Consider the following 576,716-nt stretch of genomic DNA (forward strand, 5'->3'; position numbering starts at 1 on the left):
CAATGTGATTTTTTTGGCACAAGCTCTTTGAGCACAATAATATGATTTTTCAACCTATTTCTAGGGCAATAAATAATATATTTTAAATGTTGGTATAATCTGCAGCACAAGAATATTATTATGGTGATGGATTTCTTTCTGGAAACATAGTTACATGTACTTTATTAAACAATGTAGCAAGGAGGGAAGTGATGGATTCCAACCACCTTCAAGTCCTGGCTACTCATAGCTCTTTAGCCCCCACCCCTCTTAGACACTGAGTTAATATTAAAATGACATGAGCATTTGACAGAAGGACCTTTGGTTCAAGACGTCTAGATTTGTGAAGTAGAGGTAGACTAGCTACCTCTTTGTTGTAGCTAGTCTCCAAAATGATCCCAATGGTCTTTGCCTTCTGGTATTCATGCCCTTGTATAGCATCTTTCCACAATGAATAGGGACAATGTGATTACCAAAGGATTTATAGATGTGACAGTGTATAACTTTTGAGATTGGGTCATAAAAGACATTGTGGCTTCTGCATTGCTCTCTCTTGGATCACATCCAGGGATCAGTCAGCTTCTCTGTTATGAGGACTCTCATAGAAGCATTATGGAAAGGTTCATGTGGCGAGGAATTGAGGCTTCTTGCCAACAGCCATCACCAATGTGCAAGCAATATTTGTGAGTCATTGTGAAAGTGGATTCTCCAGCCTCAGTCAGGCCTTCAGAGGACTGCAGGCTCAGCCAATATCTTCTCTACAACCTGTGAGAGACCCTGATCCAGGACCAAACAGTTAAGCTGCTCCTAAATTCCTGATCCACAGAAACTGTGTGATAATAAATGTTCATATTGTTTTAAGCCGCTAAGTTTTGGGTAATTTCTTACGCAGAATTAGAGGAAACTTGAACCTAAATTAGAACAAACTGATGGTCTAACACTGTAGTGGCTACTGTGATTCACTGCCTAAGTTTCTTCTTCAGGACTGGCATAACCATCTCCAAGCTACTGGAAATATTTTCTCTTGACCACACATAGTTATATCCCTTACTAAGAATCGTCCTCTGCTGAAGATATGTCTCATCTAAGATTATGACCTCCTCACTGGGGCACCCTGTGGCCAACGACTAACTGATGTGAGAATAAAAAAAGTCTGCACTCCTTGCTTCAATTTGCCCCTCTCCCCAATTCTGCTTGCTCAGTTTCTTAAAAATGTGTCTCCTGAGTGCACTCCAAAATAAACCTTCTGCACTCTATCGCAGAGTCTGGTTTCCAGGGCACCCCACCTAGAACAGTTGGTATCTGGAATGGTCCTTGGAAGCAGAGCATGTGGCAGATGGCCTGGCTAGTATGCCAGGGTTTTTAAGAGAACAATTGAAAGATGGGGGACAAAGATGTCTTGGAAGGAGGCACTTGGCTGGGACTGTGGTGGTGGCACTACCAGATAGCATACACTGCAGAAGAGGTACTAAATAACCAAGTGGCTCTGTTAGTAGATGTCATCCAGCCTCTGTTCTCTTCAGCCCAATGCTTGTACAATGGACTCATGAATAGAGCTGCCATGATGGCAGAGAGGAAGGCTTATGCATGGGCCCAACAGCATACTCACTTACAAGGGCTGGTTTAGCTAATGTTGCTGTTGAATGTCCATCTGACCTGCCTGTAACAAAGAGTAATGCTGGGTCTCCAATATGGCACTGAAGTAGACCAATCAGTAGTTTGGTATCAAATCAATTCTTTTGAATCTTTTCCACTCTAGGTTGAGGAGTAGTTTATCTTGACTAGGATTGACACACGTTCCAGGTATGGGTTTGCCTTTTTTGCTTGTAGGGCCTTGGATGGGCGTCTTTTGGTGCTCCCATGCCTGGATTTAGTGGTTTATGCACAGGCACCAGCCACAATCTGAGAAGGACTTGGTAACTCAGCAAAGAGGGTCTAAGACCCCCACTATGTGATCTACCTGGACAGGTAGATGTGTTGGCTGAATGTGAGAGAAACCTAGGGTGAGTGGTAGAGGATAAGGACCATGAGTATCAGTTATGAATGAAAGGTCAACTGCAGCTGTTGGGCTATTGTTCATCCCATTAGTGCTTCTAAATTTTAGCAAGAAACAAGACTAACCATAACCCTAGAGACACTGTTTCCAGATGGGGAAAAATTACTATGAGATGCAAGTGGATCTGAGTGGCCTAGAATGGATTCTGCAGGACTCTGCCAAGGTCCTCTCTTCAGGAACAGCATGCCCTGGGTGTTAGGACTATCAGCTGCTGACAGGTCATAGCTACCTGGCTCACTAAGAATTGTCCTTGGCTACAGAGAACCACTTCACCTAAGGTTATCCTCTCTCCCAGGGACAGCTAGTGGCCAATGACTGGCTGATGTGAAGCTGCAAATGTTGTTACATTTGCCTCAATTAGGACATCTCTGAAGGTCCATCCCAGCTCCAGAGCTTCCCTAGGAATCGCTGAGGCTTCTGTGGCTCAGCTTCTGCCTTCCCCAGTCCTACCTTCCCCAGGTTCTTATGGGTACATCCATCTCCCAAGACACTTCCCCAATAAATTTTCTGCCTGCAACTCTCTGCCTCAAAATCTGTTTCCATGGAACCCAACCTAAGGAAAACTTCCATATAAGGATTTTAATCTTCAGTCAACACAGTGAAAAAAGGAGGCCAGAGAGAAGTTCTGCTCTTCACTGTTAACCCCAGAGACAGGACAACTAAAAAGGACAAGCTCTGAGTGGAAAGATACGAAAGAAGTTTGAATAAAGAAGATACTACAGGGCTTCCCTGGTGGCGCAGTGGTTGAGAGTCCGCCTGCCGATGCAGGGGACATGGGTTCGTGCCCCGGTCTGGGAAGATCCCACATGCCGCGGAGCGGCTGGGCCCGTGAGCCATGGCCGCAGGGCCTGCGTATCCGGAGCCTGTGCTCCACAATGGGGGAGGCCACAACAGTGAAAGGCCCGCGTACTGCAAAAAAAAAAAAAAAAAAAAAAAAAAAGGAAGATACTACAGAAAGTACTATTGGACCTAAAATCTTGTTCACAAGTTATTTTAGTAGTTTTCTGGGAGAATATGTTCTCTAAGGCATGGGACACAGGGCAAATGTTTTGATGAAGGCAAGAAGGAGAAAAATGCTGGCATCAGTGAGTCTGATTGACTTGATGGTGGCCACCAAGAAAAAGTAACTGAGCATGTCCTGAAAGCACTAAGGGGCTGGAAGCATTGTGTCTCCTTCCTTCATGGATGGGCACTGAGAGGAGAAAGGTGGTGGGCGTAGGTGTACTTCACATGCCTCAGCTTTATGGAAAAATGGAATAATAATAACAATATGGAAAAACATTCTAGTAAGGCTCTTTCTTACTGCAAGTCTTACTGATATGATTACCATACAGAGTTTTGTTTTGTTGTGATTACTCTTGTTTAATTATTCATTATTTGTAAATGTCATAATATATTACTAAACAACTTGTAGCCTGTTTAAAAGAAGAAATAATTCCATGGAAATTGGATATTCTGCTAGAGAGAGAGAGAGGGAGAGAAATTAGTAGGAATCAGTAGGTTGTAGGTTGAGAGGGTGAGGGCTCACTGACAAGGGTATCCAGATTTTATACTTACTGAGATCAGTGCAGCTCTTCTGTGTATTACTGATTCCCACTCCCCGCACCCCTGCTCCAACACACAAGGCTTCTTGTCTTCTGTTTCCCTAATGTGCTCTTCTCTACCCTGCTCTCTGCCCACAGCAGGGAAGGCTGACCAGTAGGGATTCCCACATGGGTCTCATCCCTTCCAGCTCCTGAGCAGATTCAGCCAGAGGGGAGCTCTGCATGGGCAGGAGATACGGAGGAGGGAGGAGAGCAAGGCTGGGGTCACTATTCCCCCTGCTCCTATCTCGTGGGGCTGCCAAGCCTGGATCGCTCAGCTGAGGGTCACAGCTTCTGTCAAACAGCTCCTTCCTCACCGCTCTGTGAATCCACTTCTGGTAACAGCCCCCTCTCCCGGCTCCTTCTGGTTTAGAGGTGCTAACTATCCCCATTGTTACTTGCTCTGGGGTACTGCATTATCCCTTGTGGTTCCCCTACACCCTGCCCGCATCTTTGTCAATAGTCCTTGCATCAAGCCCTCATATTATCCAGTTTGAGCGGGCCACTGTTTACCGTCAGGTCCCTGATAGAATTATCTTCCCTTTATCTCTTTCATGCTTAGGAGACTAAATTCCAGACCTGGCTTTTACAGACAACCTAAGCATCCATGTGCAAATCGCCTCATTGATCTAGCCGAGGAAACCCCTAGGATCAAATGCAAAGGTTTAAAACCTAACTCTGAATCGAGTGAGGAAACTCTTCTGCCTCATTTCTGGGCTGTGGTACATGATGTTATCTTCTTGAGGAAAGTGACAAGGCAGGAGAAGAGAAGGATTAAAATACTAAGCTGCCCATGAAGACAGAGTGGTGAACTCTAAGATTTGGCATAAGAACGGCAGCAAGTAGTAGCAGTCCCAGGCTGATGGGAGACTGAAACCAGAGGCTTCAGCAGAGCTAAGGCAGGAAAGAGATGTCAAGTAAACTCAGGCTCCTGGGAAGCCATGGACAGACAGTGAAAGGCCATTCCTAACTCCCCATCACTCCTGTATCTGGTGCTCTGGTGATAGCCTTCACTGACTAAGCACGTCCCATGTCCCGGGCATGAGGTTTTGTGTTCCTTGGCTCATTTCAGCTTCACAGGGCAGAGAAAGCCAATGTGGGGAAAGAGGCCAAGTCACGTGTCCAAGAACCCAGGACTCGTAAATGACAAAGCCAGGATTCCAAGCCTGGGATTTAATCACCCATTCAATCACCCTCTTCTAGAACAGATTTAGCCTGGCCCTAAAGATGTACATCCACGCCAGTATGGACACTGGGAAAGTTCAGTGTCCTCCTCTTATCTCTCAGAGATCACTGAAGCCGACCCAAATCCATGGTTAGTCCAATACCAACCCTCTCTGTGTGAGCCAAACATTGTAGAGAACCTGATGAGGCCTCCAACAGACTGGCCAGTCCTGGATCAGGGAGTCCGCTTCCTTCCCTGCCTCCCTTCCACCTTGCCCCTCCTGCCCAGGGGTGGATCCTCACGTTGACATGGCCAGATCCACAATGGAGCAAGCTCTGGGAAGCAGAGAAATGGGATGTGAAAAGGTCTTTGTCTTCGTGGACTCTCCTCTGTGTGTGGGATTGCACTGGGAGAGAAGGGTGGAGGGAAGGCATTCCTCAGGCAGTAAACAACCCAGACCAATTTGCACCCTGGCCACGGAGCCGTAATCTTTTCATTATGCTTCGCATATTTATAACCAAGAGCTCTATTGCTCTGGTACAAACAAAACTGCAGTCGGCCCGCCAGAGGATTTTCTTTAAACATCAGTCTTTACGGAAGGAAAAAACGATCATCCACGTTGCAGGCCTGTGGATAAGTGAGCCCCCCTCCTGTTTTCTTTAGCTGGAGGACAGTGTGCAAAGCTCAGTTCTAAGGAGAGAGGACTTGCTTCCTCTCAACTGCCACCCCTACTCCCACCCCAAGGTGTTCCTCAGTTTGGCCAAGCAGCCTCAACTTCTTTGAAATGCTTTGCCTGGGGGGTGCCAGCCTGCTTGAGCTGCTCCCGAAGATGCCAATTTTAGCTGCCACATTAAATTTGTATGTCCTGAGGGCCTCCTGTGCTTTTTCTGATTCTCTTAACTGAATAAAAATAAAGAAGGAGCATGGAGCACATGACCCTGTCCCAGGGTGCAAGCTTCTGCTACAAATATGTTTGTCCACGTCCAGGCTCATTTGTTTTAAAGAACAAGATGAAACAGAAAGGGGGTGAAAGAGAAAGAGCAAACTTCCTGTTTCCCAGGTCTTTAGGGCCCACGTAAGGCGGTGAGTTAAAGACAGAAAAGTTTAGTTATGCAGAGGCCAGACACATGTACCATGAGAGAAACCTTCCCTACTGCTGTTCCACTGTGGAAAGGAGCAATTGAAAGAAAACATCCAACTAATATGGGTAGATTCCTTACTCAACTCGGTGACGCAGGTCCTAGGGTCTCCACAGCACAAGCTGATGTGACTAGAGCTCAGAAATAATGGGAGCAGTGCCTCCAGTGGAAGAGGCATCTGGGATTTTCTACTGGACTGGAAAATCCTGGGCTCCAGGGGGATCTTTCTTAGGGTCAAAGCATGCTACTCCCATGTCATGGAAAGGACCTTGAGAATCACTGGTACCCTCAACAAGACCCCAAAGGAGAGCCCTGCTGAGCCAGCACTGGCATTCACTGTGGAGTTGCTACTGCCCAGCCCCGCCATGAACATTGGGATCCTTTCTCTGGTTCTTGCAGAGCCTGTTTCGGGGAGAAGCAGAGTCAAAGAGTGCATTTCTGCTGCTATTCTCGCTCCTTTACCCAGCCAACCCTCAGTCGCCAGCATTTCTCAAACCATAGTTTAGCTGTGAATACCCGAGATTTTCTTCCTGAGCTGACCACAGTCACCCTGGTGGTCATGCCACTTTCTGGCATAGCCAGGCAGAGGGCCAGCTGTCTCAGAGCCTCTGAGAGGAGAGGAGAGGAAGGATTCCTTTCCCTTCTTGTCCCAAAGGGGCTGAGGGTCCCAACCACCTGGACACTCAGGGCAGCATCAAGCTGAACAAATTATAGGGAGTAATTTAGGGATGGAGTGAGGGGGGGAAGGGCATTGTGTCTGGATCCAGACCAATGTTTTCAAAGGCCTCTGTTTTGTGAAGGTGTTGTACCCAAAACTTGGCTTTCTCTTTGTGAATGAACCCACTTGTGGAAAATTCTGGAAAAAAAATTTTTTTAAATAAATAAAGAGAAGGCAGGAAAGAAAAAGAAACAGAGACAGACAAACTGAGTTCTTTCAATGCTAGCTATCAAATGACCCTACAATTTCAGAGCTTTTGTCTCCCCTAAGGATTCCTTTGCAGTTTTTAGCAAAATTTGGTCCCCCACATCTCTCCAGAATGCCAGGACAGCAGTCATGGAACTCTTTGGTCCTCTCAGGGGCTTGCTGTGGAGGGAAATAAATTCAATTTCAGCCCCTGGGTAGTATTCACTGAGCATGTGTTCTGCCTTGTGCTGGGAACTCACAAGGGTCTTTGCTTTTGTTTGGAAGCTAAGAATTCCATACACAAGACATTAGAAGTGATTTTAAGTCCATTTACGAGCAAGGGTGGTGGATACAGATATTGAAAGAGGGAATTTAAGGTTAACAAAAGAAAAGTGTGAGGTGAGGCTTGAGAGAGGAGGGAAACTGAGGAGAGGATTGAGTGAAATATAGTGTGAGGGTGAGGGTGTTGAGTGGGTAGCATGTACTTTACTTATCAGCACCTGCTTGCCTCTGAATCTCCCTCCCCAGTCCCACCCCAAACACATCAGAACTTTCCAACATCCTCCCTCCATTCCTTCTTTACTGAAATCTTACTCACCCTTCATAGCCTCGCTTAATCTCTATCCCCTTCATGTACACCTTTTCAGCATCAGCAGCCCGCATCGATTCTCCTTTCTGGAAACACTTCTTCCACTTATGAGTCAATATCACCCATTAAGTGCTTAGTTGACTTCTATTTCTTTCAAGTGTGTGTTTTGCTGATCTTGATAAATGATAAGGTTCTCGAGGACCAGGATCATATCTTCCAGTGGGATCAGACATAAGAGGATACAACAGAGCCACTTTTCAAATGCTGGTTTGATGGATGAAACGTTCAGGACCTTGTTTCTCTGGGAACATTATCATGCCAATGTCTGGACAAGCTTTCCATTTCTTGGCCAGTTCCTTGGCCATTTCATTGGCCATGCAGCCTGCCTCATACTTCTTAATGGCTCTTAGGTGTCCCCTTTCCAGCCCAGTGGGTGAGAGTGGGTTAGTTCCTTGCAAAATGTTTGGGAAGAAGAGTTGTATTGTTCTTAGATGACAGAGAGAGTGATTGGCCTGCTTTTTGTACTTTACGCCTAAATATTTGTTAAGCTGTGATAAAAAGCAAAACTTGGAGACGGCTGCCGCACACTCAGCATGGAAAGGAGGGCAGGTCACAGGCGGTGATCTTTTCAGTTAATACACAATAGCGTCAGCTGCCATTTCAGGAACAGCCAACTTTAGTTAATGAGTCTGTGGGTAATCCAACACCTTTGTTCTGGCTCAGATCCCTCATGTCCTCTTTTTAGCATTTTGAGTTTCTAAGATTTCTTCCCCAGGGGGCATGTAGGTTGGGGAGAGGACAAGGAAAAGAAGACAACTAACAAAAGCCATGGTAGTGATCCTACTGTGCTGCCTGGAGATGTGCTGGAGAGAAAGCTGAAGGTTGATGCTCACAAGAGTTTGGGGCTTAGGATCACCTTATGATTTAGGTGATATATGCCAGCCATGTCCACCTTGCCCTGGAAATCTGCAAAATGGTAGTCTGAATAGAAAGTGGGTCATGTGCAGCATTTGAGTTTTGCCTTCTATTTTAATTTTATTCCAAGATGTAATCAAAAATGATATCATTTAATGAGTTTTAAGCGTCAGACTCTATATACAGGCTGATCTCATGTGCAAAACAATTCTTCATAGTGAAAATCATTGCCTCGTTTATTCACATCAGGAAACTGAGGCTCAGAGGAGTTACATAAACTTCATCTGTTCAACAGATATTCACTGTGAGGCTTTCATGTGCCAGGAGTTAGAACCGGAAAGGAGAAAAACTAGGATCCAAGGGCAGATGTGTCTGGACTCCAAGCCTCTGTTGTTTCCATGGAACTGCATTGCTTCCCTTGGGGAGGAATGTCTCCCCCAAACCTTTTCTTTCATCCTCATTTTAAAAATATTCCCTTTGCATTCCAGAAGCTCTTTGAGTACAAAGTGAGGGCTGTTAACTATGTTCATCTAGTGATGAGATTGCAAGATATCTGGATTGTTTGTTGTTGTTTTTAAGGAGAGGTCGAGAGAGATAGTTTCAGGACTTAATTTTGTGCTTCTTAACTTAGGAGCATACTTGGGAGAGTATAGGAAAGCTAGTAGTTCCTAAAAGCAATATTTTGGCTGTGGGAGCCAGTGCCATTTGATTAAATGAGCTGAAGGAATCAGGGGTGGCACTTAGTCTGACACATAAATTAAGTTCCATTCCTCATCCTCTAGGCTCCATCCCAGAGGATCTATCCAGGTCCCCAGTGCTCATAGCCTAGAGTCAACCTGGACACTGCTCACTCAGTCTTACTGAGGAAATCTACCCCAGTATGCAATCTACAATATGCAATCTACAATATGCCTGCTTCCTCTATCCACACTGCCGTCCACTATTCACACCACGATTTTCTCTTGCCTACATTTCTTCAGCTGAATGACCTCCATAGCTCTGATCTTATTTCCTTCAAATCCATTTCCTTAAAATTGCTGCCAGGGTAAATTTTCTGATAGGTAAATATGAAATATGTAAATTCGATCCTGTTTCTTCCCATTGCTTTCAGGATAAACCCAAACATTTAAGCAGAGCAAATAAGCTCCTCATACTCTAGCCCTGCCCTGTTCAATATGATATGAGCCATGTATATAATTTTAAATGTTCTAGTAGCCATATTTATAAAGTAAAAACAGAAAGGGGAAAATAATTTTAATATATTTTATTTCACTCAATATCCCAAATATTATCATTTTAGCATGAAATCAGTATTTTTAAAATATCAATATTTTGCCATCTTTTTTTCTTATACTTTAGCTACAAAATCTGGGCACCAAATTTTTATCAGAAATACTTGATCCATATTTAGATTTAATAAAATTTATACTTTAAAGAATAAATTCACATATCCAAAGTGTTCCAAACATACTTAAAATTATTCCATAACTGAATCAAGTATTAGTTTAAAATCAATTAAAAATAGGGCTTCTGGGCTTCCCTGGTGGCGCAGTGGTTGAGAGTCCGCCTGCCGATGCAGGGGACACGGGTTCATGCCCCGGGCCGGGAAGATCCCACATGCCACGGAGTGTCTGGGCCCGTGAGCAATGGCCGCTGGGTCTGTGCGTCTGGAGCCTGTGCTCCGCAATGGGAGAGGCCACAACAGCAAGAGGCCCGCATACTGCAAAAACAAAACAAAACAAAACAAAACAAAAAACATTAAGAAAGGGTGTGCTTTTATGCAACTGCCATTCCCATTAGTCTGGCCCTGCTCCACTGCTTGAGTCCTCTTCTGACCTCTAGGGTCAAATACCCCCTGTTATCTGCCCCAAATGGTTCTTTTTACATGTACTCATGTGCGTGCAGGTGCGTGCACACACTCACACCCACGTCTCCCTTTCTCTCTGAAACTGGTGAGCAAGTTGAGAGTCCTGTTGTACTAGTATTCATGGTGGTCATGCAGGTCACCTTGGCAATGTGTACATTGCTTTTTTGGCTTTTATTGTACAGTCAGTACTATAAATTTTCTGCTTTGAGTTTTGTAACTTTGTAGCATTTTAGATAATGTCGTGTTTGTACTTTTTTGTGTAGACTAAAAGAATTGTGTTGAATAAACCTAGGATTCGAGTGCAAAAAACCAAATAAACAAAAAATAAACAAAGTTTCCCAAAATATACAAATAGCTCATACAGCTCAATATCAAAAAACAAACAACTCAATCAAAAAATGGGTATAAGACCTAAATAGACATTTCTCCAAAGAAGACATACAGATGGCCAACAGGCTCATGAAAAGATGCTCAACATCGCTAATTATTAGAGAAATGCAAATCAAAACTACAATGAGATATCACCTCACAACGGTCAGAATAGCCATCATCAAAAAGTCTACAAGTCATAAGTGCTGGCAAGGGTGTGGAGAAAACAGAACACTCCTACACTGTTGGTGGGAACGTAAATCGGTGCAGGCACTATGGAAAACAGTATGGAGGTTCCTTAAAAACTAAAAATAGAATTACCATGTGATCCAACGATCCCACTCCTGAGCATATGTCTGGAAAAGATGAAAACTCTAGTTCAAAAAGATACATGCACCCTAATGTTCACAGCAGCATTATTTACAATAACCTAGACATGGAAGAAACCTAAAAGCCCATCGATAGATGAATGGATAAAGAAGATGTGTGGTACATATATACCATGGAATACTGCTTAGCCATAAAAAAAGAATGCAATAATGCAACTTGCAGCAACATGGATGGACCTAGAGATTATCATACTTAGTGAATTTTCAGACAAAGACAATATCATATGATATCACTTACATGTGGAAAGTAAAAAAATGACATAAATAAACTTATTTACAAGACAGAAACAGACTCATAAACATAGAAAACAAATTTTTGGTTACTACAGAGGAAAGGTGGGGGAGGAATAAATTAGGAGCTTGGGATTAACAGTTACACACCACTATATATAAAATAGATAAACAACAAGGACCTACTGTATAGCACACAGAACTATACTAAATATCTTGTAGTAACCTATAATGGAAAACTTACATGTATGTATAACTGAATCACTTTGCTGTACAGCTTGAACTAATACAATATTGTAAATCAACCTTACTTCAATTAAAAAAAAACAAAATTTAAATTGAATTATTCTGTCACCTTAGACTCACTTGAATCACTTAATAGTTACATGTGCTTGGTGGATACCACATTGAACCACTCAGACCTAACCCCTGGTTAAATCTTTCAACAAGACTTTGAGAGGAGCTTCAAGATGGCAGAAGAGTAAGATGCAGAGATCATCTTGCTCTCCACAAAAACATCACAAATACATCTACATGTGGAACAACTCCTACAGAACACCCACTGAATGCTGGCAGAAGACCTCAGACCTCCCAAAAGGCAAGAAACTCCACACGTACCTGGGTAGGGCAAAAGAAAAAAGAAAAAACAGAGACAAAAGAATAGGGACAGGACCTGCACCAGTGGGAGGGAGCCATGAAGGCGGAAAGGTTTCCACACACTAGGAAGCCCCTTCGTGGGCGGAGACGGTGGGTGGGGGAGGGGGGAAGCTTCGGAGCCACGCAGGAGGGAGCAGCAACAGGGGTGCGGAGGGCAAAGTGGAGAGATTCCCGCACAGAGGATCGGTGCCGACCAGCACTCACCAGCCCGAGAGGCTTGTCTGCTCACCCGCCGGGGCAGGCGGGGCTGGGAGCTGAGGCTCGGGCTTCGGTCGGATCCCAGGGAGAGGACTGGGGTTGGCGGCGTGAACACAGCTTGCAGGGGGTTAGTGTGCCACGGCTAGCCGGGAGGGAGTCCGGGAAAAGGTCTGGAGCTGCCGAAGAAGCAAGAGACTTTTTCTTCCCTCTTTGTTTCCTGGTGTGTGAGGAGAGGGGATTAAGAGCGCTGCTTAAAGGAGCTCCAGAGACAGGCGCAAGCCGCGGTTAAAAGCGCGGACCCCAGAGACGGGCGTGGGACGCTGGGGCTGCTGCCGCCACCAGCAAGAGGCCTGTGTGCGAGCGCAGGTCACTGTCCATGCCCCCCTTCCGGGGAGCCTGTGCAGCCCGTCACTGCAAGGGTCCCGGGATCCAGGGACGGCTTCCCCGGGAGAACGCACGGTGCGACTCAGGCTGGTGCCACATCACACTGGCCTCTGCCGCCGAGGCTCGCCCCTCATTCCGCATTCCATACCCTCCTTCCCCACAGCCTGAGTGAGCCAGAGCCCCTGAATCAGCTGCTGCTTTAACCCCGTCCTGCCTGAGTGATGAACAGACGCCCTCAGGCGACCTACACGCAGAGGTGGGGCCAAATCCAAAGCTGAACCCCAGGAGCTGTGCGAACAAAGAAGACAAAGGGAAATCTCTCCCAGCAGCCTCAAGAGCAGCAGATTAAATCTCCACAATCAACTTGATGTACCCTGCATCTGCGGAATACCTGAATAGACAACGAATCATCCCCAACTGAGGAGGTGGACATTAAGAGCAACAATATATATATTTTTTTTTTCCCCATTTTCTCCTTTTCTGAGTGTGTGTATGCTTCTGTGTGTGATTTTGTCTGTATAGCTTTGCTTTTACCATTTGTTCTAGGGTTCTGCCTGTCCGGTTTTTTTGTTGTTGTTATTTTTGTTGTTTTATTATTTACAATTTTTTTTCTTAAAAATTATTTTTTATTTTAATTATTTTATTTTATTTTATTTTATCTTCTTTCTTTCTTTCTTTTCTTTCTCCCTTTTATTCTAAGCCATGTAGAGGATAGGCTCTTGGTGCGCCAGCCAGGTGTCAGGGCTGTGCCACTGAGGTGGGAGAGCCAAGTTCAGGACACTGGTCCACAAGAGACCTCCCAGCTCCACGTAATATCAAATGGTGAAAATCTCCCAGAGATCTCCATCTCAACGCCAAGACCCAGCTCCCCTCAACGACAAGAAAGCTACAGTGCTGGACACCCTATGCCAAACAACTAGCAAGACAGGAACACAACCCCATCCATTAGCAGAGAGGCTGCCTAAAATCATAATAAGGCCACAGATACCCCAACACACCACCAGATGTGGACCTACCTGCCCACCAGAAAGACAAGATCCAGCCTCATCCACCAGCACACAGGCACTAGTTCCCTCCACCAGGAAGCCTACACAACTCACTGAACCAACCTTAGCCACTGGGGACAGACACCAAAAACAATGGGAACTACGAACCTGCAGCCTGCCAAAAGGAGACCCCAAACACAGTAAGTTAAGCAAACTGAGAAGACAGAGAAACACACAGCAGATGATGGAGCAAGGTAAAAACTCACCAGACCTAACAAATGAAGAGGAAATAGGCAGTCTACCTGAAAAAGAATTCAGAATAATGATAGTAAAGATGATCCAAAACCTTGCAAATACAATGGAGAGAATACAATAAATGTTTAACAAGGATCTAGAAGAACTAAAGAGCAAAAGAACAGTGATGAACAACACAATAAATGAAAGTAAAAATTCTTTAGAAGGGATCAATAGTAGAATAACTGAGGCAGAAGAACGGATAAGTGACCTGGAAGATAAAATAGAGGAAATAACTACTGCAGAGCAGAAAAAGTAAAAAGAATTGAGGACAGTCTCAGAGACCTCTGGGACAACATTAAACTCACCAACATTCAAATTATAGGGGTCCCAGAAGAAGAAGAGAAAAAGAAAGGGACTGAGAAAATATTTGAAGAGATTATAGGTGAAAACTTGCCTAATATAGGAAAGGAAATAGTTAATCACATCCAGGAAGCACTGAGAGTCCCATACAGGATAAATCCAAGGAAAACCACACCAAGACACATTAATCAAACTATCAAAAATTAAATACAAAGAATAAATATTAAAGTAGCAAGGAAAAACAACAAATAACACATAAGGGAATCCCCATAAGGTTAACATCTGATCTTTCAGCAGAAACTCTGCAAGCCAGAAGGGAGTGGCAGGACATATTTAAAGTGATGAAGGAGAACAAGCTACAACCAAGATTACTCTACCCAGCAAGGATCTCATTCATATTTGGCAGAGAAATTAAAAACTTTACAGGCAAACAAAAGCTAAGAGAATTCAGCACCACCAAACCAGCTTTACAACAAATGCTAAAGGAACTTCTCTAGGCAGGAATCACAAGAGAAGGAAAAGACCTACAATAACAAACCCAAAACAATTAAGAAAATGGTAATAGGAATATACATATCAATAATTACCTTAAATGTAAATGGATTAAATGCTCCAACCAAAAGACATAGACTGGCTGAATGGATACAAAAACAAGACCCATATATATGCTGTCTACAAGAGACCCACTTCAGACCTAGGGACACATACAGTCTGACAGTGAGGTGATGGAAAAAGATATTCCATGCAAATGGAAATCAAAAGAAAGCTGGAGTAGCAATTCTCATGTCAGACAAAATAGACTTTAAAACAACGATTATTACAAGAGAAAAAGAAGGACACTACATAATGATCAAGGGATCAATCCAAGAGGAAGATATAACAATTGTAAATATTTATGTACCCAACATAGGAGCACCTCAATACATAAGGCAAATACTAACAACCATAAAAGAGGAAATCGACAGTAACACAATCACAGTAGGGGATTTTAACAGCCCACTTTCACCAATGGACAGATCATCCAAAATGAAAATAAATAAGGAAACACAAGCTTTAAATGATACATTAAACAAGACGGACTTAATTGATATTTATAGGACATTCTATCCAAAAACAACACAATACACATTCTTCTCAAGTGCTCTTGGAACATTCTCCAAGATAGGTCATATCTTGGGTCACAAATCAAGCGTTGGTAAATTTAAGAAAATTGAAATCATATCAAGATCTTTTCTGACCACAACACTATGAGATTAGAAATCAGTTACAGGGGAAAAAACATAAAAAACACAAACACATGGAGGCTAAACAATACGTTACTAAATAACCAAGAGATCACTGAGGAAATCAAAAAATACCTAGAGACAAATGACAATGACAACACAGCAATGCAAAACCTATGGGAATCAGCAAAAGCAGTTCTAACAGGGAAGTTTATAGCTATACAAGCCTACCTCAAGACACAAGAAAAATCTCAAATAAACAATCTAACCTTACACCTAAAGGAACTAGAGAAAGAAGAACAAACAAAACCCAAAGTTAGCAGAAGGAAAGAAATCATAAAGATCAGAAGTAAATGAAATAGAAACAAAGAAAACAGTAGCAAGGATCAATAAAACTAAAAGCTGGTTCTTTGAGAAGATAAACAAAATTGATAAACCACTAGCCAGTCTCATCAAGAAAAAGAGGGAGAAGACTCAAATCAATAAAATTAGAAATGAAAAAGGAGAAGTTACAATAGACACCACAGAAATATAAAGCATCCTAAGAGACTACTACAAGCAACTCTATGCCAATAAAATGGACAACCTGGAAGAAATGAACAAATTCGTAGAAAGGTATAACCTTCCAAGACTGAACCAGGAAGAAATAGGAACTATGAACAGACCAATCACAAGTAATGATATTGAAACTGTGATTTTAAATCTTCCAAAAAACAAAAGTCCAGGATGAGATGGCTTCACAGGTGAATTCTATCAAACATTTAGGGAAGAGCTAACACCCATCCTTCTCAAACTCTTCCAAAAAATTGCAGAGGAAGGAACACTCCCAAACTCACTCTATGAGGCCACCACAACCCTGATACCAAAACCAGACAAAGATACTATAAAAAAAGAAAATTACAGACCAATATCACTGATGAATATCGATGCAAAAATCCTCAACAAAATACTAGCAAACAGAATCCAACAACACATTAAAAGGATCATACACCATGGTCAAGTGGGATTTATCCCAGGGATGCAAGGATTCTTCAATATACACAATTCAATCAATGTGATACACCATATTAACAAATTGAAGAAGAACCATATGATCATCTCAGTAGATGCAGAAAAAGCTTTTAACAAAATTCAACACGCATTTATGATAATAACTCTCCAGAAAGTGGGCATAGAGGGAACCTACCTCAACATACTAAAGGCCATATACAACAAGCCCACAGCAAACATCATTCTCAATGGTGAAAAACTGAAAGCATTTCATCTAAGATCAGGAAGAAGACAAGGATGTCCACTCTCACCACTATTATTGAACATAGTTTTTGAAGTCCTAGCCACGGCAATCAGAGAAGAAAAAGAAATAAAAGGAATACAAATTGGAAAAGAAGAAGTAAAACTGTCACTGTTTGCAGCTGACATGATACTATATACAGAGAATCCAAAAGATGCCACCAGAAAACTACTAGAGCTAATCAATGAATTTGATAAAGTTGTAGGAAACAAAATTAATGCACAGAAATCTCTTGTATTCCTATATACTAATGATGAAAAATCTGAAAGAGAAATTAAGGAAACACTCCCATTTACCATTGCAACAAAAAGAATAAAATACCTAGGAAAAAACCTACCTAGGGAGACAAAAGACCTGTATGCAGAAAACTATAAGACACTGATGAAGGAAATTAAAGGTGATACCAACAGATGGAGACATATACCATTTTCTTACATTGGAAGAATCAACATTGTGAAAATGACTGTACTACCCAAAGCAATCTACAGATTCAATGCAATCCCTATCAAACTACCACTGGCATTTTTCACAGAACTAGAACAAAAATTTTCACAATTTGTATGAAGACACCAAAGACCTCAAATAGCCAAAGGAGTCTTGAGGGAAAAAAATGGAGCTAGAGGAATCGGACTCCCTGAGTTCAGACTATACTACAAAGCTATAGTAATCAAGACAATATGGTACTGGCACAAAAACAGAAATATAGATGAATGGAACAGGATAGAAAGCCCAGAGATAAACCCACATGCCTATGGTCAACTAATCTATGACAAAGGAGGCAAGGATATATAATGCAGAAAAGACAGTCTCTTCAATAAGTGGTGTGGGAAAACTGGACAGCTACATGTAAAGGAATGAAATTAGAACACTCCCCAACACCATAAACAAAGTCAAAATGGGTTAAAGACCTAAATGTAAGGCCAGACACTATAAAACTCTTAGAGAAAAACATAGAACATAAAGAACACTCTATGACATAAATCATAGCAAGATCCTTTTTGACCCACCTCCTAGAGAAATGGAAATAAAAACAAAAATAAACAAATGGGACCTAATGAAACTTCAAAGCTTTTGCACAGCAAAGGAAACCATAAAAAAGATGAAAAGACAACCCTTAGAATGGGAGAAAATATTTGCAAATGAAGCGACAGACAAAGGATTAATCTCCAAAATTTACAAGAAGCTCATGCAGTTCAATATCAAAAAAACAAGCAACCCAATCCAGAAATGGGCAGAAGACCTAAACAGACATTTCTGCAAAGAAGATATACAGATTGTCAAGAAACACATGAAAGGATGCTCAACATCACTAATCATTAGAGAAATGCAAATGAAAATTACAATGAGGTATCACCTCACACCAGTTAGAATGGGCATCATCAGAAAATCTACAAACAACTAATGCTGGAGAGGGTGTAGTGAAAAGGGAACCTTCTTGCAGTGTTGGTAGGAATGTAAATTGATACAGCCACTATGGAGAACAGTATGGAGGTTTCTTAAAAAACTAAAAATAGAATTACCATATGACCCAGCAATCCCACTACTGGGCATATACCCTGAGAAAACCATAATTCAAAAAGACACATGCACCCCAGTGTTCATTGCAGCACTGTTTACAATAGCCAGGTCATGGAAGCAACCTAAGTGTCCATTGACTGACAAATGGATAAAGAAGATGTGACACATATATACAATGGAATATTACTCAGCCATAAAAAAGGAACAAAATTGAGTCATTTGTAGAAACGTGGATGGATCTAGAGACTGTCATACAAAATGAAGTAAATCAGAAAGAGAAAAACAGATATCATATATTAACACATATATGTGGAACCTAGAAAAATGGTACAGATGAACTGGTTTGTAGGGCAGAAATTGAGACATAGATGTAGAGGACAAACGTATGGACACCAAGGGGGGAAAGCGGCAGGGGTTGGGGGTGGGGGTGTGATGATTTGGGAGATTGGGATTGACATGTATACACTGATGTGTATAAAATGATGACTAATAAGAACCTGCTGTATAAAAACATAAATGTAATAAAATTCAAAAATTCGAAAACAATATATTACTGCTCACTGACAATGCACCTGGACACCCAAGAGCTCTGATGAAGTTGTACAGTGAGATTAATATTGTTTCAACATCCATTCTGCAGTCCAAGGATCAAGGAATAATTTGACTTTCCACTTTATTACTTAAGAAATACAGTTTATAAATCTATAGCTGCCATAGATAGTGAATCCTTTGATGGATCTGGGCAAAGTAAGTTAAAAACCTTCTGGAAAGTTTTCACCATTCTAGATGCCATTAAGAACATTTATGATTCATGGGAAGAGGTCAAAATATCCACATTCACAGGAGTTTGCAAGAAGTTGATTCCAACCTTCATGCATGACTTTGAGGCATTCAATACTTCGGTGGAGGAAATAAGTACAGATGTGGTGGAAATAGCAAGAGAACTAGAATTAGAAGTGGAGCCTGAAGATGTGGCTGAATTGCTGCAATCTGATGATAAAACTTTGATGGGTGAGGAATTGTTTCTTATGTACAAACAAAGTGGGTTTTTGAGATGGAATCTACTCCTGCTGAAGATGCTGTGGAGGTTGTTGAAATGACAGCAAAGGATTTAGCATATCCAGCAGAAGCAGGGTTTGAAAGGATTGACTTCAATTTGGAAAGAAGTTCTACTGTGGGTAAAATGCTATCAGCAGCATTGCATGCCACAGGGAAATCGCTTGTGAAAGTAGGTGTCAATCAATGCTGCAAACTTCATTGTGTCTTATGTTAAGAAATTGTCACGGCCACCTCAGCCTTCAATCACCACCAGCCTGATCAGTCAGCACCCATCAACATGGAGGCAAGACCCTCCACCAGCAAAAAGGTTACAACTTTTGGAAGACTCAGATGATTGTTAGCATTTTTTAGCAACAAAGTATTTTTTTAATTAAGGTATGCTGTTGTATTTTTAGACATAATGCTATTGCACACTTAATAGACTATGGTATAGTGTAAAGATAACTTTTATATGCACTGAGAAACCACAAAATTCTTGTGACTCGCTTTATCGTGATACTGGCTTTATTGCTGTGGTCTGGAACTAAATCAGCAATATCTCAAGGTCTGACTGTACAATATATAAATGTATCAGGTCAACACATTGTACACTTTAAATTTACACAACGTTATATTCAAAAATATTTCAATTAATCAAAAAAGGAAAAATAGAAGCTAACACTGTTATATGTCAGGCACTGGTCTAAAAGTTTCCATTTATTAGCTTATTTTAATCCAGTTGTCACAGGACAACAATTCTATGAAGTAGATACTATTATGTTTCCGTCTTACAGAAGGCAAAATCGAGGCACAGAGATGTTGAGTAATTTTCCCAAGTTCACAGAGCTAGAAAGTAGTAGAACTGAGGTTTGAACCCAGAGAGTCATGCCCTAAAACTTGTGCTCTTACCCACAACAATCTTGATTGCCTCAAATTCTTAGAGCTCCAAGAAGCTTCCTCTCACCTCAAGCCTGTCACATCTGTTTCTCCTATGTGCTTTAGTGATTCTCCAGTAAGGGTTTAGGAATGCACATTGACTCCTTCAGATTGGGAGGGTGCCATTTCCCACACTGCAGCATTATTTTTCTGGTAATTATTTGGTACTTATCTATGTAGATTCTGGAAGTCAGTGTATTACTAAGAAAAATGTCAGGTTCATAACAAATTCCAGGGCAGAAAAAAATATTTAATCATATGTGCTTATCAAGGCTCTTTTCCCCCTTTCAGAAATGTCCAAGCTGCTTTTAAGCTGATACTGTCCCCCTCCCCTGACTAAAGCATTTGACAAACCCTCTGGGTTACATAACTTGGTGTGAACTCGCTTCCTCTGGTCGTAGGAGACTATGGTTCTCAGAGTGTTGACATGAACATTTCCTGTCCTTCCCAGCTAATGCAGAACAGCCTTTCCAGGAAACGTGCTTTGTGGAGTCTGCCATTAAGAGCGCACTAAGTCAGCCTGAGAATGGGGTGTAGTTAAGTATGATTAAAAGTAGAAGATTACAAATATTACAAAAATATTATAACAGGAAATGGAAAAGAACGAGAATTATGAGCAAGGCAGCTCTTGTTGGACTTTGACCTCAATAAGGACGTACCTAGTTACATGAGAAGCTAAAGGGATGCGGTGACCATAAATCACTATTAAAATTCACATTAACAAAATCACATTAAAAAAATTAGATGAGAAGAGGGAATGCTAATTGGATTCTGGTATAGTCAAACTAATTAGTATTCTTTTCACAGGCAGAGGATGGGATTTGTACAGAGATGCTGCTGACATATTAATGGCCATTGGTGAACAGCACCAAATGGTTTGGTGTAACTACTAGAGATGAATCAGCTTCTTAATTTTCCATGTAGACATGAACCAAGAAAGATTATCTTCTAAGACACTTGTAGCCAGAATCTGGCCTTAACTTAGTGCCAGGTTGTAAGAAAAAGATTTGAACATTTGTGAGCCTCAAAACCATGGGTGGATAGCCTATGACAAAAATCCAATGACAGGGGCTTCCCTGGTGGTGCAGTGGTTGAGAATCTGCCTGCTAATGCAAGGGACATGGGTTCGAGCCCTGGTCTGGGAGGATCCCATATACCGCAGAGCAACTAGGCCCGTGAGCCACAACTACTGAGCCGGCGCATCTGGAGCCTGTGCTCCGCAACAAGAGAGGCAGCGATAGTGAGAGGCCTGCGCACCGCGATGAAGAATGGCCCCCACTTGCCACAACTAGAGAAAGCCCTTGCACAGAAACAAAGACCCAACACAGCACAAATAAATAAATTAATTTTAAAAAATCCAATGGCAGCATGAGAGATGAGTTTTAGTGAAATAATATGTGGGTAGGGTTGTAAAAAGCAGCTTCTAAACGTGGAGAAAAAATTAACCCTTCCTTTCCTTCTCCCCTAACCTGTCTCCATACACACCAGGGTTTCTCATTTATCCCTATCCACTATAAAGAAAGGAAAGAATAAACATCAGCATGCTACTTCAGCAAGGTTGCTGATGTCCACTCAAAATGTTTTGCCTGGAGACCAGAATTCTGCTTCCAACCAAGATGGAGTAACAAGGACCAGAATGACTCTCTCTCTCTTGGGACAACCCAAACCTTTAAAAGTTTGTGAAACAATGGTGTTCAAGATACTGAATATGGCAACAAAGGATAGTGATCTATGTGAGGCAGGAATAAAACCAAGTGAGACCTGTCATTGTCCCAACTCACTGCTTTGAGATAATTTACAGGGCATAGTGCAGGGAAGGGAAACCCAGAGGACACCCTGGGTTGAGGAGATACATCTAAGATACGGAGGAGAGCAAAGCAGCTGGAGTTCTCAGGACAGAACACTAGAGAGGAGAGAGAAATCCACAGAGAGGAAACTCCAGAAAGATGCTCCTTTGAGTGTATTTGGCTGATAAGTTCAGGTATGGGATAAACTACTGGAAGCCAGAGGAAGAACCGTCCAAAAGGGCAAGAGGTGACAATGCTCAGCTCCCATATGAGGCCAGAAATAATACCTGTTCTTACATTATAGACTGAACACCATCCTGATTCATGCGGAATGGGGTGGGGCACACAGATGGGTCTTGACTCAGCAGTGGGGAGTAATTAGCTTTAATCATTGAACACTGAACACTGTTCCACTCCCACCTAACAAATCTTAAAAAGCATATCCACAAGGCTCAAACTCTTTCCAAGTAACTCTGTTGGAGTTTAACTCTGTCCCAAAACAAGCTAAAAATGTTTATTAGGAATACAAAAATATCCAATATCCAACAGGGTAAAATTCACAATGTGTAGCATCTAATAAAAAAGTACCAAGAAGCAGGAAACTATGAGGAGAAAAAGCAACCAGTTGGAACTGACCCAGAATTGACAATTACCATGACTCTATTTCATATGTTTGAAAAGTTAAGTAGAGATGTAGAAGATATAGTAAGGACCCAAATTGAACTTTTAAAGATGAAAAGTACAATGAATGAGATGAAAAATGCACTGGATTGGATTGATAGCTAACTGGACATTTCAGTGGAAAAAATTAACAAATGTGAAGACAGAGCAAGAGAAATGATCCAAAATGAAGTACAGAGAGAAAACTGAATTAAAAAACAAAGAAATAAAACAGAGCATCACTGAGCTGTGACAACTTCAATGGCCTAATAAATGTGTAACTGTAGTTCCCGAAGGAGAAGTGGGGGTAGTGGGCACCTTCTAGGATGGCTCCCCCAGTGATCCTTGCCACCTGGCATTCATGACCTTCTTTAATCCCCACCTATTGAGTGTGGGATTCACTTATTACCTCACTTCTAATAAAGGAAATATGGCAGAAGTGATGGGCTATAAATTCCAAAATTAGATTACAAAAAGATTCTGGATTCTATCTTGGGAGCTCTCTCTCTCTCTCTCTCTCTCACCCTCTGGGATGTCTTTTCTCTGGAGAAGCCAGATGCCACATCATGAGGCATTCTTGTAGAGAGGTCTACCTGGCAAGGAATGTAGACTGCCAGCAAGCATGTGAGTGAGCTTGGAATCAGGTCTTCTGACATCAGCCAGTAGCTCCTTGGTTGTAACTGCATGAGAGCTTCAGAGCTAGAGGCACCCAGCTAAGCTGTACCTAGATTCCTGACCCACAGGAAGTGTGAGATAATAAATGTGCATTGTTTTCAGCTGCTAAATTTTGGAGTTATTTGTCACACAGCATTTAATAACTCATATAGAAAAAAATATTGGTAGAAATGATGATCAAAAATTTCCAGATTTGGTGAAAACTAGAAACCCACAGATCCAAGAAACTCAATTAACTCCAAGCACAAAAACAATGAGGAAAATCACAGTAAGACACATCATAATCAAATTACTCTAAACCAGAGATCATGAGAACATCTTAAAAGCAGTCAGTAAAAAAGACACATTAACAAAGATAAGGATGACAGCAAATTTCTTGTTAGAAAAAATGTAAGCAAGATGTCAGTGGAGCAATACCTTAAAGTCCTGAAGCTGTCAATAGCAAAATTGTCTTTCTAAAACAAAGGTGCAATAAAGACTTTCAGACATAGAAAAATTGACAGAATACATCACCAGCAGACCAGAACTTCATCACAAGAAGTGTTAACAGAAGTCTTTCAGGCAGATGGAGAATGATAACAGATGGAAATACAAATTTATGCAAACAAACCAAGAAAACTGGGACTCTCATACACTGCTCCTAGGAATGCAAAACAGAACAACCACTTTGGAAAATAGTTTGGCAATTTCTTCTTCTTCTTCTGTTTTTTTTTTTCTTTTATGTGATTGTTTTTCACTTTATTGAGATATAATTGACATATAACATTGTGTAAGTTTAAGGTGTTGATTTGATACACTTAACAAGTTAATTTGAAACACCTGTATATTGCAAAATGATTACCACCATAGTGTTAGCTAATGCGTAATAGCTAATTCTTTTTTTGTGGTAAGAACGTTAAAGATCTACTCTTTTCACAACTTTTCGAGTATATAATAATTATTAACCAGAATCACTATGCTGTTCATTAGATTCCCAGAACTTATTCATCTTATAACTGAAAGTTTGTGCCTTTGACAAACAGCTCCCTTTGTAATGAACCAAACTAACATTACATCTGAATGGCAATACAAGCTTACTTCGAGTTGTAAATGCTTTTGTCATCTTGAAACTGTGATGAAACCAGGAAGGGCGAGGTCACCCCATGTTCATCACATATGTTACACGTGTGGGGTCTTTGAAGTCCTACCATCACAGTTTTTGTACTGCTAGTGTTAGAAGACTCTCTCCATTCCTGGGAAGACCGCCTTTCTTGACTCTTTGGGTGTGGAAGTTATTAGGGGAAACAGTCATTAAATTAGATTTTCAGACAAATTCCTGTGCCAGGTACCACATCTGGTTCTTTTAAGAGTTTAATTAGCATTCCCTATGAAGTGCAATTAAAAGAAGAATTTTAATGGGATTCAAAATCATACTGGGTCCACCAGTCTTGAAATGACATTGGACATGGTACCACTCCTAGAGGCAATTACGGGGCAAGAGAAATGACAGGGGCTGTGCAGCTGCCAGGGAAGCAGCACTCCACAGGCTTCCCCAATGCCATGGGAGGAACAATGAAGCCAGAAGGCAAGTCAACTCGTTCAGATGGAGGTAGGTACTTACCTTAGCAGGGAATTATTCCTCTATGGCTGGGGATGGCCCTCATGTTACTCTGCTAATAGTTTCTTCCTATAAGTAATTCAGTATACATCACTATTCCTAAAGTCTTTGTTCCAGGCTCTGTGCTAAGAATGTCACTCGTATAAATTCTTCACACCAACCTTGATAGGTAATATCATCCAGGGTTGCATTTGGCTGCATGTGGCTTGTCTTAACAGGCAGCAGCGTCCTCCTCTTCTCCTTCCTTCCCTTCCTCTCCTCTCTCACTTTTCCTTCTCCTCCCCCTCCTCCCACCCTGTTCCCCTCCCCCTCCTCCCACTCTATCCCCCTCCCCCTCCTCCCACTTTATCCCCCTCCCCCTCCTCCCACTCTTTCCCCCTCCCCCTCCTCCCACCCTTTCCCCTCCCCCTCCTCCCACCCTATCCCCCTGCCCCTCCTCCCACCCTATCCTCCTCCCCCTCCTCCCACCCTATCCCCCTCCCCCTCCTTCTCCTCCTCCTCCTTCTTCTCTCAATATAACAAGGAACTCAGGAATAGGCAATCCAGGATATGTGCAACTGCTCAAGGAGCAAGGCTTCTTAAGCCTCCTTGTTCCTTCGCTCTTAGGGTGGGACTTCATTTCTCAGTGGCTGCTCCATCTCTGAGTGCCATAGCACATTCCAGGCAGGAAGAGGGGGGATGTGAAGAGCAAAAGCATTTGCCAGTTGAATCTGTCTCCATCAGGAGAGCCCCACTCAATGACATCTGCGTGTATTCATTTACCAGAACTGAGTCACATGCCACCCTAACTTTATCAAAGTCTGGGAAACAAAGTTCTAACAAAATATCACAAAACTGAAGAAAATCATGCTTCTGAAAAGGAAGAAAGAGAGCATAGATTATAAGTAGGAAATAGCAGCACCTTCAGAGGATGATATTAATATCCCTGTTTTACAGATGATGAAACTGAGGCTGAGAGGTTAGCAAAGTCAGAAACTAGCGGAGATGCGATTTGAACCAGCTGCCTAACTCTGGCCTCTGTGCACTTTATCACTACAGCAGAAACCACCTGCTCCGAGCGCTGGGCCCCTGCACATCATTGGTAGTGACATTCCATAAAAACAGATACGAGGATATTCTGGCCTCCTTTTTTTGCAAGATCAATAAAGATTGTTCTTCCAGTGACTTCCTTCCTGTAGGTAAGTCAGCAAATTTTATACCACATATATGCTAATAAATTGATTCAAGCTTTACTGGAATAAGTATTGGGCTTTGTTTCATGTTGTGCTATTTGCTTAAGAAATGCAGGGTTTCCCCTACCTCTGGAATTAGGAACAAGATCTCAACTGTGTCTTACTCATGGAGTAGGCCAAAACGTATCTCAGTTAGTGACCAGGCTGTAAGAATAACCTAAATTCCTTGTTTAAGACCAGAGCTGTGAGTTCACCAAACATGTTATGCCTGCTGTATTCATACCAATGGGGAACTGTTTCCTCACAGGGAGAGATTGAATTTGTAGGCCTCCCTGTTACTTTTATATAAGGTGATGGGTGAAAGAAAAGATGCCAGTTTCCATTTCCTCCCTTCTCAGAAAAGGGACCAGACCCACGATCCCATAGACTCTCCTCTCAGTGGAATCCCTGAATTTCACGGGTATAGAACAAAGTAAGTGCCAAACCCGTTTCACCAGTTTCAAGGGCCACAGAATTGGCACAGGCAAATTCCAGGCTCAACTCCAGCTCTTTGTACCGATACCAGGTCGTGTCTCCTTGGTGATAATCATGTCGGATCCCCATGTACCTTACAAGTCACACATCTGTCATCTCTGGGATTCAGGAGTATGCAGGTCCTACTATTGCCCTCTTTGCTAAAGCGTCATAAAGGCTAAGAACACCTATGTTTGAAGTTCACATATAAGCATGTATGTATATGGTTATACTCAAGTAAACAATTTTCTTTGTATAAAAGGAATCTTAATGATGCTTTATAGGTGTGTGTAAATAGACAAGCATGAGTGACAATAGGAACGTGTTCAAGCCACTAAAGACTGTTGGCAAAATACTAAAAATTCCAATACCTTATTAGATTTTTTTTCCCTCAGTTTGTAATGTGGGTGTCCACAGTGCTCACATTAATTGGATAAGTAACAACTCCCCTTTAACTTGGTGTCCACTAAGGGACAACATTAAATTAGCATATGATCAAGTTTGGTCCTGAATTTCAGGATTTTCTTTCATCTGTTGAAGAGGCAGCGGAAGGACTGTACCGTTTGAGCTGAGGAGATATTTCTTGTCTCTGGTTTGGTTTGTTTGGATATTTTTGGCAGCGAACACTTGTGTTTGTTTGCATGTTTATAAAGTGGCCTTTATTTCACCCTGTGTGAACTTGACATTTCACTTTTAATATAAATAAATTGCAAATAAAGCAGTAGTCATTTAACCCTGTGCCAACCAGAGTAGCTAAATACAAAAGCCAAAAGCCTAGAAGCTTCCAAACACGTCTGCTTTTGTTGGAATGACAACCTCCCTGCAGTAGCACAAAGCTAAACGGTTCAAGGAAATGGTAAAGGACAACTGTGTTTTCAATTTCCCATTCACTGCATCAATTGTGGTTCGCAAGAATAGTAATCAAGCCGTTTTGACATCTTGGCTTTGTTAACTGAGCTTAATAATAGAGGCCCATATGTTCCTGGTTCTGAAGTCACTGGGCAATGACTTCTGGTCTCTTTTCTCCCTCCCCTTAAACTCACACAAACATACTACCTGTGTGTGTTTGTGCAAAAAAACTAACTTTTTGAGACTATTTCTCACCTGTGAAATGTTGGTAGTATTTCTCTTACAGCGTGGTTATGAAGATAAAATGAATTATGAATGTCTTGCCCTGTGTCTGCAGTATAGTACATTCCCAATAGATGTGATATCCCTAAGTTTTCTCCTGTCCCCAGGTCTGACTTCATGGGCATGTGACCTGTAGAGCCATATAGGGCCCCTGCTTAGAACCACCCCTGCACTTGGCTTTATGCTCTGCTGTCATTATCTTGAAATTCTTAATACTTTTTGAACAAGAAGCCCATCCACATTTCCATTTTGCACTGGGTCCTGCAAATTATGTAGCTAGTCTGCCTATCCATTTTTGTTCTTCCTCCTCTTTTTCAAACTTTTGGGGTTTGCATAAGTAGAAGTTCTCTCTGTTGGCGGGATGGGTACGTTCTGTCAGTTGCACGCAAGGTGTTCTGGTGGCCACCTTGCTGCCCAGGGCTGAACTCCGTTTTCCCAACCTTGACCTAGGCTTTTCCCTTCTTTTGCACAATGTGGTCACCACGCTTCTGGCTGAGGTGCATGTGAATAGGTCAGGAAGTAGCTTTCAACAATAAAGCTTTTCTTAAAGACTCTGCCACAACTTCTAGCTGACTCAGCACTCAGTCGCATCAAAAGGCCCCATCAGGAGTCAAATTGTCAGGTCACTGGGGGCTTTGATTTCATGCTCTGTTCCTTAATTTTCTCCATCAGAGGTAGGGCTAGATTCTGTGAGGCTTGAGCTTACGTAATTTGGGGGTCCTCCCCCAAAAAAGTACCAAATTTCCAAATACAAAATTATATCCAGGGCCTTGTAAGGGGTCCATTGGTACTAGCGCAGGAGCTGGAAGATGGGCTTCCTTAGCTTCCCAGGAGTCTGACCCACTTCCTCTCTTATGGATCAAGGAGCTTTCTGTTTTCTACTCCTTCTGCTTATGGAAACAGACAACAGTCAATGCTGTACCCTGATCAATCCATCCCCACCGCATTGCTTCCTATACGTGGTGATGTGAAACCATTCAGGGACCTTGCGCAGAGCACATGAATGTTGGGATCACTCGGGACAGGGCTCCCTCTCGATCCAGTTCTGTAACTGACTTTACCTCTTCCTATTCTTTGACACCAGGCCATTGCCAGAGGCTTGTTCATTTTTGTCCCCAGCTCTGAGCCCTTCCCCGAGCTTCAGGCATGTGTGTGCACTGACCTCCTTGACACCTTCACGGGGACCTTCTCTTTCCCTTGCTCTCTCTCCATCCATCACAGTCCTACTGCTTCTTTCTTCAAAATAAACCTCAACTCCAGAGTTTTTGTTTTTTTTCTTGGATTCCCACTGCCACCAGCCCAGTCCGGGTCACTCAACCTCCCCTATGGCCTTCCCAGAACCACAAATGTCCCACTTGAATACAGTCTCCATTTAGCACCCAGAGTTATTTGCTAAAACCTAAATGGATCCTCACCATCCCTGATTGAATAGCCTCTAACGGCTTTTCCTTGGGCTTTATATTACATTCTATTCCATGGTGCACAGAGCCCTGTGTGCTCTGCCTTCAACCTCATCTCCACCACCCTCCTCTCTAACCATGCACCTGATTGAGGCCCCCGACACACCACACTCCCTCCTGTCTCTGAGGCTTAGCCCGTGCTGTGTCCCCTGGGCTGGGGGCATCTCACCTCTGCTCTTGGCATGATGGACTCTTCTGTTTGTGGGGTCCCAGCTGAGATGTCTGAGAAAACTTTCTAGGTACCACTTCAGGAGTGTAGGTCCAGGGCTTCCCTGGTGGCACAGTGGTTAAGAATCTGCCTGCCAAGGCAGGGGACACGGGTTCGAGCCCTGCTCCGAGAAGATCCCACATGCCACGGAGCAGTGAAGCCCGTGAGCCACAACTACTGAGCCCGTGTGCCACAACTACTGAAGTCCATGTGCCTAGAGCCCATGCTCTGCAACAAGAAAAGCCACTGCAATGAGAAGCCCGTGCACCGCAATGAAGGGGAGCCCCCGCTCAATGCAACTAGAGGAAGCCCGTGCACAGCAACGAAAACCCAACACAGCCAAAAATAAATAAATAAATTTTTTTTTAAAAAGTGTAGTTCCACCTCTTCCATTATCACTGCAACCTGTTTGTTTCCTTTATAGAACTTACTATTATTAGAAATTACATACAGTTCTTATTTGTTCATTCACTTGTTTATTGTCTATTCTTCCATTAAGCTGCAAGCTCCTTAAGGCTATGGATCGTGTCTGTTTCTTTCCCCAGTGTATGCCACATGTCTGGGATACTGACCAGAGGAAATAGGCACTAAATGAATGAATGAATGAGCTACCTCTGAACACTGAACAGACCTTATTTATCACAGTGTACCACAATTTAATTATTTCCATGCATTTTTCCTTCCTTGACTATGAGCTACATAGGCCAGTTATAAATAATAGGTACTTTCTGTATTGCCAGCATTCAACACAATGCTTGGGATGCGCGTATCCTACTAAGTACACAAGTCATGCATATTTAATTAAATTAGCTGCCAAATTATTGATTATTATTCTCAACTTAGAAACATTCACTGGAACATTCACAGGAGAGGTGATCACCTCAGCTGGAGCAGATGACAGGGAGAGAATTTCTAGAATTACCCAGGAATAGGAGAAACAGATGTTATTTCCACAGCAGTAAGTTAGGTACTTGAAAGATACCTGAGACAGCAGATAACACCAGGCCACAAATTGCAGTGTTAATGGAGGATGTTACTGAAGTTTATGTAAAGGCAATGTTTCCACCGCTCCCTAAACCTATCAGCACTGTTACCTGTGATATTCATTAGGTTAGGATCTAATTCATGCAATAGGTTTCCAATAAATGTTCACTGATTTAATGAAATACCAATTGGCATTTCTAAATGTTTTTATCTGAAGTAACTGTATCTCTCCAACCAAGTTACAATCTTATTTATAGTAAAACCTTGGAGATATAATAGCTATTTCTTTGAATTCTCCATAGCAATGCCCCGTATTTTTCATAGCAAGAGGGCTCAGTAAATATTTGTTGATTGATATATACCACGTTTCCACACTATATGCCAAGGCAGAAAATCAGGCACCTCATTGTTATTTAAAGTTGCCTTCTTGCTAATTCCTTAACTTGAAAAGGATTTTACCTATCACCTGGTGGCACCATCACTATACTGACTCAGAAACAGTCTAGAGAAAGTGACTTGCTAAAGTGATACCATGGTGTGAACTAGGCTTCAGGCTTCTCAACTTGGGGTCCAATGTTTATTCTACTCTAGAATGCTGAGTGTGTGGCTGCAGAAGAATAAGGAAGAAACTGAAATTAGATATGATTTAATTAAGTTACAGATTATTTAATGAGATTTTTAAGCATTGAAAAGTATTTTTATTTTATCAATTTCATCAGTGAGAGCACAGTAATGATTCCAAAGTTAATGCTAGATGAGTTTGCCTTGTAAAGACTCCATTGTTTTGAAACAGGGAGGAAATGTACAGAATTAGACTGGCTATATTTCATAGAGACAATGTTTGTGACATGATACTATCCCATTATTTTTTGTAAGCCATAATTCATCTTAAACTTTAATTTAGGATTATTTTATCTTTCTGCAAGAGGAAAAAGGCATTTTTTCCCCAAGACAAATAAATAGCTAGCAGGAAGTGCTTAATTATGAAGATAGCTTTTAACCTTTGATTTACTGTCTTTTCCTGATTTTGATAAATATTAAAAATTAGAGTAAGCCCCAGTGTGAGATATAGAAGAACTTTGAGTAAAGACCCTCAGACAATCTACATTTGCCCAGATGACCAAGGCTGACCGCACTGTTGGAAGATTTCGCTCCTGCTGGAAGGCGGGATGCTCTATAATGCTAAAAGGCCCCAGAAGAATAATTTCCCACAGTTCTTTGGAGAGGTTTGCTCTCCCCACCATGATCAGGCTGCCAGCCCAGGGGTTTATTAACCCTGGCTGCACATTGGTATTATCTGGGGGTGTTTTAAAAAAATATCACCCAGACTCCATCCCTGACCAGTTCAGTTTGAGTTCTGAGTATCCGCATTTTAAATATTTAAAATATTTGAAATGACATGAATGTGTGATGTAGTCTGGTTTGAAAACCATTGGTCTGAATGGGTTCTTCTGCCCAGATGGAGCCCCTCTTTCCTAATTCCTGCCCAGGAGGGAGAAGAACCCACATGAGGAATGAAGAGGCTGGTTCTACAAGATCCTGCTTGTTTTCTCCAGTCCTGAGCTGAGGAGTGGGGGAAAGAACAGTGGGTTCCACTGTGTGTGCCAGGAGGATAGATTTTGTTTTGTCTTGTTTCGTTTTGTTTTGTTTTTCTGCCAAAGGTACCAAAAGAGAAGAGAGGCCTCCACTATTTCCCAGAGCAGGGTTTTTCAACCTTGGCACTGTTGATATTTGAGGCTGGATACTTCTTTGTTGCAAGGAACTGTCCTGTGCATTGTAAGGAAGTTTAGCAGCACCCCTTTACCCACTAAATGCCAATAGCACTCCCCTCTCCAAGTTGTGACAACCAAAAACTGTCTCCAGACGTTGTCAAATGACCCCCAGTGGGGTGGCGGGGAGGGCGTGCAGAATCACTCTTGGTTGACATATTTTAGAGATACAGCAGTGGAAGCTCTGATGGAGAATTTGGTGGTGACTGGGAGGGCATGGCTTTTGGAGGTATTGGCAAAGGAAGGCAAGTATGGCTGTGTCAATGAAGACATTGATGGAGATGGGGATTTTGGCCAAGGCAGCAAGAAGAACCCTGAAGGTGGTCATAGTGGTGTGACTGTGGGCTAGAGGATGGTGGGAGAGACCTCAGCTGGTTATACTAAGGATCTGGATTAAGGGAGCAATGCCACGCAGCCAGGAGGTGGTAGCAGTAACAGACTTCAGGAAGAGGGAAGATGTCAGTTCAACCTTGGGGCTAATGGACTGAAACATGGGAGGCTTGTAGAAGGGTTGGGAGGGGACTCGAATGCCACTTTTAAAGGACGAAACAGTTGTATTTGGGTTGGACTACTGAGGACAGCCAATGAGAAGGAGCGACCTTTGATAAGGTGGGGACCCCTGGATGGTAAGTTAATGGAATGAAGAGAAGAGCAACTTTGTTTTGAGATCCCCTGAAGATTTATTTAACACCATAATGAATGTTTCATTAGTCATAGGTATTAAAGAAGGACCTTAAAGTTACACTGCATTTCTTTCCACTCATAAATTTAGTCATATGTACCGACCTCACTCTCCTTAGATAAAAGAGGAGGAAGAGGTTAGAGAAGATGAGAGGGAGCAATTGCCAAAGCCTACGAGATTAGTCCTGCCTCCACAGTTTGAATCATAGAGTTCTACCATTTAGACTTGGGAGGGACCATCACGTTATCTGTGCTTCTCTATGCCATTCTCATACAGAAAGATCCCTCATTATGCTTATACTGACAAAGGGGATTATGGCTTTTGGCAAAACAATGGATAATACTATATATACACACATATATTTACATATGTACAGTAAATTCTTTGAAACAAACAAAAACAACTCAGTAACACTTTTCAGAGTTGGTTCACATATGCACCAGGTTTCCCAGGTTTAGGGAGCAAATGACTTTATTTTTATACAGAGTCATGCATTTTAAAGCAGAAAGTGATGTCCGAGTGTTAGAGGTTATCTGGTCCATCAAATATCAACCTTAATAAAAACTATGGACTATGAGAATGTTGCATTAACCGATTCTAACATTAACAATGCATTTGGCTAAATACAAGGACTGTTAAAGTGTGCCTATTCTTCAAAGTAAAAAAAAAATTTCCATGAGCTATTTTCCCTTCTGATATACGTACCTACCATTTTACCATTGCTCCTTCAGTGGAGTAGGAAATGTACTGTAAATTCATCATCTTCAAGTGTTTCGATGGAAATAAACCAATTGCCACTTGGAAAAATGGTTGAAATGTGTTTAGAGAACCCTACACCAGGGTTTAGCTGCTCACGGTCCAGGTCCCATATCATGTTGCAAACAGGCTGCTTTTAGACCAGTTCAGCTTGTGCTTCCTTTTTTTTTTTTTTTAAGGTCATGGAAGCTGAAGGTTGAAAAGGCAAACAGAAAAAAAAAAAAAAAAGAACACGCACTCATTTTCTTCAGCTTAGAGATAAGCAGGAAACCCAAAGAACATGTTCTTAACAATAAGACCTCAGTAATAATACTGAATAGAAATTCACCCAAGTGCATCTGACAGAAGCCCAGGCAGGCATCCAGGAGATTCTAGTGGTGAGCTGCTGAGTCACTCACTGTACATCTTTTTCCTCATCTGTGCATTGGGGATGAAGCCTGTATCACTATGAAACTATGATCTCATTTGTCTATTTAAAAAAATGTTTATAAATGCATAGATTATGTCTGATAGAAACATCCTTTCTAGAGACAGAGGTAGGGTTGATGCACAGTCCCATATTCTGATTGGCAAGTTGAAAGATAATGTTGTTATCATCATGATCACTTCTAAGTCAATTCCAAGTTTGTGACTCTTGTTACCTATACTACTGCATATAACCCCATGCACCTGACTTTACCAGTCTTCCAACAATCCTGGTTCTACCACTGGCTTGCTGTGAGATTTGGGGAAAGTTACTTACCCTCTCTGGGCACTGCTTTCCTTGTATGTCAAATGGAGAGGAGGAGATTTCGTCTTCATAAGAATCCTAGGAGGTAGCTACTAGGATTATCATCCCCATTTTACAGATGAGAAAACACACAGAGAGGTCAAGTAATTTCCCCAGAGTCACAGAGCAGCAAATGGTGAAGCCAGGATTGCAGTCCATGCACTGAGCACATCCCTTGCCCTAAACCCCTATGTGGCGCTGCCTCTGTGCAAAGCTGTAAATACAGCTCGATATCTTTAAAACGATTGGCCTTCTTTTGGGGGATGTGCTGGATATCCAGGTCACAGATGCTCCTCCGCCCCTTTCTCCCATCCATGGGTCTGGGAGTTAAAAAATTGGAACTAGTGAATTCACTTTCTTCTGGGTAGAAGCAATACAAAAAGTGTCTGTCCCATCCCCCAGGGCCCCAAGTATCCAAGCTCAGGGGCTGTGTTATCACATTTGCATTTTTGCTCCCTCAAATATTAAATTATGCTTGTGTTTACTACATTCAGTAAACATGCACTGAGTACCCACTATGTGCTTGGGACTTTCAGAGGCTGCAGGAGAACAGTGTAAATAACCAATGCCTGCCCTCAGGAAACCTAGAGTATTGAGATTAAAGACCACTAGGTCATACACAAGAAAATATAAACAATCATAGGGTAATAGCTGGAAGGTGTGAAGTGAGTTGAGTTTGGGGATGGGATTCAGCCTGGGGAAGGCCAGTTCCAAGTTGATTCTGACCACAGCATTGAAGAGAAAGGGGGCCATCCTGGAGGACTTGACTTGCTTTGCATAATGAAATGCTTCTGATATTCACATTCAATTCTGAAGGTCATTCTCTGGAAGTATTAGAATACCAGAGAGTTTCCCTCCTGGGGGTTAAATTGGTGACTATCTTGTTGTGAGAGATGGAGGTTGCTTCCTCCAGATGTGCTCCTGAGCCCCTTGAGCCTGGTTCAGCCCCTTCTCTGTTCTCCATGTCACCCAAGGCACATCTCCACATTTGTCCCTTGCACATATGTTATAAGGATCTGTTTAAAGGTCTCCTCTTGCCCTGGAATTTGAAGGGACTGAGTTAAACCAGATCAAACAGGTTTCTGCTGAAAGCCTTCCCTGAGCTCTTGTGTATTGTCAATATGCAGCTTTCCCCAAACATATTTGACCCTACATCCTCCTGTGAGTAACACCTTTCAATAACTCACGGGACTAGAATTCTGAAGAACACAGTTTTAGAAGCCCAGTGCTAGCTGCGGAGTAGAGAGAAATCGCAAGACAGGGTCCCGCCCTCCAGGAGCTCAGATTTTAGTGGGGAAGATAAAAGCCTCAAGGAGAAATTACAATTCAGTCCACTAAGTGCTAGACTCCAGGTATGTACAGGAATGTGGTGGTGGAAGGGTGTAGAGAAATAAGAAGACGTCAGAGAAGGCTTCAAAGAGAAGCTGATACAAGACCTGAGCATTCAAGGATGAGTTGGCATCCACCAGGATAAAGGAAAAGGGCATGCCGGCTAATGGCATGCACGCACAAAGATATGGAATTAGGAAAGAGAAAGGCTCCTGGGGAGATTGCCACTAGATGTAGATGAGGCCTGAAGTACTACTTGGAAAATGGCTGTAAATAAACCTAGAAGGAAGAAGGCAAATGAGGAAGGAGATTGTGGGCCAGGCATTGTGTTTACATTTTATCTGGCAGTGTGCAGTGAGAAGTTATTGAACCGTGGAGAAAGCTCATCAACTTCCCTCTTTGAAAAGGAAGTTACAGAGTGACCTGGAGGACAGATTGGGGGGTTGTAAAAAGACACAAGTGACTGGTTCGGAAACTGTTGGACTATCCAGGTGAGAGACGATGGGGGATAACCAAGACCTTGGCAGTGGAGAAGGAAAAGTGTGAAAAATGAACAAATGATTAAGAGGCAGAGTTGACTTAGGAATGGAAGAAGGTAGATGAGTCAAAGATGACTCTGCAGTTTCTGGTTTGAATAACCAGATGGCTGATTGTATCATTATCAGGAGAGAGAAGACCGGTAGAGGAACCAAGTCAGCTTGGAGGAGAAGACAACAGCTTCCAGCTGGGCATGTTGATGTTTTAGGTTTTTATGGAATCTATAGGTAGAATTAATGGTCTGGATTTTAGGCTGGAGATATATATTTGGGTGTTGTCAACCTAAAAATAATGTCTCAAGCCATGGGAGTGGGTGAGATCACCCAGCAAAGTGACATTGGAAATAAAAAGAGGAGAGCTAAGTGCAGAACTCTGGAGAATAGATGCCAAGTGAGCCTAAAGGAAGAAGGAGGTCCCAGTGCAGTGGTGTGGCAGAGCCTCATGGAAATATGATCTGGAAATCAGTACCTAAGTGTTGTTCCTGATCCTCTCAGGGGTGCACTAACCCATGGAAGAGCTGTGCCATGGTCAGAACTCCAGGTCCATGAGAGAAAACTTGAGGTGACACCAGATCTGCCTGTACCTTTCACCTCTTCCTCCTCCCATCTTTACTCCAGTCCTTCAAGTTTGTGTCCTAGTTGACTGGTCCCTCCCTCTAAGGTCAACCTTCCTGCTGCATCCCCCCCACTCTGCCTCTGTCCTTGTGTAGCTCACCAGACCAGTGCTGTGTTTCAGCATTAACCCAGGGCTGCTGGCCACTTTGTGAAAGGGAGCCTGCACTCTGCTTCTTCACTCAAGTCCAGAGGACTAGGTCCAAAATGATCAGGAAAGACATCAGAGTTTGAGTCTTGGATTCAGAAGACTTGGATTCAGGGCTTCCCTGGTGGCGCAGTGGTTGAGAATCTGCCTGCTAATGCCAGGGACATGGGTTCGAGCCCTGGTCTGGGAAGATCCCACATGCCGCGGAGCAACTAGGCCCGTGAGCCACAACTACTGAGCCTGCGTGTCTGGAGCCTGTGCTCCGCAACAAGAGAGGCCGCGACAGTGAGAGGCCTGCGCACTGTGATGAAGAGTGGCCCTCGCTTGCCACAACTAGAGAAAGCCCTCGCACAGAAATGAAGACCCAACACAGCCAAAAATAAATAAATAAACAAATGTGGGGTTAAAAAAAAAATAAAGAAGACTTGGATTCAGTCTTGGATTCTTCTTCATAGAAGCTGTCCCTAAGACCATGAATGCCATTGTCAAGGTAGAGTTTGGAAAAGGAGAGAGACAAAAAGAAATTTAAGTTAGCCTTTGCTTTCAGGGGACTAAGAGAGGGACAAGGCCAGCAAGGGAGGCTATACAGTAATATTCAAGAAGATTGAAAAAGAACCAAGAGAACGTGGTGATATGGAAACCATGGGAGGTGAGAGTAAATGAAGGAGGAGTGGTCTCAGTGCTGAATGCTGCAGAGTTTGCAGAAAATGGTGAAAGCGGCTCTTTTGCTCTTTTCTTGTTTGCCCATTTCTATTCTCCTCTAACCTGAAAAGAACCTATTATAGGAATGAGATCACTAGGCAATTTAACCTAACCCCTGACTTATGGGCTCCTGAAGGCACACCATGCCTTGCTTAACCTGTTGATTCTTCTCTTAGATAAAAAGAAGAATGAAGAACGAAGCAGTTAAAAAATGACTAGCTCCTTACACCCAACAGCCCCCTTAGCAATCCTGCAGGCAGATCACACAGGCAAGATAATATCTGAAGAAAGAGTCAGCCAGTCTTCATGCAATGGATAATGATACAGTATCCAACCTCCTGCCTCAGTGACTCACTGGGATTCTTTCCCTTTTTTTCCCTTTAAAAACTGTCATGGCTGAGCAGAATCTTCGGAATTGGTCCCGGGACACATGTCCACCTTCTCCCCAGATTGCTGGCTTTTCTGATTAAAGCACCTTTCCTTTCTATTGACATTTGCCTCTTGAAGTTTTGGCTTTTGAGTGGTGAGCAGCTGAACCTGAGCTTGGTAACTCTGACTCGAGAAGAGGTCAGTGGATTTGGCAACACAGAAGTCATAGGCAACTTGTTAAAGAGACATGTCAGTCACAAGACGGTGGAGAACCCAAATTGTTGAAAGTAAGGGAAGTGGAGGCAAAAAGAAAGTTCTTTCCAGAAGTTTAATGATGGAGGAAACAGTTTTAATTCATTCATTTATTTAATTCTTAAGCATCTACTTGGTCCAAGGCACTAAGATGACCAAAACAAAATTTTTTACGTGTCCAAAGCTCCCCACAACACCAAGGAGTCTGTGATCTAATTGAGACAATAAGCTGAACCTAAAAAATTAACTGAAAATACAAAACATTGAGTTTGCCATCTTCCACACTCAGCCCTGATGTCACTATAAACTTTCATCCCTCTGTGATTGCACCCACTCCCACAGTTTCAAGGACCACCTATGATGCAGTCCTCTCTCTACTAATGACAACACGGAGCTGCACCTTAGCTCGTGACCTGCCCTCCACTCTCCAGCTGGGCACTTCTGCCTGCCCACCGAGGCCTTCCATCTTCACTGTTACTACTCTGCCCTAAGGACTACATACTTGGGCTGGTGACCCTGTTAGTACTGGTGCCAGAACACTGGCAATCAAATTTGGGGGCACTTTACCAAAAATGCTTATCTTAGCTCTAGGACTTTAAGGCAATGATTTTCAAACTGTGTTAAGTGGAACCTCAGCATGTTCCCTGGTGTATCCTCTAGATATTATTGACTATTTCCTTTCTCATGTTAGGGAAGTTTTCAACTATAATCACTTCAAATATTTTCTCAGGCCCTTTCCCTTTCTCTTCTTCTTCTGGGACCCCTATAATTCAAATGTTTTCCCAGAGGTCTCTGAGACTATCCTCAATTCTTTTCATTCTTTTTTCTTTATTCTGCTCCTCGACAGTTATTTCCACCATTCTATCTTCCAGCTCACTTATTTGTTCTTCTGCCTCAGTTATTCTGCTGTTGATTCCTTCTGGTGTATTTTTCATTTCAGTTATTGTGTTGCTCATCACTGATTGTTTGTTCCTTAGTTCTTCTAGGTCCTTGTTAAACATTTCTTGGATCTTCTCGATCCATGCCTCCATTCTATATCTGAGATCTTGGATCACCTTTACTATCATTACTCTGAATTCTATTTCAGGTAGATTGCCTATTTCCTCTTCTTTTATTTATGTTTTCTTTGCTTTTTTGTTTGTTTGTTTGCTTTCTGTTTTTGTTTTATTTTTCATTCTTTGTTTTTTTAGTTTAGTCCTTATTGACTGTTCTCATATTAAAATTCTTTTGTTTGTTTGTATGTTCCCTTAGTTTTTTTTGTTTTTGTTTTTTTGTGGGTTTTTACCTTGCTCCTCATCTGCAACATATTTCTCTGTCATCTCATTTTGTCTAACCTACTGTGTTTATGGTCTTCTTTCCACAGGCTGCAGGGTCGTAGTTCCTCTTGCTTCTGTTGTCTGACCCCTGGTAAGTGAGGTTGGTTCAGGGGCTTGTGTAGGCTTCCTGGTGGGAGGGCCTGGTGCCTGTGCTCTGGGGGGTGGAGTTGAGTCCTTTCCCTCTGAAGGGCAGGGCTTTGTCAGGTGGTGTGTTTTGGGTGTGTCTGTGAGGTTAGTACTTTAGGCAGCCTGTCTACTGATGGGTGGGGTTGTGTTCCTGTCTTGCTTGTTGTTTGGCATGAGGTGTCCAGCACTGGAGCCTGCAGGCAGTTGCGTGGGGCTGGGTCTTGGTGTTGATATAGATACCACCTGGAGCATGCATGCTGATTAATACTCCCTGGGCCTGGGAATTCTCTGGCAGTCCAGCGTCCTGGACTCTATGTACCCACCTGGGAGACCCAGGCCCAACCCCTGGCTGGGTAACCAAGAGCCTGCAAGCCACACAGTGCAGCCCAAGAAAAAAGAAAGAAAAGAAAAGAAAAGAAAAAAAAAGGAAAAGAAAAAAGACAAACAAAACCCAAGACAAATAGCAAAAACAACAGCAAACAAACAGCAGCAACATCACAACACACACACTCACACACACAGAAGAAAGGGAAAAGAAACAGAGAAAAAACCAAAAACAAAAAAACACTAAGGGAACAGACAAACAAACAAAAGAATTTTAATATGAGAACAGTCAATAAGGACTAAACTAAAAAAACAAAGAATGAAAAATAAAACAAAAACAGAAAGCAAACAAACAAACAAAAAAGTGAAGAAAACATAAAATAGGCATATAAAAACAATGAATAAAAGAAAAAACAAGAAAAAAACCACAAAGCAACAAAAAAGTAAAATAAAAATAGAAAAAACTTTAAATTATATATATATTTTTAAATTTTTTAAATAATAAAAATTAAAAATAACAGATAAAAAATAATAAAAGCAACAACTGAGCAAAAAGAAGCAAATAAAGAAAGAATAATAGTAATAAGACTATTTTCCTGGGGCTTCCTCTGTCAGTGTCCTTGCTCCCACAGTGAGCCAGAGCCTATCCCTGCCTCCCCAGGAGGCCTTCCAACACCTCTAGGTAGGTCTCTGCACCTTCTGTGAGCACTGTAGGGGCAGCTCAGACTCTGACCTGGCCCGACTCCCATGTGTACTTGCCCCCAAAGTCCACTGCTGCAAAGGCTAGACTGGTCTCAGAGGTGGGAACACTTGTTGTCTATTCAGGTATGCCACAGAGGTGGGATTTACCCAGCCGATCTCGGGGATTTAATCCATAGCTTGTGCAGCTACATGGAAAGATTTTCGTTCCTCTTCCTTAGTCGCACCGCCCCTGGGACTCAGCTTTGGTTTTGACCCCACCTCTGCACGTGTGCCGCCCTCAGGTGTCTGTTCCCCGCCCAGGAGAGAGGGAGCAAAAGCAGAGGCTGCTTGGGGCACACTTACTCACGCAGGCCAGGGCAGGGGTACTGTGGCCACAGTTGGAGTGTCTGCAAGTTGCCTGTGACAGTGGAGACCGGCAGGCAGTTGGAACAGACTGTGGCATGGTCGCTCTGGTGGGAGTACCTCCCGGTGTCCACGGAGGCAGGAGCTGGTGTGTGGGAGCTGTGGTGGCCCCGCTCCCCAACCTCTCAACAATGGCGCCTCGCTTTTCAGGCAGACCATGCTTCATCTAGGGGCATTCCTGGCCGCAGAGCCCCTCACTCCCATCCCCTCTGTTGTATCCACGCAGCCAACGGTGTTCCTCTCCCCAGATCCGTTCTCCCAACCCTACGCTTTAGCACTCAGCATCAGTGGACTCTCGTCCCGGGCAGGGGCACCCAGGGCTGATCCCCAAGGAGGCTTTGGGATGGGCAGCGCTCAGGCCCCCGGAGCCCACGCAGGTGGAGAAGACCCCGGCCCGAGAGGGGAGCAGGCCTGCTCAGGTGGGAGCCCTCCCAGTGCCCACGGAGGCTGAAGAAGCCAGCAGTTGGGGAAAGGGCTCCACCCTTTGCGTACCACTCAACAGTGACACCTTGCTTTTATGGTATCTCAGGCTTTTCCCTCAGACTTTCCTGGTTGTGAAGCTCCTTACTCCTGTCCCTTCAGGCTGTCTTTTCACAGCCAACAGCTGTCCCCTCCCTGGGTTCACGCTCCAAACCCCACTTCCCAGCAACCAGCTCCCTTTCACAACAGACGACTCATGATTCAGCCTGGAATGCGCAGAGCTGCAGTGTAGACCATGCGTGCAGTTCTTACTTGGTCCTACCTTCTGTGGACTGTCAGCTGTGTTCTCCTTTGATCCCCTGAAGGTCCTTTTCTGTCCCAGCTGATTTCCCCACCGTGAGGGAGTTTTTCTGAGTGTGGAGACCTCACCTCACCTTCAGCTTCCTGCCAGGGTTGCTGGTCCTTTTTATGATTCCTCTTTCCTTTTTTCCTTCTTTCTTTCATTCTTTTAGGTGTTGAAAGTCTTCCGCTAATGTTCAGCAGGTGCTCTGTGGGAACTGTTCCATTTGTAGATGAATTCTTGATGTACTTGTGAGGAACAACAAATTCCGCATCCTCCTATTCCGCCATCTTGACTCGTCCCCTGGAGTCAAGAGAAAGGAAAAGCCTTGAATTTTAAACCTCATATCTCTGACTCACTTTCTGTCCTTGCTCTTTGTTTTATCTGTGACCCATTTCTAAGTGATGCTCTTTCGCTGGAAGCACAGCTCCTGGGAAGCCTGCTCTTCCTCTCTTTCTTGGCCAAGGTCTGGGTGAGGTTTAGGACCCAAAAAGGGGCATGGAAGGGCACACCCATTCCTCATCCAGGCATCGCTCTGTAGGATGGGGATGATCATTGCTATCTCAAAGAGGGTAGTGAGTGCAAATTCTCTCATATTTTAACAAATAAGTATTGAGGGTCTACTATGGGCCAGACATTGTGTTGGGTGCAGATGTCTGCCCTCGAGACAGTATTACAATAAAGTGGAAATGATGCTACAATAAAAATAAACTACCGTTCTCCTCTAGGGAAGCACAGGGAAGAGACAGGCAGCCAGGGGGTGAGGGAGTTAGAGCTGCTGTCAGTCCTTTGCCTTCGTGGAGGAGCTGCAGTTAGCCCCTGAAGGATGTTGGGGGAAGGAGAGGAAAGGGCCAGTGAGGTGGGAGTAGCACAGGAGTGATTCACTGTGGCTGAGAATAAGAGTGCTGACTTTCCCTGCGGTGGTGGCCACTGAGAAAGTGTGCCTTCAAACACAAGGCTATCTACATTTTATCCCTAAGGCAAAAAGGAACCAGTCTTAAGTCCCGGAGCCACGGCCACCCATTCATCTCTTAGAAGGCTCCCACCACGTGATTCCTGGATTCAGCTGCAGAATGCATGTCCATCCAGATTCTAATATAGACCAGTGTTTCTTGACCTTTCTTTCATTATCATCTCCCTAAGGAGGCTTTTGAGACATTTTTTTTCCCCTAATCACTTTGCTGCCTCCCATGAAATTTTAATATCACAAAAATGCGGCTCAAGTGTTCAGGTACTATAGACATACTGTGCTTTATACATAAATGATTATGTGTTTTCGTTCCCCAAGAATTAGTTTTCACCTCCTGGGGAACGATAACGTCTCTCAAGATTCAGGCTCCGTAAATGCTTGCCCGCTCTTCCCAACGCCCCTCCCTTCCCTCACCCACCCCCACCCCCGCCTCTTCCCCCTTCCCATGCTCAGGATCCAGCTTGTCATTTATCAAAATCCTATCTGGATTCCCTCTTAATCACTCCAGCACAGGTGTTCTCAAGCATATGGGGCTGGGTAATTCTTTGTTGGAAGGGGGAAGCTGTCCTGTGCCTTGTATGACTTTGAGCACCTTCCCTGGCCTCTGCCCTTAGATGCTAATAGCACCCCCCGACCAGTTGTGACAACCAAAAAATGTCTCCAGACTTTGCCTGTGTCCTCTGATTGAGAACCACTTCTTTGGTTTTTTTGTTTGTTTGTTTGTTTTGCTGTACGCCGGCCTCTCACTGTTGTGGCCTCTCCCACTGTGGAGCACAGGCTCCGGACACGCAGGCTCAGCGGCCATGGCTCACGGGCCCAGCCGCTCCATGGCACGTGGGATCTTCCCGGACTGGAGCATGAACCCGTGTCCCCTGATTCGGCAGGCGGACTCTCAACCACTGCGCCACCAGGGAAGCCCGAGAACCACGTCTTTAAGGCTTTAGCTGCTGGTTCTTCTGCTCCTGCAAAGCAATATTTGCAAGCACACTAATTTTTCAGTCCACAAGAGATGGCATCCTTGGTCCAGAGGGGTCCAGGAAGGGAAAGCCCCTGCCCCTTGCTTTGTAATCCTCTCACCCTACAAGCTACTTCTGTGTCTTTTCCTTAGGCAACACTGAACTCTCCAGCTCAGACCTCCAGGTCCTGAGTTGATAATCTCATTACAGCTAATCCTGTTTACGGCGTTCTCTTGGCAGAACAATCTTGTCAGGACCGAGGCTCTTTCCTTGCCATCCACTGTGCTTGCGCTGCTCCATTGTTCCTGGGCATGGTGGCCTGGCTGCGTATAAGCTTTCATTGATAGGGCCTATCCTGTTTACGAGGAGTCTGCAGAAGGGCCTCATCAAATACTTCCATCCCTTCCTTCAATAAATGCCTCTCTTTGATCTGTGCAAGGCAAAATAGTGTTTGTCAGCAGCTGGGCTTCCTCTAGCTGATGATGGGGACATCCTGTCCCAGAAGACTCCCCAAAATAACACTTTCTGAATTTCAGAATATTTTCAGGTTTCTCTTTTTTTGTAAGCATTTTTCTTTTTTTGCAGGGTATCTCTTTATGGCAAGTAAAGAAAGGGGTTGATCTTAGTTGTTGAAGGCCAGAGCAACACAAAGCTGAATGGTTTTCTGCAGGTCACCACCAAACAGGAGAAAAGGACAGGGCTGATAATAATATAAACATTTGCAAGCAGGACAAGAGACAAGATTAGGGCTGGCCAGGTGAGATCCCTTTTCATGTTGTCAATTTAAAGCTCCAAGTTATCTGACAAGGTGAGAAACAGGTCATGGGTATTAGTCACCTGAATAACAAGGTGGTAGGAATTAGTTCAATTATGCGGATGAATGATAAGTGGAATTTTCTACTTCCGTAGCTTTTAAGAAATTACCAGGGGAAGAGAGATTCTCTATGTGCTGCTGTGGTTCTCAAAGTGTAGGCCCTAAATCCAACAGCATCACCTGGGAACTTGTTAGAAATGTAGATTCTCTGGCTCCACCCCAGATACTGAATCGGCAGCTCTGGTAGTGTGGCCAGCATCTGTGCTAACAATCATCTCCAGGTGATTTTAATGCACGCTAGAGTTTGAGGAGAACCAGTCTCTATCCATAACCGTCAAACTTCCGAGTATCTAACAATCACTGAGGGAGCTGATGAAAATGCAGGTTCCCAGACTCCATACCTAAAGATACAGCTTCATTTGGTCCGGGTTGGGCCCTGGGAAGTCTGCCTTGATAATAAGTATCCCAGGGTGATTTGGATGCAGGATCCAAAGCCAGGCTTGAGGAAGATCTGACTTAGACACCCAGGGGCAGTACAAAATTTCCACAGCGCTCCACTCCTGTTCTGAAGAGACTCCTCTCGTGGCTGAGAATGAGCAGTGTCACAATTCAGCTTCCCTTCCCAGTCATCCCGTGAAGCTGGCTGCTAGGGTTACCTATTGCGACAGGTGGTTCTTTTCAGGATTACTCCAATACTACAAGGTCAGACTGGCCCCATCAGTTCCTTTCACGCTGACATCTGAAGCACGTTGCTAACTCCTAACCTGGGTTGGGCTCGCACAGATAGCTTAGAAGGAAAAGCTCTGTATCCCCTTACTACTTCCTTGAACCACAATCCAAGACACAGCTTGGTTTTCCCAGGAGTTTTGTTTTGCAGAGCTGATGCATTCCAGGCATTGCTGGCATGCGTTTTTCTTCTCCTCTTTCCCTCCAGCCCCCAGCCTATGCCATATGAGCATATACAGCCTGCTGGGTTGACCATCCTCAAATCCTAACCCTCTCTCCCAAAGCTGTCTCTCCCACCAGATACCCGGGCCTTCACCTTGCAGAACTGAGTTCGCCAAGACCACTATCAGCTCTGAATTCCAGCTCAGAGAGGGAAATGCTGCTGCTGCTGCATCTCAGATGTAGGCTTCGAGGTACAGTATTGGCTCCTGTCTTCCTGGCTTTGTTTTCTGTGTCCCTTTTGGCATCTTACCACTCAACTTTTCTGGTGCTTCTGAGTGTTGGGCTCTTTATTTCTTATATAGTTTACTGTGATCTATTCTCAACAGACTCTTCCTCCAGTGAGTCACTGGCACCCTAGAGAGAGGATCCTTCTTTGTCCCCAGTCACTGTTTGGAGCCCCAAAAGAGCAATGGATGGGGTCCACTAGAGCCACTGTGTACAGTTGTGCAGTTCGTGCACTGCACAAGGACACCTCAGGAAGGCGGCAAGTGTGGACGGAAATCCAGCTCGTGTTCTGCTCACCAAGATGAGTGCATAACATTGTACTGTGGACAACTGGAAGAAGGTACACAGTTTTGTTTTGTTTTCTTTTTACATGACAAGTCTATATCTATCTATGTATCTATCTCAACACAATCACATTAGCAGCTGACACTAGATTAATGTGTTTTATTGTCATCTCAGTGTTTATGTGAAAATGAAGACTTTCAGAGTGCTTGAAACTATTTTATGAGAAATAGTTAATTCATAGGTTTTATTTCTTAGAGCATTTTAGGTTTACAGAAAAACTGAACAGAAATTACAGTGTTCCCACATGCTCCCACGCACTCCCTCCCACCCCACCTCCCATTTCCTCTATTATCAACACCTTTCATTAGATGAGGTATATTTGTTACAATGGATGAACCAATATTAATCCATTATTATGAACTAAAGTCCAGAGTTTACATTAGAGTTCCCTCTTTGTGTTGTACATTCTACAGGTTTTGGCAAATATATGATGCCTTGTATTCACCATGTTTGTATCATACAGAAGAGTTTCACTGCTCTAAAAACTCCCTGCGTTTCACTTCCCCACGCTTGCTTCCCCTCCCCAGGCCCTGGAAACCACTGATCGTTTTACTGTTTTTATAGTTTGGTGGAAGGTATACTTTTCTTTGTACAAAGGAATATCTACCAGCTAAAACCACAGGGTTTTTTCTGCCCAGAGATGCACAATTTTTTTTTTTTTAATTTAGCCAATGACTTAAGTCTAAGAGTAAACCTAATTTAGGCTCCTGTTCTGGATGACTTCAGTGTATCCCATCTCCCTTGTTCCTCTTTAACTAGTACAACCTTAGTTTTTGGTAAACATTACTTTATGGTCCCCTTTCTCCATTCATCCATTCCTCCCCTACTATGATACATCTTTTATGTCAATGCTGTCCCAAAGAGCTTCCTGCAATGATGAAAATGTTCTATACCTGTGCCACCCAATATAGTAGCCACTAGTTTCATGTGGCTACTGAGCACTTGAAATGTGGCTAGTGCAATGGAGGAAATGAATTTTTAAATTCTATTTCATTTTAATAATTTCAACTTAGCCCCATGTGGCCAATAGCTACTATTTTGGACAGCACAGATTTAAGTTTTTGCCTATGCCAGATCACCCATCCTGATAGCATTCATAAACATTCCTCTGCCTTTATACTTGAAATCCTCCCTTTCCTCTTGAATCTTCTCTGACAAATTAGAAAAGCAACTAAATTCTGCCTGACTCTGTTCATTGCTGAAATACACAGCTCCCACATCTGTCATGTTTATCACCATCCAATATATTCTTTTCTTACACAGAACATTAAGGTGTCTTGTAAAATTTATTTATGAGGCTCTCCCATGTTCCTTGTCTATGCCTTTTTATGTCTCCATCTGTTAAGTGTTTTCTGTTTAAAACTCCATACCCCTGGAAAACAGAGTAGAATTACATAACTCATGCTTTAGTTAGCAGTTTCTACAAGCCATTGTAAGTGGGTTAATACATGCCATTTTAGATGATTGTGACACAACACTTAAGGGCTGAAAGAGTGGGAAGAGAAGAAACAATGACATCAAAGGAAATGAAGAGAATGAAGAGTTTCAGTCCAGCACTCAGCACAGCATGAGAAAGGAGATGTGGATGGTGGCTGTCGGGAGGCTGGCATTCTGAGCACATCTGTGCCACCAGCAGGCCCATGACATTGGTCATATCAGGGACTCAGCTTTCTCCTTCATGGAATGAAGGGTTTGGACCAGAGGCTCCAGTTCGAGGTGTCTCCCAGCTTAGAAGGCTCCTTGGGTCAAAAGTAGCCTGAGAATGACTGGGACATTGGAAACAGACTTGGTCACGTGGAATATTTCACACAATCTCACCCCTACCACTGCTTCCCCAGCTAGCAATGTTTGTGATGAACACATTAACTTTGCTAAGGACAAGACTGAAACAATATTTTAAGAACCAACAAAACCTAGTTTAGAGTGAGTCATTGGTCCTGACTATAGTGGCTCAACTGACCACAAAAGTTTGTGAATAATCTATATGGTGTCATTAAAACATCTGCACAAACCTTTTATTTCCAGTGCTTTGAACAGAAATAAACAGTCTTTAATCCAAAGTCTACATTCCACAAAACAGATGAAAATTTAAAGTATAAGCACAGACTCCCTGGCTGAGTGTCTCTTGCCTGTGTGCCCATGTGAGTGGTCAGTTAAATGCCTGGTCTCTGTTATATAAGTAGTAAGAAATCTTTGCATATAAAAATAGGGCAAGTTGTGCTAAAGTAAAATTCGTGTTCTGGAACTCTTAATGTGCACGTAACTGTAATTACCGCTTAGGCTTGCAAGCTAAATGATTTGCTAATGGCAACTAAAATGTGACATGCCCCCAGAAGAAGTAATTGATTCATAACTTGGGAGGGTCTGAGTCAATTGTCCTCAGCCAAACGCTTAAATATTTTCTCTTTCTCTCCCTAAACCTTGCTTCTGCAGTGAAGAATAGGAATAGTGTTGTTGTGATGACTAAAGGAAACTAGGGCATAGCACTGTAAACCCTTCAGAGTTCCCTGCACCGTTGCAATTACGCATTTGTTTATATCATCACTTGCCTGCTGTCAAGCCTGCTAGACTATAAGTTCCAAGAGGGCAGGGTTTTTGTCACCTTTCGCTCAGAAACTGGCATGTAGCAGGGAATCAACACAAATCTTTTGAAAAAAACATGTAAATCATTTCGAGTCACTGGAGTCAAATCCCCGGGCTTGGCTCCTGTGTTCTTGGACAAGTAGCTCTTCAGCCTGTGCCTTCGTTTCCTCTTCTATAAAGGAGGATAGTGATGGTATCTACTTGATTGAATAACTGTGAGAGTCGAGTGGGATAATATATGCAAAGATCTTAGAATAGTGTCTGGTACATAGAGAGAACTCATTAAATGTTAATGACTTTTAATCATTAAAAATCGATGATAGTTGATGTGTAGTAAGCACTTCATAAATGACAGTTCTTATTATTTACTATCATTTTTGAAAGAGTGTTTGCCCTTTGAAATAGCAGTTATATGGAGGTCCTCAGTTACGTATTCTACTATACTAGGAAGGCTGCTTTCCCTTTGTATGCTATGCCAGGCACAAGTGTGGACACAGCATGTCAAAGGAAACACCAAACTGATGTTCACAATGGTACATGGGTCTCTAGGGTCCAGGGAAAAGTGACAAAATGTTTTCCCACCTCCGTATGTTACAGGATCCCTCTCTCACCTCCTGGTACCCTCCCCTCATCTCTATTTGGCCAGTTGTCCCAGAAAGTCCCCAGCTTGCAAAGCAACCTCCCCTATAGGATCTGTCTCTACCCATCACCATTAAAGGATGCTTTTCAGCAATCTATTCTCTTGTGGAAATAATTTATTGCCAGAAAGTAAATGATAAAAACCTATATTTCTATATTCAGGACAGGAAGGGAAAATAAGAAAAAAGACTTGAGACTAATTCTAGATCTTGCCTTTACTAACTGAGCCACTTCTGGTAAGTTACTTGATTGATTGTGTCTCAGAATAATATCAGTTAGACGGGAATAATCAATATGTGATCTACCTCTGGGCTTATGAAAATTAAATGAGATAAGCGTGCAAAGGACCTAGTTCCAATTAAGAGAAGAGAGTTTCTAAATTGTGAAAAGGACAAATTTTGCCACCCTTCCAACTCCAGTCATTCTGAGTGTCCAAACTGATCTGGGAGATTTAGCGAGGGGGTTTTTTCCTTTCCCTAGGGACTCCATTTTTAAATGGTGGGGCTACTTCCTATCTGAGGACAAAGGAGAGGTGGAGAAGGACACATACACACACACACTTTCTTTTCTTTTTTGCTCTCTGACCTTTTCTCTAATTTGTAAGTAAAATTTGAATGATGCTATAATTCCATTCCAGTATTTTCTATATACTCTTCTTTAACTGAGTAAGGTAATCAACTCTTATCCTTACCCTCTCCCCTAATTTTCTGAATTTAATGACTCTAGATTTGAATTTTACAGCATTTCAGGGACAGGTTGTTTCCCATATAACTTGAGGTTCAATTTCATTTATTTGAGAATTGATTGTTGTTAAAAATCTAATTGTTTTTAATAAGTAAAATCACTTTGATCCATTTTATTCTTTTTTTTTTACAATTAAGGAGCATTCACTTTAATATTCATAGTTCTTTGAAGTATAACACTACGCGTTACTATTGTTTGTTTAAACATGGTCTAGCAAGATCAATAGCTACGAGTAAAAAAAAAAACGTGGGAGAGGGGTTAGCATGACATTTAAAGAAGGCAGTATTCCAAAGAGCATAATTGTAAAAAATGACAACAGTATCATAGATCTCCTCAATGTAAAAGCACAATTAATATTAAGAAATATATGCATATTCTGATCCATTTAATTCTGATAGGTAGAGTATATAAAAACATTGCTAACCTATAGTAAATGGTTGAGATAGATGATGGGGTAGATGATAAATAAAGTGAAAAGCTCAGAGCATTTTATAAAACTTGCCAAAGCAAACCTAGTTCTAAAGAAAAACATTCAGGCAAATTCCCAAGTTCAGGTCTTAATATACCTTTTATCCTATTAGAAGCCATTCCTTTCCTGAGCATTGAAAAGACAAGATCTGAGAGGTGCTTGATTAATCCACAGGGATCTAAGGCCTTTTTAAAAAGATACTCAAAGACCTAAGCAAATATTACCTCTGAATTTTGTAAATATTTTATTCCTTACTTATTTGTCTGAGCAAAATCATATGTCCTACTATCAACCCTAACTAGGTGCAACTTTTAACCTAAAGAAAAAATATTGGAAAGTAAAAATGTGCTTTGGGATTTAGTTAGAATTGAAAATCCATTTCCTTTCTATGTAGTAATGACTTTTATGGGGCTTTATAACAATAAGTTTGGTTAAAAATATTTAAAGCCATGGAGAATAATTGGACAGTCTCATACCACGCTTTATACAATATTCTTTGTGTTAAAATAATTTCCCTTAAGCCCCTTCCTCTTCCCATTGTCTCCCTACCTCCCTTATCAGGAGTGAACTAATCAGAGAGAAACTGCTTGACTGTGTAGCCCTGAGAGTTTGGTTCCAAGAGGACAGATGCTGGTCTCCCAGTTCTGGAACTTTCTACCTGTGTGACCTTGGGCTAGTGACTTAACCTTCTGAACCCCAGTCTACTCACCTGCAGCAGGGTACCCACTTCCCAAGGTTGTTGTCAGAATTAAATCGGATGGTGGGGATTTTGCTAGCAGGAGAATGGTTTCCTTCACTGCCCCCAGCTGCAGTTAACTTTCACTCTGACATAATGTTGCTATTGGTCAAAAATAAAATGGGCCTTGGTTGCAGCATGAGGACTTCTTAGTTGGGCATGCGAAGACAAGGCGCAGCCAAAATTAAAAAAAAAAAATTGGTGAATGTTAGTGTACATAAATTTTTTAAAAATAAAATGAGGGGCCTCCCTGGTGGCGCAGTGGTTAAGAATCCGCCTGCCAATGCAGGGAACACGGGTTCGAGCCCTGGTCTGGGAAGATCCCACATGTCACGGAGCAACTAAGCCTGTGCGCCACAACTACTGAGCCCACGTGCCACAACTACTGCAGCCCACGTGCCTAGAGCCCGTGCTCCATAACAAAAGCCACCACAGTGAGAACCCCGTGCACTGCAATGAAGAGTAGCCCCTGCTCACCGCAACTAGAGAAAGCCCATGCACAGCAATGAAGACCCAACACAGCCAAAAATTAAATTAATTAATTAAAAAAAAATTTAAAAATTAATTAATTAATTAAAAAAATAAAATTTTTTAAAATGAGCCTTGGGACATGGATAAATGGATGGGGTCAGACTACAGATTCCAAATTCCACTGTCACCATGGAGAAGGAACAGAAGGCAGGGCCTTTGAATCCCTACACCTTATATACATAGTAAGCACTAGATGCATGTGTTTTTGAACGGTCTTCGGGTGGATTCGATAGAAATAAGGTACCCTGACTAGCATGAAGCTGGTAAAGTTAAAAGATGGTAAAGAATGATGGGTTAAGAGCAAAGGATGGGAATCAAGCACGCTGGGATCAGATTCTAGCTTTGGAGTAACTTTGGACAAAGGTGCTAATTTCTCTGAATCTGCATTAAAATCTGATCATTCTTCTCCCTCTCCATCCCCCTCCCCCCCCCACTCACATTCCCAGTCACACAAAACAGTGACAGCTACCACTCTAGATAGCTTCACCTTGCCTTTAGGATAAAGTCCCAAGCACGGCGCACGAGATCTGGCCCCTCTCACCCTTCTATCCCTGCTTCTCTTAGCTCCATCAATAGTGCTCTTTTTCAGTCCCCTCAGAAGTGCTGTCTGGCCCTGTCTTGCCCCTGTGTGATCCAACAACATTTTGTCTCATCTGCCTGGAATGATTTCATCCCCAGCACCAGTACCTCCTCCCCCATTAAGTGAATAACCCTGAATGTCTAGGCTTAAGCATCATTTTCTGAGTGAGATTTTACTTCCCGCCCCACCCTAGGTTAGGGCTCCTCCTGTGCTCTTTGTTTCCCTCTTTCTTCAGTCTTGCTGCACTGTGATGTCTCTTCCCCCCGCATTAGACTCCATGAGATATCCGTGTACATGTAGAGGGTGAATCCAGCATAGAGCAGGGAGCATTGGGTTTACCTTGTTCTCTACTGCAGTCCCAGAGTCCAGCCCAGTGACTGCTCGTAACACACACTGACTGGATGCGTGAAGGACTGAGTATCAGGAGTCTGAGATCTCCTCCCAGACTTGTGAGGGCTAAAGGAGATGATGTCTGTATCAATTTCAGAACCACTCTTGGCACCTGGTAAATTTCTCAGCCATTGGTGGCTATTATCATTAATAGAAATGTTTAAGTGATGAATTTGTTTCATTTCTAAATTCTTTGGTGGGCACTTCTCCAAATGGGAGAGTTAAAGGAAGATAAGCAAGCTGCCCATTTGTACCCATTCTTCTAAATACAATTGGAGAGTTTTAGAGCAGAACAAGATGAAACAATGTGCCAAACCAAAATTGGAGCCAGGACAGAAAATGGCTTTGATGTGACGGATCGAGTGTAATTGTATGTTTGCATGCATCTCAGGTCTGGATATGCTCCAGGTGCAAACATTCATAACCAAGTCCATCAACCAGATGTTACCAGTTTGGAGAGTTTTTTATTTTTTAAACAGAAATATGATCTATGCCTATAGAAACCTACATGTTAGCACATGGAATATGACTGTAGTCAATATATAAAAATACAATTTGCAAAAGATAATTATGGAATCCACTTGAAAGTCTTATACCTGAGTCTTAAATTTGAGTAATAAAAGGTGAATACTGTACCTCCAGCTGGAATTTAAAGAGGATTTCCATAATGAAGACCAGATTATATAAAATTTGATGTAATAAAGTTGTATCTTCTTTTATTAAAAATTATAAATAAGTGTAAGACTTCTTTTATTTTCAACTGACCAGGCCTCTTAAGTTACACACTTTGCTGAAGTCTAACATGGGTAGGATAGATGCTGATGATTCTTAGTATTGGAAGAAACTTCATGATTCAAAAAATGAAGTCATAATGTTGGTATGTCATGTATCAGGACTGATGTTTTAAAATGGGAACTTTTAATTCCATCTTCTATGACTGGTCCAAAATTTCATGAGTATGTTGCAAGGGAAATGAAGGAACATTTGGAAAGGGGGAGAAAAATCTATCTGTTACCTCTTCTAAACTATTATCTCTCTACTACTAGTAGCTTGAGACTGGCTTTTCTCTGAGCATCCCTAATTGAGCTTCTGTTAATAGACTTGGTATATAAGTTAGGGATATGTTTGACTGCAAGTAATAGAAAACCCAAACAATAGTAACTTCAAGAAATAGGGGATTCTTTTTCACACATTACAAAAATCCAGAGTTAGGCGATTGCTGGCATTGTTTGCAGCTCACAATACCATGAGGGACCCAAGTCATTCTATCTTTCTGCTCTGCTATCCTTATAACCTCATGTTTCAAGATGTTCCAAGATGTTTGCCATAGTTCAGACATCACATGTGCTTTGAAAGCAGGAAGAGAGTGTTATCTCTGTCTTCTTTTAACAGGAAATCAGAGGTTTATCAGAACTCCCAGGCAAATATCTACTTGTGTTTTATGGGCTGGGAAAGAGAATATTTAGCTGGACAAGTGTTTAGTGAGGAAAAAGAGGGAAGTGGATATTGGATAAGAAACTGACAGTGATGCTACTCTTGGCTTGGTCTTCACACTATCCTGGTTGCCAGTGGGAGGTGGGGAAGGGCACCGACACTCCTATGTGATCTGTCATGCTCTCTTAGTAAGACTGGGTGAATAAGTGAAGATTTGACAGGCCATTTCAGGGAGCTTCCAAATCTGAGCTCAGCTAGCAAAGGAACTCACTAATAATATTTTGCTTGTCTAATATTTTAGACTTTCAAAATCATGATGTTGGGCTTCCCCGGTGGCACAGTCGTTAAGAATCCTGCCAAAGCAGGAGACATGGCCCTGATCTGGGAAGATCCCACATGCCACAGAGCAACTAAGCCCGTGTGCCACAACTACTGAGCCTTCACTCGAGAGCCCACGAGCCACAACTACTGAAGCCCCTGTGCCTAGAGCCCGTGCTCCGCAACAAAGAGGAGCCACCACAAGGAGAAGCCCGCGCACCGCAAGGAAGAGTAGCCCCTGCTCGCCGCAACTAGAGAAAACCCATGCCGGGCAACAAAGACCCAGCGCAGCCAAAAATAAATTTAAATAAAAATGATGATGTTATTTAGATTAAGGTAGATAGCCATTCTGAGCTAAGCTAGATGCTTTCCGACACAGAAGACGAGTGACTAAGTAACCATTCACGATGGTTCCTAGGTGACTCTGTGTGACTGTGTGTCCCTGTACTCTAGAAATAGCTGGATCTTCCTGATGTCCAGCGTGGCATCTCTTGCCAAGTCGGAAAGAGATCTGAAAATTCCCATTCCATTCCATTTGCAGAAGATACCACAGCATTTCTTCTTCCGACCCTAATGGGAAGCACATGGAGATCACTGAACATTGGGAGCTCTTCTTTGCTCAAATTATGTTTTTCAAGCAAGGGCTATGATAAAGTAACCTCTAAACATGACCCTGGCAAAAGTCAGTAGCCTTGCTTATTCTGGCCACGTTCCTGGTGCAATCCAGGGTTCTGGGAAGATTTACTTTAATTACAACCTCTTTTGCCCTTTTTCTCTCCCTCTTATACTCATGATCTCTTACATAACATGTGTTAGAGTTACCAAAACTGAAAATTTCATTCTTGAGCTAAATTAGGTAAATGTAATTGGCACTTGGCTTCCTTTCTCTCGGAAGACCTGGTCAAATTAGCATGTTGTACTGTTTTTCTAAGACACACATAGCTTAAATTCTCTTTCTGTAGTTTTTATGTCTCAGTAAAAGTTTCATTTTTGTTTTTGGTGGCAAGGATAATAAAGAGACATTGTATCTTCTAAATTTTCTTTAGCCATACAGTGTCCCACGAAGAATATTTTTAAAAGACTTTTTTCTTAGGATACTAATAAATTCTCATAAGAATTGGTTCATTTCCAAAAAGTTTTCCACAAAGCTTATATATAAAAGTTAAAATTCATATTAATTAAATCAAAACATAAGAAACACTACATTCTTCATGAATCATGAAAATATGATCACACATTAAAGCACCAGATCAAAAAAGTGTTTTCAATTGTACTGTATTACTTAGCACAAAATGTGTAAGCCGTAATTTTTGCCTTCAGTTCAACAGCAACTCAATGTAACAAACATTAATTGGGCACCTTATGTATGTGCAAAGGCACTCTGCTCTGATTAAGAACTGGACACCACAATACCTGCTGTCAAAAGACTCATTCCATAAAGAGGAAACATGCATAAACAAATAATTACAATGTGATGTGATAAAACACAATGATAAAAAGATATACAGGGACAGGATTTAACCCCGTTGGTGGATGCTAAAGAGAGGGCTTTGGGGAGAGTTCAGAAGGAAGGTGATGCCTGATGCAAAGGCATCTTTCATCAATCAAGGCATTCTTGATTGCAGGAGAGTATTCTGGGCAGAGGGAAACAAAGTAGGACCCTGTAGTAAAAGTGCAGGTAAGGAGAACCCAAACTAAGACAGTGCTGGAGGAGAGAGATGATGGGGGATGAGTTTGCAATACTTAGGAGGTAAAACTGAATATCTTAGCAATTTGATTTAGTATCTTCCCAGAAGGTTACCAAAGATGATACTTATTGATGCTTCATCAAGATGGTTTTTACTGGTATAGTCTTTTCAATAGATTACTGGATTTGAAACAAAGTTTTGACAAATACTATATGGACATAATCTGTTTTCATTTGAATATTACATGTATATAAATTTCTAAGACTATATGCAGAAATAGTATCTTTCCAAGGCATTTTTTTCTTGGTACACAGCAATGGACTAAGAGCAAAATAAGAAAATGACATAATATTTGGTGAGCATGGAGGAAAAAAAAACACACTGACTTATCACTGGTCAAGTCTTGTTTCTGCCTGCATGAAGGAGTTACTTAGTTACTTGGACATTTACCACTGCATATTAGCAGAAAATCTTAACCAACCTTGCCTATAAATGGCCAAGCAACAAACTGCCTCATTCATTCATTCTGTTGACATGTTCTGAGTCCTAGGAGGCTTAGTGCCATGGATAGAGAAATCAAGAAGTTGTAGCCTTTGCCCATAAGAGAAAGGGGGATGTAAACTGATACTTTTAGTATAGTCTGACAAGCACTTTATTAAAAGTGGGAGTGGAGTTCTGAGAGGATGCTGGGAAGTGAACTAACTGCCTGGTGCAGGGACATATGATGGCATTTCAAATATAGGGAACGACGGGAGACTATATTATTGTTTCTAATTATTTGTTTCATGTCCCTAGTATAGGGAAAGATATACAGGGACAGGAGAGGTTTATACTTCCCCACCCCAATTAAGGTCACACTTGGCCAGGTGACTTAACTTTGGCCAATAAAATTTGAGTAGAAGTATTTTGTGCCACTTCTGAGCAAACCTTTAAAATCCATCATGACGTTCCAAAGTCACTCTTTTCCCTTTGCCACATGATAAAACCATTTCCAGAAAGGGACTGCTCATTTAGTGTGGATCTCAGAGTAAAGAAGACTCCTGGAGTAGAGTTGAAGCTACCCTGCAGACAACATGTAATGTAAGTAAGAAATAAACCTGTGTGGTTGAAAACCTCTGAGACCTGGGGATGGTCGTTATAGCATCATAACTTAAGAAAGCTGACTAACACAGAAGTAGAACATACAAAGGTGCAGAATTATCCCTGGGTATGGAGTGTTTGAGGAATGGTGAGAAATTTAGTGTAGACTCAGTGTTTAAAGCCTGGGTGGCCAGAAATAAACCCAAAACGGTAGTTAGGAAGAGATTTTTGAAGGGTCTTACAGGTCCTGCTAAGAAAGTTGAATGTTATTCTTTAAATGGTGGAAAGCCAGTAGAAGTTAAGGAGTGACATGATAAGATTTGTTTCTTAGGAAGATGAGTCTAATGAGAGTGGAAAAATACTATTACCAGTGAAATTAGCTAAAAAGTTGTTATGATACTTGTAACTAACATTTATTGTGCATTTACAATGTGCCAGGCATTTTGTATATATTTACCAAAGCAATCTTCACAACAACCCCACTTGGTGGGTATTGCAATGATCCTTCCCTGTAGAAGAGGAAATTGAGGCATGGAGAGGTTAAATAACTTGGCTTCGTCAGTCTACAAGAAGCAGTTAGAGTCAGAGTTCCATCCCAAGCTGTCTGGGTGCCAGAATCCATACTCTTCACCGTGACACCACACACTCAGAATCCAGGCAGATGGGGGCCAGCATCTGAACCAAGGCAGTACATGGAGACAGAGCGGAAGTCTCAAGTCTCATACTTCTGAGATTGCACAGAATGTGGGTATGAGTTGGAGCTTTGGGTAGAAGAAATGGGGACGTCAGAGATAACGTCCCATTTTTTACTCGGGAGACTAAATAGGTAGTGAGGCAATGAATGGAAATGGAATATAAGAACAAGTTCAGGAGGAAAATGAAAAGTTTTGTTTGGGATACATTCATTGTGAGGCCGATGCGCAACAACAGGTGGAGATGATTTGTCAGCACTTAGGATATGGTACCAAAGCTGAGGAGCAAGGTGGAGGGAGACAGATCCAGGTGAGGCAGAAGGCCAAGAGAGTGGACTCATTCATCTTGGCAGGTGTAGAGCGAGTTGAGAGAAGACCAAGGGAAGAATCAGAAGAACCCAATAATTTAAGGAGTAGATCAGGAGGAAGAGCCAGGGGAAGACGGAGAGGCAGTGATACAGGAGAGAAAAACATCAGAGAACAGAGGATGGATTTTCATAAAGGTGTTCACCACCAGTGAACACCATAAAAGTGTCAACACTGGAAAAATTGGGAGATGACCACAACCACCTCTGCTTGTGGCATGCTCCAGCCACACAATGACTTTGAGAAACAAGAACCTCCACTTACACAGCAGCAAAAACCTTGTACATCACCAGCATCCCAGTGGAGGTGCAAGGATGCATTGGGTGGAGGTAGAGAAAAAGTAGGACATGATCTCCCCCATCATGACACTCATAGAATTGAGTACTTTTATGCTTATTAATAACTGCAGAACTGCTTATGATCTTGTAAAATGACAGGTTCCCGCAAATGGAAAAAAAAGTGCATTGCTTCAATTTACAGGAATTGCATAATTCCAAACATGGTAATGAGAAAGATTTAAAAGTAAAATCTTTTCTGGAACACTCTCATCATACCTGGAAGAACCGGCTTATTAGATTCACTCCTTAAGTGCTCTCCAGTAATGCTACTAAATTTCAACAGCCTGTAACTAGTTGGAATAACATGAAGGATATTTGCATAGACTTAGTAAAATACTAAGGTTTTTTGGTGACTTAGTAAAATACCGGAATTTTTTAAACGCATGAATAGCTTGAAGCTACACAGAAATTATTACACAATATTTGGCTAGGAACATCCCGCATGCATGCTTTGTAGTAGAGGACGAAGAAAATGTTATTTTGTCTACCACACAAATGACGTCTTCATCCAGTGAACTTCAGATTGTTGAGGTGTGTTGAGATGGTGTTCAAAAAGGCCTCCATGGAAACAAAGCTTGGAAACATGGGGTTAAATAATCTTAACATTTTTTCCATTGCAGGACTTCTGAGAGCCTTTAGTATGCTGCTTTACATTGTGCAGCTCCAGGGAGGGCTAGAGTAAGCAGCAGTCCCCAGACTTACCTAACCATAGATCCCCCCATTATTTTTTTCAAGAATACAAGAAATTCTTTATCAAATGTCCTATGCGGTAGATTATATTTCTGTTCAAAATGTTTGCTGTTCCTCCCTTTAGTATCCTCTTCTATAGGATGATCCTTCCCTACTCCACTGAACACAGGAATGGTGATGTGACCTGCTTTGGTCAATGGAATATGGCTGCAAGTAACGTGTGTCGCTTCCAAGCAGAGACTTTAAGAGCCAGCCTGCAGTCACCCTCTTCTCTTTACCCTCCATTACAAGACCAACTCAACTATGTCCTAGAGAAAGGTTGTTCCAATAGCCCTGAGTTCTGGAGTGTCCTGTGTTGGAAATGGAAATGCATAAGAAATAAATCCTTGAAGTTGTAAGCCATTAATATTTTAGGTTATTTGTTACCACAGTGAAGTTAGCCTGAGCTGACTACATCCAGCCTGTAAGCATTTATAAATTACCTAAACCTTACTGCTTTTTATAGGTGCGCCCATTCAGTTTCAGTCTTTTTTTTTTGCAGTACGCGGGGCTCTCACTGTTGTGGCCTCTCCCGTTGCAGAGTACAGGCTCTGGACTCGCAGGCTCAGCGGCCATGGCTCACGGGCCCAGCTGCTCCGCGGCACGTGGGATCCTCCCGGACCGGGGCACGAACCCACGTCCCCTGCATCAGCAGGCGGACTCCCAACCACTGCGCCACCAGGGAAGCCCCCAGTTTCAGTCTTATCAATGATGAGTTGTTCTTTGAATTATTCTTTAGGCTCAGACAGTAACACTTGAAGGTTTATTAAATATTATATATATATATATATATATATATATATATATATATATGCAATAAGACTTAAAGCAAATGGTGCTCAAACTCTTGTATGCCTAGAAAATTACCTGGAATTTCAACCAAAATGAACATTCTGAGACCTAATTCCCAGAGATTGTAATTCAATGGCCCTGGAATGTGTCCAGGGAATCTGAATTTTAAACCAGTCTCCCAAGATATTACCAGTGCAGGTCGTCTGTCAGCCACAATTGAGTGTGTTGCTCTAAAGCCACTCATTTAATTACCAGTTGTATGATAACATGTATTTAAAGAAATGCCATTTCAATTTAAAGAGGCACCATAGAGACTCCTCTTTTGAATTACTAGATGCATGTATAATTAGTTTCATCTCATTTTAGTTTATATGCATTATATTTCATTATATTTTACTGAAAAATATTTTGTGCACAAAATGCTACTCTGTGCTTGAATGCCTATAATATTCAAAAAGCCTGACTCTAGGTAACCCTTGATTCTTCCAAAGAAATCAATCTGCTTGAAAAAATTAAGTTCTGTTACCTATGAAGATCAAGGACTTTCATGTTACAAGTGACAGAAACCGAATTCAAACCACCTGAAGCGAACCAAATTTATTGGTTACAGAACTAAAATGTTCATCGTTTTGAGGGAATGAAGTTTAGTTGCTGGTTGAGCATGGTGGACATGTTGGAACTGGAGACCAGACCTGCCTTTGGGAAGGTGTTGGGAGTGGGAGATGTTGCAGGTAAGAGGGCAAAATGAGGGTAGTGTGTAGGTCCTCATGGGAGGAAGACCCACCAGGCAGGTCACTACCTGGAGGGTCTGGGGACGGGGGCAGTGGGGAGTCTAGGCAGGTGATTTGCACCAGAGAAGTTTGGCAGGATGTGATCAGGTAGAAGTCCTGGAAGTTGGACAGGGAATGACCAGCAGGTAAGGAATAAGGAGGTAGACAGAGTAAAGAATGTCAGTCAGCCAGAATCAGGGTTTCACTTATAGTTGGATCTAGGTGCTCAAAAGATAGTTTCAAGTACCTGGGGTTTTTTTTGTCTGTTTGTTTGTTTGTTTTGTTTTTTTTTTTTTTCCATCTCTCAGCTCTGCTTTCCTCTGTGTTAGCTTCACTCTCAGGCAGATTCTCCCATGAGGAGCAAGATGGTGGCCACCAATTTAGTAATCCCCAAACTGGGTCTCATTGGTCTGGCTTGGGTCAAGGCCAATCTTTGACCCAGTCATTGTGGCCAGAAATGCCCTATTGGGCCATGTGTTCATCTCTGGAGACAGGAATGGGTTACAGCTATTGAATCACAAATATTCCCCAAAAGAAAAAATTCCTGCTATTCCCAGCAGGAAGGGGATAATGAAAACCGGGCAGGGAAAATTCAATCTGTCTACCATAGACTTGATGATACTTCTCCTACTCTGCATCAGCAATCTGACAGGGAAGGGAACTCACACACTGGATTTTCCTTTCCCCCAAAGGGGATTTTTTTTTTTCTAAAATGAATAAAGCAAGCAATTTTATTCCAAAGTGTTTGAATTAAGCAAACTGTGCCTATTCCTTCTTGGGAAAATATCAGAAAGGAACCCAATGTTACAGACTGCAGTTAGGTCTAAGTGCAGTCATAGGAACTTGTGTTTTCTACTTCAAGGTTGCGTGTTAATGAATTTTTTCCACTAGGTATGTTGAGCCTACATACCTAATTAATTTGCTTGAAATTCACAATTATTTAGTTTGATGGAGGCCAGATTTTCTATAGATGCATAAAGTTTAAGGGGAAAAAATGCTGGCAACCTCTTGTCCCTTTAAGTCAATTACCAAAGGCTGAGATCAGAGCTGTTTGCTACAGAGTTCTCAAAATATCACGGAGAAAAGCAGTTCAGTCTTTATTATGACCTTTACTGACTCACTTATGAGTATTAACCAAGATGCTCTGCATCAAGTCTCTTGACAAAAACAGGTTTTGGATTTTGCTGTGTCTTTCTATTAATAGCTTGTATTTTCACTTATTCATTATCAGGGAACAACGTTAAGGTAAGGAAGTTTATAAGTAAAGTTGTTTCTCTGTTACCCTTCTCCTTTTACCTAAAGAAAGCTTCCTCTGCTTGTTCCCCTGGTGTAATTAGGCTCCCTTTCTCTTATTTTTGTTTGTATACTGTGTTAGTATAATGCCTTGTATACAACGAGTGTTCAATAAGTGTCACTAATTAATGACTCAACACAGGATCAACATGTTTTGCATTATGCCACCATTCACTGAAGCACTGTGGAGACATTTCTGAGGCAATTTGGAACTCTGCCAAGCTCTAGACATTTGGGCATTTTACCAGAGACTTGGGAAATTCCACATATGAGATTTTTTAAAAAATATCACTTCCTTTTTTTAAAAAATCAAAACATAACACTTTTTTTTTTTTTTTTTGGATAGGAGTTTATTTATTTATTTATTTATTTTTGCTGTGTTGGGTCTTCGTTTCTGTGTGAGGGCTTTCTCTAGTTGTGGCAAGCGGGGGCCATTCTTCATCGCGGTGCGCGGGCCTCTTACTATCGCGGCCTCTCTCGTTGCAGAGCACAGGCTCCAGAAGCGCAGGCTCAGTAGTTATGGCTCACAGACCCAGTCGCTCCACGGCATGTGGGATCGTCCCTGACCAGGGCTCAAACCCGTGTCCCCTGCATTAGCAGGCAGACTCTCAACCACTGCGCCACCAGGGAAGCCCAAAACATAACACTTTTATTTGTTAATGCTCAAAACATAAAGGGAGCACAATTAATAAAATGAGGTGTATTTAGAAGACCATTAAACTCTATCTAGATGTTGACAAACTTAGCACTCAAGATTTCAACATCTGACTGCAGAGAAGTAGCTCCAACGTGTATAATCCATACATAACTTGTGTGATCACAGAGATTGAGCCATTTCTGCCCTTTCTCACGTCACATTTCCTCCTCTGCAGGCCTGATACAGTAACAAGTGTATTTATCATTTTCAGATCAGTGTAGAAAACAGAGAACCAGCCAGGAAAGCAGACTCTTGTCCTGCCCCCGCAGCCTCCTGGCCATTGTGAGGGGGATAGATGGCTGTCCTCCCTCATAGCACTCAAGCACTGAAAAGTTCAAGGGCATGGAGGGCTTATGTTTGTCAGCTCCTTCCTTTGGTAGCTTGTAGGAAAAGTGTTAGAAGTCAGCATGGGAAGAGAGAGGAGGGAGGAGAGTGGGTTGGCTGGATCTCATGGCCAGATGTCCAGAAACCAAATCATAATCATCTTTTCAACTATTGTCCTTGAATTCCTTGAGCTATTCATGATTCTTATAACCTCGAATATCTGTTTATGTCATCAGTGTCAGTTCAAATCATGGATTCCATGGACAGTTTGATAAATGATCTTCAATTTTATCACAGGCAAACGCATTATGCTTCCATCAATGGTTTTGTTTGTGTGAGCACTTAGGGAAAGTGCCCACAGATCTATTTCTAGGTAAAAATTTAGTTTTAAGAGTATTGCTTTGCCAATTTTTACAGGTTTCTACTTTGGGTATATCTGGATTTTTGCCCCAAATGCCTCCCCACAACAGGCATGCAAGCGAACCTGAGGTAGAAATATTATGTGTCTTTTTACTTGATTCTTGCTTATCACAGGCAACTAACTGCTAACTACTAACACCAATACCTAACTAGCACCCAGATCAAGAAACAGAACGTCATCGGTGTCATGAAAACCATCACCCTTTCCTCCAATAGCCAATCATTACTCTTCCAAGAGTAGCCACTATCCTGACTTGTAATACTATAAATTAATTTGCCAGTGTTTGAACCTTTTATAAATAGAATCATATAATACGTACTTGACTTTTTTCCCTCAACATTATGTTTGTAAGATTCACCCATACTGTCACATAAAGTTGAAGTGCCTGCTAACATTATTGTGATGTCTGCCAAGGAAACTGTCTATTGTCACGTTAACGCAACAAAAATGATGACCAACCTTGACTCCAAGTTCTCCTTCACTTGAGGCATCTTGACTCTTGGCATTTACAGTTGTTTGCTTACTGAATGGTGTCAGGTTTCTACGGCTCTGAGTGCTGGCTCACATTACAGTTAAGTGGAAGCAAGAAAACTCAGGCAGCCTTTCATGGAAAGAAAGGCCTGCCACAATTTCAGGTTTTGTGGTAAACAAACAGAGAAATGAGAGACATCATCTCTTGAGTTTTCCAAGATTTTGACAGAAGGAAGTTGTGGAGTTGGGGACATCAGTAGATCATGTCAGAACTGGGAATCAGACCCATCTCTACCTCTGGGAAGGTGGTGGGTGAGGGTGTTGCTGGGAGAAGAGGAGGGACGAGGACAGTGTGAAGGTTCAGGGCAGGGAAGGAGAGGCAACAGAGGGTCCCAACACCTGGAGAATCTAGGGACAGGAAGGTGGTGATCCAGACAGGTAGCCTGCACTAGGAAGGTGGATGTGAGGGATGAGCAGGTGAATATCCTGGCAGGTGGGCTAAGCATGACCAGAGGTGGTGGGAAGGAAGGGAGTAGTCACAATCAAGAGTGCTAGTCAACCAAAGTCATGGTGCCATCTGGAGTTAAGGGGTAGACCCTAATCTTGGGGGATGGGGGTTACAAGAAGAACAGTAAGACAGAAGAAGCACAGTGATTAAATCCTAAAGCATTCTGGATGTCATTTGAATGTCAGTCACTGAACTGGGCTCTAGATTGTATTTATTTATTTATTTATTCATTCATTTATTCAACAAGTTTTAATTGAGTATCTACTATGTGTCAGACACTGTTTGAGGCATGGGATAGAGCAGGGAAGAAAACAAAATTCTTGCCCCTTTGGATCTTATATTTTCATAAGGGAGACAGACATCAAACAAAATAAGTAAACTTTTTGCCAGGTTATCAGGCAGTAAGTGCTCTGGAGAAAGATAAACCCAGGTGGAGAGACAGGGAGTCTTGAGGATTCAAATTTTAAATAAAGAGGCCAGGGAAAGCCTCACTGAGAAGGTGACCTTTGGGCGTATCCTTGAAGGAGGTGAGGGGGTAAGCCCACAGATACCTGGAGGGGACCATTATAGGCAGAGGAAACAGCTGGTGCAGAAGTGAGTGAGAGCGTGTCTGGTGTATTCAGAAGACAGCAAGGAGGACAGATGGCTGGATTTGTACAAGTGAGGGGCAGAAAGGAAGATGAGAGAGGAAGCCGGTGAGGGATGCAGGTGAGGAAATCATCTAAGCCATTTTAAGCCGGTCGTTCTCAACTGGGGTCAATTTGTTTCCCAGGGGACATTTGGGAATATCTGGAGACATTTTTGGTTGACACCACCGGGGTTTTTTTTTTTTTTTTTCCAAGTGAGACTTTAAACAATTCAAAGTGGGCTCTTTACATGCACAGGAAGCTCCCATCCGGGCAAATAGTGGCCAGCAGGTCGGACACTAGCATTAGATTTCAAAATAGTCTCTGTAAATTGAAGTAGTCAGAAACAAACAGATAAGAAGTCGTTTCATAAAACCTGTTACTGAAGTCTATTATACATAAAGAACAATGTACACATTATAAATGCACATATTGATGCATTTCCACAAGCAAAACACCAATACCTAACTAGCACCCAGATCAAGAAACAGAACGTCATCGGTGTCATGAAAACCTTCACCATTTCCTCCAATCTCCAATCATTACTCTTTCAAGAGTAGCCACCATCCTGACTTGTAATACTATAAATTAGTTTGCCAGTTTTTGAACGTTTTATAAATAGAATCATATAATACGTACTTGACTTTTTTCCCTCAATATTATGTTTGTAAGATTCACCCATACTGTCACGTAAAGTTGAAGATTGTTCATTCTCATTGTCATATAATATGACATTGTGTGAAGATAAAATAGTCTATTCTACTTGGATGGGCATTTGGATAGTTTCCAGTTTCAGGTTATTACGAGTAGTGCTCTATGAAAATTCCAGTACATGCCTTTTAGTGAACACATGTACACATTTCTGGTGGGTATACATCTAGGAGTGGAATTGCAGGGTTATAGGAGAGAAAAGATGTCTTAATAAGATGAAATGTATCATATTATAGCTATACCAGTAAACAAGTTGTATAAATATGATAGGGAAGGTTTGGATTAGTTCAAGAATGAAAGAAAAAGCCCAGAGCCCAGGATAGAAAACACTGCGACAGCAAGGATGCAAAGTAGAATGTAGTTGAAGCTACAGAGAACAATGTGTGTAGGTAGGCATGTAACTTGCAGAAATCAAGTGGCAGCTATGTGGGGTAGTAAGGGGCTTGGGTAGGAGTCAGAAAGACTTGAGTGTGAACCTTGCTCTACCAAATATGGCTGTGTGACTTGGGTGCATCACTTGACAGCTCGAAACTTTGACTTTTCCATTGCAGGAAATACAGGCTGTTGAGAAGATTAAACTCATTCATTCAACACCTATTGATTGAATACCTACCTATGTGCAGGGTACTGGGGGCTCAACGGTGAACAAAAAAGAAGGGTCCTTGTCCTCATTGATTTTACTGGGAATAATACACTGAATGATGATCAGTTAATTACAACTATGGTAAGTTCAATGAAGGGATCAAACCTAGTCTGGGGGTCAGGGAGGCTTCTCTGAGGCCAAGCAGACATGAGCCAGGACAAGGGTTGGGGTGAGAATTGCAGGCGGATGAAACAGCACAAGGGAAATCTAAGGAGGGAAGAAGCTTGGCAGGTGTGAGGAAAAGAGACAGTGAGTGTGCAGACAGAAGGCACATGGAGGGGCAGGCAGACTTTTTAAGCGATGAAATTTATAACAATTGATTTTTTTTTTTTTTTTTTTTTTTTTGCGGTATGCGGGCCTCTCACTGTTGTGGCCTCTCCCGTTGCGGAGCACAGGCTCCGGATGTGCAGGCTCAGCGGCCATGGCTCATGGGCCCAGCTGCTCCGCGGCATGTGGGATCTTCCCGGACCGGGGCACAAACCCGCGCCCCCTGACCCATCGGCAGGCGGACTCTCAACGGCTGCACCACCAGGGAAACCCAACAATTGATTTTTAAAGGTTTTAAACTGAAAGTAAGGAGAGAGCTGGGAAATGGACAAAATCGGATAAGTGCAAAGATACAGATTGATTTGTGCATTTCCATATTTATCCATGAATTCATTTACATTTATGGGATGTGGGATTACCAAGTGAATTTCATAGTGTATGAAATTATTTGAGTATCCATAACTATTAAATGGATGAATACATAAATAGTAATTTATGAAGTTAACACAACTTGAAAAAAATCTGTTTAATATTGTTTAATTTTCTTTGCTCTGATATTAACTTAGTTTGAGTAGATCTCCACTCTAGTAACAGTAGCTAATATTTATTGTGTTACTGTGTACCAACTTCCATTCTGAGCAGGACGTAACAAGTATATATTCTCATTTAATCCTCATCCCAACAATCCAGGGAGGTATGTTTTATTACTATCCCCGTTTTACTGATGGGGAAGTAGACACTGAAAGGAACACTGACCCACTTGCCTGAAATCACCCAGTTAGTAAGCACAGAGGCAGGATTCACACTCAGGCAGTCTGATTCCAGCCCACAAGCTCTCAATGACTACTCTTTATAGCTTCCAGAAAGAGGTCACAAACGTGCCAACACGAACATCTGGTTGGTTGGATTGCTCCACTTCTCATTGTAAATTAATAAATTAACATTGTGCAGTACACATTCATCTCTGGCGAGCTGATTAGCATGACTCGATTCCCTAGGGCTTCATCCCTTCATAGTGGACTAAGAAGGCTGAGCTTTCAGACTTGCCAATCCAGCTGTGGATCCATGACTGCACCTCAGGAGAGTGACAAGTGTAGAGATTGGGGAGGGTCCAAATCCTGCTGGCCTTGGAGACCATGGAAGTCCTTCACATTGTTCTCTTAGTGCAGAAGGAAGCAATATGATTGGTTAAGAGGTGACTGAAATAGTCTGGGTGAGAGATGCTGGCCAGTGTGATGGCAGTCAAAATGGAGATGAAGTGAGGGATTCTAAGTAAAAGGACTCGCAAAATGCTTGGCACATAGTAGGCACAGTGTAGGGGGTGGATATTGTTAACAATGAAGGCAAGATCATTTCAACCTAGCAGGCCAAATTTCACTGATTGGAAATTGTTGTCTAAAGCCTGGCATTGAGAAAGATTTCGTACCTCTTTCAGATCTGCATGGAAAGAGTTCTTTGATGGATTGGAGATGTCTGCCGTGAGAGCTGGATCAGCAGCTGGTAGCGCATATGCAGAGGAGTGCTTTAATAACGATCTTCAAGTACAGATAAGATTCTTACACTGATGATTTTGAGTCATTTTTCTCTATAAAAATAATATTAAAATACAACATGAAATATTATATGATATGAAAGATAGGCTTAAACTATAAAAGGATTTCTTTTTAATTAAAAAAAAGCAGTAACTAATGGATGGTGGATTATACAGGCTTACAGAATTGACTTTGGGTTCAGAAATATTCATGGACAATGCACTACAAACAGAGGGTTCCACAGGCAAATTAATTTGACTTAGGTCAAATACTTTGTCCCCTCATAGAGATCCATGATGCATATCAGCAAGTTAAAGGTGCAGGAAATGAAGCACACTGCACGAAACCTCTTTAATGCTCTTGCACCAGAATTTTCCAAATTGATGTGACCGTGGAAATTCTTTTTCATCTAACACTTATTAACATATCAGAGAAACATGATAACATCTGCACTGGTATTGTGTTATAATAACATGAGGCTGTGCTACAAAATTTGGAATACCATCTTTTTTGGTCCTGGATTTTGTGGAGCTCAATCAGTGGGAGAAAGAGAGAGGGAGGAAGAGACAAGTCTGCAGCATTTACTTGTTTTAAAGAACCATTCTCACTTAGTAAGAATTGGTTGTATATATGGTTGTATGTTGATTGTATATTGGTTGTATATGTATGACTTTGCTACTGACGATATTTAACCTTTGGCTGATAAAGGTCAATTCCTAGCCTGAACCCATGTTCTGAAGTCCCCTGAATCTGAATGACCCAGCAGACACACAGATTCCACAGATGTGGGTCAGTCTCAGAACACTAGGGCTGATTCATTTTAAAAGTTTCCAACTTTCAGTTCACTGCTTGGTACATAAAAGGCACTCCACAAATATCTTTTGAGTAAATGAACGAATACGTAACTGAATAATAATGGACACTATTTGTTCTCAGAAGAAAAGCTAAGTATGAAACTACTAGGTATTGTACCAAATCAAGGAGAAATTTTCAATTAAACAATAAGTCTGAGAAATAAACAACATTTCATTTTTTGTTCTATGGAGAATTAGCAAGTTACATCTACTCTTGTTTGAGTTATACATACTGAAGAAAGTAGTGTCTCTGGGCAAAAACTGGTTAGTGTTATTGAGTAATTTTGTCCTTTAATAACTTGGATAGGTTTGTATTATCAATTAGACAAATCACATAATCTCCTTGTTTTCTTGTCTCCTGGACTAGGTGACCTCTAAAGATCTTTTCAGTTCAAAAGTGTCTGTGAATCTGTTCACTTAAAAATGTTATGCTTTGTGCTTGCAACATTGGAAAAGTGCATAATATTCATTATAAAACCAGGTCTGAGTCCAGATTGAAAGAGCCCCAGGAAAGCAGAGAATTCCAGAACATTTTGCAAGAATATCCTCACTCATTAAAGGAATGTTCATAAGAGGAAAACAAGAGCTCTGTTAACAGATTGCCCTGCAGAAGAGCTGTGTGAAGGCCCTTTCACTAAATATATCATGCTTAGAGAGGGCAGCGGTCTCCTCTGTGGCTGTCTTGATGGGCACGGGTAAGCATGGGTCAACAAGGGCACTGGTGTGACACGGACCCTATTATGAGCCAACACTTATATGTGCTTATTAAGTAGCAGCCACTGTTCTAAATGCTCTAGTTATACTAATTCGTTTAATCCTGACAACAGCCCTGTGAAGTAGGTGTAATGATTATGAAAATGAGGATTTTACAGATGGGTAAACTGGGGCATAAAAGGTTACATTTGCCCAGGATTATGGACCTAGTAAGTGATGGAGCCAAATGTGAACCCAGGTAGTAGAGATCTAGAAGTCCTGCTTGACCACTCTGTTCTACTGCCATCTCAGGATATTGTCTAGCCTTTGATGAAAGCTGAAATAGTCCAAGTCACCCCACATTTATGGAGAGCCCACTCTGCTAAATGCTGCTGGGAACTGAGGGGGGTGAAATGATGAGGACTTCATTACTGTGTTTACCCAGCTAAGAAATAAGCAACTCCGTCCCGGCAGAATGGAATGAGTTACCAGAATAGAAATTCTGGGGAAAGAAGAAGGTAGAATTTGAGCGAGTCCTGAAGGATGGAATTTTGATAGATAAAGTGGGAGGAGAACATTTCAGGTTCAAGCAACAGCATGGATTATATGGTGTGCCAAATAGGCTTGTCTGCATAGATTGTGAGATGGGCAGTAAGGAGTTGATGGGTGGCTTTTAGAAGGTCCTGAACACTGTGCTAAGGAGACTAAATGTAATTCTATAGGCAACAAGGAGCAATTTGGCTTTTCCTTGGAGTATAATTCTGGAGATAGCACGGTGGGCTATAGCCTAAGCAGGAGGAATGAGAAATTAAATCAGGGCAGTTTCAGTAACAAATGTAGAAAGGGATGGTGTAGTGGATATTGTGATATAGTGCCCAGACCCCACTTCAGGAACAAAGGTCTTACTCTCCAAGTCACCGGGAATGCTGCCATCAGAGAGCCCTCAGCTGTCAAGCCCCTTTATCCAAGGTCATGCCCTCTTGCTGGATGACTGGCATCCAGTGACTGATTGCTGCAGGGGTATAAAGGCCCCTACCCCTCACTCCAGCTGGGGACAGCTCTGAAGGATCATCCCAGCTTCAGAACTCCTTGCACTGCAGTTGAACTTTTTTCTCTGCCCAATCCTGCCTCCTTCCTTTTCTTTTCGAAAGGCTGTTATCCCAAGAGCACTCCCTAATCAACCTCCTCCTTCCTGCCTTAAGTCTTCATCCTGGGAAACTCAACCTGCTTCCAATGGCTGCATGGTGCTTTGCAGGAACAAAACCCACAGTTGGGTATCTCTGTGGGTATGTAGCAAGTGAAAGAGAAGGCAAGTCAAAGATGCCCAACCAAGGTAGCTAGAAGAATCCCGGTCTAAGCTAGCATGGTGTCTCCACTGGACAACTGTAAAAGGCCCATTAATGACCTCCCTGTTTCTCTTCTTGACCATCACAGGGGTGATCCACTCTTCATACATATGCCAGAGGGATCACATAGAGAAGAAAATAAAAAGTCCCTATCCTCCCTACAATGCACCCCCTAACCTGGCCCCCTGATACCTCTCCAACCTCTCCATGCTTCCCATGTTACCCACGTTCCAGCCACCCTGACCTCTTTGCATTTCTGAAACATTCAGCCATGCATATATTGGTCCCCAGATATTCCCTAGGTTCCATCTCTCATTTAATTTATACCTCTTCATTCAAAAACTCCTTCTCTGGGAAGCCTCCCCAGTTACCCCATTTAGAATAGCAACCTCTGTCATTTTCTATCCCTCAAACCCACTTTATTTTTTTTCCAAAGTACTTATTTCAAGTTGACATTGACATAGTATTATTTACCTATTTGATGGTGTGTTTTTCCCTCTAGAATGAGAGCTCCATGAGGACAAGAACTGTGTCCTTCTCTGTTATATCTCTGGTCAGGAACATAATTTGTGTATAAGTTAATGAAAACCAGGGACATAGGAGGAGTGTACTTTCAGTAGAAAGAAAAATGAGTTTCATTTTGAATACGTTGAGTCTGAACAGTCTTTAGATTAGTCACATCAGAAGTTTAGAAGACAGTTACCAATTCAGGTTTCTAGGTAAAGACAGAGAAGTGGAAGTTCCTCTGAGTGTCCAGAACCCTGTAAAGTGAATGGGGGAGAATAAGCTAGAACAGCAGTTCCCAAGTTGCTCTGGGGAATATTAGTCTCATGAGAGGCTCTTTGAAAAAAAGAATAGCATGGCCATAGTCTTTCAATGGAACAGAACCCAATCCAAACAGATGTAATAAAAGAAAAGTAAATAAATAAGCAAAGAAAGAGACAGAGACAGAGAGACAGAGAGAGAGACAGAGAAAGGAAGGAAGGGGAAGGAAGGGGACTCACTGGCTCACATAACTGCAAAGTCCAGAGGCTCAGGCTGGTCCAGATCCAGGGACTCAAAGAGCGATACCAGAACTTGGTCTCTCTTCACCTCTCAGCTCTGTCCTTCTCTTCTCTGAGTTACTGCACTCTCAGCCAGCCTCCTTTGAAATGGACCAAATGGCAAGTAGATCACCAGAATTCGTTCCAATTCCTTCAATCAGCAAACCCAGCTAAACACACTGCCTCTTCCACAACAGTTTCCCCCCACCAAAAAAAAAAAAAAAAATTAAGGAATCAGGCCTAAGGAGCTGGTCTGGCTTGAGTCATGCACCCAGAGGGATGTGTTCTGATTCTGAGTCTGGGGTGTATCTGATATGGTGTGCTAGAGGCCCCTACAACTCAACTCTGCACATCTCTTCCCAACTCCACATTCAGTAATTTCACTTGGTAGCTTGAAACTGGCCACGGTGGGAGTATTTACATCATGGAAATTGGCAAATGCTATAAATCAAGGTTTTTTTCTGTGGAGAATTGGTTGTTAAATACTTACCAGTACATCACTCATCTTATGACCATTTCTAAAGCAAAGCAATGGGAAATGGACCTCCAGAACTGAAGGACTAAGAATGGGGTAGGGGGTGGCTCTCTAATGGGAAATCAGGATATTGTTACAGAAAGATGGGAGAATGAATGTTGGGCGGTGTCCTCTACACTGTATATTATGTTATATTGTATTATCACATTGCATCACATCACATTATATTATAATTGGAGATCTGTAATGAACTAATGGCTCTACAGGCCTATAATCTAAAAAGCTGTGTGACTTTATTTAACCCATTGTCACCCAAACATCTCTGATTAGGGATTCCCTTTTTTCATAAAACTCAGATTAACTTCTTAACATCTTTGGAAACTAGTGAGCCAGACTATAGAGACAGCAGATAAGGGAACTAAGAATAAAAATAATATTAATATGCAGATCTATTGCTGTGTTAGTGGCTGGGAAAAAAAAAACAATTCTTTTGTTTCCCTCTCCCTTGAATAGCAATTAGAAAATACCTAAAGTAAAGAAAGCATTGATTTTAAGCCAGCTAAGATGTATGCATATTTTATTTTTACTTTTAGCCAATAAAAAAGGTTTAAAATCAAAGGAACAACAAATTTCCTATATATTTTAGGCTGGATAGTACATGTTAATTTCTAATACTTTTGCAAGCTGTAATTAACCGTGTGTCTTTGAGAAATCAAATGTTAAGGTTTTAAGCATTTAAGTATGAAACTTAATCTAGTGATATGATAGGAACAAAAAATGAAAAACAGAGAGCAATAGAAAACTATTTATACTTAACTAATAGGAAATTGATTACACTCTGACTATGTTTTGAAAGGGTCTTACAATGCAAACGTCACGAGGATAAGGGCTCTGTTTGTTTTGTTCACTGTTGTATCCTTAGCACTTGTATGTAGTAAGCGCTCAATGAATATGTATTGAATATTGAATTTAAAAATCTAAAATTGATGACAGAGGAATGTTTTTATCCCATCTTATGTTTCCTCATAAACCTGCCCGTCACGCATCCCTTCATTTAGGATTGATCTTCCTTCCACAGACCTGATCACAAATCTCCACGGCCATCTAAAAGATTTTATGTTTTTTCATGCTCTCTCCCCAACCCCTTTTTTGCCCTGCGTTGCAAACTTAGTAAGGGTTGCATTTCTACCATTTGCAGGAAAGGAATCGTCATTGATCAGTCTTCACTGATGTTTATTATACTGAAAACTGTATTTGTGAATTATTGATATTCTTTATTCTTTAACTGAAATTTCTTATTGCCTAAAGATGGACAAATGTATTGAAAATCCAAGGCTCAATAAATATAATTCTTGTGTAATTCTAAGAAACTCCTAACAAAACTGCTGTGTGTAAAGATGTTGTCGTACAGCAGAAGCAAAACCTACACTCTCTTTAAATCCGTTGGAAGCATCTGGGGATGCTCCTGGCCATTGGGGTTTTGAATACAGAGACACTTACATTTGGAGGGAAGCAGTAACCCCACAGAGGTAAACGGTAGTGTGAAAATCTGATCGTGGGGTCTCAGTGCAGAGGGGAGAAGCTTGGGGACAGTGGGATGGGCCAGGCCCTGCAGACGCAGTCCTGTACGATGTGGCAGAATGCAAATAATACCCAGAAGAAATAGCACATCATCTATCTCACTGAGTAATAAAATCCGAAACAGGGATGTAATGAGAGAAAGAGTTAGATTCATGCCGACAGAGGCAAATGAGAGGAGCAAATTGCATTAAGGAGAGACTGGAGAACATTCAGACCAGGCCTTCAGATTGAGAAGGGCTCTGTGTAGCACTTGGTCAAAGCTCAACTTTGTCAGAACCTCACCTACAGCAGCAGCAAATTGTAGGTGAGATCCTAGTGAAGCTCCTGAAACTAGAAGCGGCAAAAGGGTTAGCAGTCAGACTGGCACTGATAGTGGAACACAGCATCCAGTAATTAGGAGTGTAGGTTTTGGAGGCAGACTGCTGGGGCTTGAATTACACGGTTGTCAATGTCCATGTGGCCTCCTTTGTAAATGGGGGTGACAACCCTCCCTGCAACTCACAGGGTTGCAGAGAGGATGGAGTGAGGTGGTACACAGTACCTGGCACTCTGTAAGTGCTCAATAAATGTTCATTGCTGGTATCTAGCAAGTAAGTGTTCTGAACCCTACTTTTAGCCAGTGTCTTCTAAATCACTATAATGACGTTCGAATTAGACTGGAATTCAGATCTTTGTTATTTTACTTCTTTGAGCTTCCGTCTCTTCACCTGTAAGTGGGACTAATACCTATAACACAAAGAAAGTGCCCAGAGATGAGACTACTCATGTTAATCACCAATCAATACTCATATCTCAACTTGAGGGTCACAGGTACACCTGTTTCTCTTTCCTAGAGTTAAGAGAAACATCTAGGGAGCTTAGATTAATTGATGTAGTCCAGGTTAGGCCTATCTAGGTGGGTAGAATAAGATTCTATGAGCACTCGAGTTTGAATTGGATGGTATCTTAATTTAGGTAGCGTTAAGGTTTCTGTCAGCTCTTTGAGTGTAAGAGTCTGTGATTAAACAGCCAGGAAACCCAGATTTCTTGGGCATGTCACAGAAAAGAATCTCAGAGCTGCAGACTTGTTTGAGAGTGGTGTCCTCAGTTACCTTAAGTTCCAGCAGGGAAATCATCAACAGCAATGTCGCTGTTGGCCGGAGCTGCCACAGTGATGGCCACTTCTGTTTTCCAATATGAGACCCAGGCGGTGTACCAGATTACGTGCACAAAGGAAACTCCAGGGACATTGCAGTTATTACAATTAATTATTTAACTGCCTTGTTATTTTTCAGCTACCCGATGTTAGAGACCTTCAGTTAATTCTGCTGGCAAATGTGTAACCATTGAAAATTCTCCACAGTCAGAAATTGGAAGCAACAACTCACTCTCTTTCGGTTTTAGATTTTTTGGTCTTGTACAGTACGTTGAAGGCTGTGGATTAAGTGCACTAGTTAGAATAATACATTCAAGGATTTAAGGAGTCTGGGTCTGATTTCGAACCACTCCACTACCTCTGGCTTGACCGCAGCTCAATTCCTTAATGTTTTGGCTTCTTTTTCCATCTGTGCAAGATGCCTCTGGCAACACACTGAGTGCAGTAGCTGTAGGAACAAATTAAATAATGGGCTTAATATCACCACCGAGATTGGAGTAAATAGCTCTTTTGTGGGATCCATTAGCTCAACTGAGAATATGAGCACAGGATTCTGGGTCTATGATGAACTATAAGGAATAATGTAGCATCAATTTGAATGTCTTGTGTTGCCCCTCAGTGACTCTAGACAACACATAAAGAATATAGGGAAAAAAAGAGAAAAGCAAGGACAGAGGAGAGAGCCTGGTAAGTCAAAAGGAAACGATAAAAGTTGAAGGGATGGAGGACCAAAAGATAAGACGTGTGATGTGAGTGGACACATATGCAGAAAAGAGAAGATGGGAGAGGCAGGAAGAGAAACAGGAAAGTGACTGAGTGAGAGGATGGCAAGGATTTGAAATGAAGTTTCAATCGGACAGCAGTTCATTGGGACCTAAAGGGAGGGATGGAGAAGGAGGCAGAGGGGACAGGCAGGGTTTATTCCAGAAAGAGAGGATTTGCTAGTGGTGTCCTCTCCTGCCTTCAGTGGCTCTCTCCACACTCCTGGTACTCCCTCCCCAACCCTAGGCTCTGGCTCTGGGAGTTAGCCTTAACAGCTTAACAGACTTTTAACCTCTCAGAAGTATAAGAATTTTAACAGGATTCTTCAGGTGACAGGTCTTAGGACCCAGGGAGTTAACTAAATGTTAGTCTCTCTGTGGAAAGGACACCCCTTACTCAGTGCTTCTCAAATCAAACAATTTCTAATTCCTAAGCTTTACCCATTGAGGATAACAGGATTTATAACCACCTCCCTACTACATGTAGCCCCAAACAGGCTCATCTACCTGCTTTGATAGATTTAGAAGTGGTAATAATGATACTATCTGTAGCTAATAGTTACTGCTTACTTGTTGTCAGGCACATACACCATGCATTCTTCCAAGAGGGATTTGAGGTGGTATACCATGAAAGACATTATAAGAGGGGAGGAAAAACTATTATGTACACCCCTTGCCTGAGGAAAACTATAGAATATTCAATGCAGCATGGTAAGAGGTTTTATAGAAATTAACTCATTTGTCCTCTCTGCCCCCCTCTGATAGGTACTTTCAATTAGTCCTTTTTATAAAGAAAGAAACTGGGAAAACCAAGATTTGATATTATGTCCTTGGCTTGCCTTCATAGGGCAGAATAAAAAAAATAATAACTCTATAGGAGTCTCACTACTTACTTTCAACAATAGCAATTTCAAAGTTATTCACCAGAAAAAATATATCAGCTCTGCCTGTCATCAAAAGATGGCCAAAACCAATGATGTGTTGTGCAGTGTCCCTGTTAACTTAGACGTTTGAATATCCGTCATATAAGGACCCTAATGACAAATTCCTCTCCAAGCTTGAGCTAGAACAGACTTTCTCCTAAATAAATTCTGCTTTGTGATTCCTTGCACTTGACAATGAGAGTTACAAAAACCTTCATTTCCCCTATTTCATTTGGCTATGGGGAAACCTGGAGCTAAGTTTTGTGCTCAAATGCTATTGTTTGTCTTAGCCAGAAGGTTTGTTTGTTTTTGTTTTTTTGTTTAATATTTGTCTTTCATTGTAAACCACCTTAAGTCTCTTTGAAAGAAGGCACAGTATAACTAAGCAAAAGACAAAATGCAATCCTGCTGTGGCCATGCTGGGGATATAATAATTTACCAAAATAGTTTACATAACACCCCTGAAATCTTTCTATTTGAAAGAGAATATTTTAAACAGAATCCGGGGAAGATAATATCTTTCATGGTGTTTATTGCATTTTTCATGCCCCTCAAATAACATTCCAAACCACTTTGGGTAAAGAACATAACATCTAGAGAAAATTAGCTGATTATTCTCATGTATCTTCTTGTCACATATCTAATTAAATTTTGTATCTTGTCCAAAACTTTGCTCTAAAATAAACCAATTTAAATCTACATTTATTAGTCAGGCTTAAAATGAAGAACAGCTTCACTCATTTCAACTATTCACTGGCTAATAACTATGCTTAATTTGTAGATTTTTATTTGTTTCCAAAATTTCTTCCAGGAACAAAGCCATATCTTGTCCCACTGATTGGTAAACAGTACTCATGTTAGATCACACATCCCAAGAAGCCTGCGTATGGGCCAAGATATGAGTAATTTAATAACAAAACCCCATCATCTCACATTTGCTGCTTTTGTGAGTGATTGATCCTTTCAAGAATAAAGCCTTTCATTTCCAAAATTTTCATTACAGGTGTGATTATGATTTTTCTTTCACTTAAAGATTTTTTTATATATTTAAGCATTTCAAATGAAATCTTATTTACAAAAAAAATTTTTTTAATGAATAAAACAGAAATGCAGGGAGAAAAGAAAAGTCAATAGCTAGAAAGAAGAGCACAAATCTTGGGCATAAAATTAATTAACAAAGAAATCAGCTCTGCTTATCCAGCAAGTAGTTTAAGTTCAACTTTTTTTGCTGCTTCATTCCCATTCAATTTTAGCTTATTATATAATCTACCTTCTTACTTCTAATTATGTAATCATTTCCATTTCATTCTTTATTTGTTCAACAAACATTGAATGAGAACTACTGTCAGACTCTTCATATTATACAACATAAACTTGAAACGAAACTTTATGTTCTGATACTTAGTTTGCAACATCTTAGGTTTTTTTGTAAAAAAAAAAGTAATTATTATATAAAATAGTATATACAACATAGACTGGTCTATGACAAGGGAAATAAAAATGGTGTCAATCCGTGGCACACGAAATTGAGTTGAAATTCCTTTAAGAATCCACAGTGATTAATTCACCTTTTAAACAATAGTTAAGGAAATTTTACTACTATCAACTCAGATAGCAGGACCATATCAAGTACTGCACACTGAGTTTCTGGTCATAATCAGAAAATTGCTAACATATTTTTAAAGCCCTGGTTTTGTTATGGAACTATAACATCCATTATTTCTCATGAAAAGTGTGTCTAACACCGCTTTTCAAACCAGACCTCAGACCTCAGCATGGTGCGGGCACCGAGGTGCTCCTTAGAAGCTGTGGCAAGTTCCTGAGTTTCCTGACCTATGAAATGAGGGTATACATCGGAGGCAATTAGCTAATCAAAGCATAAGCTTTAAGGCATCTTTCTAGCTCCACATCCAAGACCCTGGCAGGAGACCTAGCAATACATTCAGGTGGTCACGTTTTTGTACAGCTGGCAAAAGTAAGATATTTTAACCACCATCAGCTGAGATTGAGGTCTCTTTCTATTTGGATTTTCCCTTTGTCACTTTCCCTTGGTTTGGGTAGTGCTGGAGCAGCTTGGATGTGCCATATTGTTTTGTTTTTCTTTTTCCTTTGGGAGGACCACCCAAATTGCGTAAATTTCTCCTAAAACCTGCATCAACCCCTAGGTGTGATAACAGTACCTATTTTACAGGTGTGTTGTGAAGATCAAATGAGGTGATGGATGGTGCCAGACACAGTATGTATCCAATAGATGCTAGGCATTATTATTCCCCCAAATGTTTCTATGTCTCTCTTTTGTTTTCTTTGTATCTTTTTCTCTTTTTATATATATAAAACAAAGTCACAGAAGTTAACATTCTATGTAATATGCTTAAAATTAACTACAAATTTTTCCTACCAAAGGAATTTCTCAACTCCATGTAGGGGCTGCATCACGATTTTCTTAGACCCTAGGTCCTTGTGCCTTTGTTGAACCCCTTCGTCCATTAAAAAATTTAAAAATAAGATAAATTTCCCAAACCACCAAGGACTCAAGAACCAGGGTAACGGAAAAAGCAATGTTGTACATCTTAAACAGGGGTTCCAGTACACATAGTAGAAGACTGTTTTGCAAACTAGGTCTTAGGGATAATAGGAAGCATTTAGTTTTGGCGTTCAAAATATGCACACAGATGAAGCTGGCCCTTAGAAGTCTAATGGGGACCATGTCTTATTGTGAAACACATATTTTCATTTAGGGAGCCTACTTTTCAATCAATGTACTTGCTGGTGTTCTGCGCCCATTTGAGTTACATTATCAACAGGGAAATGTTATCTCAGAAAATAAGCTTCGCTTTGCTAATTTAGAAATTGCTCTGGAATTTCATCCAAAGGTCTCTAAAAAACACGTTGGCCTTGGTGCTGGTGCATCAAATAAATCACAAATGAAACAAACAAGCTGGCTTCCTATTGAAGGTGTGTCTGCAGTGCCCTGTGACTCTGCGTGCCAGGGGCTCCATCTGGCACATTTCTGAACGTTGCAAAATTAATTGTGTCGAAGAGAACATCATCAAACGCGTCCGGCATAGAGCGTAAACATCTTCAAACCACGATTCTGCGCCATCAAACGCTCTCCAGCTAATTACATTTGGTGCATTACTCTGGAAGAAAATCGAGGCCAAGTGAAACTGCGGAAATGGGAACAATGCAAGGAGGAAAAATCTCACCCCATTAAGGGATCCGTTTTTTCTCCGCACAAATAAGCCCACCACGCCTTGGAGGCAAGACTAGATGGCTCCAGGATACTCTCAGAATGCTCCCGCGGGCCCTCTCGGGCTGAGGGAGCCCTGCATCGGGGAGGAGGAAAGTGGGCTGAGTGGCAGCGCCCCAGCCATGGGGGCATTTTAGGTAACTCATAAAATCTAAGCAATCGCTCCCCCTACCCCCGCCCAGGCGTAGAGGCTGGTTTTCGTGTGTCCTTACAAAGGAAGCTAAAACACGGCCCCGCGTCGTCCTCTCCTCTATGCAATGTCTGCAAAGCGCACTGACAGCGTTTTGGGGGCCGCTCTCCACACAGGGCCGCCGCACGCTAGGCCGGCCTTCCCCGAGCATTTGCACCAGCTGGGCCGCTCCTCTCCCTGACTCTTTCATGACCTCCTGAGATTGGCCTCGCGACTGGACTCTCCGCGGAAGCACCTCCCTCGGTGCTCGGCCCCCGCACGCTGCCGCTCCCCTCCTGCTCCCAGGGGCGGCCCCGCGGCGAGCGCCGGACGCGCGCGGCCCCGCCGCGGGGGGCGGCGACGGGGGCGCGCGGGAGGCTTCCGGCGGGGGCGCGCGGGCGGCGGGGCGGGGCCGGAGCCGGGGGCGGGGCCGGGACAGCAGCGCCCCCCGCCGAGCGGCGTGCAGGCACCGCCCCCGCGCGCCGCAGTCCCCGCTGGAGCGTCTCGCCACTGGCCGTGGCCGTTACTGTTGCCTCCGCGCGGCTCTGGCGGCGGCGGCGGCTCCCGAGGCTCGCGGAGGGCAGCGGGCCGATCCTCGCCCGTGGCCGCCTGGAGCAGCCCAGCGCTGGGACCGGGGAGGCAAGACGGCGGCGGTGGAGGCGGCGGGTTGTGCCCGGCCCCCCTCCTCTACGCCTCCAGCCCCCGCGCTACTGCGGACTCCTGGCAGCCCCCGGGCGGCGGCCGAGGCGGCCAAGCTGACGGCCGGGGATGGCGAGATAGCGGCGCGGGAGCGGCTTGTGAGTACGGGGAGCGGGTGGGCGCGGCGCGAGGCGCGGGGAGTGGGAGCCGCAGAGCCTGGAGCCCAGTCCCGTGGGCGCGTCGCCGCGAGCGCCCGGCGGCCCGCGGGGGGCGGGGGGCAGCGCTCCGGCCGGCTTCGGCCCGGGTGTCGGGGAGCGTCCGAGAGGAGTGACCGGGAGCGGGGGGTGGGGCGCTCCAGGTCGCGCCGCTCTCCAAGCACCCTTGGGCCACCCTCGGCTCCCAGAGGACGCCGACTCCCCGGCTGCGAACTTCTGCCCACGTAGGGCAGCGAGTTCTGAGGCCACAGGCTACCTGGGGGATGGGAACGAGCTTGAATTTTTATTTTTGTTAAGGGATGTAATCAACCAAGTGATTTCGTGTCCCCGTGCCTCAACTTTTCATTAAACTAGTTCTCTGTCCCTTCCGTATTCATGGTGTATTTGATTCACCTGTATTTTATGTGCTTGTTTCCGAAGGCGCTATACTGATGAAAACCAGTTAAAGAGTTGGCGATCAAAGTTAGGCTTCGTAAAAGATGACACTTTTAATGCGTCATTTCAAAAGACAGAGCAGGAATCCTGAGTTGTGTCTGACAGAAAACTGTGCTTCAAATGCTGTGAATTTACGCCTTGAATAACATGATTCTGGCCTCCACCGTCCGCGTCCCCACCTTTGGCTACCAAAAATATGAGGTGTTTTATTTGCGGTTGGGTACCTGTGTGCTCCTTTTTGTATGGGTGTGTTACTGCAGTCAAATATTGATATAGCATATATACTGATACTGAATGGCGTTTGTATGGAAATGAATTTTTTGCATTTTTTAATGTGTTCTTTTAAGATACATTCTTCAACAGATAGGTTTCAGTTTAAAGTTTGCCTTCTGATTTGTTCGTTTTCACTTTCAGATTTGTCTTTAATTAAAAGAAATTTGCTTGGATTAAAATTAAGTGACTTAGTAGTATCATTTAGTCAGGGGTCCAAAAATGATTCTTAAATTAAATTTAAAGCAAATTCCCCTCCCCAGAAGAGAAAAATTAAAGCGTTCGTTTAGTGCAAATGATGCTTGCCCCTTCCCTTAAATGCTGATTTTGCCACAGATCTGAACTCACATTTCACTAGAATCGGAGGGTTCCTTGTCTAAGCCTGGCAGGGGAAAGGAAACCTAAGTATAGCGTGTGTGTTTTTAAAAACACTGTCCTCTTACTTGTTTCTTACGTTGACTTTCTGTTTTAGAGCCAAGGGGAAACTGTTGATTTGGAGGCTTCATTAGGTAGGTACAAGCTCGATTTAGATTTCCCTTCCAAGGGTTGAATTGAGGCTTATTTGCTTTGTAATAGGTGAGATCACAAGTGCTTCTCTCTAGTTAGTGGAGACTGGGATTCTTTTCTGGGAAATAAGGATCAGGAACTTCGCTGTTGAAGAGAACAAACTTTTGTGATTTTTGAAAGCTTTTGCTTATTGATGGTCCTCACTGAATAATATGTTGGCAATAGTATAACTTATTATAACATTAAGATTTATCATGTTAATTTGTGGGGCAGGCAACCTATGCACGCTGTAGAAGATTCAGTATGTATAAAAAGCTATAGAGTGGAAAGTATACCTCCCTCCCCCCGCCGCCAGACCTCACTGCACCCTGTTCTCCCCAGGACCCAGGGTTACTAACTCCTGTGTATATCTTTCCAGATAAAGCCTATGCTAGTGTAAACATTTTGTATGTGTTCTTTTTATTTGTGTTTCCACAAATGAGGACGCATTGTATACTCTGTACTGCACCAGCTCCCTGCCCTCCCCTCCCCGCGGAGTACTAAATCTTGGCAGTCTCTACATCAGTACCTAAGAGCTGTCTCATTCTCTAACAGCTGCTGAGTACCATTAAGGATGAACCGTAATTTATTTAACCTCTTCTTCATTGCGGTAGGTTCTTTCTACTATTTTGCTCTAGAATTATTGTAAAACATTAGTTTTTGAGGTTTGTAAGTGGATTTCAGTTATTCCCAAAGGGCCAAAGGCAGTAGTAACTTACTTCTTTGCATCATGTCCAGGAAATAAATGCCCCTTCTCTCCAATGTACACCCTTTCCTTTTATATAATTTCAAAGCAATCCATAAGGATCTTTGGTGTCTTTGTGGTGAAGCATGAGACATCAAGGCCAGTTACTAAGGTCATATTCCCTGATTAACACCTTAGCTCTTTGTTTCAACAAAAGAAATAAAAGAATAGATATAAATTGTTAAGAATAATCTGTAAGAGGGCTTCCCTGGTGACGCAGTGGTTGAGAGTCCGCCTGCCGATGCAGGGGACGCGGGTTCGTGCCCCGGTCCGGGAAGATCCCACGTGCTGCAGAGCGGCTGGGCCCGTGAGCCATGGCCGCTGGGCCTGCGCTCCGCAATGGGAGAGGCCACAACAGTTAGAGGCCCGTGTACCGCAAAAAAAAAAAAAAAAAAAGAATAATCTGTAAGAAAAATTCTTAAGAGTTTGAAAATTTTGAACATGGAAAAGAGGCTCGTACCTTTGATTAAGTTGAAGATAAAGGCAGTTTATCAGTTGTAAAACTTGTTTGCCATTAGACACTAACATCCCTGCCTTCTGTAGATTATCACCAGTATCTCATATTTTAATGTTGCTATAGTATGGTTATAAATTGTACACTTTGGGAGAAGGTTATTCATAACTTTTAAGAGGGAGTATGCTTTTAGAAAGTATTTGGCCCTTTTAAATTAAAATTTGAGGTCTCTTAGAGTGCTTTTAAAACAGTAAATTGTAAAAGTAAGACTAATGCTAGCTAGCACTTGAACCAAATACAGTATATAATTTGAGTATTAGCCAATGTTAAGCTTTATATTTCCATTATGCTTATTTCTGAGAATGATTTTAGGACTAATGTAAGAAACTGTACTGTAATAATCTTTTTTTTTTAACTGACCAAACAAATCTTTTCACATTTAAGGTGTTTTCTTTTTCCTTTGTTATTCAGTACCTGTCGTTGTGCTACAAAACTGCTAATATTGCATCTGTTATATCCCAGGCAACTTTTTAGCAACTAAGAATATAGCAGTGCACAGGACAGACAGATCCCCTTCTAATGAGTTCACATCTTAGTGAGGGAGGTGGATAAAAAGCAGAGAAGCAATAAAGGCAGTAATATCAGAGAGTGATAAGTGCTAGACAAGTGATAAAATAGGTTTGCTGTGGCAAACAGGGGCAGGGTAGGGGCTGCTGTTTTAGACTGAGTGGCCCTGGAAGCCTCTCTGAGGTGGAGAGATTTGAACTGAGCGTTGAGTGTGTTTTTGGAGAATGGTGACTCAGGCAGAGGGAACAGCACATGCAAAGGCCCTGCAGTGGGGCTGAGCCTTGCACGCCAGAGGAACAGAGGGCCGCCTGTGTGGCTGGTATTTATGATGAAAAAGTGGCTGGCAGGAGAGGGCAGGCACTGGGATTAGTGTCCTGTGTATTTGCATATGTCAAGGCACATTTATAGAAGTGGGAAGGAGACCTTGGGTGGTGGAGTTCCTCCACCTGCTGGAAGCTCCAGGAGGGCAGGCACGGATCTACTTGTTCCTCATTGCTTCCCCCGTGCCAGGAACAGCCTTGGTCAGAATGGGCTGTGAATATTTATAGAATTAATGAATAATTAGAGAGTTTAAGAAATAATCTTGCCTGGTTTGGGTCAAAATACCTAGATTTGGGAGTCTTTTAGTTGAGTTTTCCATCTTGGCTCTGGCCCTTGACATTACCAAATCTGGTCTACTGTTAGCACATCCTCTCAAATTGTTGCTTTAAGTCAGTTGCATTTGATTTCTATTCCCTGAAATTAGAGTATGAAGCCTTAAAAGCATGCCTAATTTTCCAGGACATTATAGTGATTTCTGAGTAATTTAGTTAGAAGTTCCATCTTTGATTTTCGTGGATTAGCCATTTGCCTAAGGGTAAAAATTTCAGAGATGCCTTTTTTGGTATAGTGAATGTTTGAACCCTTTTGGGCAGATGACCGACTAATGAGCACATAAAATGTATGTATTTTATGCAGGTACTTTTATTCTCACAGGAAGAATGTGTGTGTGTTCTATTTTAGGGAGTATCAGGAACTGTGGTATTTCCTCTTCCCAACTTCTAATCTGTTTGTCATTCTAAATATATGTTCCTTTATATTAACTGAAAGCTTGGGAAATGAGTTTTGTGCCAAGCAATTGTTGTAGATGCCTAATTAGAATCTGTTGTTTTTTTCTTAACTGTGACTTTTGAGGTCCTGTTCGACATCAGGAGTTGTGATCTTGCAGAATGAGGGGGGTTGATTTTTTATTTCCTATCCTAATTGGTTGATACCTGAACCCAATAAGTTGTTCCCATGGAAGATAATTTTATCTTCCAGCATCCTCTCTTAAGCTCTGTGCACATGCTATGTAAAGGATGGATTCTGTGACTCCAAAATCTTAAATCAAGTTACCTTTGATTTTCGTCACTCTCCTTGCAGTGAAAGGTCTTCAGGCAAATTGCGGAAGCCCATAAGCATCTGTTTTATAGGTCACCGGTACATTGAGGCTTAGATGCTTGAGTTAAAGTACTTTTACTACTACCTTTACCTTTCCTTTGTGAACTACAGAGATGCAGCAGTTCCAGATTTGTCTTACATTGCCTAAAATTTGCGACCCATGCATTCCTTACCAGTCCTTGCTGCTCCTGTTGCTCGTGTGAGCAAAGGTTGTGTTTATCAAATACTGTTTTAGGCTTTTATGTTGGAAGTTGAAGAAAACCTTCTGGTGGGTGAAGTTTTCATGTACTTTTGCAGAGAGGTGAGAAAATCTTGCCTCTTCCCATTCTTCTGGTTTGCAGGGCAGGTACAGAGGAAGACTTGGAATCAGTATGTGCCTGTAGCTGAGAATCTTTATCTGTATTATTAAGTGGCAGTATCCTGGAAGACCACAAGAAGGCGCTAACACTCCCATAAAGTGTGTGGCTCTTCCCTAAGGGTGACTTGGGATACTGAGGCCCCTTGCCTTCTTCTCACTGCTTGCAGGAGCAGGCTTCTCCAAGGAAACCCTGGATCGGAGGACAGTTGAAACAGTGGTGGTGGGAACATGTGGTGGAAAATAACAAGTGGTGGCAGAAGTAATGCTTCCCATTTCTCATATTGAAAATGCTGGTGGGGCAGTGAATTGTAGACATTCTGTAGACAGAATGTGCCTTTGAATTGGGGATGAGGGTAAGCTGGAGAGAGGTGAGACTCCACCATCACGACTGAGTGCTGCAGCCGCCAGCGTGCCACCTTAAAGCTGGGTGCCAGCCTTCCCAGTCCCAGGCTTGGAGACCTGCCGCCACACCAGTGGGTCCTGTTTCATGTTTCATGCTGTAGTATTTATAGTGCAGTTCAAAAGTGAAGGAGGCAAGAACATCTTAGGATCCCTTTCAAACACACAGTTAAAATTGGGAGCATAAGTCTTCATCTAACACGAACCTTATCCTGTATCATTCCTTGAAGTTACCTGGATCACCAAAGTTTTACTGTAGATGTAAAATTTGGGAGGAAGGGGCTGAGAGCTTCATTCTGATTTCTAAGGAAGGACTATATATAGTCCTGTATATAACTTAAAATGCAAAGCATTTACGAGTAATAGGAGCTTAAGCATTCAGACAAAACCAAAGAAAGTATAGAATTTAAGGGCCAGAAGGGGCCTCGGATCATCTGGTCAACTTTTTTAAGTTTACTGATAAACCAAGCCCCAGAGGTGTTCTAATTTGCCTAAGAATCCAGTAGTTCCAGACTGGTGTTTGTAACCACGATTTGCTGATTCCTAACTGCAGGGTTCTGAGCTCCCCTCTGGAACAGCAGGAAATTTGTGGGGTTCGTTGCTGTGTCTCCGTAGAACAGTGCCCAGCCCAGATATTTGTTGAATAAATGAATACGTAAGAGAATTTTGAGAACTTAAGATTGCACATTAGCTATAAGATAATACTTATAAAATTTGAAAGAATACATGATTTCATGAGTTTCTTTTCTTGTTAAACAATAGAGCATGTTGCTATTAAAGCCCAAACTATTAAGCTTAATATTAGCCAGATGGACAAATGAAGATGTGTTTTACTTACTAGCTTGGCAATTTTCAGAACCTGATGTCACTAGATCTTGTAATATTCATTCTGTTCAGTCTGCTGGGATCCGGTGTCATTTAAGTTTTATATTTTGTATTTGAAAACATACGTACTTTAAAATTTAGCATTTGTTGTCTGAATTGTTTGCTATTTTTCTAGATATGTTTTATCAATAGTTTCACTATTATTAAAACTTAGAGCCATATAGGGATTTGGTTGTTTACAAACAAATCTAGCTAACCATTAGGTTTTTGGGGATTGTCACTTTCAAATGCTGCTGGTGGGTGTTTCAATTGTTATAACTTTCCAGGAGGGCAATTTTGTTTATTACTCACCGAAAGCCTCAAAAATGTGCCATGTCCCTTAGTCAGGCATTTCCACCACTAGGAATTTAAACTAAGGAAAAAAAAATAAAGTGTGTGCACAGAGACCAGTCTATAGCAGTGGTCCTCGCCTACGCGGTGCCTGTGGGCACCGTATTCCTGTCAGTAGCTCTCTCCCTGCACAATGATTCTTCACTTGGCGGGAAGTCCACATAGTGGGGTGTCTCAAATTGCGAGGGGTGGGGTGCTCCCCCAAGCTTGGAAACTCATCTCCAGATTCTGGTGACCTCCACTAAAAGTACACCAAAAACCCAACCTTTAGTTTGCAAAAATGATTTTTGTAGCTTTGTTTATGATAGTTATAAGCTAGAAACAACTTAAATGCTCAATAATAGGGAGATGGATTACATAAATTGTGGTATTATATATCAATACTTGTAATGAAAAACCCTTTCTTCATTGACAGTGAGGTAAGAAGTATTTATTGATTTGGAAAGGTACTCAAAATTTGTAAACTGAAAAAGCAGATTGCAAGACAGCACGTGTAAGTGGATCTGAGGTTTTTTTGTTTGTTTTTGGAGAAAGGCAGAGCGAGCGAGCAGGAGTGTGCAGTTTTCTACCTGTTGTGTAGGAAAATGCCGGGAAGACTGTACACCAGGTGTTAGGTGAGAATATCTCCTTGTGCTGAAATTACAGGTGACCACTATTTTTATTTTCCTGAATTTCCAACATAAGGAGCATATTATGTAGTAAAGAGAATGAGAGCAGCTTCCTTTTTTCATTTACTGGTTAGGCAACCCACAGAACTTGGACAAGTTCTGTGTCTGATTTCTTACCTGTAAAAGGGAATAATAGTGTCCACCTCATCGTGCCTGTGAGTAGTATGTGTTAGATAAATGTAACCTTTCCCTCACTATTCTGTTATGATTAAGGCCAATATTCCTACTAATATAGGATTTCTAAGCAGAATAACATATAAACTGTTGTAAGAAGCACTTTATGACATTCTGACAAAATATTTCACTGCTTCTGGTCACTGAGAAATATTTTGTTGAGTTATTATTTACTTTAAAACTGAAATGCTTTCCAGTGCCAAGAAATTTTATTTTGAATCAAAAGCTTTTTTTTTTCCCTTTGTTTCCTTCTGTTATCGGTTTCCGTAGTTCTGTATGATACGTTCTCAAAAGTCAGGGTCCGATCTTTTTTCCTTTTATAGAGTTGTTAAAATGAAATGTGATTCATTCATTCAGCAACTATTAAGGGCCTTCCCCACCCCCCCCCACCCCCACCCCCCCCCCGGGCAGCAGGTAGGCATCAGATATGCAGCAGTGGGCAGGGCAGACACGCCCCCACTACTTGCATGACAAGGAAAGTGACCAGAGCACTTCAGGGCCAGGAGGCACACCCACTCAGTAAAAGGTGTGTTACAGCAGCTGACAATCAAGTGGGCCTCATTTCCTCTCCTGCGATTTTAAAAGAAAGTATGTTGTGATGTTACTTATCAATGAACACAAACATTGCCTCTTGCTTGTTCTACCAAGTACACGAGGAGCAGACTAGGTTATTTCACCTTGACATTTACTGATGATTTAGTGATGACTTGCATTATATATCTGTGAGAATATCCTGGGCTAATAGTATTAAAATTGCTACTGTGTATCCTCTGTGAAGGGTATGCCTTTTTGAGATTATCTAGTGTAAAATTACTGCTGTGGGTTCCTACTAATACACTTAGGGTGGATAGAATTTATCGGTACCCCATTTGAGATATTCCAGCACGTGGTCTCACTGAGGATGAGGGCAAAAAGCCTGCAGTTTACGGTTTCCATTTGACGGTATATAAGAATACATTAATTTTGTAATTTGTTCCTTGTGTAGGGACAGTTTTGGCAGCAGCTGTAAATGTTTTGATGTAAAGTACACCCTCAGTTTTCATGAGAAGTGTCTCGGGACCTTTATGACAAATACTGACCGTGTATTTTATTTCCCTGATACAGCCTAATAAAAGAAGACAGTGTCATAAATCATTTTTTCTTGTTCCTGTGTAGAAAGAATGTAGAAGTCATGTCACAGGTTGGAGCCACTAACAAAGCCAACATTTTATTCTTTCTTTATCTCACATTTTTTCCATCTACACCATTGCTTTCCATGGCCTATTCCACTCCACTGGCCTCCACTGGAACCAGCAATTAGCTTTCTTTTTTTTAGTGGTGGTGGGGGGATCTCTTTTCACAAAGAAATACCCTTTATCTCTCTTGAGATGTACTGAGTATGTAATAGTAAAGGGAGAGCAACCAAACTGTGTTGACCTGCAGACCTTAGGCTGTTGTCTAGACGTAGAGTTTAGCCAACTTACCCTTTCTCAAATGCAAGCTTCAATAAAAGTACAGGTGACTCTGTTTTGGAACTTTTCAGCTCACTTACGAATAGTCAAAGTTGTGATTGCTGTACTCACGCATTCCATGGGCTGTATTGCAGGGATCAAAAACTCAAATGCTTACAGGGACAGAAGAGGTCACAGACATTGCTGAGTGGGGTCTGATCTGCCTTTTGTCTTTATGCTTCTGATAAAAACATAAGGAATATTTTACTTCCTAATCCTACTACAAGATAGACAACACTGATAGTCTAGATGAATGGTAACTGAAATTTCTCTCAGTTTTGGGGACCAATAAGGAAAGACACAGAGGAAGGTTGGATCTGGAGCAACCTTGAGCTGATGTGAGCTGAGTTTTGAAGGGCGAGTTGGTGTTTGTTAAATGGACAGGGAGGAGTGGAGTGGGAAGGACATTCTGGGTAGAGGGTAAGGTGTCAGTGACACAGAGGACAGCAGAGCCTGCCGCGTTTGTTGGGACTCGAGCACAGAGCCAGTGTGGGGCCAAGGGCAAAGGTAGGTGGGACTGAAGTTAGGCAGCTTGGAACAGCAGAGAGCCTCATGCCATGCTGACAGCTGGCACCTTCTCCGTAGACCAGGGAGAGCCATGGAAAATTTCAGGCATGTGAGACCGACGATTCAGAAGGGGCCCTCCAACTTGTGTCATGGAGGCTTGGGAATCCAGAGACCAGGGAGCAACCTGGCAGGAGTGCAGACCGAGGGGAAGAAGCCCCAACAAGGCCCCAGCCAGGCCCGGCCCTGGAAGTTTGTCTTTACTTTCCTAATAATGTTGAGGCGTTATTTCCTAATAATGACACGTGCAGCAGTAATGACTCTGCTCTTCCTATGCTTAGTCCATCATGCCCTTTTCTTAAAGCTTTTGATTAAACTCAAATGGTGAGAAAGCATTCAATGTGTTTAAAGCTATCAAACACAGATCTACTGATGCCTTACCCTTACGTTGCTAAAAGTTTGAGAGATCCTAAGTGTGGATGGTTATAAAACAGGGAGTAGGTGAAGTGGGAGTAATGAAGTAGCCGCTTGAGCTAAAGATATTGGTCAGAGGACACAAACTTTCAGCTATAAGATGAATAAATTCTGGGGATCTATAGTTAATAATACGGTATTGTATACCTGAAATTTGTTATGAGAGTAAATCTTAAGCATTTTTACCACACATGGAAAAGAAAACTGTGAGGTGACAGATGTCTTATTAACTTGGTTGTGGTGATCATTTCACAGCGTACATATACACACGTCAAATCATCATGCTGTATACTTCAAGTCCAATCAATTTTATTTGTCAGTTGTACCTCAGTAAAGCTGGGGAAAAACAATAGGGAGCAGGTTGCACCTATGGAGAGAAGGGATAAGAATACTTTGAGTAAGGTTTATATTGAAGCAAGAATTTATAATAATTTGGACAGTAATAAAGACAACAATAATAGCTTATGTTTCATATTAATAATACTTTAATGTTAGATTACCTGTTTACTCATTTTTTAGACTAAAAATGAATCCCTCAATTTTAATACCACCAGAGGACCGGATTTTAGATATTATGATAAAATGAGGAGACAAGAGAGTTGTCCCTCTTCTTGTTATTTTGGCAGTTACATTACATTATTGGCCCATTTCACTAACCAGTCTTTTGTGTTTTTCCCACACGCTGCTGTTAAGTCATATCTCCTCCAAACTGTATTTGTTTATCTTCTGTGTGTTATTGTCATCATCATAACCATTTTATTTGGGACCCTGAAATTATCAATGCTAAATTTATCTTATTGGATTAGTTTGTTAGATTAATTTGTTAGCATCCTCATTATTATGTGCAATATATTTGCTACTTTGCCCATTTTTTGGTCCACAAATTTGAGAAATGTGATTCCTGTATCTTCCTCCATTTCATTAATGAAAATGTTAAGAAAAACAGAACTCTGTCACATCTGTCCATAATCTTCATCCAGGTTGGCATCATCAATTAATTAGCACCCTTTGAGTAGCATTGATCACGTGGTGAAAGAGCCCCCTTCATTCTTTTTTATGCAACCTTCATCTTGCTCATAAACATCTTTCAGACGTCAGGAAAGGTCTTCTTCAAAGCCAGACACTTCATGTCTGATTCTGATGCTGGCTTTCCCAGTTCATTGGCCTTGTCAATTTGGGGGTGAGGTGGGGCTGGGGTATGTTGGATTAGGGTTCCTTTCCTAATGCGTTCTGTAATCTTATCCAGGATCAGTGTCAGGCTCACATGTTTCTGGTCTGTAGAATCTGCTGTCTTGATAAGATGCCCATTTCCAAGATAGTTTTGACAAATGATAGTTATTTCAGGTTCTGTTGTATTTTTCATTCTCTGTTCCGTCTTATGTAGAAGACTCAAGTGAACGTTAGGTGAATGCTGTGCTTCCACATACTTAGAAGACCTTGTAACCCTGGTCAAATGCTAAAGATTTTATTTTAGTTTTTGGGTTTTTTTTAGAAGCATTTGTATTCTAAAATGATGCTTAGGATTTTTAGATCTGGGATTGAATAATATGACCAATCAAGAAAAGGCCATTCAGTGGGGCTTCCCTGGTGACGCAGTGGTTAAGAATCTGCCTGCCAATGCATGGGACATGGGTTCGAGCCCTCTTCCAGGAAGATCCCACATGCTGCAGAGCAGCTAAGCCCGTGTGCCACAACTACTGAGCCTGCTCTCTAGAGCCCACGAGCCACAACTATTGAGCCCGTGTGCCACAACTACTGAAGCCCTTTTACCTAGAGCCTGTGCTCCACAACAAGAAAAGCCACTGCAGTGAGAAGCCCACACACTGCAATGAAGAGTAGCTCCCCTTGCTGCAACTAGAGAAAGCCCACGCGCAGAAACAAAGACCCAGTGCGGCCAAAAATAAATAAATAAATAAATAAATTTATTTAAAAAAGAAAAAGAAAGAAAAAGCCATTCGAATTCTTTTGGAGAACAGAACTTTCAGATTCCAGCCCTAAAGAATGTTAAGAAAACATTCGGGTACAGTTTGGTCAATATCTGTGCCCTGAAATATATGTCTTCAAACAGTTTATATTTTGAGATTATTTCAACAGCAAGGCAAGAATTTTTTCATGCCCATACATTTTGAAACAGGTTGTTAACTGGCGCCCCAGGAATTCTATTGGGCCTGCAAATGTGTTTTGTTTGGCCCACATACTGTTTTTTTGAAAAATTGGAATTAGTTGCCAGCATTTAAAAATAAGGTGATTTCCAAAAATAAGCTCAAAATGGATTAAAGACCTAAATGTAAGGCCAGACACTATCAAACTCTTAGAGGAAAACATAGGCAGAACACTCTATGACATAAATCACAGCAAGATCCTTTTTGACCCACCTCCTAGAGAAATGGAAATAAAGACAAAAATAAACACATGGGACCTAATGAAACTTAAAAGCTTTTGCACAGCAAAGGAAACCATAAACAAGACCAAAAGACAACCCTCAGAATGGGAGAAAATATTTGCAAATGAAGCAACTGACAAAGGATTAATCTCCAAAATTTATAAGCAGCTCATGCAGCTCAATAACAAAAAAACAAACAACCCAATCCAAAAATGGGCAGAAGACCTAAATAGACACTTCTCCACAGAAGATATACAGACTGCCAACAAACACATGAAAGGATGCTCAACATCTTTACTCATTAGAGAAATGCAAATCAAAACTACAATGAGATATCATCTCACACCAGTCAGAATGGCCATCATCAAAAAATCTAGAAACAATAAATGCTGGAGAGGGTGTGGAAAAAAGGGAACACTCTTGCACTGCTGGTGGGAATGTGAATTGGTACAGCCACTATGGAGAACGGTATGGAGGTTCCTTAAAAAACTACAAATAGAACTACCATATGACCCAGCAATCCCACTACTGGGCATATACCCTGAGAAAACCATAATTCCAAAAGAGACGTACCAAAATGTTCATAGCAGCCCTATTTACAATAGCCCGGAGATGGAAACAACCTAAGTGTCCATCATCGGATGAATGGATAAAGAAGATGTGGCACATATATACAATGGAATATTACTCAGCCATAAAAAGAAATGAAATTGAGCTATTTGTAATGAGGTGGATAGACCTAGAGTCTGTCATACAGAGTGAAGTAAGTCAGAAAGAGAAAGACAAATACTGTATGCTAACACATATATATGGAATTTAAGAAAAAAAAAAATGTCATGAAGAACATAGGGGTAAGACAGGAATAAAGACACAGACCTACTAGAGAATGGACTTGAGGATATGGGGAGAGGGAAGGGTAAGCTGTGACAAAGTGAAAGAGCGGCATGGACATATATACACTACCAAACGTGAGGTAAATAGCTAGTGGGAAGCAGCCGCATAGCACAGGGAGATCAGCTTGGTACTTTGTGACCGCCTGGAGGGGTGGGATAGGGAGGGTGGGAGGGAGACGCAAAAGGGAGGGGATATGGAAACATATGTATATGTATAACTGATTAAATTTGTTATAAAGCAAAAAAATAAAATAAAATAAAATTAAAAAAAAAATAAATAAATAAAAATAAGGTGATTTCACATTAAAGAAAAAAAACCCTGCATTTCTGGCTGTTTTTGAAAACCTTGAAAGTCTGTGACTACACTGGGCACGTGTTCCTAACCGGTGGTAATACAAGAGTTAGGCGCTAGCTGGAGGCTGCCCACCACAGCCCTCCCGTCCTCCTCACTGTGTTTCCTGTAGCCAGCGTCACCCCTTTCATCGGCCTGGCCCTCAGGGGATGTCTGGGCTTACACCTGCTGAGTCAAGAGCTAACCAATCGGAAGTGTATGTTGAGTTTGGAGGAGAACAGTAAGATGGTAGCTGTTTGCTGTTTTGTTTCCTGACATCGACTGCCTGACCTTTGTCCTACTGTAATGGTTGGAAGGGCTTGGTAAAGCAAGTGGTATTTCTGTCAGGAATGGCACTCAGCTGGGCAGGGTTGGGGGAGCAGCATTCCTGCTCACATTCTAGATATCCGAGTTCATAGATGTGACAAGCAAGGTGTCCTGAGAAGAAAACAGCTATAAATTTCTTATGACATTTAAAGTGGAGCAAGTAGGCCCTGGGTCATACCTGTGTGGTTTTAGAGATGTGAGGGGATTTGCCTGAGGTCTCATGCCTGCCACCCAGTCAGTGGTGGAATGGAGACTGGAGCCCTGGATTCCTGACTCCACTTCAGTGAGTTTTCTGCTCCACGTTTTTCAGTTTAGTGTAATAGTCTAGAGATGAGATTTATAGCCAGATCTGGATTTAAATACAAGTTCGGCCCCTGTCTAGCTGCCGGACATCAAGCAAGCATCAAAAACCTCTCTGTGCCTCGTATTCTGTGTTATAAAAAGGGGGACAATAATGATATGGAACTCCATAGGGTCGTTATAGGGATTAAAATCCAATATTGCGTTTGAAGAACTTAAAGCAGTGCCTTGCCTGTAATAAACAATATGTAAACAGTGCATGGTATCTCAAAAGTAGTATTTATGAATTCTGTATTATGGTAAACTTAGCTAAAACCAGCATTTCAAAAACTCAAAACTATTACATAATTATCAATTTTTTTCCTCTTAGAGTTTAGAAAGGGCATTAAGGATAGTTTTACTTCATCTATTTTGTAAAAAGCCTCCAGCAATTTGATCCAATATTGGTTCTTTATTCATAAATTTATCTGTAGCAGACAGGTGCATTCAAAAGCATAGCATTCAACTTTCTCTTCAGAATGTAAAGAAATAACTGGGTGTTATGAAAATATTTTAAGTCCTTACCAGAGATGTCATTTGGATGGATTTGTTTAATTGACTAAATGAATCTGGAATATGTAGTGCATGTAAAGCCCTCTTAGATGCAGGAATGTTGGAAAGACAAATCTCTGCTGTTAGGGAACTTATAATTAATGGGATATGAGAGTGGGAGGGAGGGAAAGAATAATCTTTGTAATACTTGGTATGATATGGTAAATGACCAAAGTGGAGGTTCCCCACAGTGCAGCAGAAACATGCAGAGACCACCAGTATCTGGATGTGATGGTCTTTGAGAGAGCCAAGAGGCAGAGCTGCCCCAGGGACGGGAGTCGAGGGGCAGTGGGTGTGGCAGCCTCCAGACATTTGGCCTGGAGTTGGGATGAATAATGAGACTGAGATGGAGCTGCTGCTCAGAGCCAGGTGAGTCATTGTGGGAGACGGACTGTGGGGGGCCCCTGCCGGAGACCATGGGATGAATTAAGAACTGATGTGAATGACCTATGCCAGAGATGCTGATAGGGCCTGCCAGAGCAGTGGGAATAGAAGTAGGGGTAGTTTCTAGGGCAGAGAGTCAAGGTGTGTTTTGGAGGTAGAACTGGTGAGTAGGTGGGAGGGGTAAGAAGGAAGAGTAGTTGAGTGTGACCCAGGAGAGACTGGTGCCATGAATGGAGATGGCCTTGTCAAGGGGCAGGTTTGGAAGAGAAGGTGAGTTTATTTTGCACATGTGGAGTTTTTTGAGAAATCTGTGAAATATCTCAGTGGATATGTAGCATCAAAATATTTTGTCAAAGCAGAAGCAAGAAGAACTACAGTCCTGCAGCCCTGTGAAAATGAAACCACATTCACAGAAAGATAGACGAGATGAAAAGGCAGAGGGCTATGTACCAGATGAAGGAACAACATAAAACGCCAGAAAAACAACTAAATGAAGTGGAGATAGGCAACCTTCCAGAAAAAGAATTCAGAAGGACCTCGGAAAAGGAATGGAGGCAAAGATCGAGAAGATGCAAGAAATGTTTAACACAGACCTAGAAGAATTAAAGAACAAACAAACAGATGAACAATACAATAACTGAAATGAAAACTACACTAGAAGAAATCAATAGCAGAATAAATGAGGCAGAAGAATAGATAAGTGACCTGGAAGACAGAATGGTGGACTTCACTGCTGCAGAACAGAATAAAGAAACAAGAATGAAAAGAAATGAAGACAGCCTAAGAGACCTCTGGGAAAACGTTAAACACAACAACATTTGAATTATAGAGGTCCCAGAAGGAGAAGAGAGAGAGAAAAGACCGGAGAAAATATTTGAAGAGATGATAGGCGAAAACTTCCCTAACATAGGAAAGGAAACAGCCACCCAAGTCCAGGAAGGGCATAGAGTCCCATACAGGATAAACCCAAGGAGAAACACGCCAAGACACATAGTAATCAAATTGGCAAAAATTAAAGACAAAGAAAAATTGTTGAAAGCAGCAAGGGAAAAACAACAAATAACATACAAGGGAACTCCCATAAGGTTAACAGCTTATTTCTCAGCAGAAACTCTACAGGACAGAAGGAAGTGGCATGACATATTTAAAGTGATGAAAGGGAAGAACTTACAACCAAGGTTATTCTACCTGGCAAGTTTCTCATTCAGATTCGATGGAGAAATCAAAAGTTTTACAGACAAGCAAAAGCTAAGAGAATTCAGCACCACCAAACCAGCTCTACGGCAAATGCTAAAGGAACGTCTCTAAGTGGGAAACACAAGAGAAAAAAAGGACCTACAAAAAAACAAACCCAGGGCTTCCCTGGTGGCGCCGTGGTTGAGAGTCCACCTGCCGATGCAGGCGACATGGGTTTGTGCCCCGGTCCGGAGAGATCCCACATACCACGAAGTGGCTGGGCCTGTGAGCCATGGCCGCTGAGCCTGCGCGTCCAGAGCCTGTGCTCCGCAACGGGAGAGGCCACAACAGTGAGAGGCCCGTGAACCACAAAAAAAAAAAAAAAAAAAACCAGAACAATTAAGAAAATGGTCATAGGAACATACATATGGATAATTACCTTAAATGTGAATGGATTAAATGCTCCAACCAAAAGACATACGCTCACTGAATGGTTACAAAAAGAAGACCCATATATATGCTGTCTACAAGGCACCCACTTCAGACCTAGGGACACATACAGACTGAAAGTGAGGGGATGGAAAAAGGTATTCCATGCAAATGGAAATCAAAAGGAAGCTGGAGTAGCAATACTCATATCAGATAAAATAGACTTTAAAATAAAGAATGTTACAAGAGACAAGGAAGGACACTACATAATGATAAGGGGATCAACCCAAGAAAAAGATATAACAATTATATATGAACCCAACACACATGCACCTCAATAAATAAGGCAACTGCTAATAGCTATAAAAGAGGAAATCTACAAAAACGCAATAATAGTGGGGGACTTTAACACCTCACTAACACCAATGGACAGATCATCCAAACAGAAAATTAATATGGAAACACAAGCTTTAAATGACACAATAGACCAGATAGATTTAGTTGATACTTATAGAACGTTCCATCCAAAAACAGCATATTACACTTTCTTCTCAAGTGTGCATGGAACATTCACCAGGATAGATCACATCTTTGTTCACAAATCAAGCCTCAGTAAATTTAAGAAAAGTGAAATCATATCAAGCATCTTTTCTGACCACAACACTACGAGATTAGAAATCAATTACAGGGAAAATATGTAAAAAACAGAAACACATGGAGGCTAAACAATACATTACTAACTAACCAAGAGATCACTGAAGAAATCAAAGAGGACATCAAAAAATACCTAGAGACAAATGACAGTGAAAACACGATAATCCAAAACCTATGGCATGCAGCAAAAGCAGTTCTAAGAGGGAACTTTATAGCAATACAATCCCACCTTAAGAAACAACAAACATCTCAAATAAACAATCTAACCTTACGCCTAAAGGAACTACAGAAAGAAGAACAAACAAAACCCAAAGTTAGCAGAAGGAAAGAACTCATAAAGATCAGAGCAGAAATAAATGAAATAGAAACAAAGAAAACAGTAGCAAAGATCAATAAAACTAAAAGCTGGTTCTTTGAGAAGATAAACAAAATTGATAAACCATTAGCCAGACTCATCAGGAAAAAGAGGGAGAGGACTCAAATCAATAAAATTAGAAATGAAAAAGGAGAAGTTACAACAGACACCATAGAAATACAAAACATCCTAAGAGACTACTACAGGCAACTCTATGCCAATAAAATGGACAACCTGGAAGAAATGGACAAATTCTTAGAAAGGTATAACCTTAGAAAGGTATAACCTATATACAATGATGTGTATCAAATGGATAACTAATGAGAACCTGCTGTATTAAAAAAAAAACCAAAAAAACATTAATGAAACACTAAGGGCACTATGAACAAAGAAAGTTTAGGATTTAAATTAGAGGACAGATCAAGTGCTTAGGGATTCCAGTATCATATTTTAGTCTGCCTTGTGCATGCAGGAGAATAATACTGAAATTCAACCTTTGCTGTGTTATAAGAATCTAGCTTATGTTTTTCTGAATGTCCTAGGAATTTTTTGTACACTGTCATCCAGATTTTTTGTTTCTCGGGATCCTGACATTCCTCTCTGTCAGTTTTGGTCATCATTCCAGTGAGGATTTCCCTGTTCATTCAAGAGCCTGTTCCTTATCAACTTCAGCATGTCATAACAAATTGGAGCACATCACTCAGGTGCTTAAAACCCTTCGAAGGCCCCTGCTGCTCCAGCATCAAGTCCCTGCTCTGCCTGGTAGACCAGGCCCTTCCAGTGGCCACCAGCAGTCTGCCTCCATGCCCTCCACAGTACAGCTGAAGACCAGTGACTCCCCAAACCTCCTCACTCCCACAGGCCTTAGGCCTCTCCTCAAACCACAGCTCCAGGGAATGGCTCTTTCCACCCACCAACATTCTCCACTCACCAACGCTTCCCATCTTTCAGAGGCCCCTGGAAACCCCACCCCACCGAAGAGGGACATCCACTCATGTCTCACCTCAGCTCTGCTATAATAGGAGTGACTTCAACAGCCTTCAAGAAATGTCAACAAGCGTCTGTCAGACAAATGAACTTGTTTCTTCCTTCTATCACAAAGGTGAAACACTCTACTATCATAGTAAAGAAACGACCTGAAGAACATTCCTTCTTGTTCAAAAACATGTCAAGAGATTTTTAACATGAAAGAAAGCATGATAAAAGCTCACCTTCAAAAAGAACCAGGAACAGCTTCATTCCCCAGTCCACACTTCCCCATACTCTCTACTATCAAGGGTTATCTTTTTTTTTTTTTTAATTTTAATCTCTTCCAACTGCTAGCCATAAATCTCATTTCCTTATGTAATCAAAATACATTTTCATGTTTATTGGTGATTTACAATGCTTTATTTGTATACTGCTTATTCTATCTTTTGTCTACCTTTTTAATTAGGTATTAATCTGTTCCTTACTGCTCAATTAGAAAGAAATGTCACAATGTGCATATTAACCGTGTTATATACACTGCAAATATATTTCCCAGTTCTCTTACTTTCTAGCGAGGTTTTTGTTTGACTTTCATTAAGTCAGATTTCTCAATTTTGTCCTTTATGATTTCTGACCATAAACTTCTTTCTCATGTGAATATTTTATAAATTGTCACCTATATTGTCTTCAAGTACAATTAAGCCTTTTAACATTTTAAGGTTTAATCCATATAAAATTAATTATGGTGAACAATATGAGTCAGGGGCCCAGCTTTCCCCTCTCCCCACCAAATGCTACCACTTGTCCCAACACTTTTTCTTAAATAACACAGTCCTTCCTCCACTGACTTGAGATGCCATTAGGACCCATTCCTTCTCAACATCCTTGGTGGAACTCCTTTAACCACTGGTCCTTCACCCCACATTCCTTCACTGAACAGCATCCTCTACTCTTGTGGCTTTAACCATCATTTATAACTGATGACTTCTAAATACATATTTCCAGGTATCTTCCCAGTTACTGATTAACCATCGACTGGACAATTCCTTGCTTATATGCACAAATCCACTCAAATGAGGTCCTTCAGGAATGACAAAATATACATTTTTAAAATTTATTATTTATTTTTATCCAGCAGGTTCTCATTAGTTATCCATTTATATATATTCGTCCCCTGTATCGGCAGGTGGATTCTCAACCACTGCGCCACCAGGGAAGCCCAGTCATTAATTTTATACACATCAGTGTATACATGTCAATTCCAATCACCCAATTCATCACATCACCATCCCCACCCCCTTCCGTGGTTTTCCCCCCTTGTTATCCATACGTTTGTTCTCTACATCTGTGTCTCAAATCTTCCCTGCAAACTGGTTCATCTGTGCCATTTTTCTAGGTTCCACATATATGCGTTAATATACGGTACTTATTTTCCCCTTTCTGACTTACTTCACTCAGTATGAGAGTCTCTAGATCCATCCATGTCTCTGCAAATGACCCAATTTCATTCCTTTTTATGGCTGAGTAATATTCCATTGTATATATGTAGCACATCTTCTTTATCCATTCGTCCTTCGATGGGCATTTAGGTTGCTTCCATTTCCTGGCTATTATAAATAGTGCTGAAGTGAATATTGGGTGCATGTGTCTTTTTGAATTATGGTTTTCTCTGGGTATATGCCCAGGAGTGGGATTGCAGGATCATATGGTAATTCTATTTTTAGTTTTTTAAGGAACCTCCATACTGTTCTCCATAGTAGCTGTATCAATTTACATTCCCACCAAGTGCAAGAGGGTTCCCTCTTCCTCTTCTTCACACCCTCTCCAGCGTTTGTTGTTTGTAGATTTTCTGATGATGCCCATTCTAACTGGTATGAGGTGATATCTCATGGAGTTTTGATTTGCATTTCTCTAATAATTAGTGATGTTGAGCAGCTTTCCATGTGCTTCTTGGCCATCTGTATGTCTTCTTTGGAGAAATATCTATTTAGGTCTTCTGACCGTTTTTGGATTGGGTTATTTGTTTTTCTAGTATTGAGCTGCATGAGCTGTTTATATATTTTGGAGATTAATGCTTTGTCCATTGATTCATTTGTAAATGTTTTCTCCCATTCTGAGGGTTGTCTTTTGGTCTTGTTTATGCTTTCCTTTGCTGTGGAAAAGCTTTGAAGTGTCCTTAGGTCCCGTTTGTTTATTTTTGTTTTTATTTCCATTACTCTAGGAGGTAGATCAAAAAATATCTTGCTGTGATTTATATCAAAGAGTGTTCTTCCTATGTTTTCCTCGAAGAGTTTTATAGTGTCCGGTCTTACATTTAGGTCTGTAATCCATTCTGAGTTTATTTTTGTGTATGGTGTTAGTGAGAGTTCTAATTTCATCCTTTTACATGTAGCTCTCCAGTTTTCCCAGCACCACTTATTGAAGAGACTGTCTTTTCTCCATTGTATATCCTTGTCTCCTTTGTCATAGATTAGTTGACCATAGGTGCGTGGGTTTATCTCTGGGCTTTCTATCCTGTTCCATTGATCTATGTTTCTGTTTTTGTGCCGGTACCATATTGTCTTGACTACTGTAGCTTTGTGGTATAGTCTGAAACCATGGAGTATGATTACTCCAGCTCCGTTTTTTTCCCTCCAGACTGCTTTAGCTATTCGGTGTCTTTTGTGTCTCCATACAAATTTTAAGATTTTTTGTTCTAGTTCTGTAAAAAGTGTCATCGGTAATGTGATAGGGATTGCACTGAATCTGTAGATTGCTTTGGGTAATATAGTCATTTTCACAATATTGATTCTTCCAATCCAAAAACATGGTATATCTCTCCATATGTTGGTATCGTCTTTAATTTCTTTCATCAGTTTCTTATAGTTTTCTGCATACAGGTCTTTTGTCTCCCTAGGTAGGTTTTGTCTCTCCTAGGTATTTTATTCTTTTTTTTGCAGTGGTAAGTGGGAGTGTTTCCTTAATATCTCTTTCAGATTTTTCATCATTAGTGTATACAAATGCAAGAGATTTCTGAGCATTAATTTTGTATCCTGCAAGTTTACCAAATTCATTGATTAACCCTAGTAGTGTTCTGGTGGCATCTTTAGGATTTTCTATGTATAGTATCATGACATCTGCAAACAATGATAGTTTTACTTCTTCTTTTCCAATATGTATTCCTTTTATTTCTTTTTCTTCTCTGATTGCCATGGCTAGGACTTGCAAAACTATGTTGAAAAACAGTGGTGAGAGTGGACATCCTTGTCTTGTTCCTGATCGTAGAAGAAATGCATTTAGTTTTTCACCATTGAGAATGATGTCTGCTGTGGGTTCGTCGTATATGGCCTTCATTATGTTGAGGTAGGTTCCCTCTATGCCCACTTTCTGGAGAGTGTTTATCATAAATGGGTGTTGAATTTTGTTAAAAGCTTTTTCTGCATCTATTGAGATGATCATATGGTTTTTATTCTTCAGTTTGTTAATATGGTGTATCACATTGATTGATTTGCGTATATTGAAGAATCCTTGCATCCCTGGGATAAATCCCACTTGATCATGGTGTATGATCCTTTTAATGTGTAGTTGGATTCTGTTTGCTAGTATTTTATTGAGGATTGTTGCATCTATATTCATCAGCGATATTGGTCTGTAATTTTCTTTTTTTGTAGTATCTTTGCCTGGTTTTGGTATCAGGGTGATGGTGGCCTCATAGAATGAGTTTGGGAGTGTTCCTTCCTCTGCAATTTTTTGGAAGAGTTTGAGAAGGCTGGGTGTTAGCTCTTCTCTAAATGTTTGATAGAATTCACCTGTGAAGCCATCTGGTCCTGGACTTTTGTTTGTTGCAAGATTATTACTCACAGTTTCAATTTCATTACTTGTGATATGTCTGTTCATATTTTCTATTTCTTCCTGGTTCAGTCTTGGAAGGTTATACCTTTCTAAGAATTTGTCCATTTCTTCCAGGTTGTCCATTTTATTGGCATAGAGTTGCCTGTAGTAGTCTCTTAGGATGTTTTGTATTTCTATGGTGTCTGTTGTAACTTCTCCTTTTTCATTTCTAATTTTATTGATTTGAGTCCTCTCCCTCTTTTTCTTGATGAATCTGGCTAATGGTTTATCAATTTTGTTTATCTTCTCAAAGAACCAGCTTTTAGTTTTACTGATCTCTGCTATTGTTTTCTTTGTTTCTATTTCATTTATTTCTGCTCTGATCTTTATGAGTTCTTTCCTTCTGCTAACTTTGGGTTTTGTTTGTTCTTCTTTCTGTAGTTCCTTTAGGTGTAAGGTTAGATTGTTTATTTGAGATGTTTGTTTTGTCTTGAGGTAGGATTGTATTGCTATAAAGTTCCCTCTTAGAACTGCTTTTGCTGCATGCCATAGGTTTTGGATCATCGTGTTTTCATTGTCATTTGTCTCTAGGTATTTTTTGATTTCCTCTTTGATTTCTTCAGTGATCTCTTGGTTATTTAGTAATGTATTGTTTAGCCTCCATGTGTTTGTGTTTTTTATGTTTTTTTCCCTGTAATTGATTTCTAATCTCATAGCGTTGTGGTCAGAAAAGATGCTTGATATGATTTCACTTTTCTTAAATTTACTGAGGCTTGATTTGTGAACAAAGATGTGATCTGTCCTGGAGAATGTTCCGTGCGCACTTGAGAAGAAAGTGTAATCTGCTGTTTTTGGATGGAATGCCCTATACATAGCAATTAAATCTATCTGGTCTATTGTGTCATTTAAAGCTTGTGTTTCCATATTAATTTTCTGTTTGGATGATCTGTCCATTGGTGTAAGTGAGGTGTTAAAGTCCCCCACTATAATTGTGTTACTGTCGATTTCCTCTTGTATAGCTCTTAGCAGTTGCTTTATGTATTGAGGTGATCCTTTGTTGGGTGCATATATATTTATAATTGTTATATCTACTTCTTGGATTGATCCCTTGATCATTATGTAGTGTCCTTCCTTGTCTCTTTTAATATTTTTTATTTTAAAATCTCTTTTATCTGATATGAGTATTACTTCTCCAGCTTTCTTTTGATTTCCATTTGCATGGAATACCTTTTTCCACCCTCTCACTTTCATTCGTATGTTTCCCTAGGTCTGAAGTGGGTGCATTGTAGACAGCATGTATCTGGGTCTTGTTTTTGTATCCATTCAGCAAGCCTGTGTGTTTTCGTTGGAGCATTTAATCCATTCACGTTTAAGGTAATTATCGATACGTATGTTCCTATGACCATTTTCTTAATTGTTTTGGGTTTGTTTTTGTAGGTCCTTTTCTTCTCTTGTGTTTCCCACTTAGAGAAGTTCCTTTAGCATTTGTTGTAGAGCTGGTTTGGTGGTTCTGAATTCTCTTAGCTTTTTCTTGTCTGTAACACTTTTGATTTCTCCATCTGAATGATGGGTAGAGTATTCTTGGTTATAGGTTCTTCCCTTTTATCACTGTAAGTACATCATGCCACTCCCTTCTGGCTTGTAGAGTTTCTGCTGAGAAATCAGCTGTTAACCTTATGGGAGTTCCCTTGTATGTTATTCGTCATTTTTCCCTTGCTGCTTTCAATAATTTTTCTTTGTCTTTAATTTTTGCCAATTTGATTACTATGTGTCTCAGCGTGTTTCTCCTTGGGTTTATCCTGGACAGGACTCTCTGCCCTTCCTGCACCTGGGTGGCTGTTTCCTTTCCCATGTTAGGGAAATTTTCGACTATAATCTCTTCAAATATTTTCTCTGGTCCTTTCTCTCTCTCTTCTCCTTCTGGGACCCCTATAATGTGAATGTTGTTGCATTTAATGTTGTCCCAGAGGTCTCTTAGGCTGTCTTCATTTCTTTTCATTCTTTTTTCTTTATTCTGTTCTGCATCAGTGAATTCCACCACTCTGTCTTCCAGGTCACTTATCCATTCTTCTGCCTCAGTTATTCTACTATTGTTTCCTTCTAGTGTAGTTTTCATTTCAGTTATTGTATTGTTCATCTGTTTGTTTGTTCTTTAATTCTTCTAGGTCTGTGTTAAACATTTCTTGCATCTTCTCGATCTTTGCCTCCATTCCTTTTCCGAGGTCCTTCTGAATTCTTTTTCTGGAAGGTTGCCTATCTCCACTTCATTTAGTTGTTTTTCTGGCGTTTTATGTTGTTCCTTCATCTGGTACATAGCCCTCTGCCTTTTCATCTCGTCTATCTTTCTGTGAATGTGGTTTTAGTTCCACAGGCTGCAGGATTGTAGTTCTTGTTTCTGCTGTCTGCCCTCTCTCATTAATGTTCTTATAGTATCCCCAGGGCAAAAAAAGATAACCTAACAGTTCTTTTTATGAAGTTGTAGGTCCAATTATATTAATGAGTATTTATGACCTGACACTTTAGTAGCAGTGTGAGAAAATAATGCATATCAACATAAAGGAAATAATATCTTTATTTTATTCTTAAAAAGCCATGTATATGCACCTGCCTGGGTATTGCACAGCTTCTCAAACCTTGGAAACAGATTTGGCACTGCCACTCTTGTTTCCACCTTTACATTGATTTTTGGTTGGTAGTTGTGTTTTATCACAGCATCTGACAAGTCTTCCCTCCTCCTTCACAAAGATATGATGTCATTGAGAGGAATGTGGCATGACCTAGTGTTGAAACCAAACTCCCTTTAGCTAAAGGTTCTCATAGTGTTGGATAGATGTCACTGTTTCCTCTGAAATTTTAAAATATACTGTGGTACCCCAGTTCATTTGCTTCTGTGCCTTGGGGCACCTTAGTGCATGGTTTGGGAACTACACCTCGAACTTAGCTTCCCAGTGTTGGCAGTACTTGGGTTAGTGGTGAAGCCTGGTAATCAAAGCATAGTGTGCAGACATATACATATTCATTTACATCTTGGTGTTCACTCACCTATCAGCCAGCTTGAGCTTTGAGTGCTGAGTACCAGGAGCTGTGCTTGGACACTGATGGGGGGTGGGGGGGAAGGGGGAAGTGCCTTACAGTGAACAGAGAGACAGCATTTCCTCTCAAGGAGCTTATAGTCTGTTGGAGGATTACAGAGTTAGGAAGAGATCAGCAAACTTTCTAGTAGGGGCCAGGTCATCAATATTTTAGGTTTGCGGACCTTGCAGTCTCTGGGGAAGCTGTTGAGTCCCAACATGAGGATGTGAAAGCAGCCTTGGGCAGTATGTAAACAAATGGGTGTGGCTCTGTTCTAGTAAAACTTTATTTACAAAAGCAGAGGTGGGTCGAATCTGGCCCACAGGTCACAGTTTGTGCAACCCCTGTAATAGAGATGTAATTAGAGTGTCCTGGAAGCAGAAGAAGGAGCATCAGACCTTTGGGGAACGGGAAGGTATCACAAAGGTGGTAATGAGCTCTTCCTGACTCCCACCAGCAGTCTCCCATGTGAATTGAGGAGAGGGTGGCAGAAAGGAGTACAGAGGGAGCTCCGGGCAGAAGGGAAAACGTGTGCAAATGTAAAGAGTCATGAAGGGGTCCGGCAGCTTGGAGAATGGAATCAATTTCAGTGTAACCTGGAATGAGATTGGAGGGGAGGCACGGGGCTTCTTTCCTGGGTTAAAACAGTTTCATGGATCATTTTTCTCATTTTTGGTTTTCTGCCTCATTTTTTTGGTGAATCATGTCCTCTAGTAGTCTCCAGAGAATGGCTGCAAGGAAGAAATATCTTTTGAGATCTGGCATATCTTTATAAAATGTATTTTATTCTCTCACTTAATTAATAGTTTGAGTATAGAAGTCAAGCGTGAAAGTAATTTTCACTCGGCTTTTGGAAGACGTTCTCTTTAGCTTTCCGTGCTAAGAAGTCTGTGTTTTCCTCTCCTCCCCACCTCCCCCTCCTCCCCCAGAGTGTTTACTGACCACACACCCAGTGTCTCCTGTACACCCGTGGCCCGCTCTGGAGATAGCGCCGTCACCTTCCCCATGTGACAGTAGAGGGTTCGTGGGGCTCACAGGGCAGTCGCAGAGTCCTGGCTCAGGGAGCTGCTCCCATGTTACGCTCGTTCCTGGGCCCTGGGTGGGACCTCCCCCTCCCCCTCCCTGGAAGCTTTTCAGAGCTTCTTTTACGCAGTTATTATGGGTGCTATACTGTGGAAGGAGTCTTTTTAAATTCATTGTGCTGGGTACTTGGTGGCATCTTTGAGGACTAGATTTTTTCAGTTGAATATGGATTCTGTGTATGTTCTTATTATTGCAGTTGTCTCTTAATCAGTCTCCTTTAAACACCACTGCCTTCAAGCTTCCCCCTCCTTCAAACCTTTACGTCTCCCTACACAGTCTGGTCTCCGTCTGCCTTCCCAAACTGAGCTTTCCAGTCCGGCCAGGTTGGGGTTTTCCATAGGTACATCTCTTATTTTACTTAAATCCCCATGCTTCACTTTAATAATACAGTAGAGTCTACCTGCCTGCAAAGTTTCTGTTCCTGGAAGAGCATTCCTCAGAGGGCGGTGCTTGAGGAACTTAAGCTCCTGTGAGTAGGCGGGTAGGACTGGGGAGTGGAATTAGGAGAGTGGTTGCTGGTCAGAGTTTTTTAATGATTTTTATGTTCCCTAACAGGAAACAGTGAGGGGGGAAAAAAAAAAAAAGGGACACTAAGGAGGATGGGACTCAGCAGTAGGACTCTGTCTGCTTTCCCACCTGGTTGCTCAGGGTGACCGCCCAGGCACCTCCTCTCCTGTAGGCTCAGCGAACGACTTGCACATTTATTTTGCTGTGCTGTGATGAAGCAGCTTTTCTCCTTCCAGTGTTTCATTCCTTTGTGTGTTAATGACAAGGGAGTTCTCTCACTGTGGCGACAAGAATAGAGGGTCAGAGTAAAGACGCTTTGGGTCGTCTTTGCTCACCTCTCTGTGCCTGAGCAGGTGTTTCTCAAGCCCCCTTCCAGGACGCAGTAGAGTCTCACCAGCAGAACGCGCTCACTCACTCTCTGTCATGTTCCTGCTCCCTCTCTGCCCACCTGTCTCCCCTCCACCCCCCGAAAAGAAAACAAACGTAACAACTAAACAAAATACATCAGGACTGCAGCTTCTGGCACTCCTCTGCCTTTAGCTTTACTTTTCTCCACTCTTTTTTCTAACTACTGTATCCTCAGCAGAAAAGTCCAGAACCTCACATAGCCTAGAGGCAGAACTCTCAAAGCCGATGAGAAAGCAGACAGAGCACCTCTGTGCCCACTTTCAGGGGAGGGACCACGCCTATGAGGTTGGTGGCCGAGCCCCGGACGCTCAGACGCCTAAGACAGAGGGCAGGATACACGCAAAGACACAAGAACTAACAAGCAAAAGGCAGATTCTTTTCTTTGTGTTCAACAATTTTATACATTGATTCTGCATGATCAGTTTTCCTAAACTGAAGGATTTATTGACATTTTTGAATCCTTCAAAATAATTACATTGAGCAGGATATGAACCTGGTAGCCCTTGGGCAGGATGCAGTCTGAAGGCGTATTTTGTTTGGCTTTTACAATGTATAAAAAATATGAGTTAGTTGCTTATGTTTACAGATTTGAGTATTTCATGTAAAATCCCAGATTTCTACCTAGTCTTGAAAAGGGAACATCTGGCAAAACAAGGCCCATTGCTGCCACCTTTAGAGCAGGTGGCTGTCCCCACCAAGGACACAGGGCTCCGGTTGACACCTGCCTGAGTAGTTTCTTCCCTGTCTCACCCCTTTAGAAATTTACATTTGCATTCTTCTGGTGTCAAAAGACAGCTACTCTAATTTTTAAAATTAGCCCCTGAAATTTGATAAAAATGTGCTTTCCTCTAAAGAATAAGCCATTGGTGGGAAAAAAGTAAGTTCTGACAATGCATCTATCAGGAGGGAGCAGGGACAAGTTTCATGGGTCCCTGTTTTCCTGGAGGTGCACTGGAGGGCTCTGTTCATGTATTGTTCCGGCCTCACATAAGTCCATTTGATAGAGAAGTCAGATCTGTTACAAGCGTAATATAATATGGCCTGATGACTTGCTCAAAGTTTTCTGTGTAAATGTTATAACAAGAAAGTCCTCTTTATCATCCTGCCTGTTTTCAGTTAAGCTGGACTTGGCGACAGTGCCACTGATTCTTCTGTTCCCAAGCACCCCACCCTGACCCTCGCAGACCTGCTCAGTCATGTCCCTCATGGGTGGGGCTGGCACTGCTGACCTTGTGCTTGTGCCTGCCAACAGGAATAGAATATCCCAACTTAACTTGGGGAAGTCTCTCCTAGGTGCTCTGGGCAGAGCTTGCCTCCATGCCACCCTGGTTGAGGCTGAAGCCGGGGAGGTTGGGCGGGGGGGGGGGGGTTAAGTGATTTGCGCTCATTCACACCGCTGATTAGTAATGGAGCCAGGATGAAAGCCTTAGTCCACAGTACCCCGCCTGCCACTTCATGGGACACACTCTTTTCTAGACAGCTGTAAACTTGTAGTGAGGGATTGTCTCATTTCAAGATAATGTTTAGCCAGTCAGTGAATATGGTTTGTGATTATTTTAGTCATGGTTTGGTCTCCTTTATTAAGTTATTCCTGTACACGCCACGTAATTCTATAACTTCAGCAATTGGCATTTTAGACATTCCATGAATACATTTTCATTTTAATAAGTAAGCTCGGCGAAACTGTGATTGACTAGGAAGTTATTCATCCAGAAAATAATTGTGAACACTTTTGAAATGTATGCTTGTGCCTCGTGTATGTTTGCTTATGATCATTTGTGCTATTTGGGCTTCACTTCCCCGGTTTGTGACAGTGCTCAGCAGTAGCCAAGCAGCCATCTTGATGTTTGCTTTCACTGAGAAACATGTTTCTTGAATCCTCTTGTTAGGTTCCAGTTATTTAGATGTTCGATCACCTTTCCTTTTTCAAGTTCCTATTTCTCACATCTCTTCTCACATTTTCTATTTCTGTCTTTTGTGTATTCTGAAAGATTACTCAATGTTTTATCTGTCATTAGAAATCTTTTACTATCAGCCAATGTATGTAATGTGTAAGAGTTATTTTTATTTCTGATTATTCCTTTTTCATTGCATCCTCTTCTTGTTTTTATGACTGTGCCATGCCTGCTCAGAGAGTACTATCTAGAAGTGATTTTCTTTTTGTTTTTTTTTTGTTTTTTACTTTTCCTATTTCTCACATTATCCCTATTTCCTCTGGGAGTAATTTTTATTTTCCTTTTGGGGATCCTGTTTATCCTGAATTTCTCTTCAAAGATTTAGGCTTTCTTATATGTTTTATGATCCTTAGTCATCTATTCCAGTATAAAAATGAGGCAATATTAGGTCTGACAAGGAGTTTTCAGCACATTTGGAGGACTTGTTGTCTGGCAAGCTTCATTCAACAAGAGTGGATGCCAACATCATTACTCGGAGGAATCCCTCAGGGTCAGGTGTGGAAGGCTTTCCTCTGTGACACCCATGTCTTTGTTAGCTGCTCTGTGTCCTCAACAATTCTTTTATGTCCTGTAGGGAGAACACTGCTGTTGGGAGTGGGGTGTAGGAGCATGTCAGAGTTGACTTACAGAAACAGATCTTGGAATCCTCGAGCTTCAGCCCCATGAACCACTGCATCCTCCTTCACGCACGCGCAGAGGATTTAAGTGGCACCATATCCATCCAGTATTGTTTTTCCACCAAATCTAGTAGTCATATGTGCCTCCTCTCTTCTTCCTGTACCTCATATACTACACAAAGTACACTTAACAGCACGTATATGTTGTTGGCACTATTCCAAGTGCTTTGCATATATTTACTCATTTAATCTTCACAACAAACTTATGAGAAAAATACAGTTATCATCTCTACTTTACAGATGGGGAAACCAAGACACAGAGCGGTTGAGCTTACACAGTAGGTGCAAAAGCTGGGATTCAGAGCCTGTGTTTTTAACCACCACTCTGTCCTGCCTATAATGGATTGATAAGACCCTCCATCTCTTGTACAGATCCTGAATCTGACCACCTATCACCACCTCCGCTCTTGAAAACCTTAGCAGAGGGTCCTCACCACTGATTATTTCATTTGGACTCTGGTTCCCCTGCCTCTCTTCTCCCCTAGAGTCCGTTCTCCATGTAGCAGCTAGAGAAATCTTCCCAAAGTGCAGATCGGATCATGGGTCTCCCCGGATTAAGACACGCCAGTGGCTGCTGCTCATCTCGACCTGTTAAAGCCCTTATCCTTTTGATGACCAAAGGCCCTCTGTGGCCTGGCCAGCCCACCTCCTCTCAGCCCCTCCTCCTGACCTTTGAACCTGGTAAGCTGTCCTTGTCTTAGGGTCCTTGTATTTGCTCTTGCTACTCTTTCCCTGATCTTACCATGGCAGTCTTCTCATCAGTCAGATCCCAGCTCAGATGCTAGACCTTCACTCACACACTCTCACGCACATTGACTTACTCGAGTTTTTAAAGTTCGTATCAGGACCTTACTTGTTTATGTATGTGTCTCTAGAACTAGCGTCTAAGCTCCTTGAGGGGCGGGACTTCGTCTAGCTCGGTGTTGCACCTTTCGTGCCTGGAGGAGGGCCTGGCACTCGCTAGGCTGATGGGTATGTTGGGCTGAACAATGCCTCCCTCCGCTGCAGCCCCTCCCTACCACCCGCCGGATGCAGTCACCACTCGTCTGCGCGCTCTCAGTTTTCAACAGAAATGTGTTGAAATCTCTCGTCTACTGATAGTCCCTTCCCCGTTATAGTTGTTGAAGTGTTTGTTACACTTTAGTCATTTGTATGTCATTGTCAATATTTTTGTCACATCTGCAATCCCCCATATGTGATTAATGACCCTAATTTTTTCTTTAAACTAAATTTATGTAAAATAGAAACTTAATATCACAGTGTACATGGAAAAGAAAACCAACATTACTTGTCATAAATAAGTGACTATAAAAATTAATATATACTAATTAAAATTAAAAACGCCATTTCATATATCACTTAAAATTGTCAAAACCTCAGTTTTATGCACTGCTTTTCTATACTCTAGCAGTACTGGAGTGTTGATAAATATGTGCTCAGTTGTAATCTTGAATTTGAAGCCTATCCTGACCCTATAATGGATCCCGGAGCAACAGCTGTGTCCGATTGTCACATATCCTAAAGCCAGGGTAGCTGAGTCTGGTGTCTCCATGGCTTTAATGTGCAGCATGTTTTGGTATTTGTCAGTATCCATTTTCAGTGTTGATGTGCACAAGATAAGGAGTGTCCTTGGACCAGTTTGAACGCCATTTGAAATTCTTCTCCTCATGCAGAACTGACTACATTGCACAGATGATGGACATTTCCTTATGTTTGAAACGACCATCCCGGATGGGGGACAGTAAAAGAATGAGGATGACTTCAAATTTCCAGTGGCTCTTATTAACAGTTCTTCTTCTATGTTTAATGAATCAAGTAAACAGCCAGAAAAGAAGTAAGTGCGTCAGAGTCAGAGAAAATGAACTGATTGCAATGTCATTACTGTTTTGCTTAAGAAGCAATCTTGAGACTTTATTGAACCCTTCAGGTTGTGGTTAAAATCCATTTCTATGTCATTTTTTTTTAATGTACTTCTAGTTTCTTTAAAAAAGGCCCATAAAGATAGATCTAAGTATTCTTTCCCCATTAAAAAATTAAGGTATAAGTTATATACAGTAAAATTCACCCTTTTAGGATAAAGTTCTGTGAGTTTTGACAGGTGCATACAGACATGTATCCACCTGCACAATCAAGATACAGACCAGTCTGTCATTCCAGAAAATGCCCCTGCACCTCTGCCGTCAGCCCTCCATCCCCACCTCCAGCCAACACTCATCTATTTTCTGTCTGTAATTTTGCCTTTCAGAATGTCACATAAATTAAATCCAGATATCTGCTTTAAGAAATATATGACTTGTTTTCATTTTGTTTAAAAACGTTAAGAATGTTTGTAGGGGTTAATCTAGCTTACCCTATAAAGAGCATTTTCACCCTTCTGCCTCTGAGTTTAGTTTTTATATTATTTGCATAATTAAAGAGATCTTCTCTTTTCCCCCCAAATTACTACTAAATAACTTTATTATGATTACTGATGATTTCTAATGTGTTTCTAATGTTTTTGTTTTCTGTCTTACATAAATAGCTTTATAATTCACTGCTGTAGTGAATATCATACCAATCATATGTAAAAATTAAAGAAAAAACCTTTTTAATAGACATTTATATAGAGAATCTGAGATAGAATACCTTTTTCACACTCTAATTGCTTTTCGCCTCCCTCCCTCTTTTCCTTCCTTCCTTTTGTTCTCTTTCCCTCCCTCAAGTCCTCTCCTTTCTTTCTTTTCACTGTCTTTTTAGAATGACAAGTTTTTCATTGTATAGTGCTTATGTATTCCATGATCTAATGTTATTTTATAGATGTGAGTAAATACTATTAGGACTGTAATCTTCTGAATTATTTGTTACTTTTCAGTTGTTTAGGCCTACACAAAATATATATTTTTCAGAGACTCATGTGAGTTTATTACTGTTTATGTGATGTGCTTCATAAAGATCTAAAGATTGGCTATGGGATTTCTGTGTAGGTGGCAGTCTGGTAACAAGCTGTGAAGCACTAGTAGTTAGGAGTGCTTAGAAGCTGTGTTTGTGGCATAGGAGATACATAGTTTTTACTTAAAGTCTTAGAGTTTTTTTTTTTTTTTTTTATTTTACTTTTTTGCAAATGGGGTCACTGGAGGCTAAAATTCTCCCAGGCGCTCTCTTGGTCCCTTCATTGAGTCCATATAGCCACTCCCTCTATTTATCTTAGCTTTCTGGAAGTGGAATTTTTGAGAGAGGCCTAACCCCTGAGTGGTCTAGTGGTTGACCCACTTTCATCAGTTTACTCACTAGATTTTTTAAACCAAAGCTACAGAAAGAAATATAAAACCAGTCACCTCCTGTGACTGCAGGTTCATCTCTGCATAAAGAACATGGGCCTTCTGCAGACACAAACGATTGTACTTATGGCTGGGGACGGTTTCACTTGTTGACTTTTACAGTGCAGTTAAATTAATAAGCATTTTGTGTGCGTGTGTGTGCATGTGTGTGTGTTTTGTTTCTCCTTCTCCAGGGACTCCTCGTGATTTGAAGTGTGTAACTAACAATTTACAAGTGTGGGACTGTTCTTGGAGAGCCCCCTCTGGAGCCGGCCATGGTGCTGCTTACGAAGTTTGCTTTGAAAACGGGTAATGGACATACTTTGGTTAATTTATAGTTATAATCTAAAGGTTCTTTGTCTTTAATTTTAGAATATAAAGATTTTATTCTGGAAATTTTTTAAAGAAATTTTAAATCTTAGCTCTCTGTTTTCTAAAAATCTGAATCTTACTTCAGTCAGGATGGAAACAAACCCTTCTCCTGGCCACAACTTTGATTCTTTTATCGTGTGACTGTTGAGTATGGGAAACGCTTCTCATGGGATTCTGATCGTCTGTGGGGAAGTTTTACTGGTCTGTCCTAAACCAGTGCCTACCTGTATCAATGAAGTTCAAGTTTTGACTCTGCCTAACAGAAAACGTCAGTAATAGACAGGCATTTACTGTCATGTGAAAGGTCTGGAGTAGGCGGTTCAAGGCCAACGTGGGTGCACATGGCCATGAGAGGCCCAGGTTACTCTTTTTCATGCTACTCAGCCATCTTGAGGGTGTGATCTCATGGTTCAAGATGATGCTTCAGGAGTGGCTGTCATGTCTGCCTTCCAGAAAGCAGGAAGGAGGTGGTTTGCTTTAGGAAGACTTCTAAGAAGTCCCGTACAGCACCTCTGCTTTCATCTCATTGGCAGAACTTAGTGCACTGGCTAAACTTATTTGCATAAGAGGCTAGGTGATGTGTTCTCATAGCTGATGGCCATGTACTCGGATAAACCTGGGGGAGTGTTACTAAGGAAAGGGGGAAGTGGACATTAGGAGGCAAGTGGTAGGTTCCGTCACACTGCCTTACCCTCTCAGGTAATCCTGGAGTGGCTGCAAGTCCCGGAGCTTGGAGTGGAAGCCGTCGGGCCCTCTGCTAGCCAGAGCACTCTCCTTGCCCTTCCCTGATCCCAGCAGGGCTCTGAGTTGTTTAGCAACGCCAGAGAAGTTCAGTGCAGAGCTCCAAGCACCAGTGTGCTGATAAGTGGTCCTAATGTAAATTGACATAAATGTGGATTTAAATACACTCAGATTTTTTTCCCAGTCGGTGTACATTTGTTGAACATTAGTCTAAGTGTGATGGTAATTTATCAGCCAGGACGAGCTTGGTTTTATTGCAGAAACAACCCTCGAATCTTATGTCCTTATTTTCTGCAGTGAAAATAAAGGATTACTCCTGCTTGTGTTTTGTGTCTATCTTGAGGTCAGCTGGCATCTCTGCCCCTTTTCCCTCCCTCAGGGCCACAGGCCAGGGGGCCCTCATCTCCCAGTGCACCAGGACAGGAGGGTAGCAGAGCCTGCCTGGCTTTTAGAGCCTTCCTGGCTTTTAGAAACTGTGACTTTCACTCACTTTCTCTACACCTAATATCCCATGGCCATGCCTTGTTTCAGAGGAGCAGGGAAGTGCAATCCTCCTGTGAATCCAGAAGGGGAGAATCCGAAAAATCTGGTAAATAACACTACTGACTACTGCAGAACCCACAGAGAAGAAGTGATCCTGGCTCCAGGAGTTCACGAGAAGCAGACATAATGATGCTGTGGATTAAATGCTGATGCTGATTGTCTGTGATGGTCTGAGGGAGCGTTGACTAAGGAGTGTGAGGTCCAGAGAGGCTGTCAGAAGCCTGGTGGTGGAGTAGGAATACTCAGTTTTCTCAGCAGAAATAGGACAGAAAGCCATTCCAACCTGAGAGAATATTGGGTACAATGGTATCAATGTATGAAAAAGCATGATTTAGAGAATTCGGGTGGTTTTGTGTTGCTGGCACGCAAAGAAACCACACACGTGAGGTTAGCCGACCCTTTCAAGTCCTCAGTCCTAAATTCACTTAGGAATGTGAAGAGGCCTGTGCGGGGCAGGGCGGTGATGCAGGAGACACCCAAAGTCCTTTTGCTTGAATTAAAATTTTACGGGAAATTAGAAATGTATGTGAATAACAAAGCGTGTAAACATGCCCTATAAAGATACAGAGGGCCATGGAACCACAGAAGAAAAATTCACTTTTGTCTGAGAGGTAATGGGTGGGAACTAGAAGCACTTTGAAAGCGTAGCTGATGAGAACATGAGAACGTTTTGTACGAGTGAACCGTGAGGCAAGACAGAGGAGCAGACAAGCTGGTTGAAGTCTCAGTGATGGGGACCCTGTAGTGGTCGGTCCAGAAGGGGGGTGTGGGGGGCAGGGTGTGTGCAAAGGCAGGGTTGGGCGGGGTTTGAAGGCCATGCTAAAGCCCTAAGTTTCTTGATAGAATTGTCTCTGCTTACTCTCTTGACTTTCTGATACAGTCTTGGTTATTTTTCCCACCAACACATTAATGGACTTACCATTTACCTCGCTTTTTTGCAGTCTTAAAATGCGATATAACCTGTCATATTTTTGTATACAAAAGAACAAAGTATTTTCCACTGGATTTTGTGTTAATCAAGTTTTTATGAAAATTGCGCTCAATTTTATCTGCTAATTAAAATTTGATTTCTTATATTGCAGGTCCCATTCTTGTTATCGATTGGAGAAAAATATTAAAATCCCAGCTCTTTTACCTGGTGATCATGAAATAACAATAAACCCTTTACATGATTTTCGAAGTTTTATAAGTAAATTCACACTAAATGAAAAAAACGTTTGTAAGTATTTGAAAAGAAAATTGACTTGAAAATAACTCAGAATGGTGCCTTTGTTAGTATTGTGCTGCTTTATAATTGACAGGAATTTACCATTCTTTTATATATTTTGTTAAACTAATATTCTCATTTACCCGGCGACCATACTTCCAATTATGGAGCATAGCCAAGATCAAGATGGAAGCAAACTCTTCCTCTGGTCAGTCAAATAGACGTCACACAAGTTAAGGTCCTTCCCACGGTTGGATTCTCTTCTCCTACCCCTCTACTTTGTTGATTCCTGCATGCCTTTCAGAATTCCTCAGCCATCCTTAGGAAATAGTCTTTGACCATCCCCTCCCAGAGGAGACCCCATTCCTTTCTTAACATTCCTTTAGGCAGTCTGTATTTCTCTTTTGTGATATTTCTCACAATTGCATAAATAATTTATTATATAATTAGGTGCTTCCTGTGTGTTTCCTCTACAAGAAAATGGGTTCCCTGAGGGCATAGACTTTGTCTTCTACACCTAGTGTCTAGTGCAGTGCCTTGCACATAGCAGGCATCTTTTATAGATGTGTTGACCGAATGCCTAGGACGTATGCTACAAGCTGGGTGGAAGCATGAAATAAATCCAGGCTCTTGGAGATGGAAAATTTGCCATGCAATGAGACCTTAAAAACTCCAGTGGTCTTAACTCTCTTAATGGTGGGGTAGGCAGGTTTGTTGCCTTCTGACAACTATTATGGGATGGCATCATAATGATATTACAGTGAGTCTTATAAGGATGACTTATTTTGAAGCAAGGGAAAGAAAATATAAGCAACTTGGTGATCTCTCCAATTTTACAGGCAAGGTGCATGTTTGGAGTGGTCTGTGTCTGACATAGCACAGATTTTGAATAATAGCAAAGCATGCTGTCCAGGAACTTAGAACCGGTCTCATTTTCTGGCTGAAGTATTGTCTGGGTAAAGTGCTACTTAGGGCTGTTTTCAAGATAGAGAAGAGCCATGTTTGTTATTTTCTTTCTGTAGTTGCATGTGAGATACATGTGAGATTGTTTTGTGCAGATCAGCCATGATCCCAATACCCAGGAAGAAATATTGTTAATACTTACATGTGTTCTCTATGTATGTGTGTGTGTGTGTGTGTGTGTGTATATATATATATATATATATAAACAGTAAAGTTTATATTACTTTATGATAGGCTTATCAGAAGATATAGATGGATTTTCAAGTTATTATGTAAATAAATCTACATTATAGCTGCCTAGTATTCCGTTGAATGGAGGTACCATAATTACTTTGTCCTTGATTTTTTTTAGCAAATTGTATTTTATTTGATTTTATTTTTAGCAAATTAATATATATTTTTTAAAATTTTTTTACTTATACTATTTTATTATAATCAATTACCACATCATTTTAAATAGAGGCCTTATAAAATTGAACTAGATTGATGTCTTTTTTTTTCAGTTATACATGTACCTGTATCTATTCTTTTAAAAATTATTTTCCCATTTAGGTTGTTACATAATACTGAGCAGAGTTCCCTGTGCTATACAGTAGGCCATCCTACTGTTGGTTATCCATTTAAAATACAGCAGTGTGTACATGTCAATTTCAAACTGGGGCGGGGCGGGGGGCGGGAAGTGTGGGGGGGTGGGATAGCTAGGGAGTTCGGGATTGTCACTGACTATTAACATTGAGATTTTTATTTCTAGTCTTTCAGCATTATTACCAATGCCTTAATGAACATTTTTTGCACATATATGTTGCTGAATTTGTGTGATGATTTTCTTAGACTAAATTCCTAGAATTGGGAATGCTACATTAAAGACATCCGCTTTTTATGACTCGATGTCCGCTACCAGTTGTTCCCCCACATTTTGAATCTTTTTGCATTCCCACAGACATCATATTAGAGCATGCCTGCTTGTCTGCATCCTTGCCAGGACTGGGTATTGTCTATCTCTCTTAGTTTTGTGATTTCAATCTGCTGGCCCCCAAATTATAGCGTTGTTGTTTTATATTTCTGTGATTACTTGTTTAAATTATCATTTTTATTCTTTTCTGAACTATTTATGTACTTTGTAAATTTTCTCTCATGTTGAAATTCATCTTTTTCCTCATTAGTTCACTAGAGCTTTCTGTATAGTATGGTTATCACTTCTGTTTGCTACAAATACTTTTCCAAGTTTAAATTTAAACTTTGTGGTGTTTCTTTCATACCACCGATTTTCATTTTTATATAATAGAATCTCTTGATATTTTTCTTCATGAGTTTTTGGTTTTGTTATCATGCTTAAATCTTTCATCCATCTGGAATTATTTTGTACTAAGGTATGAGGGAATCTAACTTAATTTTATTCCAGATTTTTTAAAACTTCCCCAGGACTCTGTCAGAGAGCCAGTTTGTGCTGTCTGCTTTTTCAGTAGGGATTGAGAACGTTCTGTCTGGGAAGCTACTTGAAGATAACAGTGCTAGAATTAGAAAGGCAAATCAGGATAGACTCTAGGTGACTTACTTGATTAATAGTTCACTATTTTTGCATAGCATGTAATTTGTTGACAGCATTTTTAATAATAATGGGCCTCATTGTGATTTGAATATTAGATTAACAGTATCCCAACACTAAGATATTACTACTGCTACTCAAATAAGAAAAATACTGATAAGAAAATGAATAGCAAATTAAATGAATATAAGAGAGGGAGGTGGGTCCATCAGCAAACCTTTGAACACCTGTCATATGCAAGAGATGCTGTGAAATGATAGTGGAGCTGTGCATTAGAAGATTTGGGTTCTTTAGCAGTTTGCTACTAAATAAAAGTATGAGAAATTAAGTTTTCTCCAACTCTTAAGATGCTTTCAAAAGTATACATATAAAGCAAAGAAGATGTTTAACACATATATGTATATCTAATAATATCTAATATCTAATAAGCTGCTTTTTAAAATTTTATTTATTTTTGGCTGTGTTGGGTCTTTGTTGCTGCATGTGGGCTTTCTCTAGTTGTGGCAAGCGGGGGCTACTCTTTGTTCCGGTGCGCGGGCTTTTCTTGTTGTGGAGCACGGGCTCTAGGTGCGTGGGCTTCAGTAGTTGCAGCATGCAGGCTCAGTAGTTGTGGCGTGCAGGCTTCTAGGGCATGCGGACTTCAGTAATTGAGACGCACGGTCTCAGTAGTTGTGGCTCACGGGCTCTAGAGTGCAGGCTCAGTAGTTGTGGTACACGGGCTTAGTTGCTCCGCAGCATGTGGGACCTTCCCGGACCAGGGATCGAACCTATGTTCCCTGCATTGGCAGGCGGATTCTTAACCACTGCGGCACTGGGAAAGTCCCCTCTAATAAGCTTCTAATTGACAAGGGCAAGCACAAAAATAAGTCTTTGTAAGATTTTTAATCTCTAAGTTTCTTAAAATAACTTAAAAATTTGCATCTGTATGAGGCAGAATAAATAACATGGATCCTATAAAAGAGCTGGGAAAGCTCCCATCTTCTGATGTTCTAAGGCAGAAGGGGCATGGAGGTTATGGGTAAAGATAAACCAGCTTTATTTAAAAAAATAAACAAGACTGATGAAATTTTTTCTAGCTGAAAAGTTTCTAGTTTCTAGAAAGCAAGCTAACATTGTCCTCAAGTGTATTTTAGCTGGAGAAAAATGCAGAAGACAGTTTGTGGGAGCTTAGGGGAACTCCCCTGGCACACAATGAAGAAGTATACTATGAAGTCGTGAAAAAACTGTGTTTAATCTTTTCATTTGTAATTATGGCTGTTACTGTCTTTAGCTGGAAATATTAGATATGACTTGTGTTTTGAAGAATAGCCCACTGCTATTTAGATAAAATGTTAATTATGTGTACTTCTCAGGGAGGGAAGCATTTTAATAGATGAGTGTTGCCTTAATAAAGTACTCTCATGTTTAATAATTTTAAGTTACTGCGTTGTGACATCTTGGAACATTTGAAGGATCCGTGTTCTTGGCAGCCTCTGCTCTGTGTGGTTGCCCTGCCACCTTGAACTTGTCCCTCCTGGCACTGAATCAGCTTGTTACTCCTCATTTGCTCCTTCTTTTTTAAAAGCAGTTTCCCACTTAAACTTCTCGTGTAAAGCATCCTCCACTGTCCTTACGTATCTGTGTAACTGTTGACTGCTGCATATTTCAGGCTTTAATCCACATGTTCTATTTCCTGTGTGACCCTAAACATTGTACGTAAATCCAGTGTAGAGCGCTGTGATCAGCACATTTTCAGTAAGTTTAGTAAAAACTTATTTTTAAGTTCCAAGACTAATTTATGTTACGTATAATTTATATTAGTCTGCTTTGCCATTTTTGTTCTTCAGCACATTCAGCCAGCCTCCCTCTGTCAGCTCCCGCAGTTGTGCTGGACGTGACTTTACTTAATGGTCCTTGAACTTCCTGGGACAGCACTAGGATAGATATGGGGCCTGAGAGCCTGTGACTCTGGATTTCTTTTAACTTACCTTCACCTTACTGTCATTTGAGGAGAGCACAGGCAAGAAAGAGCCCTTCCTACCAGAAAGCCTGAATTTCATAGAACAGAACAGGCTCATACCTTGTGTGTTTTCCACTGATCCCCACATTTTTCATTAACATACTCATTCCTTCTAGGTAGGAAGACTTGAAGATTTTGAAGAATATCTTACTCTTGCGGCTACCTTTTTTTTTGTTTTTTTTTTAAGTTTACCAGTTTCTCCCTGTGAGAGGCTCTATCCTTGAGCATGGTTTTTCTCTTTACCTTTTGTACTACAGCTTCAGAGCCTGCTTCCCTGCCAGCCTTCTTTCTCAGGAATTGACGGTACCCTCACCAGCATCAAAAGACCACCAGTGGTCTTTTCTCAGCCTTCCTCTCTGAACTCTGTTTTCTTGGGCCTGGACGACAACCCATTTCTTTTGATCTCAGCGATCCCAGATTTTCTCTGGTTTCCTTCTGCTTCTACGTCATTCCCTCTCGGGATTCTTGGCTGGGGTCTCTGGCTCCTTGAAGGTGTGACTGTGTCACTAGCTCTCAAACAAGCTTCGGCTGTTTTGTGTTGGTGTGTTATGTTCATTTCTTGAGCTGCACTCAGCGAGTCCTCTTGAGACTGTGTGTATGCTCTGATTGGTCCCCATTCTCACTGTCTGCACCTCGCCTCTCCATTGATGGTCTTTTTTTCCCCAGTACTTAGTCATCCATGGCCATACTCCCACATCTCTTCACAATTGTCCCTGGTTCCTTTTGCCTTTTTTCCTGCTTTCTGAGCTAGTGACTTGAAGAAATCCTAGATGTTTTCATGTCTTGTTATTACTAATCCTTCATTTCTTTGATCCAGTCATTTCTTTGAAATGCCCATTAGATTTTGTCCTTTATTTTCCATATATGGCGTCCTGAGTCACATCCTTATTACTATAGCCAGGCTTTCTCCAGCTGTCTCCTGCTGGGTCACCTTCTCTCTTTCTCAATCACCTGCAGACCTGTTGCACACCACTGCAAACTAGCCTTTCTGAAGGACTTCCCAGATCCTGCCAAGTACTTCTTAGAACCTTGTTGGCTTCCTCAACTCAATGCTTTGCTCACTACCATGGTCTTGCTGCTGTTTACTGCTGCCTATGCCAGTAGTAGCTCATTGCATCCTCAAGTGGGTAACTTTCCCTAGCATGCAGGCTGTGACTGGAGATGAGTGGGGAAGGGTGCAGAGAAAACAGATGGAAAGGTTTACCAAGGCCAGCTGTCCATAATCTATACAAAGGGAGCTTTTTTACTTCTCTCCAATGTCATCTGCTTGGAGATTCAGACCCAATGACACTGGAGTGTTGTGGGAACTCAGTTACTGTTTGTATTAGAAGATGTATTATGGATTTGAAACAGCAGGCAGGTAAATAATTTTCTCAGATTTGGCTGATGAGCAACTGGGAGCTGCTTATACAAATAAATACATATATTTATTCTCTTTTTTCAGTAGGAGGTGCAAGAATTTACTTTAATCCTTAATTGTTTTTTGATCAAGAAGTAGAGTTTAAAATTAGTTGATTAATGGGATTATAATATGAAAAATAGTTACTCATTTGACTAAGTTTTATCTTTTGTTTCCTTTTTTTAAGCCTTAATTCCAGATGCTCCAGAGATCTTGGATTTGTCTGCTGATTTCTCAACTTCTACATTACACCTAAAGTGGAATGACAAGGGTTCTGTTTTTCCACATCACTCAGATGTCATCTGGGAAATCAAAGTTCTACGTAAAAAGAATATGGAAATCGTAAAATTAGTAAGTTTGAACAAAAATAGTTTTTTTCCTGTGCCATTAAAGAAACTGAATACTTTTTTTAAATTTTAAAGTGGCAACAGTGAACCTTTAGATTATTAAAGAAGTAAATCAGATATCCTTTGGGGGTTCATTAAAAACTGTATGCTATGCCAAAAAAAACCCACTAAATTAGTGAAATAATGTGTAACCATTATAGGAAGTTTAGGAAATTAAGGGCGGATTAATCCATGATTCTGCCACTTGAACATAGTAAACAATATCTTTGTGTATTCATGTCTAACCTTTTTTATATGCATGTTTTTACATAAATGAAATAAAAAATATACATATAGTTTAATTTACATATTACTATAAATTATCTAACATTATAGACATAAAAATAAATGTTTTGCAACACATTTAGCCATAGTAATTGTTGAGAATCTGTAAGTATAAATCTATAAGTTTGTATAAATCTATAAGTTTGAATAAATCTGTAAGTTTGAACTTATCTGAATCCAAAATAACATTCTTATATTTAATAGTACATGGTTTTTTTCTCTAATTTTTAAAATCTTGTTTATGAATAGTTTCCTAATGATCCATCTTTAGTTTGTTATTCATCTAAGGAATAGTGAGAAATAGCAGTGAAAAGTATTGACAGCTAGTACATGGGAATTCCCTCTTTCATCCTTTTACTCTTTTCCTCTTTAATGCACTTGAAATATGCCTAGTTATAGACTTAAGAATTAGAAGACAATGATTTTACAGTTTATTTGCCTAAGTACGTAGGTAAAATAGTAAAGATAATAAATAGGATTATCCTGTATTTCATAGTCACTGTATCAGTTTTCCTTTTTGACAGCCTATGTATTACATCCTGAAACAATAGCAGCCATAATTGTAGTTATCTTGTATCCAATGCTTCTGGCATTCCCCTTCCCGGCACTATTGTGAAAGCTCTCTATATGTTAATAGTTTGCATCTTCACAGCAGGCCCCTGGGGGAGGCTCTATTAGCATCACCCCCATTTTACAGATGAAGATAGAGAGTCACAGGAAGACATTAAGTGGAGGAGCCAGGAATCAAACCCAGACAGTTGATTCCAGAGTGTGTGCTCTTCCTTAACCAGTACGATCTGTATTGTATTACATAATCAGTATACTTATTCTCATCTAAGATGCCCTCCCTTTCCTTTTCACCTATGCAAATCGAATACACATTTCAAGACCCAGGTCAAATCCTATCCCTTATTTTAAAGCCCATTCTAATTACCTCAATGTAAAAATGCTCTCTCTTTTCTTGAGTTTTAATGGCAATTCTTGTGTGTCAGTCTGATTTGCAACTAACTTTGATATAGCTCTACCATTGTTGTCTTAAAACTATTACTTATTTAAAATTGTATTGTGTAGCTATTTTTATGGCCTAACATTTTATATTCTACGTTACTACTTACTGGCTTAGGACGACTTCTCAAAACCTCCTTTTTCTTATTTGTAAAATGGTGCTAATATTTGCTGTAGTAAATGATATGATATTTATAAAGCTACTAAACAGCTATTAGTTGTTATTACTTCCTTTGGGAGCTAGATGGTTTGTTTGTTTTTTTAACTGACTTAGGGATGCTAGAGTAAGAGGGATACTCTTTGACATGTAAGTGAAATCAAACATAAATGAATGGAAATATTATTCTAAGGTCATGTAACTCATTGCCACAAGATGTGTAACAAGACAGCAATGGCAAGATAGTAATTCCCTACTTTTTGGAATATGATCTTTGGGGAAAAATCTTTCTGTGGGGAAAAATAGCAAGAGGCAAGAAAAATAGAGCTAGAACAAATTAATTTTAAAAAGTTACTCCTGTCCATAGTAAAATATGACATTTTTATTTATAATTATATTATTAGTATTAGTATTTAAGGTAGATTTGCTTATAAGTTATAATGCTATTATTTTGTAATAGCTTAAAGGTCATTAAAGATCATGAAACACTATAAATGTGAGTTTCATTTATAAGTTTAATTTATAGTGTTTCATTTATAACTTGACATTTTCTGCCCGCAGCCTCACAAGCAGCTATGGAAGCTTTGCACTGCGCAAGCCAGGATGTGAATGATGCCTGGGAGTTATGCAGCCCTCTCTCCTCCTCTCATTTTTCTCTCTTGTAAACAATGAATTCTTTTAGCTGATTCTTTTATTATTTGTCTCCATGTTTCCAGATAACACACTTATGTTGCTATTTTTATTATTATTATTATTTTAGTTTTTTGAGCAATGTTTTATTAACTTCCCACAATGGAAAATGAGAATTTAGTCCTGCCTCACTTCCCAGCCAAGGGACACGCACTCGCGTGTACGTGCACTCACATGCATGTGCATGCACGTGCGCGCTCTCTCTCTCTCCACTTATTTTTTTCCAATATCATTATGTTATAATTTTTGGTAGACCAGTATTCATTATTTGGATTACAGTTATGTAAACACTATTTATAACTGAACCAAGTAGTGTTTACTATTCTTACTTTTCCTTTATTTTGTACATCTTCTTGTATTGTCTTGTACTTTTAGTTTTTATTTGTCTGCTTTATTAATTCAATCCTAAATTCTTTCTAGGTTATGTAAATCTGTCGAAATTTTCAAACAAACATCAGTTTTGTCTTTCTGAATACATCTCTCTGAGGGCCTTCTGACTTACTTCCTGACCCTTTTCATATAAGAGCTCATGTGGATGCTGCCAATATTTGTATAGCACAAAGTGTGGCAAATAGCTGAGTATTCTGAGGTTTCTCAGGAGCTCCAGCAGCCTCCACTCCCAGTAGCCAACCCTTGGTTTGAAGAGATTAATACCTGGGTATACCTGTAACTCATTCAAGACAAACCTCTATGTTTTTCAACACATTTGTTAGGAAGCTATGGTTCATCCTCCTCCAGAGGATTCCTTTTATAGTTGTCTTATGATGGATCTTCTTTTTCCTGAATTCCTTGTTTCCTCATTTTGGTGGAAGCATAAATTCTAGTAGTTATTTGCTATTTTTTGTAGATACTCTCTGCTAACTGCAGTGGTAGCTTACAGATACATTTTACTTAAAAAAAGTTAAATTAGTTGCCAGGAAAATTTAATAGACTGTCAATTCCAAATATTGAGAAGATGCAGAAGGATTGGAAGTTTCATACCCTTCTGGTGGGAATGTAAAATGCTACTTGATTAATACATTGAGATACTACATTTCCGAAGATGTCTGTTCTACATTCACTCGTGATTGCTAGTTTAGCTGGGTAAAAGATCCTAGGTTGGGAAATTTTCTCAAAATTTTGAAGGCATTGTTCCATTTGCTTCTCATTGTGGATCTATCTTCATCTGTTGTGCTGGACACTCATTAGGCCCCTTTCAGTCTGAAAACACATGCCTGTCAGCTTGGGAAATTTTCTTATTTTATGTCTTTGATTTCCTCATCTCTTTTTTCTCCTAACTTCTATTCTTTAGAAATTGTACCTTTCTGACCTTTCCTCTAATTATCTTATCATTCTTACATTCCGTCAGTATTTTGCTCTATTTTCTGAGCAATTTTTCCTGAACTTTATCTTGCACTTTTGAATTTCTATTAATATAATTTTTAATATACAAGAGATCCCTTGTCTTAGTCCTTTTTTTAAAAAAAATTTATCATGTTCTTATTTCATGGATGCATTATCTCTTATCTTTGAGGATATCAGTGATTTAAAATTTTTTTTCTTTCTGTGCATTCTGTTTTTTCACATTGCTTTTTTTTTATTATTATTTTGATCTTTGACTTTCACATTTGAACTTTTTCTCCACTTTCTGGTCATCCTGGTTGCTGCTCATATTTAAGTGAGTGGTTCTTGAAAAATAAAACAAGTCTAATTGGAACTTTTGTTTGCCTGGGTGGGACTTGTTGCCTGGGGCATCACTGTATGTAATAAGGATGGGCTGTCAAGCTGGAAAAATTTTAATATTATTTTAGGTTTTTACCTTGACCTGTTCATGTGCTCCTTAGAAAAGTTTGCTTAGACTCTTACCTGGTGAGTATGTACCTGGCCATCAGTATCCTGGGGGCTGAGTAGGGAAGAAGGCAGGAGTGCCCCAGCCTTTAGAATGCATAGTTAGTTACCATTGCCCATCTGCTTTCCAGTGTCCAGAATCTTACCGGTATTGTTTCTTCAATTTTTTGCCCTTGTGCATCTGTGCCTTTTTAAAAAAAAAAAAAATCTTGTACTTTTGTTCTAGAGGAATTTCATGAAGTAAAGAGAAGGAAGTACATTTATTTAATCTGTTGTCTTTAACCAGAAGTCCCAAGGTCTCTTTTAGTATATCCTCATATATTTGGTTGAAATCTTGCCCATTTTCCACAATTGAAATTAAGCTTTCTATATTATTATAGGTTGCATATTTAAAAATAAAATTTGAAATATATGACACTTATATAAAAAAAATCCAGTCTAAAATAATAGTTTATTTTGTTGAAATGCTCTCCTCTCTTTGACTTTAACGCTTGGAGATAAAAAAGCATTAACTGTTTTTTCTCCATGAAAAATGGGACCATTTTAGGCAATGATGTATTTTCTCATGAACTGTATTGAATGTTTTGGAATATTAACATCTCGTGTAATGATGAAGTAGGCCCTAAAGTTGAAGAAGTAGACATAAATGAATCATAATTATTGTAACTACAACTCTCCTTTTATGCCTTATAGAAAACAGATAGTTTTACAAAAGAACAAAGCTTTGATTTACTTAGCTGGTAATTGTATACAGTCTGTTGTGTTTTTTTAACCCTAAAGGAAAGCAGGACATAGTACTTGGAAATAGAATTTTGTGTTTGTGTTCATTTTGTAGGTGACCCACAACACAACTCTGAATGGCAGAGATACAATTCATCACTGGAGCTGGACTTCAGACATGCCCTTGGAGTGTGCCACTCACTATGTGGGAATTAGATGCTACATTGATGATCCTCAGTTCTCTGGTCGCAAAGAATGGAGCGACTGGAGCCCACTGAAGAACATCTCTTGTAAGTGCATATTTAAAGAATTTTCGTTTCAGATGAATTAGATTACTCTTGCTTAAGGGTAGGGTTTAGCTCACGGTTTTAGTTCTCTGAACCCCATTTGGATGCATGAGGGTCACCTGGGGATCTTCCAAGTCTTCCACCCCAGAACATTTTGATTCAAAAACTCTGAGATAGGCTTCAGGAATCTGTATTTTTAAAGAACATACTGAGTGATTAGATAAACATCCAGGTTTAAAAATCACTTCGAATAGACATTGGAAGAACATTTAAAAATTTTATGTAGACGGTAATGAGATCAAGTCCATGTTTTTAAAATATAGCTCCCAATTTCTTGCCCATAGAGCAGGCCACTGTGAGCTGCAGTTACTGCAGAGAACACGGGAATCCGCAAGTATAGGACTTACCTGGCAGTCTAGTGCTTAAGACTCCGAGCTTGCAATGAAGGGGGCACAAGTTCGACCCCTGGTTGGGGAGCTAAGATCCCACATGCCATGTGGTGTGGACAAAAAAATAAAATTAAATTAACAGTGTGACTCTGCAAGTATATCAAACATCATCTGTACATTGAATAAAACTCATGCAGGTATAATGTTTGCAGTGTGAGAGAGGGCCTAGAAAATTGTTGACAATAAAATAAAGTGCTTTAAAAGGCTGGTAATCATTGTAGATTATTCACTCTAGTGACAATGTGGAGAAATGGATCAGAGGGAGGAAGGACTGGAAGCAGGCAGATTAATACGGAGAATCTTGTAGTTCAGCAAAAGACAGTGAAGGTATAAAATAGGACACCTGGGTTTAAAAATGAAAAGAGGGAAGAAGTATGAAAACACTGAAGAGACCGAATTAGAATTAGTGACTATGCTTTTGGTAGGGGAGAAATACAGCCAAAGATGACTATTAGTTTGGGCAGCTGGGTAGCTGGTGATGCTGTCCAATGAGACAGAAACTATATGAACAAACTAGGTGGGAAAGATAAATTTCGATTTTAATGTGTTGAGCTTGAGGTAGCTGTGAAGTGCCTGGGAGCAATTTCTCATTGTCAGTTGGGAATACAAATTCGGCATCCAGGTGATTAGTTCGAACTGGAGATATACAGTTGACCCTTGAACAACTGGGGGTTAAGGGCTCCGAGCCTCCATGTAGTGGAAAATCCACACATAATTTATAGTTAGCCCTCCATACCCGTGGAACCTCTGTATCTGTGGTTCCATATCCAAGAATTCAACCGACGGCAAATCCTGTAGTACTGTAGTATTTACTATTGAAAAAACTCCACACATAAGTGAACCCATGCAGTTCAAACCCGTGTTGTTCAAGGGTCAACTGTGTATTTGAGAATCATTAACATACGTGATGTGAAAATTTTTAAATCTTGGAGGTTAACATAACTCAAGGAAAGGGGCATGAAGACCAAGGACACATCTCTTAGAAGCTTGTATGAGGAGGGGAGGATGGAAGAAAATGAGGCCAGCAAAGCAAACAGCAGCCGGAGGGTTAAGAGTAGCAAAAGTAAGTAGTCTACACCCCAAGAGAGAAGGGAGTTGGAGAAGGAAGACTTTAGGCAACATACCAGATGCTGTGGAAGTTGAAGGAAAGATTACTAAGACGTGGCCATTGGATTGAGCAGTTAGGCCATGGAGCCATTTTAGTAAAGTGGCCAGAGTAGAAGCCAGATTGCAGTAGATTAAAGAGTGAGTAGGTAGGAAGGAGACTAGAGATAATATTTTTAAATTGGCTATTTAGGAAAATAAAAACAAAGGGGTGGCTTTAACCTACAGAGTTGGGATTTTTTTAGAAAGCGCTTTTTAGGATGTGGAGTATTTAACCATGCATGTAAGCTGATGGAAAGTAGGATATCTGATCTAAATACATAGAATAATTTCAGAGGAATGGAATTATTTAATGTGTACCTTTTTCTTGGTGTGGATTTTTCACATGTGGATAAACCCACTTAATTTGAATGTTTAGATTTCTTAGATATTAATCTGTGATCTTACATGGTGACCTGCAGTCCCCTTTACTCCCCCACCATCACCCCGTCATAAGTAAATAAAACCACACACATTTTTATTTCTTGTGTATGTCTGGCTCCTTTGAAACCTGGGGGGCATACCTTATCTTTGGGCCACCATAATTACAAAGTACCTAACAGTGTGTTTTATGTACACTGGGCTAATCTATGTAAAAGACTTTTAAAGTATTTATAATTCCTTTTGCTCTTTCTAGGGTCTCCTGATTCTCAGACTAAGGTTTTTCCTCAAGACAGAGTGCTACTTGTAGGCTCAGATATAACAGTATGTTGTGTGACTCAAGAAAAAGTGTTATCAGCACAGATTGGCAGTACATATTGTCCCCTTATCCATCTTGATGGGAAAAATGTTGCAATCAAGATCCGTAATATTTCTGCTTCTGAAAGTAGTGGAACAAATGTGGTTTTCTCCGTAGAAGATAACATGTTTGGAACAGTTATTTTTGCAGGATGTAAGTATATAATTATTTTTTTTAAGAAAAGAGTTCCTATTGATATGTTTTGATCCTCTTTGAAAGCCTTAATGCTTTTTTGGGGGGATGATTTTATTTATTTCTTATTTTTTTATTCTTTGATACAAATGACATATGAGGGTACCAGCATATTTGCTTGTTTTAAGGTAAGTTCTAAGCTTGTTTTCTACATACCTGTGTATCTATATAATTTGTAGCTTTTGTAATAAGATTTGAAACATTCATCTGCTAATTTTTAGTTTAAATTCTTAGTTAACAGCTTTGTTGAGTCAAGGGCAGGTAGTATATAATATTTCTTATTCCTACCTCATTTAGGAATTTTTTCATATAAATTAATTTCCCACCTAATTAAAGCATACCTTTTTTTTAAGTACCTGAATTAAAGAAATTGTAATGATTTTACACAAAATCTTTCAAAAGCATAACCTACGCTTCTCTGATGAGAGGAGGGTGGCTGCAGGACATGGTGGGAGGAAGAGCCCCCCTCACTGTGTTCTGTGTCTGATGTACTCTCCGTAATGCAGGGGCATCTTTTAACATGGTCACTTCTACATTCCATAATGTTTCCAAAAGTTGTTGTGGGTGGACTGCCCTACCTATATGGCTTGTGTTGTGCATCCACAGAGACTTTTTTTTCTTTTCTTTTTTTTTTTTTTTTTGCGGTACGCGGGCCTCTCACTGTTGTGGCCTCTCCCATTGCGGAGCACAGGCTCCGGACGCGCAGGCTCAGCGGCCATGGCTCACAGGCCCAGCCGCTCCACGGCATGTGGGATCTTCCCGGACTGGGGCACGAACCCGTGTCCCCTGCATCGGCAGGTGGACTCTCAACCACTGCGCCACCAGGGAAGCCCCACAGATACTTTCGTATTTAGAGTTTTTCTGTCCCCTCCCCTGTGGTAACTGTAATGTTATAGTGCACTGATGGCTTTGCCTCCAGCAGTGCTTCCCTTCCTGCTCACATTCGGAACTTAACGTTTCTAGTGGTCCGAAGGTCTCATGAATAAAGTGTGTGAAATGTAGTGAATGGATTTTGTCATTTTCTTTTGCTCACTCCGTGATTTTTCTTATGATTGTCAGTTATGCTGTGGATCAGCCGCTTTCAGTCACTTTTTTACTTCCATAGGAATTTATGATAAATTACATTCAGTTGCTGATAGATTCCCAAAGGAAGGGGATTAGGTGCCCTTCTCAGCTTGATGGCTGTAACCTTACTCTCTTTTTGCCTTCCAGTAAGGCATTTTGGAATTCAAGTGAGAGTGAGGATATATTTGAATTTAAATTTTAGAAATTAAAAAATTTAAATTTTCTTTCCTAAATGGAATTTTAGGAAGTGATGTGCAACATTCCTCACAAATGATCATGGAGTCTAAGTAAAGAACCAGTGTAGTGAAACTCCTTGATAAGTGATATCAAAAAGTGAGATACTCACTTAAAAGAATGAAATAAAAAATTAAAACTTAAAAGATGAGATATTCACTGTTTTTATTGTTTCTAACAATGTTCTAATCTTTTGTCATAGTGCTAGAGCAAACCTATTTAGTTCATAATTTAGCTTTCATTTATAACATTTGGAGGTTGAAATATTGATCAATATTTGTCAATTCAGGAACAGCAGTAACATTTCACTTCAGAGGGAGCTCTTTAGAAACTTGCAGCAAGGGCAGACTGCGGTGTGAGTTAGGGATCAAGATATATATACTTTCCTTTCCCGTATGGGTAGCCTGTTATCCCATCATTTACTGAAAAGGCTGAAAATAATGTTAGAATCAGCTTGTCAGTTTTCCCCTACACACACACATACACATTCAAATGTGCCAGGATTGTGATTGATATTACATTAAATCTATCAATTTAGGAGGATTTTTATTCTTACAATATTGAGTCTTCCAAACCATGAACATGGTATAGCCTTCCATTTATTTAGATTTTCTTTGATTTATTTTAGTGATATGAGGTCTTTTATATCTTATGGTAAATTTATTCCTAGGTGTTTGATGTTTTCTGGTGCCATTAAAAATTGATGTTTTTAAATTGCGTTTCTATATACTGCTATATAGGAAGACAATTGATTTATACCGAGCTTTTACCTAGCTTCAGTTGATTCTTTTGTAAGTGAATTTCTTTGAAAAGAAAATCAGTATATTTCAAGTACTGCCCTCTGATATTTTTTTCTCCTTCAATTTTTCCTTCTACTTCTGTCTAGTTTGCTCCTGTTATTTGGATTTTAAGTATTTCAACTTAATATATCGGCCAGATCCTAAAATAATCAGCATTTTAAATATCCTCAAAATTTGGGGTATGTGAATTTAATAAAATGACCAAAAGTTTGTCCTTAAGTTTAAAACAGTTTTCACAATAAATATGTCAGTGTTAGTTTTATTATCCAGTTGGTAAACTTTCATATAAATACTCATTGCTGCTCTTAATGTTACCTAAGATATTTGAAGGATGTAATGCTAATCTCTGGGGAAAGTATGTGAAATTTTCTAAGTCTTTTTGATAAACTAAGGACTATTTTAAAAATTCAGGTTTTTAAAAATAAAGTGATCTTTTAGACTTTTTCAGTGAGTAGATAGTCATTTAACAAAACTTACTTCCATGGAAGATAGTTTGGATAAATATGACAGTAGGAAATATCAGTTTCTGTATATGCTTGGATAAGTAAGATTACAGAAATATCACTTTCTGTAATCAGTGTCAGACTGTAGAATTTTTATTTATCACTCTGTCTCACAAAACAAAAACAAAACAACTTTTTTTCTTTTTCTAGTCTTCCCCCTACAAAAGCAGAACAGTCTCATTAAAGAAGGAAAACAACAAAAGATCAGTAGTCACTTGGAATATAGGGATATGTAGAATCTTACCAAGAGTGACTTTGTAAATAATAGTCCTTATAACTTATTTAAGAACTCTGAAACTTGTACCATGGCTTATACTGACTTATGATTTGGTACTTCTTTTCAAATCACAGTATAAAAAGGATAGGTAATAATACTTTTAACCTGTAGATTTTTCTGATTTAACTAGTTGGACAAAGTTTCCTTTGAGAGATTTGATGGACTCTGAAATGGGATTTAAGGGAAAAACATGATAGTTGATCTCTTCAGGTTGCTATTGGGGAGTTTCCAAATGAGCTAATGGTCACTCTTAAGTCTATGTTAATCCATCACTCCTAATGTAATATGAACTCTGAAACAACATGCTATACAAAAAATGGTAATTCCTGCACCATTCGGAATGTAAGCAAATGATTTTTTAAGGAAATTGTCCAAAATGTAATTAACATTTATGAAACATAACGTTTTCAGAGAAAATGTACATAATCAAAGTAACTACCTTTCTTTCTTTTTTTTTATTAGATCCACCTGATATTCCTCAAAAACTGAACTGTGAGACATATGACTTAAAAGAGATTATATGCACTTGGAATCCAGGAAGACCGACGTTCTTGGTGGGCCCACGCAATACAAGTTACACTTTATTTGAAAGGTAAAGGTCTCTGGGAAAGGTTGTCAAACAGTGAGGAGTACCTTGGAAGGATATTAAATGACATAAGAAGATGCTCTGTTTCATTTATGAGAACAAATATAAAGCAAAATATGCTGTAGAAAATTGGGTATACTATAAATACTGCACTTTAAACACATGCAGACTCGATATCTTGTTGTCTTTTTTAAAAAGCCTCTAGAAGGAAGAACCCTCAAATATGAATAGAGACTGTCTCTGGGTAGTGGGCTTAATGGCTGATTTTTTTCTTCTGTTTTCTGCATTGTATATATTTTCTTCCCTGAATATGTAGTATATCTATAATTAGAAATACAAACTTTTTTAAAAAAACATTTATTAGAAATTTACCCGTTCATCTTTTCCTGCAATAAATCTCTTGCCATTTTGAAATTATTTTAATATTCCTTAATGTTCTCTTAATTCAGTTTTTCAGGAAAATATGTTAGATTTAAAAGAGTTGAGTTGTCCACAAATGAAAGCTATCAGTTGTTCTTTCAAATGCTTCCAAATCAAGAAATATACAATTTTACGTTGAATGCTCGAAATCCTCTGGGTCAATCAGAATCAACACTTTTAGTTAACATAACTGAAAAAGGTAAGCTGCTGCATAAACCAGTGTCTAATAACTTTAGAAGTGGTAAAATGTCTTGAGATTAATGATAAGTGCTTCTAGGGATTTCTTTTTACTGATTATTTCCTTTATAGTTACTTAATACTAATTTTGTAAATTTCATTTAAAAATCTTTATAATTTCAAGTTTCACTGTTTTATTAAATTCAAATAAAAATTTGAATTAATTGTTTCATAGAAATTGTAAGTGGCTTTATCTGATAGTTTTTGATTTCTGAAAATAGTTTTTTGCCCAATTTTTTTTTTTTTTTTTTTTTTTGTGGTACGCGGGCCTCTCCCTGTTGTGGCCTCTCCCGCGGTGGAGCACAGGCTCTGGATGCGCAGGCTCAGCGGCCATGGCTCATGGGCCTAGCCGCTCTGCAGCATGTGGGATCCTCCCAGACTGGGGCACGAACCCATGTCCCCTGCATCGGCGGGTGGACTCTCAACCACTACACCACCAGGGAAGCCCTGCCCAATTTTTAAAACCTTTTTATTTTGAAATAGTTGTAGACTCACAGGTGGTTGCAAAAATAATTACAGTCCTTCATCCGACTTTCTCAGTGGTAGCATGTTATGTAACTGTAGTACCATGTCCAAATTAGGCAGTTGACCCTGGTTCAACACTGAACCAGACTACTGACCTTGCTGTTTTCACCGTTTTTATATGCATTTAATTGTGTGTGTATGTGTGTGTGTGGTTCTGTGCAGTCAGATCCACGTACAGATTCACGCCACCCACCAATACAGTTCAGATACAGAGCTCTTCTGTCGCCCACAGGAACCGCCTCCCGCTGTCACTGTAGCAACACCACCCCCACCCCCATCAACACACATGGGCACGTGCTAGAATCTCTGTTCCTGGAAAACAGCTAGTCTGTTCCTCATCGCTATTGTTTTGTTATTTGGGGAATGGTGTGTAAATGGAGTTGTACACTATTTAACCTTTAGAGGTTGGCATTTTTTACTAAGGAAGATGTCCTTGAGATCCATCCAAGTATGTATCAGTAAATAGTTTGTTCCTTTTTACTGCTGATGATTTCTGAAATTTTACCAACCCTATTAATGTACAGCTCAAAATAGAAATAAAAGAGTCCTGTCTTTTTGGCACTCATTCCTGTGGTTATTCCATGTGTATCTACTGTGTGCCAGGCTCTGCAACACACAGAGCAGTGGCGTAGAGGCCTTCTCTTAGAGACAGTCAGGGGCGTAAGGGCTTAAACCAAATGCATTATAATACAGCCTGGCAAGTGATTAGTAGATGCTCCTGTTGCCTTACTTGTGAATATAAGTCACTTTTATCAATTATTCCTTCTCATCATCTTTGTTATGTCTTGATTTTTTTCCATAAGGTCATAAAAGCTACATCTTATACTTGCATGGCAGTTTTATATATGTTTTTCTGCCCTCTGCCATTTCAGCCATATCTTCCACGTGATTCTTTCCCATCACTCAATGTGGTATATGCACTATCACCAGTGTAATGTGCAGTTTGCTTCACTGTACCTTTGTTCTTGCCAAGACCCCAGCCTGAAATGATTTTCTGCAACTGTTTTGCCAGTTTCGTTCTGATTCATCCTTCAGAGCTCATCTTAAGTCCTATCTTCACTGTACATCTACACTTACATCTAAATTCCTGTAGCAGTGAATATCTGTACCATGCATTTAGGACTTAATGTATATACTCTTGTTGATTTTCCTTCTTTCTGTTTGTCAGTCCCCAAGTAAATGAGGGGCTCCTTAAAGGTAGAGACTGACTTACTACCTTTTAGTATTTCTGATGCCAACTGAGGAACCTTGAGTGTGAATGGTTCTTAAACAATGCTGGCCTGGTGTCAGGAGTAAAGGTGAGATTTGTATTCCACACAACAGTGGGTGGAACATTGTTGATCAGCACTGATGACATCTCTTCTTTTTTTTGTTTTCTTTGACTCTCATTTGTCATATTAGAAAAGAGCTTTTAAAGTAATCTTTGAAAATTGTATTTACAGTTCATCCCCATATTCCTACTTCAGTCAAAGTGAAGGATATCAGTTCAACAGCTGTTACACTTTCCTGGCATTTACCGGGCAGCTTTGCAAAGATTAAACTGTTATGTCAAATTGAAATTAATAAAACTAACTCAGTACATGAATTGGTGAGTAAGATTCTTCTATAAACTTCCTTTGAGGTTATTTTGGATAAAATACTTAGTTTTCAAAAAGAATTAAGTAAATTGGTATGCATAAGTGCTCAGATTACTTATTATAGAGATTTACTAAGAGTGAAGACATTATATATCAATATCATAACAGCATTATATTTAGCACTTAAAAACAATTATAATACCGGATATTATAGAACGTAAGTTTGACTTTTACTACTCAGAATATTTCCAGGTCTAGTATAGTACCTGGCAGGTAACTGGTGCTCAATAAATTTATGAATGAATTAGTAGTTTTTGCTGTAACCGTTGGTGTTAGTTAATGGACTAATTGGCACCAAAGAGAAGATGTGATTTTTAAAACTGCTAAGTGCAGCAATAGGAGCAAGTTATAATTGGGTGTTATAAGTCAAAACAGGGCTTTTTAGTACATTTTAAATACTTAGGTTGACTTTTATGCTGCACCATCTTGTAATTTGGAGTAGGTCCAAAATAAATGATGTACTTAAATAGTCACTTGGAAACTTACTGATAATTTCTAGAAAATCAGTCAACCTGCAAAACGTAACCCAGAAAGCTTCTTTGCAATAAGTAATTGGGAACTCAGAGACTTTCCTGAGGCATGCAAATTCTCAAATTTGTTTAGAATTGCTTCATCTTAATTTATTTAGTTTAAATATTGAATAGTCCACATGTTTAGCACCACACTAGAGGTTCTAAGTGCCATATAAAAAAAGATGCATAAGATGATGCCTGCCTCCACTCAGTTTCCAAATATCATCTGAATAATGTATTTAATCCTCAAGGTCATCTCAGATTACTAAGTTATATTAAGGTATATTGCATTACCATTAACCATTGACTGAATATCATCTTCTCTGTGTAATTAACTGACCATTATTACTTAGATCCAACATTTGGACTAAAAAGATACCTCAATTTTATTTATTGCTGTTGCAGAACAGAATTTCACTGATTTGGCATTTATATAAGAATTAAAATATAGTGGATGAACTGTCTTTGGTTTTATAGAGGTAAACTCTTACGACATTCAGTCAATTTATGTTACAAAATTGGGAGGCTTTCTTCTAAAAAAAGTACATGAGTGTATGTATGTATTCATATACCTGTGATATTATATATGTAATATATATGTTTGTTTCTAATAGCGGAATATCACAATGAGAGGAATAGAAAATTCAAGTTACCTTGCTGCTGTGGATAAGTTAAATCCATATACTATATATACTTTCCGGATTCGTTGTTGTACTGACCCCTTCTGGAAGTGGAGCAAGTGGAGCAATGGAAAACAGTATTTAACCACAGAAGCCAGTAAGTTAACTGAATGACTTACGGCTAATTGTTACTATGGATCCTGAAATTTTGTTTTTAAAAGAAAATGTCACCAAAGTGACTAAAAGCAGGAGAATGTTTAGATATATTGTGTAACTATTATAATATCTGCTAGTAAAATATCAGACAGACATTTTAAATGATGGTTTTTCAAGTTTTGTGATAATATGGAAAAATCCTTGGCATGTGTTATGTGAAAGGACTAGGCTACCCTATCCACAATATGATTGCAACTGTATCAAAATGATACATAGGAAACCAAACTTGAAACTGTAGTAAGATTATGGAGTGATTTTTCTCACACTCTTTCCTCCTATTCCTGGAGTTTTCATAACCTATTTAGAGTGTCTCTTTATTGAAAACAATTATTAATAAAGCTAATTTGGTGGAATTTTTATTTGTGACCTAGGCCTGAGAAATGGATGGGACTACAAGTTCTTGAACTTTAGTTTCTGTGGTACACCCAGGTCAATATATCTATAAAATCAGGTAACTGGTTTTCTAAGTATGATAATTTCTAAAGACAGAATGAGATACTATTCTTGATTAAGCAGGTGTCAGCTTTAAAACAAAGCAAAAAACTTAGAAATAGGTGTGATTTTCAGAAGTCATTCAACAAAAGATAGCAAAAGCTTTATTTGAACTATATAATACAGGGAATATAAAATTTCTTCCAAAAAATTTAACAAACAGTAAGATAAAAAATGACAGGTATTAACCCAGATTTTGTCTCTACATGAAGACTAGAAAGATGAGAGAGGATCCTTACAGTACATGTAAGAATTATTTGGATCATGCTTGAGTCCAGGGAGAGAGTGTATTAGTTATCTATTGCTATGACAAATTACCTCAGAACTCAGTGGCTTAAAACAGCAAACGTTTGTTATCTCACAGTGTCTGTGGATCAGAAATTCAGACAGCTTAGCTGAGGCTACAGTCAGGATGTGGGTAGGGGCTGCAGGCTTGATTGGGGCTAGAGGATTGGCTTTCAGGATGGTTCAGTCACATGCCTGTTGGCAGGAGGCCTCAGTTCCTCACCGTGCGGGCCTCTCCATAGGGCTACTGGAGTGTCCTCAACATGGCAACCAGCAACTCCCAGACTTAGTGATCAAAGAGAGAACAAGGCAGCCTCCACAATGTCTTTTATGTCCTAGCCTCAGAAGGGACATACATCACATCTGCCATACCCTACTTGTCACACAGGCCAACGCTGATACAGTGTGGGAGGGACCACACAAGGGCATGAATGTCAGGAAGCGAGACCAATATCCTTGGTCATTGTGGAGACTGGCTGCTTTTGCTTTCAGTTGATGAGCTGTTGGTGCCAAGAGGAAACATTTTATTTATGCCTCATTAAGATGAATTCATTTAACAAATACTTGTTGAGTATCCACCATGTGTCAGGAATTGTTCTAGTTACTAGGAATATAGCAGGGAATAAAACAGCAGTCTCTGCCCATGGAGTTTATAGGATAGTGGACTAGAAATGAGTTTTTAAAATATGTATATAATAGCGTATTGGATGGCAGTGAGTGCCACAGAAAAAAATAAAACCTAGAGAGAGGGCTAGGGAATGAAGGCCAGGCGGTTGAGGAGGGAGGTTGCAATTTTAAATAGAGTAGCTGGAAGAGACTTCACTAATAAGGTAACACTTGATCTGAGATATCAAGGAGGTGGTGAAGGAAGCTACGTAGTTAATTCAGAGGAGAAAAGTTCTAGGCAGAGGAAGAGAGGGCATAGGAAGTGCAGAAAGCCTGGGACAGGTGTCCTTGGCATGTCTGAGGAACAGCCAGGAAACCAGTGTGTAGCCAGAGCCAGCTTGAGTAAGGGGGAAGAGACGGATGTGAGATGGAGAGGCAGCCTTGGACCCATTTTTGAGGGACTTGAGGGTGATTTTAACCCATTGTAAGGGGCCTTGTGTTTTGTAGACATTTGGAGCTCAGCTTTTCCATTGCTCCATTTTCTAAGTGGAAGCCACTGACTTCTTCACATTTTTATTGAGAATTTCAAAAACCTAGACAAAAATTTCAAATACCACCATCCCACTTATTGATCTTATCAACTTCAAATACTAACTTTTAAATCTCTTTTATAGTTCCTTCAAAGGGACCAGATACTTGGAGAGAGTGGAGCTCTGACGGAAAAAATTTAATAATATATTGGAAGGTAAATATCTAATTCTTCCTTGAATATTTAAATAACTTTATTATGCTGAACTACTTAACTTACATATGGTACCTGGGTTATCAGGCAGCCAGGACTTCCCAGACTGGCTTAGCATATAGTATTGCTGAGAATGTAACCTGGCTTCTAAAAGCCCCAGATTCCACATCACTGCAGATGCACCACAGTCACTGTAGTGAGGATCTCTGTGTCAAGAGCTGAGCATTCTTTAGTTTGATTTTATGAGGCCTGTAAAGGACTAAGGATTTCATGAATTCCATCTCTCTCACTTTAGTCAGAAATGCAGCCAGAAACCACAAGTTAGAATCTCAAGTGTTTATGCTGCATTTTCAATTCAATGACTAGGAAACCAACTTTTTATATATATCATGTGTAATTTGTTGTCCCCTAAGTAAGTTGCATTATAATATGACAATTATAAAGTTTTACATAGTTTTCTAAAATTTTAGATAAAATATGAATTGCATTATGTTTACTAGCTTTTCCTTACCAGAGCAGATGTTTTTGTTGCTGTATTTTTTAATCTGATTTATGAACATGAAAACCATGAACAGTTGTCTTCTACACCAGATTCCATAGGAACAGTTAAAACCAGATTCTTTTAAACAGTGAATTTTGTTATTGAAATTTAAACTATTATTTTTATAAAAATTTGACATCTTTACAGCTTTAAGTAAAGTAAATCTTTGAAGTCTGTGAGCAAGTTGTATACACATTCCATTGCTTTGAGGTTGTCTGTATATGACTGTGCATCCCCTCTTACTCTTGATTAGCAAATCCCCTGGTTACTCTCAGTTGTCTGTCAGATTTCACAATAATATAGTAACAGTGATATAAATTACTTCAATGTGAGAAAGTTTAGAATATTGTTCAAACGAGATAAATGTTGAACCAAGGATTAAAAATATTGAAGCGATTTGGATTCTAACTTCAGTGACTAGTTGATGGTTCTGCCATATTTGGTTGGAAAATTAAGTTGTTTTGGACATGTTGAGTTTTTTAAACATGTGCCACAAGGATATCTGAGTATAGTTCAGTAGGAGGTGGTTTGATGTAAGGCTCTGGAGCTCGGGAGAGGTCTGAGCTAAAGACATAGCTGTGAGTAAGCATATAGATGGGATCACTCAGGGAGAGCACGCAGGGTAGAAAGAAGCCAAGAGTGGAACTGTAGGTGATGGCAGGATATAAAGGACCAGCAAAGGAGGAGGATCCAGCAGGGGAGATTGGGGAGGCCAGAGAGGCAGGAAGACCAGAAGAAAATAGCTTTTGTAGAAACCAGGGGAGGGGGATGTGTGAAGGAATGAATAGTATCAAATGAAACCCACAAGTCTTAGGATGGTAACATGTCCACTTTACCAGGCCATTGGAGAGCCATCAGGGACGTCTGTTGGAGCAGTGTCTGCAACAGAGTATTAATGTCAGTGTCAGTCTGAAGTAGAGGGTCCCATGCACTGCTATATAAATTGGAGCAATTATTTTAATAAGCAGTTTAGCTATATAAATAAAGAAGTTTGAATGTGAGGGATACCTTCAAGATGGCGGAGGAGTAAGATGTGGAGATCACCTTCCTCCCCACAAATACATCAGAAATACATCTACACATGGAACAACTCCTACAGAACACCTACTGAACACTGGCAGAAGACCTCAGACCTCCCAAAAGGCAAGAAACTCCCCACATACCTGGGTAGTGCAAAAGAAAAAGAAAAAACAGAGACAAAAGAATAGGGATGGGACCTGCACCTCTAGGAGGGAGCTGTGAAGGAGGAAAAGTTTCCACACGCTAGGAAGCCCCTTCACTGGCGGAGACGGTGGCGGGGGGGGAAGCTTCGGAGCCACAGAGGAGAGCGCAGCAACGGGTGCAGAGGACAAACCGGAGAGATTCCCACACAGAGGATCGGTGCCAAACAGCACTCACCAGCCTGCGAGGCTTGTCTGCTCCCCAGCCAGGGCAGGTGGGGGCTGGGAGCTGAGGCTTGGGCTTTGGAAGTCAGACCCCAGGGATAGGACTGGGGTTGGCTGCGTGAACACAGCCTGAAGGAGGCTAATACACCACAGCTAGCCAGGACGAAGTATGGGAAAAAGTCTGGAACCGCCTAACAGGCAAGAGACCATTGTTTCGGGGTCCATGAGGAGAGGGGATTCAGAGCACCGCCTAAACGAGCTCCAGAGACGGGCATGAGCCGCGGCTATCAGCGTGGACACCAGAGACGGGCATGAGACACTAAGGCTGCTGCTGCAGCCACCAGGAAGCCCGTGTGCAAGCACAGGTCACCATCCCCAGCTCCCCTCTCGGGAGCCTGTGCAGCCCGCCACTGCCAGGGTCCCGTGATCCAGGGACAACTTCCCCATGAGAACACACGGTGCACCTCAGGCTGGTGCAACGTCAGGCAGGCCTCTGCCACCACAGGCTTGCCCTGCATTCCGTACCCCTCCCTCCCCCCAGCCTGAGTGAGCCAGAGCCCCCTAATCAGCTGCTACTTTAACCTCGTCCTGTCTGAGCTAAGAACAGACGCCCTCAGGTGACCTACACGCAGAGGCGGGGCCAAATCCAAAGCTGAACCCCAGTAGCTGTGCGAAAAAGAAGACAAAGGGAAATCTTTCCCAGCAGCCTCAGGAGCAGCAAATTAAATCTCTACAGTCAACTTGATGTACCCTGCGTCTGTGGAATACCTGAATAGTCAACGAATCATTGCAAAGTTGAGGCAGTGGACTTCGGGAGGGAATGTAGACTTGGGCTTTGCTTTCTGCATCTAATTTGTTTCTGGTTTTATGTTTATTTTAGTTTAGTATTTAGAGTTTATTATCATTGGTAGATTTGTTATTGATTTGGTTGCTCTCTTCCTTTTTTTCTATATAGATATATTTTTTTTTCCTTTTTCTCTTTCTGTGAGTGTATGTGTATGCTTCTTTGTGTGAATTTGTCTGTATAGCTTTGCTTTTACCACTTCTCCTAGGGGTGTGTCTGTCCGTTTTTTTTTTGTTTTCTTTCTTTTTGTATAGTTTTTAGCACTTGTTATCATTGTTGGATTTTGTTTTTGGATTTGTTTGCTCCCTTCTTTCTTTCTTTATTTTTCCTTTATTATTTTTAGTTAATTATTTATTTTATTTATACATTTATTTATTTATTTTTGGCTGCATTGGGTCTTTCTTGCTGTGCGCGGGCTTTTCCCTAGTTGTGGCGAGCGGGGGCTACTCTTCGTTGCTGTGTGCAGGCTTCTCATTGCAGTGGCTTCTCTTTTTGCGGAGCACAGGCTCTAGGCATGCAGGCTTTGGTAGCTGTGGCTCGCAGGCTCTGGAGTGCAGGTTCAGAAGTTGTGGCACACGGGCTAAGTTGCTCCATGGCATGTGGGATCTTCCCAGACCAGGGCTCGAACCTGTGTCCCCTGCATTGGCACATGGATTATCAAGCACTGCACCACCAGGGAAGCCCAATTTTTGTTATTTTTAATAATTTTTTTATTTTGTATTTTAATAACTTTATTTGTTATATTTTTTTTTCCTTTTTTTTCTCCCTTTTCTTCTGAGCTATGTGGCTGACAGGGTCTTGGTGCTCAGGCCGGGTATCAGACCTGAGCCTCTGAGGTGGGAGAGCCGAGTTCAGGACATTGGTCCACCAAGACCTCCCAGCTCCACATAATACCAAACAGATAAAGCTCTCCCAGAGATCTCCATCTCAACACTAAGACCCAGCTCCACTCAACGACCAGCAAGCTACAGTGCTGGACACCCTATGCCAAACAACTAGCAAGACAGGAACACAGCCTAATCCATTAGCAGAGAGGCTGCCTAAAATCATAATAAGGTCACAGACACCCCAAAACACACCACTGGATGCGGTCCTGCACACCAGAAAGACAAGATCCAGCCTCATCCCCCAGAACACAGGCACCAGTCCCCTCTACCAGGAAGCCTACACAACCCACTGAACCAACCTTACCCACTAGGGGCAGACACCAAAAACAATGGGAACTACGAACCTGCAGCCTGCCAAAAGGAGACCCCAAACACAGTAAGTTAAGCAAAATGAGAAGACAGAGAAATACACAGCAGATGAAGGAGCAAGGTAAATACCCACCAGACCAAACAAACGAAGAGAAATAAGCAGTCTACGTGAAAAAGATTTCAGAGTAATGATAGTAAAGGTGATCCAAAATCGTGGAAATAGAATAGAGAAAATACAAGAAACGTTTCACAAGGACCTAGAAGAAGTAAAGAGCAAACAAACAATGATGAACAACACAATAAACGAAGTTAAAAATTCTCTAGAAGGAATGAATAGCAGAATAACTGAGGCAGAAGAACGGATAAGTGACCTGGAAGATAAAATAGTGGAAATAACTACCGCAGAGCATAATAAAGAAAAAAGAACGAAATGAATTGGGGACAATCTCTGAGACCTCTGGGACAACATTAAATGCACCAACATTCGAACTATAGGGGTCCCAGAAGAAGAAGAGAAAAAGAAAGGGACTGAGAAAATATTTGAAGAGATTATAGCTGAAAACTTCCCTAATATGGGAAGGGAAATAGTCATCAAGTCTAGGAAGCGCAGAGAGTCCCATACAGGATAAGTCCAAGGAGAAACATGCCAAGACACATATTAATCAAACTATCAAAAGTTAAATACAAAGAAGAAATATTAAAAGCATCAAGGGAATAGCAACAAATAACATACAATGGAATCCCCATAAGGTTAACAGCTGATCTTTCAGCAGAAACTCTCCAAACCAGGAGGGATTGGCAGGACATATTTAAAGTGATGAAAGGGAAAAACCTACAACAAAGACTACTCTACCCAGCAAGGATCTCATTCAGATTTGACAGAGAAATTAAAAGCTTTACAGACAAGCAAAAGCTAAGAGAATTCAGCACCACCAAACCAGCTTTACAACAAATGCTAAAAGAAGTTCTTGAGGCAGGAGACACAAGAGAAGGGAAAAACTTAAAATTACAAACCTAAAACAATTAACAAAATGGTAATAGGAACATACATATCGATAACTACCTTAAATGTAAGTGGATTAAATGCTCCAACCAAAAGACATAGCCTGGCTGAATGGATACAAAAACAAGACCCATATATGTGCTGTCTACAAGAGACCCACTTCAGACCTAGGGACACGTACAGACTGAAAGTGAGGGGATGGAAAAAGATACTCCATGCAAATGGAAATCAAAAGAAAGCTGGAGTAGCAATTCTCATATCAGACAAAATAGACTTTAAAATAAAGACTATTACAAGAAACAAAGAAGAACACTACGTAACGATCAACAGATCAATCCAAGAAGATATAACAATTGTAAATATTTATGCACCCAACCTAGGAGCACCTCAATACATAAGGCAAATCCTAACAGCCATAAAAGGGGAAATCGACAGTAACAAAATCATAGTAGGGGACTTTAACACCCCACTTTCACCAATGGACAGATCATACAAAATGAAAATAAATAAGGAAACACAAGCTTTAAATGATACATTAAAAAGATGGACTAAATAGATATTTATAGGACATTCCATCTAAAAACAACAGAATACACTTCTCAAGTGCTCATGGAACATTCTCCAGGATAGATCGAATCTTGGGTCACAAATCAAGCCTCGGTAAATTTAAGAAAATGGAAATCTTATCAAGTATCTTTTCCGACCACAATGCTCTAAGACTACATATCAATTACAGGAAAAAATCTGTAAAAAATATATGTTTAGCGCATAGAGGCTAAACAATACACTACTAAATAACCAAGGATCACTGAAAAAACCAAAGAGGAAATCAAAAAATACCTAGAAACAAATGACAATGAAAACACAACAACCGAAAACCTGTGGGATGCAGCAAAAGCAGTTCTGAGAGGGAAGTTTATAGCAATACAATCCTGCCTCAAAAAACAAGATACATCTCAAACAACCTAACCTTACACCTAAAGCAATTAGAAACAGAAGAGCAAAGAAACCCCAAAGTTAGCAGAGGGAAATAAATCATAAAGATCAGATCAGAAATGAATGAAAAAGAAATGAAGAAAACAGTAGCAAAGATCAATAAAACTAAAACCTGGTTCTTTGAGAAGATAAACAAAATTGATAAACCGTTAGACTCATCAAGAAAAAAAGGGAGAAGACTCAAATCAATAGAATTAGAAATGAAAAAGGAGAAGTAACAACTGACACTGCAGAAATACAAAGGATCATGAGAGATTACTACAAGCAACTGTATGCCAATAAAATGGACAACCTGGAAGAAATGGACAAATTCTTTAGAAAGCACAACCTTCTGAGACTAAACCAGGAAGAAATAGAAAATATGGGGGCTTCCCTGGTGGCACAGTGGTTGAGAATCTGCCTGCCAATGCAGGGGACACGGGTTCGAGCCCTGGTCTGAGAAGATCCCACATGCCGCGGAGCATCTAGGCCCGTGAGCCACAACTACTGAGCCTGTGCATCTGGAGCCTGTGCCCTGCAACAAGAGAGGCCACGACAGTGAAAGGCCTGTGCACTGTGATGAAGAGTGGCCGCCGCTTGCCACAACTAGAGAAAGCCCTTGCACGGAAACGAAGACCCAACACAGCCAAAATAAATGAATGAATGAATGAATGAATGAATGTTTCTTTAAATGTATATATATATATATATATATATATATATATATATATATATATATATATATATATATGAACAGGACAAACACAAGCACTGAAATTGAAAATGTGATTAAAAATCTTCCAGCAGACAAAAGCCCAGGACCAGATAGGTTCACAGTCGAATTCTATCAAACATTTAGAGAAGAGCTAACACCTGTCCGCAAACTCTTCCAAAATATTGCAGAGGGAGGAGCACTCCCAAACTCATTCTACGAGGCCACCATCACCTTGATACCAAAACCAGACAAAGATGTCACAAAGAAAACTACAGGCCAGTATCACTGATGAGCATCGATACAAAAATCCTCAACAAAATACTAGCAAACAGAATCCAACAGCACATTAAAAGGATCATACACTTTGATCAAGTGGGGTTCATTCCAGGAATGCAAGGATTCTTCAATATACGCAAATCAATCAATGTGATACACCATATAAACAAATTGAAGGAGAAAAACCATATGATCATCTCAATAGATGCAGAGAAAGCTTTTGACAAAATTCAACACCCATTTATGATAAAAAACCCTCCAGAAAGTCGGCATAGAGGGAACTTTCCTCAACATAATAAAGGTCATATATGACAAACCCACAGCCAACATCGTTCTCAATGGTGAAAAACTGAAACCGTTTCCTCTAAGATCAGGAACAAGACAAGGTTGTCCACTCTCACAACTATTATTCAACATAGTTTTGGAAGTTTTAGCCACAGCAGTCAAAGAAGAAAAAGAAATAAAAGGAATCCAAGTTGGAAAAGAAGAAGTAAAGCTGTCACTGTTTGCAGATGACATGTTACTATACATAGAGAATCCTAAAGATGCTACCAGCAAACTACTAGAGCTAATCAATGAATCTGGTAAAGTAGCAGGATACAAAATTAATGCATAGAAATCTCCTGTATTCCTATACACTAATGATGAAAAATCTGAAAGAGAAATTAAGGAAACACTCCCATTTACCACTGCAACAAAAAGAATAAAATACCTAGGAATAAACCTACCTAGGGAGACAGAAGACCTGTATGCAGAAAACTATAAGACACTGATGAAAGAAGTTAAACATGATACAAACAGATGGAGAGATATACAATGTTCTTGGATTGGAAGAATCAACATTGTGAAAATGACTCTACTACCCAAGGCAATCTACAGATTCATTGCAATCCCTATCAAACTACCAAGGGCATTTTTCACAGAACCAGAACAAAAAATTTCACAATTTGTGTAGAAACACAAAAGACCCCGAATATCCAAAGCAATCTTGAGAAAGAAAAACGGAGCTGGAGGAACCAGGCTCCCTGACTTCAGACTATACTACAAAGGTACAGTAATCAAGACAGTGTGGTACTGGCACAAAAACAGAAATATAGATCAATGGAACCGGATAGAAAGCCCAGAGATAAACCCATGCACATACGGTCACCTTATTTTTGATAAAGGAGGCAAGAACATACAATGGAGAAAAGACAGCCTCTTCAATAAGTGGTGCTGGGAAAACTTGACCAGCTACATGTAAAAGAATGAAATTAGAATGCTCCCTAACACCATATACAAAAATAAACTCAAAATGGATTAAAGACCTAAGTGTAAGTCCAGAGACTATAAAACTCTTAGAAGAAAACATAGGCAGAACACTCTATGACATAAATCACAGCAAGATCCTTTTTGACCCACCTCCTAGAGAAATGGAAATTAAAACAAAAATGAACAAATTGGACCTAATGAAACTTAAAAGCTTTTGCACAGCAAAGGAAACTATAAACAAGATGTAAAGACAACCCTCAGAATGGGAAAAAATATTTTCAAATGAAGCAACTGACAGAAGATTAATCTCCAGAATTTACAGGCAGCTCATGCAGCTCAATATCAAAAAAACAAACAACCCAATCCAAAAATGGGCAGAAGACCTGTTACAGACATTTCTCCAAAGAAGATACACCGATTGTCAACAAACACATGATAGGATGCTCAACATCACTAATCATTAGAGAAATGCAAATCAAAACTACAATGAGGTATCACCTCACACCAGTGAGGATGGCCATCATCAGAAAATCTACAAACAATAAATGCTGGAGAGTGTGTGGCGAAAAGGGAACCCTATTGCACTGTTGGTAGGAATGTAAATTGATACAGCCACTATGGAGAACAGTATGGAGGTTCCTTAGAAAACTAAAAATAGAACTACCATATTACCCAGCAATCCCATTGCTGGGCATATACCCTGAGAAAACCATAATTGAAAGAGTCATGTACCACAGTGTTCATTGCTGCTCTATTTACAATAACCAGGACATGGAAGCAACCTAAGTGTCCATTGACAGATGAATAGATAAAGAAGATGTGGCACATATATACAATGGAATATTACTAAGCCATAAAAAGAAATGAAATTGAGTTATTTGTAGTGAGGTGGATGGACCTAGAGTCTGTTATACAGAGTGAAGTAAGTCAGAAAGAGAAAAACAAATACCGTATGCGAACACATCTGTATGGAATCTTAAAAAAAAAAATGTTTTTGAAGAACCTAGGGGCTGGAGAGGAATAAAGACACAGAGGTTGAGAATGGACTTGAGGACATGGGGAAGGGGAAGGGGAAGCTGGGATGAAGTGAAAGAGTGGCATGGACATATACACACTACCAAATGTAAAATAGCTAGCTAGTGGGAAGCAGCCGCATAGCACAGGGAGATCAGCTCGGTGCTTTGTGACCACCTGGAGGGGTGGGATAGGGAGGTTGGGAGGGAGAAGCAAGAGAGAGGAGATGTGAGGATATATGTATATGTATAGGTGATTCATTTTGTTATAAAGCAGGAACTAACACCATTGTAAAGTAATTATACTCCAATAAAGATGTTAAACATTCAAACTGTTTTTTTTTCCTTTTATCCAGTAAGTCCAATTTTGGGAACTCACATTAAAGGATTAATCCTAGCTATGAAAAATAAATGTTGCACCAAAAGATTCATTTTAGTATTGCGAAAAATTGGGAACAACTTAAATTTCACTTATTTAAGGAATATTCAAGTAAAGTGATAAAAATGCTACATGAAATATAAAGCTATTAAAATGTATATAACTGTATTATGGACAGGTTTTTATTATAGAAGAGTGAAAAAATGTAAATTGTATAGTATGATTGAAACAATTTTAATAAAAATCTCCATCTAGGAAAACAACTTGAAGGAAATATCACAAGGTAAGAGTATTTAAGAGATGGGAAAATGGGAGATTTTTCTTGCTTCCAACTTTTTAGTATTTTCCACGTTTTCTATAATGAGCAAGTACTCCTTTAAAATGAGAAAGCAATAACTGTTTAAAAAAAATGATGCCATACTTTTTAATATTTTATTTTTTAAGTAGAAGAATGTTGCTCATCACTCCTTTTGGTTTACTTCTGAAAAATATGAGGCTAAATATTTTGTTACTTAATTTTTATATTTCTGTATGCTCTTGCTGCTTACAGCAGGTGTCGTGTTTCTTCAGAATCACTTTCCTGATTTGTCTCAGTGGATTTTAAATCTGTGGTGTGCACTGTTAACGACTTCATCTTTTCTAACATTACTTTGTTAGGATTAGCAGAGTGTCCAGTTTAGACTCGATGGCCTTGCCTTGTCACGTAATCACTCCTCGCACGTTTTTATAACAGAATTTATTTTTCTGTTTTTGTAGCCTTTACCCATTAATGAAGCTAATGGAAAAATACTTTCCTATAATGTATCATGTTCGTCAGACGAGGAAACACAGTCCCTTTCTGAAATTCCTGATCCTCAACATAAGGCAGAAATACAACTTGATAAAAGTGACTACATCATCAGTGTGGTGGCAAAAAATTCTGTGGGCTCGTCACCACCTTCTAAAATAGCTAGTATGGAAATTCCAAATGGTGAGTATTTGAGATAAAAGTAGTATATAAGAACAAGAAATGAAGGTGCAACATTTGGAAGGTGTTGCTTGCTCTCATGAATGTCAGCTTTCTTCTCATATACCCTGCTGCTGCTGCTATGTAAGGAGGAACAGGCAGATTAATGTCACGTATTGATGTGGAGAGGCAGCAGTCGTTAGTATGGACTTGAAGCATCTACATGGATAAAACATGACTAAACCCAGCGACTTGAACACGTAATGTTGTAGAGCTATGGTAGTGGATGTTACTCTTAGAAATGTCTTAACAGTTTAGTCAGATACCCTTTTCACATAGCTCCCCAAGACCATGACAGTTGATACTTACGTCAGCTGGGCTATTTTCAAACTGTCAGGCAGGAACAACTACTCACTTTAAATGGCAGCTCTGTTGATAAGGCATTCTTTATTAATAGGAATCCTTTATTGATCAGAAATTCTTCTTAAAGTCTAAATTAGATCTTCAGTGTAAGCTTTAAGAAAACAACTGCAGTGTAATTTTAAAATTCCTTAGTGCCCCCCCTGTAAATTTGATGGATTACCAGTGACTAGTCCATTCCTCCTTAGCTGCCTTGACAGCTTTTTGAGTCACAAGTTTTCAGTGGCCACTCCTGCCTCTTCTAGTTAACTCCTCTTCTGAGTCATTCCCTTGTCCCCCTTGCTATCCCACCCTAATATGGGAGCACCTTTCTATGACTACCCACTCGGAGAGTTTGGGTCCTAAGTATCTTCCCAGTTCTTGCTTGAGGTAGTGTCTTACTGCTTGTTATGTAACTGGTTCTTCATTTCAGTCAGTTGTGGGCACATCAGAAGGAAGGAATTGGGGACACACCGTACATTCTGAGACACACAGTATCGTCCAGAGCCCAGGTATCAGTGCATACCGGAGAAGAGAGGTCTGCAGGTAGTGGTATGGAGTCAAAAGAAAGAAAAGGGAGAGAGATGTGAACGCCCATAGCAAGATAACCTGCTGATTTAAATTAGGTATTTAATGGCTCTCGCTATGTTATCTTTTAATTCAAGAACTATGTTCCTACCTTTTCTGTGTCTCCGTCAGGACACAGTAATTTACAGAACTAGCAACGGTCTGGCTATCAGCTTTCAGACAGTTACTGCAGCTCAGAACAAATCATTTTTCCTTGAGGATTTCCCGAGTCAGAGGCCTTGCAGCCTCAGCGCAGGTTACCTTGTGGATTTTTAGTCACATTGAGTCAAGAAGCTGTCATATCCAAAGTCTTCTGTATTCCCAGCCAAGTTGTCTTGTGTCCAGTAGTAGTTGCTTATGAATGCAAATTTTGTTCAAAAAACCTTTCCATGGCTTTTTACTGAACGCTTAAATATACATCAGTTAGAGAAATTACTTCTTTCCCCTATTTCTTGGAAAATTTCCCTCTCCCTTTGGCCACGCTGCCCTAACCCATGCTAATTCCTCACCCCCAACCTTGGGCCTCCCTTATCGCCTAGGCTGAGATCTGGCAGGATGAGGAAGCCAAACCTCAGCACGGCCCCCTTCTGCCAGCCTCTGCACCTCACCCATCCGTGCTCGCGGATGCTTTCCCCTCTCTGCCCACACCGACCATCCCACCCCACCCCACCCCACAGCATTTCATCACTGTCCTGTCTCCACAATGCCTTCAGCCCACCCATGGGGGTAACAGTCTCCCTTGAAAGGAAGAGAGGGGCTGGCCCACCCACTCATTCACTGCATGTCATCGTGCTCCTGCTTTGCATGGCCTGTGCTCAGGGCTGGAGTTGCAGGCACAAGCCCCCGTCTGCCCTCGTGGAGCTCACACCCACAGTGGACGAGGAGACAGGGGATTCTGACACCCACGCATGTTCTTCACCAGCCTCCCGCCTGCCTCTCCCCCCGCCCCCGAGCTGCCATGCCACCCCCTAGTGCCTGTATTCCCCCTGCCCCATCCTTCATGGCTCTTGATCCTCGGGTCCCAGCTCAGTTATGTCACTGCCTGATCCTAGGTGCTTTTTCATTGTTTTTTTTTTTTCCAGCTGCTGAGTTAATATATATGCACAGGTAATTGCCATCGTTAAAACGAAAACAACAGAGCAGCACTTCTAACTTTGCTAAAGGTTTATCTAGTTTAGCACTATTTTGCAATGTCTGCACGGTGAAGTGATTTTTATAACTCTTGCCCATTTTCATGAGATTTACCTTAAAACATTATTTTTAACACTGGTAAAATATCCTTCTTTCTTGAAGATGATCTCAAAATAGAGCAGGCTGTTGGAATGGGAAATGGGATTCTGCTCACTTGGAATTATGACCCCAACGTGACTTGTGACTATGTAATTAAATGGTGTAACTCATCTCGGTCTGAACCCTGCCTCATGGACTGGAAAAAAGTTCCTTCAAACAGCACTGAAACTGTAATAGAATCTGGTGAGTGTCTCGCAATTAAAGTTCTTTAAAGATAATTTTTAAATTTACTTTTTATTGGGGTAATGTTGGTTTATAACATTATGTAAGTTTCATGTGTTCACCATGATGTTTCTACTTCTGTATACACTACAGCATGCTCCCCACCAAAAAAAATATTTTTAAAAAGAGCAACATACGGAGTGACTGGTTGCAATGCAGTGACTGTTCCCCTCACCACTGGGCTGGGTGTGGATTGGTTTAACTTTTCTGGAAGGCAGTTTGTGGCAGCATGTGTGTGAAACGACTCATAGGCTTTGATCTAGTCATTACTGGTCTAGGAGTTTATTCTAAGAAATAATCCGAGGGCAGCACAGATTTACAACTGAGTGTTCAACACAGCATTATTTATCATTGTAATGACGTCACTCACCATCCTTTTGCCCTTGTTTGCCCAGGGCCCAGGTTACTGAGCACAAAGGACTTGCAGCCGTTCCCATGTACCCTGATATAGGGCGTTGAGGGGGGGTGGGCACGGGCATGGCAGGGAGCGGGCAGCTCCCAGTGCCTGACTGCTCCGGAGCCACGAGCCCCGCACGGTGGGCTGCCCTTGAGATGATGCAACCAGCAGGGGTATGTGGTAACCTACAGGCTGAACCAGCCTTGACCTTTGGAATTCTGGCCCTCTCTCCACTATCACTGTTCCTTCTGAGTAACTGGTGAGAGTGGATTGTGCCTTTACCTGTGGGAATTCTGGAACCAGTTGGTAGTGAAGCTTCTTGTCATTCCCGCTCTCGGTTCTCCCTCGTGTTAGTGAAGTTCAGGCGAGCAAGCGGCTGCTGATCCCGTCCCTCCAGAGAACACGTTCCGCTAGTTTACTTTGCTCACTGTCAGATGGTGAGGATGAGTCCCAGTCATTGGATTCCTACATGTGGCTTCAGATTATTTTCCAGTTCTACTTGGAATACAGCCAAACTCCTTCACGTGAATAACTAGCCAATGACTTGATGGTCGCCTTTATCCTTTTTACAGCTGACGTCACTAACCAGCAACATGTGTAGCTGCCTGAGCCTTACACAGTTGTAGTGTACTCTGTATAAATTCTGAGCCCTCTTCCCTCCTTTCTCACCTGGGCTTTGAGAATAACGAGAATGGACTGGGGCAGGGTGGAGTGATGTGAAGAGGCGTCTCTTTAGATGGAATATCTGGGATGTGCGTTTAAGCTGAGACCTGTAGGATGAAAAGGAGCACTTTTGATGCTGAGGCAGGTGAACAAAGGCCCTGTAGTGGCTCAGAAGACAAAGGCTCCGAGAAGTTGGGTAACTTGCCCAAGGTCACGAAACTAGTATGTGATCACACCAGGATTTAACTTTAAAGCAATTCAGAGCTTTAAGTGGCTGGGGATTTTGTCTCTTATTTGTTGCTGCTATGCAGGGTGTGGCCAAACCCTGCACGTTTCCTGTTCCTTTCTTATTCAGTCACCCACTCTTTCAACTATCCTCTCTCTTTTATGATCTCAAAACACATTCCTGATGCTCTAACCCCTCAGGCTTTTTCTTTTTCAGGCGGAAGAACCTTATAGAATACTGGTATGCATAACCATAATATAAAGCTAGGTACAGATTTACTAACATACATGTGGTGTAAAATCAGAACCTCAAGTATACTTGTCCCCCCCAGAAAAAGTTGCAGAATGATTTTAGAGGTAACCATCTCACTTTTGAGCCTGAAGACCACTGGTGTTCTGATTCCGAGAGCAAGTGCTTTAACCACACTAGAATAATTGTATTCCACAAATTAAATGCAATCCCATAGGCTGCCATTTTTCCCCCAGGCAGTGTCTTTTTCCTTGATCACTGCAGGTGAGCTACTAAGTACCCTTCAAGGCTCACTTCCTGGTGGCTTTTTCTGATCTTCTTAGGCTCACTTGGTCCCTCACTGAAGGGGCCACAGGCTCTGTGATAGACCCCTCTAGTCTAACACAGGGTCTTATGCTTACCCCTCCTCATCTGTCCTGCCACCTCTCTGCCAACTGCTCCAGGCCAGGGGCCTTGTTATATATCCACCTCTGTGGTCCTAACACTTCACACGCTGCATTGTATCGAGGAGGCATTTAAAAGTGATTAACTTGGATCGAAGTTATGGTGCTTCTCTTGTATGTCTTGTGGAGTTAACTCAAGGGCACTAAATGCTGATGCTGTAAAGAGGAATAGACTCTATGGCCCATTTCCTTTAACACTGAAGTGTCCAAGTAGATTGGACATTTTAGTATCTGCTTCTTGGAACAAGGGAAGAGCAGTGGGTTCTTTCCAACCCACAAATAACACTAGTTAGTGAAGGGCTTTTTCAGAGGCATGACATGGGCCTGGGATTGGTTAGAAAACTGACCTTAGACCAAATCTGGGAAGAAGTTGTCATTGCTTAATTTGAAGGAACAAAATGAAAGCCTTGATTACCACTTTTTCCCTTCAAGGTAATGTCGTTATAATACTAAACTTTTCATTACAACAGAAGTGAGTTTAATTTTTGCTGAGTCAGTTTTCACTCTGAATATTTACCAATTTTGAAAATGTGGATTTTCTGTAACCTTTTTAAAATTAGTTTTAGAAATTTCAAAGTGAGTTATTATAAATTTTATATTTCTAAAATAGATATTTTTAGTAATATGTACTTAGGAACGTTTACTGGTTGTGTTCATCTTATAGATCAGTTTCGACCAGGTGTAAGATACAATTTTTTCGTGTATGGGTGCAGAAATCAAGGATATCAATTACTACGTTCTATAATTGGATATGTAGAAGAATTGGGTAAGTTAAATGGGTAAGTTTTCTTAGAGTTCAAGGTAATATGAGAAATTATAAAACAACATCAGTTTTAAGATTGAATTCTAAAAATAGATTGAATTGAGATGTTTATTAGTTCAAGGAAGAAAAATAATTTGTATGATACCTGTAAAATTATTTATAATTACTTTTCATTTGTTTAATGTTTATGTTTCATAATTTTACTGTTGTCATTAAGAAAATTAAATCTTAATTTGGATGTCCAAAATACTAATTTACACTTATACAAAGTTTTAAGACTATTAACTTATTCAAGACTATCAGTAAAGAGGGGAAATATTAGTAAAGCCTAGTCTAGTAGCCATTTAAAAATTTTGCATAGGTTACCTCCCTAGATATGTTTTATGTCTGAAAGTTGTAAGTTCTGCCTTTGTATCTTCACAGCAAAAGTGCTTGTGGTAATATCTGTGAAGGTTTATGATTAAATAAAGTTCTAATTACACGTTTAGCTATTTTTGAGGCTAGAAATCTCGTTAAACCTTAACGTCTTGCTCTGTATTAGTAAACCCTCCTTTAGCTATTGACTTTTTTCCTTCTACAGCTCCAACTGTTGCACCAGATTTTACTGTTGAGGACACGTCTGCAGATTCGATATTAGTGAAATGGGACGAAATTCCTGTGGAAGAGCTTAGAGGCTTTTTAAGAGGGTATTTATTTTACTTTGAAAAAGGAGAGAGAGACACGTCTAAGATGAGGGTTTTGGAATCGGGTAAGTAAATTACTAGAATAAGTATACTGTTTCTTAGAAGTTCTTTATTAACTACAAAAAAAAAAAGAGGAGGAAAGAAAAAAAAGAAGTAAAGGAGCTACTGAGTAGTTTATACAGATTTCCAGAACGCTCTGAAAAATAAGGAAGTGAAAATGCAGTCATTTGATGAATATGAGGTTTTTAAGATTTTATTATGTGATCAATGGCATGTAGTCTTTCAGAAATCATTTAAATCATTTATTCTGAGGCCTTTGATCATGAGCCCTACAGGACAGAGAGTATCTCTTTCTAATCTTGCATGATCCATAACATAGCATTTTATGAAGGTTATTTTAAAAAAAAAAAAAAAGGGTCTGGGCTTCCCTGGTGGCACAGTGGTTGAGAGTCCGCCTGCTGATGCAGGGGATACGGGTTCATGCCCTGGTCCGGGAAGATCCCACATGCCACGGACCGGCTGGGCCCGTGAGCCGTGACCACTGAGCCTGCGCATCCGGAGCCCGTGCTCCGCAACGGGAGAGGCCACGACAGTGAGAGGCCCGCGTACCGCAAAAAAAAAAAAAAAAAAAAAAAGGTCTTCCTGTACTTATACTAATGGAAGAGAAAACTCAGGAACCTAAAGAATGGCTTCAGAGTCTCCTTTTAGCTGACAAAGAGCCATCCACACAGTTAGCCACAACCTTAATGAGCTAGGAAACTTAATTGACTTAATTGGGGACGTGTGTATCTGTTAAATCTTAAAAAGTACAGTTAGTCCTTGACAAGTGGTAAGTGTATGTCCACAGACCTTTGAGAATCCTCAAATTTACAAATACAGAAATGTTTGTGCAGACTTTGGGCTTTAAACCCTAAATTACATTTCTGTTGGAAGCCAGATGCTTTTTATTCATGGCTGAACAACACAAACGTATCATCTCTTCAATTTGAGAGCTTTTATTTTCCTTAATGACCTTTCCTTGGAAAGAAACCATTTTAATTATAATATTTTATGCCTGAGAAGTAGAGAACAACAGCGCCATGGGAAGATGCTGACCAACTGGGCATTAGCTTAGTCACGTCCCGAGAGCAGCTGCATAAACATGAGCCTCCCACAGACCACAAAGTTCTGCATTTCCTGAACCTTCAAAGTTGAGGGAAACCCTAAATATCAGATTCTGCAAACATCCAGACTCTAGTGTAATTTCCCTCAGGTGCTCAGAAAGTTTACACTTGAACCAGTTAAAATTCTAACATGTAGACTTCTAGTTAGGGTGGATTGGTCACTAAAGTTAGAGCAAAGTAGAGAAAAAAACAACAACAATGCATAAAGCCACAAAGACACAGAGAACTGGAGAGGCACAAAAGAGGATTTGGAAACACTGGGTGTGGAAGTGGACCGAGTGACCTAGAGGAGTGGAGGGCGGGGCAGTCTAGGTGGACAGTTGGGCATCAGTGAGAAGTAACTTGGTTCATCCTGCAGCACCAGAAGTAGAGGCCAAGGGTTAGGATGAATCTGGGCTGGACAGCGGGAGTTGATTGTAAGTCTGTAAGGAGCAAGTAGAACCCCCAAGTCCTACACCAGCTTCATGTAGCTCACGTGAGTGCTATCTCCCCTGCATGAGAACAAGAGGTTTATCCTGGACCAGAGAGCTTCCAGACAAGGGACACTGTAGCAAACCGTGGGACTCTCCCTCTTCCTCCTTCCCACCTGCTTAATAGGACATCTTCAGCTAGGCCTGTTTTCTGGGCAGGACATGAGAGGATTAGAGTGAGTGGTTCCTGAGGAAAGACATAAAAGATGCTGATGTTTGGGAGATTATCCCAGTGAAAAGCCAGGAACCCACCTGGTCATTCCTCATCCATGATATAAGTGAAGCCCACCCCCCAGTAAACCCCACCTGTGTACACCAGGCTTCCAGTGAGCCTTTTAGTGGCTCACTCTCGAACATGACGAGCAGCCAGGGATAACCAGATGATTGAGAAAGCTTCTAACCTGAAAGACAGACACCAGGAGAAACCAGAGGAAATGGATGCAATGTGGGAAAACAGAAATTTAAAACAAAACTATGCTTGGATAGTTGACGTATACTGTATTTATTGAAAAGACATGATGTTATAAAAAGGAACAAACAGAAGACAGTTAAGAATTCCTCAGAATTAAAAATGTGATCAATGAAATTTTTAAGGAATTAAATACAAGTGGAGAAATTAAATGAAAAATGGGGAAATTCTTCTGAAAATGAGACAAAGGCAAAGGAGAAGACTTGGAGGTAAAAGATTAGAAAGTTGGAGTTTGAGTCAAAGACCTGCACTGTCCTCCTTTATAAGAGTTCTGTTAAGAGAGAAGAGTGGAATGGAGAGAAGGAAATTATCAAAGTAATAGCACAAGAAAAACATTTCCCAAAACTGGAAGACCTCAGTATATACAGTGAAAGGTGCCATTAAACACACAGTAAAATAAATAGAGAAAAAGATCTATGCTGAAGTATGTCACCCTGAATTTTCAGAGCACCTGATATATAAAGAAAAAATCCTAGAAACAGAAAAGCATCTCTTGTGCAAGGATCAAGAATAAGAATGGTAGCAGGCCTCTCAACAGTGTACCAGATACTAGAAGATATCACAGCTACATCTTCAAAATACTGAGTGAGAATTATTTTCAACCTAAAATTCTGTACTCAGCCAATCTATCTACAGATACAGTAGTATCTGTACTACTATCTATGAGTGTAGAATGAAGACATTTGTAGACATGGAAGGCTGCACATATTACTTCCCCCATGTATCCCTTCTCCAGAAGCTCCTAGAAGAGCGTGTGTCAATACGAGGAAATAGTGGGGCAGGGAGTTCTAGGATGAGAGCACCTAGAAGACTTGCAGTCCAGAGCAGACGCCCCAGGAAGCAGCCTGGGGGGAGTGGGCAGCAGCTGGGGGAAACAGCGGCCCTGGGATGATGTTGTTTTGGACCACATGGAAACTTGTATGGAATATTCATTGGAGGGTGTTGGACGAATCAGTAATTGGTACATTAAGCAAATAAGGAAGAAAAGCAGTTATAACAACAGAAAAATAAGAAAGGAAATATGATCATATCAAGCAGTTTGTCTTAGTAGTCATTTGTATTTATATGATCATTACAATGTGAACACTGAAGTTACCAAATTTTTTGATGTTTCTCTATGAATGATGTGGGCTCAAGGGGAGAAGGGGTAGTGGTTGTGTGTTAGAACTAATGTCTAATATTTAAAAATGAAGCACTGCCAACTTAAGTTTATTTCAAGATATGGAAGTCAGTACCCAAAGAGACCGGTAACTTGATTTTGAAGTGATTGTTCCTGGTGGGGAAAGATGCTGGCAGGGAACTGCTACTTTTTGTTTTTAGCCATATAATACGATTTAGTTTTAAGCTATTAAACTGCATTCTTTTGGTTAAAATTTAAAAAATAATTTAATAATGTAAACAATTCTCCACATTTCCTTTCAAAATGGTTCAAGGGCATCCTCTCTGATCTCTCATTTGAGAACTCAGATGCACTGCCTCGTTTCCTGCGTGGTTTGGAGCGATCTCTGTTGACTTATGATCTTGCTTCCTTGAGTTTCTCACTTGACTCACAGGCACAATCAGCCGGAGTGACAGTGTCGCTGCCCCCGTGGGTTTTGGTTGTGGTGGGTTTTCATGCTCTTAGTAAAAGAAAAAGAAGAGACTTTTATTGATTGCCTGCTATAGGCCAGGTATTATTCTAGAGAATGTGCACAAAAACTTCACAGAGCCCTGAGAGCTAAGTCATGATATTCTATTTCATAGTTAAAGAAACTCAGGTTCAGAGGCGTTTAAATAATAGGTACAGATAATATAGCTACTACCTGGCCGAGGTAGTACTTGAACATGGCTCTGGCTGGGCGACCAGCATTCAGACTCATTTAAAAAGGATGTGAATGTGACAGGTTTGAGTAACCATGTGATGAAAATGGTATAGAGATCAGTAATACTCTTCTTCACTTTAAAAATAGGTCGTTCTGACATAAAGGTTAAGAATATTACCGACATATCCCAGAAGACACTGAGAATTGCTGATCTTCAAGGTAAAACAAGTTACCATCTGGTCTTGCGAGCCTATACAGATGGAGGAATGGGGCCAGAGAAGAGCATGTTTGTGGTGACAAAGGAAAATTGTGAGTCAAATGTTGTCATCGAGTTGCTTTCCGAACTTAAGTGCATTGTGTTTCTAGTGATTTTTGTTTATATAGGAACGCCCCTTTTTAAAATTTCACATTTTGTTACACTTTTATAGTGGGTGGAGGGCAGTAATGAAAGGCCATGAGATGACTTCATATTTATTCTTACCAGTTATTGCCTAATGCGTACTTAAGAAATTAATGAATTAAGGGTACCTCTGAAGTCTAGAGTTCTAAATTCATTTTGAACTTATATAACGGTCAACTGGTTTAAAATTTTTTTACCCGAAATATTCTGTGATTTTTGACATATCCAGGGAAGAGTGTAAGAAATAGCCTTAAGAAAAAGCATAAAGCACAGCACTCATAAATTTGAGATGGAAAGTAGAGAAGAGTGATGGACTTGACTAGCTTGTCAACAGCAAACAACTTTCATTTGATCACGGGCTTATTCTCTAGCCCTGGGCTGGAGTTCATATATGCCGTTAAATAAAGGACCATGTGGAGATGGTTCTCAGCCGGGGGTGATTTTGCCTCCTAGGGGACAGTTGGCAATGTCTGGTGACATTTTTGGTTGGTGCTACTGGTATCTGGTCATTAGAAGCCCAAGGATGCTGTTAAACTTCCTACAATGCATGTGACAGCCTCCTCCCTGCAAAGCACACAAGAAAGAAGTATCTGCCCTAAAATGTCAGTAGTGCCAAGGTAGAGAAACACTGCTCTGAAGAATTTAAGTGTTAGTATAAAAATTATTACAATACTTTTTAAGGTTATATTTTAATAGTTTTTCAGTTTCCCTGGAGCAGTTTGGATTTTTTCTTCAAATAATCTACTGACTTAAATATCTTATAATGCAAATTTATTCTTTAGTTCATACTAAAAATGTTGATTTTATATCTGCAATATTCTCTTTTCAGCTGTGGCGTTGATTATTGCCATTCTCATCCCCGTGGCAGTGGCTGTCATTGTCGGGGTGGTAACGAGTATCCTTTGCTATCGGAAACGAGAATGGTAATGATTTACTCTTGCTGTTTTGTTCTTAAGGGCATGATTATTTACTTTATGTGTTAAAAAATAAGTACAACTTTTTGGTGGAAACAAGGTAGTAAAAAATATTTGTATTGGTCAGAATTAATATTGGAATTAATATTAGGCAAGAACATGGCACATTATTTAAAGGTTTTAAAATTAACAAAGTAAAAGTGTAAAATTTTCCCTACTATATTTACTAATTAAAGTAATAGCAGTTGGACTAAAAAAATATTTATAGGCATAAATAGGTGAATAGCTATATGCAAGATTACATGTAGTTTAATGATTGAGGTATCACTTGTCCTGGTGACCTATTTAGAAAATCTGGTCATTTATTCAACAAATAAGAATGACCCCTCCCATGTGAAGGGGGACATAGTGGCAAACTAAGTAGGAATGGCCATTAGAATTATAGGATAGTGGGGAGGATGGACGTGAAACCCGTAAGCATTTAATAAATATATGGGTACAGACTGTGAGCGGGTGCTAGGAAGGGCACGGGCGGCAAGAGGAGAATAGCGTGGAATCACGTCACAGGAGGTGGTCAGGCTTCCCTGTGGACGTTCCACTGCAGCAGGGTCCCAAAGGGGAAGGAGAGGGAGAGAATGCGCCAGGCAGAGAGAATGGATTCTGTGAGGGCCCAGAAACTGGAAAGAGCTTGATCTTCTGGAGGAAGTGAGAAGTGTGTGTCTGGGTGCAGCAGCCGAGGGAGTGGTGTGAGCTGAGTGAGGTGAGGTAGGGTAAGCGTGGGGCTCGGGAGAGAGCGCCTCGTGGCCAGCCGGCGGGAGCTGCCCTGGGCTGGGCTTGTGGCACCTGGCTATGTCCATGCATAGACTGTCCTCACTGGCCTTAAAAATGCCGTCATTCATGATAAAGAAGAGAATGTACTCTAGCAATCCTGGCTTATAAATCAAAATAGTAACAGTTTAGAACTGTAGAATACCCTGTTTGGTAACCATTTTCTCATTACCCAAAATCACATTTTAAAAATGATTTCAATACAAAAAAAAAAGATAAAGTTAGGAGATAGTTTAGAAGTTAGAGCATTTCGGACTTATATTAACAACATTTCTTTTTCCTGCAGGAATTTCAAATAATAAAGGTTTTTAACAGCTATAAATGTGATAGGGCACTAAGCAAATTTCGTTTTTGTTTGTGTTTAGTTTTTGCTCAAGATTAATAGCCTTCCTTTTTCTGATAATCCAGAGCCTGTTTTGAGCAGTAGAGAACTACATAATGCAAACATGTTCCCAAGTAGTTGACTGCGCTGAATCCAGTCTGCAGTATGAATATTTTGGTCATGAGTAATGCCTGTATTTGACTTTTGACTTGATAGCACAATCACCATTTTAATTCTTTGCTTTCCATTTCCATAAGATACATAAGATACTGTAGTTCTAGGAATAGAAGTACTGTTTCTGCTTTTCAGATAGGAACCTCTCAGTGCATTATATCGAAAGCTCTAGTGACTGATCACGCTGAAAATGATCTTCCATTTTTATCTCAGATATTCATTAGAGTATTCATATGAAACGTCAAAATAAGCCTGATAATTTATTAACTTATTTATTGTCTAATTGATAATCTTACCATTATTAAATGTACTTAATCATCTTTATTTAAAGGATTAAAGAAACCTTCTACCCTGATATTCCAAATCCAGAAAATTGTAAAGCTTTACAGTTTCAAAAGAGTGTCTGTGAGGTAATCCTTTATTTTCTTACGTTTACCTTTGAAGTACTGACTTCCTTTTTTTAGTTTTTTGTGAAAAGTTTTTAACATGTCAGTGTCATCCAGAGTAAAATGTATTGAGAAAATAGCGGTGCTTGAACATCTGCTGAACTTCTAAAATTATTAATTTTAACTTGTTTGTACATGGTCTTTTTTTCACTACTATTAAGACCAAGGAAAATACTGATATGTAGAAAAGAAAGTAGCTTTGCTCTAGTATGCACTACAGAATAGTAGAGACACATTTTTATAAGCAGCTGTGAAAAACAATATAAAACAATGCTTCTTTTTGTAGGAGAGGCATTGCAGCAGCTTTTCGTGGCATCCTAATCCCTGTTTTAAAACTTATTTCTAGGGAAACAACACTCTTAAAACATTGGAAATGAATCCTTGTACCCCAAATAATGTCGAGGTTCTGGAAACTCGATCAACAGTTCCTAAAATAGAAGATACAGAAATAATTTCTCCAGTAGCTGAGCGTCCAGAAGATAGCACTGATGTGCAACCGGAAAACCATGTGGTTGTATCCTATTGTCCACCGGTCATTGAAGAAGAGATAGTAAACCCAGGAGCGGATGAAGCTGGAGGGGCCTCACAAGTCATTTACATTGACATTCAGTCCATGTACCAGCCTCAGGCAAAACCAGAGGAAGAACCCGAAAATGACCCTGTAGGGGGGACGGGCTATAAGCCACAAATGCACCTCCTCGTTACTTCTACTGTAGAAGATCTGGCTGCAGATGATGATTTAGACAAAACTGCAGGATACAGACCTCAGGCAAATGTAAATACTTGGAACTTAGTATCTCCAGACTCACCTAGGTCCACAGACAGCAACAGTGAAATTGTCTCTTTTGGAAGTCCATGCTCCATTAACTCCCGACAATTTTTGATTCCTCCTAAAGATGAAGATTCTCCTAAATCTAATGGAGGAGGCTGGTCCTTCACAAACTTTTTTCAGAACAAACCAAACGATTAACAGTGTCTCCCTGTCACTTCAGTCTACCATCTCAATGAGCTCCTGTTGCCGGGTCAGCACTGGGCGCCTTGGAGGGATCCTGTGAAGTGTTGCTAAGCCAGGTGGACTTCACTCATGCAAGTTACACTGAAAGCGTTAATGTGCTTCTGATGTGGTCTCAAAGCCAAAACACAGTAGCTCCGAAATTCAGTCCACACAACTCACAGTTTGGAGCTACCTGTGATTCGAGCCAAAGAATTCTCACATTGCTTTACCTTTAGGAAGCATTTCAATAACGGATACTGCCTGGTCCATACGTGCAAAACAAATCCCACAGCAACTGTATTCTGTTCTGTTGTTCATCAGGTTTTCTCATGCATATACCTTATGGAATTGTAAGCAGATTTGCAGGCAAGGGAGAAAAATGTCAGAGTAGCAGATGATGTTTATTTGCCTGACATTTGCTCCATTCTAGATGAAAAACAAGCACAGATTTTAAAACTTTTAACATTATTCTCTATCCACAGCATTTAAGAAAACTAATATAATTTTTAATGTACCAACAGCAACAGCTATTTAGTGTTTTGTTTGATAAAGTATGTTGATTTCTGTGCCTACTGTATAATGGTTATCAAACAGTTTTCTCAGGGGTACAAACTTGGAAAACAAGCATGACACTGACCAGCTCAAATCAGAATCCTGTTTTCTTGCTTTGGAAAATTTTTCACACCGTTCCATTATTTTTTAGCTTTTATGCTAGCTTCCCTTATTAGGTTGCCCTAATATTTAAAACTAAATTTCTAGGACTATAGATCTTAAGTTTTAAAAAAAAAATTCATTGTTTTGTTTTTTGGTGACAGTGTCAGCTTTATAAATATATGAGCAAATTCAATATTCCTCATAAGCATGTAATTCCAGTGACTTACTATTTGAGACGACTACTAAGCAATATCTGGCGGCATTAGCCATCTGTATAGTTCGGATTGGTCTCAGTCCCTCCTGAGAAGACCACGCTTTGAGCCCTGGTTGCCCAGGCAGTGACGATCTCGGACACCTTCTAGCAGGTGTTCCTCCTCACTGTGCATCTTAGCAGTTCCTCCCTCTTAAAGGGTCATCAGTCCAGACTATCTGATTCAGTCCTCAGATTTTTACATGTAAAACTAAAAAGATAATGCTTCTTATAGGGACAGTTACTCAAGGGCTATTTTATGTGGAATATCATAAGATGGCTTTGAATCCGTGGGCATACCCATATTAAAGGTGCAGCAGTTGCTCTGGGAGTCGTCCAGAGTTGTGTCCTCACAGCATCCTCTGCCCACCGCTGGTTTTCATAAGTGATGTCTAGAATGAATGTGGTTCTTGGAAAAGCAAACTGAAAATCTAAAAAGTGTATATTTTCCCTGCTCTCAGGTTGTCTATGTATTTTGAGTTAAGGCCAAAGTACTTGAAAATTTGGAAGATCTAAAGAAGTCAAGATATGCCTTTTTTTTTTTATCATCTGAGGTTCTGTAATGTGTTTGCACATAATGGATCAGTTATTTTTTTTCTAGCCCATAATGATCGTTGTAAAAACCATGTTGTGGAAAAAAGCCACAATATGGGTGACAAGGGAGAAAGTCTGTTTAGGTACTCTGTTTATGAATCCTGATTTTAATTGCTAGGATTCAGTTAAATTCCTGAGCTTCTTGATTTATGAACATGTGGAGTGAAATACAATTAATTATGTATACAGATAGTGTAGTAAAATTACATAATAGCTCACAGAAATTTTCAACAATGAAAATTATATCAAACCAGAGCCACCTGTAAACACTTCACTCTGTCTTCTCATTTCTCCTGTTGGGCTCCTTCCCTTTGCTTTCACCCCAGACACTCAGACCTGGGCCTGCCTTCTCTCCCTGCTTAAGCTTGTTGTTACCACACCCCTCTTGCCCCCAACTCATGCCTTTTTCCCCATCAAAACTCACCAATCATGTACCTCCTCTCTTTAGGATAAGTGTTGGCCAAGGTAGAAGTTTACTGATCTAAACTCCAGTAACCTGAGGTAATGGGAAAAGGCCAGAAGAGATTGTTTGATCTCTGCCATTAATGCATATGCGTTTCAACGGTGACCATCTGTATCCAGAGCCCTATCTAACCTACATTATGACTCATTTGTTTGGCTAATGGTGAATATCACCGGGGCTCTTGAGTCCTGTCACTCCATCCAAGACTTCACAGCTTTTTCTGCATGAAAAAGATTCAGAGTGCAGCCCACCTCTCCCCTGCCTCTGGAGATCCATACGCCGGATCACTGGGTTAGTGAGAAGCAGGGTATCACTCTGTTAGTCTGGGCAGGCTCCTTAGAACCTGTGATATGCTTAGAAGAGTGTGGTTGAGGTCTGAGGTCAAAACAGTTTTCCTTATCTCTTCCCGGTGAATTGAGGATAGCCAGACCTGCTCTGCAGATGGGAAGGGATTACTTCCCAACCCCTGCCCCACCTGGGCACATGGGGACAGGGCGAGGGGAGGGAGCTGGGGAGAGAGAAAACACCCTCTGTCACATATCTCTGGCTGCTTGTGGCACTGGAGACCCTGGTAAACGTGCACTGCTTTTCGGTGCCAGGACCATGCACACGGGTGACAGGTGGTCTAATAGGGCCTTTCTCTGTCCAGTCACATTAGCGCCTCTTTCTGGGGCAGGGCTAACTAAAGGCTGCTTAGAAGGGGAGGCTAGATGTGTTCCCTCCAGCGCTTCCTGACTGGGAGAATAATTGGGAAACCCCTCTTTCCTGCTAAAGTTTCCAACTAGAGCCCAGTCATTGGTTAGAAAATTCTAAATGTCTGAAGCAGAAGTATATCCCATTATGTCTTGATTAGTGCTGTGTAAAGGATACATGTTCACATCTCCTACAAGCCAGTTAACTTATTAGCCAGTTTCAGATCAAGCTTCCCTTGTGAGGAATGGAGATTCTGGTGGTCATTTTGACTGCATTTCTCTTGTGAGTGTCCATCTTAAATAAACAATATTTAACATAAAAGTATTCTTGGAAGACTTAGCTAGGCTTTTGACATTAGACAGACCTTGTAAAGTATCTATTGCATGGATTAGCATCCGTATACGATTGAAGTCTTCAGTGTGCTGAACTTGTAGAAGCCTGGATTTGACATTATGGCCCGAGTATCTGGATAGTTGAATTGGGTGTTTATGTGCTTAGGTGATAGAGGTGCTTTGTTCCTGCAGCTTAGACACAGAGGCAGCCATTCACGGAAAAGTTTCAGCCTCATTTTCCATACCAGCATTGCTTTCATGGTTCATGGATCTGAAGGGTTGCACTTAGAACGTCTACTCCTCTTGCCCTCTCGGAAACTGTGGTAAAATTCACATTCTTAAACCTTCTTGCAACTTGTATTCTTGTTGGAAATTAGTCCTGTAATTTCTTAATTGTCTTCATACCGTCCATATTTAAAGAACATTACAGGCCTTTCTGTATTTGAATAATTAGATGTAGTTTAGTGAAGGAGACTAGGGAACACTTTCTTCCAAAAGGAATTTGGAATCAATTTTATGATAGCTTGCAATGAAAGTACTCCCTAACCTGTCAATATGCAGAAAATGTTATCTCAAAGTTTTCTACTGCTCAGGCACATAACCACATAAAACTTTTTTTTTCTATTTAATTTTTACTGTTTTCTGTTTTGAAACATGTTAAAATTTGTATATCTTTTCTAAAATGCCTTTTTATCCTTATTTTGAAAGTATAAAGTTGGGCATCTCAGAAGTCAAATTTAGGATTATTAGCTAATCAATGGAAGTTCAGTCCATTTTTTATTGACTGAGTTCCATCCCAGAATGTGCAGATTCAGCAGAGTTTTCCTGAAAGGTGGTGTGTGTCAAGATCTAGCTTGTGTGCATCTGAGACCATTGGCTTGAAGATTCAAATCTACTCTAGAAGTGACTCCACAGTTTGAGTGAAAACTTGAGAAAGACTCATGCAAAAGCATCACTAGATATCTTATTCCAACCTAATTTTAAGTGTTCACAGTATCTTTTTATTTGATGGGTACACAACGTGAGACATGTTTGTACCAACCAAGTGTTCCTAGTAAATCAACAACACATTGATGTGTGAGCTTAACTGACTAGGATAAGCACTCATTCTCCTGATAAACTCTTTCTTCAAAGCATTATTTTAAACTGGTATTTCCTGCTGAAACAATGTATCATGGTACCATGCCCATCTTTATTTTTTATATCCAGAAGAAGATCTTTCACAAAAGATAATAAGTTGTGACTAAACTTACTGGAAATGCAGCTTTTAGACATGACCTTAGAATATCATTGTTAATGGCTTGTTTTGAATTTGATCTATTTATACCTCCGTGGATTATGTACCAGGGCTATTAATATTTAAACCTCTTATTTCAATAGGGTGGTGAGACTTTTATTCCTTTTCAGTTAGTACTTTTGTCTTAACTATTACATGATCATATTCATGCTAATTATAATACAAAGGAACTATTTTTAATGCTGATAATGGATTAAAGAACAACATTCTGTTCACTGAAATGTCAGGCTTTACTGTATATGGTAAAATTTCAGGGGATGTGATTTGAATATATCCAAACCCTTATAATTATGATACTGAGTTATGACAGGATTCTATTAATTTTAACCATGGGTAACATTTGTTTCTTCCTCTATTAAGAATGTTAATATTTTGGATTATACATGTCCATGTTATCAAGAGAATTTACCTGTGCAAGACAAATTCTAACTGCAACATTTTTATGAAAATGAAAAGTGATGTTTTTAAGAGGGAAACCCTCTGAATTTTTTTTCCTATGTGCAAGTGCCTAGTTGAAGAAACGTAGAAACAATAAATTCAAAAGCTCTTAAATACTAACCAAATACAAAACAGTAATAGCATATTACTTTTTGGTTGCTATAACTGATACCCTAAAAACTGAGAGATGTGAATGGGGGAAAAAATGAATGTTTAATTTGATAAAGAATTGGTTTTTATTACATTTACATATATCTTCTAAGATTGCCTTTGCAGTAGCCAATCAGAACTTCAAAACAAAAAAACTAACAATATAGACCTTATGCTGCACTTAAGCCAAAAATACTTCGTATACCTGACTGAATGGCTCACTTAAATGTATTGAATTTCCTTATACATTTAAAAAGCACTTCCCTTAAGAATTACTCCATTTTAAATGGGTACCTTTCAATTTCTGAACTTACTATTTTTCCTCAGCATTCCGGTGGTATATTATAAAAGATCGGAAGATTTCTAGGTGGTAATGCAATTTTCATTAAAAAACATGGACAAGTTAACTGTTAGGTTTCACCTTAACATTAGTATGTTTGTAGTTGATCGTAGAAAACAGTACTGAATAATGATTTTCATAATTTTTTTTCAAATACTCTGTCCCCAATTTGATTTTCAATACTTTTTCCCATTATTTGTGATATATCCTTCAACTTAATTTTTTCCTTCCAACATAATGTTTCAGAAAAATGTGAATACGTTACGAATACAACACACAAAAAGAAACCCTATTCCATTCACTGTTGTGGAAGGGTAGGTATTACATGATACCCTGGGATTGGGATTTGTTTTATCCAATTATTTTCTCCAAAAGGAGTAAGGCATTTTCTTACATTTCAATTCAGAATTGCTTGAAAAAGTTTGGCCTGGATAGAGAGACATCCTAAATTTGAGATGGTGCCACCTTAAGGTATGTCCAAAGGTAAAGTCATTTTAGAACACTCAGTTTTCCTAGTAGGAGTGTGTTACCTTTCTTTCTCTTTCATTAGCTGGCCACAAGTCAGAGGTCCTTATAATGCTAGGAAGTTACCATTTTTTACTTTCAAAATTGCATTATAGTGAATTACTGTTTACAAAATACACATACTGTGAACAGATATAAGTTTTTGTCTTTTATAAGGTTGTTTGTAGAATGAGTGTTTTTTTTAAAGGGGATGTTATATGTTAAATATTTTCAGTTTTTTATAAATACTAGTAACTGTTTACTAATTTTTGTTTGGTCAGGTGTGTACAAATGTAGCTGAAAGATAGGGAGAAACTGCAAATCCAGAACTGTTTCATTTTTCATTTCTTGAAATGTTACCACTACAGACGTTTTTTTTTTTTTTAATCTGAATGATCAGTTGTGATGTTCTGTACCTAAAATCGTGCTTAATCATATCAGGAAACATTTAAATATACATATGCAGGAAGCAAACTATAGATTGCAGTATATTTGTGTGATATTCAGTCTGATTCACAAAAGTCTGAGTTTAATATGGAATAAAACAACTCTGCTTACAGAGACAACAACTGAAGTATTTTCTACCTTATGAAAATTTAGAGATTATGTTGCTGTTAGAAGGAAAAATTTGGACATTTTATATCATTTTAGAATTTCAGAATTTAGTTTCCATATCTTTTGGGAGACATGGTTAATAGCAAGAACATAGAATATAAGTAACCTATTACTAAGACACCTTAAATGTAAAACTAGTATGCTTGGCTGTTAACTCTAAAGATGTTACTTATGTTTGTTTTTAAAACATGCATGTATTTAACAATTTTATCATAGTATTGTCATGGAAAAATAAATATATTTTCTTACAACTTACACTGACAGATTTGGACATTATTTTGTTTTTTTTTTTTTCCTCCTGTTTTAGGCACTTAGGAGAAGTGGCTCCTGCTTTGTTGTTGTTAATACTTTTGGTTCTATCTCATAAGAATTATAGTGGTTATGAAGCAATCACATAGGGCTCTGACTAAATTTTTAATATTTTAATATATTGCTATGCCATTGATATAACCTTCCATAAGTTTTCTTAAACCTATATTCTATTTACCAGACAGGTTACCAGAAAATAATCAGATAGTGGGGAGCCAACATTATAAAACACATACTAAATAAATACTGGCCCTTAAAGTATGGTTTTTAATTGTTCTCCTCTGAGGATAACCTAAACATTTCTTAAAATTCTAGAAATATATCAAAATTTTATTATCAAGTTTTTGAATTTGGAAATATAGTCATTGATTCAGCAAAACCTCAGTAATTTTAAAGAATGAAGTGATCTTAAATAGAATTTCATAAGGAGAGAAATTAATTCTTCAGTCTTATGTAGCCTACTCTCACCCAAAGTAACAACTGATGTATTATGAAGAAACTGTAGACCAATTTTAAATTAACTGTGAAACACATGTTACTATTTAAGAGCTCATACCTGTGGTCTGTCCTTTACGGAGACCTCAGTGCATATCTAGTTTCCCAGATGGTGAGTTCTTGAGCCAAAATGTATAGCACCATCAACCCCAGGAAGTTTGAAAGGATCAAAAGGAGAGGAATGATGTAGTTATTAGGGGAAAGCAAAATAGAGGTGTATGAGTAATGTTTTTTCATGTATGGTATTCACCATCACACTAAAATGTTAGCGTACAAACAAGTTCATTACAAAAGGCCTGTGTAAGAACTGGTTTTCAATGGCCTATAAATTTAATCCATTACCCTTCCCCCAGAGTGGCTAATAGTAGAATTGAATTAAAAGTACTTAGTCTACAAGAACCAATGAAGTTGAAGTAACAAGAGAATGTCTTAAACTGATGTGGGATTAAACCTGAGATGATTTTTATCCCAGAGTAATTACTTTCAGATTAAAGAAACAAGAAAAGTTTTTAAGGATGATTTTGATAGAAACTGTTAAGTGGGAATCATGTTAAAACGAGTACAACTGCCGTGCATGGAGCTCGTAATTATCCATCCCTACACGTTTGCAAGATGTGAAAGAATTTCAAGTCTCAGCTGACATTGAAACCTTTTCCCCCTGCTGTCCCCAGCCAACTTGATCTCAGCCGCAGAGCTGGGTCTTCACTCTGGACTCAGCCTTCAGAAGCAGGGCGGGTCTGGTTCTCTTCCTGGCACTAGAGGCCTTGCACACACACCCTACCCACATTTTCCTCGAGTTGATGGAGAGGCGGGAAGCCTTGAGGAAGCAGAGCATTAACAACACGTGGCCCTTCCTGGTCCCAAATGGCCCAAAGACCAGTGCAGACGACGCACCCTCTTCAGAGATGTACCTGGAGTCTGACTTCCTCAATCACCTTTTGTGGCTCCTTTCCCTTTCTGTGGCTTCTGCAGGTGTCACGCCCCGGGCAGCGGCTGCCTCGTGTGAGCTGCGCAGCCCTGGCCCCCGGCTAGTTTCACCACCACTGACTGCCTGGGCGACCCCGGAGAAATTCCCCCACCTCTCACCTCATTGTCCTCAGCTCCGAGCTGTGGGTCTTGATCACCTAGCTTTGCGCAGTTGCGGGGATGCTGGGTAGTGGACACAACGCTCCCGACAGAACAGATGTCGGGTTGTTACACGCTCCTCTATCCCTTGAGAAACCTCAGGAGCACCTCGGACTTTCTGACCAGCACCTTAAAGATGTAAATGCCTTAAAACTGGCTTAGATGCACCTTAGGTTAGTGACATCTCTCAGGTACCCAAGAGGGGAGTTAGCCAGCAGGAGCCCTGCTAATTAAAGCACGGGATCTCTTCCCACGGGACCAATGCTGTAGCCTTCACCTTTCTTCACTTGGGTAACTTCCCCTCTCCGTCTAAGCGGCGCTGCTCAGAGTAAGTCTCTCCAGGCTCCTGGGAGCCCCGTCATCTGCCTTCCCAGCACACCCACCTCTCCGCGGTCCGAGCACAATCCTAAGGCTTCGTTTGATAGCAGGAGTCGAACGGCTGCATCCACAGAGCTTACTTAGCGTAGTGTCCGCCGCATCACAAGTGCTTGATGAATATTCTTTAAATAACTGCACCTTGAAAGAAAAAGCAGTTTACTATGTTTCCCTAGATATTAGAAATGTTATCTTACAGAGAGGTGACACGCCTGTGGAAGAGTCTTCAAGGATGGCAAGACAGGGCAGTCCTCGTGGAGCTGGCATGCCTCGGAAGAGGAAGGAGTCTTCCCAGGTCATCTGGGAGAAGATCCTGCTGTTCATGGCAGATGCTCCAGTATTTGTTGCACGCAGCTACCCTTTGTTCTCCTCAGAGGAGATTTGCCCTCATCCTGTTATCTCTTTGACAGGAGCAGAGAGGGGATAAATGGGCTTTATTGGAAGTGACCACAGGTTAGGGCCCTTCTCCCACCCACTGCCCATTCCCCACCTCCTCCCGCTTTAAAATGTATTTCACTCTCTCTGTCGGGTTCTCTCCATCCTTCCAAGTGACAATTTGCATCATCAAGCGATTCGTTCCTGCCCCCATCTCTCTCTCCCCAGTCGCATATCTGCTTCTCTAGGAGACAATCCTTGCCCCATCTCCCAGGCACTTACTTGATGGGCAGGTGCCCTGGTACTTGCTGCAGGCTGCACTGGGCTATACTCCACCCAGAACTGACACATCACTCTCCTCTACACCAAAACTCTCAGGTCAGACGTCTCCAAAGAGCTGGATCCGTGGTTCCAGGCTCCTCCAAGTCTACAGCCTTATGTTCAGGGAGAAGAGGGCGCCTTCCTCCCAGCTCCCAGGGAGGACTCTGCTTGGCCTGGCCTGTGTCACGTGTCCATCACTGGTCCCGTCGTGTGGCCCAACAGAAGTTCTATTCAAGGGCCACTTCCACAAGTACCACATCGTTAGAGTTGGAAGAGGACCAGTCCCCCAAAAGAAGGAAGGTGATATTCTGAGTGAACAGAACAATAAATCAGCACTACAGACTCCCTGAAGAAAAGCTCGAGAATAGATAAAAGGAAAAAGAATCCCTCAACCTTCTCATGCAGCATTAGCTATTTTTAACGTTTTACTTTTTGTCCTTTCAGACATTTTTCTATGTGAATGTGTATGTATATATATATTTACACATATTTTCATATGTTTGTACCTGTATGCATATATATAAAATTATATTGTATATTCTATTTTGGAACTTGATTCTTTTTTTTATTCTTTTTTTTTTTTTTTTTTTGTGGTACGTGGGCCTCTCATTGTTGTGGCCTCTCCCGTTGCGGAGCACAGGCTCCGGACACGGAGGCTCAGCGGCCATGGCTCACGGGCCTAGCCGCTCCGCGGCATGTGGGATCTTCCCGGACCGGGTCACGAACCTGTGTCCCCTGCATCAGCAGGCGGACTCTCAACCACTGCGCCACCAGGGAAGCCCGAACTTGATTCTTTTATATAACATTTTGAAAATCTTTGAATATCAATAGGATATTTTATGGCATTATTCTTTCATGGATATATAAGATTCCAAAGTATAGATGAATTCTTTAAATTCAGCATTCTGGACATTTGTACTGTTCACACTTTTCATTAAATAATGGATGACTTTAAAACTCAGATGAAGCTGTTTGGCACTGATTTTTTTCAGCATTAAGAAGCCACACTTGGGCCTCCCTGGTGGCGCAGTGGTTGAGAGTCCGCCTGCCGATGCAGGGGATACGGGTTCGTGCCCCGGTCTGGGAGGATCCCATATGCCGCGGAGCGGCTGGGCCCGTGAGCCATGGCCGCTGGGCCTGCGCATCCGGAGCCTGTGCTCCGCAACGGGAGAGGCCACAACAGTGAGAGGCCCGCATACCGCAAAAAAAAAAAAAAAAAGAAGCCACACTTGAATTCACACTAGGTGCCACTGGCCCGTGATGCTCAAGAACTCCCAAACCAGCTTTCCTATGCTGTCATATGTGGTTTTCACCACTGAGTGACTAGTGAAGATTTTGACCTAATGCAGAGTTCTACTGCTTATGTGCCGTTTCCTCTGAGATGATGGGGCGGCCAGCAGGAGCTTGGAACAGGGGCTGCTCAGGGCTCATCCACTGAATTCCAAGCTGGGCCCCTAGTTATTGGTGACGGTTCCAGGACCCAGGGGAAACAGGATATTGCAATATTTATTGATATAAGGAGAAATTTTAAAAGACTGCCATGCTTCTGGGAATAGAAGTTCTCTTATCCTGGGAGTCTTGGTTTGGCTCATGGTTTGGGGAAGTAGCAGACAGTGGCACATTCTTCGGATGGGACAGCACATGACGTAAAGTGCACTTGAAGGAAACAAAGCAGGTCTCTGGTGAAGTACGGTCTGGAGGTGGGAGAGACTGGGGTCAGAGGTGAAGAGGGTTGGCAGAGGCAGATTCTAAGATGGTCCCTGGGACTCCTGGGCCCGGCTCTACACACCTGCTACAATCCTACCCCCTGGAGTGTGGCCCGGCCTGTGCCTATGACAGGAAGGCACTCCCACAATCAGGTTACTCATCAGTGGACCCTGTGTTAATGAAAAGGGAGGCTGCACAGGGTGGGCCTAATCTAATCAGGAGAGCTCTTACAAGAGAGACCAGGCCTCTCAGAAAGACGGTCTCCTGCTGCCTTTGAAGAAGCAGGTGCCCAGTGGGCTTGGAAGAGGGCCCGAGTCTCCAAGGACCCCACAGGCCTGGCCGATGCTGGTTTGAGGGACAGAGACTTCACTGGCCTCTGCCCAGTGCCTCGTCCAGGTTGGTTTGCATACAGTGAGTATCCACGGAGGGGCCGCCCCAGCAGTGCTTGTGAGGATCCAGGAAATCATTTTGCGTCCCCACCCCATCCTATCAACCCCAAAGCCTCCAAACAAACTCTAAGGACCTCAGGCTTCCAGGCCAGAGGTAGTCATGTGACCACGAATCAGGCCCCAACCCTGGGCAAATCCTCTGAGGCGCTGGACCAGGAGATCACACAGCTTATTCTATTTCTGAGGCGAATATGTGGCCTGGACAACTAGTGGGCACATTTTCTACTCTACTGGACAGTGCCCCCCGTTTCATACCCACCCTGCCCACAGTTGCCCTGTGAACCCTAAGGCCTGTGAGAGCCAGGAATGCCTGCCGCCAGGGCTGGGAGTCACCATGCAGCAGGCCTTGTACCCTCACCCTCTCTCCCCCACAGTCCTCTCGTCTGAGAGTCCCTTTACTCTGCCTTCAGCCAATTTCCTAACAGGGCTTTCCATAGCTAATCCTCTGGCCTGGCGCCGGTGGGTTTTTTTTTTTCTAAATGAGCATAGAAGAGCAGATTCCTTGCGCTTCCCTGGCCTTCCTTCTCACAGATATTCCCATCCAAGTCCTCTTTTAGCCAAGTTGGAGGTGCAGCCCCTTAGCACCAGGCTGTTCGAGGCGGCCAGAGCCCCAGGCCGGGCCCTGGCTCGAAGGTGGGCAGCTGGGACATGGTGAGGGAGGCCCTACCACGTGGTCAAAGATCTCTGTGCCTTGGTAAACCTTTTGGATCTTGAGCAAGTCAGAGGGACAAAGAGGACAACGAGAAAGGCAGCAAACGCAGCCCAAGCGCTGAGACACATAGTTCCTCGCACGTCTTTCCAGGAAAAGGCGAGTGCTCCTGGGAGCCGTGCACTTTCTAGGATACAGATGTCTTAGCAGGGGCAGGAGGAGAGGCAGGGAGTTTGTTTCTGCTGCCTGCCCTGCTCTTGCTGCTCCCAGCTTGGCCAGGGCTGGGCAGGGGCCCAGGGGAGCACACCACTACTTGGAAATAGCTTGCAGGAACTCCCCTGAGGGCTGGAGGTTATTTGTGGAGGAGAAGCCAGAGGAGAGAAGGAAAAGACTTCAAGCCCAGACCTCACTGCCCGTCGGGGGCCCTGAATCCCTCTCCGATGGAGTGGCTCTGGTCTCTGCTTTCAGATTGGTTCAACCCAGAGTCCTTGCGATGGGAGAGCTTTGGAAGAAAGCAGACTTGGAGCTATGATGAGAGCCCAGCAGGCAGACACTAGGGGACTGGCCTCTGCCCAAATCCCCCTCACCCACAAGACTCTCTTGCCAGTGACAGCTAACCGGAGGGAGCCCCAGGAGCCCCTGAACAAGCCTGGGGTCCACGGGCCGCTGCATCTGACTGAAGGTTGGGTAAGGGGTAGAAAAGTTCCACAGTGAAGCACTATGGTTGTGTCCTGTGGTGGGACCAGGAGCAAGTCACTCGGTCTTTCTGGCCAGCTTTCGTCTTTGTGAGTCAAACTGGCCTTGCCCATGTGCTCTGGCTGTCATCAGAGGAGGGCTGGTGCCGAGATCAAATACGTGAACATTCTTTGAACATGAGGTTGAAGTGCAATTACTCACAGGGTCTGTCTCAGCAGCCAGACCATGCTGTAGAACTGGCTTAGTCATTTTGCTGCCTGAATATAGCCACCTGTAGACTGGAACTTCCTAATGACAGCCTGTCACTTCCACCAGGACGCACGAGCTTAAATGCCTTCAGACCTCCTACTCCACAGCCTCCCCGAGGCTGACGCAGGGCCACTGATATTTCCCTTGTTTGTTTCGTGCGAGCTGTAGAATACCCAGTGCCGAGGCACTTGAATGACCCCCCTTTTCCATCTTGGCAAGTAACTATGCAGACTGGGCTGAAAGCAGCACAAATCCCTTCCTTTGGATTCTGATCTTGGACTCCGTGCTGGCAGCCCGCGTCCCTCTGGACTCCTTCTGGATGGTAGTCCTAGAGCTCTTCGTTCCTGCCTTTGACAAGCTAAACACACACCCTTCTCAGCTAAGGGTCTGGCTGTCTCAGGGCACACACCTTACCCCCCCTCCACCTGCAAGGGCAGCGACTGGGTGTTCCTAGAAGAGACCAGGCAGGGACGGGGAAGCAAGCAGTAAATGCTCCGTCCAAGCCCCTCAAGGGTGAATCGTCTTTCCATGTGGAGCTGGAATTCTCTGCCTTTATTGTGCCCCTCAGCCAGGCCCCCCCACTCAGGCTGCCCCTTGGTGCTTCCCTCCCAGGGGGGGAGCAGCCTTGGCAGGGGGTTGGCTGTCAGAGCTCTGAGAGGGGCAGCGAGCCCCTCCCACCCGCTCTTCTCTTTCCTTTGGGAGCTCTCTGTGCTAAAAACAAGCTTGCTGAGAATCCTATTTTTCTGGGTGAAAGGTGAAAAATGCAGCACTTCCTCCAAGTGGAAAGCACTGGGCCCGCCAGCTCCGGGCACATTTCCGAGATCCCTCCGCCCACTCAGGGGAGGAGACGGCTCCTTGCAAGGGGGAGAGAAGAGGTGGGCGGTGGAGGGAGGGAGGGAGGCTAGGAGACCGGAAGGGAAGCGCCGGTTCCTCTGAAGCCCAGGCTGTGGGCATGTGGAAAGCGGAGGGCTTGTTTGTGTTGGAGGGGCTTGGGGGCTGGACAGGCCTGGGCCCAGAAATGGAAGGCAAAGAAGAGGGCGGGAGACCGGCAGCCGCTCAGAGGTGCCTGAGTCGCAGGGTCACCAAGCTGCCGCTCCTTGGGCCCTGGGGCAGCACGGGGACAAAGATGACCCCGCAGACCTTTCTGAGAAAGAGCCGCCAGGCGAGCTTAGAGGAAGCACATGCCGGTGTGCAAGTCAGTTTTTGTAGGAAAAGCAAGAACATTCCCCCTTTTTTTAAAAAAACATCTTTATTGGAGTATAATTGCTTTACAATGGTGTGTTAGTTTCTGCTTTATAACAAAGTGAATCAGTTATACATATACATATGTCCCCATATCCCCTCCCTCCTGCGTCTCCCTCCCCTATCCCACCCCTCTAGGTGGTCACAAAGCACCGAGCTGATCTCCCTGTGCTATGCGCCTGCGTCCCACTAGCTATCTATTTCACGTTTGGTAGTGTATATATGTCCATGCGACGCTCTCACTTTGTCCCAGCTTACCCTTCCCTTTCTTGACAACACCCCAGCCGTCCTTGCTTAGAACACATGGGAAGTTCTGGAGAATTTTCTCAGATGCTGATTGTGGGACAAAAGCTTTTCAGTAACCCAGGCTTCATAATATCCTTCGTGGGCGGGACAGGGATGGCGTTAATCTTCAGGCTCCCTGGCTCCTCCTCAAAGCTCTTCCTTCAGCCAAGCGCGCAGCCAGCCTTCCCCGACATGACCTGCACAGAGCCGCTGCCCAAAAGCCGTGGCACAGATCCCATCCCCTGCCAGGCCCTCCTCCTCAGGATGACAACACGGCTGCCAGGTATCAGGCAGCACGTGGACGAAGGGGGCACAGCAGGCGGGGCTGGAAGAGGCAGGCCCTTCTCTCCCTGCTGGGCCCGTGACCACCACCTCCCAGGCCTCTGCCCAGCCCCAGGGACCCCACGGATGAACTCCCGTCAGGGGTCACCTCATCCCTGTTGCACCATTTCCCCAACAGCACAGGACTTGCGGTGGGGGATTGGTTGCACTAATGGCCCTAATTTTCCACCCTCCCTGAATCCATGCCCTGTGCCGGGTGTCTTTGTAGTTGCTCTCACAATGGAGACAGAGTCTATTTCTTCATCTCTTGAACGTACGGACTTTGACTAGCACAACGTGGCAAAGGTGACACGAGGCAGTTCCAATCCCAGGCTGTAAAACGCCTTAGACCTCAGCTCCGGCGCTCTCACCCTCCTCCATCACCGTGTGAAGGGCATGTCAGCCTAGCTCACGGGTCCCAGCAGGAGGGTGGAGCAGACCCAAGTCACCTCCCCATCCCAGCCAAGGCGACGATAAGCGAGCCACCCTACACATGTGAACAAGCCCCACTGAGACCAGAAGAACCGCCTAGTCAAGCCCAGCCAGGATCAGCAGAAATGCCAAGCTGACCACTTGAGGCATGGAAGCAATCAGCACACCTTGCGGTATGCCACTGAGGTTCTGTGGTTGTTTGTCGTGCAGCATTATTGTGGCGGTAGATAGCAGATACACTTAGAGAGGAAACCGGGGGACCCACAAAACCAGGCTGAGTTCTCCTCGGCTGTCCTGCCCATCTGAACCCGGGTCTAGTGCCTCAGCTTCAGGACAAAGTTTATATTCCCCCAACCACCTCTGCTATAAACTCATCCCGTGTTTCCCGAATTTTGGCCACTGAGAGGGTGAAAGAGCTTGGGATGTACTGTCTCTTACCCTGTTCTCCCACACTGAGCCCTCCCATACGATCAGCTCCTCTTGGGTCCCCCTATTCTGCTGCCTTCTCACCCGCAGCCTCTCTATGGCTCTGACTTCATCACGTGTCACCCCTCTTTTTCTAGCCCACCTAGGGAAAGGCAATTCCTCCTCCTCATCACTCCCGGGCCCCCAGCCCCGGGTTACTGTGCTTCTTCTCAGGATGACACTTGCAGGGAACAACAGCCCATCCACAGCACAACTCTTCTGGCTTCAGCTCAACTGGACATTTTGCCAAAATCACAGCAACTTTTTTTTTTTGACTGGAGGCAATCGATTCAAAATGTGAATCAATTGGAGTTGTGAAAGCAACTCCGTTATATCTTGGGAAGCACTGACCCCGGATGTCTCCAAGGAAACGGTGTTGAGGTGAGGGTGACAGGGAGCTCACCTGTGGGTGACACCCACTCTCTACCACGTGGCTTTCTCCACTCCGCACTCACAGGTGACGTGCGCAGGAGAGGAGGAATTGCTGTCGTTGTGAGCATTATTGCTCTGAGAGGAAGGATCCTGGTCATCAAAGGTTCCCAAAGACAGGAGGCGGAAGGGTGATGCTTAAGGTGAACGTCTCTAGTTTATTTATTCATTTTTCTAGAACCCTTAATGTGCCTAAAACTGTGCTTGGCACAAAGCTCGAAGCCTTCGCTGACCGCCTGCTGCACAAACAAGAGCAGAGTCATGATGGGACTAATTACAGGCGCTTGTGTGAGGTGGATCACATTTCCCGCCTCTTTGGTGGTAGCATTCATCTCACCTGCCCTGAGCAAGTCCTGCCATGGGAATCTGCCAGTGAGCCAGCTGTCTCCAGGGTCACCGCGTGAGTAGCAAAGTGGCACTGTGATGGCTCAGAAGGAAGCAGCTCCACTTCTCTGGTTCTTGCCCAGATGCTCAGACCAGGCTGAGGGTGCCCCCAGCCCAGCCTGAGAAACACTGACTGTATTCGTGTCCATTTCTAGACACCGCCTCGGGGGAGATCAGTAACCCCTACACAGGTGAACGAACGACTAAATGAACGTGCTGTAGCCTTGTTCATCTTCTTTATTCAAGTTCACTACAGACACCCCCCCCCCACTTAAAATGAGAATGACAGTGACCCACCTCAGTAATACATGTGCCTTTCCATCTGCCTTATTCTGGAAGCTTCACAGTCACCTCCTTGAGTCACCATTTACCGAGAGAGAACAGTCAGCTCCCCGAAGTGCCCACCCCAAGTTACCTACCCCGCTCTGCTGATGCCACACAGGGCCCAGACAAGTCTCCTTTGGGAGAAAATTCTTAGGAAGTGTGCAAAGAATTCAGGGTTGTCCACCCAAACTTGCAAAAGTATACTGTGTGGACAATCTGTAGCTATAAAAATATACACATACAAAAGGACAGCTACAAAGTCATGGTGCCCATTTTCTTAGATTTGCATTATAAAAAGTAAGGATTTCTCATTAAAGGTAAACTTTCAGGGGGCAGCTTTATAATTATGATTCTATCTCTAGTCTCCCATAATCCTTGTTTTCATAGAGCACATTGAACCAGCCAGTGAGGAGGGGAAGGGGTTAATCCTAGTAATTCATGGGCCAAAGTGGAGAAGTTTGAGGTTGAAGGTCTTACAGTCATTCTGCTGTCAGTAAGAGTGTCAAGAGTCAGGGGAGGAGAGAAGTATTTTAATACTGCCCTTTGGGTCTCTCTCTCTTTGTTTTTTTTCCTTTCTTTCTTTTTTTTTTTTTTCTTACAAACTATGAATCACAACACAGTCATTGAGCTACAGCAGACAGGCTCGGAAATTCGCCGTGATGTGTGATCTCTGGTGGCCACTACACATTCAATGGACAAAGTCTGATGCTTCCTACACAGAGCATTCCGTTGGGTTTGGCCCAAGGAATGTCAGCAGGAAAGGCCACCCAGGGACTCTTGTCTCGGTCCTAGTTTCCCATCAGGGTGTACTTGCTCCTTGATGAAAGGAAACACACCTGGTCCCCGTGCCTCTGTGTGTGGTGTCAGGCAAGGTCTTGGGGCCCCCAGGATTCTCAGCATAGAAGGTTCTGTCCCTTGGGCAGAACCAACTGGTGTTACTGGGCTCCACAAGTGTTGATGTTTTTCCCATCCACGGCGTCTTCCACGAGGGAAATGTGGTAATCGGTGGACAGCGTGAAATGAGAAATGCAGCCCACGAGGCCTTGCATGTACTGTCTGTTAGTGTGCAGAGCAATTTCCTTCATTCCACCTGCCAGGAAGCCAAAGGAAGATGACGTGAGTCAAAGGGAAGGATGTCTCTTCAGTCTGCCTGAGTGTCTACTCACCAAGGCATCCCTCAGCTGACAGGATAGGTGAGGCTGTGGTACCTAGAACTCAGGACATTGCAGCTGTCTAATTTATAACTGTCCTTGAAGGAACAAGCTGACTTGGGTCAATATGATACACAATCAGAGTCTATAAGTATCCACCTCATAAGTGATTTCTGACCTAGTTGACCACTTAAAACCAAATAGTACCTGGTAAATTTTGAAATGTTGTATAATGTCAACAAAATGTAGTATGTGTGGTAAGGGTGATGTTATCTTTTTTTTTTTTTTCTTTTTGCGGTACGCTGGCCTCTCGCTGTTGTGGCCTCTCCCGTTGCGGAGCACAGGCTCCGGATGCGCAGGCTCAGCGGCCATGGCTCATGGGTCCAGCCGCTCCACGGCATGTGGGATCTTCCCGGACTGGGGCACGAACCCATGTCCCCTGCATCGGCAGGCGGACGCTCAACCACTGCGCCACCAGGGATGCCCGAAGTGATGTTATTTTAAACCACAAGAAATACACTGATGTTGAATGCTTTCGATTAAGTTCACTTTTAGGAAATATCCTACAGATAGAGGTATCTTTTCATGTTGATGTGTCAGTGTTAGTGGGTTCTAAGCTATTTACAAAAACACCACTCATTCTAACTCTGAGGGGGGCCGGAAAGACAGATCCTCCTTCCTCAGGGAGAATTCAAGGAGCTATATTTAGCAGGTTCCTGTTCTATAAACAAGAAAAGCAGGGTTTTCCTGGTGGATCGGTCCACAGCACAAAATCATCTAAGTGCTTCCTGACCCCTCGGCCATGAGTCAGAAGTTCAGAAAAAGGAAGAATGGAATATCTGGAGAGCTTCCTGATTTCCAAGTATTTGACTGATCTCATGAAGTACACAGCTTTGGGAAGCCCCAGCATGACACACGGAAGGCTAAGAAGAAAACGCACTGGTATAATTTAGGTTTCGTCAAAGGTCAAGGTCACTTACCCACATACAGAGCTCCATTGATGTTGAGCTGCCTCATCATGCCAGGTGACTTGCCTGTTCTGGCCCCATAGTCATCCACAGTTATCTTTCCTGATTGGCCATCCCTGTAAAAACCGCCACCATTTTTGGAGCTTCATTCAATAATTCAGTCATGCATTCATTTTAATACAAATGTATTATTGAAGTCCTTACTAAGCACCAGGCACTATACTAAATGATGGAGCTGCTAAAATGAAACAAACAAAAACAAACAAAAAACCACCGAAATTCCTAAGACAAACAAAAAATCAAATTGCCGGTGATCACACAGTGTCACCACTCTATGATAGAAGAATGGCCGGGAGCTGTGGAATTCTACGGGAAGAGAACAGAAGCCCAGGGAAAGCTTCTGAAAAAAGATTCTGAGGTGCGTTTTGAAGGCTGGGTGGGTCAGGAGAAGGCTAATGCAGACAGGAAGTGGCAATGGCAATGAGAGAAAAGACATGGGGGTTGATACAGACTGAGCATAGAGCATTCTAGAGGTGGGAGTAGAGTATAAAAGATGAAGCCAGAAGCAGATGGTGAAGGGCATAAGGAGCTTAGCTAGAATTTATCCTGAAGGTGAGAGGGAACCAGAAGAACTTTAACAGGAGGAGTGGTGGTGACGTGGTGACACATGGTGAGTGTGGATGTGATTCTAAGCACCATGGGAAGCCAGTGCAGTAGTCTTTGTTTGTAGAAGATTACTCTCAGGGAGGACGAAGAATGGCTTTGAGGTTTCTAAAGGACCCAGAGAGTCACCCAAAAGTGACTCTGAGGACAGTGGAATGGAGCTGTTCATCTGTGGCAAGGGCTTTGCAGTTTTTTAAGGTGGTTTCCAAAAACCAGCCACACTTCTTCTCCTTCTCCCTCTTTTCTTCCTCTTGTTTTAACGAGTTCTTTATTGGTCTTTTAATGTTCCTTTTTTATAGCAATCACTTCTTATTTCTTGGGTTCATAACCTCTCCTATCTCACTGATGATATTCATGTTTCCATCATTTTTTTCATTCATAGTCTCTGTTTCCTCCAAGTTGCTTTGTTATATCTATTTGTTCTGATATCCATCTTTCATACTGGAAACTTTATTCAAATGCCTAGTGATCCTCAACTGCCACACAGATAAGTGTTGAGCACCAAGAAGCAGACTGGAAGCCCTGTGTGCTGGATGGCTTTTATTGAAAGTGCTGTGATCTGGCTCAGTCATTTCCTTGGGGGAATACCTGGATTTCCTATTCTTCTTCCTGTGGGGTATAGACCTGGCTCCCAGCATTCTGGAATCTCCTCAAAGTCCACCTGCCCTGAAATCTTATCTCACTAGAGATATCTAGATCTCCCTGGAAGGTGAGGGCTTCTTCAAGTTTAGCCATCAAAGTTCTTTCTCTAGAAGATCTCTGCTGAGTGAAGATTTGGGAGTTCAGCCTCTGGTCTGCTAGTGTTAGTAAAGGGCACAGGTGGGACTTGGTACCGAGATGCCCTAATGACCCGGATCAAGGATACGTGGATGCCAGGCCAGGATGGGGAACAGGAAATGGGACTAAAGGGAATTGGAGAGTACATCCCGTCAGCTCTGACTCACACTGTGGCAGGTACTCACCGAACAGCCTTGACTCGGTGCCACCGACCGTCATTGAATGAACCGTTCACCATGATGGATGCTACACCACTGCCCAGGTTATAGCTAAAGGCGTCGGAGGAGAACAAGACAGAGAACAGAATAAAACACTGATGTAAGACTGAGGGTCGTTCACAAATGATTCTCACTGCGGAAGTTCTTTGGAGCTCAGGATGTAGTTTCTTTCACACAAAACAATGTTATAAAGACACTAGGTCCCCAGATTAGGCCATGAGTGACCAAAACTGGTTTTTTATTTTTAATTGTGGTGAAGTTTACAGTCTTAACCATTTTAAGTGTACAGTTCCGTAGTGTTAAGTATATTCACATTACTATGCAACCAATTCCAGAACTTTTTTATCTTGTAAAACTGAAACCCTCTACCCATTAAACAACTTCCCATTTCGCCCTCCCTCAGCCCTTGGCAACCACCATTCTACTTTCTGTTTCTATGAATTTGACTGCCCTAGGTACCTTGTATAAGTAGGGTCATACAGTGTTTGTCTCTTTGTAACTGGCTTTTTCCACTTAGCATAATGTCCTCAAGGTTGATTTATTTTAGGCTCTCTGTACAGTATTAGAGTATAAGGAACAAAAGGGCTTTATCGTTTGAAATGTGTTGTATCAATACTAGGTTGAATAGTATCCCCCCAAAATTAATGTCCACCCAGAATCTCAAAATGTGACCTTATTAGGAAACAAGGTCTTTGCATATGTAATTAGTTAAGAGGGGTTATACGGGGGTTATATGGGGTTAGGGAGGAAGTCATATGGGGTTAGGGAGGCCCTAAATCCAATATGACCAGTGTCCTTATAAAAAGGGGAAATTTTGACACAGAGACAAAGACATACAGAGAAGAACGCCACATGAAGATGGGACTGGAACGATGCATCTATAAGCCAAGGAACAGCAAGGATTGCCAGCAACCATCAGAAACCAGGGGAGAGTCATAGAACAGACTCCCTCAGAGCTCCCAGGAGGAAGACACCCTGCCAACAGTTCCAGGTTGAAATTCTAGCCTCCAGAACTGTGCGAGAATACATTTCTATTGCTTTAAATCACCCAATTTGTGGTAACTTATTATGGCAGTCCTCAGAAACTAATTCATGTGTTTTTACTTTTCAAAAGACAAAACATTGCAGAGCCAGCTGAGCCCCAAAGAATTTACGGGAAGTTGCCTAAAATCTCAAAGCTAACGTATAGGACTTGAACTTGGTGTCTTACCTGCCCCCCACCCTGCCACATTTTACTCGGTAGCTTATTCTATTTCCTATTTCAGTTGCCAGATACTGTGATACGCTAAGGGGATCAGAAGACATGCGTTTGTTGTTTACCAGAGAGAAATAACCCTCTTAGTCCAGTGTTCATTCATTTATTCTAATTTAATTCAATACAACAAATATTTGGTGAGTGACAATTCTAGGCTGGGCACTGGGCCAGCTGCCTAGACCTCCCCTTGATAAAATAATAAAGCCTATGTAATCATGCTTTTGAAGTAAAATGTATTCCACCTGGATAACCCTCTCCTCATCTTGTAAGAGGACATGTCTCTCCTTTAGCTCATTGGCCAAGAAATAGGAATATTGAGAGGAAACCCACATTAGTCACTGAGCTCTTGCATGCACTCAGTATAAGAAAGGAGCAAGAATAGAAAGCTTTGGCTTTCCCCAGGGAAAGCACTATGGGTCCTTTCTTTAATACTGGAGCCTCAAAGAAGTCACACAGCCCATCGACATTTAACCAGGAATAGAACTCGGGTGACTTGACAAACTCTGAGACAAAGCTGTTGCTCTGACCCAGAAAAATCCACTGTTTTCTAATGAATTTTCCCACATCAAGTGTCTCCTTGTGTGAAGCAGCCTGGAGGTGGAATTTTCAGATTTCATTATTTAGTGGCCAAATGCTTGTTGAAGAAATGAATGAGTATAAGGAAGGGCTGAGAGCTGGTTGGCAGAAACATAGCTGAATTACTATGTGGGCTTTTATGAGAGGCAGAACGGGGTGATAGAAGAGCCTAGACACTTGGATTAGATGAATCTGCCTCAATTCCCAGCCTCGCCAATTACTAGTTCTGTGATCTTGGGCAATTTGCTTCATTTCTCTGAGCCTAAATTTTCCAATCTGTGAAATGGGGTAATAATACCTTCCCTGAAGGATCTTAGGGAAGATTCAGTAAGATAACATATGTAAAGAGCGCAGCACATAGTAGGAGCCAAACAAATAATCCCACCGCCCCAAATATACACAGTATTTAATGCAGCTTGGATATAGCATCAAACAATACAACCTGGGGAAACTAGCAATAGGAGAAAGTTGCCACCAAGAGATAAACTTATCAAGCCTCTCCTGGAAGAGTAGTCATGTGTGAGAGTAAACCAACAGGCTGTAAATATGTAACCAGAACATCCAGAAACACCCAGGTCTCAGAATCAAGGTGACTTGGGTATAGCTGCAGTGGCACTAGACTGGAATGTGATTGTAATCAAGTGAATGGAAAGCTTTTCAGTTGTGTTTGGACAAAGGATGGGCCTTCTTCTTCTGTTCTCCAGCCTGATAACACACCTGTTCATGCAATGAGCCAGATTGTATTCAAGGGAGCAAACGCTGAACCCAGAAGACAGGAATCCAGCCATCACTGCAGGTGGTGGTGTGGCCCAGTTGGCACATCTCTGGTCTGACTCTCCAACCCCCCACCCCCGACTCTCTCTGATTTCAGACCCCCCGAATAACCTCCTGCTCCCCCAGACACCTGATACATCACCCTGGAACTTCTCTTTCTTTTAAACAATAAATGATCAAGAATAGTGGTTGCCTTCGTTGGGAGAGAGCATGAGGGAGCCTTCCTGGGTGTGGGTGGGGAAAATGTTCTATACCTTGTTCTGGGTGGTGGTTACACAGGTGTTTACATGTTTAAAAATGTATTGAGCTGTACACCTAGTATTTTGCACTTTATGTAAATTATACCTCAATTTTTAAAAATTGAAGTATAGTTGAATTACAGCGTTGTGTTAGTTTCTGGTGTGCAGTGAAGTGTACACCAGTCTATGTATATGCTTTTTCAGATTCTTTTCCATTATAGGTTATTACAGGATATTGAATAGAGTTCCCTGTGCTATACAGTAGGACCTTGTGGTTCATTTTATATATAGAACTGTGTATCTGTTAATCCCAGACTCCTAATTTATCCCTTCCAACCCCCTTCCCCTTCGGTAACCATAAATTTGTTTTCTATGTCTGTGAGTGTGCTTCTGTTTTGTAGGTAAGTTCATTTGCATCACATTTTTTTTTTTTAGATTTCACATATGAGTGATATCATATAATATTTGTCTTTCTCTGACTCACTTCACTTAGTTATACCTCCATTTTTTAAAAAAGGTAAAAACGTGAATGAACGAATAAATGAACAAATAAATGCACACCTGGTTTCTCTATCAATGTCCTGTGTATCCGGTTAGCGTGAATCAGTTATCCTGATCCAAGTGTACCTACTCAATTTGGTGCTCACAGAAGGCTAGGAGGCTGAGCACCAAAGTGGGCCACCAGGAAATGCCATCAGATGGGGTCCTTATGGTGGCACTTATACTTAGGCCTCCTTTAAAGTATAGCACAGGGTACTTTGCTAATGTCAGACTGCTTTCCTTTCTCTGCTGCATGAAAATGTTATCCAGGTCACATGGAAAATTAGTGGGAAAGATCCCCTATAAAGTGATATTCACACACCTGGTTTCATGCCCTAAACATAATCATAAAACAAAATGAAACGAAACAAACAGCAAAAACCACTCATCGCTGAGCACTTTGATTCCCTTTCTTTCACTTAACCTTGCACCAAAACCATACATAATTTTTTGTTTAGAATTCCACTGTTTTTCCTTATTATCTGGTTGAAGTGCTTTGAGCACTAACTTAGCAAAAGGACAAGCATTTAGGTGAAGAAAGCTGAGATTATACTGTATTATCTTAGGTTCCCTACTGTTTGCTTTGGACCTGGATCAAACACCAAAACCTCAAAAATGGTTCTCTACCCAATCAACCAGTTCACTCTCTAGGTTCCACTGATGTAAGCTGCTTGAGGGCAGGGCCTTATTCAGAAGAATAATAACCATAACAATAATAATAGTTAAATTTTATTTAGTAGATATATCGTGCCAACTCCCTGACATATGTTAGCGATCGGAGTTTTTAGAACATAGAAAACACCCGATCGAGGATAATCATCATCACTAATAACTAGATATGCCAGGCCCTGCACTAAGGCCTTTCTATGAATTAACTCATTCAGTCCTCATGACTAACCATTTCCTTTTACGGAGGTCGGGTAACTTGCAGGAGATCACGTGGCCGTGGGAAGCCGGCACGTCTGACTCTGAAGCCCATGCTTGTGACCACTTCAGACCCTGTTTCTCAGGGCGCGGTGGTTCCTGCTGGCTTCCAATGAGATTCCGGCGCTCAGCGGGACTTCCTCCACCAGCATCTCTTGGTGTGGGCCCAGGAATCCAGTAACCTCTAACACGAGCCCCACAGCTGACTCTCTGTATGCTGACAGTTTCAAATCAGTGGCCACACTCTGATTCCTCTCTGTGCCCAGCCTCCTGCTGGGCTTCCATACTTTTGTGTTGGGTGAGTAATGTTGGGGGGAGTGGCTGCCCAGAGGCAGGAAATGCAGCAAAGCAGCCGCGCCGGGCCTGGGGCCCAGGGAAGAGTTCAGATGTCTGCCTGCCTCCGGTGGGGACTGAGTGGTGTGCCCGTTACGCAGAGCACAGCCAGAACTCCAGGCTTAAGAGGAAAACACGGGGCCTATTTCCAGGAACCTGAGAAAGAGATGGTAAGAAAAGAAATGCATCGGGATGGCGTGGAGTTGTAAGAAGGGTGCCCTGGGGCCTGGGGGTCTGCCCAGGGCCCGGTGTGAGAGCCAGCGGGGGCTGTGAGGGGCCCCGAGCAGATCGAGCCTCCCTGTCCAGCTGGGTTTTCGCTGGCGGTTTAGGGGGAAGTTGGGCCTCCCACCCACGACTGAGCTACTGTTTCAGTTCCCTTTTCTGGGCACAATCAAGTACTTGAGGCCTTGGCGAGGTTAACCACAGGAAAACCACAAGAAAATGGCTTTGCGGCAGCCAGCCTGAAACTGGGGTGTGAAGAGCTCAGCATTTGACCTCGGGGCCCGGGGGAGGGGACGGAGGTGGTGAGAACGGCTCTCTCCGGCTTTCAGCCACACGCGGCACCCCAAAGTCCTCAACACCATAGGGTCGCATCGCTGAGCACGCTCTGCTGGGTAGGGGCAAGCGTGCTGTTGGACAAGTGACATGTCCTTTCAAAATGCCTTTTATTAGAATTGCAGAGACATAGCATTCTACCCTGGCTGTCAGCAATCCCAGAGCGTGACACACTGAAGCCCCACAATTAAGCCTTCATCTTCTCTGCAGTTCCACTCTCACTTTCTGTCTATTTCAATCCCAATTAATTCCATATCATTTAATGAGCACTTGTTCTAGTCACCAGAGGGGGGATTAAAGAAGGAAAAGCCAGAGAAATTCCTGTCCCCATGGAACAGATGGTGAGTACGGGTTTCAAACCTTAGCAGGCGTCAGAATCACATGGAGAAACAGTTAACAGATTGCTGGGTCCCATCTCTAGAATTTTTCTGGTTCAGTAGGTCAGGGGTGGAGCCTGCAAATTTGTATTTTTAATAAGTTCCCAGGAGATGCTGATGCTGTGGGTCCGGAGACCACAATTTGAGAATCACTGGTCTAAACAAGATATTTCTAACCTCAAGTGAGGCTGTGCTATCACAATCTGTAGAGAAGCTTTTTCATAGTACACAGCTGGTGTCTGCCCCCTGGGAATCCTGCTGGCACCCAGCTGCCACCCAGCTTCTGGTGGTGAGAAGTCATCCAGGTAATCCTTTAGCTACTTCACAGGTACCCATCTGACAAATTTGAGAGCAGTCTAAACTGACGTAAAAGATGTTAGAACTTCTGGAACTGGCTTATCCGTTATCACCCAAGAAGCACTTTTAAAAATCCAAATGTTGGGTTGCCCTATTGAGATATGAATCTGTGCTTTGTTCTTTGCAGTGGGAGATTGGACAAAGCAGGCATTCTCCTTCCCAAGGCCCCAGAGTGAATAGGGAGCAGAATCGGAATATAAAGAAAGGTCTCTAGACTAAATCTTCAGATCTTCCTGAGCTGGAGAGCACTGGGCCAAGTACCCGAGTCCATGCTTGGCAGGATCAAAGTCCTCTTTCGACTACTTCCTAATTTGTAAGTGGGGAGTATATGGCAGTAACCTACTAGAACAGGAGTCATAAAATTTTCCTCTAAAGGGCCAGATAATAAATATTTCAGGCTTTGCCATGCAGTCCCTATTGAAACTACTCAAGTATATCACTGTCTCATGAAAGCAGTCGTTGACGATACATAAGTGAATGAGGGTGGCAGTATTCCGATAAAACTTCATTTACACAAATGGGTGGTGTGCCAGATTTGGCCGTCAGGCTATAGCTGACCAACTGCTGCTCTAGGGATGGATATTGGAAAGAAAGACCAGGAGCCTCAAATTAACTCGGAGCTGCAGGCAGCTGTTAATTCTAGCAGACTGTGTTCTGGCTCCCTCTGCAACCCTCTGTTTGGCACGATCTGTATTGTCTGAGAAAAATCGCAAGGTGATGTAGAAAGCAGCTGGAGTCGGGGTTACCTGAACACCAGGGCTCCATCCCGAAGGCCCAAGGAAATGAAGTCACTGTTGGGTCTCATGGGGCTGTCTCCCCTCCACATCAACAGGCCATCTTTGGCAGTTGTCTTAAACCTCATGAATGCATTTGATCTGGATCCTGACACCCTGGAGGAAATACACAAATAATTACATCAAATCAACCAGTCTCCACCAACTTTCATTTCTGAGGAATCCCAGTCTTGTCTGCCAATTATGAGGATAATCTGACATTTCTGACTCTTACTACCAGGAGATTAGAAAAGGCATCACCACCACAGGTCATGCCATGGGTCTAAAGGTCTGACCTCCTCATTCTGCAGTTTGGAGTCTTTCTCTCTCCCCAGGTGTAGTCAAATGCCACAAGAGAGCATTTGATGAGTCACAGGCCAGCCAGACTGTGGCCAATGCCACGGTCCCAGCCTGCACCCCCAGTACACACCTCAGTCTTCCCTCTTTCCTGTCCTACCACTCACGGGTCCTTGGGAAAGTGTCCCCTATTCCTCAAAAGGAAGTGGTTTCCTTAATTACCAAGAGGTTCAAGTTGGCAGCTGCTCTGGGCTATGATCGTGGCTGTGGATGGTTATCTCTGGAGGTGACATCCTTGAGGGCAGAGGAGGAATGACTGGACAAGGGGCAGAGTGTCAGACAAGGAAGGTGCCTTGATGGGATAATGGTCTCGAGGGGTGTTGGGGCAAAAGCAGGGTGGAGAGGAACAGGAAGATGAGAGGAAGGAAGGGGTGGTCAGGAAGGTCAGGTCCCGGCCCTACTTTGGCTGGGAATAGGATCACGTGATTATGTGTCCCTATCAGTTCTGGGATGTTCTTAACAATTCTTGGGAATAGACTAGTTCACAGATCCAGTTTCCCTAGAAAGTGACCAGTGTTTCATCTGCAATAGGGAGAAAAGCAACCATGAGGTCCTTAAATAAAAGGTGAGATAAGAGTAAACATAATTTAATATTGCTCCTAAGATGGCACTATTGGAAAAAGCTCTTTGTCCATTTTCCTGTCATGTGTACCATCCCTCTGTCTCACGAACATGGCCTGGAGCTTCAGAGTGCATTCAGTAGTGAACAGTGGAGGGGACTTTTGTCTGAGGCTTCCCAGAGCCTGAGCTGGACAGGAGGAGATGAAGTTTGCCCTCCCCAGGCAGGGTCTCAGAGTGGTGAGCGAGAAGCAGGGTCCATGATACTGACTTCTTCACCAGGCCAGGTGCAGAGCGATCCAGTCCCAGGCTGTTCCCTAGAGAGCTGTTTTCCCAATCTTTTGTCCAAGTTTCCTTCTTTCCCTCACTTGCCTTGGATACATTGATTGGTACAAGCCAATCACGATGGTTCCATTTCTCTTACAGTGACTGGTTTAGGGGTGGCATGTGACCCACTGTTGTCCAATGAGACAGAGGAAATTTATCAGGAGGATTCTAGAAAAGACTCCTTTCCTTTTTAAAAGAGTCACATGAAAAAAAAGTTGTTTTTACTTGCATGGGATATTGCCATGATTTATAGCCATTTAATGAGCATTTATGAACAACTGTCTTATAACCAAAAAAGGTATAACCATTGGAAAATATGCTGAGGATAGCAAGGCAGGAAAATGGGTCTTTGAATAATACAGTTGATTATCTGAATTAATCAACTCAGGATCCAGTCTAAGTCTGGACAGCTTGTTATGTGAAATAATAAATACCCTCCATATTTAAGACATTTTGAGCTGAGTTTCCTGTTACTTGCAGCCAAAGGCATCTAACTGAAACAGACCCTGAACTTGACTTTTACCTGCAGCTTCACACACATGCACATGTACATGTACCTACATATATGCACACAGGTGCCGTCGGGCTTTCTGCTTTGGGGAACTGCACCTCCTACTTTCACCAAACCCCTCGGCTCCCAACCACCCAGTGCCTCTCACTAAGCACCAGGGGGCTAGAAACTTGGGCCCTGTTCACACCCTCCCAGTTTCTGGGGACTGAACACCCTTCCATCTCTGGGCAAAAAGGGCTTAAGAAAGAAGAGGGTTTCTTGGCTGGGAATCCATTTTGCCTAAGGCCCATGCAAGACAACCTTGATAAACACAACATGGGATTAGAGAAACAAAGCCCTGTCTGTCTGGTGTGTGTTCAGAGTCACGAGGGACATCCAGTGCCCTAGGAAAATGTCTCTCAACCTCTTTTGTTCCTTGAAAAGCCACCAAATTCCACCCTAAGAACTGGATGCCTTTGGCTTAAAGCATTGCCTTACTCTGTGAAGATGTGATCAACCTGAAGACGATGGAAAAATCCTAGAATGATTGTGCTGGCAGTAGGGTGAGGGATGGCACACTCTAAACTACAAAGAGCTAGGGGGGAAGGAAAAGAAAGAGAAAAGGGTAAACTGAAAGCGCCAAAGCCAAGCTTCACTAGATTGAAGACTTTGCCTAGAGCCAGTCTTTCCCATGTCATGCAAAATAGGCTATTCCAGACCAGGAGCTTGCAGCCCGGAGCAGGGCAGGAGCGTCTGCCACCAGCGATTAAAAGCCACAGCTGTGACTCAGGCATCTCCTTAGATCATGCTCTTGTATCCACGTGAAGAGAGCTGAGGAGCCCCCCACCGAACTGGAAAGAGCCTGAAGAGGACAGTGGACCTCGTCGATGGAGACGCAAAGTAGGACACGGACTTGGGGCTGTTGTCTGGTGGAAGGTGCCCCAGAACCCTTCCTCGGCTGGCTTCTTCAGACCATGGCCACAGAGCAGCATGACGCTGACTGCCCTGCTGGGGAATCGGACTCATATAACCCTAGCTTCGGGAGCATCTAGTTCTCACTACTTCTCAAAGCCTGAATATTAGAAATCCCGGGGCTGGGCACGTCCCTTTCTCTGGGAACGTCCCTTTCTCTGGGAACGTCCCTTGGACCAGAAAGGCTTTGGGTCGTTTGTCATGGGCTTGTTTCAAAGGTTGCATTTTTTAGTTTCTTTCTTGTGTTGTTTTTGTTCTAGTTTCTATGTTTATTTTGTATGTTTTCCCCCCCTGGGATTATGGCTAAATTCTCGTGCCTTTTTGGAGAACTATCTTCTGGCACGGAAGATAAGGAAACGCTCTGGGAAAGATATTGAGACGTTGACCTACCAGGAGATAAGGAAGGTGCCTGTGGAAGCTTCTTACCTCTTGAGGATATCTGGATGGTCATATATCAGGTAACTGCGGCCGATAAACTGAGGGGTCTCAATGGCTTCTGTGATGGCTGAGACAGAACAGAAAATGGAGGTTACACGCTACATGGCTCTCTTGACCCCAGCACTCCACCACGTGGCAGGAAAATACAAAGAAAGCCAGCTCCTGGAGGTAGGACATTTGTCAACTTGGCGGCCCCTTCCTCTTGGCTGCACAGGCACTTGGCCTGGTTTGGGACTGCCCGGCCTGATGGCCTGTAATTGGCATCTCCCTGCTGTCCCCTCTCTGGGGCTGGCCGTCACTCCTATCAGTCTCAGCACTGCCAAGAAGGCCTTGCAATATGCCAAAACTTGAACTGTGCCCAATTATTCTTGGAAGCCAAAGGGCAGGTCTTGGGCCATGCTAGGAGCAGCTGGGGAAAACCCCGTTCTCCAAGGGAGGCAGAGAAAACAATCCCCCCAACAAAACCCACCAGGATTTCTCTAGCTGAAGCCAATCTGGTCCAGAGCCCTTTCAGCCATGACCTCAGACAATGGTGAAGCAGAGGGGATGAGGCTTTGACAATTGTTTGCAAATCACCTTCCGGTGTTGTATTTCACAAGATTTCCACCACAATGACAGGAAGGAGCAGGGAGTGGGGTGGGGGGAGGATGGGAGGGTTTGATTGTTCCCACCTTTTTTTTTTTTTTTTTTTTGCGGTTCGGGGGCCTCACTGTTGCGGCCTCTCCTGTTGCGGAGCACAGGCTCCGGACGCGCAGGCCCAGTGGCCATGGCTCACGGGCCCAGCCACTCCGCGGCATGTGGGATCTTCCCGGACTGGGGCATGAACCTGCATCCCCTGCATCGGCAGGCGGACTCTCAACCGCTGCGCCACCAGGGAAGCCCCCATTTTTATAGAATAGGAAAATGAGGCATAAAATCATCAAGGATTTGCCCAAGATCATACAGCTAAGAAAGCAATAGACCATGAGCCAGACCGGCTCTCCCCAGTTCTGGCCCTGAGCCCACTTTTTACTTTTCAATATTTTAGAGGTGTGTTTCCTTCCTCCCAACTTCTCATCTTCGTTTTCTTGAGGAATCTCCTTCTTCCATACAGTCAGTAAAAGAATAGGCTAAGGAGTTGTGTTTGGTGTCACAAATTAGGGATTATTTAGGGAATTTCTTCTAAAGAGATGATAGCAATATCTCTTTTCTCTTTAGAAAGACACAAATGGCAGTTTAAATAAATTAAGGTAGAGTGAATCTCATGTTTAAAGAAATGTGCAAAACGAGAGAGAATAAGCCAGCTTAGAAAACGAGTTCTAGTTTCACAAAAATATGTTGTTGGTACAAAGAAGACATTGAACTAAGGACTCTGTACCCAGGGGGGGAAACGTACAATTATTGACACTATAAATGACAGGAGAGTTTAAACTCAACTTCTAAACATTAAAAGAAAGAAGGAAGGAGGGAAGGAAGGAAGGAAGGAAAGCAAAACCCAAAACCCAATGACATTGGGCCCCCGAATATAGGTTCCTATGTTAGCAGGTCACCCACAGCATGCTCCCATTCTCTTCATAAAAAAATAAAGGAAGGAAGGAAAGGAGGAAGGGAGAAAGAAAAAAAACAAGAAATGCAGAACAGAAGTAAAAAATGTTAAAGACAGTTTCTGAGGTGACTATCCCAGAAATTGCTTCACTGTCCCCTGAGGCAGCACAGCCCAAGACAAGGGCCTGCTGACCGGAGGGCCTTTTAGAGACTGAAATGAACATCTCTTGCATCTTAAATTCTGGGCTGTACCACAGGCCTGTCTTCCTCTGCTTAAAGCAAGTAGGAGGAAGAAGGAAGACAAGGAAGTCGAGAGAAGGAAAAAGACGCAAAATGGCACGAGCAGAAAGATGGTGGGAAGAGGGAAAACGGGGAAAGTAGACGCCAGAAGAGGAGAAAAGAAAACGTGGAGAAGGTGTAAAAATGGATGGCAGCCCCGGGCAGGGGAAGGAGAGGGGGATGGGAAAGGTGAGGCTGGGAGAGACACCCAGAGGAGCAGAAATAGAAAGGAGAGGGCCAGAAGGGGGGATGAGAAGTAAGAGTGCGGAAATGCAGGAGGGCAGGAGAGCTCTCAGCTGGGCTGGCAGGCCCCGGACTGCAGGCTGCTAGTGCTGAGACAGGAGGAGAGACTATCACCCAGAGCTAAACATCACCCCGGCGCCCCTGCTGGGTTTGGCTGAGCCTCAGGCAGAGCCTGTCCCTGCTGTTATTGGCCATGGATGTGGGTCTGTGGCCAACAGTCATCATTCTCCTGGACTCCTTGAAATGGTCAGGGCACGCTCTGCACCTGGAGCCTCAAAGGGGTGTGTAGGAGCCCCATCCAGGTGCCTGCTAAGCCCCGCCAGCTCAGGAGCTCAGGGCTTCCCGAGGTCCAGCTGGGAGACACGTGTGTCCCCAGGGCCGGCGATTTTGGTGGGAGGATGCCCACCACCCTGGGAGGTGTGTGCCCCTCATTACCTCTGCAGGTGGTTGCCTGCACTGTGCCCACAGCCTGCCCTGGCATGAGCCCAGGGCACTGCCACAGCTTCCCAGAGGACTCACTGTACTTACTATTGAGGCAATAGTTCCCACACTCTGCCAGGTGCCAGCATGAAACAGAACAGGGAAGGTCAGAATCTCACAGTCCTCATAAAATCCCAATTACTTTGGTTGCAGATTTCTGGGAACCAGCCTTGCTGTCCTGGTGAAGCCCTGCAGGAATTCACATTCCTCTTACGGAACGTGAATCTGATTCCCAACAGGAACCACTGGAAATCTGCATGGTTACCACCAAGTCGCCCAACACACCTCCCCAGTCCCAGCTCACAAGTAGAGGCACAGGTGGTGGTGGACCAAGAAGATGTACGTAATAAATTGTCTGACACCTCTGAGGCTCCCCTGAGCTTGTACTGACAATCCCCATTTAATCTAAACCTGGAGAAATAATTCCTTGCTAAAGTTACTTACCTTGTCAATGACCGTTTATTTTCTTGGCTCCAGGCTATGTGTGAAAAAGGAATGATAAGCCAGCCAGTTGCCTCTTTTCTCTCCGTAGTGGAAAATATCACCCTAATTCCCACCCCACCCCCTTTGCAATACTCAAGAGCTCTGGTGATGTGGCGACTAACAGAGATCAGGGGAACGCTCTAGAAATGACACCACTGAATACAAAACCGGTGAAAATATACTCAGTGTCATCAGCATATGTGGATAGATATTAATTCCGTCCTACAACATTACAGCTAGAAGTGACCATCTAGCCCTTTCTGGCCCTTTGTGGTTTGTTTAAATATTGTAAGCACAACTATATTTGACCCTAACCCTTTATATCCAATTTCTTCTACATTGTCTTTTTTTCTGTGGCAAAGGCACTAGTCGAAAAGTGTTTTGGGTGCTTCCTCACATTTAGACCTAAAAGCTCATGCCTTCTGGTAACACACATAATACCCCAATGAATAGCAGCCTGCAAGCTAGGCAAAGCATTTTCCACTGCAGGGACTTGAAATTCCCAATGGACCATGACGAGTTAAAGGGAGCTTGCTGGTTCCTTCATACAGTCCCAGCACCAGTGAAGGAAGGACCTGAGGTGCTGTAACCTAGCTTTCCCAGCGGCCAGGACTCTTCTCAACAAACCCGTGAGAGATGGTCATCCAGCCCCAGGGAACACCTTCCACGATGGGTAGCTCTCTCGCCCATAGGGCAGCACCCTCCCCTGCTGGACAGCTCTACTTGGAGCAGATGTCTTGGTTCCATGAAACTGACTCTGCAGCCATAAAGAACAGCAAAAAAATGTTTTTCAACACTACCAGTCTTCAGCTATCTAAACATGAACATCTAGGTTGAACACCCCCCCAAATTTTCCCTTGTTTATGATACACCATCAAAAGAAAACAAATTCCCTGTAGTATGCACAATTTCTATGTCTTATCCACTTGTGTTTTTTCATACTGAGTTTTCTTAAATTATAGCCCATACTTAATGATGCTATGTGTTTTATGCACTGGGACCCCTCTCCCCGGCCCAAAAAATCACCCAAATCACACCCAGCAATACGATGTGAATTTACTAAACACAACATAAAATGTCCAGAATGTGGGCGATCAGTATGGATCAGGCAGGTTCCCATCTCTGAGGACTGCGCATCTCTGACAAATGTGTGACCTAAGCCATTAGCTTTTGGGGTCGGTAGTGAGTGTGGAGCAGCTTCAGCTGCTACAGAGAAACAACCCCATCTAGTGGCCTGCAGGGTCCTTCATGGCCTGAGCCCAAACTAATGCAGGGAAGGGAGAGGAGGACCGGGCTCAGAGTTCTTTCCCAAGTGGCCTGTCTGCTATGGGCTGGGGGAACCCCAGGAGGAAACAGCTGCATCCTGCACCCCTGTCTTGGACACGCAGAACATAGCAAATGCTCTGAGAAGTCCCACAGAAGAGACAGTGGTTTGTTTACCATGGATTACCCAGATTTATTCGACCCCAGAAGCCCCCTCCCATTTTGTGCCTATTAATGTATGCTGGCTGTCTCTCTGTGTGAGCGCAAAACAGCCATCAGTATTCCTTGGAACTTAATTTTTTACATGTGCTTCGTGGAACTCTGCCTTAACTTGTTAGTAGCTTAAATACAAGAGCCCTGAGGGACTGGGAGACGCAGGTGGGTAAATGTGGATGAGAGCAGAGAGAAAGAAGACAGAAATCTCTAAGCAGGGGGAGTATCTTTTTGAGGAGGGCGGCTTTTTGACACCCCTCTGGTGAGATGAGAAAAGGGCCTCGGTACTGGGGGTGCTCAGCATGGAGTGCTGAGGTTTGAGGTGGAAGAAGGCACCTAAGAGTGACAGCCCCCAAACGGAAGGTGAGGGGACCACCAAGCCCTGTGGGTTTTGCTGGCACCTGAAGTCGCGGCTGGGAGTCGGAAGACCCTCTGGCCCCTCCTGCCCCGGCTGGGGACAGAGAGGCTCACCTTTCTGCATTTCAGTGGGAGCCCGGTGCCCACCTCCACCTGGGCTCAGGCTCTGCTCCTGCCTCTGATTTTGCCAGAGACAAAGGGCAGGACGGGGGTCCCAACGTTCTGATGGTCCGGGAGCCTGGGCCGCTCCAGGATTTGTCTGAGTTTCTGGCCCCAGCCTGTCTGCATCACCAAGAGGTGAGAACAAGTTTCCAGTCTCCCGACTAGGGTCCCAGTGGAATTTGCCTCTGAGGAGGGTAGAAAGAACCAGACTCACTGAGGATCCAGAAGCTAATTTCCTGACGGAGAAGGTACGCCTTGGTATGGACTAAGCGAGGCCTGGCGCTGGGGATTTCTACAACGTGCTGCCCGCTGGAGAAGGACTGGTTTAACTTCTGTGGGGAGTGCTAGGAAAGGTTCGTACTTTTGTGTGTGTGTGTGGTACACAGGCCTCTCACTGTTGTGGCCTCTCCCGTTGCGGAGCACAGGCTCCGGACGCGCAGGCTCAGCGGCCATGGCTCACGGGCCTAGCCGCTCCGCGGCATGTGGGATCTTCCCAGACTGGGGCACGAACCCGTGTCCCCTGCATCGGCAGGCGGACTCTCAACCACTGCGCCACCAGGGAAGCCCCAAGGTTCGTGCTTTTGAAGCATGATCTGTTAATCAGGGACGGAAACAACCCTTAAATATACGAGGCTAAGAATCACCTTGCTGGATCAGACAGGATGCTCGTTGACAACCAAGGATGGCTTCTAACCATTCTTTGTCTTTCTCACGAAGAACATACCCCAGCTTTTAGACTGTTCTCCTGCATTTCTGTGGAACCAGCGCTCCTCCCTTTCTTTCCGATCCTTACGCAGGACTAGACGATCACCTCAAAAGTCTGTTTGGTAACTGTGCGCTCCTGAGAGCCTGCTGGGGCCTGGAAAAATTGTCCTTAACAGTCCTAACCTGCACCCAGCGTCCCATTAATCCTCTCAAGCCATATAACAGGAGACGTTATGGGATACAGGCCATCCCTCCTATATATGAATCTTCTTAGGATTGGTCACAGCTGCCCTTTTGCCAGAAACACCATCTTTATTTCAAAGCGCAAGGAAATACTGATATAACACAAGGACAGCTGATGTTCTGTCTGGGTTTTATCTTGGCTCGAGCCTAGGATGTTGAAGAAAAAGAGCCCTAAAAGTCCCCCAGAGCCTCCCTGCCACTGTCCTTTCCCTTGGATCTTGCAAGGAGGCCCAGGCCCTCCTCAGCGATCTGACTCTTCATTCTGGGGAGATTTATTTCTCATTGAAACCCGAACCTATAGTTACAAAGCTGTACACGTGAGCACTTTTTATCTGTATGGCTAATGTTCTGTAACAGGAAAGCAGGGTTAACAAGATCACAAGTGATCCTTTCCTTCCTCCTTTAATTCCCAAAGCTAAATGTTCACTTAAGCTTGGACTTTATATATTGGCCATTAGTGTTAGCATTTAAGGCAGGAGCAAGCTTGAATTTGCCTGCAGTAAAATTGAAGACCTAGGAGATTCAAATGCTGGAGTGTGAAATCCAGATCCAGTTTTCTGAATGAACGGGCCGCTCGAGCTAAACCTCTTCAAGTACATGCTATTAGCTAAACAGTGATTTGCTTGTTAGAATTATAATCAGGCTCATTCACAAATGTTCTTCTTCTTTGGGGGTTCGTCACCAAGGTGAGCTATGTTAATGAATATATTTCATATGATTTGCCATGCAGGTTTCACAATTCATTTCAGTATACTACTACTTAGTCTTCCAGCTGGAAAACTGGCACCTTTCCTATTTTCCAAGACTGCTGCAAAACAACCTCTCCTAGCATTCCATGTACCAAAATATCTACCTGTTTTCCTCTAAGCCCCACTTCTCATAAAAATCAGGAACCTGGAAACAAATAGGAAAGAGAAAGAGCACGTTCCTTCACTTAGGATGGCTGCCTTCTTTCCTTCCGGCCTGTCTACCTTTTTTAATTAGTTCCCAGACAGGTGAAGTCACCTGGCATTCTAACAAGAAGGCCCATGTGGCCTGACATGACACAGCTGCACAACACAGGCCTCCTGTGGACCCGCCGTGGCCTCCACCTCCTTGAGCTGGTGTGGAAAGCTCAGTCCAGCAGGGCCTGTGGTCTGGGACCTGCTCTGCTTTCACACGAGGGCAGGTTGAAAGCTGAGCAGCTCACAGCACTTGCTGGTGCATTTTATTTTTCTCACCAAGAATAATAATGTTTAATATTGGTTGAGTGCTTACCAGGCATTCTTCTAAGGAATATGCACTGCCTCATTTAATCTACGCTACAATTCTCTGTGTTAGACAACATTGCTCTATTATTCCCATTCTACAGATGAGGAAACTGCGGTACAGAGGAAACATACACAGCATGGAAAATAGCAGTCTATAGAAGGTTATTCATATTTTTGTTTGGAGCAACTAATGTACAATTCATATTTTGCCATACTTGGCAAGATTTCTCAGATTTCTCTTTACTGCATTCACAGGTAGGAGTCAAAAATATTTAGTCAAGATATTTATCAGTCTATAAAGCCCAGGCATCCACCTGTCAGGATAGGCTCTGGGAGTGGCTCAGATGTAGGAGTCCTGGAAACCTCCCTTACCCATATTATGAGTTAAACTTTTTCTTTTTAATTTGGCTGCCTGACCAGGGATCGAACCTAAGCCCTGGAAGTGACAGTGCCGAGTCCTAACCACTGGACCAACAGGGAATTCCCTATGAGTTAACCTTTTGATTTGCTAGACCATGAGGGGATTCTCAGGGAAGGAGCCATGGTAGGTTGGGGGAAGGGAGGGAACTATTTACTTACTGTTTACAGAACTGTTTCAGCATTTTAATTCTTATTGAATAATTATAGTAGTTTATATATAATTCATCATCTAATATGCTATTGACATCATTGATAAAAATAATTGGTATGGCTGTCCCAGGGTTATCAACTGGTCCCCCAAATGGTCCGTCCATTCCCTCTGCTCCCAGAAGCAGCACCTGAGCCCCCTCTCCCCCTACCCTCCCTGTGGTGTACCTTTCTGGCAGTGCAGCCCCTCAAAGCCCAAGGGGCAGTCACACTCATAGCCCTCCTTCCTGGGTCGGCAGCTGCCCCCGTGGGCGCAGGGGGCTCCCACGCAGGGGTGGGCTGCATTCTCCACGTTCACGCCCCACGTGAAGTCATGCTTCACGTGGATGGTCCGGTCATTCAGGATGATCTTAGGAAAGAAAATGTAAAGAAATTCAGGAATTCAGAAAACGTCTTTTCGGTCTTCTACAGCTTTCCTCAGCTAATGTGAACTATGCCTAGTGAGGGAGCTTTAAACAAAAGAGAAAGTCCGGTTGCTGCTTTTATAGTCTTGTAAGTGACACAGGGACTGAAGTGATTACATCTGGTGTTTGGGACACTCTGCATCATTTATAAGACTATACACGCAGCTTCCTCTGTCTCTGGAAGACCTGGCTACTCAGTGAGGTTGTAAAGAAGTCCCAATAACCACAAAATTAGGGTTCTAATTCTGCATATTAGAATCACCCGAGGTGGAGCGGGGGAGGGTTAAGAAATATACTCATGCCCAAGCCCCACCCAGATCAAGTGAACTAGAATCTCTGCGGGTGAAATGGAGTCATCGGTAACTTCAAAAAGCTTCCCAGTGATTCTAAGGTGCAGCCAAGGTTGAGAGATGCTACTAGTAAAGCGAAGTAAGGAAGAATCCAACACAAAATGCTACACAGGCAGGAATCCCAGGGTGGGTGATTGCGCCTGGAGGTGGTGGAATTGTGCTGCTGTGTCTCCCTGGCCAGAGTTCTCTGCAGCTTCTTCCAGTTCCACCATCTCGGCCTCCGCAATCGCCCCCCTCCCTCCTGCTTCCTGCCTCCCCTGACACTCTGGAATCCCCTTCCTCTCCACATCCTCTTCCCTGGAGTGAAACTCAGGTCACATTCTTAGCACTGCTGTGCATATTCACTGGATGAGAGAGATCTTTGCTGTCACCCTTTGTCCCTGCAATGGGGCTCTAGTGAAACTGATGAATTATAGGGTGAGGTTACTGGTCTCCCCGGCCACAAATAAACGGAGTGTGCATTGGCCCTGAGCTGTTGGTATTTCAAAGTCTCACAGGCTTGGCTGAACTCAGAGACAGAGAGAACACATCCCAGGGGAAGGTCCACCACGCAGGGGGTCCTAAGAGATTAGCAATGGCACTTCCAGCCACTAATCCATGTTTCCACAGGTTTGCCTAGTTGTTAGAGTGTCAGGAGAGCTGGGAGAAAACGTTTCCCTAGCTCTGAATCTCAGAAGCTGCCAGACAAGAGCCAGAATCCTTCCGCAGTCTCCTCCTTTTCTTGCTGAGAATGCAGGACTTGAACAAGCCAAGAATGGCGCGGCCCACTGCAGAGCCAATGACTGGGTCACTGGGAGGGGAGGAGGGCCTTTCCAGGAAGTAAGGAGGAAAGGCTTGTGTGTGCTGTGTGAAGACGGGGCAAAACCTGACACAGTAGGAAGGAAGGTGAAGCCTCTTAGCAACTCAGCCCGCTTCCTCATTTCAAACCTGTGATTACACACGTGGCCGATGGGGGCCATGTCCCTGTTCTATTCCTGGAGGGACAATGATCCGAACTGACGTGTCACTGATATCACAGTTCAGCAACAAAGGGAAGCACACCAGAGAGAGGAAATTTTGACTGGGCCCCTTTTCTGGGCCCTACACTGGGATACAGAGTACAGAGCCCCAGGGGCGCTTCCCAGAGTCCGATGTGCAAACCGTGAGAGGACCCTCCTCTCTCACTGTCCCTCCATCCTCTTAGACTCTCCTTGCTTTGCTGCAGGTGTGAAAGGGATCAGTGGCCCCCATTCCTCCAGTGGTAAACAGGATACTGCTAACACCCAAGAACCGGCGGTGCTTTTCTTCAAATTCTTGTCCCCCAGTGTTTAGTGGTCCTGGACATCTGGGTTGGTGGGTCAACCTGCATATCTGTTGCAGACAGAACATGATCTCATGACTGGAGAGATCATGGCCAGCCCCAAGAGAAGGAATAAGAGACAGATATGAATGGGGTCAGCATCCTGTCTCTTTTACTAGCTGAGTGGATTTTTTTCCAGACCTTCTATAGAAGGACTCTAATCTGTGCTCAAGAATATGGTTACATGATTGACGAACAACTGTTAAATCATGGTGGTGGGGATAGGAGGGGAGGCGGCGAAAACAATTGGGTCTTGCCTTGAGCAAAAAGCAAAGTGACCCCAAAGAGAAGCAGGAGTCCCTATGAGACTCCATCCTCTTCCTTCCCTTTTGTAGAAGTGTCTATAGCGACCTGGTGCCAGGTGCCTCCCTCAACAATCCCAGGATATTTTAGTGGATGTGCTGTACAAAGTCATCTCCACTGAGCTGCATTCATGGGATGTCTGCGGGATATAGCTAGGAGCAGACGTTATAAGAAAGTGGGGTTGGAAAGGTATGCTCTGAGCACTAAAAAATATAATTAAAAAAATGTTAAAAATTTCTCAAGCTTTCTTTCTTGGGTGCAGCAGGTTGCACTGATCACAGTTCTCAATTCCATTGTCTGCCGTCAAGGTCACACAATACACATGAGGAAGGGAAGCCTGTACCTTCTGGATGCTCCCACTGAATGGCTTGAGGATGCCTGAATTCTTCTTCACGTCATCATAATTGGGGACCCCACCAATGAAAATATCCGAGTTGCACTTAATCTGGGTGAAGCCTCCCTGCCAACAGATTAAAAACAAAACACGGTGCAACTTCAGAAAAAAATGGTTAAGATTACCAAAGGTACCTTTGGTTCCCTGTCAGGGAGCAAATGGCAGAGACTCAAGACTCATCATGACAATCTGTCTACACATTGGCTTGACCTTTGCCTTGTTTTGCATTGCTACTTACCACCTGTTTAAATTTCTTGACATTTCTGAGACTTAGTTTCATCATCTATAAAATGCGAGTGAATATGGTAGACTGTTCCATCATCAATACCCCTCTCCCTGCAGGAAGATTACCTCCAACCTGTCAATCTCAAGTGGGGCTATGTAACTTGCTTTGGTCAATAAAGCTTGAGCAGAAGAGAAGTTAATCACTTCTGGGCAGAGGCTTTCGGAGCCAGGAGTGGTTCACCATGCCCTCTTTCCCCAAGCCCTGTTCCTTCAGCCTGGGTCTCAGATTAAAGCTGCAGCTGACCATTGACGGACATGTAGTGTGAGTGAGAAGTAACTCCTTATCATAAGGTGCTGCTATTTTGGGCTTATGTGTGCCGACTGCAGTACAGTCTAGCCTGTCCTGGCGGCTGAGATTCCACTGATTTAGCACTTTGCCTAGAGTTGGATGCAGGATCTGCGTTCCAGTATGGCAGCTATTGTTATATTCACTAATGGTAAAGATAGAATCACTTTAGGCCAAGAGAAAGGGAAGGTATGGCAGGTGGGAGGCATTCCTTGTTATCAAATACAAGGGCAGAGAAATTCTTTTCCAGGTTCTCAGAGAACTCCCCATTGCCAATCCCCAAAGGCTTCCCCTGCTTCTGGTCATTTCAGCAGCCTAAACCCAACAGCTGGGCTAGATAACAAGCAGTGTGTGAGATGTAATGTCTAAACTCCTTTAAACATGAGTCTTAATTAAGCAAAGTGTTAAAATGTCCTAAGATAACATACACATTTGGGACCTCTGGGGGATGAACACACTTTGGGTAACATAAGTTATTGTTTGCTTTGATTTATGGTCAAAAGAAATACAAACAGTAGCAGCATTTAATAATGTAACTAATATCATTGGGTACATACTGTGTCCCAGGTACAAAGTGCTGCACAAACAACAGTAAATAAGGAAGCCCATTTATGTCTTCTGCCCATTTTTGGATTGGGTTGTTTGTTTTTTTGATATTGAGCTGCATGAGCTGCTTGTAAATTTTGGAGATTAATCCTTTGTCAGTTGCTTCATTTGCAAATATTTTCTCCCATTCTGAGGGTTGTCTTTTGGTCTTGTTTATGGTTTCCTTTTCTGTGCAAAAGCTTTTAAGTTTCATTAAGTCCCATGTGTTTATTTTGTCTTTATTTCCATTTCTCTAGGAGGTGGGTCAAAAAGGATCTTGCTGTGATTTATGTCATAGAGTGTTCTGCCTATGTTTTCCTCTAAGAGTTTGATAGTGTCTGGCCTTACATTTAGGTCTTTAATCCATTTTGAGTTTATTTTTGTGTATGGTGTTAGGGAGTGATCTAATCTCATACTTTTACGTGTAGTTGTCCAGTTTTCCCAGCACCACTTATTGAAGAGGCTGTCCTTTCTCCACTGTACATTCCTGCCTCCTTTATCAAAGATAAGGTGACCACATGTGCGTGGGTTTAGGGAGGGTGGGAGGGAGGCAGATGCAAGAGGAAAGAGAGATGGGAACATATGTAATGTATATGTATAACTGATTCACTTTGTTATAAAGCAGAAACTAGCACACCAGTGTAAAGCAATTATTATACTCCAATAAAGATGTAAAACAAAAGCCCAGGTCCCTGCCCTCCAGAGGCTTATGCTGGGGTGAACACAGACAAGTGACCGGGCAGGTAAGATTAACCCTGTGAGGACTGTCCAGGTGACTATGGGTGCACCTGGCGGGGAGGGGGCATCGCATACTCTACCCCAGACCTAAGGAGTGGGGAGGTGCACTAGGGAGAGTTAGAACTGAGAAAGAAACTGGACAAGTCAGGGCTTAGAGGGCATGTAGGTATAGGGCAGAGGCAAGGAGGGACCAGATCATGCATGGATAGAACTGTGCACTTCACCCCAAAAGCAATGAGTTTTCAGCAGGAGAGAGAACAGTCAGACTGTGTTTTAGGAATATAACTGGCCAGAGGGAGGAGAACTGATTTGGGATCTGGTTGCGATGGAGACAGAGAGGAGGGAGCTCCATGTAGGGGAGCGCTCACGGTGGCGGGGTCCAGCCAGGTAGAAGCAGAGAGGTCTTGGATTAGACAGATTGAACTGCCTTCCGTCAATAACCTTCAGGCAGCTTCGAGGGTTCTTATTTAACTAGCGGGGAGGTGGAGCAGGGTGGTCATCAAAGAAGGGCTTTCGCGAAATCCTGTGGCCCCATGAAACAGAGAACCAGACAGGAGCTGTCAGCACACACCCCCATGAACCCATCTCCATCTTGTCTTTAAAATAAAGTACTAGGAGCAAAGCAGGAAGGCTGCAGGGTCAAAGGGATTTCAGAGAAGCAGGCCGTTTAGAAAACACTTGCAGTTTCTTGGTTGGGTCCAGAGAACGGGGCGGGGTCTCGTGGGGTGAGAGGCGTCCCTTTTGGCTGCCCATCAAAACTCTCCCCCGCCACCGGCCGGTGGATAAGAGGCGGGGCTGCAGCGGCCACGCCCACGCAGGACCGCAGGAGATAAACAAACAGAGGCACCAAGGTGGGCCTGTTCTGCCCTGGGATGCTCTGGGCCTGGATCTCCCGCTTCCGTTCGGGCTGGGAGTGGTTGGAAAACCTGAGCAAACGGCCTGGTTGGGTTTTCCTGAAGCCCTGGGAAGCACTGCCTTTCCTCTGAGTCTGCATAGCTTGGCTCACCCTGCACTGTTGATGTTTCTCATTGCAGCCAGCAATCTGGCCCCGAGTGTAGCCTGGATACTTAGGGGCTGGGTTAGCCCCCAGCAGTATCCTCTAATCCCCGTCCCCACCCATCTCTAAGCTCCAAGACCTCTGCCCCTCTCAGCCACACCTTTGAACACGGTATGGACAGGACAGCTGCGGGGGCAGAGACCCCTGCGGGGTGGTCTGATTAAGGTTTAACTCCTGGAGATCAAGCACTGGGCCTTCCCACTCCTGTCTCAAGGCAGCCTCACAAGAACTACCCTCAAATGCACACAGAACAGCCACGCCTTCCCTCCCACATGTTTATACTGCTTTCCAGGTGGGCAGCCCTCCGGTCAGCTCCATCCGTTCAAATAGCCAATAGGGAGGACACTGGTTTTACCATATTGTCTAATTCTCATTCCCTGGCGTGGTAGTAACAGAACCCGAGGTGTGGTTTCTACCTTTGTGTTACCTCTTCACTGTAGGATCCCAATGGTAAATACTGCCTCCTGAAGAGTTCCTTATTTAGAATCAAAGGCCTTAAGCTCCCTATTTACAAACGGGCTCATCCTAAGTTTTTGTTACTGTTTTACAGATGTTGGTAACTAGAGCCAAAAGCGATACAATGCTTTTTTGAATTTATATTATTAAGTCAACACACAGTCAGATCTATGCCTGTGAGCTTCCAATCTTGTCTTGGACTAAAGTCAGCTGTTAGAGTTTTCTGGATTGTACAAGAAGTGACTCCCATTCTCCCTTTAAAATCCATTTTCCTTTATTTGTCTCCCTTCCTTCTTCCCTGCTTTCCTTTCTTCCTTCCACCTTTCCTCCCTCCCTTCCCCTCTCCCTTCCTTCCTTCCACAAATATATATGGGATATTTTCTAAGGTACTCGCCTCTTGAAGCAGAGCCCAGTCTCTGATTCTTCTAATTCCCAAGGAGGTCCTTGGTTCTGATAGGACCACCCACCATTGCTGTCCCCAAAGCTGCCTTCTTGACATGTGTGTCCTTCTTTCTTCTCTCCTCCTCAACCAAATACCTCCTACCACCAAGAGTCCCTTTTCCTTCCTCTTCTTTTTTCTATCAATTCGTTTCCTTATCAGAACACCCACATTCATCAATGCCCCCCTTTAAATCTGTGAGGCACAAAATGAAGACTGTTGTAATGAACATCCTGGCAAATCTAAAGTCCCCTCTGCTTTAGAGGTCTGTAAATTTCATGTGTGTACAGAATCGCAGTAGGTTATAGTTTAAAGCAAATCTCTCTTATCGCTCCTTAAAAATGTCATTTTCCTTTGAACATGACCTTGGAAATAAAATCATGGATGAACGTTATAAACTTGAGTGGAAATTCTGAGCTCTTGAGGCTATTATGATAGCACATTATTAACAATAAGTAAAGCTACAAAGTGCTGATCATATGCCAGGTTCTGTGGTGTTTTATAAACACAGTTATTCTAATTCTCACAATTCTATAAGACATCATTATTGTGTCACCATTACCCCATTTTTTAGATGCAAAAACACCAACTTGGGAGATCGAGTGACTGCTCTGAATTCACATACTGGTGAGGAATGGAGCTAGATTTTGAGCCCCGTGAGTCTGGTTTCAGAGTCTGTGTCCTTGTCAGCTGTGCGACCACCCCATCTCTGGCCCTGCCTTGGAGTTGTGTTCTGAATTTCCTTATACACGAACATGAACAAAGGCAGAGGTTGGGAGGCATGGACGTAGGCAGGCAGTTTTCTGAGCGCTACATTTGTATGAGCTCACTCCATCCTTCCAGCCACCCTATGAGGCCCCTCTTATCATCATCCCCATTCACAGTTGAGGAATTGCAAAGTTAAGTAACTTGCCCAGTGGGAAGCTTGGTTGTTAGCCCAGGTAAACTGGCACTGTGTTTAATCATTATGCTGCCACTTTCACCTCCAAGACAGGAAGGAAATAGTAACCACATTCACATAAGCCATCAGGAGGCGACATCCTTCTTACCTCTGCCATTCCCTCCACTACTTTCTGTTTATCCACCTGTAAGATACCATTCTTTGCTGTGCGAGACACGTGCAGCTCGTGCCACTGACCCAGGGTGAGGGGCTCTTCACTCCTGTTGAAGGAAGGAAACTGAGCATGGGTTAGCATCACTGGCGTTAGAAATAACGTCCACCAATCTGGCTCACATGAAACGTGCCAACCTTAGGCACCTCACTCCCTTCAGCAAAAAGTAAAATCTTCTTGGTAAACACAGCGGTGCTAGCTCCATTTATTGGACCCTTCATGGGAGGAGTAAGTATCTCACTTACCACTTTACTTATTCCTTACAACAAGTCTGAAATGGGGGTAGGATTAGTCTGGTTTTCAAGATGAGGGGTGACATGAAGCTAAAGTGTGATCAGAGTTGCATACAAGCTTTGAAGAAGAGAAAACTATATAGGCTATGATGTAAAACAGATTCCTTGATGTACTGATATCTGTAGCATCCTCTGAAATGCATAAAAATAAGATGAGTGGATGGATGGATGGATGGGGACTATAAGGATAAATAGACACATGATAAAGCAAATACAGTAGAACGTTAATTGTAGACTATAGGTGGTGGGTATAAGGATTTTACTGTACAATTCTTTCAACTTTTCTATATGTTTGAAATGTTTCATAATAAAATACTGGGGAGACAGTTTCCATGTTGTCTGATATTGTGAAAAGGATTAAAAGTACTTTAACAATTCAATTATTAATTCAAGATGGAAACACTTGAAGTTTAAATGATATTGATAAGAGTTTTACATGTTACACTTTACAGCGAGGTGTGTAAAAGGGTATAAGTATTGCATTTGTGTTTCTAAAGATGTCTATATAGTTCCTGGCCTTCACTGAACCTCCCAGTTATTTTTTGGTCCTGGATTCTCTTTAGAAACCCACCAGGAATACTAATAGGCACAATTATTGAAAGGTCTCCACCCCCTCACTTGATTTTTTGCTCTGGCAAATGCTTTTGCCATTTGTCCTTAGCAATTAGAATTTAATCACCTTGGCTCAATCGATATGCAATAAAGATCTTGTTCCGCAGCCCATCTCCATAATAACTAACGGTGCCTGAGCCTGTTCTTGTTGTGTAGAGGTCACTCCCTGTCGACACGCGGCTTCCCTCAGCAGAGTGATACTGATTGTGGCCATTATGAGCTCACGGCCGTTGTCTCGATTTTTGAATCAAGTTCATCATAAATCAGACCACCTTATCCTTTTCCTAAAGTTAAAATGATCTGGCCAATTCCGCAGCTTCCTGTAGTTGAGTGTTTCACTGAATTGTCTTAATGAAGCAGGAAGTCTTGGAAGTGGTTTTCAGAATAAACATCTTCCAAAGCGCAGTCTGAAACACTAACGGTGATCGGTCAGTTACACTGGAGAGGGGATGGCCCAGGGGAGCAGACGGTGGTCTGTTCCTTGGAATCTCTGAGTTCTTGCCTCCTTTTCGTCACACCTAATACTAAATAATTCTTTTTCCAGGAGCATTTCCTGACAGGCAGGGAAGCAATAACTTATGTGAAAAAAAATGAAAAACACCTCTTGTCAAAAATAGAAACAGAATTATGAAAGAGGGAAATGCTGGACTTCTAAGGTTCCACTGTGACCCCGTAGCTGGAGCTGCCACTGTCGAGGTGCAGGGGGCAGGGGGCAATCTGTGCAGGAGGAGGGCTGATGAGCCCCGACCTTCCCCAGCCCTTTCTGTTCATTCCTCATCCAGGAAGAGGCCATTTGAAAGTACAAGGTGATATTCAAGGTGTCTTCCTTTCTCAACCTGACAAATAGTTCTAAGTGAATTGCTTAGACTGTTTTGCATAATCATATGTAAATTGAATCAATTAAATACCCACCAAAGTTGTCTTGAGACACAGGATGTTCTTGCATAACCAGAAGTACAAAAGTGTTTGTCCATTCCCCAAGGTGGGAGGGCTCACTGATGTGTAGGAATTCAGCCCTTAAGGACAAAAACAAACTGTCCTTTTAAAGAATTGTTGAAACCTAATGCAGTAAGCACTTCCCATCAGCCATGAAAAATGATCAGCAATTAAGGGCAACGCATGGCTATAAGATCTCAGTGACAAACTCTTTCTAGAAATGACAGTCTAGCAATATGAATTGTGATTCAATACAGCCCAGGATTTCCTTTAAAACAACAACAAAGACTAACCGATTTCCTGCTGCAGGGCAGTGTTGAACAAAACACCGCAGTGTGTTTCAAAAGCGAAGAAATCGCCAAATGTAGGAACAAGAGGCATGCCTGCATTAGATTAGCAGGCCTCCTGCTTGAAGGTAAAAACTACCATGGGAGGAACACGGTGAGAAGAGGGAGACATAAACAAGTAAGAAAAATATCTGCACCTCCCAACTGAAGGCTCTGAGGGATTCACAAAGATGTTGCCACAATGAATAGTACAAACTAGATCACAGAAGGAAAGTTTTGATAACCCAGAACCCAACCTGCAGACACCAGCAAGCGCTTCAGAAGCACTTAGTTACTCCATGCTGTTGAAACCAGTCATCACACAGCCTTCACGAGCACGTTGGTCTGGGAAGGGTCTTTGCAGTTGCTGGTGATTTGCTATCAGCTTCTCTATATGCAGAAGAACAAGAGCCATGCCAGATAACTAGTTGCCACCAAAGAAATAAAGCAAGAGGAAAGTTAAAATTTAAAGTGAGGCCACCCCAATCTATTGATGCATAGCAGTGAATGACTACGTGACAATTCTGTATTTATTCACGTAGGAGCATGTGTAATGCAATGCCACAGTGTGTTCACCCAGTGCTGGTGAGGAAGCCGGTGTCCTTTTGAAATCCTCTTAATCTAATGGAAACAACTTGTTAAGCTTCTATCAATAGGACGTTTGTGGGGAATAGGGCAGATGAATAATAATTTGATGTTTTTAAGTGATTGTGGCTCTGATACACACCTCTTCCAATGGACAAAATAAATAAATAAATAAAGTGAGGTCACCAAGGACATTTCTGTTCATTACATTTCTATTGGTACTTTTTAAACCAGTTGTCATATATTTGCCCACTAAGTGATGCTCTGAGCAAGGCGCCGATTGACAATTTATCACGTTTCTGCTGATTGCGTTGCATGATCTTAGGTGGAGAGGACTGGGTAGTTATTCAAGAAGAGGAAACCTTGCCAGCAGGAGAGCATGATCTCTGGGAAGCACGTCATCTGTATGAATCAGGACAGGTTTCAGAAAAGATAACTGTGTAGGGAAGACAGGAAGAGAGCAAGCTGGTAGATGACAAATTTCTCTTTCTTCAAAGTGACTGTTGTCTGGCTTTTGAGGGGAGGGGGACCCTGACGGTCTCAGCCCTTACCTGAGAACACCAGTCCCAGAGCCGCAGTCAAAGCGGAACTCCACGTGGCCCCCTGCCATGTTGATAGACAGGAAGTCTTTGCTGCCCGTGTCATAGCTGTACAGGAGGACGCCGTCGTCTGAGTCAGGCCAAAACGTGATCTCAAATGCCATGAAGGAAAGGTAATGTCTGGGCTCCAGTGGCCAGGGTGTTGCAGCGTAGGACCTCAGAGACTCTCTGAACTGAGGGATGGTCAAGGTGAAAGCTGAAAGAACGAGCACGTGGTTAGAAATCCCTCCGTGCCAGAAGCAGCATCTTCTTTTCCTCCTGGGTACAGAACTCAACTCTCTTTCTCAGCTGCTCTGAAGATAGGTGGGTGGTGTAGCTGAGTTCTGGCCACTGGAATGTGGGTGGGGGTAGTACACAGAATTCCAGGTCTGGCCCCTAAAGCTTCCCTCCATCCTCCACTTGCTCTTTCTTCTTCCTCTGCTGGCTGGATGCAGGAATCAGTGGAGGATTCTAAGGCCCCAGCAGAGCCACTAGAAGGCAGGCGTCTGCGTCCCCGAATGACTACATGGGGCAGAGTACAGTCCTCCCACTGGCCTTCAGTGACGTGAGCAAAGATCAACCCTTAGTGTGTTAGCCTACAGAAATATGAAGATGGTGTGTAACAGCTTTGGCTTACTCTGACTCACAACGCCCTCTTCTAGGTGACGAGAAATTTGAGATTAGACAGTGTTAAAAAAAATTTCCCCCCGGATGGTGTCTTAGGGCCAAATCTGAATCACTGGCAGAAAAGTTAAAACATGTTCAACCCTGCTTGGTTTTTCCAAAATCTTTTAACTCTTTCAAAATTTCCATTATTATATGTGTGTATTTGTGTGTGCATGTGTGTGTTTATATGTATGTATACATATGTGTATATATATAAATATAACCAATATATACAGTATTGAGAGGTAGAATAATTCAGCAGAACAGTACAAAGAAAAACATCACGTTGTTAATGTTTCTGTGTGTACCTTCCCAACATTTCCTCTGAAACCATCAGATAGTCTAAGGAGCCTGAGCTGTGAATGCTTGGTTTTTCCAAAATCTTTTAACTCTTTCAAAATTTCCATTATTATATGTGTGTATTTGTGTGTGCATGTGTGTGTTTATATGTATGTATACATATGTGTATATATATAAATATAACCAATATATACAGTATTGAGAGGTAGAATAATTCAGCAGAACAGTACAAAGAAAAACATCACGTTGTTAATGTTTCTGTGTGTACCTTCCCAACATTTCCTCTGAAACCATCAGATAGTCTAAGGAGCCTGAGCTGTGAATGCTTCAAATTCTGACACAAACTACACAAATATAGGCTTTCCAAAGCTATTTGAGGGCCAAGATGAGCCCACCAGAGCCTGGCCCAGGAGCATCTTAAAGAGAACTTGTCTTTGGCTGGTTTGCCGCTCTGACACTTGAAGACACTCCAAGCTGGTTAAAGAAAAGATTCTCCCATCCCTCCCAACAAAGCAACATTAATCCCATAAAAATATCTGGGACCTTGCTAAAAGTACATTGATGAAAAAGTACATCAACATGAATTAACAATGCAGACAGAAATCGCCATCAGCTTGCTTCTTTCTCACCATCTTCACAGTGTCGACCTCTAAATCCCAGGGGACAGAGGCAAATGTAGGCGTCAGCTTTGCTTGCTGTGCAGGTGCCACCATTGACGCAGGAGGCTTCATCACAGATTCCACTGCTGCATTCCCCTAAATACAGAACGGGAACGACAAAGCCAATTCATCACGTGAGCCAGTCCGAGACTGAGCACGCCGACAGCTCACGATTCTGAACAAATACAGTTCATGCCCCACTCCTGTTGATTTGCTTCTCTGCAGAACTGCAAACCAGCTTTCAGGATAAGTGGAACTTCCCTTCATTTTAATTTGATTTTGAAGAGCTTTAGAACAGGGATGCTTTCAAACACGGTGGACACAGGAAATCAAACAATAAATAACTGGGCAATTTTATGACCACTGACAGGGATGACAGAGTTGTTTCTGCCGGTAACTCATCTCGCTGTTGTTCTCACAAGAGTGTGTTACCGTCCCTCCAATGTCACCAGAGTGTTTATGTTAAAAGCGTTCTCATTTATTTGGCCCCAATTACCTTAAGTGCTGCCCGCCTTGTTGGTTGAATGTTGGGTCAAGCAAGATAAGCACAGAAGGAGGTAAGGAGCCTTGTCAGAAGCTTATTAACTGGCCTGGACTGTCAACTAGTTTGTCTGGAGCAGGGAGGGGAGGGGGTCTCCATAATACCTTAGCAGGGGGTTCCAGAATCTCTACTTCTAAATTCAAGGTTACAGTCTTATGAGGGACAGCAAGGTGACCGGAAGTAAAAAGTGCCAAAAGGTTCAACATCAGATGGGTTAGTTCTCTCTACCAAACACACATCGGAGAGACCCGTGAAAGGTACACTTGGTCATTTTCAAGTGTAGGTCACCAGATGAAGTGAAAACAAACTGACTTTTCCTGGGCTGCTTTTTTTTTTTTTTTTTTTTTTTTTGCGGTACGCAGGCCTCTCACTGTTGTGGCCTCTCCCGTTGGGGAGCACAGGCTCCGGACGCGCAGACTCAGCGGCCATGGCTCACGGGCCCAGCCGCTCCGCGGCATGTGGGATCCTCCAGGACCGGGGCACGAACCCACGTCCCCTGCATCGGCAGGCGGACTCTCAACCACTGCGCCACCAGGGAAGCCCTCCTGGGCTGCTTTTCTTCTGCTCCTTTGCTCTTCCTTTTCTCCTTGTGTATAAGAAATAAATTAGGCAGATGGGCCACAACCTGGCCCAGAACTACAAAGGTGAGTCCAAAGCCCTTTTTCTTGGGATGGAGGCAAAGGGGGTGCATCTCTGGCTGAGCCGCGAGGGGTCCAGCTCTGCATCACACAGTCTCCAATGTGACACCCGTGGGAGCTGGTAGCCGCCCCCCTACACCCCTCTCCCCCACCCCCCACCACCCCATGAGATGAGGAACCCCCGTGGCCTGTGTCATCTCAACAGGTGACTCTCTCATCCTTTCATCATCAGTCATCTGTTTTTTTTGAACGCATCCAGTCTTTTCTTTTCCGAAAGCCTCCTCAGGAGGAGGGGGAAGGACTTGGCATACTGTGTACCCAGGAGAGGAGACCCACTCCAGGAGCTGATAACAGAATTTAATTACAGCCCTTCCAGATGACTTGCCCCTCCAGCCAGGTGGGCTGGCCTCTATGAATTCCAGCTGGGGGCCACTGGAAGTTCAGGCAGAAGTGACAGTGGTCTCTTGTTTTTTTTCAGCCACAGCCCTGAGAACATTTCCAGCAACCACAGCCTCCATAGAGAAGCCAACTTGAATTTGGAGAGCCAAACTCTCACAGGTCCCCATGCTCCACCGATTTCTGTGGGCTGGGAGGCTTTCTCAGAGAAGGTCTTGTCCCACAGGACGAAGTGGAGTCCTTGGCTTATCTTAGATACACATGGGGAAAATTATTTTACAAATTTGCTTTGTAACTATTTTTTATAGGTGGGAGTTGACGGAGAGGGGGGTTGAAAGCCAGCCAGAGACGTTTACTTGATGAATGCAGTGTTTTAGCAAGATTGTGCTGGCAATGGTATGCAAGATAGATTGTGAGCCAAGGGGGTGGGAAAGAGGAGAGAAATCCTACGGGGAGGTAAACTGCGGCTGGAGAGAGTGATCACAGAGGAAATGGAGAGAAAGTGAACAATCAAAGAGGCACAGGGCAAGCAGGAGTAGCCGGTTCATTCTAGAAGTTGAAGGTGGAGGAAGACTCCAGCATAACCTCAAGGCTTCTAGCTTGGAAGACCGAAAGGAGAGTGGCAAGAGGAAGGAAATGAGGGAGGCTGGGAACAGGACCTGGCTTCCAATGAGCAGAGCAGCTGGCTTTCGTTCAACTTAAGCATAAGGTGATGGTGGAGATATCTGCTGCTGAGCCCTTCCTGCACACAGGTGAGGGCTGGAGGGGCCGCAGCAAGGTAGGGGCAACCCTGATACCAAGAACATATGCGCTCCTTGAGAGAGGACAGGATGGAAGGGCCCCTGGAAATCCCAGGGCACCAAAGGAGGGTGAGGAACTGGCAGAGAAGACAAAGGGGGAACAGATGAAGGACACAGAGGGCCCAGACATGGTGGGTTCCCAGAAGCTCAGGGGAAGCAAAAGCCAAGAGAGAAGTCAAGTGAATACCGCTGAGAGGTCCAGGAGGGGTTTGCAAAGAGAGAACCACTCACAGCTTCAGGGGAGCAGCTTTGCTTTGCAGTGGAAGGCAGAACCCCATCACAGGAAGTTCAGACAGGGGGCCTGGAAGGTTGCTGGACTCAGGTTTTGAAAGAGAGGAGAGAAGTCCACAGGGTTCCCGAATCAGAAGGGTCCAGGGTCATGCAAACATGGCACTGGTTGAAGCTGGAGAGGACCTGAGTGGGTGTGAATAAGCTAGAGCAAGGCGTCCATGAACTTTGATGGGGAAAAACTTTTATCTTTATTTTCCATGATCTCTAACTGGACTTGAGTATTTCCCTTACTTATTAATGGAGGTAACGAATCTCCAGTATTAGCAGTTCTTGTGAATTGTGCCCAATGGACCTGAGAACGGGGTGAATCACTTTCCATTTGCTGCGGGTATCTCAAAACATCATTTATTCTCATCACTCCTTTGACAGCATGGTCGTAATTGCACCCACCATTGAAGAATCCTGTTCTTTAATGCTTTATAAAGAAGCACATACATTAATAACAGAACTTTATTATATAGCTTTATTTCAATATAATTTTTTCCTATCATGTATATGTATTATCTGCATTTGAAAACATCCTTCTGAGAAGAGGTCCATAGACTTCACCAGACTGCCAAAAGGGTCCATAGCATACGAAAGCTTATATGACCCAGCAATCCCACTACTGGGCATATACCCTGAGAAAACCATAATTCAAAAAGAATCATGTATCAAAATGTTCATTGCAGCTCTATTTACAATAGCCAGGAAATGGAAACAACCTAAGTGTCCATCATCGGATGAATGGATAAAGAAGATGTGGCACATATATACAATGGAATATTACTCAGCCATAAAAAGAAATGAAATTGAGCTATTTGTAATGAGGTGGATGGACCTAGAGTCTGTCATACAGAGTGAAGTAAGTCAGAAAGAGAAAGACAAATACCGTATGCTAACACATATATATGGAATTTAAGAAAAAAAATGGGGGCCTCCCTGGTGGCGCAGTGGTTGAGAGTCCGCCTGCTGATGCAGGGGATACGGGTTTGTGCCCCGGTCTGGGAGGATCCCATATGCCGCGGAGCGGCTGGGCCCGTGAGCCATGGCCGCTGAGCCTGCGCGTCCGGAGCCTGTGCTCCGCAACGGGAGAGGCCACAACAGTGAGAGGCCCGTGTACCGCAAAAAAAGTAAAAAAAAAGAAAAAAAATGTCATGAAGAACCTAGGGGTAAGACAGGAATAAAGACACAGACCTACTAGAGAATGGACTTGAGGATATGGGGAGGGGGAAGGGTAAGCTGTGACAAAGTGAGAGAGTGGCATGGACATATATACAGTATCAAACGTAAAATAGATAGCTAGTGGGAAGGAGCCGCATAGCACAGGGAGATCAGCTCAGTGCTTTGTGACCTCCTGGAGGAGTGGGAGGGAGGGAGACGCAAGAGGGAAGAGATATGGGAACATATGTATATGTATAACTGATTCACTTTGTTATAAAGCAGAAACTAACACACCATTGTAAAGCAATTATACTCCAATAAAGACGTTAAAAAAAAAAAAAGAAGCCTTGGGTTATTGAGAAGCGACAACCTCGGCAGCAAGGTCCCAGGAACATAGGGAAGGATGGGTGCAGAGTGTAGATAAAAAGGTTAGTCTGAGAAAGGAGAACTCTCAACTCTGAGAGTAGGAGGAAGGAGGTGCCAGATCCTGTGTACAGGGAGCTGGCAGGACTGCATCATCAATATATAAAATAACTTTTATTGACACTGATACTTCCTATACACTAGCTGTTATGTAAGTTTACACAAGATAATGAAGTGAGGGGCAGGAGAGAGATCAGACTCCCAGGGAGGGAAGAGAAGGTGGAGTGGAATACACTAAGGAGACCATGGACGGCGAGCAGACTCCCTGTGCCTCGTCCCGCAATCCAGCGCGACAATGAGGCTTGTCTATTTCCCCTCCTAAGGATCTGTCAAGTGTGTCACCACTACCACCCTGGATCAAACCACCATCATCTCTGATCTCAACTCCTGCACAGCCTCCCAGCTGGTCTACATGCCCCCCATGAAGATCCTTTCCAAAAAGCTGTCTATAGTCAGAGGGACCGTTGCAAAACACAGACAAGATCATGAGACCCACCTCCCCTCATACTCCCATGGGACAGGGCATTTCCTCTGCCTGGAGTGCACTTCCCTCTCATCTCTGCTTTTTAACTCCTACTCTTGCTTCAGATATTATGTTCACATTACAGCCTCAGAAATGCTCTTCCTGACCCCCAGCCCGTAAATCTCCCTATTATACATTAGTATTGCACTTCCCCTTTGTAACACTCCAAATTGTAATTTTACATTTATTTCTGTGATGTTTATTTGATTAATTTGGTCTCTCCTAGGGAGAGTTATGACAGGAGGGATGAGCTGAGATCCTGTCTTCTTTATTGCTTTATCTTAAGCACCCAGTGCTGTGACCAGCACAGGAGCTTAAATAAGTATTTACCAAGTGGAAGAAAGAGTAAGAGAGTGATAAGCCATAGTGAGACCCGTGGCCCCTGCAGACCTCATGAGTCTCGAATAACTTGGGAAGTTGGCTCTGTGACACTGCAGGGTGGGGATCCAAGAAGGGATTGGAAAAAATGAGTGGTGGTGGCTTAGGTTGGAGAATTTGGGTGGAAATAATAAAAGAAAAGTCTGGGCCAGAGAATACAAAATTTTGCTGAGATTGCTGACTATTCTAGAATGTGAGTTCACAGAGAATCCAATAGCTGGAAACAATTTAATGAAGGAGATGAGGTGGGAGGGGTCGAGTAATGAAAGGCCCCTTGGAAACAGGTTTCTTGGGTTTGGGGAGGTGGGACAGAGAAAAAACTGTGGTTGAAGCTGGCAAGGCCAAGTTAGAGATCAGAGGGAAGGAGCCATGATGTGCAACTGTCCTCACCCTCTTCTGGAAGCTTGCATCTCCACGGGAAATTCACCGCTGTTTCCAAGAGCCCAGTCTCCTCCATGGTGAGACTGCATTTAAGTTATAGGAACTTGAACTTCCAGAGGACTTATTCAAAGGAAAGCAAATATGGAGGTGAGGAAGGATAGCCAGCCCTGTTCTTGTACCCCAGGGGGGAAGATGGGAAGTGTCAACCACTAAGGTTGACAGAGAGCAAGGGAATAATCCAATAGCTGCCCACAGGGATCCCAGAGCCAGCAAGGTGGGTCCTCCGGGTTCATCTGCTCAATGGTATTGTTCCAGGTGAGAATTTAAAACGCCATCAGAAATTGGCCCTTACTCAATTTTGCAACTTCTTAACTACCTGTCAGAGATTACAAGACTGCCAGATCTGTCCTTCAGGGCTGTTTCCCTGTTAGTTCAATGAAGAGAGAAGAAACAACTTATACCCTGTGGATTGGTAGAGTCAGAATATTAATAATATCGACAAAAGGAAACATTTACAACATATTTGTTATGTGCAAGGCTTTATTCTAAGTACTCTATATGCACCGTGACTCATCCGGACAAAATAATCTTATGAGGCAGTTACTATTTATAGATGGGGATATTGAGTCTCAAAGAGGTTAACTGACCTGCCAAATCCAGGCAATCTGCCTTCAGAGTCCAGACTTTTCAACACCACGGGAGACTTCTCGTGGGCCTGCTGGTTCTCACCTTACCACAGCAGGAGCCTTTGTAATAGCTTTAGTCACTACTGTTGATTGCTTGCTTTGACCAAGTGATCAATTGAGGGAAAAAGTAATATAGGGAATAACAGGTGGAGAGTAACCTTTTCCTTTCAAGTAAACTCCATCTTTTGTAGTTTTAACAATGGTGTCACCTTTAGGAGTGAGAAAAGTAGAAGGAAGCAATTTGAAACCAATTTGGGAGCCTCTGATGTGGCAGATGTGGTTAAGAGGGCAGGCACTGGTGCCAGAATTGCTGAGGTCACCATTTACCAGCTTTACCACCTCCTAGCTGTGTGACCTTAGGCAAGTTACTTAACTGTTCTGAACCACCAGCTCTCATCTGTAAACACTAAGACTAATCATAGCACCTACTTTGTAGGAATCTTGAGAAGATTAAAGTAGTTCTGAATGGTGGCTACATGTAGTAGGTGCTCAACTAATATTAGCTACAAAACAAAGAAACAAAACAAACAAACTGTACTTGGAGTCATGAAGATCGAATCCTAGCTCTGATTCAGAAATGGAGAGAGGGAGGAATAGGATCATATGTGGTAGAGCAAATGCAGCCAAATGTGAATGGTAGAAGCTAGATCGTGTGCACGTGGTATTCACCATGCGTTCCTTCAAAATGACATCTTGAAGATGGAGAACAAAGAGACCCAAGAAAGGAGCTTGCCACTTCTTGCAATAACAATGTCATATGAGGATGTGATGCTCACAATTGGGGCACCATCTTGGGATTATGAGTGAAAAACAAGAGAACCACTGAGATACCAACCCAGAGTTCTAACATCATTGAGTCACTGTTAGGGACTGGACTGTGTCCTCCCAAAATTCATAGGTTGAAGCCCTAACTCCCAGTGTGACCGTATTTGGAGACAGGGCATTTAAAGAGGTAATGAAAGTTAAATAAGGTCATGTGAGTGGTCCTAATCCAATCTGACTGGTGTCCTTATAAGAACAGGGAGAGACACAGGATTCAAGCACAGACAAAAGGCCATGTGAGGGCACCGTGAGAAGGTGGCCATTTGCAAGCCAAGGAGAGAGGCTTCAGGAGAAACCAAACATGACAACACCTTAATCTTGGATTTCCAGCCTCCAGAACTGTGAGAAAATAAATATCTGTTGTTTAAACACCCAGTCTGTGGTATTTTGTTATGGTGGCCCTAGCTGACTAAAACAGTCATTGAGTTAACCAACCTTAGAATTATCTATCTGCTGCCTTCAGTGATGGAATAAATGTCCTTATTTCTTTAAAAACAATCCTAGTCTTTTCAACAAATGGTGCTGTAACAACTGGGCTTCCAGATACAAAAAAAAAAAAAAAAAAGAAAGAATCTAAACACAGACCTTACACCCTTCACAAAAATTAACTCAAAATGGATCACAGACCTAAATGTAAACATGAAACAATAAAACTCATAGAAAATAACATAGGTGAAAACCTAGATGACCTTGGGTAAGGCAATGACTTTTTAGATATAACACCAAAGACAGGATCCATGAAAGAAATAATTGATAAGCTGAACTTCATTAAAATTAAAAACTTCTGCTCTGTGAAACACAATGTCTAGAGGATGAGAAAACAAGCCACAGATAATAAAATATTTTCAAAAGACACATCTGATAAAGGATTGTTATCCAAAATAAATAAAGAACTCTTAAAACTCAATAATAAGAAAACAAACAACTCAATTGAAAATGAGCCAAAGATCTTAACAGATACCTCACCAAAGAAGATATACAGATGGCAAATAAACATGTGAGAAGATGCTCCATATCATATGTCATCAGGGAAATGCAAATTACAACAACAAGATACCACTATGCACCTATCAGAATGGCCAAAATATGGAACACTGACAACATCAAATGCTAACAAGAATGTGGAGCAAAAGGAACTCTCATACATTCATGGTGGGAATGCAAAATGATACAGTCCACAGTTCGGTGGTTTCTTACAAAACTAAACATGCTCTTACCACATGATCAAGCGATCACACTCTTGGGTATTTACCCAAAAGAGCTGAAAACTTATGTCCACCCTAAAACCTGGATGTTTATAGCAGCTTTATTGATAATTACCAAAGCTTGGAAGCAGCCAAGATGTCCTTCAGTAGGTGAACAGATAAATTGTGGTCCATCCAGACAATGGAATATTATTCAGTGCTAAAAAGAAATGAGCTATCAAGCCATGAAAAGACATGGAGGGAACTTAGATTCATATTACTAACTGAAAGAAGCCAATATATTAAGGCTACATAATGTATGATTCCAACTATATGACATTCTGGAAAAGGCAAAACTATAAAGAATATAAAAAGATCAGTGGTTGCCAGAGGTTGGAGATGGGGGGAGGAGATGAATAAACAGAGCACAGAGGAATTTTAAGGCAGTGAAAATACTCTGTATGATACCATAATGATGGATATATGTTAGTATACATTTGTCCAAACCCATAGAACATAAAACACTATAAGTGAACCATAATGTAAACTATGGATTTGGGGCAATTATGAAGTGTCAACAGGTTCATCAATTGTAACAAATATACCACTCCAATGGGGGATGTTGATAATTGGGGGGTGGGGGGCTACATGTGTGTGGGACCAGAGGGCATATGGGAAATCTCTGTACCTTCCCCCCAATTTTGCTGTGAACCTTAAACTACTCAAAAAATAATCTTAATTTAAAAAAAGGAAAATAGAAAAAAAGAAAAAAAACACAATCCTAGTTCTGCCTTATTTTAGATAAGTTCTTTAACTTTTACAAGTCCCAGTGTCTTCATGTGTAAAATAAGTATAATAATAATTTCTACCTCCTCGAGTCAGTATGAGGAATAAATGAGAGGGCGTCAAGAACGTGTTTGGCACGGTGGTCAAGAATTGGAATGTGGCCACTTCTTTTAGAAGCAAAGAGTATACAAACGATCTTTCTACATTATTGTGTTGGTTCTTCCACTGGACTGGGTGAGGAAGGGTGAAAGGGCTGAATTGCTGTTGCCTTGTCAGATGAGACCAGGCTACGTTTCATGAAGAGGGCCAAGATGGGAGCAGGACACAACCAAGGGTTTGGTCCACCCTTGGTCTTATGTACCACGTCTGAGTGTTCAGAGTCAAGGTCATCATGTCTTCAGAGCACCAACCTCACCCCTCAGGCCCACCTCCCTCCTAAAGCTCTGCATTGACCATCTGCCTAGGGTTGTAGCCCATGAAGCTTCTCCCCACCCTGGCCCAAAGCAGAAAGGCAGTCCCACGAGAGCATCCCACCCACTGGGCAACCACTTACCCACATCAGCCCCGCTGAGTGCCTTCCCCAGTGGCCAGGGCCTCAAGTCCATTCTCTTCCCATTAACAGTGAGTGACTGTACACAGCCTTGAAAGCCTCGGTTTGTCCCTGTTGCTCTCACCAACCAGTAAGCACGGGGAGCCCCACCAAGATAGAGAGGCGTCCGGAAGGTAATTTTATTGTACTGGCCCTTTAAGAAAGATGGAAACAGTAACTCACTACACAAAGTCAAAAGCTAAAACACAACAGATTTTCATGAGGGACATGGTTCAGATGAAATTTATAGCGCCAGTGTTTTCTTCCATCTGTATTTAAGTCGCTGTCCTACTGGAAAATTAAACCCACGGTTACCATAGAAAACTCAAGAGAGCTTCTCAGAGGGCTGTCTTTCGAGAAGGGATGATTTTGAAACCTAGAAGGGAAGGGAAGGTGGGTTGGAGCCAAGATCAACCCAACAGTCAGTGTACCATGATGGGCAACCAAAAAAAAACTTTCTCTTTCCAGTCCTGACACCAATGTACTGTGTATCTTGGATGGGTCATAGGGCTATTCTGTGTCTTAAAAGGTGATAATACTAATTTTGTGTATACGTGGGCTAACGTTTACCATTTTACGGTCCTAGTCACCTTTATACTATATCCTGCAAGAGGCATTTGTCAGGGAGAGGGAAATTGCCAAGACTGAGTTGCAAAATATTTTGAAATTTGCTCATGGATACAATTTTTTTAAAGTGTTATTACAGCTAGGTAGGGACATTTCCAATCTTAGACTAAACCACAACCTGGATTGTAGACTTTGAGGTTACAAAATACAGAGCTGAACATTAGGTGGGTCAGAATTAAGGTGCTCTTGGTTATTTGTTATTTTTATGGCAGAAATATCTCATTTGCTTGGATTAAAGGGTATAGAAGGAGGTTGGGAAAAGGTATGCTGCCAGAAGTTATAAAATGTCTAGAATGTAAGCCACTGAAATGTAATCTTTACCCTTTATCCTTTTGTTATCAATAAGTAAAACATCTGATCATTGCTTTATCTTTTCTAATGAATAGATAAGAATCATTTGTAAATAGTATATTAAATATGAGCTAGGCAGCTTTAAATTATTTACAGTGGATTTTAAGAATTAATTACTTGCCAGCCACTGGCATATAGCTTTCGTTAGATGAACTGAGTGCCCTGTTGGCTTATTTCACCAAGATCCTCAGGATTTACTTCTTCTGGATCCCTTCCTCACCCTTCTGGCCCTATTCCCTGATCCAGGACCACAGCAGGAGCCCAACAGCTAAATCCTTTTCTCCTTTTTTGGAACATTAAGTGCATCAGAGGGGTGGGTAGCTCCTCTGAATCTCCCTTCACAACATCCCAGGCAATAGTCTTTGAGCCTAGCCTTTACCTTCCTCTAATGAGGGTTGTCTTTGGGCCTCTGGAGGCTGCTTTGCCTGCCTATGCAGAGAACTGGTGGTATCCTGGAGTTTGCAGTCCCCTGGCACAGCCCTTAACAAGTTTTAATGGGTGCTTAAGTGTGAAAGTCCAATTCCCTTGCTTTGGGTTGGCATCACTCCGTGGTACTACTTACACTCCAGAGCTCCCCTGTGGGATCAGGCTATAACCAGACCCTGACGAACTTTGCCTGAGATCTCGCTCTTACTGACTTCTGCCCCTCCCCCGTTCACCTTAATCCCCTCTCTTACAGGTTTCCTATGGGATCCCTTTCTTAGTGCATCATTTGCATAAGCCTCCTCATCTCAGGTCTGTTTTGGGGGAACCCTGACTTAAGACAGAGTCACTATCTCTTGAGACAGTTTTCTCAAACATTCCACATCTGCGGTCCTGCTTATACAACTTGCTTAGCAAGTCTTGGTAGTCGAGAGGCAGATGTTGCCCTGAGTATCCACAAAATTATATGCTTTTTGTAATTAATGCTTACATGCATTAAAATCATATACTCTGAAGGCAATCCTCTTCAAGGATTAGAGTCCCTGTTAGGGTACGGCAAACCACACACATAGGCACCAGAATAGAATAGGATTATCACCTCCATTTTCCTAGATGCTATGCCTCTATTAATGCAGCCTATAATTTCTTTAGCTTGTTGTTATCACATGGCCCTATTTATTAACCTTTATTGAATTTCCTGGTTTTAAACCATAGGACATTTACACATGTGTTACTTCTGTTACAGCTTCTCCACCTGTATTCATGCTAGTATTTTGGACCCAAGTTCAAAGTTTCTTTATTCCTGTCAAATTTAATTTTAACCATAGTAGGCCTATTGTTCTGGCATTTATGTGATTCTGCAGTGCATTTATCCCATCTTTCCCTTCCTTAGAAATATATGCATATCTGCATAAATGATCTTCCTGGATTCACATTCACTATATTTGGATTCTTGTTCTTTTGGAACCACTGGGATTCAAATGAGTGAGATTTATTTTTTCTATTCTTTTTTTTTTTAATCAGCAAGTCATGACCCTTAATATAACATGTCTTGTCAGCAAAGAATAGTGAAGAGCCCAGGCAAGGAGAAAGCTATACACATATACACAAAGGCTTTCTTGCTACTTTTTTCCTCAGAGAATACAGATACCTGCCTGATTAGAATTACAGGCTCGGTTCCTTGGCAGGTTGCTAATCCCAACTGTTTATTCTAAACACAGTCCTAAAATTGCTCAGAGCATGACAAATATGTGAATACCTAGGTGATTTGCTGAGTAGCCCAACAGTTACGCTGCTTTACCACTTCCTATAATCATGGCCCCAAAAAGGTGGATGAATGGATTACTCCTGAATATTGAACCAACTGAACCTTTCAGGACGATTTTCTTTTTTTTTTTTTCTTTCTTTTTTCTTTTTTGCGGTACACGGGCCTCTCACTGTTGTGGCCTCTCCCGTTGCGGAGCACAGGCTCTGGACGCACAGGCTCAGTGGCCATGGCTCACGGGCCCAGCTGTTCTACGGCATGTGGGATCTTCCCGGACCAGGGCACAAACCTGTGTCCCCTGCATCGGCAGGCGGACTCTCAACCACTGCGCCACCAGGGAAGCCCTGGGACGATTTTCTAAAGCCACAGGATTGCAACACCTCTGCCTTATAAGCAAGCTTTGTGCTTGGCACTAATAATGCCTTCAATTCCTCCACTATGGGCCTTCCTCCACCCCCTGACATTGATGTCCTTGTAGAAAGAGAACATGTCCCCGGGCACAGAGCCTACTGCACGTCCCTGTGCACCCAGGGCTATGATGCTGGCAAAGTCATCCTCCTCCTCGGTAGATGTGGGATGGACACGTGCCCTGAAAGCCCACCTAGGGTGGAAAGCTGGCAGGGGCACATCAGAGCCAGGTTGCATGGGTTTGCCATGAAAAGCAGCCCATCTGCCAGGGCTGCCAGCTCTCTGCAGTGGGACCCTGCCAGGGTGCTTGTGGTACATGCTGGGCAGGGGGGCAGGGAGTGAGGCTCGCACTCACCTGGGACTGGCCTGTCACCGGGGTGCCATTGTTCAGCTGCAGCAGCCCATTCAGCCCATCTCTGTAGAGCGTAACCGTGTGCCAGCCCCCTAGTTTGATTTTGGTTTCACTTACGATGATGGCAAGCCCAGTTCCACAGTTAAACCTGGTGGGGGAAGAAAAGAAAAGGAAAATTCTTAGATCAACCAGTTCATTATGTTTTCAGACTCCATGGACATCACTTCCAGGGTAATGGCTTCTTTGAGAGCCAGTCCGTTCAGAGTTAGGTTTACAAATATCAAGAGCTGTTTAAATCTACACACGGAGGAGCTAGATGCCTCCTTCCCTGGGACCTCCTCAGCCTGGTTGTCTTTAATCTGCCCATAGAACCTTTCAGTGTGGAGTCTCCTTTAACCCCATTTTCTCTGCAGCTTAGAGAATCCTGGGCAACTAAGATCTTCCCTCTCCTTCTCAGCAATGACCAGATGCTGAACATGGACTCAAGGTGCAGAGGATTAGAGCTTGAACCATTCTGCTTCCAGGGGTTTCTCTGGGGACTTCGCACAGCTCCGAAATGATGCTCAGTGATGTTAATAAAATGTAAAAAAAAGAAAAAAAAAAAAGAAACCAAGTCTTCACACTCGTCTTGACAAGCTGGCCAGCACTGTCATCTGTGTTCAGCTGGGCCTGAGTGCAGGGATGGTTTCCATGGGAGTCTCCAGCTCAGAGGGCATGTGGGTGGAGAACGAGCATTCTCAGACAGTTGCATTATTCTTGTTTTTTTTCCCAACCTCCGTATGGCCTGGGGTGCCCTCTGGTCACTATGCGTGACATGTAGGATTCTGACCTTTTCCAGCCAACCTCCAAGCGGCCACCATGCCATGTCACCATGGGTTCTGAGACTGCCGGTGGGGAAGGAAGCGTGGTGGGTGTTGTCCTTATCAGGATGTGCACTAACTGCAACCCACTTCTCATGGCCTCCCTTTGTCTCCGGATCGTCAGTGGAGTGGAATGGGGTGGAGAGGTGTTGCAAAACAGGCTCACGTAGAGGGGGGCAGCTCAGAATCACGCAGTAGGAGTTGCAGAGATGGAGAGGTGCTACCAGCAAATAACCAGCGGGGCTAGTGGGAGTCGATCAGATCCTCCAAGGGTTAGATCCGCATAAGGTTAGCCCAGATCCTGCTGGCTGACCTCAATCTCCCATCAAGCAACGCATTTAGCAAAGGATGTGGGGACGGGGGTGGGGGCATTTTCTACCCCACGTGAGATGCTTGACAGTCTTATCCTTCTTAACCAAAAGTAATTTTTGTGCTAAAATAGTCAAAAGACAATCATGGTTGGTGCTTACTCAATGCTTTTGCTATGGGTCAGGCACGGCTCTAAGTACTCTTATGTTTTCATGCATTTAATGCTCACAGTAGTCCTGCAGGAAACATGGGCTCGGAGAGGTTAAGTCATTTGCTGACGGTCAGGCCGCAGGAGAATAGTGTCCTCAGGATCTTAATCAGTGAGCCATGGAGAAGCACCCAGCTGATCCCCATTGGTTGTCCTCAAATAGGTGCCGTGTGCACCTCCATGAGGGTGGTTAAAACACTCGCACATCCACAGAACTCTGCATGCAGAAAACCACACATAAACCAATGGTGGCTTCCAAGGTGCGTTGGGACACAAATGATCAGGGCAGAGGAGGTAAGTCAAATAGTCCACCACAGCCCTGAGGAAAGACAAGGATGGGGTCTGAGGCTCTGGAAACCCTTAGGAGGCTATGGGCTCCTCTCTGGGCTCCACGCTGTCAGCCGTATCTACCGCAGGGGACAAGGAGGAAGTCCCAGCCTTCTTCCCATCGCATCCACCAAAGCTCCAGGAGAGAAAGGACTCGATCGCTTTGGCTCACCGCCACATTCCCAGGCGCTGCAGCAGTGCCTGGTACACTGTGGCGGCTCAAGAAACATTTGCTGTTGAATGAATAAATGATTACAAGGTTCTACACTCAAATTCGAGGGGTAACCCTGCAATCCTGATACCCAGGATTTAGTAAACTGGTCCACGCTCATCTTATACACACTGTTCCTTTATTTACAGGGATCCATTGTGTATAGATTTTGTTCACACTATAAAAAGGAAAACATAACGTAGGGTAGTATTAAAAATCTGAGGGTTTTTTGGCAGGAGTTACCTGAACTGGAGTGAGCGCTGGATGACAGCCAGGGACATGAAATCCCCCCTCCCATGCTCATTCTCCCCGCAGTAGAGCAGTAAGCCATCCTCCGTCTCTGCCTGTTATTATAGGAACGAAAGCCACACGAACAATGAGCACTTCTTCTTCCATAAAGGGCCACCTGGAAACACTCATGAATACGAAACTTGAGCATCTCCACTGCGTTCCTATTTACAAGCATGTGGACTCCAATTACTTCCCAGGTACCTAGTCCCAGTTCACTTTCAATAAACAGAGGGCAGCGGTATAAACAGGGTGTGAGGAATTTTGCAGTGACGTGAGAGGAAGGTGGCCCCATATCTGACCCACTCGTTACTTGGCTTCATGGATCTACCAGCAGAGGCTCTGGGAAACCATGTGCACAAAGACCGCAGTCACACAGGGGCTGCTCTCATGCTCATCAAACTCTATGCTCACCAAAGAGCATTTTAGTTTTTCCTTTTTTTTTTTTAATTTCCCATGTAAATTTGCTTCTTTCCTTCCATTAGGAGAACATGACAATACAAACAGCCCATGGACTTGTTTAGTTTTCACCCATGTTGTCTGTCCTAGACTGGGACAGATCATCTTTTGGACCATCAACACTTTGACCGTGACCTGAAGGGGACTTGTTTCCATATCTCCAAACCTTTTCCTGTCATCTGAGATACCCAAAAGAATCACTTTAAGCTGAAGGCAATGAATTCTGATCCACAGCTGATTCAGATCAGAGAGCATCTATTGGGCCCTCACTGTGTGCCAGGGTTGCATATAGTCATTTTTCTATCTGTTCAGTTACAGTCATAATAATGAATGTTGTTTGGGCTTCCTTTAGAAGGAATTTGGGGCTGGAGAATGCATTTATACCTTCTGAAATCCTGGCCTGAGAAGTGTCACTATTATGAGTGTTGACCGAAAAAAAAATTGCCCAACCTAAAAGTTGAGAATTATGTTTTATTTGGTGGACTTGCTGAGGACTTTAGCCTGGGGAACAGTCCCTTAGAGCTATTGGGCTTAAGTCCTCAGCAAATTTGCTGAATAAAACATAACTCTCAACTTTTAGGTTGTGCATTTTTTTTTCAGTCAACACGAGCAACATGTGTGGGACCCAAATATTCTTCCTGGGAACCTTCAGGCCAACCATTTCCATAGTTCAGTAACATACAGAACCCACCCTCCCTTTGCTGCCGCCCTTGAGTGTGTAAGTGTGCCCATCGTTCTCACTAACCTGTGAATGGGTTTACCCCCTGCTTCCTCTCCCCTCTCCTCCCCCCTTTGATGTAGCACACTGCTGTGTTACGGTGTCCAGTAAGCACTCATCAAAGGATTAATCCTTCTTACCCTAAATTCAAGAGTAATTTGAAATGCCTGGTAAGAGTTCTTCAGAGGTTCAAAGGTTACATAGGAGTGGCCAAAGAACTGAGGATACTGTATAACGATATCTGAAAAGAGAAAAAGACAAAATAAAAGCATGCTGTTTCCTCACTTCAAATGCAAAAAATCAGTACACACCATTGCCTGGATGTTATTAAGTAAAAACCCCTGACAGTCTGTTAAACCTAGCTTACCGTCTTCTTCACTCTACTCTTTACCCCCAGGATTCTCATTCCTGGGGACTTTGAGTTTCTGAAATTCTTAGGGAGAAACTGGGTCTTTGGAGATGGTTACTTGCCACCCTAAAGAGAAATCAATGGCTTTAAGGCCACTGACACCTGCTTTCTAGCTGAACATCTGTGTAATATAAGTTGGCTCAATTATTATCCTTCTTAACCTTCACACACATGTTTCTGCTGCATTTTCTTAGTAGAGGTGTGATAAAAGTAAACCCACCCCTTAGATGCCATCAGGATGACTTATTAATTGCTCCAAAAGGACTACATGTTTGGCAGATATAAGAATAGGGCTGCTATCTAACTAGAAGCAATGGAAGTTGCCTCACATTTGCCCTGTGTAGCTAACTAGCTAATTTAGTGATTAAAACATGGGAGAAGGGGCTTATCTTAGAAAAAGGACTTGAAGGAACCACGTGTGGATGCAAACCTGCCCTCTGGCTCCCAGTAGGGCCAACCCACCACCATGTTCCCCACGCCACCCCCCAAGGGCCTACCTTCTGAGCAGCTCTCACCACCTTTGCCCAGGTTGCAGTGGCATCGAGAGCCCCCCCAGGTGTAGTCATTGACACAAAAGCTGCCAGCAGAGCAGAGAATTTCATCACAAGACACGTCAAAAAGCCTTGGCATCATAGCCGCACCATTCTTCCCTTTCCTCTCCACTGGAGCGGGCTGAGGAGCCACCTCAGTCATGGGGCGAGATGCTGGAGTAGCGGGGACAAGCCTAGAAATGGTTATTGGGTTCGATCTGGGCGCCATCTTGGATTCCACCCAAAATTTCTTATTCCCTTCTTTGATAGCAGGAAGCGGTTTAACCTAAAGACAGAGAAGGAAAAGAAGTTCAGGATTAACACAGAGCACAGTAACTAGACTGCCTTATTTATAGCTGACGCCTAATACTTGAAAATATAGTCAATTTTGATATTTACCAAAACCTTGGGCTGTACAGAGGGCAAATAGTACTGACTCCAGTTTATGGAGAAAGAACTTGAGGCTCAAGGATTTTAAGTACCTTCTCCTGTGTTACTCAGAAAATCAGTGCTAAAGCTGATATTATGTGATTTATTATTATTACAATATCACAAAGATGCATTTACCTTGTCAAGGAATTGTTCATTTCCTGATAAAAACTGAGTTTATAAAATTTCACTTGGTGGGAATCTAAATATGTTTTTGCCAGATTGTGAAGTCAGCAGGCAGGAGCTGACTACAGAACATCAGCATGGTTGGTACTTAGTTACTATTAATTTATGATCACCTGGTGCCTAATCGTCAGAGGGAATAAACGTGTTAAAAGCAAATGAGCCAAGTTAAGTAAGTTTTAAGTAAAATGTTAGTGGTCCATTGACTAAATCACCTTGTTCAGCAAGGAAACAAAAACACCCAGGTTTTAAAGCAGTACTTTTCTTTACCTCCTCAAAGGAAATATCCAAATCTAAGTCATCTTCATATGTGTCATCATCCTCGCTGACTTCTGTGTCGGTTATATAATGGGGTCCATAGCTCCCACTTCCTGATTCCTCGGGGCCTTCACAGAGAAAAGCAGCACACCGCAGTCAACACGTGCCTTCACTCCCTTTTTTATGCTAACGCAGCCACATACAGAGCTGTGATGAATGGATGGAGATGTATCGGAAATACACAAGGAATTGAACACAAAAGAGGAAGCAGCACTGAGCAAAAAATATGAAAAACATTTCATCTCATAAGTAATCAAGGAAATGCCTGTTAGGGCTTCCCTGGTGGCTCAGTGGTTGAGAGTCTGCCTGCCGATGCAGGGGACACGGGTTCGTGCCCCGGTCCGGGAAGATCCCACATGCCGCGAAGCGGCTGGGCCCGTGAGCCATGGCCGCTGGGCCTGCGTGTCTGGAGCCTGTGCTCCGCAACGGGAGAGGCCACAACAGTGAGAGGCCTGCGTACCACAAAAAGAATAAAATAAAACAAGGAAATGCCTGTTAAAACCAGAAAGAGCTGCTGCCATTTTATACTGACAAGACTGGCAAATACAAAAGTTGGGCAATAAAAAATATTACCAAGGATGGGATCAGTGCAGACTCACACTCTGATGTTAGGTGTGTAAACCGGTACATCCCCTTTGCAAAACACTTAGAAATATTTAATGAAGTAGAATATGTTCATACCTTTTGACGCAGCAATGTCACCCCAACTTACAAAATCTGGAGAAACTTTTCCACATGTGCAAAGAGACATGTGCATAACACGTTCATAGCATCAGAATTTGTAATTGTAAAAAAACCCAACTTTGCTATTTTTATAATATCAAGTAATACCCCAAAAATCTATCAACAGATAATGGATAAATGAATTATAGTATATCTATGGAATGGGATACTATGTAACACAGGAAATGAATAAATGGATATTTAATGAATCAACATGGTTTAATCTCACAAGATTTCATGCAAAAAATGCAAGTTGCACAGGAGCATATCCAGTTTGATGCCATTTATATAAAAGTCAACAGGAAGAAAAACTATATATTATTTAAGTATATATATATATACAGTTGTCCCTCTTCCCTTGGCATCTGAGGGGTGGTTTTGGTGCAGGACCCCCTCAGATACCAAAATCTCCACATGATCAAGTTCCTTATATAACATGGCAGAGTACAGTCGGTCCTTGGTATCTGCGGATTCTGCATCCACGGATTCAACCAACCACGGATCAATATGGATGGCCAACTATATTCAAACTCTTAAGAAAAGTAAGGCAAGGACCAAAAATACATGGGAAAGGTTAGAAGAGGGATATGAATGAGGTGTGACACACAGGGGCCTTTGATAGTACTCTATAATATTCTATTTCTTAAGATAGATGCTGGGTACCCATAAGTGTTCATATTATTTTTATATATTATATAAAAACATAAAAGTAATATCACATATATAAAAAAGTATATATATATATATATATATATACTTTTGATGTATGAGATATTTCATTAAAAGTTCTTCAAAATAAGAAAGAGACATTATACTAGAGCAAACACTCCCACACCCAGAAAAAAAAAAAAGTGTCCCTGGGTGGCATCTTGGAGGTCAACCATTTCCAAACCTCTTAGCAGGACAACAGGATCTTTCAGAACTGGAAGGTGGGCTGAGAAAAACTCATAGGGGACAATACAGGGTATTGTTCTTTGGGGATGGTCAGATGAACAATTTTATTCAGTTGTCATCCACAAAGTCTACTGATCCACAGCAGTCCTGACTTAGGCTAGACACAGGAAGCCCTACCTACAGGATCTGAGAGTCTTTCAAAGTGCTGCTCCATAGTGCCCCCATTTCCTCCTGGTGGCTTTGGGTAGGCACAGGTACCAGCTGTCTTCTCTAATCCAGTCACAACCAGACACCAGGCTTTACGGCTGTAACAACTCTGGCAACAGAAACTGACTTTTGTAGGTCATTGATGCCCATTAGTTATTGAATGATTAGTTAAAAAAAGAAAAAAATGACATTAAAAACATAAATTGAACTTAAAGACAATTCTGCTTTCAGAATAAGCTAAGCCAAACACCTTTCTCACAAAAGCAAACTCACCCTCTTCTAAGCAAAGAGCAAGCAGATTGAACACGAAACTAAAGGAAATGTCAGAAAGGGAGTGTGGGATGCCTGCTCAGTGGGCACGCTGCTGACTGGATATCTCCTCCTGCACCAGGAAGAGGGAGACGTGGTCGGCAGGTGATCCAAAGGCATCAGAAAAGGTCCTGTTCTCAGGTATCAGGCACATCTTGGTGGAGGTGTTCTCACCACCTCCACACCAATTCCTCAGTTTTATTTAAAATAGCCCACATGTCAGCTGAAAATCCAAGCCTGTTGATGTCAGATTTATACCTGGATGCAAATTCTCTTAAGCCACCTGCATCCAGCCAGCACAGCTGTGTGCCAGATGTCTTCACACAAAAAGCCAGAGGCCCTTGAAAACAGCTTCCCTGCACATTCTAGCCATTCTTGTACTATTCTCATCATGTCAAGATTCTCTGCATTTCATCTTATAATACTCTATCTGGAAAAAAAATCTTCAAAGACCTCAACTGCCAACAAGATGGATGTCCATGCTCCTTGGTCGAGAATCCCAATGATCACAGCTCCTCTTTTCCCTCCCTTCTCCTATCACTACTGCCTATTGAAACCTACTGCCTCTCTCCTACTGACAGGTACTGTTGTTTGCTTCATATCATACATTTCTAAACTTTACAATAATCCTGAAAGGTAAGTGTAGTAAATTTCATTTGGTAGACAAGAAACTGAAGTCAGGGAAGTTAAGTCGTTTGATCAAGATGAAAGCCTTTGTAACTGGCCAAGCCTAACTCAAAACCAAGTTTGTCTGGTTGCTGCTTTCCCAGTGCCTGTAGGAGAAGAAATCACTGTGGAGAGAGGAAGAGCCTGGGATTTAGAAAATTAACATTTATTGCTCATTTTTACTGTACCAAGAGCTTTTCATAGATTGTTTCTATTAATTCTCATAAAATCCTGTGAAATTGGTATTACTACTCCCATTTTACCATGTGAAGGTATAAACTGAAAAAGATTAAATAACTTGCTCAAAGGCACACAGACAATAAACAGCAGCACTAGATTTATCCTTGGTCTCTTTTTTGATTACATCATGCCACCTATAATCGGACTCCAAATCATGGTTTTGACCCTTTTTTTCCCCTCTTCCAAAGTCTTAATGGCCAAACTGGTTTACCAGTTGACCTGTGAACACGTCTTGTGTTTTCCTACCCCAAGACTTTGGTTAATGCTCTTGTCCACATCACCTTCCTTTTCCCTCTTGTGTGCCTTTATACATAGTCTACCCATCCTTCCAGCTGCACGCATTCTGTGGAGACAGCTGAATGTGTATCATCCAAAGACCAAAATCAAGTGATATTTTAAAAAGAGAACAACAGACTCTTCTGGAAAAAAAATGGTGACTCCAGAAAAGATGGAGCAGCCAAGGCCTGTAGGACATTCTTCCAACTCCTCCTGGATGGTGCCATCCACCCACGAATATATGTCCCTAATCATGAGCTCAGAATAAGCTTCCACAATTTGTTGAACTCAATGGATATTTAAGATGGTTTTTACATCTTCTGGACTCCTGGTCTCGGAATGTTGCCCTTGTGTTTCTCAACTCAATTGTGAACCCCTGAGGGCAGGAACCATATTTTAGACTTCTTGATATGCCTCCCCATCCTCCATTTAACCAATACTTCACATGCTCACCAACAGCCAAGGCTTTCACCAGGCACGGGAGATACTACCACAGTGCTGCACTATGGTGGGACTTTGTCCTGTCCTGGCCCAGCTGGTCAGGCCTGTTTAAGTGGTGGAATACTGGGGACAAATCGTTGTATGGTGAGACTTTGTCCCCAAATCCGAAGACATTCTCCCCAAACTGCCACCATCCCTGTCTCTTTCCCCAACTCAGAGCAAGAAATTTAGAGCTGGAAGAGGACTTAAACACCATCCAGTCCAAAAGTCTCATTTCATAAATGTGGAAACTCAGGCCACAGAAGAGAAGTGACTTAAAACCAAGGTCATGCATCTCATTAGTGGAAAATTCAGGACCAGAACCAAACCATATGACCCTTAGTTCAATACGCAAAATAACATACACATGTTTTGACACCGAGTATCTAATATACTTTAGCCAGAAGGGTATAGAAGAACCAGGGGTTGGAGTGTGGGTAACTGAGTTCTCGTCCTGTCCTTTAACCCACCCTAGGAAGTCTACCTTGAAGGAAACTCTTAGAGGAAAGGACCACAAATGCATTGCTTCGGCTATGAAATGGTACCATGATGAGAATGGAAATGACTCTACCTTCTCTGCTCATTTTGACAAGTAAAATAAGACATATATTGTTCAATGAATAAGGTTCTTTGGGTCTTATAATCATTGCTTCTGTTTGATACTGCATATAACCTATCTCTTTGAAGCCCGAGGTTACTGCTCAGTTTGGGGAAACAAAGGGTATGAGATAAGGGTAGGATAAGAATATGGAATTAGAAGGACTTAGAGTCAAAGACATCTTGACTTTTGTAGAAAGGCCTTGGTGATCAGCTAGCACAAGTCCACTTTACAGAGGAGTAAACTGAGGCTCAGAGAGACCATGCGACTAGCCCACAGAGACAGTTCAGTGGCAGAGCTGGTCTAGAATTCTGGACTCCTGATGCTGCACTCCAATACTCTTTGCAGCATCTCTTCCTGTTTCTCATAATTATCCAGGCTAATTGTCATTTCCCATTTTTAACAGGAAGGAAATGAGCAGAGAGAGGACCAGACACAGTATGGTGTGAAGACATCTGGAATGAAGTTCCCCACTCTTGTTTCCTGATGACCCCACCACCTCAGATCTCAAATCCATGGCTTCCCTGAAGATTTTACCAATGCTGTTTCTAAGTGAGCACAGAATGTACAGTCCAAGCCACTGATAAGAATTCTCCCAGTAGCCTGGGGTTATTATAATTAAAGTGCATAACTCATCTCTCTCTACTTGACACTTTGTAAATTAGGAAAAGAGAACATTAAAAAGGAGTCATTTATTTAGAACCAGAATAGTCAAACCATTAACTGAATACAAAACAACTTCAAGGGTTATTCCACTACAAGAAAAATTAATACAGAAAGGACAAATTTCTATTACTATATTACAGGATGACTTTTATTTAAAAAAAAAAAACCTGTATGCTTGGTTTTATTGAGGCATCACCGGTTTTCTATAAACAGTAAGTTTCTCTGATGTATCGTGGTAGAGTTGGAAATACCCCTAGTCATGGAAACCAAAAATTGGGAGAGAGATGGACACAAATGACTGTGTGACCTTGAATGAGTCATTTAATCTCACCGGTTCTCATGTTTTCTAATAAAACAAGGAACTGAACTGGATTTGATGACCTGCTGGCACTAACATTCTGCGACCCTAAAGTTTACACTTTTAATTCAGACACATTGCAAGCATCTGTTACTCCAAGCGAAGTTTGAAAAAGAAACAACTAGGGAATTTCACTTATGTGGATGAAAAAAGGAGTTAGTTCAGCATGGAAGTTACACGCCTTGGGGATTGTAACTTTGTGTTCAATAATATAAGCCTCCCAGAAGATGTGAGTTATCATTTATCAGAATTCATCTTCATTCATAAGGACCAGGTTGTATTTGGGTCTCTTAACAGCTCTTAGCAATGATGAGAGAGGAGCACTTATTCTTCACTCCTGAAGCTGCAATCATGAGAAGAGCTTCCTGAAATACTGTTGAATGCTCGTCCAACATTTTCATCTCCCTACAGAGGTAGAGACAGAAACTAGATGCTGAGTAGAAGCATTTGGTCCATATTTCTGAACTGAGTGAAGCTAATCTATCAAAGGACCTGGGGGAGGGAGGAGGAATTTGGGGCAAATTTGGTCTCTCCCACCTTCCCTCTCTACCACGACAAGTGGAAAGCAGTGACCTGGGCAGGCGTGTTCTCTCTGTAAACCCAAACTTTCCCTCAAGTGGGTTCCATAGCCTGGATTGGGCAAAAGGGAGTTTGCAAAAGGGAGCTTGTGCCTTAGAGTAAACTATGTTCTCTGATCTAGCCTTTATCATAAACAAGGACGAGGATGGCATTTGATTCTTTATCGTCTGAGTTTGTTGTCTTATTTCTCAGTTGGTTCAGAAAATGGACAAAGAGAAGAAGTGTTATTAGTTGAGTATCCTCAAAACCCCAACATCAGCCTTAGCAACAGGGACTCAGAGGCTCTGCAAGAATGCTGAATGGTTTCCTTTGCTCCTCCCTTTCCCACAGATAATCTGTCTGGTTCTTTTCTTTCCACCTGAGTGAAACTAAATCATCCTAGGGTACGTTTCTGTGGTGGTAGGGGTGGGATGGTTGGGAGAGAATGGTTCTAGAGAACCAGCTATAGGCAGATATGTTTGCTCTTTTCCATTCATCATGCTTCATGAAACCCTTACTTGACAACAGCCCAAGAATGGCACCCCAGGCACAAAATGACTTCTAGAGCCCCCACCTCAAAACTTCCCTGACTCCTTTACCTTTATGATCTTTATGCCTGCACACACAGGGGAAGCGTCAACTGCACAACCCCTGTGGAGTGTTGTCTTTTAAAGAACACAAACCAGTCAACCAAGCACAACCTGCTATAGCCTTCTCCCTTGGAGTCTCCCTTTCTAAAGATAATGGGGCTGTGGAAAGCTAAGCAGATGGCCAGAAACCAAGGTGTTAGGTACCTGCTTCTCTACTACCTGCTGATGGAGGAGATACATAGGCAAAGCATAATGCAAGAGGTGGCTGTGAACACAGCAGGACAACCTATGGCCATGTTTTCATCATGGTGTGCTGAAAATTTCAGGTGTGGACTCTTTGTAACTTCAGAGAATAATGAATACTAATTTGTTGACAACATTCTGTGGGGATACTCAGGACTTGAGGTGGAGTGGGCAGTGTACAATTTAGATAGGCAAGTAAAATATTTCTAAACAGCTGAAATAGTGGCTGGCAGGGTTTTGTATACAGCAGGCCCTCAGTGCGTATTACTTAGATAAGAGAGTGGGTGAATGACTGAATGTTCTCTATAAGAGCTAAATCTTCTTACAAGGTGCTCTGCACATGACAAATGCAAAAAAAAAAATGTTTGTTGAAAGACCCTAGCTTTAATCTGGTCACTGGCAATGCTGTAAGTGTCTAATCAGTCATTTTCACTGGGAGTTTAGTAGTAATTCTCAGGTAACTATTAATAAAGAAAACTACTGTCCATAGTGTCAGGAAGATAACAGGGCTTAAAAAGTGAGAGTTTACTCTCTCTCCACCCCACCCCTCTTTTTCTCTTTCTGCAAGATAATTTGACAGTATATACTAAGTGTTTGAGTTATTTGATTTTCTGATTCTACTACTAGGAATTTGTCCTAAGAAAATGGTCAGATATATAAAAACATTCATTATCATTTAAACATTACTTTAAGAAATTTAATGACATGTTCTATGTTCATGGGATGAATTTGTGTTTGGAAATATGGAGGTCATTGGCTCTCTTTACATGAGTGGTGGGATTGGAAGCAGATTGGAGTGAGTTGAAGAGTTAATAGGAGGTTGGGAAAAAAGTAGTAACCGTTAATGTAGACAACACAATAACTGTAGCCTGAAGGAAAGCAGAGAAATGAAATGGTAGATGGAAGGGTTGTGGGATCTAGGAAGTCTTTTCTGTGAGTGTGGAATACATGGTTGCATGCTGATGGGAATGATCTAGAAAAGCAGAGAGTAAAGGATGGATCATGTAGGAGAGATTGGGGGGCAGCAAACAAAAAAAGATGTATTTGGTGTGATCTACAATTGGCTTTGTATTGTACAGGACAGGGCTTGGTTCAGATCTTGCACTTGGGAATCAGGAGGTAGAATAGAGAGACTGAGATGAGAAAGAGAGAGGAGATGCAGCTCGCCAGTCGCTCACAATCCAGTGAGGAGGAAGACACATGTACCTACAACTGCAGGGCAAGATGACTGATGCTATTGTGAGAGTGAGCTCCAGTGTCTCTGTGGATTTTCTGTGCTCCTTAAAGTGGCTTCAGAGTGGAGCACCAACTGTGGTTCAGTTCTCTTGTAGGTATTCTGATTGGCAAATGGTTTAAACCAAAGACACTTACACCCTATCATCCCTCTTCTCTCCTCTGAGAAAAGGTGCTAGGAGAAAATAATTACCATCACGAAATTCTGTGTTTGATTACATGATTGTTCAGCAGTGAGAGTGAAACAAAAACATGATCGCAAAGCCTGAGAGAGTTTGTCCCTAACAGACCTTCAAGGATTTACTGAGAAGTATACTTCAGGAAGAAGGAAAGAGTAAGATGCAAAGGGTAGTGGACAGAGAAACTGTATGGATAAATCTAAACAAGCATTACTATAAAAATAAATAAATAAAAAGCCTAAACTTGTACCTATTAAACAAAGTGTAACAAAAATGCTGAAAAGTAACATGTAAGACAAGAAGGAATTGATTTGGATCGAAGCTGCTATGGTCCTTTTATTGTTTGTGAAGAGGGTAATAGATGTTTATTAGCTTTAGACCATAAAAGTTTGAAAGTTAACAATTTATGGGTAGTAAATAAAAGAATATATAATTTCATCCCAATGGAGAGGAAAGGGGACTAAGAAAATACAGTCAATTCTACAGAAGACAGGAAAGGAGCAAAGATAAAGACGCCCTCTCCAAGAAAATGGAAAAAGCAGAGTAAATAGTACAAAATAAGATGGTAGACATAAAAAAATGTCAACAATTATAATAACTATTAACATAATAAACTCACCAGTTAAAAGACAGTGCTTGTCAGATTGGAATTTTAAAAGTTAAGCATTAGGTTGTTTCCCAAAAGTACTTAAAACATAAGACACAGAGAGATCAAATGTTTAAAAAAAAAAAAGTAATAGATGTTTCAAGCAATAGCTAAAAGAAAGCTGATGGATCTGCATTATTATTGGACAACATAGACTTTAAGGGAAAAATGAAGTATTATTAATGACAACAATTCTTACTTAGTAATGAGTAAAGAAACCATCAGGAATACAAAATGTGTACATATCTAATATTACAACCTCATATATATATCAATAAAAAAATTGAGAGAGGTGCAGGGAGATACAATGGAAAATTTTAACATATCTCTCTCAGTAATTGTTAGATCAAGCTGATAATATAGAAGATTTGAACAATGATATTAAAAAGCTTGATCAAAAGGACATATATAAAACCCTAGACACCAAAATAAGAGGATGCATATTCTTTTCAAAAGTACATGGTGGGGGGGCTTCCCTGGTGGCACAGTGGTTGAGAATCTGCCTGCCAATGCAGGGGACACGGGTTCGAGCCCTGGTCTGGGAGGATCCCACATGCTGCGGAGCAACTGGGCCTGTGAGCCACAATTACTGAGCCTGAGCATCTGGAGCTTGTGTTCCGCAACAAGAGAGGTCGCAATAGTGAGAGGCCCGTGCACCACGATAAAGAGTGGCCCCCGCTGGCCGCAACTGGAGAGAGCCTTTGCACAGAAACAAAGACCCAACACAGCCAAAAATAAATAAATTAATTAATTTTAAAAAAAGTACATGGGAAAAGTGCATGAAAAGAAAATTGTAACTACAGAAAAAGAAAAGAAAATTCCACAGATTCCAAAAATTTAAAACAGACTTCTAAATATAAGAGCCTTGGGAATAAATCTAACAAAAGCTATGAAGGACTTTTATGAAAAAAATGTGAAAAGTCTATTAAAAGCCTTTGAAAAATATCCAAATGAACAGATGAGATATAGCCATGAAGTGGATGATTCTATATCACAGAGATACTAATTCTTCAAAAATTATTTATAAATTTAATATAATTCTAATTTTTAAAATTCAACATAAGTCTGTTTTTAAAATCCCTTCAGGTTTTTCACCATATTGGAAAACTGATTCTAAAACTTATATTGAAGAGCAAAGGGTCAAGAACAGACAATTTTGAAGAACAAAGTGCAGTAGAATTACCTACCAGATATCATGACTTTATAAAGTTGTAGAAACTAAGACAGTGTGGTATCCTATTTTATTTTATTTTATTTTATTTATTTGGCCGCACTGTGTGGCACGCAGGATCATAGTTCCATGACAAGGGATGGAACCCGTGTACCCTGCAGTGGAAGCATGGAGTCTTAACCACTGGACCACCAGGGAAGTCAGTGAGGTACTGATAAAGAAATAGACTGTAGAACTCGGGAACAGATTCACAGATGTATGGAGATCTGATACATCAGAAAGATGCTGTTGCAAATCAACAGGAGAAAAGATGAATAATTCAATAATTGGTGCTGGGGCAAGTGGTTGTCTGTATGGGAAAAAATATTAAATTAGTCTCCTACTTCTCCATGCCTAAAACTAAATCCTAGATACATTAAGATTCTAAATATGAAAAGCAGAATTTTCAAAATTTTAGAATAAAACAGAAGATTTTGCTTAATGACCCTGGGGAAAGGAAGTAGTTTCTAAAAAAACATACAGAAAGCATAAATTATAAAGAAAATTGAGATATTTAACTACATTAAAATATACTTTTATTCAATACTTGATATCATAAGTGATATCATCAGTGAAGTGAAGGATAAGCCACAGACTAGAAGATATTTGCAACACATTATTGGCTAAGGATAAGAATTTAACTCTACATATATTAATGCTTATTAATATTTATTTATATGTAAATGTACACTATGTATATAATTAAGTACATGTTTATTCCAATAAAAATAGGCAAAACATATAAAAAGTCATAAGATGACTAATAGTTATAAAATTATGTTTAACTTCACTAACAATAGAGAAATGCAAATCAAAGCAATAATGACATATTTTATATCCATCAGACTAACCATGTGACTAATACCAAGTGTCAGCAAGGACATACAGCAAGACGAGTTTTGAACACACTTCCAGGGGGAGTGAAGATAGCTACAATCACTTTGAGGAACAAATTTCTCAAAGGTGATGGAGCTGAAGATAGGCATGCACTACAACCTAGCAATTCCATTTGTAAGCACATACTCAGGGAAACATATATGAGATTGTTCATTGCAACAGTGTAATGGCAAAAAATTGGAACAATTTAAATATCCAACATCAAAATAATTGATGGATAAACTATGGCATATTTATACACCAGTGTCACTATACAGCAGTGACACTGCATGAAGTAGAACTTTACAATTTAATTTGCAAAAACATAATGCAGTGGAATAAAATCAGTCACAAAAGGATACTTGCCATGTCACTGCATTTATAAGAAATGTAAAAACAATCAAAACAACACCACATTGTTTTATATTGTATGTATATATATATATATATATACATGTAACATATAATGATTAAAATGTAGGGAAATCATAAACTCTAAATACAAATACCTCTCAGAAAGAAGGGAGAAGAATGGTGTGGGGAGGGGTACACAGGGGCTGCCCCAATATCTGTAATTTTTGTTTGTTTGGTAACACTGAAGAAAATACGGCAACTGTTAAGATTCGGCAAGAAAGCTTTGCCAGTGCCCTGAGTTGTGGCACTCGGGATCTTCATTGCGGCTTGAGGGATCATTAGTTACAGCATGTGGAATCTTTAGTTGCAGCATGCATGTGGGATCTAGTTCCCTGAGCAGGGATCGAACCTGCATTGGGAGCACAGAGTCTTAGCCAGTGGACCACCAGGGAAGTCATGGATCCAAAGGATTCCTGATATTTTTCACTCTGCTTGAAACTATCCATAATAAAAAGAAAGCAATGTAACAAAGCCTGAATTTTATTGGGAGATTGAAAATCCACACCTAAGATAATAAGGAACAAAACTGATACTGGAGAAACTTGAACCAGTGATTTGGAGATGAACCTGAGGAATTATCCCAGAATGCTGAGAAAAATGTCAAAGAGATTAAAAAATATATGAAAGAAAATAATAGATATGGATGTGGATATAGAGCACAAGGTCCAAACTGAGGGATTATGGGTGTTTCTTTGGTATTTACCAGAATAATGGGAACAGAAATGAGAATCAAAAACATAAAATAGGGGCTTCCCTGGTGGTGCAGTGGTTGGGAGTCCGCCTGCTGATGCAGGGGACACGGGTTCGTGCCCCGGTCCGGGAGGATCCCACATGCCGCAGAGTGGCTGGGCCCGTGAGCCATGGCTGCTGAGCCTGCGTGTCCAGAGCCTGTGCTCCACAATGGGAGAGGCCACAACAGTGAGAGGCCCGTGTACCACAAAACAAACAAACAAACAAACAAATAAAATATATATATAAAAATATAACTTGTCTGAGCTGGAACAAAAGCAGGAGAATATATTTTGAAAGGGCTAATATTTCCACTGAAGTAAGATCTACACCTAGACATAAACTGGCAAAATTTCGACAGGATAAAGAAAAACTTCAGGAATCAAGATGGTGATTTCTGTGTAGACAAGCAGTTGGTCAAGTAAAGAAATACTTGATGCTGAAACACATAGTATAGGAGGTGATTTATACAGATTGTTTCTGGTTTAGTAAAGACAAATTAGGAAGGCAACGGAAGTTCTACTATCTTCAGAGAGAGTGTGTCTGAACTAAAAAGAATTAAGATACTTTTGATAACCACTAGTTTGTTCTCTATGTCTGTAAGTCTATTTCTTTTTTGTTATATTCACTAGTTTGTTTTATTTTTTAGATTACACATATAAATGATATCATACAGTATTTGTCTTTCTCTAGTAGGGAGAGGAAAGGGGTGAGGAGCAAGACAGAGGTAGGGGGTTAAGAGGTACAAACTATTATGTATAAAATAAATAAGCTACACAGATATATTGTACAACCCAAGGAATATAGCCAATATTTTATAATAACTATAAATGGAACATAACCTTTGAAAATTGTGAATCATTATGTTGTATACCTGAAACTTATATAATATTGTATGTCAACTATACTTCAATAAAAAAAGACAAAATAATTTGGACCAGGAGCTGGGGAGAGGAAGGAATGGAGAATTATTACATTGCTTAATGGACAGAGTTTCTGTCTGGGGTGATGGGAAAAGTTCAGGGGGGTAGATGATGGTGACAGTTGTGAACATTGTAAATGAACTTAATGCCACCAAACTGTACACTATAGATGGTGAAAATGGTCAGTTTTACGTTATGTATATTTTACCACCATACAAAAATAATAAACGAAAGAAAAAGAATTAAGATACTTTTGAAATATCCTTTTGAACTCCAGTTTAAAAGAAAAATCTCTGGGCTTCCCTGGTAGCGCAGTGGTTGAGAGTCTGCCTGCCGATGCAGGGGACACGGGTTCGTGCCCTGGTCTGGGAAGATCCCACATGCTGCGGAGCAGCTGGGCCCGTGAGCCATGGCCGCTGAGCCTGCGCGTCCAGAGCCTGTGCTCCGCAACGGGAGAGGCCACAGCAGTGAGAGGCCTGTGTACTGCAAAAAAAACCTCTGGTATTCAATAGCAAAATGTATGTTAGGTGTTGGTCTTCAAAATATAATCAGGGCTTCCCTCGTGGCGCAGTGGTTGAGAGTCCGCCTGCCGATGCAGGGGACACGGGTTCATGCCCAGGTCCGGGAAGATCCCACGTGCCGCGGAGCGGCTGGGCCCGTGAGCCATGGCTGCTGAGCCTGCGCGTCCGGAGCCTGTGCTCCGCAATGGGAGAGGCCAAGACAGTGAGAGGCCCGAGTACCGCAAAAAAAAAAAAAAAAAAAAAAAATATATATATATATATATATATACACACACACACACATATATATATATATATATAATCAAGGAATTTACTGAATAATTCTAAGGGACATATTATCCCTGCATCTAATTTTCGAAGGTTTTTCTTTCTGTCAATTTTGATCATTCCCATAGACAGGCCATTACTCAACAATGCAATTTTTTAGGAGGATCAGTCCAAATCGAGCCATGCAAAAAAAATTTCCTCATCATTAAACCACTATTAAAAACACCATTACAGTCAGTATTCATTATAATGCTCAATATTCTTTATATAATGATTTCTTCCGTAATTTCTTCCTGTAACTGTATCCAGAAAAAAAAAATATTTTCACTGAAAAACTAGTTTGCATCCTTTGGTCAGACATTGAGAGTTCTATAAGACCTTGATTTCTTTCTTGTCTTTGCTAATAAGAAGTTTGGCGTTTAGTGACATCCAGGACTTAACTGTCTCATCTCATACAATTATGTTACCTATCTCTATCTGGTTTCTGATCATCTTATCATATTTCTTTTTAATTAAGGTGTGTGAGTGTGTGTGTGTCAGTGTGTCAGTGTGTGTCAGTGTGTGTGAATGAGTGTGTGTGAGACAGTGTGTGTGTGTATGTACGTAAATTTCCTCAAAGTGGTATTGTGCATGGGTGAAATACAAATGACTTAAAAATACATTCACTGGGAGGAGAGGGGATTAAGAGCGCTGCTTAAAGGGGCTCCACAGACGGGCGCGAGTCGCGACTGAAAGCGCGGAGCCCAGAGACGGGCGTGGGACGCTGGGGCTGCTGCTGCCGCCGCCAAGAAGCCTGTGTGTGAGCGCAGGTAACTGTCCACACCGCCCTTCCGGGAGCCTGTGCAGCCCGCCACTACCGGGGTCCCGGGATCCAGGGGCGGCTTCCCTGGGAGAACGCACGGCGCGCCTCGGGCTGGTGCAACGTCACGCCGACCTCTGCCGCTGCAGGCTCGCCCCGCACTCCGTGCCCCTCCCTCCCGCCCGGCCTGAGTGAGCCAGAGTCCCCGAAGAGGCTGCTCCTTTAACCCTGTCCTGTCTGAGCGAAGAACAGACGCCCTCCGGCGACCTACACGCAGAGGCGGGGCCAAATCCAAAGCTGAGACCCAGGAGCTGTGAGAACAAAGAAGAGAAAGGGAAACCTCTCCCAGCAGCCTCAGAAGCAGCGGATTAAAGCTCCACAATCAACTTGATGTACCCTGCATCTGTGGAATACATGAATAGACAACACATCATCCCAAATTGAGGAGCCCGGAGTCAGTGCTGTGCCTCTGAGGTGGGAGAGCCAACTTCAGGACACTGGTCCACAAGAGACCTCCCAGCTCCACATAATATCAAACGGCAAAAATCTTCCAGAGATCTCCATCTCAGCACCAGCACCCAGCTTCACTCAACGACCAGCAAGCTACAGTGCTGGACACCCTATGCCAAACAACTAGCAAGACAGGAACACAACGCCACCCATTAGCAGAGAGGTGGCCTAAACTCATAAAAAGTCTGCAGACACCCCAAAACACACCACCAGACGTGGACCTGCCCACCAGAAAGACAAGATCCAGCCTCATCCACCAGAACACAGGCACTAGTCCCCTCCACCAGGAAGCCTACACAACCCACTAAACCAACCTTAGCCACTGGGGACAGACACCAAAAACAACGGGAACTACGAACTGGCAGCCTGCAAAAAGGAGACCCCAAACACAGTAACATAAGCAAAATGAGAAGACAGAAAAACACACAGCAGGAGAAGGAGCAAGATAAAAACCCACCAGATCTAACAAATGAAGAGGTAATAGGCAGTCTACCTGAAAAAGAATTCAGAATAATGATGGTAAAGATGATCCAAGATTCTATTTCCCAGATCCAAAATCTTGGAAATAGAATAGACAAAATGCAAGAAACAGTTAACAAGGACCTAGAAGAACTAAAGATGAATCAAGCATCGATTAAAAACACAATACATGAAATAAAAAATACTCTAGATGGGATCAATAGCAGAATAACTGAGGCAGAAGAACGGATAAGTGAGGTGGAAGATAAAATAGTGGAAATAACTGCTGCAGAGCAAAATAAAGAAAAAAGAATGAAAAGAACAGAGGACAGTCTCAGAGACCTCTGGGACAACATTAAACGCACCAACATTCGAATTATAGGGGTTCCAGAAGAAGAAGAGAAAAAGAAAGGGACTGAGAAAATATTTGAAGAGATTATAGTTGAAAACTTCCCTAATATGGGAAAGGACATAGTTAATCAAGTCCAGGAGGCACAGAGAGTCCCATACAGAATAAATCCAAGGAGAAATACGCCAAGACACGTATTAATCAAACTGTCAAAAATTAAACACAAAGAAATCATACTAAAAGCAGCAAGGCAAAAACAACAAATAACACACAAGGGAATCCCCATCAGGATAACAGCTGATCTCTCAGCAGAAACTCTACAAGCCAGAAGGGAGTGGCAGGACATAATTAAAGTGATGAAGGAGAAAAACCTGCAACCAAGATTACTCTACCCAGCAAGGATCTCATTCAGATTTGATGGAGAAATTAAAACCTTTACAGACAAGCAAAAGCTGAGAGAGTTCAGCACCACCAAACCAGCTTTACAACAAATGCTAAAGGAACTTCTCTAGGCAAGAAACACAACAGAAGTAAAAGACCTACAATAACGAACCCAAAACAATTAAGAAAATGGGAACAGGAACATACATATCGATAATTACCTTAAATGTAAATGGACTAAATGCTCCCACCAAAAGACACAGATTGGCTGAATGGATACAAAAACAAGACCCATATATATGCTGTCTACAAGAGACCCACTTCAGACCTAGAGACACATACAGACTGAAAGTAAGGGGATGGAAAAAGATATTCCATGCAAATGGAAATCAAAAGAAAGCTGGAGTAGCAATTCTCATATCAGACAAAATAGATTTTAAAATAAAGACTACTAGAAGAGACAAAGAAGGACACTACCTAATGATCAAGGGATCGATCCAAGAAGAAGATATAACAATTGTAAATATTTATGCACCCAACATAGGAGCACCTCAATACATAAGGCAAATACTAACAGCCATAAAAGGAGAAATCGACAGTAACACAATCATAGTAGGGGACTTTAACACCCCACTTTCACCAATGGACAGATCATCCAAAATGAAAATAAATAAGGAAACACAAGCTTTAAATGATACATTAAACAAGATGGACTTAATTGATATTTATAGGACATTCCATCCAAAAACAACAGAATACACATTTTTCTCAAGTGCTCATGGAACATTCTCCAGGATAGATCATATCTTGGGTCACAAATCAAGCCTTGGTAAATTTAAGAAAATTGAAATTGTATCAAGTATCTTTTCCGACCACAATGCTATGAGACTAGATATCAATTACAGGAAAAGATCTGTAAAAAATACAAACACATGGAGGCTAAACAATACACTACTTAATAACGAAGTGATCACTGAAGAAATCAAAGAAGAAATTAAAAAATACCTAGAAACAAATGACAATGGAGACACGACGACCCAAAACCTATGGGATGCAGCAAAAGCAGTTCTAAGAGGGAAGTTTATAGCAATACAATCCCACCTTAAGAAACAGGAAACATCTCGAATAAACAACCTAACCTCGCACCTAAAGCAATTAGAGAAAGAAGAACAAAAACATCCCAAAGTTAGCAGAAGGAAAGAAATCATAAAGATCAGATCAGAAATAAATGAAAAAGAAATGAAGGAAATGATAGCAAAGATCAATAAAACTAAAAGCTGGTTCTTTGAGAAGATAAACAAAATTGATAAACCATTAGCCAGATTCATCAAGAAAAAAAGAGAGAAGACTCAAATCAATAGAATTAGAAATGAAAAAGGAGAAGTAACAACTGACACTGCAGAAATACAAAAGATCATGAGAGATTACTATAAGCAACTCTATGCCAATAAAATGGACAACCTGGAAGAAATGGACAAATTCTTAGAAATGCACAACCTGCCGAGACTGAACCAGGAAGAAATAGAAAATATGAACAGACCAATCACAAGCACTGAAATTGAAACTGTGATTAAAAATCTTCCATCAAACAAAAGCCCAGAACCAGATGGCTTCACAGGCGAATTCTATCAAGCATTTAGAGAAGAGCAAACACCTATCCTTCTGAAACTCTTCCAAAATATAGCAGAGGGAGGAACACTCCCAAACTCATTCTACGAGGCCACCATCACCTTGATACCAAAACCAGACAAGGATGTCACAAAGAAAGAAAACTACAGGCCAATATCACTGATGAACATAGATGCAAAAATCCTCAACAAAATACTAGCAAACAGAATCCAACAGCACATTAAAAGGATCATACACCATGATCAAGTGGGGTTTATTCCAGGAATGCAAGGATTCTTCAATATATGCAAATCAATCAACGTGATACACCATATTAACAAATTGAAGGAGAAAAACCATATGATCATCTCAATAGATGCAGAGAAAGCTTTCGACAAAATTCAACACCCATTTATGATAAAAACCCTGCAGAAAGTAGGCATAGAGGGAACTTTCCTCAACATAATAAAGGCCATATATGAAAAACCCACAGCCAGCATCGTCCTCAATGGTGAAAAACTGAAAGCATTTCCACTAAGATCAGGAACAAGACAAGGTTGCCCACTCTCACCACTCTTATTCAACCTAGTTTTGGAAGTTTTAGTCACAGCAATCAGAGAAGAAAAGGAAATAAAAGGAATCCAAATCGGAAAAGAAGAAGTAAAGCTGTCACTGTTTGCAGATGACATGATACTATACATAGAGAATCCTAAAGATGCTACCAGAAAACTACTAGAGTTAATCAATGAATTTGGTCAAGTTGCAGGATACAAAATTAATACACAGAAATCTCTGGCATTCCTATATACTAATGATGAAAAATCTGAAAGTGAAATCAAGGAAACACTCCCATTTACCATTGCAACAAAAAGAATAAAATATCTAGGAATAAACCTACCTAAGGAGACAAAAGACCTGTATGCAGAAAATTATAAGACACTGATGAAAGAAATTAAAGATGATACAAATAGATGGAGAGATGTACCATGTTCTTGGATTGGAAGAATCAACATTGTGAAAATGACTCTACTACCCAAAGCAATCTACAGATTCAATGCAATCCCTATCAAACTACCACTGGCATTTTTCACAGAACTAGAACAAAAAATTTCACAATTTGTATGGAAACACAAAAGACCCCGAATAGCCAAAGCAATCTTGAGAACGAAAAATGGAGCTGGAGGAATCAGGCTCCCTGACTTCAGACTATACTACAAAGCTACAGTAATCAAGACAGTATGGTACTGGCACAAAAACAGAAAGATAGATCAATGGAACAAGATAGAAAGCCCAGAGTTAAACCCACGGACATATGGTCACCTTATCTTTGATAAAGGAGGCAGGAATGTACAGTGGAGAAAGGACAGTCTCTTCAATAAGTGGTGCTGGGAAAACTGGATAGGGACATGTAAAAGTATGAGATTAGATCACTCCCTAACACCATACACAAAAATAAGCTCAAAATGGATTAAAGACCTAAATGTAAGGCCAGACACTATCAAACTCTTAGAGGAAAACATAGGCAGAACACTCTATGACATAAATCACAGCAAGATCCTTTTTGACCCACCTCCTAGAGAAATGGAAATAAAGACAAAGATAAACAAATGGGACCTAATGAAACTTCAAAGCTTTTGCACAGCAAAGGAAACCATAAACAAGACCAAAAGACAACCCTCAGAATGGGAGAAAATATTTGCAAATGAAGCAACTGACAAAGGATTAATCTCCAAAATTTATAAGCAGCTCATGCAGCTCAATAACAAAAAAACAAACAACCCAATCCAAAAATGGGCAGAAGACCTAAATAGACATTTCTCCACAGAAGATATACAGACTGCCAACAAACACATGAAAGGATGCTCAACATCTTTACTCATTAGAGAAATGCAAATCAAAACTACAATGAGATATCATCTCACACCAGTCAGAATGGCCATCATCAAAAAATCTAGAAACAATAAATGCTGGAGAGGGTGTGGAAAAAAGGGAACACTCTTGCACTGCTGGTGGGAATGTGAATTGGTACAGCTGCTATGGAGAACGGTATGGAGGTTCCTTAAAAAACTACAAATAGAACTACCATATGACCCAGCAATCCCACTACTGGGCATATACCCTGAGAAAACCATAATTCAAAAAGAGACATGTACCAAAATGTTCATAGCAGCCCTATTTACAATAGCCCGGAGATGGAAACAACCTAAGTGTCCATCATCGGATGAATGGATAAAGAAGATGTGGCACATATATACAATGGAATATTACTCAGCCATAAAAAGAAATGAAATTGAGCTATTTGTAATGAGGTGGATAGACCTAGAGTCTGTCATACAGAGTGAAGTAAGTCAGAAAGAGAAAGACAAATACTGTATGCTAACACATATATATGGAATTTAAGAAAAAAAGATGTCATGAAGAACATAGGGGTAAGACAGGAATAAAGACACAGACCTACTAGAGAATGGACTTGCGGATATGGGGTGGGGGAAGGGTAAGCTGTGACAAAGTGAAAGAGCGGCATGGACATATATACACTACCAAACGTAAGGTAGATAGCTAGTGGGAAGCAGCCGCATAGCACAGGGAGATCAGCTCGGTGCTTTGTGACCACCTGGAGGGGTTGGATAGGGAGGGTGGGAGGGAGACGCAAAAGGGAGGGGATATGGAAACATATGTATATGTATAACTGATTAAATTTGTTATAAGGCAAAAAATTTTAAAAAAATTAAAAATAAATAAATAAATAAATAAATAAGAAAAAAATTATTAAAAAAAAATGCAGCAAAATAAAATGTAATGGTATGGAAGATGTTCAAGATAAGTGAAAGAATGAAGTACAATAGAGCACATCCTATATGACTACATTTCTTTAAGTAGACCGACACAAGTGTATGTGTGTGTGTTCAATTATATGTAGCTATGTACAGAAAATCATTCAGATTTCAAGTGATTTTTATTTTCTACATCTTGTTGAGTGGAAGGGTTTTTTTGAAAAAAGGTTGGTGTATACAATTGTGTGGGTGTGTGTGTGTGTCTGAGAGAAACATCACTATGTATTGCTATCTGATTACTGTGTGATTATTATTACTAGGCTTACTATGTGATTATGGCCAATGTTCTACACATGACGTTTATTCTATAATTAAATTTGAGTCTGTAAAAAAAAAAAAAACATTCACTGTACATCTCATACCTGTGACTCATGTATTTTGCAAATGGACGTTTGTACCTCTTAACCTCTCTTACCTATTTCTTTGCCCCCCGCTCCCCCTCCCCTCTGGCAACCACCTGTGTGTTCTCTGTATCTACAACTCTGTTTTGTTATGTCTGTTCGTTTGTTTTTGATTTTTAGATTCCGCATGTAAGTGAAGTCAGACAGTAACTGTTTTTCTCTGTCTGACGCATTCCATTTAGCATAATACCTTCTAGGTCAGGTAACATTTTTGTATGGTGACACATCATAACTAGATGTGTCGAATCACTATGGTGTGTGAGGAACTAACATAGTGTTGTAGGTCAATTACACTTCAAACACAAACAAGCAAACAAACTCATAGAAAAAGAGATCAGAATTGTGTTATAAGAGGTGGGGACTGAGGGAGGGGGACCTGGATAAAGGCAGTCAAAGCATACAAACTTCCAGTTAAAAGATAAATAAGTACGAGGGATGTGATGGACAACATGATAAATCTAATGAACACTGTTGGATGTCATATATGAAAGTTAGTAAGAGAGTTAAGTCCTGAGTTCTCAACACAAAGAAACTTTTTTCTATTTTTTTAAATTTATATTTTGTGTCTGTATGAGATAATAGATGTTCACTAAACTTATTGTGATAATCTTTTCATGAGGTATGTGAGGCAAATCATTATGTCTCACACCTTAAACTTACACAGTGTGTATGTCAATTATATCTCAATAAAACCGGAAGAAAAAAATACATTCCAATGTCTTGAGTAAACTCACATTCCCAAAGCTTGCATGGCCCCAGAAGATAGCCATATTGTGGACAAGATTGTTGGTGATAACTAAGCTGGGGAGGTCCCATCATGATGAAAACAGCTCCAACTTTGTGAATATTGTCATGGGAGCAGAACCAGTCTTAAATCAGGGGAGGCAGTCCAACCCGCAATCCTGCCCAACAATTAATCGACAACTCCATAAGAGCCTGTGACAGAAGCAAGCCAGCTTCTCTCTGGGCCATGAGATTAGTGGTGCCCAAGAAACCTTTTCAAAATGAATGAAAACAAGAGTAATCTGTTCTCATTTGCAGTAGACATTGTGGCAGATTGATTAAACCAAGACACAGAGAGTCGAGGAGGAGCCGGGGTGCCCTGAGAGTTTCCAAGCACTGAAGCCTCACAAACCTTTCTTCATCAGAGAGAAACTCATGAAATGCCAATGCTGAGAATTCACTGAATGGAATTATCCAGTGGAATTGCCATGGGTCGCTTTCTAAGGGAAGAATTTCTGCAGGGTTTTGAAACCTACACCTTGAGAAGATACCACCTAGAATCTGCTGAGCAAGGGAGGAGAAGGAACTGACAGAGCAGGCAGCCTCCTGGGCACAGTGGGTGTAGCTGGGATCCATCTGCCGGGATGGAGGCCTCATGCTATGAAGTCAAGAGCGGTAAGGGAGAGAGGTTGGCTGGGGCTAGACCATGGAAGATACTGAACGTTGGGCTAGGGAGTGTGGCCTTTATCCTGTAAACAAGGAGGGGGCAGGAGAGCAACACGCTAATGAAGGTGGCTTTACATTACCCAACACGGGGTGCAGGGGAGGTTCTACTTTCTCCCTCCGCACGCTTGTATCTTTTGGCCTCCTTCATACCCTTGAAGATCTCCCTCATCACTCAACCCAGAAATCCTTCTGCCTGGATTCTCCTGTTCCTATTCCACTGTCCCTTTGGAGAAATCCCACTCGATTCTTCCCAGCCATGCCCAGTGTGACCTCACTGTGGAGTCTTTGCCAACCCACCTCTCAGTTCCCACACCCACAAAATCAACCCCTCCCCTTCCCCACGCTGCAGAGTACCTCCGTAGAGCGCACGCCACGTGTCTGTTCACTGGACTGGCTCCTGAACCCTGGAAAGCAAGGACTGGCTCAACTCTGACAAGGGTGTGGCAGAAATAACGATTTGTGGAATGAGTGGCTGATCCTTCTGGTGGCTTCTATACAGAATCTACCCTCACTCTAGGCCTTTCAGTGCTGATATGTCATTTATATGAAACTATTCAATTTCCTTATATATCGGATTCAGTATTCTTCAAGCTGCACATTTTAAACCCATTAGGGGCGAGTAAAAATAACTCACTGGGGCCTGACCACAGTTTTCAAAAATGGAACCAAATGGTATGAAAATATAAAGCTCTGAATTTAGCATCGGTGAGTATTGTTCGATGAGGCATCTGCACGTACACACATGTATTTCTAGATATGTTTGTGTGCTCTGGGCTGCAGTACAAATTGCATATTCTTACTGTGTGCTGCAGTCCAAAAGAAGTTTGAGAAAAAGTCTTCACTTGAGTTGATTTTTTGAATGTCAGTTAATTTTCCAGCCTGATTGCCATTTTATTTTGAGCAAGGCTTAGATTTTCTAATTTTACTTTTGTCTTGTAATAGGATTTCTCAGCCTCGGCACTACTGACATATGGGGCTGGATCACTTTTTGGTGTGTGTGTGTGTGTGTGTGTGTGTGTGTGTGTGGTGACGGTGGGGTTCTGTGCGTTGTAGGCTGTTTAGCAGCATCCCTGACCTTTCCCTGCAAGATGCCAGGAGCACCTTCCCCTCAGCTGAGACAGCCAAACATGTCTCCAGAGGCTGCCAAGAGCCCTATAGGGGGCAAAATCACCCTCAGTTGAGAACTATACCCTATGGTGCCCAAAATAATAGCCCATTGCAACAGAAGATCTGGGAACACTGATCCCTACAGATTCTTAATCTCCATCAGGTTTACAACAAGGTACCTGTAGACCACTGTCTGACTGCACAGAATGCTAACGGTCTAAGCACAGGATTTCCATTGGGGGCTGTGCAGTAGGACCCAGAATGTGTTTAGGGTCAGAAGGTGTTCTTGGAAGCACCAAGAGAAGAGAAGGAATCCCAGCACTTCTGGCTGAAAGACATAAAGCCTTGCAACGGAAGAAGCATCTCAGGAAACTCACGTGTAATGTTTGCACCTGGGATCATGGAAACAACAGTCCCCCTGCTCTAAAAAGGAGCTACAGGCATCCAGAAGATGGGTGACAAATTAAGTATCAGATGTTAAGAAGTGACACTGCTCTTACACGGAAGGGCCCAACCACGCATGCAAGTGGTGTCTCTGCACAGAGAGGAGGGTAGGGAATGCCAGGAACCCTGGACAGAGAGTCCTGTGAATCTAATACTCACAGCAACTAACTGTGACCTAGAACTAGCCACATAATCTGGTGACAGTTCAGCTCCTTATCAGAAAATTGTGGAAGTTTGGCTAGGTACTTAAACAACCTGCTGGTTCCAAAATTCCATGATTTGGGTTTGGCTCTCTACCTTTTCTTTTCATATATATGCTCCTTCGAGCAATATATTGCCTCTCTATTCGTCTCCCTTCCTCTCTGCTGGGGTCCACACACCATAGCCATAGTGATCCTGTTCAAAAAGTAGATCAGATCAGATCATTCTGCTGCTCGAAACACTTCAAGATCTTTGCATCTAACTTGGAATAAAACCCAAAGTCCTCACCAGAACCTACAAGACTGGACATGATCTGACCCCTGGCCTCTGGCTACCTTTCTGACCTCATTTCCTAACATTCGTCTCGCTTACCATATTCCTTACTGTTTGTAGAATATCTCAAGCCTGCTCTCACCCCAGGACCTTTGCACTTGCTGCTCCCCCCACAAGGAGGGACTCTGCTCAAACCTCTTTTTAAGAGAAGGCTTCCTTGGTAGCCTATTCCGAACAGCAGCTCCTGCATCCTCTATGCCCTCTCATCCCCTCTCTTTTCCTCTTAACACTTAACATATTATTTATGTAGGATAATGTAATAAGTATTTATTATCTACTTATTTATTGAGACTTATTCTTCCACATATAAGCTCCATGAATGCAGAGATTGTCTATCTTATTGCTAAGAACCCAGCACCCAGAAACTGCCTGGCATATCATTGGTATTAAATACACATTTAAAAAAATGAATTGGCAGGACTTCCCTGGTGGCGCAGTAGTTAAGAATCCACCTGCCAATGCAGGGGACACGGGTTCGAGCCCTGGTCTGGGAAGATCCCACATGCCACAGAGCAACTAAGCCTGTGCACCACAACTACTGAGCCTGAGCTCTAGAGCCTGTGAGCCACAACTACTGAAGCCTGCATGCCTAGAGCCCCTGCTCCGCAACAAGAGAAGCCACCACAATGAGAAGCCCGCAGCACGGCAACGAAGAGTAGCCTCTGCTTGCCACAACTAGAGAAAGCCCACATGCAGCAACGAAGACCCAAAATTAAAGATAAATAAATAAATACATTTATAAAAAATGAATTGGCAAATGAATGTTTAAACAAGAGAAATAATCACTGTAGACTCAGAAACTAAATTCTTTACTTTCTTGAGCATCACCAAAACATTTTCCAGATTAATGTAAATAATTACCAGTGGTGATGTTTGATGCAAAAACAATCAAAAAAGGCCTGACTTAACTTCCAGTCATTTGCAGTTTTTCTTCTCTCTCACTCTTCTGTTTTTCATTGGTTAAATTCTTTCTGAATTTCACAGCCCTTTATTTCATTTTATTTTAGAGATAAATTTATTGTATCAGTTCTTTTTACCATTAGGGCTCAGCACTGATGTGAAGTAAGATATTATAAATGTCTCAGATCACTGAAGAGACTTCAGTTTCTGCTTGTGAACTTTTCTTTCCATTGCAAACACTAAAATCTAAAATTAGCTGCCCTCTCCCATTTTGGTGGGACTAGTTAACCATGGAAGAAGTCAGTCGTCTGAGGCAACATAATGGAACCTCTCCGTTTCGACTTCATCTCAACCACCACAAGGGACTCCAAACTGATTCTAAAGGGTTCTTCCGGCTCTGGAAGTCTGTGAACTATCGCCATCTGCTGGCTGACTTGTGAACTACCACCACCTGGGCATCAGTCTTCGTCCTTCCTCCCGAGGAGCAGCTGGTCATTTCCTACGTGTTTGTGGTCCTCAGAATCTGTGGGTCTCTGGAATCCCACCATGACCACGTGATCAAGACTACTGATGGAAGAAACATTTCACTGGGCCAAAATGGACCTACATTTACATTTTAAAATATGGGAAATGGTATGGTTGGAGTTAGATGGCAACACTAATGACTCTCCTTGCAAGTGGGAAAGGGAAGCTGGAACCACCAAAACCTCCAATATGAGACCTAAACTTCAAAACTAGATAGTTTCATCCTTACAGCAGGTTATTTTTTTTAAGATTTTGTCTCAAAAGTGTGTATGAACACCATGCTTTAGTATGGATACTATCTATCAAAACATTTAATAATGGTTAGAATAGCAGGAAGACAGTTGGGCTTCAAATGCCATCCATAGTGCAAATTGGCTGCACACATTGGTCTACCCATGGATAAACATTAGGGAGCGACAACTAAAAGTCCTGACCCACCCTCCTTCATAGAGATATCAAAAGGGTAAATACAAACTTGGACAAGACAAAAGGTAAGTAAGGGAACCATCAAGTGGCCTAGTTTTGTATATAATAGTGAAACAATGTAAAAGCCCATCAATAGTAAATTAGTTAAATAAATGGTAGAGATTTACAATGATATATACTGTGGTCACTAAAATTAATGATGTAGATCTATATTAATCTATATTTAAAGATGTATACCGTATTTTGTTATACAGAAAAAGTATATGTTCTATGATCTCATACTGGAGTTTTTAAAATTCTGCATGATTATATACCAAACTGTTAATAGTGGTTATGTTTGGATGCTGAGATTACAGATAATTTTCATCTTGATTTGTTTTTGTTTTGCATTTTATATGTTGTTCATTTTTTTTTCCTAGTAATAAGTATGGTTTACTATTTAGAGACAACAAAAAAGCTATTTCTGCTTTGGGATTATTGCAGAGGTTTCATTAATCAGTCTCACTGCTCTTGCCCTTGCCCAGCTACAGTCCTTCTTTCACATACCACTGAGGAGTGATTTTGTTGAAACCTAAGTAAGGTCTTTTTGCCCCTCTGGTCAAGCCCATCCTACCTCCCAACTCTCCCAGTCTACCCATCTCTTTCCGAGAAAAAGCAAAGTCCAGTGGCCTCCACTGGCCTCCAAGGTCCTAATCAGCCTCCACCGACTGTGACCTCCCTCTCTGACCTCATCTTCTACTCTTCTCCCTCACATCCCCGTAACCTGGCCACACAGGCAGCCCTGCTCTTCCATGAACAGCCCAGGATGCTCCTGTAACGAGGCCTCAGCATTTACCTGGAGCGCTCTCCCCCCGGGTGGATGGATAGATGATAGATAGATCAACCGATCCAGGTTTATCACCTCGTCCTTCTTACTCAGATGTCCCCTTCTCAGAAGGCTTTCTCTGACTGCCCATCCCCTTCCTTGTTTCGTTATTCTCCATAGCCTTTTCACCAACTGACACACTATTTACATTTTTAATGTTATCTGTTCACCTTCTGTCTGCCCTGACTAGAATGTAAGATCTGTGAGGTCAGGAATTCCTTTTGCCTGCTTTGTTCACTGCTGAATCCCCAGCATCTGAAACAGTGCCTGGCACATAGTGGGCATGAAATATTTGTTTGAAAGAGGAAACGGAGATATCATAAAATAACTTGAGAAACTGATTCTTTAGAAAATAGGAATCCCACTAACATTGGGAATCAAGTTGAAAACAAAGTGATCACCAAACTGGGTTCTTGCCCGGGATCTGCCACCAAGTGACCTTGAGAGGGCTGCTGGGGTATTCTGGGCCTCAGTTTCCCCATGTGTTGAAGGTGGAGGTGGTCCTTTCCAGCTCTATGAGTTTATAAACCCTCAGTAAACGAATATTAGCTGTGAGACCTCATTATCTCCTATGTTCAAGGAAATAAGCTGCCAGCTACAGATTGGCACTTGCCATCTACCTCTACGAGGATTAAATTATGAACTGCTGCAGCCTCTGACCTTCAACACCCCCTGAAAGGAGTTCAGGGTGGAGATCAGGAATGAGGCACTCTGTGCTCTGGGAAAACCTGGCAGAAAAGGCCTTCAGATAGTTAGATATTCTCGGGAGAAAATTTGATGAGCTCAATTCTTGCATCTCCTCATATCTAGAAAAGCACTAAAATCCTTCAAGGTGACGTCTGCTCCTGGTGACCAGCAGGAACCTTCATGAGATTAGCAACAACCTTCTGCAAAAAGTATGCGCTTGAGTGCATGGACTCCCCCTTCACCAGAATCACATGTATACTGACCTCCCCCGCTTACCTTTTTGGAGCGGTTCCTCAGAGCTCTCTGAAATGCTGTCTCCCAGGCTACAGTCCTCACTTTGCCCCAAATAAAACTTAACTCACAACTCTCACGTTGTACATTTTTTTTTCAGTCAACAAAACTAAATAGGCAAAGATGAACGAGATGAGGTCTGTGCTCTCTGAGAGCGAAAGACCAAAAATAATCAATATTTTTGCAATCCATCTAAAAGGCACCATCCTCTTATTATAGGAGATGATCCTATTACTTCTTATGGGAGATTCCTCCCTCTGATCTACCTCTGCCCTGGGCCCTGGGAGGCAGACTTGTCTGGCTTCCCACAGTGTCTGCCCAGCCAGAGGCCCCAGGAGGGGAGTGAAGGAGGGAGGAAAAGAGTCAGAGTGTTTGTTCTCCTACTTCCTCCCTAGGTGGTTGTCACGGGACACGTGTGTGAAGGTCGCAGCACTTGCCCTCCCTGTCTGTCTCCAGATGCTGGTAATTGCCCCCTCTTGGTTTCCTTACATCTACTCAAACTTTTGCAAAGAGTCCCTTTGCTAAACTCACTTCAAATTACCAAACTGGGGCCTCCCTGGTGGCGCAGTGGTTGAGAGTCCGCCTGCTGATGTAGGGGATATGGGTTCGTGCCCCGGTCCTGGAGGATCCCATATGCCGCGGAGCGGCTGGGCCCGTGAGCCATGGCCACTGAGCCTGCACATCCGGAGCCTGTGCTCCGCAATGGGAGAGGCCACAACAGTGAGAGGCCCGCGTACCGCAAAAAAAAAAAAAAAAAAAAAAATTACCAAACTGCATGAGCCCCTGTTCCCCGCTGGGAGCCTGGTGACACCTGAGATCATAAGAAAAGTCATCTTTTCTCCCTTCGTTGCTTCTTACTTGCACAAATCTGTTTCCTATGTGGTTGCATAATCAGACGAGATCCACCAGACTCAGCCAGAGTGCACTGTGTCCCTCCCACACGTCTGTCACTGGGTCAAGCTGATTTCCTACACCCCCTTCTCTGTGCCAAACCACGAATGCAGCCCTCCTTCCTCATCAGAGCACCTAAGTGATTCAGGGATTTAGATGCTAAGAAACGATCCCAGTGGAGAATTGTGGACGAGCAAGAAGTGTTCCAAAGAGCAGAAAAGATTAACCATGAAATGATGAGTATAAAGGAAGGAGAACAAAACGAATAATAAGCAAGTAGGAGGAAACAAAAGGAAAAATAGTTAAGAACATTTGTGTATTACTTCAATATACTAACGTTTAAAAATCCATTGAGACGGAGTGAATAAATAGCATATTCACCGTGTGAATGCAAAACACTAGCTGACTGATCAAAGAGATGCTACAGTTGAAACTAGAGCACCGTGAGTGCCATTTCTTTAGAAAATTATGTTTTTTTTAATCATTTGTTTTAGTCATTCATCCATATCTAGCCAGAGGCGGTAAAATATCGGTGCACCGATGGTAAGTAAATGGATGGTAACGTAGGATGTATAAAGGTCTCAGAAGAGCACTTAATAGGTAGCAGGTATTTAAGCAGCAAAGTGAATCATTCCCTTTAGAACCAATAAAGTTGCACAAATGAGTGTTCCTCAGCTTTACAGGCATCATGGCGTCAGCAAGTCAATGGAGAGGTTACCTTGGAGGGCACCTGAGTGTAAAATCACACTTGAAATTATGTTTATGCACAAACTGCACATTTAAAATGCAGATTTGTCTAGGCGAGGAGCGAAACAAATGATTTCTTCCTGTTCACTTTTTCATCTTACATTCTAAAGATTTACAAATCCACGAAGCTCACCAATTAATAGGTCCATCCCAAGTCCCTGGAGTAACACCAAACAATGCCTCTTCTCTCCTCTCTCTCTTTTTACAGCAGTACAAACCTGTCTGAATATAGTTAGGTTGCAGGCTCTCCAGGCCTCTTATTTATTTCAGAACATTCATGTGAAAATTAAATGGCAGGGATTTCTGTCAAGGGGACAATTTCCTTAGTATGCACTAATTGATTCCTTCCAATTTTGACAAAATTACTACCAAAGAGAGGATTTCCCAGACTTCCTAGAGAATCTCCCAAAATTTGGGAGATAACTCCCAGCAATGTACTACAGTGGTCAACAAACTACATCTCACAGGCCAAATCTGGAAGGCCACCTGTTTTTGTACTGGTGAAATATATTTCTAGGCCCAAGATGAAGCCACTTCTGCCAGGGTTGCCACATCGGTAAACCAAAACTCAGATAACTTTCATGTCCCTGAAAATGTTCCACTCAACCAAAAATACAGCCTATAGGCACACCTCGTTTTGTTGTGCTTCACTTTATTGCATTTTGCAGATATTGCACTTTTTACAAATTGAAGGTTTGTGGCAACCCTGTGCCGAGCAAGTCTATTGCCACCATTTTTCCAACAGCATTTTCTCACTTCATATCTCTGTGTCACATTTTGACATATCTTGCAATATTTTAAAGTTTTTCATTATTATTATACTTGTTATGGTGATCAGTGGTCTTTGATATTACTATTGTAATGGGGGGGTCATGAATTGTGCCCATATAAGATGGTGAACTTAATCGATAGATGTGTGTGTTCTGACTGCTCCATTGACCAGCTGTTCCCCCATCTCTCTCCTTTCCCTCAGCCTCCCTATTTCCTGAGACACAACAGTGGCCTAATAGGCCAATTAATAAACCTACAATAGTCTCTAAGTGTTCAAGTGAAAGGAAGAGTCACATGTCTCTCGCTTTAAATCAAAAGCTAGAAATGATTGAGCTTAGTGAGGAAGCCATGTCTAAAGCTGGGATAGGCCCAAAGCCAGGCCTCTTGTGCCAAACGGGTAGCTAAGTTGTGAATCAAAAGAAAAGTTCTTGAAGGAAATTAAATGTGCTACTCCAATGAAAACACAAATGATAAAGCAAAACAGTGTTATTGCTGATGTGGAGAAAGTTTAGTGGTCTGGAGAGAAGATCAAACCACAACATTCCCTTAGGTCAAAGCCTAATCCAGAACAAGGCTGAGAGTTAAGGAAGCTGCAGAAGAAAAATCTGAAGATAGCAGAGGTTGGTTCATGAGGTTTACAGAAAGAAGCTGTCTCCATAACATCAAAGTGCAAAGTGAAGCAGCAAGTGTTGATATAGAAGCTGCAGCAAGTTATCTGAAGATCTAGCTCATATCATTAATGAAAGTGGCTACACTAAACAACAGATACTCAATGTAGATGAAACAGCCTTATATTGGAAGAAGATGCCATCTAGGACTTTCATAGCTAGAGAAGAGAAGTCAATGCCTGGCTTCAAAGCTTCAAAGGACAGGCTGACTCTCTTTTTAGGGGCTAATGCAGCTGGTGACTTGAAGTTGAAGTCAATGCTCATTTATCATTCTGAAAATCCTAGGGCCCTTAAGAATTATGCTGAATCAACTCTGCCTATGCTCTATAAATGGAACAACAAAGCCCAGATGACAGCACATCTGCTGACAACATGGTTTACTAAATATTTTAAGCCCACTGTTGAGACTTACTGCTCAGAAGAAAAAAACAAAAAAAGATTCCTTTCAAAATATTACTGCTCACTGACAATGCACCTGGTCACCCAAGAGCTCTGATGGAGACAGACAAGAGTAATGTTGTTTCCAAAATACTGTGAGCTGGACTGGGGGGTTGGGGATAAGTGAGGGTCTGTCCAGCCAGGTTTGTACATGATTTTAAGCAGTTCTCCTCTCATCCTAAGGAGTACAGGAAGCCATTTACAAGCTCAAAGTCATGGGATGACAAAATATTAGAAAAGACACAATATGAGCACATCTGTGAATACAAACAAACACAAACCCTGAACTGGATAGCTGCTGCCAGTGTATAGAGTGGTGGGCAATTTACATAACACAGTTGCACCTCCCTCCCTATTTATTTCATTCCTAACAATCAATAAATTTCATTGCCTCTTTAAAAAAAAAAAGAAAAGATTAATGTTTTTTCATGCCTGCTAACATAGCATTCATTCTGCAGCCCATGGATTAAAAGGTCATTTTGACTTGTCTTATTATTTAAGAAATACATATTGTGAGGCTATACCTTCCATAGATAGTGATTTCTCTGATGGATCTGGGCAAAGTAAATTGAAAACCTTCTAGAAAAGAGTCACCATCCTAGATGTCATTAAGAACATTCATGATTCATGGGAAGAGGTCAAAATATCCACATTCACAGGAGTTTGGAAGAAGTTGATTCCAACCCTCATGGATGACTTTGAGGGGTTCAAGACTTCGGTGGAGGAAGTAAATGCAGAAGTGGTAAAATTAGCAAGAGAACTAGAATTAGATGTAGAGCCTGAAGATGTGACTAAATTACTGCAGTCTCATGACAAAACTTTAACTGATGAGGAGTTGCTTCTTATGGATGAACAAAGAAACTGATTTCTTGAGATGGAATCTATTCCTGATGAAGATGCTGTGAAAATTGTTGAAATGACAACAAAGAATCAACAGATGAATGGATAAAGAAGATGTGACACATATATACAATGGAATATTACTCTGCCATAAAAAGAAACAAAATTGAGTTATTTGTAGTGAAGTGGATGAACCTAGAGTGTGTCATGCAGAGTGAAGTACGTCAGAAAGAGAAAAACAAATACCGTATGCTAACACATATATATGGAATCTAAAAAAAAAATGGTTCTGAAGAACCTAGGGGCAGGACAGGAATAAAGATGCAGACGTGCAGTGCAGAATGGACTTGAGGACATGGGAAGGGGGAAAGGTAAGCTGAGACGAAGTGAGAGAGTGGCATGGACATATATACACTACCAAGTGTAAAACAGATAGCTAGTGGGAAGCAGCTGCATAGCACAGGGAGATCAGCTTGGTGCTTTGTACCACCTAGAGGGGTGGGATAGGGAGGGTGGGAGGGAGATGCAAGAGGAAGGAGATATGAGGATATATGTATATGTATAGCTGATTCACTTTGTTATACAGCAGAAACTAACACACCATTGTAAAGCAATTATACTCCAATAAAGATGTTTAAAAATTGTTTTAAATATTACATAAACTTAGCTGATAAAGTAGCAGCAGGGTTTGAGAGGATTGACTCCAATTTTGAAAGAAGTTCTGCTGTGGGTAAAATGCCATCATATAGCTTTGCATGTTACAGAGAAATCGACCGTGAAAAGAACAGTCAATCAATGCTGCAAATTTCATTGTGTCTTATGTTAAGACATTGCCTCAGCCACCACACCAGCCTGATCAGTTAGCAGCCATCGACACTGAGGCAAGACCCTTCACCAGCAGAAAGATTACAACTCACTGCAGGCTCAAATTGAAGACTAGCATTTTTTAACAATAAAGTATTTTTTTAAAGGCTATTTATTCTTTTTTTTTAAGACCATACTTCATTCAGATTTCTTTTGCTTTTTTTTTTAATTTTTATTTTATTTTATTTATGGCTGTGTTGGGTCTTCGTTTCTGTGCGAGGGCTTTCTCTAGTTGCGGCAAGTGGGGGCCACTCCTCATCGCGGTGTGTGGGCCTCTCATTATCGCGGCCTCTCTTGTTGCGGAGCACAGGCTCCAGACGCGCAGGCTCAGTAATTGTGGCTCACGGGGCTGACTGCTCCGCGGCATGTGGGATCTACCCAGACCAGGGCTCGAGCCCATGTACCCTGAATTGGCAGGCAGATTCTCAACCACTGCACCACCAGGGAAGCCCCTCAATAAAGTATTTTTTAATTAAGGTACTTAAATTGTTTTTTTTAGAGATAATGCCTTTGCATACTTAATAGATTACAATATTGTGTAAACATAACTTTTATATGCACTGGGAAACCAAAAGATTCTTGTGACTCGAGTTATCATGATACTTGCTTTATCATGATGGTCTGGAACCCAACCAGCAATGTCTCGAGATCTGCCTGTATCCAGTCAGCCAATCTCCAAATGCCAAGGCAACTCTGAGCTCTATACTCATGTCCTTCTTCTTTCTTCATTTTCTGCTTTTTTCATCCTTGTTCCTCATTCTTTATCTTATAAAAGCTTCCTGCCTCCTGCCTCATTCTGCAGTCCTCTGGTCCTTCGAGAATGGACACTGCTTACTTCATGAAATGTTTAAGTTTGTTTGTATTACCTAAATTGTCTTCTTTAACCATGTTTAACAGTATGCAAGTTAAGAAGGGTTTTTATACTCTTAAATAGCTGAAAAAGGTTAAAAAGGGAATAATCCTTTGTGACACATAGAAATTATATGAAATTCAATTTTTTGTGTCCATTGATAAAGTTTTATTGGAACACAGTCATACACATTATTTATTGTTTATGGCTGCTTTCATGTTACAACAGCAAAGGTGACCCAAAAGTCCTGAAATATTTACTATCTTGCACTTTGCAGAAAAAGTTGCTGACCTTGTCTAAGTAAAAGTCTAGTTTTGGCTCCCCACCTGGTGGCGCAGTGGTTGAGAGTCCGCCTGCCAATGCAGGGGACACGGGTTCGTGCCCCGGTCCAGGAAGATCCCACATGCCGCAGAGCGGCTGGACCCGTGAGTCTGGCCGCTGAGCCTGCGCATCCGGAGCCTGTGCTCCACAATGGGAGAGGCCGCAACAGTGATAGGCCTGCGTACGGCAAAAAAAAAAAAAAAAAAAAAAAAAAAAAAAAAAAAAAAGAAGAAGGAGGGAAAAGTCTAGTTTTTGGAAGGTTAAAATCAAACAAACGAAAACTAGAGGTACAGTACTATAACTCTGAGGGGTTTTGTTTTGTTTTTCTCTTTGCCTGAATCCAGGATGTGCTTGAGCAGTGAGAGACGTGAAATTATATTGTTAGCATAGTTCATTGTGCCTAGCAGTTTTAATTCTCTGATGTCTTATAAATCTGCAGTCTTTTAAAACTAACTAACCAACCAACCAAAACCCATCCTGACGATTCTACTTGACTTAACTCATGTGGTCTCTTCTATTCTTCCACTTCTGTCAGGAAAGTTTTCGCTCCTGACCCTTGGTTCCTAAAATCTTACATTCTAATGACTTCAAGTCCCAAGAGCACAGCTCAGGGCACAGAGTCATAAAGAAAAAGCAACAGACCAGCTGGTGGTCACCGAGGTCAGTTATACCATCCTTCAGTAACTATGTGAGGAAACAAGTATCAACCTCTCCTTCATCTTGAAAAGTGGACTGACATCATAATCTCTGTTTCACATGTATTTTCCTCAAAATAATCTTGAGAAGTAGAAAATATCATCTCTCTCAGACATTACTGTGCACATTTTAGAGATGAGGACACTGAGGCCCAGGGAGATAAAGTGACTTTCCAAGAAGGTCTCACAACAAGGTTATTACCTGTTGTGTCTGTCCAAGAATACAGTTCTCCAGGTGCAGCCATGGCTGCCAGATTCTGCCCTGTCCAAAGGTACTGTGTTTGGGGGCAATAAGAAGTTTTCAAGGGTTGCCGAGGACTTTCCATAGACATTGACCAAAGGAGGGAGCAGGTTGTATGGAAGCTGCAGGAGGGTGATGATAAGTCACGGGGATTTTGGAAGAAGCTACTTCCAGTCCCTTCCTGAATGTTCCTCCCACCCCTAGGGATGTCACTGCCTTCTGCCCCCACTTGCTTCCCCTCTGCTCACAGATGCAGGCAGTTCAGGGCACTGCCACCAAATAGGGGCCATTTCTAGTGACTGGGGATAAAGGAAATCTATTTTGTGGCTACATATATGAGAAACCAGGAGACCCAGCATGCCAAGCTGGTCTCTGGAGAGGCAGGCAATTAAAAACAAGGGTCCAAATCTCAGAGCAAAACTAGGTCAGATTCACACATGGACACTTGTATGACAAAAGGACATAAACAGATACACACCCAACAACAGCTGAACAGAGCAATGTCTGAGTAAGCAGGACCATAGAGACAAGAAAAGGGGGATGGGGTAGTGGGGGAGGCAAAGAACATCATGGAATCAGGTTTATTGTAGAAATTTGATTGATTGGGGTCAAGGAGGGTTGTCTCAGCTCAGCAGAAGAAGAAGTTTCTGAAACTGTTGAAGAAAATGGATTGTGGGGAGAACAGTATGGCAAAGACCAAACCCCAACCAGACACCTCTCACACCTCCCTACACAATCTCTAAGGATCTGAGACCATAATTAGACTCATGAGGACCGGAGGGAAAATGTACTCTAACTTAGCATAGAAATATTAAAGTTTATTCTAACGATCAAGAAAGAACACAGGAGTACATTTACCATTGCAACAAAAAGAATAAAATACCTAGGAATAAACCTACCTAGGGAGACAAAAAACCTGTATGCAGAAAACTATAAGACACTGATGAAAGAAAGTAAAGATGATACAAACAGATGGAGAGATATACCATGTTCTTGGATTGGAAAAATCAATATTGAGAAAATGACTATACTACCCAAAGCAATCTACAGATACAATGTAATCCCTATCAAATTACCAATGGCATTTTTTTACAGAACTAGAACAAAAAATCTTAAAATTTGTATGGTGACACAAAAGACCCCGGAGAGTCAAAGCAGTCTTGAGGGAAAAAATACGGAGCTGGAGGAATCAGACTCCCTGACTCCAGACTATCCTACAAAGCTACAGTAATCAAGACAATACGGTACTGGCACAAAAACAGAAATATAGATCAATGGAACAGGATAGAAAGCTCAGAGATAAACCCATGCACCTATGGTCAACTAATCTATGACAAAGGAAGCAAGGATATACAATGGAGAAAAGACAATCTTTTCAATAAGTGGTGCCAGGAAAACTAGACAGCTACATGTAAAAGAATGAAATTAGAACACTCCCTAACACCATACACAAAAATAAACTCCAAATGGATTCGAGACCTAAATGTAAGACTGGACACTATAAAACTCTTAGAAGAAAACATAGAACACTCTTTGACATAAATCACAGCAAGATCTTTTTTGATCCACCTACTAGAGTAGTGGAAATAAAAACAAAAATAAACAAATGGGACCTAATGAAACATAAAAGCTTTTGCAAAGCAAAGGAAACTACAAACAAAATGAAAAGAAAGCCCTCAGAATGGGAGAAAATATTTGCAAATGAATCAACGGACAAAGGATTAATCTCCAAAATATATAAACAGCTCATGCGGCTCAATATTAAAAAAGCAAACAACCCAATCCAAACATGGGCAGAAGACCTAAGTAGACATTTCTCCAAAGAAGACATACAGATGGTCAAGAAGCACATGAAAAGCTGCTCAACATCACTAATTATTAGAGAAATGCAAATCAAAACTACAATGAGGTATCAGTTCACACTGGTTAGAATGGGCATCATCAGAAAGTCTACAAACAATAAATGCTGGAGAGGGTGTGGAGAAAAGGGAACCCGCTTGCACTGTTGGTGGGAATGTAAATTGATACAGCCACTATGGAGAACAGTATGGAGGTTCCTTGAAAAACTAAAAATAGAATTAACATATGATGCAGCAATCCCACTACTGGGCATATACCCAGAGAAAACCATAATTCAAAAAGACACATGCACCCCTATGTTCATTGCAGCACTATTTACAATAGCCAGGTCATAGAAGCAACCTAAATGCCCATCGACAGACGAATGGATAAAGAAGACGTGACACATATATACAATGGAATATTCCTCAGCCATAAAAAGAAACGAAATTGGATCAATTGTAGAGACGTGGATGAATCTAGAGACTGTCATACAGAGTGAAGTAAGTCAGAAAGAGAAAAACAAGTATCGTATATTAACGCATATATGTGGAACCTAGAAAAATGGTACAGATGAACCGGTTTGCAGGGCAGAAATTGAGACACAGATGTAGAGAACAAACGTATGGACACCAAGGGGGAAAGCAGCCGGGGGTGGGGGTTATGTGTGGTGGTGTGATGAATTGGGCAATTGGGATTGACATGTATACACTGATGTGTATAAAACTGATGACTAATAAGGACCTGCTGTATAAAAAAATAAATAAAATAAAATTCAAAAAAAAAAAAGACATAAGGGTTTCAAAAATTTACTGCTAGTAGGAAAATGGAAAATATCAATGTAATAATATCCTTAACCAGCTTCCTAAATCTTCAGATCCATCATCTTTTCAATTATGAAAATGATCGTAATTCATAATGGAAAAATTAAAAAAAAAGAACACAGTGGTAAAATAAGGGCTTGATTCAAAAGAGTTGGAAAATGTCTTTCCCTTCCTCAACCTCCTTATTAGCAAATGGAACTCTATTGATCACTGAAATCTCTCTCAAAGGCCTCTTTTCCATCCTTATTGCCTTGAACTTAAACTCTCTGGGTTTGCTTTCTCCTTCCCTCCCTCCCTCCCTCCCTCCCTCCCTTCCTTCCTTCCTTTCTTCCTTCCTTCTTCCCTCCCTCTTTCACTCTAATTTGTTCTTACTTGTATCTCATTGCAATTCTGGGAGCTCGACTTTGCCTATAAACCTTGCCAATGGGCAAACCCATTTTTGGCCTGGTGGGTCTCTAGACCAACTTTCTCCTCACATCTTCTCTTCAAATTTCCCAGACAGCAGCAGTAGAAAGTTATCCAGGCACCAAAGTAGTCACGGGCTCTTGGCTTGTGAAGTCACATTCAGTCATTCATGTACTCAATCAATATTTTATTGAGAGCCTACTTTGTGTAGAGTGTTAGGAACACAACCTTGAATGAGTAGTTCCAACTCCAGTATGGAGTTTATACTGAAGGGGGGAGACAGATAAGTAAAGAGTTTCAGGCAGTGAAAGGGCCATAGCAAAGCAGGGAACGGGGCTGAGGAGACAGTGTGTGAAGTTTAGGGGAGCCTGTCTGGGGAAGTGACATCTGAGCTATGATATAAAAGAAGAAAGGGAGGGAGGTCATAGGGACATAGAAAGATTGGGGAGAGAGAGTTCCAAGCAGAGGAAACAGCAGGTACAAAAGCCCTGAGGCAGAAAGGAGCAAAATGACTTTTGCTGGGAAGAAAAGAACACCTTCTACTGGGGACTTCCCTGAGGATACCAATTTCACTTCAGTGAAAAACTTACTGGTTCTTTCTCTGCTTGTATCATGAGGATAGAACACGAGAAATTAAATGCTTTAGGGTGGTAGGACCAAGTTTCATACCCAAGGAAGGTTATATAATCCAGAGTTGGTTGCACATATGAGTGATTTTTCATTTCATTTCATTTGTTTTGGGGAAAAAGAAAGAAAACACATGACTTTCTGACTTCTGCCATTTCTATTATTTACAATTCATATCCCTTATTACTTGTTCCATCCTTCTTGATCAAGCTAAGCTTGGATCCCAGAGAATAAGTGACCACCAGATGGGGCGAATACGTGTCTTACTACAAAGCCACATATGTGCCCCTGTGTTCGTGAGGCTCCACCAGTCCAGTTCTGATTGGCTAATTTATAAGATCAACCAAGAGAAAATAGAATGCCATGGAATAATAGGCAAATTATAATGTTTTTGGCATTTCTTTCTGGAAGAAGAAAAGTAGAGTAGAATGGGGTAAAGAATGAGGAATCGTGATCTTTGTCTTTCTTGTATTTCCTTAGAGGAAGAGAAGAGGTGCTGACGTGTGGAAAATCTCTGCTGAGAGGATGGGAGTCAATACAGGGTAGCGTCTTTATTAGTCAAGGTCGGAAATGATCTAGTTCTCAGCAGAGGATCTGGACACTAAAACATCTTAATTTTTCCTTCCCTTTCTACCTGTAAGGTTGTGGAGCTGAGCTAAGATGTGGACGTTGAACACACCTCACAATTCCCCGTTGAAGCCATCAAAACCCTCACTCTTCCTCACTCTGGCTGAGCACCAATTAAGGAAAACGCTGGGCTCTGGCTTTCAGTAACTACAGACACAGAGCACCCGAGGTCTGCTAACAGGGTCGGGCCCTAATAGGTCCAGGGGAAGTCAATGCTTTGTGAGTAACTAGAGGTGCTGTGTTATATTTTTTATGAAAGGAGGTGGATGCAAGCCTAAAACAGGTGACAGAGGAGCTCAGCGAGTGGCAGTGTCTGGGGTGTGATCCAAGGGTTCCCACTGAGCCCGCTGCACCTTGGTAGTGCACTTGACATCTGTCCTGAGGTTCACGGTTCAGGGAGCATCAACCCACAAAACATCCATGAAGGAAGGACCCGAGGTGGGGAGGAGTAGGAATTATGAGAAAGGGGAAGCCCAGCATGTAGAAATACTCATCTCACAAATTCCTTCAGGAGGTGTTCAAAATATTTAACAACTTCTTGGCTTGGGTCTAACCAATCACAAGGGCTGCCAGCTGTAAACTACCAGGGCTATACTGATGCTTGCTGGTAGCATTTCAGACCTGTATGTACGTTTTACTCACTTTTTGGTATGTGCAATACACCTTACAGGTTTTAAAAGAAAAAAAATTCTTAAAATTCTTGTTTTGTGCTGTCAGAACTTCCTTAGTCCATAGATTCTACAAGGACTGTCCCCTGTACTTTATTTAACTGCTGACCTTACCTTTCTCATGCCATTTTGCACTAGAAGAAGAAGAACATTCTTTAATTTGAATCTCACTCAGGGAAGTGGTTTAGCAGTCAGCCAAACCCAAGTTCAAATCCTGCCTTTACAATTATTATTCTTGGGAAAATACGTAATCTTTCAAAGACTCAATTTTTTAAAATCTATTTTTTTAAAAAAGGATACTATTAAAAAGGGATACTATTCCTGTGGCACAGGGTTTCTGTAAGGATTAATATGGGGCTGCCCAGGTAAGTGCTCGAGATGCTGCCGGCTCATAGGAGACTTTCCCAATGGTAGCTCTGATATTCAGAATTTATTATAATTCCAATAAGGGCTATTTGGTAATTAGGCATTTTTATATATGGAAAAGTGGGTTTTGGAGGTAAAATAATAGTCTAGACAAACAGCAGAATAAGAAGTATGAATTTGCCAGAATACAGGTTTTTCTAAAACATTAGAAATGGTCATGACCAAAAAAATCACAATTGAAATACCAATGACAGCACATTCTTATATATTCATGAAACAGGCTATCTAATAAATTCTATTTCTGTTATCCTGATTTGAGTAACCGTATATACATAAACAGTTAAATTTGACTTATTTAAGAATATTTCATAATTGAGAGCTTTCACTGAATCAGCCACATCTCTTGCACACAATTACTTTGAAAGGATAAAGTTTACTTCACAAAGGAGACCAATTGTAACAAAATGTTACATATCTGTAAAGCACTTTCACATATCTTATCCCACTTAATTCACAGAGCTGGCATCTACCAAAGGGGAAATAATTATCAGAAACTCCAAGACCAGACTAGTGTTTCAGTTTAAAAAGAAAAAGTTCAAGAGATGCCCCTCCACGCCCCCTCCCCTGGCTCCAGTCTCCACATCCACGTCCAGGGCCAGCTGAGGTGTTAGAGCTCATCCTTTTTGCACTTTCTTGCCTCTGTGGAGAAGGAGATACTAGGGGATAGAAGGAAAGAAGTGAACATGGGGCAGCTCACAAAATGGGAGCGGACGAGTTCAGCGTTGGGGAAGAGTGGGTAGGCACACAGCACACAGTGCCTGCTCGGTTTATAATACAGAAAGACAAACTACGTGTTTCAAAATACAGTCAGATCCTGAGGCCTGCCTCAGCTACTGTTGCCCCATCTTTTGGCCATGCATCACAAAGCTTAACCAAAGATTACAGAGTAGATCTGATCCAGCAAGAGTGGAAGGTGGCCCTCCTTTGATTTGAAATAAAATTGTCAACATTTCTTCTAGAAAGAAGGAGCTTCATCCCTTGCTGCATGAATGGGGAGTTTTAGCTTCTAAATTCTAAAAAGCAGTGAAACAATTGTTGGGTGATGGTAGTTACTGTGTATGTAGGGGTGTGTGTGTGTGTGTGTGCGCGTGTGTATGTAGGGTGTGGACTCACTACATCCCCATATTCCGCAACAATTCAACTTGAAGGATGGAGTCCTAACATTTAAGGTTAGGGTAAGGGCTGGTTTTAGAAGAGCCAAAATTCCTAGGACTTAGGGAACTTGGTGAATCTCCACCCCTGGAAACAGCAGGTGGGCACGGAAGTCAGCTGTAGGGCTGCTGTGAAGCAGAGGGGAGGAGTTTAGAAAGATCAGCTAACCAATGAACGCAGGGCTCTGTGCTGGCCAAGGCAAGCCTCTGGCGGTGCCACGTAGGCTTCTTTTCTGAGAGCTCCTTTCCTGGCTGAAGAGACCCAGGGATGGTAGTGGGGCTCTTCAGACACAAGAACCTGGAGGAATTTACCGGCAAAATTGAAAACATTACAGTTTTCAAACAAAAGAAGTGCCAACAGTTCAGTTCTGAGATCTCCCCACGACACAGGGTTCTAGGTTTGTGTACATGTACCTCCCACTTCCAAAAGACAAAGGTTTCTAAGCCAGATTGGCAAGGTGGACTAAGCAATAGAAATATAGTTCTTGAATCGTGTGGGAGCCTCTTAAACCCCAGACCACAATCTGAATCTGACTTTTCACAGTTTGATGAACTGGCCCAAGCTTCTCCAAGGCCCGCAGAGAGGCACTATGACAGAGCCTATGCTACAGACCCCCAGCTATACATCGGCATGCTAGCAACTTGGATTCTCCTTCACCATCCTTCCGAGGGACTGATGTTACTTGAGCGTCCTTGATTTGCCGGTGAAGAATAACCCTGAAGGGTCTGGGAGCAGCATTTTTTCTCCTATGATTCTAAGCTGAACCCATGTTTTCCAAAAGATGGAAAGGGGCAGGGGCTGCACATCATCTTAGTATGTGATCTGTTTTGTACCCATGAAAGAAAATGACCTCAAACTCCCTAAGGATAATGCAGAAATAAACCTTCTGCTGACCTCCCGTACAAAGAAGCAGCCTGGCCGTGTGGAGGGCCTCTAACTTCCAAAGACCTGGGAAAACCACAGCAGGAAAGGCTGAGGACACCCCCTTCCGGACTGCCCTTTTGCGGGGCGCTAAGCAACCTCCGTCAAGTGGGTCCTCAGGAGGCAATCCCAGCAACGCAGCTACGTCTGTCTGTCCTTCAGAAGGACCGCAGTACTCACGGGCGGTTCGGATGGTGTCACTGGGCTGACTACGGGGGCTGAGACCGTGGGGGTTCACGGCCCTCACGGCAAACTGGTAGCTGGTGTCCGGATCGAGGCCCTTGATGACCATGGAATCCATCTGGAGCTGCTCTTGGATTAAGGTCCAACTCTTGTCAAAATCTGGCCTTTGTTGATCAAAAAACAAAACAGAATGAGAAGTGGTAGTTCAGTTACAGCAGAGGGAAGGAAAGTTTGCTGGCTATGTCAACTAACAGCATTTGAGTTCTGGAAGCAAGACATCAAAATGAGTGAACATTTCCCACCTAAAAGTGATCTGGATTTGAAATCCCAGGTCATGATTTTTAAGCTCTTGTCAATAAAAGAAAGTAGATCCTTTTTAGGGCCAGTTTTAAGCACTGTTTAAAGATCACCCACTTTTCCTTGCATGGCCTTGACTGTGGTAAAAAAGATCCCCACATAGGAATTCGGTTTCAAGGACTCTGCCTTCCAGATGTTTCGTAAACAAGCCTTCCCCTGATAGTTCCCATTCCCAGGGGTCAGGAGAGCACAGATTCCATCTATTCACAATCTGTTCACAAAATAAACAAATATAAATGTTCTAGGGTGACTAATTGCGTGAACTGCCATGGGAAAACCCAACAAGATTCTGTAGCACGGCCATTCTTACTCTTCACAAAACTACAAGTATGCCAACTTGCCGAATGTTTACATGGACTCAGACGTGTGCCTAGTGGTGGGAGATGGTTGAAAAGCAGAGGAGGAGCTAACGGTATCAGTCACTGAGGCCATTCGCATCGCCCGAGACTGGGAGCTGTTCCCCAGTGCTTCTGCCTCAGTGGAGCCACAATCCAAGAACCTGGGTTCTGGGCACTGTGGCCCAGAGACCAGCTCATCAGGCCAACGCTTGTACCCTGAGGTCTTCTATGGAAGCCCTGAGCCTCCCAGTTCTCAGGTTTCAGGGGAAGCCACAGCCTCTCAGCTATATCCCAACGACGGGGGTTTCCGCCCTGGGACACCCTCATTGCACCCTTGCAGATCACAGCCCTGTACCTCCTCCCAGGCCCAGCCCAACCCTCGGCACTGCTCTCTGGGGTAGCTGTCAAGGGCCAGTTTCTGGATTTCTCCACACTGCAAGCAACAGAGCTGGGGAAGTCGCCAGCTGGAGGAGTTCTCTACCCTCCACCTTCCTTCCTCCACCTTCCAGCTTTCTGCTCCAGCCCTTTGCCAGACATACCCTTGCTTCAGGTGCGACAGGATCTGCCATCCCCTTCAAATCTTTATTTTCCTCCTCTGCAACCTGGCGGCCAAAGTGGCTTCCTCCCCTCCGGGGCCCCTGCCCAGAAGAAGCTTCCACCCACGGTGGACTCACAGCTGCCTGTGGTGAACTGCGGCTCCCTGCCACCAGTGCCGCCTCCTGCCTGACCCCCCCTTTCTCTGTTACCTGTGGGCCCTGCTCTGCGGCCCTCCAGCCTGGCTGTGTGGCCCCCACCTGCTCCTGCTACGTGGGTGCTGCCTTCACCTGCCAGGCCCTTCAGCCCTAGCTTGGGGCGAGCAGAGCTGCACCCAGTAGAACTAAAGCCATTCCAGGATTATCGAAAACTGAACAGTAACCTTGGGGGATCTGGGTCATCACATACTCCTCCAGCTGGAAGGTCTTTCTCTGGCCTCAATTCCTATCTCAAGGTCCCACCTTCCACCTACAGTGGAGTCTTCCACAGCCAGAGCATCGACCTCTACCAGAAGGCCTCCCCACCAGATGCCCTAAGCTGGATGCTGAAGCCCTGGGAGTGGACAGGGCCACCTTTTCGAGAAGGGCCGTCCCGAAGGGCACAGGAGCCTGGGTCCCCATGGGACAAGGAGCCTGGATTGCCCCCACCCCGCTGAGGGAGCGCCCTTTGCCCCCACCTCCTGGGGCTTGTATATAGATTATAAATATATAAGGGGGAAAGGGGTGGGTGAGGAAGGGTTGCGGGGCTGGGGCCTTGCTTCCCCTCCTCCCCCCTCCCCTGGTCCCCTATCCCTGGGGCCGTTTGTTAAAAAAGAATTATAAAAGGATTAAAAAAAAAAAGTCCAGCTTCCATCTGGGGGACAGCATACAGGGGGTAAGAGAACAAACTCTGGAGCTGGGCTGAGCTGTTCAAATCCTGCCTCTATTGCTCACTAGCTGCTATTTCACCTCTTTAAGTCTCTAGTTTCTCATCCATAAAATGGGGTGATAAAAGTACCTACTAAGAGGGCCATGATAAAGGAGAAATGAGCTCTGTATCCCAGCACTGTGCCTGTCAATGTAACTGAGCAGGACCCTATGGGGCCCTCCCAGAACAGGAGCCCCCTCTTCCCAATGTCCTCAGCCTGCCTTTTGCCTGTAGAAAAACTTTAGTCAAAGAATAAATTTAATCAGAAAAGTGAGAAAGTGCAGAAAGGAAAATAAAAACATCAAACAAGTTAAAATAATAATAGTTTAGCCATTCAACAAAGTCAAAGACCTTTAGTTCCTCCTCAAGGGCGATAGATAATATTCTGAGCCACATCTTTTGAGCTGTTTTGCAGAAACTGAAACACCCACCATGTGGAAGAAGTTAACTGTCTGCTGCTCACAGGCATGTACAGCCCAGACCGGTTGAAACCAGAAGGTTGATGATATTGACTCACGATTATCTCACCGCCAGCCAATCAGAGGAGTGTCCATGAGTTGATCACACACCCCACAACCCCCTTCCCTTATGCCTTTAAAAACCTTTCCCTGAAAGCCTTCGGGGAGTTCGGGTCTTTTAAGCACTAGCTACCTGGACTCCTTGCTTGGTGCCTCGCAATAAACGCTGCACTTTCCTTCACCGCAACCTGGTGTCAGTAGATCGGCTTTACTGCGCTCGGGCAAGCAGACCCAAGTTTGGTTCGGTAACAGCATCACATTGTAAATGCTCAGCATGGATTAGCCATTATGTAAGGGATGTACCCACCTCACAGAGCTGGCAGGCAACCCTTGGCCACCTGCTCACTCTATACCCATGAGCTTCAGTGCGGTAGCACCAGCTCACGTGGCTAGTCAGTACTTGAAATGTGGCTCGTCTGAACTGGGATGCGCCGTGAGTGTAAAACGTACAATGGATTTTTTAAAGTGTAAAATATCTCATTAATATTTATATGGATTACATGTTGAAATGATGATATTTTGGATTCAGTGAGTTAAAAATACATATTATTGAAATTAATTTCACTTGTTTCTTACTACCCTTTAAATGCCCCTATCAAAAAACTTAAAATTTCATATAGGTTTGCATTTACTATTGGCCAGTGCTATTCTATATGGACTTCCTAGTTGGAGGGAGAAAGGAGAGCTTTCCAGGTAATAAGAACTACAAAATGAAATTTGGGAATGTTTGTGCATGGCTGGGGGACAGTGCAAATGGCCTAACTGGAGTGGAGAGGTTTTGTTAATAACTAATAGCTATCATTTATCATGTTCTTCAATGCATATCAAGCATTTTTTAATAGTTTAACTCATTTACTTCTCACAATTACTCTATACAGTAGATACTAATATTAAACACCCCCCCCCATTTCTTTGAAGAGGAAATTAAGGCACAGAATAGGTAAGTAACTTGCCTGAGGTCACACAGCTGATAAATGGTGAGGCCAAATTGGGTTGATGGGGGAAGATTAGATTAAGAAGATCCTTGATGCTGAATGAAAAATTGGGGTGATAGGGATTGGGGGATTCTGCATCTTTTACTTTGCTCCCCGACCAACCTCTCAGCTCTTCTATTGTTAAACCCCTCTGCTCACAGATATTTAGAGGAAGGCAGGAAGCAAAAAATATTGATGTTTGCCCTTTATGAACAACTTAATAGGCAAGGAGGTAAAGACTCATTTTGCTAAAAGGAGATGCCTGGATGGTACACGGATTTCTCTAATATGTGCTCTCCTAGTTTTTCATTAGCAAGAATTGTTGAAAGCCAGATGGAGTCCTTAAGCCCAGCAAAAGATGCTTCCTTGGGCTCGCCGTGCTGAAGAAAAGTTTATGGGGCCCATATCTCCAAGAATTCAAGTGTTTGGAGGAGCAGAGGTCACAAGCATGTCCACTGTAGGATGTAGGGCTCATTTCTCTTTCTCGGTATCCTTTCCCTAAAGATGGATTTCTCATGTAAACTAACTTTGTCATCAAAGAGAAAACCTCAGTGAGTGGAAGGAAACATATTTACAAACTCAAATTAGAACAAAATCACTTCACAGAGGAAAGCCACAGGGATGCCTAACGGTAAAGTCAGGAAAGATATGATCTTTAGATAAAACTCTCCTGTTATCCTTTGCTAAGTTTCCCTTGTGGCATTTATAGAGGAAAGGACCTGTCACTGCTCTCAGAATGTGCCACTGTCTACCCAGGGCTACCTGCAAATATCTGCAACAATTTTCATGTAAAAAATTACAGCTTCCCATCCCCCACAAAAAAGAGATTATTTTCTATTTGCTCATTTAATGCAAGAAAGAAAGCTACATTTTCAGCGAATAAGAGATTGACATCATTAACATTTAATTTCATTACATACAGTGAGAGAGGAAGGCTCATGTAGATTGAATACCAGTCCAAAACCTTTAATATTTGGCCTCTGATTTTGTCATGGGTTTTGCATTTAATGTTTTTAGAGTCTCTTGAGGTACAAAAGTGCAAAGGCAAGGTTGAGAGAGAGATTATCAGGCAAAAGTATTGTCTTAGTTCATCCTCAAACAATAACTTTATCTTTTTTCACTAAAGAAAATCATCCTAACTACAAAGTTGCCAGTCAAATCACCATAGCAACACTAGCCTCCCAATTTTTCCAACCAGGAAAAGCCTAGAGGGGAAGAAGCAGCCTAAGAAAGTACAGTCATCCCAGGTAAAGATGGGCAGCCACCAGTAGGGCAGGCTCTTAAAAACTTTTCCAAATAGTAGGATAGGGTTTGGTTGTGCATCCTGTATCTCAGGAGTTCCGTAGGACACCTTTGGAAGGTGGTTGGGCGGGGGAGTTCAGGTGGGACAGATACAATACGGTCAGCAGTGACTATTCAAAACCCAGTTAGCTGATTCAAGTAATCAAAACACCCACTGGTTCGTTTTGGTGGGAGGAAGCATTACCACTGGCAATATTAGCATCCAACCTGGTTATCAGGAATCTTAGAGATTGTTTGGTCCAGGTGTCTGAGGGCTCTCAGAAATTACATGCAAGATTCTATGTGTGAACTTCATTTCATTTTCCTAAGAAAAGTGTCCTCAGCTCCTTATCAGATTCTCAAAGATAATCGTGATCCCAAAACTTTTAGAGTCACTGTCTAGTCCATTCTCTCATTCTACCCACGTGGACACTGAAGGAAAATAATTTATCCAAAGTCATAATACCACAGGGTGGTATATTTTTCTGTTTTCTTCCCTATCTTGTGGCGTTTTGACCACCTCAACTATTGCCAAGTTCACCCTTAGTGGACAATCATTTTTCTTGGTACCATCAAACCCAGTAGGTGACTGCCTTGGGCTATTCAGTTGGCAAGTGATTAATGATTATCAACCATGCATCCATCACAGAAGTTATATTCTGGGAGGCTCTAAGGAACTATAAACACAATTCCATTCTCAGGGAATTTATAATTTAATTGGTAGATAATACATCTAAAGACCATTAGGAAGCCAGTGCAAAGTTGCATATTTCAAGAGCCATATTTGAACAGGTCAATGGGAACTGGCATCCTGGGGAACATATATGAGACCAGGAAGAATTTAAGTTAGATTTCAAATATATTTGAGTTGTGATAACTGAAAAGGAATAGGGCATCTCTGGGTGGAGAAGAGATGAGTGCAGCATTAGCTCTATGTATGAATGTGGATAAATTAAGCTCCAACTACATGTAAAATATAGTGTGGAATATCCAAAGAGAATAAATAATATGGGTTCCTAACATGAATGATCAATATAAAAACCTATATAAAAGATTGGTATAATATATAAAAACATTAGCCATAAGTAAGTAGGTAAATGAATATACGGCACCTCTGCATATCACACATAGTCAAAGCTTTCCTTGTCAGCCTCTACCAGTTTGTTAGATTAACCAATGATCCTCATTAGTTCCCACTAATTCAGGTGTTGGCTTATCAAGAGTCCATTGTGTTTATTTCTAAATTTATTTATGACTATCATGTTTGTTATTATAATTATGTTATTTAATGCCATATTATATAAACTAGTGAATATGAGTAAAAAATATAAGTGATAGCTATGTTTAATGGTTTTGAAAGACTTGGTAAAGCTGAACCACTAAAACATAATTTCCTTTGAAGTAAGTGAAAGCAAGGCAACTGTAAAAGAGTGAAAAGAAGATTATAAAATTCTAGAATGATTTTTTAGTCAGATAACTTTGCAAGTGACTTTAAAATTTTAACTTGAAAAAACTATAAGTAGAAATTGTAGGTGATACCTTCGAGGTGTGGTTAAAATGTCCATATTATCCAAAGCAATCTGCATATTCAATGCAATCCCTATTAAAATTCCAATGGCATTTTTCACAGAAATATAAAAAATACTAGCAAACAAAATTCAACAGCACATTAAAATGATCTTACAGGATCAAGTAGAATTTATCCCTAGGATGCAACATAGTCAAATCGATAAATCTGATACACCACATTAACAAAATGAAAGAAAAAAACCAGAGGACCATCTTAATAAATGCGGAAAAAGCATTTGACAAAATTCCACATCCCTTCACGATAAAAACTCTCAACAAATTAGGTATAGAAGGAATTTACCTCAACATAATAAAGGCCATATATGACGAGCCCACAGCTAACATCATACTCAACAGTGAAAAGCTGGAAAATTTTCTTCTAAGATCAGGAACAAGGGTAAACAAATGTGCCCACTCTGACCACTTCTAAGAAACCTACTACTAGAAGTCCTAGCCAGGGCAATTACACAAGAAAAGGAAATAAAAGCCATCCAAATTGGAAAGGAGGAAGTTAAATTGTCTCTGTTTGCAGATGACATGGTATCATATATAGAAAACCTTAAACATTCCACCCCAAAACTGTTAGAACTAATGAACAAATTCAATAAAGTTGCAAGATACAAAAAACAAAACGAAGCAAAAATCAGTTCCATTTATATACACTAACAAACTATCTGAAAAAGAAGAACTTTAGGAAATGCAAATAGTTGCTTGGGACGTGACCTCACAAGACATTCATGACAGAATAAAACGTCAAAATGACCTCCGTGTGCAGAAACACAAGGGCAAAGCCAACTCAAATGATAAATGTAAAATCTTATATCAGGTTTTTTAAAAAAGCCAATGGCCTAGAAATAAGGCAGAGAAAACCTGGTGTGGCAAAGATCTATGGGGAAGGCAGGGAGCATTGATCACAAACTCAATATGAATTCTCTGGACTACTTGCTGTTGAAAAGACCTAGTGTCCATATCCTAGGAAAAAGTGGTTTTCTAGGTTGATCACTTGGCAGAAGTGCTCTAGACCCATCTCCACTTGAGGCAGAGTTCAAAGGGCTGGTATTGATTGGCTTGGGGTAGAGAGGATATAGTGAACGTATGCCAGTGTCGTTAGATAAGAGATAGACAGTCAAATAAAGATGGTGAAGATGCCTTCTGTGTTTTCCATATTGGACTAGGAGGCCCAATGGCTCCTTACAGGGAAGCCAATGGCAGTGCATTATAAAGAAGACTGACCCTTTGATGGCAGTTAGGAATGGTTGACAACAAAGTCAACTGCATGAAAGGGCTGAGCTCTGCATCAGCAGCTGTCTTGAAGAAGAGGCTGGGTGGCCATCCATCAGAAATGTAACCAGCTACTTCCTGAACACAGTAAGAGGTTGGACTTCATTCAATGTCTCTGACCTCAACTCACAGTAGGAAATACATTTTTGTATAGCAACCCAATATACCTATTCATATATGTATACTATATGCATATGACTCACATGTGAGTACAAAACTGAAAGAAAAGTTTCAAGAAAAAATACTTATCCTTACTATGTTATTCACTTTGCTATTTCCTCTTCTTTCTCTTCTTTTCCTTTCTTTTCTTCTTTTTTTAAAAATTCTGAGAACCCACTAAACTGATTTCACCACCCACTGAAGTGTTGTGACCCATAATTTGAAAAACACTGGACAAGAAGTTTTTCTTCTAGAATACCTTAGATGGTGCTTCCAACTCTAAAACTCCAAGAATAAAGAAAACAGATTTTTTCAGCCATGAAGACAAATTTATGACTTACAGATAAATGTTCATAAAGTGGAAATGCAGCCTGTTAAACTCCAAGTATGCTCTAGATACATCACTCTCTAGAGCACTGTGTTTCAACATTTGTGAATGATCCACAATAAGACATACATTGAACATTGTGACCCGGTACACACCACAAATATGCACACACAGCTGAAACACAAGTTTCACTAAATAATTCTTATTTTTATTACGTGTGATGCCTTCTGATATTTTCTTTTTTGTTTCATTTTACTTTTGAAAACCTGTTGGTCAGGACCCCCTCAGCTGATTTCTTTACCTTCTAATGAGCCCACGGGTTGAGAACCCCTTCTCTAGAAAGTTCAAGCTGAGGTGGGGAGTGATATTCAAGCACGTTACAGACATTAACTAGGAAACTGGGCTAGGAATGGTTAAATCCGGCTAAGAAAATACTTCTGAGAGAGGAACTCTTTGGAGCAGAAAATAGCCCTCTAGGGGATACACAGAACATCCAGAATGGCCTTGACAGTGGAGATCACTCTGTAGGTCTGAGATGGACGGGACCATGTGTGTCCTCCCTCCCTCAGTATGGGACCTAGCATTCCATGGTTTAATGTTTTCTGGAGGACCTTGGGCTATTTGGAGGCTCCTTCCTTCAATATTTTCCTTCATGTTATTCCTTCTAAGCATCATTTCAGACACAGAATTGAAAAGATTCTTCTCTGGATTCTCCTACCGCTTAAATCTGATTCTACCATTACACTGAATATTCCACCTTCTAATGGAATTTTACATTTCTGTCTTCCCTACTAGGCTGTGAGTGCATTAACATGCTGATTGTTTTATTCATTTCCGTGCTCCTTGGAATGTCTGCATGATCTTTCAAAATGCAAATACTACCAATTCCTTTTCTGCTTAACCCTTCCCATAGCTCCCTATTCCTGTCAGGACAAAAGGAGATCCTTATAAAGACTTTCCTGCTCCAAACCTTGCTTACCTACCCAGCCTTATCTCTCACTACACAGAGCTCCAGGCTTCTGAGCAAGTCCAAGAACATTTTCTTTTTGCCTCCAAGCCACTGCTTGAGTAGCTTCTTCTGGCCTGAGCCTTTTCACACGGCTTCCTCCCTCCCCTTGTGCCTGGTTATTGCTGATATGTCCTCCTTAGTTCCTGTAAGAAGCCTTCCCAGATTCCTTCAAAACTGGGTTAGATGTCAAGGTTGTGTTCCTCTAGGCCCCTGGCCCCAACCCCTGACCGCAACATTCACAGTTCTGGACTCTGCTCACCTGCCTTCCCCACTGGACTGTCCAAGGAGAGGCAATAGCTGATTCACCCCGAAATCTCTTGCACATGCTTTGCACATGGAAGATACTCAATACATACATGTTTGGATGAATGTATGCACATAGTAAGTATCCAGTAAAGGGTGAATTGAGCTGAATTAAAATATCTTCAAACTTAGACATTAGCAATAACACAATGCCCTAAACCAGCGGGTAGCAAACTTCAGCTGCCTGCCAGTTTTTGTAAATAAACTTTTATTGAAATGAAATCGCAACTGTTTGTTTAGGTATTGTCTAGGCTGCTTTCCTGCTACAGTGGCAGAGCTCAATAGTTTAGAAAAAGACCACATAGCTGGCAAAGCACAAAATATTTACTACCTGACCCTGCAGAAAAATTTGCCAACCCCTGGTCTAACAACAGTCTTGGACTTCCCTGGTGGCACAGTGGTTAAGAATCCACCTGCCAATGCAGGGGACAAGGGTTCGAGCTCTGGTCCAGGAAGATCCCACATGCTGCAGAGCAACTAAGCCAGTGCACCACAACTACTGAGCCCGCATGCCACAACTACTAAAGCCCACACGCCTAGAGCCAGTGCTCCGCAACAAGAGAAGCCACCACAACGAGAAGCCTGCGCACCGCAATGAAGAGTAGCCCCTGCTCGCCACAACTAGAGAAAGCCTGCGCACAGCAACGAAGACCCAATGCAGCCCCCCCCCAAAAAAAAAGTTTAAGACAACAGTCTTTAACCTTGTTTGTGCTACTTTGACAGTCTGCGGAAATCTGTGAATCCCTTCTTGGAATAATATTTTTAAATGCATAAAGTGCATAGGATCACAAAGGAAACCAGTTATACTAGAAGCAATTACCAAAACAATAAAAAATTATGATATATTAATATACATACTTCTTCATTAACACATTAAATAACAATACTTAGCAATAGATTTAATAATTTCATAGTAGTGATAACCATAAATATGTGAGTGATATGTGCAACGATTGTAATGGGATAAGAACATATCTGTGATTCTAATGGTGACAAAGTCACAGGAATTGCTAATGCCACTGCAGCTTGTTGATTACATTCATATTTGAAGAAAACATTACATTTCAGTCGGTAAAACTAAGAGCGTAATTTTTGTCCAACCAAAGTTCAGGGACCCCTTGCCTTCCATCCATGAGCCCCTTGGGGATCCACAGACTACAGGTTAAGCAGCCTGCTTTAAGATCCCATAGTTATCCAGGGTAAATACGACAGGAGTGAAAGAAAACCTCCTGCTCGGAAAGGCCTCCAAGTCTCTCTCAATTTTACAGACTTGGTTTTATGCAGGATTTGCTCTACACTAAAATAAATTGCAGAGGGAAGTCCAAAACCACTAAGTAATCACAGTTAAGAAAAAAAAAAAAAAGAAAGATGTATTATTTGACCTGCAGCTTTCAGCCATATTTCTTTATTTATGAATTGATTCCACCCAACCAAATGACAAACAGATGGATAAAATGAGGTAATGATAAACTCAGCTGGCAATTTTTCCCTGACGGGGCAACTGCAGAGCACACTTTCATTTACAGTTTACAAATGGCTCCCAACACTGGTACCCAAGAATTCAATTTGTGTCAACTCCCATCAGTCTGACCAGGGATTACATCAGGAAAGCTCACGGTAGGAAGGATTGAAGCTTTAAGGGATCAATTTGTAGAACTCTAGGTCAAACTTCTGCAAAAATGTTCAGAATTGCCCTTCCATTTGATCCTGAATGGAGGAACTTGATGGCTACCAGAATTTCTGGGACTACATACCACTCTGGAAAGTGGTTCTGAGATTTTCAATTTGGAAACTAAAGGTAAGAAAAAGGAATTTTTCACAAAACACCACTTGTTAATATGAAATGTCAGCTGACACCCAAACAAGCCCACTCTTGCTTATTTCTAATTCTATTGTTGGCTGTAAGGAAGGCTTGTACTTAAACAGCACAACTTCCTAGACAATTTCTTGAAAAGAAAGGGAGATTTTTGTTGCTGTTTTTTCCCTTTCTCCTCAAAATTGATTAATTGTATAAGAACAATTCTTTAAGTATATCAAGCTCTATAATTTTGGGGGGCAGGAAAACCAACACAGGGCTACATCACTGTTAAATATTGCAGCCATTTGCCCAGTTATTGCTATAAGTTCTAGTAAAACACTATGGAAAAAGTTGGCAATTCACTTGCAGGTATGAAGGGCTCCGAAACACAAGTTATCATTAATATGAAATAAAATCGCAATGGCAGCTTTCCAGTTAGTCTTATACATTAGGTATTATGTGAAGCTTTACCACATACCACTATCCCTTTTATGATGAGAAAACAAAAGCAATAAGTAACTTTGGGTCGGGGGGAAGGAAAGGGGACGTGCATGCAGATCCAGGTTGGATTTTGTTTGCCTTTTATTTCTGCAGTTAGTAAGGAATGATATTGGAAATCAGCGGTAAAGGATTCATTCAATCTCCTGTGACTAGTATGTCAATACACTTCCATTACCATGGGGCTCAAGGTAAGGAAAAGAACTGACACTTAAAAATATTCTTCCAGGGCTTCCCTGGTGGCACAGTGGTTGAGAGTCCACCTGCCGATGCAGAAGACACGGGTTTGTGCCCCGGTCTGGGAGGATCCCACATGCCGCAGAGCGGCTGGGCCCGTGAGCCATGGCCGCTGAGCCTGCGCTCCGCAACGGGAGAGACCACAACAGTGAGAGGCCCACTTACTGCAAAAAAAAATAAATAAGTTAAAAATATATATATATATTCTTCCATAAGCCACTCTTCTAAGTACTGTACAGACATCATTTATCTTCACAACCCTACTGAGGTGTCCACTATTATCATCCCTACTTTACAGCCAAGGGAAGTAAGGCTCAGAGAGGTCAAGGACCTTGCACAAGGTGGCAGCTAGTTGTCACTATCTGGATTCAATCACATGACTGCCTGTATCCAAATGTTCTCCAGCACCTACTTGACACGTGCTATGTTTACTTCATGTAGGTGCCATATTCCACAGAAGGGAGCCAGTCAAGACGTTGCCCTCATGTCCTGGCAGGGAGGACAGACTTCGAACAAGTAATTAACTACAAGTGTGCTGAGTGTTGCTCGTAAATGTTGCAGGTGTACCTAACCTAGTCTGAGGTGGGGGGCAGGGTTCAGGGCAGGCTTCCTGGAGGAAGTGGTACTTAAGCAGGGGAACTGAAGGATGAACAAGAGTTAACTAGGTAAAGAAGTAGAAGATATATCCTGGCAGAGTATAGCAAGCATAAAGACCTTTAGCGGAGAAAGAACATGGCTATAAAGGAAAGCAGGAAAGACCTATCATAAAAGCCTTAATAAGAACAGCTTGAATTGATTGAGCACTTACTGTATAACAGGTGCTCTTCTGTGCATTTTGTGTGCATCAATTCACTTTATCTCACAACAGCTCGATGAGGTAAGTAAATTATTATCCCCATTCTTCTGTCTGAGGCACAGAGAAGTTAAATAATGCAACTAAAATCTTATGGTTCAAAAGTGGTGGAGGTAAGGGTTGGACCAGGAAGCTAGGTCCAGAGCCCTGTGTAGTAAACCGCCTATACTTCCTCACCTTTGTCATGAGGACAGAAAATCAGAGCCACCAGATTTTAGAGGTCAAGCAGTCCAGCCTTATTTCATATGTAAGGAAGCTTAAAACTGGAATCAAGCCATTTGTCCCCAGGATTAGTGGCCAGCTCAGAGCTGTGTCTTCTGATTCCACATTTGGACAAACTTAAACCTGAGAGATGATACCAAGCATTGGACTGTAAGTCTCACTTCTGAATGAAACACTTCTTTAACTTTCATAGCCTGTGCCCTTGACCATAAGTCATATCACATCACCCCTTAAAACTGTTCAAGGAAAATCCATAAGCTGTTCAGCTTCTGCTCTGAATCCTGGACTTGATCTTCATGTCAGTAACAGACTTTGCAGGGTCACTTCTTAGGAGGAAACTAATTAAATTCATTTGTTACTTGTAGGCTGATGATGGGATGGAAAGACAGATGACTTTTGACAAAAATATCAATCTGTAAAATAATTTTCAAAATTATTTTGAAATAATAATTTCAATGTACCAGCCAGGTGTGCACGACCTTGAGATTCTCAAGTAAAACCAATATGTAGACATTGCCATCAGCTTAAAAGCAGCTCTGTGTGAAGATGAATTTTGCAAGTCTTATTATAGAAGGCAACTGCAAGGGACCAGGGAATTATTTAGGCAGAAAGGTGTGAAAGGGAAAAGAAAGGAAGCATTGCTCTTTCATATTTATTAGTATTAGTGTCTTGGGCTGAGATTTTGAGATCATTTCTTGACCTATGTCCCTAAAACACACAGAAATATTTTGAACTTTCACATGCACCCAAAATTAGCCTTGGTGGACTTTATATTAAAAATAGCCACTGAAAGCTTTAATCTGTCCTTTCCAAAAACTGACAATACAAAACACTGAAGCAGTTTTAACCAATCAGGTTACACCTACAGAAAAGCTACAGTAAGTCCCTTACATACGAACCTTCAAGTTGGGAACTTTCAAAGATGCGAACATGCGTTCACTTGTCCAATCATGTAAGCTAGTTCATGTGTCTGGCGTACGTTGTCACATGCGTGCATCCTCTACAAGTGGTTGTGCTTTTGTGTACTTAACCGTACAGTACTGTATAGAGACGGTAGTACAGTATCTTTATTTCAAGCCCAGGATGTCCGGAAGCAAGTGTTAAAGCAGCAGTGATATAGCTGGTACTACTGGACTTTTCAAGGTACTGTACTGTAAGATTAAAAAATGTTTTATTCATTTCTTGTGTTTGTTTTTTATGTATTCTTTGTGTGAAAAGTATTATAAACCTATTACAGTACAGTACTATATAGCTGATTGTGTTAGTTAGGTACCTAGGATAACTTTGTTGGACTTACGAACAAATTGGACTTACAAACGTGCTCTCAGAACGGAACTCATTCATATGTAGGGGACTTAACTGTATAGGTAAGTTAAATGAAAACTGTTTTCACCTTTAACCAACCTGATTGATAGCATATATGGAACACAGCACCCTAATTGAAACATTACTGGTAAGGACTATTTGTCCAGGCCTTTGGGTTTTCATTGCCAACATAGTATATATTTTTCACTTATGAGAAAAGCACTTACCCTGAGGAAATTCTTAGGCAGAAGGAGGAAAGTTTCTCAGATATTTATAGACAAAATATTTCAAAACATAGGTAGCTATATTTATGCCTGGTTCTTATTTTAATGAACACTAAGATTGCTGCCCACAAAGAAATTTTCAGTATCACTTTAGAAATAAAATATTCTTCCTGGGACTTCCCTGGTGGCGCAGTGGTTGAGAGTCCGCCTGCCAATACAGGGAACACGGGTTCGTGCCCTGGTTCGGGAAGATCCCACATGCTGCGGAGCAACTAAGCCCACATGCCACAACTACTGAGACTGCACTCTAGAGCCCGCAAGCCACAACTACTGAGCCCACGTGCCACAACTACTGAGCCCACGTGCCACATCTACTGAAGCCCACGCTCCTGGAGCCCATGCTCCGCAACAAGAGAAGTCACCAAAATGAGAAGCCCATGCACCAAAGAGTAGCCCCCGCTCGCCACAACTAGAGAAAGCCCGTGTGCAGCAACGAAGACCCAACAGCAGGCAAAAAATATATACATATATATTCTTCCTACTTCAAGTGCATGTTTTTTTCTGTTTTAGAAAAGCAGGAAGAAAAAGTTTTAAAAACTTTGCAAAATATGTTACAGCCTGCAGGCTTACTCAGAATTTGCCTCTTCAAGTCTTTTCTACACTGATTAAAAATTTTAAATCTACTGTAAAGAAGGAAGCTGATGAATAGTCCCCAGGCCAACTTTGGGAGACATTATGAAGATTACTCTCATCCTGCCTGAGCCAGAGACCAAGTCTCCTCTCTGATACAATCACTGAGAGCACCTTTCAAGGTGCTCACCCTGTGGGCATCCTCCATTTTACAGGAGGCAGAAGCTGGCTGAAGAACAAAAATTTGCTTGGTCCTAAGCCCATGACCTAAGACAGCATCACAAACACATGGAATGTCCACCCAAAATATGAACAAAACTAGCAAGTAAGCAGTCCATACCCTCTTCATATGAGACCCCATACCCTGGTCTAGTGTAATTTTTCAGGTTAATCTCTTATTAGCCACTTACATTTTTCCTTAAAAGTTTTTTGAGACTATTTCCCAACAATGCCTTTGACACCGTTATCCTCACTGAATAAGGGCAACTGATGAATAAGCACCTACCGAGACAGAGGACTGGAAGCTAATCCTCCAGTGATAGCACTCAGACAAGAACTTCACATTCAGATGGGTGAAATCTGAGGATAACTTCTGGCAATACACTGATTTCTACACTTTCCTAGCCTTGGCCTATCAAAGGCCTGCCTCTGGGATAGGAAAAGACACTTTTGGCTCACCCAGAGACCTGTCACAGGTGTTTGTGTACACAGTAGGTATCTGGGCAAAAAGAATTCAATGTTAAACATTAAACAGACCTCTCTGGGAAAAATAGATAACTGTAGGCCCCCAAAGCTTTTCACACTAACTGCAGTTTCTGATTTAGAGCCCAGGGAAGCTCTCTTTAAACACATATCCTCAGGCTCTCAACTGAAATGGGATAGACTCTGAGATGTTTACAAACGAATGTGGGGATTTATTTTGCAGCCACGACAAGCTGCAAGAGCTTTCCTTCTGGAATAACGGCAAACAGCAGCCTAAGATGAGGCTTCCCATTTCCCCAGCCAGCAGAGCTCCAGGCAGGCTGAGTCCAGCATTCCATCTCTGAAGGTGGATCACAGACATGAAGGGGACATGGGGTTTTGTAGAAAGAGCACTGGGCTGGAAGTCGAGAGAGTTCAGTTCTAATTTTAATTTTGTCCCTAACCAGTCATTTTACCTTGGCAAAGCAACTTAAGCAATTGAGTCCCAATTTCTTTCTTTGTAAAGGGGCAATAGTGGTAGTGAGGGGGAAGGAAATAAGCAGATATTGAATGTCTACGATGTATAAACACTTTATGAAGACTATCAGCAACAACCCTGCTGTGAGGGTCGCATGAACTTGATGTTACAGATGAGAAAATGGAGGTCCTGAGATTAAATAACTTGACCGAGGTTACATATTCTGGAAGAGATAGCAGGAGCAGAATTCCTAGTATAGGGGCTGGAGCCAGGAGCTGGCTTTCCTTATGCAACCATGTTCCATTTGGAACACCGAGATATCCAGGAGTTCTAAATATGAAGACATCTACAATGTCTCCAGGACATTGTAGAGGTATATTTGTTAAGATAAACAGATACAAAAAATATTGAACAGTTTGTTAAAATGGTATATACTTTAAAAATATTTATACATAAGAATTTGGGGTCTGAGCCCCTCAAATGTTAGAGGTTTGAATGTTAAGATGTATTTTTGTTGGAGAAGAATTAAAATTGTTAAATGTAGGTACATAACACCCATATATACCTTACAGGTGTATAGGGCTTTTGCTTTTTTGCTTGTTTGTTTCCTTTTCGTTAGCTTGGTTTTTGACATGGACATTTCAAAAGAGCTTTGTAGAAAGCTGCTTCTCATATGTGATTTCACTTGATCCTCCTAATGAGGACACGCTACAAGGCTGGAAGAAGTTATCACCCATATTTTGCATTGTAAGGACATTGTAGTCAATGCCTCTGGGGCCTGTGTCACCTCCCCTTCTCCCAGTTCTGATTTCAGCTGTGGCTGTCATGTGGAGAGTTTCATGTGAGCCCAACTTGCCTCGCAAGGCCAGCGTCGAAGCTCAAGCACATGTTATGATCACATCACTCCTCCTTCTTCCCTGGACCTGCCTCCTTAATCCAAGGGCCAGCAGAGCCTAGAAGGGTGGGAAGTTGTACCCCTGGGGGAAACTTTCAATCAACAAAAAGAGGACAGAAGCCAGCGGGTAAATGGCTCTTGTCTTTTTGATAGGCAAATGAGAGAGGAATTCTGTGTGCTCCAGAGAGATCTCCATAGAATTAAGCCCCTATAGGGGCCCCCGTTGCCCGCAGAAGTGACTTCTGTAACACAGTCATATGCCCTCCATCCCTCTCCCAACCTTCTCATCCCTGCTTCCAAATAAAATAAACTACTTGCACCCAAGTCCTTGTAAAACGCTCTCCTTTTGGGGACCCTAAACTATGTGAGGCACTGAGACTACACAGGCGAAGTGACTTGCACAGGGCCCCCTGCTGGCAGTAGAGGAAGCAGCAAGCACTCCCTTCCAGTTCCGCCTCTAAATCCATCTCATTTTCTACTTTCAGTTGTACACACAGGTTAAGAAACTGCAATTTCCACCTTTTACCAATATGCCAGACTGAAGTTTAAAAAAGAAATACATGTTTTACCACAAAATTAATGATTCACTTTGTTATAAAGCAGGAACTAACACACTACTATAAAGCAATTATACTCCAATAAAGATGTTAAAAAAAAATAGTAAAGGATAACCATCATCTTTGCTGAGGGTTACACAGATGACCTGCTGGGCTACTATGAAAAACGTTGCCCAGTTTTCAAAATTTTAAAGTATTACATTTTGCTTTGCTGATGTTAGACAAGTAAATTAGAAATGTTAAGTTTCACTCCAAGTTTTACAGATGAGAAAGCTGAAGTTTTAGGACTTTTCACTGTTGCAGTTTAACTACTATTGGAACCAGGCTTAGAATCTTTTCTACTCCAGGCACATTCTGGGCTTTGCCTACCAAATCTGTTCAACAACAGGATTGTAGATTATCCTCACTGAAGGGCATTGGTCTGGAGCTTGGCTGGGGGCATCTTTTATTTATTTATTGTTTAATTTTCCCAGCATCTCTTCCTCCCTTTTCCATTAATTGCACAACTTCACTTTGAGGAACCAACCCTCTTGAACTCTCAATCTGTGTACTCCAGGCCTGAATGACCCATCAGTCTTTAGTTCCAGAGCTCAGAATATGATGAGTATCTGCCCAATCAGTGTACTGTTCTCCTTGGCCGCAGTGATTGGCTCAGCGAATGAAGAGGTACCAGAGCCTGGCCAGCTAGAATGAATACTGAGACTCTACTGGGTCCACTGAGAAAGAGCCACTCTTTTCCAGTGGGGAGCTGAGCTAGTAGACAGCAAGACTTCAGTACCTGGTGGCCATCTTGCCACCATACTGGAAGAGCGTGAAACTGAAGCCAATAAAGCGGGGAGCATAGCACAGGGATGGATGGAGACAGACTGCTGATGTGATATGGAACAAGTCTTCCCCAAATTTAGAGTTGTCACAGGACTTGACACTCATAGGGGCCAATACATTATGTTCTCATCTTCTTTCAAGATTCTGCCACTTGCAATTCAATAAGTCCTGCCTGAAACGAGCTCTGTACTCAAGCATTAAAGAGACTCAGTGCAGTACTTCTCTGAAGAAACAAATATCTGTTTTCTACTACCAAAAAATAGGCTAGGAAGTCAAGAAACAGAAGCAGAGCTAAGCAAATCATGGCAGAATCCTTTGCCCCAGCTTCAGAGAGCCTAAGGAATGAGGTGCTGAGCAAGACTCTTTATGAATCCATGAAGCAACTGGTCTCAGACAAACCCAATCACCTTTAATGTAGAGAACAACATTGTTTCATCAGCTAGGGGCTTCAATTCAAAATTCAACTGCAACTAGAGTTCAGAGGAAGAGCCCTAGATGGGGAATTATTTTTGCTCATTGGTTGGGTGGGTGTTTTTTCAGTTTTGTTCTTGCTTAAAATTACATAGAAGCATTGAGAATCCACGTTTTTACATCTGTAAGTTCTTAGAAGAACTTCTAATCACTCTTCTACCTCTGATAAGCTGAATACGAGAGCTGGAGAGGTAGACAAGAGAAGAAAGCTGAAACCAAACCAAGAAACTTTTCCCACGGCAATATGGATGCAAAGGCAATAATACATTGCACTTGTTTTTAAAGGTTTTTTTTTTCCTCTCCCTCGAGAAAAGTCACCATCAAATATATACTTCAGACATAATGTTTCAAAACCAGGGAGGCAAGTTTTGAGCTTGAAATGCAGGCAGGCTGGCAGTGGTCCCTCGGGAGTTTTCAGGGCCTAGGACAGTCTGACTGTGGCAGGGAAGTGGGGAAGAGGTCAGGTGGGTACAGACAGGTTAACCAGATGACCCACCCTCAAAGAGGGCTGGGGACAGGTGCTGGCCCAACTCAGAGTATAAATATAGGCCTCCAAGCCTTTGTCGTCTCTTAAATTCACAGGCAATGGAGTCTTCTATTGTGTTTGGACTGACTGAGGTCAGTACATTTGGCTTCTGAATGTGACCCACTAACTTACCTGATGAATTCCACAGAATAGTACTGAATAGGGGAGCCTCCTTGACTCTCTCCAGGTTTCCAAGATAGGGCCACCTCGGAATCAGAAACCACAGTGACGTGCAGCTGCTGAGGTGCTACTGGAAGCAGGCAGGAATCTAGGCAGGACAGCGAACAACTAGAGTTGGCTGTGGTCTTTGCTGCTGGAGAGGTTTCATGTATAAAAAAACATGTGTGCTTTCTACAGCCTAAACGTCTCTGTTCAGAACTCCCTCACACTTCAAACCAAATAAACACACACACACAAAATCACAACTGGATTCTCAACTGGATTCATGTAAGGTTTGTCAATGAGAGCTGGTCTTCCCTTCTCCTCAAGCACCCCAGGCTGGAAATCCAACTACATTATGTCCAGACTATTGACCCCAGGACACACAATGATGTGTACCCTATAGAACCTCTGTTAGCATGTCGGAATTGATGTTTACCTACAAGGAAAATTAAATGCTTAGCGTTACTGTCACTTACTTTCAATTCTTTTGTGTATCCCTTCCTGCCCTCTATCATCACAATACATATCAGTGGTAGGACATTTGGAAAAAGCCTTATGGGTAAAGATTTAGGATGATCCTATCATCCCAAGGTAACTGCTGTTACTATTTTCATATCTAGACGTTCACATTTCCCAGCCTTTCTTTATTGCTTCGGCCAGAAATATTTTTTCTGCTTTCTCTTCCTAGCAAAACCCTATGCAGGTTTCAAAAACCGGGCCAAAGATATGGTTCTTTCTGAAACACCCCCTGAGCCTTGGGGTGGAGAATGCGCTCCGTCTGAGTGCTTCCAGAGCCAGCTGGGCAGACCTCGGATGCACTGGATCTACCTGCCTACCATGTGCTTCTCCCTCCACAGCTCCTATGAGCAACGATGTCTTCAAGCCACTTTTGTCCCCCAGTGTCCAGTGCAGACCACCTCAATGAGGCTTTGTTGGGTTCCCCTGGCCTATAAGATCTCTTCTCTCACTCCCTTTCCTCGCCTTCTTAACTCCCACTTACTTAATTCCCACTTAGCAGTCGTGTCCTCAGGGAATCCTTATCACACCCCTGTATCGGATCTTACAACAGAAGATCTTACGGCACTATGGGAAGCACTTCTCACTATCCACAGCCACACATTAATCAGATAATGTCTTGACCCACGCCACTCAGTTCTGAGAGGGCAGGGGCTGTGCCTGTTTTTGTTCACCACTGAATTCCCAGAGCCTAGCATAGCACAGTGCCTGGTACATAGTAGGTCCTCACTGATATACTGAATGAAGGTATGAATGAATAGCACCCATCACTTTCTTATTATTAATGAATTGAATGCATTTTACCTTGGAGCAAAGTGGTAATGTGCCGAGGAGAGCTAAGCCGCCCTTTGCCAGTCTGGCTGTAAGCTGCCACGCTTACTCGGTATTCAGTGCCTGGTTTCAAATTTCCGATCACTTCCTCCTGTTAATGACCAAACAGGAAATGTGTCAATGATCAGAAGTTCTTTTGAGGCAAACCAGACAATCTCATGAGGGCTGCATCTTGAGGCCCCTGTGAAATTTGCTTGGGAGATTGTTTTGCTTTCCTCTAGGATTGGCCAAGTTTTTTAATTTGCAAAGAGGAAAACACCATGACATATTTCCCAAGACTAATGAATTATCCTTTATTGGAATCAATATACTGTCGTAGAACTGGGACTCATTCACCCTATCAGATGTTTCTCATAACATCTGAGTTCTTCAATGAGAGTACTGGAATGAGAGTACTGGCTGCTGGAATTCAGGTAACAATCTTTTCCAGGGTTAGAATCCCCCAGTTCTTTCTTTCCATTTGCATATCACAGATGATCAGGGACTAGCCACAACAGCAAATTGAGGTTCTTGATTTATATCCACAAATTAGGGTCTCAAACTTTGGTTCTCAAATTTTAAACTGCATCAGAATCACCAGGAGGGCTTCTTAAAACAAACTGCTAAGCCTGGCCCACAAAGTTGCAGATTCAGGAAATCTGGGAAGAGGTCTGAAAATTTGCATTCCTAAAAAGTTCCCAAGTGATGCTGCAGGTGGTTCAACGCCCACATTGAGAACCACTAGGACTGATGATGGATGTGTGTGTGAACTTCACCTGCACAAACAGCCTTGACCAAAAAGTACCGGCTGAAGATGACTTGCTCCATCTTGACACTACAGTACCGAATAGTAAGTGGGAGCCTGGTGCCACTGGTCCCAGTACACTGTGGAAAGGATACTGACTTTGGAATCAATCAGTCCTGGGCTTGAATTCTGACTCTGTCACTTATTGCTAGCTATGGCCTTGATATTAAATTCCCTGAGCCTTAGTTTCTTCTTCTGTAAAATGGGGATGATGTATAACTATCTTGCATAGTTACAATATTTGGGATAATGTATGTAAAGTAGCTGGTACCAAGGATGTCCTCAAGAAACAGGATTGTAATGATTATTGTCTTAGGCATGTGAAACCCTTCTTTTTCTCCACTTACCTAGGTTCCATCTTCTCTGAGGCCAAAATCTTCCCCTTGACAGCTGACCACACAGAACTGATATTACCCTACCAAGTATTGTGCCACTAAATTAGCACTTATACATATTAAAAATTATTACTATTTCTCCCATGGAATTGCAAGCCACTTGAGAGCAGGTATCCTGTCTTATATTTCTTCACAACATCCTCTGCAAATGATTAAACATTCATTGTTGCTAAGAACTAATCAACTGATCAACAAAACTTTTAAAAAGATTCAACAAATAGTTATTGAATACTTACTACAGTAGTTCTTAACCCTGAAAGCACGTTAGAATCACTTGAAGATCTAAAAAAATACCAGTGCTAGATTCCACTCCAGACCACTTAAATCAGCACCGCTGGAGGGGAAGAGCCTGGGTGTCAGTTTGTTTAAAGTTCTCTAGGTGATGCTAATATGGGCAGCCAGGTTTGTGAACCACTGGTCTAGGGCTTGGTTCACCTCCTGGCCTCTGAACTCCATCTGTCTCCCCTCCTCTTTCTCCTGTATCTCCAACCTCTCCCTTATCTACCTGATGCTTCCATAAGTATTTACTGTGCTCAAGTCACGCTTATCTTAGACAATCAATTATTCCCCACTGCGCATGTGCCCCTGTCTCCTCTCCAGAGATGCAACCTTCTTAAAGAAGTTGTCTCTACCTTCTCGCCTCCTATTCACTCCTCAACTTGCTCCCGTCTGGCCTCTCCTCACTGCAAACAACTGAGATGTTCCTACCAAAGTCACCACAACAACTCTGCAGTCAACCCAGTGGGAATGTCTCCATCTTTACCTATTTGCAGCTTTCAACACTGTTGCCCACCCTTGCTTCTGAAATCTCTTGGTTTCCTTGGAAACTGTGACTGCTCCTCCATGTCTCCTTCTACTTCTCTTGTTGCTCCTTCCAAGTACCCTCCACCCACTCCCCATTCTCTGCTGGCTCCTTAGGTGTTGGTCTTTCCCAGAAGTTCACCCCTCACCATCTCCTCCCACTCTGTAGCCTTGCTTAGGTGAGCTCATCTACCACTCCCTTAGAGTCTAGCACCTTTGAATGACATCTCCCACCATCTCCAGCTCTAACCTGCCTCTTGATCTCCAGACATGGGTTTGTGACTGCCTCTTGAACTTCTCTACCCAGCAACTACCATGCAACTCAAGTTCAACATAACCAAAGCTCAACTAACCATCCCTCCTCTGACTACCAAAAACAAAATGAGAAATTGCTTCACCCTTTGTGTTCTCTCTCTCATTACCTAAACCAGAAATTCTCAACACTTTCCTCTCTATGTTCACCACCCCTCCTCCCTAACCACCATTCAATCAGTTACCAATACTCTTTCGTATCACTTGAATCTGTTTATGTCATTTTATCCTCACAGCCATATAAGTCCAAGCCCTCATAATGATGACAATGGCTCTGACTCTCCCGGCCATGAATACTTCCTGCACATCCAATCTGTACTCCACACTGCTAAGTTATTTTCCTAAACCCAAATCTGATCATGTCACTTCCACTTACAAGAGCATCTCTGCATCCCCCTGTTTATCCTTCCAGCATCATCTCATGCCACCTCCCTTCCTTACATTCTACATTCCAGTCATACTTAAGAACTTGGCAGGGCTCACGTTTATGCCATTCAATTCCTTGCCTCTGGGCCTTTGAACTGGCTGCTCCCTCTCCATGGAATGTCCTTCTCCCTGCTCCTGCCTGGCTCACCCCTGCTCATCCTTCATGACTCAGTTCAGCTAAGACATTACCTCATTTCTCTGACCCCCTAGCCCCCAGTCTGGTTAGGCGTCCCTCCTCTATGCTTCCCTGGTGTCCTTGGTGTACCTCAATCGTAGCAACACTCACCTTATACTGTCATTTTCTGTTTACTGGTCACCTTCTCCCCACCCGCTTGAGGGCAGGAAGCAAGTTCTTATTCCTCCGGCATCCCAAAGCTTAGCATTAGCTGACATGTAGCAAATGCTCAAACAGTGCTTTTGGATGAATGAATAAATGAACTACTGAGAGAATGAAAAAAATCAAACCAAGATGTAGGATATAAACAGATTACCTCATCAAGAACCAACTTCTCCTACTGACCCCTCCAACTTGATTAACAGCATCTATATCTCTGCCCCAGACCCCGGTCAGTAACCCCAGAGACAAGGCTGACTGCCTCTTACCCACCTCCCCCCAGCCACCTCCACATGCCTTTCAGACCTGTCCCCTTCTTCTGCTTCCCTTGAATCCTTACTTGGGCCATTTCTACAGCCTCCAAGAGTGTGTCTGTCTCCAATCTTCCCTTCCTTCTCTCTCCCCCTGACTGCATCCTACATATAACTGCACAAGGGGTCTTTGCTGAACATATGGTCCTGCTTTCACAGCTCCCTGTCCCCCATCCTCACTCCTGCTCTAATTCTCTGCATCTGTGCATCCTAATTCCACCATCTGTCTCCTGGTTTCATTTCAAGTTGGGTGGTTAGGAGGCTGGGGGCCCCAGGTGTATACAAGACTCCTGTCTCCCTCCTCTCCCAACTGCCACTCCCAGGCTTTTCCCAGGGAAGCAGAATCACACTTTCAAACCAACCCAATGCTCTCACAGCCTTTGCTGTAGAATCCCTTCCTCCTGTGACATCATTACACTGTATGAAGTACAGGGGTAGTGATGTGGTTTCATAGATTATTGTAGATATTAGCTATGCGCCAATACCAAATACAGCTACCATTAGTTACCATTTATTGATTGTTTTCTCTGTTCCAGGAATATATATAGCCTGAGCCTTCCATCAGGCCTATGAGGTAGGTATCACTCTTATTTTCACTTCCAGAGGAGAAAACCGAATCTCTAAAAAGTGAATGATTTGCTCAAGGCTGTATATTTATTAAGTGGCAAAGTGGGGATTTGAATCCTGCTTTGTTTGACTCCAGGGACCAAGTTCTAATTGGATAATACATGAATGAAAAATATTAAATAATATTTAAATCAAAAGCTCTTATCATAAACACTGAAGACCAGATAATTATTTTATCTATAAACATGGAAAGATATGTATCCGCAATTTAAAAGTGATCACTGAAAACCAAGGGAAACTACACTTGTAGAAGTTCTTAATGTGGATTAAAAAACAACTAATCTTTTTGTTTGAAGACCAGTGCTACCTTTAGCCCAGGTATATTCTGAGAGGTGGAGGGTCACCCTCCCAGAAGCTAACTATTTCCAGTCTTTTCTGGTTTCTTTTCCTGAGCTCACAGGCTGGTAGATTAGCATAAGAGAGCAAGGGTCAAGGGGACTGAGTAGTTGGGGTCGTAAAAAGAGGGGCTGGATTCAGTGATTTAACTGTCACTTCTTCCTCCAATATCTCTCCTTCCAAATGGAATCCTTCAGAGGAGTGTGACTTGTGATAACCCTTGAATGTTTTAGTAAAATGTTGCACAATTCCACAAGTCTTTCTATTTCTGTCCTTCAATGTCTTATGGCCACTACTTCAGCCTTCATCAAACTAGATAAGATGCTAAATATACCCTTTTCAAAGTAGAAAAAGTATTTTTTTTACCTTGTGGAAGTTTGAAAATGAGTCAAAATATGTATCTCTCTTGGACCTAATTCTGCACAAGATGGTGAGAAACAAAGTCAGAGAAATTGCTTTCTTGGGGTAAAAGCCAGAGTGATTCCACAGTCTCCTCTGGCCCCTTCCATACTTTTTTGGGGGGGCGGGGAGCAAAGTTGGGTGCATTGCTGCAAAATAACCCTACTTTGTGTCCCTTTCTGAAATACAAAACCCCTTCCAAAGGTTGCCTCCTTTGTCTTTTAACACCACCAGTGGCTGCCATGTGATCAGAAAATTTATATTTGTAGAAGATAAAAGCAAGCCTAGTTGGTTAGTTCACTGAGCCCAGGAAGAAAGCTCCAACAACTTTACAACCAAGTGAGCTATTCCCCAGGACACTTGCCTCCCTCACAGACTACCAGAAGCAACAAACTTTTATCTTATGATTGTATAATCATAATATAATCATAACTTATACTCCATTTTGGAATTTATAAAATCCTTGTGTATCAGTGCCACATTTAATTCTCACAACAGCTCTGAGATGTCAGTCTTATCCTCCTCATTTTATAGATGACGAAACTGGATCCAGAAAGTTTATATAACTACACTCTGGGTGGGGCAAAAATGGGTCTGGTTTCACTGATAAAATGCACGACTTAATACGCTTCCGATTGCCTGACTCAGAAAGGAGTACATCTAATCCTCAGGCTAGCACCTTGTTTTTCAGATGTCCAACTGCCTTTTCCATGTCTACTGCACCAGATCTATTCCCTCCATTCACAGTCTGTGATAGGAATGACTCTCTGCCCCTAGTATCCATTCTCTCCTTTCTTGTAATAGAACCCCTGTACATTTCGTTGGACCACAGCCACTCAAAGACTACATTTCCCAGCCTCCCTTGCATCTAGATGTGCCCATGTGACTAAATTCTGTCCAATAGGATGTGAGCAAAAACGCTGAGGGCAATTTCTGAATTATTCCTTCAATAGTGATATGTTCCCTTTCCCCTTTTCCTCATCTTTTGGCTAGAATGTGGATGAGGCAGTAAGCTATTTTGGACGATGGGGAAGCAGGCCAGAGGGGTTGGCAAAGCAATGAGATGGAAGAAACCTGGCACAAGGAAGCCACCAGAAAAGCCCTAAACTGGTTATATCCAGACCATTACATGACAGAACAAGAATGCACATCTTGTTAAGATCACTGTTATTTGGGATTTGGGGACTGCTAAACTTTCATTCTAATTCATGCTAGACTCAGTGTTCAAAAACAACCTGGATAGCTATGTAAGAGGAGCCCCTGAAAAGATGGGACAATTCTTAACTGAATCTCTGTTCACTTTGCAATGATGAAACCGTGTTGAATGGCTCTGAACTTAAATCTCTGACCTTGAATCAAACTTCACCTTTACCCGCTTCCATGCTGCACTTTTCTCCTACTGCTGGAAACCCAGGTGGTTTGTTTCCAGAAATGAAGCTGTATGATGTCTTGTTCACTAGTCTGGACAAGTAGCCCCTACACTGGGAGGGCATCCAGTGAGCACAGCGAAGAGGAGGCATGAAGTGGGACAGCACTGGACTAGGAGCCAGGAGACCCAGACTCTAGAGCCAAAGAGCTGTGTGGTTTCGGGATGTCACTTAACTTCTCTGGGCCAAAGTTTCAACATGGAAATTCTACAACTGTTCTAAAATAACCTTCACTGGTAGCTAGTAACCTTGGGTTCAACTTCACAGTTGACTCTGTAAGTTAAGTCTGTGCCTCGGCTGCCTTAGTAGAAGTTGGGAATATTTAGCATCATTAGGTGGAAGGCACAGGGAAATAGAAAAGGGTTATCTTCCAAACAGCCTTCTTCCAAAGGTCCAGAGGAAGGCTGTGCAGGCCAGAGTGGAGGGATTTCCATTCCCTGAGTGGTCACAGAAACATAGAGTATTTTCCAGGGTTTTGCAAGAGGGGCAGCATTGGGGCTGGACAAATCTTCCTCGTATGGATCTACCCTGCATATTGCAGGAGAGTCAGTATCCCTGAAGCTAGTTCACTAGAACGCCCACACCTATTTCCATATGCCCACAGGGAACAAAGAATCGCCCAGTTGGCAACCATTACTAATTGGCCTTTTCATTTTATAGTCAAAGAGAGGTTCAAGGGGGTTCAGTGACCTTGCCCACAGTTACCCTTGCTCTAGTGACAGAGCTGGGACTAGATGCAAGTCTCATGATTCCTGTCTGCTTTATCCCTTAACCCTGGATAAGACCCAAACAGAATCACTATTCTGGGTCAGCCAGACCAGTGGACTCCAAAGCAGGGCAGTGGTGCATCCCCCTGAGAGAGCAAGACAATCTACTGAGATGTTGGAAGAAAACATAAGAACTTTCTACTTCTATTTTATCTCCTCCTTTAAAATGCTGTGGGATTTTATAATGTACACAATATATATGTAGAGTAGCAGATGTATAATTTACAAATACATACATATACATATATTGGTATATGTTCAAATATCTTTTAACTGATGGTATGCATGAACAAAAAGTGTTGAAGACCACCAGTTTAAGCATCCATTTCTATTTCTAACTCTAAAAACATCATCAAATTGTCCTGATTTGTTTTACTATTTATTTTTCCGGGATGAAACTTGCTGGTTGTTCTTCTAAGAAAAGGTTAAGTGTCAAATGCTAATCAAATCAGAAGCCTTTATATAGGCAGACTATCAAAGAGTGCATCAGGATTCCACATAATCCACCAGGTTATTTTGGTCATTTCTTCAGTTGAATCGAACCAATCCTCTGTTCTGCATTCTTCCAGGAAGTCAATCAACCAGGTTTAGGTGACCCGGTTTTGTCTCATTGAGAAGGTCTAGGATTGTTAGAGGCAGTGAGGAAAGAAGAAGTAAAAGGGGATGAAGGAGCTCCCCTCACACTGGGGCTCACTAGAAAAGGGGGTGAAGGAGCTCCCCTCACAGTGGGGCTCGCTAGTTGAAATATCTTCTCTCCTTTTCAATCTTTTTCACCTCGTCTTGGAACAGAACTTAAATTACTTCAACCTTTAAAAACGTTACTCTTAACCTTACTCTACCATGTGAGATAAAACAGTTTCTCTCTACGGGCTTCCCTGGTGGCGCAGTGGTTGAGAGTCCGCCTGCCGATGCAGGGGACGTGGGTTCGTGCCCCGGTCCGGGAAGGTCCCACGTGCCGCGGAGCGGCTGGACCCGTGAGCCATGGCCGCTGAGCCTGCACGTCCGGAGCCTGTGCTCCGCAACGGGAGAGGCCACAACAGTGAGAGGCCCGCATGGCGCAAAAAAAAAACCAAACAGTTTCTCTCTAAATGATTCAAAATTCACCCGGTACGCTCCGCGACTGCTGCTTCCACTAGAACCAAGCACTCTCCGTGGGCCTTCATCAGCGAGGGAGATGCAGAAAAATCAACATTTTGATGAAAAGAGACCCCCTGAATCCAGGGTTGGGACAAGGGTTTAACTTTTCGCAAGCATACTTACAAAAATCATCTGATGATCCAATCGTCCCTGGAGAGGAGAAAAAACAGAACAATATGAACAGGAAAGGAAAGCTTGCAGGAACTAAAATGAACCCGTAGAGTAGCTGCCCCTCCACCACGTACTGCCAACGGCAGCGAACACACACCTTGGCAATGTGGTTTCTCTTGAACCCTCACTCAGTTCTTATTCTGTGCTGCGTGCGGTGCTGAGGGTTCTACGACCATGACCTTGTTTAATGCCCACAACATTAAAAGCTGCTGTTCTTGGGCAGCTTTTGGTCTTATTGGGAAAACCACATTTACACTGATAAAACAATTCGAGAGCAACATGAGACCAGATGTCATTTACATGCAACTTACTAGACAGATTGAGGTCTGTAGGATGCTACAGGATGATGTGATGGAGTACAGAGGTTCCCAAACTTTCTCTGTTCATGGCACCTTTAGTATCGCAGTATTTTTTTTTTTTTTGCGGTACGCGGGCCTCTCACTGTTGTGGCCTCTCCCATTGCGGAGCACAGGCTCTGGATGCGCAGGCTCAGCAGCCATGGCTCACGGGCCCAGCCGCTCCTCGGCATGTGGAATCTTCCCGGACCGGGGCACAAACCCGTGTCCCCTGCATCGGCAGGCGGACTCCCAACCACTGCGCCACCAGGGAAGCCCCCACAGTATTATTTTTAAAGCACCTCTAATCCAGAAAAAATCCTTAACAGTTCCATTTATTCAATAGTTATACCCAAAAGATTTGGTAGTAGTAGTTTACACAGATGTTGCTGTTTCCCGTGCAAAGTTCAAATATTCCACAAGACCCCTGTGAGTTTGCTGCAGAGCCCTGAAGCACACAGGCTGGGAACCACAGATACGCTACCCGTGATATAGCTCCTATTCCAGTTCCTGTTTTGTCGATGAGGAAACTGAGACCCCGTAAGGTTACCCAGCTGGTGTGTCGTCATACAGGAATCTGAATGCAAGTCATCTAAATCCAGAGCCCCCTCTGCTGTACCAGACCGCTCCCCTCCCCCTTCCTGACTTGCTGCCTTTATGTCTAGTCATCATTTCCTCTCTCCATTCTCTGTATTCTGCACCTCCCCTGCCCCTCTGCCCAAACACACAAGCCCACGAGCATGTACCACACATATGTGTTCATTCCCTCGGTTCAAACCATTCCTTTCGACTTGAGTGCCCCTCTCTCTCCTCTGCCTTTCCAGAAACTGCCCCTGCTTCAATTCTCAGCCCCCACTTTTACCTCTTGACCACTTGTTCCTACACTAATCTCTCCGTCTTCAAAACCTCAGTCTGTCTAGTAAGTGGCATGTAAATGACATCTGGTCTCATGTTGCTCTTTAATTGTTTTATCAATGTAAATGTGGTTTTCTCAATGAGACCAAAAGCTGCCCAAGAACAGCGACCGTGTGTTATGTCGTGCTGGGTAGAGAGTAGCAACCGTGCAAGTTTGTTGAAATCGGCAAGGTTATCAAATGCTATAATTTGGTAGCATATTCTAACACCTCGGTGTAGTTAATGGAGAGAATATATTTAACATAAAGGCAATGATCATCAGGAATAACAACTAACACCTATATGGCTTCTTACTTTTTACTAAAGGCTTTTACATGCACAATTTTATTTGCCACTCACAACAGTATAAGTATTACACCCCTTTCATGGGAGAAAGTTGAGGTTTAGATAGTTTAAGTAGCTTTGGCCAAAGTTACCCAACCTGTAAGTGGAGGAAGGAGGTCTGGAAGCCGAGGGTGCCTGTCTCCCTTTCTGGCCTCTGCTTTCTGTTGGCACTGCAGTGGACTTCCCAGAAATGCCAGAGTGTCGGGCCCGGCTTCATGTAACGGGGCAGGATCTTGATTTCAGAGGCACCATGCGGGGTCCAGGACCCCTGTCACCAGCACCGTGCCCTCTCTGCACAGGCTGTGTGTGAGCCACACTCACTGCAGGACAGGAGGCTGGGCAGCTGGGAACACCGCTAGGGATGATGTCAGTCCCACGGTGGGGTCCAGGGGCTCGTTGAAAGTTCCAGTGTTGTCAAGGGGAGATGGCACCTCAACCCGTGGTGGCCTAGGTGCAGCCAACCCGATCTCCCAACCTCAGGATAGACTAAACCACAGAGGCTGGGGCTGAGGGCTCCTGAGGCAAATGAGGGGTACTTAAGCAAAAGTCTGAGAATAAAAGCAGCATGCAAAATACAAATAAGCTGAACACGTGCATCTCTTCTTTTTTGAGTCATGAGAGCTTTGGTAAAAATAGCCAGAGCAGGACCCAGAATTCAGTCTGCCCTAGGTTTACAGTCAACGGTTACTTCCTGACGTATGGTTTGAAGGACGTTACTTCACCTCTCTGAGTCTCAGCATCCTTGTCAGGAAAATGCGGTCACAGGATAGTTGTAAAGATGAAATGGAAGAACAAATGTAAAAGCATGAGGGAGAGTGCCTGGCAGGTAACAGACTCTCAGTAAGTGACAGCTACTCATTCACGGATGACAAATAAGTTTCTAGGTGCTGCGCCCCGCAGGCATTTACTAAATAGGAGTTACAAACACCACCTCTTCCTCCACCATTATAGCTACAGTATTCTGGGCACTGATGCTAACTCCTTGTAGAGCAATTAGAAAGGCTCTAGCCTGTAGAATAATTGTAGTAGAATGGGGAAGGAGGCGGCGAGTGAAAGAAAAGAAAACAGAACGTGCCTAAGGCAGAGAAATTCACCCCAAGAGACCTTGACAGGAAACAGAAAAGAAAGAGATGAAGAGCCAGCAACTGGTTAGTGGAAGGACAGGATGCCGGCTGGGGAAGAAAAATAAACAACTTGCACCATTTGAATATACATTTCCAATTACATCATTTTCTTCTGCATTGTGTCTGCAGGGAGTTGAGAAGATACAAATGTGTCATATTTATTTATAAAGCTTTATTGGGATTTCAAAAAAATCAGAATTGAATTTTATGGAGAAAAAAGGGGAAAAAACCAGCTGTAAGATAGCTGTTTTCCCGCAGGATAAATGGGGTGGGCTGAGTCCAGCATGGAAGCTGCCTTTCTGGAAGCTTTCCTCATATGGCTGCCTTTCTGGAGATACACATGCACGTGATGGCTTTATGGCCACGGAAGACGTTCTAAATTCCAAAGGACTATACAAATATTAGTTTTCGTTGTTGTCGCTATTATTATTATTATTATACATTCATATACACACCAAATTAGAAATCCTTCTGAATATCAATGAAATGCCAACCAGGGATGTGCTTTTAGGAGGCTTCCAGGATGGAGCTACTCACCGTGGTCAGGGTATCCAGGCCGAGTGGCACACTGTGGGACCGCTCCTGCAGGGATTTATCTATGCCGACCTCAGAGTAAAAGACCTGGAAAAGATGCAGACATCCGGGTGAGAGCGGGGCCAGCACGTCTCCACCAGACCAAGGGCCCGTGGTTCGAACTGTACTCACAACCACAGCGGGTCCTGAGGCACGCTGCCTCACCTCTCTCACACTAGTCCCTTGTCAGCAAACATCAGACATACCTGGCCAGAGTTGCAAACTCCTAAGCCTGCCGAGACCCAGAGGAAGACATGGAGTAAAGTGGAATGGAGAGGGCTGGACCCAGCTCCTAGTATTTTCCCTGAAACCATGATTCTCTCAGGTAATCTTTCATTTTCCCACTTTTGATTCTACCTGAGTCTAGAAATCCATTTCTCTACTTTAAGAGGACAACAGGACAAGGGTCATGATACATGGCTTCTCTCCCTTGGTGAAGGGGAGACAGGAGGGAATGGTGGGTCTGGGGTCTTATGGGGGGTTTACATCCCGGTGGGCAGCTCAGCTCCAGCGGGCTTGGCGCCCCATAGGAAGGTGAGCCTGGGGTGGCCAGCTCTCTGGATAGTCCCAGAGATTTCAGCCTTTCAGGTATTTATCTGAAATCTCCTAACTTCTTTTTTTTTTTTTTTTTGGAATTTTGGAATTTTATTTTATTTATTTTTGTATACAGAAGGTTCTTATTACTTATCCATTTTATACATATTAGTGGATATATGTCAATCCCAATCCTAACTTCTAAAAGTTGACTCATTTTTAGAAAACACTGTTCAAAGAAAACATTTTGGTAAACTGAAAAAGGGTCAATTTGTAAACTCTCGGAGGTAGGAATGCATTCTCTGTTCCCTTCTCCACTTTGCCTGTCCACCCGGTCACTTTCATTCAGATTTTACATTATTTTGTCCTATTGACAAAATAGGACAGTGACTCCTTATTATTTCCCATGTTTCTGCTTTAGTCTCCAAATTTAACTGTGGGCAATTGGAGATCAGGAAGCATGTCTTCTACTGAGTTTATATTTTCCCATCCCTGAACAGGGCAAGGACTCAATAGAGCCAACTGAATTTCAGGGCACTTACAAATGACCTTAAAAGGAAACATCTCCTCTGGTTTCATGGAGGGAGAATGAAGCCCCACACGGGAAGGCTGGTATCAGGAGGCCGTATACAGGAGATGGGAAGGAGGAACAGTTACCCCAACACACCCACTACAGAAATCCCCGTGCCAGGTACTCACAGTATACCCCATGATGGGGCTCCCAGGATGCCTTGGCATCTTCCACTGGACGCTGAAAGCTGTACAGTTCAGTGCCTCCAGCATGATATCAAGAGGCGGCCCCACCTTGCCTGCCCCAAAGCAAAAGAGATGGTGTTAAAGCTCCACGCATCCCAGCTTGAGGACACTTAACACGAGATATAAGAGTGTGTGCTTACAGATGGAGAGCATACTTAAAGATGATTTCACAGGCCAGAAACTCAGACATCTCTCCAGGAGGCCACACCTGTGGCAGCTGACTTCACCAGACCTCTATGGACCCCTCCCAAACCGGCAATGGGAGGGAAATCAGCCCAGCTATCGCCCACAGTCCCTTCTGTAACTCCTAATACCTCGAGGACCAGCAAAGGGAGATTCAGGGCAGCATAGACCAAGGCGCTTGGAATGTATTAAAGCAAGATAGTGAATTTTTTTGGTTTACTCAGTAACATATATGTTTTATAGATATGTTATATAGATTCTGTTTATATAGCTCGTATATTCTTATTGCTGAATATTTCAAAAATGTGGTTTAGTATAAAATGGGGTTAGGAAATTTCAAACGTTTTACTGTATTCTTATCTTAAATAATTTTATGGTTATCAACAATAAATTTTATGTTTATAGGAACAACATATGCAGATTTCAAAATTTAGAAAACAAAAACAAAAAATTCCATCATTCAGAAATGAGCCCTGCCAACATTTTTATACAGTATACCTCCTTTTGGTTACATGAAATTTTTTGAAATATATATATATATATATATATATATATATATATATACACACACACACACACACACACATACAAACATATATATATTTTTATTTATATAATGTATATATAATTTTAATTGTTTATTGTGTTCATTACATATAATATTCATATATATTCATATTATACATATTCAATATATATTCATATATATTCTTATTTGACTTAGTATATATAGTGTATATATATAAATATTAATATATATATATAAACTGATAGTATGTATTTACTAATCAAAATAATTATTTTTATTTTTAATGGCTATTAGCTCTTCCATATAATGCATGTGCCATAATTTATAGTGTATCTCATTCCACTATTGTTAGACACAATTTATTTCTGATATTTTGCTATTTTAAATAATGCTCCATGAGGGCAGCAACTAGGTATGTCCTGTTCAGAGCACAGAGACTAATAAATGGAAGAGCTCAATAAACGTTCCTTTAGTGAACGAGTGTTCTTCAGTTTGATTTTCCACTTACTAATATATCCTGATGATCTTTCTTTTTAGTGACTGTGTATAATTCTCCAGCATATCAGTTAGGATACTTTGTTTGCAATTCACAGAGATCTAATGTGTCTATTTACTGGGCTACTGCTGGGGCCTTCCACCACCAATATTTTCAATAACAAAATCGAAGGCCTTTCTGGTGGACCAAGTAACAGAGGTTCAGTGTCATCAATTGGCAATAACTGCCATAGACACCTACCACTGCCACCAGTGCTGCCACTCAGGGATTTGATCTTCAACTATTCTCTGGCTCTGCCTTGGTTCAAGATTTAAAGTCCCATCTGATTGGCCAAACTTATGTCATGTAACAAACATGTCATGTGACCAAAGGATCAGAGAGGAAAGATCAGTTTTTTCTGGTTTCCAAACTGGAAACGGACAGGATGAATGGAGTCCCGGAAATAGTTCTTCCACCAAGCCTATCCACTGTACAGGAGTTTCCCAAAGGAGGACAGGATGATAGGAAAAGAGTAGTGGGCAGTGGGATGGCCAAATACTCTGCTATGCAGAGCATGCACGGACATTAACTGTTATTCCAGTAATTGACATTTAGGTTGTTTCCAGAACTTCACTGTTAAAAATAAGGCTGAGAAGAACATCTGTGTGTGTGCCTTTTCATGCACAAAATCTGAGCATTTCTAGGATGGATATCTATTAAAAATTATGAGCATATACATCTTAATTTTTAATAGCTACTGACCTGTTGCTCTCCAAAAAGGATTTAATAAATGAATCTTGAAGTACATTCAATTTTTTCATTTGGGTAAATTCTCAAAGCAGAGTTTTTGTGTCTAAGACAGAATTTCTCAACCTCCACTCTACTGACATTTCGGGCTGTATATTTTTTCATGCGGGCTGTCCTGTGCATTGTAGGGTGATGTTGAGATGCATCCCTGGTCTCTGCCCACTAGATGCTAGTAGCACCCACCAACTGTAGCTGTGGAAACCGAAAACATCTCCAGACATTGTCAAATGCCCCATGGCAGGCAAAATTGACTCCGGCTGAAAACTGTTGATCCAGAGAATGAATGTTTTAAAGATTTTTATAAATATAACCAAACTTACATCTAGAAAATTAACCAATTTAGAAGCTTATGGAGGTGTATGAGAATGCCCAGTATAAGGAACACATGTTCCCCAGATCTGAGTATTACTTTAAAATCGTTGCTACTTTGATAAGAAAGAAGGAGGAATATTTTAGTATCTTCTTTGGCTATTTTTCTTCCTCCCTTCATGTGTTTTGTACATTTTTCAATTGGGTTATTTTTCTTTTTCCCACTGATTTAAAAGAGCTCTTAATATGTTCAAAGATCTGAATCATTTACCTATACTTTTTCCTGTGTAGTTTTACATTTGGGTCCAGCTGTATAATTATTTATTACTGGGCAGTTTTATTGCTGAGTTGAGGTCTATGCTATCAAAATCTCAAAGGAAGCTGGGAATGGGGGAAAAGATAGTGGAAATGATTTACAGAACCCTCACAGACCACAGAATAACCAGTAAGCACAATCTCATCCTAGGTCCTAGGAATAGCACTACTCTCTTCATTTTAGGAAAAATTACAACTTATCGAGTTGGGCTACTTGGGTCAGTGAGTGGGAAACCAGTCCTTGTATCCTTTGTGGATCTGTTCAGTACAGAAAACAGAAAACTCTCTAGGTATTTTAAGCAGAAACATGGTTACAAAATTGGTGGAAAGACTAGGGGACTAGAATTCAGGAGTCTCCATTAGCTCTATTTTATAAATATGTAAATAAATAGGTGAGAAAGAGAGAGAGATAATAAGTAGATAGATGATGACTAGCTAATTCGCTATTGTAGTGATTCAAAACCAAGAAACCCCAGCCTTCACACTTGATCCTGTCATTCTTACCATTTCAATTGCCTCCAGACACACACAAAAATGGTGGTGAACCTTGGAATGATGAGTTGCTATGTTTTGATGGCCTTGCTTGGCAGGAGAAACAGCAGCCAGAAAGTGGCCTTCCTCCCATTCCTGCCTTCTGTAAGTCCTAAGAGTTCATCTAACTGGTGGGACCTAATTTACATCCAGAATATTGACTGCAAGGCAGTCTGGGAAATGCTTTTATTTCTCCAGCCTTTGCATTACAGTAATGACGCCTAGAAGGAGGGTAAAATGGATGTTGTTGAACAACCAATCCACAGTATCCATGACATGCTGGTACCATGAAAAGCCTGAATTCTAATATACTATCCCCTTTATGTTCATATTCTCTAAGAAAGTATTCAAATCAAGCCCTGCTGGAACACAGCTAGATATGACTTCTATTTTTATCAGCATATTCTTTCATTTATTCAATCTTTCACACACCTAACATATATTTATCGAGCTCCTATATGTATCAGGCACTGGCTTACTCGGTGAGGCTACCTTAATAATGAAGAGACACAGGGGACCACCAACAAGTTAGCAGGACATTACAGTTGGGTGTGAGGAACATAAAGGGAAGGATGGAGCACTTTGGTGGCACATAGCAAGGACACACCTGACTCCACCTGGCAGACTAATAAGAATGCGACAAAGTGGGGATGGAGAAGTGTCCCAAGCAGAGGGAGCAGTATACACTCTTCCTCAAAGAGTCGGGGGAAGCACCACATAACAGAGCACCATGGTTGAGTAGATGTGGGTGGGGTGATGAATGAGAGTTATGAAAGCTCCAAGGATTCTGGCTTGGGCAACGCAGGGGAGGGGTGCGTGTCATCTACTCATCTAGGATCACAAAGGCAGCTTTGACTGCTGCTGATGTAGGAGGTGTGGTCATCGGCAGCTGGTGAGTGAGAGGTAGCCAGCTCAGACATTTGGGCGAAACACCAAAACTATCTCAGATGAATCAAATGGTTAAAAATGGGAAATCAAATTATGGAAAAGAATTGAATTTTAAAATCAGATACAATTTTTTTGAAGATAAACCTTTCTAAGCTTAAAAGTGCTAAAGAAAATAAATCAAAAGTGATGGATCCACGTCATAAAACTTCATTATGCTCTTCAAAGATTACAAAAGAAAAAATAAAAACAACAGATCAAAAGGTAAATAATTGCAGCAAAATGCAGGCTAAGGGATCCCTTTATTATAAAACTCATACATACTGAGAAAAAACATACTCAGGCTCTAATAAATAAAATATGAAAAGACAACTCCCATAAGAGAAAATATAGCTGATAAATACACATAGCAAAATATTCAAATTTGCTAGTTATCAAATAAATACAACTTCTTAAAATTGAGATGTCATTTTCATCTATTAAATTAGCCAAAAATGTTTAAGTGATAGTAACTAATGCTGACAAGAGTACATAAATGTGCTAGTCTCAAAAAATTACTTATGGCAGAGTAAATGAGTGCAGGCATTTTGGAAGACAATTTGGCAAAATGCAGCAATATCCAGAGCCACAAGTATGTTCCTTCCCTTGGACTCTCTGAGGTGGGATTACAGTCTGTCGTGAGGAAAGAATCTTAAAAGAAGAGAAGGCTGCTCGCATGAAGATGTTCTTCAGAGGATCACTTGTGTTATGGAAAGACCATAAACAATCTAAATATTTAGAAACAGGGCAAAAGTCAAGCCAATAATAGTACATTACCAAGATGGACTGTTATACAAACATCAGAAATGAAATTTGACTAAACACGTTATGGTTTCTTAGGATCTGGAACAGGGAAAGGACATAGTGGGAAAATGAGTGAAATCCAAATAGTCAGTAGTTTATTTGATAATATTGTACTATTACTAGTTGGTACTAGCACCAGTTAATTTTTTAGATTCGACAAATGTACCACGGTTATATAATATGTTAACATGAGGAGAAACTGGGTAAAAGACAGGAATTCTATTATTTTTGCAACTCTCTATAAATCTAAATAAATTTCAAAATTAAAAGCTTGTTTTAAGAATGAGGCTTGTATCACTCTGTAGCAACAATTAGGATGTAGTGTTAAATAAAAAGTATACCTAATTACCGTCAATATTGTTATTAGAGTCATACGAAATACGCATTTGTAAAATAACTAGAAGCCAAGAGTAAAAGGCTAATTGTTACATTAAGGTAGTTGAGATTAAGGATGATTTTTTTCCTGTTTTCTTCTATTTAGTAAGCTTTACAGAATGTTATTATATTGTTTTTCATAATTTGAAAAAATTACCTGGAAAAGTATTTTTATATTCAAAGACCAAATGTTGCATGGGCGCCAGTATGACCAGGCTCCTTCAGAACGAAAGGAAATCTACAAAATAACGCTTCATGAAGCGTTTGTACTAGTTTATACCAGTCGGTTTAGGGGAGGCTGCATTGTCTCATGTTTGTTGTCTGTCTCTCAATCTAACAGTAAGATTAAAAATAGTTTGTAATTAATGAAGCAGATTTACTAGCTCTTAACCAAAGGTAATGTACCTGCATAAAATAATATGCCCGTATCACAAGTCAACTATCACAGTAAAATGAAGGTGTCCAGGAAAGAGGTTATTGCTGCCGAAAACAATGCCACACAGATTTGTCAATCAACAGGGACTGAAGCACTAATGGGGGGACCTGATATTATAAAGGACACAGAACAGGCACTCTCTTGCTCCGCCCTACTTTGGTGGCTGGCCATAACCTAGAACAGTATTTCCCCCAATTTTTTGCTCCCTATGCCCTCAATTCTCAGACAGTTCTGATTCTAAATTACATCTCACAATTATGTCCCTTTGGATGTAAGTGTGTCCAAGGGGGCATCAACACGGGGCCTCACAGGACAGGAAGGCCTAGAGGCTGGCCCAGCCAGATCTCACGATGTGTAGGGGAGGAGAGATGGGGTCATGACCATGGTCTTGGCCTCACAGCTTCATGAAGATTCTAAACTAGAGCGGGTCAGGAAGCCAGTGCTCTGAGCATGCTGCCTTTATAGTATATTCATTCAGGTATCCTTGAATACTGATTGGAAGATTTTCTTTTCCCTTTCTAAAAATAATTAACATGTAATGTTATTATTATTATTATTATTTGAATTTTCAAATCTTTTTTAAAAAGAAACAAAATAGGACAAAACTTTTGCAAACCATATATTTGATAAGAGGTTAATATCCACAGTATATAAGGAACTCATACAACTCAACAGCAAAAAACCAAATAATATGATTAAAAAATGGACAAAGGGGCTTCCCTGGTGGTGCAGTGGTTGGGAGTCCACCTGCCGATGTGGGGGACGCGGGTTCGTGCCCCGATCCGGGAGGATCCCACGTGCCACGGAGCGGCTGGGCCCATGGGCCGTGGCCGCTGGGCCTGCACGTCCAGAGCCTGTGTTCCGCAACGGGAGAGGCCACAGCAGTGAGAGGCCCGTGTACCACAAAAAAAAAGAAAAAAAAAAAGAAAAGGACAAAGAACATGAATAGACATCTTTCCAAAGAAGATGTACAAATAAATAGCCAACGGATATATGAAAAGGTGCTCAACATCACAAATCAGGGAAACGCAAATCAAAAGCACAAGGAAATATCACCTCACACCTGCGAGAATGGCTACTATCAAAAAGACAAGAAATAACAAGGATTGGCAAGGATGTGGAGAAAAGGGAAACTTTGTGCACTTTTGGTGGGAATGTTAATTGGTACAGCCACTATGGAGAACAGTCTGGAGGTTACTCAAATAATTAAAAATAGAACTACTATGTGATCCAGCTATCCCACTTCTGGGCAGTTATCTTTATCTGAAGGAAATGAAAACAGGATCTCAAAGAGATATCTGTACTCCCATGTTCATTGCAGCACTATTAACAATAGCCAAGATGTGGAAACAACTAAGTGTCCATTGATGGATGAATAAAGAATATGTGGTAGATATAGATATATACACACATACATACAATGGAATATTATTCAACCATAAAAAAGGAAATCCTGCCATTTGTGATGACATGGGTGAAACTTAAGGGCATTATACTAAGTGAAATAAGTCAGACAGAGAAAATCAAATACCGTATTATATCACTTATATGTGAAATACAAAAAAAGCCAAACATAATAAAAACAGAGAGTAGATTGGTGGTTGCCAGAGGTGGGAGAAGGTGAAAAGGTACGGGGGGTGCAGGGAGAGTGGGTGAAGGTGGTCAAAGCATACAAAGTTTCAGATATAAATTGAATAAGTAAGTTCTGGAGATCTAAGGTAGAGCAAGATGACTATAGTTAATAGTACTTGGAAGTTGCTAAGACAGTAAATTTTAAATGTTCTCACCACACACACACACAAATGCTAACTATGTGAGTGATGGATGTGTCAACTAACCTTACTGTGGTAATCATTTCTCTCTCTATGTATCAAATCACCACATTGTACACCTTAAACTTACACAATGTTATATGTCAATTATATCTCAATAAAGCTGGAAATAAATAAATAAATAAATAAATAAATAAATGTATGTTGGGGGACAGGATAAAATATAGCTGAAACGCCATTCTCCATTCCTCTCTTCCAGAGGTAACAACCATTTGGTGTTACATGTCCTATCCCCATGTGAGTTTGTGTACTCTGATTTTATCTGCACATTTCTTATTTAATATTTTTACTGGAAATAACTTAATTGTCCACTGGTAAAGGAAGGGATAAACTGGTTTATTCATACAATGTATCAGTACCTTTTCTACTTGAACATTTATTCCTTTAAAGAGAAAAAGAGATCTGAGAAAAAAGAGAGAGAGAATGAGAGAGAGAGAGAAGAAAACTTTTGTGTATTTTAAAGCACTATTCAAGTATTAGCCAGCTTCTGATCTTCCCCTCACTGCTGGCTTAGCAACCACCATTCTTTGGTTTCTAAATACATTGCCACTTGTCCATGGGCATTTCAGTTTCCAAAATTTCATCACTGCCATCTGCTGATCCTTTTGTCCTGCTGGTTAATGCTCTTTGCCCCAGCTGACAAGCATTTTAGTGGGGTTTTTCAGGGACCAGTAGTAAATATGTTTGTTCAACCTACAACGTGTCACCAGAAATCAACTGATCCTCATAAGAGTATGGGATAGAGGAAGGAGACATTATTCCCACTTTACAGATGAAGAAACTGAGGTCTAGAGTCTACTGATGTAAGATCTTATCAACGGAGCAGGAGATAGAGACAGTGAGTAGTAACAGAGAAGAGATGATCTTCTTCTCTCAACCCCTTAAAGTTTGTGTTCTTGGTGATTCTGTCGAACACCCTCCTCTCAGCTCCACTACACTCTCTTCCTGGGTGCTCTCATCCCTGCCAGTCATTACCACATATATGCTGGTGGGCTCCCCCCCCCATTCCATTTCCCCAGCCCAGCCCTCTCTTCCAGAGGGCAGGTCTATGTACCCAACTGCCAAGTGGACCCAGATGTCACACAGGCCTCTCAAATTCAACAGATCAAAAGTGAATTCATCATCTTTCTCTTTAACCTGAGCCCCTCCAGTAATCCCTGTTCTGGTAAGTGGTATCATCATCCACCATGACGTCCAGAAACCTGGAAGTCACCCTCGGCATCAAACTGATCACGTGGAAGTTCATTCTCTCCTATTCATGGAGGCCTCAGAATCCTCCTCAACCCAGTGCCTGGAGCAGCACCACCAACTGTTCAGAGCTGTGCTCACAATGGAACTTATTTGCCATTTGTCAAGACTTCTCCCAAGGTTTCTCTGGCCTTTCCAAATTCTAAGGGATATAGTTTCCCTCCCACAGTTCCCTCAGCCTGCGCCCTCCTCAGAAGAATGTGTGTTAGTAAACTAAATGTAACTTTTTTCAGCAAAGCAGTTGAAGGCCATAGGATCGGTAACTAAATCGTATGAGTAGGAGGGGCGTGTGAAGGGCCGTCTGGTTGGAAGGAAGCATCAGAGGCCTTGTCTTAAGGCATATTTGCATCGTGAGCACAGCATTTTTCTCTTTGTGAGTTTGTCTGGGGTGTCCTTGAAGGAAAGGCAGGTCTCCAGCTGGGGGCCGTCTGAAGCTGTATTTGTAGGGCAAGCACAATATTTATACAGACCTTGTATGATTATTGGAGTATCTATAGAGCAGGCAAGCTGAAGGCAGGAGTAAACCACCCAGTAGGGCCCCTCTGAGCTGGAGATAGATTCCAGACAGGCAGTGGCAGACCTGGAAAGGCCAGAGAAACCAGCTGGGAAGTCTTGAGGCTTGGCCTGGTATCAGCTTTGGAGATAAAGAGACATCGGAGTGTAGTCCCAACCGGAATGAACCAAGCAAACTAGTTCTCTCACTCTCTTCCAGCTAGGGAATGAAAGATTAGGAGTGAAACTAAAGAGACTTTCCTCACATCTCTACAACCTCTGAGTCATCAGGAGAAAGTCCAGTCATTTGACAGGGCAAGTCGAGCCCAAGTTACTCTCTCTAAAAACTCTTAAGGAAGCAAAAAAATGTTGATAATAGTTATAACACTGAGGTCTTCTGGGATTTTTATCTATTATGATATAAAAATGTATTAGTGCTTCCTCAACATTAAAAAAAATTAAAATGGTAGGCCACTTACGTGTGGACTAAACAAGATTTAAGCAGTTAAATACAAAAATAACTCATATTTAAGCAACTATGGTTAGAATGTTGGATTATATATTATGCAATAAAAAACTAGTTTTGAAGAACTGTAGCATTTAAAACTAGTATAATGCATTTATACAATCTATCCTGAAGCTGTGTTCTTATAAGCTAAAAGCCATACTTCTTAAGAGATAAATAAATAAAAAGTGCGTTTCTTTGCCATGAGGGAGCTGTATTCTTGGGCTTTCTTCTTTGGAGGGCTTTCAAAACCATGTTTTTGCATTAGAAACTTCTGAATGATTAAGTCGATTTCTTATGGTAATTTTATTTCATAAAATACTTCAACTTCCTGTGTAAAATTCATCTCCGATTCAATTAGTTTTGTAATCCAATTCATAAAAACACTCCAAAATGCAAACAAAAATGTCATCTGCGACAGAAATACATTGCTCGCTTTTTAGCTATTTGATTTTCATGGAATGAACAGAGTTATATTCACTGATGCAATGGAAAATGCCCAGACTAACTAAAAATAATCAGGAAATTCTGAATAGGAAAAAAACCTTATTTCCATCTTTTTGAAGCTTGCTCCAACTAATGTTACTAAAGCAGCACTATGAAAATGTAACCAGAATCTGCCACTAGAGCCACTTTCAAGGTGATGCCTTCAAGGCAGTAGTAAAAATGTGGGTTTAAGACACAGAACAGTATTTGTTCTAGTGACCTAGGGATTCAGGAAATTCTCAGACACTGAGGGGCAGCATGAAATGTCTTCTAGAGCCCTCCCAGCTTCTTTTAGTGGGGGGTTTATGGTTCACCTCACAATCATACTTCCCTCTGAAATCCACCGTTCCAGCATGTAATTCCGCAATCCACCACTCCAGAGTACAATTCCAGGGAGCAATGCATCTTTCCAGAATGTAATCCACCCTTGCGCAGTGCCCCGATTTACTCGTCTGCTAACCAATGGGCTGGATTCTATGATTTCTAATGTCCCTCCTACTCTGACATTCATACTTCCCTGAATAGCACATGGGGAAGCATCCACAGAACACTAAAGGTGACAGGGAAGAGAATCACTCAGAGAGGTTCCTGGCACAATTAGACCCAGACAAACGTGGGCCCTGGTTTAGAAGACCCAGTTTGGATCCTCCTTTGGCCACACCATGCCCCTTGGCTGGAGTGTGTGTCCCAGGCCAGGAGGACATGCCTAGAAGAGCCTGGGGCCCCTCCGCTTGTGGACCACTCCCTGAGCACACAAGATGCTGGGTTCCCTGCCCGGCTAGTCCTGAGCCTGCGTCCTGGTCCTCAGTGGCCTCTTCCCCGGGTCTGTCCTTCTGAGGGGGACCTGTGCTGTCGGTGTGCGCACCCTCAGTGATGGGGTGGCCAGTGGGTCGCTGTTTGCCAGGACGGCCAGTGGATGGAGCTGGGCTGTTGGTTGCGGTGTCCACGTGTGTGCACAGGCGCAGCCTCCAGGGAGGGGCGGAGCAAGCAGAGCAGCAGACCGGGCCTCAGGGACCAGTCCTGTCCACACTGGCTCTTTCAAAGTGGAAATTCAAGGAGGCTGAGAAATCTAAATTTGAACCTGGTCTTCCAGGTCATTATGAAAGTATATTTGTCAAGGCAGAAGGAGAGAAAATCTTGCATCTAACTGTTTATTTTGTGAATGAATTGTAAGTTTTGACAGGTGGTATGTAGGTGTCCATTTGAACTCTTGCTCTGGATGCACTCGCATTAGGGGCAGGCCCAGCTCGAGCATCATGCAGCTTCATAAACTGGGCTCAGCTGGGTTGTGAGGGGATCTTGCTGAGGAGTCCTTCCGGCCCATCTGTGGACTTCCAGCAAAGGGAAATCTAGCTGAGAGCCTCTAACAGCAGTTTCCGGGTATCAGTCAGCAAGCCAAACAAAGCACACGTGCCAGAAATGGAGAAGGATGCTGGAGACAGTGGTAGCACCAGAGAGCTGGCCACCTACTGGAGTAACAGTTAGTAACAACTTCGAGGCCCCGCGCTCCCCTAACTCCAGGTGTGTTAGAGGGGGTTAAGGCCAAAACCAGCCTCTGAGTGCCTACTGTGGGCGACCACACCTTGTGACACTTTGCTTTCACTGGTGCAGGCTCACTTTGACCACATCATCCGAAAAAGCAAGCAGGAAGGCTGAGTCTCCACTCGCCAGCCTCCTGTTGCCACACACACGCGCACACGCATGCACACATAGGCATACACATGCACACATGCGCATCCTCCCCACCACAAGCAGAAATCATTTAAATCATTTTACAATGATTCATTATTAACAGCGATTAAATGCTAAGATCATTTAACACGGGAGAGGGACAAAGAGACTTAGACTGTGAAACTTGACAAAAGCATCTGGACAAGAGTATAGAGCAGAAGGGCTTCCCTGGTGGCGCAGTGGTTGAGAGTCCTCCTGCCGATGCAGGGGACGCGGGTTCATGCCCCGGTCCGGGAAGATCCCACATGTCGCGGAGCAGCTGGGCCCGTGAGCCATGGCCGCTGAGCCTGCGCATCCAGAGCCTGTGCTCCGCAATGGGAGAGGCCACAACAGTGAGAGGCCCGCATACCGCAAAAAAAAAAAAAAAAAAAAAGAGTATAGAGCAGAAGATTTTAAGCTAGAAGGGAGTTCCAAATTCATCTCATTCAGTGGTTCTCTGACTTTTGGGAGCATCCGAATCACCTGACAGGCTGGAGGAACAGATTGCTGGCCCCACCTGGAATTTCTGATTAAGGAGGTAAGGGATGGGGCCCAAGAATTTGCATTTCTAACATGTTCCCAGGGGATACTGGTGCTGCTAGTTCCTAAACCACAGGGTGAGAACCACTGGTTTGGCCTACCCCGATTTTAGTGATGGGGAAATTAAAACTCAGAGCAGCTAAGTGCCGTGTGAGATCTCAGTAGCTAGTGAAAAACTGACACTAAAGCCTTGATTTGTTCAGTCCCTAGTCAGCAGCTTTGGAGCTTCTGGCATGTACCTCCAAATTTCACAAAGATGTAGAGGCTGTCAGTTGGACGCTGGCCTCCTCGCAGATTGTACCAGTAATTCTCAACCCTCTTTGTTGCTTCAGTGTAATCGCATTCCCCTTAGAGGACATCTCAATGGTGGTAGTTTAGGGAGGATGCCCATATGGGGTATTTCAAAATATCTGAATGTCTGGGTCAAGGACACTGATGCACAGAGTCTGAAGAAGCTCCCCAGGTGGTCCTGATGTACACCTGCCCCTGGCTGAGCCCTACTGGGAGTCCCATTCTTCCAGGTGGTCTCATCCATTCCCACAGTATCTCCAAGCACCTGCCCAGTGTATCTTTCCAAGTAAGCCCTGCATATCTAACTAAGCATCTCAGCCTTGATGGCTCACAGACACCTCAAACTCCAAATGTTCTAGATTAAAACCAACTTCAGTCTCCAAATCTCCTCTCCCATGTTCTCCACAATCCAAAAATCTGGGAGCATCTTTAACTCCTCCCTCTCTCTTATGTTCCAGATACAACACCACCCACCATGCTGTCCCCAGTAGACCATAGAATGTAAGCTCCATGAGGGCCAGGCCTTTTGTGATCATCCTTTATCCTTGGCACCTATAGTAGTCTCTAGAACATAATAGGAATTACAGAAATATTTGCTGATTGACTAAATGACTGACTGAATAAATCCACATCTTCCTTCTAGTGCTACTGCCATGACCTTAGTTCAGCCTCCTGTCAAACTGTACTAACATCCCCAAATTAGCTACAAACCTGAATTTGCTCTCCCAGGTACCCAAGCTACCACAAGGACTGCTAGAAAAAAGAAATCATGGTGGCAAGAATGGGTCACATCTCCATCACTAGATCTCTGGTTGAGACCAGAGGCCATTTGCTCTAGGTCAGAGACCCACTGAGACCTGTGGGTCATTCCCAATGTGAGGTCTAAAGAGATAGACCTCAGATAGAGACACAGATACCCCTAAGCAGCAGGGGTCTGCTGCAGGAAACATAGTCATCTTTCCAAAGAGGGTATGGAAGTGAAATAGGAGGGAAGGGGGCAGGGCACAACCTCTAAAAGAATGACATAGCCATAGGACATGACAAAACTGGTTAGAACCAACTAGGCCTAAGACTGCAGAAGGTTCAACCTTCAGTAGACCTTGAACCTCATTATATGCTCATTGTAATACATTAGCATCTAAGTGACACACCCATAGGCACCATGACAGTTCCAAGGGCCACCACACAAGGTCAAAAAGTGGGTGGTGGCCCAATTCCTGGAAATCTCACCTCTTATGCAAATTAGTTGGAATAATCCTCCTACTCACTAGCCTATGAAATTACGCAGCCCATAAAAAACTAGCCACCATGGGGGACCTTCAAGATGGCAGAGGAGTAAGACGTGGAGATCACCTTCCTCCCAAAAAACATATCAGAAATACATCTACACGTGTAACAACTCCTACAGAACACCTACTGAATGCTAGCAGAAGACCTAAGACTTCCCAAAATGCAAGAAACTCCCCACGTACCTGGCCATGTGGCTGACAGGGTCTTGGTACTCCAGCCAGGTGTCAGGCCTGAGCTTCTGAGTTGGGAGAGCCAAGTTCAGGACATTGGTCCACCAGAGACTTCCCAGTCCCATGTAATATCAAATGGCGAAAGTTCTCCCAGAGATCTCCATCTCAATGCTAAGACCCAGGTCCACTCAACGACCAGCAGGCTACAGTGCTGGACACCCTATACCAAACAACTAGCAAGAAAAGAACATCATCCCACCCATTAGCAGAGAGGCTACCTAAAATCATAATAAGTTCAGACACCCCAAAACACCCCACTGAACACAGTCCTGTCCACCAGAAAGACAAGATCCAGCCTCATCCACCAGAACACAGGAACCAGTTACCTCCACTAGGAAGCCTACACAACCCAGCTTTCCAACAAATGCTAAAGGAACTTCTCTAGGCAGGAAACACAAGAGAAGGAAAAGACCTACAAAAACAAACCCAAAACAATTAAGAAAATGGTAATAGGAACATACATATCAATAATTACCTTAAATGTAAGTGTATTAAATGCTCCAACTAGAAGACATAGACAGGCTGAATGGATACAAAAACAAGACCCATATATGTGCTATTTGCAAGAGACCCACTTCAAACCTAAGAGCACATACAGACTGAAAGTGAGGGGATGGAAAAAGATATTCCATGCAAATGGAAATCAAAAGAAAGCTGGAGTAGCAATTCTCATATCAGACAAAATAGACTTTAAAATAAAGACTATTACAAGAGACAAAGAAGGACACTAAATAATGATCAAGGGATCGATCCAAGAAGAAGATATAACAATCGTAGACATTTATGCACCCAACATAGGAGCACCTCAATACATAAGGCAAACGCTAACAGCCATAAAAGGGGAGATCGACAGTAACAAAATCATAGTAGGGGACTTTAACACCCCACTTTCACCAATGGACAGATCATACAAAATGAAAATAAATAAGGAAACACAAGCTTTAAATGATACATTAAACAAGATGTGCTTAATTGATATTTATAGGGCATTCCATCCCAAAACAACAGAAGACACTTTCTTCTCAAGTGCTCATGGAACATTCTCCAGGATAGATCATATCTTGGGTCACAAATCAAGCCTTGGGAAATTTAAGAAAATTGAAATCACATTAAGTATCTTTTCTGACCATAACACTATGAGACTAGATGTCAATTACAGGAAAATATCTGTAAAAAATACAAACACATATGGGTTAAACAATACACTACTAAATAACCAAGAGATCACTGAAGAAATCAAACAGGAAATCAAAAAATACCTAGAAACAAATGACAATTAAAACATGACAACACAAAACCTATGGGATGCAGCAAAAGCAGTTCTAAGAGGGAAGTTTATAGCAATACAACCTTACCTCAAGAAACAAGAAACATCTCAAATAAACAACCTAACCTTACACCTAAAGCAATTAGAGAAAGAAGAACAAAAAAAACCCAAAGTTAGCAGAAGGAAAGAAATCATAAAGATCAGATCAGAAAAAAAATGAAAAAGGAGATTGGATCAAGATGGCAGAGTAGAAGGACCTGCTCTCACTCCCTCTTGTGAGAACACTGGAATCACAACTAACTGCTGAACAATCATCAAGAGGAAGACACTTGAACTCACCAAAAGAGATACCCCACATCCAAAGACAAAGGAGAAGCCATAATGAGATGGTAGGAGGGGCACAATCACAATAAAATCAAACCCAATAACTGCTGGGTGGGTGACTCACAAACTGGAGAACAATTATACCACAGAAATCCACCCACTGGAGTGAAGGTTCTGAGCCCCAGGTCAGGCTTACCACCCTGGGGATCCGGCAACAAGAGAAGGAATTCCTAGAGAATCAGACTTTGAAGGCTAGCGGGATTTGATTGTAGGACTTCGACAGGACTGGGGGAAACAAAGACTCCACTCTTGGAGGGCACACACAAGGTAGTGTGCACATTGAGACCCAGGGGAAGTAGCAGTGACCCCATAGGAGACTGAACCAGACCTACATGCTAGTGTTGGAGGGTCTCCTTCAGAGGCAGAGGGTGGTTGTGTCTCACTGTGAGGACAAGGACACTGGCAGCAGAAGTTCTGGGAAGTACCCCTTGGTGTGAGCCTTACCACAGTCTGCCATTAGCCTCACCAAAGAGCCTGGGAAGGCTCAGTGTTGGGTTGCCTCAGGCCAAACAACCAGTAAGGAGGGAACCCAGGCCCAGCCATCAGCAGACAAGCAGATTAAAGTATTACTGAGCTCTGCCCACCAGAGCAACACCCAGTTCTACCCACCCCCAGTCCCTACCATCAGGAAACTTGAAAAGCCTCTTAGATAGCCTCATCCAACAGAGGGCAGACAGCAGAAGCAAGAATAACTACAATCCTGCAGCCTGTGGAACAAAAACCACATTCACAGATAGGTAGACAGATGAAAAGGCAGAGGGTTATGTACCAGATGAAGGAACAAGATAAAACCCCAGAAAAACAACTAAATGAAGTGGAGATAGGAAACCTTCCAGAAAACAATTCAGAATAATGATGGTGAAGATGATGCAGGACCTCGGGAAAAGAATGGAGGCAAAGATTGAGAACATTCAAGAAATGTTTAACAAAGACCTAGAAGAATTAAACAAAAAGCAAACAGAGATGAGCAATACAATAACTGAAATGAAAAATACACTAGAAGGAAGCAATAGCAGAATAACTGAGGCAGAAGAACGGATAAGTGACCTGGAAGACAGAATGGTGGAATTCACTGCTGTGGAACAGAATAAAGAAAAAAGAATGAAAAGAAATGCAGACAGCCTAAGAGACCTCTGGGACAACATTAAATGCAAGAACATTCATATAATAGGGAACCCAGAAGGAGAAGAAAGGACCTGAGGAAATATTTGAAGAGATTATAGTTGAAAACTTCCCTAATGTGGGAAAGGAAATAGCCACCCAAGTCCAGGAAGCACAGAGAGTCCCAGGCAGGATAAACACAAGGAGAAACATGCCGAGACACACAGTAATCAAACTGACAAAAATTAAAGACAAAGAAAAATTATTGAAAGCAACGAGGGAAAAACGAAAAATCATATACAAGAGAAATCCTATAAGGTTAAGGGCTGATTTCTCAACAGAAAATCTACAAGCCAGAAGGGACTGGCATGATATATTTATAGTGATGAAAGGAAAGAACCTACAACCAAGATTATGCTACCCCGCAAGGATCTCATTCAGATTCGAAGGAGAAATCAAAAGCTTTACAGACAAGCAAAAGCTAAGAGAATTCAGCACCACCAAACCAGCTCTACAACAAAAGCTAAAGGAACTTCTCTAAGTGGGAAACACAAGAGAAGAAAAGGACCTACAAAAACAAACCCAAAACAATAAAGAAAATGGCAATAGGAACATACATATGAAAAATTACCTTAAACTTAAATGGATTAAATGCTCCAACCAAGAGACACAGGCTCGCTGAATGGATACAAAAACAAGATCCATATATATGCTGTCTACAAGAGACCCATTTCAGACCTAGGGACACATACAGACTGAAAGTGAGGGGATGGAAAAAGATATTCTGTGCAAAAGGAAATCAAAACGAACCTGGATTAGCAATACTCATATCAGATAAAATAGACTTTAAAATAAAGAATGTTACAAGAGATATGAAGGACACTACGTAATGATAAAGGGATCAATCCAAGAAGAAGATATAACAATTATAAATATATATGCACCCAATATAGGAGGACCTCAATACATAAGGCAACTGCTAACAGCTATAAAAGAGGAAATCGACAGTAACACAATTATAGTGGGGGACTTAAACACCTCACTTACACCAATGGACAGATCATCCAAACAGAAAATTACTAAGGAAACACAAGATTTAAATGACACAATAGACCAGATAGATTTAATTGCTATTTATAGGACATTCCACCCCAAAAGAGCAGATTACACTTTCTTCTCAAGTGCACATGGAACATTCTCCAGGATAGATCACATCTTCGGTCACAAACCAAGCCTTCGTAAATTTAAGAATATTGAAATCATATCAAGCATCTTTTTTGACCACAACGTGATGAGATTAGAAATCAATTACAGGGAAAAAAACAAAAAACACATACACATAGAGGCTAAACAATATGTTACTAAATAACCAAGAGATCACTGAAGAAATCAAACAGGAAATCAAAAAATACCTAGAAACAAATGACAATTAAAACATGACAACACAAAACCTATGGGATGCAGCAAAAGCAGTTCTAAGAGGGAAGTTTATAGCAATACAACCTTACCTCAAGAAACAAGAAACATCTCAAATAAACAATCTAACCTTACACCTAAAGGAACTAGAAAAAGAAGAACAAACAAAACACAAAGTTAGCCGAAGGAAAGAAATCATAAAGATCAGAGCAGAAATAAATGAAATAGAAACAAAGAAAACAATAGCAAAGATCAATAAAGCTAAAAGCTGGTTCTTTGAGAAGATAAACAAAATTGATAAACCATTAGCCAGACTCATCAAGAGAAAGAGGGAGAGGACTCAAATCAATAAAATTAGAAATGAAAAAGGAGAAGTTACAACAGACACCACAGAAATACAAAGCATCCTAAGAGATTACTATAAGCAACTCTATGCCAATAAAATGGACAACCTGGAAGAAATGGACAAATGCTTAGAAAGGTATAACCTTCAAAGACTGAACCAGGAAGAAAGAAAATATGAACAGACCAATCACAAATAATGAAATTGAAACTGTGATTAAAATCTTCCAACAACAAAAGTCCAGGACCAGATTGCTTCACAGGTGAATTCCATCAAACATTTAGAGAAGAGCTAACACCCATCCTTCTCAAACTCTTCCAAAATATTGCAGAGGCAGGAACATTCCCAAACTCATTCTACGAGGCCACCATCACCCTGATACCAAAACCAGACAAAGATAATACCAAAAAAAGAAAATTACAGACCAATATCACTGATGAACATAGATGCAAAAATCCTCACCAAAATACTAACAAACAGAATCCAACAACACATTAAAAGGATCATACACCATGATCAAGTGGGATTTATCCCAGGGATGCAAGGAATCTTCAATATACCCAAATCAATCAATGTGATACACCATATTAACAAAGTGAAGAAGAAAGACCATATGATCATCTCAACAGATGCAGAAAAAGCTTTTGACAAAATTCAATACCAATTTATGATAAAAACTCTTCAGAAAGTTGGCATAGAGGGAACCTACCTCAACATAATAAAAGCCATATGCGACAAACTCACAGCAAACATCATGCTCAATGGTGAAAAACTGAAAACATTTCCTCTAAGACCAGGAACAAGACAAGGATGTCCACTCTCACCACTATTACTCAGAATAGTTTTGGAAGTCCTAGCCATGGCAATCAGAGAAGAAAAAGAAATAAAAGGAATCCAAATTGGAAAAGAAGAGGTAAAACTGTTACTGTTTGCAGATGACATGATACTATACATACAGAACCCTAAAGATGCCACCAGAAAACTACTAGAGCTAATCAATGAATTTGGTAAAGTTGCAGAATACAAAACTAATGAACAGAAATCTCTTGCATTCCTATACACTAATGATGAAAAATCTGAAAGAGAAATTAAGGAAATGCTCCCATTTACCATTGCAACAAAAAGAATAAAATACCTAGGAATAAACCTACCTAAGGAGACAAAAGACCTGTATGCAGAAAACTATAAGACACTGAGGAAAGACATTAAATATGACACCAACAAATGGAGAGATATACCATGTTCTTAGATTGGAAGAATCAATATTGTGAAAATGACTATGCTACCCAAAGCAACCTACAGATTCAGTGCAATCCCTATCAAACCACGGGTGTCATTTTTCACAGAACTAGAACAAAAAATTTCACAACTTGTATGGAAAAACAAAAGACCCCGAATAGCCAAAGCAATTTTGAGAATGTAAAACGGAATGGAGGAATCAGGCTCCCTGACTTCAGACTATACTACAAAGCTACAGTAATCAAGACAGTCTGGTACTGGCACAAAAACAGAAATATAGATCAATGGAATAGGATAGACAGTCCAGAAATAAACCCAAGTGCATATGGTCACCTTATCTTTGATAAAGGAGACAAGAATATACAGTGGAGATAAGACAGCCTCTTCAATAAGTGGTGCTGGGAAAACTGGACAGGTACGTGTAAAAGTATGAGATTAGATCATTCCCTAACACCATACACAAAAATAAACTCCAAATGGATTAAAGACCTAAATGTAAGGCCAGATACCATCAAACTCTTAGAGGAAAACATAGGCAGAACACTGTATGACATAAATCACAGCAAGATCCTTTTTGACCCACCTCCTAGAGAAATGGAAATAAAAACAAACAAAAACAAACCAAATGGGACCTAATGAAACTTAAAATATTTTGCACAGCAAAGGAAACTATAAACAAGATGAAAGACAACCCTCAGAATGGGAGAAAATATTTGCAAATGAAGCAACAGACAAAGATTAATCTTCAAAATTTACATGCAGCTCATGCAGTTCAATATCAAAAAAAAAAAAAAACAACCCAACCCCAAAATGGGCAGAAGACCTAAATAGATATTTCTCCAAAGAAGGTATACGGACTGCCAAGAAACACAGGAAAGGATGCTCAACGTCACTAATCGTTAGAGAAATGCAAATCAAAAGTACAATGAGGTATCACCTCACACCAGTCGGAATGGCCATCATCAAAAAATCTAGAAACAATAAATGCTGCAGAGGGTGTGGAGAAAAGGGAACCCTCCCGCACTGTTGGTGGGACTGTAAGTTGATTATAGCCACTATGGAGAACTGTATGGAGGTTCCTTTAAAAACTAAAAATAGAACTACCATACCACCGTGCAACCCCACTACTGGGCATATACTCTGAGAAAACCAAAATTCAAAAAGAAGCCTGTACCACAATGTTCATTGCAGTGCTATTTACAATAGCCAGGATATGGAAGCAACCTAAGTGTCCATCATTGGATGAATGGATAAAGAAGACGTGGCACATATATACAGTGGAATATTACTCAGCCATAAAAAGAAATGAAATTGAGTTATTTGTAGTGAGGTCGATGGACCTAGAGTCTGTCATACAGAGTGAAGTAAGTCAGAAAGAGAAAAACAAATACCGTATGCTAACACATATATATGGAATCTAAAAAAAAAAAAGGTTCTGAAGAAACTAGGTGCAGGAAAGGAATAAAGACACAGATGTAAAGAATGGACTTGAGGACATGGGGAGGGGGAAGGGTAAGCTGGGACGAAGTGAGAGAGTGGCATGGATTTATATATACTACCAAATGTAAAATAGATAGCTAGTGGAAAGCAGCCGCATAGCACAGGAAGATCAGCTCAGTGCTTTGTGACCACCTAGAGGCATGGGATAGGGACGGTGGGAGGGACACGTTTGAGGGAGGGGATATGGGGATATATGTATACATATAGCTGATTCACTTTATTATAAAGCAGAAACTAACACACCACTGTAAAGCAATTATCCTCCAATAAAGATGTTAAATAAAAAAAAAAAAGAATCGCACGTCTAGGAGTGTTGTGTTTAGCCAGAAGTAGACTTGTTAAACTCCTCAAAGTATCTTAACAATTATTCTTGGAAACAAAAATCAGAACAATTATTCTTGTTTCTGATTGTATTTTGCAGTTTAAATAGCACAAATGCTAAATATATAACAAGTATTCCTCCACATTTCAGAATTGCTACTTGAACTACCTAAACTGTGATACTGCCTTCACAATGTAGGTAGTGTAAAGCGATGTGGTCTTTCAACCCAGTATCAATTGAAAAAGGAGGTTGGCTTAGCAATGGATTACATTCTGCTTTACATAGGCTTTTTTTTTCCTACTAGAAATGTGTAAGGTAGCCTTCACTAGTTGTCTGATAACTATCATCATAATCTTATTTATTGTTTGGGTGCATTTCGGGAATGTAGAAAGGTATACAGTTATATTACTTACCAAGTCAAATCAGGATCCCCCTCTCAGTTCCAGCATAAATTTTTAAGAAATCAATTAAATTCTTATTTGTAAAGGATACTTTTCTAACCTTTTCCATGTGTTGAAATACTGGGACTCTTCTAACATACAACTTAAAGAAGAGAAGGGATGTCCTATTTGGTCATCCTTATTAGACAGTTTGTCCATCTATATATTATTCATTAGCCATATATATTTTAAATATTTTCAAGCATATTATGTTAAAACACCCACTTATTCAAAGATCAAACATGGTCCTCTCTCTGTCTTGATTACTAGCACAAACATGCTTCCCTTTTCAAGTCCAAATAAAAAGTCCATCAAAAAAGCCCAGATCACTACAATGTTCCATGGACGTCCTTTTGTAATAAACTATCCACACATTCTGGTTAGTGGTTAGTGGAATCTACCTGTGGTCCTTAGTCATGGCATGCTGTCATCAGTATGAGCTTTATTGTAAGCAATTAATGACTAATCATACCTAAAGTACCAAACTTTAAGAATGATTTGCTTTTTTTTTTTACAACTTTATTGGAGTATAATTGCTTCACAATGGTGTATTACTTTCTGCTGTATAACATAGTGAATCAGTTATACATATACATATGTTCCCATATCTCTTCCCTCTTTCGTCTCCCTCCCTCCCACCCTCCCTATCCCACCCCTCCAGGCGGTCACAAAGCACCGAGCTGATCTCCCTGTGCTATGCGGCTGCTTCCCACTAGCTATCTACCTTACGTTTGGTAGTGTATATATGTCCATGCCTCTCTCTCGCTTTGTCACAGCTTACCCTTCCCCCTCCCCATATCCTCAAGTCCATTCTCAAGTAGGTCTGTGTCTTTATTCCTGTCTTACCCCTAGGTTCTTCATGACATTCTTTTTTCTTAAATTCCATATATATGTGTTAGCATACGGTATTTGTCTTTCTCTTTCTGACTTACTTCACTCTGTATGACAGACTCTAGGTCTATCCACCTCATTACAAATAGCTCAATTTCGTTTCTTTTTATGGCTGAGTAATATTCCATTGTATATATGTGCCACATCTTCTTTATCCATTCATCGGATGATGGACACTTAGGTTGTTTTCATCTCCGGGCTATCGTAAATAGAGCTGCAATGAACATTTTGGTACGTGACTATTTTTGAATTATGGTTTTCTCAGGGTATATGCCCAGTAGTGGGATTGCTGGGTCATATGGTAGTTCTATTTGTAGTTTTTTAAGGAACCTCCATACTGTTCTCCATAGTGGCTGTACCAATTCACATTCCCACCAGCAGTGCAAGAGTGTTCCCTTTTCTCCACACCCTCTCCAGCATTTATTGTTTATAGATTTTTTGATGATGGCCATTCTGACTGGTGTGAGATGATATCTCATTGTAGTTTTGATTTGCATTTCTCTAATGATTAATGATGTTGAGCATCCTTTCATGTGTTTGTTGGCAGTCTGTATATCTTCTTTGGAGAAATGTCTATTTAGGTCTTCTGCCCATTTTTGGATTGGGTTGTTTGGTTTTTTGCTATTGAGCTCCATGAGTTGCTTTTTTAAAAAATAAATCAAGGTAGATATACTTTTTAGAAAGGGAGCAGGATGGTAGAATTATAGATAGACCCAAGACAAACCTATAAAATCTATAGCCTATCTTATCTTTTTTTAACAGTGGAAATGGTTCTGTACAGGAGAATCATCCTCTATGTGTCATTTCAGGATGGCCATTGTAGAGGGGCATTGGAACTTCCATGTTTATACTGTAGAGTTGCACCACACATATGTATCTTGTGTATAGGAATTCAACGTATGTACTTGGCAGTAGGACTATTAGATTATTGACAAAAAATATGTAACCTCCCCATGCTCCAACATGAAAAGAGTATATTTCCCCGCCCCTTTGACACTGGGCGTGGCCATGTGCTTTGCTTTGGTTTCAGGGTAAGCAGTGTGTATCTATTTCCTTGCTACTTGTCTTTAAGCTTAGCAGTATTTGACCAATGAGTGTTAGCAGACATGATGCCATAAAATGTTTGATACGTTCTGTGCCCTTGGTCTTGCCTCTTTTTTTTTTTTAAATACTCCTTGCTTTTCTTTTTTAATACATTTATTTATTTACTTACTTACTTTCGGTTGCATTGGGTCTTTTTGCTGCTTTTTTTTTACAATGGCCATTGTTGCTGCATTGGGTTTTTGTTGGGGCTTTCTCTAGTTGCAACGAGCAGGGGCTACTCTTCCTTGTGGTGCGTGGTCTTCTCATTGCGGTGGCTTCTCTTGTTGCAGAGCATGGGCTCTAGGCACGTGGGCTTCACTAGTCATGGCTCGCGGGTTCTAGAGCACAGGCTCAGTAGTTGTGGCGCACGGGCTTAGCTGCTCCAGTGCATGTGGGATCTTCCCAGACCAGGGTTCAAACCCGTGTCCCCTGCACTGGCAGGCAGGTTCTTAAACACTGCGCCACCAGGGAAGTCCTGGGCTTGCCTCTTGTGCCTCGGTCATTGCCATGACAACCCCTTCAACCAGAATCAACATAAGACCTATGTGGGGTGGACCTGAACCTAAACTGTTACAACGCATCAAGCCCAGAAAAACCTGCAGCCTGAAACAGCACTGCCTGGCTGGGCTCAGCCAAGATCAGTCTGATGCCAGCCAACCTGCAGAGACATGAGTGAGAATACATAATAGCTCTTATAAATCATTGAGTTTGGGAGTGGTTTGCTATCCAGTAATAACTGACAGTTGGAGTAATAAAGAAAAAGAAAAAGAAAGAAACATCAATATAAAGCGTTCCTAATGAGTGAGCACATGGAGTGAGTGTGAGATGGGGGTCTGGAATCTACTTTTCCTTAACAGGTATCAATTTCCACATGCATCTCCCAGTGTGGGTATCAACCCCACAGAATGCTTAAGAGAAATACTTTTCCTACAAATGGCTCCCTAAATGGGAGTCACATGTGTAGACATCAAAGCTTATATACTCTACTTTATGAATAATAATAATAATAAAGACTTTCAAGAATAATGTTGGCTTCTTGTGCAATTTTGATATGATGCACTAACATTAGGAAATAATCCCATAAAACCTATAACTCCAGCACTTACATCTTGAGGAACCACATGTGAAGACACTTTTGGGGACTGACAAGGGGCAACTGCTAAGGAAAAATATGCTTTCGGTGTGAGTAACTGTTTACAGTTAAAGTATTTCAGGAATGGAAGAAGACCTTAAAGGGGAAATTCTTGGCAGCCCAGTCTCCGTTCAGTGCCTGTACAATTATAGCACTGATCATTTAAAATAACACATTTAAATTTACGTAATGTATGTGACTAAATGTAATCCTTACTGTCATTCTGGGGCCAATAAGTATTGTCCTCCTTATTTAATTTACTTTGCAAACAAGGAAACAGAAGTTCAGAGAGGTTGAAGGTCTTGTCTAAAGTCACACAGCTGAGACTGGGACTCAAACCAAGGTCTTCTGCCTTCAAATCCCATGTTCTTCCCACCACACCACCTACGAGGACAACTGCAAACCAGCCTAGATTAGAAAGCAAAGGGTCTTCGTAGTTTGAAACACTAGACAAATTAAAAGGTCAAAAATAAAAAGCCTTATTAGCCTAGACATTCTCAGTCAACAGCAGTCCTAACTCCTCTGAGTGGAAATGAAAAACATATGGAGTCAGAGGCTTAAAGGCAGAAATAAAAGCTGCAACCTAAAAACAAACAGAACACAGGAAAGGAGCTTTCGAACAGAGCAGTTTTTCACAACGGCAAATCTCTGTTGTATGTTCCATAGAGAGAGGAGAAGACTGAGAGCAGGAATTGACTTACTTTTAACAATTGTTAATGGTTCTCCATAGAAATATCAACTATCTCACCAAGTATAATAATAATAAATGTTTATATGACTCGCTATGAAATTATGCCCTTTCCTTCCAACACTGGCACAGACTTTGACTCCTCCAGAAAGTTCACCTTGATGAATCACTGCCCGCCCTCCCAGCCCTAGCCAATCTGCTTACACACATATATACAAAATTCTCCTAATATCAACACATACCTTTGCAAAGTGGACTTAAATTGCCTATACACATACATGTGAGCACTGTCCCCTTTGTACATCTGAAATCTTTGTGGTTTTGATACAGGAATAATTATTAACTCACTGACTGTGGGTACTTGGTTAGTGCCAAATAGCAAATGGGGGGACATGAGCGATTTATAAATGGGATGGATTTCAGAATCTGAAAGATAAAAGCAAACTTTTAGGTTGTCTGCTCTTGCAAGAGACTCACAACTAACAAGCTGATTTTTTCAGTGTTTTTCTGGTAGACTTTTTATCTAGGCCATGGAGACAGTCATAGGAAACACGACAAAGCCATTCTTCAAACAAACTCTTAGCCCTATAAGAACAAAGGGGCAGCCAATGAAATTAAAAGGCAACTCGTTCAAAACAGATAAAAGAAAATGCCTTTTTTTTTTGGTCCACTGCATAATTAAGAATTTTCTGTGCAGAAAATTGTTAAGGCAAGTTATTAGACATAGTTTTTTCAAAAAGGATTTGACTAAGAATATAATCTGTTTCCATAATTGGGGGTGGAGGAGGGGGAAGATGAGAAAGGTCACCTATCTTTGTTTAGAATGAATTACCACCTGTAGCCAAAGTACCTCCTTGGGCTTAGCATTTCAGAAATGAACAGTACTATTCCCAAGGAGGGGTTGGGATTGCCATATGAGAAAACCTCACGGGAACAGCAACACCATGGAGGCCAGGGCTATCTATTCGGATGTTATTTCTTGTCATGGAGCTCTGGTGGGCAATGGAAATCTGAAAGTTGCTATTCAGCAACAGGAGAGTGTCTCTTTGGAAGCCAGGGAGAGCCCGGGGGAATTCCCTTCTTCACTGCACCACTGAGACTTCAGGTAAACCAAGTTCTGAACACGCAAAGCTGAAGGTTTTTGTTGCCTCCCAACCACTAGAAACTCTTGGCACATAGTTTATGGTGATATGGTGTGTCCCCTGAAGGTTAATTACACTCTCCTGGTCATGTCACCTGAACTAGGCAAAGCATCTTCATTCCGCTGCCATTTCAAATGGGAATAATGACAAGTACGCATCCCCCAGACACGACGTGTACAAACTGCTGGAGGCCACTCTGTCCTCATCGGTCAGCTCCTTCGCCTGTCCCTCTCTGGAGCGGACATGGCAAGTGGCAACACAGGGGCTGGAAGTCAGGTGAGTAGAGAAGCTGATGGTGGCGCATTAAGCAGAAAAGCAGAAAACCACCTCCTCCGGAATCCAGACTTCAGTGTGACGTTTGGCAAATTCAGCCAACCTGGACTGAATGTGAAATGAGTGTGCATGTGGATGTGTGTACATGTACAGTCATATTTATCTGCCTTATTCCACCAAGTGTTTGAAGCAACTGAATAAAATAGGATTCATGCCCTCAAAGAGCCTACAGTCTAATCCACAGAGAGACCTGTCCATGCATCTCTGCCACGCAAGAAAGGACAGGGGAAGTGCTAGAAGAGTGAAGCTGACCACAGTAGGGTTGAGAGGGGAGAGCAGGATTTCTGATGATCAAATAAGGCTTCACGGAGAAGGTGCCGTTTGAGCTGAGCAGAGAATATGGATAGAACTTAAATAGGAGGCACGGGACAGAGAGAATTCCCAGCAGAAGAAATGGTATGTGATTTCCCTAGTGGTGCAGTTGTTAAGAATCTGCCTGCCAATGCAGGGGACATAGGTTCGAGCCCTGGTCTGGGAATATCCCACATGCCGTGGAGCAACTAAGCCCATGTGCCACAACTACTGAGCCTGTGCTCTAGAACCCGCGAGCCACGACTACTGAAGCCGGTGCGCCTAGAGCTCATGCTCCGCAACAAGAGAAGCCACCGCAATGAGAAGCCCGTGCACTGCAATGAAGAGTAGTAGCCACTCGCTGTAACTAGAGAAAGCCCGCGTGTAGCAACAAAGACCCAACACAGCCAAAAATAAAAACATGTAAAATAAATTTATTAAAAAAAAAGAAAGAAATGGTATGAATCCAGGGATAGAAAGAAAAAGGACAAGAGGGCTTGGAGAGTGGTCAGTGATACATTTTTGGCTCGAGCCCGGATCCACCTCCAGTGTTAGTAAATAGTGAGAGGTCCATGTGGACAGTGGGGGAAAAGAGTATTTGGATTTAAATCTTATTCACTGTATTCCTTGGGCAAGTAGATTCACCTCTCTGTAGCAGAAGCTGCCAATGCCCATATCCCCTCAGGGAATCAACACTGTTCCAGAAAATTGGCAGCCTGTTTGCCTCTGCAGAAGGCTGACAGCATGTGCTTGGCTTGCGGGTAGGGTAGGGCAAAGGTGCTGGGGAGTTCACGTCTCAAGAGCAGCCCTCAAGCAATGACGTATAGGAGTTCCTTGGCCCGCAGTGTCGAGCCCTGTTCTGCAGTCTCTCAGAGGGTCTGCAGCTGCCCCCTGTGGTAACCCACTCATTGTCCCATTATTGACATGCTTCTCTTGCTGTTATCACAAGCCCCCTCCCTCACTGGGCTTTCTGGTATCCAAGTCCTTGCCAAGTGGTCGGATTTTGGAGAAACCCAAACTAGGACACTCTTTAAGTCTCAGTTTATTCATCTGTCATATGGGGATAATAAAGCCTACTTTGAATATTTGTTGTAAGAGATAGATAAGATAATGGATTAAAGAATGTAGCAGGGTATCTGACATAGCAAAGGCTTGAGAACTACTGGCTATTCAATACATGTTAGAGATCCATGAATTCTAGGCCATCTGATAGAGTGGGAATGGCTGAAAGGTTTTAGGTAAAGGGGTGCTTTGCAGAAACTCCAATGGCCTTCATTGGAGGACTTGGTCTTTAGTGGAGGATTCTGGCCTTTACTGTAGGATGGAACAGTGCAGCCCCCTAGTGCTCCTCAATATCCATTTCTCCACTTGTTGCAAGCTCATGAGTGGACTCCACATGTCTGCCATGTGACTAGTTCTGGCCAATGTCTGTGAGTGGAAGTTAGTGTGTCACTTCTGGGACAGAACATTTAATTGTCAGAGTAAGATCATCCAACACCCCCTTCTCCTTGGAAAACTGATGAAATTCGAAAGAGTGGAGCTTGGGTCGTTGAGTAAAGAGGCAATGGAAGTCAACCCCTAGAATCTATGATAACCAGGTAACATAAACCACAGGTAAATTTTGTTTTAAGCCACTGAGATTTTCTAATTGTTTGTCACTGTAGCATAACCTAGCTCGCCCTGACTAATACAAATGGCAAGGAGGCAGAACGACAGAAGGCAGGTTAGTTAGGAGTCTATGGTAAGCCTCGAGTAAGAAGAGTTTGAACTAAGATCTAGAAACTGGAACGTGGAGGGAGGGAAATAAAAGAGCAACTTCCAAGGAAGACAAATCAGCAAGTAGGGGAGAAGAGAAACGGACTTAAAGATGACTCCTGGGATTCAAGCTTGGAAAACTGGAAGATGGTATCTTAAAAGAAAAGGGCAAGTCTAGAGGAAGAGTGGATCTTGGAGAGGCTGGTTTGATATAAGACATGAGTTTAAAGACGTTCTACTTTATACAGTATCATCAAAAGAAGCCTTCCTATGCCCTCTCTCCACAGAAGGCAGGAATTGGGGGTTAATAACAGGTAAGCAACAAAGGGTTTCCCTAGTATTTCCCTCATAATAATGTGGGGTGATCATGGACCCAATTATAGGACATAATGATGGGATAGCTTGTACTCAGGGCTCTTGGCTTATAACCCAGTACTCTTCCTATCCCTTAAAACTGCACCAGTATTGAAGAAATAACACACATCTGGTCTACACAACCAGAGGAGGGGTTACTCAACAATGTGGTTAATGTAATATTGTCTAGACAACTGAATTGTGTAACTTGTAAGGAAAATAAAGCAAATGCTTGTCATCTTTTTCCTTCTTATAGTTGAAAATGTTTTACCACATGAAAAATTAGCATTTAGGTTGCCCTAAGCTTTATTCTGTAACCAAAAACTACCACTTCTCTCCAAGAACTGATAGGAGCCCTATATTTTCTCAACTTGTGGACCAAAGTCTCAGGAATTGAAAACTCCACTCTCAACCTTAAATATGGACTCCTCAATCAGACTCTTTGATAAAATTTTATGAAATTATTTGGTTTTCCTAGTTAAAGTTCAATTGCAAAATAAGGGCTTTCTATTTGACCAGAAGATGAAAATAAATAATACCAAAGTGGAGGTCTTTTCTTTCCCAGCAATATGTTTTTTTCATTTTCCAATTTTCAAAATGACCGTCTTTCTTTCATAACCTCAGAAGTTACAGCTATTTTACTAATTATACTAAAAGTCTTAGAAGATGTCAAGAAAATTAAGTAATACAATAAAACAGCCTTACCATATATTTAAGACCTTTTATCTTTAACAGTTTCTTTTTAAATCTCTAGACCATGTAACGTGTGCACTGAATTCCCATTTATGTAAAAATAAATTAATAATGGTATATATTAAGAAATTATACTGAAAAAGAAGTTCATAATGTATCTTTTAGCTTTATAATTAGTTCTGTAATCTTTAATCAGATGATTTAAATCTAATATAGTTAAATTACAGACTAAGTAATTTCTATTTCCAACAGCAATCATTATACCTTTGGAATTCTGCAGAGCGTTAATGAGTTTTAGAGAAATGACTATATTTCTTATTCACTTTATTCCCATCAGTTAGCACAATACCTGGCATATGGTCCTTGCTAAATAAACAATTGCTGAATAAATAAATGAATATGTAATCATGAGTAAGTGATTGGCAAAAGCACGTTCATTTGTCATTGCTCCCCTCGCCCCACCCAGTGGATGAATGATACTCACTTCTGTGTCTCAACTCAGAGCACTGATTTATTTTCTTCTATCAGTTGGGTGCCCATTCTGACTGGATCGATCCTTTGCCTTACAGTTCATTAAACAGAAATGTGCCTGCCTCTAGAGAACATGTGATTAAGGACAAGGACGACTGACCTAAGAATCAGAAGGTATAGGGTCAGGTCCTGCCACTCCTGTGACTCTTTCTGTGTAAAGAGATGTGTAAAGGAGATCATTAAACCTACTACAAATTAGGCTCTGTGCTAGGCACTTCATAGGCATTATAGGCTTTAACTCATGAAACTCCAAAAGGTAAAGGATTTATTCACATTTCACACATGAAACAAAAACTGACCTTCAGAAAAATTAAGGATCTTGACCTAAAGTCACAAGTCTAAGAGGCAGGATTGTAAAATAGCTCTATCTGACTCCAAAATCTATCATCAGTAGCAATGCTAATGATATAGACAAGAGTTTTGCCAACTCTGAGCACCATACACATAAGCACTATCATCATAATCTGTCAGTCTCCTATATTTCTATCATTGCCTTCATAGATACTTCTTGTCTGATGGCAACGAAAACCACTTAATATATTGGTGGAGTCCTTAATTTGCCTGATCTCTGTGGTAGGCTCTGGCCAGGCCTGTTGTGTTCAACCAATTCTTGGTCTGTTTAGATCAGACCTGACTGTCTGAGCATGTTCATATGTTGGTCATCATTTCATAGGTGCCAAGTTACTGTTCAGGAGTGATGCCTACTCATGATTTTATAAATTTGGGTCAAGCATAGCAAGATGGTGCTGGTGACACAGTACCCTGCACTCAGATATTCAGTCCAGTGATCTAGCTTTCTAACAGCAATTTTATATCCATAAAAGCTAAGTATCCTGGAGTTTCAGGGTCTTTGGCTGAGGATTAAAGAGGCTTTGTCAGCTCCTACTCAGGGCTTCTCATGACCTGGCAGGACCTCCTCTTGACTTGGCCACCAAGTCAAATGTGTCTTCCTTGCAGAACTGGAGATTTGGGAAGTTGTGTTTACCTTACACCCCGCCCCTGGGCTGATACCTCATGATACACTTGGCTGACAACCCATCATTTGTGCTTATTGGAGAGAACTATAAGATGTAAAAGATCTGACTGTCAGAGTACTCATTTGGGTCAAGTTTCCAACCCATACTCTTCAGGCAACTTCAGCTCTGGAGAGGCAGAAAGAAATGACTAAGAAGAAAGCCCAGCTCTGTCACTCAAATTTCTGCCTGTTTCTTCATCTGCAAGATGGTCATGAGATAAGATCTACATTTAAGGGATGTTAAGAGGAATAATAGTATATTATTTCTAAGCACTTGAAATAATACTTGGCGTGTAGTAGAGCTGTATGAGTCTTAAGGTTTTTTAATTCTGAAATAGTTTACTAATGACTGTATTTTTTTTTTACATGTGTCATTAGAGAAGACACACGTTCACGGACAAAGGGTACTCAACTCACTGAAAAGCATTTCATTGATTTGAACTCCACCAAGGCCAAGTTAGTTGACAATTTCATCAGCGTTTGGCAGAAGCTTGTGTACAGCCTACTGCAAAGAAATTACCTGTGCAAAATATGAGTTTGAACAAGTGGGCAGGAAACTTGTCTTAACAAACCCAAATGAAACAACTTTTTAAAGTACTGTGAGCAAAAGAAAGTCCTACTTACTTCCTGTATTAACCAACATCCTAGATTCCCTCTCAAGTGTCCTTGATACTGATAGCCCCAGTGCCCCGGAAGGCTTGCGCTGGCAGGGCTCCACTCTCTGTATGGCCCTTGGGCATCCACTCACCCCACAGCTGAGTGGTATGCTTACCAAAGGTCAGTTGCATTGTTCCTGGTTGTTATTTTAATTACATGGCCTTCCATTCTGTAAATGGATGAAATACAAACATAACAAGAAAAAATTGTTTCTGTAAAAACTAGGTTGACTGCTTTGGGATAACTCAATAAAGGTGTTTTCTAAGCAACACCTGCAGCTACTCTAAAAGACTGAAAAATCTGGAGCCTTGCTATACTCAGATAATGCCCTATTGCTACAGTTTATGCTTGAAGGATGACTAAGAACTCCAATCAGTGGGCCCATGTTAAAAAAAAAAAAAAAGAAGAAGAAGAAACATTATCCTTACATCCAAGCATTGTCAAATAAGTCTCCCACTACTATCTCTCAACTGAAAATAAAATGTAACTATATTTAAATTGTCCACTTAACTGACTCTTCCAATTAACTGATCAATCCAAATTGGAGCAGATAGGAGAGTTTCTACCATAATTATATGAGAATAGTTACTCTTGATAACAACTTCGAGGCATATGGGACTCTTAGTTCCCTGACCAGGGACCGAACCGGTACCCCTTGCAGTGGAAGCAAGGAGTCTTAACAACTGGACCGCCAGGGAACTCCCTTATTTTTCCTTTAAGACAGAGTTATTGTCATTACTTTAAAATACGAGCAGAATGGGGGTTCTAGGATATGGGTCAAGTCTACAATGCTTTCTATGTGTGTGTAATTTGGACATAGTCATATATGGCCCATTACCTATATCAAATGGAGAGCTTGAGGGAAGACCTCACATCTCTCTAAGGCTAACTCCCCTGGACTTGCTGTAACACCCCCATCTTTGTTGTGTTTGGGAATTGAATCAAGCTATTTGCCAGGACACAGGAAACTTTCATCAGGAAAAAAAAAGGTTATCAATAATGTTAATAATGAATACAGACACCATAGAGGCAGCAAACAAAAGAAAGCAACAGGCCTGGTGATGTACACTATCTGAAGGCTTAGGCTGACTAGGGTTCTGGCAAAATGTGGCCCTCTGCCTGTTTTGTAAATAAAGTTGTATTGAAACAGCCTTATTGAAACATATGTAAATTTATTTACATATTGCCCTTGGCTATTTTTGCTTTACAATGGCAGAGCTGAGTAGTTGCGATACAGAGCCAATAAATGAAAATGCAATAAATAACATATTCATTATCTGGCCCTTTACAGAAAAAGTTTGCTAACCTCAGCTCTAAAGGATCAATTCTGTACAAGTCAGTCTTGACAAAGTATGACTGTAATTGTGTTTTAAAAAAATGTCCTGGAACTTTGCCATAGTGGATTAATTCCTCAAGGTTATCCCCAACAATGAGAAGCAAGCCAAGTGATTAATTAAGCCACTGACACTGTCTTATGACACAAATTTCCCCTCAATTTCCCCTTCAAGGGTGCCTCCTAGAAGGATTCACTTAAAATCATGCTGTGGAAATAATTTCAGGTGGGAATTTTGATCCTATACAAATGTACTCTTTTCTCTGCCCTAATACCACTGTCTGTCTACCTGTGGGTCTCTGTGGCTTAGAAGATGGTGCTTCTCACAGACCCTGTATTTTGGAGCTGAGCTGAGAAGGTAGCTTGGGCTGCCTTTTCACAGCTCATTTGTTTCTCCAGGCATGGCACTGTCACAGGAGCCTGGGCTAAGGGTTCATTACCTCTAAACATACAAGCAAGACCAAGTTCAAAAAGAAAGAGATAGTCGATGAAAATAGAACATGAGTCCTTACCTACTCCATGGTCATAGGGGTGGTGGGTCTAGTAGACGGAGCACTAGGTCAGGGGTCAGAAGGCTTGGGTCCTGGTGCTGATTCTGATACTAACAAGATGCATGACCCCAGGCGAGTGACTTACCTTCACTAAGCCATATAGGTTTAGACAGCTCCCCCTAAGGTCCCTTCTAGTGCTAAAATGTTTGGATTCTATGATACCAGCCTTAGGAGGCTGTGCTGTTACCAGTGCCTGGCACATAGCAAGCACTATATAAATGTTAGCTGTCACTACCGCTTTGTGAAGACACAAGGCATGCCTTTAAACGTAAATGTGGGTTCTTCCCCACTGTAACAATCAACAACCTAAACTCAAGTTCTAAATAACAGCACATCGGGCTTCCCTGGTGGCGCAGTGGTTGAGAGTCTGCCTGCCGATGCAGGGGACATGGGTTCGTGCCCCGGTCCAGGAGGATCCCACATGCCGCGGAGGGGCTGGGCCCGTGAGCCATGGCCGCTGAGCCTGCGCATCCGGAGCCTGGGCTCCGAAACGGGAGAAGCCACAACAGTGAGAGGCCCGCGTACCACAAAAAAAAAAAATAATAATAATAAATAAATAACAGAGCATAACCATAAGCAATGAAGACTCCAATGTCTACTGGCCTTCTCAGTTAGCACAAATAAATAAAGCTTTTTGGGGGTGGGGGGTAGAGGGTGGTTGGTGGTGATGGTAGTTCTTTTTTTTTTTTTTTTTTTTGCGGTACGTGGGCCTCTCACTGTTGTGGCCTCTCATGTTGCAGAGCACAGGCTCTGGATGCGCAGGCTCAGCAGCCACGGCTCACGGGCCCAGCCGCTCCGCGGCATGTGGGATCTTCCCGGACCGGGGCAGGAACCCGCGTCCCCTGCATCGGCAGGCGGACTCCCAACTACTGCACCACCAGGGAAGCCCTGTGATGGTAGTTCTTGAATCTAAAACCCAAACAGTCACCCTTCCTGAATATCTCCAATTGGAGAACTGGTTTAATCAAAAGTCTATTTTGTACTGCAATATAAATTTTTTTCCCCTGAAAATCTTGATATAGGTTGAGACTAAGCACTCGAATTCCTTGGAGCATCCAAACATCTTTCCCCTCCTTCTCATAATATATTAAACTCCTTGTGGGGGCAGGGGAGGGGGCAAGGTTGTCCATCAAGATGGTAAATGACATTCAGTCTTGAGTTTCCAAATATAATTAGTCAATTATGGGTGTAGAAGAACTGTTAGTACCCACCATAATCCCTCAGGCTTCACCACTTCAAAGCTGGCCAACCCACTTCTAGCTACCAATCTTTGTACCTTTTGTCCTAAGAATTTTCTCAGAAGACATAGAAAACTGCTCTACCCATAAGCCTGGCAGGCCAGAAGTGTCAGGAAATTAACACCCATCCCTGAAGCAGCCCTCCCCTGGTGACAGATGGAATTGATGTAAATACCCCAGCTCCCTCACCCCTCAGGTAGGAAAACTCTGCTCTATGTGTTCTCTTCCATTTTCTACAGTTTCTCCCATGAGTATAAGCTCTAATCATCACAGTGTTAACTCAATTGATGAGAAAACCTTCATTGACTGCCTTTTCAGTAGACTCCCTGTCTCGCTTTCCCACTCTTTTTTTGTTCTGTTTTGTTTTGTTTTATCTTTCATATAACTTATTTTAATTCAAATCTTTATCCTATGGTCTGTTCCTGGGAAATCCAAATGAAGACAATAGGTGTTACCTAATTAATTCTTTAAAGTTTGAATAATAAGCATTGATCTGTAGAATATCAGGTACAAGATATTTATAGCCAAGAAATCAGAACAGAGTTGAAAAAAATATCATCATCATAAAAACTAGCAACAAACCTAACAGAAGTGGGAGAAAGTCCAAGCTCACTGTGGTCTTCCCCTTTAGGTCAAATTCCCTGGAGTTGTAAGAGGTTAATTTGGGTTCAGGGGGCTTTCTCAAGAGATGAAGAATTATCTTCCATTCATTTCATATGTGTTCCAGAAACCTTTGAGTTCCTAGAATTTCTATTAAGAACCCTGGACATCACTGCAATCATTTCTCAATACCGCACAGCAATGAATAGGTCAATCTCAATGTGCTCTTAGCCAAGAAGCCAGCAGATTTGGCCCCAGAGGACAAGCTCATTCTCAAAAGATCAAGGTTTCTATTGCTCTTGCAGTTGCTTCATGAATTTACAGCAGGCATCCTTAAGCTAAATCAGACCTGATCCTCAGAGAGTTCTGAATGCAAGCTGAGCACAAATCAAAACCTCATGGTTACACCTAAGGAGGAAAATAGTAGAAACAGAGCATGTATCACAAAGCAGTGGTACCAAAGGTAGCAATTAGGGTCCCAGCAGGAAGAAGAATTTACTTAATCTAAAAAGATTGTAATTAAAAGATATCTTACAGAGGTAAGAACAGCTCTGAGAAACAACTAGGGCCGTTGATGCACCCAGAGACCAGCAGCAGTGAAATGCTGCCGGTACCCAGGGCAGAAAGTACAAGAGCAGAAAATACTGTTCCTGGCGCCAGCCAGAGTTGGAAGCCAAGGACAGCCAGGAGATGCAGTTTTAGAGAAATGCAACTGCTGCCAGCAAAGCAGTACCAAAGCAGGGTGGAATCAGGTAAGACGTACACCAGAGTCTCTCCGCTGCTCTCCTCTGATCTCCTTCCGATGCCTCTCGTTAGCTGAACCCCAAAAAGCCAAAGGGCAAAGCAGCCTGAGTGATACAGTAAGGCCAGCCCCAGGCAGCAAGGAGCAGGGCAGAGAAGGGCAGAGAGGAAATGTGGAGGGAAGAGCAGGACGAAAGTAGAAAACCCATTGTTATTTGGGTGCAGGGCAGAGCATGTTGGAACCTCACTCTGTGTGGGAAAAACTCTGTAGTCATTTCATCTGTTTCCTTAATACTTAGTTCATTTTTCCATCACTTTATTATGAAAATAATCAGACACTACAGAAAAATGAAAGAGTTTTAGAATGAACCTGTGTATAATCACCACGTGGATGCTACCATAAACATTTTACTATACTTCTTTTATCGCACCTATATCAACAATCTATCCCTGTCTCCATCAGTGAATCTGATTTTTAATGTATTTCAAAGTAAATTTCAGACATTACTTCCCCTTAAATACTTCAGCATCGTATCATTTACTTTGTTCATTTTTAATTCTACTACAATGCAGTTTATTTTCCATACATATATATATGTATGTATGTATGTGTATGTATATATCAAGAAATTAATCAATGAATGGGTCAATCAATTGGTTGCTTTCAATTGGGCCACCCAGGAGCATTCATTTTATCAGGTATGACAGTCCTTACAAAACAAAGACCAGAAAAACCTCTGCAAACACTCTAGCATTGGGCTGCTTTACTTTCCAGGGATTAAAGGATTGATCTTCGTAAGTAAGCCAGGGTCAGCACAATAAAACTGAAGAAAACTGTTGAGTACTGTTTTCCTCCCAAACTCACAGTCAGATCTCGTTATGAGAGATGGACTGGCTTTATCCCTTCCCCTGCAACCTGACGTTTTCTATCATACCGCCAATGCCATTCCCACACACATCTTATGTTCCTTTACTTTCAAAGACAACTGGAAGAAGGAGGGGAACTGAACACTGGACTGTTTTAACTCATCCTCCCCCACTATCTTTTGATGTATGAGTAAACAGCATTATTGCTTTTGCTTCTTAACCTTCCAAAACATGATAAAAAGCAGGTCTAAGGCAGCCCCACATGTTACTTCAAACTCTACTTCTTCTCTGGGTATTGAAAATGACATATTTCAGAGTATGGACTTGGTCAGACGCTCCTTAAAAACCCACAATTCCAATAGCCTCTGGCAGCATGGAGGTAGGATTTAAATTATATACTGCTACAGACTGACTCCTGGGCCATTTCCTTCTCTAAATCACACGGCAGTGTGGGTTTTCAAATGTCTTCTCAGGTTGAGAAAAAATGTTGGCACAGAGAAATGACACCTTTTCTGTATCATGAGGGAGGAAGGAAGTGAATTTGGGAGCTGGGAACATGATCAAATTAATCACACCATGTTAAAAAGTATTTGCCCCAAATGAGGCCATCGTTTTCCACTGCATAGCTGTCTGGGGAAGACCAGGTGAATGCAAGACACTCCAGCAGGCGATGGAGGGGACACACAGGTGAAGACATCATAGGGCTTTCCTTCACAAGTTACAAATCTAAGACAAGGCATGGGTCAGTACATCAAAAACATAATACAAGACAAAATGGAAGAAAAGCGTAAGGGCTTCTGGCTGGGAGGGTACGTGAAGACCTCACAGAATGGCACTGAGCCATGCTTGGAAGTCACTGCATTTCCTTGGGCAGAGATGAGGGAAGGATGTTCCAAGGGGATGGATCAACTGGACAGGTCCACCACTGGGAAGCAAAGAGGAGGACTGTGGAAGAGCAAATAATCGAGCTTGGTTGGAATACAGATTATGTATTCAGTGAGAAGACAGGAAAAGGAAGTGGAGGCCATACTCTAATAGACCTTGGATGTTTAGCTTTAGAATTTAGAAGGCAGCAGAGAGCCAGAAAGGAATATTAAACCCAAGAGTGACAGGATTAGAACTGCATTTTAGAAAGAGTATTCTGGCAGAGAGTATGGTTAACTCAAAATGGGGAGAGAGCAGATATCATAGAAGTCGCATCTTTTATACTTGTTTTCTTAATACCCCAGTAAAGAAGGTAGCTAAGGAAAATTTTCTTTATATTCCAACTGAAACTAACCTCTTTTGGGGTACAGAGCCATATAGCTGATACATGAAAATCTATCACTTCTATAGTAGCTATATATAATCTTGATACAGGATCTTCCTTCTTGGTTTTATACAAAGGCCAAAAAGGATGTGAGCTATTTTTATTAAACTCGATGCCGGTTCCAGATCTTTTATCAATAAAATGAACTTTATGACTGACCTAGACACCAAAAGTCATCATTTGATGATATAAACTTGAAGAATCTATAATATGAGATTAAGGAAATGAAATTCCTTTCAATTCCATTTTCATGGGAGCCTAAGCTCAATTATACATTTGTGTCAATGTTGTCAATATTTGGGATTATATCAAATATGGGAAAACTACCGTCTCTACTACTACATAAACTCTATAAATCAAAAAGAACCTAGTTAATATGGACTAACGTTGGAGTGCCCATTATGTACCAAATGTTTAAGTACTTACCAACTGCATTTCCAGTCATCCTATTATTTCACTGATTTATCAGATAAAACCCTTGTGGTAGGTATTATGAGCCTTATATTTCAGGTAGAAATCTAAGGTATAAAGAGATTAAATACTCTGTCTGAGATCAGGCAGCCATAAATTTTAAAACGAGGACTCAAACCCTTGTCTGTGGGATTGGATTCTTGTTACAGTTCCTCCAAGCTGTAGGGATGTGTGTTGTGTGTGTAGGTTGTGGCCAAAGCCCACCAATTACTCTAAAATAGCTATCAAAGGAAGACTTCTTTTTCCAACCTAATGATTTACTTGTTGAACTACAGCCATTAGGAACTCCTAGAACAAAGATGCTGAAGAAACTACCAGAAAGCCTTGAGACTTGAATGATAAACCTTGAAATACTCACATTGAAGGTGTAGCAAATATTATTTCCTCTAAAGAAGATGGCTAAATAGTGGAGGAATGGGAAGCGGGGAGGAACAACAAAGCCAGCCTGAGTATCCTGGGTGTCCCTGAGACCCCAAAAGGATCTTCTATAGGAGACACTGGGAGGATTCTGGAGCTATCCTCCAGCCACTACAGCTGCTTCGCATTTGCAAACAGTCCATCAGTCATCACATATTCTGCAAAACACACACCAACTGGTCAGGGGTATGACTGAAAGCAGTACCAGTTGATTCTACAGAGTGTCCTGTGACACGCATGAAGCCTCTGCAAGTAAAACGTGGGCAAGTCTTGTTGGCAGGGTCCCTCCTGGCTGCAGAGCTAGACTCAGGGCCATCACAGTGATCACGCTCTTATCCATCAGCTGCAAGAAAACCTCTGGATTGATGGGAAGCATCAGGGGTTATGGGTTGACAACCTGGGCTCATGTCCTGGCTGTGCCTGTTTCCTCTTTGCTAAGTCATCAGCTCTTGACTTCCCAGTGGGGCAAGTGTTACAAGATCAAACGAGATCATTTCTCTAAAAGTGCTTTGAAAAGTGCAGTGGTTCAACAAAACATATCAATTTATTTTGGGGGGGATCATCTTCATCCCCATCAAAGCAGGCTGTGGTGTCTAAAAAATGATTTTTATATTTTAAGATGCATCTCTCACTGAATAAATTATTCTACCATGAATACTCCTTTTTGTTATGGGATACAAATAGAAGGAGCTTCTAGAAAACTGTGGTAAAAACTGAAGTTCTAGTTGACGTTCCTTAGAAATTCACTCTAACCCACTGAGTAGTTATTTTACCTTTTAAAAGGGATTTATTTTACTTTTTGTAAAATGTAGGAAATATGTAGCAACAAACAGCATGTAGTCACGTAAACATATACCTATTTTTGGACCCTACTGCAAACTGATATAAGTCAATTTGGCTGCCTGGTTTTTAGGATCTTTTATTAAATCATGGTAGCCTCCAACAAGTCAAGATAGGTGGTAACTATCTGCTTTTCAGCCACGTTGTACACTACAATGAAAGCAAATTCTAGGCCAAATTCTGCCACATATATGAACAATTGATGGGCAGGAAGTTGCAAAAATTCTCAAATAACTTACTCTTTTAACATCCCTGTTTGTTCTTTTAGGAACTCCAAAGCACTGCATGAGAGACAATCCACAACGTCTGGTCCTTGTCTTGCTGTGTACACAGCTGAACTACATTTCCCGACCTCCTTACAGGTAGGTTGAGGCCCTGTGACCGCGTTCTGGCCCGACACATAAACATCTCCCACACAAGCCTTCTTTCTTTTTACCTTCCATGACACCTTGGAGGCCCATTTTAAAGATGGTAGGAACTTCCCTGGTGGTTCAGTGGTTAAGAATCAGCCTGCCAATTCAGACATGGTTTTGATCCCTGGTCTGGAAAGATCTAAGCCCGTGCAACTAAGCCTGTGCACCACAACTACTGAGCCTGTGCTCCAGAGCCCGCGAGCCACAACTACTGAGTCCACATGCTGCAACTACTGAAGCCCGCGTGCCTAGAGACCGTGCTCCATGACAAGAGAAGCCACCGCAATGAGAAGCCCGCGCACCTCAATGAAGAGTAGCCCCCGCTTGCTGCAACTAGAGAAAGCCTGCGTGCAGCAATAAAGACACAATGCAGCCAAAAATAAAAAAATTTAAAAAAATTTTTAATTAAAATAAAAAAATAAAGATGGTGGCATTACAAGGTGAAGGTATTAAAGACAGAGTGACTCAGGTTTTCAAGTCACCCTTTGGAGAAGGGCAGCCCAGGAGAGCTGCCCAACAAGAAACGTTCACTTTGGGCTTGGAGTAAATGAAAAATAAATCTTATGTCAAGCCACTGAGATTTAGAGTTGTTTGTTACAGCTGCAAGCACCTTGCTGAGGCAGATGCATCAGTGTTCTAAGGGCAGAATCAACAAATCATCCAGAGTGATCAGGCAAAGGAATCTACTGTTAAGTGAGGAAGATACAGGATTGAATGGAGCTCTGGCCCAATGCCAAAGCAGCTTGATTGTTGGGCTTACTGAATTGTTACTCTTTGTCCATGCAAAAATAGAGGGGCATGTACAATCTTTCTAGCCAATCACATATTTCACCAATGAAAACATTATTTCTAACATAATTTGTTTGTGCCAATTAACAATCCCTCTAATATCTTCCCAGCCACCTTTGAGAGTAGACATCATAGTAAAGCTCTTCAAGTGGTAACTAACCAGCCCTGGAGTGTAGACTCCTGGCCAGCACAGAGGTGAATTCAAAATATTTAACCACTGGTATGACACAGCCACCAAGACATTAAAAAACGATGTAAACTCTTATGCCAGAGAGGTACCTTCTATCCTGGTTTACTTCAAATGTTAATTAAGCACCCTTAGGGTAGAGATTAAAGTAATTCACACCATGACTGTTTATACTGAAGTATTTAAAAAATAAATTACAAGCAAACAAGCGTCTAATTCACAGCCGTCATCCAGCTTATTTACGTCTCTGCTCACTCTAAGAATTACCAGCAAAGGATCATGGGACCTATTCCTAAGTGTAAGATTAGATCAATAAAATTAGCCATCTGTCCAAAGAAGGCTTTAAACTCAGGTTGTATTTAAGTATTATGTTTCCAACTGCCCAGATGTTACAGAAAAGTACCTGCTGATACAACTCCTTTTGCACAATGTAAACCATTAACTGGCTAATATAAACTTGTTGCATCAAGAAAAATAAATAGCATTAACACTGCATTAAATCTGATTCGGGATTTTGGGTGCCCTGTCAGCAAACACAAGTGTTAAGATTTAAATTGCTCAGGATTTGCAGAGTCAGACAAAGAAAGAATCTTCAAGTGTCTTTACAGGGATGGGGAGGAAGAGACTGGAAAAGAGATCAAAGCTTCAGAAAGTGTGTCCTTGGTTGTTCTGGTTGGTTAAGGTGATAATAATTAGTATGAGTATTATTAGATAGTAACATCCCATCTTTGTGTAACACTTCAGTTCTTTCAAAGCCCTAGTCTGCTTTATTTCCTTTGATTCTTAAAATAAGCTGGTGGGGTTATCTGGGGTAAGTGGGGTTTTTTTACAGCTCTGGAAGTGCACGAATCATTAATAAGAAAGGAAGAGCCAATGGAGCCCAGTCTCTATCTTTCTATGTCACTGGTAGTGGCTCATAAATTACTCCAAACTGATGATCAATGAGCAGACCCTGACCATTTCTTAGCTCTCTAGCTTCATGGAGATTTTCACAGATTCCCAGTCACATGTCAGTCTGGATAATTCTCTTTCAGGAACAAAACCTCCACATGACAATTACGAGACAAAAATTGTCCATCACCCTTGGAGATACTGTTTCTCAAAAGAATCTACTCAAGCAAGACCACAAACCTCACAGCCACATTTCTAAACCCCAAACCAAGGCATGTGGTTGACCAAAGAGTCTTTCTTATTTGTCAGTTTATCTAAAAAAAATGTACAACTCAGTAAAATTAAAATTATGTTGTCAATCATACATTAACATGTACAAGAAAGGATAAAAGTACATGCACTCATAAGTGTCTATGTTAATTATTCTGATGCCTGGAAATATACACATTCTTCTCCCACCCACAGCCCCTTCCAGATTAAACAATCCCAATTTCATAAACATTGTTTTCAAGCTTCAGGCTTCTAATCCTTTTTGAATGCCTTGGTGTATGTATTACCTCACTTAATCCTTAAATGGTAGGTTCTTTCCTTATCCTATTTTTACAGACAAGGAAACCCAGGTTTACAGAGCTAATATAACTAGCCCTATGTCACCAAGTAACTAATAATAATAATTTTTAAAAAGTGTCATAACTTGAACCCAAATTTGTCGAATAGCAGAGTCTGTGCTTTCACCCAAGCCTTCTGGTTCGGCCAGGAGAAGCCTGCCTGAAAGAAGGAGCTGCGTGGGAGCAGGGATGGAATGGGCCTGGGGGAAATGAGGGGCAGGGGCTGGTCATATACAGCCTGGCTTCTGGTTGATGCTACTGAAGGGTGTCCCCACCGTGTGCAGCCATCTCTCAATGATGGGGTTACTGGGAAAGAGGGTGAGTAGAAGGATGACCTGCCCAGAAGAGATGTCCTGATTCAGGGTCCTTCAGAGGACCTCAAGTCCCGAATCCAACATTCGGAAACCTGGCAGAGAGTCTAAACACTGGGGTTGTTTTGGCTGAAATACAGATGCTTGCTGTCGAAGTGGAGGCTGTCGGGGTACCAGAGAGTACCTGGGGTGGAGGCAGGGAGGCTATGGGAGGAGCCCAAGTTCTCCTCCGTCACGTCCCTAAGTGTGGACTGTGAACCACATGCACCAAGTGACCTGAGGTTCTTGTTTAAAAAAGCAGATGTCTGGGATGCACTCCAAGAATTCTTATACACATTGAAGTTCAGCAGTGACTCGCCTGGGTCAGAAGTCTAAGATCGGCTCTGTGCCAGCTCTGGAAACTGCGCCCTCTGCTGGCAAAAATTTGATTTGATTTTCACCTGAGTCTCTCTCTGCCCCCAGGCCCAGACCCCCATCCCATGAGATCGGGGTTCTTCAAGGAAGCAAATGTCTTCCAGCTCATTTCAGGAGGCTGAAGCACACTTTGGGGTCCTTCTTCGAAACGACGGTTCACAACCAGTGCAATCAAAGATGGGTTTGGGGGGTTTCTCCTACAAACTGCCATTTAGTCTCTGCAGCATCTCCTCACCCTTTCCCTTTTTTATCCCTGAAATAACAGGTGCACTTCTACTACCTGAAACTTGCTGTGACCAAAACAAGTGGCAAGGGTCTTGACCAGCTCAAAAGATTCTCTGTTGCAATCATGATATCACGTCACTCATTTAGTCCGTTGGGAGAAATACAGTCCTGCTTGCCTAGTGGGTCAGGTAGGAGAAGACAGGAGCTCCCCAGGATAACACTGCAGGAGTTGAGATCCCACCTCCACCTCAGACACCTGAGTCCCTGTTTTCCAGAAATCTAGCTCTGATTCACTGGACCACTTTTGAGCTACAGTAACCCATGAACAGATGGACAATTACTCCCAAAAGAATTCTAAGGTTATTAAAGCCCTGGGCTCAGGGAAGCAACAAAAAGCAAAAACAAAAACAAAGCCAAAAAGAAAAACACCACTCAATTCCTTTCTGGTCAAGTCACTCTCCCATGAGAAAGAATTCTGAGAAAAAAGTACTGCCTCATGTTATACACATTTACTCCTGACCGTGACCTCTCTGTCCCTTTACCTCATAGAGGATCAAAGGAAAGAGAAAGAGAAAGAGAGGCAGGGGCTTCCTTATAGGGATGAGGTATGATGTGGAAACAAATGGGAGGGTAGGAGGGCTGATGGAAGGAAGGATCAGAGGGAAATATTTCTGCTATGGTGCCAGAACTGCATAGGACACTAGTAGCTAGGTGCTGGGGAGAACTATATATAATCCCCCTTAGGGCGTTTGTCGCTCCAGTTTTCATCAAGAAGCAAGACAATCTGGATCAGCCTTGCGGAGGAGTAGGGTTGGTTGGAAGGGGGGGGTGACATCCGGAAGAGCTGAGCCCCCCCAGATTACATGCTTTGGGAAAGGGACTTGGGTGAGAGCTTTAAGTGAGGACATAACCAGTCTCTTGTGAATTTCAGGTTATCCCGGGTGGGTGGGGGACGTAGAAGAGGATGACCCCTGACCTTTGCTTCACCCTTTAGCCATTCAGCCTCACACTAGTAGCAGCAGGAACCACCTAGAGGCGCATGTATTCCTCACCAGCAACCGACAAGGCACATTGCCCTTACGCTAACTGTGCTCTGGTCCTCCAGGCTTTTGTTTTTTTTCTTTCTGAGATTCCCTGGATCTTTGTTTTAGTCCACTTTTTCAGATAGAGAAACACTGAGGAAAAAGTGGAAAGGAAAAGATTACAGACCTGCATCTCCCCCCCAAAATGACTGTGGATCTCCAGTCCTCCAGGGGAAAACCTTGAATTCTGAACCCTGACCTGACCTTGTCCCACTGACCCTGGGACCTCAGGCAGCCGGAAAGGCAGAGGAAAGGCAGGGCCCTCACGCAGCCCTCCAGCCCCTCTCTCTGTGCCAGAGAGTTAAGCTAACACCGTTAAGTTACCAATCTGCCTGTGGGAACACACGTGGCTTGACACATGCTGGTCCCAGCAGATGTGTCTGGATTTCCTTTTCCCTCCCCCCTGCCCTACATCAGAGGCACAACAGTCCTCCCTACAGGTCCTGGTGAGACTCTGGGTAAGGGAAGAACTGGAGACCGCTCAAGGGGGTCTGCGTACTAGTCCCAGCTGAGCTTCTGAGGTTAACTTGGGCAAGTCCCTTGGTCATGCTCAGCCCAGCTGTACAATAGGGTGTTTCACTTCCTGTCAGGTCTGTGATTCGAATTTGGGAGCCCCGCCCCATTCATCCAGGGGGAAGACACCCTCCCTGAGGGGTTGCACACCTCTCCTAACCGGGCTGCTAAGGACTCCTTTCTGCTCCTGGGTATCAGAGCCTGCATTCCCATTCAGGCTCTTACTAGGTGGGTGACCCTGGGTGAGATATTTAATTTCTCTAAGCCACAATTTCCTCTTCAGTTAAACAGGGGTAGTAATAGTACCCATCTCGCAGACCTGTTGGGTTGATTAAATAAATCAGTATGTGTCAAGTTCTTAGGACAGTGTAGAAAGCAATTAATTAATGTTCCTTTTTATTATTTAATTTGACTTAACTTGCGAACTGTTCTTTCTTGTGAGTCTCAGCAAATGCAGAGCTTTCTTTATTAACACTCAGTGACAGAGGAGTATCTATCTTGGGGTGGAGGGAAAAGTTGTCCATGTTGGACCCAAATGAGACTCGTAATTGAAGGTGCTGCTTGGTTTTTTCTCATCAGGAGTAGATGGGGATGGGAAATTTTCAGGTGGATTTTGAATCCAAGACTTCTCTAACAAAGCCGAACTTGTCAAAGGGAGATTTAGGGGTGTGAGGAGAAAGACAGGTTCAGCCAAATAAAACAGGACTGTTGCAGTACACCTTAGGGGTAGCCATGCTACCTTCAAAGTACTGCACACAAATCAATTTCTATTGAGGAAACAAGGTACAAAGAAACTCCTGTATGGATACTAGCAGGATCTGCTGGTGTCTGGGGAAGATTATAAATCAGCTGGCTGCTGTTCACATCAGAGCCAAGTGGGGCACATTCAGTCTTTAATCTCGACCAATTCTCTGGATCAAAAACTAATCTTTCCAAGGGTTGTAAATGAGCCCGGGAGGATATTTGCCCCCAAAGTTTATGAAGTAGCTGTCATTTTAATCTGAGCAGCCTTCCAACCTGAAAGCCAGTGTCTGGATAAAATTATCAAGTAATGAAAAACTCTCCTGGGCTGAACCTAGTCCAAACACTCCTTTTACCTCAAATTTGATATATTTAATGTGCTAAAATATTTAAAATGTAGAGTTTCCACTATCAACACCCTATTTATGCTTCAAATAAAACCAAAGAGACCAACATGGCATATTCATGGCATGAATAACAGAGTGAAACCCTGGATGAACCAGGTAGGAAATATTTGGAGGAGAGGAACTACAGAAAATAAGAAAGGAAATATGGTGAACCATACGAGCAGTTTTTACACAGCAGGCTTTCGTGAAATACTTTTTAAAAAAATTCTGCTTAAACGAATTGAAATCTATCCTTAAAAGAAAACTACATACACTGCTCATGCTTAAGAACTACAGGTATAACTATGCATTGTTCAAAAATTGTGACTAGATGATTTTATGTAAATAAACCCACAGAATGCAGATGATCACGTGTGGGTATTTTAAGGAGGAAAGTTAGAAAGAAGCCCTTCATTGAAATCCTTGAAGATGTGTGTCTGTGTGCGTGTAGGAAAGAAACAATTTAATATAATATCACCTGGGACTGCTGTTATTTTCTCCAAAGTGAATGATCAGTGGGACTAGAATAGCTCATAATTTAAGTGGGCTTCAGATTATAATAACAATTATAAATTCCAAGGCAGGTAGCAAGGCGCAGGTGATAATAGATGAAGCTTGAAGAGTGAAGGCATCTTCCAGAGCAGAAAGGCAACAAGTCATATTTCCAAGTGGAGAGATCCCGGAGCAGTGAAAATATTTAAGCAGCCATATGGGAACCTGCCAAGATTATTTTCTTTGCCCTCTGATAAATTTCCCCTGTTTGTCTCTTTCTAACGGCAACATTATTTGTGAAGACAAACTGTGCTTTCTGCAAAGTTTTGCAGACTGTATTCAAATAAAGTTATATTGTTTTCCATTGTTCATACGATGTAATTACTACCATAAGACAACCCCGCTTGCAAAGTAAACTAAGAAAAAACAGATTTTTCAGAATTCTAAATATAGTCTCAGCAAAGAGGAATAAAACTCATTATCCGAGAAACACTGTTTAGAACTTTCTTGCTTAGAATGTTCTACTTTGAATAATCTCACCACACAGGCCAAACCAAAGTAGGCAAAAACACAGTAAGACTTTCTGCCTGTGTAACTAGAGAAAATGCAAGTTAGTGTGTTCGAGTTCTCAGCAGTTCACTGTAAGAGCCCACAACGCTGTACATCTTTGTTTAAATCGCAGAGCAAAGACAGGAGCTCAAATCACGGTAAAAATTAACCCGTTGGGTGCTCCTTTCTGAGAAAACGGCCCCAGAGTGGAAGAGGATCCTAACAGCGGAGGCCACATCCCTACACAGTGCGTGGGAAGGGCTGGAGATGGGCATAGGGTACACCAGGCAAATCTTCAGACACTTAACAGGAAATCGCTGGGCTCTGAACAATATGAATTCAATAAGCTGTTTAGAGACACAGGAGGAGCTGTTTGACTTTTCTTGCACAGTTGCAATCCTTGTAATTGAGACAGCATGATCGCTGCCCCAACTCTCAGCTCCCTGTGGTCAAATACAGAGCCCTCCACCTCTACTGTGTCTGGAAAATAGATCATTCTTTTAACAAACAAATATCCCTGGAACAGCCTGGCCTGGGAGGGGGAGGGCGAGGCTGGCTTCTTTTCTCGGCTCTGGGCCGAGAAGAACCTAGTTAAGTGCCGCTGGTCAGGGGTGAGAGAGGCGGTGCGTTGCCCGCTTTGGGTCCTCGCTAGAGACGGGGACCTGGGAGCTCCGGACGTGATGCTCCCGGGAGCACCGAGAGCATTACCTGGTTTTCTGAGAGCTGCTCTGAGCGGCGCAGCGCCGGGTCCGAGGCTGGAAGCCAGGAGCAAGAACCGGAGCAAGACGCCTCGAGTTAAATCCATTTCACCGCGGGCGCCTGCGAAGTTTCACCAAGTCCTGGGCGCACAGGGAAAGGGCGTCTCCTGAGATACGTCGGAGGACGCGGCCCCCGCGGATCCCCTGACCGAGCTGAGGAGGTGAAGGGCTGAGGGAGCTGGACGGGAACCACGGAGGAGTCCACGGAGGCAGGACAGCAGCCGGGAGATCCGCGTGCGGGAGTGAAGCGGGCTTCGAGCAGCAGGGCTTTTCGGGCGGGGTGGGGGTTGGAGGGCGGGGATGGGGGCGGCGAGGGAAGCCGACGGGGAGGGACTGGCTGGCCGCGGGAGAGAGGGAGGGAGGCTCGACAGACCCGGGGATGGAATTACAATCGAGTGGAAGTGAGAGGGGCAGGCCCTGAGACAATTTACTCTTCGCCCATCTCTAGGGCAGAGAGACCGCGCATCACCCCTCTAGCGACCCCCAGCGCAGCCCTTCCCGGCTGGTGACCTAGATTGGGGCGCTAGGAGGGGCCGACTTCAACCGCTAGAGACGCAGGGCAGGATTTAGGTGACTGCGAGTCCAGGACCCTCTGCCTTAGTCCTGAGCCTGAAATCGTGCGGCGCCTCCCCCTCCCCTGGTATACTCTCCTCCGGCCGGCCGCGCCCCTCTAGGTCGCTTCCACCTTCCTCGGGTACTTTACCCAACACCTCCAAAGCTTGCTCTAGCCGGTCCACCGCACTAGGAGTAAGGGGGATTGCAGAGGGAGGAGGAGAGGGTCTGTGATTTGCGGGGGGGGTGGGGGAGGGGGGAGTGTGCGTAGGAGGAAGAGGGGGCGGGGCCGGCCAGGACACAGGCGCTAAGAAGATAAATGGGATTTAAGGCGCGCAGATGGAGAGCTGAAGTCTGCCACTCTGTTGGAAACGCCGGGTGGAGATTAGGGCCCGGCACGGGGAAGTGTGGTGCCCTCCCACCAGAGGAAGGCAACTTGAGACCCTCCAGGGGAGGAGATGAAGCTCTGGGTTAAGCCTGGCTTTGCGGGGGGGGGGGAGGAAGCGAACTCGAGCCCCCTGGCAGACCGAGAAGACCCGGCTGGGAGGGGGCGCGCGCCGGCCACGCTGGGGCTGGAGGCCGACGGGGAGTCCTGGCCACTGATCCTGGGACCAGGGTTCCCAGATCGGCTAGCTGGCCCGAAAAAGACCCCTTCCCCTCCGGATTTGCTGCCCGAGAACTCAGTAAAATGCGCCTGTTGCTGGGTTTCCAGGTGGCGCTGCTAGAGGAGACCCGTGGACTTAAGTCCCGTTGCACACCTGCGTGCTGATCTTCAAGCCAGCGAGACGAGAAGGCAGATACAATAAATAAACCAAGAGGGAATAAACCCTGAGAGAAAAGCAAGCCTCGCCAGTTCCTGGGGAAACATTAAAGGCCCTAGGAAGTACCCCGCAGAGGGAGCCGAGGTCGCTGGCATGGGACTTCGTGCTGGCCTGGCCCCACCTGGCAGCATGGCAGAGGCTCCTGGCGTCCTGGCCCTTCACTGTTAACCTGGGTTTGGGGACCCGGAGGGAACAATGTTGACCAATGTATCTCCCTTCCCCCCCACCCCCCAAAGATTTCTACTCCTCTTTTAGGAATGAAGTAACCCCCCTGGCTAGAGGGTTTGTACTGAGCCAGATCTAAGAATATGTTCCCTTCTGTGTTGGCATTCTCAGGTGTGCAGCTCTCCATAAAGAAATTCAAAGTCATGAGTCTTTGGAAGTCTTAGATGTCACACCAGAGCTTGTCCTTTTACACGGAGCTGGAGGAGAAAAGTCTTACAAACTGTGCACTTCACTTCCATGTCCAGGAGACCAGCCATGTGACTGTCCCCAAGGCTACTAGTCTCAAAGGTAGCAGAATCCTAGACCCTTAGGATCAGAGCCCCTAGAGGTCATCTAGGTCCCGCCTCCATTCTACACAGGAATCTGCCTTCTGCATCCTTGGCTTGAACTCCACCTGTGACAAAGAGCATCTACCTTACCACCAGCCCAGAAGTTGTTGGATAGCTCTTTTTATGAGAAAGGGATTTCTTATATCAGACCTCAGGTGGCACCCAGAGCCAAGTAACTATTACCATGAAGACACCTCCCATGTTGGTGTTGTGGTCTTTCCCACTTAAAAATGATTCTCCCTGATGTAGAAATTGGAAGTAATACTAACCATTAATATTATGGCTAGAATTTATATAACACCTCCCATGTACCCGACCCTCTGAAGGGCTTTATAATCCCACTAACAACCATACCAGGTAGTTACTGTTATTAGCATTATCCCCATTTGACAGATGAGGAAACTGAAGCATGTAAAATTAGGTAACCTGCCCCAAATCATGCAGCTCCTGAGAGACAGAGCTCTGTCCAGGTGTTCTGGTTCCAGAGTCCAGACTTTTAAGAAGACAGGTGGGGAGCAGATGCAGCAGTGGACCAAGAATCATGAGATCTGGGTGTTTAATAGTAGGCTCTGCCTATAGTGCATCTTGTCAAAATGAAGGAGCCGGACGAAATCATCGCTAAGTTTCAGGGTTTGCTTTCTCTTTATTATCTAATAAAATAGCACCATCTAATCCAAACCATTTTTGCTCTGAATGTGCCTTTTCAAAGACCTGTACAAATTGTCCATGGCGAATTTTGCAAGCTTGAGTTTCAGCCTTCTTGCTGAAATCCTCAGCAAGCACCTGTACCACCTCCTCATCCCTGGCCCCGGGCCTCCCTTCCATCTTCTGCAGATGACCATGGGCAATTTGGAAGCTGGCTTGGCTTCTTCAGAGGCCCCTTTGTTTCTTCTTTGCAAGGGTTACCTTTGATTATATTGTTATATTTTACTTTTGAGGGCTTCCAAACGCTCTGGATTCTCAGGCTATTGAGATAAAACCTTACTTCTTGAGATCTACTTGTTACAAATCTAGGGCACATGTTAGACCCGACTTATTCCCTTCCTTTGCTAGTCAAACCACATCCCCCAAGGTTTTCTCTTCTTCTAGTTTGACAGCCAGTTTACGGCACTTGTAAATCTGATTAAAGACAAATGGAACACTTGTCTTTCACTCTCTTCCTGCCTTCTGGGAGGAGAGGAACTAAAGAGGGCAAAGAGGCTTTGAATGTTTCCTTAAAAAAACACAAAAATCTGTTCAAATTCACTTGAGGTCTAAACTCAGTTAATAAGGTCACCAGCAGAAGAGTGACCTGCCTGCTTTGCTCAATATCATGGAAGAAGAGTATGATCTTTGCTTCATGGAATTGTTTTGGAGGCTGTTGGAAGAAAATAAAGGCAAACTCACCAATTCTAGAATGTTTAGGAAGCCCGTAAATGAGAATGAAGAAAAGTCAGCTGCAAAGAAGCAGCTTTGGATTTAATTAATTTTTTGAATAGGTTACAGGTACATATAAAATTTGAAATGTACATCAAGCAGAGTGTATAGTGAAAAATAAGTTTCCTTTTACCGCTTCCTGTCTCAGAAGCAGTGACTATTATCAGTTTCTTGTGTATCCTTCTAGAGATATTCTATGAACATACAAGCAAATATATATACACATACGTAACACAAACAGGAGCATCTTGTACACAGTTTTTAACCCAAAGATGCTTCCAAATCAGCAGTAACAGATCTGCCTCCCTTTTACTAACTGCTGAATAATATTTTATAGTAGGATGTACAACAATCTGTTTGTTCTTCCTTCTGTTGTTTCCAGTTTTATTATTATAGACAAGTAAATGATCTTGAATGTATAACAGTTTGCACATGTTATAATAGACTGTAGGGTACATCTCTAGGCTAGCCATTGCTCAGCCAGAGGGTAAGCGCCTTTTCATTATGATAGTTTGGCCAAATTTCCTCCCAAGGACATTATACAATTTACACTCCCACAAGCAATACACAAGCATGACTATTTCCACAAACTCTCACAAACACAGTATCTTATCAAACTAGAACTATATATTATACACATACATATTACATGTTCTAATAGACATACAACATATGAAGAAACGTATACAAATAAGAACTGTGCCAATTGATGAGTTATATCAAAGTGAGCACACATGTATAACTACCATCCAGACCAAGAACTACAGCATGACCAGCACCCCCAGTAATCCCTCCTCATGCTTCATCTCTAGATGTGTATATATATATATGTACATTTTTTTTTCTTTTTTGCGGTACGCGGGCCTCTCACTGTCGTGGCCTCTCCCGTTGCGGAGCACAGGCTCTGGACGCGCAGGCCCAGCGGCCATGGCTCACGGGCCCAGCCGCTCTGCGGCATGTGGGATCTTCCCGAACCGGGGCATGAACCCGTGTCCCCTGCATCGGCAGGCGGACTCTCAACCACTGCGCCACCATGGAAGCCCCTAGATGTATATATTTTTGAAGAAGAAGAATGAGGAGAGTTCAAACCTCCCATTCACTTTTAATTAGAATACACAAATAAAAATAGATCAGCAAAAAGTGTAAACACTTCCCATCCTCAGTATGAAACAAGCATTAATAAAGATGTGATCCCATTATGTGCAAAGGCTCTGTGCTGAGAACAGAATGACTACAGGAAAGAAAAGACAACAATGTCTTTCTTCTGCACTCAAGAAGACCACAGTTTTGTTGAGAGAAGACAGTTGCGCACAAAGCAGAGCAAAGGAAGCACCAGGTAAGAGTGCAACGTGCTGTTGTGTGTCAGGAGAGGAAGACCCTGTATTTCAAATAATAAGTTATGTAATCTTATACTATAAAATACAGCACTCAGCATCATGAGTGTTTAAATCATGCTTATATACATAATAGGATTCACCAGGGACAGAACTGGAATTACCAAGGTATATCACCTGGTATTCCCAAACTTGTGGACAAAGTGGACAAAGCAAGATGCAGAACAGAGTGCAAGTGTTAATTGAGTGTGGGAAGGGGACTGAGGGGTCTGGGATGATGTTTTTACTACTTATATTTTTAATCATAGGAATGTCTTTATTGGGGTTAGAAAGAAAGTATGGGGCTTCCCTTGCGGCACAGTGGTTGAGAGTCCGCCTGCCGATGCAGGGGACGCGGGTTCGTGCCCCGGTCCAGGAAGATCCCACATGCCACGGAGTGGCTGGGCCCATGAGCCACGGCCGCTAGACCTGCACATCCGGAGCCTGTGCTCTGCAATGGGAGAGGCCACAAGAGTGAGAGGCCCGTGTACTGCAAAAAAAGAAAAAAAAAAAGAAAGAAAAAGAAAGTATGAATGAATTTTAAAAGAATATAGGGCAGCCTAGGTGGAGTATCTGGTGGGACAGGAGGAATGGTAGGGACTGAGAAACCAAGAGAAGAGATACAGACCCCAGACATCTTAGAAGGAGAGAAGAAGTTTGAGACAGGCAGTCCCTTCAAAGAGGAGGGGGCATGAAAGGCAGACCTCACAGATCATGTGATTCTGTCTGGTGCTGCCAGATTTAATGTAAGAAAGAGAGAGCTGGAGCTACCGTCTTCCTGGAAATGCAGGGAACCCGCAGAACATTGACGATGTTGGGGTCTCCAGTGACCTGTGAACCACACACAACACAACAAAATGCAGGAAGCCTGCAGTGCCCACAGGCAAGTGCTCAGCATACTAACGGGCATCTATTTCGAGAGCCAGCATGCAACTTCAAAATGCAGGGCTTGTTTGTGAAATGACACAATCTCAAGAAAATCTCGGTGGACTAGAGGTCAGGAGACCTGCCCTGTGGCTCTAGCCCTGTCACGAACAGTCAATGGGACATTAGTGATTCAATCAACCTCTTTAGACCTTATTTTTCTCCTCTATCAAATGATGGTGTTGGATGAGAGGATGTCTTCGCTAGTCCTGGGGCTCACAGTCTCAGCATCGTGGAAGAACCTCTTTACTTTCCCCAGGATAGACAGATGTCAGTACTTAAAAACAGCAAGAACTCTTGCAAAAAGTTTCTTCTCAGAAAAACTTTGAATTTGGAAAGCAGGGTCTTGTTAAAAGAAAGAAAGAAAGAAAGAAGGGGGGAGAGAGAGAGAAAGAAAGAGAGAGAGAGAAGAAGGAAGGAAGGAAGGAAGGAAGGAAGAAAGAAAGAAAGAAAGCAGGACAAAAGCCTCTGAGAAGGCTTAGGGTGCAGATTCAGTTTCCAAGCAGGCCATATCCAGTCCATTCAGACAGAGGAAATGGGGAGGTGTGAGAAAGGAGGGGCAGGGGAGACCAGTGTGGGGAGGTGGGTGTAGGAAGCAGAGGAATGCTGGCTCAGTTTCGGGGTTATTTAATGACAGTGCATTAAATAACCAGAAAATCCGGATTTTCTGATGCCAAGAGAAAACCTGTGGAAGGAAGCGAAAGGCCAGTTTTTCCATCTGAGTTTGGTTATATCTGTATTTGGATGTTTCTTAAAGGAGGAAATGAGGAGAGGACTGGGAGATTTGAAGATACAGTCTGATGTCACCAAGTGGGAGGTGTCAAGGAGGTGCAAAGTAGCTGAGTAAGAGGAGACTTGGCTTGTACCCAGCCCCCAGGGAGGAGAGGTGTGAAAGGAAAAGGTTTAAGCAAGAGAAGAAGTCGTGTAGCCCGTCAGGATAGCAGGGCTGCTGGAAGCAAAGAGGAATGGGATAGCTTCAAAGGAAAATCCAAAAAATAAGAGGGATGGCTTAGATCCATGTTTTTAAGTTAATTGTTGACATAAAGAAAGATCAATGGTGAAGGATGAGGGAGAAATTAGCCTTGGTTTCCTCCCCTGTATAATGGGATGTAACACCCACTTTAAAGGCTGTGCCCATCAGATGGGATAACCCAGTGCACTATACATACCATACCCTTGGCATTCACTAAATGTTGGCTTTATTTCATTCCGTCGCTCTCACATTTACCACAGAGACAAGCTAAGTCCTCTCCAGAGTTAAATGCTAGAAGCACTAGTGGATTACTGCTAGGATGGCAAATAAGACTCGAGACCAAAGATAAAGCTTTGATCCAGATACTTTCAATGTGAACTGGAAATAATGGAAAATCAAGTTGTGTATTTTGGGACAATGAAAGATATCTCCCAAAAGATAATGATATACTAGATAGGGATTCTCCAGGGAAGGAAGAATGGCTGAGCCATCAAAACAAGTAAAGATACACACAGGATACAACTACCACTGGTAGCCGCCAATTAGTCCTCTCTGCTCCTGGGAACACTGAGGCCCATTCATATTTTCCTTCAGCTTTAGTGTCTCTTAACTGATCCAGTATGCGTACTTTCCATGTTCCCTGTTTTCTTCCTTGCTTATTACTTATTATATTCCCTGGATGAGTCACATTGCCTCCCTGACGTCAGTTTCCTGGGCTGAACTGAATGGAGCACAAGATCTTTCCCCACTTGGACATTCTTGAATCCACGTTTGGGCATAATGGCCCCAGGCACATCCTCCTCAATTATGTCCAGACCCCAATGGCTTATCCTGGGAAATGCTGCCATGGCTCTGGTGTCTGAGCTAAAGGAATAGACCAAAGTGGTTGCTGAGTCCAGATGATGGGAAAAAAACCCAAGAAGCAGTTGGAGAATGTGGAGATGTTGACTTGCATGAAGACGGCAGTCCTGAAAGTATTTGTGTGGTGAACAGAGAGGGATGGCTTTAATTGTTCTTTGGTTCTAGGCTCTATTTATAATCATGGGTTTAGTGGACACAACAATAATAATGACACACAATTCAAGCTATTCACTTTTACTGAGGTGAAAATCAGACAGTAGCAATACAATGACTTTGAATATGTAAGAAAGTGTCCCCATGGATCCCCACCCATGCAGGTATATACCTGGGCCCGTCTCAAACAGTAGAGAGCTATATGTAAGGAAATTAGGACAAAGAAGAAACCCAGAAGTCAAGGAAATGAAGTGGAAGATACAGAGAATGAGAAGAGCATTATTCTCACACATGTTCCCGAAAGTCCACAGAATTAGCTCACAAGTTTGATAGCACGACTTCAAATTTTTAACAATTTAACATATTAACAACCAGTCAAGTAGATAAACAAAATTACCAGTTCAAATAGGTGGCTCTTTACAGGTGTGCCCTTCTTTAAGAAATCTGAATATATGTAAAATATTCATTTGGGGGATGATTGGGATTTTTTCACAATTTTTAAACAATTTTAGAAAGTAGGTACTATAGGGAAATTTTCCCAAATGTTTTAATTGAAAGTAGAATAGACAAACTAAAGTGTTAGCTTCAGTTTCAATTTATATGTATTCAAATGTAAAAATAAAGCATTAGTCTTTAAAAAAATAAATTTATTTATTTTTATTTTTGGCTGCATTGGGTCTTCGTTGCTGTGCGTGGGCTTTCTCTAGTTGCGGCGAGCGGGGGCTACTGTTCGTTGCGGTGCGCAGGCTTCTCATTGCGGTGGCTTCTCTTGTTACGGAGCACGGGCTCCAGGTGCACAGGCTTCAATAGTTGTGGCACACAGGCTCTGTAGATGTGGCTCACGGGCTCTAGAGCACAGGCTCAGTAGTTGTGGTGCACGGGCTTAGCTGCTCCACGGCATGTGAGATCTTCCTGGACCAGGGATCGAACCCATGTACCCTACATTGGCAGGCAGATTCTTAACCACTGCACCACCAGGGAAGTCCAAAAATAAAGCATTATTGAAATGAAAATGTAAGCCAGTGAAGAAAGTAGAAAATATGTACCAAAATTGAGATTTCATTAAAAACATATTAAATACAAATGTTACAGTAATAGAAGACAAGAATTATACTTAGAAAAAATATCCTTCTTAAAATGTTCTCCATCTTCCTCTCTCACATTTTTTTAGGAAGCCAAATTACATGTTCCTTAATGGAGAACAGAAATACTCTAAAATTCTCTGTACTTTTCAGGCACCCAAAACACAATCTTCTCTTCCTACAATACTTGCTTAGTCTACAGAGTAAACGTCAATGTTATCTCTAGATTACTTATTGGGATGTTTAAAGAACTGAGAATAATCAAATTTTTAAATCCTTCACGTATCTATAAATCTGTCTAATGTGTCATATTCATGATTAAACAACACTTGAATATGTTTATCCAGATTTGAAGCCTAGGTAAGCAGGGATGGGAGGGAGAAGAAGATGTGATGGCACTTCCTTCTTGAATATCCAAATTAATTTGACTATTATTTAGTTTTCAAAACACATATGTAAAAAGGAAAGTTTGTAAGCTGTACATTTTCTAAATTTTATTTTAATATGTGAATGATACTCATTAGAATCTAGAATGTTAGAACTTCCAAACTTATTTATTATTGAGTTCACTTTGTGTTATATTTTTATTAATAGTAAATTAAAATCACTATGGGTAGTAATTTGAATTTCCTTTTAAAATAACACTCTCTCCCTACTCCTCAAACTTTTGACTTGATCATGTATTTAGTCTGTTCAGAATTACTGTTAACAAGATTTATATATTTCCAAGCAACAATTAGTCTAATGCAGCACTATTAAAATAAAACTAGATAGTTTAAAAGGTAATAAACGTCAACAAAATCATTCTCCCATAATCTTGAAAAAAAATGCAGCTTTCAGTTTCTTAAACAGTCATGTCACAGCTGAAAGTGCTTATTACTCAAGAGGATTATTGAGTGGAGAAAAACATCCGGTCACTTTTGAGGCCAGCAAGACTATGACATTAGCAAAATTTCTCTTAGACCCATCAGGCCAAGGACTAGACTGGGCACCCCATGTTCAGCTGATGGAGCCCACTTACCCGACAGCTGTAGAGGTTCTTGCTTCCTTACACCTCCCTCACCCCCAGAGAACCACGAATGCAGAAGCAAGAGGAAAGGCTGGAAACCAGAAGTGGGCTGGCCAAAGGAGAACTTCCCCTTCTTGGCCTGACCTAGCCCCTTCCTGCCCAAGGCAGCTTAGCTGGCCAAGAACTGGTCATGACCAAGAACTAGGCATGAAGTGTGCCCCTCAGCAACCTAACATCCCATCATATACTTTCTTCTCATTCCCTAACTCCTGGTTCCTCCAACCCAGAATACTGCTGTGTGAATTGTCAAGCCTACAAGTGTATGATATGAAAATGTTTGCAATAAATTATTTATGCTGATTTAAAAAAAACTATTTCCAGGCAAAATGAGGGGATATGTGCATTTTCACAGAAAATTAAAGCAAGGAATGAAGTAAACGGCTTAAGATGCAAATGGATAGCTCTTGATCACCAGTCCATACTTGGTTACACATTTAGAGTATTGTGGGAACTTCATAAAATACCAATGCCAGAGGTTCAGATTTTATTAGTCAGAGATAGGGCCTCAACATAGGGATTTTTAAAAGATCCCCAAGTGATTTTAATGTGTAATCAAACTTGGGAATCATTGATCTAGAATCTTTGATCTGTATCCCAAAGCCTGAAGGTAAAGACTTATGAGCACTGAGGGGCAGCCCCTGCAGAAGATGCTGCAGATAGGATTTCTCCACTGGATGGGGGGCTGGTCTGGAGCGGCACTTCTTAAACACTAACATGCATACTTCATATCTTTGGATCTTGTTAGAATGAAGATTCTGATTCAGTAGGTCTGAGTGGCTCCTGAGATTCTGCATTTCTAACAAGTTCCCAGGTGGTGCCTGTGCCTTGACCCTTGAGTAGCAAGGGTCTAGATGACCTTGAAGATCACTCCTCATCCTAAGATTCTACGATTCTCTGAATTGAGAGCATCAAGGCTTGAGGAGATATTCTTCCAGAGACAGCCTGAAGGCTTGAACTCACAGGGTCCTATTTTCCTCGCCCTAACATAATGATGAACAGATTTGCCAATGAGCATAACTCCTTCGACATACAGTTAGAGGAGTCAGTTGATACAGACCCAGAGGAGAAGCAAATGTGTTAAGGAAACATTTCAGAGCTCAAAGGGGAGTGCAAATCAAACAGCCCAGGAACCTACTCAAATGTTCTCCTGAGAACACCTGCTATAAACTTGGAAATCCAGGCATAAGAGTAAGGTATTAAAAATTAGGGACAAGAAGTGGGTATATGATATTTAAGCATATCAAATGATTTCAGTTTACATCTTTTATTTTAAAAATCGTGAAACTATGTGTGAACAAAAAAACTAAAGATAAATGTAGTAAATGTATATAGCATAAAATCCTGCTAGCTTTAAGTCATTTAATACATTAGTTTAGGATGATCTATTCTAAAGCAATTTTTAAAAATCTTTAAGGAATTCAATAAAATATGTTTTTCCACTTGACCTTCTTCTTTATCAATATTCTATCTAAGGAGAGTACTACCAGGACTTCCCTAATGGTGCACTGGTTAAGAATCTGCCTGCCAATGCAGGGGACACAGGTTCGAGCCCTGGTCTGGGAAGATCCTACATGCCGCAGAGCAACTAAGCCAGTGCGCCATAACTACTGAGCCTGAACTCTAGAGCCCACGAGCCACAACTACTGAGCCCGTGTGTCACAACTACTGAAGCCCACGCACCTAGAGCCCATGCCCCGCAACAAGAGAAGCCACTGCAATGAGAAGCCTGCACCCCGCAATGAAGAGTAGCCCCGGGTCACCTCAACTAGAGAAAGCCCACATGCAGCAATGAACACCCAACGCAGCCAAATAAATAAAGAAAGAAAAGAAAATTTTTTCAAAAAAGAGAGAGAGAGTACTACCTTTTTGGCTGATGGTTTTCTGAAGAGAGTCTTCTCTGTGTTGAGACTATGATCAGGCACCATCAGAGGATGCAGATGAGGATGAAAACTGCAACTGGAATAGATACAAAATCTAGATTCAGAAAGAGTATCCTCACAGAATTTTAGAAGTCAGAAATTTTACGAAATGTCAATAGCACAATTCCACAGTGAACGTAATGACTTTCAGAGTTTTCTCGGATTCTTAAGAGTGGTCTAGAGCAGTGTTTTTTTTAAGGTAGTGTCTGGGGACCCTTGGGTGGGGTCTCTGAGACCTTCTGGTGGGGTCTGTAAGGTTGAAACTATTCCTGTAATATTAAGATGCCATTTGCTTTTTTTGATTTGCACTCTCTCCTGAGAACACAGTGGGGTTTTTCAGAGGCTGCATGTCACGTCATATGATAATAGATTGCATAAGCAGGTGTGAGCATGCAGCCATATTCTATTAAACTGGACATTAAAAAGATTTGTAAAAATGTGCAACAAGGCCATTCTTCTCACTAATCTTATATTTTGAAAAATATAGTTATTTCTCATTAAAATGCATTATTTTTATTCACATGTAATGGGTTTCCTTAAATATTTTAAAAATACTTTTTCAATTTCTCATTTTTAATTTTTATTACAGTAAATATCGACATATATAGCCCATGTAAACAAAAGCTCTGTGGTGTCCTCAATAATATTTAATAGTGTAAAAGGGTCCTGAGACCAAAAAAACCAACAAACAAAGCTTTGAACCACAAGTCTAGGGCCTTGATTCTCAAAGTGTAGTCCACTGGCTGGGAGCCTGTTGGAAAGTCAGAATCTTGGTGCCGCTTCAGACCTATTGATCAGAATCTGCATTTTCACAAAGTCCCCAGGTGACTCATGGACACAATTATTTGAGAAGCACTGGACTGTAGTTTTTATTTAGTTAGTTGACCCTACTCTCGATACAGCCCAATGGTTACAAATGTAGACTCTTTGAAATCCATCTTAAACTCTCCCTAGCTGGGTGAAGTTAGGTAAATTACGTAGCCTCAGTTTCCTTATCTGTAAAGTGGGCAAAATGATAGTACCCAGATCTTGGAGTTTTTATGGAGATAAATGAATTAATATATGTAAAAGGTAAATAATGCCTTGCCTGTAATAAGCACTCAGTAAATACTCATTAAGTTCTAGGTGCTATTCCTACTTCAGGGAGGGTACAGATCAGTGGGAAGACAACAATCCCAGCAACTTCCATACAGTAAACCTGCCAGATGGATTCCCTGTGTGTTCAAAGAGGCAGAGAAGGCATGTTCCAAGTCAGAAACAGCAAGTGCAAAGGTAGAGAATCCTGGAGAGTGTGACATGATTAAGGGACTACCATTTTCCTCACCACAAGCCTTTGAGTTTCACAGATGAGGAAACAGAGGCATAGAGGGTTATGTAACTGTCCCAAGCTCATAGGACTTGTAGGAGGAATGGTCAGTATCCAAAGAAAAGCAGGTGGGCTCCCAAGTCGGTGCACTTTTCCACTATGGGAAGCAGTCTCTGTGATACCAAAAAAATTTTATTGTAATTTGTTTTCTAGCTAATAAGTGACCTATGCTTGCAAAAGTTCCAGGTTCTCTATTTGGTGGGTACTGGGCTCTATATGCCCCCCAAAATCAAACTGATTAATGGTGCTGTTTAAATCCGGGTGGGGTCAGATGGTGAAGGGTTTATTTGCCAGGCAAAGGAAGCCAGGTTTCATCCTGTGAGCCCAAGGGAGCACTGCAGGCTTGTCACAGGGGAGTGACATTCTATTTTCAAGATGATAAAGATCAGTCAACTGGATGCTATGGCCAATAATATGCAGCCAAGTGATATCATGAAGAGTTGCTAAGAGGGCAAGAAAAAAATACCTTAAAGAGCATGACAATGAGCTTGACCCTGATAAAAGTGCCCCAGCATCCAAGAAAGGAGAGCTTCGCCTACACCCACAGGTTGGGCACTTTTCTAAAAGGAGAACCGGACTGAAGAGGGCTCTTTGCTAAACGCTATTTGGAGAAACAGAATTTAAAATGACCCCTAGGTCCTGAGACCTCCAACAAGCTGTGTATATGTTACAATCAACAGAAAAATCAGAGTCCAAAACCACACTGGATCCCAGGAAAAGTAGCCAAAACGGGCTGCCTGAGCACATTCTCGCCTCCTTTCACGAGGAATGAACCTCTACTCCTGGAAGTCGAGCCTCAGCAAATGCCTGTCCCTGCCCCCTTCACACCCTGAACCCCAGCATCCTTCACCCTTCAGAGCAAATTAAAAGTGGCTTCTCTCAAGGAACTTCATCAGCGGCTGGCCAGAGTGACGGCACTTCCCTTCTGACTCTGAAAGTGTTGGTCCACGTAGGAAGGAGGCAAATGAATACATTTAGTTAATTCAAGTAAGGGGGAAATTCATATTAAAGGCAGAACTATAGGGACAGAAAAATATCAGCAGTTGCCAGGGGCTGGGGAGTGGGGAGGGGCTGGCTACCAGAGGCACGATGCATTTTGGGGGGGATGATGGAATTGCTCTGTATCTTGACTGTGGTTACCCAATTGTATGCGTTTGTCAGCTTTTCTAGAACTGTATACTATATGCAAATGATACCTCCATAAACGTAATGTTTTAAATTGCATATTATGTCCTATCTATTTTTAAATTTGTTCTCTCTGTATTTCCTTAACATTCTTTCACAGTGAATAGTACCTGAGTGCTTAGTATTTGTCAGGCACAATGCTAAATGTTTACTACTACATTGAACCATTTCAAGTTGCCAAGTTCATAGGTCAAAAGATGATCAAGGGGCTTCTCTGGTGGCGCAGTGGTTGAGAGTCCGCCTGCCGATGCAGGGGACACGGGCTCGTGCCCCGGTCCGGGAAGATCCCACATGCCGCGGAGCGGCTGGGCCCGTGAGCCATGGCCTCTGAGCCTGCGCGTCCGGAGCCTGTGCTCCGCAACGGGAGAGGCCACAACAGTGAGAGGCCCGCGTACCGAAAAAAAAAAAAAAAAAAAAGATGATCAAATATCAGCTGTTTCATGCGATTTAATCTAATACCACAACTCTTTGAGGTAGATACTATTATTATCTTCCTTTTGAGGTACAGAATGAGGCTCAAGATGGTTAAGTAATTTTCCCCAAAACACAGTGAAGGAGTGAAGGTAAAAAATGTTTTGCTTAACAGAGAAAAGTAGTGAAACATAGAGATTCCCAAAAGAAGAAAAAAGACTCACCCACAGTACCATCGCCCACAGTGATAACATTTTGGTGTATTATCATCAACTATTTTTCTAAGCATTCAATAAAAATTATTCTGATGCTTTTTTCTAATAACTGAAGAAGAGAGCTGCAGACGTTGAATAAATATAGTAGAGCTATAAATGAAGATTTTGTCTTTTTTCAGCTGTCAGGCATTTTGATAATTGAAAAACAGTTTAATGCTATTTTACACACTAACAGTTTTCATTTTTACAATCCATCTTCTCCTCTCCTCACTTTCTACCCCTTAATACTACTCAACTTCACATATTTAAGATGGCTATTGATAATTATCACGAGTTTCCAATGCAACGGTAGCACTTAGAAAGAGCCTAAAAATACAGGTGTTCGTGTAACTAATTACCACATTAATTTATCTGCAGGACCCCCTTATCTTCTCCCGCCTGTGAGTCATTGATAACCTGCCGGCTTCAGGTGAATTCATTGTGTCAGAAATAGAGAAAGAGCATTGTAGAGTTAATTCCAGCTGCCAGGGAAGCTCAATACGCCCCAAGAAGCTTTTGAAAAATCAAAAAACTCTTAAAAGGGTCTTTAAAAGTAGTTTTTTATGTTTGGCCCAACAGAGTAATAATGCTTCTCTAAAGATAGCAGGAGTGCGAGCCAATCAATACGCTATTAAGACACTGACAGCACTGAGATAGGATTACATGGTGAAGAAATTGTGAAACCTTTAACTTTCATTTTCAGCAAGAAGAATTGAGGGAAGTGGCTTCTTAAAATTTATTTTTATCTGAATAGCCTTAGGTCATACAATTTTTTCATCTTAGAACAGGAAGTTCACCCTCAGTCCACAAATAACCAAGAGATCAAGTTAACTGCATATCTTTTCTTATAACATGACTTTATCCCCAAGTCTGGCCAGGTTTCCTGGAAAAACGCAGCTACTTACCTTGTAAAGACTCCTGCCAATTATTGCCTTTATTCCATTATCGAAGATAGAGGAGCTTAACCAGATGAACTTACAGAGTAATTTAGCTGCACTTACACACTAACTTGAGCTCTGAAACTCCGTATAAATAGATATCAGTAGTCTAGGAGAGATTTTTAAGGCTGGAAGTATCTGTAGAAGTCATTGTATTCCACCCCTAATTTCACAGATAATAAAACAGAGACCCAGAGTGGTTAATTGACTTAAGACCACACAGATGGACAGATAGTATTGGAGTTGAAAATCATGGTGAAGCCCTGATGCTTAGAAGAGATCACTGACTTTCTACTCTGGGCGTAACTTAGCATCACTTCGGGGAGCTTTAAAAAATCCTGATGCTCAAGCTGCACCTCAAACTAATTAAATTAGAATCCCTGGAGTGGGACCCAGGCATCAGTGTTTTGCAAACTTGCCAGAAGATCCCCATGTTTACTCTCCAAGTGCAGAGAACCATCGGGTAGATCCTCCAGATACTGTGTCTGCTTTTTAAAAGTCAGCCTTACCAGAAGCATTTGACATGTGTGATTTTGAATATACTACAGGTCAAAATTTGCCCTGTCAATCTTAATGACACGTGGAAGTCATTAGTACTATTTTACAAATATTCTCAGCTGCCTTTCAGGTACTTGGTAGGATTATACTTCCTTGGCCCTTGTGATTGAATGGAGCACATGACCACTGCTGCCCAATGAGTTGTGAGTTGTGAGCATAGTTACTCTGGGCTGGAGCATTTAATTGCTGATTCAAGTCCTTCCAAAGCTCTTATTCTCTGTCACAATGATCAGACCTGTTCCGTAGAGCAGCTGTTCTGTAATCCTGTGTTCCAGAGTGAAGTCAACACTGATAATGGGTATGTTCCATGGATGAAAAATAGACCTTGGTTGTTTTAAGCCACTGAGATTTTGAAGTTGCGTATTTCCACAGGACAACCTAACCCATCCTGAATGATTCACTGCATAGTCCTAAAGTTAGTATTATGTGGCAAGTAAATTATCTTTAAAAGAGGAATAAGTCTTCTCCCCCAAAATCAGTATTCAAGATTTCATTGTCCTCCCCCTCCACTCTTCTATTTAGGCTGGATCATAAATATTTAATCTCAATCGCGAACTTTTGAAAGTCTTATCTTTCTCCCAACATTGTCATTGTCCTCCCCCTCCACTCTTCTATTTAGGCTGGATCATAAATATTTAATCTCAAACTCAAACTTTTGAAAGTCTTGTCTTGCTCCCAACATTGTCACTGCTATTTCCACGCATCATCAAAAAGTCAACTAGAAGAATCACAAAGAAGATTCTCAGAGGTTCAGAAATGAGAAGCTATCTTTAAGAGACTAGAGTCTTCTCAACACACACACACATACACAGACAGACACACAGGGACTTCTCCTAACATTACTGCTTTTTTACCATCTACTGGTAGACTTACACCTGAACTCATTTTTGTCTCTTTACACTACTGACTTGTTGCTTTAAAGTTGTTTTTAAAAGTCTCCAATGCGGGTTCTCAGTGGCTGTTAGAATCCATAAGGTTATGACTTGTCATCCAAGTCACCTGCAGACAATCACACTAGGGTCTGGAAAGATGCCCTCTAGCTTCCTTCTTGGGCTCATAGCTTAACATTCTTATTCTTGACTACAATACCTGCCCTTTTTTCTTCTCCCCCAGTTATGGTAATGATGGAGGCCTATTAGAGCCCATGTAGATGAAGGGACAGTCTTGGAGGAATGACTCTCCCGTCTCCAACTCAGAACCTGCAGGTAGAAGAAGCAAAATGCACCAGAACCAATTATGGGCTCAAATCCAACCAAGATGATTCCATAGGATGGGAAGGAATAGATTATGGGGAATTGCAGGTCACAGTCATGGGGAAGAGTGGCTGAGAAAAGGCTGAGGAGATGCCACACCAGTTCTCATAACCCCAGCTAATCAATAATAAATGAATTTCCCATGCAGCCCAGCACAGCTGGGAGAACAACCCAGCATTGTACAGCGAGGTGGAGTGAACTCGCTGACCTAATAATGAGCTTCTTCCTTTTCTAACATGTCTGAGTCTATGACTAGCCCTGGAGCCTTGTTATGCTGTGCTACAGTTACAGATTTCTAAGTCCAGGTGGTCCTTCAAAGACTTCTTTGACTCTGTAGGGTCTCATTTTATGTGGTTACTGAAACAGATCCATTTTCAAGTATTTACCTTCATTCCTTTGATTCCTCTGGGAAATTTCTCCCCACCTCTAGTAACCAATCCCGCAACCCAATGGTGGCTCTACAACTTTAAGAATAAACAATGTGGAGAAGGGAGACAAAGTCTGTTTGCAAAATAATCAAGAAGTTTCTGAGAATGTTTTTCTTTTTTTTCTGAAGACAGAATATATTTCTATTGGCTGAAGTTAGAATCTGCAGTTTGCTCCAAAAAAAAAAAAAAAGATCAATTGATTGTTGCTATTGGAAAGTTATCATGGTGTAGAGAAGAGACGATAAGATATGGAAAATGAAAAGCTTCAGATTCAAGCCTCACTCTATTACTCATCAGTTCTGCAACTGTGAGAAAAGTAGATATACTTTCGGACCTTAGGTTTTGCATTCTGTAAAATGGGATAATAATAAACTGCTCTATCTTAGTTATTGCATTGAGATCCAATTGGATAACATAGTTTTCAAACTCTGGGCTTAATATTGATATGAGAGTACCTGAAAATTTAATCATAATCATTAACAAAAATGAGCTTTGAGAAGCAATAAAAGAAAGTCTTATGATGACTGCAACTTACTTTTAAAATTTCAAAATTGACGATGTTCTATAAATGTGTGTTAGTTTTAATAAATACTCTGAGTCTACTATTACCCTAGTAGAACTTGCATATTTTGGGGGTGTCATCTAATACTTAATAAGAAGGCCACACTCCAGAAGCAGCTGCTGTAAGCACTTCAGCTATATTTATCTCTGATCTACACCAGAGGTTTTGCTAATTAGCAAAATGGATATTAGCAATGGGTTTTCATTGATGAAAACAGTCGTGCTTAATATATGTGGATTGGCTAATGCAGGGGTCAGAAAACTTTTTTTTTTTAAACAGGTCAGATGGTAAATTATTTCTGGCTTTGCGGGCAAACCATCTTTGTCACAATCACTCAACTCTGCCGTTATAGCACAGAATCAGCCATAGACAATACTAAATGAAGTGACATGGTTGTGTTCCAGTACAACTTTATTTACAAAATAAGCACAGACCAGATTTGGCCTTTGCACCAAGTTTGCCAGCTACTAGGCTAGAATAAGTAGAAACACTGCCTGTCCTTGAATGGACAGGGTTTAAGAATATAAATCTCATCACACAATAAAATGGTTCCTAAGGCTGAATTCCAGAATAGTCCCAAGTCCACTGCTGGCTTGGAGGATTCTGGTTGTCTGATAACTACAAGGTTAACTGAACTGCACCTCTAGGATGTTGCGGCATTTGCCCCAAATGTGCCATTCAAACAGGAAGTAATTGGAGCATCAGGAAGGGCAAGAACTAGAAGTCACTAAGTTACATGCTTTGATGCCTGTTCGTCAATAACTAAATTTTATAAATAATAAATAATTGTGTGGGAGCAGAATTTGTCTGAGCCTTGCTTTTATTACCTGTAGTGTGATGATGGGCTCAGAGATATGCAGTCCTCACCTACTTCTGATCACTGATATACACCCCCTGTGAATAAAAAGAACCTGAGAACTCTATGCTGCTACATTGGCTTAGGTCAGTTCACAGCAGAAGTAGAAACTAGAAAGGAGAAAGAGTATCACCAATTAAGGAAAGAACTGATTCTAGAGAAAGGGATACAGCAAGCAAAAAAGCCCCGTTCCATGAAGTCATAACCACACAGAACCCTGTCCCTCAGAGTCAAAGATGACATTATCTCTGTGTGTCTTTGTAGCTGGAGAGACCACCCCCAGATTTAATAGCCCTTTCAGCTGGGGGAAGGGTGGGGGGAACAGTTCTTTGACTTGGGGCAGCAATTACTTTTACAAAAAATGTTATTGTTGGCAACTTTGCTGCTTCGAATCGTGGTCTGTGCTTAGAATGATCTCCTCCCTTCCAGTTGCTGGACACCAGGCAGAATTTCCAAAACCTGTTTTATAGGGATTGTAAGGATTAAGTGAAAAAAGGTATGTAGGCCTGGCCTTTAGTCAACACCCTATAAATGTGAGGTGTTTATTATCATCCTCCAAGTATAACGTGACTTCTGTCCCACAGGGATCCCGGGCTTTTTTTTTTTTAACCTCCGCTCTCCCCTTGTGCTTTTATTCTCAAAATTCTATAATTTTAGGCCAAAAGTGGTCATTTGAGATCATTTACCTCAATTTCCTCATTTAATTTCAAAAACCCTAATCAGGGGCTTCCCTGGTGGCGCAGTGGTTGAGAGTCCGCCTGCCGATGCAGGGGACACGGGTTCGTGCCCTGGTCTGGGAAGATCCCACGTGCCGTGGAGCGTGAGCCCGTGAGCCATGGCCGCTGAGCCTGCACGTCCGGAGCCTGTGCTCCACAACGGGAGAGACCACAGCAGTGAGAGGCCCGCGTACCGCAGAAAAAAAACAAAAAAACAAAAAACAACCCTAATCTGTGAGAAAGTTTGAGGAATTTCCTCCTTATCTGTGTATTTCCATATGGAGACATAAACTACATTAAGACGTAAAACAGACTTTAGAAATATGTGGCCAACAACATATCTGTTAATTTATCCCAAGCAAAACATAGGTGAAAAAATAGTTAAACATACAAAAAAGTAAAATATAGAATAACTTTGTCAACCGTTCAAGTCACTGTAACATAAATATTTCAAATAAAAATAATCTTTTTCTTCCTCTCGGGTTGGGGGAACTCATCGACTTCATGAAATACTTTCTGAAAGTACTCTGAAAAGTTCATTCATTCATGCATCCATTCATTTATGCAATCGACAAATTTTCATAAAATACCTGCATTGTTAGGTTTTCCTTATAAAGAATGATTAGGAAAAAAAAAAAAAAAGGGCTTCCCTGGTGGCGCAGTGGTTGAGAGTCCACCTGCCGATGCAGGGGACATGGGTTCGTGCCCCGGTCCGGGAAGATCCCACATGCCACAGAGCGGCTGGGCCCGTGAGCCATGGCTGCTGAGCCTGCGCATCCGGAGCCTGTGCTCTGTAACAGGAGAGGCCACAACAGTGAGAGGCCCGCATACCGCAAAAAAAAAAAAAAAAAAAAAAAAAAAGAATGATTAGGACTAATAATTGTGAGTGTGTAACTCTCAAAACTCTATCTCCAGCCTTAACCAGGCTCTCTGGTTAATTTCCTTCTCTCTCTGGTTCATTTCCTTCCTCAGTGAAGTAGAAATGGCCTGAACTTCCCTCCTTCAGAGAATATTCATCGGGCACCTGTTCAGCACCAGCCACAATTCTGGGCACAGCAGACACAGCAGTGAACAAGCCAGACACAGCTCCAGTTCTTATGGAGTTGATGTCCCGATGAACTTTCTGAAGTTAGTATTCCTTTGTGCCTAGACATGTTGAAACGTAAATTCATTCAGATTCCACTAACAGTTGTTAAGTTCACCCCAATGTTCATAGCAGCACTAGTTACAATAGCCAAGACACGGAAGCAACCTAAAGGTCCATCGACAGATGAATGGATAAAGAAGATGCGGTGTGCATATATATATATATAATGCAATGGAATATTACTCAGCTATGAGAAAGAATGGAATAATGCCATTTGCAGCAACATGGATGGATCTAGAGATGATCATACTAAGTGAAGTAAGCCAGACAGAGAAAGACAAATGTCATATGATATTGCTTATACGTGGAATCTAAAAAAAAAGATACAAATGAACTTGTTTACAAAACAGAGAGACTCACGAACATAGAAAACAAACTTATGGTTACCAGAAGGGAAAGTGCGGGGTTGGGGGAGAGGGATAACTAAGGAGTTTGGGATTAACATATACACACGACTGGGCTTCCCTGGTGGCGCAGTGGTTGAGAGTCCGCCTGCCGATGCAGGGGACACAGGTTCGTGCCCCGGTCTGGGAAGATCCCACATGCCACGGAGCAGCTGGTTCCGTGAGCCATGGCCGCTGAGCCTGCGCGTTCGGAGCCTGTGCTCCGCAACGGGAGAGGCCACAGCAGTGGGAGGCCCGCAAAAACCCCCCCCCGCCAAAAAAAAAAAAAAACATATACACACGACTATATATCAAATAGATAACCAACAAGGACCTACTGTATAGCACAGGGAACTCTGCTCAACATTTTATAATAACCTATAAGGGAAAAGAATCTGAAAAAGAATACATATATACATATAGATATAGATATAGATTTATATATAGATACAGATATACCTGAGTCACTGTGCTGTATACCTGAAACTAATGCAACATTGTAAATCCACTCTACTTCAATAAAAAAAATAAATAATGAAGTAAATAGAAAAAAAGAAAAAAAAGTTCAAACTGTTAACCAAGCATTTTCACATGCACCCTTTCTGTATCGCCCACAACAACCTTGCCTTGATAATTGGTCCCAGATTCACACAGCTCTCATAAGTGGTGGAGCTGGAGTTCAAAGCTGGGTCTTGTAACTCCAGGCTCCGTGTTCAGTCTCTGTCTCTGTCTCTCTCTGTCTCTCCCCTTCACTACAACGGCACAATGATCTTTTCCAGGTAGCTGCTCTTGCATTTCCTGGCATCTTCAGCCAGGTGGTCTTAATTCTATATGTCATTAGCCCATTCCTCTCACCCCTGTCTTAGCTTCCCCACCCCAAGCTCCCAGATGTCTCTGCGTCCTTCAAATTCGTTTCTGGTTGACCATCGTTAGGTCTAGACTCTTGTACCTACTTAGCCCTTCAGCAAGGTCCAGAGAGGCCAAGCAAATTGCTGGCTCCTTGCATCATGAGAATTCCTCCCAAGTGGAAGAGTCCAACATTGGTCATTATAAAGACATGATTGTATAATCATAGTCCTTTATGTATCTCTCAGAATAAAAATGCTCATATCTTCTGCTCCTTGGTATTTGGTTAACAGACAGGCACTCTCATATGTGCAAAGTGACATTACTGGGCAAATATATCCATTGCAATATTATAATAGCAAAAGATTGGAAACCACATAGATGTCCATTAATAGGCACTGGTTAAACAGAACATGGTACATCCCTAAAATGGATGGAATACTATACAGAAAGGGAAAAAGTTCTTTATACATTGATATGGAAAGAACTTCTGGATGATATTGTTAGGTTAAAAAAGAAAGGTTCCAAAAAAGCATTTAAGTATAATATCATATTTGTGTGGGAAAATAAATATATACATGCTTATTTAAATATATATAGAATACCTTTGAAAAGATATATAAGAAATGGGTAATAGTGGTAGTTTTCAGAGAAATTGGGTTTCTAGAAGGCAAGGGAAAGAGAAGGACTTGCTTTTTCACTAGATGATCTTTTATGTTGTTTGCATATTGTCTGCATTACATTATATATTCAAACAATAAATTAAATTATAAAACTAATTTTAAGTGTGTCATATGCTTCCTTGAAGCTTAACTGTTGGGAACCTAGGAATGTAGTTACAGTATTTTGTTTGCCCATATGCCTATGTAAAAGGCTAAAAGTCAAACAATATTGATGCCTTAGCTACTGTCAAGTACATTGAGGTTAAAAAAGAACTGCATATGTTACAGATGTGATTTTGGTTTGAACTTCTATAATCATCAACTTCATTAAGCTTATAAACCCCTTGCCCTCCAATAACGTACAAGCAAATACACAGAACATCATTAGGAGCCCATTAAAATAGAATTGTGGGAAGATATTCTGTTAAATCAGGAAAAGAAAAGGAAAGAAAAAGCGATTTTCAGCTAAACTTATAACAAGAAGCGTATGCTTGGCCACTGGTCATCACAATCTCTTCACTCATTTAATTACCAAATTTGATGAACGCATCAGAATTTTTTTTGCTTTAAAACCAACTTTAAAAATAAATACAGGGCTTTCCTGGTGGCACTGTGGTTAAGAATCTGCCTGCCAATGCAGGGAACATGGGTTCGAGCCCTGGTCCGGGAAGATCCCACATGCTGCGGAGCACCTAAGCGCACATGCCACAACTACTGAGCCTGTTCTCTAGAGCCGAAGCTCTGCAACAAGAAAGGCCACATCAATGAGAAGCCCGTGGGCACCGCAAAGAAGAGTAGCCCCTGCTTGCCCAAAGACCCAATGCAGCCGAAAAGAAATAAAATAAATAAATTTATAAAGAAAAAATAATAAATAAATGTATATAATTTTTAGAAGTAATGGCTTCCCCAGTGAAAGAAATATTAACTTTGAAAGGAAAAAGACAGAGAGCTATGGAGTGCTCCATGGCTCACTGCTTTAAGTCTCCTGGTTAAAGAGCTGGTCAGCTCGGTGATTTTACACAACTGTGGTGTACATAGGCAGATGCTACTTCATGCCACTTTTATGAGCAATCACACCAGCTGCATTATGCCCCTTCCCAAGCTGAACTTGGATGCAGTTGAGGGAGAACGCAGTCTGAGAATGTTGGGGAACGAGGTGCTCTCATGCTGCTGAATCCCAAGGAGCCCTGGCTGAACATCACAAAGGTGAAAGTCCAGCAACGGGATGCCTGCCAGTGAGAACTGGCAACCTGAGTTTCAGAATGTTAACTTCAGCACGAATGTTAACTTCCTCCCTACTTACCTTCCTGTGGAAGCAAATCGGTAGTAGACTAACTGTTGAAGCAATGGTTTATTTCCCTCTCACATCACAGGTTAATGTGAATTGATGGGAGAACGAACGAGGGAGTAGGAGAAGGGGAGGGGTCTGCTCCAAGCAGTCATTCAGGACTCCAGGATCCTTCTGTCTCATGGGCCCACCCCCCACAAGGCAGGAACTCAAACTTTTTTGTGTCATGGACCCACTTGGCAGTCTGGTGAAGCTTAAGGACCAACCCCAGAATAATATTTTTTAAATATTATTTTTAAATGCATACAGTGAATGACTTCAGATAGCAACATCAAAAAGACTGAGATACAGTTATCAAAATATTAAAGAAATGGTGATATACGCACTTGTTATAATAAGAACTACCATAACGTCACAGTGGTGATGATCACACAGCATTTTGGGATCTCATCAACCACTGTAATGTGATATGAAACTATCTGTCATTTCTATTAGTGACAAAGTTACAGATGCTGTTAATTTTACTGTGGTTTGTTGCTTTCATTCATAATTGAAGAAACTATTATATGTCTGTTAGCTGGAGAAAATAAAGATACATATTAATTCCCCTTTCAACTTCTCAGGTCTCCTGAACTCTGTCCACAGACCTCTCTGGGGGTCTGAGAACCCCAGGTTAAACCCCCCATCTTCTCCTGACTACTCTGCTTCCAGCCAGTGATCAGTAAAAGAGGGAGCCTGGAAGATTGCAAAGGAGGTTTTATGGACCAGGCTTCGGGGTGGAAGTGGAAGCAAATATCACTTTTGCCCACGTTGCATGGATCTCAGTCTCATGGTTGCACCTGACTGCAGGGGAGGCTGGGACACGCACCCCAGCCGCGTGCCTGGGAGGAAAATGGAAATGGTTTGGTGAGAGATCACATAGTCTCTGCCACAAGAGACTTCATGATTCAAGCAAGAGAGTAGAAGAAAGTCCTAAAGTGGTGCTTACTGTGCACTTCAGGGAGGAAACATACTTCTATAAACAACAAGCCTCTTTTCTAGATACTTTGATTTTAAGGAAAATTATTTTACATGTATGAACTGTTTTTTAAAAAGAATTTATCCAAATTTGGTAATTTAGATACCAAGGAGCCATTTTTGAAGAATCTGAGCCCTAGGATGAAGGTTCAGCCTTTTGATCGATACTTATTCAAGATTGTCCTTGGTTCCCCTCGTCCTGCCAAGGTCTCTCTCTGATGCTCCTGCCCTGCCCTGCATTTGGCAAGACCCGATGGTTTCAAAGAAATAACACATGAGGGTCACAACAGAGTGAATCGGCACTGAGCTGTTTTGAAGACTAAATCTGAAGGCCTCCCTTCTCATTCTCACAATGAAAGAACGTGTGTGTTTTGGTCATTGACTCTTTTATAGTCTGAATGCTTAGTAATTCTCTATAGGCTAATTCATGGACAGAGCATGATTCTGATCACAGAAATATTTGTGGATGCAGCAGGGTCAAGACCTTAAGCAGGGGCGTCTGCCCCGGGCTTTAGGATTTCAGCCACCATTTAGCCAGGGGACTTCTTTCCACAGCAAACACACTTGCTCCATTTCAAATAGACCCCGTATCCTATCCCTTCTTGGCCCCCAGCAGTTATCCTTGTTCCTACGCATGACAGAAGGTAGTCTGTGGCACATCAATCCAAGTGTTTGTTTTTTATTCTTTTTAAAAAAACTTTTTATTGGAGTATAGTTGCTTTACAATCTTGGTGTTAGTTTCAGGTGTACAGCAAAGTGAATCAGTTATACATACACATGTATCCAATCTTTTTTTTTTTTACATCTTTATTGGAGTATAATTGCTTTACAATGGTGTGTTAGTTTCTGCTTTATAACAAAGTGAATCAGCTATACATATACATATGTTCCCATATCTCTTCCCTCTTGCATCTCCCTCCCTCCCACCCTCCCTATCCCACCCCTCTAGGTGGTCACAAAGCACCAAGCTGATCTCCCTGTGCTATGCGGCTGCTTCCCACTAGCTATCTATTTTACATTTGGTAGTGTATATATGTCCATGCCACTCTCTCACTTTGTCACAGCTTACCCTTCCCCCTCCCCATATCCTCAAGTCCATTCTCTAGTAGGTCTGTATTGTTTCCAAAGTTGTTGCCTCTCCCGTAACCTGACAAATCAGCAGAGAAGAGAATTACCAGGGAGTAAGGCAGTGATGGAGCCCTACACAATGTGAGCTGGGCTTCCTGGAAATCATGAGCCCAGCCTCATGCCGATATCTGGGACCATGCCAGTGCCTGCTCCCGTCTTCACCTCCAGCCCAGGGATGAGTTCTCACCTCCTGTGGGATGAAGGAGGTGACAGAATGACCTCTGGGAAAAACACCTCAATCCATTCCCAGACTAAGGAGAAAGGCCAAAGATTTGGAAATGTAGCAGTGGCTGCTGACCCCATTTATTCTCAGAAAGCATTTACTTCTCTGTACCCACACGCTTCTGAAACGGTACTGGCATCTGCCCTGTACTAATGAGTCCGCTGACACATGGTTTCTGCTGCAGAGTAAAAGAAATCACAGCCTTCATAGCACAAGCATTGACTGATAGGATTATTTATTCCATTGCAGTAGTGTCCAGAAGAATACAAGAATTGGAGGGATTTTATTTTTTTTACTGATTCTTGTGGGAGTTTAAATACCCATTTTTATGCAGAAGTCAAGATAGCAAAACCAACTCCAGTAAAATCTAAATAGATTTCACTTAATTATATATTCATTTACTTTCTAAATCTATATTAATTTATAATTAGATGTATTATATATATTTAATTTATAATTAGATTTATAATATATATGTAATACATATTATAAATTTCACTTAATAATTATACTATTGCCTGTTACTAAATTCATGGCCTAAAAATCATTCCATTGACACTTTTTCAGGAAGTCAAGTGGAAATATGTTCTTAATACTGCTTCAAGTAAGTGATGTATGCAGACAGGTAGCCTGATTTTCCCTGCAGTCATTAGAAAGCATGGTAGACTTATATTTTAAACATGTGTGAAGTATACCTAATGAACACACACAGAGCATGCTGCACGACATGCAGATCAGACTGTTCTGGACTTGGTGGAGTTTGCACCAAGGTCAAATACTCATCCCTGTGTTTGGGGCCAGGCGAGGGGTGGGTGGGTGCACAATGCCTCACTGTGTGTCCAGCTCTCTTACTAGCATGAAGCAGTGCTGCAGAAGCCGCCAGCTCTCAATTATTCAGGGGCTGATTGTTCAGCTTTTGACTTATCAAAAACCTCCATACTGTTTTCTTTTTCCCCTCATTAGGATTGCCCCAAGACGGTGATGTTGTAAACTGCGATTTTACCTCTTTACAAACGTTTTGGTGGGACAGATATTGGATACTATTGGGGATAAAGGAGAGAAAGAGAAAACTGTTAGCTATTCATTATGATTCTTTTCATTGAAATTGATTCAGCATTTTAGCCAGTAAACAAATGTTTCCCATATGTGCAAAACAATTTACAGTCTTCAAAGCAATTTCTTTCTCTCTCTTCCTCCTCCTCCTTCTCCTCCTCCTTCTTCTTCTACTTCTTCTTCTTCTTCTTCTTCTTCTTCTTCTTCTTCTTCTTCTTCTTCTTCTTCTTCTTCTTCTTCTTCTCCTTCTCCTTCTCCTTCTCCTTCTCCTCCTCCTCCTTCTTCTTCTTCTTCTTTCTTCTTCTTCTTCTCCTCCTTCTTCTTCTTCTCTCTCTCCCCGCCTTCCTTCCTTTTCTTTGTTGCCCCACTTCCTTCAGTGTTCCTTCTCCATTTACAAACTCTGTATGCTCATATACACTCTCTGATTTGATCCTAACAAGAAACCAGGATTTCCTTATGTTACTAATGAGGAAATTGAGCATCAGAGAGGCTAAGGAAATTGCCCAAGGTAACACAGCTAATAAATAGCAGAGATGAGATGCAAATGCAGGCTTGGTGTGACACCTGCTGCCGACTTCAGTCCACCAGAGAGCCACCCCATGCAAAATAGCATAAACCTCAGTGTCACCTGTTGGCTAATGGTGGGGGAGCCAGACGTGGGTTTATGCTGAGTGATAACTTTCTGCAGTAAGGATAGGTTGACCTTAAGCTATTTTCATTCCACAGCATTCACCATCCATGGAGAGTCTGGGAAATATCTAGACCTGAGACAGAATGGTGAATGCAGATGCTAAGTGTTGTTTCCTCTGACTTGAGTGGAGAAGGGACAGTTGAGGCAGAAATCAACACAGAGAACATGTGTTCTTTGAATTTGACCAAATCCTACTGTTAAAGATCACTGTCCCTCCCTTTACCTTTGTAGGTCTCGAGAGCCACCTTATTCCTGATCTTTCCAAGTCTGCAAACTTTACAGCTACTTATTTTATGAAAGTATGTGCTTTTAAACTATCAACAAGACAAAACAAGAATAATTAACTGGGGTGATATCAATTACCTAACACCGTGCTGGGCACACAGTAGATGCCCGATATCATAGCTGCGACCACTGCCGTTATCATTACTGCTGTTGTTAGAATTATTCTGCTTTCCTCCTTATTATGCAAAAGCCAAGCTCTGTTTCTTTCCTTTGTGTCTGATATGACACACAAACGCTTTAACTGAAATTTTATATTTTATTATTAAAGATTAGTGTGGTGACTGATGGTAATCATTAAACCAACTTTCATAAAAAGTCCATTTTGCTCTAGATCACCTTATAATCCCAGTGCTTGGATACTCCAACTAGAACTGCTGCTAAATATACAAATGGACCGTTAGAGAGGTATTATAACAGAGCCGCAAACTATGCCAAACAATATACTTTCTTTCCTTCCTCTCTTCTCCCTCCTGCTTCCTTCCTCCTTCCCTTATTGTTTCCCCCTATCATGAGGGTTCACAGTATGTCACAGTTAAATACCTTGAAAGATGAAACAGAAAGCATCTGTGAGCAGTCATCAGATTTGTAAACAGCGGTTTGGTTGATGTTTTGTTTCTTAGTCTTGTAATTGTTTATGACTGTTGTCCCCATGGGATTCGAGGGAGGAAAGCCACTCCCCCCAAATCTTCCCCATGGGAATTTGGGTTGGGAACTGTCTTCTCTTTTCCCAGAACTCTCTTTATAAAGGCAAACAGTCCTGGGAAGGGTGTCACTTAAGCCCTTATAGCTTGGTATAGAGAAGTTTGTCCGATGCTTTTTTTTTTTTTTTTTTTTGACCACACCTTGGATCTTAGTTCCCCGACCAGGGATCAAACCCGTGCCCCCTGCAGTGGAAGCTCGGAGTCTCAACCACTGGACCGACAGGGAAGTCCTGATGTTTTCTTTTCGACCTGAGTTACCAAGGTCCTTTGAGAACGCTGAACAAAGGGATGAGGAGGTGAAGGAGTTGGGGGAGGGAGGGTTTCTAAAGATAAGCCTTATCTACCTCACCATTTGCTCAGTGCCCATCTTAGCTTTGAGCTCATCTGCAATACAAACGCCTTGAGCAATGCCAAACGGAACTCTCCCAGAATAGCTGACTTTTATAAACAGGTTTCCCATAGGATTATCAAATAAACAAACCAAGTGGGTTTAGAGCAAGTGATTCAAGCCAAACCCTCTCATCTTCCCACATCAAATCTACCAGTCTGCAGCCTCTGCGCATGCACAGTCTGTCTGCACTCTGGTCAGTCACAAAGCTTTCCCTGTTCCTATGAAAGACCAACTCTCCTTTGTGCTTGGATCTCTCCTCCCTCACCTTTTCAAGGACTTTGCTTCTGTGGTTATTTCCTTTTTCTTCTGCCTTTTTTGCCCCTCTATTCATCTATTCCCATCGGCATGCTCTAAGCACGTGTAAACATGCTGACCCCTCCTGGTTTTCCTGTCAATGGCATCTCCTTCTCAGCCTCCTTTGCCAGCTCCATCTTGTTTACCAGTTCTCCAAACAGGGATTATCCAGGGCTTTGCCTTGACCCACTTGATTTTCCCAGCTACCCTTCTCTCCCTGATGTCAGCCAGCCCCATGGCTTTAAATAGCATCAATGTGCTGATGATGCCTCTATTTACATATCTAGCCTTGACCTCTCTCCTCAACTCCACACTTGTATCCTTCTTTGGACTTGATATATCTGTGTGGATGACTAATAGGATCTCAAAAGATGACTATTGATTTCTACATCTCCCTAACACAAAGGTATTCCTCCCTCCTTCTTAACCATCTCAGTAAATGACGCTATTTTCCAACTGGGTAATCAAGATGAAAAGCTAAGAGAACCCTGATTTTCTCACCACCTCCCATGACAAATCCACTGGGACATCCTGTCATCTCCCTTCCAAAGCACATCCCAAATCCATCTACTTATCTTTATCACTACTGTTGCCACCTTTGTCCACGCCACCATAATTTTTTTCCTAAAATAACCTCCTACAGGCCTCCCAGATTCCATGTTTGTCTACACAACCTATTCTTCATGAACCTGTCAGAATTATCTTTTTAAAACATAAATAATGTCATGCCTTTTCTTGAAATCCACCAACAGTTTCCCATTACACTTAGAATAAAATAAAAACTCCTTATTGTGACGACCAGGCCTACCACAGAAAACTCCTAAATGCATATAATTGGAAAACTCCTAAGCTCAGCAGCAAAGATATAGATAACAAGAGATTGTCCTAATGCTGGCAGAGCAAAAATTCTCCTTCCCTTAATCCAGCCATGACACCTCGGTGGCACCACTTCCTTAATGGCAGAATGATTGCCTCACGTTATAGTTGAGCTTCCTCACAGTATGGAGGCTGGGACAGGTACAAGTACACTGGGAGGTGGGAGTGCCAGGTAGAAGTATATTCTTTTGATGACCTAGACTTGGAGCTCACAAATATCATTTCCACCGTACTCTGTGGACCAGAGCTGCCACAAATTCCTGCCCAGATTCAAGGGGAGCTAACACAGAGCCCACCTCTCAGTGAAAGGAGTGTCAGACACATTATAAAAAGAACAGATGGGAAGGGATGTGTAGTTGGGTGTGGCCATGTTTGGGAAAGACAATCTGCTCCTCATGTGGTCCTGGTTGTGATTTTATATTGCATGGCCAAGTTTTCTTTTAGTGAAATTGTTCCTGGACTTAACTGAATAGTTCTGTATTCTATAGCTTTCCACAAAGGCTCATAGGTACTCTGCCTCCCAAACAGTCTTGAGAACCATTGATCTTGTCCAACCGATTAATTTTGTAGCTGAAGGACCGAAAGGCTAAAGAGATAACTGTGATTTGCCTAAAGAAAAGCTATTCCTAATCTCTCACTTTGCCTGCTTCTAGAGGACATTCTAGAGCAAGGGGAATTAGAGACTGATTCCAAAGGATGGAAGAATTGGAGTTGGAATAATTGGGAAATTGGGTTCTGATGATATGTGTGATGGACTTTGAGAAAGTTTGGGGCCCCTGGCTTTCCCCTTGATATGAATCCTGAAAAAATTCTGTCTGGCGGTGGGAAATTAAGGGAGGGCAGGACATGCAGAAGGGGACAGCAACTAGAAGGGGAGGAGGCAAGGTAGGGTTTCTCAAAGTGCTGCTGGTGGACCAACTGCATCAGAATCAGAATCACCTAGAGCATTTGTCACAATGCAGGTTCCTTGGTCCCACATCTGAATCAGAATCGCTGGTAGTAGGGCTCAAGAAGCCACAATCTAACAGGCTTTCATAGGAACCCTCCTACACTGCTGGTGGGAATGTAAATTGGTGCAGCCACTATGGAGAACAGTGTGGAGGTTCTTAAAAAACTAAAAATAGAGCTACCATATGATCTTGCAATCCCACTCCTGGACATATATCCAGAGAAAACCATAATGCGAAAAGACACATGCACCCCAATGTTCAATGCAGCACTATTTACAATAGCCAGAACATAGAAGCAACCTAAATGTCCATTGACAGGTGAATGGATAAAGAAGATGTGGCATATATATATATATATATATATATATATATAGTGGAATATTACTCAGCCATACGAAAGAATGAAATAATGCCACCTGTAGCAACATGGCTAGACCTAGAGATTATCATACCAAGTGAAGTAAGCCAGACAGAGAAAGACAAATATCATACGATATTGTTTATATGTGGAATCTTAAAAGAAAAAAAGATACAAATCAACTTATTTATGAAACAGAAAGAGACTCACAACCATAGAAAGCAAACTTATGGTTACCAAAGGGGAAAGTGAGAGTGGGAATGGATAAATTAAGAGTTTGGGATTAACATATACACATTACTCTATACAAATAGATAACCAACAAGGACCTACTATTTAGCACAGGGAACTATACTCGATATTATGTAATAACCTAAAAGGGAAAAGAATCTGAAAAAGAATATATATATATATATATGTATGTATAACAGAGTTGTAGTGCTGTACACCTGAAACTTACACAATATTGTAACTCAGCTCTACTTCAATTAAAAAATTTAAAAAACAAACAAATGAAAACAGGCTTTCAATGGGTACTGACACATTCCAATATTTGAGAATTACTGAGACAGATGGTAAAACTAACTGGCCTATAAAATTGAGCCTGGCTCAGAAATATGAAACCAGCAAAACTGTCACAAATATCTGTGAGTCACCTGGACAAAGCTCATCAAATAAAGTGGAAAGATATTCTAGCAATGAAGAAAAAAATAAAGATTTAAGTTTCCTTAAAATAGAACGTAAGTGACTAACTAAACCTCTAAGAATTCAATTTTTACCCTTGAAACATTATTCAACAATATTTCAAGACTTTTGTTATTTTCAGCAAGTGAATCTTACCAAAAGAAAGGTTACAGTTTGATTTCAAAACACCCCTCCATCTAGTGCTTCATGGAACTCAATAGGAGAGAGGACACATCTCTTTCTCTGACACTTGGCTGATTTGCACATGTGAATCGGGAAGCATACATTTCCACAGAAGCCTAAAGATGAAAAGCCAGAACACTATTCGTATTGGGGGCACTTGCTATAATCCCATTCTGCTTTGTCTCACAACCCATCCATGGGCTAATAACGTCTCTGCCTCAGCTCTGAAATTCTTCATCATCAATGGCTTACTGTAAAATACTCTCTGTAGCTTCAGGCCATTTTTACCAGCCAGCTCCATATTCCCCTGCCCCCAACCAAAATTCCTTTCTTTTTTCCTGACCACTAAAGAATTAACTTTCTGATGATGTGCAGCCAATTTCAAGGACGTTAAGACTGTCTGGCCATGCCAATGGGATCTTATAGGGCTGGTAAGACACCCTCACCCATCTAATGGACACCACAGAATGTCACAAAGACTCCCAGAGAGCTTCACCCTAGGCAGCTAACAATCTCCATGGAAACAGCCACCCACGTGCTTAACTTTTCCAGATAAGATTTCTCCCTGGGCAGTCCTGATGCTGGAGCCTATATTATTAGATCACAATTTGCATTCTTACCCCAAGTATCTTTTGGAAAAAAAGGTGCTCTTTAATTTATTTCTGAAATCAAAATTGTTGCTCTTTCTTTGGGTGTCTATGCTAGTCTTTCTACCCCTCCCCCAACCTCTGACTGTCCCCCATCTCCCACCGTGCAATTGGTGGACTGTACATTGGCGGGCTATTAAACAACTTCAACACAGCTGCACTTTGTTTGCTCCATAACTATTTTTTTGGCTTTCTGAGAGGAGGTATTGTGCTAGGCAGGACAATTTGATTGGAGAATTGTTTAGACTGTGACAAGTAGAACAGTTATAGAGGATATTTTATGGAGTTAAACTTCAAGGAAGAAAGAAGCCATCATTAATGCACAAAAAAGAAAAAAATGAAAAAGTTGGCATGGATAGGAGACTTAGGTCATACTGAAACAAGAGTCAACTCAGATCTTCATCTTAACTTCACTGAATTGGAATTTTAACTTTGAAATGGAATCCAACTGGTGCACATTTCAGTCTGTGAAGAAGTAAAATTGAAAACATGAAAAATTTGCTTGGAAATGATCATGAGCATAAATCAAAGCTTTGATATCCATACTTCTTACAACCCGATGTCTTCATTTTTTTCATAATTCTTCCTCATTTTTCCCATCATGTGGGTTTATCCAGCAGGGTGGCATTTCTTTTTCCAATGCCCTTTATGCAACATACAAAGATTGGAAGCCTATATCTGTTAAGGTTTAGGTCAAGATGATCCCCAAATTCTGATTCTGCAGTGAAGCACAGTGAAGAGATCCTAGTGGAAGAGAGAGGTTGTATGACCTCAAACCCTGGCTGCAGGTAGAGCAAGGCAATATAGTCTACTGAAACAAATACTTGGCTGGGAACTAAGAGCCCAGGGTTCTGAGCTTGACTCTCCCACTGCCTGCACAATCTTCAGCAAAGCTTTTGACTTATGTAGGTATTAATTTTCTCATCTATGAAAAGGTTGAATGAATTCAAGTTTCCTTTTAGCTCCAAATTTGGAAGTTACTACCATTCCAGGCTTAATATTTCTTTTTACATTTCTGATCCATCTTGCAGAGGAAACTAAGCATGGTTTTCTGACCTCATGGTACTACAGGAAATCACTCACCAGTGTTATTAGAATGAATCAAAAATATTTTGTTCATTTCATTTTCATTTGCTGTTGAAAAGTCTCCTCGTGCTCAAAATGCTTCACATTGAGATAGTAGAGCCACACGCATGGCAACTTCATTTTATATGACATCTTCCCTATAAACCATATCTCTAAGCACCTTACAAAGCATCTGTAATTACGGAATTATAGAAACAAGGGAGAAAGGAGGGTGGGGAAAATGCAAGGGAGAAATGACAGGAAATGCAGATCTTTTTCACATTTTTCATGTGTATAATGATATAAAGAAATTCTGCCCCACAAGAGAATAGTGTGAGCTAAAAATCCCACCTTCCCAGGGCTTCAGACATGATGGGGCTTCTTCTCTTTGCTATGGGATGCAATATGAGTTCAAACAACTAAGGCAAAATCTTATTAATATGAAAGCTCACATTTCCAAATGCATATACTAGATGTTGCAAAGATTGTCAGCTTTCTATAGAAACCTGGGTAGCATTTAGGTCTCTAAATCTCAAATCAGAGCACATCAGAGTAATACTGGTGGGTCAGGGAAACAAATTTCCATAACAAAAAACTTGCCTCAAACCAGAGGCTTACTGGATAGCAAAACTGTGCTTTTCAGTTCAGTTAATAATTACTAAGGGGTTGGATATACCAAGCACAGATGTTCACATGATATGACAAACTTTTGGAAGCAAGAAGCTCACATGTCCTGATGGTCCAGATGCCAGAAATACTTTCTACCCTTCAGTACACATCTGGAAAAAATGGATACATCCCAGGCCATAGCTAATGCTCATTCATTCTTAGCATTCTCAATAATTCATATAAATTAACTATTTTAATTATTAATTTAATAATTATTTTAAAATTATAATTATGTATAATTATGTGCATGTATAATTATTGTCATTATTATAAAACAATGTAAATAATTAATAAAGAATTAATGGTATATATTACATTGCCACCTCTTTTTTCAGCACACGAGTTAATTTTGTCAAAAAGGAGTAGCTATTGCCATCTCTGATTATAAAAGCAATATATACAAAAGGTAAAAAAAAAAAACTTTAGAGAATATTTGAAGGAATGACATCATTTAGTCCACAAAGCCTTCTCATTCCTCGAAACTCCTGAAATATGTTAGCCACATGTACTACTCATTTGGATACCTTGAAATAGTGTCCTGACTCCTGAGACTTTTCCCAGGAGGGTTCCTGCCTCCACCTTTGCTCAGGAAGGAGGGGGTTCCTGCACTTTCCAAAGCCTCTTATCCCATTCTAGCCCTAGAGCCTCCTTTGTCTCCTATATACAACATGAGTGCAAGGTCACACTCCATCTTTTCCCACCCACTCAGCTTCTTGAGAGACCCCTCTCTCTCCTGCCTTGACCCCAGAAGAGTTGGCCTTGGAAACTTGGCCCATGGCTTGTAAAAGCTTGTCAATATCCATGGTATCTGGGAGGTGAGATGCTCATAAGAGGTTAGAGACAAAGGTCACTACTTTGTACAACTCCCAGGAGCACACTCAGGCTGCGTTCTGTCTGAAGAGCACCAATGCAGCCCTTAACAGAAATGGATGGTCCCTTGGGAGCTGTGCATCATGGGGCCTGGCAGCCAACATTCTCAGAGGAGGATTGTCTGCTGGCACAGCGTCGGTGCTCAGGGCACATTTGCTGCTCTTGGGGAGGGGTCAGGGCAGCAGCTCGCACAGTCACGTGGCTCGTCCACTGCTCAGACACCTGGCCCTCTAATGTGGCTGCCATTTGGCTTTGGCTTTGCTGGTCACACAAAAGGCCACCTACACCTTAGATGGCCCATGACTCATCTTAAAACAGACATTAGTTGCCCATTCTAGAACAGTGCAAAACCCCTCCAACTTGTATTGATAAAATAACTCCACCCAATGCCCAAATGTGGTGAAAGTTTACCCATATGAGCCACAGGACTCTTGTGCCCATCAGATGTCCTGCACTGTAAATTGAAGAATGCAACCTGAAGGTATTCTCACAAAAAATGGGAAGGGAAAAAAATAAATGGCTTATGGGGACAACACATCATGCTTACAATTCAAATAATATCTGTTGCCCACCCCTCACCTTTATTGGTGCCAAGTTGAATCTTTTTCAAACTGAATTGACAAAAATAACAAAATGCTCAACCTCTCTCTTTTACATCCTTAATCTTAAAACTCATACCAATCCTGGGTCTGACTGACACCTAAAATTTTGTGTTGTTCCCTCCTCATCCTCCTTTTTTTCTCTTTCAGTTCTCCTTCAACCCCAGGAACCTTGAACCATGGCCACTTCGTGTTCTCTATTTGCAGGAAATGTCCATGTATGAACCTTTCCCCACATTCTTTTTCAAAATATAACTCTCTTAGGCCACATTCATTTACCTCCCAGGGAATAAAACTTGATGCCTTGGTTTTTATTGTGATTGCTAATAACTTAACTCTCTACCCTTCCTAAAACAATAGGAATTTGCATGCACACATATTCTAATAAGAGCTTTTACTATCTGACCCAAGGAATGAGCAGTGATAGAATTTTTAAGTGGCCACAAGAGCAGATATTTGGGGATAAGATCGCCTAAAACTAGTATAACTGAAATAACAACAGGGCAATCTGGATTGCTATCCTCTCCATTCAAAGAGAACCTTGTTCCCCTCCTGTTCCTTGTCCATTTCCCCTGTACCCTCTATCACTCCTCTTCCACAGCACAGGGAGAAGTCATCTTCCCATGACAAAAACAATGAAGATCCCATCCCTGTGAAGGAAGGAGTTTTATTTTTTAATTTTTTTAAACCTTTTTATTTTATATTGGAGTATAGCCAGTTAACAATGTTGTGGTAGTTTCAGGTGCACAGCAAAGTCACTCAGCCATGCATATCCATGTATTCATTCTCCTTCAAACTCCCCTCCCATCCAGGCTGCGACATAACACTGAGCAGAGTTCCCTGTGCTATACAGTAGGTCCTTGTTGGTTATCTGTTTTAAATATAACATGTCAATCCCAAACTCCCTAACTAACCCTTCCCTCCACCCTTCCCCCCTGGTAACCATGAGTTCATTCTCTAAGTTTGTGAGTCTGTTTCTGTTTTGTAAATAAGTTCATTTGTATCATTTCTTTTTAGATTCCACATATAAATGATATCATATGATACTTCTCTTTCTCTGCCTGACTTACTTCACTCAGTACGACAATCTCTATGTCCATCCATGTTGCTGCAAATGGCATTATTTCATTGTTTTAAATGGCTGAGTAATGTTCTATTGTATATAGGTACCACATCTTCTTTTTTTACATATATTATTAGTTTCTGCTTTATAACAAAGTGAATCAGTCATACATATACATCTGTTCCCACATCCCTTCCCTCTTGCGTCTCCCTCCCTCCCACCCTCCCTATCCCACCCCTCCAGGCGGTCACAAAGCACTGAGCTGATCTCCCTGTGCTATGCGGCTGCTTCCCACTAGCTATCTACCTTACGTTTGATAGTGTATATATGTCCATGCCTCTCTCTCGCTTTGTCACAGCTTACCCTTCCCCCTCCTCATATCCTCAAGTCCATTCTCAAGTAGGTCTGTGTCTTTATTCCTGTTTTACCCCTAGGTTCTTCATGACATTCTTTTTTCTTAAATTCCATATATATGTGTTAGCATACGGTATTTGTCTTTCTCTTTCTGACTTACTTCACTCTGTATGACAGACTCTAGGTCTATCCACCTCATTACAAATAGCTCGGTTTCGTTTCTTTTTATGGCCGAGTAATATTCCATTGTATATATGTGCCACATCTTCTTTATCCATTCATCCGATGATGGACACTTAGGTTGTTTCCATCTCCGGGCTACTGTAAATAGGGCTGCTATGAACATTTTGGTACATGTCTCTTTTTGAATTATGGTTTTCTCAGGGTATATGCCTAGTAGTGGGATTGCTGGATCATATGGTAGTTCTATTTTTAGTTTTCTAAGGAACCTCCATACTGTTCTCCATAGTGGCTGTACCAATTCACATTCCCACCAGCAGTGCAAGAGTGTTCCCTTTTATCCACACCCTCTCCAGCATTTATTGTTTCTACATTTCTTGATGATGGCCATTCTGACTGGTGTGAGATGATATCTCATTGTAGTTTTGATTTGCATTTCTCTAATGATTAATGATGTTGAGCATTCTTTCATGTGTTTGTTGGCAGTCTGTATATCTTCTGTGGAGAAATGCCTATTTAAGTCTTCTGCCCATTTTTGGATTGGGTTGTTTGTTTTTTTGATATTGAGCTGCATGAGCTGCTTATAAATTTTGGAGATTAATCCTTTGTCAGTTGCTTCATTTGCAAATATTTTCTCCCATTCTGAAGGTTGTCTTTTGGTCTTGTTTATGGTTTCCTTTGCTGTGCAAAAGTTTGAAGTTTCATTAGGTCCCATTTGTTTATCTTTGTTTTTATTTCCATTTCTCTAGGAGGTGGGTCCAAAAGGATCTTGTTGTGATTTATGTCATAGAGTGTTCTACCTATGTTTTCCTCTAAGAGTTTGATAGTTTCTGGCCTTACATTTAGGTCTTTAATCCATTTTGAGCTTATTTTTGTGTATGGTGTTAGGGAATGATCTAATCTCATACATTTACATGTCCCTGTCCAGTTTTCCCAGCACCACTTATTGAAGAGGCTGTCCTTTCTCCACTGTACATTCCTGCCTCCTTTATCAAAGATAAGGTGACCATATGTGCGTGGGTTTATCTCTGGGCTTTCTATCCTGTTCCATTGATCTATCTTTCTGTTTTTGTGCCAGTACCAGACTGTCTTGATTACTGTAGCTTTGTAGTATAGTCTGAAGTCAGGGAGCCTGATTCCTCCAGCTCCGTTTTTTGTTCTCAGGATTGCTTTGGTTATTCGGGGTCTTTTGTTTTTCCAAACAAATTTTGAAACTTTTTGTTCTAGTTCTGTGAAAAATGCCAGTGGTAGTTTGATAGGGATTGCATTGAATCTGTAGGTTGCTTTGGGTAGTAGAGTCATTTTCACAATATTGATTCTTCCAATCCAGGAACATGGTATATCTCTCCATCTATTTGTATCATATTTAATTTCTTTCATCAGTGTCTTTTAATTTTCTGCATACAGGTCTTTTGTCTCCTTAGGTAGGTTCCACATCTTCTTTATCCATTCCTCTGTCGATGGACATTTAGGTTGCTTCCATGTCCTGGCTATTGTAAACACTGCTGCAGTGAACATTGGGTGCATGTATCCTTTTAGACCATGTTTTTCTCTGGATATATGCCCAGGAGTGTGATTGCAGGATGGAGTTTTATTTTTAAGACTCTAGAATTTGACCTGAAGAGAATCGTAATGGGCTGTGTCATTAGTCAGGGTAGGCTAGCTGGTGCTTCAGTAACAAACAGCTCCATATCTCAGTGGCTTAAAAAAACAAAACAAACCAGGTGTATTGAATGCTTATGCTCCATGAGGGACAACCAGGGGTTCTGCCCTGCATTATCTGCACTCTGAGACCCAGCTGACATAATATCCACTTCTTGAAACATTTTTGGTTGCCATGGTAGAGAGAAAAACGGGGAAAGAAAATGAAGAAATGTGTGCACAGGCTATTAAAGTTTGATCAGAAGTTACATGTGCCACCTCCTCTAATATTTCATTCACCAAAGCAAGTTCATGGCCACACTTACTTCCCAGTTAGTGTGGAAGCACACTTCTACCATGTGCATGCAAGGACAGAGTCAGAATATTTACAAAAAGCCCAATGATTAACTCAGAATATCAAACAGCATTATTTTATAGTAAAATGCCAAGAACAGAGCCTGGCATTTAGCAAGAGTTTTACCTGTGGGAAAACAGATCCAGGAACATGAAATGATTGACCTTTGATCACACAGCTCATTAGGAACAGAACAGAGATGAGAACACATGTTTATTAAGGCCAAGATTGTAATTATTTTCCCTCAGTTCATTTGAATGCCTAAAAAGACATGATCAAACAGTTATTGAACCACCACATTCAACTAGATGACCAGGAGTTTGGCTTCGTTTTCCTGATAGGTTACCGTCAAGAACATGGGTCAGCAAACTTTTTCTGTGGAGTCAGATAGTAAATATGTTGCAGGCCACATGGCCTCTGTCACACCACTCAATGCTGCCATTTTAGTGCAAAAACAGCCACAGACAGTATGTCAAAAGCAGGCATTGCTGCCATCCTAAAACTTCTTTACACAAACAGATAGCGGGCTGAATTTGGCCAGGGAGCAGTACTTTGCCCACACTTGTCCTTCCCCAGAGAAAGACTGGTCGAGGCAAAGTCAGAGAAGAACCTAAACAAAGAAACCTTGGGCAGGTTACCTCACCTTTCTGTGCCTCGGATTTCTCTTCAGTACAAAACCTACCCCACAGGGCTATTGTGACGATGAAACAGGTTGCTAAGCGTAGCGCACTTAGAAGAGTGCCCAGCAAGCAGCAAGCCATACTAATCGAGCGGGACCCTGTGGGGTCTTCCCCCATATCCTATGCTTTAGCTCCTCTGAAGCACCTAGATAATAGCATTTGATGCACATTTCCTGAGTTGTTTTGCAGATGTGAAACTCCCCCCCTCCCGGACAAATGGAAGATGTTCACTACTTGATGACCATGAGCACATAGTCCCAGGCCTCCTGGAGTCTAAGGGCTGATCAGGTTAACCCTTGTGACACCACCGTGCTACCTCACCATCAGCCAATCAGAGAACTGTGCGCAAGCTGATCACATACCCTGCAAACCCCTCCCTCGCCTGGTTTTAAAAGTGCTTTAAGGAAACCCTTCGGGGAGTTCGGGGCTTTTAGGGCATGAGCCACCCGTCTCCTTGCATGGCCTTGCAATAAACCTTTCTCTGCTCCAAACTCTGATGTTTCAGTTTGTTTGGCCTCACTGTGCGTTGGGCACAGGAACTTGCGTTAACAGGCTCACCTGCACAGAGGTTTACTGTCCCTGACTGTGACCAGCCACTGTCCTAGGTGCTGGAGGTCCCATCGCAAGCAAAACAAAGTCCCTGCTGTCCTGCAACTCAAGCGAGAGAGAGGCATGGACATATATACACTACCAAACGTAAGGTAGATAGCTAGTGGGAAGCAGCCACATAGCACAGGGAGATCAGCTCGGTGCTTTGTGACCGCCTGGAGGGGTGGGATAGGGAGGGTGGGAGGGAGACGCAAGAGGGAAGAGATATGGGGATATATGTATACGTATAGCTGATTCACTTTGTTATAAAGCAGAAACTAACACACCATTGTAAAGTAATTATACTCCAATAAAGATGTAATAAAAAATATCTGATACAGCAAGTCAGAGAAAGAAACAGATATGAAAGATGTCAGGAGGTGATAAAGGCTGAAAAGGAAAATAAAACAGGATTAAGAGTGGGTGGGAGAGGTGTGTTTGTAAAGTTTTATGTAGAGTGGGCCTGAGGAGAGCCCTGGAGCAGAAAACTTCCAGAAGGGAGGAAGTGAGCAAGGTAGATACCTGGAGGAAGCCTGTTTCAATGCAGATAAGATCAATGCAAAATCCCTGAAGCAAGAACCTGCGGTGAGGTGGGCATGGCCATAGCAGTGTGGGAATTCTTGGGCGGAGTTTGAGGAAATGTGAAGAGGACAGGTTATGGGCCCTGTTTTTGTTTGTTTTTTTTTTTGCGGTACCCGGGCCTCTCACTGTTGTGGCCTCTCCCGTTGTGGAGCACAGGCTCCGGACGCGCAGGCTCAGCGGCCATGGCTCACGGGCCTAGCCGCTCCGTGGCATGTGGGATCTTCCCGGACCAGGGCATGACCCCGTGTCCCCTGCATCGGCAGGCGGACTCTCAACCACTGCGCCACCTGGGAAGCCCGGGCCCTGGTTTTAATTCTGCAGGAGATGGGGAATATTATACTTATCATTAATTGTAATTATTATTACCTTGTATCACTGGTGCTTTTTCTTCACTCTTCCTTCCTCCTACCTCCCAACTCCTCCCATCTTCTCTCTCCCCATCTATCTATGCCTCTTCACCTGTGCTCCTCTAGACCCTTTTTTACCCTTTGATAACTCTTCTTCTTTTAGGTAACACTTCACTCTGTTGGTGGCATATGAAACCAAGGAGGTCACTGCCCCTGGAATGGTCCAGCGAGAAGGTTGGTCCAGGCCAGAGCTTTCCAGGAGGATTTACCTTATTCCTCAGATGCTGGGCATCAGACAGAAAAGGTTTAGGAAGGACCAGATGAGAATTAAAGCAAAGACCATCAAGAATATTTTGCTGTTATTTTTAAAGCAAGATCCCAAAGCATTTAAAGAAATATGCAAGGGGTATTGGATTGATGGGAACGTGGTAGGGAAGAAACAGATGCATAATCAGTTTTTTTCATCCTTTTTGCAGTGTGACTTTGTAAGTGGGTGTATGTTTATCCCAGGATTCAGAATATAACCAGCTCTTGATTACCAGGGCTAATGGATGTGACATCAATATTCCAAGGAGCTGAAAATTGAAGAATGCTTTTCAGGGACACCTTTGCAAGGTAACCTGTTGTGTTCTGGTTAAACAAATATTATATATGGATCCTTGGTATAGATACCATAGAGAGAGGGGAATGGAAGGTGGGAAGGAGAAAGGAGAGAGAGAGAAAGAGGACAGCTCTAACTGTCAATAAATCAATCATCAAGGTCACTGTGTAATGTGCCGATTAAACCCCAGCACAAGAACCCCAGCACACATGCTAGCGGAGGCTGAAAACCCGCTGTGCTCAGAACTTTACGGCTGCATCTGCCTGCAGCGAGACACTTTTTAAAGAAAATTTATAGGAAGACCACAAATGGGCTAGTGGTTCTTGTGTGCTCCTCAAACTGACATTGGATTCCACAAGTCACCTGGGGAATCTTATTCAAATGCAGATTCTGATCCAGTGGGTCCAGAGCAGATCCTGAAATTCGGCATCTCAAATAAGTCCCCAGGTTTTGCCCATAGTGCTGCTCCGTGAGACATGCTTGAGTAGTATAGTGGGACTTTTAATGTAATAATAAACTCAAAAGTTTGTTACAATAAATATCTATTTCATTGCATTAAATGGTAACACTTGTAATAATATATCTTGGCCAGAGGTAGACAGGCGTGTCATTTCTGGAAATGACGGGAGTTTCCAAGGTAAATTTATTTGGTTTGGAAAAATGTTAACAAATTTATGGGAAAAAATTCCAAATATAGTCCCAGTGTTGGCCTAGGTATCCAGATGTCCGGAACCCCATGGATGTTGGTCAGTTCTTCCAGCTTGGGCCCTCTGGTGTGGGCAAGGTGTGAAGCCTGTTGTGAAAGTGCCAGAATATCTGGCAAATTTGTGCTGGGAAGTGACTTAAGGTCAGACAGGAGCAGCTTGTTAGAGCTTGTTGGCCTTGGGCTCCATCTTGTGGCCAAAAGCAACAAAACTTAAAAAAAAAAATCTAGGAACAATCAAATGTAATGTAGTTCTCATCTATGCACAATGCTGTTGTGTTAGGTAAGCTAATTAAGAACAATGAATCTTAAAAATTCTAAACTTCTGGGCTTCCCTGGTGGCGCAGTGGTTGAGAGTCCGCCTGCCGATGCAGGGGACACGTGTTCGTGCCCCGGTCCGGGAAGATCCCACATGCCACGGAGCGGCTGGGCCCGTGAGCCATGGCCGCTGAGGCTGCGCATCCGGAGCCTGTGCTCCTCAACGGGAGAGGCCACAACAGTGAAAGGCCCGCGTATCGCAAAAAAAACCCCAAAAATCTAAACTTCTGAAGTGTGTGGGTTGGAGTTTATAAATTCCCTCTTGGGGGCTTTCTTTTCTAATTGTAAAGTTGAAATCCTTGCTAAGTTCAGTAGTTGCAGCTTCAGCAAACATCCTGTATCTACTCTTGTTTGCTATGCGACCATGGCTAGATTACTTAATATTGCAAGGCCTTGAGTTCTATATCTGTAAAATGGGGATAATAAACCTACTTCATGACATTGTGGGGAAGATTAAACCCATGGAAGGTGCTTGGCCCCAGTGGCTGGTAAGAGCTCAATAATAAGAAAGCAAAAAGTGGAAGTAATTATTATTATTGGTTAGAGTAGAAAATAATAATAATTTCAAAAACATGAAATTTTATTATTTCCAGTTTACAAACAAGGAAAATGAGGTCAAGAGGTCAAGTGATAGACCCAAGGTAACAAGTCCAATGTCAGATATAGATTTCAAATGGAGGTCTTTTAACTCTAGATCATGGACTCTTCCATGACAGAGTCGCTTTCACTGTATGTATTAGTGTGATAAACTAAAAGGAAACATATATTAGTCAGCTTTCGCTAGGTTATCCTGCAGTAACAAATAACTCCAAAATCTCAGTGGTGAACAGAACACAAGGGTTTATTTCTTACTCGTGTTACGTGACCTTCACGTGTCTGAGCTGTGGTTGCTTCTGTCAGCCATGTGCAAGTACAGCTGTAAGTCCATTGGTGAAATTGGAGGGGAAATGAGGTATTTTTTAATTGTTTCTATATTGTCTACAAAGTTATAAAGTAAGGTCATCCCATGACCATGAGGCAAGGAAGAAATATTGGCAATGTGAGGAGAGATAAGGTTGGAAAGTGCATTTATTAGGAGATTATAGAACAACTGCCCAGTCGTGGTAAGAGCCCATTGGAGCTTTTGGTCCTAAGTTTGAGGTGGGCTGGGCAAGCCTGCTGTGTGATTCCCTTCAGGATAGCAAGCTGGCTTGGGCTTAGGTGTGAAGCAGGCAGAAAGTTGGGTTAAGGTCTTGCTCGGTGAACCTGGCTTTGGGAGAAAGGGACAAGGGAAGTAAGGGTATTTTAAGTATTTTTTTTCAAAAACAAACTCCTCAGTGTGAAGGGAACCCAGAGGTCATACAGTTCATACTGTCCTCTCGACCCCCTTGCGCCCATTCTACAGGTAAAAAATGGAGGCTCTAAGTAGACACGTGACAACCTGAAGGTTACAAAAGGAGGCAGAGAGTGTCCTGGAAAGTGATCCTTTGTGAGAAGAGTGCTGACTGGTGTCTCATTGCCAGGGACACTCCTGTGCCCACTTTCCTTCACACCCCACTGCCTCTGCCTCAGGAGGTCTCCTTATGCCACCAGAGTTTAATCAAAGTGAAGGTTTCATCCAATTGCTGGCTATTCAAGGCTTTAAATGCAGCCGCTACTGTCCCAGGAGTGGTAGGTTGAATTCAGTCGCCCCATTTCCTCAGCCCTCCCCGTACGCAGACCCTTTATCCTGTGACTTTGCAGTTCCTTCCACTAGAAGCAAAGTATCCTTTCCGACCCCTTAACGCTGGGCTTGGCCAAGGGAGGTGCTTTGCCCAGTGGGATGTTATAAGATACGACGCAAACAGAAGCTTGAACTGGGCTTGGCCAGTTGGACTTCCATCCTTTCTATGAGAAGAACATTTCCAAGAATCTCATTGATCCAAGGATGAGGAAAGACTCATAGAACAGAAACAGAACCAGCCTACAGCTTGGAGCCCAGCCCGGATCAGCCACCCTGCAGCTGACTTGCAGCTGAGTGAGCAGAATTCAACAAGTATTTACTGTACTGAGTTTTGCAGTTATTTGTTATACATTATTTTGTGTGGCAATAGGTTACTATATAGGAGTATCCTTTCAAAATTCATGATGCTTGCTGTCTTGTCAGTTACCTTTCTCCTAAAAGTACGGCACCGCAAAACGTATAGGTAATTGAGGAACTCAGTTAATAGCTTCTGCTTATCAAAGCTTTGCCATGGCATGAAACCATTTCCAACTAAAAATGTACAAGCCTTGTGGGAAAAGAAAAATGTTTACATGCATATTCCAAGTCTCCAGAAAAAAGAGTTAGAAGGGAGGAAGTCACTTTTAGTCAGATTTCTGGTTTGTCATTGTCACTTGCCATCACGTAGCAGTTTTGAAAGAGAGATGAGGTGGAGAGGAACAGCAAAATGAGAATATGAGGCGAGGGAAGGAATACAGGACAGAAAAAATGGAGGCGGGGTGATAAGAGAAGGAGGGAACTGGGAGGACTGGAAAGGAAGTCCAGATAGAAGCGAAAGGGACAGAGATTTCTCACTGGAAAATCCAGGGAGTTGGGGATGGAGAAGAGTGGGGTAGGTGCCCCCACTCCCCGTACTCAGGACTAACAGAGGGGCACACTTATTTTGACAAACATAATGTACAATATGGCACCACAACTAAACTTCTGAACTCCATTTTGGTGATTTCATGTACCTTCATATTTCATGTTGTGCTACTTTTCAGTTACAATTTCCCCACCTTGGGACATGACATTGGAACTTGGCGGGTTATAACATGGCGACAGGGGCCTCCACTGCCGACACTGTTGTTACTGGGAAGTGGCTGCCGAGATGGAAGGTGATGAGGACGGGAAAGGTAGGACAGGAGAGCAGGGAAAAGGGACAACAGGAGACCCAAGAGCCAGACTGGTCACCAGAGAGATGGTTACTGATTATTATTATTATTATTATTATTATTTTTGTGGTACGCGGGCCTCTCACTGCTATGGCCTCTCCCGTTGCGGAGCACAGGCTCCGGACGCACAGGCTCAGCAGCCATGGCTCACGGGACCAGCCGCTCCGCGGCATGTGGGATCTTCCCAGACCGGGGCATGAACCCATGTCCCCTGCATCGGCAGGTGGACTCTCAACCACTGCACCACCGGGGAAGCCCTGGTTACTGATTTTGCTCCACCAGTCGCTTTGCCCTCCTGGCTGTCAGCCCAGCCTCAGCCCCCTACCCAGAACCAAGGGTTGGCTGGACTCCTTCTGCAGCCTGAGTCTGGGAGTAAAGCATGGGTTTGCCAAGCTGGAAATCTGGGGAGATGACACGACCAAGTTGTTCTCAACCACGCCTGATGTGTGCTTGCAAGATCTGGGTTTGCGCGGTCATGCCTCTGTCCTTTTCCTCACTCCCGTTTTTCTTTTCTTTTCTTTTTGTTTAACTTTTTGGCTGCACCGTGTAGCATGTGGGATCTTAGTTCCCTGACCAGGGATCGAACCTGTGGCCCCTGCAATGGAAGCTCAGAGTCTTAACCACTGGACTACCAGGGAAGTCCCATCTCCCATTTTTCTATCAAGAAGTATGCCAACTCTCACGGTAGAGCTGTAGGTATGAGTACACCCACAGATACCCTGCAGGGAGCATGGGAATGTCAGGTTCCCCTTGGAGATAGCCCACCGGGGTCACCAGAACAATGCTCTCTAGAGTTATTTGGTCCAAAGACGTTACTTAATTCACTTAATTTCCAGTGTGCTTCCCTGAGTGGAGAAGTAGAAGAGAGATCTATAGGTCAGGGCCGGAAGTTGTACACAAACCTAAACATACCCCGTGGAAGTCACCCACCACATACGTCTGCTGTGAACAAAGGAAGGCTGAGAACCATATTCCCAATACATCTTCTACCTTAAGGTGTGCTATTCCCAGTGCCAACTACAACCTGGCACTTGCCATCTACCTCTCCGAGGATTAAGTCACAAACTGCTGCAGCCGCTGACCTTCAACACCCCCTGAAAGGAGTTCAGGGTGGAGATCAGGAATGAGGCACTCTGTGCTCCGGGGGAAACTGGCAGAAAAGGCCTTCAGATAGTTAGATGTTTTCAGGAGAAAATTTGATGAGCCCAATTCTTGCATCTCCTCGTATCTAGAAAAGCACTAAAATCCTTCAAGATGACGTCTACTCGTGACCAGCAGTAACCTTCATGAGACTAGCAGAAACCTGCAAAAAGTATGCACTTGTGGGGCTTCCCTGGTGGTGTAGTGGTTCAGAGTCCGCCTGCCAATGCAGGGGACACGGGTTCGAGCCCTGGTCTGGGAAGATCCCACATGCTGCGGAGCAACTAGGCCCGTGAGCCACACAGTTACTGAGCCCGCGCGTCTGGAGCCTGTGCTCCGCAACAAGAGAGGCCGCGATAGTGAGAGGCCCGCGCACTGCGATGAAGAGTGGCCCCCGCTTGCCGCAACCAGAGAAAGCCCTCGCACAGAAACGAAGACCCAACACAGCCATAAATAAATAAATTAATTAATAATTTTTTTTTTAAAAAGTATGCTTTTGAGTGCATGGACTCCCCCTTCACCAGAATCATATATACTGACTTTCCCCTCTACCTCTTTAGAGCAGTTTCTCAGAACTATCTGAAATACCGTCTCTTGGCCTAAAGTCCTCATTTTGCTCCAAATAAAACTTAACTCACAACTCTCACACTGTGCTTTTTTTTTTTTTCAGTTGACACCAGGCTTTTCCTGATATTATGTGCCCCATTCTGAAAGTTTGGGGGAGAAAGAGGGCCCATACTACGCCTCCATGACACAAGCCTTTGAATGTTTCCTTTTGTCCAGACACATTCCTTTCAGTATTTTTCAGGTAGGCTGTATCTCCCAGCCCTCATAGAAGTAGGTGACGTGACTGCTAGACTCATCTTGCAGCCCCTCCCTTCAAGTCTTCCACTCTTAAGCGTGCCGACAGTTGAATTTTGGGGTTGCCCCTTTCTAGCCCTTTAGATTTGGGAAACATGCTTCAAGTCTCTGGCTCCTTTTCCTCATCCTTCAAATGAGGTATTAATACCTATTTCATAGGGTGGTTGCAACGATTAAATAGCAAAATAAGTGCCTAAAATGGTATGTGTTCAGTAAATATCAGCCATCGTGATTTGCTGATCTGGGCAACAAAACAAATCTAATAATAGTAATAATGATAACAGTAGCAGTAATAACTAGCATTCTTGGAGGAATTTACTATCTGCCAGGAAGTATCCTAAGCACTTTGCCCACATTAGGTTGGTGGTTGCAAGTGAGTGGCTCAGGTTCTGGAGCCCAAACTGCCTGATCGGAGACGGGGACCGAGCATGATGAGAGAAGCAAAATCCACGTGATCGATTTCTCAGGAATAAGGACTCAAGAACCAGATGGAAAGGAGAAAATGACTTACTGTTGGTGGAATTTAGGCATCAACCACAATGTAAGACAAGGGTTGTGGTGCAGAGAATGGCATTTATGCCTGGCCATTCCCAGCATCCTTCAAATAGCACCTCATATTGCTTGGCCACAGAACACGTCTTTTCCAGCCAAACCCAAGATGAGCTTACTGGGGCTATATTTTCAGGTGGTTGGGGGCCAATACAGGGCTCATGATGGAAGGAGTCCCCCCTCTCTACCAGGGTACGTAAGTTGCTCTGAAAAAGGAGATCTGCTCCTATAACATCAGCCCCTGAGACAAGAAGTGGCACCAGTGAAAAACCAAATAACCAACAGGTGGAAAAAAGTAATAACTTGAGCCTTGCCTGGATTGGATTCAATTTCTGCCCGCAGCATTTCAGTTTTAACTCGCTAAACCTTGGTTGCAGTCTTGGGAGAACAGGCAGTACAATTCTGAAAAGCAATCAAAACGCGACTGCCAAGCTGTTGGGAGGCTCTGTGGTGCATTTCTAAACCAGTGCTAATCTAATAAATGTTCATGCAATGAACTGTGAAATTGAGAACACGATTGTCCACATTCTCTAAGCCAGAGGAATAAAATGGTCATTTTCCCCTTTACTTCCTATGAAAAAAGGAATCACAGATAATCTGCTCTTTTGTACCTTTGTATAAAACATGGCCGCCTGGATGTCTAATGGCATTTGTTAGCAGGGAGAAAAGATTGAGAGAAATCCGATCCTTGACTTAACCAGAACCCAACTTCAGACAAAAGGCAAGAAAGAATGCTGGACTTTGGAGTTAGTATCTTGGGTAGGAGCCCAAACTCTACCTTTTGGTACTGTTTGTGAGTGAGGGTATCAATTCCTCATCATCAACGTGAGGTTTAAATGAGATAATGTTTGCAGAAAGCACTGTTTTAAGTGTATGAAGGAATGAGTGTAAGGCAGGAAATAGGGTGTACAAATACTTTCATTTCAGTTTGCGGAATTATGGATAGAATGTTTTTTTCTCGCAATTTCACCACAGTTCTTTTTTAACCCCCAAATTTACTCATTGCTATGAGTACGACTATGACAGCAGAGCCAAGGCAATGGAATCTTGATGAGCGGCGATACCATAATATCTTAGGTTACCGTTTAGAACAGCAGTTCAAATCAACTGGTATTTTCTCAGAACGTCAACTGAGTTCATGGTACCAAGCTAGTTGCTGTAGGAGATAAAAAAAATGACGGCAATTCACTGATTGCTTTCAGTGTGTCTACATCTAATGGAAATCGAGCGGGACAGCATAAGTGAATTTTTTACAAGACGGAAAATCACAAAGGTCAAAAGATGTTCAAAAAGCATTAAATAATTGCAAATAGTTCGTCTATTACTTCTGGATGGGAGATCAGATAAGACTTCAGGGAGGGGAGGGCATTCGGGATGTGCTTTCTAAAATGGATAGTGTATCGTTCAGGGGTCCAATCTGGAAAGCTGATACCAAGCTAAACATTTCTAACTAAGGATTTCATTCAGGGAATTGTTTACAACAACATGGAATCAGCCAAGAAAGCAAAATCAGGAAGGCCAGGCAGTGCAGAGAAACGTAGCTGAAGGAAGAAGTTTCTATCCCTACGGCTGCAGAAACAAAGAAGAGGAGGTGGTTTCCTCCACAGCCAAGAGCTCATCCTCCCCGCTGCCGGGGGCGTCTCGCAGCCAGCGGGACTGCTGCAGAGGGGTGCCACCTGGAGCAGTCCCGGAACACGGGGCTCCCACAGCTGGTGCTGGGACATCCCTAATGGGAAACACAGATGGCAATGCTGGCTTGCCAAGGGGACACTGTGTGGCTAGTGTTGGCAGCACTGAGAGGGCACCGAGTTCCATTGTAGGCTCCAGGAAATCTCCATGCTGCAATGCTGCACCTGTCAGAGGACTCCAGAGCATAGAGGTGTCTATTACTATCTGCTGGAAAGATACCTCCAGCACCTAGGAACACCACAAGTTTGTCCTGTCCCCTGCTCACTTTCTAATATCCAGTCAGTGCTCCCTAGTAGGACCCAACCTGACAGCAGCTGGCAAGAGCCTAGGAAATGGAGATTCTTTTGCCTGTTCACCCAGTAGGATGTGCAGCCAAAACTGACCAGGTGGCATACTCAGCTTCCAAGTCCATGTGGCTACTGTCGGTTTCCCTGGGGGAAGTACTCTTTTCCTGCTTAAAACAACTTCTACAACAACAGAGCCTGGAGCTTCAGAGAGGGGAGGCGAAATTTTGCAGTTAGGTCAACATCTTCTCCTCGGATCTCTAACCATGTCGTGGGAAAGACTGCATAATATGCTCATTGGTTTTGACTGGTTTCTCCATCTTCAGGAGAGCGCACCAAACTGGCACTGTAATTGCATACTGCCTAAGCCATCTTACCATTCCATAGAGCACGCTGCTTCTGGGTGATGGGACACTTGGTAAAGAGGGAGTATCAGTCAGCATAGGCTAAGTAATGCAGTAACAAGCGACAAAAGTTTCTTGCTCCCTCACTGGGAGCCAGGTGGATGGAACGGCCTCTTTCTACAACACTGTTGGTCTCAAGACAGGAAAGTCAATACTGGTGGCTTAGTTATATTGTTCGAGTGAGCCAGAGGGAGAAGACTGGGAAGTGTCCACTGGATCTTCGGGGTTCCCTGGAGGAATGCAGTCAGCACCTAGATGAATTCTAACTGGAAGCCAGACCCTCAGGCAACATCAGTTTGTAAAATATGCTGTCAAAGAGGAATAAAGACGCAGACCTATGAGAGAATGGACTTGAGGATATGGGGACGGGGAAGGGTAAGCTGTGACAGAGTGAGAGAGTGGCATGGACATACATACACTACCAGATGTAAGGTAGATAGCTAGTGGGAAGCAGCCGCATAGCACAGGGAGATCAGCTCGGTGCTTTGTGACCACCTAGAGGGGTGGGATAGGGAGGATGGGTGGGAGGGAGACGCAAGAGGGAAGAGATATGGGAACATATGTATATGTATAACTGATTCACTTTGTTATAAAGCAGAAACTAACACACCATTGTAAAGCAATTATACTCCAATAAAGATGTAAAAAATAATAATAATAAAACCCCTTCCAGGGAAGATGGGTGTTTTTGCCTGTTTCTACCTCACTGAGCCCTGGAGGGATAGCTGTTAAGGAGGGCTCACCCACTGACAACTGCTTCTTTGTTTGCTATCATCCTGTGGAACTTGTGAACGCAGGCCCACTGGCTTTCAGAGCTAGGTGATGTGCAGCTCTGTTTCTTGAGTGTATTTTCAGTGCATCCACGGGAGGAGGGAAATGCCATCTTGGTCTGGTAGCCTCAGCACCCACCTGGAACAGGCCGCCCAGCCTCTCAGGCCAAAGTCCTCTTGGTAAGAGGTGTAAAAGCACTGACATAACTTCACCTTGGAGGAGATATCCTGATTTGCCTCAGACCACTGAAGCCCCAAGGGAATTTTGAGGTGGAAAGCTCTTGTACCGGGAGGATTTACTTTTCATTCTCTTACCTAAACTCTAGAATCCCTGTGTCCAACTAAAATGATCAATTTAGTGACAGGATTTTAGGGGTAATCCCTGATTAAGCCTCAAATAACCTATAGTAATTCTTCAAGATCTGGGTGTCTTCTGCACACCCCCATGCAGACTTAAATAGGATTTGTAAGTGTTAATAACTGTGGAAATAGTAGCTAAGCTTTATTAAGGGATTATAGTTTGCCATGCACATGTATTAACTCATTTAATGATCACAATATCTCTATGAGGTAAATATCCTTATATTGGAGAATCCCCACCCCTGTATCTTTCAAGTAGCACTAATTCATATGAATACCTCTGTCCCTTAACCCAGGAAATTTGTATTACTTTTATTTTTATTTATTTATTTATTTATTGCCAATTTGGTAGGGCTCTTTGAATCTTCTTTGGGTCCTTCCTACCATGAGATACCTTACTACACAGATTGGGATTTTTCTAACTGTTAAAATATTAATTTTTACTATATACCCAGGGGCTGGTGAAATAACCAGAATATGCTTGGGATCTCACTAAGCTGTAGTCAAGGTGGATTTGGACAAAATGTCACTTATCACATGGCTTCCACAAGCCCCCTCGCTAATCTCTAAGAATCTGTTAGCTTAGAGTCAGTGTCAAAATAATGTTTTTCCCAAGTACCCAGTTACCTTGGTAAATGGTCTTCAGAGATCTTTGGAAAACTAGGAGGAAGAGCCCTACTGTGTCCTCGAGATGTTATTGTAGGGTCCTTCCTACGGTACCCAACTTCTTCATGTATTTTTCTGTCTACTATTACTTTCTGCCATTGTGGCTTAGCTCAAAACAGACACGTGGTCACAAGATATGGAAATTATTTAATTATATTTGATGACTTTTATTGATAACTTTTAGGCATCAGGACCTAAGAGAGACGTTTTCAATTTAGTTTATCAAAATAGTTCAGGTTTTTAGCTGAGTCAGGGATTTTTGCTTTACCACCAGGTTTGCATTAGGAGTGTATTGAATACTTGCCCAAGCACACTATCTCATTCACTATTCTGCCAGCAGGAGGGTCTTCCATTGTAAACTGTCTTTGGAAATTCCTTTTTCATCAATAGGAAAGAGAGCTCTAAGACTGTGGCCTGAGTTCTCTTAGACTATCATCCTTTGAGATCTGATGGGTTGAGTCTGAATAAGGTGAGGTCTTCCCAGGTCCAAGTCCCTTCTGTGTATGAGGAATATTACCCCATACTAAACAGGTCAACTGTGAATCAGCAGGACATGCTATCACTTTGGTGTTTATAGATCGAAAGTCTCAATTCTGTCACTAAATTGATCATTTCAGTTGAACACAAAAATGTGAAATCAAGAAAAAAAAAACATATTTTCCCTGTGACTAGTTAAGTTCAAGTTCATTTATCCCAGCTGTTCTTTCCCAATAACTTGGACACCTTGGCTTTGCTGAAGGGCAGGTGGTGGTCAGGTACAGGGGCCCCCGACGCCTCTCTGGTGTCCAATTGTCTGCCTGTGTCAAAGTGGCACTCCCTTCCTCCATCCTTGGGCCTCTGGTTCCCTGAAGGGAGTCAGGAATTGAGAGGGCAGTGGTATTTCAGTGTTGCTTCTCCCTGGCCACATGTTTATATTACCCCAAATTGGGCAAATCTACAGTCTCTCACCCTGAAAATTATTTTCAGTTATGCAAATAGGGCTGTGATAATCCATATACACATGTAACTCCAGAATCAGTAAACTTCTGCCAAAAATTCTTGTTAAATTTTTTTGGCCACGCGGCTTACGGAATCTTGATTCTCTCGCCAGGGATTGAACCCAGCCCCTGGCAGTGAAAGCACCAAATCCTAACCACTGGACCGCCCGAGAATTCTCTACCAAAAATGCTTGTTCGATCACTCCTAGTACAAGTCAACTCTTCTGCTTATCATGGTAAACACTTTGTCTCTGTCTGGTAAGGGCTTCTCCTCTGCCCCCCCCCACTAGCCCCCTCCTACTGCCTCTCCACCCCACTGAAGTCAGGGACCCTGTTTCAATTGTAGAACCTTCCACTCGTACACCCAGCCCATATGTACTGTTCAAAGATGGTGGGTCTCCCCTCCTGCGTTATTTCTAAAGGTCTGGGTGAAGTACATGGTAACTGGGCCCTCTTCAGAAACACAGAGGATGGGTGCTGATCAGACATGCCAAATCCACTCCTGCATTCCCATCCCTCCAGGTCTTTTGAGTTCTAAAGTCACAGACTAAAATTATGCCTTTCCCTCCTTGGGCAGACAAGCTGAGAATACATTCTTATGTGATTCTTCACATTTTTGCTGATAAAATTAGAAAACTGTCACATTTTTTTAAGTTGGGGGGGAACATAAACTTTCATCTAGATTTGTCTTTATAAGTACATCCCAAGGGAAGGGTGTTGCTACTCCCGGGGGTTGGGAGGACTTCATCACCTCTTGTTGGTTTTCCTAGCCTCCTTAACCCTGCCCATACGTCTGTAAATAGTCTCTTCCTTAAGATCTTTACAGTTAAAACCTTTAAGTGTTTCATCTGATACCATGTCACTCCCTCAAAATTCAGAATCCTGGGGAGGGTTTTGGACTGTCCAAGCCTTGACCATTCGCCTACCTCCCAGTGTCCACGGACTGGGAGAAAGAACCTTGTGCTCCCACTTCTGTGTGAAGAGAATCCTGCTTCTCACCAAGACCCACAGTCATGGGGATTTCTCCCAACAAGAAGGACGTTACAATAATCAGTCATAAAAAAAAACAAACAATTATCTACTTTATTGTGGGACTGGCAGGTAGCTCTGCTTGCAGAACGGAGGGTCTGTGGGGCGGAGGGAATTAGGCTGCGAGAGAAGGTGAGGGCCTGAATGTAGGCAAAGGAACATATATCTCATGAGATGAGAAGTGGGGAGCCACTGACGGTCTTGAGGAGGGAAATGTCACGAGTGATCTATGCTTTAGCAAGATTCATTGGGCAGAAGAGTACAAATAAATCCCTGGAAGCAGAGAATTTAAGTTGCTCTGTTGTACTAGAGTTTCACGGGGGCAGGGCCCTGTGGAACTGTTTAATGTTTCTCTTCCTAGTGGTCAGCTTAGTGCCTGGCAAATAACGGGTATCCAATCCATACTAGTGATGGAAAGCAAAGGAGCGAGGGCTAACTGGGAGGCTGTTAAGTTAGCCCTGGTGAGAAACAGCAAGGCCTGAACAGAAGGAAAGAGAAATAATATACACTGAGGACCTACCACATGCCAGACATTTAACCTATATTATCCTACTGAACTCATCATCAATCTTCCACTGTACAAATGAGGCTTGAATGCATTAAGTAAAAAGTCGACACTCATACGTACACTAAACAACGGAGCTGGGATTTGAACCCATGTCTCACTCTGAAACTGGTGTTCATCCACTACATTGTGCCATCCGGGGCAGTGAGGGTGGGAAGCAGGAAGAGGAAGAATAGGACACATGTAAGCCATCTCTGCAAGTGACTAGATCCAGTGGGTGGGGCAGGAGCGTGAAGCAACGTTGAGGAGTTTCCGGTTTTGAGCTGGAATCACAGGGAGATGGTGAAGCTGGTGAAAGAAATCAAGACGTCGAGGGGAGGCACTTCCAGGGACAGGACACTCTGGTCTACCTTGGACATGCTGAGTGGGGTCCTGGGGCACAACTGGCTGGAGCTTGCCGCTGGGCAGCTGGATGCAGGTTGGGACCCCAGGACAGAGGCAGCGGTAAGGAAATGGATTTGCACGCGGCCCACGTGGAGGCAATGATGTGAAGGTGCAGGCATGGACCAGAAACGTCACCCAAGGACAGGATATGAGTGTCCATCGTCCAGGCATGACCTGCGGCTGGGGCTAAGGACAGATCCTAAATGTGTCCTGAAAGTAGGTCTGTCTGACTAACTCTTCCTATCAGCAGTTTTCTTGCAAGTTTTCACATTGATATGAGCAAAGTGTGTTGGCAGGGGATGAAAAATACACAGAGGAATTCTGATCAGTGAAGCATTTACCGTTGGTATGACCAAAGTCCTGTGCATGTATAACTCGCTTGATCTTCTCAAGAAGGGAAACTTTAACTAGCCAAATGAAGAGCTGCCAATGCTGATGATTCTCCATCTGGGGGCTGAAAACCCACCCTCCAGAAGCCATGACTCCTCAGATCTCCCACCTGTTACCAGGGGCTTCATCTGGGCAAGTCCCGGACAAGCCTCCAGGCCCAGACCAGGGGTTTCTGTGGCTGCAGGCGGGGATCCCTTTCCTCCGTCATCTTTCCCTCTCCCCGCCCCCCAACCCATGAAGACTTACTGGATCACCTTGTCTGAGGGGTCCTCTTGGTTGGGGCTTAATAAGAAACCAGGTTACTCCTGAATTGTAGTAACTAATGAAACAATTTCTCAGGCCAAGCTGTCCGATTACAACCACGTCAGACGTGGTCACCTTCATCTTTCTACATCAAACCAAAAAATGACTTCAGATTTCTTTTCGAACACAGATGATCCAAAATGGCTGAACTTTAAAAATAAGAATCTTCTTGCATGCAGCGTTCTATAGTGGAAGAATAACCTGATTAATTAAGGCGAGCATTTTACCCTAACTTAGTTATAAACGACTGAAAATGTGCTTTTGCATCTGTTTAGGATGACGTTTCATGGGCATCCATGCTACATCACAATTTTCATGACAATAAACACATAGACTTATTTGATAGTCACATAATTGTGGTTTTCTTCTGCTTATTCTCATAGAGGTGAAGAGCTGCCTGTGTGCTTTTTGTTCTCCCTTCCTTTTTTTTTTTCCTCTCAGAGGAAAGACACACCAAGCCAGAGGGAAAGAAATAGTCAATATGACACTGTCTCATGTAAGCTGCACATTTATTTGCCAGTTTACTCTGAATTCCGAGGAACGCTTTGCCAGCGGGTTAGGAGCAGTGCACTTTGAGTGGCAATGCTCACTAATGACCACCAGAGGGCAGTGACAGCCTCATAATACCTCATGAAGGCATCTGGGAGTGAATAGCTCTTACAATCCATAACTTCAACCACCTCTCTCAACCGCTGTATAAATAACTACCATGACGGAAAATGATTTGCATGTGCTTTGCAATCAGACTGCCTGGGTTAAAATCCCAGCTCTGCCACTTACTAGCTGTGTGACCTTGGACAACTTACTTCACCTCTCTGGGCCTGTTTCCACCTCATTTCTAAAATGAGACTATAAATAATCCTGATTTTGTAGGCTTGTTGTGAACATTTAATGAGTTAGTATTTGTTATGTACTCAGAGCCTGGCACATGGTAAGCTATTTATTGTTATTCCTAAGAATATTACATTAAACCCTTTCATTTTCTTTCAGGGTCCCAACCGAAATGTCAAGGAGAAGGGACATGACTCAGGAGGAAGGAGGGAAAACTTTGCTGAATCTCAATCCATGCCAGGAATCTGTGGATGATGGAGAAGGGGACGTCGGAGATGTCTACAGTCTGGCAGAAGAGCAGGAAAACGGTTCTAAGGGAGGTTGGGAGGGGCAACGCCTGACCTAAGTTTGCCTGCTTCTTCCCCAAAGGCAGAATGACAGACCTGAGTTTGGGCCAAGGGAAGGTCGGCAGGTGTCAGGCCCAGGAAGGGCTGGAGGCAGGTGAAGAGCTGTGCTTCCCAGCAGCAGTCAAGCCCAGTGCAATTAGCTGCAGCCAGGGGAGGCTGTCCTGAGGGGTCTGCTGCCTGGGCACCTCTCCGAGCAGTCTGGGTGAAGGACAAAGGCAGGACACCAGCTCTGAAAGAGGGGCCTTGGGGTTATTTTACAACCGGTGTGGCAGAGGCCAAGGAAGCAGGTGGGTGTTCCACCTGCCTTTAGCACAGGCATTCCTGAGATGGGACTGAGTGCAGCCCAGCCCAGGAGACGGCGTGGGGCAGAGGTGGGGGAGGGAATCTGGGGCGGAAGGTGCGTGCGCTCTTCTGGAGACCCTGGGGCATGATCTGGAGGTAAGTTCTGGGTAAGCTCCTTGAAGGCAGGGACCACATCTTATCCAGCCTTGTAGAACAGCAACTGTGCCTGCCATAGGGCTGTGAATAAAGAGCCCAGATCTCTCTTCTTCTGACACGTAGTAGGATCGCACTTCCCCACCCACCTGAAGTCGATAGGGCTGTGTGACTTTCTTGGACTAATGAACTAGAAGCAGAAGCTTTAAGAGCCAATGCAGTTCTTTATTTCCCTCTGACCCAGCGGTTGATGGCTGTTCCACCAGCCTGTGTCCTACTGTGACTACAATGAGCAGAGCTCCCCCTAGGCTGACCTGTGGTAGACCTGTAGTCGGAGTAAGAAATCTGCCTTTGTTGCTTTGAGCCATAGAATGCTGGGGTTATAGGCTATTTGTTACTGAGCATAACCCAGCCTACCCTGACTGAGACAACAACTCTCCTCTTTATTGCCCTCTGCCATATACACATGCCTTGTGCACACTGCACCACGTCATTTGATCCTCTGCAAAGAGCCGTGAAGTAGGTCTCTTACCCCAGTCTTCCAAATAGTGAAACTGGGTTTCAGAAAGCTCAAGCATTCAGGGTCCCAGAGCAAAGTGATAGAACTGGGAATCCAACTCAATCACCTGGACTCCATCACCCTCCCTAGTAGGATGACGGACACCTACCAAACGTGTACCTGGAAATGATAATACTGGCCAACACAACTGCAGTCATCATCATCATAATGCTTTCTGGAGAACGACTCTTTTTCTTGGTGTCCTGAATATATATGTAAGGATAGCTATATATAAAGAGCAAAAATCGATCAGAAATGATATATACAGTGTCTTACAGAGAGGACAGACATCAGCCAACATCACCCTGGGAGGGCTATCTTATTGTTATTGAGAACCTAACATTGATTACAAGTGTTTTAAAAAACCAGCTTCCGTGATATTACTTCCCTCCCCAAGTCCCTAACCACCATCATTCTGACACCAAGTTTGCTCATTCTTTGTACTAAACTCTGCACCAATAACATGGACCTGTTCAAATTCCTCACTCACTCAGGACACTTTTTTCTCCTGGGAAACTGACTAACTGTTCCAGCCAACTCATGAGAAGGCAGGTGATGTGCTGTTGCTCCTATAGGTCACGTTTATATTTGAACCTGGCTCTCTTCATGCCATTCCAGAAATGGGATTTCAGAGCAACTCTTCAGGCTGGTAGGCGAGGTAACTCTGCACTGGCCGCCTTTTCATGACACCCCAAATCACATCCTGTAATTGGCAGCTGATTCCACTCAGCCTAAGACGGCTTTCTGCATCCATCCATCCTTTGCTGCTGACTTTGAAGGGATCAAAAGAGCCCTGTGTATTTTCCTAATCTCCCTAATCCTCAGAACTATCCCTGTGAGGATACAGGTATCATCACCACCATTTTTCAGATGAAACGAAGGCCCGGAACGTTTTAGCGACAGGCCCAAGGTCAGCCCCACGAGCTGGTGGCAGAGATGGGGATAGAACTCAGACCGGCAGATCTCCCGGGGCCATCAGTCTCCATTAGACCCTGCTATCTCGCTGAATTCCCCCTGCAGTTTTAATTGAATATCATGTTCTTCTTCGCTTCCTGCCCTAAACAGAGGAACAGCTGCCACTTTACCCTCCTGAGCCGGCTGGCGGTACTTCAGTGGTGGGTGAAGTTATCCTGGGATATAAAGTGGGTGAAGCATTTCAGGATAAAAGGGCCCATCAAAACGGAAGATATTCACCAAGGTATATAAAAGGGATGTCCCGACTTTACTGCTTTCCCTGACTTTCAAATGACATCGTGCCGGGCACCAGGCTAAGAGGGAAAACTGCGTGGGAGGGTGAGTATGGGGATTAGAAGGAGGGGATCTTATGGAGGGAAAAAAAAAAGAAAGAAAGAAAGAAAAAAGGCGCAATGTTGTTGGTGAGAAGCCGATGCATGGCATTGTTGCACTGTCTTGGGTTCATCATTTTTTCTTGCGAATGATGCTGTACGGCTTCAGGAGGATTAGTCCCCCTAAAAGTAGGGGGACTAAGATTTGCTTTGCCCCATTCTGTCTCCTGTGACTACAGCAGTTGGTCTAGAACTTTGGGGTGTATCAGAACCACCTGGGCCGCTGGGGGAAGGCGTCGGTTTCTGGCCCTGTCCTAGGAGATTGTGGCTTAGGAGAATTGGTGACTGACTTGGAGGGGACACTTAGGGAAGGCTGTTTGATGGCTGACCTTATGCCCCTGCCCCTCATGTACATTTTGGAAAGGAGGAGGCCTGCCAGGGAGGGGCTTTCTGTCTGCTCCACCCTCAAAGCATTTGCAGAGGCCCGTCTGCTGGTGAAGTGAACCTCCTAGCCAGGAGGAGAGGGGAGTCTCACCCTTAGAAATCTGAGCAGTTTGGTCCAAGCCAGGAGGAAATTGAAAAACTTCCCAACCAAAACGTTTACTTCCCGAAGAGATAAAAAAGCAGCTCAGGGTCATAAATCCGTGCCAACATCAGGACCCAGAGGTCAGGCTGGAGGCCTGGGGGGGACAAGCATGCCCACCCGGGGGTGAGGAATGCAAGGCGGGAGATGCGGTGGGGCGCAGGGATACCCACAAACGCTGGGGTCCCAGGAGTCTCTGGGCAGCAGCAAACCCCCCCGGGAGGCGGGGCTTCGGGGTCCACGCAGCTCCCACGCGGGGGCAGCAGGGTCCTGGGGAAGCTGTCACCCCGGCACCCCGCGCGGCCACTGCTTGTCTGTATTGAAGAATGCCGGGCGTCTGTCATTCTTCCTGGAAGCCAGTTTAGGCAAGTTCACCGAAAGGAAGCAAAGCCTCCGGGAAGACGGGTCCGTGGCTGGCAGCCTCTTACTTTCTAAACCCAGAACCTGAGCTGATCCAAGAGGCCGGCTGACCGGGTGCCCAGCCTCAATCCCCAGGGGCCCATTTGGGGCAAATGGGCCCCTGAGAAGGCAGCCCTAATTACCCTCAGGAGCCGCTGGAGTGTTCAGGAAACCATGAGTTATGACTGGACTCAGGACGCCTTTGGCTGTGAACTCCCATGTGCAGGGGCTACTTATTTTAACATGCCCACATTCCCGCTCTGGGGAGCGGTTCCCATGCCCCCTCTCACCTTGGACTCTCAGTCACCCCAAAGTACGAAAATTTTCAGAAGGGTGTCCTTAGAACCAAGGAAACGCTTTATACTTTTCTCACAGAGGCTGGTGGTGGGAAGGGCATTTCCAAGGGCAAAAGGTACTGCTGGGACTCAAACTTCTATATTTTAATCACTTTCCACTGCTAGGGAATGAGACAGACCACCGTCTGCTGAAGTGAAGGAGGGGGTGGAGACGTTTTAAATAATTTGACCTTAACATAAAGCGTCTTCCCCTCAAGGATGACATTGTAATGTTAGATAGGCCCTTTAACCTTCCTAGACCTCAGCATTTTTCTCTCTATAATATAGCTGTCATGTCATCCAGTAAGCAAATCATGAATCTTAACTGCCTTGGAAGGGCCCTGAGCTCCACAATTGAAAGGCAGCAAAAGCTGAGCACGATATTAATGTGTGATTGCTTGCAATAAAATTAGGAACTCATTTATAGAAGTTTGATGGGCAAGCCTCACAAAGATACAAGGCAATATTTGAAGCAGAGGCATCATGGTTCAACAAAGAGTTGATTCTCCCCTAGAGCAATCATCACTAAAGGCCATCTCACATCTCTGAAATGGTGTTACAAATAAAACAGATCAGCACAAGGAGGTGGCAAGGTGTAGAGAAAAGGTCTATGATCTGGACTTGGCCAGCCCCCGTTCTAGCCCCAGCACTAACTAGTTCATGATCTTGGGTAAGTCATTCCATCATCCTGGACCTTGCTTTCATCATGTGTTTTTGTTTTTTAGTTGTAAAAAAACACACAGCATAAATTTACCCTCTTAATAATGTTTAAGTGCACAGTGCAGCATTGTTAACTATATGCCATTCATGGTGTTATACAACAGATTTCCAGAATATTTTCACCTTTCTATTACTAAGATTCTATACCCATTGAAAAGCAAAGTCTTATTTTCCCCTCCCCTCAGGCCCTGGCAGCCACCATCCTACTTTCTGTTTCTATAAGTTTGATTACTTTAGCTACCTCATATAAGTGGAATCATGCAGTATTTGTCTTTTTGTGACCAGCTTATTTAACTTAGCATAATGTCCTCAAGTTTATCCATGTTGTAGCACATGCCAGGATTTCCTTCTTTATTAAAGCTGAATAGTATTCCATTACATGTGTGTACACATTTTCTTTATCTGTTCATCTGCTGATGAACATTTAGGATGCTTCCAGATCTTGGCTATCGTGAATAATGTTGCAATGAATGTGGGTGTGCAAATATCTCTTCGAGATCCTATTTTCAGTTCTTTTGGATATATACCCAGAAGTGGTATTGCTGGATCATATGGTAGTTCTAGTTTTAATTTCTTGTGAAACTCCTATATTGTTTTTCATAATGGCTACACCATTTTATAACCCCGTCAACAGTGCACAAAAACTCCAAGTTCTTCATATCCAACACTCATTATTTTCTGGGGTTTGGTTTGGTTTGGTTTGTATAGTGGCCATCCTAACAGTTTTGAGGTGATATCTCGTGTTTTTATTTGCATTTTCTTGAAGATTAGTGGTATTGAGCATCTTTTCATATATTTGTTGGTCATTGTATCTCTTCTTTGGAGAAATACCTGTTCAGGTCCTTTGCCCATTTTTAATCAGGTTATTTGTTTTGTTGTTGTTGGGTTGTCGGAGTTCTTTGTATATTCTGAAGATGAATCCCTTATTCAGTACGTGGTTTGCAAATGTTTTCTCCCGTTCTGTAGGTTGCCTATGACTCTGATAATAGTACCCTTTGCTGTGCATAAGTTTTGAAGTTTGATGCAGTCCCACTTGTCTGTTTTTGCTTTTGTTGCCTGTGCATTTGGTATTATATCTAAGAAATCATTGTCTACTCCAATGTCATGAAGTCTTTCCCTGTGTTTTCTTCTAGGAGTTTTATAGTTTCAGGTCTTACATTTAGGACTTTAATTTTTGTATATAGTGTAAGATAAGGGTCCATCTTCATTCCTTTGCTTGTGGATATTCAGTTTACTCAACACCGTTTATTGAAGAGATTATCCTTTTTCCCTTTTGTAGCCTTAGTATCCTTGTCAAAGATCATTTGACCATATACATGAGGGTTTATCTGGGAGCTCTCTATTTAGTTCCACTGGTCTATATGTCTGTATTTATGCCAGCACTATACAATTTTGATTACTATAGCTTTGTAATATGTTTTGAAATCAGAAATTGTGCAGCCTCCAGCTTCGTTCTTCTTTCTCAAGGTTTTTTGGCTATTTGGGATTTTTTGAGATGCTATGTGTATTTTATTATTTTTTTCCTTTCTACAAAAAATGCCATTGAGATTTTGATGGGGATTTTATCAAATCTGTATATGGGTCTGGGCAGTATGGACGTCTTAACAATATTAAGTCTTCCAATCCATGAACATGGGATTTCTTTCCAACTATTTGTGTCTTCTTTAATTTCTTTTATCACTGTTCTGTAGTTTTCAGTGTACAAGTCTTTTACCTCCTTGGTTAAGTTTATTCCAGGGTATTTTATTCTTTTTGATGTTATTGTTTTCTTAATTTTCTTTTTAGATCATTCACTGTTGGTGCATAAAAATGCAACTGATTTTTGAGTGCTGGTTTTATATCCTGCAACTTTGCTTGATTAGTTTATTAATGCTAACAATTTCATTTTTTGAGGAATCTTTAGGATTTTCTACATATAACATCATGTAGTCTGCAAACAGATAATTTTATTTCTTCTTTTCCAATTTGAATGCCTTCTATTTATTTTTCTTGCCTAATTGCTCTGGCTTGGACTTCCAGTACTATGTTGAATAGAAATGGCAAGAGTGGATATTAGTCCTTTTTCTGTCTTAGAGGAGAAGGTTTCAGCTTTTCACTGTTGAGTATGATGTTAGCTATATAGGATTTTAGTGTATGACCTTTATTATGTTGATGTAGTTTCCCTCTATTCATAATCTGTTCAGTGTTTTCATCAAAAAAGGATTTTTAATTATGTCAGATGCTTTCTCTGCATCAGTTGAGGTGATCATGTAAATTTTGTCTATTATTCTATCAACGTAGTGTGTTACATTCATTGATTTTTGTATGTTGAACCATCCTTACATCCAAGGGATAAATGCCACTTGGTTATGGTGTATAATCCTTTTAATGTGCTATTGAACTTGGTTAGCTAATATTTTGTTGAGGATTTTTACATCAATATTCATCAGGGATACTGGTCTGTAGTTTTCTTTTCTTTTAGTCTCTTTGTCTGGCTTTGGTATCAGGGTAATATTGGCCTTGTAAAAGGAGTTTGAAAGTATTCCCTCCTCTTCAATTTTTTGGAAGAGTTTGAGAAGGATTGACACTAATTCTTCTTTAAATGTTTGGTAGAATTATTCAGTGAAGCCAGCCGGTCCTGGACTTTTCTTTGTTGAGAGGTTTTTGATTACTAATTCAATCTCCTTACTAGCTAGCTATAGGTATGTTCAGATTTGCTGTTTCTTCCTGATTCAGTCTTCATACTTTGTGTGTTTCTAAGAATGTATCCTTTCTTCTAGGTTATCCAATTTGTTGGTGTATAATTGTTTATAGTAGTCTCTTATATTCCTTTTTACTTCTGTGTCATTAGTTACAATGCCTCCTCTTCCATTTCTGATTTTATTTATTTGTCATCATGTTTAAAGGGAGATTGTTGAACTAGATGATTTCTAAGGCCTTTCTAGCTCTGCAATTCTTTGGCATCTCAAAGGAATATTTTTAAGTGTATTATAAAATATTTAAGGCATACAAAATGATATAAAGAAGAATACAATGAATACCCACCCAGCTTAAGAAATATGTTATCAAAATAATAGATAACTTTCTGTGTATCCTTCCCATCCCAGAACATGTGTGTTCTCCATCCCAGAACAACTCACCATCCTGATTTTGTGCTTTTCATTTTCATGCATTTCTTTACATTTTTATTATATGCATATATATGGATCCCTGAGAAACATGTGGCATTTTGCCTGTTTTTAACTATGTATCAGTAATATCATACTGTATTTATTAGTCTACAAATGGCTTTTGTTCTCTTACTTTTTGTTTGTGACCTTCATCCATGTTGATGCATGTTGCTCTTGTTCATTTTCACCCCTATATATTACATCATTATATGAAGGCACCACCATTTATTTATGCACTGTTGATGGACGTTAAGTTGTTTCCATTGTTTTGCTTTAACTAGTAATCTTACTCCAGATGTCCATGCACATATCTCCTTTGCACTCGTGTGAGACTTGTTCTAATAGTGGACTACCTAAGGCAAAGGGAATGCACATCTTCACCGTGACTAAATAATGCCAAATTTTTCTCTAAAGCAGCTGAACCAATGTATACTCCCAACATCAGAGTATAAGTTTTCCCATTGTTCAACATCCATACCATCATTTAGTGTCATTTTATACCCTGTCTAATGGCATAAAATGGTAACCTGGTGTAGTTTTCACTTGCATTTCCCTGATAACCACCATGATAATTCATTTCATCATATGTTTAGTAGCCATTTATGTTTCCTCCTCTGTGAATTGCTTCTTCATATTTTTTTTGCCTACCCTTGATTTTAACATAGATGAACTGTTTACTACCTGTCCAGGGAAAGTCACAGATTGCATGACCAGATCTCCCTATTGTGGATTGCGTCGTGAGAAGTTATAACATAGCTCCGCTTGTACTACAGGAATGTGTGGACAAGCACTACCTTTCCTTAGGTACATTCAGGGTACCCATATTTTCTTCACACCAGTCAGTTCAGGTGGAGAATGTGAGTCTCCTGTTAGAAAATTGAAACCTGGGGTCTTCACAGGACTTGTTGCTGAGCTGATACTGATTCTATCCAGATGGCCACCTGCACCACCTGATCTAGAGAGGCCTAAGCATGCACTGGAGGGAGGTTGTGCACACTCATTCTCCAGTAAAGAGTCACAGTTATGGCTCATGCTCTAATACTGAGAATTTCCTGGGTTTTACGGAGAAATGTGTACTTCTGGTATTTTTCAAAGTTGCAAAACGCTAACATTTATTTAGAGATGTGTCACAAGTGAAGCCAAGAGAAACATGCCCAAGGTTGAATTTGAGATTTTTCTAACTGCAATTTTGGAGCAGAGTGTTCACCAAAGAAGGGTCGGAAGTGAAGAGGCAAAGAGCCTCTTGTGTTCATTCTTGTTTAACCCTTCTCGTGGAAAATTGATTTTGTCCACAAGGGGTTTAAACAAGTGAGGATACAAGAGGTGGGGGGCACATAGGATCAGTCAACCTCAGCTCCCACACCTGACTAACGTCTGATTTATGTGAATTCCTGCTGCTGCCACTACAGATTGTCCCAGCTACAGTCAGGTTGGGTTGGTTTGCAAAGTGTAATGCTAGTGTAGACAGTGTGTCCAAAGTGGGTGCATCGCCATTGGAGAAGACCAATGTAAAATAAAATAAAAATCTGACTATTTATTGTCAGAGCCCAATGTAAAAATAGAAATTGTGGCTTTGGAGTTGACACAGTTTACAGGACATCAAGAGATAGAGAGGAGAGGTTCCCCCCTGCCCCAGGCCCCAGCCACCTTCCAAAATATGTATATACATGTAAACACACACACACACACACACACTCACACACACACATCAGTTCAGAAAAGCATATTTACTCCATGCAGCCCTCATTCTGCTGATTTTAGTTTCTCTTATTTCTACTTTTAAGCCAATATTCAGATGAATGAAAAACAAAAATAGCAAGAAAAATTCTAACTCTCAGACCTGAAATTCATGAAAGAATGAACAAACATGTTCACCAGCAGATCGTGAAACAAACCAACATACCATCAATAAGTTAGTCAATTGATGCATAATTATTGAGTTTAAGGCGTTGTGTGTGTATTCTGGATTGGGAGGCTCCTGTGGCTTCCCCATGGTCCTCTAGAACAGGTATTTAGGAATGTCCCACACCTGGAAGGCTGTTTCTGTTTTCAATCAGCATCTTAGACACAGCCAATAAAAGAACAGATAGAGCTTATAGAAAAAGTAGAGCTAGGTAGAGAATAAATAGGAGACTATGGAAAGACCTGGGCAAAGGGAATCTTTGAAATAAATGAACCTTGACTAGTCAATCCATTCACAAATATTTACTGAAGAGCTAGTATACGCTGTCAGTGTCTATGTTCTATTGGCGATATAATAACATTCTTCCCTCTGTGCCTCAGTCTTCTCAGCTGTAAATTGGGGATAATAATAGTACCTTCCTTGAAGGATTGTTGTGAGTGTTAAATGGAATAACATATTTGAGGCATGTAGAACAGTGCCTGACAGGTGGTAATTATGCAATCAGTATTAAGGAAGGAGACAACTCATAAGCACATAGAAACTGAACAACAATAAAGACATCAATAAAGAGATGTGACAAGCCAGTGTATTATTAATTGCCAAACAAGTGCTTCTCACCCTTGAATGTCAAAAGCGAGGGCATAGAGTTAAGAGAGAGCCAAAAGAGTTTGGTTTCTCTCACTAGCCAAGCACCTGCTTTTTGCACATGTCTGAGAAGCTGCAAACTGGGTCCCTCCAGAGACACCATGGATCATGATGGGCTTTTGGGAAAGGACCCAGACCTGCCTCTTAGCACGGAGGTGGTGCAGTGGAGTGCTGGAGGGTGCAGCCGTGGTGCCAGACCGCCCAAGTTCAAAGCCCAGCACTGGCACTTACTAGTTGTAGGCTCCTGGGAAAGTTATTTAACTCTTTCAAGTCTCTGTTTCCTTGAATGTCAATGAGGAATGATAATAGTCTCTATTTCACACGTTGGCATGAGAACTAAATAAGAGAGTTCACATAACTCTTGTGATAGAGTACCTGGCATATACAAGTTAAATTGCTTATCTAAATGGGATGCTAAACCAGCCGCTTCTTCAAGACCTCCAAAGAAAGAAATTCCACAGCCTGCCACATTGTTTGACCTGCTCCAGTGTTCAAAACTTCCTCCTGTTAGGAAATCCTCCCTGATCTAAGTTTATGTAAGTTGAGAGGGCCATTAGAGATTTTTATAAACCAACTCATTCTACAGTTGAGGAAATTGACCTGGAAGGTTTAAGTGACCTGCCCAAAGTCATCCAGAGCCCAGGTGGCTCCCAATTCTCCTGAAACTCAGATCCATGCTTTTCCTACAAAGTCTACATTAGTTGTTTCCTTCTACAGGTCCTCTCATCCCACGCTCATTGTAGCAGGGACCCTTTGGTTCACAATATTCTAAATTTGTAGGCAGACCATTACAAGCCCTCCATGGTCCAGCCCCTATCTACCTGGTGGGGCACCCAACACAAAGCATATCCCTCTTCCCCATGTGGGCTCTGGACAAATTGCAAAATCAAACAAAAGGTGCAAACACGGCCGGAACATCACCTACACTACTGATCAAGGCTAAAGTGGAGAATATAGCTTAGTAAGAGAGCCAAGGGACCTGCCAGCTGACCCCCAATTAGGCAGATTCCTGCATGCAGGCCCCAGGCATGTGGACTGGCGCACAGAGAAGCAGATTTCCACGTGGCAGACATTCCAGATCCCAAAAGGAAGAAGGACAGGGCTGAGCAGAATACATGCTCTCTATTCTCCAATTTACCCATCAGAGAAGTCACTGCGCCTCCCCAAGAATGGAGAGAAGTCAGGAGAGTGTGTGGGGAAAATCCCCTTTCTTAGAGTGGGAAAGATTTCCTTTTCTAGTTTCACCTCTATCTAACCACTCCTCCCTTGCTCCTTACTCTCTGGCCCTACAAACAACTTGCAAGCCGTTAGCCCTGCTCTCTTGTTGGTTCTGCTCACATTTTCCCTCTGGAACACAGTACCCAGGCCTTTTGAGTCCCCAGATGTCACGTACCCACTTATCTTTCAAAACATAGTTCATGCCTCAGCTTCTGTATGACGCTCTTCCTTCCTCTTCTCATTTCCACCCTCAACCCCCAGTGGGGTAGAATTGGCCAAGCCCTTCCTTGTGTTCCCATTGTATTCAGTACAGACGCTCCTCTTAGCACTTTATTCCACTTAATTTCCTTAAGGTAGAGGCCACTCATCTACGTTTAAAGCCTTACACAAGACTTTAAACATGGCAGGTCTTCAATAACTCTTTGTTGGATAAATGATGTTGAATACTCTTCCTAGGTATATGATATAGCCAAGTCCTTGTCTTTTTCCCATCTCATTCTTTCATTTACCCATTAAGTGTCAGTAGGCGTGCGACACTGTGTTAGGTACTGCAAAGATACATAGTTTGTAGCCTCCCCTTTCTAGAATCATAGAGTCTACTTGTAAAGATCAGGTATGTTCACATGAAACAATCATGTATGTTTGTTCACATACAAACATGTATGTGCATGGTGGATACAAGTACTTCTTTGCACCCATTGAACACTTTATAATTTACAAAGCTAAATCTGCACAATCTGCCATTTGGTCTAATGACCACCCTGTGAGTCAGAGTGCATTCACTAGCCCTATTTGGCAGTTTAGGAAATTGGGTTTGAGAAGCATCAGATGATTTACCCAAACATACACAGCTGACCGATGACAGAGCTGGAGCTTGAATCCAGACATTTGGCTCTTAATTTAGCGTGGTCTTCACATTAAGCAGCCAAACAAGTGATGCAACAGAGGCTGTTTGCTTACACCATGAGGGGAGAGTGGCAAGTACACCCTGCTTGTGTCCCTGTAACTTCTGGCTAGGCTCCAAGGCCAGTGTGTGTGTGTGTGCTGGTCTCCTGAATCCCAGCACCCCACCCTTTGATCAAAATCTGCCAGCAGATGAAGCCCAGAGTCTTTCTGCCAAACTTTCTGGGAAAAGTTAAAGAAGTTTAGGGGCTGAGAAAAGTATTATCTAAGGTGGAATGTTAGCTATCCAGCTGCACTGAACAAACTTGAGTTTGAAAGAAATGCAAATATATATATATATATATATATACATATAATATTAAAGTTTTAATAGAGTCCTGCTGTCCTAGCACTGAAGCTTCAGGTTTCTATGAAAATCTTTATATCAAAAATGTCTCTTGGAGACTGGGTGGGATGGTAGTGGAATGAGCAAATTTGAGCAGGAATTGAGTGACTTCCTGGCCAAAAGAGGGATTATGATAAACAAGCCAGGAAAGTACCTGAGGCCCATAAAGATATGCTTCATTCAGTTAGTTTGAACCATTATTACCTCCAAAGCCAAAGCATGTCTGGCCCTCCTATTTCCACAGACTCCCTCCCACTGGCCTTTGACAACTTCTTTTCCCCTTTGAGGCTTCTTACCTGGAATTTGGCCTGATTTCCCCAGATCAAGAAGCATTATTTACTAAGGCCTGCAGACCCTACAGATGACCCTAAGCCCTGCATAGTTTAGGCCTACTCATTAACTGCCTCAAAGAAATTTATCTAGTGTCTTTCTTTTATCCTTTTATAGATGCATCCGTAAAAGAACACGAGTTGTTAGAATCCTGTTTGCTAAGTGTTCCCTGTCTCTAAGACTGACTTTCCAAGCATTCTCTGGACTATTCTGCATTCAGTTCTGGGGATCATTGAGTGAGTTCAGAGGATAGGATCCTGATAAGTAAAGCTCAGGAGATCAGGCATATGAGGTCAGTTCAAGGACTACAGGGGGAAGGTCAAGACAGAGAGTTAAGTTCCCATTTTGAGGCCATTATTATTCTGAAAAGATAACCAGAGTAACTAGAATATAAAAGGAGAACATTAAAAGGAAAAGCTGTACTTTAAATTAAGGTAGACATTTTTGTGCAATTCATATTTAACAGAAAGATAAAGTTTTCCATGGCTGGAAGCCAAATTCTGGAGCAGAAAGAGGTGGACTGGAGTTCAGCTGCTGTGGAATAATAGGGAGTTAAAATATATAGATACAAGCAAATAAAACAATATTGGGTAAACACTACATTGGTCATAGTTAAAGAGAGAATTTGTGAATTGGAAGACAGTTCTGAGGACTCACTCAGAACACAGCTCAGAAAGACAAAGAGATAAATATGAAAGAGTTGTAAGAGACAGGCGGGGAAGGTAGATTGAGAAGGTTCTGACACATATCTAATCATTTCAATGAAAGAAAAAGAGTGACTGGGGGAGAAGCAATACTTAAAGAAGTCATGGCTAAGAATTTTTAAGAACGGAAGAAAGTCATGAAATTTCAGATTAAAAGCACATACTGTATACAGGGCAGCATTTAAAAAACAAAACAAAATATTTCATGGCAAAATTGAAGTACACCAAAGATAAGGAGAAAATCTTAAACTGAACGTGTTGGGATTAGGGTAGTGAGAAAGGGACCTGTCTTCAGATATCTGAAAAGTTGTGTCTTGGAAGAAGAGTTAGTCAGGATGCCTCTGAGTCCCTCAGAGGGTGACCCAGGACCTAGGAGTAGAAATCACAGGGAAGCAGATTTTAAGTGAGTTTAAGGAAGAACATTCCAATAATAAGGGTGCTCCAGAATGTACAGCTTGCCTTATAATAAGGAAATGAGTTCTCTTTCCTTCCTACATAGAGTGCCCCATTCAAAAGGGCACTGGAGGGAAGGCAGGCAGATTTGGGAGGGATTGGATGGCTGAAGCTGGGGTAGTGAGACTTGGGCTATTTGAGCAGCTTAAACATTGTGAGAAATGGGGACTGGAGGATGCAGGGAAATGGAGAGAAAACAGCAGTGCCCAAAGGGGAAATGTGATTTTACCTCTGTAATGATTTGTTTGGGTCTGTCCACTTGCTTGTCATTTTTGAGATGAACTATATACCTTTCTTCAAATTCTACTCCACAACCTCCCCTAGAGTTAGGCAATTTTCTCTTTCATCAGCCTGTTTCTTCTACCTGGACCTTTTAGCAGAGTTATTCACCATCTTGAAACTGCCCACCCTCATCACCTTTTCCAGAGGAGATTAGACAGCCAACATAAAACTTAACAGATATTTCCATATATGAAGGTGTCATTGGAAGGTATCTGTTCCTGAGCCCTTTTCCCCTTAATTCCCTGATGTAGAAGACAGAGTGGCTGTTCTAAAATCATGATGACTCAGATCAGTAGGCTGTTCTGTTTTACAAGTCTCTGTTATGGACACTAACCTCATTTAATTTTTCACAGAAGAGGTGAAGCAGTCATTATCACTACCAGGAAATCAAAGATCAGGAAGGTTATATAACACGTCTATGGACAAAAACCAACACTCAGCAATGAATCAAGTGCCCAGGTTTCCAAATCAAGGGATGGTTGGTCACCCCAGGTGATTGAAGCCGTCTGGTCTACAAGCAAATTGAGAGATGGTTCTAATGCCCACATTGCCTCCAGGAGGGAGGTTTTGTCTACTGGGCATTGCCTGTCATCTGCCTGCCCACTGTGCTACCCTGAGTGGGCTCTGTAGTCTCTTACACTCCTAGCTGATACTCCAAAGAGATATTCCCAGAGAGCCATGGTTATGGAAGTCAAGAGAATGAGTCTCAGCCCTAAACCCTGGCAGAGAGTCAGCACCCAGTAAATGTGCCTTGCATTGAATTAGAATTACAGTTAAATTGACCACCAGTGGGCTGGCCAGGAAACCAACCAGTATATTTCACTCCAGTGCTCACTCAGCTCTAGCTACTCTGGCCTCTTGTTGGTCCTTGAACAGCCCAACTTCACTCTTGCCTTGAGTCTGGATTTTCCTCACCCACTCTCTCTCCTTCAGTTTTCCCTCAGATAGCTTTCCCAGGCCACCCTATTTATAATCCCAGCCCCATTCCAGTACTCCTTATTCCCATTCCCTATTGTATTCCTTTCAATGGCACTTAGGATCTTCTGCCATATATATTTTACTTGTTTATTTGTGGGTTATCTGTCTCCCCTGACCAGGGAATACTCCCCTTGAGGACAAGGGCTTTGTTTCCCGCAGGTTGGTCAACACAGTGACTGCCTTTTGTTCAGATGTATTTGTTGAATAAATGAATGAATGAATTCGTTTATAATATTGTTTCCATGAACTTCCAGATTCAACCACTAATTTATAAGCTGACTTTTGGAACATAAGTCAGTTCACAAATAGGGACATTCTGGACATTTGTGTGTGTTAATAATGAAATATAGAAATGACATTTACTAAGTCATTTAAACCTAGTCTCACCTCAGGTTGAACTGTGGACCATCCAAACCTTGAGATAGGAACAGGGAAGAAGATGCACAGGGCTCCGAGGTCAGCTTGAAGCTAAGTGGGGACAGAGAGGGGCCTTTGCTGAGTGGAAGTTGAAGCAGAAAGCCCGGAACTAAAGAGAAGAAAAGGGAGAACAGCCATCCAGCTGTGGAAACTGAAAATCCACTGTGAGTCTAGGGCAGCAAGGGCCAAAGAAAGTCTCCATTATGATGCCAAGGAGTGAACATCGGGGCGAGGGGGCCATTTAGGGAAGGAGCACAAGGTGCACAGGGAGAGTGGGGGAGTGCTGAACTGTGTGTGAGGGTGAGAGCATGCGGGAGGAAGAGAGGGCTGGACCTGGGGGTTTCCAGAGGAGACTCGTGGGGGCTGGTGGTCCTGCAGCTGACCTTGAAACGTGGGTGGGTCTACAGCCTCAGCGGGGAAGGAGTGCTTGTCCTAACCTGGGCCAGGAGAACTGGTGCTGCAGAAACAGGGACCAGGGTGCCACAGCACAAAGCCCTGTGCTAGCAAATCTAAAAATACCCACCCTCTCTATTTTTTTCTTTCCCTCTTGGTCTCTTTTCTTCTCACCCTCCTTCCTATTTTCTTCCTTCTCTGATGATCCTTTCTGGCAATGCTGGGACTCACTTGCTCATCCACCCCCCCCCCACCCGGGAAGCTCCCCACCCCCATTGGTGAGCCAAACCTTTACAGGACTCCCTGCTGTTCAGGTACAGGCCAGCAGCTGCTCCAAAGGCCCCCAACCCCCTCAACTCAGTTCTCTCAGATGCCAATTAACAGGTGTCAGAAATGTTGGCCCTGACTAAGAGACCCACGTCTGCATAACAACCCAACTATTTTGGCTGTCCACCCCATGAGCATAAATATCGTGGTGTTTGAGCCCCTGGGGCCTGTGGAGTTTACAAGTATGCTGTCAAGATCTCTTCATTGGGCTAGCGCTTGAAGTGCTGCCAGAAAGCCAGGGGACTCCTGTGCTTTTATGTGTTCCCAAGCGCAGGCCGCCCTGGCTCCTGGAGGGGCCCTCTGGGGACCCAGTGTCGGTGTGAATCTCAAACAGCAAGCTGACATTCCGGTTGGGAGTGTGACAGTGCATGCCTGGGTGATGATGCCAGGGCGGCAGGTGACACGGGTCCACCGCAGAGGGGGAGAGTAACTGGAGTGGCTTCTAGTTACATGTCCTCAGAGCTCCGAAGGATGGAATCAGGGTTGGGGGAACGGTTGTAAAATGACGTTACAAAATCCGGATGTCCTGATCAAATAGAGACCACTGAGATGGGGCATTCAGAGATGAGTGTTCCCAAAAAAGGCATCCGACTTGGGCTAATCTAGGATTAAGGACATTACAAGCCAGAGAGACAGACCACTGTCAGCCAGTGAAAACACATACGCACACGCACGCACAGTCTGCCAGACACCAAGAGAAAGAGTAGGCATCCCTCTGATGCCTCCTAGATGCCTCCCAGAGGAATTTCTCTTTCTGGGCACTCTCCCTCCTCCCTCCCCCAAGCCTCATGCTGGCCACTGAGGTTCTAATTCAGGGTAAACATCTGAAAACAGAGTGGCTGCCAGGGAGGAGAAAAAAGAGGCCAGGGTGGAATGGGATGGGGTGGGGCATGGCGACAGGAAGAGCTCAAAAGATTCTCAAGTTGGGTGGCTACCAAGGTTGGCTTGTCCCAGAGGGCATTTGGGTCCTGGCCTGGCAGGTGTAGGGGAGCGGGTATAATGCGCGCTTCTGCCGGTGAGGGCAGCCTTTCCTCTCTCTTGCTCTGCTTGGGGTTCAGATCTGGTGGAGCTTGTTGGACCGTTTATAAACTTGGTTCCACCCGGACAAGAACTGTATCAAATGGTTTGAGTAGACTTTGCCTCACCCATTTTGGGGTCTGCACAGCAAGTTGTAAAAATCCACATAAGAGGCATGATGCGGGGGCTACTGAGATGTCCCCACAGGATCAGCCTGGTTATGCCTTTGTGATCATTGTTCTAAAAACTCCAATGAGGAAGGCTTTCCAGATTTCCCTAGCTCCGTCACCACTTGTCACAGAAGCCCCGAATATAATAGAGTTTACATTTGTGGGAACCAACCCCCAGAGAGAGGCATTGAAGTATACAAGATCACATACTTCTCTGATGGCAAAATCCAGCTCCTTGGTCCCTAATAAAAACTCTTTCTGCTACACTAGTCCTTGTTCTCTCAGCCTTGTACCTAACTCCCTAACTTATCAAGATGCGATGATAAAGTACTATAAGTAAATGCATCCTTTGGAATATTTCCTCTTCCCTGAAGTAGGCTATAAACCCTTTGTGAGCAAAGAGAGGTGGCCTTTATTCCTTTGCTCCCTGGTCCTGAGTTAATTTTATACTCTCTGTGTAGTGTTTACCTTATGTGCTCCTGGCCGCTGACCATTTAAGGGGAAAACAGCCCTGAACTGCCCTGAGAAATGCCTGGATGAGCCTAACAAGAATTCTAAAATGATATCAAGTCCTGTCCCTCAATTGTTAGGATTTGCAAGAAGTCATCTGCCTCTAAGAGAAAGCCAGGCGCCAGTAGAAGTGAAATAGGAAGTTTTCAAAAGAATCAGGTCAGCTCTCCTGAAATCTTGTCAGATGAAGATAGAAAACAAATAAATTTCACCCAACACAAGAAAACAATTTATTTCTCTGCTCCATGGTGGCCAGAGGCCCCTGAGCTATAAAATCTGAAGGGAGCGTAGGTTTCAGAAGGTTGTTGGTGGGGTCATTTTGATCGTACAGTTCATGGCCCCAGGATGGCCAAAGGGGAGTGTCAGACTCACGAATCGCCCTTTTCGGGGGAGGGCCGCTCTGGGCAGACATTTTGCTGATCATAATCACTTTTATATGTAACTGGACCTTAATTCATTTGGTAGTCTGAGCTACGGAAGGGCGGCACAGATTAGAGAGCTATGTCTGTTACTGTTGAAATCTGTGCCTGGCGTGCATTTGTGGGGAAATTAAAAATAAAATGAAGCTCATCTGAAAAATGTGTGGACTAGAATTAGCCGTCCCCTGACCGGTCACTCATGGAACTTGTCGGAGATGACAAGGAAAAGTGAGACCTGGGCAGCAGATCGGGCCGCACCGCCCGCCAGGCCCTTCGGAGCCTGTCATAATTTATAATGGATTATCTTAGGAAATACATGAGGACGGCTTGTGTTCAGGAGCCAGGAAAGACTACTTTGGTTTAAAAAAAAAAGAGCCCAGAAAACCTGTCTCAGAAACGCGTGACCCATTGTTATTTATTCCGCAAGGTATGTAATGCCTTGACTTGGTTTGAATTAACTCATCAAATCCTCTGTTATGAACATGACATTTGAAGGAAGTAAACATCTCCAGGCCAGGTAAATGGTAGCCCTTTTTAGTGCTGGTGTGGGGCCTCCTGCTCGCACGCTTTGCCATAAGGTAGCTATTCAAATGTACTGGAGTTTTTATAGTTTATACCTTGAGTTTCAAAAATTGGGTCTTACACACACACACACACCCCTGAGGGTATTTTCCCTCTGTGACTTCTCTCTTCTTCCAAAACTGCCCTTAATGGCCACTTCATTTGATCTCAGCAAATGTAATTGCTCTGGACCAACGACATTTGGGTGCATACAGAGAGAAAAGGGCAGTAGCATCTGTTGACTCTCCTCTGCGCAATGTGATGGCACCTTATATAAATTCTGTTTACCTTCACAAAGACCCTTGGAGCACTATCATTCTGCCGATTTTACTGGTGAGGCAATTGATGTGTGGAGCGATTACATGACTTGCCAAGGTCTACCATCCTATAAGTGGCCTCCACACTGGGCTTTGAACCCAGATCACTGTGGCTTCAAGCCTGGAAGAGTACACCCAGTCGAGGTGAAGTCAGAAGCCTACTGTAACCAGGCGGGATCCGTGGTATCGGAGGAACTTTGATGTAGCAGCCAGCTCCATCTCAGTCCTTCCTTTATCCAACCTGGTCCTCAAATCCAGGTTTCTTTTCCTGGAAACAATTATGAGAAAAAAAATGCACTTCAAACTTGCAAAGGTAATAGCAATTAAACAACTCCCTTTCCGTTGTCAGCTGGTTTCTCTGCCTTAGTAGAAAGTCTAATGGGCTGTTTTACAGGGATGACAGAGACAGATAATGAAAGTCAAGCTTGTGCACAAAGCTTCTGTGAAAGCTTGGTAATTAGCGGCTTTGCATTGTTCTTTAATCACAATCACCTTTTAGCACGATGCCGTCAAGGCACAAGCTCCAAAGTGTATTTGCATTTCAGCAACGTTCTATGTGAACACAGCCGCTAGTTTTTCATTCAGAGGAGCTGCATTTCAACCTCTGTAGAAAGAAGGGCCAAGAGGTAGCTGTTTCATCCAGAATGTATCCAAACACTTAGTGCATCAGAGGTGAGATATGAACATTCACAAATAGGTTTCCGGGGAAGCTTCAGGATTGAAAGGAAGGGCTGATGAGAAGCCTGGATGTGAAATACAGTCCCAGCCTGCCTATGTGAAATAATCTGTTGTCACACAACAATGGAGTGTGAGTGTGTGTGTGTGTGAGTGTGACTCACAGTGGGGAAAGTTCAGTGTGTTCCTCAACAACGACTTGTGTAGCCTGTGGCATAGAGGCTGTCGGAGGCCATCTGCTATTGAGGGATCTCCAAAACAACAGAGCCCCAAGCACTTTCATTTCTGCCCAACAGATGCATCACTTCTGCCACTGAGGTGGAAGGAACAGGGACCAGACCTTTAACAGGCACCTACTACATGCCAGGCACCATGCTAGGTGCATTCTCAAATCTTCTTAATCCTCATCACAGTCCTCTGAGGTCTTCTTCCCTTTTTAGAGATGAGGAAATTGAAACTAAGACAGGTTAGGTTACTTGCCAAACATTACATAACCAGTCGGCAGCCTGAGAGTCAAGTCCACATGTATCGGACTCCCAAACTGAACTCTTTGTCCCCTGTTAAAATGTGACTGTCCCTGGGAAAGGCAGCACGTGGGACTCTATCAGTCATTCACACTGTAGTGTAATGGATTGACTCTACCCTCTCCTGAGAGAAAATTTTGCTTAAAAAGCCTAAAGGCTCTAGATTCCACAAAGGGAAAGAAAGAGCACAGAAAAAGGGGATGGGAACCACAAAGACACACGTCAGTCACTTCCTGATTTTGTTCAGCCGCGAATATCTCTGGTGGCCTTGACAGAGCAGGTGACAGGGGAAAGGAAGTGTGCAATACAGTGTCTTTCTTCAACTCTCATTTCTGAAAAGAGAGTGAAGGATGGAAATGCTGCTAATGTTCCAGGAGAAAGAAGAGAGGGCTTATTTTTAATTTAGGGTAGCACAACTCAGGATACAAAAGCAGTGCCCCTACCTAGGCTGCAGCATGGACCGGGGTCTGCAGAGCCTCCAGGCTGAGTGGGTCTGGGAGTTATCCTCCCGGTCGCTTTCCTCTGACCACTCTGCTCAGCACCACTCGTTTGGCCCCTGGGATGTAAGAACTGGCTGTCTCCCTTCCGAGCTATGTGGGCTCCAGCATGTGGCTTGCCCTCTCTGTTTCTTCATTAGTGAAGTGGAAATTAGAATGTCTACCTCACAATATCCGTGTGAGAATCCAATAAGATAACGTGCCAGTAGCACTTAGTAAATGGTAACTAATGCGACCATATAACCTGTAGTCAGGATATAAGAGGAATTTTGATCAGAAAGCTTTGGGGCCAAGTTGACCTTAGCCATCAACAAAACTTTCACTTGCTACACTGTGTAAACTGAGGGGTAACAGAAGGACTTTCATCTCTAAACTCCAAACTATCTCCTTTATGCAAAAGCCACAATGTCTGAAATTTCACATTCAGGATATATTCCTTTGAGAATTTCTTTGCCCCAAACATTGTTTTCTTAATTCTTTTGATGGGTAACACGTTAAATTGGTGGCTACCAACACTGGCTGCCCATTGGAATTGTCTGGGGAGCTTTTAATAAATGCTATTGCCTGGGCCGCACCCCAGATCCCCCAAATTAGAATCTCTGGGAGGAACCCAGGCATTAAAAAAATACTTGCCAAGTGATTCCAAGTCGCCAAAGTTGAGAACCCCTGCATTAAATTATTTTACTCCATTAGAATATAAGCACCAGGAGACCAAACTATACAGCATGGTGTCCTCAAAGCTTACCTACAAGTTTACTGTTGTTGTTATTGATTTTAAAAGATGTTGGTGACTCTAAATTCTACTTTAGCAAGAGCCAGAGGTGAAGTGAAGAACAAGGAGCTAAAAGGCACAGAAAGGAGAAATAAGCTCTAGGTAATTACAGAAGAACAAGTCATACTTCTAAGGAAATTCAGCTGTTTGTCATTCTGATGATATTTCTAACAGGAAAGGACAGATCTCTTGGAAAGAGGGACAAACACTACACTAGGATGGAAAAAAAATTTAATTTTAAATCCTTTTTTGTGGTTTCTATTTCCTGCTGAAATGTCCCATCTTTTCATTAACTTTGAACTTATTTTTCTTCATATCACTGAACATATTTAAAATAGCCGATTTAAATATTCATCTGCTAATTCCAAAAATGTAAGCTACCTTAGGATTTCTTTCTCAAAAAATGGGTCGCATTTTCCTGTTCCTTTCTTTGTCAGGTAACTTTGTTTGTCTCTTGATTATTGCAGTGTTAAGTTGTAGACACTCTGCATTTAATTTCTTTGTTTTAGCAGCAATCAAGATGGTTGGATTCAAACTTCACACTCTATCTCTTGGGTAGGACCGCAAATCTCAGTTCCATTCTTTTAGCCTTAGATGGGCCTCTCAGTCTGCTCTTGTAATAGCTGAGGGGTCAGCCAGAGATTTGAGCAGTTCATACTCAGACCTTGGAGCTCTCCCTTTCTGGCTCTTTCCAGGAATCGCTTTACTTTCTTGTGGCTGCGGTTGCCCTGAATCCTCTAGTTCTACAAGCCAATAAGATTGAGAGTTTCTTTCAGAGTTTTTACCACCCTGTATGTTATAGACTGAAACCAGCCTTCAGAAAAAAGAGGAGGGAACTCACCCCATAATGTTTCCTTCTTCTAAGTGACTATCCAAAATCTGTCCCCTGAATCTACCTTTCCAGTGCCTTCGAGTGGTTGATTTTATTTGGTCTGTAGTTTATGGTTGGTCTGGTAGGGGATTACTTGCTTATACTGTAAGCAGAACCAGTCTATACATTTATTTTAGGTTTTCAACTTTGCCGCCATTGGGAAATGATCTCATAATTACTTTCATTTCATTAGAATCTATATTACATTTCCATCTTCATTCCTAACCTTTTTGCTCTTTTTAACCTTAATCAGGCTTACAAGGGTTGTTTTTTGTTTGTTTGTTTGTTTTCCTTCTATTTTGTAGACATTTTCAAAGAACTGATTTGGGAATTTATCCTCTTTTCTAATTTTATCTTTGTCTATGTCAGCTTAAATATTTGTAATTCTGGGAGGAAATTATAAGAAATAATTGTGTGTAAGAATTTGGGCTGGAATAAGGAGATGTGAAAAGTAAGTTTTTCATTTTAATTCGTCTATGACCCAGAAGTTAGAGGGGTGCTTAGGAATATAGAGAAACAGCAGGGAAGACAATCCTATTCCCACTGTCTTACTGGTCTTGGACCATTTTATCTGTATCTTAGAACAATTTCATTGCTTTCTATGAGGTCTGTAGTCATCTTGTTCTAAAAGGCCTACTTAAAGGCCTTTGTTGAAACATTGATGACAAGAAACTGGAATAATCCAGCCAAGCTCTGACATCAAAGAGGAATAAGGACATAATCAATGAGACTGGAAGAATGGAACTGTTTCTCCAAGATAACATAAATGGGCTGGAACTAAAGCATTTCCAAATGCAACCATGTCTAAGAAATTGACAGTGAAATTATACATGTGACAAAGACTTCTCCCCATGATGGAGCTTTTCTCAAAGCTGATAAAATACTATTTTTTTGTGACCATTTACAAAGCCTGGATATTGTTAAGTGGTAGCAATGAAATGTCAAAGGGAAGCTTAGCTATAAGCTTTAGTACTGGCCAGCTCCTGAGTCATCCAACTCCCCAAACCTGGAGAGGACAATACAGCAGGAGAAACAAGGGATCCCTGAATAGGTCATTAGTCTGCCAACTGTTCCTGAGTACAACAAACATTTGGGACCCCTACCCATCCTGTTTGAAGGAAGATATACTCCCTCAGCTCTAGCAAAAGTGACTTATTCATTGTTTTGGGGACATGCCCTGTGGGTTCAGGGCACTCTATATGCAAAGCACAGAAGGGGTGACATGACATGCTCTAGGCTGTGATCAAAGCATTTTATCTAAAAGGCACAGGAAAGGCTATTCCTCCAAGCGAATGATGGGTGAATGTACAAACTTTAGTTTGTATGTACTTTGCCTCCAAAGTTTAAAGCTCTTTAAAAGTAAGGCTCATTGCAGGGGTGGGAGGGAGGGATAAATTAGGAGTTTAGGATGAACATATACACACTACTATACATAAAATAGATAACCAACAAGGACCCACTGTTTAGCACAGGGAAGTCTACTCAATATTTTGTAATAATCTATAAGCGAAAAGAATCTGAAAAAAAATAGGTATATATGTATATACAGCTGAATCATTTTGCTGTACACCTGAAACTAACACAACATTGTAAATCAACTCTACTTCAATTAAAAGAAAGTAAGGCTTGTGCTTGCTTCTATTTTTTGTTGTCCACAGCATTTAGCATAAAGCCTAGCACACAGTAAGTATTTGATAAATATTTCTTGTTTCCAGCTAGGTCCTTTCAAATAATTAGTGAAGAAATAACTGCCTCTACTACTGCCATAGTCTATTATCATCCCCTCCCCATCAATTTAAGCACGAATCAAAACTATAACAATTCCACCAATAAAAGCTCAAGACGCACGTCCTGAAAAGACATGTATTACTAAGTAATAGAAGCCAATCTAAAAAGGTTACATATTGTATGATTCCAACTGTATGACATTCTGGGAAAAGTAAAATCACGGAGACAGTAAAAAGATCAGTGGTTTCCAGAGTTTAAAGGGGAGGGATGAACAAGCAGAGCACAGAGGATTCTTAGAGTGGTGAAACTATTGCATATGAAACTATAATGGTCGATGCATGTCATTATAAGTTTGTCAAAACCCATAAAATGTACAATATACAAGAGTGAACTCTAATGTAAACTCTGGACTGGGATAATGATGATAATGATGTGTGATAATGATGTGTCAATGTAGTTTGTAACAAATTGTACCACTCTGGAGTGAGATGCTCATAGCGGGGAAGCTGTGCATGCATGAGAGCACGGATATGTGGGAACTCACTGTACTTTTGCTGTGAACCTAAAACTGCTCTAAAAAAATAAATTCTATTTTTTTAAAAAGTCATCTCTTTTCAATGCCTTTAATGGATCCTCTCTGTATTTGTCATAAATACCAAACCCCTTAGCCTTGCACCAAAGGCCAACCATGAGTTGCCAACTTCTTTCAGGGAAAGGAGATCTCTTTTCCGTGCTTCTCATCTCCCCACAAAACCCTTATGTCTCACTTGTCCTTTCCCCTGTTGCCATCTTAGAGTCCTTCGAGACATATTCGAATACCACCTTCTCCACCATTCTCTTCCCATTCTCTGCATTATTCAGAAGTTATAGTTCCTACCTCTAAACTCCAGTAGCCAGCCACATCTCTATGGCATCACGTTCTACCTTGTTTTTTGTGCACATAGCTCACTCAAACCAAATGATTGTCAGTAGGGTCTATTTATGATGTATTCTTGTATCTCCCACGGCACTAGCATAGTGCCTTGCTATTAGATACTTTTAAAAAGTTGCTAAATAAATATTAAACAAATATCCTATTTACTGTGCTATATCACTCTAAAATTTCACATGCATTTTGTTAGGTACTTTTATTCTGGATAAAATAATTTAACCCAAAGGAATAAGGTAAGACTTTTCAGAAGACTCATTAGTGAGACATTTTGAAAAGGTGAGCATGTCCATCCATTAATCATAACTTAATAGCCCCATGCCTTTACTTATAAGCCACCCTTACAAAAAGTCACCTCACACACCTTGAACACATCTTTCCCCACTGCAGTGGCAGAAGAAGCTAGGTTCCTAGGAAGGCAGTTGGAGCAGGTGTTTTCCGGTTTCTCGGCTATCGTCCATGCCTCCCTTCCTTTGCTTTGGTTCAGGCCTTCACCCTTTCTTTACATGACTCAGGGAGCAAATTTTGATTAGTCTTTAATTTTATAATTTCATCTCCCTTGCCAGTTATTGTTAGAAAGGAGCATGGATCCAATCTTGGCCAGTAATACATATGAATTTTCTTGGGGGATTCTGAGAAAGTTTCTTTACAGATAAGAAAAGACACACAGCAAAAGCAGCCTCTCTTCTGCTGGACATCCTGTACATGTCATATAGATCCTATGAAAGTCTAGATAATCTATTCTATAGATGTCGACTACTATAAAGTTGTCAAATATCATAAATTTAGGCTTTATTAATTTGGTATTTTCAATAAGACAGTGACTGAACTGAATTTCACCTTTGCTTTAAAAGAATTTTATAAAACCAATTCACAGTGTAAATAATATTTTAGGAAGCATAGTTAAAGAGAGAGGTACTAAAGATGATGAATGGATAGATTGATGATATTATATTCTGTTCACTCATTCATTTAATCAAGAATTGATAACATCCCTTCAGCTGTGATTACAAAGCCCCATCCTTGAGGAACCATAGAGAATCACTAAGACCAAATTGTGCCAAAATAAACTTTTCTTTTTTTAAAAAAATATGCTTTCTCTTGGAATGGTAGGTGAAGGCAGTGGTAATTATAGTATATCTCATTTTTAAATTTTTTTTTTTGCCAAATAAATTTATTTTTAAAAAATCTGTAAATGTATGAACAATGAAAGGAAGGGCATATATTAAATACATAGGAGTGGAAGTTGGAGGGACAAGGGAGACAGTAGATGAAGAGAACAGCAAAACGATTAAATGAGTAAAGTTCTCCCCCAGGGATGATGACTTCTCCTGATCCCAGGAATGTGATCAACTTTAGGATAGACACCTGAGGTCTGATTTCTCCTTTTTTTTTTTAGGTGTTACTGTAATTTTTTTGTTTTAATTTTGAATTTTATTTTTTTATACAGCAGGTGCTTATTAGTCATCAATTTTATACACATCAGTGTATACATGTCAATCCCAATTGCCCAGTTCAGCATACCACCATCCCCACCTCACCGCGGTTTTCCCCCCTTGGTGTCCATACATTGTTCTCTACATCTGTGTCTCAACTTCTGCCCTGCAAACCGGTTCATCTGTACCATTTTCTAGGTTCCACATACATGTGTTAATATACGATATTTGTTTTTCTCTTTCTGAGTTACTTCACTCTGTATGACAGTCTCTAGATCCATCCACGTCTCAACAAATTACTCAATTTCGTTCCTTTTTATGGCTGAGTAATATTCCATTGTATATATGTACCACATCTTCTTTATCTATTTGTCTGTCGATGGGCATTTAGGTTGCTTCCATGACCTGGCTATTGTAAATAGTGCTGCAATGAATATTGGGGTACATGTGTCTTTTTGAATTATGTTTTTCTCTTGGGATATGCACAGGAGTGGGATTGCTGGACCATATCGTAATTCTATTTCTCATTATTTAAGGACCCTCCATACTGTTCTCCATAGTGGCTATATCAATTTACATTCCCACAACAGTGCAAGAGAGTTCCCTTTTCTCCACACCCTCTCCAACATTTGTTGTTAGGAGATTTTCTGATGATGCCCATTCTAACTGGTGTGAGGTGATACATCATTGTAGTTTTGATTTGCATTTCTCTAATAAATAGTGATGTTGAGCAGCTTTTCATGTGCTTCTTGGCCATCTGTATATCTTCTTCGGAGAAATGTCTATTTAGGTCTTTGGCCCATTTTTAGATTGGGTTGCTTGTTTCTTTAATATTGAGCTTCATGGGCTGTTTATATATTTTGGTGATTAATCCTTTGTCCATTGATTTGTTTGCAAATATTTTCTCCCTTTCTGAGGGTTGTCTTTTCATCTTGTTTGTGGTTTCCTTTGCTGTGCAAAAGATTTTAAGTTTCATTAGGTCCCATTTGTTTATTTTTGTTTTTATTTCCATTACTCTAGGAGGTGGGTCAAAAAAGATCTTGCTGTGATTTATGTCAAGAGTGTTCTTCCTATGTTTTCCTCTAAGAGTTTTATAGTGTCCAGTCTTACATTTAGGTCTCGAATCCATTTTGAGTTTATTTTTGTGTATGGTGTTAGGGAGTGTTCTAATTTCATTCTTTTACATTTAGCTGTCCAGTTTTCCCAGTACCACTTATTGAAGAGACTGTCTTTTCTCCATTGTATATCCTTGCCTCCTTGGTCATAGATTAGTTGACCATAGGTGCATGGGTTTATTTCTGGGCTTTCCATCTTGTTCCATTGTTCTATGTTTCTGTTTTTGTGCCAGTACAATACTGTCTTGATTACTGTAGCTGTGCAGTATAGTCTGAAGTCAGGGAGTCTAATTCCTTCAGCTCTGTTTTCTTCCCTCAAGACTGCTTTGGCTATTCGAGGTCTTTTCTGTCTCCATACAAATTTTAAGATTTTTTTGTTCTAGTTCCATAAAAATTGCCATTGGTAATTTGATAGGGATTGCATTGAATCTGTAGATTGCTTTGGGTAGTATAGTCATTTTCACAATGTTGATTCTTCCAATCCAAGAACCTGGTATACCTCTCCATCTGTATGTATCATCTTTCTTTCATCAGTGTCTTATAGTTTTCTGCATACAAGTCTTTTTTCTCCCTAGGTAGGTTTATTCCTAGGTATTTTATTCTTTTTGTTGCAGTGCTAAATGGGAGTGTTTCCTTAATTTCTCTTTCAGATTTTTCATCATTACTGTATAGGAATGCAAGAGCTTCCTGTGCATTAATTTTGTATCCTGCAACTTAACCAAATTCATTCATTAGCTCTAGTAGTTTCCTGGTAGCATCTTTAGGCTTCTCTATGTATAGTATCATGTCATCTGCAAACAGTGACAGCTTTACTTCTTCTTTTCCAATTTGCATTCCTTTTATTTCTTTTTCTTCTTTGATTTACAAGGCTAGGACTTCCAAAACTCTGTTAAAGAATAGTGGCAAGAGTGGACATCCTTGCCTTGTTCCTGATCTTAGAGAAAATGGTTTCAGTTTTTCACCATTGAGAATGATGTTGGCTGTGAGTTTGTTGTAATTGTCCTTTATTATGTTGAAGTAGGTTCCCTCTGTGCCCACTTCCTGGAGAGCTTTTATCATAAATTGGTGTTGAATTTTGTCAAAAACTTTTTCTGCATCTATTGAGATGATCATATGGTTGTTATTCTTCAATTTGTTAATATGGTGTATCACATTGATTGATTTGTGTATACTGAAGAATCCTTGCATCCCTGGGATAAATCCCACTTGATCTTGGTGTATGATCCTTTTAATGTGTTGTTGGATTCTGTTTGCTAGTATTTTGTTGAGGATTTTTGCATCTATATTCATCAGTGATATTGGACTGTAATTTTCTTTTTTTGTAGTATCTTTGTCTGGTTTTGGTATGAGGGTGATGGTGGCCTCATAGAATGAGTTTGGGAGTGTTCCTGCCTCTGCAATTTTTTGGAAGAGTTTGAGAAGAATGGGTGTTAGCTCTTCTCTAAATGTTTGATAGAATTCACCTGTGAACATTCCAGAGGACTTCCGGGTAAGATGGCGGAAGAGTAAGACGCGGAGATCACCTTCCTCCCCACGGATACACCAGAAATACAGCTACACGTGGAACAACTCCTACAGAACACCTACTGAACGCTGGCAGAAGACCCCAGACCTCCCAAAAGGCAAGAAACTCCCCACATACCTGGGTAGGGCAAAGCGGAGAGATCCGCACACAGAGGATCGGTGCCGAGCGGCACTCACCAGCCCGAAAGGCTTGTCTGCTCGCCCGCCGGGGCGCGCAGCGCTGGAAGCTGAGGCTCGGGCTTCGGTCAGAGCGCAGGGAGAGGACTGGGGCTGGCGGCGAGAACTCAGCCTGAAGGGGGCTAATGTGCCACAGCTAGCCGGGAGGGAGTCCGGGAAAACTCTGGAGCAGCTGAAGAGGCAAGAGACTTTTTCTTCCCTCTTGGTTTCCTGGTGCGCGAGGAGAGGGGATTAAGAGCGCTGCTTAAAGGGGCTCCACGGACGGGCGCGAGTCGCGACTGAAAGCGCGGAGCCCAGTGACAGGCGTGGGACGCTGGGGCTGCTGCTGCCGCCGCCAAGAAGCCTGTGTGCGAGCGCAGGTCACTGCCCACACCGCCCTTCCGGGAGCCTGTGCAGCCCGCCACTGCCGGGGTCCCGGGATCCAGGGGCGGCTTCCCTGGGAGAACGCACGGCGCGCCTCGGGCTGGTGCAACGTCACGCCGACCTCTGCCGCTGCAGGCTCGCCCCGCACTCCGTGCCCCTCCCTCCCGCCCGGCCTGAGTGAGCCAGAGTCCCCGAAGAGGCTTCTCCTTTAACCCTGTCCTATCTGAGCGAAGAACAGACGCCCTCCGGCGACCTACACGCAGAGGCGGGGCCAAATCCAAAGCTGAGACCCAGGAGCTGTGAGAACAAAGAAGAGAAAGGGAAACCTCTCCCAGCAGCCTCAGAAGCAGCGGATTAAAGCTCCACAATCAACTTGATGTACCCTGCATCTGCGGAATACATGAATAGACAACACATCATCCCAAATTGAGGAGCCCGGAGTCAGTGCTGTGCCTCTGAGGTGGGAGAGCCAACTTCAGGACACTGGTCCACAAGAGACCTCCCAGCTCCACATAATATCAAACGGCGAAAATCTTCCAGAGATCTCCATCTCAACACCAGCACCCAGCTTCACTCAACGACCAGCAGGCTACAGTGCTGGACACCCTGAGCCAAACAACTAGCAAGACAGGAACACAACGCCACCCATTAGCAGAGAGGTGGCCTAAAATCATAAAAAGTCCACAGACACCCCAAAACACACCACCAGACGTGGACCTGCCCACCAGAAAGACAAGATCCAGCCTCATCCACCAGAACACAGGCACTAGTCCCCTCCACCAGGAAGCCTACACAACCCACTAAACCAACCTTAGCCACTGGGGACAGACACCAAAAACAACAGGAACTACGAACCTGCAGCCTGCAAAAAGGAGACCCCAAACACAGTAACATAAGCAAAATGAGAAGACAGAAAAACACACAGCAGGAGAAGGAGCAAGATAAAAACCCACCAGACCTAACAAATGAAGAGGTAATAGGCAGTCTACCTGAAAAAGAATTCAGAATAATGATGGTAAAGATGATCCAAGATTCTATTTCCCAGATCCAAAATCTTGGAAATAGAATAGACAAAATGCAAGAAACAGTTAACAAGGACCTAGAAGAACTAAAGATGAATCAAACATCGATTAAAAACACAATACATGAAATAAAAAATACTCTAGATGGGATCAATAGCAGAATAACTGAGGCAGAAGAACGGATAAGTGAGGTGGAAGATAAAATAGTGGAAATAACTGCTGCAGAGCAAAATAAAGAAAAAAGAATGAAAAGAACAGAGGACAGTCTCAGAGACCTCTGGGACAACATTAAACGCACCAACATTCGAATTATAGGGGTTCCAGAAGAAGAAGAGAAAAAGAAAGGGACTGAGAAAATATTTGAAGAGATTAGAGTTGAAAACTTCCCTAATATGGGAAAGGAAATAGTTAATCAAGTCCAGGAGGCACAGAGAGTCCCATACAGAATAAATCCAAGGAGAAATACGCCAAGACACATATTAATCAAACTGTCAAAAATTAAACACAAAGAAATCCTATTAAAAGCAGCAAGGCAAAAACAACAAATAACACACAAGGGAATCCCCATCAGGATAACAGCTGATCTCTCAGCAGAAACTCTACAAGCCAGAAGGGAGTGGCAGGACATACTTAAAGTGATGAAGGAGAAAAACCTGCAACCAAGATTACTCTACCCAGCAAGGATCTCATTCAGATTTGATGGAGAAATTAAAACGTTTACAGACAAGCAAAAGCTGAGAGAGTTCAGCACCACCAAACCAGCTTTACAACAAATGCTAAAGGAACTTCTCTAGGCAAGAAACACAACAGAAGTAAAAGACCTACAATAATGAACCCAAAACAATTAAGAAAATGGGAATAGGAACATACATATCGATAATTACCTTAAATGTAAATGGACTAAATGCTCCCACCAAAAGACACAGAGTGGCTGAATGGATACAAAACCAAGACCCATCTATATGCTGTCTACAAGAGACCCACTTCAGACCTAGAGACACATACAGACTGAAAGTAAGGGGATGGAAAAAGATATTCCATGCAAATGGAAACCAAAAGAAAGCTGGAGTAGCAATTCTCATATCAGACAAAATAGACTTTAAAATAAGGACTACTAGAAGAGACAAAGAAGGACACTACATACTGATCAAGGGATCGATCCAAGAAGAAGATATAACAATTGTAAATATTTATGCACCCAACATAGGAGCACCTCAATACATAAGGCAAATACTAACAGCCATAAAAGGAGAAATCGACAGTAACACAATCATAGTAGGGGACTTTAACACCCCACTTTCACCAATGGACAGATCATCCAAAATGAAAATAAATAAGGAAACACAAGCTTTAAATGATACATTAAACAAGATGGACTTAATTGATATTTATAGGACATTCCATCCAAAAACAACAGAATACACATTTTTCTCAAGTGCTCATGGAACATTCTCCAGGATAGATCATATCTTGGGTCACAAATCAAGCCTTGGTAAATTTAAGAAAATTGAAATTGTATCAAGTATCTTTTCCGACCACAATGCTATGAGACTAGATATCAATTACAGGAAAAGAGCTGTAAAAAATACAAACACATGGAGGCTAAACAATACACTACTTAATAACGAAGTGATCACTGAAGAAATCAAAGAGGAAATTAAAAAATACCTAGAAACAAATGACAATGGAGACACGACGACCCAAAACCTATGGGATGCAGCAAAAGCAGTTCTAAGAGGGAAGTTTATAGCAATACAATCCCACCTTAAGAATCAGGAAACATCTCGAATAAACAACCTAACCTTGCACCTAAAGCAATTAGAGAAAGAAGAACAAAAACATCCCAAAGTTAGCAGAAGGAAAGAAATCATAAAAATCAGATCAGAAATAAATGAAAAAGAAATGAAGGAAATGATAGCAAAGATCAATAAAACTAAAAGCTCGTTCTTTGAGAAGATAAACAAAATTGATAAACCATTAGCCAGACTCATCAAGAAAAAAAGGGAGAAGACTCAAATCAATAGAATTAGAAATGAAAGAGGAGAAGTAACAACTGACACTACAGAAATACAAAAGATCATGAGAGATTACTATAAGCAACTCTATGCCAATAAAATGGACAACCTGGAAGAAATGGACAAATTCTTAGAAATGCACAACCTGCCAAGACTGAATCAGGAAGAAATAGAAAATATGAACAGACCAATCACAAGCACTGAAATTGAAACTGTGATAAAAAATCTTCCAACAAACAAAAGCCCAGGACCAGATGGCTTCACAGGCGAATTCTATCAAGCATTTAGAGAAGAGCTAACACCTATCCTTCTGAAACTCTTCCAAAATATAGCAGAGGGAGGAACACTCCCAAACTCATTCTACGAGGCCACCATCACCTTGATACCAAAACCAGGCAAGGATGTCACAAAGAAAGAAAACTACAGGCCAATATCACTGATGAACATAGATGCCAAAATCCTCAACAAAATACTAGCAAACAGAATCCAACAGCACATTAAAAGGATCATACACCATGATCAAGTGGGGTTTATTCCAGGAATGCAAGGATTCTTCAATATACGCAAATCAATCAACGTGATACACCATATTAACAAACTGAAGGAGAAAAACCATATGATCATCTCAATAGATGCAGAGAAAGCTTTCGACAAAATTCAACACCCATTTATGATAAAAACCCTGCAGAAAGTAGGCATAGAGGGAACTTTCCTCAACATAATAAAGGCCATATATGACAAACCCACAGCCAGCATCGTCCTCAATGGTGAAAAACTGAAACCATTTCCACTAAGATCAGGAACTAGACAAGGTTGCCCACTTTCACCACTCTTATTCAACCTAGTTTTGGAAGTTTTAGCCACAGCAATCAGAGAAGAAAAGGAAATAAAAGGAATCCAAATTGGAAAAGAAGAAGTAAAGCTGTCACTCTTTGCAGATGACATGATACTATACATAGAGAATCCTAAAGATGCTACCAGAAAACTACTAGAGTTAATCAATGAATTTGGTAAAGTTGCAGGATACAAAATTAATGCACAGAAATCTCTGGCATTCCTATATACTGATGATGAAAAATCTGAAAGTGAAATCAAGGAAACACTCCCATTTACCATTGCAACAAAAAGAATAAAATATCTAGGAATAAACCTACCTAAGGAGACAAAAGACCTGTATGCAGAAAATTATAAGACACTGATGAAAGAAATTAAAGATGATACAAATAGATGGAGAGATGTACCATGTTCTTGGATTGGAAGAATCAACATTGTGAAAATGACTCTACTACCCAAAGCAATCTACAGGTTCAATGCAATCCCTATCAAACTACCACTGGCATTTTTCACAGAACTAGAACAAAAAATTTCACAATTTGTATGGAAACACAAAAGACCCCGAATAGCCAAAGCAATCTTGAGAACGAAAAATGGAGCTGGAGGAATCAGGCTCCCTGACTTCAGACTATACTACAAAGCTACAGTAATCAAGACAGTATGGTACTGGCACAAAAACAGAAAGATAGATCAATGGAACAGGATAGAAAGCCCAGAGTTAAACGCACGGACATATGGTCACCTTATCTTTGATAAAGGAGGCAGGAATGTACAGTGGAGAAAGGACAGTCTCTTCAATAAGTGGTGCTGGGAAAACTGGATAGAGACATGTAAAAGTATGAGATTAGATCACTCCCTAACACCATACACAAAAATAAGCTCAAAATGGATTAAAGACCTAAATGTAAGGCCAGACACTATCAAACTCTTAGAGGAAAACATAGGCAGAACACTCTATGACATAAATCACAGCAAGATCCTTTTTGACCCACCTCCTAGAGAAATGGAAATAAAGACAAAAATAAACACATGGGACCTAATGAAACTTCAAAGCTTTTGCACAGCAAAGGAAACCATAAACAAGACCAAAAGACAACCCTCAGAATGGGAGAAAATATTTGCAAATGAAGCAACTGACAAAGGATTAATCTCCAAAATTTATAAGCAGCTCATGCAGCTCAATAACAAAAAAACAAACAACCCAATCCAAAAATGGGCAGAAGACCTAAATAGACATTTCTCCACAGAAGATATACAGACTGCCAACAAACACATGAAAGGATGCTCAACATCTTTACTCATTAGAGAAATGCAAATCAAAACTACAATGAGATATCATCTCACACCAGTCAGAATGGCCATCATCAAAAAATCTAGAAACAATAAATGCTGGAGAGGGTGTGGAAAAAAGGGAACACTCTTGCACTGCTGGTGGGAATGTGAATTGGTACAGCCTGTATGGAGAACAGTATGAAGGTTCCTTAAAAAATTACAAATAGAACTACCATATGACCCAGCAATCCCACTACTGGGCATATACCCTGAGAAAACCATAATTCAAAAAGAGACATGTACCAAAATGTTCATAGCAGCCCTATTTACAATAGCCCGGAGATGGAAACAACCTAAGTGTCCATCATCGGATGAATGGATAAAGAAGATGTGGCACATATATACAATGGAATATTACTCAGCCATAAAAAGAAATGAAATTGAGCTATTTGTAATGAGGTGGATAGACCTAGAGTCTGTCATACAGAGTGAAGTAAGTCAGAAAGAGAAAGACAAATACTGTATGCTAACACATATATATGGAATTTAAGAAAAAAAAAATGTCATGAAGAACATAGGGGTAAGACAGGAATAAAGACACAGACCTACTAGAGAATGGACTTGAGGATATGGGGAGGGGGAAGGGTAAGCTGTGACAAAGTGAAAGAGCGGCATGGACATATATACACTACCAAACGTGAGGTAGATAGCTAGTGGGAAGCAGCCGCATAGCACAGGGAGGTCAGCTCGGTACTTTGTGACCGCCTGGAGGGGTGGGATAGGGAGGGTGGGAGGGAGACGCAAAAGGGAGGGGATATGGAAACATATGTATATGTATAACTGATTAAATTTGTTATTAAAAAAAAAAAAAAAAAAAAAGACACAGACCTACTAGAGAATGGACTTGAGGATATGGGGAGGGGGAAGGGTAAGCTGTGACAAAGTGAAAGAGCGGCATGGACATATATACACTACCAAACGTGAGGTAGATAGCTAGTGGGAAGCAGCCGCATAGCACAGGGAGATCAGCTCGGTACTTTGTGACCGCCTGGAGAGGTGGGATAGGGAGGGTGGGAGGGAGACGCAAAAGGGAGGGGATATGGAAACATATGTATATGTATAACTGATTAAATTTGTTATAAAGCAAAAAAATAAAATAAATTTAAAAAAAAAAAAAACATTCCATTGTCTCACATAGTTACAAAATGAAAGAAAAAGACAAATATGTATTTTCCTTGTGATGGGAACTCTTAGGATTTACTCTCTTAACAATTTTCATCTGTAACATGCTGCAGTGTTAATTGTATTAATCATGTTATACATTGCACCCCTACTACTGGAAGTTTGTACATTTTGACTGGCTTCATCCAATTCTCCCTCCCCCTTCCCTCTGCCTCTGGTAAGCACAAACCTGATTTCACTTTCTTTACTTGTTATATCCTTGTCACAGTTTTAGGGTCATAGTTTTGTTGGCCTCATGTAACACATGGGGATGTGTTTTCTATTTTCTGAAAGAAGTTTTAAAAGATTGGTTTGTTTTCTACTGTTAATCTGTTTTTATTATAGGGTCTCAGCTCAGAACTGAGAAGGGCAGGAGGAGATTTGTTTTTCATCCTCTATAGAAGAAACAGGAGGAAGAGGAACCCATGAAGACCAGATTGCTGCCAAGCCAAGCCATCCATGGTTTGAAGTTGAACAAATGTTACTGACATGGACAGTTAGAAAAGCTAGCCATGGGACGTAGAGGTGGTAGGCTTGAAACGTGGGATCATTGCTAAATCAATAAAAACAGTCATTTCAACAGAAGGGAAATCAACTGAGAATTTGGAGACCTTTTGGTGAGGTGTATATTAAGCACTGATGACCAGAGAGTGCTCTCTCTAGCTCAAGACATCGTGATCTAAGTGGAGGTTTTATCTTATTCAGCATCCCAGTTAATCACAGACTGGTACAAATATAAATAGAGGGACAAATTCCAAGCTCATGAGCTGGTTAAAGGTGAGAATTAAGTAAAGATTACCTTGAGAAGAATTGCCCAAGCCATCCTTATGTATTAAAGGGAACATTCTTGAGTCTTCTAAATTTTAAGAAGGTAAGCTACTCTGGATTGGTTATACGATGATGTCAGGTTGTCTCCTAATTTTATCCCTTTAACTGATGTCATGATTGATGCCATAATAAGTGGAGCTCTTCCTCTTTGAACATCTTATTTTACACTGTGACTAAAAAAACAGACCAAATGAGTAAAGCTATCACAATGCTACTAGCTAAGCTTCACATAATGGGCTGCATGACAGAAAGAAGATATAAATTATTCAGGAAAAAACGACATAATTTTAAAAGGGATGATAAAGATGCAGGATGGTGAAACAAAATGTAAGGAGGTGGTTAGTTTAAAGTGGTACAGGGACTTCCCTGGTGGTGCTGTGGTTAAGAATCTGCCTGGCAATGCAGGGAACATGGGTTTGATCCCTGGTCTGGGAAGATCCCACATGCCGTGGAGCAACTAAGCCCGTGTACCATAACTACTGAGCCTGTGCGCTAGAGCCCACGAGCCACAACTACCGAAGCCCATGTGCCACAACTACTGAAGCTCGGGCCCCTAGAGCCCGTGCTCTGCAACAAGAGAAGCCACCGCAATGAGAAGCCTGCATACCACAACGAAGAGTAGCCCCCGCTTACCGCAACTAGACAAAGCCCGCGTGCAGCAACGAAGACCCAACACAGCCAAACAAACAAACAAAAAAAGTGGTACAAAACGGGAGGAGATAATTGAAGTGGCAACCAAGGTGATTATGGATCATTATATGAGATCAGGTGGTCAGGCTTCTCTAACAATTCCTCAGGTGAGAAGAAAGCAACAGATTTTCTTATTCACCTCTTGATGAATTGAAAACTTGATGATGACAAAAAGTGAAATCTACAGTCTCTTCAGATTGGTAATCAAAATAGTGTGAGATGAAGAAGAGCGTTATGACTCTGAGTCCTCAGGTAGCTGAGGTCTCTCGGCACAGCTTCCAGAGGAAGGTCTTCTTCATTGGTGTGGCTAAAATAGCCTGGAGAGGCATTACTGGAACTGTCAGATAGGGATGCTTTATGCACACTGATACCTAAACCTGCAGATGAAAATCTGAAGGGCACTATGTTAAATGTACAGAATATGGTGATGCTACTGTAGAACATTCAAAAGTAAAAATGTGGCAAAGGTATGAATTTATAAATGAATACCATGTATGATAATCATGTCACCCATAAATTTATGCATAATTAGAATGAATGTAATGTCTGAATGGGAAACTCTTGCCTTACAAAAATAATTGAGGAATGAGAATCTCATGCAAATTTGTTCTTTATCTTTTTCTTTTGTCAGATGGTTGTTTACTTTTATCCTATTTTTAAAAGATTTATGTAGGCATAATTGACATACAATAAGCTTACAATAAACTGCATATACTTAAAAAAAAAAAAAAAAAAAAAAAAAAAGAATTCACCTGTGAAGCCATGTGGTCCTGGACTTTTGTTTGTTGGAAGCTTTCTAATCACAGTTTCAATTTCATTATTTGTGATTGGTCTGTTCATATTTTCTATTTCTTCCTGGTTCAGTCTTGGAAGGTTACACTTTTCTAAGAATTTGTCCATTTCTTCCAGGTTGTCCATTTTATTGGCATAGAGTTGCTTATAGTAGTCTTTTAGGATGCTTTGTATTTCTGCAGTGTCTGTTGTAACTTCTCCTTTTTCATTTCTAATTTTATTGTTTTGGGTCTTCTCCCTCTTTTTCTTGGTGAGTCTGGCTAATGGTTTATCAATTTTGTTTACCTTCCCAAAGAACCAACTTTTAGTTTTATTGATCTTTGTTATTGTTTTCTTTGTTTCTATTTCATTTATTTCTGCTCTGATCTTTATGATTTCTTTCCTTCTGCTAACTTTGGGTTTTGTTTGTTCTTCTTTCTCTAGTTCCTTTAAGTGTAAAGTTAGATTTTTTATTTGAGATTTTTCTTGTTTCTTGAGGTAGGCTTTTATAGCTATAAACTTCCCTCTTAAAACTGATTTTGCTGCATCCCATAGGTTTTGGATCATCGTGTTTTCATTGTCATTTGTCTCTAGATATTTTTTGATTTCCTCTTTGATTTCTTCAGTGATCTCTTGGTTATTTAGTAATGTATTGTTCGGCCTCCATGTGTTTGTGTTTTTTACATTTTTTTCCCTGTAATTGAATTCTAATCTCATCACGTTGTGGTCAGAAAAGATGCTTGATATGATTTCAATTCTCTTAAATTTACTGAGGCTTGATTTGTGACCCAAGATGTGACCTGTCCTGGAGAATGTTCGGTGTGCACTTGAGAAGAAAGTGTAATCTGCTGTTTTTGGGTGGAATGTCCTTTAAATATCAATTATATCTATCTGGTCTATTGTGTCATTTAAAGCTTCTGGTTCCTTATTTATTATCATTTTTGGATGATCTGTCCATTGGTGTAAGTGAGGTGTTAAAGTCTCCCACTATTATTGTGTTACTGTAAATTTCCTCTTTTAGAGCTGTTAGCATTTTCCTTATGTATTGAGGTGCTCCTATGTTGGGTGCATATATATATATATATATATATATGTAATTGTTATATCTTCTTCTTGGATTGATCCCTTGATCATTATGTAGTGTCCTTCCTTGTCTCTTGTAACATTCTTTATTTTAAAGTCTATTTTATCTAATATGAGTATAGCTACTCCAGCTTTCTTTTGATTTCCATTTGCATGGAATATCTTTTTCCATCCCCCCCTTACTTTCAGTCTGTATGTGTCCCTAGGTCTCAAGTTGGTCTCTTGTAGACAGCATATATATGGGTCTTGTTTTTGTATCCATTCAGCAGTCCTGTGTCTTTTGGTTGGAGCATTTAATCCATTCACGTTTAAGGTAATTATTGATATGTATGTTCCTATGACCATTTTCTTAATTGTTTTGGGTTTGTTTTTGTAGGTCATTTTCTTCTCTTGTGTTTCCCACTTAGAGAAGTTCCTTTAGCATTTGTTGTAGAGCTGGTTCGGTGGTGCTGAATTCTCTTAGCTTTTGCTTGTCTGTAAAGCTTTTGATTTCTCCTTCGAATCTGAATGAGATCCTTGCTGGGTAGAGTAATCTTGGTCATAGGTTCTTCCCTTTCATCACTTTAAGTGTATCATGCCACTCCCTTCTGGCTTGTAGAGTTTCTGCTGAGAAATCAGCTGTTAATCTTATGGGAGTTCCCTTGTATGTTATTTGTCATTTTTCCCTTGCTACTTTCAATAATTTTTCTTTGTCTTTAATTTTTGCCAGTTTGATTACTATGTGTCTCGGTGTGTTTCTCCTTGGATTTATCCTGTATGGGACTCGCTGCACTTCCTGGACTTGGGTGGCTATTTCCTTTCCCATGTTAGAGAAATTTTTGACTATAATCTCTTCCAATATTTTCTGGGTCCTTTCTCTCTCTCTTCTCCTTCTGGGACCCCTATAATTCGAATGTTGTTGTGTTTAATGTTGTCCCAGAGGTCTCTTAGGCTGTCTTCATTTCCTTTCATTCTTTTCTCTTTATTCTGTTCCACAGCAGTGAATTCCACCATTCTGTCTTCCAGGTCACTTATCCATTCTTCTGCCTCAGTTATTCTGCTATTGCTTCCTTCTAGTGTAGTTTTCATTTCATTTATTGTATTGTTCACCTCTGTTTGTTTGTGCTTTAATTCTTCTAGGTCTTTGTTAAACATTTCTTGCATCTTCTCCATCTTTGCCTCCATTCTTCTTCCGAGGTCCTGGATCATCTTCACTATCATTATTCTGAATTCTTTTTCTGGAAGGTTGCCTATCTCCACTTCATTTAGTTGTTTTTCTGGGGTTTTATCTTGTTCCTTCATCTGGTACATAGCCTTCTGCCTTTTAATCTTGTCTATCTTTCTATGAATGTGGTTTTCATTTTACAGTCTGCAGGATTGTAGTTCTCCTTGCTTCTGCTGTCTGCCCTCTCCTGATTTCTTTCTTTATGAGTTAAGCATTTGGTTCAAGTAAAGTTCAGCAGCTTGAAAGGTACAGTAGTATAGTAAAGCAGCTGGCATACAGGGGCTGACATGCACATTCCCATCTTTGAAAGTTCTCAACTTTAAGGTTCATATGTAGGGGACTTATTGTAGTGCTGAGGCTTGTCTTTGGTGGAGGCAAGATGAGTAGATCACCACACCTGACCACCAGAATCTTAAAAGTTCATATAGGGGTTCAGTCCTATATTCAGTTCCGACGGTCTCAACACCTTACTCTCTCAAGGCTGCATCCTTGAAACAGCATCTGCCTTTTAAAATTAATTAATTAATTAATTTTTATTTTTGGCTGAGTTGGGTCTTTGTTGCTGCATGTGGGTTTTCTCTAGTTGTGGCGAGCAGGGGCTACTCTTCGTTGTGGTGCATGGGCTTCTCTTTGCAGTGGCTTCTTTTATTGTGGAGCACGGGCTCCTGGTGCACAGGCTCAGTAATTGTGGCACGTGGGCTCAGTAGTTGTGGTGCTTTGGCTTAGTTGCTCCACGGCATGTGGGATCTTCCTGGACCAGGGCTCCAACCCATGTCCACTGCATTGGCAGGCGGATTCTTAACCACTGCACCACCAGGGAAGTCCCATATATCTAAATTTTAATCAAGGCATTTGAAACATCTTTTAGGGTAGCATTTCTTTCAATATGAAGTTTTGTACAAAGTACTCTGGAATTCAGTCAATTCACGATTAGAATTATTAAGATTGAACTTCCAATAACTCAAAATTCATGAGATACAAACTGACTTTCTAGTGATTCTAGTCATCAAAGAAGGCCTTTCTTAAGTGTAAGGTGCTATCAATTATTTCTCTCTTTGGAATAATTAGACATGACATTGATCGACTCTTATTTCTCAAGGAATTAGGGGACAAAGGAGGTAAAAATTCAGCTGATCAGTTTCAGACAAATCCTCAGATTTGGCCCATATGTCACAGTAGTTCCCTTCTTCTTCCCAGAAATGCTTTTAGTATTAATTTAGGGATATTATAACACAGCTGAACTTTGGAAAGTCTGTACATCATTAGCGTCAGTGAGTTCACAATAGAGTAATCATCACATGAGTATAGCCTGTCACAGGATTGGCACTCCTTCTGAAAAAATCAAACAGAAGAAAAGAGAAAGTCATGGTGGTGGATTCATCCCTTGGGTATCTTTCCTTATGGGCAACTAGATGGTCTTCAAAGCCTGGCCTCCACCAAATGGCACTGGTTGGTCAGGAGTGATTTCTCCCAATGCTGCTCCCATGATGCAAGTAAACAAACACTACTTTTGTTCCCTTTCACCCCCACGCCCAAAAGTCACAAATGTCTTCTTGATGGATTGGCTCCTGGGGTTGTGCAGCCACCACAGCTGGCTTCCTTCCTGGCAAGCTGCCTCCTGGTAACCATCAATGGGCTGAGCAAGAGGATGCGTGGGTATAGAGCAGCGAAATAGGGCTGTGACTATGATTATGTGACTATGATCATCATCATTTCCAAACTGCATGTCGTGAACACAGATTGTATTGGGGATGGTGGGGATGGGGGGGATGACTCGTTCATTTCTATTCAGGAACTAGTTATCAGAGTTTACCATTTCCAAAGGTGGTATTTGACTGTGCCTTGAAGGACTCTAAAACGGAGACAGGGGAAGGGACAGTGGAGAAGAAAGGAGGCAGAGTAGAGTCTTCCTGTGCTCAGAAAATAATGAGAGATTAATTTCTGGTTTAGCTGTATCATCATCCCCTCCCTCTTGGTTTTCTTTTAGAGACCTTAAACCCAAACTAGAAGATAAACGTGTTTCCTTATTTTAAGGACATTTTTCTAGATGCGGACTCTGAAATGAAGATTTGTTTCATAAGGGGGTAGAGGAAGATGGATGGTGGGTAGGGAAGGGGGAAGTCCAAGTAGAGCTATGATTTTAGGGAAAATTTCACAAAGGTTATTTGAGCCTGATCTTTCAGCAGAACTCTGGAGTGTGAATTACACCACCAGGTTTATTCCAAATTGAGGCGATGGATCTGGGCTTTCACTCTCCTTTGCCAGTCAGTCATTGGGTCGGGGTGGCGTAGGGATATATAAACCCTCAGGTGCTTCTGGCTTTCAAGCTCAAAGGCAAAGAGGCAGTCTTTGGAGAGAGTCACAGGTGTGAACACAGAAACAAAATCACGCAGAAGCCAGGGGAAAGAAGGACACACCAAAATGGAAAAATGAACCAGAGAGGACCTGAGTAGTCCAGGGCAGTGTCTCCTATGCTCCTGGTCAGAGATGCTGGATCGTTTACCTGAGGGTTGTTCTATAGCTTTCAGTGCTATCTCAGGAACCTATCAGAATCTGGTTTTGTAAGAGTCACACCGGGACTCAAACTCAGTACAATCAGTACATACAGAGCATAAGTTACAATGTGTACTTGGAAACTGACCTGCCCAAAACATTTCAAGGAATCTGGAAAACCATTAGATTTATTGGTATTGGTTTTGCCCCTTTCTCTGCATCCCTGGTCCACCAAAGTTAGTTTTCTCCACTTGCTTTAGCTTCACTAATCCTTTAAATTCATAAACACATCCTCCTCTGGAAAGGCTTCCCTGATACAGTGAGGTGGTATCACCATTGCCTGAACTCCTACCATTTAATGGGTACTCAGAATCTACCCCGTGTTATTCACTTTTATATACACCTTTAATTTCCCAAATAGACTACAAGATCCTTAATGGGCAGAAGACCTAAACAGACATTTCTCCAAAGGAAGACATACAGATGGCCAACAGGCACATGAAAAGATGATCATCATTGCTAATTATTAGAGAAATGCAAACCAAAACTGCAATAAGGTATCACCTCACACTGGTCAGAATGGCAATCATCAAAAAGTCTACAAATCATAAATGCAGAGCTTCCCTGGTGGTGCAGTGGTTGAGAGTCCACCTGCCGATGCAGGGGACACGGGTTCACGCCCCGGTCTGGGAGGATCCCACGTGCCATGGAGCGGCTGGGCCCTGTCAGCCATGGCTGCTGAGCCTGCACGTCCGGAGCCTGTGCTCCTCAACAGGAGAGGCCACAACAGTAAGAGGCCCACGTACCGAAAAAAAAAAAAAAATCATAAATGCTGGAGAGGGTGTGGAGAAAAGGGAACCCTCCTTCACTGTTGGTGGGGATGTAAATTTGTGCAGCCACTATGGAGAAGAGTATGGAGGTTCTTTTAAAAACTAAAAATAGAGTTACCATATGATCCAGCAATCCCACTCCTAGACATATATCTGGAAAAGAGGAAAACTCTAATTCAAAAAAAATACATGCACCCCAATGTTCAAAGCAGCACTATTTACAGTAGCCAAGACATGGAAGCAACCTAAATGTCCATCCACAGATGAATGGATAAAGAAGATGTGAGTGGAATGGAATACTACTCAGCCATAAAAAAGCATGAAATAATCCAATATGGATGGACCTAGAAATTATCATACTAAGTGAAGTAAGTCAGAAAGAGAAAGACAAATACCATATGATATCACTTATATGTGGGATCTAAAAAATGATACAAATGAACTTATTTACAAAACAGAAACAGACTCATAGAGATAGAAAACAAACTTATGGTTAGCAAAGGGGAAAGGGGTTGGGGAGGGATAAATTAGGAGTTTGGGATTAACAGATACACACTACTATATATAAAATAGATAATGAACAAGGACCTGCTGTATCACACAGGGAACTATATTCTATATCTTATAATAAAATATAATGGAAAAGAATCTGAAAAAGAATATATATATGTGTGTGTGTGTGTGTGTGTGTGTGTGTATTTACATAAAACTGAATCACTTTGCTGTACACCTGAAGCTAACACAACATTGTAAATCAACTGTATTTCAATTAAAAAAAATAAAAAAATTTAAAAATAAGATCTTTGAAAGAAAGCTCAGTTACCACCTCTGCTCAAGTAGCACATTTCACTTGTCCCATTTGCCTCAAGCAATATTTATGAGGACTTAAAGGTATTTGGGGTCAGTAAATGTAAAAGAACTATATAGTATGAGGTGATGTGTTTATTAACTAGTAAATATAACGTCATTCATCCATATGAAATTGCTTCTTTCTCTAAAGGAAAAAGTATGAACTGACTAATTTTTTGTAATTTGTTTTGCCAGTTGCTTTGCAAGTTTTCTGCGTTTTGAAAAAATCAACCTAGTTGCTCATGAAATTGCTATATAGTTTTATGTTCCACCTCCGAAAAGATGGAAATACATTTTGGGGAATGAGAAGGGAGATAAGCTAAGTTTATTTAATAAGGACTAGTGAAAAGTTAGCCAAAATATTTCCCATCTAGGTCACAAAAGTATGATATCCTGCAAACAACTGAACATAAAAGACCCATCAGATGGCCAGCAAGAAACTGAAAATGCTTACTGTATAAAAATATTGAGTCATGATGTTGTACACCTAAAACTAATACAATATTGTATGTCATTTATAATTCAATTTGTAAAAAACCCTTGCTCTAAAAATCAGAAAAAGCAAGAAGACTTGAAGAAGTTCAGATTTGACAATTCTGACACTTGGGAAATCAAGTCCCCAAGGAAAGATGCTGTCAGAGATGTGAACGAGGCCATTGCCAATGTAATCACTCCTAATTCTTCAGTCCTTTATCCATTCGCTCACTCTCTCAACATTCACTGAGCATCTAGTACGTGCCAAAGGCTGTGTGAGGTGCTGAGCAGAACCTCATCAGGCTTCTAACTGAAAGTTTGAATCATTTGTGGACCTGGGCAGTTACTGAGATCACAGAGCAGGGAAGCACATCCCATCAAGGTAACACCAAATTGAACAAAGCCACATTTTCAAGGCTACCTTTTAATATCAGGTTGACCAGCTCTTTCTATTTGCCCATCGGCTAAACTTTAGAAACATTCCTCTCATCGCTGATCAGGCCAGTCACCCCAATGATCGCCCAGTATATAGTGCACAAAGGGCGTCTTTGTTTTGCTCAGAGTGAATTCAGAGGCAAGCCCAGGAAACAGTGAAACAGCCAGGATGGAAATGAGGTATCTTTGTGACAGTAAGCTCCTTATTTGGCCCCCATTATCGAGATCAACATGACTGAGTCACCAGTGGATGAAATCAGTGAGTGTTTTACTCTCCCTACCCAGAGTCACTCACTGAGTCAGTGAGTAAACTAGGATCAGAACACAGCCTTGTCCTATGGAGGCTGAGCGGTCTGACTATATTTATCCAGGGTCTCATGATCCTTAGTGCTTTTTGCTCTGCCCTCTAATTTGCACTGTGCCTGCTGTAATATCTAAACGGGAAGTTGCCAGCTAAAATGGTCATTATCCAAGAACTCTATTTAAACATGTTTATAAGGTCAAACGAAGTGGGTGGTGGATAAGCTAGACAGAAAACAACAAAAGCTTTGGCTCAGTGTAGCCAGCGAGGCTAAAGCTAAAGAAAGCAGAGTTTTAATGTCAAACCAGCACATGACGGGAAAAAGCAACCTCACCAAAATTATATCTAAATGCAGGAATGAGCTGTTAAAATATTCAACGAAACAATTGATTTCTAGTGAAGAAGTTGAATAATGGATTTGGCCTGTTTTAACTCAATGGGTTGACAGTTGGAGGCAGTATGTCAATAGGGCACCATATCCAAACTTTGGAAATGATCTTTACATTCATAATGCATTCCAACAAGAAGAAGAGTTGGGATAATTAGGAAGGCTGCCCAGAATCAACCAAATAATCTTTGATGGACTTAATAGGTAGTAGTGTAGGACCAGAGGGAAATAAGGAAACTGGGGGAAAACCTAATGTCCCTCGGAGCCCAGGCTGAGCTTCCTGTACATTCAAGACTTTGAAGAATAGCTTTCAGCCCCAACAAAACCCACAGCTCACAGTTTTGAGACAACCACCTCATTATGTGACCACTCAGGCTCTGCTCAGCTGTCTTTGAACATCAGAGAAGAAGAAGGAAGATGGAGGGCGGGAAAGCAACTCTTTCCTCATTCCTCTTTTCTAAGAAACATGGTTATGGTTGGGAGTCTTCTGTTGACAAAGAGGAGTGTAGCATCTGAGAATGCTTCGTACACCTTCTGCATGAGCTTGGATGCAAGTTCATAAAGATAAGAGAGTGAGCAACTAACTAGATTCTATGCAACTAAAAGAAATTCAATTTTGGTAAAGAAAACCAGCATGGTTGCCACCGGAAAATTTGACACATGTGGGCATGGAGTAATTAAATCACAGAGGAGAGTTAGTATTTCTTTTCATTATAAATGAAATTCATTTAATGAACTCCTTTCCGTACAAAATTCACTGAGAAATATTATTTCTTCCTGGAGCTTGAGGTGGTGTGGTTTGGGCTAAAACTGCATACCATTTGCCATATATTCCTTCTATTATACCACAAAATTAAGCTCTTTTTGTCCCTTTTTTCCTGGTCCTAGCCCTGGCCCTCTTCTCATTTCTAATGAGTCCAGAAGTGATTTATACAGGTCGTTGCTATAAGAAAGAAAAGGAGGGAGAGAAGGAGTGGAGAATATTGGAAAAGAAGTTAGGGAAAGGGGGACAAGTAGAAAGAAGGGAAAGATTTCAAAATGACCAGAGAGAGACGGAGGATATGGGGAAGAGAGTTGAAAGTAGCTTTGATATACTGAAGCAATGGATCTTCATACAGCTGTGCTGATCAATATGGCAGCCACTAGCAAGTGTGACCATTGAGCCCTTGAAATGCAGCTGGTCTGAAGTGCAATGTGCTGCCAGTAGACAATACACACCAGATTTTATAGATTTTATGCAAAAAAAAAAAGATTGTAAAGTATCCCATTAATATTTCACATTGATTACATTTTGAAATGGTACTATTTTGGATATATAGGGTTATTAATGTTAATTTCACCTGTGTCTTTTTACTTTTTGAATCGTGCCTACTGCAAAAATCGGAATCACATGTGCGGCTCACGCTATGTTCTTGTTACACTGTGCTGTTCTCCATCTTCGTGGGAACTGGTAGAATAGCATTCCAGATCCTCCATCGTCTCTGCCACAACCACCCCCAAACTCTTAGCCCCAAATTCAAGTCCTGACACAATTATAAACCCTTCAACAGCAATACTGATGTCTGAAGTTTCTTTCTGGAGGCAGGTAACGCGTCTAGCAGTTTCTAGTTTGGAGGATGCAGGTTCATGGCTGACACCCAGAGGCTGTCGGGAAAGGCAGTGCTCAGACCCCACCCTGTGGAGTTTCTGACTGAGGTGGTGCCCAGCTCTCAGTCCTGCTGTGCTCTTGAGGACTCTCCCCACTCCAGCCCCCGAGGCCCCTTGCACAGCGGAGTATTTTGTCTTCCCCCATAGCACTCTTGTCACGATATTCTCTCTCCCAGTTACCTTTCCAAGAATTTATCTTTGTTTTTCAATTATAGATACTTTCAGCACAGTTTTGGGCAAACCATAAAAATCTTCTCCAACTCAGAGAGCACAGTATATCAAAGGACACACAGGCCTGGTCTAGAGTATGTTTAGTGGACTGTGAACCGATGGTGATTTAGGTACCAAAGATCAGAATAACAAAAGGCTCTATGTGGAAGGAAAAAGGAAAGGGAAAGAGGAAGGAGGAGGTAGAATTGGTAAAGCAAGTACAATCCAAAGACTTTAGGAAGGAGCTAGCAGCTGTCAATCGTTTTGATTTATTGGGTGGGTTCATCTCTGTAGAGTCACAACAAGTCACAGACAGCAGGGGACTGTCCCTGGCAGTGTCGCCACCACAAGTTCAGCCTACCTGTTTCCAGGACGCTTGCAGCTATGGCAGATCCTAAACCAATTTTCGCACATGAGTACAAGTATCAGAGTGGAAATTCTACACCACTACTGGAGATGTAGCACAAATCATTTGCCTCAGCCAGGGTAGGGCAGTAGCATCAGGTTTTGGAAGAACTACTCATCAGGCAGCAAGCTCTTCCTCTGCACTGAGCACTTTCCACTCACATCGTGCTTCTCGTGCTGAAGTTTAGGCTTTATGTGAAAAGACCCATCTCCTCATCCCAAACCTGCCAACTCAGCTGAGAGCTCAAATGATCCAACACTTTATGCTGTAACTTGATACAACTATTGACACTGCATCACAAATAATTCCATATCTGAGCTAAATCTCAGCAAGGGTATATGAGAAAAAAATACATATTTTCATGGTCATCCCTGGAAGTTTGGGGAATGATAATCATCTACCCTCTTCAGCTCGCTTTTCTGTCACGCTCTATCATTATGACTTGGGATTGGGGTATGTCTAGTGACTCTCAGGCAAATATTAGCATGAAGGCCAAAGAAATCTCTTCCGCCAGCTTCTCACTATTCACCCAAAGTAGAAAGGCTTCTATGACTTTAGACTGATAGCTGTCCGCTGGGTTGTCAATGTCTCTTTTTTAGGCCCGTGACATGAGAACTCATCCTTTTTGTAAGTGCCCAAAGGATGGCATTGAGTTTCCTTCTTTACTTAAAATTTGGGCCCTGATGTACCCAAATTCAGGATTTTGGTACAGTAATGTGGCCAAGGCTGTCTACTCATTATCTCTTTACTTCTTACCAAACTAACCCTAATTTTATTCCAGAAAGCAATGTGTCCAACTGAAAGAATATATTTCTCAGCCTCCCTTGCAGTTAGGATGGCTTCTGAGATGTAAGTGGCCTTTGTTAGGTGGGACTTTAAGGGAAACTCCTTAACAGAGGGACAGGCAGCTGGTACATGTCCTTTTGTCCTTTCCTCCTATCTCCCTTTTACCTTCCTCCTGTCTAAAACCTAGAAGTGATGGCTGGAGTTTTAGTAGCCATCTTGGACCATGCAGTGACCCTGAGGATGTAAGGCAACCCCTAAGGATAGTCAAGAAGAAAGATAGTAGGAGCCTGGAACACTGATGATCTTACAGTCATCCATCACAGCCCTGTTAAGAAGACCTCCTTCACCGTTTACAGAAGAGAAAAAGAAGCCCCTGTCTTAAGCCACATTGTGTATTCTTTATAAGCTTTCCAACCTAATTCTAACTGCTACATGAAGAAAGAATTCTAGGTCAATTCTCCAGAAAGCAATTTCTGTAAACCCATTCATCAATTTAGTAATTTGCTAAATTATCTGTTTGCTTAAAACCTGTTTCTAATAATTACTTATGAAGTTTATGCCAATTTTTATTTTGCTGGAGGCTTTTAAAAATCACTGTATTTTGGGGTATGCTAATTTCTTACTAAGTGTTGAACATATAATGAATTTCAAGGATTTTATAAACAGTAAAGTAGGTCTCTTTCTTTTAAAAATGTTTAACTTTATGTCTACCACCTTTCCTAAAATCACAGAGAAATAAAAGCTTAGAGTCATAGGTGAGAATTGGGAAACTGTGACTAGGAATACCTTTATATGTATCCTCTGAGCACAAACATCCACTATCCCTGTAAGTGCTGAAGAAAACATACACTTATGCACACACAGACACCTCAGACCCACATGTAAACTCCACATTTAGATTCATACAGTCTTGGTTTGTCCATTTGACAAAAGAAAGTTTCTGCTTCATCTATGACAAACAAATTGCATTGAAGGGAAAGTCATCCCATTCATAAAAGAAATACTCACCGTTGGAGAAGTGCTCAGAAGTAGCAGAAACCTGAAACACACATGAAATTGACATTCAGTAGAATGGCACTGACAAATGTGTGCATTAAGGAGGAAAGATAGTGAATCCTGCTGAAAGGATAACTTCATCAGATTTGGCGTACCATTTACGTTTCTTTATAATAATTTTCTCTGGACATTTTCTATCTGCTATTTTGAAGGTTCCATGCTATTTTATGATTTAGTTTCTTCCTATGAATGGTTAAGTCAGTTGTTCTGCTATTGTTTTGTAAAACAGGAATACAAACAACCTGATAGGACTAGAGCAAGGATGAGGTGAGATAACGCACACATGAGGAGAGCACTGTCCCTTGCATATAATAGATGGATGCTCAGTAACTATTGGCCTTGTTAGTGCTCATAAGAATGACTGGCTATTGGATGAATGCAGGCTCCTGAGCCAGTCCATTTTCTAATTCTGCACCCCATGCTCTGAGCAGCCCATCTCTGCTCTGGATCACTCTCTGCTGCTCCCTGAGTGTCCTCATCAAGGCAAACAACTCCCTTCATCAACTTCCACACGGCCCCACTCAGCTGCCTCTCCCACCCCTTCCCTTGGCTTCACAAGAGCTCCCAGCACATGCTGAGCCAGCCTCTCTCATGGCACACACCACACGGTTTTATAATTTCCCTGTTAACTTGTCTGTCTCCTCCCATTTTATTCTTCTTTGTATCTCCAGTGTCTACTGTAATCATCTCCTGACAGTCTTGAGAGATGCATTCTGAGACTGTCACAAATCTCTAGATTTTTTAGTAATTTTTTCTTTCTTTTTGTTAACTATCCAACCTAATATTTTTAGGTTCCATGTCAATCATTAATTCTACTCCCACAGCTTTGAGTTCAAACCTCAGCTCCGCCACCTACAAACTGAGACCTTGGGCAAGTCATTTCATCTCTCTGTGCTTCAGTTTTCTCAGCTGTTCCATGGGGATAAGAACAGTGCCTATCTCAAAGGGTTTTTATATGGATTAAATATGTCTTTTATAAGGACATAAAAAGTCCTTGGGGGCTTCCCTGGTGGCGCAGTGGTTGAGAGTCTGCCTGCCAATGCAGGGGACACAGGTTCGAGCCCTGGTCTGGGAGGATCCCACATGCCGCGGAGCAACTGGGCCCGTGAGCCACAACTACTGAGCCTGCGCGTCTGGAGCCTGTGCTCCGCAACAAGAGAGGCCGCGATAGTGAGAGGCCCGCGCACTGTGATGAAGAGTGGCCCCCACTTGCCACAACTAGAGAAAGCCCTCGCACAGAAACGAAGACCCAACACAGCCCCAAAAATATAAATAAATAAATAAAAAAAACCAGAGAGAACATTTAAAAAAAAAAAAAAAGTCCTTGGAACAGTGCCCAGTACATAGGAAGCATTATAAGTGTTTACTTATCTCCAACAGATACTTGTTGAGTGCCAACCTCATGACAGGCACTGTGCCAGACAGTGGGGGTACAGCAGTGGAGGGAAAACAGAGAATCCCTGTCCTTCTGGGGCTCACATTACCCTAGCAGATTGCCTCAGCTCTCCCTCCGAGAGATTTGGATTTTAAATGTATCCCTGGAGTCTAGGAATTTACATTTTTAACAAACACCCCAAGGGCTTTGATGCAGGTGGTCACTGAACCTAACTTTGAGAAACACTGAAAATTAATCCACTCCTGCATATGTGGGATTTTACTTCCTGCTTCAGTTCAATCACAAAGCGTCGTATATCCTGAAACTTTAAGAAGGGCCAAAATTTGGAACGCCAAGGGGCTCAAGGACAGAGGTTGGCACATAGTGGGGGGATGGAAGTTCATTTGTAGGAAAGGTTTGAGCACATGTACATATGTCTGCGGAGGGATGAAGAGCATGAACGGCAGGGGGAAGTCTCTCCAAGTACTAATGATTCCCAGATTACTCCCTGGGACATGAGCGAGGACCACAGACAACAGTGAAGTTTCAGAGCTGGTTGCCAACTGTGCTCTTCCTTATTGTCCCAAAAGAGACTAACTTGGAAACAACCACTTTCGAGTTCGTTTCTACCATTATTGACTTTTCCCTCATAAAGTAGATTGGCTGGAAGTAGAAAGAAATTCGAGCAAGTTCTAGATACATTCAGGACTATTCATACATAGTGAGGTGTTAATGTCCAGGGGTGTTTAGTATGCTTTCTTTAGCTTTACTTTGAAGTGATATTGGAGCAGACCTGCTAGTCACTGCTCTTCTTCCTCACAAACCTTAATTTTGTTGGGAGGTGCAATGCTGCCAGCTATAAATCCACACTTCCCAGTGCCTCTTGCAGATGGAGTTCTAGTGCAGGCGGTGTGAGCAGAAGTCGGACAGGTGGAGCTTAAGGAGGTCAGACCTGAGGGCCTGCACCGTTTACCTCTTTATTCCTCCCTGATCTTCCCAGATACCTGAGCCTTGGTACCTTTAAGCCATTGAGCCAAAGCCATTAACCACTTACTTCTGGACTTTTGGAAAGGTGAGGAAAATGAAACTCCTCGTTTGTATAAGCCACTGTTTGAGGGACGAGGTGGGGGACGGGTGTTTCTTGTAGCTGAACACATTTCCTGTTACAGATATCAGGAAATAAACATCTTTGCTTTCCCATAAACAGCTTTGCTGCCATGACTGGCAATAAATACAGGCTTATCTATTTCTCTAGAAATACGTTGAACCAAATGAAAATTTAACTCTGCATGTTAGAGAAAAAAAAACAAAAAACAAACTTTCTTTATCTGTGATTTTCCTTCACATCTTTAATATAACTTATTACTCTCCGTATTTTGGTTATTACTTAACTTGTATATAACAGAAATAATATTGCTAATAAAAATCACATTTTTTTACATAAATTCAGGCAAAGGAAAACCTTCAAATGGCCTACAGCTTTAGAAAATATATAGCACCTATCCTTATAAAATCATAGACTAGGAATTATTTCATTGTTAATTGGGGGCTCAAAAATGGGCAGCTGTAGTTGAACATTTCAGGAAATGTCTCTTGCCAAACAAACTTTCAGAAAGTTTCTAGGCCAAAAGGCTGTGTAGCTAATGTGGGAATAACCAGAGACCACCATTTATCCCATTAAATGACTGGATTCGATCAGTCTGAAGGTCAGCTGAGGTTAATGAAGCCCACCTGTGTCCTTAAGGGCCCCTGTAAATCAACCTCAGGTGGAGTCACTTGTTAATGTAAAGGTAACCAGTAGAGATCAACATTTTTTCTCCTTCTGGGCAGCAGAGATGATGTTCACAAACAATTTCAAGGTAATTCTGGAAACAATGTCATACAATTTAGGGAAGCATTAAATTCATCTCCCCAGACATGTAATGGGATTTGATTCCAGGTCCAACTCTAAACTGAAGGGAAAGAATTTTAACCTTACATTTAGGTGTCTACAGAGCATCTCAGTAATGGAAATGAATACAATTCTAAACTAAGTTTTTCCCATATAGAAAATTCATCTGCTGGTTCTTTCTATAAACTATGTCTTCAAAGGCCCAACACTATTTGTCCTCTCCTAACTGCTATTATGAGACAATAAATCTCTTATATGTAAATAATGCAAATATAACTACATGGCATATGTAGGCCATGTGTTCTAGCAAATCCATAAAGTGTTTCATTTATGTTTTGTTGAAAGGCACAACAATTTTCCAGGAACATTAATCACTAATTTTGGAAATACAGGATTAATATGTGACTTAGCTCAGTACTGGAATATCTTAGTAAATATCTGTCAGAGATTCATTCTTTCAACAAATATTTAGGGAGCCCCTACTATGCTGGAATTTAAGTATCATGCCTTCCCTGGCTAAGTGGCATTTGTATGTAATAATGTGAATGATATTCATAAGACATTTAAAAAATGTGTTAATAGTTTAAGGTTTTCTAAAACAAAATATGCAAGAAAAACTATTTTAGGGCTCAAGAGGGCTATTTTACAATAAAAGAGAACCATCCAATCTCTTCTCATCTACAGACTTCCAAGATTTTGGTTAAGGCTTGTTAGATTGAAAATAACATAAACCTGCTGAAACTAGCTTAAGCAAATTTATTCATCTTAGGACAGGAAGTGTAGCTGGGCCTTACAAGGAATTAGACCAGAAACTGTAAAGCTGTCAGAACCAGTCAGCTTCTCCATCTCTCTGGGGCCACGTGATCTCATTTCTGCTTTTGTCTGCATATCTGCATCATTCTGTTTTTTCCCTTTCTGCAGACCAGCTTCCTCTGCTTCTGCCTGAGACACAATTATACATCATAGTCTGGCTCAAAAGTTCAGATGAATCTGGCCAGCACCTTAGAATCCTAATTCCAGATTCTGGGAAAAGAAGATTTGATTGGTTCAGCCTGTGTTGGGTGTCCCCCACTGGTCCAATCAGCTTTGACAATCAAGGAGAGGTCACACAATAAACATATGCCATTGGATCCCATCCCAATGGATGGTGGCAGGAGGGGTTCTCAGAGATGGGGAGCATGAATTGAGCAGATGCCTCCAAACTTTTTCTTCACTTGGACTCAACAGAAAACATTTTCAGTTGTGGGCTTTAGTATAAAGATAACAGTCTCATTCTAAACTTCATTCAGTTTTGCAGAAAATCTACCAGAACAAATGCATTTCTCCCTCTTAGCTAGAGGAAAGGTGGAATTCATTCTTCCTTGGCCCTCTAAGGCAAACTAGCTTTACTGAGCATGACAGAAGCATTGGACTTTTTCTCTTTAAAGACATACAAAGAGTTGTGCATTCCTGTGCAATCTCAGCTTCATTCAAGTTTTTACTCACTTCATTCAAGTACTTTGCAGCTGGGAGTTTCTTTGTGTATTTCTGTAGTTCTTCAGTCCGATTGCTCTCCTAAGACATATCACTCCACTTGGCTATGGGTACATTTGATACAATTTCCATGATTGCACTGGCTTGGAAATCTGTCACTGCTACCATAACATAATATAATCCTCAGAGACATCCCGTCAGTTCAAATTAAAACCAAGAAGTCAAATTGTCCCATCTTCCTATATTCAGATCAACAGTTCACGTTTATTTCAAGTTTTCCAATATCATTTTCTGGCACCAACTCTTTGCCACAAGGCAGACCCTTTCCAGTGGTTGCATGAAGGTAACTCTTACCCTGGCATCATGGCAGCTCAGTTTCACTTTATGCCTTCTTCTTCCTATTTAGGAAATCATGTCAAAGCTTTTCCCTTACTGCTCCAGCTCTTACAAACTAATCTCAGTGAAAAATTACAGAGCTGCTGAATATTTAAAATATACATGGAAACCGTTTATTAAATACAGATTCCCTCCTGGACATGAAAAACTGATTTAACTCCCCTATCCTCATCAGCTGATGTTTATCAGACAAGAGCAATGGGTACCCACTCTAATGATGTGACCCCCACCCAGGGTCTCAGACTTTCTCAGTAGAGAAAAAAACCTTCCCAGAATAAAATGAATTTGAGTGTGCATGTGTTTATGGAAAATACCATTTATTTAGCTCTTCTAAAGTTTATTCAAAACACATCTATATAGATAATCTTACTTTATCCTCACAACAATTCTATGAATGAAGCAACAACAATGAAGGGAAAATATTATCCATCCCATTTTAAGGATGAACCAACCAAGGCTTGAAATAACTAGCTTTGTGAATTGGTCACAACCTTCTAAAGAGATCTGCCTGATCTGCAGAATGAGAGGGTTGAACCAAGCAAGGTTTCCCTGAAGTTCCGTCCAGCCCTATTTAATTTTTATTTAGTATTTTCTAAACGGATTGCACAGTTTTGTAATAGGGTCAAGGCTTAGAATTCAGACTCGTATCCAGGTTCTTTGCAGAGGAGTAGGGAGATTTCATGAGACTGAACAAATATAGGATGTTACAACTCAAAAAGTTTGAAGTTGCTGAATAAGAGGTTCCATTTCTAAGGTTATGACAATACCCAGAGTGAATTACAGAAGACAGTGTAAATAATTCTCAGAGTGAAGCTCAACTTTTACTGGCAGAATCTTAGCAACAAGTGGAATATTTGAGGCAGAACCAAAAAAAAAAAAGTTTATCTTTCAAGCTTTAAAATGGTCATGTTGAAAAATTCCATCCATTTTCCAGCCAAATGGCCCAAATAAAGTTACAAGTGCAGGTGGACCTGGAGCAATTTTTCAAAATGGAAAGGTTTTTATACAAGTAATGTAGTTCTTACAAAGATCCTCTTTGGATCATGGCTTGTTGCCTGGGCCAGATTTAGCTAACGAGTCAGAGGCAAAACACTCTGAGCTCAGCACGGGACTGCTGAAATTCTGCCCTCAAGTGTGTGCTTGAGTTGCAATGGTGCTTACCCTCTGGGGTGCAGGGGCCCAATCACTCAGGGACATTGAGCCTCTTGGTTCAGGAAGCCTGTCACCAGATAACTTACTCTCCTAGACCAGCTGTGAACTCGGCATTGCTTGGCAGAATCTTTAACCATCATTAAATAAAAACCCTGGACCAAGCTACTAGGCTCTATCTCAATGATGATGTCCAGTTTGGAGGGTCTGCCCTTGTGATTTTTTATTATGGGTTTACAGTTGAAATAACTATTTATTTTTTCTGTCCAGAGTGGCTTTAAAAAAAAAAAAACTTTACTGAGATCTAAGTTGCATATTATAAAATCCACCCATGTAACAGGTACAGTGGTTTTTAGTATGTTCAGAACTGTGCAACGATCACCATAATCTAATGTTAGAACATTTTCATCATCCCCAAAAGAAATCTCAAACCCATTTATAATCACTCTCCAGCCCCTCCCACCCCAGTCCTAAGCAACCGCTAATCTGCTCTCTGGATCTCTGTCTTTGTAGGGCTGCCTATTCAATATACGGTCTTCTGTGACTGGCGTCTTTAAGTAACATAATGTTTTTAAGGGTCACCCATATTGTAGCATGCATCACTACTTCGTTCCTTTTTGCTGCTGAATAATATTCCATGCTATATCATAGTTTATTTATCCATCCATCAGTTAATGGGTATTTGGGTTGTTTCCATTTTGGGGCTATTATAAACAAGGCTGCTCGGAACATTCACATATAAGGCCTTCTGTAAACATATCTTTTCATTTATCTTGAGTAGATAACTAGGAGTGAAATTGCTTTGTTATATAGTAATTCTGTGGTTAACAATGAGGACTTGCCACCCTGCTTTCTTTCACCATTTTATATCCCCACCAGCAGTGTATGAGGGTTCTGATTTCTCCATATCCTTGCCAACACTTGTCATTTTCTGTGTTACCCATGTTTTCTTAATACAAATGGCACGTCTCTCCCAGTTGGCTCTTCATTGTCGTTTTGATGACCCTGGAAGATGACTGTCCATCTCTTTGATGGCATTTCTTTGAAGACTCCCAAAGTGCCTGTTTTGTACACTGCAGTCAGTCCACCCCAAACATACCTGGAGAAAAGTTTCCCACTTTTGTATGTTGTGATAACATCATTTAATTTCATTGATATACTTAGATTTTAACCATTTAATACCTTTTGGTCTCCTTATCTCTGGGGTCCCATAACTCAGAGATCCAAGTGCAGAGAAGAGAACACATTATTCAGCCAACAAAGAGTTTCAGACAACTCCAACACTGCAGTTAGCTCAGAAACTCACCATACAATCACTACTTATTATTTTGATATTTAATACGGGTACTACCTGGTATTTACATTTTTAAAATATGGATGTAGTCTAAAGACTGTGAAGCATCATGTCTCAGAACGATGTCTGTGAGCCACCTGCCTCAGAATCACCTGGAAGGAGAGGTGGCGTGCTACTTATCAGGCGCCTTACCCTACTCCCAAGCCATCATCTTAGGATCTCTAGAAATGGAATAAAGGAATAGGCACATCTAACACGGGAAGAGGCAAGTCTGGTGTGCCCTAACATGTGAGACTCTCTGCTATCAAGCCTGGAGTATGTGTCTGAGCCTAGCCATGCTCTGGAGAAAAGAGTGGAAGAGCCCAGGGCCATAAGCCCCAGTGGCGTTTGCATACCTGTATACCATAGCTAGGGCAGTAGCGGGGCTGAATGGGGAACTGTAGCCTAGCAAAGAAGATCACAGGCAGCAGCTCTCTTACTAAGCAGAATCTTAGAGGCAAGGCCCTTTCACTGATTTAAGATGGGTGAGGGCATTCATACCATCCCTAATTTAAGGTTTGGGACTATTGTGCCCATCACCTTGAGCTGAGCCCCTTCAAGACGACTTGAGTTGTGGTCCTCTCGGTGAGGAGAAGTGGAAGATCCACCATGTGACACCCAGGCCCTGGGTGGAGAGGCCAAGAGAAGACCTGAGGTGCTGGAAAGAACTAACAAGGTAGTTCTGCCAACTCGGCTCTTCAGGTCAAGCAGCGCAGACACCTCTGGTATGGCAAACCCCGAGGAGCAGCATTTGGATACGTCTCTGGGATTTACCTCCCAGTCCCCAGCGGAGAGGGGATTTGGAGAGGGGTAGCAGCTGCAGGGGCCAGAAGAGTCACAGCCGGTGAGCCACGGCCACTGCTCCAAAGCACACTTCCCCACCGATAGCAGGCATGGTGACAACTGGGTAGCTGCTCCTGGTAGAGTGGACTCTGGAAAGGGCCATGTTGGAGGACAGAAGGAAGCTAGGCAGCTGTTTCCAAAAGAAGTTCCCCAGGGCCTGTAGCTGCCAGGGACGGCAGCAGCAAGAAGGGAATGGCCATTCCTCATGTTGGAGAAGGAATACACTTCCTTTCTCTGAACCCCACACAAGTGACCAAAATTCCATCCCAGCAGCTACAGCCAAGGGTGGGTTCTGAGTCCAAATGGCTGGTCCAAGGCAGGAGGAGCCAGTGAGGTGAATCTGAGCTAAAATCTCACCTGGGGACCCTGATGAAGCTCAGAGGTCAAGACCGCAAAGGGCTGATGTGGCCTCCTAAGTGGGCAGAGTCAGAAGGCAGATGAAGCCTGGATTGAAACAGATGAGGCTGAACCCAGGTGACAACTGTGGGCACTGCCAAGGTGTGGGTACCTTTATCCCTTGGCAGGTGAGGGCACAGAGTCAGGGGAAAAGCACAGACCGGTTGGGCGCTTATGTTCCCTGTGCTTCCTGGGCCTGGTCCCTGATAAGGGCTTACTTGGGAGGAGAGACATCAGGACTGGGTTTTTCCTGGGCCCAGCATATTCCACCCTAGGAATGAGCCTGAGCCTTTCTGGATCTCTCTGGAAGGAGACACTAGAGGGGCAGGAAAGGAATTCTCAGAGCCTTAAATGCTGGCATTGTCTTTCAATAGAAGTCCAAGGTGGTGCTAATGACTGTTCACGTTTTGAATTCCCCACTAGGGTCATAAGTATAAACCCAGTGAATTTATGATTTGGAAGATTCTCACTCCAGTCTATGCTGTGTGTATGAACACACATACACACACACTCAGACACCCACCCATGAACACACATACTCATAATCAGATACCACAGAACACACAGATTACGAATGCTGCTCTAGAGAATCTAGAAAAGAGGCGACGCCAATTTGTCTGAACCTGACCTGAGAGAAAATTCTTTTTCATCCAAGAGACAAAGGGAGGAAGGCAGCTTTGTCCTCAGCAAGACTAGTGAGGGCTGGGATACCAAAGCTATCTGGGCTGGAAACCTCCAGAGATCAGGTTCCCTTACCAAACTTGAAGTATTTCCTGGTCTGAGCCGACCCTAAAATGCCAGAAGTGCCCTGGAGTTCCTGGCATTTTGGTATTTCCAGCAATTAGTGCTGTTGAAAAATCTTTGAGGGGGAAAAAGAACCCAGGCAGTGATTTCATGACGGGAAAACAAACAAATCCCCCCAAGCGGGGGTGAGAAGGTGAGCCAGATTTCTACTTTAATTTTAGAAAACAGTTCTATTCTGCATTATATCTGCTCCAGCTGGCTCTCTAGGACTTGGGAGTATGATGGCAAGGCCGTTGCCCCTCAGGTCAGGCTGTGGATCCAATTATGAGTCTCTGTCAACTACAGCACTTCAAGTTTTCAGGCAGACTTAAAGTCATGACTTGGGAATCTTAATGTGAACAGAGGCTTAAAGGTGGCCTCCTGGTGCTGCCGAGAAGGCTGAGCCGGGACAAGCTTGAGTGGGGAGCGAGTGCCGATTACTGGAGAATGGTGAATTTATGAAGTGAGCAGCTCATCAAAAACACAAGTCACCCCGAATTCATCGAAGCAGGTGTGAAATGACCAGGTTTCAACAGCTGAGGTAGGATGATACTTTGTAATAAGAGAAGCCATTCCTGGGACAGGGTCGAGTGAGAGAAAGACTAAGCAGGGCACGCTGTGGCCAAGGCCAGCGCTCCGGAGCTGGTGAGCCCACGCGGATGTGACCCACCCCGGGCTCAGCAGGGAATGCAGTGCAGCCCATGGGGGGCTACCACAGACCCCAAGGCCCCAGCAACAGAGGGCGACGAGTACCACAGGGTGCATGCTGCAGGCTGGTACTTTATTCAATAAAAATATTGTAAATGCAGTTCTAAAGATTTTGCAGGCCCAAAAATATCAGAACAGTTTTCTCTTTCTTGCAAAAGATTAAGAATGAGCCTGTTGTGCGTCTTCCATTTTAAATGTTCAGTTTCCTTAAAAGTAATTCAGAATGCAAAGCAAACTTTATTTTTTTCTTTTAAAGAGCGCACCAACACAGCAAACAGGTGAATTTTATTGATGCCACTTTTTGGAGCTGAGTAAAGCCACTAAAAAGAGAGAGAGAGCGTGCGCAATCTGATGGGGCACAAATCTTAAAGCCACAGGACCTAGAAAGTGGAGAGTGGGACAGTCTCTCCCAGGGTCTGATAACACCAGGTCGCTGTGAACTCTTTGAGAAAAGGGGCACACATGTGTCCCCACAGTCCCCATTGGGGACAGGAACATCGCCCACCAGCCACACTCCAGAAGAACCACATAACTGGAGGAGGAGAAGAAATCCATCCGTCAGCTGAGTGCCAGCCAGCATCAGCCTCCAATGTTGTTGAGGTAACTATGTGTTTTTAATGTACAGAGATAGTGTGAGATGCTACAGAAGAAATACAGTGTTCCAAGGACACTCAACCTGGGATGTTGCAAACCAGGCATTTGAAGTAGTGGAAAAACTAAGCTATTGTTTTACTCTTTTTGTTTTTCTTTTATAAACATAGATTCTGCTCTTGAGAGGTCAATGTTTCAGGCAAGACCAGCTACGTCATTTGCAGGGCCCAGGGAAAAATGAAAGTGCAGGGTTCTGTTCAAAAATTAGTAAGAATTTCAACATGGTGACAATAGAACATCAGCCAAGCGTGGGGACCTTTCAGAGGCTTCTGTGGCTTCAGGGGTCACTTTAGCCTTTTTGATCTTTAGGTATGAAGCCTAAGGGCTGTCAGACCTCTGTCCCTTTGTTGGACAAGGCAGCTGGAAGGAATTCTTCAGGCTCTGCCATCTTGCTGGAGACGTCTCCCCTCAGCCTCTGCCAGGCCAGCCGAGGAAACCGGGAGGTCTCAGCCACAAAACCAAGGAGGCAAAGTGGCTTACTGACCTGCAGCCATAGAAAACACTGGGGTTTCCACTTCAGTTCCTAAGAGTACCATTTGTTGTGGGATTTTTCTTTCTGATTATAAAAAAGAAATGTTTATTGAAGTAAATGCAAAAAAATACAAAAAAAAACCAAAGAAAACAAAATCACCAGTAATCCAACCACCCCGATATAACAACCAGTCACATATTATTATGTATCCTGATTTTTGCTTATGTATTTTTTCTGTGTGTGTGTGTGTGTGTTTGTGTGTAATTTTACAAACCTAGGATCATACTTTAATACCATTTTACAACTTTTTCTCCTCCTTATTTTGCTATCTCCCCTTGTCATTGAAGAATCCTTAATCACTTTTTTAAAAAGTTTTATTGAAGTATAGTTGATCTACAATGTTGTGTTCGTTTCAGGTGTACAGCAAAGTGAATCACTTATACATATACATATATCCATTCTTTTTTAGATTCTCTTCCCATACAGGCCATTACAGAATACTGTGTTCCCTGTACTATACAGTAGGTCCTTATTAGTTATCTATTTTATATATAGTCATGCGTAAATGTCAATCCCAATCTCCCAATTTATCCCCTCCCCCATTTCCCCCCTGGTAACCATAAGTTTGTTTTCTACATCTGTGACTCTATCTCTGTTTTGTAAATAATTTCATTTGTATCATTTTTTAGAGTCCACATATAAGCAATATCATATGATATTTGTCTTTCTCTGTCCGACTTCATTTAACATGATAATCTCTAGGTCCATCCATGGTGCTCAAATACATTATTTCATTCTTTTTTATGGCTGAGTAATATTCCATTGTATATATATACCACATCTTCTTTATCCACTCATCTGTCGATGGACATTTAGGTTGCTTCCATGTCTTGGCTATTGTAAATAGTGCTGCTATGAACATTGGGGTGCATGTGTCTTTTTGAATTAGAGTTTTCTCTGGATATATGCCCAGGAGTTGGATTGCTGGATCATGTGGCAGCTCTATTTAGTTTTTTAAGGAACCTCCATACTGTTCTCCATAGTGGCTGTATCAATTTACATTCCCACCAACAGTGCAAGAGGGTTCCCTTTTCTCCACACCCTCTCCAGCATTTATTGTTTGTAGACTTTTTGATGATGGCCATTCTGACCAGTGTGAGGTAATACCTTATTGTAGTTTTGATTTGCATTTCTCTAATAATTAGTGATGATGAGCATCCTTTCATCAATCACTTAATTTTGGGGGGTTGTCCAGTAATCAAATATATACAGAGATAATTTTAAATATGTATAGCACAAAGTATTGAACAATATTTTGTGTATATGTAACTGATATTTATATTCTAACATATACACATGTATGGGTGGACACACACCAAAATACACTTACACTGGACTGTGTGAATTTGGTTGTTATTCACAAAAACAACACAATCTATGTCTGGCCACAGTGATCAGGCTGAAAATAAAATTCTCTCCTGTTTATGAGCATTTAAAAACAAGAAGACAAATTCGTTATTTCAATCATAAATTAAAAAGAAATTAGGGCAACCCTAGCTTCTGCAACAAACCTCTCCCTGCTTCACTGGCACATTTTGTCAAACAGTTAGTTCACTGAGTAAAATTCTGTTGGGTCTAATCGGTAAATGGCATTTCTTGGTATTCCAAAGCGATGATTCATTTGGAATCAACAAAGCTCGCGGAGGAGATAACCAGCAATACTCCTCAACACACTGGAGTATTTCCTCATTCAGTCACGCAGGCGGGGGTGGCAAAGAGCCTCCAGATTAAAATGAGTACTGTTAATAATACACCAAAATATTTCTAGACATGGAGAGATGTTTCAGAAGTGGCTTTTCATTTCAACATTCTTTCAACAGTCCAGTCAACTTCTCGTAAAATGAATAGTAAATAGTTTTTCAAGGGATGTGTGTGTGCTGCTATTTTTGTGTGATTTGTTTTGTGTTATTGAAGTATGCTCCCCTGGCAAATGCTCAGCTCTAAATGCCATTCTTCATAAACATGAGCTGGGTGCTGATACATGGCTTTGCAGTCCTCTCTGAGCGGCAGTGTTTGCTGCTTTCTGCTGCCTTCTCCCCTCAGAGCACGTGTGTGAGAATAAGGACTGGAGATGAGGAGACCTTGAAGTTGTCACGGAAACAGGATCTCCCCACCCCCCATATGCAGAACTGGCTGATCAGCAGTTTTCTCAGGCCAGGCACTGTGCCAGGCCCTGACCTGCAACTTCTCATAACCCTCCAGCAGCCCTCTTAATTATTACTAGCTCAATGTTTAGAGTGGAAAACTAAGTCAGGCCAGCCGCTGGTTTTGCCAGAAGTCCTCCCACTGTTAGGTGGCAAAACCGAGATGCGAATCAAATCTTACTCTCCAAGCGACATTGCTTTTCTGACTATTCTGCCCCCATCTCCTTGGAGGGACAAAAACAGGGGCCCACCTGGTCCCGTTTCTCTGAAGTCTCCTGAGGGCAGTTCTGGTGAATGGTGATATGTGGTAGCTTTCAGAATGGTATTTCCAGTTTCCTCATTTGACAGCATTCGCTAGTGACCGGCCCTTGTCGTGTGTATTCCTTTAAAGATGATGACCTGGGCTAGACAACCCCAGAGGAATGAGCCGACCTTCTCCTGGTGATCTTAACAGGGACCCAGACTTTTAGACTTTGTGTAAGAGTTGAAAATAGAAAGTGTAAGTGTGTGAGGGTGTGTGTGCATGCATGTGCACAGTGACTATGAAGCAATGGGGCTGGGGGAAACATCTGGCTGATAGAAGGAGCCAAAGCCTCAGGAACTCCACTCAGTAACATGACACACCTTCCCCCCAGCTCCACACCAGCACCACAGATCCCATCTGATCTATTTCTACAGGCTTCCTGTCACACATGTACGCACATCCATCCACACCATCTGTTTCACACGTATGCACCTCTGCAAAAATCCCATGATTCTCTGCAGGGCTAAAGTGGCTGCTCTAAGGGGTCTAAAATCCTTTCTGCATTAGATTACTTCTGATGATCAAAGTCCAGCTTCCGTTGGGCAAAGAGAGGCTGCCAAGTCAGGTGGGGTCATAAATAGACATTTCTCCAAAGAAGACATACAGATGGCCAACAAACACATGAAAAGATGCTCATCATTGCTAATTTTGAGAGAAATGCAAATCAAAACTATAATGAGGTACCTCCTCACACCGGTCAGAATGGCCATCATTAAAAAGTCTACAAATGATAAATGCCAGGGAGGGTGTGGAAAAAAGGGAACCCTCTTACACTGTTGGTGGGAATGTAACTTGGTGCAGCCACTCTGGAAAACAGTATGGAGGTTCCTCAAAAAACTGAAAATAGAGTTTCCTTATGATCCAGCAAGCCCAATCCTGGGCATACATCCAGGTGAAACTATAATTCGAAAAGATACAGGCACCCCTATGTTCACAGCAGCAGTACTCACAACAGTAAAGACATGGAAACAACCTAAATGTCCATCAATAGATGAATGAATAAAGAAGATGTGAGATAGATAGATAGATATATGCAACAAAATACTACTCAGCCACAAAAAGGAATGAAATAATGCCATTTGCAGCAATATGGGTGGACCAGAGATGGTCATTTACTACATGAAGTAAGTCAGACAGAGAAAGACAAATGCCATATGCTATCACTTATATGTGGAATCTAAAATATGACACAAATGAACATATCTACGAAACAGAAACAGACTCCCAGATACAGAGAACAGACTTGTGGTTGCCAAGGGGGAAGAGGGTAAGGCAGGGATGCATTGGGAGTTTGGGGTTAGCAGAGGCAAACTCTTATATACAGGATGGATAAAAAACAAGGTCCTACTGTATAGCACAGGGAACAGTATTAAATATCCTGTGATAGGGGGCTTCCCTGGTGGTGCAGTGGTTGAGAATCTGCCTGCCAATGTAGGGCACACAGGTTCAAGCCCTGGTCTGGGAAGATCACACATGCCGTCGAGCAACTAAGCCTGTGAGCCACAACTACTGAGCCTGCGCGTCTGGAGCCTGTGTTCCGCAACAAGAGAGGCCGCGACAGTGAGTGGCCCCCGCTTGCCACAACTAGAGAAAGCCCTCGCACAGAAACGAAGACCCAATACAGCCAAAAATAAATAAATAAATAAATTTATAAAAAGATCTGAAACAGATCTTCATGAAGTGAAGGTCCATATAAGGTCAACACGAAAAATATATATATATATATATATCTTGTGATAAACCATAATGGAAAGGAATATGAAAAAGAATACATATATGTGTGTGTGTATAACTGAATCACTTTGCTGTACAGCAAAAATGCACACAGCACTGTGAATCAGCTGTACTTCAATAAAATAAGTTAAAAAAAAATCAAGTCAGGTGGGGTCAGAGTGTAGCTCCTTGGGAGGTGGGGGGCTGTGTCCGCCACTGCTTCCCACATCCCACGGCTCATCCCCAGATACACACACCGGGTTTTGCTCCCTACACCCAGGTACACGCTATACTCAGCGAGGAAACCAGTAGGGGCTTGTTAAGACAAGGTGGACAAAGCAGCCGTTCCTCTTACCTGGTACCAGAGCACTGCCAGTGAGAAGAAGGCCAGGAAAATGCACCAAACTCCTATGGACAGTCGTGGATGGTGAGGGGGCACTGGTACTCCCTCAATAGCTGTAGGGTTTCACCCCAACCCCATCTAGCATTGTCTAACCGACAGGCGCTCCTAAACAGCTCTTCAGCAAAAAAGGTCCGTGACCTGCGGGCCCACATCGTCCGGAGCTTGTTAGAAACACAGAATCGCAAACCCCACCCCAAAGGATAGAATCAGCACGTGGACAAAGCCCAGATGACCTACATAAAATTTAAGCTTGAGACGCTTCACTCTAGACTGGGGGTGTGGGCAGGCGGGGATCGTCAACACTGGCGGCACATTAGAATCACCTGGATTCTTAACCCGACCAAGAGAGAGGTCCCACCAGGCAAGGGTATGTCTCCAAAGCTCCCCAGGTAAGGTTGCCAGATTTAACAAACAGAATTACAGAATATGCAGTTAAATTTGAATTTTGGATAAACAACAAGTTTTTGTTTTTTTTTTTACTGTAAGTGCATCCTATGCAGTATTTGGAACATACTTACAGTAAGAAATTCTTCCTGTCTTTCTGAAATTTAAATCTTACTGGCATCCTGGGTTTTTTTTTTGGTAATACAATCCCCAGGTGACGCTAATATACATCCAGGGTTGAAGACTTCTCTCATAAAGAAAGCCTGCTGTTATGCAATACTCATCCTGGAATTTCCCGAATGGTCCTGATTTCCAATATTCTCTCCCAAGGTGGTCATGGATCAAACTTGTGGAAGGAAAGTGTTTCTCATCGTGACCATGAGCACCATTAGGCTGGTGGAAGTCTAGTAATGCCAATGGATGGAGAAATAGAGTTTCCAGGCCTGTATACAGAGGATAGGACCTGTATTTAATGATTTTCTTCTCTGTCATATGTTGACCTTGTCAGGGCTCCTCAAATATCCTGTGTTCAGACATTTTTGAAATAAACTACAAAAATTGGGCAGTTAAAGCTATTTTTCAAATTGAATTGGGTGTCCTATGTTTTTATTTGCAAAATCTGGCAACTTTATGGAGAAACCACTCTGCTAAAATCCTGGGGAATTTACCCTGAGAAACTTGTCCTCCCAGATTCAGTACTTGTCTGAACCTCTGTTAAGGTTTTTTACTCCAGACCTCTGAACTTCAGCAGGTCAAGTCTGCTGGAAAAATGTAGCTACTCTACTAGCCAAGAATTTAGTTCATTCTTTGCTGTTCCTGTTATTAAGTTGAATTTAATAGTTTGGCACTTAACTCATATAATCTCACATGGGATAAATTAATATTGACAGACATTTGTTGCTAATAAAATGATCCCAAACTTCTCAGTGTTTTCTGCTTGCATTATTTTGAAAAGAATAAAATTAAGACAAGCAGTGTCTATAAAAACAGGGAACTGGGACCCACAGATAAGCCAGGATGGACATGAAATGACTATTCATGACTGCTGGCTTCCATATGGATCCCAGGGTTGGAGATGCTACAGAAGAAATGAGAAGTTTGATGGATCTCAAGTGTGCTCAGCCAAATAACACAAACATCGTGAGAAATGCTCGGGGAGAGACTTGATTGGGACCCAGTAGCTGGGGGCGGGGATTGGGGGATGGGGATGATGATGGTCTTATGCTAGAGAGAGCCTGGGACACAGCTGAAGCACCAGCCAGCCTCCAGGAGACAGCTTTTATTTGTGTCATTTTCTCTCCTTCATGTTTCCTGGCATGATTCCTACCCCCATTCTCACTGGGGGCCTGGAAACAGCAGATACAAATTCTAAATTTGCAAACTGGATGCTCAGGTTAAAGAATTATGCCAGTATGTGTCAAGAAAGTCTAAAGAGATGAAAAGAATGAGAGAAGAGTTAGATATGAAAGATAAACAGAAATGTCAACATCATTCTAATAGGAATCTCAGAAGGAAAAGTGAGGGAAGTAAACAGAGGGAAGGAAATAGTGGGTCTAGCAGACAGCAAACAAACACATGTTCAGAAGATTTTAATAACATGGTTAAGAGGTGCTAAGATATATTAATATAACTGCTATTATATACATATTCAATACCATAAGCACTAACATATATACATGTATACCTTCACTTCCAACAAACAAAAGTCATATTCTTTCAAGCTCATATGAAACGTCACAAAAATTGGACATGTTCTTGGCTGAGAAAAAGAAAGAAGATTCAAGGCACCAGTGTCACACAGACTAACTTTTCTGACCCAGTGCAATAAAATTAAAAATTCATAAAATGACAGTTTTTTAAAATTCCATATGTCTGGAAACCAAAAAGATACCACTAAAGAACATTTGGATGTAAGAGCAAATCAGATAGAAAGTTACTAAAAATATAGAGCTTTATGGCAAGGAAAGCATTACATTTCAGCATTAGTCGGATGCAGCTAAAGCAGTGCTTAGAGGGCTAGGGAGAGCTTTAAATATATGTAATGAATAACAAGAAAGATGGCAAATGAGCTAAGAATTCAACTCAGGAAGGTAAAGCGTAATAGGGTATACATAAAGAAATAAGAAGGAAGAAGAGAAGAAAGATCATGGGTATAAACAAAGAGAGACAGAAAGAGAATAATGAGTATGAAAAGTGAAAGCTGGTTTTTTGAAAAACTCTATGATTGATTAAATGGGTGAGATAATTGCAAATAATATAAAGAGAGAAAAGAGCTTATGGTTATAGAAATATCCGTTTTTAAAATTATTAAAATATAATATGTGACTTAAAGACAGCACACTTGAAGTATATACATTAGTATGTAGCTAGAAAGAAAGATGGATGGATAGTTATATGGCAATGGTTCTCAAAATGTGGTCCTGGGATCATGAGCAGCATCACTGCCTGGGAAATTCTGAAAAATGCAAATTCTCAGGGCCCTCCCCAGACCTTCTGAATCAGAAACTGGGAGCGGAGCCAGGAATCTGGGTTTTAATATGCCTCCCTGCCTCACCCCAGGTGGTTCTGATACCTGCTATAGTTTGAGAGCCTTTGGAATAGGTGATAAGGGCTATGCAGGAAAAAGCAGGGGAGTGGAATACAATGGAGAAGGACTCGTTCTTTTAAATAGAATACTTAGGGAAGGCTTCATTGATATGGGTGACTTTTGAGTAGAGCACCTAAAAGAGATAAGGAAGAGATTAAGCAGATATATGAGTAAAAAGTGTTCTGGGCAGATGGAACGGCAAGTGCAAAGGCCCTGAGGCAAGATCATGATTAACATGTCGAAGAAACAGCAAAGAGGTCAGTGTAGCTGGAGCAAATGAGCCAGGGAGAGAGCACTAGAAAATGAATTTAGAAACAGAATGGTGAAGAGGGATTGGTATGGGCAGCAGATCCTGTTGGACATATACCTGAGTAACTCACCTATACCTGAGTAATATTTCCCCTCACCCTGGAGGTGCTTTGGTGCCTCAGCTCATCTTATTCCTTAAAGACTCCTGAAGTCAACCGCCACAGGGAGAATTTGTGTAGGGAGCTGATTACAAAAGGATGGAAGCATGGAGAAGCTATACATATGGGTCAAACATCATAAGGGGCACCTCAGAACTCCCCCAAATTTTCCACTTTTTTTTTTTGCCACCTGGTGCCAGGCCAGGCTGTCCGTGGACCTCCTCAGGACTGTTCTCGGTCACTGTACTGTCTAGCTGAGCCTCTTGTCCCTTGATTCTAAGGAATGGCAGGAAATTTCAACGTGGTTACTCATTCATTCTTCATTTTGGAGAAAAGGCAAAATTACTTCTAGAACTATTAGCAAGTTGACCCAGAGGGCAGAATATTTTTCATATTTCCCTTCTCCAGTCACCACCCCATTCCTCCCATCTTCTCTGTGACATGTTGGTTGGGGGTAACTCACATTTCCATGGCTTTCTGGGGGTCACAGTCAGCCAGGTGGGAAGCAGTAGCAGCAGGGAGAGAATTCCTTTTGGTCTCACAAAACTGTTAGTCTCAATTTTCCTTTCTGAGAAGCAGCAAACCTCAGGGTCAGGAGCACAGACTCTGGTAGGGGGTGGCATGGGTAGGTGCGCCCAGATGCCAATTCTGGCTCTGCCAGTTACAAGCTTGGACAAGCCACTTAACTGAGCTTCGTTCTCCCTGTCTTTAAAACTACTCAGTCACAGTAACACCACTGGGTCTTTCCATGAATTTAAACTACATAACATGCAAAGAGCCTAGTAGTCTCCTTCACATATATCTCATCCTCAGTAATTGTAAAACTGTTACCATTATGGAATTTGTTATTTTAACAGCACACCCCAAATCAGATCCCTGCACTCCAATGATGGGAGGGTCCTACTTTCCTTGTGTGCAACTCCCGGGCCTCTATATAGCCTGAGATCCATTCTGCAGCACCCTTCTCTGCTCTGCTTTCCATCACCGATGGGGTTGAGGGGAGGGGAAAGACAGAGGGAACAGGGAGGGCCCCTGCAGACAGCATTCCCATGAGCATTCTCAGAACAGGTGACTTCTGACTAGGTTCAGCTAGTGGTGGGGTAGCACTTGGTGGGAGAAGCCGGGGCGTCTCTCCCCTTCTTGTTTGGACTTGGGTGGCATTTTTGCAGAGGCTGCATCTCCCCTGTAGCTCCACCTCCTACCTGATAATCCCCAGCTTCCACAGGACAATACTGATCCCTAGGCTTTGGGAACATTGCTTCTTCCCTTTGCCCATAACAGAGAGTGGCAGTGGGTTTTCAGCTCTTTTTCATCTTTGGGATATCTCTACTCTTTGTTCAGTTTCCCCATTTGTCCATTCCTTTGTAACTGTTCCCTGAATTCAGTTCTCTCTGTGGTAATATCTGAAGTGGTTTCCATATTCTTGGTTAGAACCTGACAGATACTCATATCCTCTCATTAACATTTGCTCCCTTATTTGGGCTAGTTCTGAATCCTCCATTCCTTAACTGTAGCTGGGGGCAGGGGAAGGCAAAAACACCAATACCCTAGTTCTTGTAGAGACACCTCAGAACATTTAGTCCAGGCTTTCACTTAGTCCTGCTCCAGCTAAAACTGATGAGCTTCCCTCTGCCCCACTGTGACCTAAACTAGAGCCAATCTTGGAACAAGAAGGGAGACCCACAGGCTGGCAGGGATATTTGTATTCAATATAGGAATAATTTCTATGAAGAAGAAAAGGTATGACTTCAAAATGAAGGTCTTCTTTGCATTTTAAACTCTGTAGCTTCCTGATTTCAACTTACTACAGAGCTACAATAATCAAAACAGTGTGGTACTGGCATAACGATAGACATACAGATCAATGGGATAGGATTGGCAGCTCAGAAATAAATCCTCACATTTATGGTCAGTTGATTTTCAACAAAGGTGTCAAGAACATTCATGAGGAAAAGACCGTCTTTTCAAACATGGTGCTAGGAAAACTGGATATCCACATGCAAACCAATGAAGTTTGACTCTTGCCTCATATCATGCGCAAAAATTAAAGTAAGTCCAAGATCTGAATTTAAGAGCTAAAACTATAAAACTCTTAGAGGAAACATAGGAAAATCTTCACAACTTTGGATTTAACAGTAGTTTCTTAAATATGATACCAAAGCACAGGCTATAAAAGAAATAGATAAATTGAACTTTGTTAAAATTAAAAACTTTCATACGTCAAAGGACACTGTTGAAAGAGTGAAAATACACCTTACAGAATGGAAGAAAATATTTGAAAAATCATATATCTAATAAGGGATTAGTATCTATAACATATGAAGAACTCCTACAATTCAACAAAAAGACAACCCAATTTAAAAATAGACAAAGGACTTGAACAGACATTTTCCTAAAAAAAAAAAATACACACACACGCACACACACACACACAAATGGCCAGCAGCACATGAAACAATATTCAAAATCATTAGTAATTAAGGAAATGCAAATCAAAATCATGATGAGATACCACTTCACACGTACTAGGATGACTATAATAAAATTTTTTAAAAACAACAGAAAATAAATTTTTGTGAGGATGTGGAGAAATTGGAACCCTTGTACATTGCTGGTGGGAATGTAAAATGGTGCAATCACTGTGGAAAACAGTCTGATGTTTCCTTGAAAAGTTAAACATAGAATTACCATATGATGCAGCAATTCCTCTCCTAAGTATATATCCCAAGAAAATGAAAAGAGACACTCCAACAGATACTTGTATGCTGATGTTCATAGCAGTGTTATTCACAATAGTCAAAAGGTAGAAACAACCATCCCCATCAACAGATGAATGGATAAACAAAATGTTGTATATACGTGCAGTGGAATATTATGCAGCCGTAGAAAGAAACAAACTTCTGATACACACTACAATATGGATGAACCCTGAAAACATTATGCTAAGTGAAAGAAGCAAGATATAAAAGGACAAATAATGTATAACTCTACTTATAAGACATATCTAGAATAAGAGAATTCAGAGAGACAAAATGTAGATTAGAGGTTAGCAGAGGCTGGAGGGAGGGAGGGAGGAATGGGGAGTTATTGCTTAATGGGTATAGAGTTTCTGTTTAGGGTGATCAAAAAGTTTTAGAGGGCTTCTCTGGTGGCACAGTGGTAAGAATCCGCCTGCCAATCCAGGGGACACAGGTTCGAGCCCCGGTCTGGGATGATCCCACATGCCACGAAGCAACTAAGCCCATGAGCCACAACTATTGAGCCTGCGCTCTAGAGCCCGCAAGCCACAACTACTGATCCCACATGCCACAACTACTGAAGCCCACGTGCCTAGAGCCCATGCTCTGCAACAAGAGAAGCCACTGCAATGAGAAGCCTGTGCACCTCAATGAAGACCCAGTGCAGCCAAAAATAAAATAAATAAAACAAATAAGTAAATTTTAAAAAACACGCCATAATATTTTTTTAAAGTTTTAGAAATATATAGTGGTGACGGTTGCAAAACACTGTGAATATAATTAATGCCACTGACTTGTACACTTAAAAACAAAGTGGCAAATTTTATCATATATATTTTATCACAATAAAACAACTTTTAAGTCGGTATGTTGATGGACTAGATGTGAACAGAGATAAAAGTGATTTGTATATGAGTTTCTCAGTCACCCATCTCCCCCACCCCTGCAGCCAGTCTCATCAAATCAGCTCCCAGCTCTTCTTTCGTGGGTAGATTTCTTGAGTCAAGTCAATAATTGAGGATCTGTGCACACACACAGAGAGAGAGTACAGGCTTGGAGAAAGCTGTGATGTGTATGAACACGGAACCCGGGGAGTCAGCAGGATGGAAACATGTTGTTTGGGGGATAGAGAGGAAGACATTTCAGCGGATGCCGAGAGGGGAAATCTTTGGGATAAGGGTAAGATATCTAAAGAGTTTATAAGCAGCCTTCAAGAAAATCTATGGTAAAGATGGGTGTTAATTCTCAAGGAGGGCCTGAGCAGGATACCTATTTATTTGAATGCAACGCCGTGTAAGTAGGGACGGAGCTACAAGGAACATCTGATTTTGTGCAATCTTCCTGTGCAACAAATGGTCATTTGTCCCCAGAAGGAGACACCCCAGCCCCACCCTACCCCACCAGTAACATTTTCAACCAATGAACTGAGAGCTTCTTATCTGTAACCATTAGAGGCAAGACTGTGCTGCCAACAACAACAAAAATGTTCCACCAGGAAAATTCATGAAGTAAAACCTCGCTTGTCAGGCACCATTTTGCTCTCAGAGGTGCACTTTTGAATGCTACCATTCCAAGAATTCAAGCAGCAGCTTTCCAAATGTACTCCAAACTCAGGTTTCTTCACTGCTGGGCCCTCCCAACCCCAAACACACATGCATTTTTGTTTCAGCCTTTAACATGCCCTGGCCCCAGATCTGCAGTGTTCTCCCACCTGGAATGTCTGCTCAGTTAAATCCCACCCAGCCCGAAAACACACCTCTTTCTTGAAGCCCTCCCCAGACTCCAAACTGCAATGATCTGTTCTCCCCCTGATCTCCCCTGGCCGTTATTTTCTCTACAACACAGTTTAGTCTTTAGTATTGTTCTGATTCCTACTGTTCTCTCATTGGTACCACAACAGCTTGCAATTCCCTTGCAGATGAGGCTCACAGCACACGTTTGTGGGGCTTTGGAATCTGACACTAGCCCAGCACTATGTCAGGCACATAAGAGGTACTTAGGAAAGTTGTTTCTTGGCTTTGAGCTGGTCCACGTGATCTTCCCTTTTCTTAACACTACCCCACCATCACCACCACCGTCACCACCACATACGTTGTTTTTGTCTCCTGGTTCCTCCTTTTTAATCTTATAATATGAAGCCATGTCACATACTGAAGGTTACTTTGTAAAGTGATTTGCCAGTGGAAGGTGTTATTAACTACACCGGGACAGTCTCTGGAGGTTGCCTCTTGGCAGTCAGTCCTTCACGTTCCTCGGTAGCAGAGCCCCAGTTTTGTCCAGGTATCATATGCTCGGCCCCAGGAGATGAACGCATCTGGTCTAAACCAATTACAATAGGACTATTCAACTTTCCCTGTGAAGCCAGTGGCAGTCATGTGACCCACTTCTGAGTCAGGTGACCCAATGAGATACAAAAGGAAGTTGGCTCGGGGTCTCTGGAAGATTTTTTTCCTGGTAGAAAGTAGTCAGTCAAAGAAGGAAAGCCGTTTTTAAAAAATTGAGGTACTGTTGATGTACTACAATATTATGTAAGTTTCAGGTATACAACTTAGTGATTAATAATTTTTAATTGTTATATTCCATTTATAGTTATTATAAAATATTGGCTATATTTCCTGTGTTGTACTATATATCTTTGTAGCTTATAGTAGTCTGTACCTCTTAATCCCCTACCCCTATTTTGCCCCAACTGCTCCCCTCTCCCCACTAGTAACTACTAGTTATTCTCTGTATCTGTGAGTCTGTTTCTATTTTGTTACATTCACTAGTTTCTTTTATTTTTTAGATTCCACATATAAGTGAGACCATGTAGTATTTGTCTTTCTCTGTCTATTTCACTTAGCATAATACTCTCCAAGTCCATCCATGTTGTTGCAAATGGTGTAGTGTGTGTGTGTGTGTGTGTGTGTGTGTGTGTGTGTGTGTGTATATATATATATATATACCACATCTTCTTTATCTATTTAGCTGTCGATGGACATTTAGGTTGCTTACATATCTTGGCCATTGCAAACAATGCTGCTAGGAACACTGGGGTGCATGTACTTTTCAAATTAGTGTTTTCATATAAATACTCAGGAGTGGAATTCCTGGGTCATATGGTAGTTCTATTTTTAGTTAGAAGGAAAGCCTTTTGCCCTCTTCCCTCCCTTTCTGCTTGAAAGGCTGTCATGTGAGAACATGATTTTGGAGGCCCTGCAGCCATCTTGCAGTCATGAGGGAAATGTAGGTCACAGAGGATGGTAGAGAGCCATCTGGAGTGTGGAAACTTACCTCGGAGCCTTCTCTTTTTGAAATTTTTGACGAAAAATACATATCCAAATTAATTGCAACTGTCCCTAATGTTGCCCTCACCCCGCTCTGGACCTTTAGGGGCAGCTCAGGTGGGCCAGGCTACTGAAGGCAAGTTCTACATGCAGCCGTCTTCTCCCTTTCTGCCCTCCTTCCCTCCCCCACCCTGTAAAGCTATAAGATAGAACCTTGGGACAGGACAGACGTGAATTCAAACAGAGCCTGTCTCTGGGGTGTTCCCAGCTATTTTACAAGCTCATCATGATTCTAAGAACTAATGAAATCACCAGGAATGTTTTGAGACCTCAGACTCAACACACTTGAGTCTTTTTTTGGACTTATCAAATCCACTGCAAAAGGGACATTTGTGATAAGCCTTATGAATTGGAACCATCTGGCTGTATAAATGTACAGAATGGTAAGGGTGGAGGAGAAAGCGGAAGGAGTACCTAAAAAGAGATTTTGGTCTTGTCTGCATTTGATCCTTAATGCCTTCTTTGGCTTGCATAATGAAACAATCATTAATGATAAGGTTCCTTTTTTTTTTTTTCCACAGATTTCTTCTCCTGATTAAGATGACAGTCTCAAGTTCAAGGAACCAAAAACTGCTTTAGCCTCAACTGATTTTTCTTTAGAAACATAAAACCTAGGACCTTCTGACCTGGCACATCAAGAGTTATTTAAAGATAATTAAAAACCCCATAATTTTGATATCTTCCTTGACTTACCCATAAACAGCCCAGGCTGTGCACTCTGATAGCTAATCTTTGATAGGTTTATTCCTCTGTCTACATGAGGTACGTTTTTTTCTTCTAGTACTAATCAACCAGCAGCTAGTGAAAGACAGTGTCCCCAACTCCTACACAAGCCAAAGAGATTTTTTTAGTACTTCACAAATCAAAGCTTTTAAATCATGTTTAATAATGGGAATTTTAAGACTTTTATATAGAGATTTTATGTTTTTTAAAATTCTTTTGGAATAAGATTCAAATCTTTGGCATACTAAAGAGGCACATGAAGTATAAACTGAAACCATTTGCATTATTTGAGGGAACAAATGCTTTTACTTAACTATATGGTTATTTCAGAATCTTGCAAAGAGTTCTGGTATGAGGGAGTGTAGATGGGTGCTTTCGAAAAATTCACATAGCAAAAACCCCAATCAATAAATGACTGATAGAAACAAAGGTTCAGTTCACGGAAGGGCAAATACAAATATCTGATCACTAATATGTTCAGAACATTTGCAAGTTAAAAAAGAAAAGTAAATTAAAATGACAAAAAGAGATACAGTTTTTTACCTATCAAATTTTGGAGGACATAGAGAGTCAGAGAGAGAGAGAGACAGAGAGACAGAGAGAGAGAGAGATGGATAAATAGATGCCAGATACAGGATCGAGATACAAACACAGACCTCATGAGGGTATAAATTGGTAACATTTCAGGTAAGAAGTTTGGCCATTTCTGTTAAGAACTTTTAACATATGCATACTTTTTGAGCCAGGAATTTCATTTCTAGGAATCTTCATATAATGGGCGCAGGTTTAGGTGGATGCTGTGCTCACAATGCCTCCCCTGGTGTGTGTGTGTGTGTGTGTGTCTGTGTGCCTTATCTGCTGATTGATTCAGGGTCTGACTTCAGCTAATCAGACTCTTGCAGTGGGGGTCAGGGAGACTGAACCTGAAGAGCACTTTAGGTCCTGCCTTCCTGATTCTAGGTTATCTGCCATGTTCTTCAACTTTCAGAGCTCCTCCTAGCTCCTTCCAATAATCCCATTTTTGCATGACTAGCCAGAATTGCTATACCTGTAAAATGTTCATACTCCTGGACTCGGTCTTTCTACTTTTAGGAATCTGGCCTATGAAATTAATTTGAAATTTGGACACAAAGAATACCAGGATCATTTAATATAAAAAAGCAAAAAAAAATATAAGTGCTCAAAGATTAGTACATTAGGGCTTCCCTGGTGGCGCAGTGGTTGAGAGTACGCCTGCGGATTCAGGGGACACGGGTTCGTGCCCCCGGTCCGGGAAGATCCCACATGCTGTGGAGTGGCTGGGCCCGTGAGTCATGGCCGCTGAGCCTGCACGTCCGGAACCTGTGCTCCACACCAGGATAGGCCACAACAGTGAGAGGGCCGCATACCACAAAAACAAACAAAAACGAAACAAAACCAAAAAAACACAAACAAACAAACAAAAAAAAGATTAGTACATTATATTTCAGCCATAGAAATTAAAAATTATGAAGCCATTTAGAACTGTGTTTCCAAAGACATTTTAATGACACAGAGAAATCCTTATGATATAATGTCAGATGAAAAGTAAAATTATAAATATAGCATGATGCCAACCACATGTCATATATGCATGTACTTTAAAATCAACAGAGAAAAATACAACAAAATGTTTATCCACAGTAGTAATATTTTGAGTGAGTTTGATGTTCTTTTGTCCTTTTCAATTTCAAAATTTTCAGTAATGAACATCTATTACTTTTATAGTCAGAAAAATATACCTTATTTTAAATAATTAGAATTAGGTGAATTGAGAGACCATCAGGATGGCGGAAGACTAAGACGTGCAGATCACCTTCCTCCCCATAAATATATTGGAAATACATCTACATGTGGAACAACTCCTACAGAACACCTACTGAATGCTGGCAGGAGACCTCAGACTTCACAAAAGGCAAGAAACTCCCCACGTACCTGGGTAGAGCAAAAGAAAAAAGGAAAAACAGAGACAAAAGGATAGGGACGGGACCTGCACCTCTAGGAGGGAGCTGTGAAGGAGGAAATGTTTCCACACACTAGGAAGCCCCTTCGCGGGCAGAGACGGGGTGGCAGAGAGGGGAGCTTCGGAGCCACGGAGAAGAGCACAGCAACAGGGGTGCGGAGGGCAAAGCAGAGAGATCCCCGCACAGGGGATCGGTGCCGACCAGCACTCACCAGCCTGAGAGGCTAGTCTGCTCACCCGCCAGGGCGGGTGGGGGCTGGGAGCTGAGGCTCGGGCTTCGGTTGGATCCCAGGGAGAGGACTGGGGTTGGCTGCGTGAACACAGCCTGAAGGGAGCAAGTGGGCCACAGCTAGCAGGGAGGGAGTCTGGCGGAAAGTCTGGACCCGCCTAAGAGGCAAGAGACCATTGTTTCGGGGTACACGAGGAGTGAGGATTCAGAGCACCACCTAAACGAGCTCGAGACGGGCGCGAACTGAGGCTATCAGCACGGACCCCAGAGACGGGCATGAGACACTAAGGCCGCTGCTGCAGCCACCAAGAAGCCTGTGTGCAAGCACAGGTCACTATCCACACCTCCGCTCCCAGGAGCCTGTGCAGCCCGCCACTGCCAGGGTCCAGTGATCCAGCGACAACTTCCCCGGGAGAACACATGGCACGCCTAAGGCTGGTGCAACGTCACGCTGGCTTCTGCAACCGCAGGCTTGCCCCGCATTCCATGTCCCTCCCTCCCCCTGGCCTTAGTGAGCCAGAGCCCCCTAAGCAGCTGCTCCTTTAACCCTGTCCTGTCTGAGCAGGAACAGATGCCCTCCGGCGACCTACACGCAGAGGCGGGTCCAAATCCAAAGATGAACCCCAGGAGCTGTGCAAACAAAGAAAAGAAAGGAAAATCTCTCCCAGCAGCCTCAGGAGCAGTGGATTAAATCTCCACAATCAACTTGATGTACCCTGCATCTGTGGAATACCTAAATAGACAATGAACCATTCCAAAATTGAGACGGTGGACTTTGGAAGCAATGATATATATATTTATTTCCTTTTTCTCATTTTGTGAGTGTGTATGTATATGCTTCTTTGTGTGATTTTGTCTGTAAAGCTTTGTTTTATCATTTCTCCTGGGTTCTGTCTGTTTCTGTTTGTTTGTTTTTTATAGTTTTTAGCATGTGTTATCATTGGTGGATTTGTTTTTTGGTTTGGTTGCTCTCTTCTTTCTCTCTCTTTTCTTTCTTTTTTTGATTACATTTTAATTTTTTTATTTTTAATAATTATTTATTTTAATAACTTTCTTTTCTTTTCTTTCTTTCTTTCTTTCTTTCTTTTTTTTCTCCCTTTTCTTCTGAGCCATGTGGCTGATAGGGTCTTGGTGCTCTGGCCAGGTGTCACGCCTGTGCCTCTGAGGTAGGAGAGCTGAGTTCAGGACACTGGTCCACCAGAGACCTCCTGGCTGCACATGATATGAAACGGCAAAAGCTCTCCCAGAGATCTCCATCTCAACGCTAAGACCCAGCTCCACTCAAAGACCAGCAAGCTACAGTGCTGGACACCCTAGGCCAAACAACTAGCAAGACAGGAACACAATCCCACCCATTATCATACAGGCTGCCTAAAATCATAATAAGGTGACAGACGCCCCAAAACACACCACCGGACGCAGTCATGCCCACCAGAAAAACAAGATCCAGCCTCATCCACCAGAACATAGACACTAGTCCTCTCCACCAGGAAGCCTACACAACCCACTGAACCAACCTTAGCCACTGGGGACAGACACCAAAAACAATGGAAACTACGAACCTGCAGCCTGTGAAAAGGAGACTCCAAACACAGTAATGAAGCAAAATGAGAAGACAGAAAAACACACAGCAGATGAAGGAGCAAGGCAAAAACCCACCAGACCTAACAAATGAAGAGGAAATAGGCAGTCTACCTGAGAAAGAATTCAGAATAATGATACTAAAGATGATGCAAAATCTTGGAAATAGAATGGAGAAAATACAAGAAACGTTTAACAAGGAACTAGAAGAACTAAAGATGAAACAAGCAACGATGAACAACACAATAAATGAAATTAAAAATTCTCTAGAAGGGATCAATAGCAGAATAACTGAAGCAGAAGAATGGATAAGTGACCTGGAAGATAAAATAGTGAAAATAACTACTGCAGAGCAGAATAAAGAAAAAAAGAATGAAAAGAATTGAGGACTGTCTCAGAGACCTCTGGGACCACATTAAACACACCAACATTCAAATTATAGGGGTCCCAGAAGAAGAAGAGAAAAAGAAAGGGACTGAGAAAATATTTGAAGAGATTATAGTTGAAAACTTCCCTAATATGGGAAAGGATATAGTTAATCAAGTCCAGGAAGCACAGAGAGTCCCATACAGGATAAATCCAAGGAGAAACGTGCCAAGACACATATTAATCAAACCATCAAAAATTAAATACAAAGAACAAATATTAAAAGCAGCAAGGGAAAAACAACAAGTAACACATAAGGGAATCCTCATAAGGTTAAAAGCTGATCTTTCAGCAGAAATTCTGCAAGCCAGAAGGGAGTGGCAGGACATATTTAAAGTGATGAAAGAGAAAAACCTACAACCAAGAGTACTCTACCCAGAAACGATCTCATTCAGATTTGATGGAGAAATTAAAAGCTTTACAGATAAGCAAAAGCTAAGAGAATTAAGCACCACCAAACCAGCTTTACAAAAAATGCTAAAGGAACTTCTCTAGGCAGGAAACACAAGAGAAGGAAAAGACCTACAATAACAAACCCAAAACAATTAAGAAAATGGGAATAGGAACATACATAGCGGTAATTGCCTTAAATGTAAATGGATTAAATGCTCCAACCAAAAGACATAGACTGGCTGAATGGATAACAAAAACAAGACCCATATATATGCTGTCCTCAAGAGACCCACTTCAGACCTAGGGACACATACAGACTGAAAGTGAGGGGATGGAAAAACATATTCCATGCAAATGGAAATCAAAAGAAAGCTGGAGTAGCAATTCTCATATCAGACAAAATAGACTTTAAAACAAAGACTATTACAAGAGACAAAGAAGGACACTACATACTGATCAAGGGATTAATCCAAGAAGAAGATATAACAATTGTAAATATTTTTGGACCCAACGTCGGAGCACCTCAATACATAAGGCAAACACTAACAGCCATAAAAGGGGAAATCGACAGTAACACATTCATAGTAGGGGACTTTAACACCCCACTTTCACCAATGGACAGATCATCCAAAATGACAATAAATAAGGAAACACAAGCTTTAAATGATACACTACACAAGGTGGACTTTGATATTTATAGGACATTCCATCCAAAAACAACAGAGTACACATTCTTCTCAAGTGCTCATAGAACATTCTCCAGGATAGATCATATCTTGGGTCACAAAACAAGCCTTGGTAAATTTAAGAAAATTGAAATTGTATCAAGTATCTTTTCCGACCACAACTCTATGAGACTAGATTTCAATTACAGGAAAAAATCTGTAAGAAATACAAACACATGGAGGCTAAACAACACACTACTTAATAAGTGTCCATCGAGAGATGAATGGATAAAGAAGATGTAGCACATATAAACAATGGACTATTACTCAGCCATAAAAAGAAACGAAATTGAGTTATTTGTAGTGAGGTGGATAGACCTAGAGTCTGTCATACAGAGTAAAGTAAGTCAGAAAGAGAAAAACAAATACTGTATGCTAACACATATATATGGAATCTATAAAAACAAAAAACGGTTCTGAAGAACTTAGAGGCAGGACACGAATAAAGACACAGACATAGAGAATGGACTTGAGGACGTGGGGAGGGGGAAGGGTAAGCTGGGACAAAGTGAGAGAGTGGCATGGACATATATACACTACCAAATGTAAAATAGATAGCTAGTGGGAAGCAGCCGCATAGCACAGGGAGATCAGCTCGGTGCTCTGTGACCACCTGGAGGGGTGGGATAGGGAGGGTGTGTGGGAGACGCAAGAGGGAGGAGATATGGGGATATTTGTATATGTATAGCTGATTCACTTTGTTATGCAGCAGAAGCTAACTCACCATTGTAATGCAATTATACTCCAATAAATGTGCTAAAAAAATTAGGTGAACTCTGTTTTACTTGCATTCATAGTGAATACAGTGTTCAGTTGGACAGTTTGGGACACTGGTGTCCACCCAGCTTCATATTAAAGTCACTTGGAGCACTTTTATCTATTCATCTATTTATTGCTTTTATTTTGAGGATGAGTTTGCTTTTCTATAGTCAAAGATGAGCTACGTTCACCACATGCTATTAAAAAGCATTAATATTCCATCAGGTTCCTGGCATCCTGAGCTCCTCTCCTTTCACTTCTGGGCCACTTGCCTGCCACCAGCAGGTTCAGTTCTACTTCTGTCATGGGGGCCAATACTGGCTTTAGAAGAAAGGGTTAAATAAGGCTCCATACAATATTTAGGGTCTAAGCATTAAGCCTTGCTATTGTCCATTGCAGATACTATGTGGGTCCAGTAATTTGCCCTGATTAACCGAAGAGCTGACTTTCTCTTTTGCTCCAGGCAAGGTGATGGGCACAATACCACAGCCTTTCTAGGACTAGGGCTTGGCATTCCCCTTCCATTTCCTTTTCCCTTTTTCTATTGCAAAGTTTATTATCTGTTGATAAGCTTTCCAGGTATTGCTTACCTGTCAGATTGCCTGGCATGGGGGGAACTTAAAAATTATATACCCGGGGCTTCCCTGGTGGCGCAGTGGTTGAGAGTCTGCCTGCTAGTGCGGGGGACGCGGGTTCGAGCCCTAGTCTGGGAGGATCCCACATGCCACGGAGTGGCTGGACCCGTGGGCCACAACTACTGAGCCTGCGCGTCTGGAGCCTGTGCTCTGCAGCAAGAGAGGCCATGACAGTGAGAGGCCTGCGCACCGCGATGAAGAGTGGGCCCCACTCGCTGCAACTGGAGAAAGCCCTCACACAGAAACGAAGACCCAACACAGCCAAAGATAAATAAATAAATAAATAAAATGTGACACCTTTATAAAAAAAAAAATGATATACCTATGCCCAGATGATTCTAATTTAATCATGGAAAGGGAGAGAAGAAGGCTGGAATCAGCATTTTTAAAACCCCCAGGTGACTTTAATGTACAGCTAGTGTCCAGAACCACTGGTTTATTTGGATTAAATCTGTATGGTTAAAGCCTGCCAAGTATGATAGGATCTAACTGAATGATTAAAACTGATGAAAATGAGTCACCTGTCCATTTCAGGTATATGGACCCAGCCCTCATGTCACTCTACACTTCCTCCATGACTTTAACTAGTTTCTCTAGTTAAAGAGAAACCATTTCTAGGTCCTGGGCTTCAGGCTATATTTGCATACTTACTGGCCATCTACAAGTCTGCCCCATAGATCTCTCACTTCCACAGAGGCTGACCAATTAGTCCTCTCTTCCTGGCCTCTCCCTATGCTATGTCACATCAGTGACGGCACTACCACCCATGCTGCTCTCAAGCTAGATATCTCCGATGCATCTCTGACTCATTCATTTATCCCTAACATCAAATTCTATGCAACAGGGATCATAAATGTATTAGCCTCCAAAAGTCAGGCTGGGGAGAGAAATATAGGAAGGGTCTGGGTGTGACTATGCGAAAACAGAGAGAGCATCCTCCATCAATCAAAATGCATTCAAAGCTCAATCTGTAAACCACCGCAGGCCAGACTGCGAGGTCGATGCCCTGGTTTACAATTCTTGTACGGAGTCTCCCTCCTTTGTATCTCTCTCTCCACTCCATCTCCTCTGCTTTCTCTCTGCCACTGACCTAGTGAGACCCTTGTTGTTTCTAACCTGAGCTACTGGGACAGTGTGACTGCTGTCTGTCCTCCACATTAATGCCTGTGTCATCAGAGCCACATTACTACTCTTCTGAGTACCCCAGAGTCCTCAGACCTTGGAGCCAGTCTGCCTTGGTTTCACTCCCTTCTTCACCATTTTCTAGCAGTGTGATTTCAGACAACCTACATAACCTCTCTGTGCTTCAGTTTCCTCACTTGTGAAATGAGAATAATAATATATATGGACTAATTTAATCTATATATGAAAGTTAATTTATATATTTATTATATTTAATTTAATATATATTAAATTAGTCCATGTAATATATATAAACTTCTTAGACCAATTCCTAACACAAAAAAAGCATTATATATATGTCTGTGTATATATATATATGTGTGTGTGTTATTATTATTTGTATGAATACTATTCTATCATTAAATAAAGCCCAGCTCCTTCAAAAGCCTTCCAGGGCCCCCTACACTCTGGGTCCTTCCTACCGTCTAGCATGATCTGTCACTACCTCACTCCCACACACCAAAATTTGTCACACTGGATTATTCATCTGTAATTTCCTGCCTCCTGGCCTTTTCGTACCCTTTGTTGCCTGGAATTGCCCTTATCCTTACAGCTGGCTATGGAAATTCTGTGAATTCTTCAAGTCCAGCTCATAGCAAACTTATTCTTGACCTCTTTATGGAGGCTCCAACTTGGAGTTAGTTTTGCCCTCCTAGGAAATGTATTTGCCCTTTGCTTTTTTTCATTTCACAATCGTGCCTTATATGACAGGAGGCCTCCTTCTTTTGCCTACCTTGCCTACAACCCCCTACTTTCCAGGAGACTGTAAGTTCCTAAAGGCCGGGTTCTTGTCTTGTTCATGTTTTAAACACATTTACTGTTTACATTTATATTTTATGACCTTGCACTTAGCCAAGTGCCTGGTGTAAAGAACGCTTTGCTAAAGTTTGTTAAAGAGAATTGTTAAATGTGTAGAGATGCTCTCATGTCCATTCCGAGCTGAAACAGACACTGAGTAATTATCTGGTGACTCTACATAGCGTGTGAACTTGTACATTCAGGACAAAATCACCTCTCTCAGATCCAAGTGGTCTGACCTGGGTGTCTACACTGATGAGACGAATGCTACATATCTAAGATATCCATTGCTCTGTGTGTGTCCTTCTGGACCTTTTCGGTTGCAAGTAATACTAAAACCTGATTCAAACAGATTTAAACAGTGGGGGAAATTTGGTGCCACCTGCTAATGAAACAGAAAGGTTCATCGAGGCTTGACACTAGCTCAACAGTGTCACCAAAAGCCCAGTTCCATCCTAGCTCTCCAATCTGTCATCTTCATGTGGTGTTGAACCCTAAGGCTGGCTGCCCCCCCACGATGGCTGCCAGCAGTTTCTGGGGAATATATGCTTCCTCACGTATGTCCTCTGGCAGGTCTGCCATGTTGCACAACTCCAGGGTACACCACTGATGGAAAACTGAATTCAACACGATGCCAACAGTGTCCTCTGGATTTGTGCAATGTAATGGCCCTAGAAGAGGGAATCTCTCTAGGTGGCCTCCATAGAAGAGAGAAGAAATTTCTCTACCAGCAGCCTTTAGAAAACATCTTGTTACATTTATGCATCCCATCTTCTCTGCCAGTCAGAGCATTAGTGGGACAATTTGGATTGATCGTGTCAGGCTCCAAGTCTGGGAGACCCTGAGTTACTATCAAAACAAGAAAGATGGTCAGTGATTCAGCTAGAAGAGACCAGGGAAGACAAAGTCTTCCCCAGCCAACCAATGATATACATGTAATACATCAATATATGCATATATTTAATATACGCATACATATATAAGACAGTAATGTTCTTTTCCTCAGCAAATATTTGCCTGCTCTGTGCCTGATACAATGAACACTATCCATTCCCTGCCCTCAAGGAGGTAGTAGTCCTTTCTCATTTCCTCCTCTCTTTCATTACCAAGTTGAAGTGGCTGAACCCTTCTCTTACCCTTGATGTAATCTCTTCAGAATCTGTTTCCAGTATGTACCATTCTTTCATCTTTAAGTGGCTCATGGGATCATGTTTAAGCCATTGACATGTGTTTGGAGACTGAGGTGCTGTAAGGAAGTTATGCCTGTGGCCCAGTAGGCATCTTTCTAAGGGTGACCAAGGTCTCCCCAGCCATAGAGATGGGATTGTTCAGGCTGACAGACACCACCTTGGGCCCTCTGTTGAGCCCTGGGAGACAGGCAGATTTCCATAACTAAATGCTCTCAGAGCTATTCCAGCCATTCTACTCACGTTGCTACTCAACCTGGAAGATATATTTGGCCTCTTTTTAAATGAATGATGTATTTATATTGGATCCCAGGCATTTTGAGATAGAATTAAAACAATGATTTTCCCATGTGTAGTGATATTTCTGACCACCAACAAAGTCCATATTTCCAGTTTTACTGGAGTTAAATCTATCAGATGAGCCTGAGGAGACCAGAAGTCTGGGCTCTGTCATTTATTAGTTCTTTTACTCTGACCAAGGCACTTCACCTCTTTAGGCTTCAACTTCATTCATCAACAGCAGGATGCAGAAAATATTTATTGGGTGCCTGTTATGGGCCAGATTCTGTGCTAGATGCTCAGGATATGACCATAAAGGGAATTTCCTCACCTACAAAGTGAATGGGAGGCCTAGACAATGTCAGCCTCCCTGAGGCTATAAATACCACATGCTTTGGAGATGGAGACAGCAGGTATACGTCCCCAGGTTCTGCAGCAGTTACTCGTCAGCAACAAGTTGTGATGAGTACAGAGACCATCCTCACCTGTCATAACCATCTCTCTCCTCTTCCTCTCATGCTGGGACCACATGATCAGTGTGTAAACTCTATTCTGCCAGGGCCTGCAGAACTCTGACTTTAGGTAATTCATCATTTAGTTTATAGATTAGTACGTTATAAATATCCTATCCAAAATAAGTCATATATTCTCCTTTCCTTAAAGTATATTCCCAGAAGAACAGGTGTACTTTATCTCCTTTCATATAAACATCAGAGCCTGACCCTGTAAAGTTCATTTAAAAAAAGAATCCATTGGTGGGTGGTAACATTCCTTTTGGACTCTCTGGCTGCTCGTGGAGTTGTTCTCAGAGTGATCAGTGATCATCCAGACAGCAAGGAGAAATTAATCACATTGGAAGTTTGTCTGCTGCTATAAACCAACCAAAGATAATGGTGCCTGTGGCTGTGAGGCACAGGAAAAGGAGGAATGGAACTGGAGCTGGAGAAGCTGGGTTTGTTTAAGTCTCAGCTCAGCCAACTTAGCAGAGAGATCTTGGGTATGTCTCTGAGCCTCAATTTTTTTTTTTTTACCTGCAGATGAGTATGCCTACTCTACTTCTCAGAGTTGTTATACAGATTACAAGAGATAATGTGTGTGAAATGTACTCTACGGGTGTTAATTATCATTCTCTGTATTTTAGGATTTCAAGTACTTTCTTCTAGAATAAAGATGAGAAAGATGTTCCAGAGGCAACAGCTGGAATCCTAGAGTTTTGGATCTGGATAGGACCATGACAGCCAGTCAGCTCACCCATGCTATTTCACAGAAACTAAACCCCAGAAAGTTTGAGTGACTCACCCAAGAGAACAGTATGGAATGTTATTAAAAAAAAAGCCAAAAATAATTTTTAAACTGAGGGTTCATCATCTCACATAACAAGAAGTCTAGAGAATGGGCTGTTTTAGAAAGTCAACGCTATTAAGACTCAGACGGTCCCCCTTCATGTTGGCAAGGTGGTTGCCACAGTCCCAAGCATCACAGCCTCACACTATAATATCCAAAGGGAGGAAGGTGTGTATGTGTGTGTGTGTATGTGTGTTGGGGAAGGTAGTGGGAGGAAACTCCCCTTGTACATCTTTCTTTTGCTGTGAGAATGTGAATATTTCCCAGAGGCGCCCAGTAGACTTTCCCTCAGAGCCCATTAACCAGGACTGAGTTGTTACATGCCCACCTTTAAACCAATTACTGACAAAAAAAGGATGAGGATTACTATTATATGGTTAGATGATTTATGATTTTTACCCTGGGACCAGCTTCCCTGAACATATTGCTCACCCATGCCTAAATAATATCTGAGTTGCTAGTACCAAAGAAAAAGTGGGGAACGGCCATTGGGCAGGCAGTCAACAGGGCCTGCCATCCTGTCAAAAAGATCCCATTCTTTCTAGCATTTGTTACAGGATAACTAGTGACTCTTATCACATAGAGGAATGACTCCATGATATCCATGGTCTACTTCCTCCTATACATAGGCTAATTCCGTCAAGGTTTGTGATCTTTTGCAATACACATGAATATTTCAATCTATTCTTCATTATCCAAATATAAGGAAGTACTAGATTAAACTCACATTAACTCCCAAATAAGAACATAGCTAAAATATCTATTCATTGATTCCAAACATTTTTTTGTTGTTGTTGCTACTATGTACTAGGAAGTATTCTTGGTGTGATTTATTCATGGTACTGGGATAAATGTTCATCTATTTGGAAAAGCAAAGTAATTAATGCTTAAAGTCTTAAAGAATTAGATATTTTTAAAACAATATTTATGGAAACTTGAGATTAGTAAGACCTATCATAAAGGAAAGGAATAAAATCATAAAGGAAAATTTTAAGTTGCAAAAAAGTTTTAAAATTCCAATGTGTCTGAAAAACAATATGTTAAAAGATAAAGAAAAAAACTAAGAAAAATTATTGTAGTACCTTTGAGAGGATGTTATTCTTTAATATATATACAGCTTTATAAATCAGTAAGAAAAGGAGGACAACCTAAAAAAATGGTCAAATGACATAATCATATGTCATAAAATAAGGAATATAAATCGTCAATAAGTAGACTTAAAATGCTCAACCTCACTAGTAAAGTGCATAAAGTCGTGTGTTTAAAGCAATATGATAGCATTTTAACTTATTAGACTTATTAGACAAATGATATTAACAAGTGTTGGTATGAGTATTGGGGAAATGAGCCTTCTTATCTACTGCTGGTGAGAACAGGAACTGGTTCAGATTTTTAGGAATGCAAGTTTAAGATATTCAACAGAACCTTAATAAGGGGCACACCTTTTAATCCAGTCATTCTCCTTCTGATCATTTATCCTAAAGAAAAAATCAAGGGTACATGCAAAGATGTTTTGAATCAATATGCTCACCATGGTTACTTTTAATGGCACTTGAAACTCAGGCTGTGGATCCCAAGTACACACACCAAACTTAACTGTAAATTGGTTGAACTTAGGTCTGGAGTCCACTAGAATTTTATAAACTGTGCAGCAGAAAATCTTCTAAAATACTTTTTTAAAAGCAAGGTATTTAAATTGTTTATTCTTTCTCTTTGATAACCCCAATGACCCTTTTGTGGGAAAGAATAGCCAAAAAAAAAAAAAATTAAGAAAAAATTACCTTCACTTTCAAATTTTAAAAAATGTTTTAAAAATGATGTTTTAAATTGGATCATTTGTGAAAATTGACCTTAAAAGGTGATATTAAAAAAATGTTTAAAGATGAACATACAGGTGCTACAGAATTAAAGAGAAAAATAAAGGCATGAAGCAGTTTAAATGAGGGGAAAAGCAAGCTTCAGAACAGATAGCTACATAGCAGGATTTTCTGTTCTGTTTTAGATTTTTTGTTTTATAATTATTACTATTTAACATTTACTTATTAAAATTCAAAAAAAATTTTTAATTCAAAAATTTTGGATTGCTCATGTTTAAAGTTGTGCTTTAATATGTGACTTAAGAATTAATGAAGATAATTTTGAAACGAATTCAAATCTTTGTTAATAGTTTGTAAGACTTCCTCAATGTAGGAAATGAGCTACAAAATGAGTAGACTTACTAGTAGCTACCATTTATTGAGTGTTCACTGTGTGTTCGGCACTGCCTATATCAGCTTTGCATGGATTAACTCACTGAATCCTCACAGCAATTCCATGAGGAGGCACCATTATTCTCCTCATTTTACAGATGAGGAAACAGAGCACAGGGAGGTGATAAACCTCCCTGGGTATGCACTAGCCGTGCCTGGAAAAGCAGTTTGAGCCCAGAAGCCAAGCTCTAACCATGAGGCACAGCTGCCTCTGCTACCTAAACAAGATTGGGTCCCTGGCTGCCAAAGACAACCCCATAGAACAGAAGGAAGAGGTGTACGCAGGGCTTCCAAACCTGCTCACCAGACACATCATCGGGGGCAACGTGTGAAAATACAGATTCCAGAATCAAAATCTCCTGAGGTGGGAGCTGGGAACTGCCCTTTTTTTTAAACCAAGTCATGGAATAATAGCTAATGATTTTTCAGTGTTTACTATGTGCTAAGCGCTGAGCTAACTGCCTTACACGCCAGGCCTCATTTAATCTCACACAAACCCCACGTGGCTCATGCTCTTTAACCTCTTCCCCTTTTAGGGATGAGGCGACAGAAGCCTTAGAAAGGTTAGGTAACATGCTCGCGGTCACACAGCCCATGGGCAGTCGGTTTTGGAACTGCCTGCACCTCCAAGCCTTGACCTCCTGCACCAGGCATTCTGCACAAGGACAGGGTTCATGGAGAAAATGCTGCTTTGGCTGCACCAAAGGGCATTCCCAGGCCTCTGGTAAGGGGGTATAGGCCCTAGGGAGTGTAGAGCCCACCTCCCAACACACAGAAGCTTCTCCAGGCTGAGGGACCAGTCGGTGGGCTCTGGACTAGAGGACAGAGAAAACACAAACCCAAGCAGGGCCCCATGAGCCATGCAGAGGACTTCAAGCCGCAGAGGCAGGCTGCAAACTCCACATTTGGGCTGACGTGCAAAGGGTGTGCCCGGCCTGGACCAAGCCTCTGCTAGGATACAATCTGAAATCTGGAACATTCTCAGACCCTCAGGGCCTGCTAAGAATATAAGATGCTTTAAGCTGCCCTGTTCCTCCAACACTCGTGAAATTAAAAACAAAACTAGACAATAAATTAAACTCAACAAAGCTCTGTTCTTTCCTCATCCTCAGGACTTCAGTGCTATGTTGAAATATCATCAAATACCAATTTCTTATCAACTGCCCTAATCATGAGCTTCGTCTGCACTGGGGCACCAGCTTTTCAACACTGCTAAGGTCCCATTCTGCTACATCTTTGCCAACAATCAAAGTTTCCTTGTGGTAAATTATGGCCAGTGTGTTTATGTGGGAAGAGGGAAATTTCCTGCCTTAATTTAGACTGAGGTGTCAGTATGATAAATATCAGGATAACAAGAAGGATATGAGACAGATTCTTCCACCATCTCTGTCTCTCTCTGTCTCTCTCTGTCTCTCTGTCTCTCTGTCTCTCTTTCTCTCTCTCTCTCTCTCTCTCACACACACACACACACACACACACACACACTTTCAAGGAATGGCTATGAGAACCTGGAACATAAAACAGGAATCAGAGAACGGAATGAAGAGAATGTTATAAGGAAATCTTTGGAAAAACCTGTGCTCTGAATTCTCTTGTCCCACCTTCCCAGTGAGATTGGGGAGGGCCTCATGAGGGTCTTTCCCGGTGCCCTTCACAGAGCCAGGTGTGTCCCTGCAGTGGGAGGGTCTGCATTGTCATGGGCTGGGGCCACGTGGAGAAAGACTTCATTAGGGAACTCAGGAGGCTGGAGGTGGACGGCCAGCTGTCCTGGATTGATGAAGGCAGCACAAGGCCGAGTCAGAACAGAGGTGGGGCCATCTGGGTCCAGGGAGCTGAAGGAGAGAGAGAGGAGCCCTGTAGAGTCTCCCAGGAGGGAAAGTCTCGGTCATCCTCCAGATCCCAAGAATCTCATTAGGAACTTCTCTGAGAGAAGAGATAAGGATAAGAAAGAGATAAGGATCTCTTTCCCCCGCCCCACCCTATCCCATCCCACCTCTCTGGTAAGGGGATCTGGGGGAATAGTCTCTGATGGGGTGAGGGGAAGGAGGAAAACAGCTGAGGTGAGAAAGACTGCAGGACCACTGGGGGGCATCAAGGGTGTGAGACATGTTGGGACCTGGGACCTGGGACCTTGGACCCTTTGCTGCAGTGCTGCAGGGCTTGCACCTGGACAAACATCTCCTCCAGCAACAAAATACAAAGAAACTATAAGGGACTAAAAATAACTGTATGCATGCACAGTTGGGACAAATTATGGAGGACAGATACAAAAAGACTAAAAAGACCAACTGCCACTTCTCAGGTGCCAGAAGCAAAAACAGGGTGTTGGGAGCAAAAGCAGGGTACGACGCATGGCCCCTGCACCCAATACTACTAAAGGGGTGGGCAGGCCACCTAAGCCAACCCTCTGGCCTGACCTCTGGGCACACCCCTCCCCTCACCCCATATAAGGAACCAACTTCTCCCCTACCCCCTCTCAGAGAGTTAGCAAGGGAACCTGTTACTTTTTCTTGCCCCCTGCCCTTGCTACAGCAGGGGCCCCAATAAAGCCTTGCCTGAATTTCCTGTCTGGCCTCTTATCAATTTCTATTGGTTAAGGAAGGCCAAGAACTCTGGCCGGTAACAGGTGGAGGGGAGATTTGCTGCCAGGTCAAGTGTAGAATATTCACTATTAGCAGTGTAGGCTTTTTTGTCTTCTGATTCAAGACTACGTGACTTAAGGGAACTCAAGGCTGTCATTACGGAATGAGCATAAAAGTCACAGGCCTGCCTGATTTTCATCTGGCTTAAGGGAACATTACCACCACCATCCCAAATAAAGTTTAAATGCACCAAGGGAAGCAAAAATAAAGTTGTGCCTCGAATATATCACAAGTTGTGCCTGTTCAATTTACTGCTCTCACTAACATGTATCCGGCACCTACGCTATGATAGAAGAATCACTTGTCAGCTTCCTTAAAGCTCAAAACAGTTCTTTTAGGAGGAGGCATAAACCTCCTCATCTTTACAGACAACACAACGGAGGCTCAGAGAGGGTAGCTGATTGGCTGAGCTGAATTTTGAGCCCAGGTGTGTTGTCTGCACTACAAATGGCACAGTGCCCGGGGGTGGGAGTGCCTGTAGCCTCCAGCAGAAAGATTTCCCTGTTGGAGGCTTGGGACAGCGGACATGCTGATAATTATTAGAACTGCAGAGACAAGAGTTGCTATCCGCGTACAGGGACAGCAACACAGACACTCCTGGGAGGTCATCTGACTTGAATTGTACTTCAGGCAGCAGCGGGGGATGGATGCTGGAACCACTCACTCTTCTGCATAACTCATCCTGGCACAGTGGTACAGAGACACTGCCCCCACCTCCCATGGTGGTTAAAAGATACCAGTCTTGTCCCCATTGACACCATGCTGGTGTCTGTATAGACTGTGCAAGCCACACAAATACAGCCAGAAGATAGATAGATAGAAAATAGATAGATAGATACATATAGATAAAGCAGGGTGTCCAAATCAGCAGACAGACAAGACAAGAAAAGGTAGAGAAAGTTTAGAATTTTACAGAAAGATGCTGTTTAAAACTCCCATGAAACATAAGCTGTGATAGGGGTAGGGTCTTTCAGTAATCAGGGTTAGGGTTTGAAACAGAAAAACCTCATTTTCATCAATCTTTAACTTAATGTGTCAGGAAACTGGATAGGTGACATTTTTTTTTAACTTTCCATAAAGTCTCAATAAATCAGGTTCAGACAGACTTGTAAATTTCCAGGCAATCCACATGTCACTCCCCACCCCACTCCTCACAACTCCTACCCACTCCCCACCTCCGGAAGTCACATAAACATATCAACAGAAGCAGGTTCCTCTCAAGGACAGGCTGCTGCATTCTTCAGATTACTAAATCGGCATGAAAAGCCACCATTGTCCTGGCAAGACATTCATGCCACCCAGATTGACCGAATCTCCTACTGAACCACCCAGTTCAGGCCAGAGGGTGCTCCCAGCCAGCCATGGGGAGGTAATTGCACCAGAGCATGGGGGCAGGGGTGGGGTTGGAGGAAGGTCACTAATTTATCTTAATGGGGTGCTAACTTTGAAGCACATTGAAGGCTACTTAAATGTTAACATTTCCAAGGGGAAAGCACAAACACCCAGCTTTCAAGCCATCAAATTTTTCTTTTAAGAGATAACCACCTCTGACTCAGAAGACAAATATTAAAAATAAAAATACCCAATCCAAACAAAAACCAGACCAGCGCTCCACCAACCATACGATCTTGGTGGTCTCCAGGTGAAAGAAGTAGTGCATGCCTCTGTGTGTGTGTGTGTGTGTGTGTGTCTGAGTTCAGTCCAGCACAGGTTTTCTTTTTTAAACTGTTTCCTTTTCCCCACCTTTCAAAGGTTAGCTAAGTTATACAAATTCATCTGACCAAAGAAAATCCCATTTATAAGTGATGAAACATGGTCTTATGAAAGATAAATAGAAAGAGAGATTTCATTAGCATGAAGCAAAAAGAAAACAAAAATACAACGATCCCCCACCTCATCCTCCATTCAATAAGGGGGAAATTGTCTTAAAGAATTTAAACAATGAGGTTTAAATCAGAGCACCGTTGCATGTTTTAGAAGTTATTTGTTCCTCCTTCCATATACCTTTCCCCACACACACAACAAAAGGTTGCAGAAGAATGTTTCAAAGAAAGAACAAAATAGATGTTATTTATTTGCATTCAAAGGTGAGATTTTAGTTGTTAAAGTCAGAGTATAAACTTAAACCTGGAAGTTCCAAGGCGCAGATTTTGCCTTTTCTCCTCCTGCCAAGGTCTCTTCATTAGAAACCACTTGTATCTCTCATTAGGTTGCAGGCCTCTCTGCTTTCAGTCGAGTGGCTCACCCACAGGGAGAGCTGCACCCAGCCAGCTCCTCCAGCAACAAGGCTTTCACTGCCCCTGCAGGGACTCCTTTTGTGGCAGGCGCAAAAAATCAGCTGCACCTTTCTGGCTTGACCAGGACAAAGCTTGGAGGAAAGAGAGCAGGACCAAACTGTCATTCCAATTCCTCTACCACAATAAAACCCCAAAAGATTTTGAATGGTATAGGGCTTAGATGTTGAACAAAACAAGGCAAGCTTTCTATTATAAGTGGGTTTAATAGCCTAATTAAGCGTCTGGGGTTTCCTTGCTTCTCTCCCACCACCAGGAACCGGAAAACTGAAAAAGGGAGGGATGATCCCTACGGAGGGTGTGATATCATCTCAGAAAGTTTGAGGCTGAAAGGGTTCCTTATTTTGTACATAGGGACACAGCACATATGGATGTTAGAAAAGGTTCTAGTGCAACTTTGGTGAGTGCAGAACGTCAGCACTGTAGAGTCAAAGCAAAACATGAAGTCTGGGTTATTATTTTTTTCCTTTCAATTCACATCCTCGTCCAGACAAAGTTCTGTCTTGACACCATGTCTTTGTCTCCTGAGACCATCCAAGGAAGAAAAACCTCACCCACCCCAAACAAACAAAAGCCAACCAACTCTGGCTTTGATATAATTTTCAAACGCTGAAGTCATAAATAATGGCATCCACTATGGTTTAACATCTGTTTGCCTGCCTTCTCCCACCCCCCTCTCCCCATCACCCCCAACCTGAAGCCTCTCTTACTTGTTTCCCTTGCCCATCTTTGCTATTTCAGCCAGAGGAATGAACTTTGTATTGGAAATTCCAGGCCAGGTGTGAGGTATTTAGCTTAACCTTGGCAGAGATAGCAATGATTAATTTAAGAAAAATATAAGCTGGCAGAAGACATTGCAGTAGATGTTTCCCCAGGAACAGGATTAACAAAGAAAAATAAAAGAAAAAGACATTACATCCGACATATTTCAAAGACATGAGAAAACACTTGGATTGTATAAAACAAGAGAAAGCTCCAAGTTGTCTCAATTCACATAGAATTAAGGCGACAGCAATAAAACTGCGAGACTATAAATACAGCCACAGCCTTCCCTCATCCTGCAACCCCACCGGCAAAAACAAACTTTATTAGAACGTTTTTCTTGGGACTTTCTTTTCACTCGCCGCTGACAGCCTCCCAGTTCTTTGAGACCCACAATTCCAATCTTTGCATCAGCCAACATGGCCCAGTTCCACGCTAGTTCTTTTCATCACTCAAAACATCTGCACCACCAAGATCGCCAGCTCTGGAGTTCTCCTCACACACCGCTACCTCTTTGTCTGCCATCTTTCTAATTCTACTGAGCCAAACCTCCCCCAACCTAAGCCTCTCTCTACTGTTCTCATCCTTTAGCGCCACTGGTTTCATTTCTATCCCCATTCAGCCCAAACTTCAAATCCCTCAGTTCAATCATGCCCTGATTACGCCATCTCATCCGGGGAATCCTCAGGCTCTTCATTCTCCACTTCCCTCTAAGATCAGCCGAATATCACCGAAAAAGGCAATTTCATACAAATGCCTACTATTTTACTCCCATGTTCTCTCTCTTGTGCCCAGGAACCCTCTTCTTGCAGTATTTCCCAGGGGTATTCAAAACGCATCATTATGTTCTTTCTACATATCCCAGTTCTCTTGCAATTATCTTTGATGCCTAAACCCACATCTTCTTTCTTCACCTATTCATCTAACGAGGTGCCATGTCCTGCTGACTTTATCTCCACAATAATTTTTAAATTTTTCTCTTCCTCTCAGTTTCAGTTCCTATCCCGCTTCATGCCCCCATGATCTCTGCTTAGCAGTCTCCGTAGACTCCATCCTGTTCACCCAACTCCCAGCCTCCACTTTCCAATCATTCACGCCTGCAATCATTTCAATCCCACAAAGAAGCCTCCAGTGGCCCCCCGCTGGCTACCAACTGAAATACAAACCCCAAAGCCCAGCACAAATCCGTCTACAACACAGCCCCAGCATACTTTTCCAGCCTCAGCCCTCGCTAATCCACCATTCTTTGGCCAAACTGGAAAAAAAAAAAAACATTGTTTTCACACCTCTGCACTTTTTGATCAATTCCCACCCACTCCTATTTGTCTTTCAAGCTTCTGCCATCTTTCTAGGCTCCTCTCAAATGCCTTCTCTTCCATGAAGCCAGTGATCTTTCTTCCCTTCAGGCTCCACAGTAGGTTGGTGGTCACCAACAGTGACTTCATCTCACTCTGCCTTGGAGTTTACGTCTATACTTGTCTCTACTGGATGCTTGCTTCCCGAGGAGCCCTATTTTTTTTTAGCTTTGAATTCCTACAGGGTTTGTAAAGTGCCTTCCACAGTATAGGGGTCGAATAAGTATTTGCGCAAAGTAAAAAGAACGAGTAAAACAAGCAGCTGGATCTGGCATTTCAAGTCTCCACTCTGCTCTTAACTGGGGAGGGGAGGGGGGTGGTCCCGGAGGTCCCTTTACTTCTCTGGGTCTTACTTGAAAAAGAAGAGCTTTTAAGTTGGAGGTCTCTAAACTACTAGTCCGACTCAACTGCAATAAAATTCTTCTGCTAGCTGAATAAATTTGGAAAACGACTGCCACTTCCATAAGAAAAATCGCCCCAAATAGATAGTTCTAGGAACTTCCAATCATAGCATTGTCACCATCAGGGCTGACTGCATATAAACGTATTTAATGGGGAAAGGTCTGGGGAGCAAGGTTGTGATCCCAGCACTGTCTGACATCTCCTGACCTACCCACCTACCCCAACATTTTTATGTGCAGATATTAGATTGCATGTTATTTCTCCAAGACTTAAAGTGAATTCCACAGAGTCCTCCTTTCAAAGTCTTATTGGGTCTGGTGAGAAATGGTGACGGGATCAGGGTCTGCCATTATTTATAGTTTAATTTAATTTCCTGAGTCAGTCTCACCTCTCCCTACTCTCACCTCTTCCCACTCCCAGTCCAAGGGTAAATGGTGACCCCTGTTCTGAAAGTGGCACTGTATTTTATATTTTATTTATTTATTTATTTATTTATTGAATTTAGGTAGCTCCTACTACAAAAGACCATACTGAAGCTCTGCCATTCTGCTAACTCAAAGAAACATGTTTTGCTTTATCCTTTTCATAAACCACACAGCAACTGAGAGCGTAAAGGATATTTTTGGACTCTTGAAGACAAAATTGAACATTATGACACACTGTTGAGTTTGTAGGATGAATGATACTCTATTAGATATTATGGTTATGTATGTTATAAACAGATCAATATGTCATAGTAACACTACAACATTCATCTAACCTCTTCATCTAAAAGAACAGGAAGGAACTAGGAAAAGTAAGACTCTCTGGGACAGTCATTCAAGCCCCATGGCCCTTGGTAATGAACTTTAGAGCTGGGCAACACTATTACTAGCTTTACTTTCCAACTCAGTCTCATTTAATCCAGGTGACATTCTGATGAAACCAGCAGAGCAGGTGTTATTATCCCCAATGAACAGATGAAAGGACTGAGTCCCAACCTACTTGTCAAAGGGCACACTGGGGAGAGCTGGAGCCACCAGCCAGGAGCCCTGGGTCCTGGTCCTATCATTCTGTCACCATATTGCACTGCCCCGGAAAAGCACCTGGAAAATATTAATTCCAAGCCTGCATTTTCAAAATGAGAAGAAGAAGGCATAGACTCTGACAAGGCCCCCAGCTAGTTGGTCAGGGAATAGGTGAGAGCCAGGCCTTGGGACTCCCCAGCCACAGATGGTCTCTGCTTGCCAAAAGGGAGCAAATTACATAAAAACTAAACTGTTCTGAGAAGGTATTAATCATGCAAGACCAAAGGCATTATACACTTGCAATAGTCCACGTAAGTATTATTTAAACTGTGAGAAAATTATCATATGATTGAGCAGGCAACAGGGCTACTTGAATAATTAAGAAAATAATACTGACCTATGAGTACGGTGCTTACAGCTGCATTCCGATCAAATTTAAAATAAAGTTAACTTGGCAAATTTAGTGATTTTATATATTATATATGTAATATACATGATGATATGTATTATATATTATCAAACTTAGTGATCCTATATATAATTATATAACCTATAATTATATATAATCAATTTATTGATTATATAAAATTGATATGATTTATATATTATATATATTATATATACACACATCCTGTTGGGCAGATGAAAATTAAGTAAAAATAAAAAGTAGGTCACTTGAATGACTTTAATTAGCATCATACAATCCAACGTATACTTTTTCTCCTCTTTATTAAGTCTTCCAGCATGTTTTCAGCATCAGTGACATCAGTTTGCCCTGCTATCCTGCACTCTTTATCTTGATCTCTTATGCTCTGTTTTCCCTTAATTTAGCACTACGGCCACCCTCGTGTACTACTTTCTTCCCCACCCCCAAGACACTCTCACACACACACACATGCACACACACACACACACATGCGCGTGCTTCACTGCTTTTGCTCTTGCTATCTCTTCTAGTTAGGATACTCTTCCCACCTGTTTTTGCCTGGCTAAATATCACTTATCCTATGAGACTCAAGCTTCATCTCTGACAACTTTACCTCAGCTCTCAATTAGAATAATGCCTTCCCTTATTGATACACTGAATGTACATGAATCTCAAAATAATTACGCTGAGTGAAAAAAAAACCAAAAAAAGTATATGCTGTATGATTCCATTTATATGAAATTCTAGAAAATGGAAACTAATTTATAGTGAAAGAAAGCAGATCATTGATTGCCTGGGGACAGTGTAACAGCAGTAGAGGTGGGATAAGGAGAGGAAAGAGGGAGGGATTATCAAGAAGCACAAGAAAATTTGGGGGGTGATAATGTGTATTATACTGATTTTGTTGATGTTTTCACAAGTGTCTAAATGCCTAAAATTATCAACTTGTACACTTCAAATATGTACAGTTCATTCTACGTCAATTATATCTCAATTAAACTGCTAAAAAGTAAAAAAAATTTTAAAAAAGATTTTCCTGTGTACTCTTTCCACATATGTTCTGTGTATACCTCTATCTTATCCCTCACTGTGTTTCAATCACGTTATCTGTTTACATTCTCTGTCCAGTTAACCAGAATGCAGTTGATTAAGGATTTCACTAGTCCTTGGTGACAAAGAGTTGGTGATTAATATTGGGGCACCAGAATATAGGCTGTCGTTAGTGGTGGTAACTCACATCAACAGCACCTCTTGTAGAAGACTACTTATCTTAGCTGGTTGATATATTTAAGAGCTCTATTCAGTATCCTTCATCTTTGTCATCTCTCCATTTTTGTAAAATTCTCCCCCTTTTAAAATTTTCCCTTATGTTTTCATCATAAGTTATGCCACCCCTCATAACCCTTGGTAGGATATTTTCAGTCCCATAATCTGATGATCTACGACAACAGTGAGGCTTTTTTAATTTAAAATTTGCAATCATTTAAGGTGTCTTTAACAGCGGTTTGGTGAATAAAATCTGTTTTCACTTATGAAATTGAAAGTCAAGCATTTGACTTGCCAGGCTCAATATTTTCCTTGAAAACACTTAATAAACTGTGATGCACTTAACAAAAATTACATAAATAGATTCAGATTGTGCCTTATTTCAGATTCAGAGTTGGTACTTTCAACAAGTATTTTTTAAAAAGAAGAAATGAAGTGAAAATTGTTAAATATTTCCTAAACTTCTTCAAAAATTAGTACTCGCCTTCTCTCCTCCCTCTGTTCTGAATAAACTTTCCCAAACATTTTATCCATTGTGGGCATCTTTCAAAGAAATATTATTCTGACATGTTTTCCTCTTCTACTGCTTAGCCCCCAGTGATGCCATCCCTGCCAAGCCTGCTAAGCTGTGTTCAGGTCGCTGCCACCATCTCCAGTGCCTAAAGATGTGTCACCACCATTGCACACACTTGTGTCTGCTGGGCTTAGCTGCCTCTGCCCCTCCCTGTACACTGCCCTCTGGACCTTCTAGATCTGGCTCCCACCACAGGGCACTGCTCCCTCTCCCACTGGGTACTTCCATTCCGCCCATGCTGACACTTCGAGGTTCTGGAAGTGGCAGAGTTTCTGCTGTGGTTAAGTGGGGAACACTGCCCTCTCCACATCATATGGCTTTGCCCCAAGTCTCTCCCAGAGTTCTGATTCCCAATCTCCTCCGTCCCCAGGACTTAACACATCGTTTCATGGAGGGACTGGCTTCTCACTGGGACACACGTGTCCTGCTTCACTCTCCCTTTAGGAAAAATTCTGCCCAAGAAAGTGTCTCCATCCCCTGTGCACATAGGCTTCTGCAGATGTGCCCTCAGAGGCACGGTTTAAGCATGTGAATCAGGAACCTAGCTTAGGCTCTGTCTAGGACAAGGGAAGCTACGCATATTTTTGTCCAAAATTTCGTCCAGGTGCAAAATGAATGTGAACATTCAGTTCATCACTGCAAACACGGTCTTAGATTTATCACATCGCAAGCAGATTCTCAGAATACATATTTGGCTTTTATTAAGATTTCCCTCCAAAAAGACAGTTTTCTATGAAACATGACTTTTAAAAGACCTATAAAATTAGAATATTTTTAAAACATTTGAGCATGTGGTTCTGGAGGAAAAGCAGGAGAAGCTGGCATGGGAAATCTGAACATTCACAGGATTCGATCCAGATGATCTCAGCTATTAAGGGAATTACTTAATGGCCATTCTCATGTACTTGTCACTCTCTATTTAGCTTTGATGTGAATACACTAGCTTTGCTGTCTTCGATTATAAACAGAGCACTACTGGAAAACTGGGAGTTTGGAAAAGAGTAACAATGGTGATTGAACGAATGGCAACAGACTATACAAGGAAACATTTAAGGAGATAAATATCTATATTTACATGAAATATATGTAGCAAAGACTCACATCTGAAATGTATATATGTGCATATATAGAATAGCTACTGATAAACAAATATTTCATTTTTACATACGACATCTATTATGTTGTTTCGTGAAAGACTAGACTTCAGGAGCTAGAAGCGACTGGAACACACCATTTCAGCCATTTGCCTCCATTTAGGCAGGTCCTCTGCACCATTCATGAAATCTTAGATGAGGCATTTAAGCAGTTTTACAGCTGGGCAAATTGCTGGCATAACCACATAAGCTATCAACTTCCTCTATACTTATCCTTACCCATGAGCATCTCCTTGGTGTTCTGGGGCCAGGCATAATAGCAGCTAGGTATATTTCATTCTTTTCAATCAGTAAACATTTATTGACATCCTATGCCTAAACTATCAGGCTTGATGCTTGGGGGGAATTTGAAGAAATTAGCAATACCTTAATCTATATTTAATTTATCTATTTATTTCTATACATATACATAGGTATGTGTATATATATATATATATATATATAATTTACAAAGCACTTTCATACATGTTATTTCATTTAATATTCACAACAATCTCTTTAAAGATGAAAAAGGTAAAGCTCAGGGAAGGTAAGTCACTTACCCAAACACCCAAGGTGGCGAAGTTGACCTTGAACAGAAGCTTTACAATATTTAAGTCAAAGTTTACTATATCACAACTTCCCCTAAATGCTACAACTTCCCATAATCTTGGTCCCCACCCCACAAGGAACTGACAGTCTTGGGTCAGGCTAAGACATGTTCACAATGATCAAATGTGAAGAGTAATAAAGAATGATTAGATTTTAGAGAAGGCAGGAAAGAATCACTCCCAAATCAGTAGATTATGAAAAGTTCATGGAGGAGATAAAATTTGTTTTGGATTTTGAAAAACTGGTAAAATTTTGAGAGATGAAATGGGAGAAAGGGCCTTGCATGAAAAGTTTTCAACATTGGAAAGAACAGGGTATGCTTAGTAATAGACTTTGGTTGGAATTTAAGGTGAGAGACAGTGGAAAAATAAGCTTCACATTAAAAATTGGGTTAAGATTATGGAGGTCTTTGAATATCAGGAAAAGGTGTTAGGTACTCATGGAAGGTTTAGAGCAAGATATCTCTGAAGCCATGTGGAGCATTTATTAGAGGAAAAAATTAGAGGAGGGAGACCAGTTAAATGTCTATTACAAAGTTCAAGTGAAAAAAATACAAACTTATTCTAGGATAATGACAGTGGAAATAAAGAGGAGGAAAAATCCAGTTGAAAGGATTCATTAACTAATTGCATAAAGAAAGAAGAGAATCAGAGAAGACCCCAGGCTTTTGCACCTGAAAAAGTGAGAGCAAACTAAATAGAAGGAAGCATTGGTTTGGAACAAAATACAGTAAGCTTGCTTGTGGATATTTTAAGTTTAAGGTTGTAGTGGGATGGTCATACAGTAAGACATCCAGCAAAGAGTTGAAAATGAGACCAGCCCATAGAAGACAGGTGAGGGCATGAAATAGAAATTTGAGTGATATCTGCCTAGACATTACTAATGAGGCATGGGAGTGAATTAGGAGGTTATAAAAGAGCATATTAAGAGATTAAATCAGAGAATAAGGGAGATGAGGGGATCGGAAAGAGAAGGGGGATGCAAAATGACCTTTGAAAATGTCTTAATTGGTATAGGCAAAGAAGCCAGAAAGGAGACTGAGAGGCAGTAAGAAAGGGGGTTGGGAGTAAGAAAGATATAAAGAGAGGAAAGAGCAGGCAGGATCTCCAGGTTGCACAAGTAGAATGAAGCCATATCATAAGGATATCCCTCTCCCTATCTCTTGAAATAAACAAAATGATACATTAAAAAAACAGGCCCCCAAAATTCCACTGCAGCAACCAAACCAGGGAGGGATATAGCCCTGTATCATAAGCTTAAAAAAACTGGCCAGTGAAAGAGACAGAAAATGGTATAGCGGAGTGGCACAGTTCACCACGGCAAGGCTCCTAACTCTTTGTCTGTCCCCAGGAGCCACAAAAGTGTACCAACTAAATCCGGGGACATCTCATTCTCATCCCAAAATTGGGAGAGAAGCTTACTGAGAAGCTAACTCTGAATAAGAAGTCATAGAAAATGTTGGAACATATTGGAAATGAACAGTGAGTTATACGCTCTGTAATGGCATTGAAGCCTCCAAGACTAAACATGAAATTGGGGAATAGATTCCAAGTTTGAGGGTATCCTCCCCTAGGACTAGAACACATTCCTCAACCCAGTGAAGAAAGCCTTCACACATTTAATAAACATTTAACAACTTTAGAAATGACTGCTGAACCCTGGTATTCTAACCCAGGGTATGCTAACCCTGGTATTCTATGCAGTTATCCTGCATAGTACCTCAGCTGGGCTCTGTCATGTCCTGCTATGCCTAAAGAAAAAGTGGAAACAACATGAAAGTCCCAGCCCTAAAATTGTGGCTTGTCAGGAAGAAAGTGAGTGTCAAAAAGGAAGAGAGGCAAGAAGACATCTACACTACATTAGGGCAAATAACAGGTGTGGACCAAGAGGACAGTTGAGCAAAATGAAAATTAGCCTCCGGGAACCATCCACATAAATACACACACACACACACACACACACACACACACACACACACACACATGCAGAGCTACATATCTAGAATGCAAAAGATAGAGAAACCAACTTGGATGCAAAAACAAATAAAAATCAGAGGGAAATTCTTCACAAGTGCTCTGAGCTACAGAAAACTCAGTGAGAAGATAAATTCAGTAAAACAAGGGCCCATAGTCAAGATGATTAAACAACAGACTGAAGGTTCCCTGGTTGCCTAGTGGTTAGGATTCGGTGCTCCCTCACAACAGAATGAAATAAACAGAAAAGTTACAGAACCATGAGAACAAACTGAAGGAGAAAATAGCATCATTTATGATTAAATTTGAGACTACAAGAAATAGACTAGACCCACCTAAAAATAAGCTTAACGGTATATAAGTCAGTGACTGCGAATTCAAAAAATAAAAGGCAAAAAGCCAAATGCAATAAAAGAAGCTAACTGATATAGAAAACAAAATTAATACAACATAAGAATAATTAGTGTTCCTGGGAGAATTTTAAATATGGGATAGAAAATGTATTAAATGATCTAATACAAACAAATTTTACTGGAGTGAAAAAAAATCAACCTGCAGATCATATCAATCTGTTAAAAAAATTTTAATGGAGACCACTTATACTACTAAGATAATGAATTTCTAGATAATTTGTATCTATCTATACAGAAAAATAACCAATCACCTCAAGGGGTGGGGAGGTGGCTACTAAAATTGACCTCTATCTTCTCTGCAGCAACATTTGATGCCAGAAGATAATGTAAAAATAGCTACAAAGTTAGAAGAAAAAACAACAGTGTGTTTCAAAAATATCAGAACTTGGCAAGACACTGGGTAATAATAATAACCAGATGTTTTCAAATATGAAAAAATTATTACAATAGGGCTTTTATGAGGTTTTTTTATTTTGATTTTTAATGCTAAGAGTATACTGAGATTTAATTTATATAGAGTGGAATTAATAAATTTTAGTGTACAGCTCAATGAACTTTGACCTGTGTAACAATCACTCCTACAAAGATTTAGAATATTTCAATCACCTCAGAAAACTTCCTGATGTCTCTTTCTAGTAAATAACCCTGTATCCTTTTCTGATTTCTAGCACCATAAATTAATTTTGCCTGTTCTTAAAATTCATATAAATGAAATAATACAGTATTACTATTTTATCTAGCTTCTTTAGCTCAAAATAGTGTCCTTGTGTTTCATTCATGTTGTAGTGTATGTCAGAACTTCTTTCATTTTTATTGCTGAATAGTATAAAACAGCTTTTCCATTTTAATGTTGATGGACATTTGGGTTGTTTCCAGTCTGGGGCTCTTATAAATAAAATTGCTATGAACATTCTTGGATAAGTCTTTTTGTAGGATAGATACATTCCTTTCTTTTGGCAATAGAGTTAGGAATGGAAATACTGGGTCATAGGATAGATACATGTTTAGCTTCATTCAAAAGTGAGAAGCTGCTTTCCAAAGGGGTCGAATTATTTTATATTCCCACAAGAACTGTATGCTCCACATCCACAGCAGCAGTCTTGTTATTTTTATTCATTTTGGTATCTCATCCTGGTCTTTATTTGCATTGCCCTGTTGACTAATGATGCTCAGTACCCTTTCACAGGCTATTGGCCATTCTCCTTTCGTGAAGTGTCTATTCAAGTCATCTCCCTATTTTTTATTTAGATTATTTGTCCTTTTAAAGTTTGATTTTTAGGAGTTCTTGTACATTCAGCATACCAGTTCTTTATCAGATATATGTTTATGAATATTTTCTCCTAGATTGTGCCTTGTTTTTTCACTTTCTTAACAATGTCTCTTGATGAACAGAAGCTTTTAATGTTGATGAAGTCTAATTTATCATTTTTCTTTTATAATTAGTGTTTTATATATCTTGAGAAATCTTTATCTCAAGATCATCAAAATATTCCTCCCTCTTTCCTTTAGAAAGCTTTATAGTTTAAGCTTTCACATTTGAAGTTATTTTCATGCATTGTATGATGTAAGAGTCAAAGTTCCTTTTTTTCCCCTGTACAGGTACCCAATTGTTTCAGCTTCATCATTTATTGAAGACTTTCCTTTCCCCATTGAATTGACTCTGTTTAAAAATCTAATAGACTGTATATGTATACGTCTATTCCAGATTCTCTTTTCGGTTCCATTAATTTATGACTTTATTTGTCTACCCTTACATCAACTACACTGTCTTAATTATTGAAGCCTTTAGTAAGTCTTGAAATCTGATAGTGTGAGCCTTTCAATTTTGTTCTTCTTTTTCAAGGTATGATAGCTATTTTAAGTCTTTGCATTTCTATATAAATTTTAGAATCAGCTTGTCAATTTCTCAAAAACATCTGCTGGGATTTTGATTGGAATTGCATTCAGTCAATAGATCAATTTGGGGAGAATTAACTAATCTTAAAAATATTGAGGGGCTTCCCTGGTGGCGCACTGGTTGAGAGTCTGCCTGCCGATGCAGAGGACACGGGTTCGTGCTCCGCTCCGTGAGGATCCCACATGCCGTGGAGTGGCTGGGCCCGTGAGCCATGGCCGCTGGGCCTGCGCGTCCGGAGCCTGTGCTCCACAACGGGAGAGGCCACAACAGTGAGAGGCCCGCATACCGCAAAAAATAAAAAAAAAAGTATTGAGTTTTCCAATCCATAAGCATCATATATCTTTCCACATACTTCAGTTTTTAAAAGTTTCTATCAGCAATGTTTTATAGTTTTCAATATATAGGTCTTTGCACATATTTCACTAACTATATTCCTAGATATGCATAAATGGCATTTTCTTTAATTTTTCACTTGTTCGTTGCAAGTAAACAGAGATGCAAATGATTTTTGACTTTTTATTCCTTGGTCCTGACAAATTGGAATTTTTTTTTTTTTTTTTTTTTTTTTTTTTTTTTTTTTGCGGTACACGGGCCTCTCACTGTTGTGGCCTCTCCCGTTGCAGAGCACAGGCTCCGGACGCACAGGCTCAGTGGCCATGGCTCACGGGCCCAGCCGCTCCGCGGCATATGGGATCCTCCCAGACCGGGGCACGAACCCGTATCCCCTGCACCGGCAGGCGGACTCCCAACCACCGCGCCACCAGGGAGGCCCGACAAATTGGATTTTTAATTGCAGTGGCCTTCCTTCCTTTCTTCCTTCCTTCCTTCCTTTTTATCTTTTCTGTAGATTCCACTGGATTTTCTATGTACACCAGTGTGTTATTTGTAAATAAACAGAGTTGATAGTTTTACTTGTTCTTTCCTATGTTTATGCCTTTTACTTCTTATTCTTGCCTTATTGTACTGGCTATCTCCAGTGCAATGTCAAATTGAAGTGATAAGAGGGAATATTTTTGCCTTGAAGGGAAAACAACAGATTTCTATTAGATTTTATGGTTGCTCTAGGTTTTGTTTTGTTTTGTTTTGTTTTGTTTTTTGCGGTATGCGGGCGTCTCACTGTTGTGGCCTCCCCCATTGCTGAGCACAGGCTCAGTGTCCATGGCTCACGGGCCTAGCTGCTCTGCGGCATGTGGGATCTTCCCGGACTGGGGCACGAACCCATAGCCCCTGCATTGGCAGGCGGACTCTCAACCACTGTGCCACCAGGGAAGCCCGCACTACGTTTTTTGAAAATGCTTTTAACAGATCAGAAAAGTTCTCTTCAATTCCAACTTTTCTGAGTTTTTTTTCATGAACATGTGGTGAGTTTTATCAAGTGTTTTTATGCATCTACTAATATGATCAGGATTAGTTCAAGATGGTGGAGTAGAAAGATGTGTACACACTCCCTCTTGTGAGAGCACAAGAATCACAACTAACTGCTGAACAACCATTGACAAGAAGACACTGGAACTCACCAAAAAGATACCCCATATCCAAAGACAGAGGAGAAGCCACAGTGAGATGGTAGGAGAGGCACAACCACAGTAAAATTAAATCCCATAACCACTGGGTTTGTGACTCACAAGCTGGAGAACAATTACATCACAGAAGTCTACCCACTGGACTGAAGGTTCTGAGCTCCACATCAGACTTCCCAACTAGGGATCTCGCAATGGGAGGAGGAATTCCCAGAGAATCAGACTTTGAAGGCTAGTGGGATTTGCTTGCAGGACTTCGACAGGACTGAGGGAAACAGAGACTCCACTCCTGGAGGGCAGACACAAAGTAGTGTGCACATCAGGACCCAGGGGGAAGGAGTACTGATCTCATAGGAGACTGAACCAGACCTACCTGCTGGTATTGGAGGGTCTCCTGCAGGGGTGGGGGCGGCTGTGGCTCACCGCAGGGACAAGGACACTGGCAGCAGAAGTTCTGGGAAGTACTCCTTGGCGTGAGCCCTCGTGGAGTCCACCATTAGCCCCACCAAAGAGCCTATAGCCTCCAGTGCTGGGCTGCCTCAGGCCAAACATCCAACAGGGAGGGAACTCAGCCCCACCCAGCAGCAGACAAATGGATTAAAGTTTTACTGAGCTCTGCCCACCAGATCAATACCCAGCTCTACCCACCACCAGTCCCTCCCATCAGGAAGCTTGCACAAGCCTCTTAGATAGCCTCATCCACCAGAGGGCACACAGCAGAAACAAGAAGAACTACAATCCTGCAGCCTGTGGAATGAAAGCCACATTCACAGAAAGACAGACAAAATGAAAAGGCAGAGAACTATGAACTACATGAAGGAACAAGATAAAACCCCAGAAAAACAACTAAATGAAGTGGAGATAGGTAACCTTCCAGAAAAAAAGAATTCAAAATAATGATGGTGAAGATGATCGAGGACCTCAGAAAAAGAATGGAGGCAAAGATTGAGAAGATGCAAGAAATGTTAAACAAAGACCTAGAAGAATTAAAGAACAAACAAAAAGAGATGAACAATGCAATAACTGAAATGAAAAATACACTAGAAGAAATCAAGAGCAAAATAACTGAGGCAGAAGAACGGATAAGTGACCTGGAAGACACAATAGTGGAACTCACTGTGGCATAACAGAATAAAGAAAGAACAATGAAAAGAAATGAAGATGCCCTAAGAGACCTCTGGGACAACATTAAATGCCCCAACATTTGTATTATAAGGGTCCCAGAAGGAAAAGAGAGAGAGAAAGGACCTGAGAAAATATTTGAAGAGATTATAGTTGAAAACTTCCCTAACATGGGAAAGGAAATAGCCACCCAACACCAGGAAGTGCAGAGAGTCCTAAGCAGGATAAACCCAAGGAGAAACACGCTGAAACACACAGTAATCAAATTGACAAAAATTAAAGACAAAGAAAAATTATTAAAAGCAACAAGAGAAACACAACAAATACAAGGGAACTCCCATAAGGTTAACAGATGATTTCTCAGCAGAAACTCTACAATCCAGAAGGGAGTGGTATGATATATTTAAAGTGATGAAAGGGAAGAACCTACAACCAAGATTATTCTACCCAGCAAGGATCTCATTCAGATTCGATGGAGAAATCAAAAGCTTTACAGAAAAGCAAAAGTTAAGGGAATTCAACACCACCAATCCAGTTCTACAAAAAATGTCGAAGGAACTTCTCTAAGTGGGAAACACAAGAGAAGAAAAGGACCTACAAAACACCCAAAACAATTAAGAAAATGGTAATAGGAACATACATATCAATAATTACCTTAAATGTGAATGGACTAGATGCTCCAACCAAAGACATAGGCTCTCTGAATGGATACAAAAACAAGACCCATTTATATGCTGTCTACAAGAGACCAACTTCAGACCTAGGGACACATACAGACTGAAAGTGAGCGGATGGAAAAAGACATTCCATGCAAATGGAAATCAAAAGAAAGCTGGAGTAGCAATACTCATATCAGATAAAATAGACTTTAAAATAAAGAATGTTACAAGAGACAAGGAAGGACACTACATAATGATCAAGGGATCAATCCAAGAAGAGGATATAATAACTATAAATATACATGAACCCAACATAGGAGCACCTCAATACATAAGGAAAATGCTAACAGCTATAAAAGAGGAAACTGACAGAATAATAGTGGGGGACTTTAACACCTCACTTACACCAATGGACAGATCATCCAGACAGAAAATAAATAAGGAAACAGAAGCTTTACATGACACAATAGACCAGAAAGATTTAACTGATATTTATAGGACATTCCATCCAAAAACAACAGATTACACTTTCTTCTCAAGTGCACACGGAACATTCCCCAGGATAGGTCACATCTTGGGTCACAAATCAACCCTTGGTAAATTTAAGAAAATGGAAATCATATCAAACATCATTTCCAACCACAATGCTATGAGATTAGAAACCAATTACAGCAAAAAAACATAAAAAACACAAACACATGGAGGTTAAACAATACATTACTAAATAGGCAAGAAATCATTGAGGAAATGAAAGAGGAAATCAAAAAATACCTAGAGACAAATAACAATGAAAACACGATGATCCAAAACCTATGGGATGCAACAAAAGCAGTTCCAACAGGGAAGTTTATAGCAATACAATTCTACGTCAAGAAACAAGAAAAATCTCAAATAAACAATCTAACCTTACACCTAAAGGAACTAGAGAAAGAGAACAAACAAAACACAAAGTTAGTAGAAGGAAAGAAATCATGAAGATCAGAGCAGAAATAAATGAAATAGAAACAAAGAAAACAGTATCAAAGATCAATAAAACTAAAAGCTGGTTCTTTGAGAAGATAAACAAAACTGATAACCATTAGCCAGACTCATCAGGAAAAAAAAGGAGAAGACTCAAATCAACAGAATTAGAAACAAAAAAAGAAGTAACAACTGAAACTACAGAAATACAAATGATCATGAGATTACTACAAGCAACTATATGTCAATAAAATGGACAGCCTGGAAGAAATGGACAAATTTTTAGAAAAGCACAACCATCTGAGACTGAAGCAGGGAGAAGTAGAAAACATGAACAGACAAATCATGAGTAATGAAATTGAAACTGTGATTAAAAATCTTCCAACAAACAAAAGTCCAGGACCACACGGCTTCACAGGTGAATTCTATCAAACATTTAGAGAAGAGCTAACACCCATCCTTCTCAAACTCTTGCAGAAAACTGCAGAGGAAGGAACACTCCCAAACTCATTCTACAAGGCCACCATCACTCTGATACCAAAACCAGACAAAGATACTACAAAAAAGAAAATTACATACCAATATTACTGATGAATATAGATGCAAAAATCCTCAACAAAATACTAGCAAACAGAATCCAACAACACATTAAAGGATCATACACCATGATCAAGTGGGATTTATCCCAGGGATGCAAGGATTCTTTAATATATGCAAATCTATCAATGTGATGCACCATATTTAAAAATTGAAGAATAAAAACCATATGATCATTTCAACAGATGCAGAAAAATCTTTTGACAAAATTCAACACCCATTTATGATAAAAAAAAAAACTCTCCAGGAAATGGGCATAGAGGGAACCTACCTCAACATAATAAAGGCCATATATGACAAACCAACAGCAAATATCATTCTCAAAGGTGAAAAACTGAAAGCATTTCCTCTAAGATCTGGAACAAGACAAGGATGTTCACTCTTGCCACTCTTATTCAACATAGTTTTGGAAGTCCTAGCCATGGCAATCAGAGAAGAAAAAGAAATAAAAGGAATACAAATTGGAAAAAAAGAAGTAACACTGTCACTGTTTGCAGATGATATGATACTATACATAGAGAATCCTAAAGATGCTACCAGAAAACTACTAGCACTAATCAATGAATCTGGTAAAGTTTCAGGATACAAAATTAATGCATAGGAATCTCTGGCATTCCTATACACTAACAATGAAATATCAGAAAGAGAAATGAAGGAAACAATCCCATTCACCACTGCAACAAAAAGAATAAAACACCTAGGAATAAACCTACCTAAGGAGGTAAAAGACCTGTACTCAGAAAACTATAAGACACTGATGAAAGAAATCAGAGATGACACAAACAGATGGAGAGATATACCATGTTCTTGGATTGGAAGAATCAATATTGTGAAAATGACTATATTAACCAAAGCAATCTACAGATTCAATGCAAGCCCTATCAAATTACCAATGGCATTTTTTTACAGAACTAGAACAAAAAGTCTTAAAATTTGTATGGAGACACAAAAGACCCCAAATAGCCAAAGCAGTCTTGAGGGAAAAAAACGGAGCTGAAGGAATCAGACTCCCTGACTTCAGACTATACTACAAAGCTACAGTAATCAAGACAATATGGTAATGGCACAAAAACAGAAATATAGATCAATGGAACAGGATAGAAAACCCGGAAATAAACCCATGCACCTATGTGGTCAACTAATCTATGACAAAGGAGGCAAGGATATACAATGGACAAAAGGCAGTCTCTTCAATAAGTGGTGCTGGGAAAACTGGACAGCTACATATAAATGAATGAAAGTAGAACACCATATACAAAAATAAACTCAACATGGATTAAAGACCTAAATGTAAGTCCTGACACTATAAAACTCTTAGAGGAAAACATAGGAAGAACACTCTTTGACATAAATCACAGCAAGATCTTTTTTGACCCACCTCCTAGAGTAATGGAAATAAAAACAAAAATCAACAAATGGGACCTAATGAAACTTAAAAGCTTTTGCACAGCAAAGGAAACCATAAACAAGATGAAAAGACAACCCTCAGAATGGGAGAAAATATTTACCAATGAATCAACAGACAAAGGATTAATATTCAAAATATATAAAGAGCTCATGCAGATCAATATTAAAAAAAACAAGCAACCCAATCCAAAAATGGGCAGAAGACCTAAACAGACATTTCTCCAAAGAAGACATACAGATGGCCAAGAGGCACATGGAAAACTGCTCAACATCACTAATTATTAGAGAAATGCAAATCAAAACTACAATGAGGTTATCACCTCACAGCAGTTAGAATGGGCATCATCAGAAAATCTACAAAAAACAAATGTTGGAGAGGGTGTGGAGAAAAGGGAACCCTCTTGCACAGTTGGTGGGAGTATAAATTGATACAGATAATATGGAGCCCAGTATGGAGGGTCCTTTAAAAACTAAAAATCGAATTACCATATGATCCAGCAATCCCACTACTCAGCATATACCCAGAGAAGACCATAATTTAAAAAGACACATGCACCCCAATGTCCATTGCAGCATTATTTACCATAACCAGGTCATGGAAGCAACCTAAATGCCCATCGACAGACAAATGGATAAACATGTGGTACATATATACAATGGAATATTACCCAGCCATAAAAAGGAATGAAATTGGGTCATTTGTAGAGACATGGATGGACCTAGAGATTGTCATACAGAGTGAAGTAAGTCAGAAAGAGAAAAACAAATATCGCATATTAATGCATATATGTGGAATCTAGAAAAGTGGTACAGATGAACCGGTTTGCAGGGCAGAAATAGAGACACACATGTAGAGAAGAAACGTATGGACACCAAGGGGTAAAGTGGGGGAGGGGGTTGCAGTGGTGGTGGGATGAATTGGGAGATTGGGATTGACATATATACACTAATATGTATAAATTGATATATAATAAGAACCTGCTGTATAAAATAAATTTCAAAAAATATATATGATCACACAGTTTTTCCCCTTTATTTTTTGATGTGGTGAATTACATTGATTGAATTTTTTTGATACTGTACCAAACTTGCATGACCCTTCTTGGTCATTATGTTTTACCTTTTTTTATATATTGCTATTTGCTTGTATTTGTTTAGAATTTTTTCATGGATGTTCATGAGCTTCACAGGGTCTATAGTTTTCTTTTTTTTGTTTTCCTTGTCCAGTTTTGGTATTAAGGTTTTTTCTGGCCTCATAAAATAAATGGGAAAGTGTTCCCTCTTCTTATTCTCTGAAAGGGTTTTAATCCTTTCATTATTTCTTCCTTAAATGTTTGGTATTATTCACAAATGAATTATACGCTTGGGTCTGGGATTTCCTTTTAGGGTAGTCTTCTAATTACTTGAATTCTTTAACAAATATAGGAGTAGTCACATTTTCTGTTTTTACTTTTAATAATTCCAGGAAGTTGATTTTTGCAAGCAAATTGTCCATTGTTCAAAGTTGTCAAATGTATCATCATAAAATCATTTATAATATCCCCCTTATTGCTCTCTTAATGTCTGTAGGATATAAACAGATATCATCTAATTTATGTTTCTCTCTTTTTTTCTTTATCAGTCTCCCTGTGGGATTATTAATTTTATTAATACTTTAAAGAACCAACTTTTGTTTTTATTGGTTTTCTATCTTTTGCCTGTTTTTTATTCCGTTGAATTTTGTTCTTTTCTTTATTGTTTTCTTCTTCTACTTCTTTTGTTTTGCAAAAACAATAACTCAATTTCTTTTTAGGAAGGAAGGGAGGGAGGGAGGAAAGAAGAAATAAAGGAAAGAGATATATGCAATAGTGTCAAATCTTTATAGCAGTTAAAAAAGGATGAGAGATAACGTCATTAAAATTGGCAAATAGGAGATCATTAGTGACTTTCAAGGTGTTTCACTGTATAAAGGAAAGACTCAGAGTCAGAGACACTTGAGCTCTGGTAATGGAATTTGTTTCTCTTTTTGACCGTCCAATATATGAAAACAACTTCCTTTATTTGAGATCCCTATCCCCCAATACATACACAAACGCAAACTATGATTCTTAAAGGGATGCAAAACCTATTTCCCATTACAGACATGGAAAATTCCAGAAACTCACTCTCCCAAGAAACCTTGTAGGCCCTAGGATGCAGGCCCATGACCTAGGTTCTGCCAGTCAGACAAACATACCTCATATCAGAGAACCACAAGAAATTCTCTGTAGCAATAGTTACAGAAATATTAAGTTCCTAGGGTAGTGACAAGATTGGTGCTGATGAGGGCATCCAGTGTCCATTTGGCAGTGTTGGCAGTGTCAACAGTAAAAGCTACCATATCCAAAGCTGCCAGAACTGTCTTCATCCATGCACCTCTGGCTGGATGAGGATCACCCCTAGCTATACAGCCCTAAATCCATGTCTCTAGACTTGCATGGGGTTCTGTGAACTACCTAACAATATGATCAATTCATTCTCTGCTGAAATCAGTCAGCCTTAGTTTCTGTTGCTTGCAACTAGGAGTCCTGACTTGTTACAGGCTGAATCCAAGCTCCATGCTTACTAGATGGGTGACTTTGTCACCAGATGGGTGACATCTGTGCAATGTTCTGAACATCTTTTTCCTCTACTATTAAATGAAAGAAATGGTACCCACCTCAGTATAGTTATGATTATTATATAAGAGAACACATATGGAGCACCTGAAATATAGTTGGTGCTAAGTAAAGTTAATTCAATGAAAATAAAAACTTATAAGCCCCTAAAACGTTGATTCAATCTCATTTAAAATCATTATTGAATAATATGTCATGGACCACAGTGGTGAATAAGAAATTTGTGGGTAGAGATAAACAGTGTATGTAGCCTTTACCTTCAAGATTTTAAGAATAAGAAAAGGTAAGCATGCAGGGTTGAGCTAAGATTTTTTTATCTTTTTAGGAATTGGAAGACCTGAGCTTGTTTGTAATATAACAAGCAGGAACTAATAAAGAAAGAGTAATTTGGACAGAAAAGACTGTTGACAAAAGTTCTTTAAAGACATCAAGGTTTTGGATTAGAATCATCTTTGGTTGTAAAAATATAGAGAATTTTACACACCAGTTACTATAAGACACAAAGAATAAGAAGTAATGTCCAGGTGGGGGAAGTTCCTGTTTAAGTTAAATCTATACATACTCTGTATCTTGTCATCATAAAATTGAATTGTTTATTGAAAAAGGCAAGAAGCTCTCTTGTGATTTTTCTGCTTTTAACCACAGAAGTTTTATAGTTATCTCCCATGAAATGTAAACCTTGACTACAAAGCTATGATAACTGCAAATCTTCCTTTACCTAGTCGTTGTAACAACTATATTTGGACACTTTATGTTTATTATAAAAGTACTTTTTGCTAGAATATGTTTGTTGTAGTAAAATGGAATTTACTCTCCTAAATTATACTGTACACCCGAGCTCTGTATTGATGGTCACACTAACTTTTATTTTTATTGAAGTATAGTTGATTTACAATGTTGTGTTAGTTTTGGGTGAACAGCAAAGTGAGTCAGATATATATATTCTATATATATATTCTTTTTCAGATTCTTTTCCATTAGAGGTTATTACAAGATATTGAATATAGTTCCCTGTGGTGACAGATTTACTTCTAGACACAGCATGAAGCTCTTTGCCTGTTTTCTTCCCCTTCCTCCCCTCAAGAGAGCAGTTTTGGTAGAGCAGTGGGGATCACAGCAGTGGGATTATTTGTTAATCCCAGACTGAAAGGGATTCGAGGAATAGCAGTGAGAAAATGGAGGCAGGTAATTAGCTCTCACTGTAAGATGCTGGGGGGTAAATGATAGGGCACAGAGATAAGGTGCAAACTTAAGAGAGTGGAGAGTTAAGGTAAAAAATTACGTGTAGATGGGATGGCCTGCCCTTGTTTGTAAGACAAGGAGCAGAGGAAATAAGAATAGTGAAACAAAATCCTGGAAAAACTAGGAAAAGATGGGATCAAGGACCTATGTATAATATGAGACTGATGTTTGGGAGGAGAAGGGATACTTTTTCCTCTGAGGAAAAAAAGAAGATGATGGAAATTTTAGGATGAACATGAAAGCTCGTGTTCAGATATTTGTAATATTCCATTAGGAGCCACGGGTAGAGAAGTGAGTTTGAGGGCTAGAGGAAAATGGAGAGGGTTTGGAAATTGTTCAGAGGAGAATGCTACAGAGAAGACTTGAGTTGAATAAAATGATTATTGGGCAGCGTTGCGGCTACAAATGAAATGACAATGGATCCAATTAGCAAAGTTCCTTGAATTTTTCTAGCGACATGTGGGTGTAGAGAATCTCTAACACCAGCTGAAATATTAGGGACAATGGTCTTCCCATGAAGCTACAGAGCTTTTAGAAAGACCCAAGAAGGAAACAGAACCACACAGAATTAAAATAATGGAGCTGAGAGGGACACCTGGTAGACATGGGGCCCACTTGTTGATCTCCAAGCAGAGGGATGGCTGGACGACCCGCTGGCAGTACTTAATGGTAAGATAGTGTCCCCTAAGACCTTGAAAATGAGAGAAACGGAATCATCCATAACATTTTAAAATTTGAAATCAATATACAATAGATCAGAACAGAAATATGCATTGTCACCTTAAGAGTCAGAGGGGCTCCCAGGCCTGCTGGACTAGATGGTGTGATCTGACTAAATATATTATCATATCTACAGAGAGTTGTCAACCAGCCTAAGAAACAAAGAAAGGAAAAGAGTACTGGCCAAAGGGAAAGGACACCTTGGCCAGTGGACTTTGAGTTTTCAGGTCCCATCAGGAAGATCATCCCTAAAACAGAGCAAGAAGAGTAACAGGCAGTCTTTGCCTCATGCCATCCAATGGTTCAATCATCTGATTTGGTGCTGACCTAGAGGTATTCTCATTATAATTGGCTTCCTTCAATTATAAGTCTTTCTATAGGGAGACTATGCTTAAGTCCTGTGCATTCAAGGCACTGTGATAATAATTTTTTTATTGTAACTATATTAACTCATGACCAGTTTTACGTATCAGTCATGTGAACTTGGCTAACACAAGCCCACCTCTGAAAACCTGGGTGAGCTGATCATGAGTTTCTGAATCTGCAAAGCTGACGTTAGATGGAATTCTCTTTGGTGAATTCCATCCTTCAAGTTTTCAGGGGAGACAACAGGCTGGCCTTGCTGTGGTGAGAACCCATGTCTACATAGCTTTTTCCATCTTGAAACAAAAATTGGTATATGGCAGATTGGACAAGGTCTTGGTGTGTTTCACCCTTACTTGCCATATGGATGTCCTTCACAGGCCTTCTAGATGGCATGGATGGTACAGTACCTTACTGCAAAGGGAAATTGCCCTGAGGCTGGCAGGCAATTATAATGCCAAAACTGTGTCGATATCACTGTATGCAGCCTCTGAAGAGTAAGTAGTGAGCAGCTTTTTTTTTTCTTTTTCGGTAATACTCCAGGCTGATGGCTCTAGATTGGGTATTTCTTTCTCTGCAAGAGCTCAGTTAACAGTTTGCAGAAAACATAAAAAAGAGGAGCCATTCCTTCAAAATGCCCACACAAGCTGTGCTCCTGAAAGGTCTTTCAAACACAAGGTACAAATTTCTCTCCAGGATCTGGGAGGTCTTACCTACTTAAGAAAACAACTGTTTGCCAGGCAGGTGGAATGCCTCGAGGAAGGGATTCAGTTTTTCATCTTGAATGCTGATATCTTTGTGCATGACAGCTCCCCCATCCCACCCCATGTCCTTTGCCCTGCTAAAAGATAAACACAGGGTGCTTAGCATTTTCCAAAAGTGCACATCCATCTGGATGTCCTCTCATTTTCCCCACCTCCAACTTTCATGCTGGACTTTTTATGTGTGTTGGGGGTCAGGTGTGGGCAGGAAGGGGATGGAGGGACTGTATTTTGTTAAGATAAAAACTGTGATTGATCTACCTGAGATTTCCTCTAGGTATGTAACAAGAAAAGGGATAAATGAGTCCACTAATGGATATACTTGGGCTGTGGGTGGCCAAAGACAAGGCTGGCTGGGGTGACCCAAGCAAGGAGTGGGGATTAGACAGGAGTGTGTGAGGCAGATCAGGAGCTATATGATACATGAAAAAGTGGAGGTGGAGAGACCTATTGCTCCTAGGAGGGAATCAATAGAAATTAGACTCTGGGGAAACAAGAAAGGAGCCTGGTCCAAAGGACATGACCATTCAGGCGGGATGTAGAAGAGACAGAAATGTCAGGGTGGAAATGGTCCTGGGCTTAGCTTTGAAGAGATAGTGTAACCAATGAACGCAGGATTCAGGTGAAGTCTGATAGAGGTTCTTCTGTATAGAGAAAGCCTGTTTTTCTTGGTTAGATCTGTAAGATCAAAGATATTTATAGCAAAGTAATTTTGTGATAAAGCAAACATAAACTATGGCAATTTAATGAATCAAGACAATATGAAGAAGTTTTAAATGTTAAAACAAATTTAGAAAGGTTTTTGTTGTCATTGGAAATTGGGCCCAGAGACCAGAGCGGCGCAGGGATATTGGGTGGGGTTTGTGGTAGAGGGTGGGGTTTATATTTCTTCCCTCTACCCTGCTGTTTCAGAGTCTCTAGAAAAGATTTGGTGTCCTTCTAACTCCCCCATGAAAGCTTGTGCTCTGGCCCCAGTGGTGCTGTTATCCAAAAGACTGAGGATCCTCAAAGGGGACCAATCCAGTGTTTACCAACAATAAGCCTTGTCGATGACAACAATCAATATTCACTTGGGCCTCTCAAGTCCAGACCTCTAATAGTCTTAACAGCACTCAATTTTCCATGAATTCAGCATAATGGTTACAAACTAGACTGCCTAGAATTGGACTCTTGTTCACACACTGACTTACTTAGCCAAAACACAATAGCTTAAATAGTTAAAAAAAAAAAAAAAGTCAGAAGATGAGCCACTTCCAGGGTTGTTTCAGCAACTGAATGATGTGGTCAGAAACCTAGGACCTTTTCAGCTTTCCATTCTTTCCAATGTGATAGATTGCTGTTCCTAGGCTTCTTGCCTTCTGGTAACAAAATGGCTGCCATTGCTCCAGTGTCTATTTTTAATGATAGTGTTCAAAGCAGATAGGAAAGAAAGGAGAAGATCTCTATCTCATTGCTACTTTCTTTCTTTTCATAAAGGAAAATGTTTCTCAGAATTATTTCCCTCCCCACATACCCTCCCACCAAGTTGACTTCCCTGTACATCTACCAGAGCTGAATCACCCTACCTGCAAAAATGTTTGAAAAGTGAGCATACGCCATTTAAACCTTTGTTGTGGGAAGCAGATTTTGCCTTCAAAGCAGAGAGAAGAAATGACTGGAGAGGCAACAGTACCTGTTATCTATTGCCACAATAATGCTGCATAACAAATCTCCCTAAAACTCAGTGGATTGTCTGGATAGTTCTGCTGATCTGAGCCAGGGTTGGCCAGTCTTGGCTGGGTTTGCTCATGGATCTGCAGTCAATAGGTTGGTGGGCTGATGAGGGGCTGGCTGGTCTAGATTGGCCTCGGCTAGAATGATTCAGCTCAGCTCCATGTGGCCCCTCAACCTCCATCAGACTAGCCCAGGCTTGTTCCCAAGGTAGAAGCAGGAGCTCAAAAGAGAAAGCAGAAGCATGCATGTCCTCTTGAGGCCTAGGCACCACATGCAGTCACTTTCACCATATCTGTTGGCCAAAGAAAGTCACAAGGCCAGCCTCAATTCAACAGGCAGAGAAATAGGCTTCTCTTCCCTGTAGTAGGAGTGGCAGTCACATTGCAAGGGATGCAAACACAGGTTTTTGGAAGAACTGGGGCTATTTCTGCAGTCGGTCTATCACAGCAATCAATAGAGCTCTTATTAGATGAATGACCATGGACAAGTTATTTAACCTCTCAGCCTAAATTTCCCCAACTACAAAATGGAGATAATAATAAAATCTAACGGTTTGTTATGAGGATTATATGTATCAATCTATATCAAAGAGCTTACAAGAATACGTTCATTTGGTAAGTTACCATGTACTAACCAATGTTAGCTCTCATGATTATTGGCCAGTGACTGATCATAGCAGCCCTGGTCTCAACTACCTTATTGACAGAGTCATAACTAACTAGAAATTCTGATGCCTAGGATAAAGAGCAAGAATTTCACCCTCACATTTTGTCAAATTCACTTGGTAATTCATGATACTGCTCACAGATTGGTCTTAGAGACAATGTTGTACTGGGCTATAATTTAACCAATTCTTCTTGCTAACTAGGATCTATCTCTATTGTTCCTGTCCACTGGAAAAGGGCTCATGTTGTGTCAACATGTGAATGTCACTAATATTTAAATTACACACTCCTTTTGTAAGCAATTATTCCACTTTTTTGGTACCCTGTAAACGTGGAGATTCCCCAGGGATAAGGTCTGGTTAGTCTGGCCCAAGTTGCTACCCTGCCTTCAGGGTGTGCTAAATGGAGGGGGCAGGGGGAAAGTGGAGGAGGACATCTGCTGGGAGCACAGCTCTCCCTGTGGGGCCTCTGCTTCTCTAGTAGTCAGGCCAGGAGTCCTAAGCAGAGGGTTGGGTTGAGCTCAGGCCAGTGTAGCTATCTACCAGCTCTCTGCTCCTCTAGGGCCAGATAAAGGAGGAAGCAGATTAATCCAGCACCCGAGTGTGAAACAAAGTCATCTGACCCTGACTCACAATTAAGAGTACATTGTCTGGGGGCAGGGGGGGAGGAGGGATAAATTAGGAGTTTGCGATGAACAGATACACACTTCTATATATAAAATAAACAATAAAGACCTATTGTATAGCACAGAGAACTATATTCAATATCCTATAATAACCTATAACAGAAAAGAATCTGAAGAAGCAGATATATATATATATATATATATATATATATATATATCTGAATCAGTTTGCCATACACCTGAAACTAAGACAACATTGTAAATCAAGTATACTTCAATAAAAAAAAAGGAGTACACTGTCTGTGCAATTTTACAGACGTCAGTACTCACGTACAAATATGTATGCATATACAGATACATTAACCATACAACACACAAATATATGCACATATATAAAACTGAAATAGAAGTTTACTAGAACAACATTTACTTTTGTATATGCCATGCCCTCTGGTATTTTCTCTTCTATTGAATTCTTTTTTATTTGCATTTTAATTTTTTGAAATACTGCTCACAACCAATTACATTCAACCAAACTATTTTGAAAAGCAGTGACTTATGTGGCATCATGTAAGGAGCACTGAGCAAAACTTTTCTCTTTTCCAGAAGTTTTCTCTATTTCAAGACTTACCAAGAAGGCAGTGTCTGAAGGTTCTGTGGCTGAAGCAGTCTTGCATGGTGGTTAAGAGCAAACAGTCTGTAGGGAAAATGCTTGGGTTTAAACTCTGGCTTGGCCACTTGTTAAAGATGTGAACCTAGCAGAGTTACTTAATCCCTCTAGATTTGATTTCCTCCTGAAAAAATGGGGATGATAGTACTCCTTCATCACGGTTGTGAAGATGAAGTGAAATCACCTGGCATAGCACATAGGTATTAAGAGGTGTTGTCAACATTTAACCCCCCTGTGAAGCTATGTGGTCCAACTTTTTTTTAGTGGAGAACTAGTGGCAGGGTGGTACATGATGAACACAACATAAATCTTGGTACAGAAAGGTTAGCATATCAGGGCAGCCCTAGAAGTGACCAGCAGGGGAGGGACAATGAGATAGGGGTGGAGCTGGTGAGAGGGAGAAGTCCCACTAGCCAGGAGAGGTTCTGAAGAAAGAACCATGTGGAGGCCAGCAGTTCTTGCACAGATGTGCCTAGGTCTTTGATCTTGTGGGGGACTGAAAAAGTTCTTATAGGTCTCCACAAAGTAGGTGTAGAGCCCCTCTTTCTACGAGAGTGGCTCTATTAGTATATGTGACTGAACTTCGAACAAACGCATTGGAATCCAGGTCTTAGTGCTAACATCTGTGCAAATGAGAAGGAGCGATTTCTCTGGGAAAGGCAGCCCTGCCCAGGGAATGCAGCCTAATGAGCAAACTGGAGGCTGGATCTCAGCCCCCATTACCAGATGGCCTCGTGCAATGCACAACCTTCTCAGTCATCTTTGGTGACCCTGCTGGAATTCTACAATTTCAGGATGTTTTTAGGATGTTTCTTCCAGGATTGCCTTCAAACCCCAGGGGGCATTCATTTACTGTTCCCCATGGTAGCAAATCCTAGACTGTTCAAGCTAAATTTGATTTGGGACACAGTCAAAATTATTTTGATCCCAGAGGTGGCAACAGTGAAAATGTGCCACTCAGATCTCCTGCTGCTGGGAGTATAATTGAATGATGACCCCAGTTACTGCCCCTTGGGATGCACCACACTTCTGCCATAACTGAGCATGGAGGGAAATGAAGGCAGGCCTATCCCAGCAAGACATGGGACCTAAGGGCTCCCCATCAGGCTGGCTGAACATTTCTCAGAACTGTACTGCAGTCTGAGATTCTTCTCATCCAGGCCTTCTTCCTTCCTTCTCTCTTTCCACAAGTGTCAGACATGCAATACAGCCTCAAGGCTTTTCCTGCCTTCCTTGCTTCCTCTTTTTCCTTGTACATCTGCTTCTCAGCAGATCCAGACTACAGTACCAGGTTCAGTGAAAGGGTGTGTGGGGGGGGCTGGTCAACCTGTTCAATACATATTTAGGGGAAATGCTAGAAGTAGCTGTTAGATGAATAAGAAGAATTTTCTGGCATAACTGATAAAAGGGGCTCAATGAATATTGGCTAACTATTGAATGAGTGAAAATGTTCTGAAATAAAATAATATCTTCTATAGTTTTGCTTAAATGTCTACTGGCTTGGGGGCATACGGTGGACCTCCAAGTTATTCTTGGAAGTGTCCAAAAGGATTCCTCACATGTGCTTGTCTTGTTCTCATTCTGCTCTGGCTCCCACTTTTTTACATCTGCCTAGAAAGCCACTGGAAAAAGTCCTATGACTACTATTGCCTGTCCTGGGAACACCAAGGACCAACTGTGCCCCAGGGGCACTTCAAGTTGCTCCAAATCTTCTAATTCCTTTTAAATCTGAAAGGGGCCAGATCATATAGAGAGGCCAAGAGAGAAGATGGAGAAGGATGGTTTTCTCTCCAACTCCATGCCACAGGTTTTGTTTGGACCTACCTGTAAGCATCTCCTGTGACTACATAAGGAAAGTTTCCTCACTGTCTGCTACACATCCCTTTTATTCACCAGGATCTCAAAATCAGTCCAGGGGACTAGGTAAGGACAGATGCCTTCCACTCCAGCTAAAATTCTAGATGTCCATCCTCATGCAAACTTTCTTAGCCTCCCTGTAGGTAACAAACAATGAAACTAAAGATGCTATAAATATGAAATGGTATATTAACTATATTTTCTTATTTTCTGTATTCTTAATGCTCTGGCATCCGGGGCCTTGCTGATTCTGGAGAACTTGCCCTTCCCAGGACTAGCTAATTCCAAGAGGTACTAAATAACTCCCCTGAGAGAATACCTTTCATCCAATATCTCCAAATATCTCCAAATTTTGTCTCTAAAATGAAGACAATTGCTGACAGAATTGAATCTGTTGAGAAGGTGTACATGAGATCTTCTGTAAACAAAAAAGGACTATTCAAATATAATAAACCAACCAATCCAGAGCCCATACCTACCAACTAACACCTTTATCTAGACCTCACAGGATGAGACATATCCCCCTGCCTTAATCACTCCAGGGCCAGGTACCAGGCAATTAGGGACAGTCCCTACATCCTGGAGCCTGCTGAAATTATTCAAACTAGCCAATCCTAATCTGTCCAGCCTGCTTACCCAGCCTTGTCCATTCCTTCCCGCAAAAACCACCATAAAGCTCTTGCCCATGTTTCCCCCTCATTACTTCTGTCTCCTGAATAACCCTGGTTCTTCCCCAAGTGGCCCTATAGGACATGACATTCCCCCTCCTCCTGAGAACGGTGAGTGACAAACTATCTTTTCAATGGCCATTAACTCCTGATCTGTTGGCCTCACCATACCTGACTAATAATAAAACCTACATTTTTAAACAGATGGATATTGGGGCGACTTCATTGTGAGGGTGTCTACACTAGCAACAAGCAACCCTCAATTTTTTGTTATATTTGAATAGCCCTCTTTTGTTTACAAAGTACCTCTGGTACATATCTCAATTACTTTAATTCTATCAGCAATTGTCTTCATTTTAGAGACAATATTTGGAGATATTCGAGCAATAACAACATTATTGAAAGAAATTTATATTTTTTATGAGGCTGTGTGTGAGATACAGGGGCAAAAGGCCCAGCACGGGCTCTGTGGTATTGGTTTTAAAGAGGCCTGTAAACACATACCAATAAAAAGAACAATCACAGCCTCTAATACTTCCTGAGAACACCCTGTGTGCCAGGCACCAGTGTAGGCAATTTTCATATATTAACTCATTTAATCCTCATGTCAATGCTGAGGTTGGTACCCAAGGTACCTACTATTATTTTCCCTGTTTTACAGACAATGTGAAATTAACAGGTTAAAAATAGATCTCTGTCATACAATGGTGGAGCTGCAAATAACTTCAGAGATGAATCCTCCCCATTTTACAGGTGAAGTAAATATGTTTACGTGTTCTACTCCACTGAAAGACTTTGTCATTTTTGAACATATTCCCCAAATAAGGCACATGAACCCTGATTTTGCTAACCATGAGTTGACTCCTGTAACCTCTAGCCCAGTTATGTCATACCAGGGAAGTGACACTTCCTATAATAATCTCAAACTCCATAATCCATCACATGTACTTTGAAAGTACTAAAGGGAAATGTGTTACAATAACCAAACACACCTAGTGTATATCCCAAGGCTCGCCTAAATATTTCCCATTTATGCTATTTTGAGAACTGGCTTCTAGCCCAGTCCTGACAATAGTGTTCAAGATTAAGTGGGAGGCCATGGGAGCATGGTAATTGAAAATACAATTTTCCCCCAAAGGGCTATTAGTTATGAGTTTATTTTCTTGTGTGTGTGAGATCTCCTTTTGAGCATTTATGAAATATGGATTCTGCAATTGTCTCACTTACTGGAAAAAAATGTGTGTCCTATTAGGTTTCTAGAGGACCATGGTATGTCAACTCTAATTAGCCTGCCCTCAGAAGATTCTGGGGAAGCTGGGTCCAGGAGCCCCTCTTAGACCACCTCTCTATAGCAACCACCTCACTCTAGGCAAAGGTACTAACAGTTTGCTCTACTCAACCCTGGTGACATTAGTTGCATTAATAAGCTCAGGGTCCTAGACAACAGCAGTCACCACAGAGCTGTCTGAGGCCAGCTTGAGGGGCAGCAGGAGCTCAGTTCCTGGACACAATCCCACTGTGATTTTGGATTAGAGCCCTTGGTGGTATAGCTCCATCTTTGGGCATAGCCCATCTTGGGCCCACTGGCTGATGACAACCTGATGCATTCATTTGGCTGGAAAGTTCTGAGCAAGGTGGTAATCAAATTTGAATGACTTGGATGAGCCTCGTCTTTCCTCCCATTGCTGCCGGTTTCTGCACCAAGTCTAAAACTTACAGGAAAGTGGAATACTTGGGATATGATATTTTCCAAGATTGAATAGCTGGCTTATATCTATTAAATTACAGTTTTAAATTAATATACTCTATACTTCCCCCATAAACCAAGGAAAACAGCAAAGACCCAAAGAACTGGAAAGGTTTTTGAGTTCTTTTAAATTGTGCCTAAAGGTTTCTAATTCCAGTTTTGAAAAAGGAAAGGATCTTGGTCTCGAGTCATTGAGTGTGTATGCTAAGCAAATTTATTAGGTTCTCTGTTATAATAGTTGTGCTTTAGATTCTCCCAATTAGAATTATTTACTCTACTGCATAAAATAAAGTTATAACTTGGAGTTCAATCTGCAGCCATTCAATAACTCCATCAGAGAAAGCATATCATCTATTGTCAGAGTTCAATATTCATATTCATAATTCATATTCAACATTTTCACAGTTATGGGGTGAGTAACTGATCCAAGTAGTTGTTCCTCTAGGTGTTCACTTCATTACTTTATCTGTTATTGGTTAAGCCAGGAATATAGTATCATGTCTGTAGTCAGCCCCTTACCTCCTACCGAAACTTTGATCTGAATCCATAAGTTTAGGGGCTTGAAAAAGAGGAAAATTCCAAGTAAACCCAGAAAATATCATTTATTAAATTCTCAAAGGCTATGTATATCTATGTATATCACCACAAAGACTCCTTTGCAGGCAACTGCCTGGTGGAATGGATCAAGCAACATGTCCACAATTCTTTACTGAGGCCCAGCTGTAAATTAGTTCTAAGGTCCACAGGAAAATGGGACCAATATTTAAAAACAGGAAGCTGGTGACTCTTCATTGTGAGCTTTCTTCCATTTTGCTTTGCTTTGTTTTTTCAATTCTACAGACATGGCCAGAATTTGAACCTGCGTTGCCTGGATCAGACCATGAATAACTAAATGCCTTGACTGGGAAGATGTGCCAGATCCTTGTTCTCTGCTTCCATCCCAAGAAAAGGCTGTGCTTCCTTCCAGTGAGCAGCCTAACACAATGTGGCAGTGACTTTTCCCTCATTTTCTGGCAGGAAATATGAAAAAGAATATATATGGAAAACGTGTGTGTGTACACACATGTGCGTGCGTGCATGTGTCTGTGTGTGTAATGGGGTTTTTTTCTCAACTGATTTTTCTATCTTTGAGCCTCCAGGGTAGAACAGTACTAACCAATCCAGCTCTGTTTATTTGTTAGGTCCTAGGATTCATTTTCAAATTGGTGTTTCAAAGCCTATTTTCAACATGCTTTTTTAGTTATTCTGCCAATGAAGTTCAAAGCAATAAAACAGAGTAAGAATGCATCCTTGAAGGTGGAATTTGCTCCTATACTCTTAATGCTTTAATTGCTCAGAATAAGGGTGTGGTGAAAGGACATTAAAAAGAAAGTTTAGCTTAAAAATGAGAATATAGAAGGAAGGAAATATAATCTGGAGGTAGATTTAGATGAGGATTAGCAGCTGCCCTGTCTCCTTTGATGAAGGGCTTAACTAACAGCAAGAAGAAATGAGGACACATCTTAAGAAAAAACTTCCTATTTTAAGTCCTGGCAACGTCTTACCAAAGGGGATTGCCCAGTGTACCTCTGGGGTTTTTGTTTGTTTTGTTTTGTTTTTTTAGTGTGATATTGTTTTTGTAAATTGGGTTTTTGTTTTATTATTCACTCTAAATTGTAGAAGTTTTAGACTTCTATGTTTTTTCATCATTACTCAAGTAATGCATGTTTATTGTAGAAAAAAAGGTGGAAAATACTGATAAGCAATGAGAAAAAAATTATCTGTAATTCCACTACCCAGAGACAAACACTGTTATTCTGGGGCATGTGTTTTCAGACATTTTTCTCTGGGAGACTGGTTAAGTAAATGCTGGTACAGTCATAAAATGTAGCTACTAAGAATGATACATACATGATACACCGACTTTGGACCTTGGCCTCACTCAGTATTTATCCAAAACCTGCTGTTTGGTTTCATCTCTGGCCTTGGCCTTGAAGACAACCTTGAAGTCCTGCATGTTCAGTGATTGTGTGATAGAACAGATTACCATTACATCTAGCTGACAATAATGTCAGTAACTTGAATAAGACATAATCAAATTTCCAGTTGATATCTGAATATTCACCTAAAATTATATATAAGCATTTTAGATGTAACTAGGAAGGGGAAATCTCTATATATGCTTTATATATTGGAATTCTGACAGCTGGAGTACAAATATTGCAAGTGTGTGTGTGTGTGTGTGTGTGTGTGTGTGTGTGTGGAGAGAGAGAGAGAAAAATGCCATAATAATTAAGAATGGTTAGAAAAGTTATTAGTTTTATGCACTAAAATGATTATTGGAAACTTTCAAAAGCTTAAATAAGGGAATATTTTATAAATGTTAAACTACTAATACAACATTAATATAGAATAAATAATGCAAATATTAATAGAGAATGAATTAGCCAGATAACTTAGGAAGATCATGTTATCCTTCCTGAACAAAGCATGTTAGTAAAAAGTTAAAGAATAATATAAGGCAGACTAATATTCAGCTATTTCATTCTATTTGGCCATGATTATTTTAGGAAAAAATTCTGTTTTAGAATTCTTCATTTTTTTAAAGATGAATTGAAATTATTATGTAAACTCTGCCACCTTAAAATTTCACAAGGAGAAAGAATTCCTAAATCATGGACCATAACATCCATAATATACCATTTTTCCATACATAATAAGAACTATAAAGAGTAATCACAGAACAAGTTGGGTTAAAGAGAAATGGGCCATATGATACATTTTGTTTTCATTGATACAATTTAAAAATTTTAAACTTTATAAGAATTCTCTAAAAAGGCAATTCTTTACAGTCTTTAAACTTATAGAAGCTATTTTAAATAAAAAGTTTGTTGAAATTATTGCTATAGCTACCAGTATAAAAAGTTAAAGAATTTTTGAGATTTGCTAAGCTTATGAATGTTAGAGAAAAGTTCCTTCTAGAAAACACACTGTTGAAACCTGTGCCTGAATTATATTCTGCTGTGCACAAATGATTGGTGACATTAGTAAATGTCCCAGTTGAAAGGCGCCCTCTCTTCAGTATTAAAATGCACAGAATAGTGGCTGAACCATCTAGCAGTTGCCAGCTCTGAGAGACTACTGTAATGTTCCTAGAGTATAATAATTTTTAAAATTTTGGACTATTAAATATTAATAATGAGACTATGATAATAATTGACATTTTTGCATACAATTTCAGATTTATTCTTATAGTCCAGATATTCTTTCAATGATTCTGATATTTGGCTATAGCCTCTGCTTCAATAAATACATATTTTCATCCTCACCACTTGTTATTTAGAATTGTAATCAGTGTGTCCCAAGTATATAGTATATTATATGTTTGAAACAGAGAGATGTGCATTTGTTAGGATGCTTTCAATTGCATGAAACAGACATCCCTACCCAAACTGGCTTTTAAAATTTGGAAGGGGAAAAGAAATTATTGGCTCACATACCTGAAGAGTCCGAGGTGGTACATAATACTTACTTCAAACCAGGCTTTATCAGGGCTCAAGGATGTGAAGAGGACCTGGTTTTTCTCTCACCATTTCCCATCTCTCCATTAGCTCCAACCTTGGTCTCCCTCTTTATGGTGCAAAGATGGCTGCCAACAGCTCCTAAAGCTGCTTGCCTCTTCATTAGCAAACAGAAAACAAGAATTAAGCCAGTCTTTGTCCCAACAGTTCCCAGCAAAAGTCATGAAGTACACCCTGCTAGGTGTATGCTTACATGATGTATTCACCTCTGCAACATCACTGTGGCTAGGAGAACATCACATGATTAGTTACTTAAATCAACCAGCTTCCAACCCTGGAGGTGGGGGGAAAAAATCAAACCAAAGTGGTGCTTTCCCAAAGGAATTATGGGATGCTATTACCAAGAATTAGGAGAAATTGATGTTAGCCAGCAAACAATAGGTGTTAACCACAACATGGAACCATGTTTTCATTGTTAAAATATGATTATGAAATGATATACAGAGCATGGTTCCAATTTTGATGTACAGATTTCAATGAAAACTTTTGTCTTCATTTATTTAACCAATCCCTCTTACTGGTTTTATAGTTGTTTGCACCATTTCACTGTTAAAATCGATACTTCAACTAGCATAATTGTACATACATTCTTACACGTGTGTAAAATGATATTCTTAAAATAAATTCCTAAAAATTGAATGGTTGAGTCAAAAAAAATCACAATTTAAGGTTTTTAGACATCTTGCCAAATTGCCTTCCCCAACAGTTATACTTCCAGCAGTGGTATATAGCAATGCCAGCTTCTCGTAACCTACCTCAACAACAAATAGTAACATTCACCATTTCAACAGGCAAAATTAACATCACACTGTTTAAATAAGTATCTTTCTGAGCACTACCAAGAATGAAATTATTCTGACATCAGTTATCCACTGATATTTAATTTTTTATGTTAAGATTTAATTAGGTACCTGTTGATATCCTGGTTCATTTCTCAATTGGCTGTTCATCTTAACATACTAAAATTGTATCTGTCATAAGTTGTAATTTTTTTCTCATTTGTCATTTTCTTTTATACTTTGTTTATGGTGGTGTTTAGTTGTTTCTTTGTTGTTTTGTTACATAAAAGTTCTACATATTGATGTAATCAAAACTATAAAATATTTCTTTTTGGATTGTTGTCTTAAATGTCCTTTTGAGAAATAACCTTTCCCATATCAATTATTTCAATTTTTGTTTTATATTTTCTTCTAGTATATTTATTGTTTCATATTTTACTTTTAAATCCTTAATTCATCTAGAATTTACTTTGTTTTAAGATATGAGGTCAGGCCATAACCTTACTATTTTCTAACTGGCTAAACAGAATTCCTAATGTAGACATTATAAGTCTGGTGATTAAAAGGGCTGGCTCTGGAGCCAGACTGGTAGCTTTGTGACCTCTGAAAGTTAGGCATCTTTTCTATGTCTCATCTACAAAATAGAGATGAAAATAACAGTCCTACTTTACAGGGTGGTTTTGACAATGAAACGTGTTAAAACACATAAAGAATTAGAACATTGCCTGGAACATAGCAAACATTAGACTTTGTTGTTACCACTATTTATTGAAAGTTCTATCATTTCTTCTATCGTTATACTACATTGTGAAGGACTAATTATTTATCTATATGTGGATTTGTTTCCAGAATTTTTGTTTTCTTCTGGCTAGTCTGTTTACTTTTGCCTCTCTGCTGAGTTTTAAAAGGATTCATATAAATATTTCTGAAAAGTGCAGAATGAACTTGGGACTTCTTAAGATGCCTTGGTTTCTTGTCCATAAGAGTGCTAGGAATCATTTTTTTCCTATGGGTCATGTCTATTTTGCACAAATTAGCTCTCATCACCAAGCTCTATGGATATCATTTTGTGCTTCTTTAGCTTATTCAGTCGCAGTTCTGCCACTTACTAGCTGTGTAATCTTGGGCAACTTACCTGAACTCTCTGCCTCAGTTGCTTCATTTGTAAAGTGGGGATAATAATTCTTATGACCTCATAGGGCTTCTGTGAGGATTAAATGAGATAATACATGTAAAGTACATAGTACAGTAAATAGACTAATCCTCAAATAAGTGTTAGTTATTAATTTATTTTTATTATTATCTTTGCTACATCATAAGACACAAAATCCTCTCTTTCATTAAGTCTCCCCTAGCAACCACTGACATGAGTCACCAGGATATAAGAGATACAGAGAAAAGTAGACCAATGGTATATTTCAAGTAAAGTTGTAATTTTTTCCAAGTTTATATATAATTAATAGCACCTAAAATAACACCTTGTACATATCAGGTGCTCAAAAAAATGTTGAACTAGTAAATATAAAGAAAATCATATTGTTTTTCTACCAATGCAGTGCTAAGTTTTATGTGAAGTGAATACTGAGAAAGAAGAGCTTCCCTAATAATGTTCCTTAAGAAGTGTGAAAAAGTAAAATAGTATTAAGATTCTTGTTCAAGGCTTCTGGTACAGCTTTCTCCCGATGATCACCACATGTTTACAGACATACAGAAAAGAGAAACAGTAAAAAGAGGAAACATGCTTAGGGATTAGTAGTCAGAGCCCTAATTCCATTTTCTTGAGCTCTGTGTTCTTTAGAAACATGTCCTACCACAGAGTAATTATCCTCTTTTATAATCTATGTAACATGCATCTGTGTGTGTGCACACACACATAGGCATTTCTTGACATTTTAAACCATTTCCAGATTGGCTCAATTTCAGTTAATCATATTAAAATGTCAAGAAAATTAAGTATTAAAGATAAAATCTGGTCCTTCTTGAACTTATTTACTTGTTCTTCAAAAAAAAAAAAAGATATGGCAGGGAGCAGCTGACTGCTTCCGTCCTTTCAGCAGACAGTCTAATTATGTCTTCATGCCTTTACTCAAGCAATATATTTTATCATGTATAAAAAGATGGAGAGGTGGAGGATCTCAAACTTATATGAGAAAGTGTGGCCATGTGTGCTATTTTTCCCTGAGGTTTAAAATGCTAGGGCAAGGCCACTGAGAGAGACACTTGTGAGTTTCTCATCTCTGAGTCATCTTGGGGTTGCCAGTAGCATTTGAGATGTTACGCCAAAAAATTATTAGGAAGCAAAACATTAAAACCACTCCCACGTGAGTGTGAAACTCAATCTTCTTGACTTTTGAAGGAGAGATGTTTCCTTTACAATTCCACCATTTTCAGTGCCAATAATTGAACACTGGATTAAAAGACTGATGAGGAATGGAATTGGAAACCTGGAGATAATTTAAGAATAGCTTAGGTAACTAGACCCAGTCTTTGAAGAAGAACTCGAAGGGGGAGGTCTTCAATCATATTAAGTCTTGACCACAATTCCTTGGAAACCACCACAGAAAAAGAAAACACTACTTATGTTTACATGGCATTTGAAAATTCAGCTATGTCAGCTTGAGTTAATTTTTACAGTCATTTTCACAAGTGATTTAAGTCACTAATTAATTGGCAAATGTTCAATTCCCATTCACTCTAGTGATCTACATCAAGAGAAAAAAACATGTCAATGTAGCCTGCAAAGAAAGAATTAGAGAACTCCTTCATCACTCTGTAAGACATATTCCTTTGCTATAGTGAACCAAATAACACTTAGCATGGTCAACTCACAGTTTAGAAGTAAGTGTACTTCCTACTTTATATGTAGCCTTATGTTTTAAATCTGATTTAAGACAAATTCCTGGAGTCCAAGGGCTTTGTTCTAAAGACTTTAGAAAGCAAAATAAATAGATAGAGCATGATGATGAAGAAGATGATAGGTAGGTAGGTAGGTACGTAGGTAGATAAGAAGATAGATAGATAGATAGGACATAGGAACCATCTACAGAATAGACCCCAAGTTTTAAAAAATTACAATTTTCTCCAAATTCATTAATGTGTTATCCATTAATTCTACACACTTTATTTAATGCCAGTCCCTGTTCTAGGCATTGAAGATGAAATGGTGATCCAGAAAACAAATATTTTTCTCTGCCCTCATTGGACCTTCTAGTCTAATGGAGGATATTGCCAATAAATAGATAATCTTACAAACAAATACAAAATTCATCACTGGGTCAAGTAACCACACATGAGAGGAAAACCGATAGGAGGATTTGAAAAAGTCAGAGCGGTCAGAGAAGTCTTCTCTGAGAAGTGATAATTGATGAGATATCAGAAAGGAAAAAAATGACAGGCAATGACTAGGTAAAAACAGGAATGAAGGCTACCCCAAGGAGAGAGATCAGCATGTGCAAAGAGGCTGTGAGGTGGGAGAAAGCAAAGAGAGTAGGGATTAAGAGAAAGCCAGTGGAACACTGGAAAACAGGGAGTAGGATACAAGATAGAGCCAGTGAGCCCATGCTGAGGAGTTTTGTCTGTACCTTAAGAACAATGGGAAGTCATTGAAAGAATTTAAGCAGGAGGGTGATGTGGTCGGAATTACTTTTTTGTAAATTAGTCTGAATTCATTGTGAAGACTGGATTAGAGGGGACCCAGAGCGGCTATGGGGAAACCAGCTAGAATATCAGGAAGAAGCTGTGGCTATTATCTGGCAATGATGGTAGTGTAGATCAAATTGTACCAGTGGAGCTGGATTGAAGGAAAAATCACCAGGATTTCAATTAGATTTGAAGAAGGAAAGGGGCATACAGAATAAGCATATGCAGTAAAACTAATTGCTTTTGGTGCAGGGAGGGAGGGTTAAAACAACAGTAATACTTTACAAGGCCAAATACTGCTCATGACTCAGGCAACTGGCATTCAAAATCTAAATAAGTCTAAATCCAGGATTGTGATTACTTTATGTTGCTCTGAGGTCTTACACTTGCTTCCCAGAGCTAATCTAAGACAAAATTCTAAGAAATCATGGGCATGCTACTTCTGGTTATGATATAGAAAGCCATAAAGATTATCACTTTTATCATAACAAAAGAAAATCATAGATAAACTAAAAATTCTATTTTTCTTTTCTTCTTAAAAGCCTTCAAAGTCTACTAGACACACACATAAGTCTAAGTAAACTAATTCCAAAGAGGGACATGCTCTTGGAAGAAGAGCAAAAAAATGGTGATTCTTTTCATACTTGGGGCAAATTGCATAGCCTGAGTACAGGGGGATGGAAAAGTAACCTGGACATAGACATGGCAAGTCTTGCTGGAATGAGGAGAAAGCACCTGAACTTTTAACAACAGTGTGGGCTAGCATGAAATACTGAAATTTGGATGAGTCCCAAACACAAAAATACATCTCTCAAAACAACAATTCTCCCCTCTGGGAATTCTGCTGAGCCAGCAGCAGTTGGGGCTGAGCTGGAGGTAGAGAGTGATCTCCCAGTCCCTTGTGCTACTTAGGGTGCAGAGGCCTCCTAGAGTTGAATCTGTAGGTGAAATCAAACTAACTAAACCTGCAAACAAATCCCCTTCTAGTTCAAATATTGAAAATCCCGAATTCATCAGCCCCCAAGATATGAAGCAAGAAGCTAGGAGTTAGACTAAAAGGCCAAGAGAAATCATAATCATAATCTCATTGGCAAGAGGTAAACTAAAACTAATTAAAGTTATATCCCAACCCCAGCTCAGCTAAACTCATGATAGGATCTGGATAAAATTCCCTTCCCCAGCTTCTAGACAAAGGAAAGGAGAAGCCCTCTCTGGGAAAAACAAAACAAAAAGATACAATCCAGTTTAGTCCCTATTGTTCTTTTAGGCAAAATGTCTGATATATAATTAAAAATTATGAGACATACAAAGAAGAATGAAAATGTGACCCACAATCAATAAAAGAGTCAATGAGGCAGACCCACTGATGACCAGATATTGCAATCAGTAGATGAGGTCTCTAAAATAACTATTTTAAATATGCTAAAGAATTATGTTAAATATATAAATATGGACAATATGCATGAACAGAAAGGAATTTCACCAGAGAGACTCAAGCTCTAAAGAAGACCCAAAGAGAAATTCTAGAATAGAAAACTATGATAGCTAAAAAAAAAAAAAAAAAAAAAAAAAAAAAAAATGTAATGAATAAGTTTAAAAGCAGAGTGGAACAAAAGAAAGATCAGTGAACTCAAAGATAAGTCAATAGAAAATAGCCAATGTTAAGTACACAAAGAAAAAGAATTAAAATGTCAGAGATAAGTGGGTAAATATCAAATAATCTGACATACATGAAATTAAAATTCTGAGAGTATATTTTTTTTCCAAAATGGAACTCAATTACAAGTCAATAATAAATTGATAACTAGAAAAACCCTCAAATATTTAGAAATTAAGCCACACACTTCTAAATAATCTTTGGGTAAAAGAAGAAATGAAATAGAGTATATAAAATATTTGGTACTGAATGACAATGAAAACACAAATATCAAAATTTGTGAGACGTAGGTAAAGCAATGCTTAGAAGAAAAGTGATAGCTTTAAATGCATGTGCCAGAAAGAAAGAAAGATTTAAAACAAAGAATAAAAGGCATAAAGATTGGCGAGGAAGAAATAATCTTTGTTTCAGGCAATATAATTATGGATGTAGAAAATGCAAAGGAATGAAAAAAACTACTAAAACTACTGAGTGCATTTACAAGGTCATAGGATGAAAATAGCAATATATAAAAATCAACTGTATTTCTTTTCTATATCCTAGCAACAAAAAAACCTGGAAAATAAAAATTTTAAAATATCATTTATAATGACAGCAAATACCTAAACATATTTTTTAAATATATGTTTAAGCCCCCTATTATTGCAAACTACAAAAACATTGCTGAGAAAAATTCAAAATAAATGGAGAGATATACCATGTTCAATGTTCAAGGACTGAAAAATTCATTACTGTTAAGATATCTATTCTCCCTAAATTAATCTATAGATTAAAATAATCCCAAGCAAAATCTTAGCAGGTTTTTCTGCAGATAGTAAGACATTATAAATCTGCATTAATTAAGATATTGTGTTGGCAGGAGGAAAAGCAAATAGAAAATGAAAAAGAATAGAGTCCATTATAGGCCCACAGAGATGTGATCAATAGATTTTCAACAAAATTCAGTGAACTTGATGGAGAAACAGCAATGGTGCTATAAAGTCAAATGGTGCTAGACCAAATGAATATGTGTGTAGAAAAAAACTAATATTGATTCTTTACATTATAGCATGCAAAAAACAATTATATGGGAATGATCATGGAGTGACCATATCAAGTGTTAGTGAGAATATGAAGCAGCTGGAACTCCCATACGTTGCTTGTGGGAGTGTAAAGGTACCACGACTTTGGAGAACAGTTTGGCAGGTTTTTATATAGTTCAACATACCCTACCTATGATATGACAATTCCACTCCTAGGAATAAACTTAAAAGAAATGAAAGCTGATGCCTACAGAAAGACTTGTATACAAATGTTCATATCAGCTTTATTCATAATCACCGAAAACTGTCAATGAACAAGATGTCCATCAAAAAGAATGAATAAGTCAATGGTGTCATATTCATACAATGGGTTTCTCGTCAGGAATGAAAAAGAACTAAAGACATACGCAACAATATAGGTGACTATACTGAGTAAGAGAAGCTAGACACAAAAGACTATGGACTGTCTGATTTCATTTATATTATGTCCAAGAACAGGCAAATGATAGAAATCAGAACAGGTGTTGCCTCTGGGGGAATGAAGAAATGGACTAGAAAGTGGCACTAAAGACCTTTCATGAAAATGAGTATTAATGGCAACACAGGAGTAGCTGCATTCATCAAAACCCATTATACTTAGATCTGTGCATTTCACTGTAGGATGTAAGTTATCAATATAGGAAGGCGAAAAAAAAGAAAATGATCATGAAAACAAGCACACTTAACCACATGAAAAACACACAGATACACTAAACTGTAGATTCTATTCTCTACCCAGAATATTGAATCTATTATAAAACATGACTTCACAATGCAAGGGAAAAGCACCAAAAAATGTAATATAAAATTAAGCAAATGCTCAAAGTTTTACTTTAAAAAACAGATACACATAGAACAAAATTCTCCAAGAGATAAGTTTTTACACAACCTGAGATATTCCCCCACCAGCAATCTGACTATGTTTGCTATCAGAGTCTGCCCAAGGGGAATTTCTTAACATTTTTATCATAGAACATGACAAAAAACAATTTAGTGTCAGTGATCACCCTCAAAGATAATGAGTGGCAGCCTGATGGAAAGAGCTGGGCTCTGGAGCCAAGCAAACCTAAATTCACAAAGCTTGTCTGTGCCTGTGAGTTGCTCTGTGACTTAGGCTGGAATCCCTGCCTCTCTGGGCCTCAATTTCTTCATCAGTAAAATGAAGAAAGGATTGTTATGAATGTTAAAGAAGACAATATATGGGAAGCACATAGTGTCTGGCATATCAGCAGTTCTCATATAAGTAGTTACTGATTATTATTAATGGAGAGAAGATAGCCTGAGAGAAAGATGGTGGAAGTAGGCAGGAGCTGAAGTTGTCAGGAGGGAGGTGTTTGTTTTCTGAGCAACCAACCCCAGTGTCACCTTTACTGATGGTTGAACCCCAGCGGGTATTCTTTGTATTAATGGAACTAGCACATCTTCCCTCAGTTGATGGCTCCAGGGGTCTGATTCTAGGTTGGCCCCTTAACACCCATGAAACCAAACAGGACCGTATGGGGCTTTGGGCACAGAAGCCTTTCTGTTCAGCCTTCCTGACCTTCCCTGATTTACAAAGGGCAGGTTCAAACAGTTGCTAATCAGGGAAGGGAGGGGACCAGAGACAAGGGAGGAGCAGTCAAGAAACAATAGTGCAGCCTTGGGGCAGGGTCCTGGTTCCCCCTCAAGGGATACACATAACAATATCTTTGAGTTCTTTACAAAACTAAAAAAAAAAAAACAACAAATGAAAGGTGTTAGTATTCTTCATTCCAGTTTAAAGGAACCAGAGAAGCTCATCAAGATTAGGAGATCACCTGAAGCCAGATTAAAGGAATGCAGGTCCAGCACACACCCTAATCTTATCAGCAACCCCATCCTTGAACTACTGTTATAAAACTTCTCACCAAATCCTCCTGGGTTAGGACACACAGTTTTTAAGGGTAGGAGTCTGCTGTGTCCCACTTTGCCTGGCAAAGCAATAAAGCTATTCTTTTCTACTTCACCCAAAACTCTGAGATTCAATTCGGCACAGGTGCACAGAGGCCATGTTTTCAGCATCACCCACAAAGCAAACATGCTTGTAACAAAAACAACAGGGCTCAGAATGGCTACCTGGGTTTTCCATAATCTGGACATGGTTCAATATATAGTTTTTAAGGATCACAGAGACTGCACCACCAGATCAGTTCAAATCCATTCCTTCAGAAGAACAGAATTAGAGTAACAATGGATTGACTATTTCAAATCACTTTTCTAAACATCAGTTTAGTGCCTCAGGATTTTTCCATGTCAGGGTCCAATTTGTATAGTCTATGTCCTGGGTTCTCTGTGGAACCAGACATATCTTCATTATGTTTGCCTGTGAAATGTGAAGATAATCCCCCTAGAGATTATGTGTAATCTGAGCCCAAAACAGGATTTCTCTGGTTTTATACTATTGTCATCACACCACTTCAAAGAATCTCAGAACTGCAAGGAATCACTTTGGAGATAACGAAATCCTCTCATTCCACCACCTTTACAACTCCACCTATTGAGAATCTGTGTCCAACTCCACCATTTCCATTGTCTTAAACCTCATTACCTCAAAAGGCCTCTTAATGCATCGATGGAGAGCTCAAATTGGAAAATTTGTTCTTACGATGAAATAAAATCTCCCTTTCAACTATTCCCCCCAGGATTCCTTATTCATTCTTAGAAGAAAACCAAGATTAACACATTTCTCCTTCCCATGGCAGTCTTCCCCCACTTTCAGAGTGGCCAGGAACTTCCCTGACCACACCATCCAAACTAAGGTGTTCCTTATTGTTCTCTCCTTATGCCCTTGCTGTTTCCTTCAAGGCACTCATCACAATTTGCCATTGTTTTTTTGTATGTCTGTTTTATGAGAATCTTAGCTCTTAGAGGGGCCACACTGAGCTAGCTGTCTTACTTATGGCTGGACCCCCAGCATCTGGCACATTGTGGGTGCTCAACAGATACTGTGTACATGAGTCCATGTCTTTAGACATTTTTAAATAGCTCTAGTCTCTCAGCCTTCTGTGACCTGACCATCTATCTTTATTCCTTCTGAGATTTTTCAAATTGCAGAGCCCAGAGAGCAGCAGGTAACAAATCTCTCTGAGTGGGGCTGACATAAAGAAATAAGAAGTGGAAAGGTTGTGGATCTGGCCAGAGTAAGTGCTTGGCACAAAGGCACTCCAATTCAAAACAATTTTAACCACTAGTGAAAACCAAGCAGGACACTATGGGCCTCCTGGGCATGGAGGCCTTTCTGTGCTCCCCATTTCTTGTTTGTAGGGAATAGGCTTCAGCCTCCATGACCTTCCCTGAGTTATAAAGGGCAGGTTCAAAGAGTTGTTAATTAGGGAAAGGAGGGGATGCAGAGACAAGGGAGGAGCAGTCAAGAAACAATAGTGCAGCCTTGGGACAAGATCCTGGTTCTGCCTTGGGGAATACACATAACAATATCTTTGAGCTCTTCTGCAGAACTAAAACCCCCAACAAGTGGAAGATGTTAATTACTTGATGAAGCGTTCTTTATTCCAGAGAGAAAGTCACAGTTTGATAACCTCTAGAACCACAGACACTCATCAGGAGACCACCTAAGTCCAGATTAAAGGAATGCAGGTCCTGCACACACCCTGCCCCTTTGAGGGAATTAACCTTCTGTGTCCCCCTTTGCCTGACAAAGTAATAAAGCTATTTTTTTCTACTTAGCCCAAAACTCTGTCTCTGAGATTTGATTCAGCACCAGTGTACAGAGGCTGGGTTTTCAGCATCGCTAGAATTGTCGAGCATAACATGTCTCTGACTGGATTGGGCTTGCAGGCAACCATTTTACAAGGCCTCTTTCAATCCTCCCTTCCTGAACATAGTTTCCAGATCCTTTATCTCCTTCCCCTGGAAATATTCCAGTGTGTCAGTGTTGCTCTTGAAGTTTGCTTAATAGACCAGGAGTCACAGCATGTGGAGCCCAGGATACATGGGACTGTTATCTTCTGTGGTCTGGATAGTAAACGGTTCTCTGAGCAGCCCAGAAGGCATGGGGTCTCTCAGCAGATGTCCTACGTTGTTGTTGGCTCCAATTGAGTTTGCAGTCAATATGTCTTTTTTTTTTTTTACCATGAGCTGATGACAAGCCACTTAATAATATTTATGAAACAGCCTAAACAAAGATCTCTGGCTTTGGAAGAATTCAGACATTTCTTGATGATGTTTTCCTTCAGCACAAGTCTTGACAAGAAGAACAGGATTCCCCAATGCCCTGATTTCCCACAGACAGACGAGGCCCAAGCAACCAATCCAACCACAAAGGAATAATCTAATCGATTGCTCTTCCTGACCAAGGTAATTACACTAGACCAATAGTTTCCACATCCTGATGCATACTAGAATCATCTCTGGCCCCATCCCTGGAGATTCTGACAGACGAAGCCTGGGGCACAGGGAATCTGTACTATCAATGAGTTCCCCAGATGATGTGGCACATCCAAGGACCAGAACTGGGAAACCACCCTCTAGACTAGCAGCATCAGCATCACAATTCTCAAAACTCTGGAACTGAGGCCTTCTAAGTGGCAGATGTATCCTAAAATTTGAGAGCCAATGATTTAGATCAAGGTCGACAAACTTTTTACCGAAGAGTCAGATAGCAAATATTTTAGGCTTTGTGGGCCAAGAGGCAAAATTGAGGATATTTTTTTGGTACTTATATATAACTATTTAAAATTTACAGTTGTTGGGGGTTAAACCATGTCCCATCCTCCTCCTCCCCAGAAAAGATAGATGTCCTAATTTCCAGTACCTCAGAGTGTGGTCCTGTTTGGAAATAGGAGCTTCGCAGAGGTCATCAAGTTAAGATGAGGTCATTAGAATGGACCCTAATTCAATGAGACTGGTGTCCTTATAAAAAGGGGAAATTTGTACACAGAGACAAACACATAGAGGGAAGATGTGAGACACAGGAGAACACTGCCTACAAGCCAAGGAATGCCTGAGGCTACAATAAACTAGGAACAGATCCTCCCTCACAGCCCTCAGGAGGAACCAACCCTGCTGACACCTTGATTTTGGACTAAGCCTCCATAACTGTGAGATAATAAATCTGTTGTTTTCTGGGTGTGTCTCTGAGGGTGTTCCCTGAAGAGATTAGCATTTGAATCAGTAAAGAAGATGACCCTCCCCAGAATGGGTGGGCATCATCCAACTGAGGGCCCAAATAGAACAAAAAGATGGAAGAAGGGACCAGAAAGCCTATACAAGCCACTGAACCAACCTCACTCACTGGGGGCAGACAACAAAAACAATAGGAACTATGAACTTGCAGCTTGTGAAAAGGAGACCCCAAACACAGTAAGTTAAACAAAATGAGAAGACAGAGGAATATGCAGCAGAGGAAGGAGCAAGGTAAAAACCCAACAGACTGAACAAATGAAGAGGAAATAGGTAGTCTACCTGAAAAACAATTCAGAGTAACGATAGAAAAGATGATCCAAAATCTTGGAAATAGAATGGAAGAAATAAAAGAAACGTTTAACAAGGACCTAGAAGAACTAAAGAGCAAACAAACAATGATGAACAAAACAATAACTGAAAGTAGAAATTCTCTAGAAGGAATCAATAGCAGAATAACTGAGGCAGAAGAATGGATAAGTGACCTGGAAGATAAAAGAGTGGAAATAACTACTGCAGAGCAGAATAAAGAAAAAAGAATAAAAAGAATTGAGGACAGTCTCAGAGACCTCTGGGACAACATTAAACACACCAACATTTTTTTTTTTTTTTCTTTTTGCGGTATGCGGGCCTCTCACTGTTGTGGCCTCTCCCGTTGCGGAGCACAGGCTCCGGATGCGCAGGCCCAGCGGCCATGGCTCACGGGCCCAGCCACTCCGCGGCATATGGGATCCTCCCAGACCGGGGCACGAACCCGTATCCCCTGCATCGGCAGGCGGACTCTCAACCACTGCGCCACCAGGGAGGCCCCACACCAACATTTGAATTATAGGGGTCCCAGAAGAAGAAGACAAAGAGAAAGGGTCTGAGAAAATATTTGAAGACATTATAATGGAAAACATCCCTAACATGGGAAGGGAAATAGTTAATCAGGTCCAGGAAACACAGAGAGTCCTAGGCAGGATAAATCCAAGGAGAAACATGCCAAGACACATATTAATCAAACTATCAAAAATTAAATACAAAGAAAAAATATTAAAAGCAGCAAAGGAAAAGCAACAAATAACATACCAGGGAATCTCTATCAGGTTAACAGCTGATCTTTCAGCAGAAACTCTGCAGGCCAGAAGGGAGCAGCAGGACATATTTAAAGTAATGAAAGGGAAAAAACTACAACCAAGATTACTCTAGCTAGCAAGGATCTCATTCAGATTCAGTGGAGAAATTAAAAGCTTTACAGACAAGCAAAAGTTAAGAGAATTCAGCACCACCAAACCAGCTTGACAAAAAATGCAAAAGAAACTTCTCTAGGCAGGAAACACAACAGAAGGAAAAGACCTACAAAAACACACTCAAAACAATTAAGAAAATGGGAATAGGAACATACATATCAATAATTACCTTAAATGTAAATGGATTAAATGCTCCAACCAAAAGACATAGACTGGCTGAATGGATACAAAAACAAGACCCATATATATGCTGTCTACAAGAGACCCACTTCAGACCTAGGGAAACATACAGACTGAAAGTGAAGGGATGGAAAAAGATACTCCATGCAAGTGGAAATCAAAAGAAAGCTGGAGTAGCAATACTCATATCAGATAAAACAGACTTTAAAATATAGACTATTACAAGAGGCAAGGAAGGACACTACATAGTGATCAAGGGATCAATCAAAGAAGAAGATATAACAATTATAAATATACATGCACCCAACATAGGAGCACCTCAATACATAAGGAAAATGCTAACAGCTATAAAAGAGGAAATCGACAGTAACACAACAATAGTGGGGGACTTTTAACACATCACTTACACCAATGGAGAGATCATCCAGACAGAAAATTAATACGGAAATACAAGCTTTAAATGACACAATAGACCAGAAAGATTTAATTGGTACTTATAGGACATTCCATCCAAAAACAGCAGATTACACTTTCTTCTCAAGTGCACATGGAATATTCTGCAGGATAGATCACATCTTGGGTTACAAATCAAGCCTCGGTAAATTTAAGAAAACTGAAATCATAGCAAGCCTCTTTTCCGACCACAATGCTATGAGATTAGAAATCAATTACAGGGGGAAAAACATAAAAAACACAAACACATGAAGGCTAAACAATACTTTACTAAGTAACCAAGAGATCAATGAAGAAATGAAAGAGGAAATCAAAAAATACCTAGAGACAAATGACAATGAAAACACGATGATCCAAAACCTATGGGATGCAACAAAAGCAGTTCCAACGGGGAAGTTTATAGCAATAAAATCCTACATCAAGAAAGAAGAAAAATCTCAAATAAACAATCTAACCCTACACATAAAGGAACTAGAGAAAGAAGAATAAACAAAACCCAAAGTTAGTAGAAGGAAAGAAATCATAAAGATCAGAGGAGAAATAAATAAAATAGAAACAAAGAAAACAATAGCAAAGATCAATAAAACTAAAAGCTGGTTCTTTGAGAAGATAAACAAAACTGATAAACCATTAGCCAGACTCATCAGGGAAAAAAAGGGAGAAGACTCATATCAACAGAATTAGTAATGAAAAACGAGAAGTAACAACTAACACTGAAGAAATACAAAGGATCATGAGAGATTACTACAAGCAGTTATATGTCAATAAAATGGAAAACCTGGAAGAAATGAACAAATTCTTAGAAATGCACAACCAGCCGAGACTGAACCACGAAGAAATAGAAAATATAAACAGACTAATCACAAGCACTGAAATTGAAACTGTGATTAAATATCTTCCAACAAACAAAAGCCCAGGACCAGATGGCTTTACAGGCGAGTTCTATCAAACATTTAGAGAAGAGCTAACACCTATCCCTCTCAAACTCTTCCAAAATATTGCAGAGAGAAGGACATTCCCAAACTCATTCTACAAGGCCACCATCACCCTGATACCAAAACCAGACAAACATGTCACAAAAAAGGAAAACTACAGGCCAATATCACTGATGAACATAGATGCAAAAATCCTCAACAAAATACTAGCAAACAGAATCCAACAGCATATTAAAAGAATCATACACCATGACCAAGTGGTGTTTATCCCAGGAATGCAAGGATTCTTCAATATACACAAATCAAACAATGTGATACACCGTATTAACAACTTGAAGGAGAAAAACCATATGATCATCTCAATAGATGCAGAAAAAGATTCTGACAAAATCCAACACCCATTTATGACAAAAACTCTCCAGAAAGTAGGCATAGAGGGAACCTACCTCAACATAATAAAGGCCATATATGAGAAACTCACAGCCAACATCATTCTCAATGGTAAAAAAACTGAAACCATTTCCTCTAAGATGAGGAAAAAGACAGGGTTGTTCACTCTCACCACTATTATTCAACATAGTTTTGGAAGTTTTAGCCACAGAAGTCAGAGAAGAAAGAGAAATAAAAGGAAAACAAATCAGAAAAGAAGAAATAAAACTGTCGTTATTTGCAAATGACATGATACTATACATAGATAATTCTAAAGATGCTACCAGAAAACTACTAGAGCTAATCAATGAATTTGGTAAAGTAGCAGGATACAAAATTAATGCACAGAAATCTCTTGCATTCCTATACACTAATGATGAAAAATCTGAATGAGAAATTAAGGAAGCACTCCTATTTACCATTGCAACAAAAAGAATAAAATATCTAGGGATAAACCTACCTAAGGAGAAAAAAGACCTGTATGCAGAAAACTATAAGACACTGATGAAAGAAATTAAGATGATACAAACAGGTGGAGAGACATACCATGTTCTTGCATTGGAAGAATCAACATTGTGAAAATGACTATACTATCCAAAGCAATCTCTATAGATACAATGCAATCTCTATCAAACTACCACTGGCACTTTTCACAGAACTAGAACAAAAAATTTCACAATTTGTATGGAAACACAAAAGACCCCAAATACCCAAAACAATCTTGAGGGGAACAAAACAGAGCTGGAGGAATCAGGCTCCGTGACTTCAGACAATACTAAAAAGCTACAGTAATGAAGACAATATGGTACTGGCACAAAAACAGAAATACAGATCAATGGAACAGGATAGAAAACCCAGAGATAAACTCATGCACATATGGTCACCTTATTTTTGATAAAGGAGAAAAGAATATACAATGGGGAAAATACAGCCTCTTCAATAAGCAGTGCTGGGAAAACTGGAAAGCTACATGTAAAAGGATGAAATTAGAACACTTTGTAACACCATACACAAAAATAAACTCAAACTGGATTAAAGACCTATATGTAAGGCCAGACACTATAAAACTCTTAGAGGAAAACATAGGCAGAACACTCTATGACATAAATCACAGCAAGATCCTTTGTGACCCACCTCCTAGAGAAACAGAAATAAAAACAAAAATAAACAAATGGGACCTAATGAAACTTGAAAGCTTTTGCACAGCCAAGGAAACCATAAACAAGATGAAAAGACAACCCTCAGAATGGGAGAAAATATTTGCAAACGAAGCAACTGACAAAGGATTAATCTCCAAAATATACAAGCAGCTCATGCAGCATACAGTCAATATCAAAAATACAAACTACCTAATCCAAAAATGGGCAGAAGACCTAAATAGACATTTCTCCAAAGAAGATATACAGATTGCCAACAAACACATGAAAGGAAGCTCAACATCACTAATCATTAGAGAAATGCACATCAAAGCTACAATGAGGTATCACCTCACACGGGTCAGAATGGTCATCATCAAACAAATCTACAAACAATAAATTCTGGAGAAGGTGTGGAGAAAAGGGAACCCTCTTGCACTGTTGGTGGGAATGTAAATTGATATAGCCACTATGGAAAACAGTATGGAAGTTCCTTAAAAATCTAAAAATAGAGCTACCATATGACCCAGCAATCCCACTACTGGGCATATACCCTGAGAAAACCATAATTCAAAGAGTCACGTACCACAGTGTTCATCGCAGCATTATTTACAATAGCCAGGACATGGAAGCAACCTAAGTGTCCATCATCGGATGAATGGATAAAGAAGATGTGGCACATATATACAATGGAATATTACTCAGCCATAAAAAGAAATGAAATTGAATTATTTGTAGTGAGGTGGATGGATCTAGAGTTTGTCATACAGAGTGAAGTAAGTCAGAAAGAGAAAAACAAATACTGTATGATAACATATATATATGGAATCTAAGAAAAAAAATGTTTCTGATGAACCTAGGGGCAGGACAGGAATAAAGACACAGATGTAGAGAATGAACTTGAGGACATGGGGAGGGGGAAGGGTAAGCTGGGACAAAGTGAGAGAGTAGCATTGACATATATACACTATGAAATGCAAAGTAGATAGCTAGTGGGAAGCAACCGCATAACACAGGGAGATCAGCTCGGTGCTTTGTGACCACCTAGAGGGGTGGGATAGGGAGGGTGGGAGGGAAACACAAGAGGGAGGGAATGTGAGGTTATATATTTATGTATAGCTGATTCACTTTGTTATACAGCAGAAACTAACACAACATTTTCAAGCAACTATACTCCAATAAAGATGTTAAAAAAAAAAAAAACATGAATGAAGGGCAAATTTGCTTTCTGCTTGAGCTGGGACCTCCATCTTCTCTTGCCCTTGGACGTTGGTACTCCTGGTTCTTGGGCCTTCAGACTTGGACTAGGACTTACACTTCAGACACAGGCTGAATTACACCCCAGCTTTCCTGGGTCTCTGGCTTACAGATCACGTGACATGATCTGCCTCTCAGCCTCCATCATCATGTGAGACAATTCCTACAGTAAATATCCTCTTATGTATACAGTTAACTCTTGAACAACATGGTTTTGAACTGTGTGAGTTCACAGTTCAAATTCAGGTAAGATATGCACATTTTTTTCAATAAATATGTAATACGGCACTACACGATCTGAGGTTGTTTGAATCTGCAGATGTGGGAATGCAGATATGGAGGACCAACCACAGAGTTATAATATATGCTGATTTTCAACTATTTGGAGGGTTGGCTGGTGCCCCAACCTTTGAGTTATTCAAGTGTCAACTGTAACTATGTATATCCTGTTGGTTCTGTTCCTCTGGAGAACCCTGGCTTATACAGGTGTTCTCATCTGACACACCTCTTCCAAGCTCTCTCTGTTACCAGCAGAATTCAGTTCCTTGCAGTTGTAGGACTGAGGTCCTTGTTTCCTTTTTGGCTGTTGGCCAGGGGTCACTCTCAGCTTCTTGCAGTCATGTTATGGTCCTGGCATATGACCCCCTCCATCTTCAAAGCCAGCCGTAGCACACAGCACCCTTTTGACGCTTTGAATCTGACTTCCCCTTCTGCCTTCCTCTTCTGCTTTAAAGGGATCTTATGATTAGATCAGGCCAATCCTGATAATCTCCATATCTTAAGGTCAACTGACTTTGGACTTCTTATCTGCAAAATCCTTTCACATCAATACCTAGATTAGTGTACCAGTGAATAACCATGGGATGGGAATCTTGGAGACTCTGTAGAATTCTACCTACCACAGCTAGGGACATCTGGAGGTCACCTTAATTTCAAAGGCAGTAGTGGTGATAGCATCCCAGCCACTTGGTTCCTGCTAGGAGACAGAGACAGTTGCTTTTTTTCCCACTTCCTGCTTTCTGGGTCTATGGTGGTTCCTATCATTTTCAAACTTGGTCTCCCAGCCTCTCGTCAAAGCTGATGACTCCTGGGACCTCCCTGGCGGTCCAGTGGTTAAGGCTCCCTGCTTCCACAGTAGGGGGCACAGGTTCGATCCCTGGTGGTCAGGGAACTAAGATCTCATATGCAACGTGGCATGGCCAAAAAAAAAAAAAAAAAAAAAAAAAGCTGATGACTCCTAACATAAATAAACAAATCTCCATTTACCTGACATTGACCAAAGCCTACTTCTGTTGCTTACAATCAAGAAACTTGGTTGTCTCAAGCTTCAATAAATATCCAGCAATTCACCAGAAAACAAAAACAAAAACAAAATCCAAGGTTGTAGAATTGGAAAGATCAGAGATACATGGAAAGCTTTGTGAAACCACATACCTTATGCCCCCAAATCTGGCATGCTGATTTGAAATACTTGAATTCTACTATGCCATAGGAAATCAACCATTGTCTTATTTAAACAAAGGTAGTCAGTGGTCATTGTGGTAGAAACAAATTAACTGGTCAATTTAAACAAAGATTTACTCTAGTTTTCTTTTAATTTCAAAAAAGTGGACTAGAGAGAAGCTGAAGTTTAATATTAGCTGAAAAGTGAAAAGTCTGTCAGAAAGTATTTTGACCTCATATAGATATTATACTAAATTTTTAACTTCACATTTTCCTAAACTGAACAACTTCTTCCCACAGACTCAGCCAGACCACACATGCCTCAAGATTCAGATTTTGTACCTGAGCTTGTGTGCAAGGTCACCTTTTCACACAAACATGGGCAGGGTTTCTGGGGTAGCTTCAGTAGAAGCATACACGTCCCACTGTATCCCTTTCTAGTTCAAAGTTTCCTTGCAGGGATTTCTTTGTTCTATGGGGTAAAGAGACTCGGTCAGTTCCTTTGAATCACATTTGGCCACAAGAACCTAATCTGCTACCTGCCCACCTAGGTTTTCTGACCCTGGACAAATCCAAGGAGTATAACTGCCCTGGGCCCTGGATGGGACAGGGTGACTATCCTAGATAAGAGTGGCTGAGCAGTCCACCATGCACAGACAAGGGAAACCAAAGCAGCCCTCATTCCCCTGAACCTTGATTTTGTTTATAGATGGCAAACTTTATGTGGAAAAACGCGTTTGTGCCAGCCTCCTTGGGCAGCCCTGTGACAGTTCATTCTTCCACTGTTGAACTGAGCTTGGGCAAAAATCACCACGTTGTGAGCAATGGCTGGCAATGGGCAGAACGCGCTGTGTGTTTCCACAGTCTACTCAGGCATAAACGGACCTCGCTTATTAGTTAGTGACGAGCCAGGAACTCCCCTGCTTGGGAAAACAAAGGCCACATCCGGGGAAATAAGGAAACAGACTGATCCAGTGCATACTTGGTCCCCTTCCTCCTCCTCTCCCTCCCCTCATACCTGGGGCTCACTTGCCTCTGCCTAGCTTCGGGCACCTGACAGATGGTGTTCAGGATCCTGCTTCAGGGTGTGGTGTTCTGTACCTTTGAGGTGTCCTCAGTTTTTGGAGCAGGCAGGGAAAAGTGAAGGAGATACTTCCTACTCTGAGTTCTTGATTAGTGAACACAGAGGATGTCTGATCAGTACAGAGATGAGGCATCCAGACTCTGGATACTGATGGCCTAGATTTGAGTCTAGCTCCATCACTGTATTTGTCAGGGAAAGTGCTATAATTAACAAGTAAACCCCCAAATCTCAGTGACTAAACATAACACAGGTACTGCTCACTCAGGTCTCTGTACAGTGTGCTTTTGGCTAAGAGGCCTGGCTCCATGAAGTTATTCAGGGATTCAGGCTCATTCCATCCATGGCCCTGCCAGTACCCAGAGCCTTGGAGTCAGCAGATCAGGGAAGAGTGAGCATGGTCTGGAGATGTGTATTTCACTCTCACCCACCAGCCATGGACCAGACTCAGTTATATGATCTCACCTATCAGCAAGGGAGGCTGGGAAGTGTAGTCTAGCTTGGCCCAGAGGGAAAAGGAAACCGGCGTGGTGAACAAACTCAGTCTCTGCCATATCTGCTTACTTAAGAAAATTCCTGTGTTTTATGTTTTCTATTTTCACGTGTTTATATTGTTTCTTCCCCTGTTAATTGGGGATACTAGTCAGGGTCCTCCAGAGAAACAACACATGACATACGAGTGTGTGTGTGTGTGTGTGTGTATGTGTGTGTGTGTCTGTGTGCGTGTGTGTGGAGAGAGAGAGACAGAGACAGAGACAGAGAGAGAAAGATGGATTGATTTTAAGGAATTAGCTCACGGGATTGTTCAAGCTGCCAAGTCTGAAATCAGAGCAGACTGGCAGGCAAGGGTTTTACAGTTCAAGTCTGAGTCTGAAGGCAGTCTGGAGGCTCAATTCCTTCTTCCTTAGGAAATCTCAGAATTTTAAGGCCTTCAACTGATTAGATGAGGCCCATCACATTAGGGAGGTACTCTGCTTTCCTCAAAGTCTACTGATTTCAGTGTTAATCTCATCTGAAAAATACCCTCATAGCAACATCTGGACTACTGTGTGACCAAATATCTGGGTACTGTGGCCCAGCCAAGTTAATACATAAAATTAACCATTACAATGGGTATGATAAGCTAATAGTATAAAGCACCAGCACCATAGCTGGCAACTAGAAAGCTCTCTGTACAAATTAGTTTCCTGTCACTACCGGAGTTGTCATTACCATCAGTACTACTACTAATTGAGGCCTGAACACGGCCCCATAGCACCACCACCCCATCGAACCATCTAGGGAGTGACTGACCTAGAAAGGTCTTACCTTAGACAAGTGTTCTCATTATTTTTGTCAAAGCGCTTTTCCATTTACTATCTCACTCAGGCCTCCAGTCAATCCTATGAAGTGGGCAGGGCGACATTATTCCTACTGTTTTTTATTTTACAGCTGAGGTTCAGAGAGTATGGCTGCACTCCCTCCCCGCCCCTTCCTAATCTGTGCCCCATCCCATCCTCCAGATCCTGTTCCAGGAGAGCCACCCCTGTCCTGTACGGGAGATACCTTTCTTCTAACCTGATTTAAAATTCATTATATATTATATTCCCATAGAACCAATAGTGTAACAATTGTCAGCTAGTGTTACAGCAGGCAGGTAGCTAGATATGAGCAGAGAAAGGGGGGCAGGGGCCAGGTGGCAGGAAATCATGCATCTTGTAAACAGCAGGGGTCCATGGGCAGACAAAGAAAAGTAGGAACCCCGACAGGAAACCACACATTTTGGGTGATAAGTGTCCTGAAGGCAGACAAAGAAATGTGGGGAAAGGCGGGAATCTCCTGCATCCAAATGCAACCTGTTGCTCATTATGCTCTCATTACAGTAAAATTAGACTTGCAGATAAGAAGTACCCATCATGCACCGACACCATGACACTTCTGATCTAAGCTAAATAAGGAGAAAAATCCCTTCTCCCCTTGGGAAGATGGAGTTGGGATGAAAATCAGGGAATATGACCCCCAAACTCCTCCTTCCCCAGAGAATATTCTGCCCCTTCATTTGTAAGCCCCTCATAGCCAGCTTGTCAAAGAAGCCCAGGGCGGCAGTTCCTCACCTGTCTGCCTGCTCTCCCTCTGAGTGTATTCTTATTTAGATAAATCCTCACTTTATTTTCTTGACCTCCCTGTCTCATTTCTGAATTCTTTCTGTGATGAGGCAAGAACCTTAAATTCACCGGGAACAGCAGGATTAATTGAAATACTCTTATTAATACTTCCCTTCAGGTACTGCATGAATTAAACCGGTTTCCATAGAAAGATCTTGGGAACCTAATTCACCATTTAAAACATTTAAACTAGTATTTCCACAGGAAAACAAGCCCCATGATTCAAGGAATAAACCTAAGAATGAACTTTTGGAGTAGGACTCGGTTTATATGCATGGATTTCCTGCATGAGCGCTGACACCAGGACTGGCCTAAGGTGCAGCTGGGAAGCAGTCAGAGTTTGTCTTTGGTGCCTTTCCAGTCCCTGTGTTCCAGGCTTCACTCTTCTGCAGCACCTGTGCTCTTCAGCATTGCTTATACCAAGTAAATAAGACGGAAGCAGAAGTCAAAAGCCTGGGTATTGGGCTTGGCTCTGTCCTAACCAGCTGTGGGACCCCAGACAAGTCTTTTTACTTTGGTTTCCTTGACCGTAAGTCAAAGGGGTTAGATAAACTCATGGCAGGTTGCCTTTCAACCTCACAGTTCCTCAGCCTACTCTGTGTCACTCCTTCAGGGAATCTCATTGTCAGCTGCCTGATAACAGAGACTCACAGGTTTCCTCTCATCCTACCCAGCGGTCCTGAAGTCTCCAAGGGCGATGATAATGACCAACTCCAAAGCCTTCAGCACACGAAAGAATTCCTTGCTAATGGTGGGAGTTCAGACACAGAACCACCATATTGGAGGATTCCTTGAGGACAGTTGCCCCTTAAATCCTATCAGTTGGGAAGCAGCACACTCTCCACCCTCTCACCAGTCAGCCTGGGATTCTGTACCCAGCCGCCCATGGCTAGAGAGAGAATATTTATGCAGGCTGGAATGAGGGGGTAACAGGAGACATGTGGAGTTCAGAGGAGAGAGTCATTCAATCGCAGATATTGTCCCTCAAAACCCAAAGCCCTTAGAGGGCAAATTATTTCAGCTGCCTGAGCTGGTGTGCTTTACAACGCAGTTGGTGTATGCCTCCTGCCTGGAGAGAAGCACGATCCCCTTTCCCCAAGGACACTGGTGACCCCCCCACAACCTTGTCTCCCTGACCTGCGAGTGGGCCAGTCATGCTCTTCTGAAACTAGATACTGGGAGGCCAGAGCGGTGCATAGCAGAAGAGGCCAGCCCAGTTCACTAATGCAATGAAAGGGTAGCTTTCCACAGGGCCTGTGTCTGGGGGCGGCATTGCTATGAAATACCCAAGACAAATCTAAGCCTGCTGAGAAGTCCTCCCACTCCTGTCAACCCTGAGCAAAATAAGTCATCCAGTGCGGTGTAACACAGCCCCAATGGTCCTAAGACCTAGGGTTCAGTCCGATTTCTATAACTCGCTTAACAGGTGACCTTGGACAAGTCATTTAAATGCTGTGGGACCTTCTGGCTTTAGGATTCTATCAATAAGCCCACACATTGCCACAGAGTCAGGACAGTAATCACTTTCACTATTTTCTTTCCAAAGGAAGAAAGTTAAAAAACAAAAGAACACAAACATCAGATACCTTTGGTGTGCCATATATCTTTCAATCCTACTACTAACGCAATGAGACAAATATTATTATCCTCATTTTACAGACGAGGACACAAGTTTTCAGGCAGGTTTAGTAACTGTTATGGACTGACCTATGTCCTCCCCAAATTCATAAATTGAAGCCCTAACCCTCAGTGTGACTGTATTTGGATATAGGGTCTTTAGGAAGTAATTAAGGTTAAACGAGGTCAAGAGGGTACAACCGGGCTTCCCTGGTGGCGCAGTGGTTGAGATTCTGCCTGCCGATGCAGGGGACACGGGTTCGTGCCCCGGTCCGGTAAGATCCCACATGCCGCGGAGGGGCTGGGCCCGTG

General features: G+C 41.7%; 2 protein-coding genes across 3 annotated transcripts; one reads left to right on the forward strand and one right to left on the reverse strand.

Annotated features, from left to right (window-relative positions):
- The first annotated feature begins 81,119 nt into the window (after window positions 1-81,119).
- On the forward strand, window positions 81,120-172,187 carry LIFR (LIF receptor subunit alpha). Of its 2 annotated transcripts, XM_082621432.1 has the most exons (21): window positions 81,120-81,412; window positions 82,647-82,683; window positions 113,165-113,325; window positions 114,982-115,096; window positions 117,526-117,662; window positions 123,745-123,908; window positions 128,743-128,917; window positions 131,144-131,398; window positions 134,779-134,908; window positions 135,352-135,521; window positions 137,527-137,672; window positions 138,848-139,010; window positions 141,127-141,197; window positions 151,529-151,742; window positions 153,978-154,157; window positions 156,839-156,940; window positions 157,518-157,685; window positions 161,672-161,833; window positions 162,754-162,847; window positions 164,494-164,572; window positions 164,955-172,187. In XM_082621432.1, the coding sequence occupies exons 3-21, from the start codon at window positions 113,184-113,186 to the stop codon at window positions 165,576-165,578; spliced, it is 3,291 nt and encodes a 1,096-aa protein (XP_082477558.1). In that variant the 5' UTR covers window positions 81,120-81,412; window positions 82,647-82,683; window positions 113,165-113,183; the 3' UTR covers window positions 165,579-172,187. The 2 variants fall into 2 exon arrangements, with proteins under 2 accessions (XP_082477558.1, XP_082477557.1); XM_082621431.1 differs by lacking the exon at window positions 82,647-82,683.
- Window positions 172,188-182,664: 10,477 nt separating this feature from the next.
- On the reverse strand, window positions 182,665-362,153 carry EGFLAM (EGF like, fibronectin type III and laminin G domains). Its single transcript, XM_082623155.1, has 23 exons — window positions 361,966-362,153; window positions 312,344-312,453; window positions 311,075-311,158; window positions 307,792-307,818; window positions 299,586-299,703; window positions 298,236-298,371; window positions 278,344-278,510; window positions 234,926-235,041; window positions 234,011-234,329; window positions 233,245-233,345; window positions 231,883-231,983; window positions 229,728-229,872; window positions 226,264-226,453; window positions 216,689-216,814; window positions 215,067-215,310; window positions 211,701-211,812; window positions 206,755-206,871; window positions 204,184-204,364; window positions 196,175-196,253; window positions 193,018-193,161; window positions 186,309-186,392; window positions 184,696-184,799; window positions 182,665-183,654 (listed from the first exon to the last, which is right to left on the reverse strand). Exons 1-23 carry the CDS (start codon window positions 362,060-362,062, stop codon window positions 183,500-183,502), a joined length of 3,057 nt encoding a protein of 1,018 aa, XP_082479281.1. The 5' UTR covers window positions 362,063-362,153; the 3' UTR covers window positions 182,665-183,499.
- Between the last annotated feature and the right edge of the window lie 214,563 nt (window positions 362,154-576,716).

Source organism: Mesoplodon mirus (assembly GCF_964341445.2).
Source record: "Mesoplodon mirus genome assembly, chromosome: 5".
Classification (NCBI taxonomy): Eukaryota; Metazoa; Chordata; class Mammalia; order Artiodactyla; family Ziphiidae; genus Mesoplodon; species Mesoplodon mirus.

Coding starts and splice junctions, on each gene's coding strand:
- EGFLAM (XM_082623155.1), bottom strand. CDS start 362,062: ATGGATTTAACTCGAGGCGTCTTGCTCCGGTTCTTGCTCCTGGCTTCC. Junction 231,984..233,244: donor AAATTACTCTTGAATTTAGG/GTAAGAAGGATT, acceptor CTATAATAACAG/GCAGAGACGGAGGATGGCTT. Junction 184,800..186,308: donor CACCGAGTCAAGGCTGTTCG/GTGAGTACCTGC, acceptor CGGTTTTTACAG/GGATGGCCAATCAGGAAAGA.
- LIFR (XM_082621432.1), top strand. CDS start 113,184: ATGATGGACATTTCCTTATGTTTGAAACGACCATCCCGGATGGGGGAC. Junction 128,918..131,143: donor CCCACTGAAGAACATCTCTT/GTAAGTGCATAT, acceptor TGCTCTTTCTAG/GGTCTCCTGATTCTCAGACT. Junction 131,399..134,778: donor AACAGTTATTTTTGCAGGAT/GTAAGTATATAA, acceptor TTTTTTTATTAG/ATCCACCTGATATTCCTCAA.